General features: G+C 37.6%; 35 protein-coding genes, 4 long non-coding RNA genes and 1 other non-coding gene across 91 annotated transcripts; 21 read left to right on the top strand and 19 right to left on the bottom strand.

Annotated features, from left to right (window-relative positions):
* Window positions 1-11,537: 11,537 nt before the first annotated feature.
* Window positions 11,538-12,963, bottom strand: LOC124293681. The gene is made up of 3 exons (XR_006903560.1): window positions 12,857-12,963; window positions 12,573-12,747; window positions 11,538-12,489 (listed from the first exon to the last, which is right to left on the bottom strand). It is a non-coding gene; the product is annotated as an uncharacterized LOC124293681 (long non-coding RNA).
* Window positions 12,964-13,215: 252 nt separating this feature from the next.
* LOC107225618 lies at window positions 13,216-22,910 on the top strand. Its single transcript, XM_015666143.2, has 4 exons — window positions 13,216-13,367; window positions 15,316-15,721; window positions 18,368-18,636; window positions 21,238-22,910. Exons 2-4 carry the CDS (start codon window positions 15,639-15,641, stop codon window positions 21,837-21,839), a joined length of 954 nt encoding a protein of 317 aa, XP_015521629.1. The 5' UTR covers window positions 13,216-13,367; window positions 15,316-15,638; the 3' UTR covers window positions 21,840-22,910.
* Window positions 22,911-23,055: 145 nt separating this feature from the next.
* Window positions 23,056-59,256, top strand: LOC107225616 (COMM domain-containing protein 4). Of its 5 annotated transcripts, XM_015666142.2 has the most exons (9): window positions 23,056-25,538; window positions 50,508-50,765; window positions 51,596-51,700; window positions 52,284-52,355; window positions 52,635-52,700; window positions 55,391-55,430; window positions 56,893-57,093; window positions 57,727-57,873; window positions 58,000-59,256. In XM_015666142.2, exons 3-9 carry the CDS (start codon window positions 51,698-51,700, stop codon window positions 58,035-58,037), a joined length of 567 nt encoding a protein of 188 aa, XP_015521628.2. In that variant the 5' UTR covers window positions 23,056-25,538; window positions 50,508-50,765; window positions 51,596-51,697; the 3' UTR covers window positions 58,038-59,256. The 5 variants fall into 5 exon arrangements, with proteins under 5 accessions (XP_015521628.2, XP_046591563.1, XP_046591564.1 ...); XM_046735607.1 differs by lacking the exon at window positions 50,508-50,765; XM_046735608.1 differs by lacking the exons at window positions 50,508-50,765; window positions 52,284-52,355.
* On the bottom strand, window positions 27,199-41,912 carry LOC124293679. The gene is made up of 5 exons (XM_046735605.1): window positions 41,701-41,912; window positions 32,009-32,388; window positions 30,722-31,004; window positions 30,457-30,603; window positions 27,199-28,213 (listed from the first exon to the last, which is right to left on the bottom strand). Exons 2-5 carry the CDS (start codon window positions 32,384-32,386, stop codon window positions 27,834-27,836), a joined length of 1,188 nt encoding a protein of 395 aa, XP_046591561.1. The 5' UTR covers window positions 32,387-32,388; window positions 41,701-41,912; the 3' UTR covers window positions 27,199-27,833.
* On the bottom strand, window positions 44,845-50,646 carry LOC107225614. The gene is made up of 5 exons (XM_046735603.1): window positions 50,499-50,646; window positions 50,026-50,086; window positions 48,585-48,724; window positions 48,005-48,385; window positions 44,845-47,699 (listed from the first exon to the last, which is right to left on the bottom strand). Exons 2-5 carry the CDS (start codon window positions 50,083-50,085, stop codon window positions 46,649-46,651), a joined length of 1,632 nt encoding a protein of 543 aa, XP_046591559.1. The 5' UTR covers window position 50,086; window positions 50,499-50,646; the 3' UTR covers window positions 44,845-46,648.
* Window positions 59,257-60,392: 1,136 nt separating the features above from the next.
* On the bottom strand, window positions 60,393-189,647 carry LOC107225615 (protein tincar). Of its 3 annotated transcripts, XM_046735600.1 has the most exons (15): window positions 188,695-189,647; window positions 130,595-130,696; window positions 96,414-96,505; window positions 93,138-93,417; window positions 90,692-90,916; window positions 89,670-89,801; window positions 73,833-74,513; window positions 73,396-73,583; window positions 73,046-73,239; window positions 72,450-72,952; window positions 72,132-72,336; window positions 69,584-69,716; window positions 69,431-69,484; window positions 68,281-68,496; window positions 60,393-66,152 (listed from the first exon to the last, which is right to left on the bottom strand). In XM_046735600.1, exons 4-15 carry the CDS (start codon window positions 93,409-93,411, stop codon window positions 65,067-65,069), a joined length of 3,891 nt encoding a protein of 1,296 aa, XP_046591556.1. In that variant the 5' UTR covers window positions 93,412-93,417; window positions 96,414-96,505; window positions 130,595-130,696; window positions 188,695-189,647; the 3' UTR covers window positions 60,393-65,066. The 3 variants fall into 3 exon arrangements, with proteins under 3 accessions (XP_046591556.1, XP_046591557.1, XP_046591558.1); XM_046735601.1 differs by lacking the exon at window positions 69,431-69,484; XM_046735602.1 differs by lacking the exons at window positions 68,281-68,496; window positions 69,431-69,484.
* On the bottom strand, window positions 182,735-183,919 carry LOC124293680. Its single transcript, XM_046735606.1, has 2 exons — window positions 183,276-183,919; window positions 182,735-182,894 (listed from the first exon to the last, which is right to left on the bottom strand). The coding sequence occupies exons 1-2, from the start codon at window positions 183,863-183,865 to the stop codon at window positions 182,891-182,893; spliced, it is 594 nt and encodes a 197-aa protein (XP_046591562.1). The 5' UTR covers window positions 183,866-183,919; the 3' UTR covers window positions 182,735-182,890.
* A 21,495-nt stretch (window positions 189,648-211,142) lies between the features above and the next one.
* LOC124293534 lies at window positions 211,143-237,084 on the bottom strand. The gene is made up of 3 exons (XR_006903378.1): window positions 237,017-237,084; window positions 223,985-224,089; window positions 211,143-212,226 (listed from the first exon to the last, which is right to left on the bottom strand). It is a non-coding gene; the product is annotated as an uncharacterized LOC124293534 (long non-coding RNA).
* LOC107222874 (venom carboxylesterase-6-like) lies at window positions 233,476-236,290 on the top strand. Its single transcript, XM_015662398.2, has 8 exons — window positions 233,476-233,693; window positions 233,793-234,099; window positions 234,171-234,368; window positions 234,466-234,644; window positions 234,756-234,930; window positions 235,019-235,354; window positions 235,467-235,590; window positions 235,664-236,290. Exons 1-8 carry the CDS (start codon window positions 233,493-233,495, stop codon window positions 235,917-235,919), a joined length of 1,776 nt encoding a protein of 591 aa, XP_015517884.2. The 5' UTR covers window positions 233,476-233,492; the 3' UTR covers window positions 235,920-236,290.
* A 5,810-nt stretch (window positions 237,085-242,894) lies between the features above and the next one.
* On the top strand, window positions 242,895-251,326 carry LOC107222883 (tubulin alpha-8 chain-like). The gene is made up of 4 exons (XM_015662413.2): window positions 242,895-242,915; window positions 249,711-249,927; window positions 250,112-251,105; window positions 251,197-251,326. Exons 1-4 carry the CDS (start codon window positions 242,895-242,897, stop codon window positions 251,324-251,326), a joined length of 1,362 nt encoding a protein of 453 aa, XP_015517899.1.
* Window positions 251,327-257,433: 6,107 nt separating this feature from the next.
* On the top strand, window positions 257,434-276,163 carry LOC107222876 (modular serine protease). Of its 3 annotated transcripts, none has more exons than XM_046733842.1 (10): window positions 257,434-257,458; window positions 263,601-264,217; window positions 265,066-265,373; window positions 266,672-266,782; window positions 267,084-267,361; window positions 269,133-269,348; window positions 270,549-270,713; window positions 271,928-272,226; window positions 272,500-272,656; window positions 273,643-276,163. In XM_046733842.1, exons 1-10 carry the CDS (start codon window positions 257,449-257,451, stop codon window positions 273,831-273,833), a joined length of 2,352 nt encoding a protein of 783 aa, XP_046589798.1. In that variant the 5' UTR covers window positions 257,434-257,448; the 3' UTR covers window positions 273,834-276,163. The 3 variants fall into 3 exon arrangements, with proteins under 3 accessions (XP_046589798.1, XP_046589797.1, XP_046589799.1); XM_046733841.1 differs by having other exon boundaries at window positions 263,601-264,232; XM_046733843.1 differs by lacking the exon at window positions 257,434-257,458 and adding an exon at window positions 258,575-259,024 and having other exon boundaries at window positions 263,601-264,232.
* Window positions 274,635-285,960, bottom strand: LOC107222881 (dihydropteridine reductase). 2 transcript variants are annotated; one of them, XM_015662407.2, is made up of 5 exons: window positions 285,830-285,960; window positions 278,954-279,037; window positions 278,140-278,386; window positions 277,324-277,516; window positions 274,635-276,966 (listed from the first exon to the last, which is right to left on the bottom strand). In XM_015662407.2, exons 2-5 carry the CDS (start codon window positions 279,017-279,019, stop codon window positions 276,867-276,869), a joined length of 606 nt encoding a protein of 201 aa, XP_015517893.1. In that variant the 5' UTR covers window positions 279,020-279,037; window positions 285,830-285,960; the 3' UTR covers window positions 274,635-276,866. The 2 variants fall into 2 exon arrangements, with proteins under 2 accessions (XP_015517893.1, XP_015517890.1); XM_015662404.2 differs by lacking the exon at window positions 285,830-285,960 and adding an exon at window positions 284,257-284,457.
* LOC107222879 (E3 ubiquitin-protein ligase KCMF1) lies at window positions 284,888-302,902 on the top strand. Its single transcript, XM_015662403.2, has 8 exons — window positions 284,888-285,118; window positions 287,186-287,353; window positions 289,243-289,382; window positions 289,487-289,683; window positions 290,997-291,189; window positions 291,504-291,724; window positions 294,901-295,363; window positions 300,096-302,902. Exons 1-8 carry the CDS (start codon window positions 285,103-285,105, stop codon window positions 300,291-300,293), a joined length of 1,596 nt encoding a protein of 531 aa, XP_015517889.1. The 5' UTR covers window positions 284,888-285,102; the 3' UTR covers window positions 300,294-302,902.
* A 2,496-nt stretch (window positions 302,903-305,398) lies between these two features.
* LOC107222878 (ribose-5-phosphate isomerase) lies at window positions 305,399-309,529 on the top strand. Its single transcript, XM_015662402.2, has 6 exons — window positions 305,399-305,564; window positions 305,709-305,769; window positions 306,771-306,886; window positions 307,292-307,425; window positions 308,011-308,152; window positions 309,099-309,529. The coding sequence occupies exons 1-6, from the start codon at window positions 305,409-305,411 to the stop codon at window positions 309,291-309,293; spliced, it is 804 nt and encodes a 267-aa protein (XP_015517888.2). The 5' UTR covers window positions 305,399-305,408; the 3' UTR covers window positions 309,294-309,529.
* Window positions 309,530-310,707: 1,178 nt separating this feature from the next.
* On the top strand, window positions 310,708-316,500 carry LOC107222884 (ADP-ribosylation factor-like protein 3). The gene is made up of 4 exons (XM_015662414.2): window positions 310,708-311,227; window positions 311,858-312,044; window positions 313,402-313,583; window positions 314,728-316,500. Exons 1-4 carry the CDS (start codon window positions 311,084-311,086, stop codon window positions 314,926-314,928), a joined length of 714 nt encoding a protein of 237 aa, XP_015517900.1. The 5' UTR covers window positions 310,708-311,083; the 3' UTR covers window positions 314,929-316,500.
* LOC124293333 (nucleolar protein 16-like) lies at window positions 316,146-318,569 on the bottom strand. The gene is made up of 3 exons (XM_046733848.1): window positions 318,429-318,569; window positions 317,832-318,171; window positions 316,146-317,458 (listed from the first exon to the last, which is right to left on the bottom strand). The coding sequence occupies exons 1-3, from the start codon at window positions 318,527-318,529 to the stop codon at window positions 317,021-317,023; spliced, it is 879 nt and encodes a 292-aa protein (XP_046589804.1). The 5' UTR covers window positions 318,530-318,569; the 3' UTR covers window positions 316,146-317,020.
* Window positions 318,543-321,138, top strand: LOC107222877 (threonine--tRNA ligase 1, cytoplasmic-like). Of its 3 annotated transcripts, none has more exons than XM_046733847.1 (3): window positions 318,543-318,676; window positions 319,432-319,518; window positions 319,580-321,138. In XM_046733847.1, exons 2-3 carry the CDS (start codon window positions 319,438-319,440, stop codon window positions 320,822-320,824), a joined length of 1,326 nt encoding a protein of 441 aa, XP_046589803.1. In that variant the 5' UTR covers window positions 318,543-318,676; window positions 319,432-319,437; the 3' UTR covers window positions 320,825-321,138. The 3 variants fall into 3 exon arrangements, with proteins under 3 accessions (XP_046589803.1, XP_046589801.1, XP_046589802.1); XM_046733845.1 differs by lacking the exon at window positions 318,543-318,676 and adding an exon at window positions 319,019-319,080; XM_046733846.1 differs by lacking the exon at window positions 318,543-318,676 and adding an exon at window positions 319,183-319,312.
* LOC107222882 (nucleolar protein 16) lies at window positions 320,845-322,958 on the bottom strand. The gene is made up of 3 exons (XM_046733849.1): window positions 322,683-322,958; window positions 322,086-322,425; window positions 320,845-321,712 (listed from the first exon to the last, which is right to left on the bottom strand). The coding sequence occupies exons 1-3, from the start codon at window positions 322,781-322,783 to the stop codon at window positions 321,275-321,277; spliced, it is 879 nt and encodes a 292-aa protein (XP_046589805.1). The 5' UTR covers window positions 322,784-322,958; the 3' UTR covers window positions 320,845-321,274.
* Window positions 322,959-329,210: 6,252 nt separating this feature from the next.
* Trnar-acg lies at window positions 329,211-329,283 on the top strand. Its single transcript has one exon. It is a non-coding gene; the product is annotated as a tRNA-Arg (tRNA).
* A 401-nt stretch (window positions 329,284-329,684) lies between these two features.
* Window positions 329,685-332,765, top strand: LOC107219926 (threonine--tRNA ligase 1, cytoplasmic). 3 transcript variants are annotated; one of them, XM_015658294.2, is made up of 5 exons: window positions 329,685-329,817; window positions 330,301-330,387; window positions 330,449-332,004; window positions 332,139-332,428; window positions 332,543-332,765. In XM_015658294.2, exons 1-5 carry the CDS (start codon window positions 329,764-329,766, stop codon window positions 332,689-332,691), a joined length of 2,136 nt encoding a protein of 711 aa, XP_015513780.1. In that variant the 5' UTR covers window positions 329,685-329,763; the 3' UTR covers window positions 332,692-332,765. The 3 variants fall into 3 exon arrangements, with proteins under 3 accessions (XP_015513780.1, XP_015513779.1, XP_046589800.1); XM_015658293.2 differs by having other exon boundaries at window positions 329,813-329,949; XM_046733844.1 differs by lacking the exon at window positions 329,685-329,817 and adding an exon at window positions 329,956-330,181.
* On the bottom strand, window positions 332,076-333,998 carry LOC124293335. The gene is made up of 2 exons (XR_006903266.1): window positions 332,938-333,998; window positions 332,076-332,365 (listed from the first exon to the last, which is right to left on the bottom strand). It is a non-coding gene; the product is annotated as an uncharacterized LOC124293335 (long non-coding RNA).
* An 85-nt stretch (window positions 333,999-334,083) lies between these two features.
* LOC107219914 (bis(5'-nucleosyl)-tetraphosphatase [asymmetrical]) lies at window positions 334,084-334,944 on the top strand. The gene is made up of 2 exons (XM_015658274.2): window positions 334,084-334,503; window positions 334,593-334,944. The coding sequence occupies exons 1-2, from the start codon at window positions 334,392-334,394 to the stop codon at window positions 334,907-334,909; spliced, it is 429 nt and encodes a 142-aa protein (XP_015513760.1). The 5' UTR covers window positions 334,084-334,391; the 3' UTR covers window positions 334,910-334,944.
* A 3-nt stretch (window positions 334,945-334,947) lies between these two features.
* LOC107219928 (GTP-binding protein Rit2) lies at window positions 334,948-337,754 on the bottom strand. Its single transcript, XM_015658296.2, has 5 exons — window positions 337,185-337,754; window positions 337,060-337,116; window positions 336,925-336,998; window positions 336,645-336,836; window positions 334,948-336,536 (listed from the first exon to the last, which is right to left on the bottom strand). Exons 1-5 carry the CDS (start codon window positions 337,333-337,335, stop codon window positions 336,300-336,302), a joined length of 711 nt encoding a protein of 236 aa, XP_015513782.1. The 5' UTR covers window positions 337,336-337,754; the 3' UTR covers window positions 334,948-336,299.
* Window positions 337,755-339,137: 1,383 nt separating this feature from the next.
* On the top strand, window positions 339,138-349,210 carry LOC107219922 (spatacsin). Of its 6 annotated transcripts, XM_046733837.1 has the most exons (23): window positions 339,140-339,528; window positions 339,616-339,945; window positions 340,026-340,192; window positions 340,338-340,691; window positions 340,754-341,554; window positions 341,657-341,829; window positions 341,915-342,189; window positions 342,271-342,441; window positions 342,524-342,724; window positions 342,800-342,991; window positions 343,073-343,367; window positions 344,316-344,536; window positions 344,632-344,792; window positions 344,947-345,265; window positions 345,340-345,508; window positions 345,588-345,971; window positions 346,057-346,215; window positions 346,617-346,765; window positions 346,848-346,958; window positions 347,154-347,447; window positions 347,904-347,975; window positions 348,171-348,493; window positions 348,751-349,210. In XM_046733837.1, exons 2-23 carry the CDS (start codon window positions 339,673-339,675, stop codon window positions 348,959-348,961), a joined length of 5,475 nt encoding a protein of 1,824 aa, XP_046589793.1. In that variant the 5' UTR covers window positions 339,140-339,528; window positions 339,616-339,672; the 3' UTR covers window positions 348,962-349,210. The 6 variants fall into 6 exon arrangements, with proteins under 6 accessions (XP_015513768.2, XP_046589793.1, XP_015513767.2 ...); XM_015658282.2 differs by having other exon boundaries at window positions 339,138-339,945; window positions 348,174-348,493; XM_015658281.2 differs by having other exon boundaries at window positions 339,140-339,945.
* A 2,232-nt stretch (window positions 349,211-351,442) lies between these two features.
* LOC107219912 (aquaporin AQPAe.a-like) lies at window positions 351,443-357,090 on the top strand. 3 transcript variants are annotated; one of them, XM_046733836.1, is made up of 6 exons: window positions 351,443-351,669; window positions 355,247-355,422; window positions 356,243-356,386; window positions 356,481-356,711; window positions 356,802-356,882; window positions 356,974-357,090. In XM_046733836.1, exons 2-6 carry the CDS (start codon window positions 355,351-355,353, stop codon window positions 357,076-357,078), a joined length of 633 nt encoding a protein of 210 aa, XP_046589792.1. In that variant the 5' UTR covers window positions 351,443-351,669; window positions 355,247-355,350; the 3' UTR covers window positions 357,079-357,090. The 3 variants fall into 3 exon arrangements, with proteins under 3 accessions (XP_046589792.1, XP_046589791.1, XP_015513758.2); XM_046733835.1 differs by lacking the exon at window positions 351,443-351,669 and adding an exon at window positions 352,186-352,521; XM_015658272.2 differs by lacking the exon at window positions 351,443-351,669 and adding an exon at window positions 354,687-355,032.
* Window positions 357,091-359,251: 2,161 nt separating this feature from the next.
* LOC107219911 (odorant receptor Or2-like) lies at window positions 359,252-363,008 on the top strand. The gene is made up of 7 exons (XM_046734321.1): window positions 359,252-359,717; window positions 360,357-360,738; window positions 361,346-361,445; window positions 361,596-361,700; window positions 362,252-362,313; window positions 362,696-362,789; window positions 362,885-363,008. Exons 1-7 carry the CDS (start codon window positions 359,252-359,254, stop codon window positions 362,933-362,935), a joined length of 1,260 nt encoding a protein of 419 aa, XP_046590277.1. The 3' UTR covers window positions 362,936-363,008.
* Window positions 363,009-364,232: 1,224 nt separating this feature from the next.
* LOC107219916 (protein lethal(2)essential for life-like) lies at window positions 364,233-374,151 on the bottom strand. The gene is made up of 4 exons (XM_015658276.2): window positions 374,011-374,151; window positions 371,091-371,339; window positions 366,372-366,593; window positions 364,233-364,660 (listed from the first exon to the last, which is right to left on the bottom strand). Exons 2-4 carry the CDS (start codon window positions 371,337-371,339, stop codon window positions 364,571-364,573), a joined length of 561 nt encoding a protein of 186 aa, XP_015513762.1. The 5' UTR covers window positions 374,011-374,151; the 3' UTR covers window positions 364,233-364,570.
* Window positions 374,152-376,404: 2,253 nt separating this feature from the next.
* Window positions 376,405-397,902, bottom strand: LOC107219925 (high affinity cAMP-specific and IBMX-insensitive 3',5'-cyclic phosphodiesterase 8). 10 transcript variants are annotated; one of them, XM_046733816.1, is made up of 20 exons: window positions 397,520-397,902; window positions 395,053-395,157; window positions 388,331-388,416; window positions 382,591-382,650; window positions 382,280-382,470; window positions 382,130-382,189; window positions 381,988-382,054; window positions 381,716-381,883; window positions 381,406-381,620; window positions 381,056-381,291; window positions 380,848-380,984; window positions 380,193-380,297; window positions 379,905-380,107; window positions 379,464-379,742; window positions 379,252-379,378; window positions 378,846-378,989; window positions 378,505-378,666; window positions 377,492-377,621; window positions 376,902-376,969; window positions 376,405-376,743 (listed from the first exon to the last, which is right to left on the bottom strand). In XM_046733816.1, exons 1-20 carry the CDS (start codon window positions 397,629-397,631, stop codon window positions 376,663-376,665), a joined length of 2,736 nt encoding a protein of 911 aa, XP_046589772.1. In that variant the 5' UTR covers window positions 397,632-397,902; the 3' UTR covers window positions 376,405-376,662. The 10 variants fall into 10 exon arrangements, with proteins under 10 accessions (XP_046589772.1, XP_046589773.1, XP_046589775.1 ...); XM_046733817.1 differs by lacking the exons at window positions 395,053-395,157; window positions 397,520-397,902 and adding exons at window positions 389,806-390,217; window positions 393,984-394,217; XM_046733819.1 differs by lacking the exons at window positions 395,053-395,157; window positions 397,520-397,902 and adding exons at window positions 389,806-390,093; window positions 393,984-394,217.
* Window positions 377,505-403,608, top strand: LOC124293331 (protein Cep78 homolog). Of its 8 annotated transcripts, none has more exons than XM_046733830.1 (6): window positions 377,505-377,636; window positions 399,896-400,204; window positions 401,169-401,392; window positions 402,270-402,436; window positions 402,503-402,955; window positions 403,066-403,608. In XM_046733830.1, the coding sequence occupies exons 2-6, from the start codon at window positions 400,056-400,058 to the stop codon at window positions 403,597-403,599; spliced, it is 1,527 nt and encodes a 508-aa protein (XP_046589786.1). In that variant the 5' UTR covers window positions 377,505-377,636; window positions 399,896-400,055; the 3' UTR covers window positions 403,600-403,608. The 8 variants fall into 8 exon arrangements, with proteins under 8 accessions (XP_046589786.1, XP_046589787.1, XP_046589785.1 ...); XM_046733831.1 differs by lacking the exon at window positions 377,505-377,636 and adding an exon at window positions 398,319-399,074; XM_046733829.1 differs by lacking the exon at window positions 377,505-377,636 and adding an exon at window positions 400,840-401,066 and having other exon boundaries at window positions 400,070-400,211.
* On the bottom strand, window positions 400,237-417,187 carry LOC107219921 (nipped-B-like protein). Of its 5 annotated transcripts, none has more exons than XR_006903263.1 (4): window positions 416,439-417,187; window positions 415,916-415,973; window positions 415,497-415,792; window positions 400,237-400,314 (listed from the first exon to the last, which is right to left on the bottom strand). XR_006903263.1 is itself a non-coding variant. In XM_015658279.2 (4 exons), the coding sequence occupies exon 3, from the start codon at window positions 415,397-415,399 to the stop codon at window positions 408,755-408,757; it is 6,645 nt and encodes a 2,214-aa protein (XP_015513765.1). In that variant the 5' UTR covers window positions 415,400-415,792; window positions 415,916-415,973; window positions 416,439-417,093; the 3' UTR covers window positions 405,931-408,668; window positions 408,711-408,754. The 5 variants fall into 5 exon arrangements, 4 of the variants coding, with proteins under 4 accessions (XP_015513765.1, XP_046589770.1, XP_046589768.1 ...); XM_015658279.2 differs by lacking the exon at window positions 400,237-400,314 and adding an exon at window positions 405,931-408,668 and having other exon boundaries at window positions 408,711-415,792; window positions 416,439-417,093; XM_046733814.1 differs by lacking the exon at window positions 400,237-400,314 and adding an exon at window positions 405,931-415,159 and having other exon boundaries at window positions 416,439-417,092.
* On the top strand, window positions 403,944-407,991 carry LOC107219909 (coiled-coil domain-containing protein 112-like). 2 transcript variants are annotated; one of them, XM_046733834.1, is made up of 5 exons: window positions 403,944-404,194; window positions 404,269-404,378; window positions 404,456-405,311; window positions 405,424-405,648; window positions 405,741-407,991. In XM_046733834.1, exons 1-5 carry the CDS (start codon window positions 403,944-403,946, stop codon window positions 405,754-405,756), a joined length of 1,458 nt encoding a protein of 485 aa, XP_046589790.1. In that variant the 3' UTR covers window positions 405,757-407,991. The 2 variants fall into 2 exon arrangements, with proteins under 2 accessions (XP_046589790.1, XP_015513754.2); XM_015658268.2 differs by having other exon boundaries at window positions 405,424-407,991.
* Window positions 417,188-418,548: 1,361 nt separating the features above from the next.
* On the top strand, window positions 418,549-445,970 carry LOC107219923 (aryl hydrocarbon receptor nuclear translocator homolog). 5 transcript variants are annotated; one of them, XM_015658285.2, is made up of 12 exons: window positions 418,549-418,724; window positions 419,039-419,087; window positions 428,311-428,391; window positions 435,828-435,988; window positions 439,664-439,984; window positions 441,197-441,400; window positions 441,854-442,048; window positions 442,974-443,132; window positions 443,199-443,507; window positions 443,632-443,813; window positions 443,897-444,044; window positions 444,817-445,970. In XM_015658285.2, the coding sequence occupies exons 1-12, from the start codon at window positions 418,682-418,684 to the stop codon at window positions 445,041-445,043; spliced, it is 2,079 nt and encodes a 692-aa protein (XP_015513771.1). In that variant the 5' UTR covers window positions 418,549-418,681; the 3' UTR covers window positions 445,044-445,970. The 5 variants fall into 5 exon arrangements, with proteins under 5 accessions (XP_015513771.1, XP_015513769.1, XP_015513770.1 ...); XM_015658283.2 differs by lacking the exons at window positions 418,549-418,724; window positions 419,039-419,087 and adding an exon at window positions 421,570-422,230; XM_015658284.2 differs by lacking the exons at window positions 418,549-418,724; window positions 419,039-419,087 and adding an exon at window positions 421,571-422,230 and having other exon boundaries at window positions 441,881-442,048.
* LOC107219929 (U3 small nucleolar ribonucleoprotein protein MPP10) lies at window positions 445,486-448,782 on the bottom strand. The gene is made up of 4 exons (XM_015658297.2): window positions 448,549-448,782; window positions 446,784-448,131; window positions 446,557-446,665; window positions 445,486-446,470 (listed from the first exon to the last, which is right to left on the bottom strand). Exons 1-4 carry the CDS (start codon window positions 448,623-448,625, stop codon window positions 446,097-446,099), a joined length of 1,908 nt encoding a protein of 635 aa, XP_015513783.1. The 5' UTR covers window positions 448,626-448,782; the 3' UTR covers window positions 445,486-446,096.
* Window positions 448,783-456,571: 7,789 nt separating this feature from the next.
* Window positions 456,572-459,991, bottom strand: LOC107219920 (thioredoxin-related transmembrane protein 1). Its single transcript, XM_015658278.2, has 5 exons — window positions 459,753-459,991; window positions 459,077-459,238; window positions 458,640-458,814; window positions 458,296-458,397; window positions 456,572-458,208 (listed from the first exon to the last, which is right to left on the bottom strand). The coding sequence occupies exons 1-5, from the start codon at window positions 459,896-459,898 to the stop codon at window positions 457,945-457,947; spliced, it is 849 nt and encodes a 282-aa protein (XP_015513764.1). The 5' UTR covers window positions 459,899-459,991; the 3' UTR covers window positions 456,572-457,944.
* A 123-nt stretch (window positions 459,992-460,114) lies between these two features.
* Window positions 460,115-465,532, top strand: LOC107219919. Its single transcript, XM_015658277.2, has 4 exons — window positions 460,115-460,299; window positions 460,470-460,988; window positions 461,345-461,937; window positions 462,823-465,532. Exons 2-4 carry the CDS (start codon window positions 460,478-460,480, stop codon window positions 465,061-465,063), a joined length of 3,345 nt encoding a protein of 1,114 aa, XP_015513763.1. The 5' UTR covers window positions 460,115-460,299; window positions 460,470-460,477; the 3' UTR covers window positions 465,064-465,532.
* Window positions 465,533-465,852: 320 nt separating this feature from the next.
* Window positions 465,853-470,171, top strand: LOC107219915 (cilia- and flagella-associated protein 91). The gene is made up of 11 exons (XM_015658275.2): window positions 465,853-466,580; window positions 466,661-466,869; window positions 466,951-467,284; window positions 467,557-467,879; window positions 467,964-468,185; window positions 468,251-468,546; window positions 468,749-469,019; window positions 469,137-469,260; window positions 469,393-469,479; window positions 469,544-469,594; window positions 469,823-470,171. The coding sequence occupies exons 1-11, from the start codon at window positions 466,250-466,252 to the stop codon at window positions 469,882-469,884; spliced, it is 2,310 nt and encodes a 769-aa protein (XP_015513761.2). The 5' UTR covers window positions 465,853-466,249; the 3' UTR covers window positions 469,885-470,171.
* A 591-nt stretch (window positions 470,172-470,762) lies between these two features.
* Window positions 470,763-472,846, bottom strand: LOC107219913 (F-box only protein 28). Its single transcript, XM_015658273.2, has 3 exons — window positions 472,472-472,846; window positions 472,043-472,291; window positions 470,763-471,925 (listed from the first exon to the last, which is right to left on the bottom strand). The coding sequence occupies exons 1-3, from the start codon at window positions 472,586-472,588 to the stop codon at window positions 471,164-471,166; spliced, it is 1,128 nt and encodes a 375-aa protein (XP_015513759.1). The 5' UTR covers window positions 472,589-472,846; the 3' UTR covers window positions 470,763-471,163.
* A 1,824-nt stretch (window positions 472,847-474,670) lies between these two features.
* LOC107219924 (heterogeneous nuclear ribonucleoprotein L) lies at window positions 474,671-556,156 on the top strand. Of its 4 annotated transcripts, XR_006903160.1 has the most exons (12): window positions 474,677-474,953; window positions 489,654-489,697; window positions 489,838-489,907; window positions 512,968-513,053; window positions 513,280-513,376; window positions 524,941-525,004; window positions 544,618-544,710; window positions 545,343-545,641; window positions 545,773-545,996; window positions 546,585-546,844; window positions 547,909-549,530; window positions 555,601-556,156. XR_006903160.1 is itself a non-coding variant. In XM_015658286.2 (11 exons), exons 1-11 carry the CDS (start codon window positions 474,891-474,893, stop codon window positions 548,046-548,048), a joined length of 1,440 nt encoding a protein of 479 aa, XP_015513772.1. In that variant the 5' UTR covers window positions 474,677-474,890; the 3' UTR covers window positions 548,049-553,796. The 4 variants fall into 4 exon arrangements, 3 of the variants coding, with proteins under 3 accessions (XP_046589366.1, XP_015513772.1, XP_015513773.1); XM_015658286.2 differs by lacking the exon at window positions 555,601-556,156 and having other exon boundaries at window positions 547,909-553,796; XM_046733410.1 differs by lacking the exons at window positions 546,585-546,844; window positions 547,909-549,530; window positions 555,601-556,156 and adding an exon at window positions 546,200-546,496 and having other exon boundaries at window positions 474,671-474,953.
* LOC124293246 lies at window positions 490,110-491,362 on the bottom strand. 2 transcript variants are annotated; one of them, XR_006903161.1, is made up of 4 exons: window positions 491,210-491,362; window positions 490,951-491,123; window positions 490,569-490,803; window positions 490,110-490,459 (listed from the first exon to the last, which is right to left on the bottom strand). It is a non-coding gene; the product is annotated as an uncharacterized LOC124293246 (long non-coding RNA). The 2 variants fall into 2 exon arrangements; XR_006903162.1 differs by lacking the exon at window positions 490,951-491,123.
* Window positions 555,918-561,276, bottom strand: LOC107219927. 3 transcript variants are annotated; one of them, XM_046733407.1, is made up of 10 exons: window positions 561,052-561,270; window positions 559,486-560,919; window positions 559,042-559,403; window positions 558,609-558,779; window positions 558,269-558,530; window positions 557,623-558,041; window positions 557,278-557,526; window positions 556,510-556,985; window positions 556,305-556,413; window positions 555,918-556,157 (listed from the first exon to the last, which is right to left on the bottom strand). In XM_046733407.1, the coding sequence occupies exons 1-10, from the start codon at window positions 561,065-561,067 to the stop codon at window positions 556,002-556,004; spliced, it is 3,654 nt and encodes a 1,217-aa protein (XP_046589363.1). In that variant the 5' UTR covers window positions 561,068-561,270; the 3' UTR covers window positions 555,918-556,001. The 3 variants fall into 3 exon arrangements, with proteins under 3 accessions (XP_046589363.1, XP_015513781.2, XP_046589364.1); XM_015658295.2 differs by having other exon boundaries at window positions 558,609-558,959; window positions 561,052-561,269; XM_046733408.1 differs by lacking the exons at window positions 555,918-556,157; window positions 556,305-556,413 and having other exon boundaries at window positions 556,845-557,079; window positions 558,609-558,959; window positions 561,052-561,276.
* Between the last annotated feature and the right edge of the window lie 15,440 nt (window positions 561,277-576,716).

The following is a 576,716-nucleotide window of genomic DNA, read 5'->3' as shown; positions in this document are numbered from 1 at the left end:
TATCACTTCTCTGACCACTTACGGCGTTGACTGAAGATACATACTGAGAAAATATCTTGAAAGCTAACACTCGGTCACCGTCGACTTGGCACCACTCACGTTCTTCGTCTGTTTTTCGCAGGCTGGCCATCCCATATTTAATTTTAAACTACGAAAGGCCGAAAAATGATTGCATCGACGACGACGACGATTATGTTTTCGTTTCATGTATGGGGCATTCCCTGTCAAATCTTCCATGAATAATAACTTGAGGTTTTGATTCCATCAAAATTTTTATGGGTGATCACACCTAATGTGATGAGCTTTAAGGACTTTTTCTCGGTTTTTGGCCTTTCGCGGTTTAAAATTAAATATGGAATGGCCAGCCTGCGAAAAACAGACGAAGAACGTGAGTGCAGTGCCGGGTCGGCGGTTACCGAGTGTTAACTTTCAAGATATTCTCTCAGTATGTATATGAAGACAAGAACTGATGCTGATGTTACTCACCGCGTGTGCCCAGGTAATGTAGAGTCGAATATTATTATACCTATGGAATGACGAAAGGTTCTAAGACCTTTCGGAAGCTTCAAAAGTACATATTCTATTTCTAACAATCGATTGGTTTTTTCTGAGACAAGATTCTGATGTTAGCATATCACCAGCAATAGATTGAAAATCGTATTTTTTAATGTTTTGTTTATTTTGCCGTCCTTTGCCGTGGTTGGAGAAGAACATGGAAACCCCCAAAAAAAATCAGAGCCTTGCTCTAGAAATTACTTATTGTTAAACTAATGTGGTTTGGCATTATGAGGAACTTCGAAACTCGCTTCGAAGAACCAAGTCCTCGGAAGATTGAAAATCGAAGGGTACGAATGTTTCTTATCAGACGAAGCTGAATATAAAGAACTAGCAGCCCATCCCGGCTTCGCACGGGCATATAATAATATAATAAAAGAAAATACACAATGTTTACAGTGAGTTGTCCTGAAACATTGTAATACATCATTTTGTTCTATCATTAATAGTTTTCGCAGCGCACGCGATTGAAGGAAGTTTTTTGTTTAGTTTTTTACAACTTGTGTTAGATTATTCAAGTTTTAGTAAGCATCCCTGATTTTTTTAGAAATGAAACACAGCCTATGTCACTCGGGAATGGTGTAGCTTGCCAACGGTGAAAGAATTTTTTAAATCGGTCCAGTAGTTTCGGAGCCTATTCATTTCAAACAAACAAACAAAAAAACATGAAATCGAATCTTTCCTCTTCATAATATTAGTATAGATGAAACAAAGATGAACACTATTTAGTTCATCGGAATTAGAAAAAGTAAGGCTAACCCCTTTGCATTTTTGGCGAAAATTTTCGCGGTTTCGAAAAGTGCTGGAATGAATCCTTTTATGCACTAGTCCGACGTAATTTTGCGAAATGAATCGATTGGGCGCAGTCCCAATACGCTGCGATCGACGCATCAAAAGTTACAGCCAAAAAACGAGAACCTGAAATTTCGACATTTTTCAGTGGGTGCTTTTTTGCTCGCCGTTGCTCTCTTCTTGGTCCCACGCTCTTTTTGTTGCGTTTTCTGAGTTCCTGAGGGTTCAATCAGTCAGGTAAGGGTCATTTAAATCGAATCTGAGACCAAAAATTTCCGGCTCGAAAAATGAAGAAAAAGTAAGGCTAACCCCTTTGCATTTTTGGCGAAAACTTTTCGCGATTTTGAAAAGTGCTGGGATAAATTAATTGTGGCACTATTCCTACGTAATTTTGCGAGAAAAATCGATTGGGGGCAGTTTCCATACGCTGCGATCAACGCATCGAAAGTTACAGCCAAAAAACAAAACCTGTGATTATATGAATCCTTACGTAATGTTTTTGATGTTTTCTTATACTGAAAATATTTATTGCTGTTCCAGGTACAACCCGAGGTGGTTATCGGTGGTTGTTCGAGGTGGTTGGCGATTGTTGGAGGTGGTCGGAGGTGGACGAGGAGGAGGACGAACGGAACTGAGTCTCAAAGCCCTGTTGATATAAAAGCAGCTATTCGATAGAAATTATAGTTTATAGTTTACACAGCCCATTGCATGATATTTCATTATAAATACGTATGTTTCAATGTATTTAGGAATAATTTATCAAATATACAGAGGTCATGTGCAAATAATAAATGAATTGATTCAACCGCAGTTTGATGTCTTCATTAGAGCTTGAACAATAAATTTAAGCTTTGTTACTTCTTTTATTTTATTATGGATAATCGAAAACATTTCCGACTATTCGTGCTGTGGAAGCATGGGGATTAAACCATTGTAGCAAAAGATTAGAAACAGTGTATGTAGAGTACGGGTATTTTTCTAATAATGCAAATAGAATAGAATACCACGCCTTGCCAATTAGCTTTCCAGACAGAGATGAATGATGAATTTTAAGGACTGCATTATCGTTGTTGAATACTCTATGCCTCATGGGAAAAGAAAATCTGTAACGATAAAATTGATGCACCGGATCATCGTCGACTTTAACTTTTGAAATGTCCCACCATTTTCGAACGCCTCCTACCTCCCCCTGCCACCTCCGGCCATCAATGGCCACTTTCGACCACCCCCTATCACCTTCTGCCAGCGCCGACCACCTCCTACCATTTCCGAACACCTCCAACCATCCTATTTACCTATATTACTAGATTAGCTATGACATGAAAAGAGAAGAATTATTTATTTCGAAATGGGATTCTATTCGACGCGCGCTCGATGTATTCCATAACATTAGTATTCACAATTATTCCAACAACTTTTCATTTGCTCTCTCGATCTTGAATTTTCATAGGCATAGAATCGAAACGCTGTTTTAGCTGGTCGCAGGTGAAGCATCTGCGTTGGGTGGAGGAGCGGAATTGTTTTTCGAAAAGTATTCGGATGGAAAAAAATTCAGAGTAACTGCAATACATAACGGATGCGCTAATTCTGAACGAGATGAAATGGATGCTTCGTATATGAGACAGTATTTAACGCTGCGTAGTGATTTAAATTCCTAGAAAGGTGACAGGGAGAGAAAGAACGACGCTTCTTAACACTTCGAGCGTATTTTAACACACATTTGAAAGATACGAGCGAAATTTTTCATCATCCAACTGTCGCAGAACGGCAGCGTTATTAGCCGACCCGTTCACTGAAGAATATATCTTCAGTCAACGGCTGACCATCGAAGGGCCTGGCCGCCTGAGACTGGAATCGGCAGGAGAGATAAAGTGTGTATTTCTTGTATGAAATGTGAAAGCTAAAATCATTATACATCATATCATATCATCATACATCATACATCGTACATCATACATCGTACACCATACATCGTACATCATACATCGTACATCATACATCATCATACATAGTATCAAAGTTCGAAACCATAGTTTGGATGTCGGATGTTCAGAAAGTGACGTCACCAATTCAAAATCAGCTAGCCGAATTCCTCAGTCTGGAAACAACCGCGCAGTAGAGCGGACGGGTGAGAGTCGCGCTCCGCAAATTTCGAGTACCGGGTTCTCAACCTCCCGGATCTCGCGCTTCGGGTCCGCTACGTATTTCGAGTAACGGGTTCTCAACCTTCCGGATCCCGCGCTTCGGGTCCGCTACGCGGTGAAACTCGACTTCCAGGATAAGCGCTCCGTGGTTCCTGGTTCATGTTTACAATAAATTATTTCAATTCGTTTTTCGCGCAACCCCAAATTCGGTAGCTGTCAGTCCGCTAATAAAATTTCTCGACTTCCAGGATAAGCGCTCCGTGGCTCCTCGTTCATGTTTACAATAAATTATTTCAATTCGTTTTTCGCGCAACCCCAAATTCGGTAGCTGTCAGTCCGCTAATAAAATTTCTCGACTTCCAGGATAAGCGCTCCGTGGTTCCTGGTTCATGTTTACAATAAATTATTTCAATTCGTTTTTCGCGCAAGCCCATATTTAGTAGCTGTCAGTCCGCTAATAAAATTTCTCGACTTCCAGGATAAGCGCTCCGTGGTTCCTGGTTCATGTTTACAATAAATTATTTCAATTCGTTTTTCGCGCAAGCCCATATTTAGTAGCTGTCAGTCCGCTAATAAAATTTCTCGACTTCCAGGATAAGCGCTCCGTGGTTCCTGGTTCATGTTTACAATAAATTATTTCAATTCGTTTTTCGCGCAACCCCAAATTCGGTAGCTGTCAGTCCGCTAATAAAATTTCTCGACTTCCAGGATAAGCGCTCCGTGGCTCCTCGTTCATGTTTACAATAAATTATTTCAATTCGTTTTTCGCGCAACCCCAAATTCGGTAGCTGTCAGTCCGCTAATAAAATTTCTCGACTTCCAGGATAAGCGCTCCGTGGTTCCTGGTTCATGTTTGCAATAAATTATTTCAATTCGTTTTTCGCGCAACCCCAAATTCGGTAGCTGTCAGTCCGCTAATAAAATTTCTCGACTTCCAGGATAAGCGCTCCGTGGCTCCTCGTTCATGTTTACAATAAATTATTTCAATTCGTTTTTCGCGCAACCCCAAATTCGGTAGCTGTCAGTCCGCTAATAAAATTTCTCGACTTCCAGGATAAGCGCTCCGTGGTTCCTGGTTCATGTTTACAATAAATTATTTCAATTCGTTTTTCGCGCAAGCCCATATTTAGTAGCTGTCAGTCCGCTAATAAAATTTCTCGACTTCCAGGATAAGCGCTCCGTGGTTCCTGGTTCATGTTTGCAATAAATTATTTCAATTCGTTTTTCGCGCAAGCCCATATTTAGTAGCTGTCAGTCCGCTAATAAAATTTCTCGACTTCCAGGATAAGCGCTCCGTGGTTCCTGGTTCATGTTTACAATAAATTATTTCAATTCGTTTTTCGCGCAAGCCCATATTTAGTAGCTGTCAGTCCGCTAATAAAATTTCTCGACTTCCAGGATAAGCGCTCCGTGGCTCCTCGTTCATGTTTACAATAAATTATTTCAATTCGTTTTTCGCGCAACCCCAAATTCGGTAGCTGTCAGTCCGCTAATAAAATTTCTCGACTTCCAGGATAAGCGCTCCGTGGTTCCTGGTTCATGTTTACAATAAATTATTTCAATTCGTTTTTCGCGCAAGCCCATATTTAGTAGCTGTCAGTCCGCTAATAAAATTTCTCGACTTCCAGGATAAGCGCTCCGTGGTTCCTGGTTCATGTTTGCAATAAATTATTTCAATTCGTTTTTCGCGCAAGCCCATATTTAGTAGCTGTCAGTCCGCTAATAAAATTTCTCGACTTCCAGGATAAGCGCTCCGTGGTTCCTGGTTCATGTTTACAATAAATTATTTCAATTCGTTTTTCGCGCAAGCCCATATTTAGTAGCTGTCAGTCCGCTAATAAAATTTCTCGACTTCCAGGATAAGCGCTCCGTGGTTCCTGGTTCATGTTTACAATAAATTATTTCAATTCGTTTTTCGCGCAAGCCCATATTTAGTAGCTGTCAGTCCGCTAATAAAATTTCTCGACTTCCAGGATAAGCGCTCCGTGGTTCCTGGTTCATGTTTACAATAAATTATTTCAATTCGTTTTTCGCGCAACCCCAAATTCGGTAGCTGTCAGTCCGCTAATAAAATTTCTCAACTTCCAGGATAAGCGCTCCGTGGTTCCTGGTTCATGTTTACAATAAATTATTTCAATTCGTTTTTCGCGCAAGCCCATATTTAGTAGCTGTCAGTCCGCTAATAAAATTTCTCGACTTCCAGGATAAGCGCTCCGTGGTTCCTGGTTCATGTTTACAATAAATTATTTCAATTCGTTTTTCGCGCAACCCCAAATTCGGTAGCTGTCAGTCCGCTAATAAAATTTCTCAACTTCCAGGATAAGCGCTCCGTGGTTCCTGGTTCATGTTTACAATAAATTATTTCAATTCGTTTTTCGCGCAAGCCCAAATTCGGTAGCTGTCAGTCCGCTAATAAAATTTCTATAACCTTATAATCTTCTCATAATCCTTTTGGTAGATTATATCGATGAAAAAATTATATCAAACCTTACACATTATTTTTGATTTTTTCTCATGCTGAAAATATTTATTAGTATTCGGGGTATAACTCGAGGTGGTTGGCGGTGGTCGTTGGGGGTGGTTAAGGGTGGCTGCGGGTAATCTCGGTGATTCAGGAGGAGGGGGACGAGGATTTGTGCTCGGTGAGTAAAACACTTTTATAATATTTGATGGCAATTATAATTATATTTTATCTAAAATATTTCAAACTAGTCATGTTTACATTAAATTATTTCAATTCATTTTTCGCGCAAGTACATATTCAGAAGCTATGAATAAGTTTATACAATTTATTATATTATTAATTAATTAATGAATATTCTTATAATATTTAATGGCAATTGTAATTATGTTGTATTCAAAATTTTTCAAACTTGTCATGCTTACAATAAATTATTTCAATTCGTTTTTCGCGCAAGCACAAATTCAGTAGCTATGAATAAGCTTATACAATTTATTATATTATTGATTAATTAATTGATCAATTACTCAATTATATTAATCCTTACACAATATTTTCGATGTGTTCTTATACTGAAAATATTTATTACTATTCAAGGTATAACCTGAGGTGGTTGAAGGTGGTCGGAGGTGGACGAGGAGGAGGACGAGGAGGACGAGGATTTGTGCTGGGTGAGTAAAACACTTTTATAATATTTGATGGCAATTGTAATTATATTTCATCTGAAATATTACAAACTTGTCACGTTTACAATAAATTATTTCAATTCATTTTTCGTGCAAGCACATATTCAGTAGCTATGAATAATCTTGTACAATTGATTATATTATTAATTAATTGATTAATTACATAATTCCTTACACAATATTTTTGATGTGTTCCTATACTAAAAATATTCATTACTATTCCAGGTATTACCCGAGGTGGTCGGAGGTGGACGAGGAGGAGGACGAGCTGGACGAGGAGGAGGACCAGGTGGACGAGGAGGAGGAGGAGGCGGAGTGGGTCGTGGGAGAGGACCTCTCCTCTCCTCAGAGGAGGGGAGGGGGAGGGGCTGGGAAGGGGGTGAGGTGGGCGGGGAGTGGGAAGGGATGGGAAGGGAAGGGGAGGGGAGGGAGGCGGGGTGGAGGCGGGAGGGGGACGGGGCGGGCGGGCGGGCGGGAGGGAGGGAGGGAGGGAGGGAGGGAGGGAGGGCGGGGGGGAGGGAGGGAGGGAGGGAGGGAGGGCGGGAGGGGGGGGGGCGTACTGCTCTATTAACTCTAACGGGCTCGCATCGACATCCGTCCTCCACTCTCTCCCTCCCTCCCTCCCCCCCGCCCTCCCTCCCTCCCTCCCTCCCTCCCGCCTTCCCTCCCTCCCTCCCTCCCTCCCTCCCTCCCTCCCTCCCTCCCACCCGCCCGCCCGCCCCGTCCCGTCCCCCTCCCGCCTCCACCCCGCCTCCCTCCCCTCCCCTTCCCTTCCCTTCCCATCCCTTCCCACTCCCCACCCACCTCTCCCCCTTCCCTGCCCCTCCCCCTCCCCTCCTCTGAGGAGAGGAGTGGTCCTCTCCCACGACCCACTCCGCCTCCTCCTCCTCCTCGTCCACCTGGTCCTCCTCCTCGTCCAGCTCGTCCTCCTCCTCGTCCACCTCCGACCACCTCGGGTAATACCTGGAATAGTAATGAATATTTTTAGTATAGGAACACATCAAAAATATTGTGTAAGGAATTATGTAATTAATCAATTAATTAATAATATAATCAATTGTACAAGATTATTCATAGCTACTGAATATGTGCTTGCACGAAAAATGAATTGAAATAATTTATTGTAAACGTGACAAGTTTGTAATATTTCAGATGAAATATAATAACAATTGCCATCAAATATTATAAAAGTGTTTTACTCACCCAGCACAATCCTCGTCCTCCTCGTCCTCCTCCTCGTCCACCTCCGACCACCTTCAACCACCTCAGGTTATACCTTGAATAGTGATAAATATTTTCAGTATAAGAACACATCGAAAATATTGTGTAAGGATTAATATAATTGAGTAATTGATTGAATAATTAATTAATAATATAATAAATTGTATGAGATTATTCATAGCTACTGAATATGTGCTTGCACGAAAAAGGAATTGAAATAATTTATTGTAAACGTGACAAGTTTGTAATATTTCAGATGAAATATAATTACAATTGCCATCAAATATTATAAGAATATTAATTAATTAATTAATAATATAATAAATTGTATAAGCTTATTCATAGCTACTGAATTTGTGCTTGCGCGAAAAATGAATTGAAATAATTCAATGTAAACATGAGAAGTTTGAAATATTTCAGATAAAATATAATTACAATTGCCATGAAATATTATAAAAGTGTTTTACTCACCGAGCACAAATCCTCGTCTCCCTCCTCCTGAATCACCGAGATTACCCGCAACCACCCCTAACTACCTCCAACGAAAACCGCTAACCACCTCGAGTTATACCTCGAATACTAATAAATATTTTCAGCGTGAGAACAAATCAAAAATAATGTGTAAGGTTTGATATAATTTTTTTATCGTCATATTTTACCAAAAAGATTATGAGAAGATTATAAAGTTATAGAGATTTTATTAGCGGACTGACAGCTACTGAATGTGGGCTTGCGCGAAAAACGAATTGAAATAATTTATTGTAAACATGAACCAGGAACCACGGAGCGCTTATCCTGGAAGTCGAGAAATTTTATTAGCGGACTGACAGCTACCGAATTTGGGGTTGCGCGAAAAACGAATTGAAATAATTTATTGTAAACATGAACGAGGAGCCACGGAGCGCTTATCCTGGAAGTCGAGAAATTTTATTAGCGGACTGACAGCTACCGAATTTGGGGTTGCGCGAAAAACGAATTGAAATAATTTATTGTAAACATGAACGAGGAGCCACGGAGCGCTTATCCTGGAAGTCGAGAAATTTTATTAGCGGACTGACAGCTACTAAATATGGGCTTGCGCGAAAAACGAATTGAAATAATTTATTGTAAACATGAACCAGGAACCACGGAGCGCTTATCCTGGAAGTCGAGAAATTTTATTAGCGGACTGACAGCTACTAAATATGGGCTTGCGCGAAAAACGAATTGAAATAATTTATTGTAAACATGAACCAGGAACCACGGAGCGCTTATCCTGGAAGTCGAGAAATTTTATTAGCGGACTGACAGCTACCGAATTTGGGGTTGCGCGAAAAACGAATTGAAATAATTTATTGTAAACATGAACGAGGAGCCACGGAGCGCTTATCCTGGAAGTCGAGAAATTTTATTAGCGGACTGACAGCTACCGAATTTGGGGTTGCGCGAAAAACGAATTGAAATAATTTATTGTAAACATGAACCAGGAACCACGGAGCGCTTATCCTGGAAGTCGAGAAATTTTATTAGCGGACTGACAGCTACCGAATTTGGGGTTGCGCGAAAAACGAATTGAAATAATTTATTGTAAACATGAACGAGGAGCCACGGAGCGCTTATCCTGGAAGTCGAGAAATTTTATTAGCGGACTGACAGCTACCGAATTTGGGGTTGCGCGAAAAACGAATTGAAATAATTTATTGTAAACATGAACCAGGAACCACGGAGCGCTTATCCTGGAAGTCGAGAAATTTTATTAGCGGACTGACAGCTACCGAATTCGGGGTTGCGCGAAAAACGAATTGAAATAATTTATTGTAAACATGAACCAGGAACCACGGAGCGCTTATCCTGGAAGTCGAGAAATCTTATTACCGGACTGACAGCTACCGAATTTGGGGTTGCGCGAAAAACGAATTAAAATAATTTATTATAAACATGAACCAGGAACCACGGAGCGCTTATCCTGGAAGTCGAGAAATTTTATTAGCGGACTGACAGCTACCGAATTTGGGGTTGCGCGAAAAACGAATTGAAATAATTTATTGTAAACATAAACCAGGAACCACGGAGCGCTTATCCTGGAAGTCGAGAAATTTTATTAGCGGACTGACAGCTACCGAATTTGGGGTTGCGCGAAAAACGAATCGAAATAATTTATTGTAAACATGAACCAGGAACCACGGAGCGCTTATCCTGGAAGTCGAGTTTCACCGCGTAGCGGACCCGAAGCGCGGGGTCCGGGAGGTTGAGAACCCGGTACTCGAAATACGTAGCTGACCCGAAGCGCGGGATCCGGGAGGCTGAGAACCTGGTACTCGAAATTTGCGGAGCGCGACTCTCTTCCGTCCGCTCTACTGCGCGGTTGTTTCCAGACTGAGGAATTCGGCTAGCTGATTTTGAATTGGTGACGTCACTTTCTGAACTTCCGACATCAAAACTATGGATTCGAACTTTGATACTATGTATGATGATGTATGATGTATGATGTATGATGTATGATGTATGACTTACGATGATATATGATGTATAATGATTGCAGATCTCACATTACATACAAGAAATACGAACTTCATCTTTGCTGTCGATTCCAGACTCAAGCGGCCAGGCCCTTCGATAGTCAGATGTTGACTAAAGATATATTGTTCAGTTAACGGGTCAACTGATCAGGCTGCCGTTCTGCAACAGTTGGATGATAAGAAATTGTTCTCGTACTTCTCAAATACCTATGTGTTAAAATGTACTAGAAATTTTAAGAAGCTTCGTTCTTTCTCTCTGTATCACCTCTCCAGGTCTTCAAACCACTATGCTGTTTTCGCTGCGTCTTCTGAGTTCCTGAGGGTCCAATAAGTCAGGTACGGGTCATTTGAATCGAATCCGAAACAAAAAATGTTCTGCTGAAAAAATGAAGATAAAGTAAGGCTAACTCCTTCGCGCATTTTTGGCGAAAATTTTTGCGATTCTGAAAAGTGCTGGAATAAATTCTTCCATGCACTATTCGGACGTGATTTTGCGAGAGCAATCGATAGGGCGCAGTTCCAATACGCTCCGATCGGCGCGTCCAAAGTTACAATTTAAAAACGAAAACCTGTGTTCTCGAAATTTTTCAGCAGGTACTTTTTCGTTCGCCATTTCTCTCCTGTTGATCTCACGCTCCTTTCGCTGCGTTTTCGTAGTTCCTGAGGGTCCAATTATTCAGGTAAGGGTCATTTGAATCGAATCCGAGACCAAAAATTTTCGGCTTCAAAAATGAAGAAAAAGTAAGGCTAACCCCTTTGCATTTTTGGCGAAAATTTTTGCGATTTTGAATAGTGCCGGTATAAATAATGCTCTGCAATAAGTTTCCAACTCTGTCATTGGATCATCTCAGGGGGCGCAAGCGCAGGACGATTTTCGGTTGTCACACCAAAACCCACAAGTGCCATAGACTTATAAAGATAGACTGAGTGCTCCCAGGTAGCATTCTGTCTCAAGTTCACGTTATGGTTGTCACGAGGCGCGTGCATGGCTCTGCCGGCAGACCACTATCTGGTCTGCCGGCATTCACGAAGAGCAGAATGCACAGGTTCTCATCGGCAAAAAAAAAAACTGAAAAGAAGAAAACTAAAAAACTAAAAAAGAAGAAAACTATTTATTGCGAGATTTTCTCATTTATTTCAAATATAAAGTTCAAAATCACAGAACATGGCAGGTCATTCGTTGACTATAATCGTTATACTATATAATTATATTAATATTTATGTTTCATATTATTAATATGCGGCTATAGTAAAATATATGATATATTACACCCATATACATATATAGGTATAATATAAGTCTGCATATTTTTTACTTTTACTTAAAGATAATTAGTTATAAACGTGTTACAGTTACTCGCGAGCAAAAATGAACAAGAAAAACACTGACTCACAAATCTATGTCTACAACAAGACTAGAAGAGAGGGTCTCTTCTACTGTTGTACAGTTATTAATATAAATATGTCTTTAGTTACATTTTTATACATTGTAGCTTAAAATTATTAACTACAGTTTATAATAGTATTGATAAACTGATATCAAATGAGTAGAACAGTAGATAATAATGAAGTGTTTGAAATCAAAAAATAAAAATTAATACTTTATATAAATGTCAGAAGACTAAAATTTATACCAGATACCAAAAGCGTCTACAGTATCTAAATGTTAGCTATGTTAGTACAAACCCGCCGCATTTGTTGATATAGGTATAATGTTTCATTGGAAAACATATAGTTACATGTCACTTGTGGATATCACAGCTGCAGTACCAATTATAAATACTATGCTTGAGCATAAACATAAAAACTAACATCACAGCTATACGTACTAAAATATTTCTTAGTCAAACAAAGTACATAGGTACGTATGTTTGAATACACGTAGGATCTTTAATAGGCAAATTGTGGGTCTCTTATTCCGCAGTGTCATTGTCCTGGGTGTTCAACCTCGTAACGATGAGCCATTTCAGCCATATATTTTTGTCTGCGACCCTCCACATGGACAGAGCGAATGGAACGTCGTTTTGCATCCTGCAATCTTTTTTGTGCGCCCCGAATTGCCTCTTGCATCAGTCTCGCAAATTCTGTACGATCATGTGGCTGTGGTATTGTTCAACACTCACGTAAGGCATCTGCGTAAACAATCATCGAAACATTGCATTGAATATAGGGTAACGTATTATTAGTCAATAACGATAATCTTAGTCATACACACCAAAAAATACCTTTCCGATACAGGTATTAAATAACGGTCGGAGATTCTCTTTATCTGAAACAGACTTTCCAGTCCAAGAGAATTTTTGTGTCAGGCTATCCGTCATGGCTTCCTTCAGAAATTGGTTGAGAGCATCTCTAGCTGTGACACCACCAACGTTAATAAGATAGTGTCTCTGAAATCCATATCACTCGTTTTTAAACTTGCAATAAATATCACTGAAATTAGTTACCACCCGAGAAAAAATACACTATCGGGTGATATGATAAAACTATAATGCTTACTAGAGATCGTTGTCTTTCAGGATCTTCTTCAAACTCTTGGAATACCTCCAAGGTATCAACCCGGAGCACCAGCTATGAAGCATCTGAACTTTATTTTTACTAAATGATTCTTGAAGTGGATACCACCGCTGCATTATTCTGCCGCATGGCGCTGCCGATCAAGATCTTGCATGATCTGACGGCGCATGAAATGCTACCTCGGTGCGTGACATCACGGCTGTGCCATGTGCCAGTACTATAAGAAATTTCGGAACGCATCCTATATTTCCGTGGTAGCAGACTATTGTGGCAAACCTGGCTGACGTCCAGAGTGCGCATACGTCACGTACGATCAAGGTATACCAAGGTCGTGACCAAGGTGTAGATATACGTATACGACGTCGCTTGGTCGGCCATTGCTTGTAAGTTGCAGCTCGTCCTCTCACGAGTTGTGCTTTGAAGTATTATTATATTGTTCGCAATTATGGGTGTTCTCGTTGTTAAAAAATCGACCACATGCAGAAAAAGTAGGGTAAGTGTCACTCGTTAGACAACACCTCATAATCCTATGCGCGAATTCCTTCTGTGCAAAGATTATTTTGAAATTTGGGAAAGCTTGTACGCGTCCCCGTACGCCACATCGTCTTTTGTCTTCCCTTCTTACAATAACCATCAACTCTAAGTGGCAACTTCCAATAGGAAGATTATACAAAAACCCAAAAATATCAACCTTGATCGGAAATTGAATTCAAGTCGTAGTTGATGTAGTTTTTGTCTTCCCGTTTCGAGAACCTCTGTTTATGTAGCCACTCAATTCCAGAAACAAATTTGGCATTCGGGAAAGAAATGTTCTGCTCCATGAAACGGGCGAAATAGGCCGTGTACGATTCTAACTGGAAATTTGATAAACGGCTTTGACGTAATGTCGTTATGTTCATGATGCATATTAACTGTGAATGTATTGTGTTTTATACCTATGCATACATTGTACGCGCAAACGTGAATAGGTGATATGCAGAGAGACACAATATACGTTACGACAAACGTCATGATGTCAGACAAAATTGCTTTTCGCTGTTTGCAAAAATTATGCCCTCTCATTATCTAAATCCTACAGTTTGTTACTACGGCTATTGAAAGATTTTTAAATGCTCAAAATTTAAGTCCCAGCTGCACAAAAACAAAGGACAAATACCTTTACAAAAAAAGAAGTATTAGATCCGATTCATATCATATTGGACTATAAATGCTCTAATACAGGGTCATTAGGTAGATAATTTGAAAAGTGTTAGTTCTAAAACGAGATACCAAAATTTAACAATACATTCCTGTTTATAAAATATTTCACATTCTCTTTGTCACCTGATATAATCCAGAGTTGTAAAATTTTTTTACCTACTGGTATATAGTAATTGAATTTCATATCTAGCTTGCGTCAAACGTTATTGCATCATTAATACACATCACCTGTTCAACCTGATTTAACAGCTGAAGGTTAGCCGAGGTTATCCATGTAATAGTTTTATATGTTTACATGTTTTTCTTACTGTATCTCATACTAACAAGGGGACACCACACTATTGCCATTTTTGTAATTTTTCATACTTATCGATTTTCGAAATACTGTGAGCGACTTGAGCGTGTTATGTACATTAAACGGTTAATAACAGATTTGAAACCTGCCGTAACTTTTTTACTTTTTCTTTTATACAACTGCCCACGTAATTTACGGGTGGATTTGATCAAATTTATGTTAATCAACAAGTATTTCATGATTTTCACTGACAAACGCGGAGCTTGCTTTCGCTTACCTCTCACTTGAAAAGTCGAGCTATTGTTGAAAATACCAATTCTTAACCAATGATATTTGTGATGAATTAACTTTTCATACAAAAGCTGCCAGCCTTTGTCAAATTCTGCAGAAATCTTCTGTGCAATTACGGATGGCTTTGGGGAATAGTTATACGATTCCTCTCCTTTCAGTACAATAATTATGAATAATTGTAAAAATGTCATTGGTGTAGTGTCCCCTTGTAAATGTTATTGCTCATAATTATCAAATTTTATGTATAGTAGACAGACCTGTTAATTAATTTTGATCTCATTTCTGGTATGACGAAAAAAATGACTCGTCAAATCAAAGATCTAGTTGGACAAACAACAGGCTCAGCTGTCCTGTGTCTGATATGACTATCAGGGTTCATAAATGATAATTATGTTTTACGGAGGTTTTAAAGGATTAGTTTCAAACCTGATTATTATTCTATCACATGATTTTTCATTTTTCATTTTTAGTACATCTACTTTCACCAAGTCATATCATTTAAATTCTGGTCATTGAAATGCATCAACAGTATTTTGAGAAAATGTTAGAATACTGTTCTTTTGGAATGAAATATGCTGCATAAATTTGAAATATTCTTCATAGATTCTTCGAAATTGTACAAATCTAAACGTTTCTTCTACATTTTATGTTTCAGATCAGTAGAATGGTGGTAGGGTCGTATTCTTAGGTATAGAACACTTTTTTCTATACATTCCGGTACTGAAGCCATCAAAGGCACATTTGTACACAAATCAATTTGTACACCACCGTGTCTCGTTCACGAGAAAAGCTTTCTGAAAAAATACAATAAGAATCACTTCAGCTAGATCTCTACAGTTACAGTGACTAAGAAACAGTTCGACTAGTTTACCGTCTAAGCCACGTATTGCTTTCATAGTAATTTCTTTACATCGACTTGTTTGCTTTTCTTAAACAAAAACCAAATTCGACAAAATTTTGGGGATAATATACACCACCATGGGCTCATCAAGCCAACCAGACCGTTCTCTTGGAGGAGGGTTATCCTTGCCGCAGTGGATGAAGAACAAAATGGATGTAAGGTGTGTTATTTTAAACGAAATATTACAAAATTAACACCAGTTAAGACAAAATCATTACATTTACATTATGTTCATTACGTCCAACATTTGTCTTAATGTGTTTGTTTCGCAAAATTCCGGCATATTTCATTCGGAATGAATAGAGATGATTTTTTCACTGAATAATGGCTTTAGTATCAATGCTTTATACCTGGATGCGATTATTGGTAAAACACATTTAAAAAAAAAAAATGTACCTTTCCATACAATCATAATACTTTTGACTTGCTTGAAAATTTGGTAAGATACATTATCTAGTATATAAGCGAGGTTGAAGTTTACAACGCTAGTGCAATTAATTATTTTCCATTGAGGTTGAAGTTGGTAATATTTAATTACTGTAACGAAATATGTTTAACATCACTAATTTTGTTACTCGTATTCTTTATTAATTGGTATTTGAAGGAGTTGAGTTTGCAAGTATGCATATATTTTACTTTATTATGATTAATTGAATTTCATATAATACTAACGTTGCAACACACAGATTTTTCTTGTGAATGCCACTTAAGCTACAGTAACATAATGAACTTCGACCTTGTATTTTCTCAAAACATCGCTGTTTTGCAACTTTAAAATGATCGGAAATGCAGTAAACAATATATCACGATTTAAAGAAAATAAGATATACTCATTCTGCAACTGCAATCTCTACAATTAATTCTACAGTTGCAAAATACTGATTATTCGAGATTTTTGTTACATGAACATTACTAACTTTAATTTCTTGCATCCAATGTAGAATAAGCCAAAATATCTTTGAAAATACAATGTGATTTCATAATCTATTCAGAAAAAAATTCCAATATTTTCTCATTTTTATAACTAACGATTTCCCGAAAATTAAACAAAAATTCATCAAAGATTAAACAAGAAAATTCTATTTCACATAATCTTGTCATTGAAGTAGATAAAATCAATCTATAAATGTAAACCTCCATCACTAATATTTAATGAGGACGAAGTCAAAATAATATTGATGTAACATTGAAATGTCAGGTAAACTAATTATTTCGCAATTTTAAGTTTGTCTAAAATTTGGAAAATCGTGATTGAGTGGGACACACATACTCATGGTTTGCAAACTCAATTTTTTCAAAGTCATTACACAGCTGCAAACTACTAATTTTTTCTTCAATGCTTCATCACGTTACTGTTACTAACTTTAACCTTGTCATATCTACCCACTGTACCTTAATCAGAGCATGTGATTGTTTTCTTATTAAACGATAAGAAAAAAGAATAATTATTATGTTTAATCCATACATGGACAGTCAAATGTACATCTTATCTATCGCGTTGTTGCCGTAGTGAAATTTCTCTAGACCTTAATGAAAGGTATCGAGCAAATGTATTTTTTTTTTTTTTTCATGACAACTGATTCGGGGAAATGACAATAGTTTGCTAAGTCTTATAGTACTTGATGCCAGGGAATGAAATTAATGTTAATTCGCTATCAAGCTACTCGGGATTGATGCTAATTCATGCAGAAGTTTGTTTACACTCTGCTTGATTGTGACTAAAATTTTCCCTTCACGCACAATATGTTACGCGCACAAATAAGATATCTTGCTAACCTTGTCCATGGAAATTACCAATAAAGTAATTGGCTACACGTGATTAGGGAAACAAAGTGATGTTTGCTTTCCGTTATCAAGTATTCTATACCTAACTGTGATTCATTGTCAGCTGTTTCGAAACGTTATACACATTATGCACACAACACATAATTACGTTTTACTTCTTATTTAGTTTTGCCACTTACGATTAAACAGAATTTGCTTATCAGGTCGTGAGAGTTCATTGAAATTTGTTGTTTCAATATTGGCAAATTTTCAACCGAGCTGCGAGTGAAATAGCAGCTGGTCAAAATATTACGATTGTGTTTGTTGCGTGTAATCATGATGTTGGCAGAAATAGATGTGTGAGAATTGGCGTGCATTAGTATCACGGGACTGCCAGGGTTTATTTTTAACTAAGGTACTTTCAAACTCTGCTCACTCATTTCTCACAACAGTGACTTGTGTTGGATAATACAAAGCATTTCGAGTGTTAGGTGCAGTGTAAACTATTTGTGTTGGTCGTCATAATATACAAAAATCGTATTGTTTTTATAAAATGACAAATATGAAATGTTAAAATACCTACAGCGTGTAAAAAGAATACTCACATACAATTTGAAACGAAGCGATTATCCAACTTGATCAGATTGTAATCGATGTATTTTGGAGACTGACCATAGTAGGTATTGCTATCTACATCGATCTCTGTAGATAATCGAGCTTGTGACTTCACCTTGTTTTCAAACATTCAGTCATTTCTTATCGCAAACTGTAGAATACAATAAACTCAGCCCACTGTTTTTGTCTGTATAGTAGAGAGAAGACTTTGTCCTGATTGAACCATAGTTTTAATTTTTTAATTTTCTGATGTCAATTCGCAATTGAGAAAAACTAAAATTATTTACTTCTTACATAGTGATCCTTTGGTTTTGGCAACAATTGCCACCAATCACGTGGACAAAAGTGGGATATTGTTTGCTTAAGTTTGTGTAAAATTAGTTATGAATTCAAATTGCTTTAATAATTAGATATTTTTGTTTTTCAGATTTGACTTTGACGAATCTGCCTTCAGTCCACCTAGTTACGACGACAGCTTCTTTTACGTACGGTATCCTAAAAAGGAAGAGAAAAAGCCTGCAGAGGAGGGATTCACAGCTATTAGCCAGGTTCTTAACGAAAATAAAACCATCACGGCGGCCACACAGGTGACATCATCTCAACCTCAACCTCCTGACTTCAAGGAGGTCAAGGAAATTGATTTCAGCAAACACCCGTTGCCTTGCCAACCCTTCATACCAAATGCTGCACAGAAAGGTAAATCAAAATTTTTCATTTCCTACGACATTAAATTTAAATTTGTAACATCCGTGTATTGTTAGCTTTTCGGGAAAATTTTTATTTCACGATATTGACGTATTCTAAACGTACTCTGAAATGCAGTAAAAAGTTATAAAGCAAATGAAACGCCATTCGCGAATTCAACTGCTTCGCAGTCATTTTGAGTTTGCAAAATCGAGGATTTTTATCGTGTTTCGTTACGTTAAAGTTACCAACTTACGAGGTTGCCGTTTTAACATTACTTTACAAACACAACCCCTAGAAAGTAATTCTGAACTTGCAAAGTTTGATTAATTATTCAATTTCAATGTTTTATTACATTGATCTTAAAACCTCAACCTTGTATTGAATCGGCGTCTTTATACATTGAATTACAGTTGATTTCATATGCATGCTGATTGGCTTTACTGAACATAACCCAAGTATTTGTGAAATAAAACGAGATGGAAATTCAGAAACTTATCTTAAATTCATTTATTAGAACTACATTTTGTTATATTGAGCAACGAGTTATATACTGATGTCGAATTGATTAAAAAAATTCCACAGGTCAAGTTGCACTTTCACCCTATGATGCACATGCACATGGTACAAGATTATTGAAAATCACTGAGAACTCCATGAATTTAACAATTAGGCCGTTGCAATGACCAAATATAGTTTCTACGTGTGATCTGAACTTCGTATATGTTGTATGAGGTGTTCTCCACCAGACCTCCGAGACTTCATTCAAGCTCGGATTTACGTAATGACGACACTACGCAGCGCTAGTTGTAATTTGCTCTAAGGAGAATTAACTCAATTAAACAAATGTGTCGAATGGGACAACCCAAACAATGAACCACCGTGAGCAAAAATGTTTCTTCACGCCATTATCACATCATAACGAAATCAAAGTACGCGAGTGTCAGAGGGCTGTTTTCCAGCAACTCAGCCACTTTTTTTTTAACCTCAGATCTATTCCATAATTGGTTATAAAGCAGTACTACTTGAAGGTACTATCTGTGAATTTTTTAGATTTTTTAATATCCTTGTTTCAGAAATGTTTGGTAGAGGTGGAGAACGCCTCATATATAAGATATAGGCACAACATTTTAGGACTTTCTAAGGGGATTAAAGCTTATTAAATCCTGGCGGTCTAAAAGTTAACAGAGAAAGTAATAATATGCATGAAATAACATTTGGTCTTGTTACCAATTGATGTAGTCCAAGGTACTTTTTTCAAATTTCTTGGAACTTATCGTCATTTATGTTATCGAGTTTTAACTTTAAAATCAATTACTTCCTATCCAGAACCCTGCATTTCGATCTGCCAAAATATCAATGCCCAAGAATTCGTACACGAATTATTACCTGCCAAACAGTCATATCTCACAACAGTGTTTCCTCTTTGCAGTAATTCAAAATTACTAGGCTGAAGTTATCTACGTTTACGTAAGGAAAGATTTTGAAAAATATCGCTATTTTGCAACATTAGAATGACGTCAGAGGCTGTGACTGACTCGAGATGTTTATAGCCACTGATTGTTTCTGCAAACATTATTATAACTTGCCATCTGCTGTTAGTTCAACCACCTGCTGCTAAATCAAACATTTTAAAAATAAGTTGGTCATAACAAGTTCTGACGTGATTATGTACTGACATTTATTCAATATATTGACAAATATTCTATTCATAGTGTACAAATATCTTAAATAGTAGATAGCTTACTTACACAACTGTACTTACATGTGACTAGCAAATTTTCTGGGGCCAGTTCATAACGTGTCTACACTTCCAGCATGATACTGTATCAATAATTACTCATTATCAAACAAACCGCTTATATATAACAGAGTTGCGAGCCCTCATAAAATCAGTTTTAAACTTACTCTCGAACGAGTAGTTTGGTCTCGAAGGCCACCAACTGTCGCGCTACTATAAACGTGATGTTTTCGTAGTTTTACTTTTTTTGTCTACTTTATTTTGTAAGACTGAAATTTAACCGTGCTGTGATATTAGTTTTCTGCTTTTGTTTTTTTATTAAATGAAAGCTTCTCTAACTTGAAATAAAATGCTCTATGATATAGTCAAATCTTACAATCAAGGGCTGGAAGGTGCCCTTTATCGTATCTCAGAGGGCATTATGGTTACAATTGTTTCGACGAAACGTGGTAGGCTATTTCACGATTTATATTTTACCGATTCCTATAGCTCTATTAATACACACTTTTATGGTATCGAGTAATTGCCTTCAAGCTGAAGTATTTCATTTAGTTAAGTCAAAATCATTAACGTTAACAGAAAGAAACATTTTTCGAACATTATGATTTCACAAATTTATGACTGAAGTAGTCGAGTTAACAAAATATAAATGTGTTGTCTTGTTTTATAATTGCAGTTTACCGAATTTCAAATGCAAAATATGCTAAACAAAATATGCCTTAAAAATCATTGTTACCCTAGAAAATCAAGAAATGTTGAATACTTACTTTCTTTGTAGATACATCTACGAAGTCCAACTGTTTTCCACAAACGAAAATAAATATGCAAAATTCATCAATCCAAAATGAATTCTTTTTTCATTTTCGCCACAGAACCAAAACCACCGAAGTCAACTTATGTTGGGAAAGTGAAATCTCAGGGTATCGACGATGGTTTTCATGGTCAGTCAGCACTCTGCGGTAAATCGATTGTCCACGTAGCTAATCAAATGATGTCAGGAAAAGTGACCAAGGGTTTTTCCATCGAAACGAATCAGATTCAAGAATCTGCACAATGCTCATCGAGAAAAGAAAGCAAATCCTTGCCTGCTACTCCGCTGACGTCGCCCGCATCGACACCCGATAATTCTCCCAAGCAACGACGAAAGTTGATGCAATCAAATCGCTTTTTCACTGGAGCGTACCTGCCTGACAAGGAGAAATATCAGGGAGGCTGGATTCTGGCTAGCATCTTGGGTCAACAGCGAGAAACTGTAGTCACTAAAATCGAGGAAGAAGATGAATCAGAAGACGTCGCTTCACCAATCCTGAGAAATCTTAATCGTAAGAAGTCAATCTCGTCGCAGAACCTGACGTATATACCGAAAACTGACACTGCCGCGCCATCGAGTAACAAAAACGTTTACACAAATGTATTTCAAGCAAAACCTTCAGAGTTGAGAGAAATGAATTTTTGGTCCCCAACGTCAATGTAAATCTATTTTCTTCTCACTTATTTATCTGCACATTTCTAAATCATATCCACATTGATAGACATGTACATGTATCAAGAGCTGTTCAGTGATAATTAGTGTTCCTTGGATCAGACTTTCGTAAAGAAGTTTTTCATGTATTTTATCTCCATTTTTGTCGATTTTTCATTGCTCCCGAGTGTAACAGCTTTGCAATAAAGACAAAACTCATCACTTCTGTATTTCTGGCTGTACAGAAAAAATTATATGAACTGTTAATTTCCATAATTCATCATTGTCGCGCGTTTTTTTTTTTCTCCCGTACAGCGATCATCATGATTATTGGATTTAACGATATGATCGGAACCAAATTTTCGACATTTTCAATAAATTTGTTAGGCGCAGCACTCTCCAGTGTTTGCATTTTCCGTTCTTGTTCCATCTATTTCGTATCATTATTATTTGTAGCCTTTTTGGCTCTAATCTAATACGCTGAAATTTGGATATATTATAATAATATCTCTGAAATATTTCTGATTGTATTTTGTCACACGTTTAATGAATCTACTTATATCAGTATATAATGGTACATAAGCTTAAAATTTTTCGTCAACACTCATACGACCTCGAGGTCAAGGCCACGCTGACATTTCAGATTTTTTTTTTTATTTTCATTGAGAAAACGATTTTTGTCTAACAGTTTGACAATAATAGAAAGTATTTATTTTTTTTTTTATTCCGATAAAATTTTAGCTCCTGTTGACGGGTTTGAGCTACAATTTATTATAAATTCGTGTGCCATGTGTATAGTATAAAACTTAGATGAAGAAGCATAAGAAGAGTTAACAGTTAATTTTTAAACCACATTAAAGTACAAATTCTATATTTATTGAAATTCAAGTTTCGACCAAATTGAAAGCAGAATTGCAATCGTAGTAAAACGCATTTTTAAAGATGCACTCAGACAAAAATATTCGATAATGAAAACAAGTAAGAAAAAAAACAGAGTAAAGACAAATGAGTAATTAAAAAATTTTCTCTAAAAAAAAAAAAAAAAAACAGCGTATATTTTTTGCTCTTTATATTAAACGGCAACGTTAAAGCTGATAATTCAACGGAGCTAGACGAGATGAATTAATAATAATCCATAAAAAGAGGTTATTCATCAATTGAATTATATTTAATTATATTTTTAAGGAAAGTGTTCTGTCATTTGTTATAATGTATGGGATATGTATGTGACTGACAATGAGATGATATACAAACATGCGAAGAGTATACCTGTGTATTTTATTAACTAACTATCGGTCTGCAATTTTTTATTCCCTCATCACATATTTATTCTTTGTTGGTCTTGCAGCTGACCATTGACCATCTGTCTGTGTGAGATAGGAGATTTTTAAAAGGTCAAATAATAAAAGACTCTTGAGCAATGAGGTTACGCTTTATCGAGTGACCTCAAACGGCCTTTATATCGGCTTGCTGCGAAGATTGTGAAATATCAGTCGCGTGATGAGGAACGTGCGGATCGCCTTATTGTGAAATGCTATTACTTGAGTTTTACGGAAGCTTGTTTTTCATGTAGATACCTATAACGTAAACGATTGAAATATCAACGCAACTGATTACGTTTGGTATACAGAGATAAGAATTTAACTAACATATCAACTGCACACTTTTCGTAATATTGACGGTAAATCGCTCGTTATTTTTGGTTCTGTCACCAATGTTTACAGATTTTTTAATCGTTCACAAAATTTTGTAATGCCTGTAAAAAATCATTTACCTCTGATCGAAGTTGCTTACCAACTCGTAAATACCTTAGCCAATAAGAAAGATCCTGAACAATCTTTCATTGACTCGATTAAGGACGTATGTATTATCGTTATAGTTAATTCAAGAAAGTGTCGGGGTACAAAAATATCAGAAAAATGATCAAGGAGATTAATAATAATAACGTCATAATCATAACAACTAGGTTCCTTGTATGAGAACGAAAGAGACACGTTTCGCTCATGGTCTTATTTTCGAATATTTTTGATTAATCGCACGGTAAAAGATCGTGGACGTGGAATCGAATGATTTAATAAAAGTACAACGCATAATCTGATGTAATTTTTTTTGTACAAATCTCAAATGTTTCACTCTGGAAGGGTAATAAAATTTAATTCTTTTTTCCGGATCCTGAATATTGCTCAAACCTAAAAGGTCGTTTTATTCTTCACACACTTGGTGTGAAATTGATTTATATCAGTACTTTAATGATCAAAATGCCATAATAAATGAAACCTGTGGTGTATTTCTACCTTTGCATAAATCACAAAATATTACGAAATGTGATAGAAGCATCACAACCGTTACATCAATGTATGATCAAATGTTAAACGTTTTTCATAAAATTTATTCTCTAACGTCTTATTTGATATATTTTTATTAGGTATTGGAAACATTTCAAGTCATAAATTTTCGCCTAAAAAAAAATTTTTAATTTCAATATTTTCGAAGCGGGGTAATTAAAACGTGTCTGTAATAACAATTCTACCACGTTATATCTGTAAGGTTTCTAAAACACGATCCAAATTTTACCATTGTTTGTTATTCAAAATATTCTAATTATAACTTCTTAAATGTAATAGAAATATTCTGTGCCCGATATTTTTGAAGTATTTCAATGACCCAGAAATAGACTAACTCCAATCACATTTTCTTGGCAACTCGGAACATAAAATTATCACGCAAACGATAACCAATCAAGACAATGATGACACGTGCGCCAAACACTGACTTCTGAACTTTGTTTATGTTCTCGCGTGTCTAGACATAATTGTTGAACACATTCGGTATTTATTTTTAAACCATGACAAATTTACAGAAATTTTACTAAATCTTCATTCTTATTACGTATCACTATACAAATCATTAGCGGCTATACTTATTAGCTTCATTTTTGTTATTAGTCAACAAGCGCAATACGAAAAAGTCAATACGATTTTTCAGGGTAAAAAGCTTCGAGTACGTAAGCTGGAGTCGCGCAGTATCATAAAAATTTCGAAATCAGATTCGTCACGACGAGTTTTTTTTAAATATTCGTTGTCCTCACCCGGGAAACAGACATTTTGTAAATATAATACAAATGTTACTTTGTTGTACGAAAATTATTACGTTTTTATAATGTCACAAAAATCTGACTAAAATCGTATAAGTTGTCTGTGACTAATCGTAAAATAATAACAGAAACGTGAAATATGTCAAATGTTTTTGCAAGAGAAATACAAATGTGTTATTCTGGTACTTGCGCCCCAGTAAAATGGCACCAAATTCGAAAAAGTGTTTGCAACAAATTGATAGTTATTCAAACGAAATGGCATTTGCTATGAATTACTCCTCAATTACTCCCCATTAAATAATTATTATTATAAATTGCTTCTGCGTGGTTTGCAAATAGATCGACAAAACACGGAAAAGGAGAATTCAATTTGATATGCCTTTTTGTTGCAAAAATTTTTAAGAATTTCAAAAATCGCGGGCTAACTTCACATAAATCTTATACCTGTTTTCTTCTGATGAATCATTTCGTCACAAGAGGGCGACACCAGCGCAGCTCCTTTAGTTGTAGGGTCGGTAAAGTGAAGTTTGCGGGCAGTCTTCTAAATACATTTTTTCATGTTGTCTTTGCCAAGTGAATGCCATTAATTGTCAGCCGATTGATCACAATTGTATCGGGTAAGTTTTACATAAATATTACAGCGTTAACCGAACAGGTGAAAATACATTAACATTTTTTACAAGTTAGCGTAAATGTTAGTCGTAGAAATGCGGTGTTTGACTTGCAAAAGTGAGGTTAAGTATAATTGTTATAGAGAATATTTTGACGTGACACATTCATTATTTGATCTAATCACGGTAAATTTATACCGCGACCAAAAAAAAAATTTTCGCCTAACTTCGAGTTAACTCTCAATAATTGCTTACCACCTTACAATATTACATTAACATAAAAACTAGAGCCAATATAATGCAATAATGATTTCAATCGTAAATCATACGTCTTCAAACACTAAAAGTCACGGAAAAAATTAAGGCAACTCAAAAAATTCTTTGTTTTTGTTGAGCTGTGTAATAATAAATACACTACTCGAGGAATCGACCGTAAGGATTCTGATTCAGGCTAATCGTTTGTTTGATCTCCGGTAAAGAGGTTCTTTTTATATTTTATAACCTCGGACAATTAACAATAATGATAGCAATAATAAATAGTTGTAGCACTGTCCCGGACACTACCGGGACACGACAGGGAGGCGTGGTGACATTCACAGATATCTTGTTCAAATACTCTTTTATTCCGAAGTTCATAATTTTTTACACTCTGGCGTACGCACGTGTAACGCACAATTGTCACAATACACCACAGTGCATAGAAATTTCTTGATTCCTTATCAAGGAGTCACAAATTTGAAACGTAGCGCATGTGCATACTGTGCCCCACGTGGTCACATGGACATTTTTAAATTCACGTGTCAATCCAGCACGCACATGTATATAAGTACAGCCGCCTCAAATCAAAAACTCCTCGATATTTAGCCACGGGAGCCGTTAATGCTTCCTTTCAACGATGACGACAATACGGAACAATGGTCGTTTCGACACGCGCAATCTGCTCGTAATCAGGCGCCGGGATCCCTACGCGGTCACAGGAACAACTCGGTGTCCAAGCCGCAGAGAACGAGGCGACTCCGATACGCATCCGCTTACACTCGTGTTCGACTCGAAATCGACGGACTCCCCCCTCGTGTCGCTGTTGCTTGAAAACTGATATCTACTCAACTTTCTCGAACAGTTCCGCTCGCCGGCGTGTCAAGAACTCGACTGAAAATCTGAAAATCACCGCGCTACGCCCAAACTCGGCTCGTTTCTGCCCGATTGTAGCGCCCGACTCCGGTGGCTAATACGAGAAACTTTTCAATCACAATACAGGGTCCGTTACTCTTACGCACCTCCCACGTAATTCGAGTCAAATTTCTCTCTATGGGTATCGCAACAGAAATATTCTTATCCTCTGATTTTAACTAAACATTTCTTCCTATGTATTAACACGAACGCGAACATAAATTTTGATGTTTTTCTTTTGTTATTTTTTTTTTTTGTTTTTAAGAAGGTTGTATTTCAATTAGTTGGTGACAAGCACCATTACGGAGGAGCTATTTTTGCGTTTTTATTACCTGTATAAATTACATTGATAGTTAAGAAGGAAAACAAAGATTCTAATCTCGATAAAGATAAGTATAAAAATGTAAAGTGTGATAGTGTAAAAATATAAAGTGAAAGGTTTTGTGAGGAGCAATATAGAACTTATGTATGTATAGACGTAAAATAGTTTATTTTGGCGTAAAGGAATTCATTAGTAACTAATTATACAATTTTTCAAATATCACAATCTTGCAATTCTTCTATGATACATATTTATTTCGCATTTATCGGTTCATGTACGTACGTGTATAAGTATACAATGTTAATATACCGTAATACAATACGTCGTCAAATAATGTTCATAAATTTTGTCGCTGCAATGTATTATAAAGTCCTAAGATGGGTTTCCTATTTTCCAACTAGCTCTAGTGTCGTTACGCTGCCTAAACCCAAATTTGTTTACGTCCCCGAGTTTTCTCGTCTCAAAAAATTGAGACTAGAAATAACAAATAAGCAATGCATGTGACAACTGACCGTGTTAAAACGATTGTGAAAATTATTACAGACCTTATATAACTCGTGAAAATAACGGAAACCAATACTTTTCTCATATCACCAGCGACGACGAAAAGTAAAAACTTCTCTGCGATATAACGAGATACTGCGAAATAAAGAATTCAATTAGGAACGTTCGCGACAAAAATATTACCTATTTATTCATTGCCTAGTTTGTATTATCCGTCCAGTCCGTAGAAAATCATAGATCATGGAATACTCGATCGAACTTTTATCCCGAGGTGATAATCGAGCTCGCAATTATCCGGCCAACAGCTAGAACCGGTCCTGATGACGATGCTCCTGAAGATCGTCAGCTTCAGGGAGGATCAGGTTCGGCGGACTCGCTGCGTTTTCGCCCCTCTTCCTCCCTCCCCAAGGATTGAACGCGCTCCTCCGAATTTGAACACCTCTCCTTTCCGGTAACTCCATTATTTCACTCTCGAAAGGTGGAATCTCGTTGGCATCATCTCTCCGAAGGTAGTTACTCCCCGTTTCGATCATCTCCCGGTGAGTGGGGTGCACCCCTTCTTCGCCACTCGAGCTATCAGGTCTCTCCCTCCCTCTGTTTTCGGAGGGCGACGAACCCGGGGCGTCGTTTGAATGATCGACATCCTCATCGGCATTTAGTTCGCCCTCGACGAACCTCTTACCACCTGAGAACAAGAGGCAAAGTTAAATAAAATCAAACATCAGGTAACAGCGGCGACGGAGCGTCAGTTGAAATTTGATCTTCGTGTCTGTTATCCCATCTTGGCGGTAACAGCTTTTCCTTGTTAATCTTTTTTTTTTTTTTTGTTGTTATTCACATTCGTCTCATCCTTCCCGTCGAAGATAAGGAGGGAAAGAAGGGGGGGGGGGGGGGGCGGGGGAGATAATCGAGATAGGATGAGGCAAGCGACGCCTGTAAACACAGCAAACCCATTTCGGAAAAAATGATTATAATCCATAGCAGAATTAGGTGCTCTTCAGATAATAATTAATTGCATAATTAACAATTTTGGTGCTGCATTTTTCGATAGAGGAAAATCAGTTTTTCCATTGGGTTGTCGGTAGAATGTTACACTGGCAGAGCATATTTGAGAACTTTTACAATATCCACGTTAAGTAAAATTTTTGGAGGCAGAGATTAAATGCGTTTAGGTGCTAATTAGGCATCCTATTCAAAATATTGGTGTTCTACTTTTTGTGAGGGAAAAATTGACTTTTACTTACAAAGCCTTGCAAACTCAGCTCAGCGATGGCTGTAAGATAATTCACTTGACACTGGAATTGGGTAGATTTTACACATCTGTGAAGTTGACCAATTTCGGAAAAATTCGTTCATTCTACGAGTTCAATGCGGAAATCCTCTAGAATACCTAGTTCTAGAGTATATGATTATTTTCAGAAATAGTTCCGGCCGGCATATAAGGGTTTGAAAAATCATTTTCAAAAAATGGGGTGCTAATCTTACGGAGAAAACTGTGCGGAATTAACTGTCGTCAGAAATTCTAGGACACTCAAAAAAATATTGACTCCGATGCTCGCGTCAGCCTGTGATTGTAACTAAGATAAAAAAAAACCTGGAGATTTTTTTTATTTCAGGTCTGATCGAAAAAATTTACGTCTTCTACCGTTAGAACTTTTGTAGAAACACAAACTTTGGAAAAAAAAAATTTGCCGTGGTATTAAGTCTACCATCGTGAGTAAAAAGAGAAAAACCTCTAGGACTTGTCCTGTTTTCATGGCGTTACAGGTAGAAAGCAATTTTTTCAGTGGAGAAAATGGAGTACCAAAATTTTGGAGCGAACGTCTATTGAGCACCTAATTCCTGCGTTGATTGCTTTTCCTTGGTGTCTTTGTTGAACGAGATTTCGCACGTGCTTTTCCACGGATAAGCTATGGTGGCAGCTTTTTGGGGAAAATGAGTTTTGTCACAGAAAAAGTGGAGCAGTAAAATTTTTGGTTTCGACCTCTGATTAGTACCTAAAAAGCAATGTATCTTGATCGATCAAACTTGATCCAAAACGTAAGTTTTCACTTATTCCGAGTTCTGATAATGAAAGAACATGGATCAGAGAAACTTGTAGCCTTAATTTCGTGTTTTTCGATAGATCATAACTAAGTTTTCCCATTTACTCTTCGGAACTTCAATATTACAGTTTTCGATCAATCTTGATCGTTCGAAATTTCAGGTGCATAAAAATCACTTATTCCTTACCTCGACATTGTAAGAGTTCTCGAAATTTTTACAATTTTCTGCTCATTTGTTTCTGGATTAAATACGTTTTTTACCACACAAATTGTGGTAACATCCTGAACAAATGAACTCCTATTTCCTTTTCTATTCGCATCGCGTAGCCTCAGTTGATAAGCGAGTAAATAACGTTAAATAAACACAATAATAATTCCGAACATGACGCGACAAATACTTAATGCAACACCTTTGAAATACGAAATCAGCGTAAACTGGTAAAATGAAGTTGTAAATGGGTAAAATTTCACTATTTCATAATACTTTACCTTTTATTCTCACGAAAAATGTGATGATAAATAAATGAGTTGTGAGATGGATGTAATAAGTTCTGAATCTTGGAAAATCAATAGCCATGTTCGTTGGTAATCCCAGTAAACATCCTCACTTCCACTCGCTACTCATGCTGTAATTTCCCACAGTTAGGTACTGTAATCGGTAAACTTGGAAGAAATAACTCTGAGGCTAGCACCTTGTAACGGCCGTTTACAATACCTCATATCAAAAATCGAAAGAAAGGTTAAGAGCTGATAGATCGATATAAATTAAGTTTCCCTCTTAACGATTACGCGTAACATATATTATAGGAAGCTTTTTCTTTGCGGATAGAGTTTCCTGAAACGATTTCGCAATTTAATACGATTATCCACGAAGTTTACTCACCCCAGGCATTGAACCCTTTCTTCTTTAGGAAGAATTCTTCAGACGTTCTTTCCGATTCGCTCTCTTCGCTCCGTTTCCCACCCCAAGCGTTGAATCTCGTTCTTTTCATCTCTTCGTCGTCGCGTTCTCCGTTCTTGCTGCGTTTACCTGAATTCAGGATCAAAGCGCTGATCGTTAAGACGTGTCATCTTAATTTTTCAAACAAGCTGCGCAGGAAACCGATAGAAATAAAATAAAATAAAGAACAGCAATAATTTTTCATTACCACCCCACGCGTTGAACTTCGTTCGTTTCTCAGTGCCGATACTTTCCCATCCCCGTTTTCCACCCCAGTTTGAAAATCTCGCTCGTTTTTCCAGGCCCGCGAAACTTCGGCTCGTCGTCCCGTCGGATCGCTTGCCACCCCAACTGTTGAACGGGATTCGCATCGGTCGGCGGACTTTTGAACCCTGCCCAAAAATCGCGACCCGCTTACCACCCCATGGGCTAAACGCTCGGCTCTTCTTTATCTCGTGCCAAGGGTTCGAACGATCGCTCATCGGCACGGCCTGGAATGATCAAAGTACAGGAATTAGAGGGATCGATATTCGTGTTCAGTATGAGATACGTGGGGCTTGAATTTGACACCGTTTTGGCAGAGGTTACAAGTTATGTAGGGTAACATCGACCCTTTTGTTCTCCGCAGGTGTCAAATGTCCCCTAGTGGAACTCAACCATAATTAAATGATTAAACGAGCTCAAATCATTGATAACACAAGGTAAAACGACCGTATAAATGGGGAATTATTCTTGAAATCGGAGAAGATTTTTCAATTTTAATTTACCCACCTGAAAGGAGCATTCGTGTGACTTTTTTAAACACTTTTACTTCACCGTTAGCTCCAGTTACAAATGTTTGAAAACTGTCTTATCGAATTTTTCAAATGAACGTGACTCGAAAAGGAAATGAAACATTGAAAAAAGTCAACCAAACGTTTTTTTGGTTTGGGGCTTAACCTTATGGAAAAAATATTGAAAAGTTGTTCACATCACTGACTGATTTGAATTTTAACAAAAATGCTATTTCTGTGATTCATACTGACTGAAATTCCTGAACTACAGCTTGATCACTCCTTGGTGGTGGCTAAACCATGTAGTTTTCAATTTCAATTTAATAATAAGTAGAATACTGCAATGTAAATTGGCTCTCACTTCTCTCAGTACAGCTGAATACTTAACAAGATCATTGACGTTAAAAAAAAAAAAAAAAAAAAAAAACAATCGATAATTATAATTCTGCGCAGAAGATAAACATCAAAATTCTTCATTCTTGCCAAGTGGACCTAGATTTCAAACATTCCTTGACAAATCTTATCCTGCTTTAGGGAATCACGGACAGCATAGACCAAAATTAGAATCCGCTGTGAAATGAATGTCAAATGCCCGGTTCCTCCTTCATTCGTTTCACAATTTCCTCTCTTTCTACTCCACGGGCCAATCTAATTGGGTGATCCGGTACCGAAGTATCACGGGTCAGTTTATCTGTTAAAAAATTGCAAGAAGTCTTGCCTACCTTGTCCTCCAGTGTTACCCACGACATCCAAGAGCCGAGGGGTGCCAATTGCGAACCGCCAACATCCCGCGCCAATCTTTTGTCCTTTTTATGCTCCGTATCACTCTCAACTCGCTTCATCTTTGCCGAAGTTGCGGATATTTCTTTGATGAGGCCGAATATCGCGTTACGATAGCTGCCTATATCCGGGAGGAAATCGTTGCTCCGATCACTCTTGACCAAAGGTTTCAGTGTCGCCTGCGTCAAGTCTTCTTGTACTTCTCCGTTCTTCGAATTTCTCACGATGCGTTGCCCCCCGTTAGTCGTCATCGAGAAATCGACTTCGCTACTCACCACAAGCAACTTTGCCAGAGCGGCAATCGCGAACCAGGTCCACATCTCTGCAATAGAAGAGAAAATAAAAAACAAAATGACACAGGATTGTTGTATTTTTTTGCGAAAACTGGAAAACTGGCCAGAGTCAGGGAATTTTACTAAAAATCCAGCATTGGTAATCTATTACGTGTGTATTCATATCTTTTAACTGACAGTTTGTTACTGTTGGCTGAACGTAGAAAATTATTGTCCATAATGTATTATTTCAATCGGTTTTTTCGTTTTTGAGATTCTATCGAAAAAAGCTCATTTTTTTTGTATAGATATTGTGAAATAGTCAGAAAATTTCGAAAGGCAAAATTTTTAACACTCCTGATAAATAATAAGACAATTGATAATTAATAAATTGTCTAATCGTCATGTTCCCTGTATAATTCTATAGTTTGTTGGAGCCCTGTGTCGGCTTCTTACAATTAGTAAGTTTTCTCCTCAAATTTCGGGCCCTTCTTGACGATCAATTATTTCTATTCTAATTTCACGAGTTTAGACTCATTCTTGGCGCCGTCAGGTTTGTATGTTTTCATTTTTCGTTTTCAAATTTCTTTCAATTGTGTTTCAACGCAGTTTATTTTGACAATGGAACGAAAATGTATTTTTTTCATTTCTTTGTTTTAAATAAAAAAAGCTGCGTGCCAAAGATTTTTGCTCCTTTTATTGTTTAATTGTAAATTTTACCGTCTTGTTTTCTTGATACATGTCCCACTATATTCCTGGATATTTATAAACCGTTGTTATCTTTCAATTTTCTCGCGCCCCGAAACAAAATTACACCTTTCTCGGCCCTGGAACACTATTTCAACAGAGTTTGAGTACATATTTCCCGATAACAGAGAAGACATTTGAACCGGCCAAAGCTAAAAATGCAAATAATTAACAAGCAAATGAATTTTTGACCTTCTGGATTCTAACTTCTAACCAAAATATCACACAAATAGATCCGTTTGTCACTCACAGTCAGAGAAGTTTTTGAGCTAATCCTATATATATATATATATATATATATATATATATGTATATATAATAAACTAAGTAAGTGACTTTGAACAGCTAACCGAAACAAGTATCACGAGTTGACGGACGTTAATTTTTATTCTTATCTTGACTGATTAGTATTGATTGATCAACTTTTCAGGCACCTTGGACAATTGGATGACAATAATAAAGTTACAACGTTTCAAAATTAGACCATTCTTCGACCAAAAACGGAGAGGCGTTAATTTTTTCCACTAGCATAGATATTACAGATTTGAACAGTTTACGATTGTAAAATGAATATGCAAGCTTGATTCGTGCAAGCTGTTACAGTTTACAGTCCACTAATCTACCGACACATTTGAAGTTACGAAGTAACGTTTCGTTGAAAAATTTTAGTCACTCTGTCTATGCAGATGTTAACGAAACTCAAGTTCGTAGTATTTTCATATATATTCTTCCATTTCATACCAGAATTAGGAAATTTTTTGTGATTCCACATTACATATATACCTTCATTTTGTATTTCATAACCGCCCGGTAAAATTATCTGTTTTTCCATATCCCCTATACCTACGTTTTTATATTCATTTTCTCACCTCTGATATTTATGAAATTTTGTTCTTGTTCATCGATAAGTTTTCAGATATTTTGTGCTCACTATTACCGCCCTCTATCGATTTCCAATTTTTTACGTAGGTACATGTTATTTCAATTGTTTTACGTAAGCGTCATTTCGTGTTCGCCCTGACTAGCTTTATACATTCGAATCTTCCCAATTACTGTAAGGCGTTTTAGATTTTTTCTTCTCTTTGAGCCAAAAGATATTTCGACATAAACTTTATGCAAGGGGTGGTCACCTCGAGATTTCTTGTTATCAGTCCAGATGATTTGAATCATTGAATCAACGCGAGTAAAGCAACGTTGAATCATGTTAGTGTATATGAAAATAGAGGTTGAGGTAGGTGTGACTCGCAGTAAGAGATTTCAATAGGAGTACTAACAATGGGTATTCATAAGAAAAGCTTAGCCCCGATATTGCTGCTTTCTGTGAACACGCCACAAGCTCTACCCGCGTACAAGAGGTGCAGCATTAAATTTTACATTAGGTCTAGGTGTATGTATGCGTGGGTATAATATTTTTACTCAGGCGTGGCATATGTATTATACATGCGAGGATATGAAAAATGGCGGATTATTTCGAGTGTTTTGTGCGCTTATCTGCCCACGCACATGTCCGAATTCATATCCACGTTGTACACAGGTACGTATAACTTTCTTCGATCGAACCATCAAGAGGTTTCGACAATAGGGTCGCAAAGAGACGATCGCAACGGAAAGTTTATTTTCCGTTATCCTCTTCGTCTTTTTCCCTTTCTTTCCACCTTTTACACCACGCCCAACAAAGATGCAGGGACAAACTTTCTAAGAGTCGTTTCACGGTTCTTGAGATCTCGAATACCGTAAATAATTGACGTGTTAATTTTTTATCGGGGAACAAATCGTTGCGCGCATTGAGAAAAAAAATGGGTTTTATCTGGTAAAACTGACCTATGAAACTTTGTTCAAAACTCTGGGGCTGGAAGCAAAGAAACCAGTGACGATTATACGATCGAAGTTATTTCTTGCATATGTTTGACTTGCATTTCTTTAGCCACACATATGACACATATTTTTCATTGTATGAGATATATAAGTATATTTTTTTCGACGTTCTCGTTTCGGGGGGGGTCGTCTAGTGTGAGAACGTTTTTTTTTTTTTTTTTAAATTTTTGAGTATTTTCACGAGACAAACCATTGAACTAAAATTTCTCATAATTTTCACATTACATTTATAAACATTCAAACAAACTCGGTGCATTTTTTAAACACGTTATATCGAATACAACCGAGTGTATACTGCTCGATACGAACTTATGTAAAAAAAATTGTCCTCGAGAATAGACATGAATCAGGCTGTTTTCATCTGAAATAAAAAAAGACAAACGGCATTTTAATCTTTAAGCCTATGGATATGGTATCAACTGGAATGAAGTCAGAATTTTTGAATTCAAATTTTCTACGCGGTTTGAAAGAAAATGCAAATTTCAAATTCATTCTAGTTCATACCGTAGCCATAAGCGTAGAGATTGAAATGCCGTTCTTTTTTTTTTTTTGATTTCAGATGATTTTCATTCAGTTCGTAATGAAACGCGTAATGTGAAGAAATGTGAAAGCCTATTGTTCGTTAATAAATGCTATTCGTTGTAATATGAACTCGTGTAGGGTTTTATTTTTTCCAGACGGGCGAGTAACCTCTTGAAAGATAGCGCAATACTGAGCCACTGAGAAACCATTAAAGAATATTCCGTACCTACGTCAAATAATAACGTTGGTCGATGTATCTGACAACGTCCGTGAGATTGTGAGATTGTGAAATATTACGCATTTTTTGAAATGGGATTAACTCCATACACGTGGTTAAGTTATATTTTTTTTTAATTGTACCAACCGCATGCTTGAAAAAAGTAACTGAAATCCGAGTTTTATGGTGATAAAGGTAGATGAAATGACATAAAACTCCTCAATTTTTGCTCGAGGGTTGATTCATCCTCTGCGCGTGCGGCAGTTTCCAGAGGCTCGGAAAAAGTTGTACGAAATGAAAAATGTGCTGAAGAATAATAATGCAATGAGATATTATACGTGTCGGTACTCGTACATAAACGGCTGGCGGATCTTGCCGACGACGAGACTGCTGTAGGATTGGCAGGCAGCGGAATTGTTACAAAGTATTTGTATAAATACCTTCTTTTTGCGGATCTCAGAGGTTGAGCGGATTTAATGTAACCCAAATGCACCTGCAGAGCGAGGTGTAGTGTCATGGAGAAATGAAAGAAGAAATGAAACGCTGAGAACGCTACGGATGAGAAACACATTCGGCCCTGCAGTTTTTTTTTTTTTTTTTTTTTTATTAAAAAAAATTTTTTTTTTTTTGCGCGTCGATTGAAAAAAGAACACCTCGTCGCAAGTCGTATTAATCGCTGCAATACCACCAAGAGAAATAAAAACCATTTCAATAACTTGAGCGGCGTTCATATTCTAAAGTGGTTTTCAAAATCGGCGAGAGAAAAAGTGAGAAATTAATTTGTATACCTGCATAATCATTCAACATTTCCAGTGAGAAATAATTTAAAAACTACTGACTAGGGCTTCGCTTGTCGGATAATAACCTGAATATTGATAACAACTGATTATTCCATTTCGTAAAATTTTTAAAGCTCTCTTCCACAATGTCAATTTAAATTTTTCTTTTCCTGCATAGAATTATTCTCATTCATCTGATCTAGCAAAATTTTTATTTGTGAGCTGTGTAAAAACAGTTGAAAGAATTGTTATCTTTCTAAAATTGTTCCCGGATAAGAGAGTAATGTAATGTTAAATTTTTACCTATCGCAGGATGCAAAATTGTTCGTTGTTTGCTTTGAATCAGGATAGCAATTTTATTCACTTATTCCTACATTTTGTGAGAACAGCAAGAAGAAAGAAAACCTCGAACGAAACATTTCACAGCGAATGCCCGAGTCTTACGGGATCACGAATAAGCGAACAATTTTTCATTCCGACTCGTTAATTCCACCAGGTATAACAGCACGAAGATCATCAGGCAATAAGAATTTGATGTTCTCAAGAATTTTGAACCTTGGTTTGGTGTATCTCTTTAAAATTCATTATTAGTATAATAAAACGGTTGGCCGATCGCGATCCCCGCGGGCGTTTGGTTCTCTTCATTTCAAAGAATACTTATAATATACGGATTTTTGGGATACGTTTTATTCGCCGGAGAGATTGACTCTGATTTCCGTGTGGATATATTTTTAACATCTGCGTATCTTCGATATCTTCTTACTCCAATTTATATACATACACATTCTTCGACTAATATTTAATATCAATTTTTTTTTTCTTTTATCTTCCTTCCAAATATCGAACTCCAATTTATGTCGAAGAATGAGCGCGGCGTGCACTGGGAATCGCTTATACCGCTTGCGTTAAGTTAATCCAACGTTGATCTGGTGGAGAGATATTGAAACACGATGGGCTTTACGGCGATTGTGACACTAATAATGAACAATCAACTATTTGAACAATATGTTGTATTTCAGGATAAAACCTGAATAAAAAATCAAGGCAAAGAGAATAATCAGTTTTTCATGTGTCAGCGGTGTTATATGCACCAATAAAAGTGAAGACGAATAAAACGGCAGCTAAACTACAAGACAAAAATAATTATTTGCAGATTCGAGTAACAGGTTTTATAATCAAAATGTTCAAAATGATTAAATTTGGCGGTTTTGATTCGGTTTCAATACTTTTGGGCTCATATCACTTACCGACTAGATCCTAAAAAATCGTCAAAAGATTCAAATTGAATCAAAAACACACCAAAAAATCAATCATTTTGAACGTTCTTATATATTCTCAAATTACTGATATCCCAGCTTGTGTTCTACGAATTTGATTAAATCCATTTCTGTTATGTAGCAGAGATAAATTGTTTCAACCAACTTCATAATCATTTACGCAAATAACATTTTTCAAACGGTTGTTTCGCTTTTTCCAACTATTGATTTAGAGTTCAGAGATCGGGTGAAAGAGTTATTTTTAGTCCAACTTCACTGGGCTTCAGGATGAACTTGTAACGAAAAGCGCTTAATTCAATTCGTGTGAAATAATTTCTCCTACATTTGACTAAGTGGACTTGGGTCACAGATCGGAAACCTAAAATGGCATGATTGGTATCAAGATTCAGTAAAAATTTCACAAACTTTACCCATCGGATCACTGAGTTCGGAGCTTTCTCACAAATCGTGAAGTTGGTCAGCGTCGTTCCGCTTAACGACAAATTATCCACCAAAAATTTTTCTGGCTGATTTTTGGGACGCGAATTCAAAGGGATTCGTGAAGCTTTTTTATAATTCAGTCGTTTCTACTATCATGCAATGAATATTTGATAAAACAAAGTGAGTTAACGTAATTGGACAAGTATCGGAAGAAAAGTAATAAGAAGGAACATGACGAGTATCATATAAAAAAAAATAAATAAAAACAACAGGCGAAATCAATGTAGATAATTCAGTCTTTCCAAGACTTATCATAATATACTGATCACCATAAAAAGAAAAAAAAAACGCAGTTTCCGAATTCTCCAAAAATCACACCAACAAGATTCAACTAATCTGCATTTTCTTCCATTCGTCAAATTCAATTGAATTTCATTTCAGTTTTTCGTGGTTTTAGTTGGGGATTTTCTATGCGAAAAGCTTGGTTTTTGACGTGAGTAAAAATGGAATTTTTTCATCATTACATGTATCGTTATACTTGCGCACGGGCAATTAAACGACGTTGGTAACTCTTCGACGTGGAGACAAAAATTGTGCACACGATTGTATTTTTTCAACAGGTTTTATTATAGACCCGTATTATATACTTGCATAGATGCGTACGTGATTCGTCCGCACAAAATATCCCGTATAACATAAGGGTAAATATTGGATTCAGGCATTTATTTTTAAAACTCTACCGTACGCCGAGTATTTTCACCCAACTACCGCAAATAGTAGAATTAAAAATGAATTGTTTTGTCAATAATTAATAAACGCCTCTATTTCTCTTGACATTTTTTATCCGTACATGTGCAGCTGCCGATGCTACGTGAATATTAAATTTCTTTTTACTCTCAACCCGCAAGTACAGATTTTGAGAAATACCTATCAATAAGAATCGTGATAGAAAGAGACTCGTCACATTTTTTTCACCGCCATTTTTGCAATAACATGATATTTTTTGTTTTACAATTTTACGACACATTATTTTGAGAGAAGTGTTCAATTTTCTTAACAAAACGTATTCGCTCCGGCGCAAGGCGTTATTTATGATAAACGCATCGCTTTCCAAATTTCGTTACAGAAACACATGTACCTAGCGATAATAACGACAATAATGAATAATCGTAAAGATGATGATAAATTAAAAAAAAAAGAAAATTAAATCAGCGGCTATAAGTTATTTATACTTATTACAGCGAAGACAGTTTACAAAGTGAATCTTACCCTTGGATAATTTTGAAGTATTATACGTGCTTTTATGATCGACCCAAGTTTGAAACGCAGTCATATTTTCTTCCAGATTATCTTTCTCACCGGAATTCACCGACCAACTTTTTTTGAGCTAAAAAATTAACGCTTACTCTGTGCTTTGTTTTAATTTTTTGTAAAAAACTTAACCAATCTGTGTTAGATGGCGGTAATTTGAACCATTGCTAAAACTGTAATTCACATTCGATCTACTTTATCACACAAGACATAAAATCAATTTATTTGTATCACTTTCGAATATACTGGACTGAAAATGTCTCAAAAAACGTGTTTCCGGCACTTCGTAAGCGTCTACCTTGAAATTGAGTTTGATATTCGCAAATGTTAGACTCTTTCACGCAAAAGACACGTTGCGTGATATTTTTATTCCTACGACAGGAAGTGCTGAGAATTTAAAGATAAAGGTTCAATTCGAAAACGTGATAAAATTGGAGGATTTTAATAACATTACAATCAGTATACAGAGTAACATATCCAAATTTCAGGCAGATCGCAATGTTTACCATAAAAATTTGACTGAAAACATGTCTACCACACCGTAAATAGCGTACATTGCTCTGTACGAAATAAATGCAGTAATTATAACGCTGAATCCCGTTGGGTATGTTTCACGCTTGCTATCGCGACAGCAGCGAGTTATACGGATTCTGAATTGAAATTAAAAAAATTGATAAATAAAACCGAGTATATCGTACATGAATCGTGTTTCTCTTCTTTTTTGTCACATAAAATTTGCATAATATGTGATGAATTTTCTCTCTCCTCATACCACGTGTGACGGAAACTGTAGCGTTTTTTATTTTTGCCTAATTTGTACAGCGATTATTGGGTCATGTCGAATTATGTTCATCGCCCGAATGATGTTTGTGGGATTTACGTATAATAGTGGCTTCCATAATGTTCGGTATAGAACTTTTTCTACTCTTTTCAAAATAATTCAACATTAAAGTTTGAGTATAAAAAACGCAAAAAAATTTGCTGGAAAATTTTGTCTTCCCGAACGAAGACTATAATTTCAGAAGCCAAAAGACTCCTTATCTTTATTCACACGTTATAAGCTTGGTTTATAGTCAATAAAATCAAATTCGTTGTCACGTGGCAAATTAGGTCTCCAGTTTAATAATTATCCATGTAGCATTTTTGAGCTCTTATCTAACTTTCGGACAAGCTTTCGGATTTAAAAAAAATTTAGTCTTCAATGATCAGTTACAGAAAAATTCATTACCTTCTTTCTATTAGGTCAATTATTTTGATTCCTTTGTAGATGATCGAATTAAATCCTAGAGTGTTAAACCTTCTTTGAACCAGGTGAGCATAAATTGCACGGCAAAAAAGGTACAGATTTATCAGCACGCGTGCATTTTGCGTACAATATCTAAGCGTAAATTTGCCAACTCGAGTTTTCCCCTCGCAAAAAGTCGTACTTTAGATTTATTTCCTAAAATTTTACTTGTGTTGTATTATAGCGATGGCCACTAAGCTAAAAATAATCGATGAATCGGTAGAAATTAATCGATGAATCGATCATTTCGTATTCCTTTTTTTAAATGATGCATTTGAAACCAAAATTTCGTAAATTTCAGTATGTAGTCTCAATAGCGGACAAGTTTTTCTTTTAATGATTTGTCGGTCGATTAATCGAGTTTGAAAAATGACCGATTATACTCGATTATTCGGTAAAAAGTGATCGATTATTTTTGGTCATTCTTACTTGCGAGTAACTTTCGATCTACCTCCGAGGAAAATGCAAGTTTCTCAGTATCATGGATAAAAAAGATATCGAAAAGAAATGAATACAGAAAAGATTTATCGTTGGTAAGATTTTAGCAATATCAAAGAGAAGGAAAATAAAATATTAACGATCTTATCGAACATTGTTTCAATGGCAAAGAAAACTGTCCAGTCATTAGTTTGGGTGGGTTATTAGAAATATTGATCCTTCCAAGTTTTAACCCCCACCCATCAGTTTTTATTTAGTATTGACAAAAATCGATTATCTAATCGTCACTCAAAGCCGACCAAAAAAAAAAAAAAAAATGATAAACCAAACTCGACGTTGAACGAATTTCTTACATTTCTCTTATCCGGATGCGGGAAGAAAAAGGAAGAAAAGAAAAAAATTATGACAGCCACAGTAATTTCTAGTCCAAGTTTTAAAAGGGCCAAACATTTTCGTGTAAGTACGAAAGAAATTATTTGATTGTTAAATACCTGGTGTGTTACGAATCTTCTCGCTTTAGCTCCGTCGCTGCAGTGTTCCGGGAATTTCGATAAGATGGACCGGAGAGTTTTTATACGTTTAATAGTCGCGGCAATTATTATTAGACTTCACTTCACCTGCCGTCGATGGGTTCTTAATTTTCGGTGATTTCTGCCCGACCAGCAAGCTCCGTGTTTGTCAAGTTCGGGTTAAGTACTTGGGTGCCGGGGGTGCAATGGCCATCCAAGTTGCGCGTCCCCTACTTTATATATGGGCCACGTGCTCGCGCCGCTGATTCTGATTGGTCCAAAAATTTACCACCGCACGGATCGTCCGCACGCATGTATGTGCAACGTACACTTTGTATCCCGTAGTATGTACGATACGCGTGACGCCAAAGATCATTGCGTGATTAGTATTTACCTACAGAGCGATGACGACCCAGCAAACAGTCGCAGGGGAAGTTTTTTCCCTTCATCGTCGATTACTTGCTATCCGATTTCTCTTAACCCTTTCCGTCACATATTTCGTTACTCGGGCCGGTTCTTTGGGGTTTTACGAAGTAACAGGGACCTTCTTCGTTTGAAGTTCGGAAAGAACTGCGATAAGGCTAGGGAATGAAAATTTCTGTGGTGGAAAATGAGCATTGTCCTGTAACTGGAAGGGTCAAAGGCAGGAAAATTATCCAGTGCTTCAAGGGTTTGAATTTTTAGTCGCTTTTGAATTGAAGGAGATTCTCAGATTGTCGCCCCTACGTTTTAAGAGAAAAAAATGGAATAGGGGAAGTTTGCCGTACGATCAACTCGCGAATTATGAGTGTGAAGAGTTGACTTTTCGTTTAGAAAGATCGTGCGGCTCTTGGTTTTACACAAATCCGATCTACGAAATATAAATCCTACCTGGAATATCCCGTAAAATTTTTTCTACGGAAATTTTATTGTGTAATATTCCTTATCTACTGTAATGACTTTTTTTTTTTTTTTTACCATGGCTCACTAACTTGAAATACCGAACAAACGTGAATGGTTCGAGGAAAACGTGACAAGATGCGTAGGCTTTTAGAATAGTCAAAATAAGTGACACTTGCACACGAAAAGTAATTTATTTTCTGATTTCGACGATTTTCATGACTTCCTTAGATCTTAATAACCATAAATCATCGAATTCGAAGCATCGTTTCGGAGATGTATTAATTTTTTGTAAAAATCGTCTGGAACCTCCTTTCCGCATACGACAATTCAAAGATTCTTCTACAGCTTCGTTAACCAGTTAAAAGATTAAAAAGAAGCGACGAGTTTGCTCGAATTAAACTCGGCCGAGCGAATTCGCGTGTATCGATATGTCGTATGGCGGTATAATGTACCTGTTGCAGTGGAATAACGTGGGGCGGTGACCCGAAGTTTTGACGCGTGCAGAGCGACAGATGCGGCTTACAATAATAAGATCTACCAGAAAAGCGAAGAAGGTAACACTGAAGCGAAAAAAAAAACAAAAAATAAAAAAAATAAAAACAATACTTCAATTTAAACGTGTACCTATATTTCTTCGACGTTACTCGAGGAAAGTGAGAAATAATTTTACCAACGATGTTTTTCGAGCACGCATGCTGAATATTATAATCTCTCTAATATATTAATAATTATCGTAATTAAATTATACCCCTGTAATAAATTTGCTGTTCAAAATTTCATTAGGTACCTTGCACCAAAACGGTATAGATTAAATCTGCGGTCCGAAACTCTTAAGGGGTAATACAAAAACCTTGTTTACACGAGATCAAGGGTCATTTTCTTTAATTTGTATAAGAAACGTGAATTAATATTTTTTAGCTTTGTTTTTCGTACATGTTAATATCAGTCTTGAAGTACAAGAATTTTATTTTTCTTTTTTCATTTTCATTACTTTAACATGCAGTGGCGGTGGAGTTGCTGATGAAAGGAAACTTCTTTTTTGCCACGCGCGACAATCTGCAGTTCGCAATTTTCAATCTCGAATAAAAAATGAAAAAGATTTCAAGATAAAATGCCAAAATCTAGTGATACTATGTAGGATTCTTGAGAAATGTTGAATTTTTACAAAAATCATGTCAATCTGAAGGAAAAACTTTTTCATTAGCCACTCCGCCGCCATTTTGTATGAAAATTTTTCATTTCGGAAACCAAATTTTTTTTTTCTTGTTTCATAAAAATCGATTTGGGTATTTTTGAGACGGGTTAAAAAAATCATAGGGTAAAGACAAGTGATTAAAAAAACTTGAAAATTTTTTTGGAAGCTTATCAAGGGTCGTACTGACGTAGAAAAATCCTTGATGAAATTAAATAATGTCACGGTGAACTGTTTACTGAGTTGGCGTGGAGGAATGCCCCATAAATGTAAGTGTAATTTTTACTTTATGAACATCACGAATTAATAACTAAAAAGGTAATTTTTATTTTATTGTAATCTCAATTAAATATTATAAATGCATCTCACTAATAAAAAATTTTCCCGCCACCGCTGGTCCGAATTTCAGGAATAAAACTAGACAGGTGTAGAGTTGGGAGATGATTAAGCTTCCTACTCTTCAAGGATTTAAAACTTCACAATCGAGGATCAAGTAGCTACCAGTAGCATTCGCTAGCTCGGGGATCAATTTCCCAAGTTCTTGAGCTCGTCGACAGCAATTCGATTAAAAATTTCGAATTTGGAGCGGTGAAAATACGAAGAAGAGTTTAACAGGCTCGAATCGATGAGAACTAAATTCACTCTCGCGTGCCGCACAATTTCACGTGAAGATACGTAAAATTTTGCATTTCAAATGGAAGCGAAACGATGCTTTCAGATATTAATCTATAATAGTGCAATGAAATATCCCAGCATTTGAATGAACGAAATGATGGTGAATATTGATTATAAGTTTGGTCGGAATTGAGCATTACAAAAGTGATTTATTAGCGAGTAAAAACTTAGTCAAATCAAGTATAAATCGATACTAATCTTGCCTCTCGCGACGAATGAATGTTATTCATATCGACGTGATAAAAAGATTGTGATTCTTATTGTTCGTAGCGTATTATATGATAATTTGTTTGTTGCTAATAAGAATTAGAATTCACGCCGAATGGGCTATAAATATCCCTACCTACATACGTTGTATGGTTATGCGAGGGTGTATTTTTTGAAGCATGATTCAGGGGTGAAAATTGTTTTTCATGGGTTGAGCTGCGGTATATATTACACATATTTATAACATATACGTATGCGCATATATATAATATACATGTTTCTTTAGAAAGCTTATATAAAAAATTGCCTGGGTCTTGAGAAATTTTTTGAACCACCATTTTTCCATACCTCCTTACCGTGGAAAAGAATATATTAATTTTCATATTTTCTTCAATGTCATTGAAGGAAATTTATTTCATCTCAATCTCGCACGTAGGCGATTATGTGCTAGAAGCAAAAATGATATGAATAATCTAATATTTGTTTCGCTTTCGAACATTCATGTTCCGGCTGGTATTAATATTGTAATTGATACGTGGATTCCCAAGCGTGAATAAAATGGATTGCTGAAGCAATTCAAAGCAACGGGCAAACGATAGAATGAATCGAATCTCGCGTTTTAATCGTTGTAAGAGATAAGAAGTAATCATTCATCAATTAAGAATCCCAAAGAGGAATAAATAATAGAAATATTTGCAATTATCTATATATTGTAAATACACGTTGGTGTAGTTTAAAGAGATGTATGTTTAAAACTGTTTCATTTTGTAAAAAAATTTGTTAAAATAGCAACAAATGACAAATGGCTTATGAAATATGAATACACGTTTGTTTTCAGATATACGAGGTCTAAATGTTTCTATCCGACGCTATTGTATTATGATTTTTTGCATACAATATGTCATAAAATTTGCTCAGAGTGATGCAAAATTATGCGAACAGCTTGCGCGTTCACTTGTAAAATTTGGGCGCCGTCTGACTTCATTGCCGAAAGTACAAAAATCACCTACTTTCACCGATGAGTAGAGTGCTTTGCTCATGTTACCCGTCACGCTAGAGCGAATAAAATGGCGCGTTACTTCCGGTAAATAATTTTTCAATCTTTCCTCGCCACGCGATCACAAGCTTCCTTGTCCGCTTGCATCGGCCATAGAAAGTTGTTTGTCTCATAAAGATGTTACAATTGAATAGCGGAATTACGATTCAGGATGTCAGAGGCCTGTGTTCATTACTATTATTATTATTCAGTTCAGTTTTCCGCGTCTAATTTTTCATCCTTCGAACAATAAATTGTGAAATTCTCCAACGAAATACCTTTTGCCAAAAAGATTAAAGCAATTTTGATAATGATTATTTGGTAATAGAAAGTATGAAAGAGTGAATGGATAAAAAATTAAAATATCTTCGGAAATTACCTATCAGGTAAATCTCGTCGAAATTCGAAAGCTCTGATTTATGTATACAATATATAGTTCTTCCTTCATCATTGACTGTAAAAATGTAATGATGTTTGAAAAAAACTCGATCCCTTAAAAGGAATTATTAGCAACACATGAAACGAATGTATGAATGTACGAAAATTATTGAAGCGAAGCACTGATGCCGAATTCTACGAAATTTATTTATTTATTCATTTGCCAGCCAGGTAAATTAACGTATAATATCTTTACGTACCTATAGACATGCAGTCTAATTAAAATTTTTAATTTTACGAAGCAGAACGTGTATCGGTAATTTTATACCTGTACGCCAATAGCTACAATTTGTTTATGTACCGTTTATCAATTGTTGGAATCGAATACAGAAAAAAAGTCATCATCAATATTCTAACGGGGCAACCAACCGTGAAAAATAACCACGGTCTTTGAAGATGCGAATATGTATTTTATTTGCTAATTGTTCGCTGCTAACAATTGTTCAAATTTACTTATCAATCCATTCGTTATATGTACTCTGTTCGTATTTTATTGCCGATTAATTGCGGTCGCTGAGTGTGACGCTTGTGAAGTTTCGAAAATTGGGTCTCGTAAAATCTGACAATTTACTGAGCAGTTTCGTGCGTGTGGTTTTGGCAAAAAGTGAAAATTTTCCCGAACTTCCAGAATTCTCGCGATTATTATACGGTTCTCTGCGAATAGTTTCCAACGATTGTCTCGGCGGTGAAAAATCCGACGGCTCGAGTTTTCCGAAGAGCCGTTTGCCTCTGGTGACGTAAAAGGGATCGTCGCTCTTCAGAAGATCATCGAGCATCCCTCTCCGATTTCTCGGCGGTTTGTCCTGTTCCGATTTTTTTGTTTTCGCAGGCTCGAAGCCGCGTTCGCCAAGCATTCCGGATAGCTCGAAACCCCCACCGGTATAAAAAAGCGAGCTGGTCTTTAGACCGCGATAAATTTTCAATATGGCGTCGATCGCTGCTCGTTCCTCCTCGCTGGGCGTTGTTCTAACCGGTAACTCTTCCCCCGCGTCGTATAAATATTCATCTCCTCCGTCCTTTTTGCCCCTAGAAATGAAGAACGGCTCCTCGAGTATGCTCTGCAAATTGGAGTGCTTGTCACGAGGCCGAGAATAACGAGACTGGACGTTGTTGCGCCATTTTTCGTCATCTCCGTGGAATACCGGGGCCTCGTTAGGGTCGGAAGAACGTTTCGATCGTCGATGAATACCCTCCTGGTCGTCGAGAAGTCCACTTTGCACCGAAGAAACCGGCTCCTTCTGCTTTCCGTTCGCTCTCGACCCGGAGTTCTTCGGTGGTGATTTTCCCCCAAAATTCCCAGCCTTCTTTTCATCTTCCTGAAAGTTCCCCGGCCTCGTTCTGGCGCTCGGGCCATTTTTTGCATAGGCCCGGTTCAGTTGATAGTTGAATTTGTTCTCCCCAGTCATTTTTGAAATTGGTTTTACTCGCAGCCCCGCCTCATCTTTTTCCTCTTCAACGACTTCCCTCTTTCCCCTGGCGACGAAAAATGGCTCCTCATCGTACGAGCCAAAGACTTCCTCAAGTTGTCGTCGCCTCCTGCAGTCAGAATCCCTGAAAAAGGAAGCGCAGAAGACAATCGGTGCTGCGGTTTGATTGGTCCTTTGAAATTAGTCGATGCATGGCGGATACGCGCATATGTTCGAGTGATAAAAGTGTTCGATCGTTATCCAAAACATAGGATCGTAAGATGTGTCTGTCATGGAATCTGTGTTAGACACGCATTGTTATAATTCATGTTTACTAAACAGCGAATGTTAACAGTATCCCCGGATAAAAAAACTTGTAACACGCTGCATATTGATAACCACCTCACAAATTAAAGTAAAGTTACTGGAACATTTTCCATGGAACTCTACCTGCGATCATCGCCCTTTTTCCCCCTGGCGACGAAGAAGGGCTCCTCATTGCCGGCCGATCTCTCGAGCTCGTGATGCTTGTAGTCTATTTCGATCCATCGCGGCTCCTCCGCGTAAAGAGGCTCGTCGATTCGCGGCTGCTCGTCATTCCTTCGATCGCGGCTTCGCGATACGGAAAATCGTCCGCATCCTTCGCCGCATCCGGAAACTCCGTCGCATCCATCCGGCTGCCAATCGCGCAGCGGCACGATCAACGAGATCGACTTCTTTCTCGGGCAAAGTCCAGACCTCCAGTTGTCGGAGAAGGCCAGTTCCCCTTGGTCCAGTAGGAACGTGCCTGAACCGGGCCAGGGACGCACGGTTTTCATGGCCTTCGAGTATCTGTGGACATGTGACGAGAACCGAAGTTGTATCGGGACACAAAGAGTATTCGGCCCTCCTGATTAACGATTTTGATCAAAACTCTAGGCTTGGAATGAGTAAATTCTTGATTCGACTGCAGCCAAATGTTTGATGACGATGATTTAAATAAAATGTAGGTACATATTGGTCATGAACATGTTTCTTATGTGAACCTTACCCCAGGAAATCGACTTCTGGACGCTGTTGCGATAAACTGCTGAAATAATGTGGCACTCCGATGTTCCAGTGTGATCGCTTGCCTCGAACTGGCCAGAAATTCGGGTCAACTTCTGGAGGAATCTCTGCCCGCTTTTTGATCTGAATCAGAAATTGGTGGGCTTGCGTTGAAATTTTTTTTCGTCAGATTTGAAGGGTTCATCAATATTGGAATTTGGAATGCGTCCTGAGGTTTTAAGACACTATGAGAAAGCTTGTGACATTTTAAATTCCAAGAACTGGTTTAGAATTTTTTCAAATTTTTCCTGGTTATACAGTGATGTCATAAATTTTGCTCAAGTTTTCTCATTTATTCGCAATTCAATATCATCCAAAATATTTAGATTCTAGTTATAATTTCTGTTAAACTTTCACTGTTCAATCGTTTGATTTTATTACTCCATCCTAGTACCTGATAGGAAAAAGGTGCGGACGTATCTCTAACGGTTTTAAACAGTAAACTGAATGTGAGAGTTAGACCATCTTAAGTTTAAATAATCCGTTATTTATGATACGACTATATAACAATACATCTGAATAAATCGATACAGCGACGAAAGTGTGAAAAGGTAAAAAGAGGGTAAGGAAGTAACATGTAAAAAATAAAAAATCATCCACCCACTATAAACAACACGCGACACTTCCCGTCAGTGCCTATCTAATTTAGTACCTCAGAGATCGACTGTAGATGAACATCTAAATTGCTTAGACTTAATTTGATGCAGCGGATAAATGAATAAAAAATAATATCATCGCGATAAGCTGAGAATAGTTTGTATTACAAAAACTCCAGCGCATAGCACATACCGATGAATACAATTTATGAGCACATCTAACTTTTGTGTGAAAATATTTTTGTTCAAATTGAGTGGTTTGCGAGGCTGAAAATCACCTGTTTATATCGTCGCTCTGAATGTTATAGATCTTAAAATATCAAGCTCTTATTATTCGTTTGGCAATTTTATTACAAGATGATCGTAGGTCGAGTCTTTGTAAAAGTAGTACATTCGTAAGCTACGGTGTTTCCCCTAGGAATGAAAAAAAAAGAGATTCGCACATTACAAACAAAAGCTTCGAATCGATTTTTTCGTTTGAAAGCACTGTAAGAGTATTGAAAAAATTAGTAGACTCGTCTAATTTCCCTCCACGATGAGTTGTTTTGTTTGGAAGACTGATTCGTACAAATTTACTGATTGTGAAACAAATTTTTTTTCCTCTCGACAATGACTAAGTGAAGTTCGCACTATAGATTCGAGTTGATCATTGCCTATTTTATTCGACAATGAGTTCTCTAAAAATCGCCTATCACGGATTTTAATAATATTGTTTAAGTATTTTTTTCGGAAAACGTGAGTAAAATACGAACCGAAACATTTTTACAGAAGCAAGTATATCATACTGACCTCAAATTCTTCAGACGACACCACAAACAGGAGGGTGATCGTTACTAGTAGTTCCCTCATTCTGGAAAGAAAAAATATCGATCATTCCTTATTAAATTCATAACGACACGTTGACTTGTATCAAAATTGAAACATCTTTAATCCTTTTCATCATTTTGACATCATTTTAACAAGACCCGGTTCGGACAACTGGAATTTATGTGAGAGAGTGAGTAAAAATATTCAGGATCGAAACTTCAATTTAAAAATATGAACAATGACTACTTTCTCAAGAGTTGAAGATTCAAAAAATTGGTACTCTGTCATTGTTATAGACGTGGAAACTTACGATAACTTCTTATCGCTGTCTCTCGAAAATTATTCTTAGTTATTCAACGGTCATGAATTAGCGATGGTGAACAAAGATGTATGCAGTGATTCGAAAAAGGGTGAAAGGGAAAAGGGTGATATGGTTTCAACAGCAGCCGGCCTACCTGTTGCAGTGCGCAGTCCACCTGTTGGAAGCGATCCGTCCGTCCGCTCGTTTTCGCAAGAGTGTCTGAAGTTCCTGACTCGTCCGGGTATATAAGAGCAGGATTCGAGGTCCCTCGGGTGAAGGAGTCGCGGTTCGAGGAGCACACGGATTGCACGGGGAATACACCCTCCGAGGGCCTGGCCCACGTCAATCCGATGCCCCCGGCTGTATTATAAGCAAACATTACCAACGATGTGATTGTATACAGCCGCTGTGCGGTCCAAAGGTTATATTGCAATGCCATATACGAATACGCGAATTGTTTGCTTATCACGCTGGCGAAGAGTATTGCTTAAGAATAAACGGACTCCGACACACAGAGAGAAATTTTTAGTTTCGGTTACCGCTCGCTCCTTGACTATTTTCATTTTTTACCACAATTGAAAAATATAGTTCTAGGTAGAAAGTTACCGGAAAGTCTAGTATCCGTTACTATTCTTTCTCGTTACGATCGCTGTTACTATATTTTCTTGTAACTGTTGCGAAAATTTAACGCTTGCGCAGCAATAAATCGACGTTAATGCCTTGTTTAACTAAAAAAGTAGAATCAATTTCGGGAAAAGGGGTGTAATTAGAACCTTTAAAATGTCAAAACCTTGGTGTTTTTGATTTCATTTTGTTTTCGGCCTTTTTTCACCATAGAGATCTCCAGAGATCATCTAAAATTTTTGAATGAAAAAACCGATTTGATACGAAAATCGTTTCATCGAGCGGTTACGCGATAATAAAGCCTGCCTCGTTGCGCGTTTCGCGTTTCGCGAACTCTCGTTCATATATGTAGACAAAATTTATACCATACAGAAATAGATTATCCAACGACGATAAGCAGACGCTGGGAAAATTAAACGAGTCTCATTTAACAGCCGACGACATACTTATACCGTTGTGAAAATTACTCGTTTATACTTAATTTTCGCACGTGAAATTGCTCGAAAAGCAATTATTCCTATTACATACTTTATACTGTACGTACACGATTATAGTTCAGTCATTTTGCAAGGATATTCTCTCACAGATTTGAAATTAATATATATATGATTTCACACATTGTTCTAGAGTTATTCCGGTGAGGTTTTCAACGGTGTGTGAACAAAGAAAAAAGGAATTCCCCTCCTCCGGTGGAAAGAAACCGATTGGAGATAAAAAGACGAAGACAAAATGGTAAGATTTTTCATATATCTCTGACTGTAACGAGACTCAATTAATATTATGCTTACTTCATTTTGGTGAATAAAAAACTTCATCCGATACGATATGAGATTCAACGGCATTCTGGAGAAGAATTATTAATTTTTCAACTTCTTTGTAATTTACATGTGGAACTTAACCCTAGAACGGTAACGTTATTTTTTTTTTTTTACCTATTCCGGTAACGGGGGGTGAAAAAACGCCCCAACCTTGTAAATTCCATCTCTTGGGTACAACGTATCGTTAAGGGTCCTGTAGGATTTCATTTTCTTCGTTTTTCAATAAATAATCACGTGGGCTGAACATTTTTTAGCGTGAGCTGCAAAAAAGTGGTCAAAAATTAGTAAACGAAACACGTAAGGTTAATTATACGTATTACAGATAACACAACATTGCTTCCGAAAGAAATAAGCAGTGAATTCATGATTTCATTTTCTCACCATTGGAAGTTGAACTGCGGTAACGCACGAGATGAAATGAAGTTCAACCGAATGGCACAAAAATCTGGGGGTGACTCATTTTGAGGGATGACTAAACGTTGTTTTTTTTTCTACAGAAATTTCGCTTCCTCGGAGACGCTGATTGCCCCGATTGGCTACTAGCGGAGATAAATACGCTTTCTCGAATGGTAATTTTGGAAATCTATGTTTTTTTATTCTGTTCTAGTTACATGTGATTTTTGGTCATGATCGTAAAGATAAATTTCCCACACCTTTAGGGCGCTGTATATATATGTATCATTGACCGTGGCTTGTTATTTGTTACGTGACCAACTAATTCTTAGTCGACGTTATCTTATTAGGGATATATATGTATAACTCGCCTGACGTGACGGGAAAATTTCATTTCGTGGCTCCGCCACATTATACCATTATTATTTACTTTTATCTTGGATATTTTTTCGCAGACGTCCATCAAGATGAAAGTTCTCGGACAACTCGTAGCCAAGTCTTTGACGGAAGGAACTCTTGACGTAAGTCAATGGCAAAGTAGTTAACGCTTGATCATAGTCGTATGAAAAATGAAAGAAATGTCGATGAAAAGCATAGAAAATTGGAAAATTCAATTGCGATTAATGAATCTAATATTGATGTTTAAGTAAGTATGAACACTGCAATCGCATCACTCGCACAGACTCGCGACCGATGGAATGCAAATGCAAATCATCGCATGAAATCCTATGAAATTGTATGGAATCCCTGAAATCGTGTAAAATCCTGCAAACCTGAATAAAAGACCAAAAAATTTTATTCAGTTTTAACAAAAAGTGATGAGAACAACAATTTTAGTCACTGAGTGAAACCACATTCACTGGAACGAGCAAAAGATTTCTTTCAATATGTTTGGTAAATTCAACAAATCATTTCTCTACGTGTCTTCTAAATTAATTCCGCTTCGTGGTTATGAATTATAGTTTGTAAAGATACGCTCATATACGGATTCCCGAAACTCGAAGTTTCAAAAATTATCGTTGAATATGATTTAAAACTCTTGTAAATATCGTGACGAAACAGTGTGCTGAGTGTGTGATTGAATCGGTCATAATAAATTGTCGTACACGATATTCTGAGTACTTCAATCATAACAAGTGTTATCGAAAATTTTCACCCAGCGCAAAAGCCCTGAAAAAAATTCCATTTGAAACCGCCGTTCACCTGCGACATACTACGTTCATAATCCTTTGTTTATTTCCTGAAAATTAGCCATCACGTCGAGCCTAAGGAATTTACTTCTCTCCAAATGTAATTTAACATCATTCCGAGATAGATTTTGGTGCGGATCAGGAAAGCGAGGCTGAAATAATCTGCTATGGTCTCAACGCGAGTTTGGAAAATATCGTCAAACATTGCTTCGAAAGTTTGTTCATTATTATATTACATTTTGCGTATGACATTTCCGGTTGTTGTCAATCTGTGTTTCACCGTTTCATTTGCCAATATTGTTCTGAAAACGAGTTGGTCGATATTCAAAAAGGCTGCGTACTTAACCAAACAATCATTAATCATTTCTCTCTACTTGTTCTTGAAGGCAAGCTGCTTTCTTTACCGAGTTGGTATTTTGAGACTGACCACAATCGTTGTCGCGCTTCTTATTGGATGGCTGATACTATATATTCAGAAAACCGAACAAACATCCGCTTCCCTCTTTTTTGTCGTTTCTAAATTTCTATGCCTAATGCCACTCTATGGCTTTTCGTGACGTTCGCCAGTCATCCCAGAGTGAGTTCCGTACATGTACAAATTTTATAAGTGTGTAGAGTGATAATTACTTGTATTATATTTTCATCAGCGTGTAGGTACGTATAAGTATGATTTTGTCCAACACCTGCTTAAAAAATTCGATTCTCAGTTGAAATAGCGCGATGAAACGGCGTTTGCGCGGGCGCACAAGTGAAACTGCTCGATTTGAAACACCAGGGCTTTTTTTAGAGCATCCGTACTTTCGAGTAAATCAATTTTACGCACTGCGTCATTGAGCGTAAGTTGCCTAACCCAAATTTTGCGCGGTGTCAGTGGCAGCTTCGTTGCTTCTCGAATCAGACTTTCCTTCGCAGATGTTGGACAAAATGCGGATATCAAACGTAGGATGGGCGATATCTGACTCGTGTGATCGCAGCGCTCGCCTTGGCTCTTGCTGCAAACTTCACACTCATCCGAAATCGCCCACTTTCCGCACTTGTCACGCAACATATGCTATTACCATACGAAATTCACTCAGTATTAGTACACCTTGATACGTGCGTCGGATTGTATCCATCATGGCTTTTATCATATTTTATTGTTTTTCTCACCGTGTGGTTTGCGCTGTTATTTTTTAGGTGAACTCCCGAGATGCGAACATTATATATCATTTTTCACACCCACCGAGGTGAAATCAGTTTTGGTCAATATCACACGCGAGTCGCGAAGCAGAGAGCGCTGGCAAAGAACCAAAAGACGCAAAAGCAATCGAGTTTCCTTTCGGTCTGTTTCCCGCTAGCTGTAATGCATCCAATTCAATGTCACGACTTATTTGCTTTACTTTGGAGTTTCGACATCGCGTTATAGCCACGTGGGCAAGCAAGCAAACAAAAAAAAAAAAAAAAAAAGAATAGCAGCAACAAACAATATCTACCCGCGAAAAGCAGTCAAACGTCGAATTCGTATGTGTGAAAATACACGCAGGGAATTAGCAATTTGTTGGCTTTACCATGTATGACGAAAAAAACCGTTTTATTTTATCCAAACACGGTTATGCTATTCTGCAAAGAAGTGATCCGAACAATGATTTGGATTATTGAGTGAAATCACATTCATTTCACATCATTTCAATCAACAAAACATTTCTCGTGCCATATTTGGTGAATGTGAACATAATGTTGGTTTTTTTTTTTTGCTGTGCAGAATTTGATACTACTTTTGCGTGCAATTTATACCTTGCAAATAGTTTTTTGAATAATTCAGCTACCGCAATACATTTGCCCATTTTTTGTGCGGTGGCAATCATTGTTATAGGAAATGATTTGGACGTATTAAATCGTTTTACCGAATTTCAAGATACAAAACCAAGTTTACGAGAATTTTGTATTCAAAGTGACATTTTTCGCGATAGCACAACTAACAGGCTATTCTATTACAATTTTATTTTTTCACTTATCTCGTGTTCATTCGACTTGTGTTGCAGGAAGATAAAGTGAAGAAACTCACGCAGGACGCAAAGCTAGGTTTGTATTGACAATTCATGAAAATTTATCTTCCATAATACATGCGTTAGCTATACGAAAAAACGGCATTTAAATTCTTTCGTTACAAGTTTTGGAGCCTTTACGAAACAGATGGACGGAGAAAAAACGTCAACACGCTCGTAACTAATGCTTTTCAACCAATTTTGTAAAATTATTCTCCTGAGGAGTATCGATGATGGTCGGTCTTTCCATTTTTATAAGCCATGAAGCATTGAAATTGGTTCGATTTCAGAAATAAGTTATGGACAGATAAAAGAAAGTTTTTTGTACTTTTTTGCGTACAGTATTATATACATCAATATACGGGGCTTTCCATACTAACTCGACAAACGTCCCACACTCACCCTTTTCGCTCTCTTTGCTTATTTTTTATTTACAATTCAATTCAATTAAAATTTTGAACATTCTGCATTGTTGATAAGTTCTGTTTGAAATCTCTACTTCTTTACTTCAGCCTAATATAAACAGAAATGATTTGGGTATCCTTCTGATAAATGCTCGGGTAAATGGAATATCGATCATTTGAGAATACAGAAAAAATATAGCTATTATTGGACGTACCCTAAACTGTTCATCTTTGTGCCAAAAATGTTGAACAAACGAAAAAAAAAATTCGGACCTTTCAAACAATCGTTTCTTCGATTTTGAGGCACGATATCGCTCGCAATATCGTAATTACAAATATGCTGCATATTTTTGTTTTTCTTTTTTTATTCAAAAAGATTATTTCAATACGACCAATTTCAGTTTTTAAGTATCACGATCCGATTTAGCGTTCAAAAGTTATAGTGAATTGAAAATATTCTTTGCAGCGAAAATTGTCGAAATCCAAAACTTTATGCCTCAAACTCACACTAGATAAAGATCTGAAAAAAATACTTAGTATCTACTTTCTCCTAAGAAATGTAACAAACAATTAGCAAAGAAATCGAAAAGGGTGAAAATTGGACATTTGTCGAGTCGGTATGGACTTCCCCCATATAGGGAAGGATTTCAGCATTTGAGTCTGACACGTTATTGAAAAAAACGAATTATCTGCAGTACTTATTCAAAATTAGGTACGATATTCGTGTCTTGACTGATCATAAAAAGTTCCGTTTTTTTCGTATTCGTGTATTTTGCGTTTGACTTTTTGAGAATCCAATAGGACAATTCTCGCTTACTAGAATTTAGTTCAAGGTGAAATTACATTTCAGCATCTCTATGTGTCATTTTCTTTTCTCTCAAATATTGTTCAATATCGAACGAGTTCCGAAAGGCAAGATTGCTCTTTAATTTCCACGAATTTAGCTCGCGAAAAACATTTAAAAGAAACGGATCTGGTTAACTCTTTACAACGTGACCGCCATTTAGGAACGGCAAATACTTTACGATCCATATGTAATGAATGCTTTTCGAGTTCTTAAAATTTTTTCATCGCGCATTTTCTATGCCAATACAGAGCCTGGAGATACAAAAGCCATCGTTGCTGCTTTAAACTTAATACTTTCGTCTTCCACGAGTCATGCGGTATCGGCGACCGACCTGAGTAGCGAACTTCAACAACTGGGCCTCCCTCGGGAGCACAGCACCACCCTTGCACGTATTTACACGGAACACAGCCCCCAAATCACGGCGACGTTATCTGCGCAGTCCTTGAGACGTGAGTTTGAAATACATTCGAAAAACCGTAGCTATTGCTTAGAATTATTCCTGCATCGAAATTGAGATCCATACAAAGTTTTTAGACTTGATGTATGTGATCCACTTTTGACAATGAAAATAGAGAGAAAATCACTATTTAGATTTTGATTTGAATTCAATTAATTTTTATCGATTACTTTTATAAAACCGCGTTTAAGTTACAAATATTTGAATTTTCCCAAAGTTTTACCATCTATTAAAATATTTGGAAAAATTCTTAAAAATTGCACTTTTTGTTCCGATTATTTTATAATTACTTTCACGGTGCACATGTTTTTTCTTTCGATTTATTTCCGCGCTTTGGAGAATAAGCAACTCACAGATCAATGGATCAAGGTAATCGAATCAAAAAATGATCATTTTGAGAAACTATCGAGAATTTGAAATATGTTGGAACTGTGAGACGGTTTGAATGTTTGTAAAAGCGATTACACGCTAAAAAGAAATAGGAGTTTTGGAGATGCTGTGGCCATCTAAAAATTTAATAAAATAAAAAATTCTGACGATCAAAATTGATTAATTTAGAAGAGAATACCTCACGAATTGTTATTCGTTGTCAAATTTCGATCGATCAATGAAGAATTGTTTACAGTCAAACGTCTTTCTTTCATCGAAACATTGGAGAACGAGAAAACATCACCATTCGTAAAAATAGCATTCCAAACTAGCGACACCGCTGGAAAAGAGGAAACCAACAAAGTCACGATACCCAAAGAAAGCATTCCGGTATTGCTTGCAGGTGCGTAATGACTGTAATTAAATTTAAATACAAAGTATCTTTCGCACAAGAGAATATTAAATAATTTTTTACACTAAAAATTATCTCAAGTCCGAGGTGTCACTTAATTTACTTGACTTATTGCAGAACTGAAGAGAGCACGGTCACTGATGGAAGGACTGTAATTGAATCGTTGATATTTAATGTACGTCATACGTTCATGCATGAGATACATAAAATTATGGCGATAGGATACCTGCATTCAATGGTTTTCCATAGAAACGGGAGACCGTATATCATTGATTGATACGGTGTGAAGTAAAATGAAATCGAAGTCAACATTTATCACACAATTGTTTCCATTGATATTTTTGAAGGTTGGACAATACGAATTATCATTATACGACGTCATTTATAGCACCGTGAACATCTAAAAATATAATGAACTGTTACATTTAATGAGTTATAATTTCAATTGCTAATTAATCGTGTAATCAACTTAAATGTAAAATACTAATTTTAAATTTATTAGTTTTTACTGAACAAAATTTAATTTAATTTTATTGATACCATGCCAAAAACAATGCTCGCAGTAACTTGATCTTCTAGAACAATTCATAGAGAAAATGTAGGGGTATACGGTAGTTTTATTGTTGAAAACTGCGTGAACTTTCTCTTAATTTTTAATTTACAGATAATTCTGCAACATAGTATTTAATAGAAAACTTACCCAGTTTTCGTATTTCATTTGGCAGGTTAGCGCGATTGGTAATTACGTATAAAATCGAAATTGATTTTACACCATCTGAAAATTTAGCAATATTATTTCTTTTTGATTTCAGAGGTAGATTAAGAGATTATTGTTTGGTGACATTATTTGGCGCATGATCCTCATTTAGTGATTTGCCCCAACCTGAGTTTACATTGATTTGAAAACTATTGGATCCGCCGGGCCAATTTCCTGACTTTTGTCATATTTGATGTACACATACGTATAGAGTTAGAAATAAAATCAGATGCGATCGTTTTATGATATTTGTCCACGTTACAAATATAAACGATGGCGCGGCGAGATGTTGAATAATTTACTTTTTATTTTCTTGGTAAATGAATATACAAAGTTTACATTCAGTTTTATGGTATACGATGCTTTGATAAGTACACACATATATAAATATATATATATATATGCATGTATGTATATTGATACGTTATGGCGATAACAATATTTGTTGTACCTGTACCGCTTCAGATCTGCGCTTACAAGTAATGTTGGTTGTCCTGTGAAGAATAAAATCATCTTCGTAATCGCGGACATTGATTATATTGATTCTTGGCTATGTATAGTTTATAATAATGCAGAGTGCCTAGTCGTCTGTGTGAAATAAAACAAGTGATGTGACACCGCTTAATATCTATTAATTAAACCTGGAATCTAGCTTTAATTTAAGTATTATGTATATGTAAGGTAAAATATGACATGCACCAAGCAAGAGCAATTCATTTTAGAATGGAAATGAAATATTGTCCTCACATATAGTTATCCTTTACAGAAGATGATATATTTGTCGAATAAATACCAAGGCTATTCTAATCAGTCTTTATACAATATTCGTACACTCGTTTTTCGCTTATCATTCATATTTACAACAATATGGCATATATAATATCATGTATAGGTATTAACCGATATAACAATTTTTAGTAAGTATTATTCAGAACATCGGTCGTCAAATGGGAGAAAAAATCAAGCAACTAAATATCGATTCCGTTTAAAAATATTGTTTTCATCACGTGGCAAAATTCCAACACGCTATAATTATTTGTGTTAGTAGTAAAAAAAAATTTTCTTCTGTTTAAAGTTTGACTTCGAACTGAAACGTTATTAACTAAGCCAGTATCGGAATTTTCCTATTCGGTAAAGAACAAATATTAGAAAATAAAATGATACAAAACGCAAGAAAGTCAATAGGACTGAAAAGAAAGCTATATGATGTGATTATAGAGATCGAAAAAAGTTTCTAAAAGTATGAGTTTCAACAAATTTCGAGCGCATCTTTAAATGGCAGTAGTACAAGGTGTACAGCTTCACATAACCATTCGTTAGTTGCCGATGGTTAAGAAGAGTTGACATTGTCAACTGTAATGACGAAAGAATATAGAAAACTTTAAACCCAATTTTCGCTCTCGTATTATTTAAGATAAATACAAATTTTCATCTAACACCGTTTCTTTTGCTTCTTTCGACTATCCGTGTATTTCAAATACTTGTTGCATAAGTGTATCCAAGGGAGAAGTAACTGTTGGTGTGAAAGTCGATTAAAATATCCATTTATTTATTTTCGCATTTTGTTTTCAATGGCACGCTTTGTGTGATTCTGTCAAAAGCGATACGGAGAACAAAATTGCTTGATGATAGCTGGCCAACCCGGAATCCGTATGTTGCAATAAATAAATGAATATTTCAATGGACCTACACACCGACGAACTGCTTTTTCCTTATCCACACATCGCTGGTCAGGAAATTTTTCCTCTGCTCGAACTTTTGTAACACCTTGAATTGAGCACGTTGCAGATATGACGTCATGTTATAGATTTGATGATAATAACCGAGGGATTGATTGGTGATAACGATTTTTAATAAAGATAATTATTATCTACCACTCTTCGTACAACCTTCGATATCATATTGATCGCAATTGGCTTACCCACAAAACCGTAGACATAATTTTACACTCTTTATGACACGAATACTTGAATGTCCAATTCGCTGACGATAAGATCATATTACAAGGGGATTGTAGCATCTCTTAATTAATATTATGTATTTTATAATAATGAGTATTGGTGCGTGTCTGTTTTTCTTTTTCTCACGGTGCGTGATTAGCTAATTCCAGCAATATTCCTAAATCAACGTGATATTTGGTCGACGACAAGGACGCTAATTGTGTAGAATCGTAAGAAAATATATTTATCAGACAGCTCGCATATTTATCCGATCACTCGAAAATTATTTACGATGATGTGAATTTCGTCTACATGATATAGGTATTATAGTGTACCAATATACTTGAATGTTGGTGGTAATTATCAAATGATGCACAACTATAACTGTTTACAGATTATGTAACTTGGTTTTAGAATACCAATAAAAACGTTGCAAAAAGTGAAATTAAACTACTAGACTTATTCCCTCGTCGCTCGCTTTAATATTTAGCAATTATTTTGGCGCTCTCTGCGTTGGTCAGCCTGAATCCCAAGTCATGATTTCGCCCGACAAGGGAATTGCTACAGCACGATTCATTTTATTTTCTTTTATGGTACGGAAATGTATTATCTCATATGGTCCTCGCATTGTGTAGTACGATATGTCAGCGTAATTTTTTTACGTATCATACATTTTAGTCTAGAATTTATTTAACCCGTTGAAGTAATTAGCGTCTTATTATTTTTCGGTATACATCTCGTGTCACCAGTTCAATTAATTTTACTACATACACACATGTTTATGTGCTTCTTTTTTTATCGAATCACTATTTCGTTTACGTCAGATTTATCCCATTGTGTCTATGTTACAATATGTATGCACAATAGGGTCGCGGGTTGCAAGTTCTTATCTCCCCTGCATTTTGTAATTTTTTACTAGTACACAAAAAAACCCGCAATTATTATATACCTATCATGTTTATCAAAGTCAGTTTTCGTCAAATGGAATGCATCCGGATCTCTATCCTAAGAACTTTAGGAAAAAGTGATCACCAAAAATCACAGTTTTTTGAAGCTAAGGAAACAGGGGAACTAACTTGTTATTTTACTTTCATTTGTACCAAGTAACTGAACTTTTCCATGGAATAGAAAAAAAAGTACGAATTTCTTATGCAGTACAGTGTTATTTCGCGATTAGTGTCAATACCAAGTAGCAAAATAGAGAATTTCATTTTTTCTGGTTGCAGGACTGTAAATTTTCAAGAATTTTCGCAACCGAATACGATTCGAAGATCAAAAATGCAGGAGTGAGAAATTGTGCTACCGTTGTTTTGCTTTTAATGCTACCCTAATGTGTATGTTGCACCATTGCATACGCATACAGTTTGTGTTCAATACTTCAAATTCAGTTTAAACATAGTTGAACACAATATGAAATCATGTTTCATGGCGTAGTATTTGTTTCGATGCTTTTGATGACTAATGGTGATGTTTTTCTATTATCTTTCTTTACGAATTATTCTCTTTATCAATTTTGTATTTACTTACTTGTAAACCTATAACACCATTTCGTACGTAATTGTTACTATATTATATTACTGTAAACATTCTTCTTATTTTCATTATCATAGTTATAATAATTGTTATTAATATTCATAGTATTATTGTTAATATTATTATTTCATTATTGATAATTTTATTGTTAATATTATAGTTATTATCATCATTGTTATTAATAATATAATTCTGCCACGCATACAAGTGTACGTATGCATGCGTATAATACACCGAAAAGTGTGTATAAGCAGACAGACATTACCGGTGATTTTTATATCACTGGTTGTGAATCTGATATCGTATTATGGTTTATTGATATTATTGATTGATAAACACGATTCGACTGAAAGATTTACGAGATATTTGTGCTTCTTCTACATAATTTTAACGTAGAACTTGCAAATACAAAAACACAAAAATTAATAATCCATCATAAAATGCAGGAAATAAACATTAACAGGTCAACCTCTGATAGATGAAACTTCCGAAAATTATCATCGACTTCATGGGTCTACCTATCTGGTAGATTCTCACGCGTTATCGTACGTGACTATCAATACTAAAAAAATAAAGATCATAGGAAAAATAAAAAAGTAGAAACATTTTTATCATCAAAAGTAGAAATGTTTGTTGATGGCATAAATTGGGACAATAAAGTGCCTATTTAATACAGTGATTGGAACTCTAATTCGTTCCGCTATATATATTTTAAAAATAATGATACGTACATAATCAATTCCGATGTGAATTAGCTAGGATGATTGCTTTTGAAGCATCATGAATGCGACGAAAGAAGATATTTGTGAGTTGATCGATTGAACTAAATAAAAATGGTGATGATATAAGATAACCGCGATGGATGAATGAAGTCATTTTTCTACTATAGCAATGTACACATGTCTTTAACGAAATTTACATTTGCATATTTTAATAGAAAAAGATAATCATACGATTAATAATATAATTTTTATAAAATTCAATATTTAAAAAAACTAACGTTACTAATTTTATACAGTAAGCTTGTACAAATGTTATTATAATATAGCATTACGATTATCATTTAATTATTCATCATCACTAACGGAATATTTGTGGTTGCTTTCATCTTCTTTGTTGTTTCACCTTATTTTTTTGTTTTATATCTAAATCGCCTTTTACACAATGATGGAACTAGGACAAGGTAATCTTAATAATATTCAGTGAGTCTAGAATGCACCGCAAACTTCACATCATACGTGTATATTTATGGCGCGAGACGTGAATTTTCCGAGTAGTGAAATTGAAAGTGTCAGTGGAAAGAATTTGTTTCTGCTAAATTTGAGATATCAACGTTTCTTTGTTAAATTGATTACCCCTTCAGTTATCCCCCCAAAACTGAATTCATCTAGAAATTTATAATCTTCTGACAATTATCTTATTGTCGCAATAATTTTATCAATTAAATTTTCACGACTATGCTGGAAATTAGCGCTTCGACACATGGAATGACAAAACGTATAACCATATAAATTTTTTCAGCTACAAATTGCTGGTGAGTGGTTCTCTCCAACAGCAATAAGTACTCGTAGTATGCGAGGGGACATTTCAACAGTGATAAAGAATTCGGTAAAGCAATCAACGCCGTGTTCAATTTTTCGCGCAATTAGTAGATACCACAACTGATGTATGTATATTAATTGGATGGAGGATTGCCTAAGCTTATTGTTAGAATGGAAATCACCTGAAACAGTATCAAAGACGACCATTAAATGAGCCCAATATGCATATTTGTTTACATATAAAAGCGAAAATGTATATAATATTATATATACATGATTCGATATATATATATGTATATATATATATTAGGGTGGTCTTTATTTTGGGTAAGTCGGAATTTCAAACCTCTCACCCCTTGCATATCTCCCATTTGCCAAAAAAAATGTGTGCAAAGTTTAAGCCCAATCAGATAACGTTTACCCGTGGCCCAAGAGAGTCAAAGTTTAATATTGGAGCCAAATGGTGAAAACGAGCTTGAAGGCCTTTATTTAAGTAGACCAGCGAAAAAAATCGTAGCAGGCTATAATCCACAAGATTTCTAACTAAATTCACAACTAATTGAATGTACTGATACCGAGTTCCGCCAAAAATTTCTATGTCGAGTTGTAGATGTACGTATTTGTAGATGTACGTATGTTGTAGAATCTACGTATTTACATCTACAACTCGACATAGAAATTTTTGGCGGAACTCGGTATCAGTACATTCAATTAGTTGTGAATTTAGTTAGAAATCTTGTGGATTATAGCCTGCTACGATTTTTTTTCGCTGGTCTACTTAAATAAAGGCCTTCAAGCTCGTTTTTACCATTTGGCTCCAATATTAAACTTTGACCCTCTTGGGCCACGGGTAAACGTTGTCCGATTGGGCTTAAACTTTGCACACATTTTTTTTTTGGCAAATGGGAGATATGCAAGGGGTGAGAGGTTTGAAATTCCGACTTACCCAAAATAAGGACCACCCTAATATACATATATATATTATACATATGATTTTGGGTTTCTAGAACGGCATTTGATTTACGTTCACAACCGAGGTTTACCCTCCATTGAATTAATACATAACTAGTGGTTAATATGTGAAATCTTTGAAGCATAAACGTTTTGACAACAGATAAGTAAGAGCTGTACCTCGACACAGTTTTTACAAACGTTTATTTTCGGGACTCATGATCATCAACCGCACACCACGTATATATTGCAAACTTTCATTCAACAGTTTCGGCGACTAATTATTTTTTAACACAGGAGCAACTTTCGGAGATTAATTATTTGTTAACACAGGAGCAACGTTTCGTAAAATAATACTCTTCAGTGCAGATATGACAGAGATTATATTCTTCGTTTTTTTGATGAATCCCCGATCATTAATCATTTCAACCTAGATTTGTTTCCTCTCTCTCCACACGTGACCTAATGCGGTAGGCAAGTATCGGAGTCCCCGCTGCTGGCCATGGAGAAGTTTGCGGAATCACGATCGCTCTGTCTAATCTGTGCGGGTGCTGAAAGCTTACCGATCTGTGGCTGAGGGAAGGTGTGATGCCCTCCCGGCAGTGTCCAGGGTTGGGAGTGAACCTGTACCGGTGGAAACCTCTTGACGAAGGGGTTCGGCCCACCGTGAAAAAGCCTGACGCCGTTATGATGAGAGGGCAGGGTGGTGTGACCGGGGATGGACGAGTGAGCGGGAAGAGTCGTGTGCCGAGGAACCGAGCCGCAACTCCCGACCGATGCCATGTTGTTGTTGTTGTTGTTGTTGCTGCTGCCACTGTTGTTGTTGTTCGTACCGGCGAGATTGTGGGATGCGTGGGGCAGCGGCATCGTCGAACAGTGGGGGTAGGTCACGACGGGCTGGGTCGGGTAATGGGGGAGTGTGGCCGACGAGGCCTGCATGGAGCGGAGATCGCTGTTCTCGGTGAAGGAGGTCATCCGCATGTTCGTCGACCTGCCGAACGGCTCTTCGTTAGGGTTCAGGGGCTCGCTCAGCTTCGGCCTGGACAACTTCCGCCGTATTACCACCGTCGCCTCGTTCGGATTCTCGAGGATCACGGCCGGACATCCGGCCACCACCATCTCGCTGCCATTCATCAACGGCGTGTGGTTCACGTATTGGGGCGAAAAGGACTGGCTCGTACCAGGTCGCGAATTCGGCGGCGAAAACGCCGTCTTCGCCGTCGGTGGCTGCACACCCCGTTGCAGAGAGCAGCTGCGCCATTGAGGCTCCTCTCTTGGCTCCCCTGTCAAGTCGTCGACGCTCGTTGCGCGACGTTGCGAGCTAGATTGACTCGCGTTGCTCGCGTTACTCGCGTTACTAGCGTTGCTAGCGTTGCTAGCGTTCGAGTGAACGCCGCTCGACGTCTCGCTCTGGCTGCTCGTGTTGCTGTGTACCGTCGAACCGTCCAGCGGTGGTGAGTTTGAAAAATCCGATCTCGGGGTCAACTCCTCGTGGGGCATCCCAGAGTCTGCCCGACGCAGACATCTCGGTGTTTGTCCACCGTTCATCTACAAAAAATAACGTGGGGTAGAGTCGCATTCGACATTTGTATCGGACAGTGATGAGTCGTTAACCACTTCCAGAAATTTCGTTGCTATATATTTATATTTCAAGGATTACATTGTTTTCTATAATATTTCTTTTTTTTTAATCGGTTTAAAGAAATTGCTAATATCGCCAATTTTTTTCACCTTTTACAAACGTTTCAGGATTTTCTGGGGCAAATATCTGGGATTTTATTTTCCATGTAATTATTTAAGCTTGACGGATTTTTTAAAACTTTTACTCAGATTTCGTGAGTTTGCAATGTATAGGATTCAAAGCAGGTTTTTCTTTTATCAGAATTAGTTATGGATTTTTCAGATTCGCCTATTGAATTTTAAGTACCCAATGGATGAAATTTTTTAGTAGGCACGACAAAGGTACAACAATAACGAAGGCAGCTATTGCTTTGTAAATTTCAAGAGTGATCAACCTCAACGATATTGTCCATTTTTGACAATCAATAAACCTACACACGGATCTTAGATCTAATTGTCATGCATGGTCAGCAAAGATTTGAAAATTCTGTAGATGCAACTTTTTCGATTATATACCAACAAGGTAACTTCGTGAGTCATCTCGCTCCGTTAAACAAAACGTTGCAGGATTGTAGAATCAGTGAAAACGTTCGATATTTGATTTCGTATGTTGTGTAATCGCATTATAAGAGGGTGAAATCAACCCGTGGATTCGTTACATTTTTTTATTCTTCACCTCTCATGTGCGACTAAATACCTATCATCCAGATATATTTTAACGGGTTAGAGTCAATTGGTAAGTCAAAATAATCGTATTTTTTATAATTTTTTTTTTTTCACGGCTGGTTCATTTATTCTCATACCAGTATTTTTTTCAATAGAATAACACATGTTTGAAGAAGTTCCAATATTGATTTGCAGCCGATTTATAAGCGATCTCCGTGATGTCGAAAGAAAGCGTTTTGCCGTGTACACAGCTGCTCAAGACTGGATCATCTGTAATAAAATTTTCTTACAGGATCATTAGTTAACAGCACTAGCTTCCGGATGAACGAAGGGTTTAGACTAATTTCGATTTTTTACACAATGCTAGACGTGAAAAAAATTGTTTTTTTCGCTAAAAAGAGTCGCTTTTTTCGCTTATAAAAAATGTATTAACCGTATTAAAAAATTCTTCTTTCACCCGTGAGATTATTGTATCTTAAATAAGTAATAAAAATTTGAAAGCAACCGGATAAACGGTTCTAGAGATATCTTGAACACCGCTTCAAAAATGTTGTTTCGAGAAAAATGCGTTTAAAGTTACAAGTGGATTTTATACGCAAATAAAAAAATTTCTCTTGTACTTACGTAGTGTAATCGATTCCAGAATGTACCTACGCATGTGTATTTTAGTATTTAACAATAGATTCACCATACGTAGGCAGAAAGACCCATGTAATATTTTTCGATGCCGAGCGCGGTCTGTCGCTTTTAATACCTGCTCGTGACGGCCTCACTTGAAATCGTATATCTCCGTACACTACGGTCGGATCTTTATGAAATTTACAGAGAATACTTTCAAGCTATTGTACTTTCGAAATTTGAAATTAATAAAAAAAAAATAGATGTTATTAAATTTGCTAATTGACCCTTGGCAGTTTATGAGGTTTCTAATATCGAATCCGATTCAAAGTTGTTTTGAAGTTTTCATTTTTGATTCAGAATCAGCGTGCCCAAAACCACATGAATCACTTTGTCACATGAGAGGCGAATAACGAAAAAAATGTGATACTTTGTGATACTTTGTGAAGTTGATTTCACTCTTCCAGCATGAGATTCCGCAGCATAAAAAAATACGTTTGGTATGTTTTCACCCGCTTTACAGTCCTGCAAAGTTTTGTTAAAATCTTCAGAGGGATACATCGCGAGGTCCACTTGTATAGGTAAGTACAAAAAATGCGCTGCTTACTGATAGCGTCGTTGCCGATTGACTCGGTAAAAAAGGAAGTATTACCAAATTCCTGCAAATTCACTATTATCAGTCAGGCATCAAATCGTACAGAATTGTCAACACATACATAGTTTTCTCAACCGTAGTGATAACTGATGCGTGTTAGTAGACGTGGGTTAGTACCTGCGGGTTACTGTTCAATGGCGCAGTGACGACCTCCGTAGGAGGTGCTATGTTAGTGGTATTCGGCGACGAAGGCTGCAAGGGAATTGGAAGCGGCGGTGGGTCGGGAAGAGGCTCAGGAGTCAAGAGGGGTGATGGATCTCCTTCCGAGGGCTGCAGGTCGCGATTACCGCTCGCATAGTATGTCACATGGTCGTCGTTCACGCACTCCAGCAGCTGTTACGAAATTCATGCGGTGTTAGTGCAAATTCAACCAAGTTATTATCTTCGAGTCAGTTAGGTGCGACGAGGTCAATGGTGACTAACGCATTACTTTCAAATGAGCTCAATGAAATTAGTTGACATGTTTTTTTTTTTTTTCACCCTACAGTTGTGTAATACTTGTTCAACGGTTTCTTAGGGACATCTAATTCGATATACCCTCCGTTTGTAAGATATTGCGGGTTGAGTGGCTATTCCCTAGTTCTAACTTCCCGCTATGCGGAATCAACGATAATTCATACCCGAGTTTTTATTCTACGATGTAGTTTTATCTACGTACACACTCATGACTCACGTTTATGATAAGCCTTCTCTGTCGAAACAGTCACTTATAAATTTTACTTGCGCTTATAAATTAAATATTGCGTGAGAATGGCCACTCCCATACTGGCAGGAAAGTAAAATAAAAATCTGTTCAAGTATGCTATATCCGATTTTGATAAGACTTGCAAGAAACTTATGCAGACTTCTCAAATATTAGGTATAAAAGCGTATCAGGAATAAGAGAAATCATCACCTAGTTAGTTGTTATCCAACAGTAAACTTACTTTCTCGACAGAGAATGCTTATACCTACTGATTTCTTTGTTTCTATTTTCATTACGATTACCATTGAGAGTTATGAAAGTCTATCGCCAGACTTTCCCGTTTTGAAGACATTTTTCATGCAAAATTTCGAATAAAATACCATCACTACTCTATAGTTGCATCATCGCCTAGAACACCAATTATCCAATTATATTAAATGTAGGTATGTAATGTTAACATACATATGTGCTATGAAAATGAATTAGCGCACGCATTACTATTTCTTCCACGGTTAGATTAGCGTTAATATTTTTTCTCTAGCACACATACAGAGCGAATACGGTCTTTACATCAACTCTTACATCCACCATTCTAGGCGCATTGCTCCAGCTACGAGGTAGCAGCCATCTTCCCCACTGTTGAAGTGAACATTTCAAAAATAAAAGAATGAGAGACGATGGAGTATTATTCATCATTATTGTATACGTACAGGTGAGAAAATTAAACTTGCTCACCTTGTTCTCTTCGGAGTTGGAATCGTCCGCTGGATCGTGACCAGACATCAGTGGGAGTTCGCGTAGCGTTGCGTAGTCCCCATCATCATCCGGTCCACCGTCACCGACACCTCGTCTGGCTTTTCCCTTATTACTGAAGACGACAAAAGCATGATTAGTAGCCATCGTTGCAAGCAATTAGAAATTAGCAAAATTTAAAAAGTATGTATGTGCATTTTTTAGCAAACTCTTTCAGGAATTTTAAAATATGATCTTATTCACTCTTTGAATTCGACCTAGATTCAATTTATCTCTTTATTTTTTAAAGCGAGACAGTCGACTGTACCGATATTAACAATGTATAGAAAACAAACAATTAAAAATTGTGCAGCAAATATGAGTATATATGCAAAGTATGAGATAATTAGCTTCGATGCGCAGCGGTGTTATTCAAATGTTGCGGATTAGATTGAGAGATTATACAGCGCCGTCATGTTGGATGATTATTTAATAATATGCGGTTAGTTGTATTGGGAAGTTAGTTGAGCAAACGAGTGAGGCGATGGTGATGGGATCGAAGCTAGGGAGGTAAAACGTGTACGTGTGGCAGTTAGTAGACGTGGTTAAATGAAGTACGTTATGTATTTTTACAGACAAATGACTACAGAAATACAATACATTCTACGCGAATGGTGGTATCTATAAAATGTGCCACTCGATACGAATACAGTTCTCAATTCAATGTAACATTAATCGTCTACAGAACTTAATTTGCGACGGCCGTTCAAACTGTTTGAAAACCTTACGGTGAATAACTATATGCGCATACTCCGGTGAAAATTCGCCTTTCGCAATATTTGGAAAAGTTCACCGTGTCACTGGATTCCAAGAAACAATAGATGAAAGAATTTTGCCTGACATTTTAAGGTGTTTTTTTACCGAAATCGACTCTCGAAAAAAACCTTATCTCGGAATATGATGAAAGTTGAAGCAACCATATCCATGTGTAAAAATTTCACGGTCGGTTGTTGGACAAACGCAAAAGAAAAATAACTTGGAAAATCGAATTTTTAACATGGCCGTACGGCAAACTCATCTTTCACGCGCTTTAATTGAATAAACGTTCCGGATTCCTCCCAATAACGAGTCGAATATATTAAGACTACATGTACCTAATGATTCTGAATAATTTCTACAAGGTATAAATTTTGTTAAATTTTGAAAAAGCCTGCTAATCTGCGATGGACGAAAATAACGGAATTTCTTCAAAACGAACTGAGGAATAGTAAAGTTTTAAAAACAAAGAGAAAAACTTAGAACAAAACTTCCGTCAAATTTTTAGGATTTTTTTGAGAAGTGCACAAATTGTGGATACCGAGAAGGTGATTTGGATATTTTCACAAAAGCTTGTATATTTTTTTAGTAATTATCTAAAAAAATGTTGCCGATATTCAAGTAAAGAAATATTTTCACCAGGGTATGCTTCGCTGGGTGAATAGACTATAAACGTCTCATAAATGATCCTAAAAAATTTTTAAATAATTTAATCGGGTTCCAAATTGTTCGAATACCCTGCAGTTGATCCAAGAATCTTACTGCGGCACCTAATTATTCCGTTAATATTAAGAAATCGGTTAGTCTAGATACTCAACTTAAGCTATAACATGACGCGAACGTGAGATCGCATGTCACTAGTAGTACAGTACATCATAAGTAATATGTCTATAAAGACTAAATATAAAGTAATAATGGTATAAATAAATAAAAAAAAAAAAAATATCGTAGGTAATATGTACATAAAATAATGCCTGGGTATCAACAAATCAACCTCAATGATACCCTTTTAATTACCATAAAAGTTGACCTCCTCGCTGATGAAAATACAGCATTGTAAGAAAATCAGCTACTACTTGGCCATTCTGAACCAGTTGGGCAGAAAATTTGATCCCTAAACTATTTTTGTTATCGAAATTATATACCGATACGCATGTATCAATGCCTCAAGTACCTCACTGTTGGAAGAAACTTAAATTTTAAATTATCCACATTTCGTGATGGTTGAAATTAGTCGAAAAGCATGAGATGATGGAGTTATGCAACAGTAATTGATAAACATGGCTAGTGCCGTATTGCATAAATGACAAGCGCATGATTTTCCGGATTCGACAGCATAGCATAAATTATTTTTAAACCTTTTTAGTTGCCTTCCCGTAAACTTTACTGTGTTTAATTCTGACATACCAATGAAAACAAAGCAATAATTTTCTTTTCACTCAAATGACGAGAAGTTGAAACACAGTAAAAAGACATACCACCTTACTCTCGAGCTTCGCAATAATGTACAACGTCAAGCCAAACGATAAAACTTGCTGATCATACGTGGCGAGCAAAACGTTACAAAATAAAAATAATACGTGAATGTTTGAAGTAGTGAAAGATTACTTGAACACAACGAATTAGATGATACCAAACGATTGTTATCACACAGAATGTTAAGATCCAAGACAGACGCACAAACAGACAAGTAGACAGACACAAAGACACCAAGAGGGAGGAGGAGGGTAGTTACCGCGCGCCGGACGTACTGGGCAGGTCGTTGAAGGTGACTTTCGGCTTCAACTTTTTGTTTAGCCACCCCTTGTCCCCGATCTGAGCACCAGAGTCTGCATCGGTTGGAGTTTGGGCCGGAGATGGTCGAAGCTTTGGTCTCAACCAGTATATCTGCTCCTCACCGTCAGCGTTCGACTCGCCGTCAACGGAGTCGGAGTTACCTCCTAAATGAGAGGGGAGAATGTTATGACAAACGAGCATAAAAACGACACAGACCAATGGTTATCGATCATCTCGTTCTCCATGACAACAGAGCTCCGCTCTGTTAGCCCCTCACCTTGGGCGCGCGCCTTCCGTTCCATCGCAGCCTTCTGAATGACACTCATGATCGCCTTCTTCGGCGAAGTGTCAGCGATGGTGTAAGTTCTTCCGTTACCAACGACCAGGAGAGGTGCGTTCGTTCCCTCCTCTTCGTCCCTGGCAGAGAGGAGGTCGACGTCTGTGACAAGTTTCACAGAGCGTGCAGATCGAACCGTTGCCCTGCCAATGGTTACTCTGAGTTTGAAAACCCACTTCTGTTTTATTGTGAGAAATACCCAGAGGACCAGCCACAGAAATAGGTGGAGCACGGTCCCGGCGATGCAGGCAAGTACCGCGCCATCGAGACTTCCGCGATAGACTACTGTGTAGTCGTACAATAGGGGCGCACTGCAAATAGCTATCGCCAGGAAGACGCAGAGCGCTACGCAGTGCGTGAAATAACCCCATCCGTTACCGTTTCGACCCTCCTTCAGCAGTATTACACGGCGTTCGCGTTCCTGGTTCAAGAACGCTGTGAACCTGAGGTAAAGTAAGTCGGAATTTGAGCACAATTTTTGGAAATTAAGCGAAATTAAAAACCTTGAACAACTTTGGGGTAGGTGAATGACTGACCTGCCGTGAGCGTAGAGGTACATCACCATGCTGGAACACAATACGAGGAGGGACGAGAGCGCGAAGAGAGCCAAAGTCACGTGTGGGTTCAGCAGGAAGTAGGAATCTCCGAGAAACGTTGAAATCGTGCTCGTCGGCAAGATGGTACGATGCCGTAGCATCGGCAGCACCTTCAAAGCCCCCACGACCTGCACCTGTGAACCAGGAAAACGGCGACGCGTCTTGAATTCCTCGAAATGTTGCGTATTATTAACGTTATCCAATGATAATTGACAGTTAAAGTTAATGGTTCTCTAACAGGTTAAGCGATTTAATCTATGTAACATAAAAACCAATGGACAGTAATTTACCTTGTAAAGCACCGACATTCCCGCGTAGGCCAGCAAACTCTGTGCAGAGTTGGCGAGCAGCTGAAGGCTGAATATCATTCCAAGAGCCTTGTTGCAAGACCAAAAGACGGCGGGATATCTGACAGAATACACTGCGAGAGCCATTGCGTAGTTTAAGTACTCTAATGTGATCGGGCCGTGGGATTCATCTGAAATTTAGACAATTCATGTTTGATGGAGTAGTCTAACAATATAGTCGGAATTATATCATTACACAGCCCATTTTATTAAGTCGAAGTGTATCAGAATGACAAGTTGTAAAAACTTATGCCCATTATCTACAAAAATGCTCAAGTCAAGACCAAAGAATTTTTGCATTTTTGTTTCAACATATCGTGGATATTTTTGAAAATTTTCGATCGTGTAATTTTTTTTATAACGACTGAAGATACACTAACCAGAATCGAATTCTACATTCACGTTTTCCAGATGGTCCAGATCAGAAAGGCTGTTCATGGTCAACGTCAGACTTTCCGCAGTCATGTTACCCTTGGTTGGTTTGGTGGGTTTGGTGGGTTTGGTGGTAGCTACTTTGGCGGTGACCTTTTGCTTCGTTTTCAGTTTGACGTTGCCGATTTTCGGTGCGAGTTTGACAGTGGTTCGCTTCGGAGAAACGCTTGCTTTCGTTGTTAATTTCGTCGTGAGTGTCGGAGCCGTAGTCACTGTTGTCTGATTGGTGGTCCTTACGGTCGTTGCCCGAGTGCCGATTGTGGTTGGAGTGATCGAGCTGGTCGCGGCGATAGTCGTCGACGTTGAGTGGTTGAAGTACGATGCGGTGGTTTTATTCAATGCAAGTAAAAAGTCGTTGGGTTTAGTAAACGCGCGGCGAGCGTCGAGCATGTTTATGGTAGAGCCCTTTTCAGAATTAGTGACGCCGGCTTCCTCGGTTTTCGGTATCTCCGTTGTCGAGGCGATGATGCTCTCCCTCTCCTCGTTAAGAAACGTTGACGTCACGTACGGCTGGGGAGTTATGAAGCCCGAAAGCGTACTCAGGTTGCCAGGAGGATTCATGAAGCTCAGGACCACCAGTCGGTCTTCGTGAACCACAACCCAGTCCAGATCAGTGCGCCAAATGGCTTCTGTGAAAAGAGAAATGAGGAACGCTGGTTTAGGTACGTCGTCTATATCGACCGGGTCTGAAAGCGATGGAAAATGTACGCAACAAAAAATGAAAATAAAAACACTACGAGCCTAATGAGAACACGCGAAAACATCAAAGCTCGGCGCTCCTCCGTGCATAATGTATATTCAAATTAATTACGCCTATCGATCTCTTTGATACGGAAGTTTGAATGTGTTCAAACGTGCGATATTCCTGGCAGCAATTCGATGAAAAGTGAAAAAGTTGTTTTGGCGGTGAATTACATGAAGCATGATGGGAGGGGTGGTTGAGGGCACGAAAACGCGAGGATGTAACATGAAGTAAAAAGAAAAGACGAACAACGTGAAACAATACGTTTCAAGTCTGCTTATGCGGGTAGATAAATAAGATCTCTGTTCAACCCCTGGACAGCATCCAAAAGAACCACTTGAGAGGTTGAGAAATAATCCTTCAGAGCAGTTGTTCGTGACACTGACGTCTCTTTTACTTTCCTTCTTCCCGTCAAGGCCTTCGTACAACTGTATCAGTCGTACGCATACATAGGATACATGTTGTCACGGAAGGCGAAAATTCCCACGTTAGGTAAGAGGAAAAATATATTATGGGTGCAACGTTGAGATAACCAAATAAGATAATAGAGGAAAGGAAAATAATTACAGAGAGAAAAGGAGGGAGCACGTTCTTTTTTGGAAATGAGGGAAGTAGGACTGCTTCGATTTGAATATCGTGAGCCAGAATCTGTCTTGTTATAGTCATTCAATGCCGGACAATAATAGAGGAACAGAGTTCGAAGTTGTAATTTCCTGCGTCCATGTCATGAAATAGTGTTCCTCGTCCATTGGCCCCCGGGGGCTGCTGGGACGGAGGTTTCCTTTATATACTAGAAACTTGGTCGAGAGTTCTCTATCTCGAACAAAACGTTTGATTCTTTTCTTCCCCTCCAGTGGATATATGTGCCTATACGACTGGACGGCAGGTGTATTAGTGTGTACAGTGGACATTAGATGGAACAAAGAATGTTCTCTCGATCGTTTTGCGTCTCGGGAATATTGTCATGTGAGGTTTGCAAGCGAAAAATTGTTTGGTTATTTAATCGTTGATCCATGTGGATACAGGCATCTTAAATGTGCTCGACGCACATAATTCCGGAAAAACGACTTCGATTTCTTTAGTTTTGAACTCGCGGTTATGGCTGGTCTGGTAGAAGTTATGTCGGTAAGACTTGACCGGAAGGTTTGGCGATCGAACCAAGTGCAATAATCCTTGGCCGAACGTTGGTGTGAAACGTTTTTATACGCCGCTTGTGGTTAATTTATACGAGTTTTAATTTTTCGTGTCACGCTCGGCGCTCGTCTGTTGGAAGTTTGGTTGTCCGAACGACGGCAGAGGTACAAGGGACTCAAGGGAGTTAAAATGATTTACAAGATAGTCGTGAGGTCGTCTCTCATTATACACGCGGAGGGTGAAAAAGTTTCCGCGGCAGTGAAACGGAGAGAAAAAAAATGGGCCGGAAGGCGAGTCAGAGACACCGGTTAATTAGCCAAGCTGGCTGATGCCACGACCTGAGCAGCCTTCGGACGGGGGTCGTTTAACTCTTCCCCTTCGGCGCTTTAGCCGGCAATGGCGCAGAAAAAAGGGGATGAAAAAGGAACAATAGAAAACGCCCTGTATTACCTTGGGCAAGGATTAGCTTGGCATTGAAAGCGTTGAAACTGTCACGAAGCTCGGTGCCGTAACCGTTTTAATTTCTGCCTCGTACGGTTAACGATGCGCGATGCCGCGGTAAAAGAAGTTCGGAATCCGATCCGGATTACATATACTGCAGAAATCTTTCCCGTGCGCAGAGGCATGGAAAGAGACTGGCAACTTTCCGCTCTTCCCTGCCAAATGCATTTTCAAAAGTTTCTTAGGAGATGCGAGGAGAATACTTTAGAGATGGGGGAATAAAAAGTACACGGGAAAATGATAAAAGGAGGATATACTGCACCACGATAAACGAAGTCTGGCATTATACGAAAAATCCCAAGGTGCTCGTCGAGTCAAGTTTCAGGAAAGGAACAAATAAGTCCCACGTGAAATTATACGAAAAGCATTAGCCCCGTGATTTATATTTGTTACTTGTTTTCTTTCGATTCAAACAAGAAAGATATTCACGATTTATTCTTTAAAGTATATTAGAAGTACAAATTTTGAAGATAGAACGAATTTTCAATCAAATTAGCTGAATTTATCTTCTGCTGGCAGTAAGTCAAATGTTAGTTGTACCGTGTGTTTTTTAGCAGATGATTTGAGCCTGAGTCCGGGGTAATTGTTTATACGTAATCACAGAGTCGTTCTGATATATTGGCAAGGAACTTTTGAACTATGATAGAAAACAGTCCAACGTTTGACATTGTTACAAGATCATAAATTGTACGCATATCTTCATTTGGACTCCAAAATAATCATAGTTGTTCAAAAAGTATTTGAAATAGGAAATACACAGTGCCATTTTGCATTTCATATGCATGGTTAAAATGAATTTATCCCCAAATATTACTCAACTTTAATGCTATGTGGTGCAATAAATTAGCAACCTGCGATTACGATGCAATTATCGTGTACGAACTGTTACAATCCTTGTTTTCTACACGCAAATATATCGCATATTCGCAGAAGCAACGAGATGGGCATGAGGTGCAGGTGGAGAATATCAGTATCGTAGTATTCGCCCGCCTCTCTGTCCAACCGTCTATTTATCTAGTCTGCTCCATGCGCATATAATACCTACGCTCGGTTATGACCACAGCCGACTACATCCAGTGCTGTGCAAACGGTGCAAACGAGCGCGAAAATGTATATGAACGTGAACATAATTAAGATGGAACGCCATTTCACGTATCTCTATTCGTTCGCAGCTATTTATCAAGCCAGCATTGTTCGTAGAAAACAGGAGCAGCTTCAACCAGAAATGAGCTTCTAGGCACAGTATTTTTAACTTTTCGAAGCATTTATTCGTGTATGCAGTCCTTAAAAATGGAAAAGACCAATCGGTCTTCATTTTCTGCAGTGAAAATTTGAACTTCAGAAAGGAGAAGTCAAAACGGTGGTTGATGGAAAGAGTGGTATTGAAATTTGAATTCAACCGCGCTTACTTTTCGTGTGTTAATAAAATCATGTTTATTATATTTAAAACTTGCAATTAGTCATGTATATACTTGCCGTGTTGATACAACGAAAGGCTGAATTATAAAGGGTTAAAAAAAGGAGATAATTTGTACCTCAAATTAACGTGATACAAAATTTTTGGTATTGGAAACGAAATAATTTGTAACACATTGATTGCTCTTGTATTTCTAAATATGCGTGAAGAGTTATGATGAAATATGCATTTACGAAGTCTATAGATTGCAATTTTCTAAGGTAAGATTTAGATTGATCGTGTTGGTCAAGTACGTTATTTCTTGGCTTTATATTGATACGCGATCTTCTCTCGACTTTTTGATTTTGACTCTCACGTATGAAGAAGCGAGCTTTCCCCGTGTATGATTTATTATACTCCCTGGGCCTCGTATGGGAAATGTTCGGGTAGACGAACGGTACCCGATATTTGGCGACAGGCGGGTGAATTTTACATCTTGAACAAGGTTTCGTTCCAAGGAACAATAGTATAACCCTTGAATTTTTTTCTATAACTCCCCAACGATGACCTTTCGACTTTAAAATTATTCACGTTAAATTTTACGGCTAAAAAACAATACCGGTAACATATCTACGTAAAAATTCCTTATGCTACGTTCCAAAACACTAAATTAAATTGTAAAAAATGACGTCAGTTAATCATTCGATTCATCAATTAAATCTCTATTCAACAATCATACGCGTCGTTGTTATACGGGTACTTGATACTGTGGTCAACATCAAGTTCAATAGCAACATGTACACGATATCATGGGATCACCCTCCAGACTGAGTGCGAATGTAATATCCGTTCAAGCCGATACGATCGATGCATCCCTGAACTTGAGGAAGAGAACTGGCAGATAGAGAGAGACAGAAAGAGAGAAAGAGAGAGAGAGAGAGGGGGAGGGGGAGAGGGAGAGAGATAGAACGCTACAACTGTTGCACACCGGATGGCCGTGGCCGTTGCGTTTGGCCGAACAAATATAGCAAGTAAATCAACGGCGGCGCTTCGCTTTTCTACACGTTACGTATATCCAGGTAGATAGCTGGCGGGTAATCAACTTCGGAGAACTCACGTTCACCCGGGACCAATTATCAGCGATGCCAATGGTATGCGGCGAATGTCGATAGTCACGGTAGACTTTAGAGCGATCAATGACAAATCAGTGTATTATCGTTGACGTACCGTGAGTTTTTTTAACGGTGGAACGATCCGTCTGCCTGAGGCAGGCAACCAGAATTACGGCTCATGTTCAGGATGATCATCGTATGCCGCCACCTCGTTATCACGATGAACAAATGGATTTGATGACAGTTCTACTCTTAATTGTCTCATTATTGCCTTGGTCGATCGTCCGAATTCAACTTTTCATTATTTTACACATTTCCTGATATTGGCCGTAATATTATAATGGCCGTAGAGGAATGCGGTGCTGAATCTGGACATGAACTGTAAATCCGGTTGCCCGCCTCAGGCGTACACATCGTTCCGCTGTTAGAAAAACTCAAGGTGTATAATTTGACTAATGCAATTAGTTTCACTAATAGGAAATGAAGATTCCCTTTTCTCTCACTATTTTACTCACGCTTCTCCCTGAGGATTCATTTCTTTTTTTTTTTTTTGGCAATTGTTCCAGATTTTATCTTTGACTTTGATCTGAGTTTTGACTTCTCGAAACGATATGCCTGTTGTATTTGTCATCAGGAAAAATGTCACCTAGTTAAATAAAAAAATCTTTTCTAATTCGAAACACGTTTCATTACTCACACAACCGTCGCCCAGAATTTCCCAATATGTATGTGTGTATGCCTGGGTGCGTGTTTGTTTGTTTGTATGCTGCGTGCGGGCGCGTGCGCAGAAAATGTTGTATTCCGAATTCCGGGAAAACGGCTTCATCGATTCGAGTGAAAGTTGGGTGAAAAATCAAGTATGAGGCGAAGATGATCAATGATAGTTTCCAAGCTTCTACCGCTTCCGGTTACAAAATCGTGAATTTTTAAACATTTCAATTACTATTTCGCGTATCCTAAATTACAGAGAAATATCTTGACTGACTTGGACGAAATTTTAATGATACGCATAAAGTATTCGGTAGAGACGTGTCTCGAAAATATTAAAACTTCTACCACTTCCGGTTACGTATATTCTGAATTCGGAGGGAACGGGTGCGATTAAAATTTAGCGTAAAAAATCAACAGTTCGTTGTTTCTGAAAGAGATTTTGAACGGTTTTTTTATTATTACAGATGACACGTAAAATGACATAAAAATTCTATCTCGAAAGGCTTGTTAAAATTCATTTGCGAGCTACATAGGCTACGATTCATTCGAAACAAGTGAACTTTATGATATTGCCGATGAACTGATCACAGTCGAATTTTTTTAATCCAAAATACACGCGCTCGTATTTTCATGACTCACGGGTTAGTGATTTGTTTATGGAAAAAAAAAAAAAAAATTCATATTGAATATAATATTAAATTTCTGCCAAAATTGGCAAACTCTAAAAAAATGACACGTGCAAACACTTTTGCATTTCTATCTATCCACGCATGTTATACCTGTGGCAACGTTTCGCTTCGTGTTGTTTTTCATCGCGATCCATCGTCTCCGGCACCGCTTGGGTTCTAGATACGCTTGATTTCAATATTACGCGGTATTCCTGCAGGGTTCCTTGATCGAATAACCTGGTAATTAGTTTACATAAAATTACACGTACCGCCACTGTCAACCGAGTCGCGTGGTTACGGCAGCACCCAGAACGACACTCTGGTAATCGGGTTATCGACATTCCCGTCGCTACACTTCGTATGTCCACAAATGTATAGGTACGCAGATAAACAAATTACACCGGTATTATTTCAATGCGTCGAATGAATTCTGCATCCGGAATTCTCATTACATGCCACTGCTGACTTGTGCGAATGATTTACATTTAATTGCGCGCCCTTCGTCGAGTTCATATAGTTGACATGATTGCAGTTTAAGTAATTAGTCAGGTTTCAGTATTGTCTCCGACAAATTCAACTCAAATTCTGACTTATTGTTGATTTCAGGTTCTCAAGGAAGAAAAAAATTCAGTACTCGATAGTCGATAAATTTTTAATGTTGTATATATATAAAAAAAAAAACAACGAAATACCTGAAAATGGAACATTCTACTCAAAAATTCATAACTCGCTGAATTTTCTATATTTTGATCTGAAAATTGACTGAGTAACCATCAAGACACAGATAATTAAGAAAAAAAATATGGAGATACTGTGCGTTGAAAAAAAAAGGTACTTTTGTAGGGTCTCGTTTAAATTTCTGGGCAGGCTCAGTGTCGGACTGCTATTATTAGCTTCCGCGTTACTCGAGATCATAACTGTAACACGAGATACGTTGCACGACTTGGCCTTAAGCTGAGCGAGGCGAGATAAGGCCAGGAAATGTCGGTGACGACGTATTGATCGATCCCGTGTACAGTTTGATGCACCGGACCGCAGAATAATCTCACAATCAGTGTAAAAAATTATATTCTCTTGTTGAATTAATTCGCAACAAACATTGCGATGGATTCAATTATTCATTTTTCTAATGCTTCAAGCACTTTGATAATTTTTATTGATTAGAATCTATTTTAGTTTATACTTCTTCAAAATTTCACATAAATTCCAAAGACTTTCATCTTCTACATATAACTTTGACGTACTTTTTACAGTCTCAAAAATGTATCGCAATTTTTTTAACATCTTCAAACATTTAAATTTTGAGTTTTGTGGCTGAAAAATGTTCAAAATACCGAAAACGAGAGAATATAGGTTAAATGAATTCTATTCTCGCTGTAATAAATGAATTGGTTGCTGTTTGAACTGCGTTTTATAGGGTAATTCGTGATAATCCGTAGCACCGTTGACGATATAAATTGTTTTAAAATTTTATTAACGTGGAATTGAAAAAGGAAAAGAAAGAGAAAAATTTACAGATAATCGTTATATCATTTATGCTTTCAATCATCGAGCGATTCCTCGCAATGACCATTTCTGTAAATTTCTTAATTGTACGAGGTACGTCAGCGGTAAATCCTTCCAGTAAATAGCCTTGAATATAACTTCACTTCCTTCTTCCTTTCATCGCGTTTCCGTTTCTCTCCCCCATCTCGCTGCCTTCACGCGTGGCGCGTTGATTTTAACTGAATTTCGTACGAAACAATGCAATCAGTGGGTGCGGTGATTCACACGTTTCATTGAAAATTACAAAGGCGGATTTCCCGTACGTAGACGTGTACAGTTGCCAACGTATCCCGTCCCCGCTCGGGCGACAGATTCTCGTTTCAGTCAGATTAATCCAAATTTATTCCACGACCCTGCGTAATCAAACTCAATCACCAGCAATGCTAACGCTGTCTCGACCTACGCACACATCGTACTTCGATACTTGCCACTAAGCATCGCTGCATGTACGTTTTCTCGGCTGCGGGTCACAGATTTTAGTAAGATCTAGAGTCGAGCGAGGATGTGTCACGTCGGTTGAATGCTCGATAGTTTGTACGAACAGCAAACGTCGATAATACACTACTGAAAAAAAAATTCGCATGATTTTAAGGATTTGAAAAAATCCAAATGATTTCGTAAGATTTCACGAATCGTGTACACCAGATTTCAACTGTGGTTGACCCCTCGCATTCAATGGTCGGTTAGATTAAGGAGCTGGTAAATTAGTGCAGACCGCGAACATTAAATTAGTAATGTTGCTTTAAATTTCTATGACCATAGGTACAGGTGTAATTATTCGGAAAGTTTAGCCATAGTAGTAGTAAAAAAGGCAGTTCAGATCTGGTATCGGATTTTTGGTATCCCTAAAATTATTCTCATGTATCATTATAGTCGCCGGTCAATAAAACGCAATCAAGCAGCTAAGTACTTGCGTTCCATTTTTTCAATAAACAGGGATATTCGGTTTCGCGGTAGTGTACAAATTAACGGTGACGACATCAAAAGGGGATGCAAATAAAATTGATGTAAAAACGTTGAGCTTCTTTTTTCTTTTTTTTTTTTTTTGCGGACAGCTAGATTTTATACAGTTTAATGACGCGTGAAGTTTGCAATAATCTTTGTAGGAAATTAATCTTACTCATATAATTTCGGCCGACAAGCTTCACCCGCTTTTTTCAACGAGGATGATCGATGAAAGCTGATGCAGTGCCACCAACGGGAGCAACGAAAACTCTGGATATAATTATTATGCTGCGGGTGGTAAAATTGTACTAGCAATAAACGAATTCATCGTACGCAATATTTTATTACTTTTTAAGTAGGTTGTACGCATCGCATACGGTTATACTCGTGTTCGACTCGAAATCGACGGACTCCCCCCTCGTGTCGCTGTTGCTTGAAAACCGATATCTACTCAACTTTCTCGAGCACTTCCGCTCGCCGACGTGTCAAGAACTCGACTGAAAATCTGAAAATCACCTCGCTACCCCCAAACTCGGCTCGTTTCTGCCCGATTGTAGCGCCCGACTCCGGTTGGCTAATACGAGAAACTTTTCAATCACAATACAGGGTCCGTTACTCTTACGCACCTCCCACGTAATTCGAGTCAAATTTCTCTCTATGGGTATCGCAACAGAAATATTCTTATCCTCTGATTTTAACTAAACATTTCTTCCTATGTATTGACACGAACGTGAACATAAATTTTGATGTTTTTCTTTTATTGTTTTTTTTTTTTGTTTTTAAGAAGGTTGTATTTCAATTAGTCGGTGACAGACGAAGATTAGAAATTTTTTTTGGCACAGTGTAACAATTCGTCAACAGGCAGTGAAGGCAGTGCATCGAGTACATTCTAAATATTACGACGTAATGAAATTTACAGTTACAATTTGAAATAGAACAAGCTATCGCAATAACTACGTTTACATGCGACGCTCGGTATGTACTATAAGCGAACGTCAACGATGTATTATTGTCTGAACTGTACATAATGTGGCATCGTTAATTCATTGATGGCAGCGTGTAATTAATCACTTTGCTTCACCGTTACTGACGTGTATAACGTGCGGCAGTAAACTAAGTAAGTCGAGGCGAAACACGGGGGATGGCAAAGCACAAGCAACTTAAGCCCCTCTCTGAACTTTTGTCAGTCCCTTTCCATTGTCATTCCCGCGTATTATCATTACCAATCGTGCATTTTAACAGAAAATGCGAATTAGCTCACGTCGTACTCGGAAAACATCACTAATGACGAAAGTTCTGAAATTAAGGAAACAAACAATGCAACAATGTGAGGTTAAATTCATGTAGATTCAGCTAATGGCGGAAGATTTTAATTTCCGAAATTTTTCATAATTTCAGCGGATGCACTATACATTTGGAAAGGAGTAAGTTCGTCTGTTTCAGCGTTTTTTAATCGCTCAAATCTACCATCGGAGACAAGAATTTTCGAAATTTTCTGCATCAATATCGTAAACAAACATATTTTGCACGGTGGAAGTGATCTCCGAACAGTTGAATTTTTTTCATAACATTTTGACAGAAAAAAAAATGCTTCAGATAATTTCAAATCCTCAGAAAACTACTTTTTTAGATCCATCCGATGAGATTTACCTATTTTTTATCCTATTACCATTACTTATTTACCTGATTGAAGAAAAAAATAATTAATGAAATTTTTTTAACAAAGAAAATTCTTGTACCCTCCGCAGGTCTGGTATTTCGGTCAAAACCAGTCATCCTTGAAATATTTAGATAACAAGAAGTTGCATACCGGAAAAATAATTTTTGTCATTGTGCTTTTCGAATATGGATTTTAATTAGGGACGATCGTATTGTTAATTTTTATTCGGACACGAGTCATCTGGCTTCGTGAATTAGTATAATTGGATGGTTCTGCGGACAGACAAAATCTGTACGGGATCAAGTTATCTACATTTAGCCAAGCTGTCTGCTGATATCCGCACGAGGTCTCGTATAAATTTCGACAGATATCCTTGCACACAGGACGAATGTTTTGGCGTTTATTACTCGAGTAGGGAAACTTGACTGTGCCAGGTGGGTGCTGAATTCAACAATGTACATACACCGATGTGGCATTTTCCTTCCTAATATCCTACACAGCTGGCTTAATAAGCCTTGATAGCTCAAACTCCGGAGCGAAAACTTCCCCTCTGATTATCATCTCCTCGGCACTGGGACCGCAGAAACCGACTCGCAAAATATACAAGGTACTAAATCGCGCATCCGTACTGCCGGTTTAATGCAATTTCCGCTGAATCTGCAAATTCGCACGTCGATCCTGTTTTTAAAAGCAAATAAGAAGGACAAAATGAAGAAAACGCATTAGTCTGAATTAGAATTTGTAAGGAAAGTTGAAACGACAGTTCGAAACGTCTTCGGTAATGTTATTTGTACAAATGACAGTAAACAATAATAAAGCAACATCTCTATGTAATTAAAATGCATACGAAGAAATTCGAATAAATCAAGCTAAAGATATCAACAATTTGAGAAAAGGTGTTGGAACTGGAACGTCCAAAATTATAATACTTTGGTGTTTTTGAAACGATTCTAACGTTTTTGGGCTTATTATGTTCAATAAAAAAATCTTCCGAGATCGCTTGAAACATTTTATTGTATCCGTTACTTGATTTTTCTCAGATTCATTACTATATAGTGCACATAGTAAGCATGTTTTATTCGTTTTTACGCCCGAATAACATTGCTGGAGAATTTTCGAAGGCTTTTTCTATCCCATACTAACTTTTGATTCAGATGGATCGAGCGATTCAACCTGAAACTTAAATTTCAATCCGTATGACCCGGTGAATTTTTAAGGTCCATTATTTTTTCAACTTTTTGTGCAAGGAACGCAGATACGTAATTATTTCTTTCTTGAAAGAACATCAAATAACAACAACAACAACAACAACAACAACAATAATAATGATAACATTCAAAGATAGCACAATTGTGCGGATGAACGGAAAATTATTTGTTTCTTTCGTTTTTTGTGCGCAAAATTTTGCGGAAGGTATACGAATGGACGTCGATGAAAATTCGAGCTTCTTTTGTGATGATTTTGATATTGTTGTAAACGTCCTGGGTGAAAAAAATATCTCTCGAATAACCCAATATTGGTCGAAAATCGACTTTGCGATAAATGGCTTGCAGCCCCTAAATTCGAAAAGCCCTATGCTCGGTGAACTGTGAAATAAAACGCAGAGGAGCAACCTTGTCGGATCATCCATTGAACAACTTATCTCGGAAAACCTGAGACCGATCTCGACGAGAAAAACCGCATGACTAACTTTAAGAAAGCCTGGTGAAGTTTTAATTTCAGCTGCCGACCGAAGAAAAATTCGGACATTTATTTTCCTTTATTTCTCTCCTTTCGCACCGCAGGCGTGCTTATCTTTAATCCCAAGAAAAATACGATGCTACCAGCCGCCAGTTATTTTTTTTTTTTTTTATCGTCAAGGGATAAGTGCAAATTTTTTCAGGCTCTGCGTGAATATTTTTGGACACTAATTTTTACGATCTTAGTCCGTAAGAATACATTATTCATACTGAGTGTTTGTATAAGTTTTTATAATCACATTACAAATTAATGGCGCAGTGAAATTGCGAGGAGAAACATTATTTATAATTCGTTACTACCATTTTTTATTCCTCGTAAATTGTGTTGCAGCAATAACATCAGCAAAAATTTATTCCATGCACTTCTTCTTCCAAAAACGTGTGAAAATTTTTGGTAGAAAAAAAAAAAAAAAAATAATCAAATAAATAAATAATTGAACGATAAAAAATATTCTGAAAGAGTCAAGTTTTTCGTGTGGTTCGAATTATGCTTGGACTTGTGTAAAGCTTTAGAGGTTATAGCTATTCTTTAACAAAAATGATAAACGGATATGCAGCAGATTTTTGTATCCATTTTTTGAACTGCTTTTCTTTGTGACAAGTTCACATGTGTGAGGCACCTCCTAAGCTTGTGTAAGAAAAAATTTTCGATGTCAAAAAGTAGTAAAGTAAAAAAAAAAAAAAAAAAAAAAAAAAAAAAAAAAAAAAAAAAGAAAATAGAGGTAGAAATTTAACGTTAAAACTTGAAACAGACCAGTGCCTATCAAATAAACTCACAGATACGCAGTGTGGTTTGATTCTATCAAGTACACAGTTATTCCAACACCATTGTAAAGACAGTTCGAGCGATCCGAAAAATATGTACACAGGTTAAATCATTCCCGCAATCCCTGATGTTTTCACCCTCCCTCGCAACATCCCGCAGGCGTCGGTGGTTGAATATTTGGAGTATTTGCTTTGTGAATTCGGGTAGAAGCAGCGAGCCATCGGATACGAACGAAATGTGAGGGTTGATTCGGTTCCTATTCGGTAAACGATTTCGCGGGGATGCATGAACGCGGCTTATCGTCAGAGAGGCTCGAATTTCTTTTGTCCACGTATCGTCACGTACGAGTATCATTGCAATGATTCTACAATTTTACCGTCACTCGTCGAAGTGAATTTTTTTTCTCACCTTTCTTTTCGTAGCTTCATCCTCGAATTAGCTGCTCGAAGAAACTGAATGATTTTCCTACCGCTCTACGACGTTTACATAAATACTATGATATATTAGGGTGTTTTAGAAAAAAATCATTTCCGAATTTCCACCGTGGCGCCGTCTAAAAAGTTTGTTCAGCTTCAAAGAAAGTTTCTCTCAACAAACGAGCGTTGTAAGTTACGTCTAAGAATAAGATTTTATATTTAAAGCTGAACCCCGCATTGATATTAATGAGGATGATGAAAAGCACAAGAAAATTCGTGAGACTTCTTTTAACGTGCGGCGCTTTTCTAATAGATTTTCTTTCCAGCAAACTCAATGGCTGGTGAATATTGAATAATTGGAAGCTAAACGTTGATCCACCTCCTCTCTCTTCCTTTCGCGTACGTACAAGACCCACCGAAAAAGTCGATCAAACGAATATATAACCTCAGCCACAGGTTCTCTTCCTTTGAAGCCACCGCTCTTCTCCTCTCGAGGCTTTAATCGAAACACCGTGTTCGCGTATATATTAAGCCGATCAGAAAATTCAATATGAAAGATGAAGAGTGATTGGGAAACTTCAAGGCGAAATTTCTCGAAAAATTACCGAAATTACCAACAAAAGTTTTGATACTGATGCTTGATTTCAAATCGTTTCCGTTTCATTTCACTCTATGGTGGGTGATTTTATTCAGAAGAACTTTCTTTACAAACCCACTCCATCACTTTTTTTTTTATCATCTTGGCATCGTCTCATGTTTAATCACACCAATATTGATTATAAGGAAAACAAAGGGCTATGTTTAGTCGACTAATGAAAAATAATAAAATCTATTACAGCGATGACTTTGTAAAACATAGTCACTTGAATAAAACGAGTCTCCGCCGAGTGAAAGTCAATCGGCTTCCGAGCTTTTGTTACAATTCCAGTATTGTCAATTTTTATATTTTTACGAAGATCTCCGTAGCTTTATACGAATATTATGATAGTTTGATAAAAATACCTACTCAATATAAAACTTATCTCGTGATGAGATATCAACTTCCGTAAAAGAGGACGAACGAAACGAACCAGGAAAGACTTGAAACCGTGCAGAAGCTATCATTCCAATTTTATTTTCACGTCGTAAAGCCACGCAATTTTTTGACGTCGAAACTGCCCAATCCTTTCCTGAGACATTTGAGGAGGGTGCAATCAATTAGCGAATTGTTCCCGGAGCGGGATTCGAGAAGGTTTGGTGACCACTGAGCGCCGATTGAATTGGTCTTGCGGACAGGTTCGTGACAGCGCCGAGTTACATAAAAACTCGGCCGAGGAATCTGTAATAAAAAGCCAACCGCTTGGACGAAAGGCCCATTTCTACCGCATCCACGTACCGCCATATGGCTCTTGAAGTCTATACTTTGCGAAACACGAACCTTTTCGCAGGTCCCCAACTCTTTTCATCCACCACCTGATAAGGGGGAAAGTGATTTTTCAGAGATTTATCTCTTCGAATAATCCTCTCGCACTCCTCCGGGAATCTCAATTCTCTGACCCTCTTTCTATCTTCCAGATTCGCCATAAGCTGCAAGTATTTTACTATCCAACGACGACATGTATTTGACGCCACTGTAACCGAGTGCTCGATCAGAGAATGAAAGAAAGCTTCTATACGACGGAGGCACGATTTGATCTTAAACCGACGAGAGTGCTTCGCGATCAAATTTCGTTGACTCCAAAAGTTGAATTTACTTAAACTGTGGAACAACTCGAAAGATCATCGGCAGAAAAGTTGGTTGATTCGGAACATTCGAAGCAATGAAATTAATGATGTGCTCGGAATAAGGATTCGTGAATTCGAATCGTCTGGATTTGGATGTATAACAATATAACAGCTGCGTACCTTGCACGATTTGGAAATTGGAGAGCTTATGAAAATTTATAACGATTAAAGTTTCAGAGTTCGAAAAAATCTGCGAATCGTAGCTTTTCCAGTCTCGCAAGTTTTTATTAGATATCCAGACTCTCTAATCGTTATATAAAGTGTTTAATCAACGTTCAGAAATTCCTTCCAAATCGTAATCAAGGAACGATAATTTTTTTAAACGTGATTCAAATCAGCCGACAAAGTTTAGTCCAAACGCGCTGTTTCATATATTTCATCCAATTCCCCTGGCACGTGAGTATCCATTCGATTTCGACAACGATCAATACTCGAAACTGTATTAACCGATTTATCGCAGTGATTAATAATTATTGTACCACACAGACGAATGCAAACAGCTGGCTATAGTAATCGCATTAACTCGGTACAATTTTGATTATCAGTTCAACTGTTTACCGGAAGCGTATTTTAACACTGGACTAATTTGTATACTCAACGCCGGTGTATTATGGGAAATGGATCGTGAAATTGAGCCTGCAGGAAGCTGGAACGGAGCTTGTTTCTGTGTACCGACGGTTACCTACCTTTCGGGAGAAAGCCGGCGTGGATCAGTCTGGCTTCCATAAGGAGGGATGGAAGCAGGAAGCACATCGCTGTACAGAGGTGGATGAACGCTGCCGTCGGTCCTCCGTGTCTCCAGAGATTAGTAGCAAGACCTGGAAGCGCAGAATAACGTCTCATTGAAGATCATATTTACGTCGGTACGACGAATGAGTGACCCTGCCAAAATATCTTCCGATTCGACGATCCCCGCGTTGTCAAAATCTGAACCCCGTTTAACCTCCGATAAAAATTCTTTTAACCCCGTGACAATTGCCGAAACTCCACCGAGTTTCCATAAATATTCCCCTCCATACGGATACGTAAAATCCAATAAAGAATTTCCCCGAATCCCGTAAAGTACCCACAGGGATTCCCCATAAAAACTCTTAAAACCCCATAACGATTTCTCGAATCCCCTGAAGAATTCTTAAAACTTGATAGATTTTCCACGTAACGTCGCAAGGATATTTTCCCTTCACCTGGTTTAGTAATGATTGAAAAAATATTTTTAAAAATCCACTATCGATGTTTCTCCAAGTTCTCAAAACCTTCATTCGATTTCAACCATTTCTATACAGATTTTAGTTCAAATAATACTTTCAATAAAGTTTCGCGTGAATATTCTGCAAACTACTGTAATTTGAGATCGAAGTGTATCTCCACCCCACTAATTAGTTTAATTTATCCGGAATTTTTTATGCAAATATTTCTACTGATATTTCATACCGTGCGATTATACCTTTTTTCCCATTGTAAATCGACAGTTCAATTCTTATTCGTCTTGTCATTATTTTTATTCCGCATTTATAATGGCAATATTGTAACATGGAAATTGTTACCGGTTAAAAAATTTGTCCTTCTGTGTTTTGATTAATTACCATACGTCACATCTTAGCTATGGCAATAATAAATAAGGAAACACTTGGTTCTGCGAATGCTTCAAGACCCTGAAAAAAAATGAGAAGGTGGAACAGAAAAAATTGGATATTGACCCTGGCCTTACCATTATCCTGATTGTTATTGATCAGCGACGAGGGTGGGTCTCTGGTGCAGGCGCTTAGATGACGGCCAAGCTTTATCCCGTCGTTGGCAAGATTTCCAAGCTTGAAAAAAGCCGCGGCGAGGAGAATCGGGAGAAGCAGAACCCCGGTTCCAGCTAGGATCAGGCAAGCGTGGAGTTCCAGCTTCGGAGGAGGCGCCACCGGCGGCCACGGCAGGGAAAGGTAGGCTGTAAAGAATTTGACAAATTACAGAGACTGACGAGGCAAGCGTATACGGGAGCCCAATCAATAGCGGAAGGTGAAAGCGTTAAACTGGAAAATCGTTGGACAAGTGAGTCTTGGAATCTGAAACTGGTAAGGCAAAAAGGAAAACATCATTTTTGTAATAAAAATCATCATGTTCCGTTGGGCAATAAAAGTGAATTCGATTTATAGTGCAAGGTAAAAATATAACGATTCCAAAGAAATCCAATATTCTGCTTGCGGTCTAATCTTTAGCATTTACGTTACAGTTGGGCACAAATATTAAGAGAATCTAATTTTTCACGGAGTATCACGGTTTCCGAATCATAGAAAACTGTACTCGCTCTATGAAGTTGAATAATTCCAGCTAGGTTTCGTAGTGCAGAGCTTTGCATAAATGGTCATTTAATGACGAGTTGACCAGGTGTACTGATTTTATTGATAATTTCAGACTGCATCTACCGGTATGCATGGAAAATTCTAATGATTGAAAAGCTTGCTAAACAATTCTTGATATGTTAAACAGGGAAGTACTAGTATTCATTGCTAAGAAATTGGAGTCTAGAAGTAGGTACATAGATTCGTTCAAGCGATCTTCAATATTTAATGTCAAATATCTGTATCCATTGTTGGAATTTAGGAATACATAAAAGCTACACATCCGAACACCACTGGCATTCGATAGCAAATGGAACGTAGTTTCGTAGTTCCGTTATAGTCCAGTGGTGAAGTACTAATTTTTTTCTGTGAGATTCAGTTCTCTTCGACAGTAATCATTCGATTATACCGTCTTTTAAGAGGAAGGTGCAGTAGATTTTGACAGAAATTGAATATATCTCCGAAACGATGCTACGTAGCAGATTGTTCCTTTGGGATACGATGATTTATGAGTAACAGGATCTAACGAAGTCATGAAAATCATCTAAATCGAGAAGAAATTATCTTTCCGTGTGTCACTTATTTTGACCATTACATCGTTTCGGAGATATGTTCATTTTTTGTAAAAATCGATCGGAGCTCCTTCTCAAGTTGTAACGCAGGTGAGTGAAAACCTCACGAAACACGATTCTTGGGTAATACAATTGGTGTAGAAAGAAATGGCCCGACGATGTTATCTCTCAATCCTGGCCCTTGCTGTTTACTCTGTGTAGGATGTTTGCCTACATGGAATATGCTCTTCTTACTCTCTTGCTCTCCTTTTGCCGACGTATCTTCCAATTAGACGTCGCGGCATGTACACGCGGCAGTTACAGAACAAGCTTGTCGAGCGTATTGTGCTCGGGTGACAACTTATATTGTAAGATAGATGCAGGTTGGGGATCGGATTAGGTTTCGCAGGCGTGACAAACAGTAACCGTGATTTGTACCAGTTAAATCTTCACCGGGAGGCAAACATGTCACAGACGTTTTCAAATTCTTGCGAGAGAAATTACAGACGGTACAATTCTGATTGAGAGAAGTCCGGCGTTGAAACAAATGGCTTTCCGATTGAACAACTTTCGATTAAAGTACGAAGTTAGATGACAACGGCTGATCAGCGACTGTACTTCTTATACATTTCATGCTTCTACACTACTTGTCGGAAAAAATTGGGTGTTTCAATATTCTTTGATAAAGGGAGAGTTCGTCGAGTGGTGGTCAAAATCCACCTGGTCATCGATCCAAACTAAATCTATATTCTTTATATTATCCATGACTCACGGCTTTTCCAGTGACATTTGGATATAGAATACGACATAATATATGTGAATACATTATTAAAATCAAATTAGTTTGACCATGCGACTTGTCGGGCTTTATATCCTCGACACAATTTGCTAACGAGAACGATTTTTGCGCGCCCGCCATCTCGCGGAAGATTAAAGGATAACCTTTAATAATTCCTACCTTTTCATTTTCTGCTCCATGATGATACAACTTTAACTTATGCCTGATATGACACTTTATAGATAGTACAGATACTTCTGCCAAAATTTTATGAAAATCAGTCGACAGTTTCTGATAATAAACAAGCTAACATTGTCTGTTTACGATAGTGGTGCAAATAAAAATAATTGAAAAATTAAAATCAGGACATTCACATTACATCGTGCATTCGTCTGAATGAATCGTATGACTTGACACTTCCAACGAATGATAACTAGGTGAATAAAAATGTTAGTTATGAACAAAGATCTATAGAACCATTCGGCAGCATTCACTTACCAATAATTCTTTTCGCACATCTCGTCGCAATGTAGGCTTGAATGGCGACAGCTCCGATACCGTACCAGACGGACCAAAGGCTGTTGACGTGACCGCGAGTGCAGCATTCATTTTTCGGTGGGTTTCGATTTCTCTTAGATTTGCTCGTTGTCGTGACGCCGCTGGAATTTATGCTGGAAACCACCGGAAGTGGTTTGAGTCCTGGTTTTTTACACTTGGCTTGGTTCACTTCGTTGTTATTTTCGTAGCCCATCAGGCTGCCTGTCATCGACATTTTCTCCTGAAAGATGGCAAAACGAAAATAGCGTGAGAAGAGTATTAAAGATATTTGAATCGCACCTGCTTGAAAAGTTCGCGTTGAAATTAAAGCCTGTGTAGCGTGCGTGAAAATGCCTCGTTTCCGAGCAGCGAAGTGAAACGAAGTTAGCGCATGCGCACAACCGAAGTGCTTGATTTGACACACTAGGGCTTCCTATGGCGCATGCGCACTTTCGAACAACTCACATTTACGCACTGTGTGATTGAGCATAAGTTATTTAACTCGATATACTTTTTTTATGTGGTAAAAAAAAAATGTATCTTCGCTATTAACAGGGACATTCTGAACTGTGCTTCTAGAAAGTTATCCTTTCGCAACTGAGGCAACAATGTTTGATCAATAACTCAGCTATAATGGAAAAGATGAATAACATTCTCGAGTACTGATTATTTGGTTGCCGAAATAATTTGCCTAGATTATAATAATACACAAAATTTTGCGTCGTAAGAAGTACAAAGAAAAAGTATAACATTCTTTGTTTAAAACCGGAATGAAAAGAGAGAAAATGTTAGAAACATATCGTAAATTTTGCACAAGGTTCGGCGGTACGTCGTGGTAGAAAAAAAAAAAAAAAATGCTGGGTGAAGAAATATATTCTAGCATATCCGACGTTTCGCGAACAGAGCTGCATGCGTGTTTGTAGAGTTGTATTTACACACACACACACACACACACACACACAGTCATATATATATAGGTACGTATGAATTCATGTATACCAAGTAGTGCCGGTGGAAAATTCAAAGCTCAATGGCGTGCAAGAGATAAACTATGACTGGGCGGGAGGTTAGCGCGTACAACAAGAAAACCGGAAGTGGGTAGACGATAGCGGGGTGTAACGGTAATTATTACTCGTACAATGGACGCAGAATTCAAACAAGAATACCTGCACGTTCAAATCCATTTGGTTAATCGAGCAAGAATATAATCAGTTTCATGCATTAGTGATAAAAGTGAATTTTTTTTTTCAAATTTCAGAGAGAAAGGTTAATTTGTACAAATATAAACAGCGGAAGTACATAATTTGTTCTCTCTTTTTTACCCTCTAATAGAAACAGCAAAATCTGAAGGTGGAAAGAGAGAGAGGTGCATTTGCATGTTGATTGCTCGTCGCGTTTGCGTGATAATAAAGATTGGAATTAAACTCTATTTTTTCACCCAGCCTTACATGTTAAAACTTATCGCTGTGTAAATGCAAATAATAGCATTTCTCGTGTGGTCGTTAATTTATTATTCGTCAAAAAGTCAAGCGTGATGGCAGGTGAGATAAGGTAATGTAAGCGTTGACATTTCTTCGACGATGTTTTTCAAGATTATTAGACATGGAAAAATATGGATGCAAATATTTCCTTACGATGATAATTATACTGTTTCTTAAAATGATTGCTTTTTTTTAAGCCGGCGAACATGTGAAACACTTTGATGTTATTTGGCAAAAAATTGAAATTTTATATGAATTTTATTGAAAGATACAAAAATAAAAGGTACCCGCGTTGAAAAGATCTTTGAATTAGTTGCAAGTAAAACTACGCGGCTACCTGTAAGAAGGATGGGAGCGTAGTTAGCCAGGAGTCTAATTAATCCAGAGACTTAATTATTAGGGTACGTTATACGGCAGCCGGAACTTCTACGGGCTCAAAAGTATCCAAGCCGATGAATATTCACGTTCTGAACCCGGTGACCTCAGAGTTCTCGCGGGCGTTCAGGAGGACCCTAATTGCAAGAACACGTATATGCCCGGCGAAGGGCCGAAGTTGCAAAACTCCTTCAAGTTCTCCCGACGCTTTGTCTTCGAACTTTCAAATGTAGTCAAATGTTCGTAGGGACTTTTTTGTCACGTACGAGTTACGCAACCCGCGCAGGGGTTTCATTCGCTGCATTTATCCCGACTCGTGGATTTGAGCCATTCAATAACGATCAAATTTCTATTTGTTCTTATCGCACGTTTCTTAACTATTTTAATTTCTTTTTACCATAACCGATAAATACAGTTCTGTGTATAAAATAAAAATAAGCTTTACACTAAACTCTGGTATGGGTTACTATTGTATTTAACTATTGCGATAAGTTGATGTTCGCATAACGATAAATTTGTGTTAAGGCCTTATCGAACTGAAAAAATTTAGCAAGTAGACTAATATATTCACACTACTGAGTCGCCAAATTTTCTTGTAATTTCAGCAATATTCAAACCGTTATTATTGCAATACCTGTTTTAGTAGAATTTTGTAATAACTATAACAAATGAAATTTCTCTGGTTTCTCTAAACTGATTTTTTCAATGAATGGGTTCGATCGCCCTTCCGGCTTGATTTTCCAATTAACCTTGAATAGCTGCTACATAATTGTTACGAGAAAGCTTTCAAATATAGAGGAAAATTTTTACTTTGAAAACTTTTGTAAAGCCGTTCTAACCTTGTAATTATTTGAAACGGTTAATCTTTTTATATTCGTAGAAGTTTGGTATGTTTTTGGTCAGAAATGACACCGTACTTGCGCATGCTCCATAACTTATACTACGTATGCAAGATTAAGAAAGTGCGTTACAATTGTGTAGGAGATGAATAATGAACGGGAATCACATGCACCGTGTATTGCATAATGTAATATTTTGCAATTCAAAGTCAAGATGTGCATCAGGTTCGTGCAGGCATTTTAATAATCAATATAAATGTAAAACACGCGAATAAGTTAATGACACGTACATCGCGGTTGACCGCACCTTGTGCTTTTGCGCAACGTGAAGGTGTAACAAAAACTTGCGTCTTCTTCTTTTTCCCCTCTTTTCGCAAATAGTTTAAACAAATAAAAACATAAAACATTAATTCCAAACTGTTATACCTCAGTGTGTGCAGCGCAATTCGTTCGTTTATATACAAATTCTGGTGTTGAGAACGTAGCTTCACTGTGTTCGTGTATATTATATATATATATATATATGCCATAAATTTACTAACCCTTTCCAACGGACGTTGCGCGTCTAAAGTTTTAAGGGAGCTTCTTCCGGGTAATTAGTTTGAAGTATTAGCATCTTTGGTGACAGCAGCACCTGTAATTATAAAGAAAGAAAAAAAATAGGTTTAATACTTGGATCTTTCTGAAGAGTTTGCACTCAAAAAAATTTCATTTCTTATTACAGTTGATGGAAAATTCAACGGATATCGTTACAATGGTGATTTAAATATAGTTAATATCACAAGAAAATCTCGCACAAACATCTATTCAATGTAATTAATCAATTTATTGTTGTACTAACGCAAGATAATATCACAACGATTGCAAAAAAAACTTAGTACCAGTGACTGAAATTAAAACAGTATATTGGGATACGAGCGTGATGTCGCCAATCGGTACGTGTGACAGACGCTAGTTTTTCCACCAATTTGATTTGAGAAGCAACGAAGGTGCGACTGACCAAAAAGTATTCGCATTTCGACTATTCGTGGACTGAAGAATTCGGTACAGGTGTCATGTGTAAAATTCTAATCTACCTCGGAATCATTTAACAGTTTTGAATCGACCGATTTTTGTGACTTGTGACGCCAATTGGCAGAACTTTTCTATCAGCACATCTGACTCCTTGGACTATGGGTTGACTGTGAAAGTAGTAACGGGTCTCATGTACCAACATCGTGCTCCACGATCGAAAAAATATGATCACCGTATTTTCTTTCGAATTCAAGGTTCTCGAAATTCACGATTTTTTCGCCTCACGTACGCGTTTCGACTATAAATTCTGTGAAACTGTGGATAAAGTACAAACGGCAATTAAATCCGTGTACATATCACCGGGAGTTTATTCCCTTGGCATATTCACCCTCTCCCTCATAAAATGAAGAGCGGCTGGTAAAAAGGAGTGGCGTTGTTTCAGCAGGAGATTTCTTCATTATTCAATCGAGAATCGTACGGTACGACTTGTGAGAATAAAAAATTTATGCAAAGTCGCATAAAGTTCAGAGAGCATTTCCCGAGGATCGCAGAATTCGCGTGCCCTTTCCGCATGGGATGGTGAAAATTTAAAAGCCTCTATAGCTGCAGGAGGATCATTACCGTTTGTACGGAAAGAAAAACGAGAAAAAATAAAAAAAAAAATAAAAAAAACAATAATAAAGGAAAATGTATTACCGCTAGGTGCCAGCTAGCCCGGGGTTATTATCGTTCGATACCAGCGCAAGCTTCGCGGTGAACGAAGGATGAAAAAAAGTTGATTAATTTCAGCCGGCCACTAATGTGGCCTTTGGGCTGCCGAGTGAAAAATACGGCCGGAAAGCGGATCCGTGATCCGGGATTTCCCGTACCTTTTTTTTTTGAGAAATCAGGACGCGATACGGAAATTGAATCGGATGAAAGAAATCATTTTCACTCGTTACAGATTCCACTAGACGGGTGAAGTGTCGGAAGAAGAATAATAGGTATCTGATTCGAGACGCAAAATTTTTTATAGAGTTCATCAGTATTCGACATCACCTAATTGCAATAATTTGCAATTAATCACATTTAATCGAAGGGCGTAACGAATTAAAAATTATATTTTGTACATCGTAATTACGGCGATACGAAATAAAAATTAGATTCTCGCTTTAATTAAAAACAAATAATATGCCTAATTTCCTTTCCTAGATTTACATTTTGTAAGTAGAAAAACAAGTGAACAAAAAACCAAATTACATTTAGGCTCTGTACTCAGAGTGAAATAAGATACAAATTACATTGGTAACTAGCAATTAATTTCGGTTTTAATTATAATTTTCTCAAATGGTTGACATTTTTATTCGGATTAATTATAATTATTCTATTTCACCCCAAAATGCGGAGTAAAAATATTAACGGTATTCCACGTGGCCTTAATTACAAAACCTACACGTCATCAGTATTTTAAATTCTTTCGACTGTAAAACGCAAACGCACTTAATGTTAAATACTTTTGTTCCTTTATTTGATACTTCATGCCTTTAGATTATAATTGAAACAAAGTCGCTACAACTGCAATTAATGGTTACACAGAGATTGCGACGGTGGGAGAATCTTGAAACGTGGCATAATAGCGAGACCACGAAATTAAATGCAAATAAAATACTTGAAAATTTGAATATCGCCCAATTTGAAACCTCTTTAATCGACTTTCGGGTGGCACCTCTTCAGCAGCTATTATGTATATAGCCACATTAACGTTAAAATCCGGAATCCTCTTTGCCGGGTTCACGGTAAAACGGGTCAATCCACAAAAACTACCCCCTACAGCCGAGTGCCGTCAGCCGGTATAATTGAACAACGGTCTCAACCTCGGGTCACGCCTCGGCATTTTACTATTTATACTCGGTATGCACGCCAAGAGTTGACAAATGGCTCAATGTTTTCGGCTGTACGAATCTACGTGTGCCGATGTAAGGAATACTTCCAATTTCTCGACCGTTGGCGACTCTGATACAACACGCCACTCCATATTGCACGAAATCTGAATAGTGTTGAATTGAGCTTCGACGATTTTAACCGTAGAACGGCAACGGAGGGTGAAAAAACACCCCGCGCGAGTTGGAATTTTCCGCCGCAAGAGAACCGATCTAGTTTTCGACTCGACCTAAATTAATTTTTAATCACTTTTTTTTCGAACTTGCGCGAAAACTTTTTTTGCCCTGCGTGATTCTTTGTCGGAAAACGAAAAAAAATAAGATCCTATAGGACTCTTAACGATACGATGTACCCGAGAGGTGGAATTTATAAGATTGGGACCTTTTTTAAAGCTCCGTTCTAGGGTTAATAAGGATGAATCGATCGGACCATTGAAATCAAGAGATAGGAATGGAAAAAAGAAACGTTCAGCAATCTGCAGCAGTGTTGTTAAGGCCAATGATACTGAACTCGAACAAAAAAACATTTCCTTGGTATAATTAAAATGAATATGAGAAAATTTGAATATCACAGGCTTAGGTATCAACAATTTGAGAAAAGAGTTTATAATTAGAATGATCGAAATGATTGAACTCGGCTGTTTTCGATACGATTCTAACGTTTCTGCCTTTTTACGCCTATTTTCTTCGTCATATAGAAATTTTCACAAATCATCTGAAAATTTTAACAAATATTGATCTCCAGAGTGGATAAGTAAAAGATTTTTGTAAATACGGCGCAACGTATGTTCGTCAATAATTAATTGTTTGAATAACATTGCTGGAGATTTTTTATACAGCTTGTTCACTTTTTCACTTTTTCTAAATTCTGATTAAGACGTTGGGAGCCATTCATCTTCAAATCATCGTTACAATTCGAGATCCACTGGCATAAAACAGTCGTACTTATTTGTTTCACGCATATTGTCGAAGCTGATAATTTTTTGCCTCCAACTAACGTTTGCTGTATCGAAGGGTAACATTTCTATCAAACGCTGAAATTTCATCGTTACCAAAATTTGCCACTTGTAACATAATCTGTGAAAATTAATATGCAATTCTGTAACTTTCTTGAATCCTTTTTCAATCTCAGCGGCAAAAAGTGTTTCTGCATCATCGGGATAAAAACCAAATACTCGTGGCACGTTTCTGTTCTTCCTTTCCATGATCCCGCGTTACAGAGCCCCGGAACTCTGAGGCACTAGGCAACTCGAAACCCTTTCTCTAGTCTAGAACTCCTAATCACGCAGTGACACGAAGTAACTCGCCTCCATTACCCTAATTGAAGTTAGATTTGACGGTGAAAAGGGCAAGGATTTCTAGCACCCTCGTGGCACTTTGGCGCTCGCTACCTTTTTTTTTTTTTTTTATTTTTTTTTTCCTGCCACCCTGTTGTCACGCCCCTACATCACCCTTCAGTCTTTATTGTGAACCATTTTTTTCAACCGCAATAATTATCCCACGCCCTTGCACACACACCGTATAACATGTCTCCGTTTTACGCGCGGGCGCGTTCATTTTTCAATATCGTTTCCAAGCTTTGAGATAAACAAATGTCGAAAATATGAAGCGAGTTATTCAACGGCGTTTTTCACGCCGTCGGAAGGCAGTGAAAGTTTTTATCGCCGTATACGTGAAGCGCTAATCGCGGCGGTTTCTTGTTAACAAATTGTTCCCTGTTTTATTTTTTTATTTTTTCTTCCTTTGAATACACGCATATTTGTATATTCGGAAGATAAAGTTAATGGCTTTTAACGCAACGCTTTGCTGCTGCTACTGGCTCGCAACATTTTAACGCTTTAGTAAATTTCATCGAGCTTTGAGGTTGTTTATAAACGTGTAAAATGGAAAATATAATTCACAAAGGTTCGTGTATATTGCGTTCAGTGTCCGTGAAATTAGAGAGTCGTCAATATTTTCTTCTCATTGGATATTGTTTTCACTCTGTTTCCCTCAAATTGCCGAATTTTTTTCTCTCCCTTTTTATTGTGTTTATTAGCAGCCGTCCGCACATGTCGATTCAAGTTATTGTTATTATCATTATTATTTTTATTCTGATCGTTATACGTAAATTTGTCGGCTGAAAATCGAACTTGCTAACACTTCAAGCCTCGAACATTGTATCCCAGTTTTCGTTACCCCTGAATAAGAGAGACGTTGTTATTCAAGAGTGTCTCATTTCGGATACCGCGTGCAGGCTCTGAAAGCGATTCACCTCGGATTTTCAAGAGGCGACGAAATCTCTCGGCCTTCCTTTGACGAGCCCGAAAGTGGAATCGAGGACTACGCACGCTTTTCGCGATTTAATAACGCGTTTTGCAATCCAAATATTTTCTTTCCTGTCTCTCTGATGCGGTCATCGAGCTGGGTCGTCGGTTCCCTCTTTCGATATCGACATAAAAAAAAAAACCATGTTAAAGTCGTTTTACCGCGAGCCGAAAGGTTGTTCCTGTTGACAGTTTTTTAATTTATTTTTTTTTTCTTTCTCGAAACAATCTTCATCGTTCGTTTCAACGTTTCGCCAATTTCAAAAGACTAACGAAACGATATTCAATTCTTTTCTTCGTCCTATTGCAGACGAGCGTGTTCGATTTCTCCTGCCGGACGTTGGAGATTTTTTTCTCGGGAAATGAAACGACGTCGATCATAGTTAGGAGTTTTAAATAAATTTGTAGTTTCTTTGTACAATTTTTCACGTTATTATAATGATTTCCAATCACAATCACACACGACGAGCTTTCTTTCTACTTTAAATTCTGAGATACCGAAACGTACAAGTTTTATAGGTCCAAATATCTTTCTCACTCATAGAAATCACGTGATGCATTGGACGCTAATAAAATTTTCAGCCGTCCCGAGTTTATGACGAATTGTCAACTTGCGATAGTTAAAACGCGAGGGGACATTCACTCAACATAACCTCGAAACAAACACAGTTGGCCAATCACTCTGCGCATGCGCGTTGAAGTGTTCAGTTTCCTGAGACCGTTACAAACCATATATTTCGGTTGGGCATATTAAAAAAAAAAAAAAACAGAGGCAATAAACAATTTCTTCGAGTTATCTCGTGCCTGAATTCTCCCTGTGCTTCTACAAAAAATGGTACGATATGATGACGTTGACGTGGTAATTTTGTTGAGGGGTAAAAAGAAAAAAAAAACCGATTGGAAAAGTGCAGCGTCTGTGGATTTTACGAAGCTGTTTCTGTAAAGCGTGCATACTGCGTGGGTATATTGTTATCCACATATATCCTCTTGCGGAACTTGATGCACATTGAATTCCGGACTATAACAAGAACTGCCCGGAGGATCAGCTCGTACAGGTATCTGCAAGCTCTGCAGCCTGGCGGTATTCGATTTTCGATATCCTCTAGCTCTCTATTTCGGATCATACAACTCGTTGATCAAATTCCCGTCAAAAGCGAACTAAAAAATTCTCCACTCGGGTGAAAACTTTATTCGTAAATATCTGTGAATTAGTTCGTGTCCCTGTATTTTTGACGATCTTGATCTGTCGATTGTTGTTTCACACAAATTTCTATAACTTTCTCTGAAACTGCATTTACGTTACTTGTGTAAAAAATCGGCATGTACTCGGATTTGTCTAACAATTCGTGCCGTTCCCTGTCTAATATGTATAAATATTGGAATTAATTTTTGTCTAGAAAATTTTCATTTTTCATCCGTTTTCCGACTGACCCTGATTTTTGGAAGTCACATTAGATAGGTACGGTAAGATTTCTGTCAAGTTACACGGAAATTACTTTTACTTCAAGCGTATGACGGATGGCATATTATATAAAGGAAGAAGAGTTACTGAAATTAAGTTATCGTATTCATTCGAATCAACTACATCTCGCGTAATCCAAACAGGATTTTCTTCGATTCGGTAACGAAATAAGTTCAACAGCGTTACTTTAATATTACATTCGACTGACGTGAAAATTAAACCGTACAAGAATTTTACCTTGTAAATTGGATTGAAATTTGCAGAGTAAAATTTCATCGAGGCTGTCTCATAAAGAATTATAACTGAGAAACTGAGAAACGTTTGAATAGAGGGAAAGACGAACGCCGATAAACTGTAGTTTTATTCTCAACAGCTCAGTGGGAATTGTGAGGAGAGCAGGAACGAAGGATAAGAAATAATATTATTCTTTATCTGCAGGGGAATGGTTAGCTCGTTCTATTCGTTGAGGACTCTTGACGATCGTGACGACGTCGTAGCGGGAATAATATTGAATGAAATAACCGAGGGGTTGAAGAGAAGACGTGCAAGCTGTGCAAGCTGTACAAGACACACCGTTCAGCTCTCGGGGTAAAAAGCATGTTGAACAATTATGTGAAATTTTTGAACAGAGTCTTTGTTGCAGGATTTTTAGCACTTTCTGCCGTCGGAAGCAAATATTTTCTCTAGTATTTTTTGTGTGAAGAAATCTGGTTTCTTAGAATAGAAAATTCCAAGGATCCTCCGTAGACCCTCAGAAACTGACGCAAAAACCACGTTTCTCGACATTTTCAGTCCTGCATATTCCAAGAGCCGGAAAATATAGTGGAAGCTCAGTTATACGTTTCGCACTTGCACGTTTTTCCCATTCATACGTTGAATTTTCCTGCTCCTGGAAATTTCTGCCTTCGAATCGTGAGATATTATTTCACTTATAAGCTACTTATTCCGTCCCCTAGAGCTGTTCTTTATACAGTAAATGCAACCATAACAAGATGATACCTTAAAAACTTTTCAATTTTACCATTATGGATGTTTCAAATATTTAGGTTTTAATATTTATTTTTATTTCGCTTCAACGTTATTCTCACTTATACATCAGTATTGCAATACTCCTTGAGAAATGTATAACTGAAGTATCACTGTGATTTGTTTTTATTTTTTCTGTCAAGTCAATGAACGTTTTCGAGCATATTGCGACACTTTTAGAGTCAGGTGAAAATGAGATCATAATTGAATCGGTGTAAATATTCCATAAATTTCTTATTTTTTGGATATATTCTATATCAGTAGAATATTTGCATCGATTTAAGCACGATCGGACTTTCATCTCACCGTAAAAATTTTAGGATACGCTCCAAAATGTCTGCCTTTTCACCTAGTAAAATAAAAAAAACCTTCATTTTTGTCCCCTCCGTATACATACAATTGAAAATGTCTAAAAACGTGTTTTTTATTGGCAGTTTGTTTAAGTGTCTTAAAATTTTAAGATTATTATACCTCGGTGCGAGTTATACAATATCCAAATTTCAGTTACATTGAAATTTTGATTACAAAAACCTAGCTGGAAACTGGAGGATCGATCCGTATAATATAAAAGCGGGCGACGAATATTATGGCTCATGGAAAAGAATTGTATATGTTAATATTAAAGTGAAGCGAACAGAGCGGGAGCGATAAGAGAAGAATAGGAGAACATTACGCTCGAGTGAGGCGTAATTGCAGCTAGCGCCGAGAGATGGTAAAGTTCAAACGATCTATTACATTTCCTTGATAGCATCACCCCAACTTCACTAAGTAGTAATAGTGGCATAACCATCTGTCATAAAGTAATTGCCCATTCTACGCGTCCAACATTTTCGCCAGCAATCGGCACCAGAACTGTTGCAGTTGCGATATCACTATTCAAGTCTGTGATTTTCCCCCAGTAAAGATTATTGGCACCTAAGCATGTAATATGCGAATTGGTTTAATAGGTTGGTATTTGCTTAAAAAAGAAGAAGCCAAAATCGGGGAAGATTCGAACAAATCTTACAATCTCTGCATACCAGGCATTTTATAGCATACGTAGTTAACGGATTTCGCTATGAAGCAATCATAGACAAAAAATATTGTACTCGATCGTTAGATTTTAGAGCTGCGCGATTAACCGAATAGTAGCAGACTTCGGTCAATTGTTCTTTCAATTAATTTCACAATTTTTTTCACGTTTTCACAATTAATCAGGAATTTGAATTAATCGTTTCTCCGGTCAATCGATTCATTTGGATAAATTGATCAAGGTCGAATAATCGCACAGGTATAATTAATTTATAAATACTATCACCGATTCGTCCCGTTTAATATGTGGCGGGAAATTTTTGTTTTCGTAAATACAATAAATGAGACAAAATTTTTTTCCAGAAAGTCATTTTCAACATTTTCTTTATCCTCAAAAAAGTAATTTGAAAACTTCCGCATTCAATATTCACGAATTTTCAAGAAGTATCAAATCGGAATAAAAAAATGTGGAGATTACGAAACAAAGATCCGATCTCAGTAAAAACTTCAAAATCGGTACGTATTATTTCCAACACAGTGTGAATGAAACGATTTTTTCGCAGCTTATTATTATAGTATTAATTACGTTGTTGGCGTTGCTAGTTCCTAAATCGACCAATTAAACGATATCTCCGAATTCGATCAGTTCGGTTGGCCCCGCCAATGCTTCCAGTTCGTGTTTCTTGGGGATTGTCGAATTACATTAATAGCACAGTTGCCCATAGGTATATATGTCTAGCTTATCCAATCAAATCATCTATCCCATTTCCAATCTCGATCGAATTCCCTTCGTAATCTGAAGTTCCCCACGTCCTCTGTTCGGCGTTTATACAGACAACCATGTAATTATATAAGTATACGCTGTGAAAGGGGGAATTTACTTTACAGATAAGCGAGCAATTTCACGTCAAGTTGGATAGAATTTTTCAAGTGTCAAAAATCACGTGCATTTTCTTTCTACTTGTTACATTTTTTCAAAAAAAACAAAAAATAAATAAACTTGCGATGTAATAAAAAAAAAAACGAGTTTAATACTTGTCTAATTTAACATCGAATTGCCCATATACATCGTCACGTAAATCAGAGACACGCATACTGTTTATTCCTATAAATATTCACCAGTTGATTGTTAAAATAATATCAAAAATGTCAGAGTTCCACACTTTTTACTATCAATAAAACGATATACGTATACTGTATTGATCAAAGTGGCAAACGGGGGTTTGAAATATTGCATCGCAGGTATTAACCGGATGGAAATAAATAGCTGAATAAATTAAGTCTACAATACAATAAATATAAAGCCTCAATTGTCTTTACTCGTAAATATATCTGGCAATCGTTGCTGTAACGTAAGTTTCAGCTCTGTCCTTGAAGCAGCCCATCAGACGACGTTTTATTGTCTTGTTCAGGCATTATTTATTTATTTTTTTTTTTTCAAATTAAACGTGTATACTTTACGTACCACCAATTAAAACTCACAAATATACAAATTAGTTATTACTCACTGAACTATGACGAATTACATTTGATCGCGTAGATCAAATCATTGTTAATCGTAATTTGTAAATGGGTGATAAAAATCTTGCTCATCGCTGGTTCGGCTATAAACACGAAGAAGAACCGTCGTCGTAAGATAGTTTCCCTTCCTTTTCCCGATTCCGAATAGAACGGAAGTTGGTAAAAAATATTGACGTTAGTAGGTTCGAGCCCCCCGTCACCTCGCGTGTGGTAAAGGCCCACCCACGCCGATTCCACTAAAGTCAACGAGGATCCAGGCGTATATGTACACATATGCAGATACGTCCGACAGCCGCAGGCTGCAGCTGATTGTGGCGGGAAGTCGGCTAGCCCGACGCCTGTATAGTCAGTCCGACGAGTGATACAAGGAAGCAAGGATCCGTCGACGATAAACGGTCGTCAACCTTATCCTTCCGTTCGGAGCGATGCATACGCGTGTTGAGAGTGCGAGAACGCGTCAGACCGAAATTGAGTAGCACGCAACTGCACTTTAACCCCTTCACGGCGTTTTCCATTTCTCGCCTCGTTCTTTCTTTCTTTCGTTTCTGTTATTTTCAATTTTTCTAGCCCTTCTTTTTTCTGTCTCCGTTAAAAGTAGAGAGAAGGAAATGTGAAGGGAGAAAGAAAGAGGGGGGGTGGAAGGATGGTGCAACGCGGGGAAAACTCTTGGGTAATAAAACGCACTTGCCGCTCCTAACTTTTCCGAGTTAGTCAGTTTATGGCTATACTGATCCATTAATAATAACGTCAATAAAGGATACAGTCACGATCCCCTTTGTATTGCCTCGTAACGAGATTTTTCACCGTCGTGGTGGGATTTTTATTTGTTTATTAGATTAACGCTACAGCTGGTAATAACAGCGTTTCCTCACGCAATAAAAATTTCATCGTTGTATACGTACGAGATAAATTGTAATAAGTGTTGCTATCTTTGTTGATATCGTAGTAATTTAAACAGTTCATTTTAGAGGTAGCGTTAATTACATGAATTTCTGCCAGTGTGATCGGTATAACGCGAGTATAACGGAAAGCGTGAGATTTGATTTTACTCTTCGAATCGAATACGTTCCCACACTGATAACGCGAAGTTATAATAACCGCTGGCAAAGAGTTTTCGACTGACTTTATCATTAAAAAAGTGCAAAAACAAGTAACGGAAGAAGTAAAAACTAGACGAGTATAATGAAATTGATTTGAGCTTCGTCGCTGTTGGGATTTAAGAATAGATTACTGCAGATTGTCGATCGGTGTTTAAGTAGGATTGAGAAGAAAATGGTGAAAAAAATTTCCTCCCTATGATGGAGGGATATTCGATGGTAAAAAGTAGCTGCCGTTCAAAAAATACCCCCGATAAAAGCCTTCGCCTATAAACACGTCGGTCATTACCTTGAGTGTACTTAACTACTCCAGCCTATACAGGCTATACTCGTGCATATGGAGCATTCCACGTGCAATCGAAGTGACGAAACAACTTACCGTTTAAAAATCGGTACAAGCTTGATGAAATATTTTTGTTACTTGACAAGAGTACGTGCGATTTTGTGTAAATTTTTATTCGAAAGCGTTTGGACGTTATGACGATCGATAAAATTCGCGTGAAAATCTACAGTGTCCGAATTCGAATAAGGTTAAGCTCGAAAACTATAAATCAGGCAAAAGAAATTACATCCGTAAAAAAGTTTCAGTTTGAAGTAAATTCTGGAGTTGTAATATGAAAAAAAAATACGGTAGCACCTCCAAGTTAATGAAATGTTACAAAAATATCATATTCTCAAATCAATCGAAATCATACGTTTCGTCCATTTTGAAATTGTAGAGAATATTTCTGCGTTAGTGTGTAAATCTAATTACGGGGTCAGACTTGGTTTTTTATTCTTCAAAGAAATTCATTAGCGCCTAAGAAACTGAAGTTTATTTTGAATTTTCATCATCTTTCAGGGGAGTCCATATTTTTTTAAAACAGTAACTTTTTTAACGACTACTCTTTTTTTTTTTGATGATCTGTAATATGTCTCTTGCTAACGTTTAAGCGTCGCATCGTTGAATAAAAACTCACACAAATCAAGCGTACTCTTGTCAACTAAAGAGAAACATTTCACAAATTTTGAATCGGTTTACCGAGGGTCAGGGTCGTGATCATGTCGATTACACTTGGAATGCTCCGTACATACATAAGCGACCTCAACTTTAACTACGGTCTCGCAAACAGCCCGCTTCGGCATCAGCCCTCAACCCTGCTCACGTATCGATTGAAATTTTGTGCCCCGTTATAACCTACCGGCGAAGAAGTGCCGCGATCCTTTTAATACAGGCAGGTAATAGTCTCTTCTCTCGCCGATAATTATCTTGTGAAAAATTTATTTTTCTTTGGATTCCCTTGCCTTTTACTTGTGCAGCTATCACTCGGTTTTTAATTGATAGGAAATTAGGAATAGAAACACTATATTATTACAGAGAGAGAGAGAGAGTGTTTGTTTTTTTCTTGTCGATGATACCCCTCAAACTACTGGACAGATTTTTATTAAATTTTTACAGCATTACAGCACGCTCGATGACTGAACTTTGAAGGAACACAACGTAATAGGTGTTTAGATTCGTCCGCGGCATTCAATGATCCATCATAAATGACCTACTTTATACTGTTATCTGATAATCAATTATCCCGATAAAATCTGATTTTAAGTAATTGATCGTTCACGATTCATGTTGATCATCAATGTTGTGCCTAATTAACGATTCACATTTTTTTCCTTGGTAAGATGTCGGTATTTTAGAAATTATTATACAATTATCCTTACTAAGATCTAGATCAAAGAATCTTTACTCTGTACGAACATAGAGAACTGTAATAAAGTTTGCTAAGAAAAAAGTTCCCGGATTCTGTTCTCTCAGCGATAATATTCAAAGGACAAGTTCCCGATATTTCCCTCGAAAGATTTTACGAAAAACTAGCAATTCTCTGAATTTTATATACAATAGTACGTTGACATGATCTTCTGTCGGTACCAGGACGATATATGTATGTAGAGTAGACGCTCAATCAAAATCTTGATATTTATATAACGTTCGAATTATCACTCTGAAAACTGGTACAGTTGCAAAAAAGAAACAAAAAAAAGACCTGAGTGAGATAGGTTTCAATTCATCACGCTAATTATTAATGACATAGTAATTAGCTAAGCCAAGCTGGTTTTTCGCATTCACTCATTGTTATTATGCACGTGTCCAGCCGTCAGCATCGCGCAATCAAGTATGAATCAATAAATGCCTTATCAGTACGGTGTCGAATAGCAACGACTTCCAATCAAGATTCCTCCAAGGAAATCATAAATTTAACAGTCGGAAATCAAGTTGTAAATATCAGGAACTCGGATGACTGAAATATTCTTTGAAGTGTCGAGGATTAAAGGAAGATAGTTGAAATCAATTAAAATCATAGCGTGTCACTTGAAATCACACACCTACCTATGTTGGCTAAGTGTTGAAAATTACAGAGTCCATTCAAAGTCTTACGGACAACACCAAATGGTTCAAGTTCATGAACATCCTATTGATTTCTATCTTATCACGGGCTTCCGTTGGTTTCCAGTTCGGTAAGAATTATCCATTAATTTCCAATAATTTATCAGGGTTCTTGATAATTTCCAATCGTTACCAGAGATTCGTTGTGATTTTGTCAAAAGATTCTGTCCCATCTAGAAATGACTGAAAATCGCCTAGAATGATAAGAAATAATTGTAAAAATCAACGAAACTCTCCTAATCCGTGGACCGGGGATCGCAGAAACTCGCATAAGGTAGAAATCATTCGAAATCAACGTCAAATGATTGCATTCGTATCATTGCATTGATATCCATGTGAATGGCACCACCTCGTGTCTGACGCAACCAGAAATGGATTCGACCCAGTCGACACGACGCCCGGGATAACAATAGCTCGAGCATGCCGTTTTCAGGGTGAGAAGAGCCGACGGGGAGGGTTTGGACGGCGCAACGCCACGCAGTCTGACAGGCGTGGGCGTCGCGACGCTACGAAGCTTTCACGCCGGTCTCCCGCTATCGCCTGTCGCCTGTCGTCATCCCGCGCGAAGCTGGGCAATGTAGCCGTGTGACTGTTCCAGACTCCCTCAACAACGTCAAGAACAACGTCAACTGCAGTTGCACGGTGTGGATACGTGGCTGCGAACGCTTCCGGTTCATCAGATAGCGTGAAATCTAGTTGCTGAATTGTTGACTTCCTAGTGTTAAGGTGCCAGTCCGTCCACATGAGAGTGAATTCTGAGAGTTGCTCTCGAGAGTACTTGTTTCGTTGTTTCCACGTGAGCGTATTTTTCCAATAGTTTCACTCTCGCGAGGAGTCCAGACAGTGGCCGGAGAGTCACTGTCGCAAATTACTCTTTGGACCACGTCCACTGGAGAGCGTCCGTAGCTCGTGAACATCGCGTCATGTCGGTTATACGTAACATTTGCGTTACTTATGATCTTCTGTGTACGTGAATTAGAAACAGAGGACGCGTATGGATTTCGGATTTTCGTCCGAACGACCGCAGTTCGATCAGAAAAATTGATAGTACTATTTTCTCTGACGATTGTAAATAAAAGATAGACGCATCTTTGTTGGTCCAAGTGCGTCGCGCCATGGTCATGCTTCCGAGATTACCGTCACAATTCGAACCTTTGCGCGTTACTATCGGATAGCATGTTTGAACTTTTCTACTTGAGAGCAAACTCTCACGAGTTTCTACCATCGGTGAGTTTAACGTTACTGCGTGCAAGTTATTCTCAAGAGCGTGTCCACTGGCGAGTACTGCTCTTAAGGGCTTTTCTCGAGAGTTTTACTCTCATGTGGTCAGGCACCTTTATACGCCCGCAACGATATTCATATGTATACGGGATATTCCATAATACATTGACCAAGATCGTTCGATGATGTTTTAGGTGAGCTAAGAAAATTCGTGAATTTTACTAGTGGGAAAACAGAGTTTCAATTCTTTAAGATTTTTTCGTCTATGCGTATCTATTGGAATACACTCAAACGTGTTGTTTCAGGATTTCACCTGTATTCTGAATTTTGAAAAGATTCTCGATTCTTTGGTAACATATGTGTGACAGTATAAGACTTTGGATATTTTTTTAAAAGTAAATTTCAACGTTTCCCTCAATAGTGATTTTCGACAGTTCAGCTGTAGTCAATTACTTTTATTAACTAATTTTCGTCTTTGTTATTTCAAGACGAATCTGAATCCGGTCAACTTCTCGGAAGCAGCTTTGGAAGCTTACATGGTTCACAGTACACAATACAAGGTTATCAAAAGTCTTCTGATTTATTGTTACCTGGTACCAGTTGCTGAAGCTTGGCTTAAGGTTCTTGCCCAAGAAGTGTTGACGGTATATTGTGATACTATCGATGCACGGAATTAATTGAAGAACGAAATGTTTTGGCACATATGAATGCTTATTTTTCAATTCAGTAGTTTTGGTTAACTCTTCCCTTTCTCGATTCTTTTTTCCATAGTTATCTTTGGTAGAAACTTTCGGCAACGGTCGAAGCGGAATGGGTTATAAACCGGGTTGAAGGCTGACGTCGTCTTTTTGGAACGAATTTCGAAAGCCCCGGTTCACGGTACCAACGCTCATTAGGCACCGTTACAATTCCTGGTACTTGAACTCAGTTGCTAACGCTTGAGTTGACACCCTCGAATAAGGGATTCATGGTTTTGGTAGAAACGTAATAATTCCAAGCTACGCGGAATAACGGAATTAGGGAATTAGGAAATTTCTGACGCACAATACCCACGAGAAGCGTCTCATGAATTTCTTTCGAAGATGAACGCTGCTGCTCCCCCAGCAAATTGAATCACGTCAATCGAGAACGCATCTGGGTAAGAAATGGGATCGAGGCGTGCAGGGAAGAGAATTGAGGGGTGTTGGAATGTCACGGCTCTATTCGGATGTGGATTAAAACTTTTCATGACAGCTGGACCCTGAGTTGACCCGACTGATCCGAGATGAAAGGAGCCGCATTGAAGTTTTGAAGGTGCCAAATTTTTGACTCGGTAGCGATTTACGCGATGCGGAATATCTATAAGCATATTCGGTGTCAAATCCTGCATCCTCGATTAATGTAACTAAAGGAAGATAAAAAAAATGTGAAGTAATTCGAGGTGTACGAATACGCGTCCCCTTCACCTGAGCTCACCCCGAGAAACAATTTCCTCGAAAAGTTTGAACGTGCTTACGAAAAGTTTTCTGGAGCCATTTAATACCGCCAAGCCATATAACTTTACCCGCAACATCGAGATTGCGGGGACGGGATTATGACTGAGATACGTGGTTAATAGAATAAATGACACTCTGAAAAGTATAGCTATTGTCGTCAATTAAAAGTAAACTTCGTGTCAAAAACATAGTTTCGAAAATAGCTGCGAGACCACCTCTTTGCCACACGTTGTTGCAAACAAGATAATAATTAATTGTGTCAGGTATATCTGAAATTATTTGTTCAAATTGTAAGCCACTGATTTTGAAAAAAAAAAAAAAACAATCAGATAAATAACTTGTCTAAGAATAAATTATACGTTAAACAATCATGGGGAAAAGGGTTATACTAAAAATTCACATACCTATGGTATAGTAACAGATGGATTTTCCGTCTCGGTATGAGGATCAGTCTTATACTGTATATAGGATTGTATTATAGTACTAGCGGGAACTGACTAGAAAATCCAAACAATATTCGCACCTTAACAGTAAACCCATCTGTTACCATGTACAATTTTTAGCACACTTTTTTTATCTTCGCGCAACAGAATCCCATCTTGACCTAGTTATACTAAAAAAAGGGTAAAAGATAACCGTGATAAAACTACGTGATCAGAAAAAATTCCACGAATACAGCCACACGGAGTCCTCCAAAACATAACCCATATTCAAGTATTTAAGACTATTTTTTACAAGTTCAATGTTTTTATGTATCATTCCGTTCGAGTAACTGACCCCATCTGAATCCGGTAAAGCACCATTTACGACGCGGCAAACGTTGCCTCTATTTGTAAGGGTACGGTTTGTCTATTTGGTCTAGTTGCTAAAACGACCGATAGATCTCGGATAAATGGAGATATAGTCCAGGATGAACTGGATGAACCAGTGTCTAGTTCCAAAGTTTATACCTCGGTCGTCCAAAGATGTGGGAAGAGTCCCTTACTCTAGGCCAAACTCTCCGATGGCGTCGCGGCCCGAGCCCTTGGGCCATGGAAGACCCTCTTCCTTGCAGGGCGATGCGCGGTAACGACGCTGTAACATTTGGGATCCCTTTTACGTGGCAATAAGGTGGAAGGAGGAGAAGTGCTGCCGGTGTGGCGGCATATTGGCTGGGGCGCACGGCCTCCGCAAAGACATTGCGAGGGTCATTACTGCACGAAGGCCGGTAGTATAGTAATCAGCAGTTTTCTCCAAAACCGCACATCAGCATCAGCTTGCGGTTAGCGGATGCGTATTTATGTGAAACTGATGGTTCGGAGCCGCGCTTTACCGGATATTTCAACCATCACGTGGCACCTGTCATTTTCCTTGTGGTATTTCCGAGGGTGAAATTCGACCTCGTGATATGAAATATGCGAGAAGGGGAAGCGGCATATGACGCATTTCACGTGAGGATATGCGTTATTACGTCCGACGTGGCTAACGTACTGGGAAAATAAACACAGGAAGGGGCGAGAAAACCTTCATGCGGGGGAAAATCGATCTCCAAGAATAAGTGGCCTCGTATTTCTGCCACACTGCGGGGGAACCCGGGGCTCAAGATGCAACTGCTGCTGCAGCGACGCATTCGTTGTTTCGGGTTCTAGGATGTCTTTTCCTCCCGTTTCCATGACGACGGGCGTCCTAGGTTCCATTACTTGCACGCGGTCAGTCTTGGCCTCAAGAAATATACGGCAACTGGATTCACGGATTCTTTGCGAAACATCGAGGCTGGTCGAAATGTCGATTCGTTCTAAATGCTCGACTCTGATTTTCCCACTCGTAGTCTTGTTTCTTTCACGGCGATCGAAAGGTCAGAGTTTCGTATCTCGGAAGTCTGTCGTTTTTAACATATACCGCGTGCAGCGAAACTTTGGTCCTTCTTTCGAGGACCAATGGAGCTTCAAATTCGTTTTCGAAAAGAGTTTGAGCTCCCGAAAAACGTTCAGTTGCATGTAACGTAATAAAAACTGCGTAAAAAGTTCTTTTTTTTTTTTTTTTTTTTAAACAAGCAACTTTTTTTGCAAAAGTTCAGCAGCAAGTTCGAAACTTTTCTTGCAGATTCGGAATTCGTGAAAGACGGCTTAAAGAACAACTCTCACAATCAGTTTAAGTGTAACGTGGCTCATTATATGCTAAAAGTATTATTTTTATGCTCTCAATGTTGATGCACGATAAATCGAATGCCTCAATGGCCGTACGCCAGATCAATTTTAATCAGTCTGAATAACTGCGATGGAGGGATGGATTGTCTGACGAATGAAAATAAAAACTTTCTAATCCCCAGGGTAAGAATGGAGAAATGTTTTAAATGATGGAATTTTTGTAAACAAGACAAAAATGATTGGTCTTAAACAAATTTCCATCATCTCCGATGCCTCAAGTTCGTTAAATTTCAATAATCAGGTATGCGAGGAGGGTGAACTGTGGGATACAGGGTTAGGCTATGTCGAGGAACGGAAATACATGGCAATTGAAATCTTTTGTCTACCTAAACTTGAAATTTCATTATTCAAAAGCTACGCTCTGAAAGTGTGCAGTTAATTTCACGAATAAGAATGCTCGGTGAAACCCTTTAATAAAGGACTTTGGGCAGGTAAGATGTACGGGGTACAAGGAAAGAGCAGCTCGTTGTGCCTCTTATAGAATTTCAAATTAAATATTCTCGCAATTAATCCAGCATTTACGAGGCTCACGAGGGGCGGCACCGACGATGACGTTGACGACGACGAGGACGAGCCTTAAGAAGAGGGGAGTTTCCACTCTCCACCCGTACCCAAAAGACAATTTTCCTTCGTTGTCATGGTGACGATCTGACTCATTCGTACATAAAATACGTTGGTACTAGATCGAGTTAAAGATAAAAGGAAAGGGCGTTTGAAAGAACAAGTTACAATAGAAGCGCGTGAGAGTTCCGATAGAGAGAAAAGTGTTTTCGCTGTAACGCTCACAATTTCGGTTCCTCATTTTGGAGGACTCGTGAGTTGATAGTATATATTTATGAAAATAAGAAACAAGGTAGAACTGTTGCAGGCAAAGCCAAACGCTATTTCTTTAATCGACCCACGGTGTAAATTGAGTATTTGAATGAAATTTTTTTATTTCATATTCTTGTAGATTGGAAGAAAATATTTTGGACGTATTTTTTATTTTTTCGATTGAATCAAAATTGCCATTAATACAACAGATTGAAAACTATAACATTGTAACCTCACCCATGTTAAGATATATCTATACATATTAAAATCAGTGAAATTCAATCACCTGTAACATGAAAAATTATCATTTTTAACGAAAAAAAAAAAAATACGTCCTCATTATTTTGGCTTGCACTGCATTATGCACCCCTAAAAATGGAAAAAAAAATTATATAAGATTTTCGCAAACAATATGTTTCAAATCGATTTAAAGACATTTCGAAAAAAATGAAGTCACGCACGTATACCGGGGCAATCTTTTGAAACAGGAAAATCAGCTGCGCATGCGCCAAATAATTCAACATCATGCAAAATGAATGACTATCCCGGTATTGTAAGGAATATACGCTTTGTTGCCAGTAGCACATATCCATATAAATTGTCCTTTTCTTCTGCCTAGTATTGTTTCGGGTAATTCGTCACCGGTAACTTCTGGGGTTCGAAGATTATCTCTGACAGGCCGGGAGCTTGGTCGTTGTCTATGGGGAATATGCAAGAAATAGCTCTGCATGCGCGTCCCTATTTTTTGCTGTGAGAAAGAGGGGTTGATAACCTGGGCGAGTAAGCTGTACAGTCAGAAGTGGGAAGTGAATTTCAAGTCTCGAATTCTGAGTAACGATTCTCAAGAGGGTCGATGGCGAGGAATTATTCGCCCATAGATTCCGCAGCGCTGGTTTCCCACCCCGAATTCTATGGCGCCGAGCTATGCAACGAAATACTCGCCGGTGCAGTGAGTCATGCGAAATAAAATGCAGTACAGACCGCTTCCTTTTCGTTATTGTGTTTTCCAACCAGCATGGCGGCGCTACTCTTACAGGATCGACAAATCACTGTCGTACACTCGCCTTTCTTCTACTCCGCTGCAAAAGAAGCGAACGGTAATATCTCGCAGGGAGAGAAACAGCTACTCCAAAGGGAAGACCATATCAAAGAAAACTGTCGACAAACTTATTTCCTACCCTGCAGGCCACAATGGCAAGCGGTAATAAGCCAAGAGCCTAGATACGTGGTTGAAATGAATTGAACCAGTCGTGAAATGGACTGTGGCGCAGAGTGAGCTGAAACAGTGAAAGGCCGGGACGTAATTTAAGCTTCATCGGATTTCGTTGAAAATTGGTATTTGGGGAGTGCATCGGTAAAAAACCCGGATTTGTGTAAAATCGGATGAAATTTATTTGCAGAGAAACAGGAGTCATTTCAGGTTGTTTCATTCCATTATTTCCAACTCTCTTATAATGTCTGCCGACATCAAAGACTCAGCAGTCCATGAAATTAATGGCGATTTCGTTTGGGATACACTGATGGAATTGAGTGTGCATCTCATCTCTTTTCACCCCATTTTGGAACTCGGGGTATTAAAACCGTAATTGCTATAGCTTAAGCCAGTATGATGATCAATCGCCAACTCTAATCTGTTAATCAGAACGCTGTAATTGTCAAAAGAACGCACGACTGGGCTTCATTGAAGTTTTCTCATTTGCTCTGACACTGAAACTGTAAAAGTGAAAAAGATTACGTCAGGAGTCTAAAGTATACTCGATTTTGATAAATATGGTCCATGGCCATCCGCGATATCCGTTTCATCGTCTATGCTACATTTTATTCTAGTAATCCCAATCCCACACAAAGTTGGTTAATTCTAAAACTTGTTCAGACTCTTTCGCGAAAATCAGAAATGAATATGCTAGTACGACAAGGACGTTAAAAAGAAAGGGAACAAGTGGTACTTGAGGAACGATCTGATGCGAGTACTGAGCTTGAGAACGATCCAAGTCTGAATCAGGAATTATCTGAGTGCAGGGTAGAATATCTGACGGGTATAAGAAAGCAAAAAAAGGACAACGCGATAGCATCGAGCACCTGAGGGGAGAGCACTTGAGATTTCTCGAGACAAAACGATGTATCAAATGATAATGAACGAATGTAAAATGATAGTAACAAAGACAATGGCGATGCTGCAGAACGCTGACAAAAATTACTGATTCGAATCTCTTTTCGTCAATCACGGATATTTTGTAATTCCATCTAGTAAGTGTTGTACGTTTTCGGTTAGTGAATGAACCTGAGGAGACGATGGAGGGTAAACCACGTTAAACGGAGTACCGTGCAGAAATTTTATATAGAGGACCTTGCACTTAATCTGTGTGTTTGTCACGCATGTCACGCACTCCGAATTCTCCCTCACGCCTACGCAATTCCCCTTGAAAGTTCAAGATCCTCAAGACCACTGGCAAGTTTTCACCCCCCATAGGAGCACCCTCGCCAGCAGCTTAGGGCTTTCAAGTGATGCATGGTGATAGATTGTTCCGGAACAGTAGAATATTCAAACGTTTCAGACCGCTCCTTTTCAAACCTAACGCTAGTAATCGACAGTTTCAGAACGAAGTCAATACGAGAAAATCCCCGCATTACACGCTTAGAGAAGTATTGGAAGCATTGAAGGTATGATACCGGAAAGCCGTCTTGATCACTTCGAAGCAATTGCGAGAAAAAACCTGTACCTGTACCTAGTTATACCACGTACTGATTCATGATCTTCTTACACCAAAATTTACATGACCTTAGGTAAGGACCATACCGCTTCGCCATGAACTGAGGTCCATTTCAGCAGTTACCAAGTAAATTGATCAACGGCCTCTTGTACTTGACCCTAATGATCTCATTATTCTGGCTAGTATGACTCAGTCATAAACACCCGCTCACCCGGAAACTGTGACAGTAGGTCGAGTCACAATTTTGCAGTATCAAGTATCATATATCCCCTCGTTTCCTACCTGCCAGTGACGCTGGAAGATTCACTCTAGGGAGTCTCAACCCATGCATGTACGCCAGCCGTGCATTATTATATACGCGGGGGTTCGAGCCACTGAACCAGGAAAGGGTGAGAATGCCTGTATACAACCTTGCGCACCCTTGAGTGATCTTAAAGGCCACATGGGAGAATGGCAGAGCGTGAGGTAAGACTCGGAGGTCATTTCTTACGGATTGAAAATGTAAGTGTCGGCCGTGAAAAATGGTTTCCTGGGATTTCGTTTTCACCCAAGCCTCCGGGGGATACTTGTACCAATTTTTTTCCTCGGGTTGTGCTCCCATGAAAGCACCATTCGTTGCACGGTGTAGAATCTCTGCCGAATGGATATTAAAACTGGAGCGATTAAGCGCGGCAATTGCTACGATTAGCAGCACTCGAGTCGTCATCACGTGTCAGCCATTAGCAGACCGTAAGATTTCTTTCGTACTGCACATATCAGCTCCGTACTACACAATGCAGGATTTTTTCGTTACTTCAAAGGAATAAGTGAGATACGCTGCGGAAAAAACATATCATCAGATTAAAATATATGAATACCGTGGAGCAGTTACTCTGCCATTTTACGGACCCGATGAGTCGGCTTCGTAATTGGGTCGTAGTATAAACCCTGACTTATCGCGCTCATCCTCTTCTTAAAAGGATTCGCGAGCTGGAAAAGGGTGGCTGAAAAGACACAGGTCTCGATTTAGGGAAGGTGTTAAATTGAGGAGCGAAAGTACATTAGTACGACCAAAGGAAGCACTCGAGCCTGCTCAGCCTTCACCGAAATAAAACGAGCGTGAACGTGAACCAAGAGCAGAGTATAAGACTGTGCCAGTATAAGCCAGTGTAGGATGTTGAGCAGTAAAAATTATAACTACATCATATCGTTCTCGCGATGATCTAAAGGAATTCTACGTACGGAATACGGGATATAAGGATTATGCGCCACTATACGAATATCTGTAGCAAGCGGCGTTGAACGTAATTACGTCATGAGGGCAACGGAGAGAAAATTGCAGTTGACAAGTTTCACGGAGATGCTGCTGCAAGGAATATGAAGGACCGTGACTTCGCGATCATAGGTATATGCATCACTGTACGTAGCAACTCGGTAAATTTGCCGGTATGTTGTTGAATTATTCAATAAATTCAGTGCTCCGAAGGCATCCACCTGCTACCACCACCCTAGTTGGCTGGTTCGAACTTTGGGAAAATTCTACGCTTCGGTTATAATTTGAAAATATTTTCATCAGATTTTCCGATCCTGCTTGGTATATTCTATAAATAAATAATGAATCTAGAAGCAATCTGATACCAAGTTCTACATGACTCGTTAACGGAGAAGCCTTTGCATATAGATTTCACGAAACACAATGTATGATATACTGTGATACGACGTATTTAGGAGTAACAAGTCATCCTGTTTTTTCTCTCAAATCGTATACAGTTATTTAAAGTCACTTCTTTACCGAGTTCACACTGTAGCTACCACCGTTGAAAACATCAAACTGCAATTGGATAAAACGGTAGACATTGCAGTATTCCGTGTATCAAACATCCTCCTTTCTTTTCCGCCAAGTTCATTCGCCATCCATAGAAATCTAGGATGCACCGTCATCAGAGATTCATAATATAATTAAAATTGAGACGAAGGTCTTTGCATTGTGCGGTTGCGCGCTTCGGTGGAGAATCTCTTAGCGGGTGTGTATATTATACAACGGACATAATAAGGGTGAAGTGGCGACGACGCAAACCTGCGGTATAACCCCCAGCTGGTACCGTACTGGATCAGGATTGCCCGTTAATTAGTTTACCGACTACAGACCGCGTTCCATTCTCAAGGGAACCCTTCGCGATCTACAGTATTGTGCGGCTACCAGGAAGTATAGAGGAAACTGGTCCGACCTCCATCCTCTGCAGTCACTTTGGTCTTGTTCGCACCCACTTTTGCGTGCCATGATCTTTTCTCTGAAAGTCCGCTTTCCTTCGACCGTTCACTGACCGCACCTTGACTTCGCTAATCATAACAATCACGAGATAACATTGGTAGGTCTCGATTAGCAGGCGGGTCGACAGCGAGGAAGCCTCAGACGATGTTCAACCAACATGATTATTTTCACGACGATATCGTTGTTCTTGTCAGTTTGTTATCACAATGGCACAAAAAATGATTCACAAGGAAGTTCGAAAAAGAAAATATTCATCGTCTATCGCCATGCGAAAGGAGTTAGATAGTACTGGAATCGAATTTGTATTTAATTATTCAAATTTGGTTCGGGTGTCGGATGGTTGCAGAAATAGTGACACTCTTTTGAGCGACTGATTTAAACCTGTACAAAAATATTTCAACACGATGAAAACTGGTACGAGTACCTGTGCAATGGCTGGAAAAGGCACAATTCCGCTGACGGGCATTGAGAAAGTTGCTCTTCCAACGTAATACAATCACGAAAATGTTGCATTGCGCTAGAGCGGACTTTCCGTTAAACAGTTTGACACTGCAAGAAGCGATTGGGCATTATATCCTCCGAACAATGACTGCCAGACTCCATTGTTCTTCATCATTTAATATCGACATAATGGATCGATTGATAGAAGTAGACACACAGACCACGTTGTTCAAGCCTGAACTCTGCCATACCGTTCTAATCCTATTTACGATATCACAAAATCTCTGATCTTTATCATCACCCCATTGGATGCATTGTCCGTCGATAGCTACAACGAATTAGAAAGGATCTTGTTACAGAAACAAAATGAACAAAGGTAGCTCAGAGTCCGTCAATATCCGTTAGTCGTAGAGCATTACTTGCAGGCGCGAAAATCTGTTTTTCTTATGCAAATCATCTCTCATAAGAGCTTTCGCACCGTCTATAACATCTCATGACTGCAACGAAGAATCGATCAAACATCGGCAACTGAATCTCACACGATCTTTCTAATTTACAGAATGTGGTTGTACATCATTAATGAAAATCCAATCATGGTTGCTGATGATTTTTCAGTCTTCAGAAACGCCGGTACCGTGACGAGAGGAGCTTCGCAAAGCTTTGCACTATCGACGGTGTAATGCGGCGACTGCTTTTCGTGCACGCTGTAGACGCCTCTACCTACCACCCACGGTAGGAAAGGATTACACCGGGATGAACGTTTAATCCTTTAGGATCTGGTTGCGCGTCGGAGTTGGCCCTGCAGGCGTTTAGCGGTGGGTGGAATCGGGTATTGATTGAATGCGGAAAAAGGGCGCTACGGAGTCCAGACGGGAACGCCCGGTTAGAAATGACTGTTCCTCATTGTCATCCACAAATCGGGTGGAAAAGTCCTCGCACACCGGAAGAGATACCGGCCTAGCTGTATGTGACCTTTCGAGGTATGCAAAGATCCAACGCTTTCACCGTTTATCTTCTTCGCCAGATTTCTGCCGAAGTTTTCGCGTTGCTTTAGTTCAAATGATATTCAAAATCTTTTTGTACACCAAGCTTTGACTGAATATAACGTGGATTTGAACTTTTTTTTATGTAATGTTTGATGCAAATCGTTCATCACGAATTTTTCATTTTATAACAACAAAAACATAGCAAAACTGGAAAAATAATTTTTGATTCGAAACAAATCTTTCCAAGATTCTGAAAAATTAGTAAATTGTGTTTATAAAATATTTGAAACGCATTAACGAGATTTGTTCCGTTTTGATTAAATAAAATCAAAGATTTTTATCTTAATTAGAGTTGAGGGCTTTTAAACTGCAAAATCGATAGATTAAACCACTTTCGATCGAACATCACTTGTTCATAATTTTTTTGACATGTATTTTGCTATAATGGAATTTGAATTTGAAAGCAAGTGAAATCTTGATTTTCCGAAAAATTTGACTAATCTACTCTTGATCGACTCGTCAATTGGTATCTTGATGAAAACATTGTATTGGTATGCGTAAAAATCAGTCCAGCACATAGTCGTGCCTCGTACCAAAATATGAAAGATTGATTATCGGGTCTGTCAGATTCATCAAACTTCGGAAATACATAAGGGTCGTTTTTAACCACCGAGCCTTCCACGAATGCATTTCTAAATCCGGTGGCACGTCGCTGTATTCAAATTGGTAGTAAACGGTAGTGGCTGCTGCACAGCCTATTCGGTACGCCATTTGAGTAAATCTATACGGATGGATATAACCAACAGTGGATGGAAGTAGGTACCTACTTTTCCTAGGTCGCCTCCAGGCTTCCATTTGCAGTTCGAATGAATTTTAAGCAGTAAAACTTTTCCTGCCGCCTTGCATAATCGTTCGAGAATATTAAATGGACGTAGGCAAAAGTCACGTCATTTTCGTTATTGAAACCGAATAGAACGGCGGGTAACCAGCTAGGTAACAAAGTGAACGCGTTAGCACTTCAAGTGGGACACAAGGAACCGCAAGCTCGATCTAATCGATCGTGATAAAATATTTTTCGATCCTAACAAACGACTTCAATTCCTTTAATAGATGCACCGCCATTTTTTACTTTGTGAATTTGACCTCAGATTAAATTAGCCGTTCCGAAAACAGTTCGATCAGAGATTGATAGATTTTTGAGTGCAAAAAGTAATTTATCATCGACGTTTAATTCATAATTAATGCGGTGTGTGTCATTATTGTATAATTGGGATATGGTGGATAAGTACATGTACGCGGACAGCTGAGGTTGTAATTTAGACCTAATTACACCGGAGCAATAGGGTACGGGCTGGCCGAAGTTTCGCCACGAGTTTCTAATGGAAATAGATGCGTACAACAGAGAGCTCGTTTGCTAAGTGGCTTTCAGGTCATCCTCGTATGTTTTGGAACGGGATATTTACAGGACATTTCGAAATGGTATCCTGAAAATATTCTATACATACTATTACTTCACGAACACCTTCTCTTAACATAGAAAAAATTATTGAGTATCTGGGCAACGGATGAAAAATATTCTCGCGTTTAATTCATACATTTTCTTATACGATTAAAATGCTCCTTTGCACTTGTTCGTTGTTCGAAAGCGATCTGTGAGATTATGCCTATGGAAAATTCGAAAAATATCTGTAGAAATTCAGAATGAAATTCACCTGCAAAACATATTATATCACCTTCGACTGATTGCGAAACATATCGAACCCTACGAATCAAAGTTTTGTTAAATTATTCAACCATATCGTTTCATGAATAAATATTGGGATAACTATTGAGGAAAAAAAAATCACTTAAATTCTGAGCTTACATCCTGAACGAAATGACATTCATGAACTTAACCTACCGATGTTTGTACAGGAGTTTAAACTATTCGTGAACTGTTTAAAACTAGCTGGTGCAGAAAGAACTTGACCAACCATTAAAATTCAGGTACATCTGTGTATTTAGCGTAGCTACGTTTCTTTCGAATCGTAGCAAACATCTTCATATTCGAAAATAGCGCAGCCGTTACTTCAAGACTCGTCGTGATTAGTAGGGAGGCTTACCCCGGTTTAATTTGAAAACTATCAGACCCTCGAGCTTCTAGCTTAACGAATCCATTGCGGTTTCTTTACAGCGAAGTACAAGCGTGAGCTTATTGTGCGGCAGTGCAGCGTTTAAATTCGTATATAAAAATGAGCGATTTTACAGCACGCGCGTCGTGACTGTAAACCAAGAGTACGTCGGTGGTATAGACTCAGTCGTAAACGCACTCCGAGCTCTATTTCAGTTTCACATGACGGATTTACGAGGGTAAATGTACCCCGGGAACGGTGCCGGCGGTCGTGCAAATCGCGGTGCACAGGCTGGGGATTGGAGCGTTTTCGCGTTTTCGCGTTTTCGCGTTTTCACATATTTCGCATCCCTCGATGTGAACGCAAATTTGTGTACGTCCTCCTCGTCACGTAGCAATATGCTGTAATGGAGACGGATGGCACTCTAAATAAGCCTTCCGAAACATTTCCGAACGTGCCGAATCTGTCCAACCGATCCGGATAAAGTTGCGGTGAAAATATCGTTTCTCGCCCGGCTATAAATCACTCGACAATAAACCAATGTCGGAATCTAATTAATTGATTTTCCCTACAGGTCACGCGGTTCTTGAACAACGTTGAGAGCTCTCCATTGAAAATGGCCCCGCCGTTGTTGTGTGCGAGTACAAGTCAGCGAACACGAATTGAAGAAAAGTTCGAAAAGCACTTTCAAAGAAGTTTACCAAGAACAACGATAAAAGAAAAGAAAATTAATTTTCATTCGTCAAAGTGTTCGCTTGCTCACTTCGATTACCTGGGGGATAAACGAATTTGAGAAATGCAGAATTATCAAATATTTATAGCATCTTTCGTGCAGGTGAGAAAAACAACCCCCGAATTTTCGTTTATTCGAATAGTTTTCAATTCACAAATAAAGTGACCTACGCTCCTTGATAGCCAAAAAATAAGATCAAAAAGCAGAAAGCTTTTCAACAATTCACAAAAAAAAAAAAACAGAAACTGAACTTGTCAGGGTTTTCACTCGGAATAAAAAAAAAAAGGTGAAAACGTACCGAAATAGTGTCACTCTGTTTGAAGAGAGATGAAGGGAAAAAAAATGTTTGAGAAGTAGATGATCACAGAAGTCGGATCCTTAACAAGAAAGAAACTGTATAAAATCTGTGAAAAACAAAGAGCTGCGAGGAAAGGAATACGAGAAAGTGGAGGGTGAGTCTTGGCCTCGTGGAGAGAGGGGTGGTTCGAATTTTTGGTGACTCACCAAACCCTGGCCGAGCTCTCCCTTTTCTTCCCCAGTTTCCTTCTTGCTTCCCCTATCCCGAGGCTCCCCGAACCTATTGCGATAAGTCGTACAGGACGGCGAGTCCAGAACTCCCGAACCTAGTCGATGCACTTCTTATTCTCCATCAATAACAATTACAATCGGGAGAATTTGTACCCGCCTGGAACAATAATAGCCGAGTATATCACGTGTGGCGGGATGCTTGTATCCGATCGGAGGAAAACTTCAAAAACGGATTAAATTTCGGCTGATTCAATTCCATCCGATTTCCAATAACGTTGAAACTCTCGATAGGCGGGTAAAATACACGTTTTCATCGTTCGTTCGTCCCCCTTCATCCAAACTGCTGTACGCTATAATTAATAACTTTAAAACGACAAGGGTCACTTCGATTTAGAAAATTTCTCAGGACTTACCACTTGACTGAAATCGTACTCTTACAAGGTCAAAATTCAGCCTATAGAAGCTTTCGCTTTTAATCAATCCGATTCTGCAAAAGCATTCGAACGAATCTTGACATCCATCAGAGTATAAAATTAAACAGAATGAACTGAATTCGTTTAGTTTTCGAGGATGTAGGGGATTAACACCACAGTACAGCCAGGTTAAAAATGTGATTGATCCCGACTATTTTTTCAGATCTTTTTATTAAACTACTCAATTATTTATAAATATTTGCAGTGATTTTTAAACTGTATTTTCTATTCCAAACGTTTCAAAATCGGGCCAATAAAGGATCGACTTTTTCAATTTTTTTGGTCAACTAAAATACTGTAGGTACGAACGTTCTGAAAATTCCAAATAATTCTCAAAACTTCTATTTTACACTTGGAAAATTTCTAGACCGGTTCCCTTAATGTGGGACGATATTTTACTCTTTTTTTGGTACGTTGAACTTTTTTTTGTTATCAACTTCATAATTAAACCGATCTAGAAATGTTCTAAGTGAAAAACAGAAATTACAAGAATTTTATTAAAATTCTCAGACCGTTTAAACAACGTTTTAGTTGATCAAACCGACTAAAAGCGTTGAAAAAAAAATTGGATAAAATAAATCAGCACGTCAAGGACTCGGTCTTGAAACGTTTGCAAAAGAAGATACAGTTTCTACAAGTTTTTCAAAATTTTGAAATACATCCTTTTCAAAAACACTCGCAATATTTATAAATAATTAACCAATTGCAAAAAAAAATCTGAAAAATTTCAGCGTACTGTTTCAGAGTTAGAAAAATTGGAGAAAAAATTTTGAACAAAACGAAAAATGGCGAGGGTCGCGCGTTGGTTGGATTCGCATGGAATTCCCCATATGCACGGGGTCAAAAGAATCGGAGTGTCCGTTGTTCTTAACTATTCGTGAAATGCGCGGTGAATCCCGGTGAGAGTAACGGTTAAAGTGGGTAGAACAAATCCAGCTCGGATCTGCACGCAATTTGTCGCCGTCCATGAGCCTCTGTCGCGTTTCGTACAGTACCATCAGTCTTCGGCCCCCATCGATCATCCCCCATATCTCGCACTATCCGAATATCCATTCTATTCTGTAAGTCTTACGTATTTCCCTACTCCTGTTAGACTGGCACTTCGTTTTGTTCGCTGCATAGATCGCGTTAAGGGGTCTTTGTGTAGAATAAAAAAAAAAAAAAACGTGAAAGTACCGATATGATTTTTAAAACTTTGCGGTATTGATTACAACTAAGAAATACAAGGCTTCACGCGAAGCAACGATTTGTTTTGTTGAAAGGGAGTTTTATTCACGTCGATGTTTGCGAGAAACGAATTTATTCTGTATTCCGATATTCCGTCTTCAACGAATCTGGCTGTAAAAAGCTTTTAGCACGGTTGTAGATTTATTTTATTTTTAATCGAGTTCGAGATCACAAAAACCGCATTTCTAACCTTTAGCAAAATCTAGCTTCGTGTTTCAGTTCCATAAAAAGCGCAATGAATAGTTGAAAAAACTGAAGAACACGAAACAAATATAATAACTATGTAAGAACTGTATCGTCAGTACTCCTTTAAAGCACCTAAAAGTTACAGCGACACATCCTCTTAGCATTTTTTTAACGCTATTATCGAGATACATTTGGAGTTCGATTTGATATCTCTGGAACGTTTACGTTTCGTAAAATAATGGTGAAAATAGGTTGAAGTTGCAGCGTCAAACTTGGCCGACGATAAATGAAAATGAAATTAAAAAGTATAGGATCGCTCGAGCTTACAATTAGATCAGTTTAAGTTTCAATTTCGTGAAAATCTGAGATGATTCTTGACTCTGGTTCTGTACAGTATAACTATAATTTATTAGTCTGCGATCTAAAATGTATAATCAAAAGAAGTAAGTAGTCCTAGGTTCTGTTTACCGTTGCACGCAGTTACATGGTAAGTAGAACAGTTTAAATTTGAAATGCTTTGATTGCTCGGTTCAGCCAGATTGCTGCGGACTGACACTTCCGCCTCAACCTTTACCATAAGCAAAACTCAAATCTCGGGGTGTCGACGAAGCAGGACCACGCGCCTCGGTTTGCTAAAACACAGAATTCATTGAACCTGGGGCCTGAAATAGGCTGCAATGGTCTGCATCGTGCTTTTACATATTACACCCACGCCCCGAGGAAACCGATGGAACCTAATTAGCAAGTACACAACTTACATCGCGTATACGCGCTTTTAATTCTTTGATGAACAAATCTGTTTCCGATCATTTTTCACACTTTTGATTCAAACTACAAGAATTTGGTTTCATGTTCATTAGACTGTATAAAAAGAATCATTTAACTTTTTGTCAAAATTCAAGTCGAAAATATTGTTCGAAATGACGGACAAAAAAAAAAATATGCTGTGCAAGTTTCACCTTTTAATACTAATATTTAGAGGTGCTTCTTCGCGATTTTCTAAGGACCGCAAGGTCCTTTGTTGACCTTTGATATTAAATAACTTTTGAAAGAGGAGATTTATCATAAAATTATACAAACCATTTTTGTAGAGCCTTCAATTCCATATAAAAATACGTTTTGGTCTTAATCGGTACGCTAATGCGTTGACGAGTTATAAAATTTCAGAGTTTGAAAAACAATTGTCCCGTGTTATTTAAATGGTAAATAGAAAATCCGGATGACGCACCTCCAAGTATTAATATTAAGAGCTGAAACATGGTCAGCATTTTTTTCGTAATTTCGAACAATATTTTCGATTTGAACTGTGAAAAAACAAATCATCGATTTTTTTATACAGCCTAATGCTTATATTTTCGTAACCGAGTGTTTATTAAAGATATTATAACTCATTGTGTAAAATATTATCGTTTACGGTTATAATTGCAATGGAAATAAAAAATAACTCGATTCGAATGATTATTCCAATTGATGTGATTCGATTAATTCAAATCAGGCTTAGATAATTAAATCGATAGTGAACTCGATATGACAAAGTGACTTCAATTTCAATCAGCTGAATATTGCGTTTCATAAAAAACAGGCCACCCTTCAGATGCTGAAAAAGTTTTGGAACGTACCAAATTATTGGGTTTTAATTACGTAAAAGGCTTTGCCGATTTGCTTATCAAGGTGAGTGAGAAATTTATGCGATTAACCAAGTGTCTGAAAAAATCACTGAAAAAAAACGTGTCTCCTAGTCTATTGAAAATTAATTCTTCCAAATAAACGCAGTTATTTGAGTCGAGTAATCGTCTGCGAACTAGATTAATTACTTGTCGTAATAAATTTTTTCAACGCGATTATACAATTTCAAACCATGCAACATTGTTTCATAATTTTTTTTTCTCACGGCTTTTCGACTAAACTTTGCGTCTGATGTTTGCTGATGAAATTAGTTGGAATTCACGGTAAAATTCGCCCAGTTATTGACAGTTATAAATAGCTGTCACCAAAGGGGGAGAATTTTATCACGTGTCACGTGTTCCATGCGTGTAATTAATCCAACGTATTTGGAAGGAAAGCTTACGCCGTGTCCGTGTTATACGTGTGGCGAAAAATCAATTATATATCACAGGCGTGTGTGCATTGGAAACTTGGCAACTACTTAGGCTGTGGTTTTGCGGTGCGAAGGGCGAAGATAGTCGAGGAAAGGGTGTATTAGTGCTATTGTGCACAGATATCAAATACACTTATCTACTATACAAGCAACCAGAAATGCAATCAACTCTATTTTCCGATATGGACGCTCGATTCACGTTCTCCGCTTCTACCGAGTTGATTGAATTAGGACGGTTCGCTTTTCATCGCTATTCGTGTTACATATGTGTATAAATTCATGTGTGCAGGGTGGTTGTATAGCAAGACTTTGGAATATTGGGATTCGATAATTTTAATAGCAATGAACAAAGAGGCTGGAAGTTTGAAAAATATTTAAGTTGACCTATACACTGAGAAAAATTTCATTTGTTACAGTAACTAAAAAAGAATAGTAACGGATACCAGACTTTCCGGTAACGGCTGGAAAACTGATTTTCATTTTGTATCTAGAACTGTATTTTTCGATTGTCGTAAAAAATGAAAATAGTTAGGGACTGAGCGGTAACCGGAACTAAAAATTTCTATCAGTGTAGCGGGAGAGAATTCACACTACGCAAAACTGCAACAATCGATTTTACTTTGAATTCGTGATAGGTGATATTCTAGTGAAAAAATTGAACAAATTTCTTCCAGTTGAACGTGAAAATCTCAGCTAGGCCAAATTCATCTCCGAAGTTGAAGTGGTAAAAAATATTGGTGAGCGGTCAGTAATTACGTTACGTGAAACTTCATCGTCAACGAGATCAAGAATTCTAATCCTTCGTTGTTTCACATTTCATAGATTGGCGAAAATTTGTGAACAATTTCATAAGATTTCAAACGGCAAACACTTTCAGAAGTACAGCTGACCGAAATAAGTTCTGCGAACTTGAATTCAAGTAATTTGAGAATCGGAACGGTTAGTGTGCCTGCAATTGAAATTATTTTCAATTTGAAATGAATTTTGTGATTAAAATTATGTAACGCGGATATTCCACACTAAATTTTGGTATCCGTCAATCGAATCAAATATTCTACGTGCCAGAACGCAATTCAGCTGGGTTTCAGTTTACCCACAAATATCTATACCCGAAATAGCTGTTGATATTTATCAATTATTTGTATTTTCATCAACGCCAGGTGTTGCTGTGTGTGCGTACACGATCTGCACGTATATAGTTTACAGTGTCAGAGATCGATGCGTCCGCATAATTCTGAACCTGGACTCCAGCGAAGCTTACGATTAGATCTGCCCTCGAATAAACGTTTGTCAGTAGCTCCCCATTTTTACGTTCATACTTGTCAAAAAAATTGAACCATACCAACGGATGAGAAAGAGAAAAACAGTCCGGCTACACGGTGAACAAAGTTTTATGTTTTCGTTGATAGCAGTATTCTCTTTTTTTTTATTCACAAAAATTCAAGGCTGTAACGTGAGCACGTATATTCAAATTGATAGAAAATAATGTCGGAGTGACGAACCTTGTTTCGAAGTTTTGCGGAAACAGTCTTTCTCTGCAACGATGTGTCCTGCGGTAGCAACAATTCACCTGCAGGATATCCGTCTGACGATTTGATACCGAACTGCAACAAGACAGAAATTTGCTTGTTAATATAATTCGGAGAATTCACTAATGAGATGGGATTACATCGCTAACAGACTGGTCGACATCACGAGGTATAAAAATTGTACGAGAATAGACGATTTTCGCAATTAATTACGTTGTAATTACAAACTACGTTTACAAATTACAAATGTAAATGGTATTGGAATTTTCCAAATACTGATCAATTCTACTAAGAATTCAAATATTAATTACATTCCCGATTTTTAGTTAGGTTTGTTCTAATTACACTTGAAATTTGTGATTGTTATTGTTCTAATTACATTTTTCATATTTAATTGTAACCGTTCCGATTTCACTTGTAATTTGCGATTAAAAACGCTGTGATTATTACATTGTAACACTGACATTTGAAATACTCATTATACTTCTGATTTGTTATGTAGAAATTTCAAACACAAATTACAATTGCAATATGTTATTACAATGTTTCTAACAATGAACTGCAAGTCTAATCGGTATATCTTGTCTTTTACTTACAAATGGCGATTGTAATTAGTTACATTCTCCAATCAAACATTACAATCGTACACGGACAGACTATTGGTACCAATTTCTTTGCTCCGTTGCGTATTCATCATTACAATAAGATGTACGAATTCAGAGATAATCGAGGTACTGTAACAGTTATTGCGATAGCGTGCAACAGTCGTGAATTATGATCATCTTGGCGAAAAAAAGTTTCGAAACGGTTTTATTTACAGTTGGAAAATTAGGAGTGTAAAAAAGTGATAAGGATAAACATAAAGTTTTCCAAAAATAATTCCGAGAGTAAGTATTTTGAATAACATAAATTGTAAGAAATGTGTGAATCTTCGATACTGTCAGTAAGAATGCGTGTAGAAATGAAAGGCACTCACGCTTTCTGCAACTGGGATTGGAGAGAAATTCCGAAAAACTCTACCTCGATTATTCTTAAATTCGTATATTTTATTGTAATATATAGATAAGCAATGAAACAATCATTTGTACCAAAAGTTTTTCCTCGTAACTCGGGACTTCAACGTAATTAATTACAGAAAGTAATCAGTGGTGCTCGACACTTGTGTATAAAAACTTAAAAATACGATCGTCAACCACTTTCGCTTGCCAAGGAACGGAAGCGCGGAGATAATTTCTCCCCTGACTGTCAACTCTCTTCACCGTGCGACCTGAGAGTGATGGCTGGTAATGACAAAAATTTTTCACAGCTTCTGCAACCGGGTTTTCCAAACCGTGAAATTGAAATCCCACCAAATTACAGGAGCTGTGGGTCAACATAAGTATAGGTGGATGTACAGTATACACAAGTAAATATTACGCATAGCGGCGGCGTTTTAACCGCACTCAAAGCATCTCAAACTTTTTCTCCCTTTGATATAACTTTTACTCGAATTAACCTTCTCTCCCCTCGTTCGCACTTCAAGGGGAAAATAAAGATAATTCAAATGTGTCTAATTTTGAAAATACAGCATTTCGAAAAGAAGTTTAAATCAGTCCATGTTTCAAATACAATTACGATACAATAACTCGTTCTAAATCTACCGCGTCTAATACCGTCGAATGTATTTGTCGTTTTCTATCTTTATTTAAATTGTATTGAATTTCCTTCATCTTAAAATCGTCCATTCGGCTTTATTTCTTCAAATCTATCATCTGGAGTATGTAATAATGGCATATTTTACTGCTTCCCTCCTCGTCAACGAAATGGACTTTTTGAAATGTATAAAAACCCGTCGAATTGAGGTTGTGTTAAAATTCATAAATGTCTGTCAAATTCAACATTCGAATTTGGAAATATAAGACTTATGAAACTTGTATCCCACTAATGGAGCAAGTAGCTTCGATTACGTAACTTACGCCCAATGACACGGTGCGTAAAATTGCGTCGTCTGAAAGTGCGCATGCGCCGAAGTAAGCCCAAGTGTGTAAAATCAAGCACTCCGGTTGTGCGCATGCGCAAACGACGTTTAACCGCGTACTGATCAAAATTGAGCCACTTTACATACGTTCCACAGACTTCGAAGATCGATCTTTCTAAGCAGGCGTTGGGGGAAGAAAAGCTTCAAATGTCTTCAACCAAAAGAAGCATTTCACACGAATATCTTATTTATTCTTTGTGACCAGCTTCGCCAATATTCAGTTTGATATTCAGATGCTTGGAAGAAAAGCACTTCAGAAAGAATAAATTCTTCGGTTAAAACATCGCGTCGCAGCGACAACATCAGTCTCACATTCTGTATCAAATAGCGTATACCATCTCGAAAACAGTTACGGTTGAGTGCCTGCCAATATATGAGGGTGAAAGTTCGGTTCGGGAACATTTTCACTGATACCTATAGATGTGAACACCGTACCTATAAATGCGCGTGTTGACGAGCTTATGACTTGTTCGACGATATTGTTAACAATAAAAATAACGAGAACTGCCAATAGCTTGCGAACTAGAGGGACGAATGATAGGGGAAGTTGGAAATAGAGGTTACGGAAGAAAACTAAGGGAGACTCGGAGTCTAAATGGCTTATTAATACGTGATCTAGTCGTGGATCGTGTCATGTTGTCAAGTTTGCGACGTTCTGTTCACATTTTCCTCTCCTACATCCAGACGTGTTTGGGGTGTCGTTGAGGGGTTGGCAAAGTTCCAATGGAAGTTTCACTGAGTCACGAAAAGTACCGAGCATTCGTCCACGACTAAAAGTGTTCCTGCGTTTGCGTTATACATGTTATGTACGTATATATGCATATGCATATAGCCATAATAACAATATCCATACACGTCAAATTCACAATTTGAGGATTTCGAATGAAAACCGTAAAGTATAATATTACACAACTGTGGAATTGCTACGAGAATCTTATTTCCAGAAATTTAATCTAATTATTTCTAGAAATCCATACTCAGCGTCTTTTTGTGCGCCAAAAAATAATTCGATATGTTTGTCTGCTGTTCCTTCAAAGGTTTTGAACTTTACGATATTAAATAGATTTAATCTCGTGATTTACAGTTCTTTTTTTTTTTTTTTTACCAGCGACAAAACTGTAAATACGAAAGTTTATCATGGTACAAATATTAAGGTGAATTGCAAGAATCTTTTCCAACGGGAAACAGATATGTTGAAAAATAACTTCTCGTCTTCAATTAAAAACTTGCTATTGTGCCGATTTTTACAACCGAAAAAATTTATCGAAGGTCCAAGGTTTGCAAACTGATAGAACCGAGGAGCCGGAATCTACGTAGTGCTAAATGTAGTGAACAAAGATTGTAACGGTGGATGGAAGAAGGGAAGGATCGTCATCGGACGATCGGTTCAAATGTTGTGAGAAAATTGACAGGCGGTTTCACCGTAATATTGAAGCCGAGACCTTTTGGGGACGGCACTTATAATTACATCGGAAATCGGAAATCGGAAACCGGAGGGAAATGCGAGGGGAAAGGGCGCCGATAAGGAAAACGGAAAGAGTGGATGGAAAGGTGGAGATACGAGAGACCAATTACAGAGAGGCATCGTTAACCCGATCCTACTTGTAATAGAGTTCAAATTTCACCAGCTCAGCGCTGCGGAAACTCGGTGATATTTTAGAAAAGCGTTTTTTTGTTTATTCCAAGTTGAGCTTCGCGCCGAATAGAGCTTTAAGGATGAATTTAGGCCTCGTCATCTAATACAAAAGTTAAGAGAATGAAAGACAAAAAAAAAAAAAAAAAAACCGTTTCAATTACCAGCAATGTTATTTGCGCCAATATGATGGTGCAAGTGCACAGAACGACATACCTGGTATGTAATAAAAATTCTTTTAAGCGAATTCGAACAACGAAAACTGAGATATCAATGGTTCGATGGACGATTTTACAGTCAGAACATTCGAAATTATTAAACTCTGATATTTTTTATCCGTTTCTAATAGTTTTGAGTTTATTTTACTGCTGAGTAGTATTCGTACAAATCTATTTTATCCACTCTTGAGACAACTGAATGCCCAAATGTTTTTCAAACAATCTCTAAAGATTTATATGGTTTAAAAAAAAAAAAAAAAAATAACTCCAAAAATCTTAGAATCGGATGAAAAACACCAGAGAAATCATTTTGAACGTTCCAATGATAAAACTTTTTCGTAAATTGTTGATATCTTAGTTCGTGTTATTCCAATTAGTTCAGTTTCAATTATATCCACAGTAAGGATGTTTTTTTAATTCCTGTTCATTATCATGGGATGCAGGTAAGATTGATTAATATTTAGTAAACGATTTTTTTTTTTTTATTCTTTTAGATACCAACCGGTGTTTCAGACGGTGGAACCATTCCGCCTTAATCGCTGAGTACACATAATTTCCTTCAACCGAAAGATCCGACGCCCGCGTAAGACGCGTAAAAGCACCGGGAGCCACGCGATAATCGAAAACCAATAGTGTACGCTAGTGAGCATCAAATCACTCGGCAAATTCTATTACCGAAACTGGCGTTGATTTGACGATGCAGCCACAGGCGCTGATTCGGGCACCCGATTCGCGTAATATTCTCAAAATAACGACGTACGGGGTGTTCCGTGCCAATTAGACTGTCGTCCATAAACACTGACCATCCTGGATTTGACACTGAGCGAAATTTTTATTTCCGGTTACCGCTCAGTCCTTTGAACTATATTCATTTTTTACCACAATCGAAAAATACATTTCTGGGTAAATAATCAAAATATAGCGAAATTGTCCTGAAATTTTTATATCGAAAAAAATTCCCTGACAATTCCCCTGTTTTCCAGCCGAGTGGCGAACCTGTCCGCCATTTTGCTTAGTTCCATATCAGTTTTATATTCCGCGAAACGTGTCCACCTCTCTTTCGTAACGAGAAAATAATGACCGAGAGAATTTCCGCTACTTCGTGAGGTGGTTAATTATTTCACAAAATTAGGAAAATTCAAGACATGAGTCGGAGGATAAAGTGGATCACAGTTCGGGAGTTCGGGTCAATTCTTTGGGGCTGCTGTTCAACCTGGAATCAGCGATATTGAAAGAATGCGGTAATTGCGAAGCCTGGATTAAGGAATCGATTTCTGAAAGGCCGCTGCGAGCCGAGTAGCGTGCGACAGCGTAATTACATTTCTAAAACGGCCGGAAATATCCCCGCACGCAAAAGGATCGTTGCCTCGCACGCGTATTGGTGAATTTCACCGTTTCCCGTAGTTCCCACTCACCCAGAGAGAGTGCCTGGCTCCTTGTTCCTCCCGAAGGGCGTATATAAGCAGTTGGTTCAAGCTAGACAAAAATTCACCCTTTGCGCTCGCGTTTTTACTGTGAAAAAAAAATGAATAAATTTCTGCGACCGGATCAAAGAGCGAGTTTATCAATTACACCACCCGATTAGCGGTGGCCTTGATCAAGCCATCCAATTTACCGTAACCACCCAAAGTCCCCAGAATCAAGATGAAACAACGTTCTGAAAATTTGCAAGGAAAGTTGCTCATATAATAAGTTGTATATGCCAGTCGTCAGATTTTGTATACGCTTGCAGATTTTAAGACTGCAATATGTTAAAGACTTCATAACATTTCACAATATTTCATAAAATTTTCAATAATGTCAGGAATCACATTTGATTTCAAATTTTTCAAAGATTTCAGACGATCTACCAAATTTCACAATATTGTAAAGGGTTTGAAAATATTTCATAGGCTTTCGGGAATTTTTGTTTATTTCAAAGATTTCAGCGATTTCAGTGATCACGGATAGTTTCAAACGATTTCAAATTAATATCAGAAGTTTCACGGTGTTCAGAGATTACGGATGAGTTTACTCTAGGGGATTTCAAAAAATTATTCCAATAATTTCATAGAATTTCCGGGACTTCGCGTGATGTTATTCCAAAGATTTCAAAAACTTCGCGTGTTTTAATTGATTTCACAAAAAATTTCACGAGTGGTGTAGGTACACCAGGTTTCGAGGGTAGCCAGTTACTCGGTTTTCGAAGTATTCGCCAAGTTGTTTGATGAGGGACGGTTTGAGGGTGCCGGGAGAAAATTTCACGCGATATCGACGAGTAAATATTTCGGCTTCATTAGGTTGTCGAGCTGAGCGAACGCGGTGAAACAAAATGAAAAGGGATTTTGATTTAATCCCACCAGACACACGCATGCACGACTCGAGTATAATACTGATATGCATTGAGCGAGGGGAAAAACGTTGTCGAAAACCTTGAGAGTTTCTCCACCTCCACGTCCAGCGTCATCCTCCCCAGGTCTGCTAAATCCGGAGCGATGCGAATCCCCCATTTTGACTGTAACACCGTCAATACGTTTGGGGACGCAATTAGTTCTGCGGCTCTTCGGAGGTCTGACATTGGATTGAAAGCAAAGCCGAGTTGCGGAGGGACACGAGTTTCCTCCAGGACTGAAAATATGGATTATCGAATGACGAAAGGGGGAAGACTGGAAACCGACGCGCGGTGGATGGGATCGGAATTAAATTTTAGTATTTGCGACGAGGATGTCAACCCTCCAACCCCTTTGTACGAGAGCTCTGGATACGGAAAATTATGCCATAATGATAACCATACTCGTTATTTAACATCTGCGAATTGGCTTTCAGTATGTTTTGGGGAATGAGATCAAGTGTTTGAATTTAAAGAGCGATCGACGTTTCAGCAACCACGAATATCGGACGACACTGTCTAGCCTGAGTAAATTCATGCGACAACAAGCTCAGATTTCAATAATTTGACAAAAGGTTTCATAATTAGACCGAGCAAAGTACGTTAGTATCGGACGAAAAGCATCGGCATTTCATTATTTTAAACGTCCTAATTATGAAATTTTTTTCTTCAATTATTTGCATCTGAGCTTGTGTTATTCGATTCATATCTATTACATGTTAGGGATGTTGTTTACCTCGTGTTTACGCGTTGTTGCAGCAAATAAAATTACTCAAGGTTTTTTTACCGATATTTTTTCTGCTTTCTTCGCAACCAGCCGGTTTATCCTTAAAACCGAATCTAATTCTTGAACTCGCATCTTTTTTCATTCCTCAATTACATGAATTTTTCCGAACCTTTATTGAAAACGAAAGCTTGGATTACCAGGCAAAAATTGATACTCGAAACATTGAAACGATACAAATACGTTAACGTGAAAAAGCGCGGATAGAGTAGAAAAAACAGCCAGGAAATCTATCGCTTCGATTCATGAAGCGAAATGGTTTGGTCTAGAGTATCGAAAATAATGCCTGCGGGTGGGTTAAAAAATCAGCTGCAGAAATACCACACGGTTCGAATCTGCATCAGGGTAGGAATATAAACGCTATAGGGTAAACGGTAGCGAGCGCTGTTCCTCTCTCTGGCTTCAGCAGCCGTTCGAGAGATCGCAGACTGAAAATGAAATAATTGCACAACTGCAGTATTCCGTGTGGTCGGAAAACAAATTCAGCCGATGATAGAACTCAGCGACAGCGGCATGTTTCGCAGTGGGATGAAAAAATACAGCGGTTACAGAGTGCCCAAGGGTAAATAATATCGCACCGATATTCCCCAGATCTACGGTACTGCCATATTTCGGTCTGTCCAATGTGAGAGCAATTATTAGCCAACGTTCAGTGACCCAAGGTCTTCACTCTACCGCACTGAAATTTTCAGTTCCAGTTACCGCTCAGTCTTTAACTATTTTCATTTTTTACCACAATCTAAAAATATAGTTCAAGGTAGAAAATGAAAATTAGTTTTCTAGCCGTTACCGGAAAGTCTAGTATCAGTTACTGTTCTTTCTCATTACGATCACTGTTGCTATATTTTCTTGTAACTGTTGCGAAAATTAAATGCTTGTGCAACGATACATTGACGTTAAGCCTTGTTTAACTTAAAAAAGTAGAGTTGACCGAACAAACTGATTTTACGTTGCAATTACCAAAAAAGGATCGACTATAGCGCAAAATGGTTTAGCCTACCTCGTTTTTCGTAATTTCAACAATATTCAAACAGTTTTTTTAACGATACCTGTTTTACCGCATTTTTCTAGTTACTACGAATGTTACCAATGGAATTTTTCTCAGTGCAGGTACTTTCGAGAATTTCACACAATTCAGCGACGCAATTGACAGAAGAAACAAACGATACATTGATCGAAGACACGTAAAATTACCGTACAAAGAAAACTCGTTTCTTTTTCGATTCCACAAAAATAGTGAGCCACCGTAAATCCGTTAATGAATATTACCGTACCTATCGGACATGGAATAGTTTTTACACGTTCATCCGAAATTCTGTCTATGGACCCATCAAAGCCGGCTCGACGGTGGCCGCCAACCCTTTAGCCCCATTGATCGAACGGTACGACTTGGTAGGAGTGACACTCGAACAGGTTGATATAACGGGTTCATCGAATGGGGACGACGAGACGTGATCTGCATTCGAATGCAACGCCAGAATATCCGGATCTATGCCGTGTTCGTGTGTCCAAACACCGAGCGTAAGCTTACCGTAAGTATGTGTTTTGCATTTTATCTTGGGTATCGAATAAAGGTGGGTAAATTGTGCGGCAGGGGCGATTGACGGTAATCCGAGGTGGCGCACGACTTTAGTTCGGTATACGAGGCATCACCTTCCACTTGATACAATTACCACTGCCACTGTTATCATCGAGACCCCGACGCGACACTCTTGATATCGCGGTCTAGCTTTACAGCAATGCTCGATTCGATATCTCCGCTGGCTGCATTTCGCCAGCCAATCACCACCGGATAACGACGATATCGTTAGTCAGTAGGTATCTTCGTTGGTCGCATCGCTTGGCCTAGAATACGTTGAAGCATGCCTCGCGTGTGTGAGAATTATTGTGATTCGGCGTGAAAGTTGAAAAATCTTGAAAAAATTTCATAGAATTAGATATAGAGATGCTAGGAGGAAATATTGTGAAGTTCGTTGGCCATACTTCGATACTTTTTATTATTTTCATTCCGAGATAGTCGTACATTGACTATTCGTTGAATCGTTGTATTCCTAAGCTACGAACATCTCTTTGAAAATACAAAAATAGATAATACTGGAATTATATTAAACAAAAGCTCAGATGTCACTGATGAAATCCATTAATCTACGACAGCTTATTTTATTCAGAAGACTATTTTCCACAAATTCACTGAAACAATTGCGTTTCCATTATGTCGGCATCGTTAAATGCACATTTCTACACCGCGGCATCGATATTATTTATTAAAAAATAAAAGAAAATCTGTATCAATTAATTCGTAGGGTAAAATCGAACGAATGCACTAGATGTTTAACGATTTTTTACGTATTTTAAAATAAAGCTAAGCTTGCGTTTGTAATCCCAGTACTATTTCCATACTATTCACGATATTTTCGTGACTTGTGACTGTAATAATTTGACAAATTCGACGGTCATTGCAGAGCTACATCTGACAATAAAAGTAACGAAAAGTATTGATTTTCTTACCAACGAACCCCCTTATTGTTATTCAGACCAAAATTTCAAATAGTGTTAAAAGATTCATTGCCTCGCTTTAATGCTCAAAGTTAAGGTTCTCCTTTCAGAAGTCGTTATAAAACGTCTGTCTTCCGCCTTAAGAGCGAATGCCGGGGGGTGGATAAGGAAACGACGTATACACACCCAGGATAAAAAATGTCAGTTGCAAACGTGCTCTTTTCATTTCAGCGAGCCTCGGCCCTAATCGACTCATTTTCTTCCACCTCCCGTTATTTTCCCCTCGAAACAGCCCAACTTCAGGTGGCAGTGAAAGCTAAAGAAATGAATTCAGGTGGTTGAAAATCACAGCGTGGATTTCTGGATCACAAAGAACGGCACGTGGGAGACGCGGTACAGTAATTACAGGTGGAAGTCGCGATCTGCATAAAAATGAATACTTTGCATCCGTATTCACCGCCACCCCCGCAACGCAATTCCGGAATCTCGGATGCTGACGTTGCATGAGCGGGGATTTCGTGCGTATTTGAATATCAAGAGCAGACAAATTATCAATGGTGTATAACAGGATACGAGGCTCGACGTGGGGTCGAATTTTTCGTAAAACGTGTCGGTATTGAACCCCAACGAATCGTTGGGAACCAAGAAAAGTGAAAAATGTGTGTTTTTTCATCGCGACTGACAGGCGAAAATTCGCATTTTTCTGTTTTAGCTAGTTTTTTTCAACTAACAAGTACACCGTGTTCCTGCGATGAAAATAAAAGGTTATTTACTGAACGTCCGACAGACCATTGCAATTGCAAATAAACTGATGCCACTAGAGAAGGATCTAGATTATACTCTGGCTCAAGGCCAATTCTTCCTTGCATCGTTTCACCATTTTGTGGTTTTAACCCGGATGCCCAGTTAGCGGCGAGCCAAATTTCCAGTATTATACTTTTCGACTCTCAATTTAACCAACAATTATTGTATAAAACGTCTGCAATACAATTAAGGGACAAAGAATGACAGCTATCGAATACCTCGGAACTTGGAAAGTAACGGCGAGAGGCTAGAGTTTGAAAAATCCCGAAATCCGGCCACTGAAATTTTATAGTCGAAAAGCACTGTACAAACAGGGAGATACTTTCTTTGCGATTGGTTGCCACTGAGAAACTGGAAAAACACTTCCAATAAAACATGAATTTAATAAATGCACTGAAAGGGTCTCGAAAATCAAAAACTTTGAATCAAATGTTTCCGTCAAGAAGTGCTACTCCGGAAATAAAAAAGTCACGACTAGCTTTACACCGCGTATTAAAAGTGCTTCGTCCCTAGTTCATTAGACACTGGCTTACGACACTTGCAACAGTCAAAATTGCGGCGAATCAAGCAAAAAGACTGTTTGTGGCTACGAAAAGTACGGCTTTGAAAATCCCATTGTTCAACACTAAGGTGCCGCCTATTTTTTCCTTGATTACACAAGGAGAAAAAATCCAGAAAATCCCTTCGCAGATAATTGGTTCTCAAGTTTTCTTCAAGCAAAAACAAGCATGCGCGCTCGTTTGGCGCAACAACCAGATTTTTATCATCCAGCAAAGCTTTCTCCGGGTCGTTAAGAACGATCAGACGGAAACAAAACAAATGGAAACGAAATAATGCAGCGAGTGGTTGAAAAACGTGAGAAATTCATTTCAGACGAAAAACAAGAAAAAAAAAAAAGAGAGAGAGAGAGAAAGAGTTCCTTAATTGCGCTAGTTCAAGTACTTTTCGTTCTTGTTTGTCTAACGTACCTAGTCTTCAAATCTCATTGGATTAAAGTGACGAGCAGTCAAGCGTTATCAGACCCAGTCCAGACAGCCGCTCATCGTCGGCTACCTCTGCTCGTACTGTTTCGTGTCGTAGTCTGTTTGTTTCTCTCACGATCAGTTTCTGTAACTACCGCCTGTAGAAGCCGTCGTTTAACCTTTTCAGGGGCACATTTTACGTTTGCATAAAACACGTGATATATCGGTGAATAATAGGTTTTTGAGATCGCTGGTCACGATACCGTAGTAAGAATTGAAAAATTCAAAATGGTGGATCCGATACGACGAAGGCGGTTCTTTGTAAACCTGTATTATTAGACGTACAAGTGATTCTTTTTAAGAAAACGACACGTTTAGCATGATAAATAACAGGAATACTTTCGTCGACAAATTTCATGTACCTAGAAGTAGGTCAAAAAATTTTGATCCTGCCATCAGATCCACAGTTTTGAATTTTTTCAAAATAAATTGTTAACGAGCGACCTGAAAAACCTCAGTATGTGAAATTTGGCTTCAATCCAATGAACACTGAAAGTGACTTCAAAACCGATAAAAAAAAATAATAATAGTTTCTTGCACGTTGATTGTTTATTGAGAAATTATTGTGAAGTTCTTAGGTGAAATCACATAGTGAATTGCAAAAGTCAGGTATACAGGAGTCTGAGAAACTTAACTGGTTGCTTATTAGTGCTAAAATGTAACCGTAGTGCTAGAAAAACTGGAAATAATCCGATGTAGCAAGTGGCATATATGCAGCACCACCCCTGAAAGAGTTAATCACGCAGGTTTTAAACAGAAAACAACAGCGGAAAGACAAGCATTAAAATCCGGATCTCAATCCGAGTCGTCTCAGTCAGTACTAAACGTGATGTTGGTACATTAACTTTTTACCAGAGAGTGCATCCTGCTTGTGAACAGAGGATCTTATCAGCAAACGGAATCACGTCGTTCCGAATTGAAAAAATGGCGCGGTCATATTCACGCGAATCAGATTTAGACGCTTGATTCTATCGGATCGCGAAGTTTAACCCTGGTATTCTTCAAAGTGATCCGTGACGATCGTTCGCATCTTTTAGGCGAAAAATGATCAATCAGCTGTTTTGTCAATGAGCTGTTTAGCGAGGAAACGGGTGAAATCTAATAGGCATCTTAATCGCGCAGGTTTAGTGAAGATTAGCAATGGGATAGGGGTGAGGTGCGCCCTTTGAAATCCCTCGATTAAGGACCCATCCTGTCCGTATCTCCGTGCGTTCTAACCACTCGCACGTCCTCCATCTAGGCCGTGATACTACGTAGTGTACACTTTTATAAAGTATCATTTGAGATACAGACCAACCCTCGATTAACGTTCCCACACCATCAAGTCCAGAGGAAAGGTGAGCATGGTATTCTTCGCCTGTTCCCTTTCCGTCTTGCGGGAATTTGTTGAAACATTTTTGGCGTACGTGTTCCTTATTGGAAGCGGTATGATCGATGAAAAGACGTTCCGTGCAATAATTTTAGTGCACTTTCATGCAGCTCAACATACAGGAACCCTAATTCCGATCGATTACGTTACAGTATCAAAGCTGAAGTTGTTCTATCTATGTCCAAAGTGCACAATCCTCGTCGTAGAAACTGCATTTCAACATTATGCCGATCGAGTGAGTCGCTTTAGAAAATCAGCGAAAAGAGGGAGATGGAACGGAAAAAGACAAACCGGAAATCTCCCCTACATAGACATGAACCTGAGAAATTTACACGATTAAATGAAATTCGTATCAATAATGATTATGGGTAATTCCGAACTCTGTATTCGAATATCGGAGGCGAAGCCACGACGAAGTAAGCTAGTACAAAATTTACAGAACAAAGTTTAAAGACTCTGACTGAAGTATTATGCCAAAAGAATTTCCATCGAGTAATAGTAACGGTAATGAAAAATGCATTACAAAAAAAAAAGTGGTCATTTCGAGATTTTCGTGTCATTCAACGAACAAGTCAATAAATTGAGGTCCTGGAACCTTCTTTGATGCCTACTTTGAGCGCGGTACCCTCGGGTGATTTAAAAGTTGTGAAATCGTTACACGACCTCTGCGTAATAACGGTCGAGAGGCGTAGAAGCACACGCCGTAATGCAGGTAGGTGAATAAAGAAAGGGGGGTTTGTTCAACGGGCTTGCGTAAATTATTAAGGGGAACTCTTATCGAGGGCAAAATCTTGACGGGGACGTTACGACCTGCAGCCTGGCGGGATAACGTTCCGGTTCCTCGTTTTCGTCCTTGTCTCCACGCGAAGGAAGAGGAGAGCTTTGCGATTGCGAATTCGGGTTTGAAATTACCCGAGTCTATGTTACGCCGATGCTTAAATATTCAACGGCAACGGAGTCAACGACTTGACGTTCTCCGCTTGCATCTCATATTCTGGCCTCGCTTTTCTCATACCTCGTGTTAATTACCACCCCCACCCTCCCTCCACCCCCTTTATTGACCCGTGTTAAATGTTTTTCTTCTTTTCCTCATTCGCCGCTGTTCTAAAATAGTATTAAAAATTTTTTCAGACGCTTCTTCTTTCCACCAGTCGTTTCTTTTTCACACGCGACGTACCAAAACGCAAAACAAATGCCCCTCGGCAAGTTTTTACGAAATTATACGTACATATATGCTTCCTAGCTTAACGTTCCAATTTTCAAATGCCTGAGACACGAGCAGCTACCAATATTACCTACCTGTTTCAGGTGTGTACGCTAACTAAATAATCTGCCGGGGCAGTGAAAGTGGTTGAACTCGATTATCGGTCAATGTGCCAACCTGCCACTGCCAACGATATCAGCTCTCGCGTGACACGTGTAGTGAAATTTGTTCGATCGATCAAGGGTAATCGAAATGATTTCTAACAATAAAAAAAGCAGTAAAGGAACCGTGGCTTTTGAAAAAAAATTTGTTTCTTCGGAAAATTTGGGAATTGCCATATTTTTGATTTGGAAATTAGCCAATTTTCTCACGTGAATCTCAAGAGTAGATATATTTTTTCGTTAAATATGACAGATAAGAAATCGTTACTGTAAATAATGTACATTCCAAAGCAAAATTCTGTAAAAACAAAAAAAAAAAAAAGAATTATATCTCAATCACATGACGGCAAATTGTGTGAGAATTGTATTTACCGATACGAATAACAAAGAAAGAACACGGTAAGTAAAATTAAAATCAGACAGATGGAAAAAGGATGCAAAAAAAAAAAACAAAAACAAAAAAAGAAAAAAGACGAGTCACCATGTGTGCACGAAATTGAGATTCGCGTCGCAGTTTAAATGCAAATTTATGGAGATCAAGTGCAATTTAGTTGCGTATAAGGTTGCCGAGATCGCTGTACGGAAATTGTGCAGATATATGCGTAGATTCCAGTCGTTTTCTTAACGATCACCGATGCTCATTATTTCCGAACTTTGCACCCCACGTATACCGGCTAATTCTGCATTCAAGCTCTAATTAAAGCATATATTCCGGAACTCGTCATGGTTTTTAGTTTCCTTGCTACAGCTTAAACAATAATTGATAAAAATAAGGATTTTTTTTGAGATGATCGTCAAAGTTACATAAAATTTTAACGTGGTATTGCATCGTTTTTTTTTTTTTTTTTTTCAACGGTCACGCTTTCGTATTATTTTATATTACCACGATTACATAGATAGAACACACGTGACCAAAGATATATAATTTCTGGGGTGATGATGTAATCTTTCCTAATCAAAATATTCTGATTGTTGAATTTGACTCTTGATTGACTTCGACAAATTTTAATTTTGCCAACAATATCATGAGTTGCTTCATTAAGATCTGTAAATGAAAGTACTTCACTCCAGTTTATGTTAGTTGCTACGAATTCAAGTTTTTTTTTTATCGCTAATGCCAAAATTAGGCGCCTTTTTTACGTGCCAAGTTTAATTTCAGAATAAAATGATGATGCATATTTTCCGAGAGATTGTGAAAACGGTTTGATGAGAAAATTTAACAAATCGATATTTTGAAGCTTATATTAAAATTATGCAATCGAATTTTTCGGTAATTGCAGAGAAACATTTTCGCCACTAGATCAATGAAAAGGGTGTTGCTGTAATAATCTACGTCGCACATCTGGTGTCGACATTTTTTACACCATCGAAAATCCTCTATTCAAATACACGCATTTGCAGAACGTTTAATTTCATTCATCATCAGTGTTGCGATGTTCAGACTATCGAATAATATACACGAAACAATCTCTTCGTTTATACACGATATAAAAATTAAATAAAAGAAGATTTTACGAAATAAAAAATGAGGAATGTATTTTAATTTACGGTTTTTTGCATACGGACGAAAGATTTTTATTTATTCCGTTGTTTGAAACAAGACACTGAACCCGCTTATTCAACCGGCCCAATTTATTCGAGGCTGAGAAATGAAATCACAACTTTTCATACATTCGGGCGAAGACGTGTTTATTTTGCGATAATGTACGCCGTTTTAATGGAGGGAGGGGGGAGGAGATAACATGACTTTGAAACGCGCCCTGGGGTAAAAAGATTTATTTGCCTCGATTATACAATTCAAATCTGCATATATTTTCTCCGTGCGAAGGAAACGCCTCATGTTATGAGGTAACAGAGAAAGATATTATTGCTCAATCGTCGTGTTATACGAAATCTGGCAAACAATTCATGTCAACAAGAACCTGATATTACATGATTTTTACTAGCTAAAAATCGATTCATTAACTTTTTTAACGAAAGAGTCACGAGTGAATAGTTAAATAAGGATATTACGTTGAAAGTATATTAATTTTTATCGCACGGGTGTAACGAACGCTGGAAAATTTTTCCCGCAATGATAGATTTAGATTTAGATACAAATTTATTTCTCACATCATTCTCACTTTTTACATGTACATCGTATTTAATTTTTTTCGATTCTGTTGACAATTCTCCATGCCTGAGCATCATTTATATGCTTGTGTAAATGGAGCTGTTTTTTTGTTTCTACAAAATTTTTTTTTTTTGAAAAACGAACGAGAAAAAACAAACGGTTTAACAGATTGCTTTGACGATACCTCCGATACGCAATATTGAAACAAAAAACGCTGCGAGGCACAATTTTTTTTTAATTGCATTATTCTGATTTATAAATAAGAAGCAAAACAGTTTGCGAAACGAACAAACGAACTGGATTTCCAAACAATCGTGTCCCATGCATTGAATTGACATCAACTTTTCATTACGACGCTTATTATACGCATATTTTAAACACAATCCGATCTCGTCCGCACCCTCAAGAGATTTCCATAAATTTTTGCAGATTACGTTCGTTGATGCGAGTGATTGCTACCGTGGTATATATAGTATTCCGCTGGGCAGGTATAAGCACCAAGAATCGTCTCAATTACACGGGGCCGGTAACACCAGATCTTAATAATATAGATATTATCACGCTTCTACGCACAAACAACAGCTGCCCAGCAGCAAACTCTAATGAGGTAAGCAATTATATCTTATACTAAATGCGCAATATAAGCGCCCCAGTAATCAAGAGAGAAAGAGAGAGAGAGAGAGAGAGCGAGTGTAATCGGTATCGTATTCGATCCGCTTCGCATCGCCCTTCTCTTTTTAAAATTAACAGCTATAATAATAGAGATTGTAAATTGATAAGGAATTGGCAAATATCAAAAAAAAAAAAAATATTCACTTTTCAAATTTATTCAATTGAATTACAGATTTCGAACAATGAAGTATCGTTGAGCACGTCAATGCACGAGTTGTAATTGGAATGTAAATATCATAAAATATTAGAAATTTAATATTTCCTAGTTTTTTTTTTGCGTTTAAATAGTGGTCTGAATGTCAAAGAAATTCGATTAAAAAAAAAACGTACAATGCTTAGGTATTCCAAAATCTTGTATTTTTCAAGAACTTCTGAAGGATTTGGGATTTTAGTGAAAAACACGTAAAATGGAACGATTTGTCTTAAGACATTATCTCGGACATTACAGTTGAATTTTTTCATTGAGTTGAATGAAAAACTCTGTTAATTATGATCGTAAAATAATGTTTTATACACTTAATTTTAAAAATTCTCTCTCGGAGTTCGAAATGTTCTCATTAAAACAAAGCGCATTGGGTTAATCTTGAAAGAATTTTGTACACAAATAAATTTTCTACCAAGTTAACATTTCAATACATGTTGATGTTTAATCTATTAAAGGCGTTTAAATATGACTTGATATATATAATTGATTTTCAAGACTTGTAACTTATGAACCCTCAAATCTGTAGGTTTTTTTATATTATACATATGTTAGAAGAGAATTGAATTGCCTACGTATTTGTCATTCGAATTTCAGTCACTGATCCAAACAATCCAACCACTAAACACGTTTGAAGATGAATTTTCACACGAGATTGATTTTCGAACTCACTAGCTGCACCGTTCTTTGAATCTTATATTCTATAAATTTTCTTTAATTCGTAAGTTGCAATGAAATAACGTCGGGGAAATGAAAAATATGGAAATACGACAAGTTTTTTTGCAAATGTGTAAAAACAGACAACAAAAATTAAATAATCCTGCTTCCTGCCTAACATGCGTTTGTTTTCCATCCGCTCGTTTCTTTCCCGTTCTTGTCCTCCCTTACATCGCCCGCAACTTTGCTCCTGCCTCGAATTCTCATGCACGTAGACGAACTTGGATGGGTGAGAAGGCAAAGCAGGGAAGGAAAGGAAAGGGAAGCGTAAATTTTTGAGACACGGCTGAACCGCGGGTGTAATTTGACTAAAGGCTTTACTCGTAGCTGGTTAACGTGCGAGCGAATTTCACGGCACGGCGAGGGTCGTGTTTTCACGGATCGTGTTGCGCCTCGATTTTATGGCGTTCGTATTTCACGCGGGTTTCGCACGGGTCGAGTATATCCACCTCTAGCGATATCTGCCGTCTCTTATTTTCTTCATCAATCCGCTCAGTCGATCGCATTTTTTCTCCCCATCGTTTCATCATTCATCCCTGCAACCCTTATATGTACGCAATATTTGATGGAATAAGCTGGGATGAAAAGATGCTCGCATTAATTTTTAAATAGGAAGCCCCGATACTCCGAAAGGGAGAGAATTGCTTTCGTTTTCTGTTCTCGGTTACAGCGTTGTAAACGAATTGATTACGAGAAAATACATCCGACGTTGATAAACTTTCTCTACAGGTAAAAGTTAATGAATATTTCCATTCCTGAGTATATTATACGTATAGCAAAGATTTCGTGGAATTCATTCGCTCGAGAAGTTCAACCTTATTCGAAAATTTCACACACTGCAATCGTTTGCGCCCGGAAATTAACGAATTATCATATGATGAGTATGATTTGAGTAAATTATTCCTATGGACGAAAATTAGTTTTTTTATTTTTTTTTTGAATTTTTGTAATTCATGAATAGAATTGTACGTTTTTATTTGAACGAACAATTCAGGCTGAAATAGAATCAGAATCGAACCTTCCGAACAAATGTTGGAAAAAAGAAACTTTTGACAAAGATTCCGCATCTTGCACTTCGTGCACTTTCCCAGGGTAAGCTTACCGTAGGCAATTTGATAAAGATAAAAGTGGAAAGAGAGTTTGGAAGAGAAATCGCTTGCTCCGTCCACTCGCTGAGAATGGAGCGAAATACGATTGGAAGCTTGATAAAGCCGAGTTACAACGTGTACAGATATACGTCTTCGCAACAGCGCGTATTTACGTGGGTGGTGGTGTGTAAAGGATGTACGTACGTTTCTCCACTGAATGCAAAAAAGACGCGTAGATTTGCAGAACCGTTGATAATATCCGGTGGTTGCACGGACGTCTTGAAATTTATTTTTAATTAACTTACTTTCAGCGGTGGAAAGAAGAAAGAATAAATATTTTTAATTTTTTTTTTTTTTTTTTTGTACTCTTTCGCACAATCCAGACAAGAGTTTTTCATCATGCAGACTTGGGAATTTTGTGGAACGTAATTATTTCCATGCTTTGAAGATTCGATTCGTCTTTCTTTACAAAGCATGTGAAAAAAATCACCTTGGAAACGCGGTCGCCGCTCACGACGATAAAAATGCTTCAGAGTTATATTATATTTTCCATTGTTCGAATTAACTAAAATCAACCACGTATCGGAAATGATGCAGTTATACAGTTAATAAAATGTAGAAGTACAAATTTCAAAAGGAAGAGTTCATTCAGCGACGATCGATTTAAGAAAAATTCATCGCGATTTATCGAGAATTCAACTTTGTCAACACCAGATTAGCTTCCGATTACGGTATATTTTATTTCTCCATTGACTTTGCGCAATAAACGGGAGAAATATTTATGAAAACTGAAAACATTTTACATGTACTTTCGATTCGGGTGTGATATTTGTTCCTTAGAAAATTCACTCCGACTCGCCCTTTCTTCAGCTACAAAACTGTTGACGAAACTACGGTTATAAATTTTCTCAAGAGTTTTGCACGCGAACAAAAATTTCTACGGTGTTGTGGAACTTGATAAAAGATACGTCGAATCTTGACCATAGAAGAAGCATCGTATAACATTTTTAAACAAGAATCGCGCTCGTTCGTCTATTAGGGATGGAAATATTGGAGTTGGGATAAAAGCCTTAATAGGTCACGCGACGAGTTATCTTTATCTTGAATAACAGCTATGCCTGTATGGTTTACGACTGCGTTATAAGGGCGGCCGTGTTACGGGTGGCCAAAGCCCAAAGATAACAGTATAAGCTTGTACACACGCATAAGCGAGGCGTACGTAAACGCAATAACGTATACGACTGGTGAAGAGAGAAGGGCGAGACAGGAGCGAGTTCGTTTTTTAATCATCCCGACGCGTCGAATCTCCCTCTACTCTCTCGTTTCATCCGCATACCTTATTTTCGTTTTTGCATGCCTCGAACCTGCGTCAACACAGCGTCGGGCGCTACAGCAGGGTTGGAAATTTGAACGCCTTGATTAAATATTGACCTACGAATGTATATTTGCGTTTCGTGGCGAACGAGTTTTTTTTTTCTTTGTCCTCCTCCCTCTTTCGTCTCAAGCTTTTTTGGAAACTACGAGCCAAGAGGACGTTAAGAAAAAAAGTACGCGAAAAAAGGACGAAAAATACAAAAACAACAGATGCGTTGCGCCAAGTGCACTGAGAAAAAATTCATTTGTTACAGCGACTAGAAGAATTCGGTAAGACAGGTATCGTTGAAAAAACTGTTTGAATATCGTTGAAATTACGAAAAACGAGGAACGCCCAACCATTTTGCGCTATCGCCGATTCTTTTTTGATTATTGCAACGCAAAATTTATCGTTGCACAAGCGTTAAATTTTCGCACCAGTTTCAAGAAAATATAGCAACAGCGATGGTAATGAGAAAGAGTAGTAACGAATACCAGACTTTCCGGTAACGGCTGGAAAACTAATTTTTATTTTGTACCTAGAACTATATTTTTTGATTCTGGCAAAAAATGAAAATAGTTAAGGACTGAGCGGTAACCGGGACTAAAAATTTCTGTCGGTGTGTGCATTTATCAACGTTCAATTTTGCACGCTTCGTTGGACGGCTTTTTATACTATAGGTATACAGTGTAGAGAGGGCCAGTGCCCGTTCAAATAATCAACATCGTCCGTTAGTGGAAGCGCTGTGATTAATTGGTATTCTATCGATTTTCACTAATCACGTCCTCAAAAGCTTCGAGTGTAAAAAAAATTTCGATACGATGTGCGATCGGTTTTAAACTTGAATCCAACCCTGCGGACGTGCGATAGTATTTTTAGTCTGTTCATTTGTAAATTTTTTCGCATTTAATTGCAGCTTTACTAACATCATCCGAACGATAATACTTTTGAAAAACGTAAACTCTAGAAGACTGGTCGTTTATTTTATTAGAAAATCATTGCACATTGATCATAAATCGCATTAATACATTCACAAGCAACGAAAATCCCTCGAAGAATACTAAGTCTGGAAATACGAGAATTGTGAAGATAAACTTTAGAAATTAATGCTTCGTTTCAAGTCGTTTCACACAATAGTTAAAAATCAGTTCATAGATTTGTTCGATTTCACTCTACGACGGCTCGCGAAGACTTTTATTTTCTACAAATTCACTAAACACTTTTTTCGTCATCTCGCTATAGTTGAATATTTAATTTCTTAACATTGCATGGATATTGAGTATGACGGACAATTGGAAATATGGAATTGACTACTGATGAAGAAAGAAAATCTGTGACGGTAACTTTGTAAAAAAAAAAAAAAAATAGTCATTTGACTAAGATCGGTAATCGTCAAGTGAAACGCAACAAATCTACTAGATTTTCAACCATTTTCAAGCGATTTAAAACGAAGCAACGGTATCTATAACCCTTCCTTTATAATTCCAGTATTTTTTATTTCCGTATCTTTGAAAACATCTTCGAAGTTCGCGAATATAATAATTTAATACACACATTTAATGTGCGACTATCTCATAATAGAATTATTAAAGAACAATCGATGTTTGGCTAACAGATCTCCTCGGCTATGCGAATGCGGATATGAATTTTTTTCCGTCTGTACAACACGGCGTCACTCCGTCACTCCCGAGGGTTTCTGTAGGTACGTACCTACTAATGACCTCCGTAAGAAAGGACGTGGTTCACAGCCCTCTGCCACCCCCTCGTCGCTGACTTATCCGTAACGTGATATATTTACATGGAGATTTAATTACCGGCAACTGATACGAGCGCATAAAGGAATGACTCGTTGTTATTGTTTTTCAAAGCAATACAGTCAAAGCCGTCGCGGTTTACATCGACATTTATTATATACACCGCAGTATGCAACATTTCAATTAATATCAGGCATTTTTCGTGCATTCTCTTGTTCGGTAATTTGAAAACGATTTTAATAATTCAGCTTCGAAATCATTGCTTCGATTGAACACGCATATTCGAATCGGATGAAGCAGACAAAAGCCGGCAAGGCTTGAAACCGTTTTACTCAAGTGCATATGCAGGTTAAAAATCGTGAGACGAGAAATTACTATAAAAAAGTTGCAAAGAATTAAATCCATGATAAAAGTTTTTGCGAGAATCTGACGAATACACCACAATTTTTTCGTAACAAAAAATTAAACAGTGGTACAAGCACAATGCACATGTTGGGTTTTGTTGATAAATTGAATTTTACAAACGCTTTCTACACCGGAACGTGCAATGTCTACCTACATTTTTTAAAAACTGTCTCTCTTCATCCAGATATTTATACACTGAGAGAAATTTCTAGTTCCAGTTACCGCTCAGTCCTTAATTATTTTCATTTTTTGCCACAATCGAAAAGTATAGTTCTAGGTGTGAATGAAAATTAGTTTTACAGCCGTTACCGGAAAGTCTAGAATCCGTTACTATTCTTTCTCATTACGATCACTGTTGCTATATTTTCTTGTAACTGTTGCGAAAATTAAACGCTTGTGCAAAAATAAATTGACGTTAAAGCCTTGTTTAACTAAAAAAGTAGAGTAAACCGAACAAACTAATTTTGCGTTGCAATAACCAAAAAAGGATCGACTATAGCGCAAAATGGTTTTGCCTACCTCGTTTTTCGTAATCCCAACAATATTCAAACAGTTTTTTTAACGATACCTATTTTACCGAATTTTTCTAGTCACTATATCAAATGAAATTTTTCTCACTGTGTCTAAGATACAACTAAATCTTGCCTAGAAATGATTATCCCAATTTCTATCAGCAGAGTGAAACGAAGCACCGGGAAATCTAACACCATGAAGTATGATTTATTTAACGATCCTCAATGCTTCGTTACACGGTATTATCACGATTATGTATAGCTAAAAAATTCCGGCTAATCGTTTTTTAGCGTCCTGTAGCGCCACCCGTTCGCCGTCGATAAGTCTGGAAGCAGCTTTGCCCACCACAATTTTCCCCGACCATTGCACCGCGCAAGTTTTCTACGAATAAATTATGATCAATTTTAATTTCGTACATTTTCTTTGTTCGTTACGCCTCGTCACCGTGAATCTTCACATCTTCTCATCGAGACGATTCCTAGCGGGCACTTCAACGCTTCAGCGGAAGTACCTGCGTCCCCGTCAACTTTACTACCGTCTCCCGTTCTCGAGTTTCGTTCATAAAACATTGCCGTATATCGTCTGCTGGCCCATAGAAAAAGAAATACCTTAGACGAGATTGGGCCGTCTGACTAAAACGTCGTTATCATTGAGGCCACAAATATAAACGGAAGACCTCGAAGCTGTTCTTACGCAAACTTTTGGCGAAAGATAAATTTGTTTTTTCCCTTGATTTGTTGCGATTTCTTCGGTTTTATCACGATTTTGGATACGCGTCGCGTCGTTTGTTCGACGAAATATTTCTGCGGTCCTTCTTCCGACGCACGAGCCCTTGTTTTTTAGCCAAATAGCCATCTACGTTACCGATTCCTTGCCGACACTTTCTATCGAGCGATTTACTTTACCGAGTTTCGATCTTCGATCGATGATCTTCGTTCTTGCCTGTCCCGCGTTAATCTAGCTTATCGTATCTGTAATCCTTCTTCTCTTTGTAACCCTGAGCTCTTAATAATCGAATTATCTCATTGCTATCGTATCTAAGACTTGTAATATTTATAACTTTCGATTATTGAATCGATTGTGATACAATTTTTAATTTTTTTCATTGACGTTACATTCCAAAGACTTTGTTTTAAAAACAGTTTTGTTGAAAACTTTCTTGTCAACTAGATTTATAAGTTGGGATATTGTGTAAGGCCAAACCACTCGAGATTTGTTTCCAGTTAAATCTTCGTTTTATTTTACCAATAATTTTTGTTTGTCATTTCGGTGTCTCATTTATTTTATTTAACAAATTGGTATTCCCACTTCTCGTCCCAGTATTCCCCTCTCGAAATACTGAGAAGGCCGAACATTATTTCCGTATTTTTTATCATCAACTACAGTAGTCTTCGACCTGGCACCCAACCTCGAATTTTATTTATTTCAGTTTTTTTAAATTAAAACCATCTTTCCACGTTTCAACTTACACTTGTGGGCACAATATACAACATATATGCATAAAAATAAAGGATAATTTTTTGGTCAATGACGGGCCGATACTCACGGGACTAGTATTTGAAAAATTATGACCTTTTGTCACGTAGAATAAGCATAACCCAATTAGTATCAGAATGTTATCACGACAACAAAATGCGAAAGATTGAAAAAAGAGCGAGGGATAAAATTATTCGTGCATTAACATTATTCGCCAAAAACATCAGGCATTTAGTGGGAAACTAAGACACGAGAAAGCGGGGTAAGAATAATATTGGAAGAAAAACAGGGGAAAATCTCTTTACCCGCGAAAATGCAATACCGAAGCAATTTGTTTGTTGTCGGTTTGATCAGGCAACGTGCGAGGAAAATTCCTCGGGTTTCGTTGATATAGACCAAAACCAGCGAACAAAAAGAAGATGAAAATAATTTCCCAAGACATTGCAAAGCGCGAATCGAAACGACGAGGATCGAATCTGGCCTGTGCGTTAGTTAGTCGACTAAATTGGGTCGAAGAAAGAAGAAAGGACGAGTGGCCTTCAGCTTTGATTCCTCGGGTCTTCGAGTAATACTCGTCTTTATAGCTATGAATGAGAATCGGGAAGAGAGAAAAAGAGAGAGAGAGAGAGAAAGAAAGACGGAAAGGAATAGGGCTGGGAAATGTTCTCTACTCGTCGGTACGCTGAGAAAAATTTCATTTGTTATAGTAACTGGAAAAATTTCGTAAAAAAGATATCGGTAAAAAAAACTGTTTGAATATTGTTGTTCATTACGAAAAACGAGGTACGCCTAACCATTTTGCGCTGTCGTCGGTCCTTTTTTGGTAATTGCAACGCAAAATCAGTTTCTGAGGTTTACTCTACTTTTTTAGTTAAACAAGGCTTTAACGTCAATTTATCGTTGCACGAGCGTTAAATCTTCGCAACAGTTACATGAAAATATAGTAAGTAACGGATACTAGACTTTCCGGTAACGGCTAGAAAACTAATTTTCATTTTCTACCTAGAACTATATTTTTCGATCGTGGTAAAGAATGAAAATAATTAAGGACTGAGCGGTAACCGAAACTAGAAATTTCTCTCAGTGTAAGTTCGATCTACTTCTGAAAAGCTTCGAGTTGAATTTCGTGCGATAACTTGCCCCGAGATATTTTCTGTCCCTGTTTGTCTCGTTTAAATTACGCTGGCGCGCGAAGCTGAATATTATCTTCTAAATTGGTTAAATTTTTCGAGGCCAAAGCTCGTGCGCTTTTTACCGAAACATGGGACAAAATAGCGTCTGAGAACTCTGCATGGACCACTTATCCGAGCTTGTTAACCTTGCCAGATTCATTCTTCGTTTAGTGTTGTAAACTTCTCCTTGCTTTTGCACTCCCAAATTTGTATATTCACTCCGTGTACCCAACGCCAGGATTTTACACTCTCGGCATTTATCGATCAAAATACAAACCACTCAACCTTTCCACCCTTTACATACAATTGATGTGACTTTCTTAATTGAGTTTGTTTCTGAAATTACCAGGATAGTCTGAAAAGACCCAGACGGACAAAAATTTCACCACGCTTTCACTTGGTAACGAAAATCTCGGTTTCTTTTCTTTTCTTTCACAAGATTTCGTCACTTGGCAAAAATGTGAATCGAATAAAAATTTGAAATATCCTCAATAAAAATTCGAAAGTGTGAAGTGTGAAAGAAACGAAAGTACAAAATTAAAGTGAAACATTATTTATTTCTTGTTTTTTCACCCAGTCTCTTATTATCTGCCGTAACATGTTTAATAGTTATTGTCAAAGAATAGCAATTGTAAAAGTAAGTGTTAAAGGTTTTTCCCTATCAAACGTCCGAGGATATAATTCTTTAAAGACGAAGAGTTCCGTACGAAATGTAGCAGCTACGACATAACTGATACTTCACAATACATTGTGTTAAAAAGAAAAAAGTAATTCACTTTTTGCATGAGTAATTTCCCTTGTGAATTATGCGAGTAAAAGCAATACCCCGTAATCTGGCTACTGTGTTATAATAAAGGACTGTATTTAGTAGCACCGGGGGCGTAAATACCGAATTCATTATACTGGCTTAAAAAATATGTTGTAACCAATACCGTTCACAGCATATTTAAAACCGTCGTTTGTTATTGCACGGTGTAAAAACGAAAACGTGGAAAAAGAGAAGTGATAAGAAAAAAAAAAAAAAAAAGAAGTGGGGAGATAATGGAAGATCGGGGGGTGAGAACGAGGTCGGAGGTTGGCGTCATAAAATAAAATGAAATAAAAAATAAAAAAATTATATGGAAAGAGAAATGGAAAAGTGTCGAGGATGAGGGTAAAAAATGTTGCAAAAAACAAAAACGACGTAGCATGGTGTGAGGAGGAGAGTAGGGGGAGGGGGGCTGTCATGGAGACCAGCGAAATGTAAGGGAAAAATAACCGATAACGTACAGTGAAAGCTGGGAACGTACGTTACACTTACCCGTGTATAGGGTATTCCGTATCAACTCGGTAAACGATTGAAGGTAATATTTTTTATTCTTACCAAGGATTATCTCTGAGATAGTACAACCCCTGAAAACCCTTGAAAACTCGTTTTAGCTTATTTGAACTGCCAGTTTTTTAGTCTGTGTGAATTTTTAAAACAGTTGTATAATAAACAAGCGAATCGATTTTCGTAAAACGAAAACGAAAATATTCGGTTTTCAACTTGATAACTCTCACCCGCATTTCAGAGTGTAAAATTGGATAAAATCGAATAATAACTACAATTATATTCGCAAACGTCATAGCGATCAGATAAGAAAATAATTATTATATAGGTTTAAATATTTAGTAGCCTGTAAAAACCGGGTACCTACTTAAAAGATAATTAAAAAAAATATGTCCCAAGGGTTTTCCGGAATTATAATATCGCAGGAAGAATTCTTGGTAAAAATAGAATATCTCGTGGCGAATCGTTCACTGACAACGAGCTGAAATGTAACAGCCCATATATAATGCGTGCACATAAATGTTCGCCCACGCGACGTGTAGGAACCGAATCTAGATGACCAAGCTCGGTGAGGTCGACGTCCGCCCGCCAGCGAGGTTTGTGATTACAGGTCAAAGGTTGACGTTGGACTCACGCGGCAAGAAAAAGTGTGAAACAGTCCGAGGGAACGTGACGAACAACGTCAAAACGGAGGAAGGCAATGGTTCAAAGTCCGATGATAAAGCTCGAGGTGGAACGTTTTCAAAAGTGTTGCTTGTTGCTCGGGAACAAACATCCGAAAAATTCCTTGCCGACGTGGTTGCGGGTTCCGCGATACCGCCCTGGGGTGTCATTTCTAAAAGAAAATGAACTTTCTTGATCCTTGTTCCACGCCCCATCGTAGCTGCGCTCAGGTTATTCAGCAACATACCCTGCTCCAGGAGACGAGGAAGTGAAATGAAGAAATGAGATAACGAAGAAGAAGACCCAGAGACGGAAGGCGGAATACCGGAGCGGTCTTCGAGCCCCTCTCTGCCTGACTGCCTGCGTGTCTTTATATTTCGATTTGAATCTTGGAATGGAAGTAGAGTGAATTACTGACCGAGAAATAGGAGGGTCCTCTCCGACGTCTTGGGGCTCGTATCCATTTATAGCGGGGTGAACGATCCGTATTATGCAGCAGTGTTTTAACGGTTGGAAGAGAAGATTTTCGTCGAGAAGAAAAGTTAGGAGGTTATATTCCGGTGCGACAGGCGCGGCAGCGAAATTGAACACCAACATGGATAAATGGAAGCCGCCGTATGAATCGAAAGTTAGGCAATCGTCGAAAGATGACAATAAAACACGAATAATTTCAGAAAAGATTTGATAATTAGATCCGATTCTGATTTTTCGGACCATTTGCTTGTCGACCAGATTCACACAAATTGCCTGACAACTATCCAACAAATTTCACATTGTAGTACAGCTATAACGCGCAATTGTCATTGTTGTACCGTACTTAGAGAAAACTATTTTTGCCCACTTTGAAGATAATTGTTTGTCAAAAAATTATTCAAGCTATCTCCGCTATCGAGCAAAGTAATACACCCAAAAATTTTAGAATCGTACAAGCAATACCGATGTTTAAACATTTTGAAGGTTCCGAGTACGAAGCTTTGTTTCAAATTATTGATATCCGATCGTTGGATCGTGTTGCTTGAATTTGTAGCCGATTCATTTCCATTCCATGGCAAGGAGGATGTTTCGTTCGTGTTCGCTGTGATCGGTGCAAATAACATTGCTGGAGATTTTTTAAACACTTTTTTTCAGTTTCCCCAACTTTTCATTCCATTCACTCTTAAGATCCCTGCTTTGGAAAATATGGCTTTTCATGATTTTGGTGTATTTTGAACGTCACAGGAGAGAGCTTGAATAAAGCATGACTTTTTGCCGCTGTTGGGCTTGATCTTTCGCGAAATCGATACTTGTTCCCTGCGAGTGCTTGCTTGCTCTGCTTCTATACGAATGTGATGCCAGAGTAAACCGAGGGACCAAGATTCCCTCATGTCTTAGGGCTCATTTCGAGTCACGGGGTAAGCCATCCTCATTATCCGTCTTTGTGCTTCAGTATTCTACGTCGTCGTATAAGCGAGCAGAGGAGTGGATTTTCATCAAGCCAGGTGGATGTAACGTTTCCTCTTGGCGACAATGACTATAATACAACTGAAAATTCAGCGCAATTGAATGTCCTCGCTGCAGAATGAACTCTCAGTTTCACGGGTTCGCAACATGCTTCGTTAACTTCTTTTTTTCAATTTATTTTTTAAAGTCTTTACCGACTGAGTAAAATCTGCCACATTTCGACTATTATCCAACCCTGTGCAGCATTGATGCGAAAATGCCGGAGTTGGCGCGGATTCTACATTCAATTTCGAACAACAATATCCAAAAACATTTTGGTCTCATATGAAAATAACTCCAGAAAATGTATTCCCGAAATAAGTGATAATTCGATATTAAGGATAAATTTCTTAGCATTATTTTCACGTAAAACAAAACTTATTTCGAGTATTTCTATCGAGCATTGCACGTAGAATTGCATTGACTGTGACATTTTCACATCAGTAATTCATAGGCTTTGTTAATAATCAAAATAAGTGACCGCTTAACGCGGTCGGTAATAACTGATTTAATTCCAGGCATTGTCAGCGGCACGTGAGACGAGAAAACGCGGTAGCTGTAACAACGGACCCTTGTTACATTCGAGTGAACAACGTTGCAGCTGGAATTGACATCATTGTCAATTGTGCGTTATCGGTGACCCAATGTCCGAACTCCTGAACCGTCTTTTCGCACGTTTGCCAATTCAACTTAAGATGAGGTGAGAAAAGTTCCATTTGCGATAGTCACCGAAAAATTCTGAATCAGAATTATATTTTCCGATTCAAGTCGAAAACAAGAATAATTAAGGACTGTAGAGCGAGACGGCACAAAAGTTGAAATCGTCAAAAAGACATCTAAATGATGACTTATGCACCATTTTCTGACGCCTAAGAAATCTTCATGCCTACAAGATGTCCTTGGGGTCTAATAAACGCCAAAAACTGGCACGTAAGACATCCTTTAAACGTCTTTTTGACGACTTTAAGTTTTATGCTGTCCGGGGAGTAACCAAATTTACAGATTTCATCTGACGAAGGTACAAAATTTGACTTTCCTCAAACCTCTCGTTTCCTAGATCAAAACACGGTAGCAAAATTCACCGACCGACTGACACTGATATCGTATACCTTGAATTAATAAGACCTCTTTAATTTTCCTCACTTATGACTGTGAGAATAATCAACGGGCAGCCTGTTGAAAGTGTGTGTGTACACGTAGGTGAGGATAACGTACGGACGTGAAATGGCGCAAAGCGGCAAGCTGAGGAAAATCGATATCGATTATTGCTATAAGTAAACGCATAAACGGTCATACCTATGTATAATACCTAAGCTGTAGCGAAGAAAGGGAAACAATGCCGAACTACAAAGCTATATACATATATGTATACTGCCATTTCGTGCTTGCAGCACTATCGCGTGGAAAGCCGGCGCGTGGTCTCAATCCTTTACGAATTCAGATACATACATACTTGAATCCACGCCTCCTTTCAGTATGCGTGACTGAAATTTAGTTCAATGGAACACACAAACTCTGCTACCTATTCTTCTCTGAATTGATTTTTCAACACGACCATAAAGACACTGTCCGCAACCAAACCTGTAAGCGTAAGCGACGGTTGGCCACCATGACGGCGTGAAATCCGCCTGTCAACGACTATTTCGCAAATCTGGCGCCGTTACGAAATCATTGGAAGTAGAGAATATTAAAAATTGGATATAATAAAAATGGAGTTTGTATCTTTTCAAATGCGTGACTAGAGACCGAGCAACGCGAGGAAAACATATTGAAACTACACTGAGATCAATTTCATTTGTTATGGTAACTAGGAAAATTCAGTAAAACAGGTATCGTTAAAAAAAAAACTGTTTGAATATTGTTGAAATTACGAAAAACGCGGTACGCCTAACCATTTTGTGCTATTGTCGATCCTTTTTTGGTAATTGCAACGTAAAATCAGCTTCTGAGGTTTACTCTACTTTTTTAGTTAAACAAGGCTTTAACGTCAATTTATCGTCGCACTAGCGTTAAATTTTCGCAACAGTTAGAAGAAAATATAGCAACAGTGATCGTAATGAGAAAGAATAGTAACGGATACTAGAAAAATAATTTCCATTTTCTACCTAAAACTACATCTTTCGATTGTGACAAAAACTAAAAGTAGTTAAGAACTGAGCGGTAACCGGCAATAAAAGTTTCTCTCAGTGTATTATTTTAACGCAGGACTTACACTCGGACAAATAATTTTGGAAGTTAACAAAATTGTTCGTTGGTCGAATTCAGTAAACTTTTGCTGTCGTTTGCGAAAAACTTCATTTACCAAACATAATTCATCCATTGTTAGTTCGTTTTGGTCCGACTACAGAATAATTAGTTGAGCAATTTCAGTCGCTATAGGATAATTCTTATCACGTGTTGAAAATTTGTAAACTGATTGAATTCGATCAAAGCGCATTCGAGTCGTATCAAGATTTCTACGGCTTCAGCTAGAATTGGGATGATCTGTAAGAAATGTCTTCTCTGTATTGTTTTTGTTTCGACGGATAATAATTTCTCATATTCGTGCAAAATCGAATATATTTTTTTTTTCAACTGGCCATTTGTCCACGTGGTTTCACTTCAACGATTCTTGAGTACACGAAACTTTCATTTCAAACTTTCCGCGGCTCGAAAGTTCAGATCAACGCAAAGAATACAAACGTACCGTTGCAATTCTTCCATTTTTTGGCAAGACTTTCGTACAGTCCAAAAATGACCAAGTTCCTTTTCGTAAGAAACATATAAATAAAATTTCTTCAACATTATCAACTCGTCGACCTTTTGCAATCTATTACCCCTTTAATTCTAACGCAGTGCGTATCAAATTTTCGTATCAAATCACGCATCCCAGCCATAAAAAATTTAAATTACCATCGGCAGGTGGTGTGCGTGAAGTGTATAGAGGGAATGACGAACTTGTCTCAGATTCACCCCGTGACTTTAGCGCGTGCGGTGAAAAAGCATTTCCAAAGACAATCTTACGTGCAGAATTACCTTGCGAGGTTGCCGATCTCCCGAGTTCCCCGGAGGCGCATTTTTCCCCGACGTAGGTGTATGAAACGTACGAATACAGAGGTGAATCGATTGGGATTCGAGGCTGGCGAAAAGCCTCGTCGAGGCTAAGCCCTCGGCTCCCTGCATTTTCCTTTTATCCGTTTCCCCGACTCCTGAGAGGTTACGCGCGTTAAAATTTATTCGTACTTCTTTTTATACCCCCCGCGTTGCGTTTACGAGGCGTTTCGATTTTTAGAGGAAAAAAAAAACGAACAGCACACCTCCACTTACACCCACGCAAGGCAAAGCCGCGCCGCGACGCGTCTTGCACCGAGATCGTTGGCTGATGGGGCTGCGAGAGCTAGGAGGAAGAATAAAGGAAACTGCATGCTCAACTCGCTTTGAATAAAGGAGCGAGGCGGCTCCACAATACGTCTTCAGTTACAGCGAGAGTCCGGGAAACCGCTGGTGAAACCGTACAATAGACGAACTTCTGCGTAAGAACATGCACGGGGCCGCAAAGAAGGTTGGACTGCACCCATCTCCGGTTGCACTTCAACCAGCGAGAATTCTAGCAGACAGAGCGGGCCACGGAATTCGGATTTCAACACTTCCGGACTTATTCCCGCTTCACAACCATTTACCGAAATCGCGCTTTAACTGTAAAAATTTGCTCAAATTTTCCAAAGCTTTCCGGTTTTACAGATTTTTCCGACAAATTGATGTCCCGGCAGGCCTCGGTCAGGTTGAAACCAGGCGTGCCTTGTTTGATGCTCTGGTCAGGTTAATATCGGACATGTCTAACTGTACAGAGCATTTCTGATATGGCTCTGAACAGGCTCAGATCAGGCAAACTCTTCTACGGTGCACCTTATCTGACCCTGACTAAATCTGAGGCATTGGAAGTACCGCGAGCGGCTACCAGGCGTCGTGGAAGTCCTTGGCGGCCTCATGATACCGTTGTAAAATTAAATAATTTGTTGTGTTATTACAAAAACCCTTAAATCTGAACAATCGTTGCCCGAGTCTGATCGGGTAGTTTACCACTGCTGCTATGATAAATGCCTGATGAAGTCTTGATCCAGTTCCGATCAACGCCCGATCATGGCCTTATTTGAGCCTGATGAAAATCTCTACTTGGAATGTACGCTTGAGTTGAGAATTTTATTTTTCCATTAAAGTTCCAGAGAAGTCGCTTGTCCGCTCCGCGATGTGTATACAACGAACTGCGCAATCTGCGGTGATTGTTGAGACTAAGGATTACGAAGCTACAGCTTCAGGAACTTGAAGGGTAGTCGTGAGTACATGAACTTAATCCGCTTTCGAGAAAGCTTCGGGGAGAACGCGATATGAAAGGGGGAAAAAAGAATCTGAATTAATTTTCCAACCAAGTGGCACCAAATTAGAAAAATTTTCTGCAATTATTTTCACACACCGAGAGAAATTTTCAACTGTCGTTACTAGAAGGTCTTTAACTGTTTCTATTTATTCGCCATAACCGAGAAATATGTAGTTCTGGGTACAAAATGGAAGTAAGTTTTATATCTGTAAGAAAAAAATCTAATTTCTTGTTGCTGCGAAAAAAAGGAACGGGAAGTTATTGTAATCACGCCAAAAATGAAAAATTGAGTTTTCACCGAATCCGAACGTTTCAAAGTCTAGAGAATCACCTGGGAAGTTAAAGTGTAGCAAACCGAACACGCAGATTTAACGTTGCATCAATCAGAAAACTGATCATTGATAACTATAATCACACTGAATCGTTACTTGTGCATTTTCTTGGAATTTTAACAATATTTCAACCATCGTTGCAACAGTACCTACTCATTTTAATAGAATCGTCTAGTAGATAAAAAAACGAAACGCGTAGTGCAACAAAGGTAACGAGTGTTTAGCTTGTGGACAGCTGTGAATACGATTGTATTTCTGTGGATAAACAAATGTGAGTTCGTTCAAGTATTTTTCGAATTGTCAGAAGCTCAATCAGCATACTCGCGGTATAAAATTTCGTCTTTCAATTCGAGCCCATTCACGTTTGAAATCAATGAGACTTTTGTGTTTTCCGTAGTTAGAGAAGCATGTTTCCTTAGTTCAGGAAAGGATCAACCGGAATCGACGTAAGATTGCGCGTTACACGCCGAGTGAAAAATAAAAATAACGATAACGTTGAGAATATGGAAATACCCGAAACGGGGGACACAGAGGCTGAAGAGCGGGAGATGAAAAGGAAGAGCGGAAGTGAAAGGGCTAGATCTCGTACGTCCGTGAAGCAAAGCCCGCAATCTCTTTCGGAAAGGATGAGAGATGAAGCCGGGAAGAGAAGGGCTGAGAGCTTTGGGTGGGCGGTTCTGTGTGTGTGTGTGTGCGAGTGTGTCAGTTGCGTCTTGAAATTTCACAAACTCCGCATGTAGTCTGGAAACTGGAAAGTTGAGAGGTCGGATACGTGGATAAACCGAACCTTACTCTAACGGTAGGGTTCTAGGTACCTAAAGGAAAGTCGAAACGGCGAAGAAGGAATCGTGATCACGCTGTTGCCTCGGGTGTACAAGCGTATACTTATAACAGCGTTGTCTCCCTCATCCTTGGAGAATAATCCATGCTCCAGTCGTTTCACAATTTGCGTTACAACGTCGTCGGACGATAAAGCAAACACGAGTCTGGCATGTCAGGAGAACGAGAAAGAAGAATGAAGAATGAAGAATGAAGAAGAAACAAAAGCGGAGAAGAAGCAGGTGATACGTGTTTCCAGTTGAGGAGATCGGCGAATCAAATACCGATACTTTGGATTCATTTTAATACGGGATACTCGCACTTTTAAAAAAGAAATAACAAAATTTTGAAACAGAAACTGTCAAGGCCTTATTCCTGCCCCGATTACATGAATATGTAATTTGAAAGCAAGTCGGAACGGATGTGAAATGATTTCTAGAAACTCACGTCGAGACGTCAAATCTTTTCAGACTCGCTTTTGATTCACAGAATTGGATTGTAAGTTCTAGAGATCCTGTTGCTTCAAACGTTACTAACGACATGCGCCAAGTGACCGGTAAATCCGAGAAAAAATCGAAAACCGATCGAGAAACTATATTATAGATGCAAGCGTCTGCTTGTTTCTATAGCTTTTTCTCAAGCTTTATCTCTCGAGGTTTTACGAGGGTGCGTGCCTATTTGACCGTCCGTTGACCTGTGTGAATACGCCATGAATAAAGATTTTCTCAGATCTCGTTCTGATGTTGCTAGGTTTTACGTATAAAGCCAAGGAGCGACATCCTCATAAGAATCTTGCAAGAAAGCTCATCTCGATTTTCGTGTATTATCACGAAATAGGAAATTTGAACTGCGTTGATTTTAAACAACATCTGTAGACGAAATGATGAAAAATGTATGAAACGAGAACGATATTAATTTTCCAGTATTTTGCATGCATTAATAAGAACACAACTAAAACCTTTCAACAAAATTAGAAATAGCGAGGATCTAAGTTGTTTCATTTGGCATAGAATACCCTATATATCTGCATGGTCGAATTACCCAGTAATAGGGTAACCCCGTACATTGGGAGAGGGAGATGAAACTCGGTTCACTTGGAGCCTCGAGATTTTCCTAGATTAATTGGGTTCCTCTCGGTTTCGGCCAAACCTCACATATCGCACACCCCTGGTCGGCGGTCAAGAGAGGAAATTCCCCCTTAATCCGGATTTTAACAGGCCAGTAATTCTGGAAAGCACTTCACTACGGAGCCCGGGCAGAATTATAATAATAACAATGATTACAATGACGATGACGACGATGTCGATGATGAGAATGAAGATGGCGATGATGACGAGGAGGTCGAAAAAAAAGTTCCTGTACTCGGAATACGATTTCGGTGAAAATTTACTTATTTCGTTTGTCTCGCCTCCCTTGGACTACTTGACTTCCCATAGAGTTAGCGGTAAATGGAAAAAACTGGGTATCCGTCACGGGAAAACGTCGTAAGGATTCAAAAGTTGGCGAATTAGGAGAAGAACTCTCTGAAAAGTTCGATACTGAAAATCTCATTCCATGTGCGCACTTTTTTGGTTTACACGCTACGGAAAAGTATCAAGATTGATTTGAAAGTAGAGCTTCCACATCGGAGGCAGGCGCTTCTGTTACTTTTCACATCGCACGTTTGAATAAAAGCGATTCAAGCTTTTCAAAAATTTGTCTCATTCGTTTATAGTACAATAATTAACGTAAGACCATGCGAACTGTTGTATAGTGTGAAAATTCATTAGTCGTAAGCATCGCAAAATTGAAAACGTTACAGCGTGTTATCGTCATTAAAGTTAAGAAATTTGCGACAGAAAATCATAACAGCAATATTCCAGTACTGAATTTTATGTAATCTGGAGCATATTTATTGCTAACAATACCCTTGAATTCTTACTCACATTAATCGGGCTTCACTTGGTAATCAGGCGTAAGACGTATTGAATCTTACCTGTAACAGAAAAGCAAAAAACACCATTAATTAACTGTTTAACTACGCAACTGTATGTACGGATTATGTATTTAATGCGAGAAACGTATTAAACTGTCACTTTTTTTAAGCATTGCTTGTGTAAATCAATTTTTCATCGACTCAATCCACTTCAGGAGATTGCGGAATTGAAAATCAATACATTTTAGTTCATTTTATTACAAAATATTGAAATACTGAATATTTATTTACTAATATATATTTGGAAGCAGGAAGCTGCGATAACTTTCATGTAAATGCACCTTCTTAATAATGACTGAAATTAGACAGAAAAAGTTTAGATGTCGATGTTTCATTACAAGTCACTTCGAAATAATGGAATTCTAGATTTTGTTCACAAGAAGCTATTCTCTGCAATTCAAGTAGAACACCTTTTTTTTACACATTGGTATTCACTGAATATTGTAAATTAAATTATTCTAAAATGTACTGACGTTTATTACACTTAATAAATAGCAATATTGCAGGTTTTTTAATTTTCCAATCAGGTATTTAAAAACTTGACTTACAATCAAAAGGATTAGAAACAAGAAAATATGAACATTGAAGGGATGAATGATTAACGTAATCAATGAAATTGATTTGTTCTGGAATCGAGGAACGTGTTTCTTTGAAGTTTAAAGTATGAAAAAACCGATTTACACGTGTCGTTAATTAAGTTATTAGTTGGTTAAGCTTGGTTTGATACCAAAACGAGTTACGGTAATACGAACGGGAATATCTCTCCGCACTAGAATCTGTGGTTCACAGTCCGTGAATTCTCCCGAGGGTATTTGGATCCAAGAGTTTCGGTCGCTGGTTGAATAGTTCGGATTCAAGAGCGTGCGGCGACTTCAATCGCGTACCGTGATTTGTGGAAATCATTTGAAAACCTGATTTTACAGGTGAAGAAAAAATTCCGATTTAAGCACTTGTGTTCCTAAGAAAAATCGTTACCATTTATCGTAGTGAAACAAGTCCGTCAATCGTGAAATAAAAGCTTGCAGCTTGTTAACGGGTTCCCAGTGGCTCGCTATTTTTTTGGAATCAAAACTGAAACGAGTTTTCTATCTACACAAATTTTACGCGTCTATAATCAACGTATCGTTTGTTTCTTCTGTCAATTGCGTCACTAGGATCACTAGTCGTTGGCGAAGAAAATTTGCTTGGAAAGGAAACTCGTTCCACTTTTGATTTAAGAAAAATAGTGAGCCACTGAGAATCCATTATTGAACATTAACGTACATATTTGCTCATTTAGAGATAATTTCAGGTTTTCTACATAAAGCTTATTCTTTATCAAGATTTATTTTGGGATCACACCTATTGTTTGAAAAATTAAACTCAACCAGACGCGGTACACGTGAGAAAAAAAAAGAACAAAAAAAAAAACAACGATTTGCTTTAGAACATGGACGTGTATATTTTATCGATTATTTAGTTGCCTATAAGTCAAATCCTGGCGTAATTTGCTTTCGACAGGACTTTTCGTGTAAAAACGATGGTCTAGATATGAAGTCACGTCTCGATATCGAATCAAACTGTTCCAAACTCGCGAACCACGACAAAAAGTACGTCCTTTTTTCGATATATCAACCAATTTTCGATAACACATCGATGACTTCAGAATTGAGTTTTGAGCTGCGACTTTTGTCAGACCAAATCATCGCATATGTCAAGTTTCATTCTGGTCTTTTCGCGGACGCATATGACGAATATCCCTTATTCCTAAGCAGCGGATCGCAGCTGCAGCTTTAGAAAAATCAGCGGGAAATGTTATTTGAAAATAAAAAAATCACATGGCCCTTGAAGAGGTGAAACATCTGTCCGGTCAGAACAGGTAGCGGGTCCAAGGACAAGAGAATAACAGGTATAGGATGACGGAGGAGAAACCCAGTCTGCATTTGGGCGAGCAGGTGTCGCGCAGTGATTCTCGACTCGAAAAATCAAGACCTCGGTTGCTGCTCGTCTTGCAACTTTGTCTTCCCGACCATCTGCCGTCCCGCATCACTGATCACGTTTGAGATTACTGCAAAGTTTTAAGTCGAGCCACCTACGCCTATCCATTTTCAATTTTCATGTTCCCCTGGCGATAAACTGGATTTGTTCTAAAAAGACGCGACCTTTTTTTACAGGAAGTGAAAAAGAGAGAAAATAAAAATATATCAAATTACGTTGAAAACACGTTTGGTCGCGTATAAAATCGTTTCGGACTAAAGACAAATGTCTACGACTTTGTCGGACCTTTGTCAGATCCGGTTTGAAAATTGCCTGAGTTAAAATTTTTTTGGAAATTCGGAACCTCGCATTCTTTGAGATAGTTCAATGAACTTTGAAATATAACTTTACGACAATTTTCAATCACGTAGATCTCCGAATGAGTTTTTGGACAGACAGGATAACGAACGAATCGCTGACCGGATTTACCTGAAATTCGAACGGCGCATTGTTCTTGTTAAGACGACGTTCCGATAAGATTTTCAACACGTTCCCACTTTCGGTTTCAACATCTTAGACGCCTAACCCTGAAATTTTTCGAGAAATTCAAAGAACTTTGAAATGCAAATTTTCGCCACTGAAGTACGTTTAAAGAAATTTCCTTTTTTCATGGTCGTCCATCATATAAATCAAGATACGAGTGTTTTGTACGAGCAGAATTTCAGAACAACCTATGCTGAGAAAAATTTCATTTGTTACAGTAACTAGAAAAACGCAATAAAACAGGTATCGTTAGAAAAACTGTTCGAATATTGTTGGAATTACGAAAAACGAGGTACGCTAAACCATTTTGCGCTATCGTCGATACTTTTTCGGTAATTGCAACGCAAAATCAGCTTCCGAGGTTTACTCCACTTTTTTAGTTAAACAAGGCTTTAACGTCGATTTATCGTTGCGCAAGCATTAAATTTTCACAAAAGTTGCAAGAAAATATAGCAACAGTGATCGTAATGAGAAAGAACAGTAACGGATACTAGACTTTCCGGTAACATTTAAAAAACAAATTTTCATCTTCTACCTGGAACTATATTTTTCGATTGTGGTAAAAACTGAAAACTGTTAAAGACCGAGCGGTAACCGAAACTAAAAATTTCTCTCAGTCTACAAGTTTGCCAAAATTGGAATGAAAAGAAAAGAATACTTTAGCGCGCATGCTCGACATTAACAATCAGAAGACTGTTCGTTATTTCGGTGGATATTTATGGAGAGGGTGGGAAGGAATCAAGGAGTTGCAGCGTCGTAATTTTAAGGAGCGGTAAAAAAAGAATTCAGGGAGACGATGTGTGCGACAGAGCGTTTAATTGAGGGAGGGTGAAGAAACGCGGGTAACAAGAAGAAAACGAGGCGAATGATGAGGGTGAGGGAGGAAGTTGGTTCGAATAAAAATCGCAGTTGTTAAAAAAGTTCGATACTTTCGTCGGGTTCTCGAGTGGCCTGCAGCTGGATTACGACGATGGTGGGCAAGAGGAAGAAATGAATCGATGAATCGTCGAGATGTACAAAAAAAAAGTTCCGTAACACAAGTTACCCAAGTTCCTTTATGTGTTTTCCTTCGGTTTTGTGCCAGCCGGAGACGGATGAAAAAGGCCAAGCCAGCATTTGTCAGACTTCCACATCGTTGGTCTGCAGGAATCTCAGCGCGAAGAAGGCGAGTTATGAAAATGTCAACGATCATATCGAAGGGAGAATCCAAAAAATAAGGAATATTTCAGAAGAAGAATAAAAAATATTATTGTTATTATTATCATCTTCAAGTTACTATTATTATTAATTTGAAGATTTTCTATAATATATAAATGGGTGAAGGGAAAATGCAGTACGTTTATTAGGGTGTTGACAAATGTTTTTCAAGCATACCCCTCGAATCAGTTTCAAATGATTAAAAAACAACTGCCTAATTCGATCAGATTTTTATCTCAACTCGGATCCTAATTAATTATAATCTAATTATAACCAAATATACACTGAGAACGTGTCCGAAAACAGGTGTATTTTAAACGGTAAAATCCGCTCTGTTGTTGGCACGGATTAGAGTTGATACAAAAATTTGAAAAAATTAGGTAATTGTTTATGAATTATTTGAAATTGATTTTGGGGGTATGGTTGAAAATACTCATCGACACCCTAATGTTTGTTATAAAAAAAAATCGACCAATTTCAGTTTCAACTTCTAATCATTCTTCCTCGGCTGCCAACAATAACATACGTACGTACACGAATCTAACTCGAATACACAAATAGTGTACGCCGAATCAGATGCGATTAATTGCAGAAATCGAAGATGATAATTCATTCAAACATGTAGACGAGCGGTGCAAAGCGAAGACTTGAAATATTTCACCGCATTAACAGCGCGATGCAACTGGGTTTATAATGCAAGCCACGCGCGAAGGAGCTGGTTCGGCAAGATCTTGAACCGGTTTTTCATCTCGCAGAGGCTCGTTTGTATAGGAATCGAGTATCTCGTGCACGTACGTGACGCATTCGTGTAGAATACAGCATCGGTTATAGGTGGGTAGGTAGGTAATATTACCGATTTACCTCGATATACGTCGAAGGAACCTCCTTTATCGGTAAGTACCAAATTATGCATTTACCCAATAACCACGCACACCCAGTAATCAGAGTAAAACGTTGAAACTTACGATCCTTAACGGCGCAGACTCGACGCTTGTAAGAAGCACTCCGACTGTTGTTAGATTTGTCTACAAGTCTACCAGGAAATTGACGGTAAATCGGTTAAACTTTGAGTCAGGAAACAAATCGGAAAGAAAACGGTCGGGATAAGAATCGGAGGACAAAGCGCATTGGTTCTCAAGTTGCGTTACCAACTTCGAATATCTCTTCCAAGTTTCGAAGTAAAATGAGCGCACAGCTAACCGCAAGCCATGATTTCTTCATATTTATCAAAGATATTGAAAAATGAACGTCGACGATGGTATTAAGGAACTCGCAATATGTATACTTTGCTGTGAAACGAGTGTTTGAATTCGAAAGTATAAAATCCAAGTCCAAAATGTAATTCATTTCCGACTGACATTTCTCTCGCAATTGGCAGAATGAAAACGTCAAATATACTCGATTACGTTACAGCGTTACACATTTAACCATTCCTCTACGGTTGACTTTCTTCTTATATCGACTTCGCATAACCAGTTACGATGTTTCCGGAGTCGATTAGTGTCGCGCGCACACCGGGCTTGGAGAAATTGACAATTAAATGTACCGACATTGAACCACGTCTACGGTAAGATCTTTATCACGACCGGATGACTTCCATGGAAAAGGGTTGAACAGAGTGGAAGAGAATCGGGCGGTAGATGGGTGAAAAACAGTGTGGGAGAGACAAAAGTGGTCGAACCTGAAGGAACAGCACCTGCTTCTCAGGTATGCTATCCGTTGCCGTATCGCTTCCTTCCCCTTTGCTCCGGTACGCACGGCATGGCCAAGACGTAACTACGCGTGTAAGCATAACCGTATCTCAGCACGCTTTGCCTCGTAATTCACCTCATGAATATCGAAATTACCACCAAGGCTCTCCTCTCCGCGCTACTGCGGCCGATGGAAAATAGGAAAATAAAAAAAAATTAAAAAGAAATCGTTTCCGAGGTACAAGAGCGGCGTGACGCGAGATTTTTTATTCAAGGAAAAGTTTTCCATTTCCAATGCGTTAAGCGTTAAGTTTTTGCAACAGTTACGAGAAAATATAGTAACAGCGATCGTAATGAGAAAGAACAGTAACGGATACCAGACTTTCTGGTAACGGCTAGAAAACTAATTTTCACTTTCTACGTAGAACTATATTTTCCGATTGTGGTAAAAAAAATTAAAATAGTCAAGGACTGAGCGGTAACCGGAACTAAGAATTTTTCTCAGTGTATCGTTGCAATGGCGCTTCAAATATCGTTGAAATTACAAAAATCAAATATAGTACAATTAACTATTTATAGTGATTTTAGTCGTCAATGCTATGTTTTCCAGTTATTTTAACTTTAAGTCAAGTACATTTTCAATTCAACTATCACAAGAATATTGTCCGAACTGTGAATGGATAATCAGAAGGAATAGTTATACTATCCGTGAACTAGTTGACAATTAAATTTATCTGGATCACACCATGACTAGTGTAGTTCCGGTTAAGAATGAACTAGTTAAAAAAAAAAAAAAAACAAAGAAATCGTTTGAAACATTTTCAGCAATTTTACTTGCGGCACCGATAGTGAATACAAATGAAACAATATCGCTTCAATGCGACAGGGATTAATCCAAGCAAATTCGAGTTACACAATCCAAGCCATAAACAATTTGAGAAAATTGTCTTTATAAATGGGATGTTCTAAATTATTAAACTTTGGTGTTCCTCGTTCGATTCCGATTGTGTCGAATTCATTTTTCTCGCTAAAAAGATCACACCGTAAAAGGACTTTTGGCGTTGATTTTCAGTCTAGGCAGGTACCTAGGTGTACAAGTTTTCGTTCGTAACCACCGACGAGCAATCAATTTGTCCCGTATCAGGAAAGTATGCTCAACGTGCGCCCGTCAAGAAAAGAAATAACGCGAGTTTCATCGCGCGAGTGCTTGAATATACTCATATTTAATTCAGTGGCTGCCGGGCATCACACGAGCTGGTAATTGCATCGTTGATTACTCCTCGTTCGTTTCCCGCGTCATTTATACCTGTTGAATTTAACATCGTAATCGATCAGCTGCGGATTCCAGTAGTCGATGAAATTAAGAGGCTCACGTCTTTGTTACGATTACTGAGGTTGATCCGTAGCGTGCCAGAAACACACCCTTACAGAATGGGGCGTTTTAAGGTGATATACCTTTGCAATCACCTGATATAACAGCTCAGTTTGTACTCCGGTTATTCCGACTGTTTCTTTAAATTCGAAGAGTAGATCTGTTCGCACTTTGGTTATCCAGACTGTTTCTTCGTACCCTTTTGCAGATGGGCAGCGTTTGTAATACGATTTATTCTATAAAAGTTATTTATTTCCGAGCAGTTTAGAACGTACATAGGCCCCCCCAATATAATTATATTATCTTGTAATTTATAAGATCCCTGAATTCTACAATATTAAATACACCATAGATCTGTAATAATACCTGTGTTACTTTAACCAAATAAACAAAGATTGCACAGAAACTCCAACGGGTTCGTTACCTCTAACTCAGTTGTATCGTTGAAAGTATTTCTTGCATTCCACGTTTATGTAAAAGAATTTTTAATCAAGCTCGAGGAATTAATTCCAAACCCTCTGAGATTCTCTGCTCCCCGATTAAAATGTTTATTGCTTTTCACAATTGGCGCAATAAAAGAAAAACAGAATCTAGCCGAAGCACGTCAAATCTGAACTCGGTTAGATGCCCAATTACGCGTTCGGCTAGCCTTGATATAATATCTTGACTACCTAAAAATGCAGAAAACAACGTGATATTCCATCTATCGGATAAAGTTTTCGATCTCTAGCTGATTTTCGGAATCTTACGATCTAACCCTGACGCGACTTGCACTGCACGTGAACTCCAACTTGAAGCTACGCTGTGTTACGGATATAGAGTTGAAGGGTATAGAGCAAAACGACTAACTAGATGCGGCAAAGTATAAATTTAGAAAATGGGAGTCTCGCATGGTGTGTCGAGAAATGTGAAAATAACCCGATGGTTCTCGCCCTATGCATGCTGCACGCGGTTGCTCAATCTCAACAAATCAATGCAACGCTGTGTTCAATCCGCCTCGGATGAAAACCGGTTACCAGAGAATCTGTTTTCCTGAATGATTTTCGGAACATTAAATTTGTTGTGAGTAAAGTTACGCCTGGTAGAGTAATATTCGTTAATGCCTCAACCTTTCGGCTAACTTGTTTTCGAACAGAAGCAAAATGCAGGTTCGATTCTATACAAATTGGGCGACAACGACGATTCTATACAAATTATGAGACAATGCATCCAATTCCGTCGCGTCAGCTGAATAGCCAGTCATTGTAACATAATTCGTACGGAATCGAACCCGCATTTTGTTTCGGACCGAAAATAAGTTAGCCGAAAGGTTAAGCCATTAATGAACATTACCGTACATTATTTTTGTTCAATTCCACTTGAAACAAGACTCGAACGTTCGTACGAATTCTCAGATGCTTAAATCGAGGAATATCAACATGACAAATTTTCGAAGCACGGAAAATCATTTTTAGGTTATACACATATTGTGTTACAAGTGCGGAAACAGCCTACTTTTCGCACTCGCAACACGATTGAATATGACGTTTATACGTGATAATTGCGAGTCAATTTTTTCATGTTTTAAAAAAACGCCCCAATACTTCCCGCTTTGAAATGTGAATATGAATGTTTCCTGTAGCGTCTGCGATTGTTTTCGTTCAGGAATATTAGCCATGCGTAACCCTAATTTCTTTTCATCGATTATTGAAGTTCACGTCGCGTTTGGAAATTACGAGTACTTCGTTTTATTCTCCCAGTATATATAATCGATATTGCAGGTTTAAATCCTAACCAAATAAACCGTTTGTTTCAATCGTCAACGAATTGGATCTCCGATTTCTAAATTCCAAGTGCACACGTCATATTCGATTTCAGAAACCCGAAAACGTTGAAACGACGGATTTCGGAAGGATTAATCAAGTCGTGTGGTCTTTAATTCTGGCCCACTGTGACTACGATTAATTCTCGTTCCTTTTGTGTTATTTGCTCCGCCGAAATGCGGCCGCCCAACGTTTATTCCCCGACTACCGCAATATCAGCTCGACTGCATCATCCCGATCGAATGTTCTTTGTTTCTTTGTTCTTTACAAAGCTTTATGTCCGAAGACGAGCGCTGAGATCAGCTGCGCGAAAATGATTGAGGTACACGATCATCTCATCGTCAGCTGTTATTACTATAATTACGTGCCCAGCAACGAAATTCGATGGTAATGTCGCGGCTCTGATGCGAAAAGAATTATTCATACCTACAGCAATAATATTTGCCTCGACCGCGCGCTGATACGGAAATAGAGAACGAATTACGATCCGGTAATCATATTCAGGATTCCAGGCCACGTGTGAACTTCGTACCGTAGATTGAGAATGAATATGACACGGCGCATGTGATAAAGACTTTGCAAATCACAATAAAAATGCTTTGGAACGTTGCGACAAGTCGCGGAGGGACAAAAGGCTCTTTAGGAAACAGCTATAACGGGTTAAGACAAAAATCTAAAAAAATTTCGGATTGGTAGATTTCGTATGAAATGCCCCGTATCGTATAGAAAAAGGGAAACCGAAGAACCGAATGGACATAAGAAAACAATGCCCGGGCGAAACTGCTGCAAGGCGACATTTTTAAATAACAAATTGATTGTAGCGTGAAATTACGAAGTCGAAAAATCGGGTTTAAAAGGCTGCGTTGAACCCAGAACAAATGATTCGGATAGAATAGTACGTTTATTTCGAGATTTATTTCAATAGCTAAAAAAGGAATTCACCGAGAGATTGATCACGGAAGTTGTAATCTGATTTATGTACGTACATGCACCCCGTTGACTTGTGTAATCTTCGTTATCTCTTGCAATTCTTTGCAACGTCGCATAAAATTTTGCATTCGTAGTTTGCTCTTTGTAATTATTGTAATCCTAATAATTTCCCGTCAACTTTTGCAACCCCTTTGTATTCTTCATGATCTGTGAAATCACTTGCGAACAGCTACAATCCTTTTCAACCTGACGTCATTGATGATCATCGATAATTTGATGATCTTTGTAATCCGTTTAATGTTCACAATCACACGTAATATTAATAATCCTTTGCAATTTTTACAATCTCTCAATCATCCGCGTAAGCTCGTTGCAATGCTAGGAATCTTCTTGTAATCATTAATTGCTTTATTTGAAATCGTATTTTAAAGTTCGCAAGCTCTCTGTTATCCTTGTTATCTCGATAATCGACACTCGATATTTTTAACCGTCATCGGTGTACGCGATATCTAAATACAACCGAACTTGAAGATTGCCGAACGACAAAAAATTTAAATAAAATAGTAATATTCCTCCAAACCATTCGCCGAGGTAAATTCTGCAGGAGAATCTCTCAACGTCAACGATGCTACGTTCCGCATGCCGACTTGAGATTATCCCGTACAGTGCGAAGAGGTGTGCTGGAAGGGCATGCATGTATGTATAAATTTGCAACAGTGGCGCGGGGTGAGCAGAGAGAGGTGAAGGTGGGCGTGTTTGTGATTGGAAAGCCGATTGTATTCAGGAGGAGTCTCTGACCTTTCCTCAAACAATACGTAGCTGGTAGCCGATTATATTCCCTGGCGAAATAGCGTAAAGCGGATAAAATAAAGTGAAAGAATCGTTAACGACTCTGCCGAAGATGATAATTGAAAAACTTTCAAACCTCGGATCATTTTAAATAATTCTACGTTCAAAGTCATTATTTCGAACTGGAAGTCCGACGCATGTTTCAAGACAAGTCTAACGAATCAGTTTCAACGCTGGTCGACCATTAGGTTGTTTTTCAAAATGAAAATCAATACCAATGTATCGAAACCCTTATTTTGCCCCCTCTCTTGATTTTTGTAATGCGTTTTTCAACCCTTACTCGACACACTGGAGTGCAAACCCGTACGAGGTCCATTTAATTCTAAGGAAGTGTTTCAAGTATCGGTTAAATTTTTGCGATACCCATTCTTCTGGGTTTGAAATTCATGCAAATTGGTGTACGTTATCCACTAATACATTTTCATATCTCACGGCGGCCAAAACGTCAAAAATCTGACACTTATACATGACGGATCGTCTCCATGTATCTAACCTCAAATACTCTGACGATTCGGTTTGACTCCCAGGCTTACACCATTTATTATGCATGACTATTGGTCATTAAGAATATTCAGTAACGACGAATCATGAATAGTTGAGTCGAACCAAACTGTCGAAGTATTTGGGGTTAAATACATCGCAGCGATCTGACGTGTATAAATTCCAGATTATTGACGGTTGGCCGCCCTGAAAATTACATAGGTACCAATGAGTGACGATGCGATATAAATTTCAATGAACCTGGAAGAATTTTTGTAGCAAAGATTAAAAAAAATTGGTTTTCTTTTCAAAACATTGTCAATTGTTCGTTATAAATATCACCTCACCATTTACGCGTAACTGATGGTAAGAAAAATTATTAAAAAGTTTCACTAAGAAATCTTCCCGACAATTCTACATGGGCAACTTACACACAGTACCTTCTACAAGTCATTTTGAAGAAGATACGAGATTTATTTTCACCAACATGCATATAAATTATAGATCTTTTCAAGCGCGGCTGTACACTCGTATCTCTTTTACGTCAAACTGTTTCAAGCTTCGTTGAACAAGATACATGCTGTAATTAATCGCTCGACCAGCGATCCGCACTTGCTGCTTGTAGGTAATAATTTCTTCAGACCCTTCCTCGTCTTTTTTTAATCCGATCAATCCTAATGAGAACATAGTAACAAGAGTCGTCGGAATTGCGCAACGGGGAGAAAGATGTAAAAAAAAGGGAAAGAGAGAGAGAGAGAGAGAGAGAGTGCGAGTTCAGAGAAGCGGTTCGGTCTCGCCTCCATAAGCTCAGTTACAGAAGCATCATTATCGAGATAATTCAATACTATTGCAGCGATAGAAGTCAAGAAGTGTTGACGTCACCAGAGCTTGAATATATATATATATATCTCCGAGGCATCTCAAGTACTTTTTCCCCTATGGAATGCGGGTGAAAGATAAGGTTCAAAAAACAGTATCGTTTCTTACAACGCAACGTCTCGATTATTCGATGAAGTTTCGTCACACGATGATCATCGTCACGTGTCATTCGTTTTATACAAAGTACAAAAAATTTTTTTGTCCATTTTATTCACAAATGTACGAAAATTTTTTATGATTTTAAAATCTATTTCGCTACTAGGTACGTTGTTTGACAAATAGCAATACGAGCCAATCTTGCAATTTAGCGTGTCAGCATATTGAGATCGCAACGTTCAGGCTGCAGGTCGATAAAAAGGTAGTGGTAACAGAGAAAAAAAAAATTTCATCACGTTTAGAATGTTTCTACTGGATTACTACAATAATTGAACATTGTTTTCGTATAAATATTGCGATAATCATCGTCGAAATAGACTTGATCATACAATAAGTTTCCTAGAATGTGGCTGTAGACGATTTTCAATCCATTCTTTGCTTGTAAAAATAATAAAAAAAAAACGAATTCTAACTAAAAAAATATTGAAAAGAAAAAATGGCGTGTTTGTCAAAAGTGTCAAGTTTCGATGATTGTCAGCCATTTTCGTTGGGTCTTTTAAATTTTAATTTAAAATCCTTCTCCGTGTTCGTGTGTGTGTGTGTGTGTTACTGGTTAGTCACGCATGTGTTAATGCAGGGGTGAAGGGTGGGCGTGGGAAATGGCACAGGCAATTTATGAGCAATCGTAACGAGAGATTAAGCTGCTGTATTTACATTGGGAATGTCGTGCGGCGTTGCAAAAAAATGATTGCTGCACGATTGTTGTATTTTGCTCGTATATTTGAGGGAGAGCCTCGGGATGGGGGATATAATGTAAATTGCCATGACCTTATAACAGGGATTACACACGCTAACGTTGATTCGGAAAAACACCCCGTAGGGACTTTCTCTTTCAATTCGTTTACAAGGTGTGCATACGTGTATTGAGTGTGGTTGTGAAAAAGATTTTATCTCTTTTTATAATTGAACATAACGATCGCGAAAATTTTAACGCTATTACCCTGAACATTTTCGATTCAAATAAACTCCGGACTCCATTATTATTTCATCTTTCCGAGTTATTGTTACACGGTATTTATCGAAGTTTGAATGTTTAATCCATTTTATTTACATAAATTTTGGATGGTAAACAAACCTTCGCTTCTATACAGCCACGCGCGCATGACTCTTCCCAAAAAAATTGACGTTACATCAATTTGATAATTTTGAACTGGCGCGGTGATTTAGCATCTCAGCAAGTCGATCGAAAACATTTCGTGAAATGTTTGAAAATTATTAAACAAGCCTGAAAAGGAGGATAAGTCGTCAAAATTTTAACGTCCAATCTCCCAATTTATTCAACTTTCGCAGCTTGATCAACGTGTAGCAAGTTTTGGCTTTGAGTTACGTGAATTTGTTTAAAACTCGCACGTGCGACGTTCCGTCACAATTGTCGTACAAATATGCAGATGCACGTAAATTATTCCGAGATGAATTTACGTGAGCGGTTATCGCACCGTTTCATTCATTCGCTATACGGTGATTATTTCGGGCGTAACTAATCATTTCGAGAGTACAACAAATGCGATCCACGCATCCGACGATTGCCTCATTCCGGTAAAATTGTTCTATACTACAGGCTAGAAATTTACGCGAAAACTTTAAATACCGAATGCAGTAATCGGTTCCATAACAGGTATGTATTATTTGTTTGATATCTTTTTTGTAGTATTGAGTGTACATCAGTTTTACAATTTTGTCCACGTCACTCTTGTCGAAATTGAAGAATATAACAAATCATTTCTTCCCTGTGATTTCAATCGAACTAATCAAATTTACAATCTTTATTCTATCCGTAAAATATTTTTATACTCATAATTGTGACATATTTTTTTTCTTCTCTCAACATTTATGCGTGGAAAAAGATGTCCCGGGTAACGTTTCAACGCCTAACCCAAATCCCTGACCTTAGAAACACGAAATTTGGTAAGAAGAAATCACTAAGAAGAGATATTTCGAATTTCGACTCCTATAAAGGGGATTGAAAGTGAATGAAACGTGTTATATTTCTCGGTTTCTATGAGACGTCGTCTTAGTTTTTTCTTCTAACTTCAAATAGCTAAAAACTAATTTCTGCATTTTTCGAAATTTCACTTCCGATGTAATGAAAAAGGGTGAGACGTGCTTTTACGGATTGTTCAATACGTTTCAAGCCAGGGGCGAAGTCCCCTGGCATAGTATATAAAGGAATAACTCGTTGCAGGTTCTACTGCAAATTTACATTTTACCTTCAAGGCGTTCAATTAATTCCACCGAGGCATATTTACAACGATATTTGCATTTAGAACAGTATATTAATAACACTTACGTTAATTCTCTTGTAACCGCATATTCTACTTCAAAATAGAACGTTACACCCCCTTTCCGTACCAACAGCCATAATTGCAACGATGATATGCTTCCAACGAAAGATTCAACGGGTAACAATACACAACGAATTCATTTCCTGAAAATAAGGTAACGAAGATTTCGATGCAACGCGAACAAAAGTAAAAATAAACGCCAAAGAATATTTTCAACGAAATGACAGTGACGGACTAGCATCGGCGACGTTTAATTCAATATCAAAGCCATGCCTTCACGGATCATCCCCGTTCGTGTCTTTATCGACGCGTCCATCTCGATCAATATTGCCGGAAACGGCGACACGCCGACTTTCAAAGTGAGAAACGGGCATTTACCGTTTAGTTACATAGCCATGCAGCGTGAAAAATCCAATCTCGTACATCGTATCGAAAAGAGGGGATAAAAAAAGAAATAACCTTTATCGTACCGCAGTGTCTCAGATTCCAAGTCACGCGCCGGTTGAAATTGCTCATCGTGATATTATTCACGACCGCGTTCTAAGCATCGTCAAACAGATGTGTTCGAGAATGCTTCGACGGTTAATATTCCACCGAAAATTCAAGAGTATTCTTCATTTACGAGAAACGTTTGATTACGGAATCAGCTTCGTGTACCGTAGATATGACCGCGTAGCATGTGGAGATAACTTTTCTCGGTATCTCAACTACCGGTAAATAGAAGACTATTTGCTGTATTAGTCACGATATTGGAACCGGAGACAGTAGTTGTATTATTAGAAGCAACGAGGCGATGCGCGATGGCCGAATGTGTCATTTAATTAATGCACAAAGCGGTGCTGTTTCAACTTCTTTATTCCATTGGCTCGAGTGACCTTTGTCAGTGTGTAATTCATCGTCACGTCACCGATTTAGGTATCGTGGCGGTGTGTGATTCTTTTTGTATTACAGTATCCGGTAAGCTTCGAGGAAATCAATAAACAGCACATGTGTAGTAACGCCATACGCTTACTGCAGCGATCTTGCTTTGCTCTGTTAGAATTTTTCCACATCGGTTATGACTAAAGGTTATTATAGATTTAGTTCTCAGTTGTGCGGCGATGATCTTGTGACGACAGACTTGATTACTATTTTCTTCACAATCGTTACCGAAATGTTTTTTTTTTTTTGTTTGTTAACTGTTGCATAATAATTAATTTATACAGTTTGCAGTTACCGTGTATCTTTAAATGATATCGAACTGCATTTTAGGTGTAAGGACGATGAAAATGGTTTCAAATATCGTTGGAATAATCCTGCATAGACGATATCACGGAAAGTTTTTCGGTTTTTCGATCCGCGTCTCTCATTTTCTCACGGGCTAACGTCAATGGCGATAAATGCCATTGAAAAACTGAACAAGTGGTTAATATCGCTGAGGTTAAGGGGGGGGTAGGGTTTTGAAGGCAGAAAAAAACAGGTTTTTACAGATTTTTTTTTGGGCGTATGGTGAAAGTAAATTTATTTCTGATTATTGTACATTAAAGAGTAGTAATTGAACTATATTCTGTGAAATATTGGTTGAAAAATATTGAAAATTGACCGAATGGCAGCAATTCTTCGCAGGCGCCTCAGAAAAAATACATTTTGCGGTGCACGTCATACCTCAGCACTGGATCATCTGAAATGAAATAACCAAAGTTTTTCCTTTAATTTTTATGTCCCTCTAGGTATCTCTGTCGAGTTTTTCCATTTTTTTTTAATTTTTGAACTTTTTACAAGACTTGAAAGTGAAAATACCGATTTTTGGCCTAAATTCATGACTATTGTTGTTAATAATAAAAAAAATAAAATCAAAAACGAAAAAATCTCAACAGTGTTACCTCATAAATTATGTAAGGAAATACTGTAAAAAATTTGAGAACGATCGGTTGAATAGATTTTGAGATACAGAGGGCACCGACTCAAAAAACATCGATTTGAGAAAAACGCGTTTAAAGTTTTTCGTAGCGAAAAGACCCTGATAAAACTTAGTAAGCTATTTATTTTTTATTTTACTCACATAGAATCATCAATGCCGGGACCATAGAGTATAGAACTTTCGTCAAGAATGTCCAAAGCATCTTTTTGATCAAGTCTGCGGCGAATTCTATCATTTTTAGCGGTTTCAGCTGCTCGCTCATCTGCTCTGTTCATTCGAATATCGTCGGTTAGAAGCGCCCATCCATGACAACTTGGACCAGTACTGATTCGCATCTCTTCTAGGAAGGTTAAATAAGCTTCACAGCCTTCATTGAAAACACAAGCAGCCACTGAAGATGCAAATTCGACGATAATTGCTGAACCACTCTCAACTTTCGGCGCAATCTTCCAAATAAGCTGGTTCAAACTCTCATTATTATTCTGTGTGAATCCGCCAATACATCGCTCTAGGAGAGCATCTTTGCTTAAATCTTCATAAATTGGCTTGATTCCTTGTAAAACATCAGTTGGTAGAGCAGAATATGAGTGTTTGAAATTATTCAGCTTGTTTGAAGCTGCAGCTTTCTGCCATTCACACCATGAGCCTTCTCCGCTAGGGCAGTTTTCGTGTTGTGGTTTTGCATCGGTTGAGGCATAATGATAGTAAGTAGCCCAAATGGCTTTTTTCATTTCTTCTACATAATTAGAATTGAAACGAATTGCACGACCATAGTACTGGGTGAGCTTATCAATCATTTTTGCAGTCAGTTTCCCTTTACCTGAGAGAGTTTTTTTGTTGATTTTTTTTCCAGTTTTGGTTTCACTATCAGTCACAGTTTTTTTGACTAAATTACGCAAACGAGTTCCCATCCTTTTTTGGACGTGTCCAACACATTCTTTTTTATTGATTAGAAAATTTTCACCATAAGGTTTAGCATTGATAACACCACTATATGTTTTCGAGTCACCATCTCCAATATAGTTGCGAATCTTCACGTTATTCTCTTGCGATCTTTTGAACATTGTGACAATTGCGTCGACTTCCATGTTACCGGATGCTCCTTTGTGATTTGCAGAACATTGATCTTCATTTATATGGTTCTCTTGCCATTCTTCGAACTCTGCAGAATCAAGCTTATTCTCCCAAGTAACGCACATGTGACAGTATGAACTTTTTACGAGAACATCGACGACTTTTCCGGTGTAATATCCAATCAAGGAAGCCACGCCATACAAAGAAGAAAATCCACGCTTTTTCCAACTTCCATCGCCTGATACGGTTAATTCTGATGAAGATTCAATATTTTTTTCTCTACACATAGCTGCTTTTTCTTCCTCAATCGCAGAAACAAAAAATCTTTTTGCGGCATTCGTCACACTGGAGGACATTTTCTTCAAGTAATTGTTGTATACCGATTTTGATACGAAATTACTGGATAAATCCATCAGTCCGCAGAATTTGTCACAACCAGCTAATCCCAAGCCTAAAACTCGCATCACGAAAGCAAATCGGTAGTTCACTTCATACATATGATTATCTACTCGTTCACTGGACGGAACGTAACGAGGTTCTTTGCATTTTTCACATTTTATTTTTATCTTGAAACCAAGACCTATTTTGCCACAACACTGAAATGATACTGTACTATCACAAACTGCACACTTCACTAACGTAGAAATTGTTGAAAAAACTAACAGAAAATCAATGATTCTGAAATGCTTATTTGTATCTTCAGCAACTTTTTGGCTAAAACTTAGTCTGATTTTTTTCGTTGACGTACTCCTTGCCTCAATATCGTCATCGTTTCTTCGTTTATGCGGAGGAACTATTTTTTTAGCTTGATACAACTTTTTACCAGTCTCCTTTCTACACTCTCTGGAAACTTTTCTCGGCATTTTGCGAACAACAAAAATATCACAATGAAATAGAGTAAGAAAATACAACACGACTGTTACACTCTGCGTCTGTTTCGAAAATGAAGCAACACCAGGTACCGTTACAATGACTCTGTCTAAGACCTTTCTGTAAACTGCTTAGAGACAATAACAAAAGAGATTGAAAAACAGCGGCCCTCCCGCTGAGCGGTTACAGCTCAGGTAGTCGTTCGAGACACGCCTACTTCCAAAGCTATATCTTTGTGAGTTTTGCTCCGATTGACTTCCAATTAACAGACAACATTCTTGAGTTACTATACTTTCATAATATGCAATAAAAAAAAATCACTTTTTTTGAACCCTCAAAACCCTACCCCCCCCTTAACGAGGTCAGCCAAACGACTTTCCCCCGGGATGCGTTTCGAACCCATGAAACATGAATAAATGAAATTTTTTATTCTCCAACTTGTTAACTTCTAAAGTTGAATTTTATTTTTTAAACTTCTTGTTATAACAATCACCCTGAAAATTAAGAATTCAGTTCTCACTACAACTCGACATTTCAAAGTCTAGAGAATCATCTCCGACCATTGTGCCACGCGCTGCAAGCACACGGAGGTGATTCCAACTCGACTTTTCATTTTCAGGGTGATTATAATAACTTCATGTTTCTTTTTTGTTCCTCGAACGCTGTCCCCAAGTGTCAGGAAAAAATTGAATACGATACGAGCGGCAAAAAATTGAATTTCTTCCTCAATCTAAACGGTTAATTATTCGTTACGCAACACGAGAGCGACAGTTTTGTTAAATGTATTTCGGTTAACTTTACGAACAATTCGGTATCAAATGTTTGTAGAATAATTCAAACGGCGTAAGGCTTTTTTCCCCGGATTTGTGAATCTTTTCTTTTAAATACTGTTCACAGACGCACAAAAATGGTTCCTGACCTCAAGTTCAAAAACATGTGACGATTTCCAAATATGAAGTTTAGATTTTCATCCTCTTCTTTTCTTCACATCGTCACTTTCAGCATAATACGTAGTCTACGTTATAAACATGCGTCGTCAACTCGTTTCATCTTCGCGATTATCATTAAAGTATCTTTCAAATACCACGCATGAAAATCAAGTTTCGATTCATCAACGCCGATACGTGTTCCAGTCGCCAACGATATCGAATTGAAACAGTACGTTTATGAGGGTTGAATGAAATCCAGTTAGCCATTCGACAGCACGAAATGGTGTGATCGTAACTAATTTTTTAACAAAGCTATTCATTCCTGATCGAAAGGCTTTTCCATCAAGCTTGATCGATCCAAGCTTCGGGTAGGTATGCACATAAGATACCTGTGACACCCCCATAGCGTAATAGTAGTTCTCTATATTCAGTAATGAAAGGTTTAAAAGCTTATGATTGATTTTGTTGATAATTTACGAACTGCAGTCGAATGATAAGAACGACAAGTCGTCAAGAATGCATGTGCGACGGTTAAGGCAATCGTGTAGAACGCTTGTTTCTCGCCCTTGAAGGATTAGACCCGGGGTTTGTGAGGCGTTTAGTTTTGAACACTTGAGAATAGTGGCTCCGTGGCCCGGTAATAAAATCCAAGAATTGATTTACTTCGTTATCGTTTGTGCACGTGTGTGTGTACGTTTGGAGGCACAACCAGTCCCTGAACGTGTTTAAGTGTCTATAAAAGGTTCGTATCTCGGAAGCTTGGCTAGTCCACGGTCAGTTGGATATCCTTAAATTATATGATATAACACGTAAGCACCTTTATCCGTAATATATAAATTGTGCAGCCGCATGGTTGGGCTAACCCTTAGCGTAAAGATAAACTGTTATTTACGGGCGGATCTTATCAGTTTCAGATCGTCTAAATCCATTAGGTACGTATGCCATACGATGCATAACAACGACTATGCTATAAATCATCCATGCTCACTGTGCATTCGGAATAGTATTGTCGGTATACTAATTTATTTCGGAAGTTATGTACTTCAGAAGCTGAAGTTGTACATTAAAAAACTTTTACGAACCATCGGGTATTTCGATAAAAAAATTATGGATGTAGTAAATCCGTGAATTTTGAACACTGTGCCATATAAATATGTAATCGATAATTCATTCGTAAACCAGTGACGAATAATTAAAATTCTAAAAGGTCAAATTTATCGCGTTGTCTTCAGATTGCAAAGGTCTTTCACACCACACGTGTCTACCTTTCGACCCCAAAAACTGATGATTAGTTTTGAACGTTGGACATTGTTATTTTCAAATCTAAAATAATATTTATTGTTCAGACATTTTTTTGACAACGATGTTGTACAAGTGAAACCACTTTTGATCTCGGAGCAACTTGTGTACGAATGAGAAATGCCACAGTGTGAATCAAAAGTTACGAAAAGAGAAAAAACTGTTCAACAAATCTTTAGCAATTATGTTTGCACACGTGATGGGGAACGCGAATAAGACAGCATCTCTTCTGTGCAATGGAAATGAATAGAAAAAAATTCGAACAACACAAGTCAAGATGTCAACAACGTAAAAAGATGTTTTGTAAATAGCTCGCTTGAAATGATCGAACTCCAATGTTTCAGGCTCATTTTGTACGCCAAAGAGATCTCTAGAGGTTACATGAAATTTTCTTTCGTCAACTGTTATCTCTAGAGTGGATGAAAATAGATTTACGCAAGTATGAACAACAGATGTTCGTAAAAAATTACACTCGATGTTGTTTCATTCGATTTCACTATCATTGTCGCAAATAACATTGCTGGAAAATTATTCTAACTCTTGAATCAAAAAGGTACATGGATCCTATTCATCCTCAAGTTCGTTTTTTCACTCAGGTCTCTTTTAGGCATTTCTATAGGGGAACGTGGGGCACGACGGACCCCAAATGAATGTTGATAAAAAAAATTAATTTTTTTAAATATTGTGGTAATATTAGAGGTTTACTTAATATGATCTAATTTTTTAGCACTGAGAGAAATTTTTAGTTCCTGTTACCGCTCAGTCCTTGACTATTTTCATTTTTTACTACAATCGAAAAACATAGTTCTAGGTATAAATGCAACGATAAATTAACGTTAAAGCCTTGTTTAACTAAAAAAGTAGAGTAAATCTCAGATACTGATTTTGCGTTGCAATTACCAAAGAAAGAATCGACGATAGCGCAAAATGGTTACGCGTACCTCGTTTTTCGTAATTCCAACCATATTCAAACAGTTTTTAACACGATGCCTGTTTTACCGAATTTTTCTAACTACTGTAACAAATGAAATTTTTCTCAGTGAGGATGAGTTTTTTTTTCAATCATTTTTTATATGGGGTCCGTCGTACCCCACGTTCCCCCATATTCATAAACTTTCGATTTAATTAAAAAAAAAGTTATACATCTTACACAGTGACCTTAGACTCATATGTTTAGGAGAAGAAACCTAAAATTTTAACATTTAAAAATGACTCATTCGCAGTGCCGCAGAAACGTGAGAAAGTTATAAGAGCATACGTAGGAAATTTGAATTTCGAACGTAACCATTTTTCTTCATCGTTCGTTCCATAACTGTCTCAAAAATTGAATACGTCTGGTTTGATTTCATGGAAGATATACGTGAAGGGATTAAGTATAGAGGGCTTACCGTATATCCGTCGGTTGAAAACGTTTCCGCGATCCCTTTTCTCAGGTCGAGCAGATTGCTGACGAAAAGAAGACAGCCACCCGAACCGATCAAACAATTGACGAAGAAGTTCCACCGTACAATTGCTACGTTCACGCGGTTGAATGATACGCGTGAAGTACCTTCAGGTAAAATCGGGTCCGATTGTGACGAAGAACGTTGTTCGATACTTGAAAATCACCGCGATCACCGATTGAAACGAATATTGTTGAAACCAATGAATTTAATTACGATTGAACAGCGACTTGCACGCACACGCGAACACACCTTGCGCAGGTCCTACACACGTGTTTATTACGTACACTCGAAGAATGGTTTGCTTCGCATTATTCAAAACAGACTTTGAGAGGTCATCGATTCGCAGAATCAACACAACACAACTCAGCTAACACCGCACGAAATTATTGCGTTCCTCGCTCTTACCTCCCTCGATTTACACGAGATTATCACTGACAATCAGAGGATGAGACGACACCGCACTTGACTGAAATTTAAGTTTAATTACCCAACGCCTCGTCCACAGTCATCGCCACTTTCCGTAACAACAAAACCGACGATCACTAGTATTTATTTTCCCTACCACCATTCTCACGCACACGTTAGCAGACAAGCGTTGAATCGTAGACAAATTGCGAGTTACCCCGTGTCTTTGTACACCATCACATATAGGATAAACGCACCGTCGAACGTTTTTTCAAAAACTCACCACCGAGAAGGATTAAATTTTACAAACCGCCAACGTCTCCCCAAATCGCACCTTTACCACCGAGACAATTTCCCGATTTTTCATCGCCACCGTTGCGTTCCTTCGCCTACTCGTCCGACATAACTATGCGTTTGCTCCACCAATGCCGGATGCAGGAAGCTTTCGCGCGACAATAAGCGACACCGCGATGTTCTCCGTGCGGCGTCCACGCTCGCTCTGAACGAGGAACTGGAACGCCGGCCATCGACGCGCAGTCGCTGATGTGAACGCACATCGCGCCAAGGATCTTACCAATGCCCGCGCATTGCGCACACAGCCAACCGTCCCAGTGGTTCTCGTTCAAGGTTCGAACCACCCCCGGATATCCACCCCGCACCTTCGACCGAGCCGGTTCTCACTTCCTGGTGAGAGGAAGAACACACGCAAGGGAGGAATATGAATAAGGGAAGAAACAGGCGAGAATCGGCTGGCCGCGATGCGTTTATGGGATTTTCGTGACGACTCGATTGTCTACGGTAGTATTCGTTCGTGCCTTGACCTTTGGACAACTTGTTTTCGGTCCGAAACAAAATGCTAGTTCGATTCTACACGAATTGTGCAACAATGACCGGCGATGTGGCTAACGTGAGAAAATGGGATGCATTGTCATATAATTCGTGTAGAATCGAAATAGCATTTTGTTTCGGACCGTAAGCGAGTTAGCCGAAAGTTTATGGATATAATGAATAATAACGGACGTATAAATCGTGTAATACAAGGTTTAACTTCGTTGACAAACCTCGGCGGTTAAACGCGACCACGATTTCTTCCTTTGCCCTGTTGTTGGTTTATGAATTTTTTCGAACTCGAATATTTGCGTGATTTCATCTTTCGTTACACAAGATACATTTTCAAGAAGCAGTGTTTAAAGAAAAGGACGAAATGAATTTTGAAATTGCAACAAAATTTTTTTTCGATCAAACATATTATTTTTCACCATTTATAATTCTTATAAAAGGATCTTGCGTTCTACGGCTATTTAGACAACTTTTGAATTACAAAGTGAGAGTGAATTTGTTTACTTGCTTGGAATCTGTTTTATCTATACGCTGTAAAGGTCCCACTATGTTGCCAATGAAGCGGTCTACGTTTCGTGAATTTTAACATTCTTATTAACCACGTTTTCCTTGTGAAACTCCAAGTTCAGCTTTCACTCAAATCATAACTATAACTCTCACACTTTTCTAACAAATTCTAGTTTCCCAATTTCCATTAACCAGGTCGTTAGATAACTTGGTTAGTGCTGAATGACGAGAGCTGGTCTTGTAAACTTGCAGATGCGACATCAAGCAGTTGGTTCATCAGAAATTAGTGAAATCACGTTTGTCGGATAAATTTTGAAACAATCGCTTAAACTTATATTCATCCCCGTCACTTTCACCCGAAAAAACTTGATAGAAACGATCTTACACATTTATCGATACTGCAATGGAATATCTCATTGAACGAAAAGAATCTTACAATTATGCATGAATCGTCCTTGGTTTGTAACAGATTATACCTATAAAAATTCTACGTGCGTTCGATTTACTACACCTAATATTTTCCATTGGGTTTCTTTTCTTTTTTTGTCTTTAAACAAGTACTTTAAAATTGTTTCTGACGCTTCGGATATTGATTGTTTCAACATCTTGTTCGAGCTTACCGTTGCATACCTATCATTGAATATAATATTTTATATTCCGGCACTTGCAATTAATCTTCAAAGTCAATCTCTTCTATAGGTTCAGTAAGAAAGGGGGCGGGGGGGAAGGGGGGGGGGGGGGGGGGGCGAAAGAAGTACTTGAAAAAGAAGTAAAAGATAAGTCACCGCTTTATGATTCCTTAATAAAACGTACTTTTGCAAGAGCTTGAGATACGTTCTGAGCAATAAATGTCGGCCCCGCTCTTTGAGTTCACGGGACGACAAGAAACACAGAGAAATTAAAATTGAAAAAGGTACGCCACTGCGTCGTGAGGGTACTCGGGGATGCGCCCGGACCAAATAAACATCTGCAGCTAAGGCAACAGCAGCCAGCGGTTTAGTCTTAAGCACGGTTCGAAGGGATCTGTTGACAGATCGAAAGACCGGTTTGAGGTGGTCCAAGCTCCGAGTTATTTCACGGAAGGTTATTTATTTTCACTTTTTTTCCTCAATTTTATTTATTTCGGAGGGAGGGTCACGTGTGTAACTGTATACCTTATACTTTCATACATGGGGCATTCCACGACATCTCGATCAAGATTCCACGTCGATGTCTCATATTTGCTTTACGATTTTTTGCATCAAAGTACGTCGTGATAAACGCACCCGCAATTTTTTTCAGAAATTTTCGACCCGGCGCATCTGAACTATAAATCGAAAACTTGGAAAAAAAAAAATAAAAAAAATAAAATAAAAAAAAAAAACAACTTTCTGCTGTTTGAAAAAATTCTGAAAAACCTTATAAAATATAACAAAATTTTTTACACCTGTTATAAGATGGATATGCCCTAACTTTATAAGATAAATAAGAAAAATAAGCGACAAAAAATTATTATTATACGATTGCATTTTTGTCATAAGAATGAACATAAAAGCTGATAATAATATGGGCCAAAAAATGTCTATTTAGAGAGTTACAGGGAATCAAATATATTATGATAATATTTATGATTGTATTTTTTTCCATTTTCATTTTTCTGCATGCCTGTAAAAATACTAGTTTTTCATTAATTTTAGGCGAAGTATCATTGTGGGCTATAACTCGTTATGTATTTTTATAATTTATTTGGATCTGAATTTGGTCAAGTCTGTTTCAAAGAAAGTTCATTTCCCGACATCTGACAAATTCATTCCATGACATTTGTAGTTAACTTAACGCTGAATCTAAAAAAAAAATATACCAGATCGCAAAATCGATTTTAAAATCTTATCAGATTTAAAAAATAACGATCCTATACTCCCGAATTATACGTAAAACGTTCCCTGAGTGCAGTTTCAAAATTCCAGCTCGATAGATACTTGCAGCTACGATTGAGCCGTGTTAACCTCCTGCACAGACACACGGATACGGTGTTTTGCTTACACTTCAGATGGTTCAACTTTTTTAATCTCAGCCAGCCAATGGCCGCACCAATTTCAACACCGGGTCTCGTAGCTTCGGGCACCGAGTTTCGTAATACGCGATAGGCGTGTACATCTACCTACCCAGTGCACAAGTTGAGCCACTTGTCTTGTGGTGCGGACAGGGGAAAAGCAACTTGAGATGAATAAGGTGGAGGCATGGTGGTAGTTGGTACTTAGCGTGGCGCCAAGCTGGGAACAATTTTGACTGTTGGTGCAGGATTTTCTTTTTACGGTCTTATCGCGCCTCGGTGCTCTCGACGTGTCAGCGACTCGAAAGGGTGAGACGTGTGAATGTTTTTTTTTTTTTAGGCAAGTTTAGAAAAGCTTTGCCGATGATTCTTGTATCATTTGTTTATACATACGATACGAATTTGTTTTTATCACACGCTTGACTCAACTTCCATTTCTTGGAAGCTGCCCTCGGTACACCGATAGAAATTTTTAGTTCCGGTTGCCGCTCAGTCCTTAACTATTTTCATATTTTACCGGAATCGAAAAATACAGTTGTAGGTACAAAATGAAAATTAGTTTTCTAGCTGTTACCAGAATTAGCTACTGTTCATTATTCGCTTGCACATTCATTGCCGCGTGTTTAGATAAGAGAAAAAAATAGGTTGTAACGAAAATGGTCGAGTAACAAACTCCTGAAAGATACGGTCGTTATTCTGTGAGCTATAATTCAGCCACTGAGTTATTTCTTCTTCGATTTACTCGGTAAGCAAATACAAAACGGTTACGATACAACATCTCACAAAAGTTAAATTATGTTGTTGTTACCGTTCAAGTATTCACGTTCCATGAAGTACGTGATTTATGAATAAGGATATAAGTAATGTTTACTCGAAATTAATTTCTGAAATTTCAAATTATCAGCCAAACAATGGTGAAAGAAAAAAAATAAAGAAAACAGAGATCTACAACAAAAAAAAACTCTAGCTTAAAGGGCTGTAGAATGAATTCAATGATCGATAAAAACAATTTACTAATTAGCGGATCGATCGAGAATACTTGAAAAAGTCAATTCACAGGTCAATCAAAAAACTGATAACTCAAATAACCCAATTAATCGGGAAATGATTGATCAAAAGAATCGATTAATCGAGAAGACACGTGCATTTAAAGGAGCCGATGAAGCGATTGATCGCTACATCGAAAAACTAATTTAACGGAAGTACCAATTAATCGTTTAATCGGAAGAACACGATTATAGATAAATCGAATACTTCACCCAGAATAATAAAAACAGGCATTCGTTTAAATAATTTCTAAACAATTATTTCCATATTGTAAAACTCAGTTTCGTGAATAATTGAACATGTCGAAACCACGTACAATACTTTCCCCTTTAGCCATGTGCAATTTACGCTACCGATATTTACTTTGCAAAATAAACGCGTACACCCTGTGTGCGTTACGTGCAGACACACGGGCAGAGTAATAAACGTCAGTCCGGAGTAACGAATGCAGACTGCAAGTGGACACGGCTCATTTCACCTCGAGGTGAGTTTCCCGCCCCCTTTTTTACTCACTCGTCACAAAGTGGAGCACTTAAATACGACCGGGTCATATTGTTGGTGGAGAAAAATATTATAGGTTTGGTTGTTAAAGTTCCGCTCGTGCGTCGGTACGCGCAGAACGCTGTCGAGGCTGTTGACACAAAATAAATTAGTTCCAGGCCAAACCAACACGGCATGCTGCAGCCACGTTTCCTATGCCTGGCACTGCGGTCTTCGGTTCACCAAGAACTTTAAAAATATACCATATTTGAAACCGAAGACCCGAAGGAATAAATTAGGGCCATGCGTTGAACCCGGGTTTACGACCTTCGAAGTCGGATACCTCACGTGTTACACGCGTATGCTGTACTCGTGAATAAGTTAACGCCGTGTAATATTGTTCTTTTTCAAACCTGATCTTAATTTTTTCTTTCAAAATACGCAGTACACGGTATTTTTTCACTCGGAAACGACATCTCGTTGCCGCTTGTGCCTGAAAAAAATTCACGCCGATGGATATCTCTCGAGTAGGGATTAAAAAAATGTCTAATAACGCGAGAAACATCACAGTTCTTTCTTAATTGTTACCAATTAACCGCATTTATTCGTATTTATTTAATCCCGAAAGCATTTTCGACGACCAAAGTACGATTTAACGTCGTGGGAGCATAAAGAAAGAAACACCCTAATTATGGACTGTTATAAAAAAAACTCAAATTTAATTTACGTAATCGCACATCGTTTAGTTTGCATTTGCAAGCATCGTTCCAACCGTCCAGCTCAGAAAGTCTTTAATCGATATCTCGAGATGAGAAGCAGTGGCTGTCGACAACTCCTGTATGGACAGAGAGTTTGGACTAAAGTGTCTTGGAACACATTGCCGGGTAAACTCTGTGCCAAGTTTCACCCCCGTCCCAGCTTCGACGTCTGCGTTAGTTGCATACTGTTCCCGAACGTACCTAGTTTAGCGGTAAACCATCTGCGAGTAGCAGGTAGGTATATGAGTACCTGCTTTGGCTGCAGGATTACAGCGTGGATATGGTATATGCGTGTGGATATATATATATGTGTGTGTGTGTGTGTGTATACATATATCCTGTACGTGCGAGCCATTGCTACACTGTAACGATCTGCAGCTCGCCACAGCAGGCAACGGATTGCTGAGTAATCGACTAATGCAGATTACTATTGATAACACAGGTCAGCGAAGAAGATTGTTTTTTTTTCAGCTGCATGGGTAATTATTTGGTAAATAGCACGTTCACGAGTGTGCTGAATCCAAAAATTACTTCCATTTTCCTCCATCACGTACAGAATAATGAAAAAGAACCACCATTTTATTACAATGGAGCGAGCAATATTTTTTATATGTATAACTACAAACAAAAAATCTCTTTGTGGCATGGACTTAACATTCCGTGATCATTCTTTTCGACTGTGAAAACTTTCCTTCTTCTCTGTAACGATTACTCCTTCGAATACGCTTCCGCTTTCCATTTTCCGTTTCCCTGTTTGTGCTTATTTCTTGAGTCTCAGTCTAATACGTACTGAGTGGTGGTAAAGTTTTTGATTAACGGAAGTGGCATAAGAATCATAAAATATTATGTTTATAATAAATTGTTTATTCGGAAGGTTGACAAAAAATATGCGACATTTTGCAGAAAACTCGACAGCAAAGAATAAAATGCCAGTGCATTCTCACATTTCGAACCGTGGTTTCTGATGTTTAAACAGTGGACGTCAAGTACGAATTTCGGAAAAGTTGGAAAATTTACAGCCACCGATGAAAATTTGATCCACATCTACTGTTACCCTTTAATCTAAGACCACACCTTCGTTTCCAAACAAGAACGACGTCCGGACAATCAAAGGTTATTCTGTATAGTAAATATTTAGGAAAATTGTTGAACTCGTGACGAGTGTGAATTTAACGAATAGATTCACTTTGACAACGTTGACACGTAGCCGTCACTCACTTAGACGCGAAAACCGCAAGAAAGAAAAGTCGAAGCAATTTATACGTTCAATCTTAAGACCGCAAAATTGCATATCGTGTCGGGCTGTGAAAACATTCAATGAACTTGCCATCTACAGCCTGAATCCAACGCTGACACCCGATCAGCCATGCGGTAGTCACTTCTCTTCAATTTGCTTGCATTTATCACGATATAAAAAAGTTTCACCTCACGGAGAAACTCAACGTCACGCAACCTTCTTTAGTCAGAGATGCAGCCTCGCACACTCACCAGAAACAGAGCGTATGCAAGATATTGATGATCCGTGCGAATTCTCTTGACGTGTTAACGGTACACTAAATAAAATTGTTCCACATGGCGAAGAAGGAGAAAAATTAAATACTTGCTTACGAACGAAAGCGTTGGAAAACCGTAACCTGTTGACACAGTTGTCGATGTTAGTGACGCGTTGTGATCAACCGTCGCAAGCATTATTTTAAGTATTTATCGATAAAATCAAAGTACCTTTGAACTTTTTTATCAGTTCTATCGGTTAATGATTGAAAAGATTCAAGAGAATTGACGTAAGTGTACAATGGAATTAAGTTCTCTGATCAAAGTGTATGCGTATAACTTCCTTGTAGAAATAAAAGAAAACTTTTCACAAAAACACAGTATAAATAAATATTCTCAGCCTCACATACTACTGCCAAGTATATGTCTGTTCATTAACAACGGAAGCATGATTTAAATTCAACCTTTTTCTTCCACATCTCTCTGGAATCACACTGCTGTCCCACTGGGGTCAGACTGACCCTAAACTTTTCCAATTACAAATGATAATTAAGTATGGATAAAAAACAAAATAACTCGTGCAATAACCCCCTTTTCGAATTACAGATGAAATAGGGTGGTGCCAATTGGACCCTGATGTGAGAGTCAAGAGTTAAAGCTTTCCGACCGAGATATAATCAGATTTTTATCTCAACTCTAACCCGTGCGTATGAAGGGGTGGATTTCCCTTATTTAAAATACACACTGAGAGAAGCATTTAGTTTCGGTTATCGCTCAGTCTGTAACTATTTTCATTTTTTACCACAATCGAAAAATATAGTTCTAGGTAGAAAATGAAAATTAGTTTTCTAGCTGTTACCGGAAAGTCTAGTATCCGTTACTTTTCTTTCTCATTACGATCACTGTTGCTATATTTTCTTGTAACTGTTGCGAAAATTTAACGCTTGTGCAGCAACAAATTGACGTTGAAGTCTTATTTAACTAAAAAAGTAGAGTAACCCGAACAAAGTGATTTTGCGTTGCAATTACCAAAAAAGGACCGACGATAGCGCAAAATGGTTACGTGTACCTCGTTTTTAGTAATCCCAACAATATTTAAACAGTTTTATTTAACGATACCCGTTTTACTGAATTTTTGTAGCTACTGTAACAAATGAAATTTTTCTCAGTGCACGTGTTTCGGACACACTCTCAGAATATATTTTATTGTTGGAGTAATAATGTTAAAAAGAAATTCGTAACTGCGAGGTCTTAGCGGGCGTTAATGCTACTATCTGAGAAAAAAGCCACGTCATCGTGCCATGCAATCTCGACGAATTGCACACCCTCGAAATCTGACTTTTTTCCATTTAGAGAAAGTGCAATTCGTATATTTGCACATATATACTAGGGTGGTCCTTGAAAAGATCTTTTTTGAATTTCGACCGCCTCGCCACCCAAATTTTAAAGGATAAATAAAAAGTATACCCAGAATTCTAAGGCTATACCGATTCAGCGCACAACTAAAAACCATAAACTAGGGAAAGCGGCCTGAAAATGAGTTGAATTCTTCGAAGAGAGGCGTGGATACTGTGTTTCCATGCACTTTCGGCATGTAGGAAAAACCCAACACTTGGTGTGAAGGGTTGGTTACTCACGGTCAGTCCTCTCAGAAAAAGCTCGAAAAAGGTAGATCGAAAACAGACATTGGACAGGAATGTCGATCTTCAACGCCACTTCAACCAAATTGTTCCTTATTTTCCAAATACCGTTTGTCAGCCTTAACCAATGTTAAATCAATCACGTTTTTAATCTGTTCTCATACAATTGACATTTACTTCTGTTCATTATCAATCATATAGCTCATTATCTTGCTCCTAGTTGATTCTGAGCTTCGTATTCAAAGATCGACGTTTATTCGTTAAAGCTACTACACTCGGAAAAATTTTCCGCTTTTTTGATAATATAAATGTGTAAACGCATTTTGTAGAAAATTTTCTCATGAGAACACAATATTTCGTTGTAAACACAAGGTAAATGAAACAATTTTTTCAAAATTACAGTAAATATTTTGTGGAATAGAATATACTTGTAAATACGAAACCTCAAATGTAATTTAGTCAATTGAACTAAATCGCTTTGTACAGTTCATTAAAACTGTCAGGTGGATAAAGATTAGTCAAATTTAGAAAATCATGAGAGCCACCGATTGATTACCGCTATCAAATAATACGTTACATCGTAAATCTATAAAAAAAATTTGTTGAAGTAGCAAAATACTTTCTGAATCGCGTGAAAAATTCTCTCTCGCGAGAGATGTAAGATGAAACACGATTGAATCAGCCCGTCAATTCACAATGGCATTATTCTTAGTCATTGTTTGACGTGGCACTTAATTCATTCAGCACAAATTACAATCAAACGATATTCTTTTCAATTGCAACAATCGAACAATCATATGTCAATCTTTGCAAAATGATTTCACTGTGTGGGTCTGATTTAGCATTCGCAACAGAATCTTTGAGATTGTGCTGCCGAACCTTTTCTCAAAAATTTCTGAAACATTTTGTTTTCCGCGTAATATAAAACAAAGTAAAATTTTTGGTTGTGCGAAAATAATGTTTGCTCCGACGTGTGTTGACTCTGAAATTTTGCTGCGAGGACGAAATTGTTTTCCGAGTGTAATCTGAGCGAAAATAGGGTATCTCGGGATTCGTCTTGGGCGTGATTAGTAAAACGATTGTGGCGGGAGTGAAGACGCCCGACAGATTCTCAAATCCTGGCTTATAAAGGCTAAAAAGGAACGCGTATATCAAGGAATAGCTTAGATGGTGCGCTGAATGATGTTCGAACCGATTGGAGGATTGGAAGCTAAGAAAAGTGAGCCAAGGAGTAACCCAGAAGGATTCGTATGGCGGGAAATTGCGGAGGCTACGAGTGGAGCTCGTGGAATGAAAGAGGCACGTACAAAAGAAGCCTTAGGTGTCTGAAAATTTTGCTGCCGGTTCCGATAAGAACGAGTTATCAGATTCGGTCGCTGTACTTGAAGGCACGCTCTTGGACTGTTTTTTGTCAAACCGGAATTCCGCTGAAGACTGATACTGACAATAAGTCAATCTCCGTGGTCTCCTCGTCTTATCACGTGTGTGTTATTGGCACGTCACTCTGAAGGAATATACCGTCACCTATAGTCGCGAACAGAGTTTTCCCCGTCTTTCTGTTTTTCTTTTGACGCCTGCAGCAGTTTCGAGATACAAAAGAGAGGCATATTGTACACAGTAAACAAATAGCTGGCGGAGGTGGGTCGATCATGTTTGGTAAATAGAAAGGAGCGAGGGTGGCACGAGATTGGTTCCGTTTCTCATAAAAGCTCGCTTTTTTTCAAACTCGCGGGGAACAACTACAGTACCTACTGCTACCAAAAAACCGTGGAGAAATTGTCCTGCGATTTTCGTATGATCCGATAACGGGATCGCGACTAATTCCAATTTTACTTATTATTCTAGAAACGACGAAGTAACATAAGCATTGTTCATTTTCAGACTTAGCTAACCGAAATCATCAAGATACCAGCTCACTACGAAAGTCACAGCGAGGGGTGAACTACTCATCAGTTTATGCGTAGTTTCGCAATTTTAAAAGATTTCACGCAATTTCAGCGATCTCAGACAATCTAAATGCTTCACGAGATTTTGTAAGATTTCACAAAATTTCACAAAATTTTTAAAATTCGATTCGATTTCAGGTATCGCATGTGGTTTTGAAGATTTCAAAGATGCCAGAAAATTTCAGCGAGTGATCAATTCGAAAGATTTCGAATCATGGCGTAAGATTTCAGGATTCTTATCCGATTCAGTAATTTCACAGATTTTCACAGAGCTCGTTTCAAGTGATTTCATGAGACTGCGAGTCGTGCGAACCAGATTTCAAGAGTGGTCAACTCGTCGAGTCACAGAGGTACCTAAGTATGCCAGGTTCCGTGTAACCCGATAAGTAAATAGCAAGCACAACACAACACTCCAATCGTGAAACAAACGTATTCTGGTAATTGGACGATGCTGAGTTCACGATAATTACCGAATTGTTCTCCAAAGACACGCGGAAGGGAAAAATCGCTGTGAATTTTTGATCGTCTAGGTCAGCTTGCGGGAAGAAAGAGACGGGTGTCAGTCTTTGCCGGTCTGCGGTTGCAGCCGGCCTGCTGTTAGAAGATGCGATCGCTGGCGTCAGGACAACAGCTGCCGGATCGCATCCTTCCCCGTAATAAATGACGTGACGTAAATTGGCTAGGAGTATATCGCTAGATTATCAATCACTCCGTTCCTCTCGAATTCGAGCCGTCCCATCGACTTCGCTCGAACGAAAAGAGGAAGATAAAGAGGAAGGTTCGGGTGCGAAATCCTTTAAAAAATGGCTGTTTCGTTTCATTTAATGTTTAGAAACATATTTCGCCTCGCATCGGTATTAGTGAAGATCTTATCTAATCACGAAATGCGCAAGCATAATGACAACATTTTCTTTCACCCTACCATGCGAAAGTGATGGATGTTGATAATCATGTATCCCCTTGAACTGAGGAACGGAGAGCCGAGCAATGGGTACGATAAAAACGTAATCGGTAAGCATAATGCATTGTTGTTGCTCATTAGTTATGGCCATTAATCACAGAGCAAGTCGGAGCTCGATATTAATTTCCAATTGTTATTTTATAATCGAACGTTATGCACCGCGTGGATAACAAACCAGACTCCGCGATGTGTCATCGAACTTTTTTGAGAAATGTTGCCGAGGCTTTGCATTTGATGGCCACGACAACGAAACAATCCAAACGAGAATCACAAAATCTTTGGAAGAATCAACACAGATGTCCGGAGAATCAGAAATGTCCCAAAACTAAATCTTAACATGGATGTTAATACGGTTCGTCTACTAATAGCTCTGAACTTGGGTACGTGTGAAGTCTTGGGCAGAAGATAATCGATTCGAACGTATATGCAGGGAAAATTTAAACTATTGTTTATAAACCTGTATCAATGAAAAGCAAATGACAGGCCGCTGCTGAAATTTGATCAAGACTTTCAATGTCCGAGTAAATTCCAATCACGATTTCCCGAGAACATTCGGGTTACGGATTCTGATGAACTCCGGTAAGGGATTTCCTAATAAGAGCATCGACCTTATGATTGCTGAGTATTATCTGGCTGGAGAATTTGGGACGAATGCACAAACCTACTGAAAATTATCAGATAAACCCGCAGGAATGTCTAGAAATTAATTTCAAATTCCCTTACGATCGTGGAGGCATGGCAAGATGGAATGAGCTGCTATGAAATTTTCCATATCAATTAAATTATGGTAGTCATCTCAAATCGATACTCGAATGTCGCGTATGAATTGTCATCAGAATTATGTCGTTACGATATCCCTTCGAGTTTCTGAGAAATGATTTAATTGTAAAAAAGACATGATTTCCAACCTGTCCTGGATTAACGTCGCAATTTCTGCTCGTGGGGAGGAATCGAAAATTGGAGCCGAGTAACCATAAGCTTTCGAAACGCTTCACGGCCTTTGCTTTTTTCGATTTTTGATGAAGTTATCGAACTCTGAAGTCACACGATTAAATCTTCTGCACCGGGAATAGATTCTATTTTATCCGTATTGCTGATTCGATTCAGAGTCTATTGTTGTTTTTCATATGAATATGATCATGTTTGTGTATGGAGCATTTCACGCAAAGTCAACTAGCACCCTACACAATTTGCTATCACATCATGTATAGTGCCAAAATAAGACCACTCTGGTCAAAGGTACGAACGTTTGTTTTTTTTCAGGTTTTCAGAATAGTTTCAATTTTCAAACTTCATTATCTGATACCGCAACATTGTTTACATTATCGAATAAAAACACTTTGCGATATTTCTGCTTCCCTAAACTCGCAATATACACTGATATTATATTCCACCTTGCCACAGAAAATCACTTCAAGCCCTGCACTGTACGGGGCAGCGAGTCACTGGCGATCTCTCAAAAAAGACTGATATGAGTGCGTTTACGTGTCCACCAAGTTAGCCGGAAGGTAATAAAGCTGTCGTATTTCCGAGATAATTCTCGTTCCTTTTTCTATTTGCGATTACGTTAACTGAGGAAGAAAAAAAAATGGATGAAACAAGATAACTGCTCGAGTCCGCTATCTGATAGAGTTACTGATCTAACAGATTGTAGAGACGAGTTCTCTCGATTATTTACGTTGTCACTTTTACCCTCTTACATCTCACTCCCTTACGTTACTTATTCAAAGGAATACGAGCACTGGTCAAACTGGCAGTGATAAGACCTTACAATAGTAGCAGGTGGATGGTTTTGTCATTCGCCAAGTTTTGCTACTTCGTTGATTTCGAAAGCTTCACCAACAGTTTATCATTATTCGTTAAGTGATATTTCAAACAATTTTTCAGTGTGCCTCTGTTTTTGTGCTTCGTTCTGTACACTGGAAAATCTCAAGTAACGACTTGTTCAGAAATGACTTCAAGTGATCGTATTAAGAAATCTTTACTATATCACATTTCTAGAAGTTGAAACTAGATACTTTGCAGAATACCTACGAAGAAGGTGAATTCGATTGATCGAACAAACTTCTATTCAACCAAGTTTTTAATCAACGTACTATCAATACTCGTTTGCACCTTTTTTATAACTAGGATACGAGAATTGACAAATAGAAAAAAATTCAGTCAAAACTAACTCATTTTTCAGAAAAATGCGATCAAACTATATCGGTCGTTTATGCCTGAAATTTATTTTTATTTTCCGAGATCTATTTTATCGACTAAGGATTTTTTGCCTACAGTCTGTAAATGGTCGACAAGAAAACTCAATCATCCGGCAAACAAAACATTTATCCGAGGGATCGATTTATAAAAAACAATTATTCTTTACTATATTATAAAATTACGAGAAAATAATAAGAATAAGGAAAACTACATGCAGATAAAGAAGTGCGAATAACTGTACTCCCTTACGGCCGAACGGAGTTGAAGAATGTTTGGAAAAGTGACTTAGTGCAAAATTTATGGTATTTTCTATAATTTGTGACTCTGATGTCATTTCTGGAGAACTGAAAACTGTGCCGTTCGTGTCGTTTGTCCGCAACCGTCTTCCATAGAAAATTTAACGTACTTTTTCTCAACACCGATCGATCAGCTCCGTATCGCAAAGAATTCTGACAGCAATCTCTCCAATTTATCAAACCTTTGCCCGATCCTCTGCAAACGTTTTTTTACCACACTCTTGAGTCTCGTGACTATCTATAAAAAGGGCTATTATCGTTTTGCAATCTTTGTATAGTGAATATATACGTGTGTAACTACGATTTGGTCGTTTTCGTAAGTCAATTAGCAAATGGTACCAATCCGCATGCTGGCGCAACACGCGCGGTTCCTATTATTTATTTTTTCTCTTGCATTGACCGGTTGCCGCGAGGCCAGTTCTAGACACGCGAATGGTGGGAAGTAAAATAATTATTTCCGGTACGATAATAAGGTGTGCCCATTGCTCACTTGTACGATGTTCGAGAAACGTCTTCGGATCAGCTATCCCATGCCAACTGGACCTGTATCTAATCCTGGCCATCGTGATTACAAGTTTGTTCTTTTTCGTTCGCAAACTGTTATTCATAATTTACAATTAATGATTTCGCACAATTCGTGTACATTATAAATCATTTCAGTTGGGATTATGTGACCTAGTAATCAATAGTCACCATTACCAAAAGGTTCTATAAGTCTACCTGTAGGAGCTGTCCAGGCTTCAAATTTTCTGTGATAGTCAGAAGCTCCCGGTAGAATGTTGAATTAAAGTAAGTCAACCCAAGTTGATTAATAATGTCGTTTATTGATAACTGACAATTTTCTTCCTAAGCTTAAGATGCGGGGGTGTGGATGGGTGTGTTTGGCCATGAGTCAAAAGTCAAAAGCTGGCTATCTGACAGGTCTATGTTGTTGATCCTGGATGACGCTGGTCGTGAGACAGGGGTTAATAACAACCCTCGGAATCTGGTGTACAACAATCATAAAATCTTGGCTTATGCAACCTTTTGAAATCCTTTGAAATCTTGTAAAATCTTGTAAAATCAAATGAATTCTCTGAAATCTTTCAACTCGTGTTAAGTCTTTTGAAATTTTACAATCTCGAATGTTGGTGTAGATGTAAGCTAATAAGTGGTTAACGCCTTGCACTCGGAGCAGGTTACTCCACTCACCAAATTTTCGACCTTTGATTCACAAACATCCAAAAGCGTGGAATCTGTATACACCGGTGTGCAAACACATCCGCACGCTCGCATCTTAAGGTGGTTCTTTAGTCAATCCAAAGTTCTAAGCTGTATATGAGACTTGGAGTGATTGCTAATAGAAATTAAGTGAATCCTCTCGTTGAATATCAGACTAGATTACCGGCCAAGAACGCGAAAACGAGCTTCTTGAAAATTTGATTTTTAACATAGCGCTTATGGCCGTTTCAAGTTGTTTCAACAGAAATGCTATCACAATTATTTCATAAAATGTATGGAGCTTGACAAAAAACAAAATAACGGTTGTTGGAATAATGATCTTTCCAACGACATGTGAAAAAGGAGACGTTGCCGACCGTTTTGAAAAGATTTTTAACGATCAATATGACGACTTATAGAGTACAAATGCCGCGTCCTGGATCCGATGATAATATATGGCGTGAAATTGAAACATCGTGAATCGTATTTTCACATAACCTGGATTGATTTATTACTAATAATAACAAAACGAAGATTGAAACGTTCAGTTTTGATTTAAATAAATTTATAGTACAGTGAGATTTACGAAAATAATGAAACTATAATATACACTCGCTATTAATTGCATCCGATGACTACGGTAGTCTAATGAAACACTATGGACCGAATTTTATTAGTAAAATCATGATAAACTACCATCCAAAATGTTCTTAAAATTTATGAATTTTATTTTCTTGCATTATTCCAACAACTTTAATGTTAATTATACATTTTATCCAAAGGACGTTCTAATGACTACGGAGTCACTAAAGAACCACTCTAAGGCTACAGGACCCTCAACGGTACGAGAGGTTGTCCACTTGGTGTTTTACTATTTACTTTTCAAAATTTTACAACAATCTTCCGACCTCTCACAGCTCTTACAACCAAATCAGTACATCTAATCGACTCGTGAGATTGTAACTATACATTGATCAATATGAATTGATCTATAAAATAGTAGAGTTTTAATCAATTTGATCTAAAGCAAGTTCCCTGAAGAAGAAGAAATGTGGGATCCTGTTTGAACCATGAAAATTTCTATTTATTAGTTTGGTTCTTCCGACAATTAGAAATAAATGAAAAATGCTTCACCATGCGTTGATAGTTCTGATCAATTTTCAGAAATGCAACTGATTTTTTTTATCTAATCGACCGGTACGAGTCATCGTTTGATGGAAAGAATGCATTTTTACCCGGTACCTTTTAGCATTTATTTGAGCGCGAACAAAAGAAAATTACATCGGTTGGTCGCAGTTCAAAGTAAGGCAAACGTTACAGCGGCGGATCGATACCAGTGAAATCTGATTACGGTCAGAGTTTAACGCTCCTCCAGATTGCGGGCGGTGATACCCACTTAGGCGGAATGGGAGAAATGAATTACATCGCAATGGGGTGCCGCAAGTCATGCGTCGCGAGCCCCGAAAATATTGTACCAAATAAAGTCGGGCCAAGTCGAAATCCCGTTTGACGGTCCGTACGAAGTTGATCTCTCGGACGGAATTGACTTCTTTTGGCGTTAAGCACGCCTTCCAACATTCGACAGCATCGTCGACTTTTCCCGGTGTAAAAAGTTGCTCAATCGTTTATCTATCACGCGTTGAAAGTATGGATTATCCGGGAAACGGAGAACTAACAATAACAATAATAACGACAAACAGAAAGAGTATCTTTCTGGTAACGAGAGTAACGATGCTGCACTTTCATGGTGTTTATTTATTATTTCAAACCTTGTTCCCTATCGTCTTGCTTCCGCCTGTAAGTATCGACCCATCTACGCAATGAATATTCATCACACCAAATATGATATTCTCACAATCAGACCATTATTATTTGATTACATTCCGAGTTGGGCTTTTGTTTGAGAAAGGATAAAACGCAACTCGTGGCGCTTCTCACAACTCGGGGGTAAAGCTGGTACATAGTTTGTTTATTCCAATTAAACAAGGCGCGGGCAACAAGGAAAGGGCAGTGGCTTGCGAACAACCCTCGTGTATGCGCACGGCCCTGTCATCCTGTACGTACATACAGTATCCCATATGGTTTGGGATTTGGGGTTCGGGGGTTACGGCGATGCAACACATTTATGTGGGAATATGATAACTAGGGTTGACGCCTTGCATTCGTAGCATTAAGAAGATCATTCGGTTTATTGTGTCGCCTGATCGATCGCTGTATGCCCTGTACCGTATAAGCCAGGCCATTATTTATTTGTTTAATTAGTTATTCAGGTCAACGTTTCATGGCGCCATAAAATAGTAAGTATCACACCCTAAAAGATGGCTTCCTGATACACGCCAGCATTCGAGAGTACGTCACGTGATGGTCGAGTTTTTAATATCCGATCGTAAGCTTTCATATTACCTAAACTCTAAGCCGAGCCTTCCAGCACTTTTTTTGATAATTGATTTTGTTACACTTCCGTGCGATAATTTGTCAACTGTCCGATAGTTGGAATTAAGGGTCTGTTAGTAGTTCATAACCCATTTGAGAGTTTTTAAATCTCAATTTTCAATAACCATTTGTTTATCAGGAATTTATGTCAACTGCGCCACGTTCCGACCTCGACCCTTCCATATTTGATTTCCTTTAAAGATTTTCTCGTGATTTGTAAAGGTACCTTCCCTGACTTTTTTCGAAATTTCATCCTGACCCAGTTCCGGAGTTCTCAAGAGTAAAAATTTGGCAGATGACGAAATCCAAAAATTTTTCATCGATGTTATTTCGCCACTTGATACTCGTATCGGGAAAAACAATATAAAGCATGAATTTATATTGAACCCAACTGTTTGGGATAAAATGTTCTGGAGCTTTGTGACAACATTTCGGTTGCCAAAAGTTAATTTTAAAGCAAAAAACCTAAATGTTGTTAATTTTGTAATATTTGATTGATTCATACAAAAATTGATACCTATTTTGTATCATACTTTTACATACTTACAAAAATCGTTGCAATCCTATTAAAAATTAAATCCTATCTCCCGTTTGAGATTTTCTCTATTTTTATGCTGAAACCCACTGACGTTCATTAAGCTAATTAAAACTCGATGATAACCCGAGATTAAATAAACAGATTCTCATAACTTGGGCTCAATCGATGCAGTTGTTGTCGACTTAGGACTGATTAGGATCTGAGTAAAAATTTTCGGGCCATTTCTGAAAAATTTATAAAAATTATATTGTTTCATCCAACAATAACTTGAAAATGAATAGACCGATTCAGGTAGGATTTGGTTCTTAGGTTTGGCTTCATTTAACTTGACAAAACTGATCAGATTTTGAGTGAATACCACTGACTTATCTTTTGACAAATGTATTGAAATATTCTCAAAAAATGGGACCAGCAGAAAGTTTCAGCACTGTTCCTTTTCAAACGTGTCGAGTTTTTGCTTGTACTATTTGGTCATTGATTAATTCTTTCATTTAACCGTACGCCCGATACATCCAGGCAGTTAGACACCAAGGACGTAATAACAAAGATAACCGATGTGAATTCCAATCAGCTGCCACGTTTTCTCAGCTCTGCATCGTATTGCCTAAAAGGGGTTTCTCTAACCGGAAATCCACACAGTCAGATCCACCCTCGGCGCAACGGGATTGTAGGATTCTATTTTCATCAGGGTAAAACAAAAGCAACGCCTTTCCACACGTCCCAAAGTACCGGCTAGAGAGAGCCAATACACCGGAGTACATCCTCCTCCAACTCCAGAGGCTCAAGCTGCCTGGACGAAAGCAGTTTTCGCTTCGTCACTATTCGAAGTGTACGGGCTTTGTTTATTCCGGTCTTTCTCCATCCCCCCCCCCGCATCTAGAAGTCAAGAAGTGACCCTCATATTCAAAAGGCCAGCAAATGCCCGTAGGGCGGATGGAGGAAGGCAGCTGCCATGGGTGAGATTGCCGAAAGAGACCCGACGCGCCAGGGGAGCTCCATGCTGGCCACGTCTTGCTGGTGTCGTGCCTCTGATGGGACCCCAAGAACTGGTCGGCAGATGGCACGCGCTGGGTCCTCGCCACAAGCCGCATTCCTCGGGGGGTCCGACGCGCATTCTTCAGTAAGATCCTATCTTAACGACGCTTCCCTTATTACGGGACTATTTATCCGAGGATTTTAGTCCATCGAGACTTCCAGAGCTGCGTCATGAAATTAACCAACATTCGCTATGGAGAAAGGTATTTGGATAAATGATTCTTTTCCGATGACCTTTAATGTCTGTGACATAATTTAATATTCATTCGACATCGTTGAATTTAGGGGGTGATGAGGAATCGGCATCGTCGTTTGAATCAAAAGCTGGAAATAGATGTGAAACCATTTAAAAAACCTCCACTAATGTTACTCGAACCAAGAATAGTGAACGCGAGTGTAACAACATCCCTACTGCATAATGAAAATGAATCTGAAGAAATTTAAATAACACAAACTGAAGTATTAAACATTTGAAAAATGGTCGGTTTGTAATGAGAACTTTCAAGATGATTAATCACTAGTGTTTTTATTTTTCCAACTCTAATGTTTTTGAGTGTATTTTCTTCACCGATAGAGGTTTCTAAACATTACTCGAATCTTTTAATTTTATGAATATAGTTATTTTCGAATATCCCCTTAAATCTTTTGAAACCCTTTGAAATCGTATGAAATATCAAGATACTATTTAGGTTCTCTGAAGTATTTGAAGTAATGTAAAATGTTTTGAAATCACGAAACCTTGATTGAAATCTGGTGTACACACAAACTGACGAGTGATCTATTTCTTGCGACGTTGTTTCATCTTCTTCATTGATGTTGACCATCAATGTCTCGAATTGTAACATCGCTGTTGCAATTTCCAACTGTCTTTTCTTGATCCGAACGCCAGGGCCGATTCATCCATAACACCTAGACTGACTTGAGCATAATGATCTTATTCTCCTGCGAAAGATTTTGAACTATCAAGTAAATCCTCTACAGAAACACCCCAAACCCACCAATCACATGGGATTGACGGCATAACAATTGAGTCACAGTTTCGGAGCGTAGGTTTCCATAATCGGAGAAGACCGGAGTAATTCAATCGTGAATAAAAAATTCAAGTTCGATCAGAAACTTTCGCGGACGGTATCGTCGAACCAGGATCAGGTATCGTAAATTCGATTTCAAGTTTTGGTATCCGGGTCGTGTCAAAGGTTGAGATGTAAAAGAACCCCACGACCCGAAGATGAATCCAAAAGGCGACGCGCTTGGGGTGTGACGGTCTTGAAACGTGAGAAGACGAGTGACTGAAAAGTGAGCCTTTCTTAACACGGCTGTAAAGGGTACTCGGCAAAAATGACGTTATAAATTGATCACTCCGTTAGTCCCACTTAGTCAGCCGTAATGGAAGTGGCGAGAGAAGTTTTCCGTCCAAGTTTCAGCTCCTCAGGCCTTCTTCTTCTCCCTCCGGCACTCAAATATTCAGGAAAAGTACGCGGCGCAAGGGTTAGTTCCTCATAAATCAGAGGCTGGAGCGGGCAGTCAACTCGCGTGCGGCACGCCTCGGATTCCAGCTCCTGCGGCCAGGACGCGTCCTGCCGGACGTCGACAGCTGCGCCCGCGCACCCCGCCCTGGTTCAGGAGGGGCGAACCGCCCCAAGAAAAGACTCGTGTTCCGCTCGCTCTGGACCAATTTCCTCCGGCAATATCGATCCCCGATGCAGGACTCGGGTTCGACCAGTGCGGCACCCCTCGAACCCTGCTCATTGTTACCCCACATAATTGACCTTACTTGATAGGTGATCCTCTAAGTGCCGGGACGAGGCGAGGCGGGGCCTCGACGTGTTTTCAATTAAACACCCATTACAACGAAGAGTGCTGCAGTTATTCCTGCACCCGAGACAGAGGGGTTGGGACTTAAGGAATGGGGAGAGGGTGCGGCCGAGCCCAAGAAGATTTCCTGTACAGACACCGTGTTCCCAACAGATCAGCCGTGCTCTGCATCCAATTATTCGCACCGCTGGTCCTGAGCCGCCACTTAAGTTGTGTGCTTCGCCGAACACCGTCAAGCTCCATACTCGATTCCACCTTCTCACCCCATTCTCCACCCATTCTCGATGAGTTCTGTGTATCGGTGCATTCGGAAGACTGTTGTACCTTGGGATATTTTTCCTAGTTTCGGTTGTACGTTGGGCAAGTAACTTAAGTTACGTTACTTGCTACCAGAAAAATTTACCAACTCTTGACGGATTACGAGAGATTATTAATAATAAAAATAAAAATCCGTCCATCAAAACGACGGGTAATACAAACCACCTTTGCCACGTTGCAGGGCATTAGGTAGAAATAACATAATCGTACGATCTTTGTATTATTATATTATATTTTTCACTCGAAAAGTTGCTCCCTGTTAGATGGCGTTGGGATCACAATTTGAAAATACTTGCCCAGCGTATGAAATGAAAGTTTCTAGTTTCGTTTTAAAGAGCAGCTGTTCTAGGACAAGACTCACTAGCATTCATTCATTCAAATAACGTGAGTTCAGTTGAGAGAATTCTAAATGAAAAAAAAAATTGCACCAAGGTACAATAACCGGCAAACTCGGACACATTGAATCACTACTCGTTGAAGTACAACTCACAACAGACCACCACTTGCATATTACATTAAATATTTCATTTCAATATTTGTCGACACCTTGTTCTAAGGCGAGGTGGTGATGATATAGTATATTGTGCTACAAGTGCGAACAGTGGGTGATTGAGGTATGAGCCGCAAATTAAGCGAGGGCTGCTATCGCATGAGTATTAGTATGATCGCTAAGGACAGATGCCGAGTCCATGGCAACCAGCAGCCCTCTTCTGAAACATCACATACCACCAGATTGGCCAATTTCAAGTAGCTATAATCTAAATATATATATATGTATGTATATAAATCTATTTTTATATTGTTTTTTTCTGAATTTATTTTTCGTCCTTCTCCCGCAATCCTAGTTTCTTCTGGTGCCATCAGAGTCGCTTGGGTCATATTACGAAAATTATTTATTTATCAGTACTCGGTTCCATTTAAGACCCGATATTATGTTAACTTTTGATAAAGCAAGACCATTCGCGTTAATTTTATACATGTTATTTTTGAACAATTAGAACTGAAATTTTCCTAGACTTCTGACAACGACAGAAATTTGAAGTATCGACGTCAGTTTCGTTCGCCACTTCTAATTTTGTAGAATTATGCCAGTAGCTGCTCGTAAATTCTTACGTAAGGCCGTTAATATAAATACCGTTATCTACGATCCCTTCTGGTTTATTCTACAACCAGAAGTATCATTTCTAAACAACAAAGAACGATCCATCCTTTCCACAAATTCTCCAGCTAAAGTAAAACGATGGAAATCAGGTGCTTTTCGCCACGCATTGGTTCTGTGAAGAATCGGAATCAGGGAATAGCTGGCACGAGCAGGTGCAGCATGCCGTTCAGTCAAGGGCTTCTTGTCTTCTTGCTGGTCTCGCCTCTGCCAGTCCAGTAGACGATCAGGCATCGTGAGCCATTCCACCTGCCGATCACGTGATACTCACCTTACCTCATACTCGATTTGGTTTCCAAAGTAGGTACCAACATCGTTGAGTACAAGGTACAGGACTGCACGTTAAAAACGGGTGAGCCACATCCTCTGGATCTATAGTCACGGTTTAAAAACCGTTCAAAAAATTTCCAAGAATGTTATTTCTGCCAATTATGGTGAACCCGAGTGAAAAAAACATCCCTTCTATGTGACAGAAATGAATCCGGGAAAATCCCAATATCACAAGCGAAGATATGAATGATTGAGGAAAAAGTGTTTTTTAATTGGAAGGTTTAATATGATGTTTCAATAAAAAAAAATCTTACGCTGTAGTATAGTTATAGTATTGACAAGCATGTGTTGTACCGTAATTACACAAATATACTTTTATCCGCTCCAGACACGACTATTTGTAAACAAAAATCTGGAAATCTCGATTAGTAAAGAAGATGAGCCCAGTAACATCAAAATCAGATTAAAGACACCAGAATTCAATTTTCTTGAACGTTCGAATTCAAAACTTTTTTCAAATTCTTCTGATCTTTGTTTGGGTTATTCGCATTTCCTGGCAATCACTTCTATTAAGTAAATAGAAACGTTGTCTTATTCTTTTTTAAAAGGTCATTTTTCTTTTATCTTTTCACTCCGTCGGTGCGGCCAATTTATTCTCAATAACCTGGAACCGACTAGTATGGCCACACTTGAATTTCTGCATGCTGCTGTAACCGCAAGATTTAAAAAGGTAACATAAATGCACAGCGGCTCCGATTTCAGCAAAACCATCAGCGTGCATTCCTGCATATACTTATTTCCTTGAGTGGAAATTTCTACGTTATCTACTACTTATCTCTTACAATTAGTCACTGGCACGATTGAATACTGCAGAGTTACGATATTATTCATGTGTGCCGCATTTTTCCATCGCCCTTCGCTTGTTATGCTCACCCGGTGTTGGATCGTGGAGGTTATTTTATACAACACAAAAGACTCCTGTACCTGATATGTTCGCTTCTTCTGATCAACCCTGATAACAATTGGCTCGTAAAAGAAAGGGTGTAACTCCATGTCCCGGAATATATCGACCGTATAAGTAAAAGAATGCGTGTGTTTCGATTGCCTTAACGTGATCCTATCCGCGCCAACCTACAGATCCCATAAACCCCCTCAGAACGACGAAGACACATATTAAATTGGGCAGTAAAAACATTGTGTCCGGAAGTGAGAGAGTAATTTTATTGAAATGTAAGAAAGAAAAAATAAATGATTTAAAAGAAAGAGAATTAAATTGTATGAAAAAGGAATTGATAGTCAAGAACACGCATCTACGAAGATCAAAATTTATAAGTAGCATAGAGAGAGGATTGCAAAGGAATGAAGTATATGCCTAGGCCATATGTAAAGGTTTATACGAAAAATAATGCAAGTCCTCTAAACTCTAAGAGATTTGAGACATAATAATACAAACGTGAAAAATTAAATACGTAATCTGGATCCAAGATTTCAACTACCGATGACTAACGAGGTTATTACAGTGAGTTATCTAGTGAAACGATACACTGATGAATTAGATTTGTTAAGAATAGTTCTTTGTTATTCGTCGCTTCGTAGCACCGCTGTTTTAAAGGCTTGACTTTATCTTTGTATTCTACTTTATTCTTATCTGCACTCACGCAGCATTTGCAAACTCATCGTAAAATCAAATACTGACTGAATACCGAATCAGTGATCGACAAAATTGCAATTAGTCTTTTGAAAAATTACAAATCAGGAATATAATTTTTAATCGAGACAGCAATGAAATATAAATTATCAGGTTTAGAATTCGTAATTGAAACGAAATGCAGCATCGATTGCATTTTTATTTTATCGTTAAAATAAATGTAATATAATTTGTGAAATTTTATTTTACTCTTGTCGTTACGTAATTTGTATTTCATTGTTCTCTTATTACAAAATACAGATGTTGGACAGTTCTTATTTTAGTAACTTACTAATTATAGGATACCATTCTTTTTTATTCTTACCGACATACGTTAATTTAATGGGAAAAACTTCAACACAAAGCGGGAAGAAATTACTCGTTGAATACACAATAGTTTGTAAATATTTGGAAACGTTCATGTCAGCGACGAAACTTGTCTTGAATTTGAAAATGTTGTACATTTCCATATGGACAAAATATTCTATGACAATGCTCAGCACAAAGAACGGCAGACTTTGTTCGACGAATTTAAATAAAATTTTCATTAGGTATTCGAACCTGTCTTTGCCTCAACCCTTTATTCACCCGTCCAGTTTCCAACATTATTAGTTATTTGTCTGCTGCCTAATTGTTGGTAGTTCCTACTGATTCCGCTTACCAAGTTCAATATTTTGAATGGAAATTGCTCTTCCGCTACCGATACGAGTGAGCATCTCACACAGTTTCACTTGAATTCCCGAGATTTAATCATTCATTTACATTTTACGCACCGGAATTTCTACTCCTGATTTCACTGTACTGTGAAAATGCAATCAGCCTAGAGAAAATATATTACGAAACAAAAGCTTTTCTATCATTATATCGACTGATACTTTTTGATAATAATTTTCTGCCGACATTTTAAGACTGATTTATGAAAAATGTGCATATGTTTAAATTATACTCGAGGTATTTGAATAAAACAAACGCATACGTACGTACTACGTAAATTGACGCATATTGATTACCGCTTTAGCAAATACATTCGAAACTTTCCACGTAATAAGTTGCTATTTAATAGATGACGGTTAATGATGCTCTATTTTCAGGGGACTAAAACTGGTTTACACTTGTTGACAATAAACGTGAGACGGTTAATGTTTTGGAGAAGTCGGTTACGTTGGCAATGGAAAAACAGCCCGTTAAACGTAACATAACCCATTCGAATTTCGTATCGTTGAATCTATTCTGATTTTCCATTGCCAACGTAATCGACTTGTCCAAGGAATTAGTCGTCTCTGAATCACACACTGAGAAAATTTTCATTTGTTACAGTAACTAGAAAAATTGAGTAAAGCGGGTATCGTTAAAAAAAACCGTTGGAACATTGTTGGAATTGCGAAAAACGAGGTACGCTTAACCATTTTGCGCTATCGTCGATCCTTTTTTGGTAATTGCAACGCAAAATCAGTTTCTGAGGTTTACTCTACTTTTTTAGTCACACAAGGCTCTAACGTAAATTTATTGCAGCACAAGCGTTAAATTTTCGCAAAAGTAACAAGAAAATATAGTAAGAGTGATCGTAATGAGAAAGAAAAGTAACGGATACTAGACTTTCCGGTAACGGCTAGAAAACTAATTTTCATTTTCTACCTAGAACAATATCTTTCGATTGCGGTAAAAAATAATAATAGTCTAGGACCAACCGGTAACCGGAACTACAAATTTCTCTCACAAGTACAGTTGTCAAGTGTACCCGGAACAATGTCTCATGGCTTTAGTATTCAAATTGCAAACTCGCGAAGCTTTTTCTGACCTGAGATACATACCCACGTGTATCGCAGGCGAGAGTTTAAAGCGCGCATTAGGTTCTAGTGAATTGGAAAGCCGATGGCGACGCTTGTCCCATAGAGGTAGCTTGTATCCACTGTCGTCGAGAATGACGAGGGTCGACAGCAGGGATGGTACCGGACCTTTGACGATTTTCTCGACGGCTAGACAACAGGGGTAGGTACATCAGCGTCGAGATGGCAGGAAACAGGAGGTGTTATTAAGGAATGCCGCCTCATAAATAACTTCCGATCGTTCAAGCCACGAACATTTCATCCCGGTGCATCCGTGCTGAACGTTGAATGCTGGAAGCGGATGATTCCTTTTCCAATTACCGTTCAAGGAGGCTATCACCTTTTTACGCGCTAGTTTTTAGATCACTTGGAATAGCTGCTGTTGCTGCAGCAAGGCTCGCTGATAATCAATAAATATTTCACTGAAAGATACTAGTTTTGTTCCGTTTTTTAACGTTTTGGAATTCAAAAAATTCATACAGCACGTTACGTTGCAGCAAGTTCGCTGCAAAAAACTTTTGCAAGATTTTTAATGTTATAGTTAATCTACAGCGATGTTGTGACAACGTTGTCACGTCTTCGTCCGTGAGGAGATTCTGGCTAGATTGCTACGGGGTAATATTGCAACCATACAAATGGGTGAATAGTTTGATACTCACAATCAGTAAGAGTAACAAGATCGGACGCAATTGGGAGCGATGCAAAATGCTAATACAGCAACAACCTTCTTGTGAATCGGAATGAACAAATTTTACTCAAGCAAAATTCGCTTCGACTATAATTAAATATCCGAAATATCAAGTCTTAACACCCAATATCCTCACGATGTGATAATTGCACTATATGATTGGATTTGTCGCACGAAGCGTGATAATGAATTGATGGGCAAAATGGTACAAGAGCCTAATTTGTTCAACGATTCAACACGCGTAAAAATAAATTCAACGAAAAATTATGCTAATGGAATATCGTCTACATACCGACGTATAATGTAGAAATTGCAAAAAAAAATGTATCCTGTAAGTAACAAAAAAATGACTACCGCGACGTTGCAATTTCGCAACAATATTGTCGAATCTTATTTCGCAGTCGGAGATATCCAGAACATTCCATCAATATTGCGAGTATGATGCAAGATTGCAAGCTCCGTTCGATATTGCGGCAATATAAAATACTGTAAGGGAACAGAATACGATATCAGGAGAGCTGTGGAATTACTTTAAGAGCTGTTAAATTTTTATGAGAGAAGGTTTAGCGCAAGAAGCTTTCGAACGAACGTCAATTTTTAACGTTATTTGACACAATGCTTCGAAATTCACTAAGTACAATCGATCCAAACATGCGAGTAAAGAGTCGTTTATGAAACTTTACCGATAAGTCGTTAAAATTTCGTGTCAAAAGAAAAACTTTACTTTCTCCGACGTGTCCCTTCAGACAAGGCTGCGAGTATACCAGAAATTCGTTCAAATATCTGGCATCATTCGAATTCTGGGGCATTCAAGACGGAAAAAATATTACTATTGGCATAAATTTTCTCTATGATTAATGGCACTGTCGATCTAGTAACCCAGAGCATTTATACAGTAACTTCAACAAAAACCTGCACGCATATTTGCATACCAAACGTCGTTCAGTTTTTCAATCTCTTAATTGTCAATATTCATATACCTTTAATTTTTTTAGTTCTCAACTCTGAAATCTAGTACTTTTTTGAGTGTAATCAAAATTTCAATCCAATTTATGCTCTCCGTAATAGTACATACGGTGTTACTAAGGTTTCAAATTTTTCACATTCCAATTAACCAGCATGCGTTCTAATCCACCGCAGCAAGATTTTCTCTACTAAACTTCACCAAAGTTCACCCATCCTTGTGGGATGCAGTGGTAATTTGAAACCCACAATCGCTGAAAATAGCAAAAATTTTCTTTCCGCGAACCGAGCATTCGGAACTCTGATATCGAACATTATGCAAGTAGCGTAATAAACTACCTCCAAATATAACTTTTCAATCTTTACTCAGCACGGCAAGTCTAAAAGGATTTCGCAAAGGTACAGACGTAAAATAAACGGCGCAGGTAGCTTGCAGAGAGGTAATTGCAGCAGCGAAGAGACACGCGTAACTTTCCTTGAAGGCAAAGGAAGGCGTCGGTGTTAAGGGGAACGTGCAATGTAATAAAAATCTCGAGGTTCAAGCGCGCTGCACAAATATTTAGTTCCCAAGGCGAAATAACAAGAAGTTACATCGTCGCATCCCGGCGTCTAGGTACATGTCCGTGTTAATTGCCAACATCTGGTTTCGCCTAGAGTAGCTTGCACGTTTCGCGTATTTCATCCCCCTAACGAAGATGGAACTATCAAAAAAGGTCATCCTTGTAGTCGGCAGAGCCACTGCAGTATGTTGGCAGCCATTTTCTCGGAAACATCCAAAGGGGGAATAATACTGTTTGACTGAACCTCAACGTGTTCTGCTGTAATTGAGAAAAAAACTAGAATTTTCGATGGAATATTAGGCTTAGTGCAGATGTTATTTAAATCAATACGCATTTCAACGTCAAAGAAGCTGAATAACGATTGCTTAATTAATTACTCAGTCATGGATTCTGATACAGATAATTTTTTCCCTAGTCGATTACATTGGTAATGGAGAATTTCAGCGATCCGGTCGATCCGAAAATAGCTAATCAGCTAATTCTAACCGGCCAGACTTAAAATTGGAGAAAATTGAAAAGTAAATGAATCTTTCACCTTTTCGTTACGAACTTTTAACCAAAATACCACGTAAATAGATGTTTGCAACTTACAATCAGACCCGTTTTTGAGCGAACCTAACTTCAATATTACTGAATAACGTACTAACTACAATTGGGAAATAATACGCATTAAGTTATTCGAAAATATTCTGCGCTTGGTAAATTTCTTTGAAAAGTTAATCCAAACAAGTATCGGGATTTGACGGATGTTTATTTTTATTCTCAGTTTAGCTGATTACACTGGTCTGCAACAAAATCCTCCTTCAAAAAACTATGTCATAAATATGAAGATTTTGATGCTTCGAATCTGTTCCCGATTGCCGATTTTTTCTATCACGTCTCAATTTTTCGATATGAATTTTTTTCCGAAATATCATAAATTTAGGTTTTTGTTTCATTCGTTTTATGCGTTAACATTATAAACAACGTATATACGTACGAAACAGGTTTTAGCCAGTCGTAAGAGAAAGGAGGAAAATGGTCAGCAGCAATGCTTGCTGATTTTTGTTGGTCGATTCGCCGAGAAACTTCAATGGAAACGATGGAAAGAAAAAAAACTACAAAATAACTTGAATTATATTACCATAATAAGATGAATATACTGATATTTTTATAGCTTGTCACTGTAAAATTAGTATTTTTCGTTGTGAAACTTAGACCGTAGTCTTTTAGTCTTTTTTCACTTTTTTGTAATTGTTGTTACTTGGATCATATCGCTTTATAATCAAATGAACATTGTATTTAAAATCTATGTGCTGTATTTATTTGCATGTTAAATTCCGTGTTTAGAGCACCAAATACGATGTTAACATGCGTGAAAACAATGAGGACAAAAAAAATAAATTTTTCTTTGCAGACCAGTGTTATTATTGACTGATCAATTTTTTTAGATCACCTCTGACAACTGAATAACAATAATTTTGTAAAGTGAATGTAATGAAGTTTATTTCAGTTCCAAGTTCAAATCCAAAAGGTGAAAAATGCATTTGCTTGCCGATTTTCTAGGCTTTTAGATCCAGCCGACCAAAATTAGCTAACCATCAACTCAATCAACTACGCGAGTTAACCAGCAAACTTTTTTGACCGGCTAATCGTTTTAGCCAGCTAACTTTGAAGAAATTAGTCAGATTAACGGTCCTGGCCGGCCAAGCCGGCTAAATCTCACAGCACTATTATTTATCATCGAGATCAATCGTACAAATGCGCTTTAAGCATTGAAAGAATATAGTTCCTTCAACAGCGGAGCGAAAATGCTCGTTTTCACGAAGGGTACAGGTTAGATTATGTGATCAGCTAGCGATATTTCAAAGAAGCAATTTTCCAGGGATGTTTGCAAAGCACGCTGTGTGCACCAGGTCCTTTGAGACCCGCAACCCTGTTCCGCGAGGCATCGTGAGCTACGATTATAATCAATGCGCGAAAAGATATTCCGCTCTCGCAGAGCCGAGCTCAATTAACTTTAAACGAAGCGTGAGCAAATATAATGGCTGTAACGTTCGTACAATAGTTCCTGCAGCTTTTGAATAGTTCGAAAATCCAACGGTAGAGATTTATTGGCGAGAAAAATTAGCCCGTTACAAAGTTTCAAGTCCCGGAACGGTGCTCAATTCGCTGGTTGTGTGCCGTAATTTCATGAAATGTAACGTCCCTGAAGTGGATAAAAAACAGCTGGGTTCCCCCTGAGATATATCGGCGTCGTTATGCTCAATTATCGCAAATCATTGCCTCGGCACTATTCGGAAGTAGCTTTCCTTGGTAATATTATGCTAGAATTCAGCACGTTAACCCTCACCGAAGAAAATGCCGCGGAGCTTTCAGGGATAATAACGATTATTTGAATTTGCATACTCGTCTTGGATGATTTTTTTTTCAGGATAGAACTTTTTAATGTCCCGGTCTCACGCATTTATCTGCTAGGGCAAAATTTGTATACGAAATATTCCAACACAAACATTCACAAATTCTCTTTTCCCTTAATTGTAGATTTTGGCTTTGATCGGTTCAGTACTTTTATAATTATTTAAATACTTGACAAAATTTCAAAGAATCAAATAAAAATAAGGATATCTTGAAAATGGATGAATGGATTTGAATGAAAATTGGCTAATCACGCATCTGAGGTCAGATTTGTAAAATTTAAATTATTCAATAAGCTGAAGAGAAACTAAAAACATTTGAATTTTTATGAAAATTGGTACTCGTTGGGTGGTTGGGTGGCTGATCACGACTCTGAAGTCAAATTGCAAAATCGAAAATGACAATCCAATGTGGTGTAAAATTCCGATTCACGAAAAACATCCATCTTCGATTAATTCAACTACGATATTTAGTTGCATTGAAAATACGTTTCATCGACATAACAGGTACAGTCGGATAAGTGGCAGTTGATTTAAACAATCCTTTGCCTGAGTTATACAATTAAAAATGTTTGTATTTATTTGACTTTTTATCTCTTCGGAATTCGACGGGAAATTTTGAAAAAAAAAAAATGTTTGTAAAATTGTTAAAAATTTTTGATAAACCGCCGATCAAATACACGCCGACACTTTTCAGAGCTTCACCAACGGCCGTACGGACCACCCTTATAATATAAATATAATCAAATTTCAACGCTGGCTGATGCGATGGGGGACAACCATCCCTCCAGGAGGTCAGATCTAATTTTGGTCGACCAGAGTCAGGGCCGTTTGGGGTGCCGGGGGTGCAACGTGGCACGGCGTGTCATATCGATATTGTAAATAATTGATGAGTTGATTGCAGCCCGTCGAGCGTCGGTCACAGTTAGACCGGCAGGGCGTGAGGGGGAAGAAAAAATATTTCCCGAAGCCGAACAGGAATGTGAAATTTAGCTCACGGTGAGGGCGTAATTTCAACGTTCGCTGGCTGTATTTTTACTTCTTTTTTTTCCGCACATGGTTCTGCAATTTTAGTCTTCGATACAGAGAAGAAGGCAAAGCCTGCATCAAGACTATCAAGGATCTCGGATGGCTGCCGATGACGTTGATTAAAAAGTATCGGGAGTTGAAAATAGCCGTATTTGGTGAAAAAGAAATGGACGATGATTTTTCCATACGATTGATCGCCTTTCCGTTTCCGCGTTTCTTTTTCTTCTCCTTAGACTTTTTACCTTGTCGACAAGAAATAAAAGTCGGCCAATTACGACCGAGCAAACAAATTGGCCGAGTTCAAGCACGTGCTGTGAAATAATCCATTATTTGAAACGATTCTCGCGAGTCTCTGTGTTGCCACGACGTTATAAAGCTCAAAACGAATTCAGGGATTCTAGGGAGATGTGTACCTAAAATATTTTTTCAGAATTATAGAAAAATAATGAACAAATTATACATTCACTTTCTAATAAGGTTGAAATGAAATTCGAATTACATTTGTAATTAGTCGTTATTCTCGGTTCAATTACAACTTTTGCGAATAATTGATATTACTATTATTATTCCTGTCAATTGTAATTTTCAAATCCAATCAATATTTTTGATGCAATAAATTACTGCATTAGGTATAAAGTTTCTTACAAGTGAGTATCTACGGCAAAATGCGAATGTGTACGGAAGTAAGTATTAATTATTTACACGTATACTGACACATTTTGTGTTCCATTTTGTTTTAATTACAGAGTAAACTTTCAATTTATACTACTTTTTCATAGGCCGTGATTATGAAATGAAACGTTTAATCTTGAATATAGTGAAAGTCCTTGTTTATTCTACTTTTGTGTATTCAACCGAATACAAATTGTATATTTGTGTTTTTCAACCTCTAAAAGTTGACGCAGATGCGACCCTTTACCGATGACTCGACCGAGAAGAAGAAATTGTTTATCGATTAAAGTCTACCTTGAGTTTTTTTATTCGACATTTCATTCCTGTTGTATTCAATTCATTTCACCGTTTTGATTTGATGTCTTTCCTTCACCGTTCAACTCTTCGTAAAGAAATGAATGTTCACCATGCTTGAGTAATTTTAATTTCCTAACAGTCACAGTACGCTTGCTTCACAGTATCAGCACGGACGAATGAATAGTGCTCCATTTTCAAACGATTTGTTTGATCTTTATCACTGGCAAACGGCAACATCGTTGAATTTACGTCGCATCTGGGGAAGAAAAACCCTATTTCAGATGATGAGAGATCCGTTAACTAGTGGAAGCTGCCATTTTGTTCGTTAAAAATAAAGCCTATGATCATTGGCAACGGCACGAGAATAGAATGCTTTATTTTCGAATTGTAGCCCAATAAAACCCGTAAAGATATCCTGAACTAAAACAGATTCATTGCAGCTCAATATTCCAATTTAGATTCAAAATTAGTATATTGAAATAAGTAGTGCTACTCGTTGAAATTTGCACAGCCAAGATTAATTTTACGGGGTTCTCGTCAGAGTTTGATCGACAGCGATTGATATTTTCTTTTTCGATAGCGAAATGAATAATACACTTCGTTTCATCACCAGCATTATTTTTACAAATTTGAATGTACCTTTTAATCATATTTTGATGCTTAATCAAACTCAAGGTACATTCAAATTTGTAAAAATAATTCCGGTGATGAAACGAATTGTATTATTCATTCCGCTATCGGAAAAGAAAATATTAATCGTTGTCAATCATATTTTGATGCTTAATCAAACTCTCGCTAAACTCAAATAGAAAATTAATTCATCCGGTAGAAGAATCGAGGAGTTATTCGCTTAGCGCAAAAATTGAACGGGCTAGAAATTTGTGTAAAAAAAAATATAACGCAAGAAATTTGACGATGTCTGTTTCTGAATCAAGAATAGAGTAAGAAAGTAATTAACCATTCTATAAAGATTTTGTGCAATTTACGGTCATTTAGATGACCCAAAAATATCTAGTTCAATTTTTTTAGCAACTGAAGGACTATAATCATCTAGTGTTTTAAGAGAACGAATGAAGACGATCTTGAACGGCGTAATCGTCTTATTGATATTTTTCCCTTTTGATTTCAACGTTTTCACAATACACCTATTTTTATAAAAAATATCTATATAACAATGCCTAACGTCCCTGAATATTAGACCCATTCAGTATCATCTACGTATTTAAGGGATTGATATACTCTTTTCATAATATATTCCAATCTTCATCGTTTCATTTCAAATCAATCTTGTATTCTCCTCTGAATATCTTTTATCTTCCAACCGTTTTGGGGAACATTTATCTACGTTTACGCTAACCTTGTAGTGAAATAATATTAACGGCAGTCTAAATCCGAACAGATTTACGTGCACGTGCGTACCAGAAGGACCGTACCAGAAAACGACTGGTATCCTCTCAATATGACATGGCAATGGTCGAAGGATCTTTACAATGCCTTTTACAGTTCTATCTATTTGTTTTGTCAGAACTTAGACGAAACTGTTACGCATCGAGCAACAGTCCGTTAAGACAAACCAGATGCCCATAAATCACCTCACGATATTTTCGGACATGCAGGAACTGGCCTGCACGTGTAGTGCAATAAAACCTTTTATCCTTCGAGTGGTGGTTGTTTGGGCATCGACGACCCAAGGCTAGAATAGGGTATCTTTGTACACGTTGTGCAAGTACGGAAATTCTTACCCTCATCGGTGGGAAAGGCTGAAGTTGGCGTAACTAATCCAAGGCGAATAAGAAGGCCCAAAATATCATCTCAACGTACGTAGATCTTCCTTCTTGGTCCTCGTTCTGTTAAAAAATGGATGGAAAGAATTAGGAAACACCGTAGAAAACTACACGCTTAATAGTGAACTCTAAAAAACGTTTCCCAGTACAGTTCGTACACGTCATCTAACCAGAGCAGACCATAAGAAACCTTTCGATCAGCCCGTTCGAAACCATCGTCTGAACAGAGTAGTTCACAGAATCTCTTTGAACCGAGACAAGTTAAGTAACTCTGAAGAAATTTCGTACCTCTCTTCTTAGTGAATATTATCATTTTAATAATACTGGTGCAAGGATCTTGTTTGAAAAATAATTAAGGGCCCCCCACTTCTTTGTCGCCCTATGGCCTCTACGCCTTTAAATTCGACCCTGCAACTAACATTATCCAATAAAATATTCATTGAGACAGATCTAATTATCTAAGTAACTCAAAAACTAACAGTTCAATCGAATCCAGATGTTGATGAGTTCTTAAATTAAAAGATCAGCGTCAGTAGAGATCAAAATCGTAAGAATCCGTTCATTCGTTCTCGAGATGTATCGTTGGACAAAAAATTGATCACACACCCAGCCATCTGTCTAAAAATCGTTCAAGGTGATCTTCTAACCTTAAATCGTGAAGATCTGGTGAAAACTCAACTTTTCATTTTTGGGATGATTACAAAGGGGTTACACGGGTTTGGAAATGGAAAAAAAATCCATTTTTATTTATCTAATAGTACAATATGTCAAGAATATTATTCCAAACTTTCGAGTCAATTGGAGTAAAAGTCTAGGAGAGAGATCCTTTTGAAATTCCTCTCATTAAGCTCGACCATATCTCGTTCTTTTCTCAAAACTATATTTTCGAAATGTTATTCAAATTTTTTACACGTCTTCTAATTAGCATCGTTAATGGATATATCTGCTGCCCCGAGTCCCGCTCAGCGACTTATCGCACCGAGTGATAATTTCTGAATGATCTCTCGCGCCGAGCGCTCCGATCCTCAGCTTGATCGCTTCGATTGCCGGTGGCGCCCTCTGATCGCGATACGGATTTGTCGCGTATTTTCCACGATAAAGTCGACAACAAGTATTGATCAGTGATCGATCGAAGGATTTTCTTTTCTTCGATCGCAATTTATTTTACAAGGCAATGCAAAGCGTGGATTTCACTGAAAATCGCACTTTTCTGCATCCAACTCTGCCAAAAATTCAAATTTCAATTTTTTTAACAATCTTCAATTCAATCACGAGCTACACTTACCTACTAACAGAAAATATTTAATCTTTTGATTTCAGATGAAGCTGTCGGGAGTTATCATGGCCACCGAAAGGATACTTCTTTCCAACGCGGCTGAATTTTCGACATTTTTTGATAAAAATTTCACAAAATATTGTTCGAATGTTGTTCTTTTACATGCTTAATAGATCGAAGAAAGTAATTCTTTCATAAAGTAAAGTAACTCCTGAAGGAAGCGGAACGAAAAGTGGAAAGTTGAAAAAAATGTTGAAACGACGTGTTTGTACACTGTGTCTGAATTATCTGGAAATAGGTATTCCTCACATGCGAGCCACAAACCTCCCAGCTACTCCGGCTCAATAACGATGCACCGTTGCACACGGGATACCAGGAGAACAGCACAGCTCGGTGCATCAGAACAAGTAGCATCCCGGTGCAACGTCGTTCGCCTGCACTTCCGCCTCCACGTAATAGTTATATTCTTTTCTGCCCGCGAACTAAATTAAGTTCCGTCTGCATTTCCTTCCTCTCAGCACCCCTTCTTTCCGCTTTCTCTCTCTCTCTCTCTCTCTCTACCTCTCTAAAAGCTCTCTCTAAAAGATACCAAAATAGCAAAGAAGAAGAAGAAGAAGAAGAAGAAGAAGAAGAGAGTAGCGTAATTGATGAAAAAAAATGTAAAGAATCCTTACCTTCCTACACTGAGAGAAATTTTTACTTCCGGTTACCGCTCAGTCCTTAACTATCTTCATTTTTTAGCACAAACAAAAAATATAGTTCTCTAGGTGGAAAATGAAAATTAGTTTTCTAGCCGTTACGAGAAAGTCTAGTATCCGTTACTATTCTTTCTCATTACGATCACTGTTACTATATTTTCTTGCAACTGTTGCGAAAATTTAACGCTTGTGCAAGAATAAATTGACGTTAAAGCCTTGTTTAACTAAAAAAGTAGAGTAAACCTCGCAAACTGATTTTGCGTTGGAATTACCAATAAAGGATCAACAACAGCGCAAAATGGTTACGAGTACCTCGTTTTTCGTAATTCCAACAATGTTCAAACAGTTTTTTTAACGATACCCGTTTTATTGAATTTTTCTAGTTACTGTAACAAATGAAATTTTTATCAGTGTACAGCATGAGCTCATTAACCTTTACCAAGAACAGATTAGGATTCTTTCCCAAAATCATCGAGACAGTATAAATTCTAGCTGCAAAGTGTTAGAACTAACGAAGGCAATGGCACGACGACTGCAGCGACAACTAACTACTATAAGCACTAGAAGTACTTCTATGTTCTTTGGCAAGTGGCCATATCTCTATTCCGCAGGGCGCACATTTTCCTGATAACACGAAGAGTGCACCTCGAGATAACCTTCGACGTCTAAAGGGTGTAGTCTCACATTTCGATGCCTTCTTTTAATAAATTTTTTTTCGTAGTATAATTTATTCAACAATTTCAAAGTTTGTCCATATAACTTTCATCGATCTGAAGAAAAAAAAAAAAAAAATTATCAAAACGTACACTTGTCGCTATTTTCTGAAGCACTATGAAAATTACTTATCAATATTTAATTCATTGTTTAAACAATTCAAGTTGAAAAAAGGCAGAACATTCCAAAAGTTCGGGCCATTAAATATATGTATATATTTTTTTTTCATCGAATTTACATGATTCTCCTTCAGACGATCGTGAAAAATGTAATTTTTCATAATCTCTGTTTTTTTTTTTTTTTTCAGACGCGTGAAAGTTGAGATATCGTGCAAGCCAGATCTTAAAAAGGTAACCAGGAAGATTTACCATCAAAAAGGAACAAACAAATTTTCCGTGTTGCTTTACAACTTTCTCTTTTATGTGTAAAAAATTTTAAATTATAGCAAAAAGTCATTGAGATGTGAGACTACCTCCCTCATTAGGTTTGGAAAATATTCCGACCCGCGTGACGATGAAAGACACCGTACTGATTTACACAGGGTGTTTCCAAGTCAACATCGTAGCATGTCAATTAACTACTTGCACCGCATTCCATCAAATCGATTTCCGTAACAGTTGACTATGCAAAGTGCAAACACATTCATGTCCCGCAGCTAAGATCGTGTAGCGTACTCATTTAATCGTCAAAGTTTTGGCTGCCGCGTAGCGTCGAGTTTAGGATAATTCGATGTGATTAGTACAATAATTGCCAGCCTAACCGCCACGTCTTCATCGTGAGAGCGATCGTTTACTAGCGTAATTATTTAATCGATTTACACGTGACAACGGTCGGTGTAAAGTTTTGCGGCAGCAGCAGAGTGCCGATTACTGGCAAATTTTAAGTGAAGAGAAGAAGAAAGTGTTTTTAAAAAAAAACGGGCATGTCGATGGATTTGTGTCGACCAATGGCTTAAAGCCAAATATTTGTAAGTAAGGAGGACCGGATACCATAAAGACAAAATAGTTGGCCGATATCAATGCGTTCACTGAAGTAATCACCGGACCTCGAAATACAGCACGCGTGTGTTTTAGAAGAGAATATTTACCAGCGGATGTTGCGTCCAGGTTCTACTATATGTATATGTAGACAGTTGCAGGATAGAGTAAATAATTGGTTTCTGCTATCTGACAAGTTCAACCCCGAAGTACAAACTACGGAAACAATTTTACGGAAGTCGCGAAAAATGTCAATACGTTACAGTTTTTCAGTTATCTCCCGCACTGCTTTCAAAATTGTCCTCAATATTTTCGTCACAAATACGACAAACTGCCGTCAAAAAGCTGCATGATATTTGCAAACGAAAACTTTATCGGCGATTTCCATAGGAATTATGTAATTTTGTCCTTCGCTCTCCAGGATACGTGAGATGTTTCTTCATAGCAGTGAATTTCAAGACAAAGATCTGTGCAAAGATCACGTGAAAGGAATGCGACTTTCCATTATCACTGCACGTTTTACGTGTGACGATCAGTTCCGACACATGTAGATGATGGTTTATAAGATAGTTTATCTTTGAATTCTGCGGAATAATTTAAATTACTTATCCTGAATTAGCCAGTGAAGCGTCCAAAATTTTCAGATTATTCGAAGAGTGAACCCACTTAACGATCAGTATCACGTACAAGGCCTCGCAAGTCTTTATCGAATGTAATCCTGAATACGGAGAGTTTAATGATATAATTTACGTAAGAAATTGGTCTACACAATGCTTCGAGACCCCCGCTTGTTTCAATTGGCTGCGCAGATTGAAATCGGCAGTATATACCTGACAGTAAGCAGGAAGTATTGACGGCCTCTGAGTAATTTCCTCGTACATTTCATAGCCACTGCACAAAATGCGAAAATCAAGGGTTCGAAGAGGACAGATGGGTTCAAATCCACATCTGTACCTCGACTATGGAACCTTATCAAACCCCGATCGTGAGCAGCCCTTACCTGTCTCAATCTTGTCTTTATATTCTCCTGGACCAGTTGCTGCAGTGGGCAACATTCTTTCTATCGCAGTGTTAATCACACCATTTTCGCATTTCTCGTCATAAGTATGCGTCAGTGTAAAATGTACGTGAAGCTGTGAGTTAAGTAAGTCGATAAACCTGTAATTATGTATACGGTGTACCTCTAATCGTGGCCTCTTGGTAGAACTTTGATTGGAACTCTACGAAGTTATCACATTATAGTCTGTATTAGCAATGATCTAGATAACCAAATGTGTCTGTGTAAAGAGTGAAAAGTCTCTTTCACTTTATTAGTTCGATTCTTATTGCCCCTTCGACGAACACTTATCGAGAAGGATTCCTTTGCAACAAAGTTACTGTAATAATTGTTACGTCACTTCGTGAATACATGATGCTATCTGGCATGAGTAGAAGTGTGGCCATAGGGTAAGTTGCTGTTGTAATCTGGTGTGCATATGCCCTATAATCTCATGTGCCCTTTGTTATCTTTTGTAATCCTACATGAACCTTGTAATTTAGGTAATCCATTGCAATCCCTTGTATTCCTCAAATCATCAGTGTAATCCATGTAGACACTTGTGATCTTTTTAAGCCAATTTATGATGGAATGTTGATATTTTTGAATCTTCAAACGCAAATGAAGAAGGAGGAAAAGAGCAATGATGATTAAATTCGATATTGGATGGGCTGAAATTAATCTCTTTGATCAACAGGTATTTTCTCACCAGTCGCTATCGTTGGATTGAAATATCGATGGCTCTCCATCCATGTTGAGTTCCGACAAGCTGTTAGCTGATTCGTAAAACCCCTTGGAAAAGTGGCGAAAGCGAACGAGAACTAAAGGCGGAAAGGCGGAATTGAATTGCCATCAACTGTCTACGGCTTCGGTCTGGTCTTGAACATCGTTGCGCGGAACACAAATATCATAAAAAATGTCCTCATCGAATATTTTTTCGTCGAGAAAAGTTAACTTTTCTGCTGAACTTTGTTAACCCCGAATTAATATTAAAATTTCATCTAGACGCTGCAATATCCAAGTGATGTATTAATACATTAATCTGTGAAATTTACTATCAGTAACAATTATCGATTGTCACTGCATTTGTTTCTTACAAATTTATCAACCTTCTGCCGTTTTGCGATACTCGATAAAAATAACTTATTCATACGTATCTACAACACTGTTACGGTAAGCAGGATATTCGTGTAATAATTTGTTCATAAAAATCACATAGATTCAGTAATTAGCCTGAGATCCTATAACGGTTTGTTTCCAATACGATTCAATAATAATTAGAAATAATTTTTGCAATGTCGAAACGTTCGTCTACGACATTTGGTATTATAAAACCAGTTTTAAATCCATTTCAGGGAATGAAAAATCTCAAGTAAATGAATAACAATAATCATCAAACGGCGTGGAATTTCACGTAAATTTCGACCCATCCAAGAGTTTCAAAGAAGAATTTTTAAAAACTTCGTACATCAAATCGATGCTAATACAATATAATCGGATATTCGACTATCGTTTAGCTTACTAGTCATACGACTAGCGTATCGTAATAAGCACCGATTACCATGCACGACGAGTGTGCGGCGGAAGGAAGCGGTAGTAACGTGTTCCGGAGCCAGTCAATCGGTGCCACATGACATCCGCGCCTCTACGATGCTTGAGGAACCGCATGCGTGGCGTCCTATTATAGATCATAGAGTAAAACCCAGTTTGTTTGGGCCAGCTAGAGGCTAGACAAATTACTGATTACAATTGCAATTTGTAATGAGATAAAAAAAAAAAAATAACTAACTGTCAATTACGATTGTAATATGTAGAAAACTTTTTGACATCTAGTTACTAATCATATCTGCAATTTGTGTTAAAATTTTGTTCAATCATAAGATACAATTGTATTTAGTCTCGATTTTTTTCTAGTCACTAATTGTAATTGTTGTTCCTGTCTAACCAACCATAGTGCACATGTGTATATACACGTATGCAAGTAATACGTTTTTTTAATATGTTCTTTACCTCCGTTCTGAATATCAAGAATAATCGTATTTCGTATCAATAAAACTATTCCACATGAATCCTGTTGTAATAAAAGCATCCTGCCCGAAATCGTTTAAATAGCAATATTAATTGTGATTTTGGTCGATATCTTTCTTAGTTTTAAAATAGAATTATGACCAGCACCAAATTTTTTTACAATTTAAAATAAATAAAAAAAAAAAAAAACAAATTTCAAATGTAGATTCGAAATTACGTCTAAGAATAGTTTGCTGCGATGTCTGAATCGTTGGAATAAAGAAATAGCTTGATTTTATCAATTGAAAAACGTATCTCAGTTTTACAAATTATTGTTAAGTTGACCATAAATTGTAAAACGCAAAAATAGAAAGGTGTTATTATCTCAGCATTGATTTCGGAAAGCACTACGTAGTAGGCATACAGAGACGGATGATGTCATTCTTTCATTACATTCTTGGTTGGTTTCCCCGATAGTCGGCAAAAATTTCCCATATGCGTTATCTTCACATTGCATCACCGGATGGGATTCGTATGGACGGCAACGGAAAATTTGGAGAAGACAATTTTTGGCTCTCAATCCCTTTTCGAGAGAATATACCAAAAACCGTAAATGAAACCCGTGTGTCACTTAATTAAAAACGTGAAGTTTGTATAATGAATTACAATATAGATAAGATCATTCAACGTTCAGTTGATGGAGTCCATTTTCAACCACTAGGAAAACTTATCTTGGAATCCCGTATATCTGCCTGCGTCAGTAATCTGTGGTAAAACGTTATTAACGTCACTGTTGATTAGAGGAATAAAACCTCCGTAGGATGCGGTCTGAATTGTTAGTTATATTTATAGACTTCAATCGGAGCTGCGCCAACGTAACAGATCGTGTCGGAAAACTTGTTTCCGGAAGTATTACATCGTTCCGGTAACTCTGTTACCCTAGCACGAGCCGAGTATAAAAAAAAATACTGTAAAGATCTACTTATTGTGAACCAATAAGAGAATTTCGAATGTAAGAGGCATCACGGAAAATTTTTCTTATTACCTTCATCGGTACAAGGACTGTTCTTGTTAGCCCGTTTCGTTTTCCATTTGACGTAGATGACAATTTTGGTAAGAACATCTATGAACGCGAATTAAATAATCCAGATTGCAATATTGGCCAACTGAATTACCACGGTTCGTCGATCATAAAAGAAATTGCGTTTAAAATGAATTCTTCGAATTTTAATGTGCAGGGTGTCCCAAACGGTCCGGGACGCAACTGAATAACTTTAATATTTCGAGTCGTGACAAAACATTGGGTGCTGCGGTCTAGGATTTTTTCTTGACTATCTGGTCGAGACTTTGATTTTGATACAACTTTTGGCACTACAAATCTTGACCTCTGGAGGTAATCTCAAGGTCAAACACTCGGCTTAGAACATGGACGAATCACGATGTAGGTTCGTGTAATAAGTTTCTGAGGTCGCTAAAAGCGAATTCGATGTTGGGTTATAAAAATTAAAGATAGCAGATGCTTTCGCCGACCTCAAAAACCCATTACACGTTCCTACATCGCGGCTGGTCCTTGGTCTAAGCTAGTGCTTACAAGTGGATCCAAATTATTCGGATATCCGAATTGCTCGGACCAAGTATTTATGAAAATTCAAATACGAATCGTTCAAGTATATCCCGGTGATTCGGATACCCGGATGTAAGTAGAATCTGTATAATTGGAGTATCTATACGGATAATTAATATGTCCAGAACAATTGTTACGGGATTCGCAAGAGAATTGCGTTTACACCACAAGTTTAGGAAATTTCAAAAACAGTAGTGTATTTTTTCAACACAGTTTAGTAAAATTGTGAGTAATCCGTGAAATTCATACGGAATGTATGGGAATTCCACTTTGCTGTACGGAAATCGTACTCTCGATCCATTCGGCGTAGTAAATTTATAGTCAATTCGCATACGTTTTCATAAGTATACACATAATAGTAGTTATAACCAACACGTAGCTGTAATATTTGTAATACGTCAATCTTAACACAAACCCCGTACGGGAAACCGAACTATTCCTATTATTTGGATGTTTGAAGTATCCAAAGAAATCAACTGTTCCAACCATTCGAATAGTCCGGATAGTTCGGGTACTCGAGTCCGGATATCCGAATTTGAAGCATTGAACCCGGTAAATCCGGATCGTTCGGATAATCCGGATACCCGAAAGAGAGGCAGTTCTCGATCATACTATTTCCGAGCGAAAAGCATGAGCCCCGTTGTAAAAAGAAATCAGCTTGGCCTTAAAATGACCTTCAAGGTCATTGTCGAGGTCAAATCGAAGGTCACGACTTAAAAAATTCGTTTCAGAAAATTCTACTGCCTTAGTACCCCAAATTTTTTCTGCGACTCGAAGTATTCATGTTCTTCAGCCATGCCGGAACTCTTAGGACATCCTGTCGAACGTGATAAGTAAAGAAGCAATCCTTCTGGAAAGATTGTTAGCGGTTAGGATTAATGCAAAACGCACGTTGCCGAGACGCTTGCGTACGCGGATAAACACTGGTATGGATTTCCCGATATTTCCCCGTGATCCGTAACTTTCGTGAAAATACACTTCTAGACGGCAGAAAAACGACACTTCCGTGACGGGAATAAGATGACGCTTATCAAGCAGGACATGGAGAACCGTATATATACATATATAGAGTAGAGCATTATTGCAAAGTAGTCTATTCAGTAGTAGACGGTGCTCTGCGAAACAACGAACACGATGAAGCCGACTATTGCAACGATGATTCTGCTGGGATGTGCTCTTTGCCTCACGAGAGGACAGAGGCGTTCGGGACCGGGAGTCGTTACGCCGTTGGGACTAATCATAGGACGCTACAGTATTTCGAGTGGAAACCGTTCGTACGCAGCTTACGAAGGTGTACCTTACGCCGAGCCGCCGATGGGAGAGTTAAGGTTCAAGGTGAGTCTATTTCCGACGCCGCACTTACGGAACTGTTCCACGGTATCGGCGCACTGCGTGATACGTGATTCTATATTCCAAATTTTCACAATTACTTAGGTCGCAAGACCCGTCTCGCCGTGGCTGGACGCCTTGATCGCGAATCGAGTCAGTTCGACTTGCATGCAATACAGTCTCATGACACAACTGATGGGTCCAAGCGGAATGACCCAATCGGAGGATTGTCTGTACCTCAACATCTACACCCCGGTTATGAAATCCACGAACGCAAGCAAGCCGCTACCCGTGATATTCTTCATTCCTGGAGGCGCGTTTAGATCCGGAAGCGGCGGCATGTACGGACCCCAATACTTGCTTGACAGAGACGTCGTGCTGGTCACGATTAATTACAGACTGGGACCACTGGGTAAGTCTTGGCTCGCGTCAAGTTTCTTCGACAACGTTTGAGAAATTCTACAATTTTCAACGTACGTTCAGGATTCCTCAGTACGGAGGACGACACGGTGCCCGGGAACCTCGGACTCAAGGATCAAGTAGTCGCGCTGCGATGGGTCCAGGATTACATCGAGTACTTCGGCGGGGATCGAAAGAGCGTAACGATCATTGGGCAAAGCGCGGGAGGTGTCAGCGTCCAGTATCACTACCTGACGAACGTCACCAAAGGCTTGTTTCACAGTGCGTATAACTGATTCAACGACTTGACGGAAAAAAAATCCAATCTCTGCCGTCCTCTTTCGGATCGTTTAAAACCATATCACTTCTTCTCTCTTAGGAGGAATTTCGATAAGCGGTACTGCTTTGAACAGCTGGGGTCAGACCAAGGGGTCTCTGGAGAAGGCCAAGAAGTTAGCCACGATATTAAAATGTCCAGATAACGATGTCAAAGTCATGGTGAAATGTCTGAGAACACGAAACGCGAGCGACATCGTCAATGCAACGAGCCAATTTCAGGTAAGTGGAACACAGCGATCGGCTTGTGACCATTCGAAAAATTCTCGACGCGACTTTTCGCTACGGAATCATACTGTTAGGTCTCGTTATCATACGTCTATGTAACATTAGGGATGGTTGGACAACCCCTTCGTTCCTTTCGGTCCGGTGGTTGAAAAGGGGGTCGCGGATGACGAATTTACTTTCATCGATCGTCCGCCCATCGAATCACTCAAGTCCAAGAGAGTTCAGGATCTACCCTGGATCACGAGCGTCGTTAGCGAAGATGGCCTCTTTCCGGTAGCCCGTAAGTCACGCGTTCGTCTGATTGTAAATTATACGATGTAGCGATATGCTTTCGCCGTTGTTAACAATTCTTGATTTCATATTTTCAGTGCTTACGGCAAACAAAATGCAGCTAAAGGATCTGAATGACAAATGGGAAACGATCGCGCCTTATTTACTGGATTTCAATTACACCGTTCCAACGGCTGACCAAGCCCAGGTCTCTAAGTCGATACGGAAACATTACTTCGGAGACAAAGAGATCAGCAATTTGACATTCCGCAGGATCATAAAAATGCGCAGCGATCGTTTGTACTTCTACCACGCCGCGGAAGCTGCGGAATTACAAGCACGAGTTACAAAAAGCCCCGTCCTGTTTTACTACTTCTCGTACAGAGGAGAGCACAGCGTAACCGAAGCTCTCACCGGCAAACGAACGAACTTTGGTAAGTTTTCATCGAGCAGAATGAAGAGCATTATTATCGTTACGTAAAATCTTGAAATTCTGTCGCGAATCAAGAGCGTCGCTAACAAATTTTTCTTTCACGCGTTCCGAAGGAGTCAGCCACCTCGATGACTTGGGATACGTGCTGTACACGTTTTTCAACGCAACGACAACGCCCAATGACCGAAACATGCAAAAGAGGCTGATCGATTTGTGGATGTCGTTCGCAACTAACGGGTGAGTACGATACGCCTGACGCATTCCGCCGGTTATCGAAACGGCATTGACAGTGTGTTACATTATTCTTCAGCACGCCCAAGGTAGGACAGAATTGGGATAGAGTGGAAAGCGACGCGGAGGCGCTACGTTACCTTCACATCGCAAAGCACGACGATCTTTACATGGCCGGAAACGCAAACTTTGGTGAGAGGAAATTTTGGCACTCTCTCGGGTTTCAGGAGAATCACGATTCGAAGCTATGGATTCCTCAGAACGAGTATTACAATTATCTTCTCAACGGCCAATCGCGAAAGGATGTGATCGATATCGTGTTCAACGACGTATAAGGGTTTACGTTTAGCCAAAAATTTTTAATGACGATTAAATATACCTGCTGTTTTCGTCGCGTCGTTTGTGAGAATTTGAAAATAATATTTAAACGAGTATTTATACAGGTATACGTAACGTAGCTAAATTATTTCATGTTTATTGGTGTTTCAAGAAACTTAACGATACAAATGTCTAAATATGGAAAGCAGGGAAGTTTCCTGTGTACTTCAACTGATTAGTACATGAGAAAACGGCTTATAGAACAATAAGTTTTCGTTGCATGAGTAACGTTGCAACAGCAACCTTAACTTTAATTATTTATGTACTGTGGAGTGCAATTTCAAATATCCAAGAAGTTCGCTCGTATGTATTGTATTTATATATTTATCCTATTTATTGACTAAATAATAAACTTTTTTGTCCGAACGGTATCAAATGTTTGATTTCAACCCTCAAACGCGCGTACGAATTCAGAATCCGATTAATATCGCTCGAAGGCTGTTCATCGACCTTACGGTTCTTGCGAACCTATCGATCAAAATAAATAATTGTAAGCAAGTTCGGCCACCAGGTTTATAGAAATTCACAAGAATATATGCGAATCAACATGCTTTATAGAATGATGCCGTGAACATACGTGGTACCATTCTTCCAATTGTAATATTTTCTACAGAGAGAATCGTCAACACGGTCGTACCACAGGGAGCAGTAACCTTCCCGAGTTACGACGAGTGAACAACCTTTTTTCCATAGGTTCTTTGATAGCGGAAGCCATCGCGAGTGAAAGGGTATGAAAGTACGAACCTCCGTGTTTTATATCGGTACAATTGCTTCTTCACCTAGCGTATCTTTTGTTAAAGTCTTAACGAACCTCCTCATTTCGCAGTGTACGTATCAATAAATTTGACCGATCCCTTCCAGCCTCTGGGAATACCCTGATGTTTCATTTTCGTAATGGATACATCGTGGAATATTGTCAGTAGTTGTTATTGATTAATGCCGATGTAATAAGGATCATCACCAACGAAATATCATTCGATTGATTCGTTATCTACGTCTGTCTACTCCAGAAATTATTACTGTTGATAAATTTCTCTCATAGTCACTTACTTACTCAGAGTCTGCGTGCGTGATTCAAGGAGATTGAGGACATCCCTGGTCATCTTCATCATTCCACCGAACCTGTAACTGAAAATGTGCATATCAGTATTATTTGTAACGCGAGAAGTTGCTCAAGCTATTAATTATTACAATTATAACACATGTTATGTAACCTCACTGTACAATAAACATTTCATTATCATTCATGTTTTTGCTTTAACGAGAATCAAGTTAGCCTCCTCGGACACCCATTCGGTACCACACGATTGTGTTTTCGTTTCCTGGCCGAATGCAGAATAGGATTTACTCCAGAATCAACAAAGTTTGAAATTTCGATGGCACGACGCCATGGATCAAATTTAAAACCGACCCGTTCAATCGTTCAGTAAATATCGAGAGCACTGGCGGCTGTCTGGTAAAAACGGTCCAGGGAAGAAGAGAAAGTTGTGTTACTCCGACAAATTTGACAATTAATATCTCCGGAATAACTCGGCGCATTGTAATCAGATTTATTAACCGAGACAATGTGAGTCGGATCTCCTGATCCTGTGAGTTTGATCGGAAAATATTCACGGCTTTCGAATGTAGTTACATAGGGGCACCCAAATGATGAGGACGAAGACAAGAGCGGGGACTGATGGCAGCTTGGCAACATCAACAGCGTTCCATGTGTTCCCATAAGTTATCGCTTGCGTGGCACAATGCTTATGGCTCTTATCCTGAGGGAAATAACCCTGGAGCGCGTTTCGCGGAGGGTTTTTGATTCTTTGGAGCCGCTGCATTCGTGCGTTGCAAATATGCAACTATCGCCGCGCCCAGGGACCGAGATTGGTGGCCCACATTTTCAGACTAACAAAGAACACATCTTCCTCGTTTCCATTTCACAGTTTCTACTGAACTAGGACTCCGGGCAAACAACCTGTCTAAAACAATGGCGCTGTACTCGGCTTTGTTTCTCTGGACTACTGGTGGAAACTATCATGGAATTCCGGCAGTGCTCAATTGCCGGATAAAAATAAACTGAAGGGAGAAACGACTTTTTTTGAATCCGAATATCTCAGCCGATCAATGTTCATTGTTTGCTTTTTATCTCGGACAATTATACATTCAACCACATTTTTGCCGAACTGTCAAATCTATTCGATAGCTTTTCTTCAACATTGTAGTTTGGTAAAATTCTCACTCGCTCTTAGGATACAATTCTACTACAATTCTGTTAAAAATCCAATTGTGATTAAGTGAATTGAGAGATTGAGGAAAACCTAATGGTTTTTGGGCATAGAATATGAATGTGGCCGTGAAAGTTTCCTACTCGATTAGTAATTTACTGATTAATTTAGTTTGAACTAAAAAAAAAAAAAATACTGCATTTCATACGTTTTTGAGAAGGTTCAAGATACATTTAAATTTCCGTCGCTTATCCTGAAAAATAATGTCTTTGACTGACTTCTCGCGTGAATTCTGGCGTAGAATTAGGGTAAGCTGTCTTACACTCAATGACACGTTGCGTAAAATTGAGTTATTCAAAAGTGTGCAGCCGCCAAAGAAAGTCCTAGAGTGTAAAATATAGCATTTCAATTGTGCGTTTGTGCGAACGTCGATTTGTCAAAAGTTTGGATATGGCGCACTCTACGAATGCTCTACAAGCTTCGAAAATCGAACTTTCCAATGAGGTGTTGAAAGTCTAACTTTTCGTACCATTCGGTGTTTTGCCGTTGTCCTATGAAATTCAGAACCCTTATATAAAATATAAAAATACGATGTCAGGATTATTTTTTTGATACGATCTACAATTCGAAATTATAATTCTACCAAGAGCAGCTCTCCCGGTCCTTCTGATAATCTATTAAAGTCAGAATTTCAATATTCATTACGTGTATAAGCTGGCCGGTGACTTGGCTTAGAGTTTTGCACATGGAAAGATACAATCGTCAGCCTTAATATCGCGTGTCTTATGGCATGAGGTCGAACCATTTCTTTTTCTCGTATTTATGCTGAGCGTATAAAAATTCGTTTAGAAACGTAAAAATTTAATTCTAGGTCAATAAAAGTAGCAGGTTTTACGTATCAGTGGTTGTCGCCTTTCAACCCTGCTTTAAAAAATAATTGCTTTTACTAATATCATAATGTCACAACCGCCAAAAAAGAAATTGATCCTTTTTTTAACTCGAGTATAAATTTATCAAATAATGCCAAAAGGACTTATATACTTATGTCAGATATGATTTTTTAGTACAAAATGAAATTAGCGCTTACAACCTTCTGCTCCTATATACTTATAATATATTCTCTCAAGTTCTTTGAAACATAGTTTTTTTCAATTCATCTTCACATTTCATGGATTTACATGGCTATTGCGCGAAGATAGTGAAAAAGGCGCTTACGACTGGTTTTAACCTACGGATACTTTTTCGGAACTCTTGAAACTCCGATCACTTCGATTTTTCCATGCGTACGAGTAGTTTGTATCGCAATTGTACAAAAAAATAAAAATACGTCCTTATGCCTCTCTTTTTTTACGTATAAATAAATTCGGTGAATTTTTATTAATTCACTAAGTTCTCATTAATTCAGTTATTGTGCACAAATTTCGATGATTCTCATTGATTCAGGTAAATTATAGTTAATTCACAAACATATTGACACGTCAATTAAACGACTTATTTCCCCCTCGGGCGTAATCTCAATATTGCGTTTCGACGAATTAGGGCGTTTAACATTCCTAAACACACGAAAGCACGATGTACTCGAAAATCTTGTCATTCGGCAATCGATTCGTTAGTTATCGCACTTAACACCGCGCTTGGTATGCCTGCAAATATAAATGACAAATACCGCGCAGGCAAGTATTTGAAAAAAAATTTGGAGTTCATATGACTGTCAGAAAATTCACGGTGTTAATAAAAAGTCCACACCGATTGGTGTAAAATTAAACATGATCGGTGTAAGTCGTTCGATTATTGACACCAAGTGGTTTCAAAGTCAATACCAAAACGTTGTGGACTCTAGAATATTTTCGGTGTTACATATAACACCACATTTCCAACATCATATACGTACGTTAATATCTATCACATCTCGTGTGAATTACCGATTGTGAGAAAGAAAGAGAGCTGCGGCGAGAAAGGAGAGGGTGACGGGAAGGCAAAGAGGGTTCGGAGGTCACGGTAGCAGGGCCACGGTCGGGGCCATATTGATCCCCCGGAGATATCCTCTTTACACTAACTCCCTCGCTCCTGGCGGCTTCAAGGCTTCCTGCTTTGTTCAACCGACCAAGTATCTGGTTTTCATCTGTGAGTGATTCTTTCACTAATATGCCAAAGGGGAAATACGCCAAGACTTCCGACTGCCCAGCAAAGCTGTGGTAGCCTTGCATTCGGTTTCCTGTAACAATGACGTCACGTCAAGCCCGAGCTGGTTTACACAGTCGATAAATAAGACATCGTTGTTTAGTGCCAATGGCGCGTAAGAAGCCTGACCTAAAAAATAAATAAAAAGAACTGGGCGCACCGAGTTAGTTTTTCCGATAGAGCGTGCTGTGTCTGCAGGCAAAATCGTATCAAAAGTGCTGACAATGTCAAATAATTTATGCGGTTCTAAATAATGTTCACTCGTCCAATTTACCGAAACAACAAAACCGAAGCAAAACATAACAATTCACGATGAATGTGATGAAATTTCAATCAAAAATTATATAGAAAAACAAATCACACTAATTGATTGTTTTCCGACTGATGCACGTGATTACCAAGCCACCCAATATCTGGACGCACGCGGTCATCAAGTCGTCAAGTACAATTTAATGTGATTGGTTGAAATGAGTTCAATAAATCCATCACAAATAAAATTGCTTCACGTTCATTTACGGTTTCATTAACCATTAAGAATACAAAAACATCGTAGATCCCTGACTATAGAAGCAGAAGTACGTGATATTTTTATTAATAATAAAAATAATAATAATAATAATAATAATAATAAATTTACAAAAATAAATAAGTAAAAATGGCTACGTACAACGACAGTTACATTTGTACAGATGTTGATGAAATTTTGTTTTCTATTTTCAGATAACCTTTTACCGGGATATCATTGCCACGATGGAGGGGAAATTTTTTTACTAGTCGTCAAGTCAAGGCCCATATTTTGGTTAATTTTGAATTTTTTTTAACAAAAATTTTTATAAAACAAGTTAAATATACTAAAATATATATAAAACGTCGTCGGTTGAAAATTAACACGGCACCGTCGGTTCATCACTTCGGAAATTCCTCGTTTCAGGTTTTTTTATATTTTGTTCTAGGCTGGATTTAACAAATCCAACCATCTCAATTTTATAGCGTTGAAGCTCCACTGTATCTCATATTCAGCGGGGCGTTAAAGAGTATTCACGAAAAATGCGACACATTTTTTCGCATAAAAAAATAACAACATCCAATTCGAATTTTTAAGTATAAATTCGGATTTGTGATTAACGATTCAAATTCCCTCAGTCACCATATTACATGTGAATATGATATTTTTTTTATTTTCAACCACTATAATGGATCCACCGTTACAAATTTTGGAAGTCTGATCTTGGATACGTTATCGGTGACTAAAAAAATCTTCGTCTACTAATTTCTACCAATATCCGAATATTTTCAGGTTTTTTTTTCACAATCTAGGATTCTCCATTTTGTATTTCGCAAGTCTGACCTCAGATTTATGATCAGCCTCCCAATAAACCTTCGAGTACCAATATTCATAAAAATCAATGACCGGATTCCCCAAAATCGCAATAGTAAAATCGTAAAATTCGTGCGATTTCTTTATATTTGCATCAAATAAAAATAAACTGGAATATTTTCGTTCGGTATTGCGTACAGAATGGATCTGTTAAGCCCTTTTTTGTGTTCGAGATACGTGGACTTCGATATTTGGAGATGCATACCTTCGGGTCGGATCACCTACAGGCCATAACGTGCACTCGCACGAGGATCCGACCAATCACGTGTGCGAATGAACGAGCAATCCGTAGGTGATCCGGCAACCGGCGCAAGTCGTTTCTTGTGCTCCAGGCATTACTAGGGTCAAGGATCGAAGCCTTGGAGCCGGTTCGCAAGCCTTAGCTCTGTTACACGTACAGCACACAGGCATGAACCGCGTCACATTTGCGATCCGCTGAGCAGGATCAACGTGTGCGATGTATACCTGGTCTATGCCTGACCTGTTCGTAGTCCGATGCACAGGTAAACCACTTACGTATGTACCTCGTTAGGCACAGTCATAAATCTAAAGGAGCGTGGCGAGAATTCGAACTGCGAGCGTGCAACCGTCTCGGCACGGACTCACATTGGTGCCGGAAGACTCGCCGAGGCAATAAGTCCGACCGGACACCTTCGCTGCCTCACCGCTACCTTTTAAATAATTATTATTGCAGTTGTTGTCGCTTTTTAGTCGTTTGCGTTAAGGGCGGACTTCTCATTGGCAGGAGTGCGATTGTAGATGAATGAATTATATTCTCATTGAAAAGAGATGCTTATGTTTAATTGCAAGTCATGTTACGTTTCGTAGTTTCGTAGCAAGTGTGACCGAACCCTGCCACCATAATCGGAAGTTAGGACAAGCAAAACAAAAAAGTCTGGGAATCTCCAGTGGTGTAATTTACCCCGATGATGGTGAGCGCGAATGAAACAACATCCGTACTATGTGATAAAAAAGAATCCGAGCGAATTTGAACAGCACACACTAATTGGATATCATCAATTTCGGAAAAAGCTTCATGGTTCGACATTCTGAATGACAGAACTCTGGGTTTTCAACCTAGCCAAATATTTTTGGAGTCATTTTGCTCCCTGACCAGATTCCCACAAATTGTTACGCTAAAATTATTATATCAGATCTCTATGATGAAGAAAATAATCCCACAAGTATTACAGCTATAGTTTGTAGACAGCAGAAAAATTCAAATAGTAGCACGTCAAATAATGTATTGGCTGGGTGTGTATGGAAATATCGAGTTGATAACACAGATATGTAAAACATGCGTGATATTCATTATTAACCTTTTTGATGCCATCAAAAATATAACAGATATTGCATTAAATAGTTCACGAAAAAACATTACTCTTTTATGCCAAAATATTTTTTGTCCGACTTCAACCATCCATTATATACGGGTTTTAAAAAAAAATCATTTCCGAAACGAGTAAATTGAAATATCTCAAAAAATTCACAGAGAGTCCCTTAAAGTAGTACTACTATATGTATAGCCAATTATGGCACAGGTCCGAGAGGATGAAAAAAAAGTGGCTGAGTTGGTTGAGAACGCCTCGTATATGGAAATAATAAATCGATCCTGAAACTCATTACCGTCACAAGGATCTCATGCCAGTGTAATTTTTGAAGGAAATTTTTATTCAAGCCCATTATATCCTAAGCATTAAAATATTTTTTTTAGATTTTGTATAGCAACAGCTTTGACTGAAGTAAAATCGATATGACGTGCGCATGACCAGCTAAGTTTTTCAAATATAAATGGCCAGTCGTAGGATTGAAAACCATAATCGAGAGGCCATTCACTTGAGAGATTAGTTGAAAATCAATAAGACGACGAAGAATTTTGAACGTTTAGTAATCACTCAGAGATCAGTCGAATTCTAGCTTTTTTTTAATATTGGGAATCACTAGGAAATCACTTGTAAATTGTTGGTGATTTTCAAGCGACGGACCCTTTCGGCCATCATCGTAGAATCTGGCCAAGTAATTTTATAATATTGCTTTAGTAAGTTTGTAAATTTATAAATTTTCAGAATCTAAAGTCGAGTCTTTCTGAAAGATTATAGTAACACCAATTCAACAGCAAATTTTCACTTTTGTCCACTTCTATTTCATTGAATATTTAATTATCAATGGCCTCAAAAACTTGCGAACTCCATAAGGAACATCTCAGGTAAAAAGATCTTTTCCCAAGTATATTAAAGTGAAAACTACTAATAAAAATTTACTCTGCCACCAAAGTGACAATGTACGTTGAAATAAGTACCGACAACGATACCTTCACCTACAAATAATATTTAAAACAAAATCCTAACTGCCAATTAACTTTCTTGCAAAAATAAGTAACGAACGCGAACAATAAAGAATGGGAGACGATATGAAAAATTCGAAGTTAGTTGTACTTGGTGGGCTTTTTAGAAAATGAAGAACGAAATACGGTGCACGTCGATAATATTTTTTCTGGTACTTATTTGAATGTTCATTGTCATTTTGTTCGTTTATAAATCACAACGTAAATTTTTTATGGTAGTTTCCACTTTAATATGTACTTGACACAAGAATTTCGCACCTTTAATAAACTTCTGTACAGCAGGCCAGAGGAATGATTTCCAAAAGTCAATCCAAATAAATCAATCCTCTACGATAATTTAACAGTATTCTTAGCGGATATGTTACGATAAAAAATTGCGTAAACTCATAGCAATTATAAGAGAAAAACTTTATTACAGGCAAAACATCGGATCATTTCGAAAGAATCACTTATGCAATAAACATCATTAAATTGGGATTATACGGAATCGATCTGCCGTAAACATATGAACGCGTAGCCTGCTCAAATCCACCTTATTTCAGCCAAATCTGTTGAAAATGAAAAAAAAATCTCCCTAGTTCGCGTGCCTGCATGTAATATTAAGTTTCATAGAGGGAAATCGTGTCTATCAACGCAAGCGAAAAAGTGTCCGACTGTTCGCGGATAATCTTCGTCCTAGACGCCTGCAGACTTTGCAATATGGAAGTTTGAGGAGAAGATTTACCACCCACCAAAGAATCGGAGCTTTTCAAGATGACGTGGATATACGTATGCGTAAGTGTATATCCGCATATACTATACAGTGCAAACTCCTGCCTGACTTATGTAAGCCCCCCCCACCAACTCCCAAGTTCAAGTACATATAAAGTATAAAACACGGAATCTTCTAACGCAGGTGTGACAGTTTCACAAGTTAAAAAATTCTACCATAGACGGAGCAATTTATTCGGAAGAATCTTCACGGTTTATACTATTACGGACGTAAGTGAAAGTTGAAAATAATTTCATATAACGCGAGCATGCTTTACACGGTTTTTCACATGTGTTTTCCGCGTACAAATTACGACGTACAATTTACGACGATAGAACGAGTCTGCGAATACGCGTGTGGGGAGTACAGAAAAGACCACTTTTAACTTCAGTGATTTTTTCTGTACTGCGCGAATGCGTTGTCGCAAAGAAATCTAACGTTACGCGACCTTAAACTCAATTTCGTGCTTCGTGAAAAACCGCGTAACATACTCTTGTTATGTAAAGAATCGTATGCAACAAAAAAAGAAAAAAAAAAACCGTTCGGCCCGAAAAGACCGAGTTGGCCTCCTTGTTACAAAATATAATATTCTCGTCCTGTCCAGTGCGAGAAAATGTGCTCACCGAAAGGTAAAAAACCATTCGACGTAGGCCGACAAAAGTGAATATAAGTAAATCTCTGCTGAGCCGAAAAGGTGGCAGGGTGGAGGAGGAAGTATTAAAAACTTTTTATCACGTTAAAGAAAGCACGCCTCCAACGAATTGGGGCTCGACTCTGCACGATGTGTAAGGGGGCATCAGCCTCGAGATAAGAATGTGCTGCGTCGCTTCCATCAGCGCGAAACACCTTAAAAATTTTTGGTTTTTTTTCCGCCGAAAATTTCATGCTGAATTTTAAATCCCCGAGTGGCTATATAATACGTATACGTTCAATGTGCATCTTTATGACACGCCATCAATTTAACGATACTTAGGTTATAATTGATGATAATTATACCTTGGTAAAATCACAAAATGGGTCTGTTTCATTTTACTTGTTTCACGTATTAAAAAATGTCTACTTACTGCAATTTTTATTTAAGGATATATTAGGCTGTTTAATATTGGAACAATTTTATTTTTGCTAGATCAAGGTCTGAATATTAATTGCCGCCTGCAAAATGAAAAATCCAAGAAGTCATAGCGCTACATCAAAAATTTAACGAATTATAAGGCTAAAAGATGCCTTACAGTTTGTCACATTTTCCCCTTTAAAAATAATGGTCTTACATGAATATAACCGTGTAAATAATTAAACTATCTTCAAAAATGATTCGAACAGCTTCTTGCACGTTCCAGTAACCGGAAATTTCATATCAGCACGATCAGGACTTTTTCCATTTATTTTACAAAGTGGATGAATAAAGTCGACCTTCCAGCCGACCATTTTCGTGCGATCACACTTTTCCACTTGTCAGAAATTTCCTACCTTCGGCACTTTTAACACAATGTACTATTTTCATCCCTCTTTTTAAATTTTGTTGGGATGTTTACGCATTTTCATATTTAATAATGAAAAAGCGTAGATTCTGCTAATATCCCGGAATGTGATATCAAGAGCATGCTCAGAAGAAACGAGCGATACCGTAATCAGGGCGGATCTCAACTTTAACACGGAAGTTCCTTGAGCGAAAATTAAGCAGCCTTCAGCCAGAAGCGCGTAGGCCGTTCCCCTTCTCGCCGCAATACTGCCAGAGAGGCGGAATACGTAAAAATGGAAAATGAGGGTTACGCTTTTTTGGCGGATATCCGGTCAAAATTTTGAGGATTTCGAGCGCTTTTTACGTGCATTACAGCGTAGATGTTTTAGTTCGATTACAAAGGATTATTTGAGCGATTTGTTGTTGGTATTAATCAAGTATTTTTACTTGTAACCATTCTTTTAACCCTTTCATGCTTAGTGGTAAGTATACCTAGCACCTCTTTATCCTCACAATTTCTTCTTTTCTACGTATACGATTACTATAAAAATGGGTATGCAGGGGTTTTCGAGGTCGCTGATCACATATTCACGATCAAATTGTCGATATTGAACATGGCGGTTCCAATATGGCAGACAAAAATTCTAAAAAGCCATCAGAATTCAAAAAAAAAAAAAAAAAACAGTAAAGAAATCTTACGATTCTCGAGCCACTGAACGTAGCCAACATAAGTCTGTGAATCGGCCACACTTTTGAATGTTTTACTGCCTCTTTCAAAGCATGATCCATACATGAAACGGCAATGATAGAATTCGATTTATTCCTCAAACTATTTTTCTAAAACGCCCCATCAATTACCACTTCTTAGTTAAACCTCTTTTTATTTCTGGATTCTCGACTTCCTTCGCTTCCAACAAATCAAACGCTGTCTAATCACTATTTGTACGAACCAAAACGATTCCCTGCGCAAACAGATGTATTACAAAAAACCTGCCCGTAATCCAGTAAAAAGGAAATCAGAGAACCTTCAACTTCATATTCACTCTTGTATCAAACAGATGGTAGTCAGATTATTTAACGTCAATACGTAGCCAAATGATGCCACAATATCTCGGACTATTGTTGATACTATGGGACACATAAATTTCAATTGCTTGAAAAAAAAGACTGTTGCAATCGATATGAGAGTCGAATTTCAACTAAATCCTATCGCGCTGATCAAAAAATTTGTCTGCCGTGCGCCTTATTATACGCATCTAGATAAACTGTCGCGTAGTTGCAGTTCTTGCTGATGATACTCAGGCGGAGTTAGAGTCCGACTCAATGGAGGCAACCAAAGTATCTATTGCGATTGCTTTTTCCGACAACGGTGCAATATAGAGCTACAAATTATTATTAAAACATTTTGGAGCGGAAATTTTATGATACCGTTTAGGTGCAGGTGGCATGGTGATTGCCTACCTCCGGGAGTGAAGAGGAAACCTGCTGTTTATATTGTTGCATCGATTGTCAATAACAAATTGCTTTTACAAACGACGAGATTATAAAATTTGAAAAACGTGAATAAATGGTCCAATTGTTGCGTTAATAAGATTCCAATTTTCGACAGTATTCTATGACGGTGAGGTAATGATTTTACATTGCCAGACATATATTTAAAATTGATTATCCGTTTTGTGTATTTTTCGTAGTGCAATAAAAACTTCGACATACAATTAACACTCATTTTCGGATATTTTACCAACATTCAATCAATAAGAAAATTGCATTTGAGATGAACAGCTTTTTTATTATTCGTCTCGGACTAAGGAACAAGGTGAGGGAATGACTTTTAGCGAAGTAAATTGACCGAATTATTTTTCCTCCAACGATATCTCGGCAGACTCGTCAAGGGCGTATCCAACAAGAATTAATAATTAACGGTCACGCTTTAATTTTGTGGGTTACGCCCTTTCGGCAGCAAAAAGGCGTATAATGCACGAAAATTGAAGAAAGATGTTTCCTCCCTTAGGCCTTTTTGATTCTCATATCTCGATATTAAAGTCATGGCAGGGTCGCCGTAAAATATGGTTTCCCATGTCTCCGAATATTTCGCCAGACCGACCAAGAAGGCAGCGCTGTGTAAACAGAGAAGGTATTCGCGTTTCGCAGGAACGAGGGTCGGTTTGATGTATAACGTCATTTCCGTACGAACTCGAACACCGTGAGCGGAAGAACGCGTTTATCCGTTACGATAAACTACACTGGAAGAAGTCGCAAAAAGAACCGAGGCACATCGGCGGAGATATAATTTCCCACCGCTGTAATGCCCCGGGAAATTATTCTAATGCAGAGACTTTTTGTGCAGTAATAGTAGAAAAAATTCAAATTGATAAATGGTGATAAATTTGTTAAACCGTAAAAGGAGGTCGAGAAATATAAGAATACAGGAGGGATATTGTTTTTTCAATTCGGATGAAATTTGCATGGAATATTTTCGATTTCTTCCGTTTGTTTTCGAAAGCAGCATTAACGATTTTTTTCAAATCTTATTCTTAGCTTGTTCTCAAGCTATGATTTTTCAAAAAATTTCTTCTTCAACGTCTTCAAATAAACATTACTCAATAACGAAACAAGACGTCAAAAAAGGCGAAATATATTTACGAAATTTTGCAGTCGATTGAGCGATACTTTGCGAGAAAAATTTATTTTATTTATCATAAAAAAAAATGTTTTTATTATAGGTAAAAAATTAATTTTACAATAAAAAAACACTGTCTTGTACTATTGCCCATTGGACTGCTTTGAATAAATAATTTTCTCACTTGGTGAGAAAAAAACATCAATGATCCTTTGGATAGATTGAATGGAATAAGTAAAAGTGAAATTCGACCTTAAAATTTCATAGATTTCAAAAATAAGGCCTCAGATATGTGTTTTACGAATATCAGAACGTCGTTTCACATATTAAGTAAATCGTCGCCAACGCAAAATGGTAGAAACAGGAAAATCGCTTGGAAAGGATCACTGTGCCAGAAGAGAATCTCCCAATTATTGTAATCTCCAAGACAACCGAGAAACAAATCAAAGACTTCTCATGTTTCCTCCAGTTTCGTCTCACCCGTGTTCGTGTCAAGATCGTTCGTTCATCCCACCCCCATTTTTTCGACATTCTTCTTCACTACCAATCCTTGCAAGATGGTAATGTACCACTGTTCAACCATCTCAGCGGGTCTGATACTGCCTCGCACCTCGCGGACAATGTGCTACACAAGTGATTATACGTGAATATAAGAGAATGTTGTAATATCATCACGTAGTAAAAAGCCAATGCCTGCGGGGCGAGAGACAATATCATGCCAGCCATTGCGGCTGCATAACTGTGTTTCGGAAACTGATCACATACCTGACCCGAATTAACCTGATAACCGTCGTCATTCGCGTAGCGTGAGGTGCTTTCAATCCACATTGGCCAAGGGGGCGTCCAAATGGGAAATGCATGCTGGGAGCTCTATTGTCTGGAGCACGGAATTCAGCCCGACGGTATGCTGCCCCCTCAAACATGCACCAACGATGAGGGATTCCAGACCTTCTTCAGCGAGACCGGAGGCGGAAAATACGTGCCACGAGCAGTCTTCCTCGACTTGGAGCCCACTGTCATTGGTACGAACCTTCGTACGCCCGCCGTTTTACATTGCTTTGGCATCGATTTCGCCGTACAACCGGTTACACACATAGGATTGGAATAAGAGATTTAGTGATAATCACACTCATCCATGCGCGACAACCCTTTTCACTCTTTGTTCTTCCTGCCACGCCCTGATTCTGATTCTCGCAATCCATACAGACGAAGTCCGTACCGGGACCTACCACCAGCTCTTCCATCCGGAGCAATTGATCTCGGGGAAGGAAGACGCCGCGAATAATTACGCCCGAGGGCACTACACCCTTGGTAAGGAAATAATCGAGCTGGTGCTGGACAGGATCCGCAAGACTGCTGACATGTGCGCCGGTCTTCAGGGCTTTCTGATATTCCACGCCTTCGGCGGAGGAACCGGGTCCGGGTTCACATCCCTACTGATGGAGCGACTCTCCGTCGATTATGGGAAGAAGGCAAAGTTGGAATTCGCTATCTACCCGTCGCCCCAAATCTCGACCGCCGTCGTCGAACCCTACAACGCGATCCTGACGACACACACGACCCTGGAACACTCTGACTGTGCGTTTCTGGTCGACAACGAAGCCATATACGACATTTGTCGCCGGAACCTCGACATCGAGAGACCGACCTACACGAACTTGAACAGACTGATAGGTCAGATAGTGTCGTCGATCACGGCGTCGCTCCGGTTTGACGGGGCTCTGAACGTCGACCTGACGGAGTTCCAGACGAATCTGGTGCCGTACCCTCGCATCCACTTCCCCCTGGCGACGTACGCGCCTATCGTGTCAGTGGAGAAGGCCTACCACGAGCAACTCACCGTCATGGAGCTAACCTCGTCCTGTTTCGAGCCCGCCAATCAGATGGTGAAGTGCGACCCGAGAAAGGGGAAGTACATGGCCTGCTGCATGCTCTACAGAGGTGACGTCGTGCCCAAGGACGTGAACGCATCCATCGCGGCGATCAAGACCAAGCGGACCATCCAGTTCGTTGATTGGTGTCCGACTGGGTTCAAGGTCGGAATCAATTACCAGCCGCCAACTGTCGTACCGGGCGGTGATCTGGCCAAGGTACAGAGAGCCATGGCTATGCTGGCTAACACAACAGCCATCGCGGAAGCCTGGACCAGGTTGAACAGGAAGTTCGACCTAATGTTCAGCAAGCGAGCTTTCGTGCACTGGTGAGCTGCAGGCTATGTTGTTTCCATTCATCTTTTTTTCTTTCAGTAAAACTAAGTGATTTGAATTCGGTGATGGGCGATTTGTTCGCAGGTACGTCGCGGAAAGCATGGACGAGAGCGAGTTTAACGAAGCTCGCGAGGATCTCGCGGCTCTTGAGAAGGATTACGAAGAGGTGGGCATGGACTCTGCGGAGGGTGGTGAAGGCGGGGACGAGAACTGACGAGTTAGAAGAAATGTTGTGGCGTGGCTCGGACGGCGGATGATCGGAGAACGTCTTTCTTCGGAGGGAATAACCAACGATCGCCGACATCCGGAGTGCCACAGCTTTAGGTGGGATGAACGAACACACTCGTCGCTGACGAAGCGACAATGTCCTTGTCATTTATATTTTGATACAAAGTATTGTACAGTTTTTTGTAATCGTGGGTGTTTTGTGTAGTATTTTTATTCAAGCCTATTTTTTTATATTGTCTTTTTGTCGTATTTATCGTCCTAGAAAATACACATCTATAAAAACGTTGATGTAACTTTCACAATTAGCATGATTTTTTTAATGATCATTCCGAAAGTCATCGCTTGAATCTTAGTCTTTTAGAATGAGTCCTTCATGGCATTCACTATGTTCAGTTACGAGTGCATTTGAAGCTGTTCAGCATTTGGCGGCAAATACAACGCTGTTTTATACTGATTGTGATCCCTAACTGGGGAAATTTCATCTGGCACTAATTCGGAATGCATTTCAAATTTTAAATCCTTATCAGGAACAATCTCTCATCATGGCACTTCCACTTTTTTTCAATCGCAAATAAGGTTACAAATACGGAAACGACTGCCTAGATGATTTACTGAAGATTACTCAGGGAATGATTGCATACAATAAGTGAGAGTTAAACTGCACAAAACGAAATCGGATACGTAACTTTTTATTGATATTGATGCCAATTCCAAGTAAATCGATCTCCTCGGTTTCGAGATTTTAGATTATTTCGCGAAAATGCAGCATGTTACTTTTTGCGATCGATATTATTTTGTTCCTAATACATGCAAATTTACCCTGTGTTAAGTTATCCACGCGACACTTCAAGGTTGGCAGTAGCCTACAAGCAATGCCACGATTCGTTTTCATCAGTAAGGATTGAAAAAGTAATGGTACGTAATAGTGGTAATTGCGGGTACTCGAACTCGGGTCATTATTTCACGATGATGCGCTAACGAAGCAGATACGAAAGAATTCGAGATTATATTTTTCGGTGAGTCTAGTCTGATCTTTTGAGAATAGAACCTCCGGAACTCATAATTCCAGGCAGCTGCGAAATTATCCTTAAGATTGTCCGGGATTTCGGAAATGGCTCTAATCCGAAATTTGCGAAAGTCGGATTTCATTTTTGAAGAAACGAAAACAGCCGTGACGAAAATTTTCATAAACTTCGCAATTTTCATCAAACCCGATATTTCCGGGTACCCGAAATTTTTGGGTAATCCATTTTACCCGACCCGACCCGACCCGGAGAATTTCAGTACCCTAGTGGTAATTAACATTACTCTAGCTATATTATGAGCAGAGCAATCCGAAATCAACATTTATGCAAGGATGAATATTTTTTTCTCTAATTTCTGGTAAACTCTGTGAAATATCTCACCAGAAGTTTGCGAATTGAGACTGTGTAAAACATAAGAGAAAAGATAATCAGAGATGTTTCCTGTAAATTTTTTACTTTTTTTAACAAGCTCTCCATTCTTCACACAATTTCATTCTAATATTTCTGAAAAATGAAACAATTCTCTGCATTTTGACATACAGTTTCTTTACATCCCTATGAAGCTGTGATTTATTTTACTACACTAGTCTGAAGAATTCAACACTACGAAAAAAAGTTTCATTAATCGTACCCAATCATTAACATTCAACGAGTTATATTCTGAATATTTATTTAGCATACATCAATATCAACTGATATCAGCGGAATCTTATTAAAATATTGACCACATCAGTATCAGACATACGATAATAATTTTTTTCATCCTCCCAGCGACTTTTCCAAAACCCGTTTTTCAAGAGCGCGTAACTCAGCAAGGAATTAGGATTCTCCATATTTTCTAAGGCAAAACAAAAGATTCATTCTTTTAATTTTGAGCAGAAAAAAGTTCTTGAAAATCGGCCAACGTGTTCGAATTTTATTCTCGTTTTAAATTTGTCGTTGTTTCTTTTTATTTTTTTTTTTTTGTCCACCGTATACGTAACAGCAGCCCGCCGTGGCTCTGGTCATAAATATTTTCGTTTGCTTCTTGTGGCAAAACTATTAGACATAGCTATATGCTCGCGTAGACTTTTTGCAGATCTCACTAAGACCGTGAAAACTCTTGAACGTAACTTTCCACTATCTGCAAGAGCTTAATTGGCGTTCGCATAAGTGTGAGATCCCGTTCTGTTTCGACTTACAAATATCGTTTTATTTGATTTGAGTTGATTTGAAAAATTGCACGATTTACATTTTAGGGAAAACGAAGCCAACGGTAGCTACCGCGGAATGATATTGTCGAACGAAATGAATGTTCCATGTAGCTGCGCTCCGTAACGTCGACCAACTAAGTGACCGAATGAACGAGCGATTGAGGATTCTGAACGATGTATGTGTGGTACAGGTATATCCGATGCAGAGGATGAAAATCGAGCAATATATATACTCGGATTCACGTTCTTACGTACCACTTCGCGGTGATACGGGATGGAGAAATAAAAGATTACCCAGTCGTCACATGATTATTCCATGAGGATAGCGACCTTTTTATACCATGAATCGTGAAAAGCTTTTAAGACATACCACTCCGGCTCCCTAGGCGTGAAAAAAGCCCCGAATTAATCTGCTAAGCTTTCATGGAGTTATCGGATGGGCAACTTGACTCTGCGTGTAGATGCATGCACATGGGTATGAGGAATTAATTGATTATCGAGTCTAAGGTTCTTAGATTGAACATTACCTAATTGTGGGAAATTCAGGTGGATAATTATGTCTGTACATTGATCAGAACTTCATTTTAGTCAGCTTAGAATGAGTATCATTTTGTACCATTTAAACTCTGGTTGGTTGACTTTATGCATTGAAGTGGATGTCAGATTGATTAGCGATGAGAGATAATATTGATGAGGCGGTTATCGTTGCAGTGAGGATAAAGAAATATCACGGCCGAGATGATCATCGATTACTTTCGAGCAAACGCGTTTTTTAGTACGTTCCAACCCACCACAGTTTACCCTTCCAAACTGATTAGAGTTCAAGTCCTCTTCTGGCACCAGAATGGAGCAGCCAATTAACTGTACTCTAATAACTCCAATAGTCCAATCGTACTCTCTTCGCTCTATTCATCCCTGTGTTTGTTTATTCGATGACTCACCTCTTTTTCACCACGCAGAAATATTATATGAATTTAATAAAAATTTCGTATCCAGAATCAACATGTGCCTGACATTGAATATCTTGTTACGAGTTCGCAGATTGGACATTATCATATGACTACACGCGTTCTAACGTAATTGATGTAATTAATGGTTGAATATTTTGCACCGATTTAAGTGAAGTGGTGCCTAATTCCGTTTCATGGATTAGTATAGTCGAGGAGCTCGTTAATTAGTTTGCCCTGTACATAGACCAGTACCTTCTCCCCTGTACTTCCCCGTTTCCCAGGCGAGGCGTAGCAAGATCAATGGCCAACCACGATGCGGTCAGCTCTGATCCGGTCTGGCAATCTACTGTACAAACTCTCGAACAATCAAATTCAATGCAACTTGATTTGGAATACACTTGTGTTTGCGTCTACGTTTGTTCGGGAGCCTATAAGCTCTTTCTAATTATCGAGGTTCTCTGTATCTTGCGGTCTCCGAGAACGCTGAATCCGAATCTGAAATCAGATTTCCAAAATTCTAAATAGTAACTTCGTATCATCGAACGTCGGACTTGCCATTTTGACTTTTTTCAGCACCAGATATCAATTTTAACTGATTGTGAAATCTAGATATTTTTTCAAAATTCGAATCTACCATAATGGATCAGCGATGTCGAATTCGGAAGTTCTGTCTTGAGATTCAGATCCAGCGGCCTGATTAAAAAACTTCAGATATCGAAGTATACTTGAATTGTAATATTGTCAACAGGTTTTTTCCTTTTAAGACGCGCATGTGTTTCGTCCTGCAAAAATGGCACAACATTTTCCTTGCCCCTACATACGTGTAAAAAATATTACATATGTAAAGAATATCCGATTTTTCAGTCTATTTTTTGCCAACAATGGCTAGCGATTTTTTTATTTGGAAAAAACGTTGACCATTTGTGATCAAATGATAGTCGATCTCTGGATAAGGGTGCTACCCGGAGCACACGACTTAGCGAGAATAACAAACAAGTATCAGAATTTTATTGCAATAACTAAACTCCATGAGAGGGTATGTAGGTCTCACTAGCGCTGTCATAAGTCCGTTATAGTCGGGGCATCTACTTTACCAACAGTTATCCCAAACGTTTTTTACTGACAATGAGTCTGAATTCCGTTACGGGTGTCCATTCACCTAGATGTTTAAAGCTCCGATCGTAATTTAAGTATTTTATTTGCAGGCTAACGTTGAAGATGTAACGGTTAGATGTGAAATTTATATATACGTTAACTACCCTTGTCTAGATATGATGTATAAAAATTAACGATATGGATCTAGGATCTACGGTATGAGCGCATGAAACTCTCTTATGGTAAGTGCGTATATCGATATGAATCTAAGAACTGTGGTAAGAGCATATAAGACACTCTGATGATAAAAGCTGCGCGGCGATAATTCATGGCACAGAGAGCGCTAAACGGTGAATTTATCACTTATCGTTACGTTGTAATATAGTTTTTCTATAAGCTGCGAGGGAATAAGAATAATTTCAAAGCGATTTGCAAGGTTTTATCGCGTCTACATTCACAAAAATATAACTTCACGGCGATTTTACCATGAGTTTATAATTCGCACTCTTGGCATTGCATCATTTTTTTTCGCAAATTCAATTGATTACTTGATTTTGTAAAAAATCCAAAAATTATTGTAATCGTGAGAAAAGAAACATTTTTTTGTAAATTTTACTCATTTGCGCGGAAGCTAATTGACTCATACTAAGTTTTTCCAATTTCTAATTATTAATTATTAGATATTCTCATATTCTTCATTTTTTCGTGCTACCTTAAATCTGGCATTTTTTTATCCCTTGATGACATTGCAGGCGAATATTATAGTATTACCAGTGCATCTTCCTCTGTGTCTTGGCAAAACTCGCACCACAGTATTCACTGTCGACTATTGGATATTATACTCTGTTAATGCGATACAAATAATATCGACCGATAGAGTCGGTGAGCATGGAAAACCTGACTTTACTTCGGCACCAGTAATTGTCAATACGACTTTGGAAATAACCCGCAAAGACTGATACTACACATAACCCACATCCTCACATGACGATTTAAGGGGGTGCCTGGTCGATTTCGACGTTCACCTATATATCCTCAAATATCGAAGTCTACGTATCTCAATCGCGAAAAAAGACTCAACAGCCCCATTTCAAACACAATTCTCAACAAAAACACTCTAAAGCATTTTCATTTGACTCTTTGACGCATAAATAAAAAGGTGGCACGGATTCTACAAAATCGCAATACTAAATTCCTAGAATCCATGCCATTTCTTCGTCGATGAGAATTAAAATCATGTTCCGATGGTGAATTCAACAAATCATCACGGTAATAGGTCAAAGTGACCGATGAGAGTAATACTTTATACTAAAATGGGTACTTAATTTCACTACTTTTCATGAAACGTATCGTTAGTTTGAACTTGGCTGTCACCAGTTGCCAGTGCTCTATACCGATAAAAGAACTCATCGTCATTCCAGCACCAAGTCATGTCTAACAGCAGTTCCCAGTCATGTGTCAAGGTGGGATCTTACGGTTGTACCACAACCGGTACAATGCCTCGCTAATGGTCAGCTGAGATATTGGGCCAATGATCCGCCGACAATGAGACTTTGCAATAGTCCATGTCTGGCACAACGTCCTGTCAAAGTGGGACCAGTGACGAAAGTCATCGATGTACCGATGGAAAACCCCAGCCCAACGGTGGCCCAGTATTGGTACTACCTTCTGCCGAAGGTTAGCAAGTCATTGGCTGGAATTTTGTTACCTGCAGTGTTGGGATTGAGTGCCGGTAATGCCCTGGGCCATGTGATAAATACGGTAATGTCATATTCCATTCACCATTGGTCCCGTGTTGGGCAATGGTCTGCTGAGCTTTGGCTTGATGTTTGGCAAACGTTCACGATGTCATTTGGTGAGTAGTGTTGTGCCGGTATATTTGGTAATTCGTAAGGATAGGTTGGACACCAAAATTTCTACACGGCCGTGATGCGAATTTTTTGTAACTACGCAGGTCACAACTAATCGTGATATAAGTGATTCGTGAAGGGCTGGCAAACATTTAATATTAACTGGTTGATGACTGCTGCGAGTCGTCAAGACATCGTAATTACATTCGCTACTTGACGCGAACAATTGCCATTCGTTACTATTGATCGACCCAAGAATATCTGCATATCTGATTTTGAAAATTCTTAAGTTATTACAAGTATCAAATTACACAAATAAATATTTGAGCTGATTTGTGGATGCAATTAAAAAAGATATTTTGTGTCACATCATGGCTAGACGTAATCATCGTGAAATTCGATAAAACTAAGAGGAAATTTTTGAAGTGGCTTATCAAACAAATCATTTAATATTATCAAAAATTAACGGAAATTATTATCAGCGGAATGTTTTCCGGTCATTTTCTATTATGTCAGGTTTCATCACTTACAATTGAGGCGTGAAATATGGAAAGAATGTTTTATGTATTTATTTATCTGTTTATTAATTTCACAACTCTCATGGTGTTTATCTAATGGCTTGTATGTTACATTTATTCCTTATTTCGTGTTTTCCATTACCTTGTCCGACTACAATTGCAAGTTAATCTTGTTCCGATGACTATTTTCGACCATTTCTACTAATTTCTAATAAAACTGAAGTATGCTCCATTGTGCGTGAATAAATTTTCGTTTTGTCTCCCTTCAGAACATGTACCGATTAAAACTTGCCCAGTAACAACGTGATCGTACTTGAAAAACCTGCTGCATTCCTCAAAGAAGTAAGTAAGTAGAATGGAGTTTTATAATCACCGTCGATGCAACCATACGGCGCATAAGACATTAAACCGAGAATAATAGCGCGCTTGGGAAAATATGCAAGTAGCGTATCGTAATTTCCATTCAAACGCGGATATATCCAAGTATCGTATACTTATCGGCGTTAATATCCCGTCTCTCGTATATATATATATTTTGGACAGACATTCGTATAATGACGTAAGCGATACGGCCCGGGGCAAACCGGGCATCGGGACATCCCGGATAAACCGACAGCTATAGTCCGAGTACCAACTGACCGCGAGAGTGACCAACGACGGAAGAAGAGACGGGGACGTGCAACTTCGGTCAGACGAGAATGGGACAGGCAGATAGAGAGTAGGAATAGTTTAGTAGATTAGTACGGACGCGTTGGTTATCTTGTTTCTTCGGTCGATGTGGAATCTTCACTCCGATACCTCCTCACGTCGCGCAACGTGAACTTCCGAGCTTTGCAACGTATTCACCTGGCGTTGGTTAAAGTCCTCTTATCGTACTTACTGGCAGGAATACGATTCAAGTTCCCACTACCCCGGAGAGTGAGGTCTTTCGAACAGTTTCATCAAGTACCGTAGTATCGAAGTGTAGGTAGCTGCACTTGGCTTTCCACATGCGGTGGGGTACTTGCATCTCTGTTATACTGGTCGCAGCAGCCATCGCCGAGACATTGTGCAGTGAGTACCACCTGTCATTCATAGACTTTAAGGTCATCGAAGTGACGATCGTCTGGCGTAACGAATACCTCATACGCGGACAATGATTCGTTGTCTTAATGTCACGACGTACATTGCGCAATACCAAAGTAAAAATACTCCATGGAGTTTCCTTGTTACATCGAAATCTTTCGTTCTTTTTTCCTGACGTGCCTATGCTCGCCTATGATTTGTCAGATGTTCGGTACCATGACGCTCGGCGTTTCTACACGTACCCTATTTTACAGTGTGCCCGTTTAATCACTCCAAAAATTTGTCCCAAAACCAAGGTAATACGTACGATTACACTGTGTGTATGCTGACAGTGAAGTCAACTCTTCATGTACATCGAAGTGAAAGTGCAAATCGATCGAATCATATGTGTTGGTTCAATATCGTGCCTCGGTGTAACAGAGATTTTTACGCACAGGCTGCACGCCTTGACAGTGTTCATTAATTGCATTCTTCAATCGTTAGAGCGATGTTGCTCACATATATGCATAAAAGTTTCTAGTGAATCTTACAATACAATCGCTTGGTAATACAATATGTCGTTTACCACACATTTCATAACAGTACCGCGAATTATCAACGCACACTATTTTCATTATTCGGTATAACTTGCCCCTTTGCTCGCGTGTTTCATGAAATCCGTAATTTTTTTTCCTGCTTGACCGTAACAGGAATGTATTGGACGGATATTGTATACCTACACCATCCCAAATGTTTAATGAGCTGCGACTGTTTCCATCTTCAGACTGATTCGTTACCACGAAATGAAAACCTTTGTGTCGCATGATTATTTCGAAGGAAAATTTATTCGTACTTCTTTGTCGCCTTTTTTCTCTGCTGCAAAGCAGCAAATTCATTTGCAAGACATATACAAATGCATTTCTCTTATCTGAAGCTCGTTACCGATATAATGAGTAAAAGCTGAGTATTGCACCATTCTATGCAAGAACTTCTTCCCGTTTAATTTCAATTATCATCTCTACCACAACGCACGTTGTATTTTCAATTAAATTCCGTCACTGTTTTTGAATTGACCAATACCGTGATACGTCTCAATTAACGAATAATTACTGGCAGTAAAAGGAATGAAATTAATTATAACGATGAAAGTTGAAGGCAAAAGAGTATTTAAAAAACTTGTCTGAAATTAAATTCTTTGCAAACAGTCCTTGTCGCATTTACAGTGCGGCACACTTTTTTTTTTTTTTGCTCATGTTTTGTCATTATGTAATTTTTCTTTTCTTCTTCTATGTTTTTCGCCCATTAGGATCTGAGTTTTTTCCAGCTTAGCCGTCGATGATAAACAACGAGCTCTTTTGTAGAAAACGATCGATAAGTTTCAGTGCCGGCATTTGAGTATCAAATCTTCAACCTCAGCGCAATATTATATTAATATAAAATCATATTATTCAGTAATTAGTGAAAGCTAGTGAGGCACAGTAAATCCAGAAAATTACCAATCTAGTAACAAAGCTCGTACTCTGTAAAACTTCAATAGTTGCAGTAGCTAAATTTGTTTCCCGCACGTTTGTCATAATAATATGAGTGCCAACTTTAATCTAATATCAGCGGCATGTATATATACATTATATTATTTACGTAACGGAGTCGAATGTGTGATGTTAAAACTAGACGTGAAGTTTAGCATACTGTAGCATGCTGTATCTCTCGAAAACAGTTTCCAGTGACCCTGAAACGGTCGGGTCACGGAAACGCATACTTATATTCGATTCGTCAATATTTCGGAAGATTACATTACCCCGAAGTGTGACGAGGTTTGATAAGTCGATCCACTTCCATACCAACATTCATTAATTTATTCACACGTCTTTCTCGCATACGTTTCTTGTTATGTTCACCCGAAAACTTTTCATATCTCCAAAGGTTAATATTATAAGTAAAAATTGATAGCAATACGCAGAACAATAATATATATAATTTACAGATATGTTTCGAATATTTCTGCGAAGTAGATATATTATTATTCAGTCAAAATCGGGTCAGAGATGTTAGTAATGAAATCTGTTACCGTTTTCCGAACTAACTGAAAATATTTATTTCCGCCCTTGCATTGAGTTATTTATTAGACCCTGTCATTTCCAGCGTATTTATACAATTTAGAGTACATATTACCGATCAAAATTTCTTTCACGATTCACGATTAGAGTCGGTCAATCTTAAACAAGGAGACAAATGACGGTCGATGAAATGTATTTTGAATTGCCAAAAACAGCTGTATGATAATGTAACTTAAATTGCATAAATGCAGTCGAATTTACCCTGTGTTAAATTACCCCTGTAACATTTCCACGAAATACTGCCCTGTTGTGAAATATAAGACGAGTCAAGTGTTTCGGTATCGGAATTGAAGTTGAAATCTTTACGCGTCCAAAAGCCAAAAGCGGCAAATGGCAAAAAATATCAACTCAGCCCTCCTTCAACCCACATGATTAGCTAATCGCTTATGGGAAGATACCCGAAAAAATATGGCAAGCTTGATTTAATTATTATTAATTATTGTTATTAAACAACCGCTAAGCAATAATTCCACTTTTTTTTTCAGACTAACAGGCTTGACTTTTTTGACCAACCAAACTTAAGCATAACATATTTTTATACGGTTTGGAACGTACAAAAAGACGTATAACTCGAAATTTCTAAAAACTTGTCCGCGATAGCAGAAACCATCATGATTTTGATACCTCAAGTGCTCAAATGAGACAATTTCAGCTAGGCGAAAAATATAAGAACAGTTGAGATTTCCAATACGCAAATTTTTTGCTTTAGAAACAGTTGTGAAAAAATGTTGAAAGCAACGTGTAAAGCATTGGCAAAAATGTGTAATTCATCGTAGTTATATTGGTAAGTAACAATTACTAACGTCGACAGCCTTCGGCCAGACATGCTCAACATACCTATAATATGCGAAACTAAAAAAAAAACAACCGTTTCCACTTTTTGTGTTCCTAACTGTGAAATACGAAATTTCTAGAATCTCGAAACGATGCTGATTTATTTTTTTTAAATATTAATAACCCACTGTAATGACATTAAGTTAATAAAATATTCCACTAGGATGTTCATCAGTCGTTGAACGAACTTCTTCTGCGTTGAAGAGTATTTATCCTCTAGCTATAAAATTATTTACGTAATTCAAAAATAATCGAAGAAAATGACGGGCTTTTTATTGCACAATAAATAAAACTTCGCATCTGTATAATTTCGCGTGTTTCAATACAATAAATTTGACCGTCTGCAGTCGGTAAGATATAACTGCGATTTTTAAACAATTATTTGGTTAAGAAGCAACGAAGGTTGAAATACCTCTAAGACCGTGTAAGCACAATCATGTTTTTAAATAAATATGAAAGCCTAGGGACAAAAAATAAATAAATTATACAACAGGTGTGTTTTAACATTCCAAAAAATCAGCTGTCACCATTTATTCATCCACCATTCATTATTCCTAATTGTTTTTCCGGTAGCGAGTTCCTGGTATTTATCGAAAAAAAACTGTACAGAGAGGTCAACAGAAAAAAAAACATGTAGTAAATAATTGCGAAGTAAATCTGGTCTTGAGTATGTTGTACGTTCAAATTTACGTATTATGTTTTGTATCAAAACGTACGAAAATCGTGAATAAATATCCTCAAATTTTCATAGAATTTTCAGTTAATAGATGTATTTTATGTAACACTAGTATGATTTACGCATCATTGTTACCTGCGTTCCGTACGTAAAGTAATCATTTTAGAAACAGTACAAGAAGGAGAAACGGAGTACGTAAATGTACACTTTTACGTCCTAGTACTTAAAAGTGTTCTTTTGTATACTCCGCCATAAAGAAAGAACTTGTAAACCCCACTTTTGCTACATAAAGTATTGTGTGCACCATGGAGACAGTCTTTTTCGCCTCGCATATTTGCGATATTCGTCTTCGACTTCCGCGAGCACTGGCTACTTTTGCATGGGTAATTCCAGAATGATTTCGCGGAAAACGACCCTGGGTTGAATTCATTTTTGGCTTATAGTTTCCTTTTAAGATCAAGGCGGCCAGTTGTCGCTTCAAGAATCTTCTTGCTTAAGCATGTGCAATAATAAAAGATAAAAATAAAAATTTAAAAGCAGTTTCAAGTTAATTCTGACCTCGGATTTCCATACACTTTACTAAATTCTCTCCAAACTGTTTAATTCCAAAAGTATAAAGGTTACTGCTAACAACCCTACATCTATACATGCACGTATATTGTAGTGAATAAAAGTACTCTATCGAAGTGAATAAAAAGTTCATTAATGTACATAAATATATGTACATTCATAAGCTGTCTATCATCACACGCGTGTGAGTCGACACAGAAGCCGGAACCTTGAATATGTAAGAATCGGCGCCTCAAGATCATAACAACCTGTACCGGTTTTACCTATAAAATTCCCAAGTGTTTTTTTTTTTTCCACTCGGGCCCGAAGCAGCCTCTGAAGTACAGTTTTTATCGGTAAACGTTTCAGAGATACAAGTTCCTAGAATTTTTCTGTTCTCTTCTCACAGATGACGTGGTGTCAGATCTACCCACCGAAACACGCAAGAAAAGACAGTTTTCTCTAGGATCTCTGACGCAAACGCTGGGAAGACCGAATCGCCTTAGCAGCAACAGCGACAGGGAATACAGCAGGACCACAGATCGCTACACGGAGGATCAGCCTTCAGGGCGGCAGATACTCGGCTTTCAAGCCCAACCGGTGATGAACGGCCTTGGTGGAGTCTCTGGTATAGCGTTGGATGTCCAGGCGGGCGGATTTGGAGTTTCAACCGCCCTAGGTCTGGGCGTTCAGGGACCTCAGAGATCAGAACCCAACGGGCCTCAATCCGGCGAGGAAAGGCCGCCAAGTTTCCAAGGACGGCCAGGCAACAATCCCCCAGGTCTCCAAGGACGGCCAGGCAACAATCCCCCAGGTCTCCAAGGGCGGCCAGGCAATAATCCCCCAGGTAACCAAGGTGGGAGGCCGCCGGGAAGGCCCGATGATCGACCGGGAAGACCCGATGACAGACCGGGAAGACCCGACCAAGGATTTGGACCACAAGAAGGAGGACCTGGAGAACGACCCGAACCGTATAATGAGAGACCGGAGGAACCGAATGGCTTTCAAAATGGAAGACCTGACCAGGTTGAAAAACTATCCGTGATTACTCTCGATTATAATATTCTTAAATTGAAGCTAAGAGATTGTCCAGATATGCTTTTCATGCTAACTTTTTAATTTTTGATCGTGTCTTTCAAAATTTTTAGAATTCACGATCTATTTCTCACATAAATGGTTTCAAGTAAAACAACAAAACACACATGTCTCTTAGATCAGTCATCCAATACTTTGGCTTGACCAAATCGAGGGACATGGCTGTTTTGTTTTGAAATCTCTTCTACAAGCTGGAACCACAGTCAATAAATAAAAAAATACAAATAGTGGAAGAAGACGGTTTTCTTTTCGTTTCTATTGAAACAACTCCGAAACGAAAGCTTTGAGCATAAAGATGTATCGGTTATTTTTTGTTCGTCGTGAAATTTTCTAAATGATGAAGTTTTTTCCAAATTTGCAATTGTAAAGTTCAAGTTACAAAATGCAACAAAACAGCCCAAGAAAGAGTCTTTTTCAATGGCTGTAAAACAATATTAAAATTCAATATATGGTTACGAAAATCGAGGATTGAGTGGTTCGTTCTATCCTGAACTTATACCCAACGCGCCGTTCTTTTTTTATGTTGTTTTTATTTATTGATTGAACGACGGCTTCAGTTTCTAGCAAGTCGCAGATTTCAAAGTATACATTGTTTCGAAGAAATTTCAGAAAAAAAGCAGCCGTGTTTACCAATTTGGTCACATCACTGTAAAGTCGACCTCAGTTTTGTCAAAAAAAATTTGGATTGAAATACAGAAATTTACAATTTATTGTTCGGAGACAAGATTTAGTAGAAATAAAAGATTTCAAAATTTTCAAATGAACCTTTTTTCAACCAGGGTGGAGTTGATTCACGAGGACAAGGTGGGCAACGTCCAGGGCAGCAGAATGAGAGACCTCAAAGCACGCAGTATGATTTTGAAAATAATAGACCGATAACTGCGAATAATGGTAACCAAAACTCAAGGCCGACACAAAACAACGCAGGGAGACCTGCAGGGAGTGCAAATGACTACCAAAGCAGTGGAAATAACGTTCAACCGTCAAATAACCAAAACCGTGACGAAGATGAAATCAACAGTTACAATGGCGTATCCACCGCATCTCAACCGCTATCAAACCGAGGACAAGGGAATAAAAAATGTCGGCAAGTAGGAGGATCTGATAATCAAATGAAATCTGACAATGAATTTAAGGGGAAGGGCCCAATTCGCCTTATTTCGATTCGCCTCAGTTAGCCGATCTTGCGTAACAATACATTACGCACTATCTTATTACATAGAGTATTATTCGACTCAGGGATTATTCGAAATGGCTTTTCTCATACGCGATTACTCTACTGGCAGTTGGTTGCATGTATGTTATTAACGTTATTTGACAGTATCTGTGCGATGGTAAAGGTGTTGAAAAAAGGGTAATTTTCATTGTTGTGCCACATAATTACAGTATTAGAGTGACCCGAGCAATGTCTTCCAGTAAGAAAGGAATCGGGTTAAACTCACCTTCTAGAACATTGGAAATTACATTTCGCGCCACGTTCTTGGATAATAAGGTAGTAGCGCTACTTTCCGTTAGCTATCAACTTTGAGTGTACGATGCGTTGTCGAGTTTAGCTTCAGAACATTTTTTGTCCACTGCGGCATAGCAAGTTTAGTGTATTTGCAGTGGTCGTTTTTGAGCTTTTTAGAAGTCTCTTTTGAGAATCTCAAGATGGGCCACTCACGCAAGAGAGAGCTGAAGTTGCGCGAGGAAGGAAGTTCAGAACCTTTGGTCTGCGAAGTAAAAAAAAACTACGAAAGAAGCTGAATCGCCAGAGGATGCGCAATAGTCGTGATAGTAGCAACAAAACCTCGAGTCAAACGGGTAATGCTTTTTTCGACACCTGTACCCTTGCACAGATACCGGTAAATAACTTTCTACTTTTGACAAATCGAAGTAAAATACACATCCCACAGGACATAGGAAATGAAACCTACATGCAATCACGTCCCGGTAGAATAACGCCGTAACAAATATCACACGTGTAGATTAATGTTCTGTGGAATCAGATCGTGAACAATGTGTAGTGTACAAAATATCCATCAACCGTACCAACGATATTCATGTGGTGACGCATTAAATGTTTTGAAAGAATTCAGCATGTAATTTATTACAAATCACATAGGAAATTACAAGAGCAAAAATCATCAAATATACTAGATCAAAAAGTACAGTAACAAATCGTATATTCAACTACACAGGATGAAGTAGAAATAAAAAAATAGGTATCCCCTTATTCTCCGCGAGGAATAACCCGTAAAGTAGGTGAAGGAAATAAAAATGGCGAGAGTATGAATATGCAAGTTTCACGTAGAATGCCTAATGAGAACTGCAGCAAAATTTTTTAAAGAATTCTTATGAAAATTATAAATAATGATTGCATAATCTGACGGTTATTGCTTACAGTGGAAACCAGTACACGTGTCAGAACCGAGAGTGCGTCCCGAGGAACGCCCGATGCAATGGTATCAACGAGTGCCAAGATGGATCCGATGAAAATAACTGCCAAACAGGACAGTAAGTTTCTGAATTCTGAGCCACTTTCAATTTTAACAATATAATGAGGTAGCAAAGATCAAACAAATTCCCCATCAAACGGTAAACGAACATAACAAAACTGGCATAAAACGTTCATCAGCTTCATAGATGAGTCGCCTTCGAGTCTCGCAACGACGAATCGCCGCAAAGTATCCTTAGACCAGTAAACGCTGATCAAAAATCATTTTTGAGTTGCTATCAAGGTTGCTATCAGGCATGAAATTTTCTGCGGTGTAGCTTCCTGACAATGAGTTTTGACTACCCATTTTTGGATTTATAGGAGTCGTCCAAGCCAGGATTCGTCTAGCGATTACACCACAGCGGCACCAATCACTCCGACATCCGGTAGTACCACGGGTGGGTGTATTCTGCCGGAACAACCGACGGGAGGACGCTATGAGCTCGACTCATGCAAGAGACCATGTGTGCCAAGCACAGGATCCAGAGTCCCCCTCAGCAGCTTCCTAACCTACATGTGTAACGAGGGCTACACTCTGAAGGGAAACAACGTTTCTTTTTGTCATAACAACGAGTGGTACCTGCCCCCAACTTGCGTCAGTGAGTTTACACGATCGCATATACGATATTGTGCAAACGTGATCGGAGACTTTATCAAGGGAATGCTATAGTTAATCATTACCGACTGAGAATTACCTGAAAAATGATGAATCGCGATCACGGTTTCGCATTTTTCGCGTTGTATCTTCATTTTTTTATAAAATCATATAATGTATTGGTTTGATTTTGTTCAGAATTATGCCTATAGTCTGGCTGATATTCCTTTTTGACATGCGTGATCCGTGGACTTGGATGTTGAGAGATATCTAATTGTAAGTCCACGTTGAAATCGAGTATAGCATCCCCTTAAGGAGCTTGATCGGACAACAATCTATCCTTTTTATTCACTTTATTCCGAGATACTCGTTCGTTCAGTGCTTATCAAATTATTATAATACGTTAGCTACAAGAGTGTCTGAAAATACAAAAGTAGAAAACACTGGAATCATGAAAAAAGACTTAGATATCGATCCCTCGTTATAAATGGCTTCGAAAATCATAGAAATATAATAGAATCGTCCTTATGTTGTTCAGGCGACTATTTTTCACGAATTAACCAATAGACTTTTTTTAACATGTTGGATTTCATATTAACATTGCGCCGATATTAATTGTGAACAACAAATGGCATTATTAAATTGAATACGGGAAAAATCTGTTTCGGTGATTTTGTAGAAAATAGCCCGAGTAAAATAAACCACCGTCAAGTCAGATCTAACGAATCTACTAGCTTTCTAACAATTTTGAAAGCTCTTGTTTGAAATTTTAGTATTTTTTATTTTTGCATTTTTGAAGAGAATCTTCGTAGTTTACGGATATAATAACTTCCTAAGTACTGTAAAATAAAACGATATCAAGCTTTGGCCAATCAACCTCCTCAACGGTCGATTAATTTCTCATAATCTAATACTAATTACATGAATCCTTATCTTTGTTTTTGAGCCTTAGCTCTACCTACAAGCAGTTATATTCTTACATGAATTCTTCAGGACTTGACATCTCCTGATTTATATGCAACAATACTGAGATACCTAAATACTCCCACTTTTCTTCATCTGTTTGCATTGAGAGAAATGAAATTTCGAAGTGGATTGAATGAATTTTTGTCGTTCCATAGGGCAGTATTTGCTATTCATTGTCAGATAAATCCTCAATTGCTATATACGTATTAATTTGGCTGTACTATTATATTAATCAATTGATTTTCAACTCACTAAACTCTTTGAGGAACTGTTTTTTTGCCGCTCATTGTCGTGCAAACTGCGTCATTTAGTAAACGCTTATTGAAGATAAATAAGTCATACGCGGCTAGGGTTAGATGCCGGAATAAATCAAGAACAAAGTTTGTCGCTACCCTTTCAGCAATTTTCTAGCGTATATCAACACGGTGATATATGTCCGCATTTAATCTTGTGTTTAACGAATTTGAGATAAGTTATTACATTGTATCGATCTGTGTCAGAAAATCACTGCTAATGAAACTATAGCCTTTCAAACATGAAACCAAAGATATCTCATAGACTTCTTTAATCCATGCAGTAATGAATAACATTTAAACCATACCAGAAAATGTTAGATTTACCGTATTTTAAGCCTCTTTCAATTAAAACTGACAGACGTACCTTCGGAATTTGACAAGTCTATTCAACTTTACGTACGTACGTACGACGTTGTCTGGTTAAATATTCACATTTCTTTTCGATGAAAGCATTACATCGCCATAAATAGAGAATCAAAAAATACAGATGTGCGTATATTCAAAATGCTTCAGAAACTTGCTCACCGCTGAAATCGAACAGCGTCGACATTATCTGCAAGCTTAACGGTGCGATCGTTTCCTGCGAATCCAACATCTCGCCGGGGACCAAGGCCACATTAAACTGCAAGCATTCCTACAAACTTCCACTTGCTGATGATCCTGTGTACAGGGATCTAACATGCCTTGAAGAAGGAATCTGGGACCGTACCCTGTTTCGCTGTCTTCCTGGTAAAATAGCAGTTTTCTGGATCTTGATATGCTCCTGGAATAAATTAAGTTAAATCAGAATGGGCCGAAAACATTTTTCGATAACAAAACGACGTTTTTTTGACTAACAAAACATTATCTGTCTACTCTTTTGACGTATATTTTGCGTAAAAAAGTTGCTGTAGATTCAAAAATTATAGAGTCAAAAAACTAACAGACGTTGACAGTGTCATATCATATGAAAAAAAAAATCACTTCTAGTAAAATAATATACATCGAAACGAACCGGTACATTTTAGAATTTTTTTTTTCTTACATTTTATCCATTTCAAACTGATATTATCATTACACCTGATAATTGGATTTTGTTATCATTCTTACTAGTCAAATAAAAAAGTCATGCAAGTATTGTTGACCGTTGGATTGTATATTCTGGGATATATGAGTTCTCAGTTAAGCAGTTAAAATTTTTTTTTGTTCTTTGAATTCTTTCTTATTACGACGTCTCATTGCCAGTCTAACACAGTTAGCCATTCGTCATTATCAAGTCTGTAATTTTTTTTAAAATCACTGACATTAAACTTATTCAAGATTTAATACCAATGTGTATTTACATGATAACGGGAGGAAAATTACCATTGCTGACAAGAGTCAGTCACTTCTCGCATCAAAGGTGTTTTTCGGTGAACACATCGTAAAGAAGTGACAGGTATGAAATGGAATTTAGAGACTAACGACCAATGTCAGAGAATGATTTGAAACTGGCGATTACACAATAGTCTCAAAACTTGATGGTTTCCATCCTTACTCGAAAAGCCTTTTTGGTTGTAAAAAAAACCGCTCCGAGTCGGAATTGATTACTAAGTAATAAGTTTTATGTGATGATTAAGGTTTTAAGAAAAATTATAGATAAGATGATGGTTAGCCGTGCCTAGCCGAAACATCATTATACCGAAGGAAATTTTTGAAAAACACGATTGACCACGCATCTCTAAACTCACACATCTCACAATCAGCATACAACATATTTTCAAATTAATGATATACGTATATTTTCACAGACTTGTACCAAATTTATCAACCTTTCAAAATCATATTCAACAGAAGAACTGTAAAATAAGATCCCGTTAAGATGTGTTAAAATGTGTATTTCGTTGGGATTTGAGAAATTACATTGCAAGTGAAAGTTTCGCAACACAGGCTAATATTTGTGTATTTTAGAATGCGGAACAGCGGTGGCACACGGAAATACTCTGATTGTCAACGGTTTTAAGGCGAAACGTGGCGTTTTTCCTTGGCACGTTGCCATTTATCAGAGAAATTCGCCTGGCTCTTTCATGCAAATATGCGCCGGAACCTTGATCAGCCCTGCCCTCGTCGTATCCGGTACGTAACCAATTTCTTCGCCGATTTACCAATTTATATGTAAAATTTTCAGACTTTAATTAATAATATTTCAACACGCTGGAACAATCTATCGCGGGAATTAGTATAAGAATAAATAGCAGAATTACAGTCGGATAAAAATAATTTACGTGACATTCTATGAAAATACGGAAAAATCTTTATTCGTTTAATTTTTTTTTTTTTTTTTTTTTTTGCGAATATTTCACAGAAAACGATGAAATTATCTATAACAAAAAAAATCAACTACCAAAAAAAATTAAAATATAAGTCCGTGAATCTTCGTAATCGAACCTGAACTTCTACAGAAGTTATGATTGCCGACAGTTCTCTGCGTCAAAAATAAAATAAAAACTTAATCTGCCACAGGAATCAAAATAAAATTCCGCGAACTCGTTTAAAATTGTACTAATTTATACGACGATATTTACAGTTAAATAGAAACGGTTATAGATTCGTGTAGATAACTGCGGAAAATTGTGAGTTCTAACAATAATTGAGGAACTCTACAACTCGGAAACGAACCAATTTTTTTACCAGATTTCACGGAAAAATATTAATTCCTAAAAGTGATATGACTCTATTGGATTACTAATACGTACGATAAAGTGCGAAATACTATTCTTGACCCACCGCTAGATTTCGCATCTCTTTCACAACTAAAGCTTACTGACGAGTCGTTAAGTATGTAGCCGATGATGATTTCAAGACTCATTTTACCTTCTAATCATGATCGCAGTAGATTTATATTATTTTTTGGTGTATTTTCGAACTCACCTTATCTCGATAAGTGAGTTTAATGCAAAAAAAAACAAAAAAAAAACAAAAAAAAGAAAACATTAGTCATTTCTGCATACCAGGAATTCCAAGATACTGTAAATGTTGAGTGCATTGTAACAATTAATGTACGTAGAATGATCGCTAAAAAGCAAGCCATTCTACAATTATTTATAAAAAACCGTTCGATCAAAGAAAAATCTTTTTAAAAAACTATTACAGTATTCCAAATGCTGTAAAGAAATACGGTAAAATAATATAAATAAATTTTTGTAGAAAATCATATAAATTTTTTCGACGACAACTCAACTTACAATATCATTCCTAGTCACACGATAAGCGATAGTTTCAGTTGAACTACATGCTTTGTACTGATAAAATTTTTTCTTCATAATTCTCTACTCGTTGCCCGTTCACAGCTGCGCATTGTTTTTACGAAGATTCTATCAACGAAGTGCAAGATGCGAGCAATTACGCGGTGGCTGCGGGTAAATATTACCGATCTTATAACGCGCCAGAAACGTACGTCCAGAAGTCTATGGTCAAGAAGATTGACGTTGCTACGAGGTATTACGGAGCCAGCGGGAATTATGCTGAAGACATTGCTTTGGTGCATCTGGAGACCACGTTCAATTTGTCGACATTGGTCCGTCCGATTTGCATGGATTGGGACAACAGATACGAGAGAGAACAGCTCCAGAATGGGAAAACTGGAAAGGTATGCGAACTCTAACGATTCGACCCCATCAGCTGAATCAAAAGTTAGAAAAAGAGAGCAACGGTTTAAAAATTTTCCAGTCAATTTGTTTGCGCCAACAATAGTAAACGCGAATAAAATAAGATCCCGAATATGAAGCAGAAACGATCCTAAGCAAACTCAAATAACGCAGGCAAAAAGTCAACAATTTGAGACAAGTTTTTACAATGCTGTTTCTCATGTGTTAAATTGTCGATGAACTTTATTAAACTATGAGTTTTCTCTTCTAAACAGGCTGTGGGCTGGGGCAAAACCGAGGCAGGGGTTCCTAGCGAAGAGCTTAAGGAGATAAACTTGCCCTTCATCCCGTACCAGGAATGTGTGTCCGCAGTTCCAGAAGAATTCAAGGGTTATGTCACAGCCGATAAATTTTGTGCTGGTTACTTGAACGGTACGTATGTGCACAATATATTGTGTACACGCATGCAAATTTCCTGTGAACTTGTCGGATTGTTCGTAATATCTGGAAATCAATCGTAATCCATTCTGATAGATTCCAAATTGAGCCAATTTTGATTGTCTTAGTCGTCAGACGATAAGAAAAATGTATTTTCCACGAGAAATCGATAGGATGTTGACTATTGGGCCGGTAACTCAGGCAGAGTTACAGTTGTTCTAATTTCTGATCATGTACTAATTCCATTACGATAAATTGTATTATTCAAGATGGGATGTCCATTGACAAAAAGGAAGAAATCGGGAATTTTTTTCCCCCTATTGTTAATCAGTTTTCTTGTTCAGTTCATATTCAGAGAAATAAATTTCGAGGAAAAGATGGTCTGTCATGTTTTCTTACTGTTTCTACAGAAATTCTACTAAAAAACTTTTATAGCCTGCCAACGTTTTTTCCAAAATCCAAAATTTGCCAAAAATTCACGGAGGCTCTTGATAATGCATTAAAAAATTCGGTTACCTTAACCTCACCACCTTTATCCAAAATAACTTGAGCAACATCGTGGAATGCATTTTTTAAGCCCTATAACGGTGCAAATACTGTCGTTGAATTTTTATCAAACTTCTTACACACTTATGTACATTTTGTTTGATCCTAACTACAAAATAAAAACTACTTTATTCCATTAAATATCATTTCAATTTCGAAATACGAATGTAATTTGCATTCCGTTGCGTTTCAATTACAAAATTACAGAAATGCAATTCGGTTTCTATTTTATCATATCAACATAGAAAATACAAATTTCATTTGTATTTCACGCATCTCCAATTACGAATTACAAATGATGAACTTAATATGTATTTCATTGCCGTTTCAATTACAAAATGTATATATTATTTAGAATTCCAAATTGACTAATTACAATTTCACCCGTTACCGCTACTTCTTTTCATAAATGGTATTTTTTTTTTTTTTTTCAGGATCGAGTCTTTGCGAGGGCGACAGTGGCGGTGGATTATGTTTCCAACTTGATGGTCTCTGGTACCTTCGTGGTATCGTTAGCGTCAGTCCCGTGTCCCAAAACACGTGTGACAACCATTATTACACAGCGTTTACGAATGTCGGACGTTTCCGGGAATGGATACGTGCTGCCTATATTGGTGTAGCATGAATGTAACCATACAATTATGTAGCATGATTTCGCACGATCTATTAGTCTTTTATCCATCCACGGTATATTCAACCCAGGATTACACGTCACTGCAGGAATCGATTGATTAGAAACAATTACTCAATGTTTACTATACAACCACGGAGTAAAGGGTCGTTCAATTATCTCTACGTAACTGCAACGACTTTCTAAACCAGTTTAACCACCTCCTGGATGTTGCAAAAATCACTTTTCAACAATTGAATCTTACCCCAATTATACGATATTTTGGCAATAATGTTTTGCTATTGTATAGCCTGAATTATTTTACACTCTGACGCATATATATCCAGCTATGTTTCATTTCAAATAAATTTACCGTTTAATTGTAACATCACTCGACCACGGATTGGAGACGCTCTATACATGCACGTGTATGTATATGGGAGAGTTCACGTCAAATCGAACGAAAAAACGAGATTTTTTCTCTAACCACTTTTGATGTTTTCGCCATTTTACTCACTTGAAGTTTGCAGATTTTCCTGATCAAACATTTTCTTACCACAGCTAGTCGAAAAATTGGCATTCGACGATTTCTTATTTTTTCAAGTTAACATAGCTTAAAATTCAGATAACATATGAAAAAAATTCCTACACAAAAGTTTCGGATCTTCGTATGAAATTTAAAAAAAAAATTTTGCGCGATTTTTCGTGCCTCGTTAAAGTATAGTTTTAATGAAAAATCCACGAAAATCGTAACAAAATAGTGCCCGACTCAAGTTGGCTGAAATTTTTACACAGCATGTCTTTTTCAATACCAGAGATTGTCTGTAAGTTTCGTACTGGGCGGAAAAGTAGTTCAAAAGTTACTTACAAGTAACAGTTTACATGGAACTGTGAAATTTGTCATTCATACGTACTGTAATGTAGCGGTATGAACGGTAAAAGTTATACAGTCGGTATTACGATACGCAACACATCGTTGAATTTTTACCTTCGATGAATACTCTTCAAAAATATTCTCCGGCCTCACGTATCGTGTCAGGAATCGTAATAAATGACGGACTGAAGTATGCTCCACAAGAAAAAATCGTCAACTGTTATAAACAACACGCGTAACAATTGAAGATCACGCTCGAGTGCGCAGCAGCGCCACGCGGAGGGTAAGCAAATAACTTGCCGCGCCGCGAAGTTTGAACCGAATTCTCGCCACTTGGTGAATATTCGTTGATATATCTTCTGAACCACTGAACCGCCCACTGTGAAATTTTCAGACAACCTTTCGCATCGAAGAAGGCATGTTGTGTATAAATTGTGGCCCATTCGATGACGGCACTTTTCACTTACGAATTATTTGCACGCATTTTGTAACAAAACTACACGGAAACGGGGTATGAAAAATCCGAAAAAAATACTCTCGAGAAGTTCACAAGAGAACCTGAAATTTTTCTCAAGGAACTTTTTTCATATGTTATCCAGGAAAAATCAAAACATTGTTGAAAACAATTTATTGGATGAGTTGTGAATAAATCATGTGTCGAAAAAATTTGAAAAAATTCAAAGTTCATCCTTTCAATATGTACTTTGACTGTGTGAATGGGCAATCAGATTAAAATGGGTCAGAGAAACCGAACGTTCGGTTTGACACGGAATACGCCATATATATGTGTAACAGAGTGCACCAAAAGTACTAGAACTCCTGACTAATTTTTGAAAAGGTGTAGATATCGAAATGAAATTGAGATAAAACGTATCGGACCCAAAAATGAACATTTTAGAAGGGTGTGCAATTCCTCCACACACTTAGGGGGATGGATGAGTGGAACAGAGTGAAAATTTTCAGTAGGGGATTGAATGCATCAATCAGGCTGAAATTTGGTGAAGACACGCTGTTCGAAAAGATCTTGTAAACTAATCATCAGTTGTCCCTGAGTAGTTCAAGATTTTCATCTCACCTTCCACATCCATCCCCCCTGGATGTGGAGCGAATTACCGATCCTTCTAAATCGTACCTATTTAGTCCCATACATTAGATCCTCCACATATTATTTCGATAAATGCATCCGTTTGAACGATAGTCAGGGATCCCAGTACTTTGGCCTGTACATGTTATTTACCAAATACATTGCAAATGACCATAATTGTAGTTACACGTTCATTCCTATTCAAGTGCGTATACTCTACTTTAAAATGCGATTCCTGCTGAATCGAATATAGGTATAAAACACGAGCAAATATCAACGAACCGTGTATATAACTTATAATGTTTTCAATCACATGTATTTGTAAATGAATAATAATGTATGCATATTTTAAGAGCTTGAATATATAAAAAATTTTGCTCAAAAGTACATACTTTAAGTTATCGCAGTGTTTTCTGACATTCCACTCAATCGATTTCCCTAGAATTTTGAAGTATCCCCATTTGTTAACAAGCGGACTTGGGCTGACCATGAGGCAGCTTTTGAACTTCTTGTTCTCAAATTCGTTTCAAGCTGAAATAATAACGATGATGATGATGATGATGATGATGATGATGACGATGACGATGATAATGCTTACTGTCATCTTTGCTGCTGCGATAACTGCGACCAAGGTGAGCGGGTTCAAGCTCAAGAACAGAAGAGAAGCAACTCACCGCCGAACGGACTCAAAGTCCGGATTTACCATCAGATTACCAAAGAAGGATTTACCATCAAATCGGGCGCAAATTATAAAGTCATGTAAATTCAACGCAAGGTACGGACGAAAAACGGTTAAGAAATAAATCGAATCGATCAATTTATTTGCTTTACATATATCTGTATCAATTATTAGAAGCACCGTTTGGAACGAGCAAAAGTATATTACCTTTCAAGACGCAAAATATGCAGCAAATTTAAAAAAAAATGCTTAAAGCTGTACAATTTCTACATCGGATTCATGTTGAGGGCCGACTAAAAATAAAATTGGTCCACATTCAAAATCGACTTATGCCTACAAATATGTTCACAGAATTGCAGTATTGTCATGGTAGTTCGTATTTCATCTTCGACAGCTTGGTTGTTTCCAATCTTAGACAGTTATTAATTCCGTCTGATTATTCTTAGTGATCAGCTGCAAAAGGCTTCCATTTGACGGTCTGTCCTGATTTTGACCCCATTTGAAAAATAGCCTGTAATGGAAATAACCAGTTCGTAGAGATGAACAGAGAGGTATCGTGCTGAAATTATTTACAAGGCACAGGTATGAACAAAACTGCTACATATTGTCCAATTGTCTTAAACATGCAATTACCAGGTGAATTATGAAACATTGGATAATGAACACAATATATTATTATTGGGTAGTGCAGCGTAAATTTAGCAGAAAAACATCTATGATAATTTCTCAAGTTTACGATACATAAGAAAGATTGTTGGATTTCAGGTAGCAAAAATTATACTGCTTCATCCGGGAACAACAAACTCCATCACTAGAATTTCGAATTCGAAAGATATCATTTTTCCGAAAATTTGGCTTTAATTCTCACCCTGCTACAAATTCCAATGGCGTCCACGTTGACGTATCAGCATCTGGCATCCACTTCCTGTTCATAGGAGTATCTAGTGTGACGGGTAAAATTGTGGCAACAAGAGAATCCTTAGGAAGACCGCTTCCTTCATTAGCCAATGACTTTGTCAATTGGTGAACAGCCGCCTTGGCCATTCCATATCCAATCATACCTGAAAAGAGCAGCAATAAAAAAATATTCTTGTCACAAAAGCGTGGAATCTATTAATTTATACAATAAAAGTTTTCAAAATTCATTTGAGGTTGATGAAGGTGATTTTATTTGGAACAACTCTACAGCACGACAAAAAACACAAGCCAAAAAAACAATTTCTGTCGTGATACTTTTCGTCAAATAGGAAAAATTATTGGTTGGCCGGTATAGTGACAAAAACGAAAAGTATAAAAAAGTGTGAAAAAAAATGGAATAAACTTTTATAAGCTTCAGAGATCATTGCGGAAGTTTGTCCATCTGAGGATTCATCTGAGTATATTTGCCACTAATTGTACATTTTCAATTAAAATGATGGCCTAGTTTTTCTCATGATGAAAGCATATTTTATCAATAAAAATGAAAAGTATTAATTTAAAATCTTTCTTCTGATAGGCTTCTGCGACACTCCAGGAGTATGTTTCATCCGTGCATGAATATTTCTTTGTACATTAAAAAATGAAAGAATATGAACTTAATAGCTTAAGGTATCGTATCGATGTATAAAAGTAGGTGTAGTATCGGAAAAAAATCTATCGTTATCGGCTGTAAAGTTTTTAGAAAGGATTTCTGGAAATCACAAACCAGGTGTTCCCTCAATTGCAGGCTTGGCACCAGTCAGCGTTAGGAAACCTCCCTGTTTCAAATGGTGGGCAGCAATACTAGAGGCAATTACTGAACTCCAGACGCTTTGCTTCCACATCAGATCACTATTTTTGACATAATCTTTGCTTGCTGCATTACCACCGGCCCAGCCACCTGCCACGCAAATAACACCGTCCAGCTTCTCCCCTTTCAGAACTTCTTTAATTTGCGACAAGATCTGGTTTTCCTGAAAATAAATGTTCAAAGATGAATAGGCTGTTCTGCCTGAATAAAAAGTTAAGAATAGAGAAAAACTCGTTCAAGGAATTTCCATTGGTGTTATATTTGCCAATTAATGAACACACGTGAAAAAACATCCTTACTGTAATAGAGTGGTTATAAGCAAATTCGAATGATACAAGCTAACGATAAGATATCAACGATTTGAGACGAGGTTTTATAATTAGAACGTTCAAAATTCTCAAACTCTGTTATTTTTTCACCTGAATTCAATATTTTTTGGCTTATTCTATGCAACATTACGATTTCCAGGGACCATTTAAAAAGATATTTACAAATTATTATCCCAAAAGTGGGTAAAAATAGATTTGTGTAAATACGATACAATACATGTTTGTAATCTAAGATTTCTTGGACGTTTTTAGACAATATGTGAGGGTCTGATCAGAAAAGAAAATGTACCCAAAACATTAGAATTGGATCTAAAGTATCAGAATCTAATCATTTGTCCTATTCATTAAATCTAATTCCAAATAGTGGTGAACAAGAATTAGGTGATTATCTGTTTGAGTACCTGTTCTTCCCATGTTGCATTGGATGGGACGATAACGTTGACGTCTGCGAGGTCATTCTCTCTCATGTCGATGGACCCAACCCACTAAAACAACAATTCGAAATTGATACGAAAAGTATATGTTGGTTATAAAATGATAAACAAACAATCGTAGAACTATTGAGATGTCACAATTTCAACATATTTTGTTTTAGTTGCATAATTAATTAATTAACTTTATTGACTATCAAGTTTTTTCTTCCGAAAATGGCATCAAATCGGATAACCTTTGGCTCTGCTTTTATCACAGTATGTCAACATTTCTAACGTACTCGTATGGCCTGTTTGCTGTTGGATTGCTGATGAAACAGTAGCAAAATATCAATTCCACCGTTTTAAAACATTAGTTTTCAATGTTGGATGACGACGACTTACCAAGTATTTAAGAGAATTACATTTTTGTACCTGATTAGCACCTACAGTATTTTCTTAATTTTTCACTATTCTGTGTTTAGAAAATTTGGGCAGTTACTACAATATGTAAGTTCAAAGATGGTTGAAATAAGTTTTCAACAGGCGCAGTGAAACCAATTTTTGTCCTGCGATCTCTCAGGAACCAGAGAGGATAGGACGAATGAACAGATTTTATGATTTTCGTCTTAATCGATGCGGTTCTCCGTAACCAACTAGACGTTGTTAGATTTCAATCGAAATCTGTACTGTTTGTCGATAATTTCGAGCAAACTACTGAAAAGATATCGTAATCCGAGCTTGACTGAAAAAATGTATCAGCGGACGTTTGTAGATTTTTTTAACCGCATTCTAGAAAAAACAATTTCTATTGTTTCCTAAAAATTTCCAATTCCTCGCAGAAATCCATACCAGTTTACCATAGTACGAAACAGTGCAGAAACACGTGCAGAATTCTGATTTTTCCGGTTCACAATGCAAACTGAAGTTGTGAAAGATATTCTTACAATTAGTAACAATCTGAGTGAAAACTGGACAGATAACTTGATCAGATTCTACGGGTTATCCGGCATATCGCTAATCGTCTACGTGCTTATTTAATTGCGACTCTAAATATGCTTGTTAGATCCGTTTGCTCATATGGTTTTTGGCCTCTGGAGGTGGTTTCTTTTTCCAAGAGAATTGTTTTCTTTCGTGCCGCTTTGTGGTATAAGCTTAGTATAAATAAGCACAATCAAGTTGTTTTCTCAAAAACGAGATGGCCACGCTAAGTGTTGGAAAATACGAAATGTTTCGATCTTCGGTTACTGCTTTGTACTCGGTATTCCAATTTTGGATCTCACCGCGGCCGACGCATCCACCTACGCCGGTCGTATTGATAACCGATTGATTGGCCTTTGGGCCGGCTAAAGTCTTTGACGTCTTTCCCATCCCAATGAAACATGATACAATACACCAGTTACCTGACCACTTGTGCTATTTATGCAACTTTCCATAATAATAACACTTGCTTAGTCGACAAAACACAATTTTACGCACTGTGTCAATGAGTGTAAGTTACCTAATCCAAATTTTACGCGCTGTCTGTGGCACCGTAACTGAAAAATTGGTGAAAGAATTTTTTTTTTATATGACTTCTAGTAAGGATTTTCAAAATTTCACCGAAGTCGCCCCTTATTCACATTTTCCTTCATAGGAGTTGGAAAAAATAACGTATGTCACACGTGCAGATGGTCGATATCTGACTCGTGTGAACAGTGTTCGCCTTGGCTCATCTTGCAGTACTCGTATTCGTGTGATTACGCTGCAACTTCACACTAATCGGAAATCACTCACCTTCCGCACTTGTAACACAATATACTATTTCTTATTGTTTGAATATATACGCCTGATATGTTTAAGGTTACTTAAGCCAAAACTCGATACTTTTTATCAATTTTATTCCGAAATAATTGTGCATTGAGTATTTATCAAATTACTATACACTACCGCACGTCAACTTAAAACACACTGCCAGAATCAGAGAGTTTGTGAAAGGTAGTGTATACAGAAGAATCTACTTTGATGAATTTAGAATTATTTGAGCAAATACAAATTAAGATGTCTGCGAATGCTGAAAATGTTTTTAACGACAGAAGGACTTATTTTCATGCAGAACACACGTATTAAGTTCATTCTTTATAGGGAATCTACAAATCTGAGGGTGCATTGGAATTAATGATCGGCAGTGTATTCGTAAGGTCTCTCTAACCATTCACAATATTAGAATTATAAGCAAATGCGTGTCGTTAGATATCCATGCTGCGTTTCAAACTACTTCGAAAAGGTTCAAAATCTAGTAGATTAGACCGATCTTACTCCAGGGTAATTCATTTTAATCAGAAAGACTTTTCTTTCAACATGTTGGCATCAATATCTTATTTCAATACGTCGCACCGATATTGATTATGATAAAAAAATGTCGGTTTGAATTTGGCTACCGACAAAAATCAACGTTGCGATCTTCAGTATCATAAGCTTTCCGTATAATCTAGAACTTTCTGACCACAAGCTAGATTCCATGACTTTCTCCGACTTTCACTTTAACTAGCAAAATTATCCAATATTTTCAAATCTCACCACTTTTCGATTTATTGCTTGCGTTAACGTTTCTCCACACAATTTCGGACGTTGCAAATATATCAGAACTTCATGTCATACCGAATATTTTCATACTTTGCCGAATGTGCAATGGAAAAGTACTCCTGTTCAACTCAAGTTATTTCTTTACGTAATAAATTTTTGCCGAGCCCTTTACCCATGTAGAGAAGTGCATGAAACATCATATTCAAGAAGTATTTTTCAGCATTAATCGATAAAATAGACAGTCTGAACTCTTTCATTGCTTTCTACTGTCATAATATATTGAAATCTAGTAAAAAAAAGTTGATAGAAGCAGTAGTTCAAATAGAGAGTCTAGTATAAGTTGAATTATTGAAATACTATCATTTTTACGGCTTATTCCTTACTGCATACCCAACAAGTACACCGAGGTAGGTGAATTTCATAGTAATGCAGGAGATTGTAGCAACCCAAGATTAAATGGTATCTTTCGCGTGAAAGGCTCCAGTGGTTTCTAGCCTTGGCCTTGATACAGTTTCCCTCTCACTTATGCAACATTGATCAGTATAAATCTAACGATTGAAAGTGGAAGGAATCGCACATAGAAATAAAAAATAATATGATGGTGTACATGTGCTTATGTTAATAATAGTCAAATTGGAGGGCATTTTTCTTTCGCAATATATAATACGTATAACATATGTACATATGCAGACAATCGGTCCAAGCATAAAACGTTTTGACGCAGATCATACGCCGAACAGTTATTTCAGTAAATGAATACGGGTTTGTTTTTTTTTTTTTACCTTCCCGTTCTTTTTTTTTCGAAAAAAGGAATAAAATAAAAAGAATAAGCATAGTTATTATAATCACTCCGAAAACTAAAAGTTCAGTTTTTACTGTCGACGTTTGAAGATTTAGAAAATCATTCCGATCATATTCGGATGGGCATCTGGGTTTTTGTGTGGGTCAATTTTTTGTCCTACGATATCTGGAGAACGAGTGAATAGATGCTGATGATTTTGATTTCAATTGTCAGGGCTTTTCTTAACTTGAAATTATTTAGATTACCATGCAATTTTTGAATTTGCACTTCTTTCATTCTGTAAGGGTTTCGAATTTAAAGTATTAATTCATTCATGAAAACGAAAAATTATTAGGTTTAACTAATACAATTTTTATGAATACTTAATTTTTGTATTTAACTTTATTACATAACAGGTGTTCGAGAAATTTAAAATGTGCTTCAAGTTACTAACGTCGATGTTATGATGCATTTAGTTTAAAAATCGTTACTTCGCAGCATTAATATTATCTGAAAGTTCATTATAGTAATTGTAATCTCAATTCTTTCACAGTAATTCTAAAGTTTCAAAATAGCGGGTATTTGAAAAATGTTTCGTTGTGTCAAAGTTACTAACTGCAAGCTCGTAATTTCAATGAGTTCAATGAGAGAATTATCTGAGAAATGAACATGGGATGCCATACAAATTTGAGGTCCATTTGGAATCTAATTTATTTTCCATACAAGATTCATATTCATGACACGGGCATTAATTATAATATCGGTCTGTGTAGTATGTAGTAATTGTGTGTCTCCCGTGTGTATTTTTTCAAACTCACAAATTGTTATGTTACGAATTGAAAAATTTTATCATTAGTAGATTTCCATATAATCACATCGTGACGTAATATTTAACTCCGGTAACTTTTAAATTGCTACATCCCTATTAATTTTCGTAAAATTCCAAATAAAGAAACGAGTTTAATACTGTGTAATTTATGATAATCTATCAAAGAACGTCGGTATGAAAGATCGATTAATTGAAATGTTCTAATTGAAGAGATTTCATTCCGCGTCAATAAATAGGAAGTCCAACAATAAGTATTTAATATTGATATAATTTTCATTTGGGATTTAAACGCGGAGAGTTTCACCTGCTGATAGCTAAATGGTGCAATCTGGAAAAACCCAACAGATTTTGAAATATGACTGTTACTATTCGTCAATGTATGTGTATGTATGTGATGCGATTTAATTATCGAGGTGAAACTAAAAAGAGGATAAAATTGAATGGAACTTGTTGCTCATATACACAGACGCATTTACGCAACGCGACCTCGATTAGTAAAATACGGAGAAAATGAACTTGCGGTTTAAAAAAAAGTGACTGTAATATCGTCAACGTCTGTATCATTATAAAATTTCGCAATCCGGGTACGGCAAAATAAAATTGCGCCAGGCGGCACTAACAATAACTTGTAGTCACGGCCTTATTTTATTTTATTATTACCTATACGATTATGAGCAAGTTATTTTTCCAGATAACCGGGTATCCGATCGATTGCAGGAACCGAGAGCAAGTCCTGAGAATGACGAAATACTTTTTTTCCCCTTTTTCTGACAGTGCCGGTTGCCGCCCATAAAAAAGTTCTTGAATTATCTTCAAAATTTCGACCACGAGCCACGTCGAATAAAAAAGGGCACACAACTAGACTAAATTAAAACAACGTAAGAAAGATTCTATCAACTGTCAATAAAACATTTTCCGAATCAACAATTCGACACGTGTAAAGCGTCAATGAAACGACAGCTGTCATAATTTCCTTTACTATAATGCAAGCAGCCAAGATTTATCCGGATAAAAATGTACGAATTACAGACCGCGCGACATACACATCCTCTCGAGGGAAAATAAGTATACTGTTGAACCGTATGAACGTCGACATATCAAATAAAACGTTCAACTCACCCAGTTTTTCGATTTGAATTGAGTGACGCAAGTAGAGCCGAGGGCTCCTTTGCCCCCGTACACGAGCACGCGACCGAGAACGGCGGCTGCCATTGTTCAATAAACATCAATAAGTGAATATAACGATGAAAATCCAGGGTAATATAGGTACGAATGCGTGGAGAGAAACGCGCGGAGTTCAGCGCATAGAGGTATAAGGATATAGTGTAGGAAGGGTATAAGCTCTCGTAACAAGTGGGAGTGTCTTGCTAGTGGAGAGAGACGGAGAATGTAAAACCATGGTAAAACCACTACTCTTCTCACTCTAATGACGCATGCGCAGTGCTATAACCGTCGCAGCCGTCGTAGCTGACTACCAGACTCGATGACATACGTTGGGTTACTTAGTAGTCTGCGCATGCGCTAGTAGAGAGAGAACGGTAGTGGTCTTACGTTGTCTTTGTCTTTCTACAGGTCGGACACGTTCAGAGCCGCCTTTCCTACTCTATCCTTATACTTCTATGGTTGAGCGAGCGGCGGCGAAGACGGCCGAGCGTGTTTCGTGAGCTTCCGCCGGCGATCGGAGGACCTCGCGTGGCTTCGGCACAACTCGGCACTTCCCAGCCCGCAACGCACTCTGGGAGTGTAAATCTAGTGTGACGTCACAGTAGCCTAGTTGGGTTAGGTTTTACGCTGGAATTTGTAACGAAAAATTTTTTGTTTAAACGATTATTGTTTTTTACGCTGCACCTGTCGACCTGATCGCCGTGCAGACTGGTTCAGCGTCGGTCAAGTATTCGTCGTCTGGTATAAAGTGCTCGCGCGCGGCTCGTGCTACGCGGCGTATATGAAATTATTAAATAGAAAATGAGTCGACATGAAGGTACGTGTATTTCAACTTCTTTCGTGGGCTGATCGCGGGCTGGCTGACTGCGAAACGTCGAGCCAACAAATTTCCAAAATCCTAACACTGGGCATCGGATTATCCCCCTAAAAAAGCCAACTCATTCCACAAATACGTCCAGGTGCTTCTCCCAGGCCTGCCGTTCCCGATTAATCATGATAAAACATATTTCGTATGGCCAGGGCATCGGGATATCCCCGAGGAGCGATATAATGTCACCATACAGATGGCACCACCTCATCAGAATCTATTAGAATTTTTGTAAATTACCTTTTGAATTCGATTTTATTTCAATTCCAGATTAAGTGACGATTGCGTAACCTAAGATGACAGGAATTCCGATTTTTCAACCGAACCTCGTCCCCGATTTTCAGACCTTTAAATCCCCGTCTTTGGTGACGGCCGAAAATTTTACTAAGCAACTGTCATTTGGAAAAGCTTACTCTTACACCTTCCTTGAAGTCATTATATCCTTCCGTTTTCTCATGCAGCCTTCCTTTCCCTTTTATTCATGATTCAACACATGTCATATAATGTACCCTTAACTTGCCATATTTGTCATTTTTTGTTTCACAAAAAACACTCTACCAGATTCTTATTCGCCTGGACTTGCAATATCATGCACGACTCTTCGTCGGAGAAGCAACAATAGTTGTAGTTTCTCTTCATTTTCTTAAACTATTTACACACCTTCCACAATTACTTTGCTGAATAATAATTTCATCGGATATATTCCCTTTCAAATAATAAAATATACAGTAGATTCATACAGTCGATTTACTTTCTCTTTTCTCTCACACTTTTTCTCTTTGCCATTGTTTCGAAGTAGCTATTTTACAAAAATAAACATAACTGGGGATATACTTTTGGCTCAAATCCAGCTTACAAGTTGCGTCTTAGTTCACTGTATAGAACTACATATACTAAACTGTTTGTCAACAAGTTGATGAGAGATGAAAGACTTCCCATTTAGCAGACTCCTAGAACACTGTTAATTTTCTGCCAGTGATAAGAGCAATTCTGTTATTACCCTGTTATGTTGACCACTCTTGTTTCTTTTTCCTTAAAAAATATCACTAAAGTTGTAAGGGGATGATTTGTTTCTTTGTTCAGTTGATAAAACTATGAACTATAATTAGATCATTTACCAAGAATTGCGTGTTTTGCATTCTTTATTTGAGTAAACATTTCACCTCTTGGTTTTATACTACGTGCAAACACATCGAGCATAGTTGCCACATGCATTCCTAATTTCTACGATAAAATAAGACAGCAGATAAAATATCCATTACCCTCTGTGCTCCAATTTATTACTGGTTGTAAAATTTTTCATTGGATTGTCGGTTTCGAATGTAAGAATAATTCACTTTTGTCTTATGCCACTATTGTATCACAAGTGTTATGTGTGATTAGTTAATTACTTTTTTATTTTAAATTGTAAGTTAATTTGTGTACACATATTTTTGTAGTGTATCATATAAATAGACAAGTTGACACAGTAATCTCGACCCAGAAACTAAACGTACAGGTTGCTGTCTATTTAAAGCCCCCCAGTAACCTGGATAACTTGACAATTTTGCATATTTATTGAGTATTATAGAAACACACCCTGAGATTTTGATCGATCAAAGTATTTAGCCATAATCACACCATTTCGCACTCTGAAATGACCACCCAGATTTTATTTACTCATCAGAAATTTACCATCAAATCTCAGTATTAGGAGCAAATGAAGTATTCGGTAAAACCTGACGGTTCGAAACTTAAGATCCATTCAAACAACATGCGAATATCTTTAGGCTTGTAAATTTAAGACACAAAAGTAAGCATTTGCGATTCAATGCTGAAAAATGAATTTACTTGTATAAAAAATAATCATTTATCTATATAATCTTCTCTTATTTCTATACGATGTGCATAGCATACACGTATACTCAATGTGTTGATCAATGTTTGAAAAATGCTATGAGATATTGATTAATTAATTCTTTTAAATGATATGCATTTTGTGTTAATCTCTGTTCTTGCTTTTCTTTGTGTCTTCAGGGGTAAGTTGCGATTCCTGCCTCAAGGGAAATTTCCGTGGACGCAGGTATAAGTGCCTGGTGTGCTACGACTATGATCTGTGCGCAAACTGCTATGAGGCAGGTGCTAATACAACACGGCATCTCGTCGATCATCCTATGCAGTGTATCCTGACAAGATCCGACTTTGGTAAAGCTCAATATCTTTCATGTAGCATTAAGGTAGTCGAAAAGTTACAAGAATTCCGCAAATGAATACTTTTCAAAATTTTATATCTCCCTGAAGAATTTTTTTTCTATTTTGTACTGCAGTTTAGTCACAGCAGGTCGGCGTGACTTCTTTATTAGCATAATTAAAGCAACTATCGTGTATTCAGTTTACCTTTTTGTTAGGTAGGAATAGTTTACTATAATGGAATTATTTCCAGGTAGACTAAGAATATATTGAAAGCTATGCATACAAGAAATAAGGACACAAAATAGTTTTTCGAGTTCACGCAAGGCGACGCTAAGTGGCTGATTGTAACACTAATGCACATGTATTGTTCTTCTGACTAGCATACACCGACCTATGCTTAGTGTTCAGAAGCTAGTAGCATATTTCTTCCGATTTTTCGGTTTTTTTTAACTCTAAACGAAAAAGATGTACCTCAAATTTTGATTCACTAAATTTAATCGCAAACTTTATCTACAACTAATACTGGCTTACGAATGTAGATCAGTGCAATATTAAACCTCTAGTTAACTTACTAAGATGTTTTTATTTCTTGAGATCTTGTTATCAGAATTCAATGTTGGAATTCTAAATCCAGCTCACATAGTTTAAGAAAATAATCGAACAATTGAAGAAAATGTATATGAAATTGTATTCGTTCCACAGATTTGTGAATAATTTGGATCTTGATTGTGTTTGCTGATCAACTTACACAAATGTAATTTATAATTAAATTATTCAGCACAGGTTATAGTAGATAAAAATATTTTTCTTAATCCTTGGTCAAAGTCGACTTACAGCCGGAGCTTTTAACAAACTTTTTTTCTTATCCTTATATTCACACTTGTTATAATAATTTGGTGTAATAATTAATATTGTAGTAATTGAAATAATTCTGTTATCACAACTGTGAAGTTTCATAATTGAAGTGTGAAACGTAGGTCTAGAAGAGGTTTCACTTTAATTATGCAATATGCATCATGTACAGTAGATTTGTAATACTAGAATAATCCAAAGACAAGATGGTTGCTATGAGTAACCTACAGAAGTGAGGAATTTTCTTCAAAAACGAAGTATTCTTGAATAAATAATATATTTGTATCATATTTTGCAACCTTCATAAGAAGTACACCATTCACAGTTTTGCTCTGTTGTGTGCAATCTGGATAAAACAAGTAAAAATAAAAAAAATCAAAGCTTTTCATGTTTTTCTTCGTTCACTTGGTCTTTATTATTGCTGTATTTTGTTTTTCAAAACGTGAAGAAAAATTTGTTTATACCTTCACTTGTGCTTAATCCAAATTTTAAAAAATTAAAATTTTTGAAATTTCCATCGATGAAGCTTAATTCAAAATATTTGCAATACTGGACTAATAAGTCAGTGCCATGTTTAGTGTTGGCCATAATTTCACCTTTTCGTTTTAATCCCAAATAGCTAACATACTTTTGCTCAAATTGTGTAGTCTTCTTCCAAATTTTATTTTCAGTTCCAAACTAATTGTACTAATGAAATTGAGAATCTATTGTAACAAATTTTGTTATTAAGGAATTTACTTGAAACTTTCCAATCTAATAATAACCAGGTTGAAGTTAGTAACGTTAACGTAACAAATTATTTTTAAAAACATTACTATTATGTAACTTTAGAACTACTTTGAAAGACTTGAATTCACAAAATATGATTATGTTTTGTTGTATTAGATTTTACCAAATTTCAAACAATGCTGAGGATGCACAATAACGATTTTCTTGACAGATGCATCGTTACCATAATGTTACGAATTTCAACCTTGTTAAAAATAGCGTTATCTCCTTCGGTGGAGAACTGGATTAATTAAGGTAACAATATCTAATTTCAAATATAGAACTCTATTACGGCGGAGAAGGAGTGAGCATTGAGCAGCCGCAATCTCTGACGTGTCCCTACTGTACTAGGATGGGATTTACAGAAGCTACGCTGCAAGAACATGTTGCAGCAGATCATCCAGATACGTCGTTTGAAGTGGTGAGTACATCAATGTATTCCATGCAGTAGCCTCTTCATTTGACACACATCAACTTACTCGTTTTCTTTTTCTTCACTTCTCCTTATTTAAAAATTTTCAACAGGTATGTCCAGTATGCGCATCTTTGCCTGGGGGGGACCCCAATCATGTGACTGATGATTTTGCTGGACATTTGACCCTTGAACATCGAAGCGGTCCAAGAGATTTAATATCCTTCCTTGATGAACCAGCTTCTAGTCGCCACAACGTTCGACGAATGCCACACCCGTCTCGAGGTGTCGGTGCTCCGCGAGCCCGGAGGTATGAGAAACCAGTAAAATGATCACGCCAACAGTGGGTGATGGATTAACCATCAGGTCTTTGTTCTCGTACATTTATTCCTAGCTAAAAAAAAGTTCTCTACATTGTATCTGTGAATGCCTGCGAAAATGTATGTTAACCTTTAGACGGCCAGCCTGGCTCCTGTTAGAGCCAGCAGGTAACTTGGAAACTCGACTGGACGTACTAACTATTTATATACGCTATACGATATAAATCATACCTCTAAAAAATATGGAATTTTAAGGGAAAAATGTCAGCCCTCTAAAGGTTAAAACTTTCCTATAACAATGCGAAATTCTTTGATTAGTTGTGCAAAAACAGTAGATACTCAATGTATTACAAAAACCTCTCCGCTACCTCATTACACAGAATTTTGTGGTTCTTCCATCGGTACAAGTGAAGTTTATTTTACAGAGGAATATTATACTTGAATCAAGGAGTTCTTTGATTACAGAGCATTTTCTGTAGAGGAAAAAATTACCCTGTCATGTTATTGGAGAAAAAAATAATGGTATACTGAAATTGTCTGTAGAACGATTTAACGAAAACGTCAATTTTTCATAAATGCAGTAAAATACATCTAGTCTATAATTTATCTTGTTATTTTCTGTGTTTTTGTTATTTGCTCCAAACGTAAAGTAGATTCTGTCATTTATTATCAATGTACAAGATTGTATATTGATAAAAGTAATTTGAGCACATCTATTTTAAAGCAATATTGATGCCAAAGAGAAGCTATGAATTTGACAATATTTTTTTGTTGAATTTAAAAAGCTGTATGAGAGAAAATTTTAAATATAACAACGTAAGTTGGAGGAATAAATAGTGATTGATTGTCACATATAAATTTGGTTGTAGAGACAAATCTAATCAGAAATTCTTTCTATCACATTATATAGCAAGCGAATTACTATAGTCACTGTATTTCAATAGTTTCTGTGTAAGCGATGGACCTAGAACTTGAGAGGCGGAGAATTCTCAGAATTCGTTTTATGAGCCAAGAAAGTCGCTAGAATCACAAACTATTTGTTTTTTCATATACCATTCTCTGTGCACAATATCTACCATAGCCACATTTAGTAGATCGCATCAGTACCTGCCACCTTTCACACATCTCATCAATGTTTCATGAATAAAGACTTGTAGACTTTTACTTCATTTTATGTTTATTGATATGAAACTGGTCCATTTTGTCATGTATAATCTGATGATCATTTCATATAATTCATTGGAAAGTCAAGCCCGTCATCTCATCTTAGATATTGTTCATTGGAATGACATTGGACCTGCAGGTCCAACATGCATTTTAGTTCATCAGGAGCGCTGAGTCCCAGCAGTCGAGAAGGTATCGATCCAATCACAGAACTCCTGTCTCAACTGTCAGGGGTACGACGAACTGGAGCTGGCACAGGTCAAGGATCCTCTGCACCTTCGCAACTACAACAGTTGCAAATGCAGTTGCAGCTTGAACGTCAGCAAGTCAGGGTACGTTGTAAAGACTTGCCTAGTACACAATGATTTTATTTTTTACAATAGTTTTCTTTTGTTCGTCTTTTGTTTTTTGCTCTTTGCTCTTTTTCGTTGTTATCATGCGGCAAATCGATTAATGTCGAAGTAGCATGTCAATTGTGAAAGATTGTCATGAATATGTATTTCTTTGGTATGACTCCAAGTCTGTCTTAATTTATATCGTACTTGAGACGAATGAACAAGATCGTGCACAGTGTGCATTTTCATATGTTTAGATTTATATATACATGTATGTATGTGTCTGTATTGTGTGTGCTTATGCGAATCAGGCTGCACGGCAACAACTAGAGAGACTGCCAAGGAGACAGCCGCAAGTTATTGGCACAGTTAGCGGGGGTGTGGCCAGCAGTGGACACTCAGCCACAATGGCCAGCGTGGTTACCAACAGCTCGGCCAGCAACAACAACGCTGCTGTCAATGCTAACAACGCTGCTAATCCATCCAACCCATCGTCACTGAACTCTCAGAACTCCATGTTTCTGTTACCCAGGTAAGTTTTGTCTGAAATGCGTCACACTGTAAACTCAATTTCAATAAACTTGCCTAATAAACTGAAGACGGAAGATTATTTGACCATCAAGATGAAGAAAGGGTTCTTACGAGGCATGCACTGTGGCACCAATTGCCATTGCCGATTCTATATTGTGCCTTTAATATTTTATTTGCATTCTTATCTAGGTCAAACCAGTATATTTTTATCAAATCGCAAAGGTGGTTATTATTAACCCTGGTACTGCAAAACTGAAAATCCATGATGTGACTTGGTTTAATTTCATTTAATTACGGAAGGTCATTATTCCCTATCTTTTTCATAAATTTTTCCCTAAAGTTCCATTCACCGAATGGTAATAGAAGCTGAGACTTTGAAAAACCTAAAAATATTACAATAGTTTCCATAGTCTAAAAAAATAAGGGAAATATCGTGGAAATATTTCAAACTGATTCATATCAACAATGGTAATAGCACAATCAAGTGTAATTTAGTGTTTTAGTAAAATCAAATTTTTAAATCAGGTAAAAGATGAAAACAAATCAATGGTAATAGTTAAATCATTGAAATTGTGAAACACTGAAATTCTTCAATAAATTTCACGACCCACTTAGAACTGAGAAACATAATGCATTAACAATTACTTTTATTTTACTTTTAAAGAAAAAAAATAATAATCAAGTTCGGTGAAGATAACTTTTCACTATTGAATGAAACAATATGAGACCCCAAGACCGTATGAACGGTCAATGTAAAGTTCCACAACCACGGAATTACAAAGAACCTGAAAACAGCCCGCTGAATATTAGAATGTTGTATCACATATTTGAAATGAGTCCAGAACGAGTCTCAATTCATACTGAGAATTGTCTTTTCGCTTACAGCATTTGGGAATATTGTCGCGGATAAAATCTCTGGTCATTAGTAATCATGATGTAAACCTACTGCTTATCACAAATGCATAGTTATAAAAACTGTGATCTCATGTTAGAAAGTATAATGCCGATACTTATACATCTTGATTAACTTGGATATTCGTTGCATATGAAAAATGTTTAATAAATGCTGTAAGGTTAAACTCAGATCAACAAATATTATAATTTCTTACATGTGTGCATCACACGTGTGTTACTAATGATCACGGAATACTCATGAAAGTTATCAAAGAAATGGAAACCTGAATTTTTTTTAATAACCCAGTTCATTACTCTTCGTTAAATTCTGAACAAGTATAAATTTAATGAATAATTGAATAGGTAATCAAATGGTAAATCTTACTGATAATTCACAGTGATAATAAATTTGTATATTTCAACGAAATGACTTGCGTCGACATGGAAAAAGTTTTGTTAGCAAGTTTACAGTTTTTTTAAATTACGACAGAGCTAGAGACATCTTAAAATTCTTAAATTTCATATATTATTGCATGAGACTCTGCTACCAAAGTCCTATCAGTTTATAAAATTAATTACAAGCAGTGAAATCAGGTTGAAGTATCAAGTGAAATAAAAAGTTGTTGGCAGATTTATATGTGAAACACCTGCGCTGTTAAACTATCTTTAAAAATGAATGTTAGTGTATGTTTGAAAAATTTTACAGCACATATCTTGTATGTGCATAATTTCCTGACATGATTGTACTTGAATTCGCGATTTTGCTGTTTTCAGTTTTCGTAAATTATCGAAATCTTTGAAAAGCTGTAAATTAGTAACGTAAAGTGCTGTAACAGATCGCACACTTAATTTCGTAAAAAGTCTACAAAAATTCCAGAGCTGATTTTCTGATCACATGTGATAATTAAGTTTGGAGACTCTTATTACCAGCTTTTCCCAAGTAAAATATTGTAAGAATGACTTTTTCAAATAGATCATGAACCTATTTTTTAATACCGAGTATTACAGGACTTTATTTATTAAATGTCTGAATTGGCATTATTAATTCGAATTTCAGGAGGGAAAAATTATAATTTGGTCAGAGAAACGACAGGGAATTCATTCGACTATATTTAGTGACCATTATGTTTCGAAGCAAGCCAAGTAATTTTGTTGCATTCCGTCTTGAGGGAAATGATTATTATTATCTTAAATCAATTTAGCAACTTCAAAAATTTGTTGTCTCTGCTCTTCATAATCATTATTAATGCATTCTAAAGTACGGAAATGAATGCATAATTGGCCTTAAAATGATTGAAATTTTTTTTCATGTATCCTATAATCCAAATAAATAGTTAACAGCTGCTCCAGTGTGTTCAGGATGTTGACGAGCATTGGCATGATTTTCATCAGCTTTATTCCTTTACTATATCACTTGTCTTAAAAACAACAGAAAAAAATGATGAGATATCTTTGATGGGAACAATAGCAATGGCTCAATTACAAATTGAAAAATACAAATATAATTTGTAATTAAAATAAAATCATGTACAAATTGCTATTAATATTATATAAGCGAGATACAATTGTTTCTAGTGTCTTTGGGCGGATATAAAAACTAGTGCGACCATTGACAAAGTCTACTAAAAACTCGATTACATTTTTTGAAAAACAGTGATAATGGGTTATTTGTCTAATTTGTAAACCTTGAAACCCGAAAAATTTTTTTTTATTCACTCACATTTGCTCGTTTTGCATATCTCTATTCCATTTTTTATTGGTGTGTCCAGAAAAAAATCATAATGAGATTCTTACTGTGATATTTTAAAATCACCGAAACTTTTTATAGGATTTAATCACACTTTTCCAGCTCTGAATATAGAATTTGAAAGTATAGACATTTGTTGGATTTGTACACAAAAAAGTGCTATAAATAGGAAAGGGAAAAAAACAGTAAATAAAAATATTCTGTATTGAAACTGAACAAAGATCCTCTAGACAGGCTATGTATACATGTAAACCAAAAACTGCATGTCATCTGTATGCTGGTCATTGCCAAACTAATTTGCGAACACTATATTTTGCCAAAAAGTGTGCAAAAAACAAATCAACCTCAATGATCACATCACATTAGATTTTGTAAACTTCAACCACTGCTGAAAAATCTGTTATCCATAAAATAACTGAATAATTTGAAAACCGCACTTTTCAAGTGATTTTTGCGTTTACAATGGCATCAAATTTGACAACAGATCTTGAAGGTTATACAAAAGTATTAATATATCCTCCTCCTCGGTTGCGCAGGTGCATGACGAATACGCTGTCCGACTCCCAGCTGCAGATTATTGAACGAGAGAGTGCAAACAGGAGTTTGTTCACGCGGGAGATTGTCGTAAGCACATTGTCTCAGGCTCTGCCTGAGCTGATTCAACAATCGGCTGTCCAGACTCCTGGATCGACAGCAACGACAACACCAGAAACTCCAAGCGGTGTAGTGGCACTGGTTCCGGCGAAGAAGAGTAACTCGAACCAAGAAGTGAAAAGGGATCAAACAACCACGAACAAATATGTTGTCCAACAAAATCCACAGCAGCAACAATCGCATCAAACTCTACAGACAGGAGCGGCTGCCACAGGAAGTCAGTCCCAAGCCGCAACTATGGTCGGCCCTACAAACCAAGGACTTCCTCCTAATCCCAATGCGGTCTCTGCTCAGAATACACCCATAGTCCAGACTTTAATGCACAGCGTATTGCCGCAGCCATTGGTGAGCTTTGTTACTTTGTATGTTGATGGAAGAACGTAGAGATAATTGGCCTTACGGGACTTACTGTGTTTCACTAAGGAGTTCAAAGCTTTGGGCGGAATTTTAGTTTGGAGTAGTTGAGGACTTGTTCACATTTGAATGGAATAAGGTTCGGTAAATTTAGGAAAATGAAACTATTCCCTGGTAGACCCAAAGCCACAAACATTTACCCGGGAGTAACTGTGTTTGCTTATCTTTAGTCAATCCATTCTTTGACAAAAGTTTTTCATTGACTTTATTTGAACAGAGTGTCAAACGTGAGGTCTCATAGTTTCGAATCAGTTCCTTCTACTTTTCTTCCAAGACATCGAAACCAATTTGAAACTGTCTGCAAAGATGAGAAATAAAGTAAAACTACTAAAATTTCACATATTTTTGAACACTTGCTCTACTGTTACAAAAACCGTTATTCTAATTAGTGATTGGCACAAAATTGTTGTCTTGGATTCAACCACCGGTTATTATGCCTCTTCGATCAATTTAGTTATAGTGATATGTGTAAAAACTCTTCCAAATTTGAATTCCGCCAAAAAATATGTTTAAGCATAAAGTTGGATTATGCATCCTCGCTTCTACTTGAAAAAGTCCTAACTGTGCATACCATTATAGAGATTTGCGAGATAAGGCACTTTTGTTATTAATTATAAAAAATTGATCTCATTTCCACTCTTGCTGTAACAAAGATAATTAACAGTCTTCTGAATTAAAACTTTGGAATTACATTCTTGAACGTGTTACCTTTGCAGTTTTTTTTTTTTTTAATGTTGGTTTAATTGGAATAACATTTGAAGAAAAAAAAAAAACTTCTTTGACGTCTTCTGAACATTTCGGCCACTGAAAATTTAAACCTACTTGAACATCTCTTGAATGCCAAAACGTTAAACGCATTGATGTGTTATTTGGATAACGATTTGCAAATAATATAAGAACTATATTCAGTAAAACATTCCATAAATTTATAGCACACTATTTATTGCAGAACACGTTCAAGAATATGCATAGCAACATTCAAAGTCAAAAAACCACTGATTGTAGAGATATAACGAGTTGAAGTTATAACAATAAAAACTTTCTACATATATTTCATATATTTTGTAACCTTTTTTTTTTATAATAATTACAACGATACGCCATTTTATTTTATACTTGAATATTTTTGTGGAAATAAGAAAAGAATTATAAGACCACACCGCATACGTATGACCTTATTTAAATTATCAAAATATTGCTACCCTTTATCCGAGGATGATTGAACAAAGACATAATGTTTCAGCACAAAAAATAAACAACACAGAAGTGAAACAAAAAGTATACAAGAGACTGCATCCTATTGATGCTAATACGTTATATGCCATGATTCATATTATTTTACATAATGACTCTTTAAACTATGGAAAATTATCATTTGTGCTGACACAGATTTTGAGGAATATTTTTTCAAAATTTACAGAATAGGCGGGTTACTTTACTTAGAAACTTAAAACTGAATAACGGCTTTAGAAACAAATATTTGAACAATAAGAACCGATCGTTTTATCTTTAGAGTCAAGGTAATGATGGGTATGAAAGAATATGGATTAGATTCGAAATTGTGAGGGTCAGATGTTCATGAGTTGGTATTGAATACTCCGTACAGATATGCATCCACACTGAACTGAACCACCAAGTGATTGCACATTTTGCAAAATAGTTTATATCTGTTATTGCTTATTAAAGAATAGCCCATCGACACATATTTCAGTGGAATACAGGTAATATGACTCAAAAAATTCAAGGACACTGTATAATGGTAAACCTGGCAGTGGCACGCAGGAATTTAATCTATGGGAAATATGATACAATAAGTTTTTGTCAATGCACATGAAGCTTATTACAACGATATTTTCTTTTTTCACACTGTGTGCGATAATTTTTATGAGCAGACAAACATTATATCATACTTTCCAAGTATTACCTGCGTGTCAAATAAATCACTTTATATCAAATATTACGTACCATAATTCCTGTCGACATACCACACAGTTGTATCTTAAATTTTCTGTTTTATAGGCAGCAGTGTATCGAAAGAATTTAGATCTACTAAAAATTTTGTGTGCAATATTTCTTGTGCGCTGAAATTACGAGTGGTAGTGCTCAATGAGCCATTGTGCTATATAACAAAACATTATGCCAGTGTACCAATGACAAGGATCTTTCTATTTCGTACTTTCGTTTGACAGAGCAGATTTGTAGCATTAAATAGGGATGTGTAGAGATGCATAAGTGGTTTTTAGAACTTCATTATACCAAATAAAAACAAATGTAACAACATCATTCAATTTACGCGTGCTTATTTTAATTCAATTTAATTATCATTTAATTCCATTGTTATTCTGTGTGGGATACAAGAAGATAGGACGGTCTGATAATCACTCGCTGTACTTCATACGTACAACAAAAATGACACTGCGTTTGATGGACAACAGTGTTCGGTAAAATTGTAATTTGTAATTGACACAAAGTCTATGACAAAATACAATCGGGTCGTTCCACGTGAATACGAAAAAAATAGTAAAACAGATTCTCACAAACATGTTAGGATATTTGTTACCGTGTAGCACAGAATAGTTTGTTTTTTCATAAATTTTCATAAAACAACAATTTCATAAATGAGCCATTGATTTCGAAATTATGAAACGTTCTTAAAATCACACATTTTTTAAAATGATATATCTAGACTAAATCGAGCTACAGAGTTTGTCATTTCAAAACTAATAATCCAGACTATCACGAGATAGACAGAGAAAAATTTGTCAAACAATTTTTTCATATTTTGTTTATATCACGACATCTTTTCAATGCCGCTACCACGTCGTTTTTCTCATTATTTTACATTAACCTAGAGTAATATTTTTGTAGAAATATGAAAAAAAGATTTAAAAGTGAATTTTCTTGCTTGAGATGAAAAATAGAAAATGGTTTGAACATGAGAGTACAGTTTCTTTTTCAAGTAAACAGATTTGTTTTGAGTTTATACCATGTAGGAAATAATTATAAAGGTATTTGGTTGAAAATAAGTATCTACATCCGGTGTTACTATATGAAAATGACTAGTTGAAATACCCTGTAGCTCAATGCGATCTCCAGATATTATTAAAAAGCTGTGTTTTGCAAAGTATGTTATGCATCCGAAATAAATGACTTTTTCGACGTTTTTTACTCGTGCTCGTTTGTTGGCCATTATGACATCCCAATATTTATGACGACATCGAAAGAGGTGAGGTTTAGTTCGTGATAGGATTGGCATACACTGATTCAACTATATCTTATTTTAGATACCAAATCCACACATAATACATTTGTAATATGCAATTCAGACCCAACCAAATACTTACGTTGTGAAATATCTTTCCAATTCTTAATTGCTACGAAGTCAACTACAAAATATATTGAAATTTCGCATTGGCATGAGATGAATAACAAAATGCATTTATGATGCAGAATTAAGATGAGACCAAATGCAAAGTACCACTGTAAATTATAATTGAGCGGAGCTCAATTACTTGAATATTGATATTTTATCGAATAAAAATATCCAATTACACTTGAAATCTATAATCAAAGCATATACAGATATGAACCACTTTCAAAAATTGTAATTGAATTTATGTAAACAAAAATTATAAATGTAACCAACATAATTTTTGCTTTTAGTTTTTTTTTTTCATGAAAATTCACTAGATTGAACTGTTAGCTTAGATTTTCAAGTATTACAAAGAGAATCATTAAAACGTCCAATCTAATGCATTAATTCATTCCCTAAAGTTTCTCATACACTAAAGCCACATACTCGTTTGAAAGTTTAATCTTCTGTTTTCGTTAATCAGCCATTGAAGAAAAAAAATTTTGTCTAGATTAAATTTTTAACATTAAGTAAAATCCTCCCATCAATTATCATAATTAATTGTGAGCATATCAAAAGAAAATCATTTTCACAATTGCTAACAGTTGCACAGTTTTCTAAAAAAATCCACGAAAAATCCTAATAATTTCTAGGAATTTTTTAGGAATATCTTAATTTCTGTGCAGCAAATTGAATTTGTCAAATTTATGGAAAACATTGGGCATTTTTTTGAGATACTCAATAGAAAAACAAGTTCAAAAAGCATCTCGAGCTGTTCCTAAAAATTTATTTGATGTTTACATGGAATTCGTCTTAGTCAGGGATAGTGATAAGAGCTTTCCAGGTTTTCAATATAGGAAATGAAGTTCACAAAGAACATAAGTCCTCTCCAGGAATCCAGACTTATTAGAATAGTTCAAACTTTTTCAGAACTAATTCAGAATTTTCTCTCAGGACTGTCCAAAAATATGGAATAATTTCTAAGAAACGTTTACAAAAAAATTATGAGAAACTTCTAAGAACTTTTTTTCATCAGAGTGATAAATCATAATTTTTCGCTTCACCAGACATTCTTTGTAAAGTAATATGTTTCTGTATTTTACATTTATATTTAAAACTACACAAAAAGTGGTAAAATTTAATGGTATTTAAGAAATTCTTAGCTGTAACTCGTATGTATATTGTCCAGCCCTGCGCGCAGCTAATAATGTTACCTCTGTAGAACTGCTATATGTACTGGATTTAAGTATATTGTATTTATAAATTTTTCTGGTTTCAATAAATAATAATAATATTTGTTTCACACTTTAGGTACTGCAACAGCCTCTGTCCCCAGCGCCAGTAAGGAACACTGGAACTGGTACGATTAGGGAGCCAGTTGCTGCTCCAGCGCCAGCTTACATGCGGGGTGGCGTAGGTCCTGTAAGTGTGACAGGACCGTCACGCAGAAAACCTGTAAGAGCTGTCGATGGGAGGAACCAATCCACTGAGCCGCCGCCACCACACTAACCCCACCCTTTTGCCGGAAAAAATTACCCCTATAGGCCCTCTAGCACTAGTCCTAGCACTGTTTAGAACACCTCATCATTATTGTTATTATTATTATAATATTATATATTGATAATTATTTGAAATACCCCCGACCCCCCACTTTATCTTCTTCTGTACCTCAGCGTAATTTCTTTTGCTGTAGTACTTTTTCTGCCTCATTTATTCCACATGACAACTTAAACCACCTTGGTGAAAGGTAGTCTGCCGATAGATGGCGAGAGTTGAAAATTTACTACTGCTGCTACTACTACTACTACTGCTACTGCTACTGCTACTGCTACTACTACTACTACTACTACTACTATTACTATTATTATTATTAATTATTATTAATTATTATTATTGTGTTTGAATATCGTGATATTTGAAACAGTATGCATATTTTGATTGAAGAATATTTAATAAATATACATATACTCTTGTGCTTTTCCGCTGATTGAAGGACTGCTAATTCGGTAACATATACACACACGAACTTGCTACATGTAGACTGTGATATGGTGAAATTTCATTTCGCAAAAAGACTCGAGACATACGTATATTTCTGGGAATGGTGAAATAATAGTAAATGTAAAATAAAAAGAATAAACTGTTACACGTCGGGTGGAATAATATTTTTTGCTGTGTCCATAATTAACGCGGCTGACTACCTCTTGCAATTCGAAAGGCTTTAACAAGGAAAATGAATCAAATGAAATAATAATTGATAATAATTAGGTTATATAATTTGAAAGAATCGTATCGGGGTCATTTTTGATTATGATACACTACTGCTATTAGTATTACGACTACTACTACTATGACTACTGAGTAAAGTACTGCTTTTGAAACTCGCTGCTGGTGCCGCTTCTGTGGATTTAGACTACATACTGTAAAAAAATATTATTCTGTTTGTTAACTGTTGTCATTTGCCAAATCCTTATTGTTCAATTGAGTTTGATTCTTTATCTGTCACATGACTAATTTATCTTATTTTTTGGGGGGTAGTTGAACATTTTTGAAAATTAAACTACAAATCTGTGAATTGAATGTAAAAAAAGAAACGTTACAACCAAAAATGTTTTAATATGCGTGAATGAGAAAATATTTTATCAAACGAGAGGTGAAGAAATAAATTCGGAAAAATGAAACGAAAAATGCAAAATTGCAAAATATATTACCTGGCATGTGATTCTTGTTTGATAAGGACGGCAAAAAAAAAAAAAAGGAAAAAATACTACTCGTTTGCAGTAATTATTACTATACTAATTATTATTAATATTATTATTATTCGTTGAGTACGTTTTATACCCATGTGCTAACTCCTGGACATGCTGAAGTTTCCTGGTAAATGCATATTGAATTATACCATACGCTGTAGTTTAACATATAAAATATAACGTGAGATACGTTTGTAAAATCAATTGGTGTCTCATCAATTAATTAATTAACAATATAAAGAACACTTGAGTAATTAACGTGGTGAGTAAGTATTATCATTGGGTTAATTGGATTCTAGAAGAAAAAAAATTCTTGATGCTGTTGATATGTACAAAACGAGAGAAAATGCATTGAACAAAATCAATATATGAAAATCAGAAAAAACAAAATGTAGGTACATGAATACTAATTTCAATCTAACTATATCTATAGTCAAGAGCATTATGATATTCTTTGTTCTATCAGTGTGCATAGTGTACAATAGTACTCGCTCCGATGTGATTCTGATTTATCAAAAACAAAAAAACGAAATTTGTAAAATAACTTAAGTTATAAATAATAAATGATAAATATAAAGTTTTAAAAATACCTAGAATTTAGAACATGGTGTCAAACTTACTCAATTTCAAATATCCCTAATTATTCCTAGAGATTATTACAGTAGGCATCAATTGAAGATAAATCATTGGTGGATAAATCAATCTTAATTTATTATTACTTGGCAATCAAAGAAATAACTATTTTGAACAGAATTATTACTTTACTAATGATCATTTTGCATCTTTACATCATATTACCATCAATATTTCCTTCTTACATTGGCGCCAACTGACTAACATTTCAAGCGACATGAAGGATGATAAACGTTTTCTGATGATGGTCGGCCGGGACCGGGGCCAAAACGTCAAATAAAATTATGTGACTGTTTTATACCCAAGAACTCCATTCACTCATTACCTAATTACGGCAATGAAGTCTGTCAATGTTAGATCAATATTTAGTTATGCGATCCACTCTTTTCTATTTTCGACCTCATTATCGCATTATTTTTCCTCCTCACGTTTCAAATCAATTATTGTACAGTACAACCTAATTTTTATCTAAAACTTGTTGCTCGATTCTTTGGATTTACGATTGTAATTTGAGAAACTCTACAAGTAACACGCACTATTAAAAAATAGAATGAACGAAAGATGATAACTTGCTAAATTTTTCACATCACCTATTGTAAAAATGAACGGAGCCCAACTGGACACGTATTCGATAACATCCACTACATTATAGTACATTTTTACAAAATTGAATTCTCTGTAATGCACGTTCATCATGTGTATTGTAAACGAATAAAGCTGATCGGTATAACTGAATTCTATGGTCTGTCTTAAGAAATTAATTAATTATCCATGAATTCGCTTGTTATATTTCTTACCTGCATAGAAAAGACCAAAAATTTTCGGTAGTACAATAATCTACCATATTATATTGTGTTACAAATGTGGAAAGTGGGCGGTTTCCGATTAACGTAAAGTTCGCAGCGTGAGCCGCAAAACTGCCCATCTGCACGTATGACACCCGCTATTCTATTTAACACCTGTGAAGGTTTGATTTGAGAAGCAACGAACGTGTCATTGGCAGTACGTAAAATTGGGGTTAAAGAACTTACGCTCACTAACACAGGGCGTAAAATTAAATTTTTTATAATTACCTATGTGCCAAAGAAACCCCGTGTGTAAAATCGAGCACTTTAATTATGCGCATGCGCTTGCGTCGCTTTACCGCACTGTTCGGAAATGAGGCGCTTCCCGCACATTCCACAGGCTTCGAAACTTAAACTTTTCAAGCAGGCGTTGAAAAACATATTTTTGTTACCTTGATGAACAAAATAAAGAGAAAATCGTGATAGATAGAATTTCGAATTTTTCAACATCAAGACCCCAAACAAATATATTTATGCGATTTTCTTCGTACACTATAATTCACACGCCGTATGTACGCGCCCTTAAATACATACCTATGCAAAATAGTATCATCAATAGCTGTTTTTTAAGAGTTATCTTCTCTGCAAATGGCCCCCTTCTTTGTTATAAATAGCTTAATTGTTAGCGAAACTATGAGTGTTATCGAAAAAGTTTCAAACTAACAATTTTTATTTTTGGCCTTTTGATAACAATTGTCGCATACACTTGTCTTGTCTTTAATCACCAATATATAACTGACATTTATTTATATTTACATGAAATAAAAATACATTGGAGTGTTTTTGTTGAGAATCGTGTATAGAATGGGGCTGTTAAACCCTTTTACGCGTTTGAGATACGTGGATCTCGATCACCAGGGATATAAACGTCAACGTCGAAACCACCAACGCACCCCCTTAAATTGTGAGGTATTAGACACGCGTATTACGTACTTATATATGTCAATGTCGTCAGCATATATATTTATCTTTATTACATAGCAGGATATATAATATATATTTAGTACGATGTAGTATATTTTATTCGAATGCGTTTATATAATAATTACAGACGAGGATATTTCTTATCTCATTATAAAAACTGTCTTATCTAAATGTAAAATGCTTTACTTTTTCATACTTAATGATTACCTAAAGCTTTTATACTTTCGAAGATATAAAATATGCATTACTTTTTAATAATCTGTAAACTATAGCAATGCACATAACACTTACTATTATATGAACACATTTCCCTACTGAAAATGACCATTTCTTAAATCGTATAATGTTATGACCGAAATCAACGTATAATTTATTGCATGATTTATCTTGTAAATTCGAGTAAAATATGTTAAAAATCACGTAATGAATCACACGCGTATCATATCACATATACTAGATAAAACATGTCATATCGTCAACTGTATAATGACTTTTGATATAGTATATTTGATGATTTGTGCTTTTGTAATTTATTATACATTTACTATACCTGAATTTTTTACACATTTTTCTGGAATTTACAATCTGAACATAAGTTTCAGTTTTTGCGTTCACAGACTCACGTTATGTATTTCTTACCCTAGTTCTGAAAATGGATTTATTTTAAACCCGTATATCATGGAAGATTGCAGTCGGGCAAAAAAAATTTAATATAAAAACGTTTTGTCTGATTTAAATCATTTGTTACTATAATCTTTGTAGTTAAATGGAGTCGTCAGAATGCCCTAAGTAAGAATATGCAAACACAAATGCGATATCTACATTTAGTAAATATCGATTTAATAAAGAAGACAGAAAGGCGCGAAAGATTACCTTTGGAGGAACGTAACTTTTAAGGTGCCGCCGGATCATTAGTGACCCAGGTGTAGACCAAAGAGTTAATCGTATCCGTAAGTTATCTGAAAACAGATATCTCAAAGGCAACTTTCAGAACACTGGGAGCATTCTAGGTAGAGTACGCTTACACAGCGGCTGATCTTTCGGTTTTACTATGGCTGACATAGTAATACCGGATTTACAAATGCGTGCAAAATTAAATCGGATATAACTGTTTTATGTGAAGAAATAACCGACTTGCATTAAATTTATTTACGAATTACATAAATATTCCTATTCGATGCCGCACAGACTTCAACTGTGCTTCTGGTATCTATTGGTATAAAAATATCTTACTTTTTCCAAACGAGTCAAGAAAATAATAAATAAAAATTAGTCCAAGGTAATCGCAATACTGCGCCATTCACTTAATTTCTAAATGGTTTGTATGTGGCGCGCAAACACTTCCTACCAAGATGGCCGACATGGCTGATCCCCCTTCCGTCTGTGCCGCACACGCCGCAGGCGGGGAAGGCGGGGAATGCTCCGCCGTTCCGTCCCCTCCGTCCATAATATAAGTCCGGGATGTTTCAAATATGATATTCAAATCTGCTGTAACACGCGTGGCGATCTCAAAGTCCGTTCCAAGCAGAATCGGACGTTACGGATACGAACAGTTTTCCAAAGTCATGGGTCCTCTCGAAAGTGCTAAAAAAGCTGCCGCCTATAAAGCGGTTGACGAATACGTGAAGGTAATGTTATATGAAATACAATTTCATCGTACTTTCATAGTCCTCTCGAGGAAAGTGAGCTGCGTTAGGTTAGGTCAGGCTAGAATTATTATCAACCCGGTACAAGCTATTTTCCTTTTTCATTGATTAGTCAATTTTACACAGGATAACAGCATTATCGGCATTGGCAGTGGATCTACAGTTATCTACGCTGTTCACAGATTGGGTATGAATTCACATAATAGTGTTTTTTTTAATTGACTGGTTTATTTTTATCTTGATTTATGTAAAAGTATCCATAATAATAATTTAGCATTATTATCTGTAACTTCAATCAGTGAAATTATTATATAGATATACGTCAAGTGTTCTGGCACAATTCAGCAAAATTGTTACTGTTGTTCCTATGTTATTACAGGTCTTTATGCGAAGTCATAATCATAGTAGGCTACCATCGTTTCTTCGCATATATCAATTACAGAAAGTTACGAAGTTGAATTTGCTTAAAAAAAAACCACATCTGTAAGATATGTTAATTTATGCTTTTATGACAACGTATGAATTTTATTTCATGTTCTCATGCATTATATATACTTGTGATTTGAAGTTCTTCAAACATTTATTTGTTAACATAATCTTTATTAATCTGATTTCAATCAATTTCTATAAGTCTTGTTTTTCTTTTCCTCTGCCTCTTCATGTAATAGTCATGTAATTGTTGAGCTACCTAATGTCAATATGGCAAATGTATAAATGAAAAATGTAGGTACTGCAATCACCAAAGTTAGTTTAATCACAGTATGTCAGGCTAGGAAAAATTAAAAATAATTACCAGTTGTGAAATGAATAACAAATCTTATGCCTAGTTTTTTGAGGCACTTGCTGCAATAATGTTAAAAACTTTAATCACCTGCTATTGAAAAATCTTTATCCCATGCATTTCCTTTACTTTCATTAATACTCTATCAAATCATTAGTCGTGTATAAAATTTGCTTCATTCCTTTTCTATGTACTGCTGCTAGTACCAGTTAATTTAAAATGTATATTGATTCTAAGAGTTTTAAAGATTAAAAATTATTCATACCTGGTGAATTACTCACATTTTTTGGTGGAAAAAAAGGAGGTCAGGTAATATAATAATATGGTCAGGTATATATAATAAATCTACTCAGGCTTGCGATCTCAGAGATTTTTGCAACAAATTCAGTCTCATAAATTATTTACAGCCGAGCGTGTGAGAGAAGAAAATTTAAGGGTAATATGCATTCCAACTTCGTTCCAGGCCCGTCAGCTCATAATAAATCATCATCTGGCATTGAGCGATCTTGAAATTCACCCAAAAGTAAGATTTCATATTTTTCTTGTTAGATGTAAGTTGATTACGTCTATTGAAATGGCGATCACAGGTCAAAGGAGTCTTGAACGTCAGGTATTGTGAGGAAATATATAATTAGTCTGAGTAATAAATAATAACACAGAATATTTTGTTATTATGGAAACGTTTCAGTTACAGGATAGAAGATGTAGATTCATGTCCAACAAAAATTTATTCACATCTTATATATTCATCCTCTTTGGGGTCATATATTCTGTGTGTGAACATTGTTGATAGTGTGATTTTGGTCAGAAATCTTTTGTCGTGGCCATTATGATTGACAGTCATTTTGTTATATTGAACTTCTTTTGTACTGCAACTAGGTTTTCGTATTCTACTCACTATTATAGTTGCAAACTTTTCTCTACTTAGCTCAGCTGCACCATTGATGGAGCTGATGAAGTGGATGCTGAAATGAATCTTCTAAAAGGTGGAGGTGGATGCTTGTTACAGGAGAAAATTGTTGCATCTTGTTCAGATGAGCTCATCATTGTTGCTGACTATACGTATGTTTGAATACATTTTTTTTCACTCTTATAATAAATTATTTAGAACTTTGCGTATTCTGAGTAAAGTAAAAAAATTATTCATTGGTTTATTAATATCGATAACTATAGCAGTGTAATTAGAAAGTCGAGAATTTTTCGTCAGATTGCTTATTTTGTGAACTTCAAACATTTAAGGTTGAGATTACATGGTGATGATGTAATTAACTATATTATTAAATCAGCCTTCTTTCGTTGAAAATGAGCCTATAATGGAGCATTTAGAGTTAAGAGTGGGTTTCTTTTATACGCATAGGAGGGTCGATCTACCTAGGGTTCCTTGTTAGTTTAAACTTCAAATATTTAAAATTCGCGAAATAGGCGAACAGTACCCTGAATATTTTGTAATAGCAAGGTCGAAGATCATTGTGTAAGTTCAACACGACCTTTGTATTTCACCTCGTTACTTACTGAACAATCCTAATAGGTGTAGAAAACAAGTATGTCAAATAAGTAGTTCATTTAATTGGCAAGTTTACGAGACACCGTTCAAATTGTCACATTCTGAATTAAATTTTATTTTTCCCAATCTTGTTAAAATTTAAGCAAAAACTCACAGAGGCTTGGTGAACAATTCAAAAAGGGAGTATCGATTGAAGTAATTCCACTCGCCTATGTACCGATAAAACAAAGAATACTGGAAAATCTTGGAGGTAGTATCGATCTCAGAATGGCAAAGGCAAAACTTGTAAGTATTATTTTAATTATTCCGATAAATTTAACCAACATTATTACATACCTAAGTAGCCTAAGCCAATATAGAAAGGAGTTTTACAATTGCATATTGACAAAACCCTACTACCAAATATACAAGATTTTTTTCAACAGTGGTTCAATTTTCGAATATTGCGTTGTAACTTGGGAACTATAGTGTTTGAAGTAAAATGTCAAGTAAAAATAGCTGATTTGTTTTTTTTATTTTGATCATGTTATAATTTTTCTTCTAAATCTTTTCACCACCATTTGTAGTCGAAAATCTGACTGCTATCTTATCAATTTTATGGCTTAACTACCCACCAGAAATTGAATTTAAAGTTCACAAGTGTCGAACATAAAATTTTATTGCATCGTTAAGCAGTTAAATTGATAAAACAAGGGTAATGGTGAAGCTGTAGGAATATGAGCGAATAGATGGGTCACAATAACAACGCACTCACATTTTCCACATTCAATCATTCGTGTGTGAACCTCATAATAAGAATGCCCAGCTTACAAGAAAAGAAAAAGAGATACAGAGAGAGTCAGTGAGCGAGGAATGTGGGCATGATGGGGGTACTTGAATTTGTGGAAAAACTCTTCCCCTTGAGGGCTTTAGCATTCTTATTGAGAGGTCAGACTAAATCTAAAAAAAAGAAACTTGAAAATCTATTTCATATTATTTGTGAAATGTAGAATGTCAAAATATGAAAGAATGAAAATAGTGGCAAGAGAAAAACCATACCATCCAGTGAGTGCGAAGAAACTTGTAGAAAATTATTAAAAAGTGCGTAATGAAACTGGTTCTTTCTCATTTCATTTCCCAATTGGATGATTCGTTTTCACCTTTTTACAAAATCTGTTTACCAGCGCTACCATATTGTATATTCTAAATGATGTATTTTCTACCTTTTTTTTTTTTTTCTTCACTTTTGCAGGGCCCAGTTTTAACTGATAATGGGAATTTTATTCTCGATTGGCACTTTCCAAACAACATTACTGATTGGAATAAAATAAATACAGAAATATTACTGCTACCTGGTGTGGTGGAAACTGGCATCTTTATTAATATGGCTAAAAAAGCATATTTCGGAATGGCGGATGGCAGCGTTAAAGAACAGTCTCAAGTTTGATTTCCCATAATATCTGTGAAATGAATCTTAAGTCGTATGATTGCGTCAAAGATGAATTTCCATTATCTCTGTAATTATTACGAAACATTTATAACTATAAAAGTAAATGCAGCAATGATTTTAACTCATTCTTCCAGCATTTACTGACTTGCCATTAGCATATGTAACTAATAAAAATCTTGATGTGTATGAAAATTTTTTATATTTATAAAGAATTATTTTGCACAAGAATTAAACATCAGTTTGATTGAATTTTTTTACTTGTAAGGGAACACGTACTCAAGTGTTGACTTGAAAATTCTGCATTGTATAAATAACGTTTAACGGATGTAATATATAATGGGCTGTTATAATCTTCTGTTTTTATTATTGTTATTCTTATGAAACGTATAACCAGTGTAAATTTGACAGTTGAAAACAATAAAAAATCAAGATTATAACGGGTCGTTATTTATTACGCTCGCTAAACGTTCAACGGACGTTCGTAAATTCAGGGGTTAGAAGGGGATTGTGATTACCACGTGATAGAATTAAGAAGGGAATGCCGTGATCACGTGATGTAAACAATAACAAACGGACGCCATGGATCTGACATCTTAACACCATGCTCGAAACGGACTCTGAAATCCACTAGATTTCATCTACATTCTGATCAGTCATTCAAGATTCCGGCGATTCGGCCCTACATGGGACGGCACCATAATTGGTGACCCAAACTACTGATCATGAATCTAACTGTGCTTGCGCGATCGATACTAGTGCTAACTTCTGGAAATCGTCGTGAAGTGCTGTTCGACATCACACAAGATTCAATCTGATTGGCGCTTTCTGGAACTTTTCCTGCATCAACGCCATCTTAATTTTCCTCTACCTTACGGATACTTTAGTCCTTAAGCAAAAACTATGGCGCATGCACTGTTACAAAAGTCCAGTGAACAGTGCGCATGCGCCATGTCTGCATTTTGCTTTATAGCATCTGAATTTTCCTTGAAATTTCGACCCACACAAAAATCTACAAGCATATTGCACGGCATAACGTCAAACCAACGCTGAACCGGTAGAAATTAAACAACATAATACATAATAGTAATTTTGCCAAGAACGGATTAATATCAACACAAAAGTACTTTTGCATCGTGTGAATAAATGTATTTTAGATAAATACTATTTGCTAATATGCGAATCGATTCAAACATAAGCATGTATTTGATTATTTCACTTTTGTAAGAATACAGTACTTTGAGGTTAAGCTGATTTTGTGTAAAAGTGAAATAATCAAATAACTGCTTATAATATCGAATCGTACGTACATAGCGAATAGCTTTTATCCACATACATTTATTCAAACGTAGCAAAAGTACTTGCTTTTGTAGCAGCGCATGCGCTATGGCTTCTGCGTTGTGCCGAATGTTTCTGGAGTTTGATGTGCTTCAGCTTTTACCTCTGCGCTCCATACATACTCCGGCCAAACGCGATACAGCGGGTGACATTTTGTGACGCTGTCACGTTGAGCAGACAAATATATGTATATATACGTATGCAGGACATGCATATTCGGATTGCCATTAAACGTTCACCGAAGTCCAACTAAATTGCAATATTGCATACTTGCAGCGACCGCAGCGACTGCGATTACCCGTACGTGCGGGGTGTAGTTATTCCATTAGTGTAGTATAATGCGATAAGTAATTAGCTGTACCACCCGAATAAATAAAATAGAAGGCCGCGTTTTCTATCAGGCGGTTCATAAAGAGATTAAACGGCGCGGCAGGTAGTTTAAAAATTCTGATATGGTTGGGAACGTGACACGGTGCGGTGGTAGGAAAACCGTTTTTCTTGTCGGCTGTGCCTGCGTCGGGGCTTACGTCGCCTACAGATACTGGAGGAAAAGAGAATTGAAATCGATAGACGAAGGTTTCGAGGAGGTCTCGAAGGTTAGGGAGACTCATTCATATACAGCTCCATATTATCGCTTATACATGTATTAAGTCCAACAGTACTTTCACTTGTTCCTTTTATTTAAAACTTCACTCTTATATCTGATTCGTCATCACTCACCGATGGAACAATGAAATTTCAAGTTTTTGTTAACGGCTCATTTCCATTGCTGTATCGAAAGTTGATCTTTTGAACTGCTTAAGTAGCTTACATTAAACTTGATGAAGTCACAACATTATTTATACATTCCATTTTCCATGTAGTAATCATACGTTCTTTATTGTTACGTAATAGATGAAAATTTTTCAATTGCTACTGTCATGAAGACAGTATTATAAAGAACTGCATCGTCACCGTTGACCAATGTACATGAAGTGTTGAATGATCAAGTTTGAACATCATATGTACAAGTTATCACTGATGTAATTTCTGCTGATAAACAAGCAGTTTATTTTGATTTTGAGCCATGATTTCACTGCTTGTTGCTCTTGGACTCAAATTATTTTTAGATTTTTGGAACTTAGTATCAGCTCAAACTTGACTTTGCATTTGAGCTTGATCAATCAAAACTTCATATACATGTTGATTATTATATCCTTAATACAACTAAATTATTCTGTTTACAGATCGATGATAGCAATGAGAGGAGAGTGCTTCTCCTAGGCTTGGATGGAGCTGGGAAAACTTCAGTTATGAACCAAGTTATAGCAGCTACTGTCACTGGAACCTCTTACTCGGTTCCTCCACCATCAACAAACGGCTTTGCTGTCTTCAAATTCCAAACTGGATCTTATACACTCAACATTTGGGAAAGTGTGTAGATTGTTCAATATATCATTGTCCGTTTGCCCCACTTAGATTCCATTAAATTTCTCTAAAATTTGTCAGAATAACATAGCAAGTTTGAGATTTGATTACTGTTTTATCCAATTTTTTAACAGTCCGTTAGACTGGTATCAGATGATTGTAGTATATTATTTTCAATATACATGTATCAAGATTTTTGATGCTGCATGTGTTTGAAAAAAACATCCATATTTAGAATGTATTAAAAAAATAGTACTGAAACAAAGTCTTATTAGAATCAGAAGTAGGCTTATATTCAGGATCAACTATACTTGGTACAATATACTAATATCAGTGAGGAGATATACCGGGACAATCTCTTGAAACTATACATATAATGCGCATGCGCGAGTTTTATCGGCTGCACGGGCAGGCTGGCCACTCCGAGTTTCAGCTGTCAAACCCTGTTTCTGGCGTCGATGTAGTTCATACGAATTTTTAAGGTTAGAATCTCAAACAGTCGAGATAGTGACTCGGAAAGTTGATGCTAATGCTCTTTGAAAATTGGCTTTATTCGAAAACATCACCGCGGGGCGATTTCACCGACCAATGAGATTGAATTATTTGGCGCATGCGCATTGTATGTATAGTTTCAAGAGATTGTCCCGGTATATGAGTAGACGGCTGAAAAATTTGGTAAATTTTAGGAACCTATATCCTGACAACTAATTGTTCAATTTAATTGCAACTTTTTTTTATTCAAAAGTAGATATGTCGAGCTTCATTTAAATTGTTTATTATTAGAATCAATTATTAGGAAGCATTTTTACTGGCAATAACGTCAACCATTTTGCTTGACATGTTTTGCAGTGCCTGTAATACCTAAAAAACAGCTCCACGAATTTATTTTTAATTTGGAGACAGTATTCTTGGATAGTTCACCCTTTTTGCCATGATGAAAAACTTTTTTCTTAATGAAACTGTGACCGTTCAAAGTTGAAATTCGATTTATCGCCCAAACTTTACATGTTTTTTTATTCGATTTTTGTTAAAGTACGGTAGTTGAAAAAATGCGTGATCGCACCAAAAAAAAAAAAATATCCAATAATAAATCGATTTGTTTCTAAATTTGAAGTTGGGTTAACTTTATTGGTAATAACAATGCTTCCTATCGATTGATTCTAATAAGCAAATATGTAAATGAAGCTCAATCTACACATTTTTGAATAAATAAAATCCTCATCGCATTGAATAATTTTTTATCGAAATATGAATTCCTAAGTCACCCATTTTTGTAGCTATCTATTCATATACACCCTCATCAAGCTCTTCATTATCACACATAATTTCGTTCACACATGACTTATGAAATTTCAACTCATAGTTGGCGGAGCTGATGGAACAAGAAACTATTGGAGCAACTTTCTTCAGGATACAGATCTGCTAGTGTTTATGGTAGATGCTGCGGACACGAATAAATTATCACTAGCAGTTTCAGAGCTGAAGCAATTATTGGGTGATCCAAGGATGGATACAGTGCCGATCTTAGTTATTGCAAACAAACAGGTAAATCCTTGAATTTTTGTTTTTTTCATGTTTTCATCGATTCTGTTCCTCTCATCCCCTTTTAGTAATTAAACAAATTCAATCAATACGTATAAAGAAGCATTTCATGTCAAATCAGATGGAAAAGCTTGATTCTTCCTCTAAGGCCATTACATCACTTACACGTAAATCTCGTAAGTTTCGAATAGTATTGCACCATATTTTTTTAAATTCGTAATGGTTTGCTGTTATTTTGTAAATGAATGTTTCTCTTCGTTTAAATGTAGTTTTTACATGAAATCTGGATAAATCATGTGACGCAAAATGCCAATCAAATGTCAGATTTTTTTCACAGCATGCATTATCGTTTGTCAATGTTACTCAATATGGGAATAAAATTATTTTTCCACCACGACCTGGTTTTCAAAAAGTGATCATGAGAATTCTTTTATGACATTATTTATAGTAACATTCTAAAATTTGTAGCAGTAATAAGAATAATGAAGAGTTAACAAGTCAGAAGTAACATAATTATTTTCTTTCTGGTGTTAGTGGTACCTTAACCAGGAAAGTATACAGTCATTTATGCATTAATGAGTATTAGCAATATGCCAATGTAGTCATATAAAAATGTATAAACGAATTTCGATTAAATTTTAGCAAATTTTTAATTTTATAAAGCCTTTGAAAGCTATGCAAATACAATCCCACTCCTGGATGTCAATAATTATCAAAATCGATGCAACGAAAAAATCATTCGTCTTCCAACATCAATATTTCGAACAATAAAATTTAAAACCCCCCCCCCTATGTCACATTGATTATCCCGTTTTATTGATGGATAAGATTTATGAAAACATTACGTGAGAACCATATTTCTAATGGTTTGGAAAAAACTTCTATAAATAAGTAGTTTTAGAAAATATTCATACCAAACTGTAAAGTTATATATAAATTATAATCTATTTAAAAAAAGCTTTTCCCCTGGATGAAATTCATTTCAAGATGTGTCAATGTAACGAAACCATAAATTATTATAATTGCTTTTTGTGAATGGTAACACAAAAACATGGTTGAGTAAAATATTCTTGAAATTTGAGATGAAATATGCCATATAAATGGGATGCATATTATATTGTGCAAAATTTTTGAAAATCATTTTCAGGACTCACCTAACGCTTTGAGGCCAGATCAAGTTAAGGAGGCTTTAGACTTACACAGCATCCCACCTAATAAACACAAAGTTGTAGTTATCGGCTGCCAAACTCGACCACTACCAGACCTTCCTCCTGGACTCACAACTTACACCTGGCATCATCCGTCTATCGAAGCAGTTCGAAAAAAGCTATTCACTATGGCCGCATGAACTTCATTAACTTAATTTCAACATATGCTTAATCTAAGAAATCAATTTATTATAATAAAAAAACCAAGAAAACAAAACGGCAACAAAAAACAACTACAAAAAAGCTCTAGCCGCAAAAAGACATGAACAAAGTATATCAATAGATGGTAAATAAACAGCGCACTAATACTTTTTATGCATTTGATGCATCGGTTGAGCTAGAAATCTTGAAAATATCTTCAGGATACCTCATTTTGTTAATAAACTCTACTAATTGCAGTAATCTTACAATAATAGTTTGGTTAGTTCGCTACTGCAGTTATGTATATTTTTTTTTTTTCGTTCTTGTAATGCAATTTCACAAGCTCATCTGCAGCCAATGCTTTTCTGTCAAATTTGTAAATCTTACGTCTACGGGTGGTGGTCTTCGAAGATTTGCAATCAGGGAGGGTGTCATGGATGGATCAAGAGAGAATTTACATGTTTCTATACTATTGTTTCTGAAATGAATTATGTTCCGTCTATTACAAATTTATTGCCGTGATTTACAACGAGCTTTCCTTAGTTTTTTTTTTCTATTTATTATGTACGCAACTCAACGATGAATTCTGCGAAATCTAAACTATTATAGTCGAATACAGTCATACTTAAACCAGATATTCGTACGGAGCATATTACCAACTGAGAACCTTGGAAAAGGTAGTTGAAGTTTTTTACAATTACGGTATTTTATGTTGATTCGAATTTACTTTCGACCTGATAATATTTTGATACGTTTTCAGCTACTAAAATGTTAAAATTTGTCTGATCTTTCAAATTTATGAGAACCGAAGCTGACAACTTGAACATTTTATGTAGTATCCAGGACTGTATCAGTTTGTATGAAAGAAACATTTGTAGAAACGGAAACCACAATTCTGATACGAATCAAATTATCTCTGATTTCTTTTGACAACCGAATGATCTTACATTCTATTGTATACCAAGTATTAAAACGAATAAGATATAATAAGGTAGAACCAAAATCAAATTTAGACAAATTTGTTTCAATTATTCGTAATTATGAATGATGGTGGAATGAGATTTATTTAATGAGAATTGCAGCTGAAGTATAAATAACTTCTGAATTATTGTTAATGTATTCACGTAGACTGTATAAAAGGATGCATGAGTCGCATTACAAAATAAGACATTTGGTTCATATCAATATTGAGGTGAGATGTATTTTTTTAAAGTTATATATTTTTGAAGTGTGAATAGCGCTCATGTTTTGGCGGTTTTGTATTTGCATTCACTGTTACAAATCTGTAAACCTATGATTAATTATTATTACACCCCGTGAGGTACTGCCTGTATTGATTTTCGCTGATAGAAAAAATCCTCATGAATTCACAGGGTCAATAGTGAACGTGTATCGTGTTAAAATCTAGTTCTCTTTCAGGCTTCGGCATGTGCATGTCAAAAATGGTAATAATTTCTATTGATAAAAATCTGAGGAGAATAAAAACAACATTTAACCGTCAGGGTAGTGCCATATGAGAAATCGATGTACTGTTACTTGTCATTAATATAATAAAAATTCATTCAATAATATCACAGAGTTTTCATTCCGCTAAAAATGCTGTACCACCAAATAAAATGGAAATAGAAACGAAAAATCTAGATGCTGCATTTACCAAAGAATTTTAGATTTTTATAACAGAATTTTTATTATTATATTTACAGCAATACTTGGTCAGAAAAGATATGAATTTTGAACAATACAAAAAGAGGGTACTATTTTAATCACTCTCATCATTGCTGTCTGTTAGGAATTCACCATCATCTAATATATCATCTTCCGAAAGTTCTTCCTCGCCCATATCGCTCAGATTAACAAATCCATCAGCTGGGTTATCTCCATCTAGTGATGCTTCTTCATCATCATTGTCGCTGTCACTAGAGTCGCATTTTTGTAGCACCAAGTTACTCTTTCGACGCTTATTAGCCGAATCTTCAGTTTGATTTTCTTCAACTAAGTTACAGTAATTCCGCGAATTAGAATTAAGCTTATGGTCTGTCGGTATATTTTTTTCATTCAAATCCAGTTGTTTTCTATTTCGATTTGCATTCTTCAGCTTAGCAGATGTTTTTTTTTATTTGTTTCAACGGGTGCATGTTCAGCATCACTCTCATCGTCAGAGAATAGTTTCAATTTTTTCAATCCATTCTTGCTGTGAATACTATTGGCATTGTTTGTATCATCACTCAAATTTTTATTGCCAGTATGGAATTCATCAGTCTCATCGTCATCTCCAATGGACTCAACTTCCCACAGTGATTTTCTTTTTTTTGCAACTTTTTGTTTTGTCGGAACAGAATATTTCATTGCATTCTCTTCACCGATCCTTTTCTTGGTTTCTTCGAGCGGCGTTGGATCATCGAGTACAATTTCACCAGTCTTCAAAAGGTATTCTGCATACTGCTCTGGTATACTTTTGAATTTGTCTATTTTACCTCGGATTTGGCACCAAGTCAATTGGTAATAATTCTTTTTATCCCTAGCCATAGCCTGGAATAGAAAAAAGGGTAAATTCAGAAGAGTAGTTTAAGAGATCCAACTGCTATTACAATTATTTCTTGCAAATTTTCGTAGCGTCAATATTCTGCAGCATTACATATCAGTACCGTTAAATAACCTCAGGAATAATTAGATGCATGAAGTGGTTTTCATTTTACATTTTGCAAACTGAGGTTTCTGGAAAATTTCTCGATTGTGCGACAAAATGTTAATATTACATATACATTTTGAATGTAAAAAGAATCCCGGCAACTTTTTTTGATGAGATCGGAGTTCAAAACAAATAAGTAAGATATGGATTTAAAAAAAAAACCTCGTCAGTCTTATATTTTTGTTTTCTCCTTATGGTTTGATTGGTCCTTACCTTATAATCATCTCCATACTTTTCCATCATATAAGTGATAAATTGAACCTGATTCTTGGGCAGACGGAATAAGCGTTCCCTTGGTGCCTTGGCTTCATTTTCGAGATCGTTGGCAACATGGATCTTTCGTTTGAAAAGATTTATTTGATTCGTAGAATCTTCTTCATCTACTTCCTGAACATTATTCTCGGTGATAATTTTATCCCGCTTAATAACTCCAATCAAATCTTGCTTTATTGAACGAATTTGCAAAACCTCGTTAGGATCGTATGTTAGGCCCATTTCATTTAAATTTGAGCGTATCGATTTCTTGCGCTCCCACTCATTCTCAATTTCTTTGCTAGAAAAAAATGATTGATTATCGACAAATGCATCAAAGAATTGTATCTGAGAATGTGTTTATGTCTCTTGTCATACGTTTTTCCTTTTTATTTTGTTTTAATATAAGAAAAAAATGAGAATAAAGACGAATTGCGAAATGAAAAAGATTTATAAGGATAATGGTATCTTGTGCAAAAAACTTATAATTTCAGTCAACTTGCGATATCAAATAATTCCAATTTATAGGATAAGTCAGATTAGGTTAGGATTGCTTACCAATCGATTTTCGGTAGTTTTTGAAGTTTGTTTCGCAAACGTTTGCGATTCACGTTCGCTCTGAACCTCTTCTTGCGCTTTTGTTTGCGTACTTTTGTCATATTGCGTTTGGTTTTTCACTTTTTCAAATGTTGAATTTCATCCCGAAAACATGTGCCAAGTGTATTATAGCCACATTATAGCGTCATCGACAATGAGGACCTCAACTATCAAGTGTAGAGTTTTGGAGTTCCGTTCCTTCCACACAGGTAAGTTTCAAACTGACTGAAGGAACAGATTGAATGCGAATTTGCATTATTTCTAAATATTAAATATTTTTACTATTTCATCATAATTTCGTACGTAAGGGTCATAAAAAAGGAAGCATTTCTATATGAAAATACGTAAATTGTTTGACGAATAAAGCGAAAAGGGCAAATTTGCTTTCATTCTATTCCGTCATTCCGTTCGAAATTAAAGAAGTAAAAGCGTTGAATTATAAAATTCGAAAGTTTTACTCGCTACTCATTGAACAACTCAATTTTTCGGAGATAATAGTTCAATTTCAATTGCCTATACATACTTATACATTAATTCCTATTGTTAATGCTGGTTTCTTATGTTTTACATTTTACTTGCATTATACCACGGCACGGTGCGGACATATGCTTCGGTTGGTTATGACATATTCGTTCTTACACTTCTGTGAATGTAGTTTTTCTATTTGATCTTTTTTTAATCTCTCGAGTTCGTTTAACATAAACCGAAAAGCAGCCCTTACTCCATATTGAGAATACTAAACATTAGAATTCAGACGTTGAAACACTGATTTTTCCGTTTCTGACGCAACATCAATTACTTGTACCACCGAAGAAGATCGATAGGCTAACGTAACCTTAAATTCCGTACGCACATGTGTCTCTGATCTCGTCAATGTATATCAATCAGTCATTATACTTGATGGCTCTGCCAGTATAAACAATAAAACAAAATTAGATTGTAATACGCATTGTTGTTCATTCAGCCAAAAATGAAACCACCGAAAAACAAAAAGCCTCCGCAGGAACAGCAAGGCATTTCTGAAAAGAGACCATGGCCATCTTACATTCAGGTAATACTTCTGTCGTTCACTGAACTTGCTGCAAAATTGACGCAATTTTTCTCCCACCCAAGAGCGGCAAGTATTATTTGACAAGCTAAAAGCTGAATACGACGCTGAATTAGCTGCAAAATCGACCTTTGATATTAAGGTGACATTACCTGATGGAAAGCAGATTGATGCTCAGGCTTGGCGAAGCAGTCCTTATGACATTGCCAAGGGAATAAGCCCCGGATTGGCTGATAACACTGTAATAGCAAAGGTGAATGGGGAACTGTGGGATCTGGATCGCCCTTTGGAAGCAGACTGCAAGCTGCAGCTAATCAAATTCGATGATCCTGAGGGTCAGGCGGTCTTTTGGCATTCCTCCGCACACGTCTTGGGCGAAGCCATGGAGCGGGCGTACGCAGGTTGCCTATGTTACGGACCGCCCATTGAGAATGGATTTTACTATGACATGTATCTAGGTGATAAAGGAATATCAAATCAGGATTTTCCCCAGCTTGAAAGCCTAATAAAGGGTATAGTCAAGGAAAAACAGACCTTTGAGAGACTCGAGATGAAGAAGGAGGACCTGCTGGAAATGTTTAAATACAATGAGTTCAAGGTTCGCATTCTTAATGAAAAAGTGAACACTCCAACAACAACTGTGTACCGTTGCGGTTCCCTGATTGATCTCTGCAGAGGGCCTCACGTACGGCATACTGGTAAAGTTAAGGCAATCAAGGTGACCAAGAACTCTTCTACCTACTGGGAGGGCAATGCCGAAGCAGAGACGCTGCAGAGGGTCTACGGCATCAGTTTTCCTGATACAAAACAGCTCAAGGAGTGGGAAAAGTTTCAGGAGGAAGCAGCCAAGCGGGATCATAGAAAGCTCGGTAGAGAACAGGAGCTATTTTTCTTCCACGAGCTTTCTCCTGGATCATGCTTTTTCCAGCCTAGAGGTGCCCATCTGTATAACACTCTGATAGATTTCATCCGCACAGAGTACAGAAAGCGTGGTTTCCAGGAAGTCGTTACCCCAAACATATACAACAGTAAATTATGGCAAACTTCGGGTCACTGGGCCCACTATGCGGAAAACATGTTTTCTTTTGAAGTTGAAAAAGAGGTATATGCTCTGAAACCAATGAACTGCCCTGGGCACTGTCTAATGTTCGACCAGCGCACAAGATCCTGGAGAGAGCTACCCCTCAGGATGGCAGACTTTGGAGTCCTGCACAGAAATGAATTGTCAGGGGCGCTTACTGGCCTGATTAGAGTTCGAAGATTCCAACAGGATGATGCCCATATATTTTGCACAATAGATCAAATCTAGATGCTGCATTTACCAAAGAATTTTAGATTTTTGTAACAGAATTTTTATTATTATATTTACAGCAATACTTGGTCAGAAAAGATATGAATTTTGTACAATACAAAAAGAGGGTACTATTTTAATCACTCTCATCATTGCTGTCTGTTAGGAATTCACCATCATCTAATATATCATCTTCCGAAAGTTCTTCCTCGCCCATATCGCTCAGATTAACAAATCCATCAGCTGGGTTATCTCCATCTAGTGATGCTTCTTCATCATCATTGTCGCTGTCACTAGAGTCGCATTTTTGTAGCACCAAGTTACTCTTTCGACGCTTATTAGCCGAATCTTCAGTTTGATTTTCTTCAACTAAGTTACAGTAATTCCGCGAATTAGAATTAAGCTTATGGTCTGTCGGTATATTTTTTTCATTCAAATCCAGTTGTTTTCTATTTCGATTTGCATTCTTCAGCTTAGCAGATGTTTTTTTTTATTTGTTTCAACGGGTGCATGTTCAGCATCACTCTCATCGTCAGAGAATAGTTTCAATTTTTTCAATCCATTCTTGCTGTGAATACTATTGGCATTGTTTGTATCATCACTCAAATTTTTATTGCCAGTATGGAATTCATCAGTCTCATCGTCATCTCCAATGGACTCAACTTCCCACAGTGATTTTCTTTTTTTTGCAACTTTTTGTTTTGTCGGAACAGAATATTTCATTGCATTCTCTTCACCGATCCTTTTCTTGGTTTCTTCGAGCGGCGTTGGATCATCGAGTACAATTTCACCAGTCTTCAAAAGGTATTCTGCATACTGCTCTGGTATACTTTTGAATTTGTCTATTTTACCTCGGATTTGGCACCAAGTCAATTGGTAATAATTCTTTTTATCCCTAGCCATAGCCTGGAATAGAAAAAAGGGTAAATTCAGAAGAGTAGTTTAAGAGATCCAACTGCTATTACAATTATTTCTTGCAAATTTTCGTAGCGTCAATATTCTGCAGCATTACATATCAGTACCGTTAAATAACCTCAGGAATAATTAGATGCATGAAGTGGTTTTCATTTTACATTTTGCAAACTGAGGTTTCTGGAAAATTTCTCGATTGTGCGACAAAATGTTAATATTACATATACATTTTGAATGTAAAAAGAATCCCGGCAACTTTTTTTGATGAGATCGGAGTTCAAAACAAATAAGTAAGATATGGATTTAAAAAAAAAACCTCGTCAGTCTTATATTTTTGTTTTCTCCTTATGGTTTGATTGGTCCTTACCTTATAATCATCTCCATACTTTTCCATCATATAAGTGATAAATTGAACCTGATTCTTGGGCAGACGGAATAAGCGTTCCCTTGGTGCCTTGGCTTCATTTTCGAGATCGTTGGCAACATGGATCTTTCGTTTGAAAAGATTTATTTGATTCGTAGAATCTTCTTCATCTACTTCCTGAACATTATTCTCGGTGATAATTTTATCCCGCTTAATAACTCCAATCAAATCTTGCTTTATTGAACGAATTTGCAAAACCTCGTTAGGATCGTATGTTAGGCCCATTTCATTTAAATTTGAGCGTATCGATTTCTTGCGCTCCCACTCATTCTCAATTTCTTTGCTAGAAAAAAATGATTGATTATCGACAAATGCATCAAAGAATTGTATCTGAGAATGTGTTTATGTCTCTTGTCATACGTTTTTCCTTTTTATTTTGTTTTAATATAAGAAAAAAATGAGAATAAAGACGAATTGCGAAATGAAAAAGATTTATAAGGATAATGGTATCTTGTGCAAAAAACTTATAATTTCAGTCAACTTGCGATATCAAATAATTCCAATTTATAGGATAAGTCAGATTAGGTTAGGATTGCTTACCAATCGATTTTCGGTAGTTTTTGAAGTTTGTTTCGCAAACGTTTGCGATTCACGTTCGCTCTGAACCTCTTCTTGCGCTTTTGTTTGCGTACTTTTGTCATATTGCGTTTGGTTTTTCACTTTTTCAAATGTTGAATTTCATCCCGAAAACATGTGCCAAGTGTATTATAGCCACATTATAGCGTCATCGACAATGAGGACCTCAACTATCAAGTGTAGAGTTTTGGAGTTCCGTTCCTTCCACACAGGTAAGTTTCAAACTGACTGAAGGAACAGAATGAATGCGAATTTGCATTATTTCTAAATATTAAATATTTTTACTATTTCATCATAATTTCGTACGTAAGGGTCATAAAAAAGGAAGCATTTCTATATGAAAATACGTAAATTGTTTGACGAATAAAGCGAAAAGGGCAAATTTGCTTTCATTCTATTCCGTCATTCCGTTCCAAATTTACAACGTGGGATATAAGATTAGATTTTCATGGGCAGCAAAATTACGCGGCAGCAAGCAGTGCGAGGCTGCGACAGCGAATATTTGCCCGTGAAAATGTGTCGGCAGCGGAAGCAAAATGCTGCCAACAGACATGGGCATACGAAATACCGAGAGAGAGTAATATGATTGGAACATCCGACCGACCCACTACAATTTTTTCCCTTCTATTTCATAACCCCGTCTACCATGGACGTATAAGAATAGTCAACCCCGTGAGTGTAGTAGAATTGAAACTTCGCCTGATGTCGCATATTATGGCAATACTTTTTAAGTTCGTTCGCGTTGCGCATAGCTTGCGTGGTGTTTTTCTTACCCGGCTGTTGACACCATAGAGATATATAAAATAGAGCGTAAACAACGGCGTAGCGTCCCGTCAACGGATTTGAATCGGTCCTCTAAAGGACAGAAGATAATAATTCTCCCGCCCTCTCTGTTGCTGTACCAACGCTGCGTAACGGGGCAGTCACGAGGGGGGCAGAACAGCTAGACAGGCGTGTGCAGATCACCTACCCCCACTCCGCGGGAAGACGGCCAGTTACGCGGAGGGGGGGATGATTATCTTCCGTGCTTCAGAGAACGCAGAGAACTGATTTTATTCGCTTCTGAGCGCCGGGCGGCATTAGTCGGTTCCGAACAATCGGGCCGAAATTACGTGCTATCGGTATGAGTTAAACATTCAGACTGCGTTCTTCGGGTTGTGTTACGTTGTTCGATCAGCGCATTTCCACCATACTCATCTGTGAATAATACACGACGAGCCGCGTGTAGCCTGAAGAAAAACCGAGTTACTGAAATAAAAACATCCTGCGAACGTTGAAGGTGAATTTCGTGTCCCGAGTTTTCATTGTTTTGTGTAACGTCGGACTTCAGTGATGTGTATTTTTGTTTTTGTGCGTCGAGTGTCAATTTTATTATTTTTTTGCCTGATTTTCGGCGAATGCGCAGTTGCACTGTTAGCAAATTTATTCAGTCGGTTCAAACAGACAGCTACAGCACAAAAAGTGAGTGTAGGATCAAGTGTTATTGCGGTGTGGATTTGTGCATAAGAGATTAGTGATCTGAATTATGTGAAAAGTGTGTCGCTTCATCGATAAACCTGAGATGCTACAACTACTACATGTGAAAGTGTGGAACAGCCCAGAGTCGAGGTAACAATACTTATTTTAATTATTGATTGATAGTTCACGGTGGTCATTTAAAGCCGAACGAATTCGTAAATATGAAACAAGACATCAGTAATAATTAATTTGAAAACTGAAAAGCCAATTTCCTAAATTAATTCAAGTGTCGTGTTTTGTTTTTCACAGATTTAAGCAGAGACTTCCGAGTAACTTTTCCATTTCTCGGCAACGTTGGTGAGTTTGCATGTGTTAGGTTACGGGTATTTCCCTGGGATTCCTTTGTCACGTGGCGTGGCGGTAACAATTGTCACACAAATCTTCGATTTCTTAGCTACATGGATAGGCTCATTCACGATCGCAACGTGCTTGACTTTCAGTGGAATCATCATTTCTCGCAATGCAATTTAGCGTAGCTTACTTCAAATTAGAAATTTTACACGTTGCTAAAAGTGGAATGAGCATCGCGACAGGCAACCATCGCTTACTCGGCACTCGCGAGATCGAATTGTGTTTCGTAACTGATGTAATAATCTACGTTTGAATTTACCGATGATGCCGTTTAAGTGATGGGTTCACCTGAGGTTTCAAAAGTATTCAATTATCCACATTATTGTTAAATTGATAAAATACCAAAGTCTGGCATAACGTAACGTAATCAATTTGCATCTTATATATCATTTTCAATCTTTTAACAGCCAACAAGTATTGATCAACTGCAGGCTTAGCTCGCTTAGAAAAATGCTAATTAGCATTCAGGATGTTTTAATCAATTTTACCAAAGGTTAATGTACCGATAGTCTGCCAACATTTACTAAAATAACAAATGCAATATTAGAGTTGGCGGGATACAACCGCGATACTGTATTCTGAGAAGGCAGACTACGATACAAAAACATTTTGCTCCCAACAGGTAACCAACGAAAATGTAAGTCAGTGACCACGGCGCAAATGATGAAGAATGATGTGTGTTGGAAAGAATGGAGAATCGTTTAGGTCGAATATAGGTAACCGGGTAGGTAGGTGGACGTTTTGGGATCCGTCGCGGGATTTATGCATGAGTGTGTGAATCTCTCTTTTCCGTTGGGTGGCTTCGTTGGGAAACTGGAGAGGGTAGGAAGGTCGCGATGTACCGTGATGTTACTAACTTTTGTAATCCACAGCGTCAAACGATCACAGACATTTTTTACCCAAAAGACTCCACGTTCGAGTCTCTCGACCATTTGTAAACATTTGAGTATTAACGAGATTAAATTTCTCATTTCTTGTCACTTTGCAACGATTTTTCAATCGTTATGCAATTCGATTATTTAGTCATCACCGATCGTTATTCCATTCGATTAATCTCTGTGATCGTCTGAATGGGCAAAACGTATCTCTGGACCATCTATCGCGTTCCGTGGTACGCTAGATGGGGAGAGATGCTGAGCTCGAAGACTTCGCGTCGAAGAGGACCGCCGACTGTCACGCCACACAATAATGCATGCCCTCCAACCTCCCTCCCAGTTTCAATTTGATTTGTAATCTGAGAACAACAATCCGCATAGCAATGTATCTGATATCTAAAAGATGCAGATGCGGATTGGGTTTCTACAGAATTTTTGGGACAAGTCCCAGAAAATACAAATTTTTTGACAGTTTAATCTGTCGCGGCTTATTGCGCGTAGATTAATCACGAGAATTGAACGCAGCATCATGCGCGTAAATTAGTAACGAGAATTGGACGCAGCTTCATGCGCGTAAATTAATAACGAGAATTGCACGCAGCTTCATGCGCGTAAATTAATAACGAGAATTGCACGCAGCTTCATGCGCGTAAATTAATAACTGAAGTTGGACACGTTTGTTGCACGTCGATTTTGAAAACAGTATATAAAAAAGTTACGCACTCTCGATGTGCTGATTTTTCAGTTCTTCAGCAACTTTCTAACCGATAAGAAAATTTTCAAGTTCCACGACGCCTTTTGCGCGTGGACTTGATACCTTTCAGTTACGATAGAAAGCGCGACATTTGAAAACCAGCGATCAACGCGCAGGAACAAAAATCTCGGTAGTGTATACTGATAGTAAGAAATCTTGGTGTAATTATTTATGAAATATATCCGAAATGTACAGAAGTACTCGTTTAACTGATCACATTATTTTCTATTTCAGAGTAACAAAACCAATTTTGTAACAAATGCAGTGAGAACTATAGGATGTTCGGTCGAAAAAAATATTCACTTTAATAACTCAAAACAGAAAGAGATGTGGAATCAAAAAATTTAGAATGCTTGTTGCTCAGCAATGCAATTAATAATCGAAGCAGCTAATATTAAAGTGAATATCATGTTGGACTCGACCGATTTTTTGTCAGTGTATGACTTGTGATTGTGCTAACCATACCTCTGTCTGTTTCAGCTAATTAAACCTTTTGTCTGTTTCAGCCATTCAAACTTTTTGTTTGCTTCAGCTAATCAAACCTTTCGTCTGTTTCAGCTAATCAAACCTTTTGTCTATTTCAGCGAATCAAACCTTTTGTCTATTTCAGTCAAACAAACCTTTTCTCTGTTTCAGTTAATCAAACTTTCTGTCTGTTTCAGCTGATCAAACCTTTTCTCTGTTTCAGCCAATCAAACTTTTTGTCTGTTTCAGCCAATCAAACCTTTTATCTATTTCAGTCAAACAAACCTTTTCTCTGTTTCAGTTAATCAAACTTTTTGTTTGCTTCAGCTAATCAAACCTTTCATCTGTTTCAGCTTATCAAACCATTGTCTGTTTCGGCTAGTCAAACCTTTTGTCTGTTTCAGTCAAACAAACCTTTTCTCTGTTTCAGTTAATCAAACTTTCTGTCTCTTTCAACTAATCAAACCACTTGTCTGTTTCAGCTAATCAAACTTTTTTTCTGTTTCAGCTAATCAAAGCTTTTGTCTGTTTCAGCCAATTGAACCCCCTGTATGTTTCAGTTAATCACACTTTTTGTACATTTCACCCAATTGAACCTTCTATCTGTTTCAGCTAATCAAACCTTTTGTCTTTTTCAGCTAATCAAACTTTCAGTCTATTTCAGTTAATTAAACCTTTTGTCTATTTCAGCTAATCAAACATCTTACCTGTTTTGTCTAATCAAATTGTCTGTCTGTTTCAAAAAATTAATTTGTCTCATTTTTCGTTAATTGTATGGTTCACTTATCTAAGCTAATTCTTAGTATATTTTTGTCTATCAATATATGTCACTAATGGCATTATCATCTGTTCCAGGTAACTGAGGTCTACTGATATACTGAAAAATTAACGTCTCATTTTTTAGGCATAGGTCTGATTTAGGTCTGGTTCAGGGTCAGTCATTGTGATTTCACCGATACATAGATTTAGCGATATAGTTCAGAATCATCATGATCACAAAGTGTGGTAAAATTTATTCAGCTATAGTTTTAAAAAAAATGGTTTTACAATCTTTTATTGCGATCGTTTTAGTGTCAGAGTTATTTTCTCGAGTCGCTCATAGATCATATTTGATTTGTATTTCACTGTAGAATTATACAGCTCTGTCGTATCTTGGTGTTTGTGCTTATTCTACTTCGATTTGTTTCCATTTCTTCAGAGATTTCTGCATCGTCTTCTGATAGATAAATGCCAAAGTCTTACAGGGATCCGTGTTTTCTATCTTGGTCCAGTTTTTGATTGATTTGCGTATTCACCAGGTTCTCTGTTTCAGTGGTTATCTCATATCTCATAAGAAAAAAATCCATTTGCGAACATCCAAAGTCAATCGCCGTTCGGATATAAGATAACAATCACCCTTCATCCATAATTAAGACAGTCATCTTTCATGGATACTATTCAATGCTACTATTCTCCGTGGAGTAGGCCTACTGGGGATACCACGTAAAAAAAAACGCTCCGGGTGCTCTACCGCTCGCGGTGGTGTGGAAACGAGCATAAGTGAACTTATTTTCACTGATCAAATACTAACGTATTGTAATTCTTCAAATGATACTTTTATTTACGCGTAAATTTAACTCATTCGATTATGCGTAACGCATGTCGAATGTCGCATATGTAATACCTCCGGATTTCTCTAGTTTAATCAGAGTAAATTCCATGTAAATATATTTTTCTTTTTGATAATTTTCGTTTCTTAATTAAAGTCGAGAAGGTGCACATATCTTTGGCAATTCCAACATCTCTCCCTCGCTTGACCTTTCGCAATCGACACAGTAAAAGCGTTGAATTATAAAATTCGAAAGTTTTACTCGCTACTCATTGAACAACTCAATTTTTCGGAGATAATAGTTCAATTTCAATTGCCTATACATACTTATACATTAATTCCTATTGTTAATGCTGGTTTCTTGTGTTTTACATTTTATTACAGTATATGATAATACAGTATGTACGTGTGTGTATTATTCATGTTTCCATAAAATTGTAATAAAAATGAATAACAGCATTTTACGATTTGATATTCTTTTCTTAGCTTATAAAACGCTGAGCGTGGATGCGCGTTTAGACAGAGATATAGGGGGATCCATATGCGGTTTTTTCCTTCTGCTGCGCTTCCGCATTCACCATTGGGCCACCTCCGTACTTCCAAGGTCTATTCTTATATGTCCATGATCTTCAAAAACCCTGCCATCCCATGTACCAAAATCACACGGAACTACGGAACAGAGCAGATTCATAGCTGTGCTATTCGGCTTCATTTGTCCATTTATAACATTGATTTCTCAGTAACTAGATTTAGTTCAAACACGGATAATTAGTGACATAATTTATATATTTTTATCTAGACTTAATCTATTTTGTATTATTTTGCATCATATAAAAAAAAATTGTAGACGCAAGTAGAGTTTGCAATCCTGAACATCAAGTTGACACTTGTTAGAAGCATTGGTTAGAAGTAAATTGTAATTCCACATCTCAGCACAGCATGGTCCTGTGGCGCAACGGATAACGCGTCTGACTACGGATCAGAAGATTCCAGGTTCGAATCCTGGCAGGATCGCTTGTAAAGTATTTTTTTTCCAAAAGTTGCGTACTTTTTTGGACGAGCATGATCAGATGGAACAGCAATTTGCAATATAATTAAACGATCTTGCTAATCAACGATTTTTTGGTGTAGAAATCCTCAATGTGGATGTAGACATTACACTTGTTGCATGTGATATGGCTGCAGCTCATACACTTGATATATCGAACATGATATTTTTTTTAACAACTTTGTAGTCCGCGACACGTCGTCAGTTCCAAAGTGTATTCGTTCTTCGGTTCTATGCGCATAATCAATGTCAGATTATATATTGTATGAGTGCGTTTTGCTGCATTTGAAGAGTAAGCACCTGACATGCACGTATATGTATAATGCATCAGCGGTTTCGGGCCGCAGATGTCGCTGGCTTAAGCTAACCTAACCTGACCTAACCTTAAGCTATATATCCACGAAGCAGGTGGAGTAGTTGGTCGGCGAGTTCGTGCGGCAGCCAAGATGAGCGACAGCGTAGCCTCGGAGTTACAAAACGTGAATTTGAGTGATAAAAAGGCATGAGCACGCAAGTTTCACTATTATAATCAACTTATTCCATTATTCTGTAACGTAAATATGCTGAAAAACCTCGCTTTTCGTAGTCCAAAACTTGCATTATACCACGGCACGGTGCGGACATATGCTTCGGTTGGTTATGACATATTCGTTCTTACACTTCTGTGAATGTAGTTTTTCTATTTGATCTTTTTTTAATCTCTCGAGTTCGTTTAACATAAACCGAAAAGCAGCCCTGACTCCATATTGAGAATACTAAACATTAGAATTCAGGCGTTGAAACACTGATTTTTCCGTTTCTGACGCAACATCAATTACTTGTACCACCGAAGAAGATCGATAGGCTAACGTAACCTTAAATTCCGTACGCACATGTGTCTCTGATCTCGTCAATGTATATCAATCAGTCATTATACTTGATGGCTCTGCCAGTATAAACAATAAAACAAAATTAGATTGTAATACGCATTGTTGTTCATTCAGCCAAAAATGAAACCACCGAAAAACAAAAAGCCTCCGCAGGAACAGCAAGGCATTTCTGAAAAGAGACCATGGCCATCTTACATTCAGGTAATACTTCTGTCGTTCACTGAACTTGCTCCAAAATTGACACAATTTTTCTCCCACCCAGGAGCGGCAAGTATTATTTGACAAGCTAAAAGCTGAATACGACGCTGAATTAGCTGCAAAATCGACCTTTGATATTAAGGTGACATTACCTGATGGAAAGCAGATTGATGCTCAGGCTTGGCGAAGCAGTCCTTATGACATTGCCAAGGGAATAAGCCCCGGATTGGCTGATAACACTGTAATAGCAAAGGTGAATGGGGAACTGTGGGATCTGGATCGCCCTTTGGAAGCAGACTGCAAGCTGCAGCTAATCAAATTCGATGATCCTGAGGGTCAGGCGGTCTTTTGGCATTCCTCCGCACACGTCTTGGGCGAAGCCATGGAGCGGGCGTACGCAGGTTGCCTATGTTACGGACCGCCCATTGAGAATGGATTTTACTATGACATGTATCTAGGTGATAAAGGAATATCAAATCAGGATTTTCCCCAGCTTGAAAGCCTAATAAAGGGTATAGTCAAGGAAAAACAGACCTTTGAGAGACTCGAGATGAAGAAGGAGGACCTGCTGGAAATGTTTAAATACAATGAGTTCAAGGTTCGCATTCTTAATGAAAAAGTGAACACTCCAACAACAACTGTGTACCGTTGCGGTTCCCTGATTGATCTCTGCAGAGGGCCTCACGTACGGCATACTGGTAAAGTTAAGGCAATCAAGGTGACCAAGAACTCTTCTACCTACTGGGAGGGCAATGCCGAAGCAGAGACGCTGCAGAGGGTCTACGGCATCAGTTTTCCTGATACAAAACAGCTCAAGGAGTGGGAAAAGTTTCAGGAGGAAGCAGCCAAGCGGGATCATAGAAAGCTCGGTAGAGAACAGGAGCTATTTTTCTTCCACGAGCTTTCTCCTGGATCATGCTTTTTCCAGCCTAGAGGTGCCCATCTGTATAACACTCTGATAGATTTCATCCGCACAGAGTACAGAAAGCGTGGTTTCCAGGAAGTCGTTACCCCAAACATATACAACAGTAAATTATGGCAAACTTCGGGTCACTGGGCCCACTATGCGGAAAACATGTTTTCTTTTGAAGTTGAAAAAGAGGTATATGCTCTGAAACCAATGAACTGCCCTGGGCACTGTCTAATGTTCGACCAGCGCACAAGATCCTGGAGAGAGCTACCCCTCAGGATGGCAGACTTTGGAGTCCTGCACAGAAATGAATTGTCAGGGGCGCTTACTGGCCTGATTAGAGTTCGAAGATTCCAACAGGATGATGCCCATATATTTTGCACAATAGATCAAATCAAGCAGGAGGTATCAGGGGCTCTAGATTTCCTCAAACACGTTTACTCTGTATTTGGATTCACATTCAATCTATGCCTCTCCACAAGGCCTGATAAGTACATGGGAGAGTTAGCTGACTGGGATCAGGCTGAAAAAGCCCTCGCAGAGAGTCTGGACGCCTTCAAAGAACCATGGAGAATTAATCCAGGGGATGGAGCCTTCTATGGGCCAAAAATTGACATTACCATTATGGACGCGCTCAAACGCTCTCATCAATGCGCTACCATTCAGCTAGATTTTCAGCTACCTATCCGCTTCAATCTGTCATATATCAAGTGAGTTGACGCAGATCGATCTTAGTTGATATTTGTTTCCTCCTTGACGAAGCAACTTGGAAACTAACCAGTTTTGGTTCTTTCAGTCTTTAGCTATTGCTATTTAATTACTACACAATCTTTTTACATTACAGCGAAACAGGGGAAAAAACCAGGCCAGTTATTATCCACAGAGCAATATTAGGCTCTGTTGAACGGATGATAGCCATCCTGACTGAATCCTACGCTGGTAAATGGCCGTTTTGGCTCTCACCTCGTCAGGTAATGGTGATTTCGGTCAGTAGTCAATTTGATGATTATGCTTTCAAAGTAAAGCAGCAACTATGGGATGCTGGTTTCATGGCAGAGGCTGATGTTGACCCTGGCGACACATTGAATAAGAAAATTCGAAATGCTCAATTGGCTCAGTTTAATTTCATTATTGGTGAGTAGTATCTCCTTATTTCATCAAGAATCGTAGAAAAAAAAAGTGCTTTAATTCTGAAGAGATCGTTTTGCAAAAATTCAAGTTTGACTTTACACATGTACTTCTTTACAGTTGTTGGAGAAAAAGAGCGCAGTGCTGGTACAGCAAATGTGAGAACCAGGGACAATGTGGTACATGGAGAAATATCAGTGGAAGAACTGATTAAAAAATTCAACACATTCAAAGAAACGAAAGATAGAAACTGCGAGGAAAATTTTTAATGCAAACTTGAGATATATTTCAATACGTGCGTCCGCCGTAAGAAAAAAAAATAAAGTAAACAGATAATGATTGATTTTTATATTTTCAATATCGTATGTTATCCACTGCTTATACTTGCACTATAGTTTCTAATAGATTAATATAACAACTTTAGGTCTCTGGATAGCTAGTATCGAGCAATGTTTCACAGCATTTATGAGTTTTATAGATGATGATTTGTATAGGGTCATCTATTGAATACTGACCATCTGTGACCCTTGATCGAGACAACCGCTTATGTGGGCTTCAAGTAAGATCGGTTGCGTCAGTTGTTTGTTGTCAGTTGTAGTGATGGCCAGTATTTAAGAATACTTCATTAGCTCCGACGCTGCGGGAAACAGGCGACCGGTCCCAGGAGCAGTCGGCCTTCTCCACCAGCCACACTTCGCCCTGCGAAACCAGCACACTTGCGCATTTGCTTGTGTTTGTGTTAATTAATCATAAACGATGCTGACGAAGAGATTCAAATTTCTTATGCAAATTCCTACATATATTCTCAGTAGTTTCAACAGCTCTTTGTTTAAGTTTCTTATTTTTAACTAATTATTCTCAATTCAGAACGCAATATTCGTTGCGTCTTTTATAAGAGTCCATGCCTGAAAATTCAACTGTCTCATTTTAATATTCGTGCACAGTGTGGACAGAACTTCTTAAATAATTCAGGTATACCTCTACAATAGTGCGGAGAATATTAATACAAGGTTTAGAATTTTTTTGCACTTTTATTACACTAGTGAAACTGTGATAAATGACCCTGTAGAACAAAACATCTGAAAACTATTCTTCACATACTTGTTTACACTGTATGCACACGAAGATGTATTAGGTATTTATATTTATTGAATAGTGCAAAATAAATTTCCTGCTTACGTTAACATAAGATGCATGTAACGTATTGTTCTATTCAAATTGATTGAATAAATTATTGGTATTCCTCATTCGTTGAATAATGTTTGTACAATCATTTAGCTGCGATGATTGTGATTTCTTACATCAACAGATTTAAGTACCGTGAGGAATCACTCAGAAGTTTTTTTTTTTTTTATTAAATTCAATTCTCTACTCCAATCCCCAGAATTATCCTGGATCGTGTAATAACAATAATAGTAATTACAATCAAACCCGTTATAACCTATATGGAAGATGTTCGATATGCAAAACTGCAGAAAATATTGCTCGGGTGTCTCCGGATCGAGTTCAAACCTCAGCTTGACGATCCGCCTGACAACCGATAATCAATTTTCTACGTCTCATTAACGCGCTGATGATTTAGATTTAAGTCCTACCAATAATCTCTGTAGTATCCTCCCGTTCCGTAGTCTCGCATGATTCGCACGCTGTACGCACATTGATCCCTATTGTATAATAGAGATCAGTGTAGTCGTGACGCTGCTGCAGTCGGTCATAACCATAATCAATGTAACTTGAACTTTATTTTAATGAGCGCCGTGGCGTGATTCTCATTCTCTTTTCACCAGTGAAAACTGACAAACGCGATATAGACCAGCAGGAAGCAGCTTTAAACCTGGTCTGAACGGAAAATCCTCTTTTAGTCGGTGAAGCTTGCATGCATACGTGCATGTATAAGCAATCTAATTTTCAGAAACAGTGGAACCACTGATATATAGTGTAGTTATATATCAGTGAGTGAAACACGGGGATGGCGCCGCCACGAGCCTGCGGTTTCGTGATATTTCGTAGGTTTTTCGGACAAGTTGAGTATTTATTGATGCAGACATCGTACGGAATTCATCACTGGACTCCCCCGAAAGGTTGTTTGATATTATATTCATGAAAAGATTTGGAATAAGCGTTTGTTCCTAATCTGTTAATTTTTATTCATGACAATTGACAATCGCAGGTCACGTGGATCCTGGTGAAACAGATTTACAAACCGCCTTGCGTGAGACCGAAGAAGAGGCTGGTTTGTCGCGCGAGGATTTGAAAATATTTGACAACGCTAGACAAGAGCTTGTTTACAACGTTAATGATAAACCAAAAACAGTTATTTATTGGCTTGCCGAGCTGATAAACAGAAATAAGGACGCCAGACTATCGTCCGAGCATCAGGAATTCCGATGGCTTTGTCTCCAAGATGCGTGTCGATTGGCGGGATACGAAGAAATGCAAAACACCCTGAAATACTTTGACAGATATATCGTAGAGAATGAACTGTAATAATTAACATATAAAAATAAATAATTTTTTCCGCATTATTTTGCTTTCGATATTCATACATACTGTAGTTAACATTTCGACGGACAGAATGGTCAGCTTTAAATCTTTATACACATTTTATTTTTCTTTCCTCAAAAACCACGAGTTATATTACAAGTTGTAATCGTGGAAAATTTGGTTATTTAAATACTTCATTTTTCTTCTGCTCAATTTTTATATCGTACATCATTGTTGGTACATACAGTATTCAAATAGGGTATACTTATAAATTGCATGAGGTACACTATATTGAGAATGATTCTTTTATTGACAAATAATATTCTGCTAGTGAAGCTAGAGGTGCATGTTTTCCTTTCTTTTATTACTTAATTAAGCGATACAGTAAACAAATATGGTAAACATATTCTTATCTAATTTACGTGTTTACATACATTTTATGTACGCGATAATAATTATATATCATTTGTTTGTATAAATATAAATCACATCTTCAGTGTTTTTATAATAAATAATAATAACAGTAAGAAAAATAATATTTAAACCGTAGCTGCATATCAACATTATTTAATGTTTTTAACTTGAACTTTATTTTGTGGCTCCTCTTTATAAGTCAAGCACTCAATAACAGCATATCTATTACTATTTTTTATACGAAAACTATAAGAGACTCATCTCTACCGTAATGCTTAATTTATTCAATTTGATTATTGTCAGGCGACGATTCAAGGGTCTGATTGCTTCTTCATATTGATAGGTAAATTAAGCTTTTAATTATTTATCTTTCGTGTCTCCTACGAGTAATAAACTGTGCAGATTAAACATATACCCACTAAGCATGCTCTTCTGTGTTAGAGAAATTAAAATTACGATAATCATGCACAGGTATTCAATACGAGTTATACTCCAATTCAATGATTAATAATATTTACTCTGCTGTTATTTGTACATACATACACCTATAACAATAAACTGTGAATTTAACGTAATTAAACATGTGTGTAAACGAAGTTAATAAATATATGTATGCATACAAGTATACTGTATGTGTATTGTATTTGTTTCTGTATCTAAAAAACAATAATTAGAAAAAAATTTAAAAAAACTTAAATCTTCAACCCAATGACTAGTGAATAGTAATATTCTGTAAATGACTAGAGTTGAAAACTACTTTTACACATGAATATGTCTCTCTGCTCAAAGAGAAAAAACACATTAATTATGTCTTGTATATTGACATTGCCTATTGAAAAATACTTCACGAAAGACCTGAATATGGTCATCAAACAACTTCGGAAGAGTCGTTTATAGTCAATTCTCAAATAATTATTGTTCCCCTTATCATCATCTCAGAGAAGAAAGTGCCACGAATTTCGACTGAGAGATGCTATTACTAGGGTGAATAGTGATCAGCGTGCCGATGTCTTCTGCGGAATACAAAAGCAAATATAGACCTGAGACGCCACCAGCGACTGTGCTTTCGACTCGCTCCTTGCGGCCTTTCTTTAGCACGAATTTGTCTAACTAGCGAGTGAAAAGCATCATCCACAAAGTGCCTAAGAGCTGCAGATGTCTCATAGAAAGGACATCCCAACTGCCTAGCAAGTGCTTTACCCTCCTCAGTAGTCACCTAAAAAGTAGAGCAAGAATCTGTCTCAACAATTCACTTTCTGATTTAAATAACGTTATTTCAGTATCACCGAAGAAAGTTGTTGACTGAAAAGCGAACAAATCTCACTTTGCGCTGGTGCTGCAAGTCAAATTTATTGCCCACTAGTACCAGAGGAATGTCTTCCTGGGCTCTAACACGGGAGATTAGTTTACGATACTCGATCGCCTCCTGGAAGCTGTGTCGGTCTGTAACTGAGTAGCAGATCATAAAACCTTCGCCGCACCTCATATACTGATCTCTCATAGCGGTGAATTCAACCTAAGAGGAGAGAAGGTGGTGCAATGAGTAATGGACATTTGTCATTAGATGAAAATCTACTTCGTAGCAAAGTAGGTGGAGGACTCACCTGCCCAGCTGTGTCCAGGATATCCAGTAAAGCGGCTTCTCCGTCAATGACTGCTTGCTGCTGGTACGAATCCTCTGAAAACATTAACATGAAACGATCCTTGCTACGCCAACGACTTGGGTACTTATAGCTCACCTATAGTGGGATCGTGATAGTCGAGGAAACTGTGGCTAACAAACTGCAGAGTAACAGCTGAAACGAAAAACCAGTAGTATTAATGGTCACGCAAGTTTAGCCTCTCGTCTCGATCGACGTCTTACCTGATTTCCCAACGCCGCCATCTCCCAGTACAACAATTTTATAAACCCTGAGACCACCTCTGGTGGTCGGTTGAGTGGGTATGGGAATGCTGTTGATTAGAGGGGCGACGACGAAGTTGTCATCGGCCGAGGGTGGCTCATTGACAGACATAGCGATGGGGTCGTTAGGTCGGCTCAGAATGAGTCTGAGCCCGCGTTATTCTGTTATCATAACCCGGTTCTCGGCTCAGAGACCCGGTGTTCACATACTAGAATGGTATTAACTGGACGAAAAGCAGGTGGATGATCGGGGATAGCTGGTGACGTTTCGCGGATTACGCAGCTGTGATCGATTTCCAATCGCCTCTCGTGCATATTTGGTTACGAGGGTAATCATTCGGCCACCGTGGGCCGACCGCTATAACGTTCGATTGATATTTAACATCGATTAAACCTTCACCGAACACACTCGACCGCGTTTAATACGGATGTACTAAAAATCATACTCCGACAGCCGCTCTCGACGACCCTGAAATCATTACGCACGCGTAGCGTCGACCCGAAAACCGCCATCTTGTACACAAATGTCACTTTTACGATCGCGTGTATACATTTCACATTTCACGAATGCGTGATTGCATACATACATACATAGGTATGTATGTCTTTAAATCACGACAGATGTGCGTGCTGGCTGTTTGATCGCCTGGGCTAAGATAAATTCGACTGATGAGCGTCGTTTCAACGTAAACGGAAATATTTACCTCAGGAATGTGGATTATATGGTGTAGATTTCAAGCATATCTCACGCAAACGAAAAAAAGAGACAGATTTTTTGGATAGCCACTAATCCGAATTTTACAAGAAAACTGATTGCATAATAAGAATATTAATATGAATTAATCTTTGTATTGTTGTGATTAATTGCATTTAACAATTGAATCGTAATAGTATAAAACAGGGTATATTCAAGTGAAGAACCAAGAATTAGGAAGAGTGAAATGTAATGTTGAACACTTAAAAACATAATATAATAACATGTAACAACATGTAATAACAAGAATGAAATACTAATACTATTATTATACATACCTACGTATTTAGTCGCTTTCTAGTTTTTTTCTGTTTGAATTGTAATGCAATTTCAATTCGATCCAATTGTACTCCGGTAGACATAATTTCTACTTTTATCTATGAATCCGATTTTACGATTAATCAGAGAAATTCGGACACCTGCGTAGTTTGAGCTTAGAATTTTTTGTAGATTATCGTATTCGTTAGTGAAATATTATACTTTTTCGTATATTATAGCTGTTTATTATAAATGATTATAGAACGGTTCGCATTTACACGATCGTTTTTCTTATATGAAAGCTTGAAATAGATATATAATGTGTTGTAGAATATCGTAGAATTCTTGCTATAGAGAAATAAATTTTAGTTATTTCGTGAAATCCACCTGTCAGTTCAACAAATGAATGAATAATGAAAAGATTAACATTTGTTATTTCTCTATATCAGAATTTTCACAATATATATTTTACATTATATCCATTTGAACTATACGAATAACGATCACGTAAATGCGAGCCATACCATAATTTTCTATAATACGAAAAATTACGATTAACTACGAATATCAAGTGCTAAAACTAAAAGAAAATTGTACCATTTTACGATAATCTGCGAAAGATTACAATATTTTATAAAAAAGTACAATAATCTACGGAATACTGTGATTTTCTACGAATATCAAGACCAAAAAGTTTAGAAAATTAACGAAAATTACGAAAAATAAACGACAACGATTTAGAGCAGATTAAAAAAATCTACGAAAATCTATGAAAAAGTACATACAATGATCTACAAAAGAATTCTACGCCAAAACTACGCACGCGTTCGAATTTCTGTACTAAATCGTAAAAATTTTCGTCAACATCGTAAAATGAAATTCGTAGTTTAGCGTGGAAATTATTTTCATCCCTATTCGATCCTAATTTATAAATTTAAATTCACATGGGAGGAAACTTTGAAAATTAAAAAAATGACATCAACAAAACTAATTAATCTGAAACTTTCCGTGTGTATCATACTACTTTGCAAAGCTTAGTCAACAAATCAGAATTCTTCGATGGTGGGAAATGTGAAAAGTGAAAAAATGTAATACGCTCCTAGGTCTTCAGGCTTCTCGCTGTTTCCAGTGTAAAATGAAAAATGTTACCAGGCTTGGATTTGTATCAAGATGGCTGCCACCAGTTGTCAATTGTCGATCGGTCAACGAGTAGAATAACTGTCAGTAAATCTGAAAAACTTTTAATCCTGATCTATAATACGTTATCGATTACCCAGAACGAAAGATAAATATGCAAGTATTTTTTCATGTAAAGGAAAGGAGGAAAGGTTAGGTTAGATTGTACTATTGTCACGTGCAGTACTTTGCCCCGTTTGACAGCTCATCCTGTTATCTCACGATCCCTGTGATTGTCGTTAATCAAATGGTGTTTGAACAATGGATACTGTGGGCGGTATTCCGGTCGAGTGTCTAACGGGTGAATTGGCAGGTGTTTGGTCAGGTTGGCGTATACTGGGGGACCGTGAGATAGTCAGAGAAGCATCGGCAAAAGGGACGCACATTAATTTGGCCATAAAATGTCTTGCGACAAGGAGAAACTGCCCACTTACAGAGGCAGAAGCTTATTTTTATCGCGAGGTCGACGTTTGGGTAAAGGAGCTGCTTGACAAACAGCAAGTCTTCAGAGCCACCCACATACTAAAAAATGCGGTGAGCTTTAGTTCTCTCTCATCTATCTTTGATCAAGCTGATCATTTTCTCACTATCATTCTTATTCTTTAATACTACAGGGAAAAAATCCCAAGGAATATATCAACGTCATTTGCATCAATAGCAGAGATCAGAAACTGCGCGATTACTTGGTACAACATTTGAGGAAAATAGACGGGCTCCAGGCATCAGAATTAAAAGCGTGGCAGCTTTTTAACATCATGAATGACTATAAGGCCAAATATTTGTACGTGTGATTTAAAAGAAAATTGGCTCAAAAATTCTCCTTTTACTAACTCTACTTGTTGCATAAATGCAAAAGCTTTGAGTTAACTTATTTTATCAAATATACCATGATTTACATTAGGAAAGTTAGTTTTTTCTAATTCTAGCGTGGAAGATGATCCTATAACCAATAAGTCAATTGAAGAGATTATCCAGATGCCAGAAGATTTGAAGATAATCATATGTACGGATTTATACTTTCATACATTCCAAGGAGAATTGGTAGAGTATTTGTCGAGCCAAATTGTTTGGGATTATCTATTAATGAGGAATAAAGTTGACCTGATTTTATTTTGGATTGACATCAACTATGGAGTCCATCAATTGAATCCTTCATCTAAAGACAAAGAGCTGTATGAAGCACTGAAGCATTTGAAAATTACTGACAACGTGATAGACTCCACTCAGCAGTCAAGCGCTGCCAGTATCACCAAAGAAGTAGTCCTAGATTACTTGGGCAGGTATATGTAAAACGTGTCTGCAGACTTTGTTGTCTGTCTAACATGCAATTTCCAAATTTCAGGTATGGAGTTTTCACATCCAATGAAGCTGTAAGTGTTAAACACGTGCTGACTAGATTATTAAACAATAAAATAGTTCCAGCAAAATTCGAGAAGATACTCAGTCAGCCTAGCTGTAATATACAAAACAGGAATCTGCTGTCCAAGTTGAATATTGAACTCTATTCAAAATCTTATTTGGAGGAGGACCATATGCTTGATGTTGACAAAAAAATACAGAGGTTTACCATTGCCCTGGAACGTGTTGCATCTAGCTCTGCGAGTATTGAAGAGTTTGAGGGATGCATTTTGGCGACGATTGATTACATTTCTGACGACGCAGTTAACTATCTTGAGACAAATCCTTTGGTTTTTTTGAGTCTGATATTTTTACTGTATCGAAAGAAAACTGCACAGTTTGTTGAGAGTGACAGAGCTCCCCATCGAATTCTGGGTGATACTGTTATGAATAACGAAGGTGTTCAGTTCGGTAGTACTCTCATGGTTCCTAGAGACGTTGTGAACAGCATTTTGCACCGCTTTCCACACTTTGAAAGAGCCATTCTGGGGAAAACTGTTGCACGAGATTCAAACATGTACCAGCTTTTGAACGGTTTCAAGAACTTTAATGCCTCGCGAAGCTTTCTGTGGCGCCAAAGAACTAACCAAATGCCCACGTTTTATAATGAGTACCTGGTCAAAAGATACGGACATAAAGAGAAGCTGACTTATATTAATTATCTGAAACAAGGAAGACCGAACATGGCTGTGCGACTTTTTGTCTATGACCAAAAGAAATTTCACCATGACATATCTTCAAAAATGTGAGATTACCCTTATTCTATAGTATTTCAATATTTATTTTTCTTATTTCAAACCAATATTCCTACGAATGATTTTGAATGTCGATGAATTAACTCCTTTAGGAAATGTCAGGCATCAACCGAAGCTCACATTCTTGCTCTGCGGAATATTACCTTACCAGAAATTACCTCAGCTTGCGTTTCATTCATTGAAGCAATCGGCGTCGATTCGGAGACTCTACGGTTGCATCTCACTGTTGCTAAACGCATTCAGGATCAACTGGAAATTTCTGCTGGTAAATTCTAACAAGTCTTATTACTGGTGTGATTTCAGCAATTACTCTACTTTCTGAATATCTTGACTTATTTATGAACCACTAGGTGAACTATTAGAGTCAGTTGTCTACAAGAATGCATCAGACTTGAAAACTTTATCATCACATCTGGAACATTGCTTCAAGCAGCATCTAAAAGAAACTATTGAAGAAAATCCGTGTGAACTGATTACTGCCATCAAGGATTGGGACTTAAACATTAAGTTTGCTCAAACTCATAAGACTTTGCTGCCAGAATCATTTCTTGAATATTTAGTCCAGCGAGAGTTATGCTTCGAATTTCTTCTTGTTGGACAGATATTTGATTACCCCATAGATCAGGTATTCATGTTCCATTTGTTACTATACCCTACCATAAAATGCTATCAAAAATATCTGTGTCTTTTCGAAACTGTCTTTCAGATGTTAAGACTCGTCAAAAAGTTAGCAAACCCTAGCATCAAGGGTCACCTGCTGGCATGTCTCGATAACCCAAATCTGTGCAGTGGAGACTCAATCAATTTTGCGGATCGTCAGTTGAAAAGTCGTGATTCAAGGCAATTCTTGTACTCAAAAATTGGTCTGAGAAATTGCGTGAGTATATTTTCGATTTTCTTCCAAAGTGCCATACATTTTAAATTCACAGTATTTTTTCCATTCAATTAATTTATCGCAGAGTTCTGGCAGCGAAAGTCCAACAGAGTCTGGATCTCATGCTCCTGGGAATTCGATGGAAAGCTTCATGTGCTTGTCCCACGATGATCTGTGGATGGCAATTCTCAAGTGTCACTATAGTCAAGATCCACCTGGATCATTGGTGCAGACAGCACACTGCCACGGAGCACCATTTTTGGTTGTTCTGGCAACTTGTTACGAGGTGATAATCTTGCAGATTGTATTCGAAGTGATCTTTAAATAGTCATACAAAGAATTTACAACTTTCCATTCCCAGCCATCAGCGATTCCAGCATACTGGTGTTCCTGGCTTGTAATATCAACTAACGACCGCTCAATCATTACCGATTACAAAGATTGCCTGGATCGCCAAATTTGGCCTGCCGATAGGGTGCTGAAGTTGTTGACACGGCTAGTTGCTTCTGGTTACACCAAAACTATCACCAAAAGCTTACAAATATTCATGCCGGTGAGCTAAAGTGCCTATTCGATTTCTTTTGTCTTGAAATTGATTGCTCACTACAGGAAATTTTGTATTTATTCTGAAAAGGAAAATCCACTGCGCCTCTTCGCTGAGTTTTTGACGCAATGCGTTAATCTAGGGGACTTTGAGTCTGGTCAGGAAAAGCTGCATACGTTCAAAACTGCTTGCTCTGGTCTTGTGAGCAACATGAACATCAGTTGGATGGACTCAGATCCATCCTACTTGAAGAATTCATACTGGATAATTCTTGCTAGTATTAAATGTGCAACGATCGCTCTGGGTTACAGTTTTTCCAGCACTGTTTCGCAGATGGAGTTTATCAAGGTGCTGTGCTCGTCTAACTTCAGTGCTGACCTGCCAGGTGAGAAGCAACTCATTGAATTCGTGTGTTAGAAAAAGAAATAAAGCTCGTATTGCAACTCGATTTGATTAATCGAAGAGGTATATACGAGTAGACTGCTGACAAAATGGATAAAGTTTGGTAATGTATAGCGACAAGAAATTATTCAATTGGATTAAGGTTTGTTTTATTCATAAGTATGTACATTGACTTTCATTCACGTATTTTTTTTTTTGATTAGACTGAACTAAGAGAAAGCAAGATTAATTATTTGAGAGAATATATACCTGTGCAACGAATTATTTAATTCGATTCAGGTTTGTTTTATCCAAGTATGTGTAGATCGAGCTTTATTCACATCTTTTCTTTATTGAAATCATTTAATAAGAATCATTTTCATTTACAACAACGTTCCATTTTAGTCGGTGACATGTTTTTGCAGTGCCCACAATAGCTCGAAAACGGCTCGACTGATTCACTTCAAATTTAAAAATAGAATTCTGAGACAGTTTATCATTTTTGTCATGATCCAATTTTTTGTTTTAACATAATGGAGACCGTTTGAAGTTTAAATTTGAATCTCATTCAAAATTTATAACTCTTATACTTGATTGAAATAAAACATATGACGATTATACAAAAAGTGGTATCGTAGCAAAGATGATAATCTATCCAAGAATACTGGTTCCAAATTTGGAGTAAATCAGCTGAGTCGTTTTTGAGCTGACGTGGGCAACGCAAAATATGTCAGTGAGTAAAATGGTTGACTTTGTCAATAACAAAGCATCCTACATACTCATTCTAATAGATAATATATGCAAATAAGGTTCAAGCTATGTACTTTTTGATGAAACAAACTTCTATCGAATTGAATAATTCAATGCAGAAATATATATTTCCCAAATTCACTGACTTTTTCAGCCATCTACTCAGATATGTCCCTTAATAAGTTAATTAATTTTATCCCAGATGCTCCAGACTTTGGACAGCTGTTCACGATCATGGAGATTCTTAAGGATACTGAAGTTAGCTTGAACTTTACATACCTATCTTCTTTCGACGATCCGAACTTGCTTGAAAAGGAGATACAAAGGTGCTTAGCTCAGTTAGCACAGAGTGACAATTACAAAGTTGCTCTGCGACTTTGCAATGCATTGAATATTAATTGTTCGGACGTAATAATAGCCGAAGTAAGGATAAGTTACTCATTTATAAGTTTACCTACATTTTTTGCTCTGTTTATTCTCATCCACAACTACTTTTGCACATGTATGTTATTTTTCAGTGGCGAAAAGAATTTGAAAAGACTCTCGTCGAGGATGGACAGTTGGTAACAAAGTGCTGGATCAATTGTTCCAAGGACTTTGAAAAGTACCATGTCAGTTATGAAACAGCTGCTCAATTTTATGTCGAATTTGCCGAGAAAGTTGTTTCGCACAAAGAACGGTAAGTGTTAACAAAATTTGAAGAGTTGCAATTTTCTTTGTCATATTAAGTGTGTTTGATAAAAGAATTATGCTACTGACAATCAGTACAAAAATCTTGTGACTTCTGTCAATATAAATAAAATTTATCGAATTAAAATTTATATTTTGTACAGATTTGAGATACTAAAGCTGGCACATGAAATTCTGCAAGGAACTTCAGTAAATCCGAATATCAAACATGGCGTAGAAATGGCGATGTGGAAGTCCTGCATTCTGGCTGATCCTGACACCATCGATTTCAACAACGCGCCAATTTCACTGAATAAGTTGAAAACTGAACTCATGTCTGGCCTGTCGGAACTTCAAGTCTGTTGTGAACTGACAGAGCCTGGTGAAAAGCTAGCTGCGGAAAAATTGCTCGAGCGATTTCTTGATACTGGACATTTGGGTACAGCCCTAAGAATAGCGAAGATTTTTAACTATAAACATAGGGTACGTTAACTTATAAGAGTTTAGTTAAGAGTTTGCTACAGCACAACTAATAAAGAGAAGGTTTTATCGTGTAGGATTTACAAATTTTGATGCTGTGTCTCAGCTTAGCCGAAGGAGAGGTCAGTCCCTATGAGTTAACAGCACAGCAACGATTGTTGCTATCGACAAAACCGAAACTCAAGAACCAGTGGCAAGTTGCGTACAGCGGCAAAGGATTTCCCAAAGTTTCATCAATGAGTTCACGTAATTGGATCTTTCTGCAAAAACTCTGTTTTTCACTTTTATATTTTCAATTCCTCTAATGTCCATTCCTGATTTACAGAGAGCCAAAAGCTTTCGGAAGACGAGACTGGCGATATATCGATGGAGGTTGCATTAGAGGCGGCGAAGTCTACCCCAGAAAAGCTGGTCAAGATAGACTGCATATTTCAGCTTGAAAGATTCACTGAAATTCTCTCCCATGGTATTGCTGCTGGAAGAAAAGTTCTGTTATGCTACAGACTGGCGACTCATCTGGGAAAAAGTTATCAGAATCTTTTAACTTTGACTGACCCAATTGCATTTCTTGAGGAAATAGTCGCTGGTGAATGTGATTACAAGCTCGAAGTGATTAAGGATGTTGTGGCTGCTTATAACATCAACAATCATCAGTTAGCCGAGTTTTTATCTGAAAAAATTGAGAGCTCGATTGTCAGACACATTGAAGGTGTTTATTTCTGTTTTTCTCGAAAGTACTGTGCTTGATTCGAAAACTTCCTACTCACTCAATCAGTAATAAATTAATTTTGCAGGAGGCCACATCGACCAGCCGATGACCATGTGGGGATATACTTTGGATGGGAATTTCCACATAATCACAGAATTATGCAGTGAGCCTTCCTTGCTCGGTTCAAAGCTGCTTCACACTACTACGAGGCTGCTGGGACGTTTTCATGGAGAGAATCGTGATGGTAAATTCGTGTATCCCTCATTAGGCAGATATGTACCAGCACACGGATAAGAAAGTCGGTAAATTTTGGGAATTTATGTTTCAACAACGAATTGTTCAATTCAATTGATGTTTAGTTTATAAAAAAGTATGTAGACGAAGCTTCATTGGCATTTTTTTTTTCAATTAAAATAAACTAATAGGTGGCATTTTTATTGAGCATAACGTCAACCGTTTTGCTCAATGACATGTTTTACAGTGTACACGATATCTCAAAAACCACTCAACTGATGTACTTGAAATCCGAAGACAGTATTCCTTCATAGTTAGTTCACCCTGATTAGCACGATCCTACGTTTTTTAATTTGTCGTATTTTATTGTTAATGAATCCTCAGTAATATCTTGATGATTTATTTGTATAGCCAGTACCCTCAGAGTGATCGTTGAGCTTCTCATAAAGTCTCATGACTGTTTTACTGCGGCCTGCAACATGGAGGGAATAGCATCGATCCTGAGGAAATCTCAGCAGTTAGCTAACTCCCTTCAAAATCTTAAGCAATGGGGATTGTTGGTAAATTATGATAAGAAATTTGATCAACAAATATAAGAATATCTATAACGGAAAATTGTTTTATGCACCTGTTCCTTTGCAGGTACGGCTATTGACAGGTGTTGGTCGCTTTACTGAGATGAACTACATCCTGCAGATAATAAAAGAAAATGAGCAGTTTGAGTTCTTGTTGACTGGAAGAGGTCTTGAGAAAGTATGAATATCTTTTGTTTTCAAATGTGAATTAGTAGTGAACAGGTTTACTGTGATGAATGACCCCACGTCTTAAGATTGGCGCAAATGACCGCAATTCTTTGGTCAAGTTTGCGAGTTCAGTCTAGGCAACAAAAACGAACTATGCATATCCAAGCAGAGTGTATTTAAAAATATTTTAATTATTATTTCGTAGATTCCGGGACTAAAAACGGCTCTTTTAGATTTCTTGAAGCGAAATTGCCCGGATAACGAGGATCTGTTTAAACTTGTTGCGCACCACTTTTGTCTCTACTCCGAAATTGCCTCAATATGGGAGCAAGAAGCAAAGGAAGCGATTAAGAAGGTCCTGATAAATGCAAGGATCGAATGTAGTAATGAGGGAAATCTCAACCCCGGAGATATTAGACTAAGAAAAAACGACATAACGGAGAAACAGCTGCATCTTGCAATGATCAATTACACCCATGCGACAGAATACTATTTGCAGGTAATGTGTAATATATTTCGTATTCAAATACAGTTGAATAAGGGACAAGAAATTGGACGGTGTAATTCGAATAAATTTACCGCACATTTAAAACGTGATGAATTTAATTAATAGATTTATAATATTTTCCCTCAAAATATATTACTCACCCATGTGGATAAGTTTATATACGATCGTTTGCAAACGTAACAACATGCAAATTTAAACATAAAGTAAAAAGACAAGAGCTCCAAATTATTTTATGCCTGAAGATTACCCATTTATAAGGATTTTTTGATATTGTACATACATGGAAATGGAACAAATTGTTGAATAGCCAATTGAAAAAAATGAAACGAAATAGTAAATGTTGGCAGATGTTATGATTTCGGTGATAGTATATTCCAACTTCTTTCTCTTTTATATTGATGGATTCTGGCAAAACTTGTTTTAGTTTAGCAGATTTATTGTTCTCAGGATCAGCGTAAGTATGAGAGCCCGCTATTCGACATCAAACGGCGATTATATTCAGGGTTTCAAACCCATCAAGTAAGTATGCCGGTTTTTTAAACTACTCAGATTTCACAAATTAGCCAGTGCTATTAATATGTTATATAACGAAGTGAGCTAAGTTCCTGTAATCCTTTGGCGTTTTCCGATTACTGTAATCGGTGCACGCCGAGTGCAGTGAGTAAGAAAACGCGTTCTCTCTCCTGGAATCTACATCAGTTCCTCTTTATTTAGCAGGACAGTAAGCTTTCGCTTGCGTACCAGTGTTGTCATCTTGCTGAGTTGGTGGCACTCCAAATATCCTTTCTTAACTCTGTGCATCAGAATCAGCAAGTTCTTTGTGTCCTGAATTTGGGGAGCGCTGACATTGACAGGATGATCTGTAACGATTTAAATTTTTCACAAGCTAACATTCTTATTCGCGCCTATAATCATCCAGTCGACTGGGGAAGCGTACTGTATGCTCAGTGCATCACACGAACCAACGCAAAGTATCTAAAAGACTTTATGACAATCAACGAGCTCACCACCGCCATTGTCAAAGATTCTGTTAAAAGGTGAACACGGTTTATATCATTGTACAAGACACGGTATAAGTCAAAACTTCAGTGCAAATTATTGTTTCATATTGATTTATTGAACAATTGACATATTAATGGGGTTGTATATTATATTAACAATTTGCATTCTGTGAAATGTCGTTAATTTTGAACATTTGATATAACTTTTTCTTTTTGTGTATCTTAAAATTTTTTGATTTTCGCTTTAGATAAGTACTGTCCAATTACATGCACATTACTTGTCTTCCCAATAGGTATCAGTTGGAGAAACATATAACCAAGGAAACGGTAGAGAACATGCAACAGCTGATATCAAGGTTGAAAGACGTGAAGTGCAAATATACTCTGGCTAGTCAGCTGGGATTTAAAAATGTGATAGAAACTATACTGGGAGATGCCGCGGTCAGTGCTTATCTGAAAGATACAGTATGGAGGAAGGGATATACGAGCACAGCCTTTGAGTAGAATCGCTTTTCTTCCAGGCTAATCCTAGAATTTTAAACTTTGACTGAGTATAATCATTTTATAACATAACAGACAATATTTATCATTTTGTTTTTACCAGTATCTGATCAGTTAGGCCACTTACCATCAAATAATGTCATAAGAAAAATAAAAAGTTACTTGTTTCTCTAGCATTTTAGTCGATGACGAAGTATATATGAACGATAGTTAAGTGTAAGATAAAGTTGAATAAAGCAAGTTTTATTACAATTTCCAACATTTATGATTTCATAAATACGGGTGGTTTCCGTTGTTGGCTTGGATGCCAAGATAAGCCATGGATAGAAGACGGATAGGCGGTGAAGAGAATTAAATGAAATTTTATGACTTAATGCGCTGATGGCTTCAACTGCATATAAGTAATTGGATTAAGTCATAAACTATTTACGGAACTGAATAGCTCCTAGCATTTTCTTCAACTCTCCACCAAACGTTTATCATACGATACAAACACAGTTATCGGTTATTTTCTACACGTAGATAGGTACAGTTGATGAAAACAACGACTGTGCAGAACAACAACACGACTTAGAATTAATTTCAAGCACAGCAAACTTGTTCAAGAATTTAGTAACACAAACTTTGATTCGAGAACATTGTATAATATCTCCGTGCCATTTTTTAATTTCTGCGTCAAATGAGAATGTATTGAGTTATTTTTATTCCGAATCGTGTATATAATGGGGTTGTTAAACCCGTTTTCGCATTTGAGATACGTGGACTTCGATATTTGGATATATATGCGCCACGTTGAAATCGACTATTAAAATTTAGTTAACAACATTTCTCAAGGTTACGCCACTGCTGACCACGTTTGATTTTTGTACCAAGCGAGTTTCAGCTAACGATAAGCCAGCCTTTGAATTTCCTGTTTTTAAACTCATTCCGTTTTCAAATAAAAAATAAAAAAAAATGAAAAATAACTACAATAACAACAATGTCATTCTTTTTCGAACTTTGGAAGCGCTATGTCAACTTCGTGATTAACGAGTAAAAGCGCCCCAGGTACCATAGTAAACGATAAGTAGACAAGTGCCGGGCTTTGGACTACCATATTTGACCTGCAGCTATAAATTACAGTTCTTTCCAATTCACGTTGGATTCATGACCAGCGATCGTAAAAACCTTATAATACTAAATTTAAATATTGCAAATCTGACTTTATATTCGTAATCCGCGACCCAAAAAACCTTCTGCTACGAATTTTCATTTGAATTCGTTGATCCATTCTCAAGACATCATCATTTTTATCTTATGTTTTAAAATTGCATTTAAATTATTCGAAAAACACTTGAATGATCAAAGCCAAAATCTAATCAATTTTAAGTTTAAAAAAGCGTGAGTTTAAACCAAAATCATTAAAATCCGCTAACTCGTTTTCGACGTATCATCGGACAAAAAATTGATCACAAAAATTGACCTATACACGATGGCGGTAATTCTGAGACTTCTAATTTTTGGGACATGTTGGTTTCAACAAATGAACGGGACGTCAAAAAATCGATTTATCTGAAATTTGTTCTTCTTGTGGTACGTAATAAGATGGAAAAGTTCACCAGGTTTGAACATTCTAGGACGTTCGCGAGAAATGCCAAATCCAAGTTTATTATTTCGATCTGATTCAGGTTTAAACGCGAATTGTTTTCGTATCGTTATCGGCATGAAAAAATTGTGAACATATAGGTATATTATATGGAAAATTCTCACTTTTTCGAAGATGTCATTAATTTTTGGAAAACTTTTCGAAATCAACCACAAAAATACGTTTTTCGGTAAAAACAGCTTTTTTCATAGCTCATAAAAATTTATCTTACGTTTGAGTTTTTCATGTGAAAGCTGAGATTTAGGGGAAAACTCAACTACTCATTTTCGGGGTGGTTACGATAACCTTCTTTTTTCTCTGAAAAGAGAGAAATATGGAGTTAAAAATATTGGTGCCGCTTAACTTACAAAATGAGATTTAATATTCGATCATATGCCGAAAAATATTATGTCAATATTATTTATCTCAATCTCAATTTATATAAATCTCAATCACATTTTACGTGTCAACCTGCAGTACCAACGTCTTTTCAACAGTCGTGTAGCCTCAAAGATGTAAACGAAATCTTGACTTGGCATACCAAGTTATTAAACCAGATTCTGAAGCACGATGTTTGCAATTAAATTCTAAGATATGACATTATTCTAACAAATTCTTAAATACGATGTTATTCTCCTCAATCGTCCAAAAGACGGAAATCAAGCAATACTGTCCTCAAAATAATATCCGGTTTCCAATATCAGAATTCTCTCATTCAACGTAGCCTTAAAGTTTGAATGCAGGTTTATTGACAGTGTAATTAATCGTTCGATCGATTAAGATTAAGATTCCCTCAAATCCTGTGTAAGCCATAGGGACGATAAGAAAATTCTTTAAACGTTTTCGTTTCAACAAATTTACTGAATTGCAGCGATTGAATCGATGCGGGATATATTCTAAATTCGCGTAGCACGAAACTTGCGATTCCTTCGACGCCTGTTCGGTAAATAATGAGTAATTTGTGACTCGTGTTTGTGTACAGGATATACATTGTATGACCTCGTTCACAGTGAAATTCAGCAGTTAGAACTTGGTAAACATTGATTCAGACAAAATTTGCGCATTCTGACGCACACCTCATTTACAGGTTCGAATTTTTTTACATATTTAATAACTCGAGAACGTAAATACATAGTCCAACAAAAATCCATAATCAATAGATAGTAAAAACTTATAATCGGTGTTTTACGATTATAAGGAAAGTTTAAATAATATTGATAGTTCGATCGAGTACTTCTGGTTCAATAAGTTTATAATTCGATGAAATCTGTTGTCAAGTATATTTGGACAGTTTGTCTTGGCCATCAAGATAGTCATGATATAATGATTAGATATTTGATTTAACTTATCCGCGTTGATCTTTCGTTTATACCACAAATTTATTTCGTTCGTTCCCTTCGGTCCAGTAAAATGAGTACCGGCAACTCAACGATGTATGTATCATCACATTAAAGCATTCGTTACTTGTATTCAGGCAAAGCACTATAGTGAATGTCAAGAAAAAACGCGTGAAAAGGAAGAAAGAAATGAAAGAATGGAAAAAATCAACAAAAAATCTAAAGTCCCAATGCAACGTCACCTTATATTAAATCTTAGACAAGTATCTACACCTAGTTGAACGAGTGCCACCAACTCGAGTGCTTCGTTGACGATTGAGGCAGAAGCTCCCGGCGTGTAACGAATATTATATCTCGATTCAGAAATAAAATTTTATCGCCGCATTTCGATTCTTTGAATAAGATTTTTCTGAAGATTTAAACTAAGAAGAGCTGTAATTTATGATCGAAAATCTATCTTCGAATAAATTTGCCGTTGCAATTAATACTTACATATAATATAAAATACCGATACTCCACTTTACGACCGAGACAATCAGTGGAGATGCTTCGTAACAGCAGAGAAATTTCGGAGGTGAAATACAACAGTGCGCACGCAAAAGGTGTTTAAAAATTTTGTTGTATAAATATTTATCGATCGTATACACGAAAAGAGTAATAATCAAATATTCATAACTCACCATACACACGAGTATTCGATGATTCAAAAATATATTTTGTATCCAATTAAAATTAATTTGTATTGTAAGTTTCGAATTTGTCGTTGACACACAGCAGCAAGGATCCCAAACATGAGATTTTCTTTTCTTTTTTGTTAGCTGCTCAAGAGTTTCTGTAATTTTGATTTCTCGAAATGCTAACATTTTTTCATCCGGTAATATCGTATTCCTATCCGCATCCGTTGTTGATTAAATATCTTTCTCTTTCAAATTTCTGGACTATTGTGATGTCTAGTTCTGTGTGGTAGACAAAATTTTTTTTCCAATACGCCTCACTTTAACTCATTTCTGTACTGTTCAAATTTGAAATTAATCAAGTAGTTGCAACAGTCGAAATTTTTGTTTCTCCAAGTAACAGCTGTCTCGATTATAATTTAGATCTGCGTTAAAATAGATAAGAAAATTATAAAATATATAATTCCCGGATTAAAAAACGGTGGAAGTTTAAATCGTGATTGAAATAACGTCGCTCGACCGCCTATATTTTTTGGCAAAAGTCAAAATTGTTATCACGTTTCCTCAGCGATTTATTTTTCTCAAGCCTACACATCTCGATGGGTACACAGATAAATTTCCTTATGATTGAAATCATTGCATTCTATGCTGTATGCCGGCCTGCATGTGCTTTATAATTTTTTTTGATTTCAAAGTATCTGTCATTTTTAATTATTTAAGTTTCTATCTGTTATACCATCGGGCAGCCAAACTTCGATATCAGCAACGGCAGGTAGGTATAAGTATTGACTTGGTTTAACACCAATGAAATCTGAAATTCGACTCGCCTTTGAGTATTTCAAGTCGAACTTTTTCCCTCAATCGGTTTCCCACGGAAGTGTCCCGTAAAGAATTATAATAACGATCGATCGGTACCCGCGAAAATGATGAAACTTTCGATTATCTCTGGATGCCACAGTCCACAACGGATTAAGGGGGGAGCCTGCTTTAGAGGCTTCAAAAAATCTATTTTTTTTTTTTTTTGCATAAATGTCTTCCCAAACTATCCAAGAATGTGTCCCTAAAATTTCAGACGCAATTTCGAAATATTTTCGGAGTTACAGAAGAAATAGTGAGCAAGCGTCGAGCAGGTATACGAGCGGTTTTTTGAAGTTTTTTGAAGTTTTGAACCAGTTTTTTGAAGAGTCTGAAGGGCAACTCTATGGACCAGGAATCGCTGATTAGCATATTAATTCGGTAAGTTCAAGAAAATTACGATTTTTTATGTACGAAAACTTTGACGCACGATTTCTCCGTTTTTCATTTTTACGCTTTTTCCTAATTGGCGGAAAAGATAGGGAAAAAACTAAACGTCCTATCGAAACGAGACAAATTGCATTGTACTCGGGATGAAATTCTCTTCTAGTTGAACCTAAAAAACCTTAAGAAAGTTAAGATTAACCCACTTTTTAAACAATCTAAAGTGAATTCTTTTCCCAAGAAAAATGAATTTTTTTTTTTAATTTGCGAAAAATTGTTGAATTTTTCATTTTTTGTGGAATTTTCTTGGTTTAACTAGAAGCTATACTATTGAGAAGTAAAAATTTTTTTGATTTCTTTGTTTCAGATGGAAATTGCGACCTGCACCTTTCCCGCCGCACGACAAATGCATACTCGAGACGCCTCGGTGAAATGCTTGTACCAGGCATAATATGACATGTATCCTAATGAAAAAATTCGAGAAGACTGTTGAAATACGTAACAATAAACCCTGAAAGTTTCGTTTTAATCGGATATTTCTTTCCTTCTCAAAAAAATCCTCGAAAAAACCGATTTTTTGGAGCCTCTAAAGCAGGCTCCCCCCTTAAAAGATAACGGGTACCAGAATTAATATAACGTAACGATCCATTTGATCGTACTATCGCAACTAATTTATGTGTACAAATAATTCGAGCTGTGCGATCACAATTCACGGTTGCTCAACACGAACATAATTTGTATTGTCACCAAGAGGAATAGAACAGTAGTCGTTACTTTTTTTTATCTAATCTGTGATAAACTTATCACTCGTTACCCGACAACGGGACAATTTATACCGTCACAAATTGGAATGGAACAACAGTGATTTCTGCTTTACTCAATTTGTAATAAATTTGTCACTCGTTTACCCGCGAACGGGACAGTTATAGCGTATAAATCTTCACCGTAATCTCTGCATCGCAACATCTCTTATCGCAAATGTCGCACAAATTCAAGGGTTTACTGTACGGATGTATACATAAAGATGAAAAGGGACCAATTTGCTTCGTCTCTGAGAAAAATATAAAGTTAAATCTAATATTCACAGTAGCGATTCAACGAATCAGAAATATTTTCAAATTTTAACAACTAATTTACAACGAATAGACTAAATTATAAAGGGAAAAATAAAAATTTCAGTTCGGTTTGTAATAAACATGGGTACGTGGTAACTACCAACTTTTGTGGATTCAGCAAATGTCTCCCCGATAGATTGCTTGATCCTTTACCTTCTCGAGGCTTTGTCATGCCTGCATACTAATGATTATATTTTTGAGGTGAATTTTTGATTCATATTTTATCAGGTTACGAATTTTTTTTACATGTATTTTTAGGCACTTGAAGTTAAATATACTTTACATTACCTTCCCCACAGCTACAAAATGGAAACTGGAACAAGGAACATGCGTCAAAGCGTTTGGCGAGCTACTCGGAACGGCTTTTCTGCTCTTCATCGGATGCCTGACGGATGTCGGCAGCATGACCGTAAATCCTCGACCGGAGCATCTCACTGCGTTCAATATGGGACTTGTAGTGAACAGTATCATCATGGTTAGTGAATAATTGACTAATCGAAAAGCTATGTGTAACATACAGTACACTGGAATATACGTAAGGGGCATGAAACCTCTACTGTATAATCTTCCGCGAGAACCAATTTTAGACTGTCGTGCATATTTTTCTGTTTTTTCTTCCTATCTCGTTTCTACGAACGTATACATACAATTACACATTCTTTATTAACAGGCGTAAACTGTATGCACATCCGTTTGATAATAGATACACTTTGCAGAGAGAGAGAGAAAAAGCAATTATTCTCAATTTCTTACAGGGAAATGTTTAAACTACATCACGTCCTAATATTTCACGCGAATCCGTGTACAGTGTTTTCTGTACTTATCTATCGAAATTTGATCACTTTTTCTCAAATTTCCTTACTCGTCTGAAATTGTTTTTCTGTACTGCTGTGCAAGAAAAAAAACTTGGAACGCTAAATCACTTCTACCGAACATCTTTGAGTTTTCCTTGAACCTTTCTCTCATTTTTTCTCATCTTTTATCTTTTCACGTATACATTAGAGTCAGAAAGTTTTAATGAAATTGAAATATTACTAATTAAGAGAAATAGATTTTAGACAACAACAAATAACGATAAGGCTCAATACTCAAAAGCGTGTAGATATATAGATATCTAAAAACTGATCATCTTGAAACAATCCAAGACTCAACGGTGTACCGAAAAAAATCAGCAATTCGCAAACTTCCGCGCATATATTTCGTGGAGGATACAACCACGAAGAGAAACTTCGAGAGAAAAAATTCAATCGATGCTCACACTTAACATTGAAATATATCTTCTTCGTATGTATCAGATGCTGGGTCACATAAGTGGCGCATACATAAACCCCGCGATGACAATCGGCGCCGTGATATGCGGTTACAGAAGCGTACCGACCGGCATAATCCTCATTATCGGCGAGATAGTCGGCGCTGTATTGGGATATGGACTCCTACTGGTAATTCCTTGGCTCGGAAGTTGAATCGAATCCATTAGGCTATTTTGAAATGTATCACGCAAGGGAAAGCCAAGAAAAAATTCCTTTCCTTCAGGCAGTGACACCCCTGACCCTGAGGAACACGGGGTATTCGGAGTCCGGCGGAGTGTGTCTCACCTTGGTTTACCCGGAGCTTTCGTCCCTTCAGGGGTTGATAGTGGAGATTGTCTCGACTATCGCATTAATGATGGTAAACTGCGCGGCTTGGGACTCGAGGAATACTCATAATTCAGACTCGACTTCGCTAAGGATCGGGTTCGCAGTGACAGCCCTCTCGGTTGCCGGCGTGAGTTTCGCGCTTTGAACCCTCTGCCTCAGTTACACTTGTTGTTGTTCGAAGTTCCATGCATTTATACCCGTTGTCAATTTTCCTCAGGTTCCGTACACGGGTTGCAGCATGAACCCAGCGAGGAGTTTCGCCCCCGCTCTTTGGAACAACAACTGGACCAGTCACTGGGTGAGTCGATCGAGTCGGTTAATTTGTCGTCTAACCCCTGCAAGTGCATTTTAGAATTGTGAAAATGAAACAATTTTCACATACACTGCAGGTGTACTGGGTAGGCCCCGTGATCGGTGCCGTCATCGGCAGCCTGACCTACACCATCATTTTCAAAGACAGACCGTTAAAGTCTGACGAAGACACGAGGGACTGAGGCTCTTCAGGGTTTACCGTAAGGTATACCTATTGTCTTTATACTTTATTTGTAAAAATTGTTATAATAAATATTCAAGAAAAAAACCTTATAGCTACTATGCGATCCCTGCACTGCAACGTGTAAGGAAATGAGATGATCGATTCAATGCGATTATTCTGATCTTGTGAAAATCCGAGGAATCGTGGAGTAAGGTAAAGCGAATCTTGAAACATTCCTTCAAATCATTCGAAGAACGTTTAAAGATCTTTTTCTTTAAAAACAGATTGACGGCCATACAACGTTTATTTCGTCCTCCATTTTTAGCATTTCATTGCCTTTTCCATTATTTCTTGTAAAATAGTGACGATATTAAGTCGCGGGACTGTATCGAATAGGGCGTATACAATTTAAACAGAAAGCAATAGATCGTACGTAGGCAGCTGGATTGTTTCCACGGAAATAACGACAGCCGTGTATTAGAATATGAGCACGTAATATGCGAGCAACCCGTCATTAGGTACCCTTTACGAAAAATTGCTACTGGTCTCTCGTATAATAGTACTGGTCCCCTGCAATAGTGTCAAACATCGGAGTGCAGCACCACGTGAGTGAGAAGTATAAGTACTACCGAGTAGTCAGCAATACTTACATCGTGGTATTAAGGATTAAGGAAGAATCGGAACGTGTGGATCAAAAGTTGGGGGAAAAGTAAAAGAAAAAAGGTTAAAAATAAAAGAAAAAAGGTTAAAAAGAATCTCCAGAAATGTTGTCTGCGCTAATGATAGTGAACACGAATGAAACAACATTCTCGCTAGGTGTGTGATGTGAATGAATGTGATTGTGAGCGAATTCGATTGCCACAAGTTAAGATATCATTGATTTGAGACAAGGTTTTATAATCACATCGTTAGAAATTATTGAATTCTCGTGTTTTTGGGCTTATGTGTTGTTCGCCATATTTATCTTCAAAGATCACGTGAAAAGACATTCAATCATATTTATGTCCAGAGGGAATTAAAATAGATTTGTGTAAGTATGTTGCAACGGAATCAGTCGTTACATTGAGTGTTACAACTTTGATATAATGTGAGATTTTTTTAATGCTTTTCAGACAATTTGTGGGAATATGGTCAGAGAACAAAATGAATAACACTTGAGTTCAAACATTTCAAACATTCTAATTATCCAGAACGTTTTCTTAAATTGTTGCGATATGTATTTGTGTGAGGATGCTAAATAGGGGACAATTTACGTGACAAAGGGTCGTATAAGGGTTCTAAAATTTCTGCAGTTCTAAAAAAAAGAAAATAAATTTAAGGTACGAGCACCTTTTTTAAAGGTAAAAATTTCTGTAACTCGACTCAATTTAAGTTTTCTTCAGTAAGCCGACCGCTTCATAATTGTCATTGCAACGAATCAACTAATTTGATCATGATACAATCTTTGTAATTCTAACACGGCAATAAATCTTTTTTTTCAATTTTCCGTGTTTTCACTAAACGTGTGATATTGCTTACGAGTGCAAAATGAGGTAATAACGATATATTATATTAGAATTAGAAAAAATACAATAATAGTGTGACACTGAAAAAAGAGAAGCCCTGCGCGTGACTCATTGAGACTTATTGTTAGAAGTATTGAGATCAAAACGCGGTTTGTCAGCCACGTGCGTAAATTTTGTAAAGCCTTGCGTAAGTGAAAACTGCGCCTAATCAATCCCGCAAAATTGAAAGAAATAAATGAAAAAACTTGGCAAATAGCTAAAAACAACGTCGGGTTCTTGATAAAATTGTACGTTTCAGATTACGTTTGACAGAAGCGTTTAGCTTTATAGAGTGATTTTAAGAAATAGCAAAACATAGGCTACTTTCAGAGTAATAGCGGATCCACTGTGAAGCCTTGTAAAAATGATGTTTGATTTGTATTCATTATCATTAGCGCAAACAACATAGCTCGAAATTTTTCCATCTTTTTTCCACTTTTCCTGACTTTTCGTGCAGGCGGTCCAGCAGATTTATCCTTAAACTACAGTAGTAATGAATTGTGTATCCGTTTTTGATCTGGTATGAAATGTGTTTTCATTGCTCTTTAGAACCCAACCCATCTCAGCCAACTGCGTGTATCAATTGCTGCAAGCAATTGAACGAAACCTTGTTCCCACGTTAACGAAATAGAATACAAGCATCAAACGATGGACCAGAGAAGGTTCCTCTGGTGGCACGAGGCTGCTTTGTCAGTCCTGGGGCTCTGGCCTCCGCAAGGCATATCCGGGGTTTCTTTCGGCGTTTACTGGGTCTACAGAATCCTGTTCCTCTTCGTCTTCTGCTTCGCATTCAACGCGTTCGAGATTGCTGGTTTCTTCGACATCTACAACGACCTGCAGGCCGTGGCGTCAAACCTCTGCTGGTCCCTGATGCACTTTACGGTGTGCCTGAAAATCGGTCTATTCTTTGCGAAGATAACAGAGTTGAAGAGAATATGTGCCCGCCTTCGGACCTCCGTTTTCCTTCCAAACCAGGAACGAAGCCCCGGGGAACCGGAAGTGGTCGCCATCGCGGTCAAGATGAGCGTCGGCTACCTCCTCGTCTACTATTCGATGACTGTGGTCATTCTTGCGAACTGCTTCATCGCTCCGCTCTATCGCGAAAAGCCCCTTGGTGAAAATAATTACTACAATATTCCACGAAAGTATGGAAGAATAGAAAAACAGAGAAAATTGTTGTTCTCTGTAGAGCTTTCGTAGAAAAAACGTTGAAATATTACGAAAAAATATTCCAATCATCTACAATTATTATCCATACCAAAATGAAATATCAGCAACCCCAAAAAATTGAAATACGTGTTTAGCGAATTTTCGCTAAAAGTTTTTTTCAACGTTTGATGTACGCAAAACGATATCAAAAAAAAAAAAAAAGAAAAAAAATCGGAGGCTTTCGGCGGAGATGCTCCCTAAGTGGAAAATGTTTCGAAAAATCGTTCATTTTTAAAATCAAAATTTTGATCACGCGGACTTCTCACAGTAACTATTGGATACTAAACAGTGCGCGATAGCTTTAATTTCAAACCTTTTCAACTGTACGCAGTAACAAAAATACGAATATGTTTTAAGAACATCTGAGAATTTTAGTAGCAACATTTCATATGCATTCTAGAGAATATCGGTAGTTGGCCATCTTTTCCAGCGGGGTATTCCTCCCGGACTTGTCGAATTAAAAAACTACGATCGTGTTGTAAATTTTCTAAAAAAACTCGTAGACATTTGACAGAAGGGAATCATAGGGACTCTTTTCCTCCAGAGACCCTGGACGCCAATCCAGCCGATTCGAAGCCGGAGCCTCCGCAGAATCCGCTGCCCTATTACACCTACGTTTTTTGCAACGCCTTGAAGTCTCCATGCTACGAAATCGCCTACATCTACCAGACCCTCTCTACCCTCGTTTGCAGCCTCGTTCTTATCCATTGCGATAACCTCTACCTCTTCATCGTCATGGTCTGTACCTCGCAGCTGCGAATTCTCAACGCCTCCCTCGAGACCGTCATCCGTAGGGCCACCAGGAACTGTCCGAAACAACGGTGGAAGGATTACGCTGGACTGGGAACCAAGCGGAACGACGTCGTCGATAGGGAGTCCTTCAGACTTGGGGCCAACTGCGTAAAACATCATCATGCTATTCTGGAGTAAGGGAGATATAATGCGCGCATCTTTTTTATTCGTTGCATACTCCTGTGTCTGTTTATTTTTAATTTTCACGTCTATTTTAGTCCGTTTTACACGTAAATGACTCGTCTGTGATGCTGGTTGAGTCAGCTGGTAACTCCGTCAGATAATACGGTGTATGTGCACTAAAAATTTGAAAGTTTAATCAGAGCTCGAATATGGATTTCCTTTCATTATACTATACGTAGTAGTATTAATCGGATGTTTTATAAGCATTTTTAAAATTGTATTTTCTACGGTGTAATTCTCTTCAATTTCTACAAGCGTTTTCGAATTGTCGTTTCTACAGTTTAGATACTTTTAAAGTAGCTTAAACGTATTTTGAAGCTTCTCTCATTGAAAAGTCAACCGTACGTTTTTGGTACAATTTGACACGACATTTTTTTTGTTAGTAATTAGAAAACTTGAACATTTTGTTCAGTCTATTGATTGAAATCCGTGTGATTTTGTCTCCTGACAGTATTAAATCACTGGAGAAACGTAATTGAATCGCGAAGATATTATACAGATAAGGAAAAACTGAACTATTTCTGAAAATCACCTAACGACTTCCCTGTTGTGTCACAGAGTCCTGGATGAGCTGGAGGGAATATACAATTTGGTTATACTCATACAATTTCTCTCACATCTGGTACAGTTGTGTTTCCAAATGTTCATCGTTTCCGAGGCGAGTACATAATTGAAGTTCCAAAGTAGAGAAACCATTGCGAATAAAAATTTATCGATCCTAGTCATTCATTGAAAATATATTATTCACTATTTAATTTGTAACCGTTTTTAATCTTGAATAGTGTATTTTCATACCCTGATTACACAGATTTCTCTGCTGAGCTTCGACGGTCTTAGCATGCTTGCTTTCGTCGTTGCGATGGTGATCGAAGTCTACGTTTATTGCCAGTGCGGAAATGAGATCGAAATAGAGGTAAGCAAAAGAATCAAGTAACGTAACAGCTGTCGCACCTGTTCCAAAGTCTGTGCTGAACATACAATGCATGAGAATCAACTTATCTTCGCGGCCAAAAACATCTTGCACATACTGTGGAAAAGGGAAAACAGTAGAATTGATTTACCACTGGATGAATCAATATTTTAATTGTTGATCATTTTTTACTTTTCATGTATCAAATTTATTTCAATGTAATCACTATTTTTTCGGACACGATTCGTATAGATCAGTGCGCGCATTGCAAGTTTACGTTTGGATTTTTGTATTTGAAAAAAATATGTTTCTAACTCAAAGAAACACAAGATAATTTGGTCAATTTTTTTCTTTTTCTTTGAAAAATTTAATTGTAGGTTTTCGGGCTTGCAGAAGCAATTGAATTTCACTGATTTGAAAAAACAAAAAATATGACCCAATTATGTTTTGTTTTTATGCTTAATACGTATATGAAATTTTTGCTTGCACAGACTTAATTAAGGTAATGGTGGTAATATGAATTAAATCACCTCACTTCAATTTTCTGTTTACAGAGTTCCAAGATTTCCCAGTCAGCCTACAACGCCCAGTGGACCTCGAGCTCGGAACCCGTAAAGTTAATAACAAATTTTCTCTCTATTTGCCTCTGTAAAAGGGAGCAACATGTTCCAAGTAACAACAAACAATACTTAAACAAATAATTTTCTTTCCATTCAACACTATAATTCAGCAATTTTGGTCTAATTTTCAAGTGACCATGAATATCCATGACCTTCGTAAAAAATTCACCTCATACTACAGTTTCAAATAGAGAAAAATTATTTAACGCAGTAAAATGTCCGATATATGTAACACGTAGAAGGAGATAGCGTTGCAGCTTACGACGCAGTTTGAAATTTGCACGGCTCTCCTTGATCTGCCTCTGAGGGCGCAGGGCTCGTAGTATTGATCAAGTGCCGAACCGACTCGCACACATACATATATTTAAACGTTTGCAGGAGAATGCTGCTGATCATCATGCTGCGCGCTCAGCGGCCCGTTGAATTCACAGTCGGAAAGTTCGTGAAGCTTTCACTTAGGACCTTGGTATCGGTGAGCCCTTAAACTCGTGTGACACAAACCTGCAGCGATTCTCCGCAGCGGTCTAAATACTACGCAGTAACGACCCCTCGTTCGTTGATTTACAGGTTGTCCAAGGCTCGTTCTCATACTTCATGGTACTACGAAAAATGCAGTAATAGCCATTCGCCAACGCAGCTATTATGCCTGATGTACAATTGTACGGCTTAATTAAACGCTTCGTATAATTGATCTTTCGTAATTTTGACACACCGGTTGTTTGTTTTCATTCAAAACGAACCTTCGCAACTTAATGAATAGCAATTTAACTTATAGAGTAAGCTGATATTACTGATCGTCGCTAGCGAATCCTAATACAACGTGATTGCGACCGAATTATTAGATCGAGGAATCACAGCAGGCGACTAATAGATCCTTGGGTCTACAGTCGAAATGGGAAAAAGACACCGTGATTGAATAATGCAGGGTTCTTAACCCTGAGCCAGAGCGGAGTTAAGTCAGTTGCGCAATACCGCGACATTTTTTTCTTATTGTTCGTATCGTATTTACGCTCGTTATTACGTTCTCCTTCGGTAAGTTCCAGCATCATGTGATACCCAAACCATTGGAAGGTTCTCGAGTCGGTGCGAGCTGCGCACAACCGACAACACTGTGTCGGCATGGATACACAGACACAAGAACAGCCGGCCGGTTTTGCTGCCGCCGAGTCTCGAACGATCCGTGAGCCTCTGGACGACGTGCTCAAAATCTCTTACATCCCCACCCATGCCCGTCAGCCCGGACGATCAATACTTTCGTTCGCAATCCGAGATCGCCGCCACGCCTAACATATCGCAGTATATGCTGCGTAATTTTATTCGTATGCGCTCTTATTACCCGATACGAAGCGAGTAAGCCAGTCAGAAGTCACGCGTTACCATTAATACGGGATTTTTATCCTCACTTTCAGGATTTTAAATCGACTCGTTCGAATGCATGACGGTGCTCGACGATTATAGTAACAACATTTAGCTCACGACAATACAAGATATTCTGTTTATAAGTTATCACGTTTTACGGAGTAAATAGCGGAGATGGAAGTTGTTCCAGATCCACGTAATAACAAGTATAATAACGTTACACACGCGGACGTGGATGTCCGTTTGCATGTGTTCAATGATTGTGAGAATGGGTTTTGCTTGTAGGACAGGATCCTGTGGTGTGAGGTATGGAAGTCTTAACTGCGCATTTGCGCGGCGGAAACCACCGGCAGGCACAGCGACGCGCATTTGTTTTGACTGGCTGCTCGAATGTTCGAGATACGAAACTGCGTCGCAACAGCCGAGTAGGGTATAAATTCACGGCGTTGCGACGCCGGCCGGCATTCCCTAACAGATTTCGAAGGTGCGCGCATCCCTCGGTGGACTGGCTCGTTCTTAGTTTACGAAAATCATCATTTTTCTTTTTTTTTAAAAATTCATTTTATTACACCTGACAGTGGGCGATAATATCATCGACGGTACGATGTGAAAAGACGACAGCGCGGGCACAGCGGCGGTCCGTCGAGCCTCAGGTTAATATGATTATTAGTACGATATACTTAAGATTATCTTTGTTCTTACTCAATCAAGAATTACGTTTTTAATTACATAAATCGGGTATACGAACGTTGGTTGAATCGTGCCTGTACCGGAGCGTCAAATCCAGAAAAGAAAATTTCCAAATTTTGAATTTTGGTATACAATTGTATATATAGGTACAATAACTTATGCGACGTATTTGCTTATCCATAATTAATTCAATCCGTTGCGTGGTTAGCTGCTCTTCTGTTCCTCGGGCTTTGCGGCAGGTACACCAGTTTTTACGATGTTCACTACTCTCTCCGTCCCGGGTGCGGTCACGGACTGCAATAATTATGTGAAATATAATATTGAAAGACTGAGAAAATATGATCAGATAATTCAATTACATGTCTACAGGGTATCGAAAATCAAGAATTTCATTTCGGTTGGGAGAGGGGCAACGATATATTCTGATATAGTAAAATATTTGTGCAGTCGAAATTCAACTTCTATTTCAATTAGTTTCCACGAATTTAAACATTTTTAACATTGATTTTTTTCAAATTTACAGCGCATCAGGAATGTGAGTGCTTGAATATTCGAAACCCGCAAGCTGGAGCGAGGAACGGAGGTATAAAGAAGAAACACTGCAGGAATCGTCAGGAATTTCGCATAGCGAGATCATTAGGTGAGACATAACCTTGATATTAGAATAGAACCTCGAAATGTTTGCAATCTTGCAAGACTCTACGTCCTCGTATCTTGAACAGAAATTTTTGTTCAAATTTATGTCCAATCGCAATTTTCAACGTTTGTGATCAACTCTTTCAGTCGCAAAAGCCGCTCCAGTGTGGCACCCCATTTTCTTTTTTTTTCTCATTGTTTTTATACAGTGTGCAAAATTCTCAATTTTTATGCATTTTCAGGTAAGATTATACTTAAACTTACGAATGATCAGTATTTATTGTGAATCCATGATTGTCTCTAATTGTTATAAACATGTGCAAAAAAGACGTATTTTTGTGAATATAATTAGCTAGCGGAGAAATTTGATAATATACTAAAAACGCTTGGGATTCATCGATTGACAGAGATCTCAGAATAGCCATTACGTACACAAAATTCAATGCACAGGGATAGTTTTCACCCTCCTTGGGGTGCATATAGATAGTATTGGAGGTTACACCTATTCTCGGCCAAAAATCTTGTTGTCTCAAAATGAATATTGACATAAATATCATTCAAAAACACTGTCTAAAACAGTGTCGACGTTTCACCCCGCTTGTTTTTATATCTATTAAATTTGTGACACTAGATTCGCATTCAGCGTCGAAAAATACATAAGAAACGAATAATTGCACTTCCGTGCCAAGAAAAATTGAATTGGGTGACTGAAAAGGTTAGAAATAATTCATTTTTAAGGCAAATTTAATTTTTTGTCCAAAATGATTCAATTTGTACCCCTTGAAACGGGAACTCCCTATAGGAGGCATTACCGGTTGACGGTACAAAGGCGCTTTGCCCCCCCCCCACTTATTCCCGCCGCACCCGTTTTGTGATCGATAAAGCGGGAAAACTTGCTTACTCACAAACTGTTTCACTGACTTAGTAGTATCAATCAGATTGTGTAAATTCTTGTCCTTATTTAACGGATACATCAACTTGGTCGTATGTCACGTATGTCATCATTCATTTTGCAGAACAATCTACGCGATGCTGTTGTAGTTTTGAATCCTTGCGTCGAGGTCGGCGTGCGGTGAAACGCAATTTCATGGATTGACTGTAAATCCAGGACCTACGGGAGATGATGGTATAGAGGAAAGGAGGAGAGTAGAAGCAAAAACAGAGAGACTGAAAGGGAGCAAAAGGAGTAAGTAAAAAAGATTCGACGCGCTCTGTAGCGCTTTCGGGCGCGTGATTAGAAAGAGGAGGAGAATAGCACCAAGGAAAAGGGGAGAAAGGAGCAAGCTTCGTGGATGTATGAGGTCTAGGCGATCTCCGGAAGGCGATCTGCGTTATCCCGTCACCTGATCGCTATTGCAGTATAACTTACCTTCTTTGGAGCAGTAATAGTGAGAACACCATCCGAAGATAAGCTCGAGGTAACGTCCGATACTTCGTGGGTCGGGGGGAGGAGATAACGCCTAACGAAGTGCCGGCTGATGTAGCCGTGCTCATCCTGCTTCTCCTCGTGTTTCGCCTCGACGACAACGTTATTGTCGACGGTTTTGACCGTTATTTCATCCGGCGAGAATTGTTGCACGTCAAGTATCACCTGGAAAGAAAAGAAGAGAGGATTTGAAGGAGGTAAAACAACAGCATAAAATCAAAAATAAACATTATACCAGTGCCAGCAGCGCGTGATTGATCGTCGCGGTATACTGAGAGGTACTTATTGCTAGGCCTACGCTTCGTACGATAAAATCATTTCGGCTGCATCGCGTTGACGATCAAGCCTTGAATAACATCGACGAGCCCAGCAACAGTCACTGTGTCTGGAACACTGATGAATCTGGCAATTACATTCTATCCACCTGCAGCCGTCATCGCAGCCTTCCCACGTGAGATATACAATATCACTACATCTTAATTATTAACTGGTACACAAACAATTTCTGGTATCACACATGCGTATATTCCCGTAAGGCAGGAAAGAAGTTGCGTTTGGTGGTTTTTTTTTTCTTTTTTACTTTTTCTTTCCTTGTTCAAAGATAATTGATACTGTTTCAAAAAGGGAAAGTTAGGCGAAACTATGAGTAAATAAGAGTTAAAAAAAAAAAAAAATCTGATTGGATTGTGTCCGCGATAAATTATTTAGAGACGAACGAAGAAAGAGGCGAGGTGATATTATCGGAGGACAGAAAAAAAGAAAAAGGAAAGAATTTCTTCTCGTTATTACGCTATCGAGATTCGACCAAATATTAATGAATTGCTGAATTCCTTCATTAAAGACTGATATAATTTTATTTGACTGTATTGAAATCGCAACCGTAAAGATGTAGCTACACGGATCGCCTGCTTGTGCTTATTTCACCAGTATATACAAGTAAGGCGTGTTAACACTATCGGTATTGTCAAATTTTACGGATTCGCAGCGGTTGCTGCTCGTGTTGCTGCTGTCTTTAGAACTTTATATATGTGATCGTTGACTCGTCTCTCTCATCTTTCTCATCTTGTTGCAAAAGCAGTAATTATTATATATATAAAAAATAAAAAAAATAAAAAAACCAGCAAGTACAAGCAAATGTAGAGACCGAACCGAGGAACAAAAACCGTAAATCTGATTCAAACACCACCGAAACAATAGTCAGGGGATAAAAGGCAAAAAAAAAGTTGACTATACGCAACAACGAATGTCGAATCAATAATTTGTACATATACATGCGGTACTTTGTGCATGTGTGATTAAAGAATAACAAAAAAAAAAAACATCCAACAGCAACCAGAAAGAAAGAAAAAGAGAGAAAAGCATTGATTTCTTTCAAACATGTTACAGATTTATTACCATGATTATTATATCGTATAAAATTTTCCTATATTTTTTTATATAAAGAAAAAAGCAAAAAAGTGAAGAGAGCGTAATATATACTTACGGCAAAAATATTTATATATTATATATCAAAATAATAAAAAAAAAAAAATAAACAAATATAAAAACATAAATTTAAACACGGTAATAAAGAAGCGGAATATTCAATTATATATCATACGTTGATCTGATCGACCGTCGATCTTCCGGGGAGCCCAGCTCACTGGGGGGTGCAGGCACCCGCCCCCCGAGCCCATTTTCGTACAGAAAAATACAAATTCATTACTTCAATCTGCTACTCGTTACAAGACCCATCGGTAAGAAAAACATCCTAGCGTGAGTTCTGCAGAATTTATATAGATATCTGTGAAAAGTCGTAACTTGTTTTCCTTTAAATCACTTTTTCACATAGGCTGACATATTTACGAACGAATTGATTTTTATTTTTAATTTTTCTTTTCGTATCCTTTTAACAAAAAAAAAAAAAAAACTATACGATTGACCGACGACCAATAAGATTTTGGAAAATCTTCCGCGGCGTGGGATTTTAAATACCACCAACCCACGCCGCGCGGTGGAAGGGACGATATACAAAAATATATACTCTACATTCGCCTCTCTTAATATAGAAACGTGACTGAGTCAAGAACTGAGCATTTTGAGGACGTTTTGTGTGTTATAACGCGAGACGAAAATAGATTTAGTTTATTATGATTCCATCGCGAGAATAGTTACGAAGTCTCAGGTGTGGGGGAATAATACAAAAAACAGTCGAAAAACCGTCTAAATAGTAGATTTGTGATATTTCTTTACTGTATTTTACTTGAAAAAAAAAAAAAAAAATTCCCAGCGTATGATTTTACCGCACGGTTGCAATCGTGTCTACTTGAACTGCAGCGTAACGCTGTCGGAATATATTTGAGGTGTGTAGAGATAATACCGTACGCAATTATTCTTTATTTCAAGTTGAAATTAACCAGACGATTATTGTATTCCACGGATATAAAATTACATTAAATCACTGCAGGACTTGCGTAGGACGTTTTTACCCGCGATATTTGAACTTGCAGAGCTACAAACACACCACGCAAATACAGACACAGATGCGCAGATTTACTTATCGTATAACATGTGAAATACTTGGTCATTTGTCCCATGAAAATTGACACTAACGTTATAGATACAAGCCAATATAGTTGAGATTGATGAGATATTGAATCTGTGGAGTTTATAAAGAACAAGAAACACATTATACGATCGTGTGTAGCTTCCGCATTCTATTTCTTAGAATATGTTCTTGAAAGACGAGTAAAACAATATCGTATAACACTGTAAACCGAGAAATAGCTGCATCAATTTAAAAGAACAAAAAAAAAAAAAGCAGGAACAACACCGATGCGATGTATAGATTATGAGTACATTTTAGCCAGTAGTACGTATAATAAGTTATGTTTACCTAACATCCAAAATGAAATAAGAATGATTACGAAAGAGAAAGAAAGGGTTTTTTTTTATTGAGAAAAGAATAGAGTGAACTAGAAGATAGCAACGCAAAGTTGATTTAAAAAGATAAGATCGTTGATAATTATTAAAATATAGTAATAAAACGCACAAGAGCAACGAGGAGGAGGAGAGAGCCTCGTTGTCTCGATTAATATGCTTGACTAACCATGCTGCATTTGTATAATAAGAGATTGGTAAAAAAAAAAAAAAAATAACAAAAGTACATTCTGAAATGCCACTTATATTAACGATTCTGTATCGACGTCTTACCGATTTGACTGGCGTAATTCACACGCGTTGACGCGATAATTTCCGCAATTCGAACAACTAAGTAGAAGATTATCGGAATAAAGATCATTAAGAAACGTTGAATCAATCTACGTCATTATCGCGGAGTATTGAACGCCTTGTTAGAAAGTATAAAACACCCACAATACACGTTAAATCGTAACTAGGTGTATCGTAACATCGTGAACTCGGTATTAAAATTAAGATCTATCAGAAAACTGTGTGTGTGTGTATATGTTAAGCGTATAAATTCGGTAGTTTAGTTGGGAAAAAAACAAAAAAAAAAACAAAAAACCTCAAAAACAACTACTTAAAAAATAAATAATAACCGAACACAACGACTCAGGTAGAACCTATTATTATTAATATTCTATCTTTATATAGTATTATACATATATCGATTGATATGTGTATTTTATGATAAGTTGAACATACTCTTGTGCACAATAAGACGCGGTTGGATACGAGCGTTTCATTTTCCACTTTCAGTTTTCTTCTTTGAGTTTTTTTTTTGATCGTTTTTTAATCTGTCAAATATCTATAACGAATTGCGTGATCTCAAATCGCCAAACTAAAATCCTTCGCGTTGACGGATGAATTTGTAGATTGTTATTCCGGGGAAAATTTTCGTGACTAGTATCGACGGGAGCATTTAACACGCAATAAGGGTAACTGTCTTTCTAATAGTGTCAGTGAACCCACCGTGCAAGAGCTTGTTATTACATAAATACGTACCTAATTTATGTATGTATAATACAAATAATTCGCAAGTAAGTCAGATCGACTAGGGTTACAAATAGACGAGTGGTGAAGAGGAAGAAAGAGAAAAGGGATAACTAGTAATTTATATTGGGTCATTAATCAGCCGAGAGGAATTTAGGAACCGTATTTTATCGAGAGATCTTTGTCTAACTAATTGTACAGAAACTAGAACAGAGTCAGAAACCCACGACCGGATACTGATGCAGTTTCCGGCCGTGGGTTTCTGGCAGATGACATACTTTCTGAAACAATAATTGATGAGTACAAAACCAAAAAGAAAGTCAGCATTGATTTTTCAACATTTGACGGTCTTCTCTTAAACCGATTTTGACAGCGGAACAATACATAAACTTTGTTCCTGAGTGCTTATTCTATTTTCAGATCTCGTCAGAGCGCTAAATTGTAAATTTTTATCGGTATTCCAAGCTTCGGAGATGAATATCTGCAGATACAATTTTCATCTGTGCGAAATTTGGAATACCGATTCAAATTTACAATGAATTTAATACGTCGGAAAATTTTACTGTTTATTTCTCTGTCTTCTTTCCGAATCGATTTCATTAGTTTCTTCAGTTCATTATAAGTGTACTTAAGAACTTGTACAGGTATAAGCCGTCCGTTGTTACCGACGTCGTTATTCCCTTCGTGCGAGAAAAAAAAAAATTAAAACTAAGGATCTAACAAACTTGCCTGAAACTTTTCCTTGTCGGCTTGGACGGTGCTTGCACCACCCGAATTTTGCCTTACGATGTTGCGCCAAGGCCTGTAGTATCCCGGGCTGCCGAACACCGGCCTTTGCCTAGCTAGACTCAGACTCGAAAGTCCTGAAAGCAGGTCTTCCCGGTCCAGTCCGCTTCCAAAATGTTGGTCTATCAGGCGCGACGTGGGGCGGTCAAGATCGTCCCACCAATCTCTGAACATCAGAGGAACGACCGACATCTGAAACCGAATTTGTACATTACGGTCTCATTTTAAAAAGATATTCCCTGGAAGTATTCAGGTAGTGCGAATTTCGTAATGAAAAATCGAATTATCACCAATTGTGATATTTTACTGTCACAACAACAGAGGCAATTAATGGCGAACGATTAGTCTCGAGAAGACGGAGAGGCAGCTTAGATCTTCGTTCGAATTCAATTTGTCACGTTATAGCGTTAGATTCGTCGCGTTGCGCGTGTTGACCCGATCGCTCTGTGATTTTTCGTTAACTCCGGACAAATCGCGGTATAAAAAAACTGGAAATTAGCCAGCGATACGAAGGTGAGAAGATATGGTATACAGTCGAGTGATATGTGCCTTTGATTTGAAACTGCAAATGACTTCTCTTACGAACAGTCGAGTATTTCGCGTCCCCCCCACCTCCCGCACGAAGCAATCAAAATATCAGGACCAATTTAAAAAACGCAAGGTTTAAAAAAAACAAGCAAGAAAAAAATGAATCAAAATAAGAACTTACTAAGCGAAGGATAGAAATTCTGTGTGTAGGGAATCTCCGTTGTCATGCCACGTTTTCGTCATTTCGTCATTTTGTCGTTGCATAGTTTTAGAATTGAGTAATAATTATAATAATAATAATAATAATAATAATAACGAAATCACGAAATTAAATGATAATGATAACAACAACAATGATAGCAGTATGTAATAATAATTTACCCGCGCGAGGTCGACTAATCATTTTATTAACGTTACATAGCGGTGTGCTGATTAATTGTAAAGATTATGCGATTAGTAAGAGTTAGTAGTAATCTAAACTTGGTACGTTAACAATTCGTTACTAATGCCAGTTCACTCGTACTATGCCTACGTCTTGTTAGCATTCCTAGTTGATTATATTACATACGTATGAGTAATAATAACGTTGATGATAAAATTGAACAAACTCATTCTCGGGTATACGTGAAGTAATGTATGTAGTAGAGTTTGTATAACAACAACAACAACAACAACAACAATAACAATAATAATAATAATAATAACGATGATGGTAATGATAATAAAATAGTGTTAATCACATGATTGCGAATAGAAAATCCAAATCTATTATAATATATGTCTTAAATAAGTTACAAATCAGCCATATCGTCCATATTTTGGGTACTCGTATAATTTATGCAGAATCGACTAATTACTTTATCGGATTCAATCTGATTGAAATGACGGTGTATGAAGAAAGTGTTTTTTAATTTTCAATTTTCCGGGAAAATAATCACTAAATTTTGTTTACTGTATAATCGGGATTCAAGACAGTGCCGTACACATGATACGGATAGGGTGTATACAAACAGTATGTGTATTTTCTTCGTAAATTTATATATGCTCGGAAGTAGAGATGCCACAACTACGTTCGCCCATAAATATCATTTACGCGTAATGAGTAAATAAATTAAAAAAAATAAACATAGGGAGGAAAAATTTGTCACTGCAAGTGAGTGGCGTCAGGTTTTCTTTTTTTTTTTTTTTTTTTCTTATTTTCTTTGGTAAATCCTTTTCTTGAAAATATTTAGAATATCCAGAGAGGTTGCATGTTGTAAAAGAAAATTGTAAAAAAAAAACAAAAAAAAATTTTAAAAAAAAGACCATTCGATGAGTTCCGCAGCTTGAGACGATTTATCGCAAGTTACATACCGATTTCATTACATGATTAGTTTTTAATTCACATTACAGGCATGTATGTGAGGATATGCTTTTCTGTCATCTCATATTTAATCCACGTTAAATTTGGTGCATTTTCTGATATTCTTGTACCATAGCAATTGCCTAGATATACTTGTACCATGTTATTATCAGCTATACGCGCTCTATACGTCAGAGTGCATTTACTGCAGCAATTCGCCGACTTTAAGTAGAATGCAATTATGAAGAACGCGAGTTTTTGGAAAAAATACGTAAAGCTGTAGAATTTTGTGCTGTTACAATATCTCGAATTTCAACGTAAGATGCATGTGGGTAGAAAATAACTGAAAAACCCCGGATGGTTTTACGTAACCAAGCGCAGGAGGAACAGAATTTAAAAACAACGTGATCGGGCTCTACGTTAAATTGCATTTGACTGCAATAATATTGATGAAAAAAAAAAGCGGATATTCAAAGACAACAAAATGAGATATGAAAAAATAATCTGTGCAGTATACGGTTATTTTCAAGAACAAGCTTTTCATTGGAAAGAAAAAAAAAAAAACCGAATCGAACAACGAGCGTTACTGCAGTGCAGCATATGCGTATATTTCAAGAAGTAAAAATAAATTAAAAAAAAAAAAAATACCACAAGTGTACAAAGATTCTTGTGTACGATACGCATCTTTACAGGTATATTATATGTTATAGATTATATTGCAAGCACTAGATTGTAGGAGCTTAAGGCTAGAAGAAAATAAAAAGAAAAAAAAAATTGAGATATAACAAAAAATTGTTGAAAAAAAAAACTTAGCGATAGACTAATCATTATATAAATACTATTAGTATATGAATTACTCTACTAGCTAAGCGATCGATTATAAGCACGCAATACGTCTTTAGTGATATAGAAAAAGTGGCCGAGAAAATCATACGGTATAATAATCGTAATAATGATAAAGAATTTGAAGAGAGAAATAAAACTATTAATTACCGTGCAGAGGGGAGGTAGCGGGTGGTTGACGATTAAGAATCCCGTGCGAAATATCCGCGCAACACTTGAAACGCGATTTGGTTAGATTATGTGATTAGAAAAGGTAAAAATACCGGTTTCGATGGAACTTGGAGAGCGAAGAGAAAGAAAATGAGCGAATATCTGACTGTAATACAAGCCAGGCTTCGGCCGGAGTTTAAATAGACGACGATATCCGGCGCCGCGACGCCCGCACGATAGATGTAGGAGGGGATTTTCGGTGATGCAAAACGCGTCTGTTCAACGCATATGAACATTTTGCTTTTAATAGTACACTCGGCTAAAAATATCCAGGCGTTCTCATACCGATAAAATTCACTCCCCGCTCTCTACGGAAAACGCGCAAAATTTCAGCAATGACTAAAAAATAATTCGCAAAAATAGCCCAACAGAAGCGAAAGATCCGGTTGAGAAGTCAGCTGAGAAGTTTATCTCGAAAGAGACACAATTACTAATAACGAACGTGTCGGTTAATACCGTGACTGTACAGGTAACGGCAACATCAAAATAATAACAACTAATCACACATATATGTATATTCCTACGATTGTAAAGTACGCGTTTAAGATTTTGACTGGTTACTGGTATTCTTGAGTTTAAAGGTTTATTTTGTGACTGACTGCTGTGTTATTAATTAGCATTGTAAGCATATCTTCTCCACTTACACAACTCTTTTTTTCTCTTTCGTCTGTTTTGTTTTTACAATATTTTTTCCACGCGTTAGTATTTCTTTTCCACTACTCCGTAATGGATAGAGATACCCAAGATTTATTTTTTATTAATCTATGTAGCCGCATCGTTACACATCGTCGTAAGAGAGGAGATTTAATTTACAATTAGGTATATATCTAATGTGTTTAGGGGTCCTTATGAATGTATTCTGACAATTAAGGATTACAGAGTTGTTTGAGGTATTCGATCGGTAGTATAACATTAATATATGTATACATATATACGTGGAATATGATAAGTGGCATTATAGAAATACATTGTACTTATAATGTAACGTGTAAACCGTGTATAACTATTCGTAGGTGGTAACCGTATTACGGTAGGTTGAGTCACCGATGATTATAACTGTTCGATGTATTAATCGTGATGCCTCTGCATACTTCTGTCTAATAACATCTAATCGTAACCTAATCGATAATATTTCATTAATCGGTAAGACATTTGATTTGATTGAAAGAAATCTTCGTTGAATTTGGTGCAGAGTGACGGTTGCCCTGTTAAAACAACGACTGCTTGTAAGAAAAACAACTAAGAAAGCTATGACATGTGTTTGAAAGAAAAACAAAACCAAGAAAAACGACAACAATATACAACACCGTTAAAATATAATTACTCTACGTTTTACTATTAAGTGCGGATTATTTCTATTTCATGTAGTCGAGGATAAAGTTGTGTGTACCTAATTAGCATAATAATTTTCATCAATCCGTAAATAATATTATAATTTTTTTTTTCCCATTTCGTAAACTATTATAATTCAAACATTCGTCCTAATAATGTTAGATATGTCTCTGTATTATCGTCCAGTATACGGAATAGAGCATTGAGTGATTGATTGGCAAACGTTCAGAGATCTATAAATGGCTTAAGAATTATATCAACTGTATCGATTCACCACGCGTCGAGAATTAACTATTGAAATTCGTTAGATGAGTATCATTCTGCTGAGATACTTGTATCGGTCAATATACAATTGATACATATACCTATACGTACTACATATGTAAAACTTGTGTCATCTGCTATACATATATAAACATATTTTGAATATTCCGCATGAAACTAATCGCAGTTTATAAAATTACTTAATAGAATAATCCATCAGTTTCATCTGTTTTGGCTGGTATGGTAATAAAGTTGATAAACCTATATCTCATCACGGTGCGGTGTGTTCCGTGTCTTTATTTCAATACAATATCCATTCCTCGTTGTTCGTCAATTTACTCACTTTTTTTCATATCGGTCATCTTGTTTACGGGTCGACGTACAGCGGCTGACGATTTATACAAGGTATTGTGAATCAAATCTCGATATCTCAAAAACTGATATACCGATGATGGCACATGGTTTTCAAAAAAATTGCAATGGCTTGTACTAGCTTTTCACTGAACGGTATGTACGGAATATTACGCATTTCTATAGTGTATCTTGACAGTATAAAGGAGTAGAAGAAAGTTCAACTGTTTCATTTATCGCTCGGCCATTTCAGTGTATAATTTTAATAGTTTTATATTTTACCAAGTCCAGTTGCACCTAGTACTTGAAATAAAAACGCCGGTTCTTTGTTTATGAAAAGTATAACATGGACGAATAAGGGAAATTTTTAAATGAATAATCAACATATAGTATATATATTTTACATATATATATACATATATATATATGTGTGTGTATATATTATTTATAGAGTACGTATGACAATACGAAAATAATTTACAAACGTATATTTATTTCATTTTATATTCGTGTCTGATAGCGGTATGCTACGTGCCGTGTACCAGTTGTCGGGGAGCAAGCGGTATTCAGAGTATTAATCGATGTCCCGCATTTCATAAGTTACGCCACTCGTCAGATTTCTCAATTCATTATCCAAATATAGTATTACGTAGTTCGTCGCGGTATTTGCAGTTCTGGCGATGTCTGCAGTTTTTCAATATCTTGGAGCGTCGATATTCCTTGTTCCTGCGAATTAGAATTCAGAAAAAAGTATCACGTTTTAAATAATTCAAATTAAACGTGGTGTTGTTTTACACTCGATTATTAAAATTGATCATACTGCTAACCGCTGTGTAATTCACATGAATAATTCATGTGTACATTTCAAATATAACATTGCGTACCTGATATTCCTTCCACTTATCGTAGTTCAGTCTCATGTGACTAATTAATTCGGGCATGTCAACGAATGCTGAAACGTGAATAAACGATGTGAAATATCGAATCAATAAATACCTTCGACAATTATATATTTTATAAAATATTCAAATTTGCATATGTAGCACGTCGATGCGGTTTATCTCTGACAGAAGAAGTCATATAGAAAGAAATACGTGCCGTGTCCTTTCGTGGATGCGCAACACAAGGACCCCAAATTGTTATACGCAATTCAGGGTACACTCTGAGCACTACCGAGTTTCGCCAGAGCGACATCAGCTGTACGATACATATTAAGCTGCTCAGAATGGACTTATATTCCGAATTGCCTATAATCCGGGGTCCTAGTGATGCGCCTCCAGGAAGGACCCGTTATACATAATAGCCCGATGCCCCTTGTTGCAGGCAACCCGCATAGCACAGTGCTCGGTTAATCATCCGCAGCGAGAATGAATAAGCTAGTGGCGCTACCCTGCGCGGCGTTCATTCTGTGAATTGTAAGCGCAGTTCTGTTGTATTCACGAATTTGTTGCTGTTAAGTAAATTCTCTACTCACTGTCCCAAGCCTCGACCATGTCATTGATTATAAAGTCGACGAATCCAATTTGCGACTTGGGTATGGAACACGTCAGTCTGTCAAACATCGGCATCACGACCGGCATCCCGTTTTGCTTCTCTTCGTCCGTCTGAAAATATTACAGGTACGTGTACGTGTGACTATTTGGAAATTTAGCAGGTGTATTTGGGGCAATCCCGTGTAATTGACCTGAACAATAATCTTATCCTTAGCTTTGAGATTTTTCGAACATCATACTTTCTTCACTGAAAATTTTGGAGGATACTCCTTTGCTAGTGTAGAAAAACGTGAGAACGTTTCATTGCGGGCCGGAGTTTAGTACTTGAAAAGTATGAATGATTTGCTGAATTGATTTCTCAGGAAAAAAAAGAATAAGTTTTCAACGCATAACGAGCAGTCGGCGAAATCAAAGGAAACAAGGAACACAATCAAAAGTTCTCTTTATTTCATGGTTTCTGAAGATTTTATGAATCGATACAGAGTCTGAATGCAAAATGGTGTCATTTATTCAGAACTGTATTCTTCTAATACAGTCTTTTTATACACCGATAGAACCTTCGAAAAGAACTTTTGATTGCGTACGTGTTTTGTATTGTGTCTCTGTCCTTAGAATTCGCAAGGTGATTTTTATGTGCCAACAAAATGGAATTATTTTTCTTTCAGAAATTATTTTAGTAAAAAGTTCGTCGCTTATCATCTAAACTCGGCATCGCGATATAATTTTCACACGTTTTTCTACACTAACAGATGAGTATTCGGTATAAGACTCTCAGCAACATGTAAACATCACCGAATAAAATTCTATAAAGAATCACACAACTAACGAAAATATTTCATAAAGTTTGACCGGTTCTAAGAGAGTGAGGGTTTTAACCAGATCGATTAGACGTGGAATGCCCAATTTTCAGTTCAAAATTAGAATCAGGGGGGACGATTTAGTTGAGAGTAAACAAAATTGGAAAGAAAACTTGTTTGGCAGTGTATTTTCATACCTGCCGAAAATATTCCTCAGCGATTCGCCTCGCCCACTCAATGCAAGCCTTCAACGGTCTAGTCGGGTTGGATACATCCGCGCATTTTATCATCATTCTTTTAACCAGGGTAATGTTCTCTGGTTGAAGGAGTACGGTCATGTCAATAACCTCGGAAACAGGCTGAAAGAAAGTCAATAATACGGTACATTTCGAACTGCATTTATGATGATATGGCAACTCGTTGAAATCACTTCACCGTATTTTTCTCGCTTATATCAAAACTGACTTCATCGATTTGTTTCTTCAAGTAAGAAGTATAATACAGCAAGTACAGTGTAGAACGAAGGTATAAGAGATACCTCGGACTGTGAGTCACCTGCCATTCGATTGCTGCAGACGTTGACGAATTTCGCGAGGTGTTCGAAGTGCCTTGTCATCTCGGTAGCGAGAATCATATCAATAACGTTCTGCCTTGCCACTTTGTACGACTCTCTGTCCAAACCCTGAAGAACAATAGTTTAAATAACAATCCTGGTAAAAATAGGTTTCACGATTATTCATAAATTTCTTATGGCGCAAATGATCACGAGTTTTTACACACAATTTCTTACAATTTTTGGAATGAATGAATTCGATTCACAAGCAGTTCCTCGAGTGCAAAATATTTTTTGATTCATTTCGTGATTTTCCATTTCGGCGAAGTTAGGAACGTGGGAGAAATTTCTGAACAGTTACTAGAATTGAACGCAAAAACGCGATAATTACCTTAAAAATATTCGCCCTGTCGTCGGCCAACGTAAGCTTGAAAGTAAGGGCAGCGTGGTGCGACTCAAGAACCGCCAAGTCGTTGTACAAAATTGCAAGTTTGTTGTTAGCGTTGCAGAGAAATTGGCTGAAATGGTAAAAATATTGTAATCTTTACACACTTCCTCAATCAAAAGTATCGTTGGATGTCAGAAGCCTCGTCTCCAGCTTACCTCGATCTTCCCGGATGATCTATGTCGTGAGCCGCGGCGGCTATCAGAGCCGTGACTTCGTCGAGCGGGTCGAATATCATCTTGAGTCTCTCGGATCGCATGAACTTGGCGGTTGCCTGAAGGACGTCAGCAGCGTGCGACGAATTGTGGTAACTGTTGTCTGCGTGGTAATGCATCTCGACGAGGGTGAGCCAGTTGAAAAACGTTTTTTCGTCGCAGCCCAGTGTCGCAGGGCCTTCGTAGAGCCCGATAAGATTCATCCCCAAGTAAACGAGCGGTCTGAGAGTCCGAAAAAATTAAGCGTATGTAGCAAGATTCAGGAATCAAAAAATTGCCCCAAAGAACTGCCAGGTGCTAATTACATTATCAGAGTGAATTACAATGATACAAGAAAAGTTTCGCTGCCAGATCAGCGTGCATGCCTGGCCACCTCTACTCTACCTTCCGCAGGAAAGAACCTCTAGTTTGAATATGTCGAAGTCCCAGTCGAGACTCTTCTCCATCATGTCGTGAATTTCTTGGGGTGGCCTGTAACCCTTGAGAGACATGCGATGAGCAGAGGCATTGGTCAGTGTCTTGCTCGTTGGTATCCGACTCACGGAGTCGTTTGACGACCTTCTCGAGTCCCTCGCGTAGACCGGAGACTGCACATGGATAAATCAAGCACAATTACTCTCACCCATCGATGCACGTCAAGAGTTTATTTTCGCCGATTCGATTTTCACTCACCGCTAAAAGAGCGCCGACGAGGTCTTCGGTGACCGGATCGTATCCTCTGGTATCCTCCCTTAGCTGTGGCGTGTACAATTCCGTGCCCTTAAGCAGCTCGATCGCCTACGAAAAGAACAGAAGTGAATTTAACCGGATCACTTCAAAAGTTAACATTTTTCGCAATAGGCATGGCGACATGAACGCATTAGTAGTTCTCAATAGCTTAGTTTGATTCGGTCGAACCATTCCTCTGGTAACTTAGGATATATTGAAATAATTATTGAAAAGTTCGAGAAACGTGGCTATTCGGTAACCGGAAATGGTAAAATCCTGGAAAGTTTCACGAATCATCTCCACCCAATACTTGATTTTCCGTCCTACTTTCATCCAAACTGATGAAACCGATTTCCTGGGATTCGGGATACAATATTTTCTGCGTACACACACATGAGTCGTGATTGACGAAACTTGTTTCGAATTTGAAGAGAATTTTTTTACTTCGAATCGTCGTTTTTTGTAACAACACATTGTAACAATATTCGTTCCGCTTGACGATCATACCTAGAAACTACTTTGGTTGAATATTATTCACCCTTGTTATCACAAAAATTTCGCTATCAGACATAATATTCTCTCTTTTATAACGTCGTCACCTAGCTGCTGTATAACGCACCTTGTACATCTGCAGCGCGAGTTCCGGACTCGTCGTCGACATGTCGTTTAGTGCGGTTGAGAGTATACCGATGACACGAGTGATCGGTGCTTCCAGTGGTAAATTGTGAATTTTCGTAAAACTGGATCGCCTGTGGGCTGAAATAAACCGATGCTCATTATTCGGTTACGGGCATTCTTAACCAGCTGAATGGGTGATTAATATTCACTGCGTGCATTTTCGCATTGGCACTGATTTTCGATCGGGACATGCTGGTAACTGAATCGGGTTTGGAGATCGGGCGCCTTACTCTCACTCCCCGTCGACTTGACGTCGAACGATCCTCTTCTTAGCGAGTGAACGCTTCCTCTGGGCATTTGCTGCGTCCCAGTGTTGCCCGGACCAATTGCCATGTTTTCGAGGAGGTAGGTAGTGTCGTGGACGTAAATGTAGTGGGTCGGTGTCCTGGTTAAACAGATTGGACGATCGTGAAGCAGGACGGAAGAACGATCTTCTTGCAACTGATTATGCTAACACGACAGATGTTCAGCCTATGTTCATATTATACGTACTACGCACCTGCCCGAGGCGGAAAAAGGGACTATCCGGCAGTTGACGGTGATCGTCTTCGACGATTTTCTCTTGCAGTTCATGTTACCCTCCCATTCTCTGCCTCGCCGAAGGTGCTGATCCATTAAGACAAAGTTGTCGGAGGACACGATGTCCATTATTTTGTTACCCAGAAGCTCTTCCGGTTTGTAACCGAGAAAACGTTCGCTGGCCTTGTTTGCAAACTGTGAAAAAAGAAGACGAAAAACATGAGTACCGGACTATTGACTCCTGCTTGTGGTCGCAAGACTATCGATCGGATGAGGTCTTGAGATTTCACCTGGACAACGTGGCGGTCGTTGGTTACGTGGACCATGTCTCTGCACCTGTCGACGGCTACGTAAAGCGCATGAAAAGCGGCGAGGTGCAACCTGGGCTGGAGTTCGCTTGCGTGGATATTGACGAGTTCGTTGGCCAGAAGATTTTCCTGGGAGCACTCGAGGAGCGTCTGTCGAGAAAGCATCCGATGTGCGCTAGTTAATTGCAATGCAGCGATCATCAATTTACTACGATCAGAGATTTAGAAAAAACCGGCTAGCTCGCACTACTCACTCTGTTGAAGCCGATACCCATCAGTCCGATCGTCATGATCTGGTCCTGATCCGCGTTGATGAGGAACCTGGAAACGACATCGCGAAATCGCGTTTAGTAAACGAGGAGAAGAATGAGACGAGCAAAGAAGTATTTTACTTACGACTTTCGAACGAGAGCGACGATCACTGTGTTTGGATTGACGCCCGAAGCCCTGATCAATCTATCGGTAAGAAAAAATCAAGCTTGTACTACAGTAAATCATTTTGCTAGTGACGGACACGATTGAGGTGGTACCTGCACGTCAACAGACCTGCAGAGAGAATCGGAATCTATTCCTCGAGATCCCCGGTGATCTATCACGACAATGTCATGCCCGCGGCTGTGGAAGGTCTCGAGGGCCGTGTCTGTGCTCCTTGAGTAAGTCACCGACCACCCTAATTTCTTCGCTGCCGATCCCAATACTTCTGATTGGTGATCGTCCCGCCCGAAGACCAACATTATCTTCGTCGTGTGAATGGGAATTTTAATTTCATGAAAATTACCAGACACCCTTTAAGCATCGGGTTACCGTGAAATTCGATACGTTTGTTTTTGTTTTTTTTTTTTGTTTTTTTTTTTTACCTTGGTCGAGCTGGGGCTCCATGATGTCAGTAGATTCGACTTCAAATCTTGAGGTCCCTTCTGAAATGGGAATTAATAAGTTCGTTTCGTACGTGTAATTTTTCATGTTTATTAAAGTCGATGTGCAGGCAAAGACCGTAGGGGGGATAAGCACGGCAAAAATACCTTTTCCGAATATCATAATGACATTTTGTGGATAAGTAGGTACTGTTAAAATATTAATATCCCGAAAGTATCAGACCACAATCTCAATTGATTTTCGAGCAAAATAAAGAAAACTGAAATATGTAAAATGATTTTTTCCCTAGAATTGATTTGACCGATTTGTTTAAAAATTTAATGTGTTATTGAGGGAGTCAAGAACTTTCACGAACATAATGGATAGATTTTTAGCTCTATAAATTCATGATTGAAAAATTTATTGCATTCTAAACTTTTCTTTTCAACTTGTTTTTTTCCCTAACGGTACACCGTAGTAAAATAAAAATTAGCAACAATTTTTTCAAGAAAAATTGACTTATCAAGGGTTACCCTGTCGTGACGAACATCGAAAAGGGTTAATCTTCAGGAGTTAATTTTGGAAAAACTACCGATGCAATATGAAAGTCTTTTTAATATTCAACTCGTGTACACGTTGAGGAGTGTGTCCAGCAATTTTTATTGTCAATAGAATGCAATTCGATAAAGTACGTCTCTTCGCGACTCTCGATATTTTTCGTGCGCGGCGAATCGGTTTACATTATGTCGCGCGTATCGGTGATTTGACAATAAGAAAAAAAAAATAAAAATATGCACATTAAGTACATTGTATCAGTTTTTGGCTTACGAAGGTTTTCTCTTCCTTGGTGCCGAAAGGATATTCCTGACATTTTTTCGACGTTTTCGGCTCAAGAATACTTTGCATTATTATTAACAACTGTTTGATAAAAAATGAAAAGAAAAAAATGGTTCTTCAGCTGAAAAGTAATATTGCTTTGAATATGGTGTACCTATTTCGGCAAAGTATAAGCGAACTCGTGACAATTTAATTTGAAGTGTTGTCTCGTACTCGTTACATTCATATTTCATTCGCGTATCACACTTCAAAGAACTCAATTGCACATTTCATGTACATCGTCGACTGTCGTAAAATCATATTTATGTATCACCTATGTATTCTCTCGATTTCGTAAAGCCTTAGTTGTCGTTCTGATCTCTCGCGATACAGTTCGTATCGCTATCTCCAATAAAGTATATCGTTTAATTGTTATTAATCGTGAGAAATCTTTAATTAACAACCCACTTTACCCACTTTTCTCCTTTATCGCTGATTTCGTGGATTCTTCGTCGATGATCCACCATCTACATCTATCTCTCTGAACAGTACTAAATTTCGAGTCGATTCATCGATTACAGCTCGAGATAGCGTGCGCGCAGTTTTATAAAACATAGTTTCTCGAAAAACACGTTACAAGTTTGAACGCCAATTTTTTTGAGAGCAGAAATTGAATTTACATTCACCATTAATCCTTGTAATGCATATTAATTTTAATCGTTCAAACGATCTTTTAAGGGGGGAGGGGGGGGGGGGGGACCAAACAATTTCTGACAATTTCACATTATAGGGTAACCCGTTAAACAAGTTTCAGCCGTATTAATGCAAATTCTACTCTTGTTTCTTTATAAATAATATACTGAAATAATTTGACGAAAAACAAATGTCACAACTTCTAACGTAACTGAATCATTTCATGACATCAATTATAAAGTAATAATACGACTGAAACCCATTAAATAATTCAATTTTCTGACAAGAAAAAGGGTGTTTCATTTTTTCTAACTACAGCGTGCCGTTACGAAAATTTATAAAAAAAATTCTAGTTATTGACCAATCTATAAGGAATGTAAAAATAATAGTTTCATAATTTTTCTCGAAAAGTAACGCGGTAGAAAACAAAAATTTGAAAGAGGATAATTATTTCTATCATGAACGTATTGAGCTAAAAATTTATCCATTGTGTCTATGAACGGTCTTCACTCCCTTAATAACATTTAAAATTTTTACATTCTATAGTTTCTTTATTCTTATCGAAAACCAATTGAGATTGAGGCCTGCTACTCAGAGGATCTTAGTATTTTGATGGTACTTACTTCTCCATAAAATGTCATTACGATATTTGCAAGAGGCATTTTCACCCTACTTATCCCCCTGTGGCCTTTTACTGTCTTCTTTTTCGTCGCTCATTCGGCACACAGTTTTTAATACGTGCACTAGTTGATAACCATGAATGGCCTAATCCTTGGGATTACGATCCACTCGATCTACAATTACTTTTAAATACATTAAAATAAGACGGCAGCACTGATAAGCACTATCCGAAAAAAGGTACTAGAACCAATAGTAAGGTACAAGCTTGTGCAATGCGTAATTTTTACAATAGATTCTTGATTTCATGTATCTTACTTCGATAAGCTTGCCCTGATTCATTGTTCATAAATACTTCAGAGACAGCTAAACTTTTCTTTACTGAGGCAGGTGCTGATCATGGATGATACGAAACTGCATCGAAAAGTCCATGAGATAAGATGACAGAAAAATAATCAGAAGCGCATTTTTGGCAAAGCAAAGGGGTGAACTCGAATCAATTGCTCTAGGAAACCACAAGAAATTTCAGAAGTGAGAAAAGGGGAAAAATTAATATACATAACGTAGAAAATGAGTTGCTGAGGTAAATCAAGAACAGAAACTGAACAGGGTACTTCCACTTGATAAAAAAAAAAAAAAAGCACACTAGTATTAAAGTGGAAAAAAGAGAGGGAAAACGGTGGAAGGATGTATGGCCAAGATAAAAGAGCGTAAACGAAGACTGTTTCGTTGGCGTGAACCTTAAGTAAACATTATCACTGGTAATACTCCTACTACTACTACTACTACTATTACTACTACTACTACTGCTACTACTTCTACTACTATTACTACTATTACAGATCCACGTGCAGCCTTTGGTCTTATATAACCGTGAAAAATTTTTCCAAATTTACTCTCTCAGACGAATACCATACTGTCTCTTTTTTCCTCGGCCTGCAGCGTCATACCGACAGTTAAGCGTCTCACTGAATCTAGACACAAGTGCCTGAGGTTTCTCTACGTTTTATCTCGTGTAAGAGGCCAGGAGGAAGAGCGGATAGTTCAACGCGTCTGGGCAAATTTAACTCTGTCGCAACATCTTGTCACTTGAGAATGCGGACCCCAAATCGAATAGTCGAGGACAGAGCGCTGCTGGCTTGATCAAAGAAAAGAAGAAAAACGACGGAGGGGTGAGAAAAGGCGCTCGTTTTTTTCCCAGCTCCGTTTTTTTTTTTTTTTTGTTTTTTTTTTTGTTTTTTTTTCTCCCAAACGGGAAAAGTGTGCAACCGGAAGCAGGCTCCTTACGTATGTTACGGGTATGACGATGGGGATCGCGGGCTCCTTGACCTCCATGACGTATCTGCTCTGACAGCAGGTGGCGGCTAGTCGAGTGCAGATACCAGGTATCAGTCTGGTGAACCACGTATCACTGTCCTCGATACTAGTGTTCGGATTTTCACTTTCCGTAGGACCGTATACGTAAAGTATCGGCTTCGTCTGACGCCGCGTGTCCGGCATGCCGGCGTTACCGTCCAATTCTTCGCGGTCGACATCCGCGAATGACTGAAAACTTTGGACGCTCCTGGTCGACGACCGAGGAGCGCGGTTCATTGCCAAAGTATTGGCGTTCTTCATCTACGCTCCATAAAACCCAACGATCACACTAGCTCTCGACACTCCTGGATATCGATCAGTCAGGGTTGCTACTCGATCGCCGATTTTCCACCTCAACTCATTGCACCTGATCCGTAAACGCACCGATTTGCGCGGAATCTAGCGTTAATACTGTTTCGTCAGGACTCTGGCGTTTCACGCACTCGCCGATGGCTGTTTACTCCTTAAACTGGCTCTAAATTGACCCTTTCCAACTCCCGCTTATCAACCATCGTGCTGATTATCTTTATCACTGATATGTTCGACGTACGTTCTTTATGTCTCTAATCTACAAGTTGATACCTATATACCTGCCACTGATTAAACCTCCGAGTATAATACAGTATCGGAGATACGTCATGCGATTGTGTTTCAAAATCTTCGCTAATTGATCGTTAGACAGTTTTTGTTTTCACTTGTTCTCGTTTATTCTTTCCGGATCCAATCTTCCCCGAATGCCGTAACGTATATCTATAAGCCTTGTCACGCGGACAGGATCAGCGATCATCTGTGCCCATAGATACAAGGTACCTTGGATCGGTACATCGGTTTTCTAGTCGTTTTGTACCTGCTTTTAAATCAGCAACAACAAACAACCAAGCGCTCCAAGTTATTGAAGATTAAAATGATAGATATCTATTTGAACCGCTGATACGAAGCTCGTGGTTCGTTATCATTGTCTATAATAAAAATGTGCGGTTATCGATGATAGTTTCTTGCTATGAATAACAATCCTTCGATTACACTTTTCGTAATCGTCGCGATTATACCCTGTTTCACACTTTCCCAGATGCATTACTCGCGGATCAGTAATCGATCCCAGATTTTCACGGATTAAAATTTCGTTCCTAGATTGTTATGGAAATTTCTATTACGCGATTTTCGTTACACGGTTGCATCTGGGAATTTTCACCAACCGCGCATCCGACTTTTAACTCTCCTATAGAGAAAATATTTACACTCCGTCGAAGTCCTGCAGATAAAAGATTTAACGACGATAATTTTTCTAGTTCGTAAAACACGAGGCTTCGCTTTGATTAAACAGAATACCAATGCGTATACAACGTGGACGTGGCTGATGAGGAAAGAGGAAAACGTACACTCCTGTTGCTTACGGTGGGCAACGAAGTGCCCAGAAAACGCCGCAGCATCACCCAGTATACAAAACTGTGTACATTCGCGAACTAACTATAAAATCGCTATGAACCAGGTCTCGAGTCGCTTTCCGTCGTGTTTACGCATCTCAAGTTGAGCTTCTTCTTTATAGCTATTTTCACGATCCACGCTGATACCTGTATGGCCTATTAGTTTTATCTTAGCCTAGATTGATGGGGGACTTGAGGATTGAAAAGAACCGACGTACTTCTTGTTCTCAAAATGTGTTTTGAATCGAAAGAGGATAGAAATCTATAGAACGTTAAAGAATGAAAACTATTCGGTCTGTACCGCATGACGAGGGGGTATTCACTAATAGATCGGGTGACAGGCGATTACAATGATTTCAAGGAATTTCATACGATTTCATGCGATTTCAAGTAAATTCAACTGATTCACTTAAAGTTATTTCAAGCGATTTTCAAGTGACTGCTTTCCAAAGTGGTTGGTGATTTCAACAAGTGAATACACTCGCGATTTCATGCAATTTCACACGATTACACGTGATTTCAAGCGATTTCAACTAACTTCCAGCAATTTCAAAGTGAATACCCCCTCGCTGCAAGACTTACAACGGTTTCTATGATTTTCAACGCCTGTCACGCTATCTCTTCAGCGCCATCGTGGGGTTTCAAGTGATTCGCAGTGATTTCAAATGAGCTCAGTTATCTTTCGATCGATTCCTCGTAATAACAAAGAATATTTCAGTCATTGACGATAAGTTCCATTGATTTACTGTTACTAAATTGATTTCCAACTGTCAAATTTATGACTTCCTTTAAATTAATGGCCCCTCGACTAAAGCGACAAGAATATGTTACTCACAATAACGCAGACCTCCCCATCTTCTTCGGGAAGGGTACGAATCCGGGACTCCAGACCCTCCGCGATTGATTCCTCTTCTTCAGATCCTGATAAACAGAAGTTGCAGGTTTTTACAGAATGAGTCGCGTTGCAAAGATATGAGTGTAGATTATACTCTCAATTCCGAACGGACAATTATTTATATTCTTCGCGCGTTAAACAGTGGATCAAAGTGGAGCTTTCAAGAGTAATCCCTTGATTATCGATCCGATTGCTTTCTTTTTTCGATTTTTCGCTTTTTTTCTTTCAACGGGATTTCTAGCCAACCCGAGCGCGATAGCTCACGGCAACGTTATCGGGAATTGTACTCCATCTAATGCGTAGTGGAGAAGAATTGACGTCACGATTCTTATCAGCGGGAGGAGATGTACATGGGAGAGAGTGGGTGGTTAGAAGGGATATATCCAGGTTCATCCTAAAATGTATGTGCCATAAATATTTTATACAGGGTGACGTTTCTCGATGTATGATCGCGTCGCTTCTGTGGCCCAGTAATTTATTGCTCCGTTGTATACGCTTATAACCACATGTACAACATATAAACTAACGCGTATAATAGCGTGTCGAAATTTCGAATTTCCAGAAAAAAGAAGACGAGGAAAGAATTGGGTCAGACCTTGAAAAAGGTAAATAAATTATCGTAGCGTTTTTATTCTGTAATGTTGTACCAGAAAATTGTTCAAATTATCGTGTTACCGATACATTATGCATGTTCGTTTGGATGATGCGATCGAATTATGGGTATATCGGAATTGATGTGAAATTTATCAAGTACATGTTCGTACACTTGCAATCTTGAAAACTTGAAAACAAAAGTAAGGGGGAGAAAAACAAAAGTCTGCCCAGGAAGAGATGATTTCGTATTTCGCCCGATTCCTGAAGGGTGACATGGCAAAATGGTGCAAGTACCATCATTATGATTTTTCAAGAGAGCAAAAAAACTTTCCGAAAATTTGAGTAATTGATTCTTCTTTTTAATCGAAATGGAATTTTCCGAGTTTTTCAAGCTTTTTCAAATGTTAACTTTTTTTTTAACTTTGAATGCTGATCAAAAACACAATTACGATATTAAAAGTACAAAACAGATATGAATCGAAAGCTTGAACATTACCGAATAAGATTTGGTTGTAAATTCTAAAATTTGAAGACACTTTCAAATATTACGGATTAAAATGGCGGGCTAGGAAGGGGTCGAAAATGGCGTAAGTGCGAAATGAATATAATTTGCGAACAAAATTGTGACATTTTAATGAAAAAAACAGTAAAACAGTAAAGCAAATTAATTTTATTTAAATAAATCATGAAGCGAAGCATATTGGTGTGATCCTTCTTTTTCTCATTCGAGACGTTAAGCGATTTTGCGAACTTTCATTCTTATTTTTATTTTGTTACGTTTGTGTTTCCCCCACCGCGCGTATTCGGCTCCGATCACCTACCGTTATAGTTGAAAAGCAGCTGGCTGATACCCAGCACGTCGTCCACGTCGTCGTTTGGTATGTAAAACTTGCTCCCAGACGATGTCATGGAGCCGCGACGCGAAGGCACGACCATCTAGGCTTGTAATTACAATTAACCCGCGAGGTTTCCTCATCCGCGATTTCTGTCGATAGTCCTTTATTGGGTCCTCATGCAATGTGTAACATATTTACTTGTAACCTCCGTACAATAACTGTCTCTTTTGCTTTATTTTTGTGTTTTCTTTTTTGTTTATCACTCCCTCCTCGCTTGAAAATTTATGTTTTTTTTCACACGCGAAAACACGCGTGCAAGTTACGTGCCCGCTGCATTCGGATCCGAATCGCGATTTTTCTTCCCTTCATTCGGTATTCGTTACATGCTCGTGTGAACCTATTTACCCAATAATATATTTATGCGTTCGAAAGTCGTATCGTTCGAAAACGTGCGTTGCATGTGGCGGGCGATTAATTTAAACCCGGAGTTTATTACACCGCATTGTATACATTTTCGTTACTGTAGGAAACGGTGTCGTAAAATTCTGATAATAATTACCACAGGAATAGGAGTAACCCTAAGGCAATAGATTATGTAAATGTCGGTGGTACTTTTTGTTTCGAAGAGGATATGTAACGTGTGATTATTGGATCAAATTTTATGTAGGAAAATGTTAGCAAATCTACAGTAAAAATTCAATGTTTCGTAATAGTTCACGCCGCATCTTGTTAGGGGCAGGGTTGAAGTTCCGAAAGCGCATAATTCAGAATTATTTGGTGGGGAAACTTGAAAATGATCGGAAATCCGACGTCTCAAAGTTCCGAAATGCGAGATTCCAAAAATTCAAGTTACGATAGAGCGAAGTTCCAAAAAATAAAGTTTCGCGAGTGTAAGATTCTAAAAATTATAATATACTCGCACAGTGTAGTTTACTCAACGAGTGGTTATGAAAAAATCAGAAAAACCGAAAATCAGAATGACCAGGATTCCGAAAGTAAAAATAAAATTTTAAAATTTTCTCATTTTCGCACTTTCGGTACTTTGACTTGTCGGAGTTACGTCCTTTCGGCATTTTGTCCTTCCAGAACTTTGAAACTTTGATGTTTCCTCAAAGTTCGATTTCTTTACTTCAAGTTTCACCGCCAAAAATTTCGGAACTTTTCAAATTCGGAATTTCAACCCCGCCCCTCCTGTTATTCATGTCTGTTCGGATCACCGTGCGAAAAGCGACTGGTTTTAAAACTCAGCGTCTGGTTAAACTTTCCGGCCGAAGAGTCGATACCGGCGATAAGCTCGGGTACATAATAAACGATAGATACAGGTACAGCTTTACTGATCGGTGATGAGCACCTATCGCTCTCTGACCATAAAACCTTCATCACTTTTACGAATTCCTATCTTGTCATTTCGGCAAATAATTCGAGCCGCAAAAACGGGCCTGTCGGATTCAAGAAGAGAGTGAAAAAATAGAACCCGTGAAAATTCGCATTAATTTAAGCATTCATACCCGTTTATAAATATTTTGCACTGCACTGCAACCGAAGTCTGCATGTCGATGCGGCTATACGCGGATAAATTTAGCTGTTTGCAATTTATTGTTAGAGGATGTATGGAGAAAAAATTTTAAAAACGCGCAGGTCGAGTATTTGTTGTGATTTTCGGAAGTTGCGAGTTTATTGCATTAGTTTTTCATATTTGAGGTATAATGCTTATTATTATCTCAATGACTTTTTGGGTAAAAAAAAACGGACGCTTTGAAGTTGAAATGTTGAATCGCAGTAGTTTTCTGAATACTTACAATCCGAACTTGAAAAAATACCATAGAATTACATCGTTTGAATAAGAATAATAATAACGAAGGTGATCATCGAAATTAGGAGAATAGACAGAGAGAGAGAGAGAGAGGAAGAGGGAGCTGCCGACTCTTCGGATGACGTATAAAGTAAACAAAAACGTGCACAGCTTGGATCCAAAGCAGATATCAACGTCAACGTGGCGTTAATTTATCGACCTAAAAAATAAAGTTCTCCTCCGTTCGTGTTTTTTTTTTCTCCTTTTTTTCTTTTTTACTTCTTTCATCGACACACGCAAGGTCTTCGATCCTCGCGTCGTTCGCTATAATCACGTGCCTATAATACAGTGTTTAGACGATTTTATTCCAGAATTTATAATAGAGGATATGTTTGCACGCATGGGCCTTGAGGAAGCAACTTTTTTTTTACGTTTTCGAGTTTCTTTCAGTTGTAGAGATCACAGAAACGCACGTTTTGACAGCTAGAATGACAAGAAGAGAATTTCTTATTTGTTTATCGATTATATTCAGTGGATTTTCTTCTTTCGCTTCGTCCTGCTAAATATTTTCCTTCAAGCCTTCCAGCTCATTTTCACCGAGAACATAATATATTGTTCCTATGTGTTGGATGGGACGCACGACAAAGATGCTTCAGCCCTACTTTTGTCGAAAATCTTCTTTTCTCCATTCGTTCAAATGCTTTGAAATTCCCCTGCACGTGATTCGAAGTAATTTAGAAGTCAATAATCCTGAAGGTTTGTACGACATAATCGCCTGTCACGGGTTATAATCGGTTGAACATAATTCTGAAACGGTTACAGAGAGCTTTTTAAACACTGAAATAATTTATATAACATTTATGTATATAAAATAAATTTCAACGAATGAATGCGTGTTGTGACCTGTATTGATTAAAAATCACCCGTGTTTCAACTAACAGTTAACTCACCGTTATTTATTTTTCTCATTAATCTTATCGTTTTTCCACACTTTTATACCCCAAGCAGATACTGCCATACTGCAACTTTATTCCGATCCCAGAGATAATTTTACAAAGCGGCTGGAACTTCACGATTTTTTCTCTAGATTGCGTCAACTTTTACAATTTTTCATTCCGCGCTTCAATTCGAGTCATCGAATAACGTAAACTCTGTGCTTATCAAAGAATTCGGTGTACATTTGCGAATATCTCTTCGCTCTTCTGAAACATTTAGTTTACTCGAATTCAGCGCTTCTGTCGTGCGACCTTTCAATTATACACAGGAAGAAAAGAAAACTGCATCGATGATGAATCGATATGTATCACTTTCTTTTTCTCTTCCTACGTTTGAAACATATTTTCGCTTGAACTCTTCAAGTAGCCAAATGCCAAAAAAAACTCTGCCTACGGATTTAGTAAACAATATTAAATCTACCGGTAAACGTGAATTCGTTCTAACCTAAAGATTAAAATATTTTTTATAATTCGAAAGCTTACAAGTTTCGGTATGTATACGCGAGTAAATTTTTGTAACACATGCGCTTTGGTTTCTCTAATTAATCAATAAATTAATTGATTAACTTCAATGGGAGATCAGATCAAGCAACGCGATTATCGTCATGCATGTTCACATATGTATATTATCTTCGCGCTAATCTTGATGCGGTATAACAAAATGAGAATAATCTTTGAATAGAAATCATCTGCCCACTGCCATTGCACGGGGCCGACGTCCCTCGCTTCTGATCTAAGATGCGTATTACGAAACTTACGTCTTATATATATATATATATATATATATATATATATATATAATATATATATATATAACGCACGTATATATATATACATATACATGCATACGTGCGTATGCACGCACACATACGTAAGTCACACGTGAATACACGGGTACGTTTCTACCAGTACCGAATTGGGTTACAGCCGCAGCCGCAGACAAGACCAGTTCCGAATCACTCTCTTTAAGCCCGCAGGCGCGTAGTGGAAAATACTACGGCCTCTATTCTACCCTGCAGTGCAGCACCCGAAATCACCTTCCGCGCCCTTAATTCTCAGCAAAGAAATAAAAATAAACCTAAAAATAAAAAAAATAAATAAAAAATGCGACGGTTAGAATGATCCAATTCGCGTATAACTGATATTTGGGAACTCTGTAACGGCCCATTTTACGGATCACAGTTTTTATTTATCCGCGATTCACAAGAACCGCATTCATTCGTTCATTCATTCATTCGTACAGATGCACTGTTGGTCACTGCGATTCTGTACAATATCATGCAACACGATCGCGAAATTGATGTATTAGAATATCAAATAGCACGTGGTTCTGTGTTATATCGTTGAATGATCGTTACTATTGCTAGTGTGTATACCGTTATTAAAAATGTGTCGTTACGATTATTAATATTTAAATTTTCACTGTAAATTTTATCGTAATTCTTACACGAGTGATTTGAATTTTGAAATTATTTATGTAACAAACACGCGGGCAGCGAATGCGTTGGTTGGACTTGATCTTGTTTCTCTACTTCTCAAGCGTGTAAAAATGCGTGGGTCGAACTTTTCGAATCCGCGGCTCGCGACGCGAACTTTTCATGGGCTACGACCGGCACTGACTGACTTGAGTCGCGGATTGACGGAGAATACTTTCCGACCAGCTGCCTAGCTTATACTCTCGATCAACGACTAACTAACACCGATCGTTGCCTCTGGTCGTTTGCTGTCAAGAAGAATCGGAAAACGGTTGCCGCCGACGACGATAAAAAAATCCTTTAATCCCCGGCAAGATTGACGATCGAAGAATTCCCGATAATGTGCATAACGCGCGAGATGATCCCTGTTTCTTCATTGACAATTGTACATCTAATGCCCTCTGACCACGTGGTGCTTGTATGACCACGATGTATTCGAACATTGTATAATATGTACAATTATGTTCATTCAATTACATTACACTGATTCGCGAGGTAGTGTTGCAGTTACATTGATAGCAATGATAGTGACGAAAATAAAAACAACAAAGTATGGCAAATCGGAAAGCCCTGGATTTATTGATTATTTTATACCGACTACACCCTTTACGCTGCAGGCGTTAACGGGCGTCAATCAATCAAATGATAATACAAAAACACATATAGGTGTGTAATTTCTAGATCCCGCTTTCGAATTTTAATTTATTTGATCGATTACAACACGTGTTTAACTCTAGGATACACATTGGCGATTGTGCGGTTGTCTTAGCTCTTGAGAAGGGGATGATATTGCCGCGTCTGTGTATTTTCAAAAGTGCCGATACGTCGAATTTCAAACAGTATTCGCGCAGCATTGACGAGCGCGAGTTGAACGGTAAAACGGAGAGAAAATGTGCCTTCTCTCGTTTCGTTTTTACAGATGACAAAATTATGAATCTAGGCTCTGCGTTGTTAAAAAAAGTCAACTTACCGACGCTGCGAAGTGTCTGTCTCGACGGATCGCTTGACTTTTCAGAGATCTGTAACGAGAGCCTCGGGCAGTAGTCGTCGGTGTTTTTGAACCTTTCCGAGAGATCTGTAAGAACGGTATTATACGAGGCTGAAGTCATTAACGTTAATGTAACGAACCGTTGTGGCGAAAAATTGCTATTTTTCAAGTTTACGGTGACTTTGAAATAGACAAGTATTCAAAATATGTGTAAGATATGATAATCGAATACATTTTGCCTTATTACGATTAACTGAATTTCAAAAAATTCCTGCAAAACTATGAAATAACGATTTTCCGGAACTTTAATCGTTACAATAACGTTACTCACTTCAGCCTAATCATTTTATAGCCTATGTACAATGTTAAGTCGCGTTACAACGCTTAAACTGGTGGATTCAACGAAAAACCTTGCCAAAAAACGACGAGGATAAAAATTGAAAAAGCAAATAAGTTTAAAAAAAAAAAGAAAGAAAAAAGTTAAAAGAAAAAACACCACATCGTGTGTATGCGTTCAATACAAGTTTTGCGTGGGAATTAGTTACGTAACTTATGCGTCTACGTATGCAATACACACACGCATGTATTTATACCCGTGTGTATGTACACACACAACGCACAAATATTTATATGTGTATGTAAGTTACCCGCGGAGTGGAGCAGATCGTTGAATGAGTTTCACGGGGTAAAGCTCGCGATAAACCAGAGCAAACTCTGCAGATAAATGGCGCATGATGTACGAACATGTTATTATATCTACCACAAATTTACCAAATCCAAGACAGATTGTGTCTGCGTTTGTGTATGTTTGTGTGTATTCTGGGAATTTATTTACCGTAAAAAAAAAAAAAAAAATAAAAAAAAACGTCGACACCAATTTTCTTTTCTCTTTTTCTTCCCGATTTTTTCGGCCCACATTCGTCATAATTATATAATACAAATATGAAATATTGATGTCGCAACGCTGCCGTTTATTATCGTTGATTCATTTTCTAAATCTGTGCCGATGATCAAATCCGAACGAAACGAAGGGTTAAATATGAAATAAAATTGAATCGTTGCACATCCGGTCATTATACACGATAGGAAAGAAAAATAAGGAATGGGAAGGTAATTTATTTTGCAAACGCATCGTGCAATGATTTGGATCGGGTGTCCTAAGTTTGTATATTTTTATAGGCTCGGAGCCTAATTATCACTTCTGAATTCCTTCGGTGAGTTTTAAACGCAAGTCGCGGCCCGGCATACATCCTACGTATGATCTTATAGAACGGCACCGAGGGGACTGGGTCAAGGGGAATCAGACTCACCTATCACGGTCCCCTTTCTATATAAGATGTGAATAACGAGTAAAACGTGCGGGTGAGAAAAAAAATCCCACGACTTGCCGACATGTCTTTTCCCTTCTCGTTATGCATTATTATACCTTGTATATACGCACGTAGACTAACGATGTTATATCGAATATGTGTATGTATGATGTACGGAGTGATTACCTACTGAACGTCGACCGACCTTCCCATCCTCGACACTGTACAGATCGTTATCTAAAATTTTACGCAATTTAGTCGTCGGTACGTCATTATAGGTACGATACTTTTTAAAACAATCCAGTCTTTCATTGGACGTTTTATGATCATGCTGTCTCAACTCACAGTATCGGAACTAACGATCAATCGAAATTCTATAACAACTGTGATAATTTTATTTTCAATGTATATGGAATACAAACTGATTTATATTGGAACGAAGAAGTTAAAACCGAAACTAGTGAAAGCCTCTCGTTCATTAATCATACGTATAATAAGCCTCCCGTGCAACGTTTAGAAATTTTTACGAGGTTGAACAACGAAATATTGGGTAAAATTGCTATTTTCTTATTTTTAAAACGATTTTGAGGAAACCACAGATTGGAAAAATTTGAGTACGTTTAAGTTTTGTTTCGTTACGGTTCACTGAATTTCAAACAGTTCCAAGATCGCAAAATAACGATTTTCTTCTCATCATGAATCGTTACGATAACGTAACCAGCTACAACGTGACAAGTCTTACAACGTCACAAAGTCGAAACATATTATTCAGACGACGATTTAGAAACTTGGTCAAAAGATGCGATATTCCTTTCCGCACGTTCTACGTTATAAAACCGTTTTGAAATTGAAGCTTTCCAATCGCCGGCCAATCAACGATCACCTTCGACAAAGAGTGGGAGAATTTTGAACGTCACCCGATCGGCAGGCTTTCGGGAACGTTACAAAAAAAAATAAACAGCGATTGGCGGAACTCGACGATGACTTCATATCGAAACCTCCAAGACCCGTGAATTTAGTTTTCTCTCGATCGTTTGCATCACGACCAAAGCACATCTATAACCCAAAATTGAGACGATTTTCCCGGTCATCGAATCGCGATCCGCACAGTAATTCACACCGTAATTTGAGCGGCTCACCTGTTTTTACGAGACTCTTCCTTTGCTCCAGTTTTTCACTGGGAACGGGGATCCCATCCAGCTTCTCTCTAGCCTGCATACAACGGAGAATCGAGCTCGGCGAACATCCCATCGCCCTCGCAACTTCCCTGATCACCTGTCTCCACAAATATCGTACATACGTTTCATCCGGAGTTCACGATGGGTTTGCGCAGAATTGCAGATTTGTTTTTTTGTTTCTCTCCCTGATCTTATCTTCGTCCGTTTCCACTTCGTCTTTGTCTTCTCTTCTTTTTCCTTTTATTTTTCTTCCTCTTCTTGGTTGGAAAAACTCGAGTCAACGGTCACATTTTAATTGCAATACCATACCAACGTGGAGAACTGATCATCCGCAACGTCGAGCTGCGACCGCGACCACTAACTACTACGCACCTGTACTTCCGGCATGCGGGATGTGCGAGGAAAAGAGCGGCCAGATCACAGTGCGATATTTGATCTCGCAGATGTGATAATTGGATCGGCATACCGTGGCGCAAACCTCAGAGGTGAGGAGTTTACGGGTAGATGTGTAGGAATTAACCATATTACGATTGCAGGGAAGAGGAGCCGAAATCTCAGCTAACGAGCGAGTAACAAGTCGAACAAACTCGGCGGCGTTAATCGTTACATATCGCTCTCATATCGCGTCTCAATCGGTTCCGAGATCGACGGTAGATGCGTTGCGATAAGGATCGGTGAAATTTTTAATTACGACCGAGCGACCGCGGTGAAGAGAATAAAAATATAAACCCGTTAAAATTTACCGATATAATGTACTTGTACACCAGATGGATAAAACAATTTACTATATACCGGTCCAGAAATTAACCCGCTAAAATATGTGTGTATTGTCAGACAAATAAAATGGCATATTATAACCGGAGAAGCTACTATTTGACCAGAGATGTTCCTGGCAACGTTCTCGCGTGACGTAACTTATCTTTGCTCAAGACCTTATCAGATGTTTGTTCCCGCTCACATATTATTATACCTACGTATATCGGTATGCTTATACATGGGTGTATGTATAACCGACGCAGCGACTTATCTCCACCGCATCTTTCGTCAGGCTAAAATCTTCGTCATGTGTATCTGTCGACGTCTACGCGATGTACACCGACAAGCTATATTATCTCGCACCTACCCTACGATTCGTACACGAAGGATACCGCAATCAGAATAGACTCGACGACTCGACTGACCCATCGGAATTCCATCATCAACATGTATTATACATTTTCACAGTACAACGCTGCAGGATTTAATCCGACAAACGTAGGATCGTACAGTAATATTCGCAGTTCAGGAACTTTCCTTCTTCGTGGTAATGGCAAGGTAGCAGAACGAACCCTGATGCGGTACCGGCTGAGCTGCCAAAAACGCGCCGCCATCCGGCGACATTTTCATAACCATGGGACCGTCGCCTGAGTTTTCCTCGAGGGAGGCAATTATCTCATCAGCATTCTCCGTGTTGTCGATTCTGCCAGGCTAACCGGGATTCGTTATGATTGGGGAAACCGGCATGAGCAAACTTTGGGTGATAGGTTTTCGTAAAAAATAACATCACCGAAATAAGTTTCGATATGACTCAACTTTTGTGTCATTTCACGTATAACAATATATAGGGTGATCTTTTTTAATTCCCTCGGGCGAATATCTCAGAAACCAGACGAGATACGAGAATAAGTTTGATACAAAATTTGAAGGGTTTCTTCGAGGGGGACAGTTAACACCGATATGCGTTTCGAAATTTCGAAAACTGTGACTTTAGACAAGGAACACATATTTTGACTGCAACCGGCTGATAGTTGGTTGGAAGAGCAATTCAAAAACGTAAAACAATATATTTAATCGTACAAAATTGTCAAAAAAAATTTCCAATTTTCGGTAAGTAAAGTATTCAACCACTTTCCTACGAAATGAAGCAAAAACGTGTTTTCGAGGTGATCCACGCATCTTTCATAGTCCCTTAAATGCAAAAAAGTGATGAATTTTTCGGGATTAATGCCTTGCCTCAGCTAAATATGGCCGAATATATCACTCACGGAAAATTTTTAAAAATGTGGCCATATTTAGAACATTTTTTGAAAATGTTGATAAATTTAGTATTCTTTTACCTCTGTGAATTTGTCCTCCAAACCGCTATTAGCCGGTCTTAGTCATAATACGCATTGTCTGACTAAAAAATCTCAAAAGTCGCGCAATTTACAAATCAACCCATATCATTATTACCTTCCTAGTTCAAAACCCTTCAGGTTTTGTACAAAACTTATTTTCGTATCTCTTCCACTTTTCGAGATATTCGCCTGAGGCGATTAAAAAAGACCACACTTTATACCGATTTTTTGTTCTTTGCAGGTTCAGCGAGATTCGGTGTTCATTGATTCGTAACTATGCAACACGAATGAACGATCAATTGTGTAACATTACTACTGACAATCAGACCAGCGATGTCAACGATGCTACTTGAGGCTGGCGGTTCCTCGTCGAAGGGGGGCCTGAGGACGCCTTCTTGAAGATGGAGAACCAGATAATACATGAAGTCATTCCTCAGCTGCATTTCTTGGATCGATTTATTCGCAGACATAAGATAACGGAGCCACTTCATAACGCGGCGACGATCTTGGATATTAAAACGGTCAAGAAAAAGATTTTAACGAAGTCTCTGTGAGAAGTTAGCCTTTCTTACCTTGCATATGCCTCATGTCAGCTATTAGTCTTTTAGCTAGGAACAGGTTATAGTTGCAGTCGTAATTCAAGCTGGCCTTTTCCTCTTCCTGCTCCATTATGCATGAAAAATATATAACGACTATCACTCGGGATTGGACAGAAAAACGGTAACAATGTTAAAGATAAAATGAATAAAAAATATGTGTAAGTACATTTAAAGAAAGACGAGAAAGACCATAAAATGAAACAAATTGGGACGGGAAACAGTCATCTGCAATTGACGTGTGAAACGATGCGCTGTGTTCAAGCTGTAGATGAGATTATCAACATTTTCAGCTATTTCTCGGTACTCTCAGATTATCATTTTCTACTCAAGGAAACGTGTGATTTATACAGGATTTTTTTTTTTTGCTTTTCATTCTCAAATTAGTTCTATTTATTTTTTAATAAATCAAGAATCATCAAATGAGCAAGTCAATTTCCTACCCGTCTTTCAACCGAACGTACGAAGTAAGCCGTTTGATGTCTTAATCATCTTTATTCAAAATTACTGCCGTTCCCTTCATCGTGGGGGTTAACCTAACCCAAACAATTTGTCCGCGTTTCATACGATTGATATTTTTCACGTTCAGCTGATGTGCAAAGAGGATCACGTTCAGCCGCTACCAGCGATAAAATCGCACCTCCGCAAAGGCCGACTGCGTTTATGTGCAGACCGGATAAATTTCGAAGACTGGTCACCGGTGTTACGTACCATCGCGAATGATCAAAGCCTGTTCGAAATAATCGTTTACAGTCGTCACAGGCGTAAAAAAATTAGAGAACAAGTAAACACCGCGGAAAGGATCGAAAAATTCCGGTAATCAAGGACTCGTCATTAATTACAGAACCACACAGTCGCAAAATGTTGATCATTTCTTTCCACACCACTGCTAATTCATCCCTTAAACAATTTGTACAGACGACGGCTTCGCAGCAGAGAACCGATGCTCTACACAAATTTCATCCTCCGTTGTTTTGTCGATGCAATTTCATCCTGCATTGGGAAATCGCCGGTGATTACCTCGCTGACACTGGACGGAATCCCTTTGCCCATCAAATATTTGGACCCTCTCTGCGAAGGCTTGAAATGCGCAAAGAATCTTACAGCCCTTCGACTACCCCGATGCCGCATCGGAGATACTGGTAATAAAACCCTGTGATGATATACATTTGCTTTGACTGGATAGTGGAAATAAATTTGTTGAGGATGAATGGGCGGAACCATTTGATTAAAAATTTAGGAATGTAGGAGAATTATTTCAAAAATCTCTAAAAGTGTTAATGGTGCCAATTATGGTGGTTAATTATAACACAAATGAAACAACATTCCGAATACGTAATAGAAATTAATACTAGTCAGTATGAATAACATAAGCTATGATTTTAATAATTCGAGAACACGTTCTGCACAATTAGAATGCGTAGAATGATCAAGCTGTGGTGTTTTTGATCCGATCTACATCTTATTTTAGTTTCTCGGGCATTTTTTGTTCGTTATCGAGATCTCTAGCAATCATTTGAAAGCAATGTTGATAAAAGCTATCTCCAGAATGGATAAAAATAGAGTATTTTATGAGTACTATACTACAGCTAATCATCAACAATTACAATTGCGAATTATATATAATAACTATACTATTAAGAAAGATTTCATTAGCGTTTTCGGATATTTTATGTGGATCTATTCAGCTAGCAAACGGAGAGCAAAAACGTTGGAAACTGACCGAAAATACTAAAATTTATTGATCTTAAAAGTTCTAATTATAAAACCTTTTCTCAAATTGTTGATACCTCTGCTCATATTATTCGAATTTCGCTCTAACTCATTATCTATCACATAATAGGGATGTTGTTTTATTCGTGTTTATCATCATTGGCACAAATAACACTGCTGGACATTTTTTTAACGATGCTTTCTTTCTTCCTAATTTTTCATTCGGACGGCGGGGTCCAGTAACCTCCAAGCATGTGAACAATCTCGTCAGTAATTATCTTGTCATTTTGTTACTCTAACGAAAAGGGTGCGACTTGGTACTGAACGTGTTGGTGGACTGCGTTAGTCTTTGCATCCTAGACCTGTCGTCTTGCCGCTTGACCATCCGTAGCTCGATGTCGCTGTCGACTTTTTTGAAGAAGAGGAGAACAAACCTGCTTCACAGCGCGTGGAGTGACGCGCAAGCTGTGCAGGTATAACAAAAAATCTAATTCCGAATATTGCCCTGTGTTCATTAGATCTGTTAAATGATTGGAAAGGGTCTTCACACCCTGGTGCTGAACCACAACCGTAAACTGGGCGACTGTGGCGTTCGACTGCTAGTCGACGAACTAAAGGAAGATTTTTGGATGAAGACTTTCAACATCCGACATTGCGGACTGACTTCGAGAGGAGGTGAAACTGTCGTTAGACTCCTAGAGACGAACAGCGTGGTAACATCTATCGATCTCAAGGAAAACGATATCCCGGAGACGATTATCCACAATGTGTCAAAGATTTTGCGCAGGAGAAAGGAGAACGGTGAGCGGGCATCGATGAGAAAGAGGCTGATCACTGCAAAAGAGATGAATTTTCAGGGGAATAAAGACGATCGAAAGAAACCAACGACAAGGATGACGGATCTTCTTCTGAAGAAGAAATCTCACTTCGTCAGTACCCTGAACAAAAATTTGACGAAGAACCAGCGGTCCTGGACCCGATTATTCATCAAGGTTATTGCTCTCATTGTATAATAACATTTAACACGAAACAACTCAACCTACGTGCTTAATCATACCAACCGAAATATAATCAATTTGCACTCTCATTTACATATTGAAAGAGCTCGACGAGGCGTATTCCTGGATGGAAGGTCACGCATCCGAGGTTCCGTAGACCGAAGAACACAGAACGCGAGAATTTGAATTTGAAGAAAGTTTCGGCGCGACTGTCTAGAACGATTGGCAGTAACGCGGTCCTTCTTCGAGAGCTGATAAACGACCGAGAACTTTTAGGCGAGGTGAAAACACGCAGACTCCAAGCGGAGAAAAAGTTTTCCGAGCTTGAACCGCAGCTTGAAAAGCTACGGAAGAGCATCTGCGAGCAGGATAAGCTTCGTTATCGAATTTCGCAAGAACGAAAGCTCTTCGACTATCTGAAGAGGCTCTTCGCGCGGTTAGAGGAATTTCCTGAATCAGTAGCTGTTGTTTCTAATCCGGAAAATGAATCGACGGTTGCCGAAGAGATAATCGGCGGCAATCCTGCCTGGAAAATCGTTTCCGAAGTCGACCTCTCACCCGAAGGAAGAAATCTCCGAGCAAACTATGCCTCGCAACGTGGCCGACCCCATTGTCCAAGAAAATTGCGAGGGCAATGAGAATTTAAAAGCGTGTAACTTGTCCTCAGAGCATATCCATGTCTCGGTACAATCCTCCGATGATGCCGATAATGAATTGAAAAAGAAAAATAAAGAAGTTGCCCCGATTACTCTACACTTTTTTCGTTTTGTTAAAGTCGAGCGCACATTACGCGCGCAGATATCGATCGAAGGTTCCATCGAACGATGATTGGCCCTTGCAATGAATTTTTCCACCTGTTGCCACTTGTTGTCATAGAGATACGTTTGTTTTCATTTGCGTTGCCGGCTTGGCAGAAGCTCGGCAATAGAAGAATATGACCGTTGTGTTCCGCGACTGTTTCTGAACTCTGAACACTGCAAGTATGGATAAGAACTGCACCCTGAGTCCAGAAAGGCGTGACAAGAACCCGACGCAAGTCAGGGGTGACTCGAATATTGGAAAGAGAGTTCCTGTTTTGACCAAAAAAATTGAATCCTCGAGGGAATATAGAAGGTTGAAACTACAAGAGGATTTTTTGGAAAAGGATCTTGCGTCAACGATAAAGCGTATGAAAATTGACACCGATATGATTCATGAAATAACCGAGTACCGGATAAAAACGCTCGATGAAAGGTAAGAGTGCGCATATCAAATATTTACCTTCTCCAATTTGCTCGTCAAACATTCGTTTTCGCACGTTGTTCCAGGCAGCCAAGCTTGCAGAAATTGGAGTGGACGACCCTCGGTATTCTGAATGAGTTAAAATCGGTGAAATTGATGCTTCAGCAAACTGATCCTTCGGCGATTCGAAATCTAGGCGAGTGTTTGAAGTACAATTGCTCTACCCAAAACGAACCCAGACTATTAAATATACCGTTTCACCTGTAATTTTAGATATAAGCGACTTTCGTTTGCGGCTAATGAGACTGTCAAACCAGATCGAGGTCTTGAAGGATGTGGAAAAAAGTCTCGCCAAACTCGGCGAAGAAGAATCGGCGCTAGATTCCGATCAACGAGCATTCGACAGAATACTTTCCACCGGAAACACAAACAGAGCTCCGAAACGAACCGGAGAACGGAAGTGCCCGACTCGTACCGGGGTAAACGATAAGTTCATTGAGCTCGTTGCTCGCACCGGTCACACGCAAGGATGGTCCGAAGATGATCATTCCGAGTTTCTCAAGGTAAGGAGGAAGTGCGATTCGGTTCCGAACCTCGTGACCGAAATGCGCGCGCGACGAGTTCATCTCACAAACGAGCAAGTGATAAACCACGAAGCGTGGTACAAGCTGTATACGGAATTGCGACTGAAACGGAAGAAGGACATCGCCGAGTGGCGGTCAAGGCGACAGGACCTCAAACCGAAAGCCAACGGGGAAACGGAAGGGAACGAATCTTCCTCTTTTTCTCATGGTTGTGCCCCTGCGGGTGGAAAAGAATCTATTCCTCGATGCAGGAGCGCTGACACAAAAGCGAGTGTTGCAGAAAAGAAGCAGAAAATCGAGGCATGGAGGGCAGAAAGAGCGAGGAAGGCTGCGGTGAACGATGAGCAGAAGAAACGTCTAGAGATTGAAAAGGCTGATAAGGAGAGAAGGCGACGGCAGGCGCTGCGAAACGAAGCTAAGACTAAACTTAAAGAGTTCGATGACCGGGAGACAGCGAGAAAATCGAGGTCAGATCCGAACTTACAGAGAAAGGAGATTCGTACGCACGTGAGGTCGGAATCACTGAAATTGTTGAAGTCCTTCAGGTATATATTTTTGCCACTTCTTCATTTCACTTTAGTGGGAAACAGTCGATACTACGGTTACCTATAATAGATTCGCCTACCCGCTTATAATTCGCGCAATTTCGTAATTCAGAGAACAGGATGAAAAATTCATTCGAAAAAGGCTTAGCTCTCTGAAGACTTGGCGACAAAGTTCCGCTAACTCTGTAGCTCCTGATTCAAGGCCCCTAAAGTCGAACGTCTCCTCGGTCACGACCTTATTTTTACCAACGAAAGCCTGGGAGCAGAGATGCAAATTGGAACAGAAGGCGGACGAATCCTTTGGCAAAGTCAATTACATCAAAGATATCCAAAAATTGTCAGTAGGAACGAATGACTAGTGAATTTTGTTTATTATTTATTTATTTATTTTTTTTCCCGTTCTGACTTCAATTTTATCCTTCTTTTCAGAGCTCCTCCGCGATGAAAATGGTACCGAAGACTTATAGTAAATGTGATACGATCTGAGATAACGTATATGTATATTGCAATAACCACATATGAAAATTTCATGTCTTCAGTATAAAAATTCTCGTATTTGTATAATATGTTCACATATGTGTTTATTTTCTCTCATACGAACGGAACCTTTTTTTCTTTCATACGATTTACATAATAAGTTATGAGTAAGTGCGCGTCGATTCTTATCCAAAACAGTTTTAGGGTTATACTGGGTTCCATAAGATTTAATAACTATGTACCTATATCGTGTGGATATAACGTATACAACAATAATAATAATAATAATAATAATAATGATAATGATGATGATGATGACGATGAAGATGATAATAACAACAACAACAACAACAATAACAATAATAACAACAGTAAAGTATGCGATAAAAGGAAAGAAACGCTAATGAAAATCACGTAGCAGGTGAATTGTTGCGGGTAACATATTAACGCCGTTTCGACTTTACTCAAATATATAACATACTTTCTATTTACCTTTTGTTTATTTTATTCATATTTTTTCTTTTTAATTATGATTACCAAATACAAAAACATAGGTGCTATGTGATAATGTTATAATACAAGAGTGTCGTCATAATGTTATATTGGACACAATCGCTCTAGTCTGGGCAGCAACATTCTGTACAACGTAATGCGAAAACAGCTCATTCAAATACTTACGAGTTAGATTCTTATCGGTAGAACTATGTATATACAAGTATGCATTTTAGCATATACGTGTATATAATAGATTTTTTTAGAAGTACCTTTTAGATAACCTTATTAAAACAAATTGTATATATATATATGTATATATATATAATATGTATAAAACGAAGCGAACCGTTCTTCCTCAAGTCTTTTTTTCTGCGCAACTTTTCTCGAGCCAATTTTTTTTTTTTTTTTATCTTTTTCTATCGTGTTTTTTCCTCTTTCGTTTCTTTTCTTTTTCTCTAGTGCGCAAGTCGTTTTATCTATGTACACGCTCTGAAAATGTTTGCAGAATGGTAGCAGATTGTTTGCGATTTTAAAAAAATATAAATATATGTAATATAAATCAAGTGAATAAAAAATAAAAGTTCTGACTTCTGCGCTTTCTCTTGCATTTCAATGGTAATAAGTCCCTTATTTTCGTGTAAAAAAAAATGTTTGTCGAAGTCGAAAGAAAAATATTTGGGATTCCTCCCCCTTCCCGAGTTTTATATACGTATGAAATTACTGGTAAACAGTTTGGCGTTCAAAAGGAAAAAAAAATAAAGAGACAGAAGAATAAATTTGACAAAATAATTGGCTTTTGAAGATCTTTTACTGATTATAAAAATCGACTTGATTTAATTTCTCGTTTAATTATTAATTCATGGTTTTCATTTTCGGAGAATCGCAAATCTATCGCATATAATATATTTAACGTTAATCTACACACGTACAAAACTTATTATACTGAGAAAACATTGAAACGAATCAAATAGCATTCGTTTGACAAACTGTGCTGCGGTGATTTTAATAATTATTACGACTGTTAGAGGTCGTCAAATATTTGACACCGGAATGGATTGTTTAAATCCATCAAGATTTCAAATACTTTTCGCAAAGCTGCTACCACCGCCGCATAATTTGGCACGAAAATCAAATAAAATAACCCTATATACGCGAAGTTTTATGTACACATATTACAAATAACTCTTTATTTGTTGTATTATATGTATAGATAATGCATTTACTACATACACTCTTTCTTTAAGAAATGAGATTTGCCTATTATACACGAGAATAGTTTTACCCCATAGTCTCTCATCGCACAGTTCAGTTCGCAATTACGATTTTTAAATCAGAAAGAGACAGAGACAGCATGGATTATGTGGTGGGCATGTTTCTTTTTTCGATTCATGAAACAAGCTTTCAGTTCAATATTTATATCCCCACATTCAGGTTAGTTCTTTCAAAGAAAACCAATAAGAATATTACAATGTCCCTTTTTTTCGTTTTCATCATTTTATTCGGTAATTTTCATATTTATTACTATTATTATTGTTGTTATTATTACTATTATTATTACTGTTATTGTTATTATTATTATTATTTACATAAAAATCTTATCGAAATGAATCTAGTAACGAGACTATTGTACTTTGGATCTCGGAGAAAAACTTGGCTCGGAATATTCCGTCGAGATGGTTTTGACGAGGAAAGAAAAAAAATCTCAATGCATCGGATAAAAAATATTTCTCCTACCAAAGCCAATCAGCGGATGAGATCGAGATAATAAATAGCAATGTTGTATATCTAAGGAAAAAAAAATATAAAAAGAAAAGAGCTTATTAAGAATGATTGCGTGAAAAAGGTTTCGAAAAAGAAAAGTGTACTAAAATAAAATAGCATCCGAGCAAAGCTATTCCCCCTGAAATTTGTGTGGAATTTTTGTTTCTTCCTTTCTCACATTACACAGTGTAGGTACAAACGATTCATTAGTACGATAAATCCTTTGCGTCTGTAACTTGACCATTAGAAAGAATAGATGATTACGTTATCATTTTTTAATTATTTTTTTTTTTTTTTCGAAAATAGTCTCATTGTATTATGATAATTTTTTATTTCTTTCTTTTTATCCGCATCCATTTTTCACTGGGTCAAACTTTTTCCGTGTCACATATTTAGCACGTCGCCGCACTCTTGTGTCCTATTGCACACTAAATACGAAAAAAGCAAGATTAAAAAATAAAATTGAGAAAAAAAACATCTGGCATGAAAAACGCCTTCGAAAATGAGCGTCGGGGATAATAATAGTAATAATAAAAAATAAGACAAAGAAAAGAAAAAAATCCCACAAAACACGCATCTGGCATGTCAACGTTTTTCATTAAATGAGAAGAATGATTGTTTAGTGTGTGTATATATATATATAATTTATATATATAATTTATATATATATATATATATATATAGATAATTTAGTTATTTACACTCGTTTTTCACACTAGAAAATCAGGGTCACTATAGTCCTCAGCACTTTCGCTACTGTCTGAAATTCTTCTCCTTTTTTTCTTCTTGTGCTTTTTAACCTTTTCCGTTTTATGGGTACGATGCTGTTTTCTGTGGTCCTTGTTTTCGCTGTGGGGGTGTATGGTTAGTTTAGGTACACGTGGGGTGGTTGCCGCAGCCTGTGGAGCTGCGGGGATTGAATTAACAGAGTTAACTTGAACCGCAGGGTTACTCATGTTAATCTGATTCTCATTTAGCTGTCTGTTCATAGAGTGAGTGGGTGTGGCGTGAATATCTGCAACAGTTGGTAATCTACCGCTAGCAGCAGTTGGATCAATTTGATTGGCTTTTTGTAAAGCTTCAGGGTTTCCCCCCTCCTCATCGGGTTCCTCAGGATCAAATTTGAGCATCAATTGCTTGAAGTCGAGGTATTCTTTTATCAACTTCTTTTTACCAGTTTCGTCCAGCTCATCATTATTTGTACCATCTTTCAGTTTCTGTAGCGTTGCTTTAGGCCGGAAGTGGAGATTATTTTTTCTACTAACAGCCTTCTCGTAGACCTTCGCAGATTCTGAAGGTGAATACTGTCCAATTTTAGCATCCGTGAATCCGTAAAGATCTTTGAGATGCTGTCTCAGAGTAAGCAGCAATAAAAAACCTTGACTAGCCGTTATATACTCCCTGAGTAATGTCGTGTCTTCCGGTAACCTTGCCATTATCGTTTCCTCGTCTTCTTCGTCATCCTCTTCATCCTCAATATTCGGTAAAACTGGAATTGCCAGTGGTTCTCCATCAGGCCCAAATTTCATAAGCGAGGGATGCTCCTGCTGTTGCTGCTGTTGTTGCACCTGCGATTGCTGGGGATGAATCTCCTTAGGCAACAGGGCCTCCTTGAAAGACTGTAAGAGATTTGTGCCAGACATTGAAATGATGATGTCGATATTATGGATGATAAACAATGGCTCATCCTGAACCTGGTAAGTGAAGTAAGACAAATTGTCTGCCAGATAAAGCATTTGTGACAAACTTGTCTTAGCACTTTCGTCAAACTGTTTAAGGAAAGAGAGAACAATCGCCCTCCGTTGCTGCTTGGTATTCCTAAGTATGGTGTACAGAAAACCGTTGAGAGCAGATGGAAATTCCCCCTCCTTTATTCTCATCCCTCTAACGGTATCGTCGTTTTGCAGTATCTTCTGAAGCCGGTAGCTCAGCCTGATTCCAAACTGTGACTTCATGTGTATGAAGCCTGGATATTTCTTCTCGATGTCTTGCAGTTGTTTGTCGGCACTATGACTCACCATCTTTTCACAATCTGTACTCATGCAAATCAGGTACGGAACTATTTGCACAGGATGTACGAGACCCTGAGCCAATATCAGCTGGATTACCTTGAGAGCAGCGTGCCTCACAGATACATTTATATGAAGGAACGACTCCAGTATCTCTTTTAGGTACAACTGGATTACCGTACTAGCCATACCCGATGAAACGTCGCCCATTTCCTTGAGGTTCTCTTGCTTGGACAGCTTAGCCCATTCCTGATCCTGTTTTATCATTCGCTTTTCTTCCTCTTGCAGATATACTTCAATGTTGTTGAGGACCTGTGACCGCATGTTGATGGGCGCATTTTCGGAAGTGAGTAAATGGTGATAAAGTTCTTTGAGCTCGGGTGTCATCATGAATTCGTAGTGCCTGATGCACAATGAGCCAATAGCCGAAAGTGTGAAAAATCGTATGTCGTCGTTATCCTGATGCACAAAGTAGCTCAGCGTCTCAAAAACTTGGTCCTTTATATTCTCTGGTAGGCCCTCGGTTACTTCCTTATCAGTGAAGTTGAAATGCCTGAGCAAAAGTCCGACAGTGAACAAAGCGCGTCTGAAAAACGGTCTATTCTTCTGCAGAATCGGATTGGTACGATTTTTCTCATACAACGACTTGTAGTCGGTCAAATGTCCATAATATTTCTTAAAGCAATCGCGTATCAGCTTGAAATTCCTTGTTACATTGTTTACTATAGATCCCAGACAGGAAAGGCAACTTGCAACGACAGACTTATCATGGAGTAGAATCAGTTTGACAGAATCCTCTTCGAGCTGAGCCAGAAAGGTTTCGCTGGGGTGTTCCATCAGCGGAACGACAAGCTCTAACGTGTGAGCGACACTGCTTATTATCTGATAGTCACCCTGGGTCTGGCATTTTAGACTGAGATAGGGCTGTAACGTTATCGCATGGTTGACGAGGAGCTGCGGTCTTATTTTTGCAAACAAATATAGCGTAGTTAAACAGGCTACTAGCCTTTGCGATGAGCCCTTCTTCTCAACTTTCTCAGCATCGTCAAGGCCCGTTTCTTCAAGTCTTAATACATTCTCGATAAGACAATCAACGATCTGCTTGCAGGCTGTGAGCAACGCCTTAGGCGGCTCAGTCATTGTCTTTGTGCTGTCCTCTTTGTCCTCTTTAGGCTTGAACAAGCTCACCAGGAGCTGCTCGAACCACTCAAGTCCCATGTCCTTGCTAGCAGTAACGACATCTGTGATGTTCATCACCTTTCTAAGCAGTGCCTCGGAATCTACAACAGGTCGTTCCTTGACAGGAGTGAACCACATGTTCTGAAACACTTCCATGACCAGTTTTCTTATTCCCTCTTCGTCGTTAACCCTTCTTATCATCTTGACGCATATTTCCGGTATTTTGGGGAAATTTGGGCACTCCATACATATATCCTTGAGTATCTTGATGACACGCTTTCGCACGCTGACCCCAGTGTCAAGAATTCGCGTGGAGAGCATATCGTAGTATTTGTCAATCAGCTCTGGCCTACTTAGGACAAATTTACCAACGAGATCGACAGCTGCTTCGCGAACAGACGTGGACAGGTCGAAAAACGAGTGTTTTACACCAAGCTGCATGTCAACTCTGGCCAATACACTCGAATCAGCCTCGACAATCATTGTAAGGCATTTCATTGCCTTGGTGCGAATAGCGATTGAAGATTCAGTCAGAACGTGAAGTATCTGCTTGAGATAGCGATCGAAGCTTTGTGAGAAGGGCCGCTTCGATGCAAGGTACTGTGATATCAATTCCGCAGACTTATAGTCGATGTAAGTTTGTAGTATATCACTTTTAGCGGTGGAATGACTGTAAGGTCTTATCTTATTTATAATTAATTTCTTTTTTAGTTCAATGAGCCGATATGACTCTGAGTTTTTCTGTTCATTGTTGTCATTCTCATCTGCGTCACACTCATTCTCATCTGATTCACTTTCCTCATCGCTGCTGAGATGTCTATTTTTCTTTATTGACTTTTTCTTCTGCATCTTTTTTGTTGGCGTATTTTTTGTCTGGCCAACGCGAGATTTTTCAACTACGGTATCTCTGTACCATTGTGCTAGGTAAAAGTGCCTCGCATATCCCAGAGCAGCGTCGTTCGTTCCATTTACTGCGAGATAATCGATTAGCACTCTCTGCAGAAATATCGTTCTTTCTTCATCCTCACTGATCCCAACAATGTCCTTATCTTTTGTCACCTCATAGTCAGTGTCTTTCTGCTGTTCAGTCTTTATGTCTTTTACTATCTGATCGATCGTCGACAGTTTACAGTGCGAGTTTACTGCATCCCTGCGCAGTCTGGCAGCCACAACACCAAGATATTCAATGGACGCTATCCTGAGCGACATGTCAGATCCTTTGTTGGAAAAATGGCTGACAAGCAAATTCCCCAGAAGACTGAGGAGCAGTTCAGCGGCAGGCCATTCAGGTTTGTTAACAGTCGCCAACAGATCCTGTACAAAGTTTTCAAACAACGGTCTGTAGTCGATTTCCTCGCCTTTGCTTCCACATTTGTTTAGGAAAACATTCAAAAAATTTCCAGCTGTTCTTGTCGCAGTTTCGTACTTGTTGAGTATAAGAACGTCGATGTCAACCTGGTGGGATTTCTTCTCTTTTTCTTCACTCTTCTCATCGTCATCCCTCGCCTGTTTATCACGTGGCATTAAGCTCTCCGGTAGAACTACGACACATTGAATTAGCTGAAGAACCAAAGCAGTAAGCATTTGTATATAATCTTCAGAGTTCAGTCGGTAAGTCCTAAGACTCCTTTTACTGCTTGGCAGCCGTGCTATTGAGGCCAAAATATCGTCGAGTAGCAATCGCCTGTGTTTCTCATACTTTGTAAAAATAACTGTTACAAGTTTCAGCGCACTCAGCTGCAGCTCACTCACAGATTCGACAAAGAAAGGAGCAACACCCAGGGTAGAGGCATGTAGCACACTTGTGTCGGTCAAGACCTGGATACTGAGGAGTTCGGCGAGCAGACCAACAAGCACGTGCATTTTATTATAAACTCCAAGGATACTTTTCTCCCTTACTTCTTTAGTATGGGCTCGTTTTTTTCTACCACTGGCATTAAAATTTTCTGTCTTGTTTTTAGAGTCTATTCTGTAAACAGGGTCAAACGAAGGGTAAATCGTGTTCTGTAGCTGAAATTTCATAAACAGCACAATTCTGTCTATAACGTCCTCAAGGTAAACATGCTTAGACATATTTTGTGACGTCATGATGTAGAGAGCGGTAAGTGATGCATCAACTGCACGCTGCACCCTCTCCATGGCGAGTTCCATCCAGAGGCGGCTTTCATCTATGTCATCATCTGGATCAGCAAGTGGCGAGACTCTAGCGCCGTCACGTATGTTCTTCTCCAATATGTTGAGAAGTCTGACCAAGCGGTCAGGTGGGATAGATTCCATAGCCCCAAGACCTTTGAGCTTGGCAGCTTCGCTGCATAAGTCGTGAAGCTGATATTTAGATATGAGCATTTCAGGAGCTACGTCACCGTCATCGTCAAGATCAGCTGTTGCTGCAGCGTCTTCAGTGTTTTCAAATATCGCGTCTATAGTTCTGTTGAATCTCTGATACGTGTTAGTGTCCATAAGCTCCTCAACGCTGAGTTTATGCAGTACTGGAACTAGTTTTCTTTCTACTTTCCTGATCTTAGGTTTCGTCGGCGAATTTGGTTCTTCGTCCTCTCTATAATCGTCATCATCATCTACTATCCTCCTGCGTCTTCTTTGGGTCTTGTCCTCTCCTTTCTTTCGCTCTGCTCTTTCTTTTTCTTTCTGGACCTGTCTCTCCCTGGCTCGTGCCTTGAAGTGCTTGTTATTCCTGCCTATTTCCTCTTCGCTCTCCGAATCACTCTTCACCTCATTGTTGCCTCCCATAATGCCCATTTTTGCTGCAAGGTTCGGAGATTTCTCTGCAAAAGCGCTGAGGCTCTTTTGCATCAGAGCTTGATCGGCCAGTGACAATCTTTTCAACATAACAATAGGCTCTTTCATTTTTTCCACTGGCGTAACTGCCAGTGGCAGCGTTGCTTGGCTCACTTCGCTCTTGGCGAGATTATTATTTTGAATGCTCGAAGGATTCGTCATTCTATGTGGTGAGCCGTAAGTTTCGTTTGCTTCGTTTACTAACAGGTTAGGATTAGGGTGAACCGGAATTTGCTGCAAATTATGAATGACATCCCGGATCGGCATTTGTGCAGGATTCCGCCTCTCGTCCAAATCATGCGATATAGGTAGTTGAACGTCTGGAAAGCCAGTGACCGGATCCAGAATAAACTGTTGATTATCCTGAACGCTGTTATTGACATTATCAAGTTGGTGGGATTCTAAGGGGTGAGGTAGCTGCTGATTCAGTACAGGATCGTAAATACTTTGTTGTACGTTCATACTATGATGATGTGTAGGAATTCCAGCGTGCATTGGTGAAGTATGGTGTATATTGTGCTGAGGCGTGAGACCGCCGACGTGATGCTGAGGTGTGATGTTGCCCAGAGACGTAATTGCGCTATTAGGTGAGCTGAGATGAGCCGGGGAGTAAATATTTTGTTGCGGGTTCATCTGGGAAATTGGATTCACACAGTTCACATCTTCCTGCATATGTTGCGGCGTCGTCGATGCTCTGGTTTGTTCTGTGATGACTGTGGCTCTTGGAGAAGGCGAAGGAACAGCAAATGGTGACATTTGCGAAAGTTCGGCGTGGTTCTGAGGCGCGATACTCATCCGAGGATGCTGTGGCTGGGCCACCGCTCCTGGTGGTGGTAAAACGATGCGCGCAGCAGCCGGATGAGCAGGACTGCCCTGAGGAGTGTGGCGTGATCCTGACGGGCTCGAATAAGATGGTGAAAACTGTCCGTAACTGGCTGGTGACTGATTGGGGTGCATCAGCGAAGTATTTTGGGTTGTCCAGTTCCGCGGAGAGTTGTACTGTGGCCCTTTAAACACGTGGGGATTTATCTGAAGTATCGCTTTCAGCAATTCCGGTGTATTTTGCTGGGGATCTACGAGCTGCTCGGTGTTGGCGTAGTGGTCCTTGAGCTCAATGTGGTCTGAGGATGTCTGCGAGAGAGAGAGAATTAACTGAGGCACTAAGTTCTCATCCCTTGCACTAAGAAGTATCTGCGCCTCCTGCGCCACACGTGGATGAAACAAAAGCGATTTATTTGTCAGAGTCTGCGGAAGCGGCGTTGGCAAAGGCATCTCTGGTAACAAGTCAGTCAGACTTGCTATGCCCGCAAGGGTAGTTATCGGTACGCTCGGTATAACCCCATTCATTTTGGCTAGGATTTGTTCTGGCATTACAGCCCTAACGATAAATTTATTTTTCTCTGGTATTTTTTGTTCGTTTTTGCTTCCACCCCAATATCAATTATTCCAAATTCTCTGAATAGCTCACCTCAGAGATGGATTGCGTTAAAACTAAACGATTCTCAGCTCTGCTATATCCGCGTCTCTGACGTTTCGATATTGTAGATGCAGCAGCGGAATACCAACTTTCGACGGAGCACTACATACAAGCGCACTATCAATCAATAATATCTTCGAGTCTTCAAACTTTCTACCAAGCTTGGGAACCCAACAAAGTCTCTCTAAGTTCCCATTGTTGCTGTCACTAAGAAGTCAGCCAAATTTAGATGACGCTCTAGGGTCCTGCAACAGTCGATTCATGTTTGAAGTACGGCCCGTTACTACCTGCAACAATTGAATGTAAATTAAATTTACATTTTTTACTGAACAACATGGATAATTATTAACTAACGTACAAGTTGATGTTCATTGTCAAGTAATAGATAAATCATTAATGTATCATTTTACCGTTGTCGCAAATTTTCAGGGAGGCTCCGAGGTTGTGATCTTGAAATAATGTAAAAATCTGAAATGTGCAAAAAAAAGGGCTACATAATTGAAAAAAGAAGCATGCAAAATAAATAAAACTAAGAACTAATTTCGGTAAGCTAAATGAGTGAACTGTGAAATAAATAAACAATAACTGTAGACGATGGTATCATCGCATGCAAATATGAGCATTAAATCAAGAAAAGTCATCAACTTATCGTGGTAACGAGTTCGGAGCAATAGATGATAACATTGCATAACAAACGTGGTTAAAAATGATTAAAGGTGCTATGGTATTCGCATCAATTTGTGCTATTTGTAATATTGTTTAAAAATTAACGAAATATAATCGCGCCAAAGTTAGCCTGACATATTGAGGGGGGTGAGGTAAGGGTGTTATTCGATTCTTGAATGAAAACAATACTAGTTTTGAAAGTTATGAAAAGTCAAGTTCGGTATGCGTAGCTAGGTTTGATTATCAAATGCATGATATTTCTCTTACCAAGCAATACCGCTGATTATTTATACGCTGGAATGCGCGGTGGCCAATACTGTTTTGGCGGGATGCTGGTGTATTTTCTTTAGTCGAAAATAATACGGCGTGATGATATTACAGGTTGCCGATCTTTCACGTCCATCGGTGTCTCGGTTAGTTGAACGAAAAGACTTTTTCTCGTAGCGAAATATCCACTCAATTGTCATCCGCGGCTGTGGCCTACATGATTCTCTTAGGCCTCAAGTCATATCGTAACAAAACAGACGGCAATCAACACCATGCACTTGTCACTCTCATTTCACGAGACACCTTGTACTTATTTAGAATGCGGGGGTAATTAGTTCTAAGGATTATTTTATTTACGGGGTATGAATACCAAGAAAATAGACACAAAGGCGTCCATTTTGATCACCAGCGAGTTGGCGGAAGTGGCGTAGTAGGTATAAGGCATCAATGTATAATGGCAGAACTCCCAGGTTACGTTTTACCGGCTGGCGTATGTCAGTACACAACGTTGCATTCCTTAGCATTATTCCATCCTATGAAATTAATTACACATCTAATATTTATACGACATATGCTAAGTGAACTCTGGTCAAACGATTTTCTCTTTTCTGGATAATAATAAACTCTACCTCACGTACTCAATGGTTGTATATAGTTTCATTTCACCACTCGCAGCTATCTACAAGCTGCATAGTCTTTGCTCGTGTAACGCGTACGGCTGGCGCGCTGGCATAACGTCATATATACGACACGTAACTAACGTATTATTAAATCCAAATTGTTTCATCGCAATTTCTGATCACAATAGAACCTACCTAGCTGTCTGTAAATCAAGCTCCACGAATCGTAATATCACTAAATCTCAATCTCTAATTAAAAATCCACTTACTTTATTACTCTGCCTTTTTACGTGAATTGTATGTATTGAAATGTTTGCTTTTCATTTATATCCATGGATGCATATGGAAACGCTACATATGTAATAGCAAAAATATGTTATACATGCATAAATTTTTGTAAAGTATGCATATTGCACTTGCTTGTCAATACCAGCAAAATGTCGCGCTGCGACGACATCGTCGTGCAACAGCTGAAAAATGAAGCCAAAAAATGGCATTGTCGATATCGGTAACGGCTAACTAAATTACTTAGTCAGATCAAGTCAGATATCTCCGACATGTCGAAGATGGCACATTCCTGAAAAGGAGATAGCCGTAGGGAAGAATAAGAAGACATAGAACGTAGTGCATACTCCTTACACTAATGTTGTAGAGCTTGTCAATTCAGTTCAGTAGGTTCAGTGGACTCTTGACTAGTCGGATTAGTATACTCACACCACGGTCTCTACTGACCACGTTAAATATCATTCATTCTAACTATTATTATCCAAGCCTACGCATCACTGATGTGATAATACCGCAGTTAGCGCAATTCGACATATTTCGATGCCAAATACAAATACCCGAAAAAAGGTTGGTTTTTCGCAACAATAACGATAAAAAATGTATTCCTGCTGTCGAATTACTTTTTGTTGCAAAAATACATTCCCTAGTGTCACTCTCGCATAAGACAAAAGCGTATTTGGACATTTTTTTGATATTGCCCGTAAAATTGTGCTGGAAGATCATTCCAAAGTTTGCAAATTAATCAGAATGCTTGGATGGTGGGAAATGTGAAAAATGAAATTATAACATAATTTCGACCATGACAGCGGCGTTTCCACATCAGTGCCGCATAGATTTCGATATTAGTCAACATAAGTACCTTTCAAGGCCGAAGTACATAGAATTCCATAAGCCATAATCAGGTTGCAAAAGCCATAACAAGATGTTGCTACAGCTTCTGCAATCTGCTTACGGCTTCTGGAAAAGGATCCATAGGTATGGGTATGATCCACAACGGAAAGGCAAGAAAAAGTGAGCATGGAGATACTAATCGTGATATTTTCAGGCATTTCAATCGGTTCTGGTCCTCCATTTTGAAATCTCGAAACGCCATCTATAGGCAAGAACATGTATCATCAGTCTTAGGGCCGTATTTCGACACGTCTACGACTATCTTCTTGCTTAATTTCGTGAGTCTAGTCTATGCCGTGTCCGCCAGGAAAAAAGAAAATTACAAAATGGCGTAACCCCTCGTTGTAAACACCCAGTTTTGACGACGTACGAGAATAAGCGTCACCGTATTATAACGCACAGTCTGTTATTGTGTCAAAATGGTGTAAAACAAATAATACAACCTGAATGTTTACTATTCAGATGTCTGCTATCACCCATTCTATGCCAGGTAACGATAAACAGTTAATAATATTAACGCAACGTTAGTATACTGTACATACTACATACCTGCATACACGCCAGATCCAAAGTCAGTTTGTTGTTCATTCTCGATAAAACTCAATCGTTATTTTCCTCGTTGTTCCGTGAAGTGTTTTAACCAATAATCAGCCTCTCGCACCAGAGCGAATCTCCATTACAGTGATGAATAATTCCAAAATTTTTGTGCGGGTTAAACGTCATCCGTAGCTTTGAAAATTCTCTCTAATAATAACAACCATTCATCTTTAATCGGTTCATCTCTAACCTCATCACATTTTTCAGGGACTGACCCAAGCAAGATAATAGAAAAACGCAGAGCTGGCAGTATAGGGTGAGTACTAATAACAATCTTAAAAATCTATCTCGCATTAATCCTGCCCCCGTGTACAAGACATCGGTAGACTCGCGTGCGATCTGCGGTCCAACAATCTTGAAAAGTTCCGATATCAGCTGCGTTGATTAATTTCTTGGAAAAGTCAATGGCAATTGGTAAACCAATTATACTTTTGTCAGATTCAATCAACTCAAACGAGGAATTGTTAACAACATATCGCGTCCGATTTATCTGGTCTACTCGGATTCTAATAGACCGCAGTTTCTCGTATCTCGTTACCGACCGAGCGAATAGCACAGAAACCTCTGTTACCTTTTTATGCGATCTAATTCGCACAGCGTACCAAGAGATGAAGAAAAAAATTTTTGTGCACAAAAAATAAATTCATCAAACGTCGAATCGAGATCGGAAGCGGGGCCGCATATTCTCCGATATTGTTGTAATGATGTATAGTCCCGAGGTGTGAACCAGGCGGTAAAAAAACGAGGCAACGTCTTGCCGAGGCATTATTCACGGTACGTTGTTTTTTCTAAATCCCTATCCTTTTCGCTCCTCTGGACCAAACTGTCGTTCCAAGAAGAAGAAAAGGAAGAAAGATCGGCAGAAGTACTGGAGGAGGAAAGTAAGGAGACCCCGTTAACCGTGGTACATGTACAGCATGCAGGCAAGTGAGGAACGTAGAGAAGATCAGTTACGGTTAGACCGCACGTTGCCCTCCCCCCTTATTGTCCCCGGCGAGTTAACGTTTTCGGGAAAGCAGCTCGGACAAAAGGAGTTCGAGTCGTTTTATGACTCGCCGACAGGCTAGGTAGGCTTCTTAATTCTCAAACGGTACACGGAACTTGAGTTGTCCGCGAGAGGCGGGAGTCAAAATATGGCCGGTAACTCCCTCCTCTTCACTTACTCCCGACGTGCTTCATACTTGAGCGTTGAAGAATTTTTCCTAATCGTCAGGAAGATTTGCTTCTTCTGGGTAACGCGGCATAATCTCCCATTTTTTACGGTTATTTCGAAACCTCGGAATCCGTAAAGGCATTTTTTCCCTAATCTGCACATATGTGCTTGCTAGAAGACGTGTTTGGATTCCAAGTTGTAGGTGGATATATGTGAATAATGTTTATCGTCATTTTTATTACATTATATCGTCATATGTCGGCGACTCATCAGAGAAAACCGAGAACTGGGAATTTGAAAAATGGTCGGGCAAGTCAGAGAAAAGATGGGGAATTGTTGGGTTGGGTAGAAAATTTTGTGGCAGGTACGGAAGAAGAAAGAATAAACTTTCCAATTTTTTTTTAGTTAGAATCTAGTTTAGGTAGATGGTTACGAAGTTAAAAATTTTAGACAGGGACAAATCATAACTTCATCGAGGAAAGTTAGGAAAAGTCGTGACATTGGTGACTTATGAATTGATTATCACAGGTATTGGTTTTTTGAACACAAGTTTAATATTGCAACGGAAAATTATTGACAGTTATTCGCAACTAAAAATCTTAAAAATCTTTGAACTTGAGTCTTACGTTTTAATCTCGAAAGACAAAACTTAAAAAATTGGGTGAAATCGAAGAGCCAGCGTAACCCACGAACCAGCCAACGCAGTTCTTACGATGTTTTTCAATTCATTGCAAGTCGTCCAGGCGAGCGAGTATGATTTAATTCTCAAAATTCTGATCAATCAAGCTTGATGAAAACGTCAATTCATTGCTACTGCAGAGGTTTGATAATATTATACGTGGCTGAAGTCAGTAACGTTAACGTAACGAAACGTATAAGAAAAAAATCATTATCGTGCAATTTCCTAATGACTTTCAAGAGATGACTTTTCGAAATACATGACTACGTTTTATTTATCCTGGATCGATGAAATGTCAGACAATCATAAAGGTGCGAAGTAACGATTTTCCCTAAACATTCATCCTTACACCGCAACGTTACCGAATTCATCCTCGTCTTCTTATTTCTTAAGGGGTGAATGACTACCGAGTCATTTGTAAGTTGACTTAATGCTGAATATCGAATCAAGCTACTACAGTCGTTTTTTGATCGTAATATCAGTTGTAGCGACAATTTGTACCATCGATCAAGCTCATTGGAAATTTCAATAACATCGAGTATGCTCAACGGCAACGCCTCGTTGTCCGTGAGGTGTCTCTTTACATTGACACGATCACGCTCGCCTTATCGCGTCGGTCAAGTGAGTCCAAGAAATCGAATAAAAGCTTCGTTTTTCGCTTACACATAAGCATTATAAGATCCGAAGATGGACTCGTCGAAGGAACGGGGAACAGCCGAGGTCCTCCTCTCCTTAGACTCGGAGGAGGCAGTCAGTACAGGACGACACCCGCACACGGGATATAGACTGAGTAGTAACTGCACGCGGCGGTTTAATGGTGGGAGAAGTGATAGTCTTTACCGGAGCACCACCAGCGCACATAATGCTCCCGGTATGGTGGAAGAATCAGCACCAGTCAGTTGGATCGAGTTGTGGGTGGTGTGCAGTGCGGGTTACCACAACTTCTCCCGGTTAACCGTCGTTGGAACCGATATTCGAATCGCGGATCGGCACTGTCATTATCAGCGCGAACCCCGCGGATGCGGTGTGCAAGGTGCTGTTGTGTTTTGTGTGCTGTGTTACTCGTTCATCAATGAAGCTTGTGCCGCCCGGACCATCGTCGGATGATAATAATGTGATAACAGTCCTCGGGTTCAAGGCCAAAAAGCGAATCAGATCTACAGGAGGTGCGAGATAAGAATCGAGGGGAGAAAACAGCCGCTCCTGAAGACTTTGTCCGATATCCATCCATCCATTCTTACCCCCCACCACCAATAAAGATAGATTACCCTGGCATCGACGGAATGTACGGAGGCAGTGGATCCGCCGGGGGTGGCGCGGGCTATGCCGTCGGACTTCATCAGGGTTCTGGAAACGCTCCGGTTTCCGGTTCCTACGCCGGGGTTTCGGCCCCGATCGGCTACCAGCTGGGCCCCAATTCTGGAGCTCCAGTATCCGGTGGACACTCCGGGTCTACCCCCGGTTCTCAGCTGCTTTCGTACCCTCAGGGTAACGCCGCCTTGTCGCCGCACCATATACACCAGATGCAAGGTACACCGTCCGATGCCTCGCAGACTAAGAGGAGAAGGTAAACTTCACCGAAACATGTCCAATGAACGCTTATCATTCAGGGTGCCACGGATCGAAGTGGCGCCGGTAATTGCGAATATCATGATTTAATCGGTTTATGGAATGGCATGTGGAAAGTATAGGAAAAGCTGTTTAAAGAAGAACCTCGTGAAAGAGAAACATATCGTACTATAGAAAACACTCGTGTTAAAATTTATGAAAATTGCCAGCTGTGGACTACTATAAATATATATATATATTTTTTTTTTTTTTGTGAATTTGGAAATTCAATACCAGATAGTATTGGATTGACACCCAACTATATACTTTGAAAAAGTCCACTCTGCGTTTTTCTTACAGAACGCAAGATTGCCAATCTACTTGAAAATCTGGAATGGTGAAAAATTTTCGTTTTACCTGGAAATGTTGACATTTGAAACTTAAATTTTCATATCGTTTCATATATTACGGTTTTAGCGAATATTTTTATATATCCGTGATTTAGTTCCGAATTAAAATCTTGGGTATACGAGTGCAGTACAAAGACTTTGAATGAAATGTAATTTGTAGCGATAGATTACATTTTTTGTTCGGTACTTTAAATCTCATCGTGTCGAAGAATGTCTGATTTAAACGTAGGTGAACAGAGTTGCCTCCTCATTCTGCCCTATTTCCTTCTTCTTTACATGGTAAAAGGTATTAATTTTGACCACGGATATTTATTGTTTACACTCTTACCGTTAAAAAAGTCAAAATTTTCGCCGCCAAATCACTCATTTAACGATATAAGGCGGCATCGTCAAGAAGACGCGAATTCTATGGGCGCCACAGCAGAGAGGAATATTATTGAAATGAATACATTTGCAAACATCAAAAACAGCTGAACGACGCTTGTCAATTTAGTTGCTCATCCTAAAAATGTCATTAACTATTTCAATTTTCATGATGATTGTGCACAAATCACAATAAAGCCTCACTTTTTAGCTTCAAAATGAAATGTCTGCTTTGTTGTTCCGGTTTGATAATGTTTGTCAATAAAATTCAAAACCTTCATAAAACACACGATGTGTGATCTGTTTCTTTTCTTTTTTTTTTTAGCGAGATCTACTTTTCAGAATTATGTTCATTATGTTCAACATATATCTACCGAGATTAGTTCTCACATCAGATCCTGTGTTGAAATAATCAGAATTTCCATATTTTTTCTTCCCATTATTTCGTCGGTGACTTGACTTTTATACTTGAAGATATGTAATCGTCAGTTTTAAAATACTTGAACCACCACCCGAAGTGCAGATGCAGCTGCTCTTTTTCTCATTTTTCTAGGGAATTGAAACTGGGTATTCGGGGTATTAGACAAAAATCAGAGAAAATAAAAACTATAAGATTGTTAAAAACTTCGACAAATCATTCGGGGCATTCGATCATATACTGAAAGGAAAATTTGTACAGACAATTCTAAGACAGCATATAACATATCCCGTGGCTACTTTAAAACTCGCAATAAATGCATTTAATCGTAAAATATCGCGAAATTCAATGTATGCACCTATGTATTTCCGCATGGTAAAAATCGCGGTAAAACAAGCGCTTTTATATCTTACTTTTAAGGATCAAGCACTACTGTCCGAAAATTCAGTATCAAATTATCAGAAAAGATGTTATTAAAACTGAATTTCACAAAGCGATATGTGTTTTCTCTTCAACTCGTTACAGATTTCTATTAGAGGAGCACGTCTTATTGTAGCATATCGATCAATTGCAATTCGTTAATCTCTTCGAAATGAAAAAAATCTATTAACAATTGCGTCACCAGACCATTTTTATTCTGTGATTCGCTCTACTGAAATAGCCAAGCATAGGTTTACTGTTAATAGATTATATTTCTTCCCTTTCCGTTCTTAAGTTATTTTTTTTTTTTTTTAATTTCCTGCAGTTTAATTCACATCATTCTTCATCAAATATTCGCTGAAACGTTTTCTGGAAAACCAGGGAAAACGAAGAATTTTTTAATGGAAAAAAAATTCGAAATCCCTAATCAAAACAAGAAAAACTGGAAAAACACGTTCTCTTCATTCTGTAAAAATCACGCGCATAAAAAAGAAAAGAAAAGCATAAAAATACGGGCAGTGTTGGTACACACAAGGTTTACAGGATTGTGCAATGCAACTTCCTCGCGGTATAATATCACATTTAAACATCGTAATCTTTCACTTTTCTATATCACGCCGATTATATACGTATAGTAATTATTTTTCTTCTTCTGTTTTTTGTTTTAAATCAATTTCTACTTATTATTATTTACTTTATTATTCTCGTTCTTTTTTCCATTCCATAATTCTTCTTTTTCTCCTCGTGTCGGTTTCGAGACGGTGAAATCGCTTCGTGCATTATTATACAATGTGTATACACAGGCATTTGTATGCGTATATCTAATCGGTATTTAGGCTATTATACCCGCAGTTGCACATGCATACCGTAACGCCTGTTTTACACTAGTATTACACGTATGGCCGGTTGCTCCGTCGCGATGAACAACGCTCGTAACATTAGAAACTGGCATTTTTATGGTCTCAGCGGATATAGTAAAAGTACCGCCGCATCTTCACCTATCAAAGGAAACGATCTCGTATCATTTTTTTGAGTGCACTAATTCTACGATTATTATTTTCATATATATGTATATATATATATATATATATATATATATATATATATATATATATGATTTCTAGGTAGTTGCAGTCGGGCAAGTTCATTCATAATACGTAACGATTTTACATTTAAATGAAAGCCTGAATTTTCCTGAAAATGTTATAAAAAATATCGAAACGTATAATGAGAATACAAAGAGAAATGTTCGGTTATAAATCGCGATCTTGTGTTACGTCGCGTATCAGGTAGTCGGTTCCAGTATATATAACAACTCGCGACTCGTGTTTAATATACCAAATATACGTATAATTGTTGCTGCACGATCAGCTGAAATTTTGAGTAACAACGAGTGTAAACACACTGCCATATACGACCTCTTGCAGTTACACCTTGACCATTTCAGTCAAAATGACGACTTACAGCTCTGATGAAATTAACTCTTCATTCGTTTTGTGTTAATTTTTAACAATATTTTTTTTTCACTCAAATTAAGGAGATGTTTGAAATACCGCGGACAATTATTGCTGTACAAAAAAAAAAAAAAAAGATTTTATAATTCAATTTGATAACTTTGATGAAAAAAAATTATTTTTTATTACGAAAGGATCATGAAAAAATCAATGGCGAGCGGTAAAATTATAGCGCGGTAATTTGAAATATAATTCCTGTACCTAAATGTTAACATATAGTTGTTATTGCACGGTACATATGTTACAAACCGATCCGATGTACACGCAAACTTGGTTGATCACGTCACGTAATAGAGATTTGTGGTCATTGGCTGGTTAATTCCCACGGTGTACATACATTATACTCATATATGCATTCGTATTTACGGATATAATAGAAACATGAAACATATATGTATAATATTTGTAGCACACATTGTACCAGCTTATATCTTTCTATATTTTCTAACAAAATATGAGAGACTTACCGTGGCTTCAAACTACTGAAATAAGTTTTTGTGTTCGGGTATAAATGAGTGGAAGCACGATGTTCCGCGTAAAAGAAAGACCGGTGGTAGGACTCGTTTGGGGGTTTCATAACATTGCGTTGTTAACAGAGCGTTTCAAAACATTGCGTTTCACAAGATTCTGCAGTTACACCCGCTCAAGAAGTTTCACCTCAACATCCAGCCATAATTGTCCCGATAATTGATCTAAAATATGTACACGCGAAAAATTCAGTTGCTAAATTTCTGTATACTGTATAGTATTGTTAAAAACTGAATAATAATACGAAAGAACGTGGGTGGCAGTAGTGGTTGAAAAACAAAGAAATAAGAAATCGTTACAGTCGCATATGCACGGATATTAAACTTCCCCAGTATTAATACGTATATACATATTTTATATACGGGTTGTACCGACGCGTTAAATATAATATCCGCGACTATAAAGATACCTGCACTGACGTATTTAGATGTACTATATATACACACGCGTGCAAATAATTTATACATATATACATGTCGCGTACACGATCGGAGGCAATCGAGTACCGATAACGGTATTTTTGTATCGTAAAACAGATGAGAAAGAGAAAGAAAGAAAAAAACGGAACGAATAGCCACAGTCTGCCGCATGTATAATTATACTTACAGTGTGAATTGCTAACGACAGAATCGCCCGTCGTCTGTTATAATTTAATACGTATGCGCTACAATCCGACAGAAGTCGTTTGCTGATTTTGCGGGTAGAGGTAAGGAGAAGTATCTAATATGGGTGTTTAACTGAAAAAGCTTCCACCAAAAAGCAGCAAGTAGTAGTTGAACGAGTCACCGGAATGGCGCTCATAAGCAATAAGGGTCACAATCTGATTCGCGCTTTGTAAAGCTTTGCTGCAGCAACGCCATCTTAATTTGCTTCTACTTTACGGAGACTTTTTATACACGGAGATAGTCCTCCTTACCTCTACCCTTCATATTTGCCAGGGCAACCAACCGACATGAACGTAACCTCAAAAAGTTTAACGTTTATTCCTGGCAGTTGTTTTCAACACCGATTTTTGAGGTTACATACACCGCGGCGATCTGTGGTTTAAATTTTGACGGTTGGTCGCCCTGGCAAACAATTCATTCCTCTCGAATGTTAACGCATGTGCCTTACATTTTAGCAATGACGGACCATTCGGTCGTGTGATCATCACTCTACATATCATATTGCAATAGCTTCTATATTTAACGTGAAAATAAGAATATACCGAGAGTTCTTCTCGAAAAGACCAGCTCGTATCACCCGCGATTCAACTTACTTAATTTTGAATGGCTGACTTCCGAGCTTGCAGCCTGAAGCAAACCTTCGCTGACCAGAACAAATTCCCTAGAATCGACGATCATTCTAGCCACCATGCTGGTAACATTTTTACGAAGCTGGCTACGCTTACGAACTAGACGAGTCGCAATTGTCAAGCATGTCCTTTCAAGAAGAACTCTCGGTACATTGATTTTTTATGCTAGAAAAAATAAAAACCCTAATTTAATTTTCTCAACTCGTTAAATCAATCCATTTTTTTTCTGCAGTTTGTACGGGCGAACAACGTCTTATAATATACTTGGGACAGTACAGCTGACATGGGTTCACATAGGATGCTCGAGGCGCATCATTGCCCGTCGTACTCCATAAATTGCCATTCGCCTCTTCTCATATTTCTCTCACAGTGGCTTCGGTGCCGGCATTACATATACATCCAACCAGTGCACTAAATATATTTATATATATATATATATATATATAATATATATGTAACGCCATACCGCACCGCACGGCGTTAAGCTGCATTTTGTTGTTGATGGTTAGAATCGAGGATGATCCTGTATACACACCTGTGTAGAAGTGCAGGGTGTGCGCGTGTATGTATCTACTTATACCTAGGGGGGCCCAAGAGGTTCAATCCGCGTGGTACCCGGATGCGCTGATCTCGATCCTCCTCCTCGTCTCTCCCCGTTTTCTGCCCCTGCCAACCCGCGATTCTTCTTCCCTTACCTCCCCGCCGCATTAAGGTGATATACTCGGTCCTCTTATAACGCGGCAATGCCGCGATCATGCATCGGTTGCATGTGCATCAAGAATTATAGGGTTATGCGTATTTCGAAGTATGTGTTACAGCCTTCGCGGGTTTAGTCCCTGCGCACTCATCAGGTTGAAGTTTTTGCTGTTTTGAAGAAGCATTTTATGTACGGATTTTTGTATGCACAAAAAATAATTAGCGGTAGGGGATCCTTCGCGCCCCACGTTTCACGTTTCCCTAGTTACCTGTCACAACTGTATTACATAGCTATTGAATTTAAAAAGAAACTATTACGAAATCAAATTGAATAGCTAGTGTTCGACGATTGAAATCGTTGTGGTGATGTATTTTTTATTTATTTATTTTTCATCTTCTGAATCAAGCGAGTGACTATTTATTTCTACTAAATTTATTGTTGTATTCTTATTTCAGATCCGATGAGGACGACCCGAGCGGGGGAAAATACGGCAGAATGGAGGACGACAGTATGCAAGACAAGGAAAGGTTCGCCAGGTAATAAGGATTTTCACTTAAAAATACGATTATGTATCAGAAATTAAAAGAAAAAAACAATGTAAATCATCCGAATTTTCACGTCTCTTGCGAATGTATTTAAAAAATTATTTATTAGAATACGAATCGTTTCTAGGATGAAAGTAACGAATAAATTGTAAACGCATACTTGCAAACCAAAAGGAAGTCAAGGTTTAATCGGAAATCTGTCTGCAAGAATTATTCCGTATTTGCGGATAAAGTCAAGAGCCCCAATTCATAATAATTACAGGGGTATCGGGACTCTAAATATCAAAAGACGCAGAACAAGTACTGCAGCGTGGATCGAGTCGTTTTCAACTATAAAATTTATTTCTCATCGTTCATTTTACGCCTCATTAATTCAATGTAACTAACAAAACACGAGTTGTTAGTACTGAGAGGAAATACCCAAACTTGAAACCAATTGCGCCTGCGAAAAATAATTGAATCCTATTCGTCGGTCAAATCGTATATCGCGGTAATATTTTCGTCCGCAAGGCAGGGCAGCCAAATTACTAGAAACGGAGGCATGAGATGACAAATTTTCCCGCGTCAAGGGGTGAATTGACATTATATTGTTAAGGTGATTCTTAGCAGTCATCGGTCGCATCAGTCAGTTAACAATAAAAATTCCATACATTCCCGAATCACTATATCAACTATTTGAATTCTTCTTAAGCTAAAAAAATTCGCATCACCAAGCTACTACATAACCTCTATAAGCCAAGTTTGTCCAAAGCTTGAGGTGGCCAGCCTGCATGAAAATACGACGAACCTCGCGCATGCGCAGTCGGACACTGAATCTGCTAAGCTTCACAATTTCTTCCGAGTGTAATAACAGCCTGCACAAAGTTAACCGTGCGTTTAAATTTGTATTATAATATACCTGAAATGATCTGTACATCTTCGAGTATGCCACCATTTTATCCTTAAAGCCATGCCTGTGATATAAGAGAAAGAAAGAAAAGCAAAGAACAATGAGAGAAAGAAGAGAAAAAATGTGAATAAAGCAAAACCGCCGCCGTGTCCTCAGCAGACGGAATCGTTGCTTTAGCGACGACGCGACGCTGTAAAGCGGACCATTGCATTATACTTTTCAGTTATAATAATGCAATTATCCTCGCCGCAAATCTGTGCCCTCCGTGATAGCGAACTGCTGCAGGTGGGGATCAAACCTCAGACATGAACCTGCTGCTTACCTGGCAGTCGCACTGTTCTTATCGTGTTTTCACGGTGATATTTCTCGATTCCACCGTAAACCGAGAAGTCCCGTTTTTTTACTCCACTATTATACGCCTATACGTTTATGATTGCACATATATATCGGTGCGTAAAATTATCATAATACGCAATTTTTTACTGAAAATGGACTGAAAGTGGACTGAAAATATAAAAATTGATGCTATTTGGTCATATTAGATCCGCCATTTTTAGTTTTGAAAATATCTCGGATCTGATCGTATTTTTGAAACCAGTTACTTCGGAAACCCTTATATACCCATTTTAAAGGAAATTTACTGCAAGGAAAAATGTATACCAATCAAAATACGTTCATATTTTAGAAACTCAACTTCTTCAAAGTTATTCTAAAAATGGAAAACAATAGCTTTATACGCTTTAGTTATAAAACCTTTTCTCAAATCGTTGACATCGAATTAGCTTGTATTATTCGCGATAATCCAGACTCATTCCTAATTCTACGTTGTAATTACAAGTGATGTTGGTTGATTTGAAGGGTCGCGTCGAGAGGAAGAACCTCTCTAGTCCATTTTTCACTGAAAACGAATCGGCGATAGCATTATTGTGGCATTGGAGAGTACTTTTCGAAAGTACATCTTTTATACTCGTTAAACCTTCCAGAAAAATTGCTTTCGAATGTGATAACAGCGAATTATATTTCTCTTGAAATCAGCCCGAGTGGCCTAAAGTGTTTTTTCCCCAGGACTCTTCACTTGTTTCCGCCGTAATATATCGGCGCAAATAACACATCCGGATGTTTTGTAGACGGAATACGAGGAGAGGAAATTGTCGGCAAAAACTAAATCCTTCCGCATCCCGTTCGTGGTGGGATTTGCGCGCATCTCGGGGACTCCGCGTGGGAAGCGCGGAGACGTCCGAACCCGACGCTCGTTGATCCCCGCGGTATCAGTACGATCGAACGGTCAGCGTCGAGACGACGTCGCCGTCGGCGTCGAGAGTTTATACGTACAAACCGCGGCCATCTTATTTATTTAACCGCGACACGGGTTCCGGTATACCGACCTTCGTGCCACCCCCTCTTATCGTATAACCCTGCAGCGAGACACTGCACGTGCCCTCGTTGGAATCGAGGTAAAATTATACGACGAAAATAAAGCCAAACTCAAATATTTGAGAGGAGAGAGTGTGTGTGTGTGTCTAAGAGAGAAAGAGAGGAAATTCGAAGATGTTGCAGACAAATGGATATTCGTCGTTATTACGAAAATGAAAATAAAAATGCAACATTGATTTTGCTTGGCACGTTGAATTTGGAGGGAATTTTACTCGTATTTATAGTCTCATCGTTTTTATTCGTTATCAAATTCACTTGATTTTAATTCTTATCCAGGTGATACTTATGCCAAATTTTTCTCCACCGAACGCCTTACTCTGTTATGTTATCTACGTGTCGGTTCGAATGACGTCGATCGGTTAATTTGAAACTTGTGAGAGTTGCGTAATTTAATTACAGGTACACTGTAACGACGTCAACGTCCATGCAGTGATGAGATAATTTATACCCAAGTTATATTACTCCCGTGACATTGGTGACTGCAAAATGTGGAATGCGGGTTAATTTCACTCACGGAAAACTGCACGTATGACGTGTCAGGTACTAAACACAACAAGACCCAACGCGGCGCTGTAACAACGACGATGGTGAAAACTTCAGGTTAGAATTACGCGTGTTGACAAATAGGGAAACATGAACAGAATAGATGATGATCACGGAGAAACCGAAAATCGAATTCAATTGCTTGATTGCAGATGTTTAAAAAGTAAAATCTGGTTACCGTGTCGATGTATAATGTAATCGTGAGACCGAAAATTACTGCGGGTATAAATTCAGAATGACGGGACGTAAAATAAGCGTCAAACATGCAGGTGTTTGGACAACTTGCCTTACAAATGGATAAAGAAGTTTAGTTTCTGGAGATTTTTTGACTACGCGGGTTACTAAAATTGCGTGAGATAAGCCGATGCACGTTAATTAACAATTACATATCGCGTACCTGTATATCAGCAATCAGCATTAACGATGCCACCGAAGCGAATACACTTAAATACCTGTTTTATCGAAATGGGGACAAGAAAAGAAACTGCGTTAATTATAAATTCTACATATGATGTCGGATATGCATCGTTGTTTGCCAGTCATCATTTTCAGACCTAAAAGTAAGGCTTCGTTTCATGACTATCATTCTCTTCGTTCCTTTTTACTTTATTGCTTTGAAATCTGTGTATATATATATATATATATATATATATATATACATGTATACAAGAGAATGAAAGAAAAAAATGTACTGCCACATGGAAAACACATAATTCTATTATACATTATTATACATTAATTTTTTACAACAATGAATACCGTTAAAAATAATAATGGAAACGTAGGCGATTATTGAGGAAGTGGGTGGAAGAAGATTCGCAGCTCAGCAAATAGCAGGCTAAACAGTGGGTCCCCTATTTCTCTGAAAGTATCCTATATTTTTTTTTTTTTCTTCCCCTACGAGCACTCCGAAACATCAATTTCCACCTAAAACCCCCGTATTTGTGCCAGACAGTTGCATTTTTGCATAAGCTAAACTGGGATGGAAAAGTCAATCGATGCGTGAAAACAATGTTTACACTTTCAACTTAATATAGGAACAAATAAATATACACCGAATCTCAAAACTTTCTTACATTTCACAAAACCATCATTTTTACAGCTTAATTTGAGTGTTATTATCTACGGGTGACGTGTGCTCACCCTAAATTATTTTATTGCTACATCTAAATGGAATTATAAACATTGTTCTTAACCATCCGTTCCCACTGTTACTTTTTAATACGCGGTTCCCACTGTGGACACTGTAGTGCTCGGATGTTATTTCGCAGAGAATTCTCCGTCAAAGAATTTAAAAAAAAAAACAACTCGTATACAGACGTATACGTATACGTATTTTGTACTCCAATAGGTTTTGGATCCAAATCTTTTGCTAATTCTTTCAAAAAACAATTCTTAAACTTAACTACAATGAGAGCTTTGCTATATCCGCTTAGCACTAAATTAAGCATGAAATTGAGTTGTTTCATCAATTTTAGTTTATGAAAAAAAAAAAAAATAATAATTACGAAACATCGAAAATTTCAATGCATCTTATATTCAAAATTTTAATGCCCCTGCGGCACGCGTTAATATTATCCGAAAATTTTTATAGTCACAGGTGATTTTTTTTCTTCTATATTACGAACATATTTTTGTCATGCAATCGAAGCAAATCCAAGATAACTGACACCCTAGTGTGTACCTAATTTTGCTCTATTTGCTCAGTAATGTGAAAAAATATTGGAACCCTAATTTCCCCCCTATTTCTCCTAAAATTACCTGGCTTTAGGACTTCGAAGCCTGAAGTGACTATGTGAGGATCGCGCGAAGAAGCAGATAAATACTTCGGCATACAATGCTTGTTCTATTCTTCTCTTCTCGGGACCGAGAAGATGCTCGTCTCGGTGGAAGCACAGGCTGCTGGAGAGGCTGCATGCAGACGCTAGTATGCGTGACCTCTGACCCATGCAGCCCGATCCTCCCGGGCTCGCTTCATCCTTGCTGATTTTGCTTCGACCGAAGAAGGATAAACCCTACCGCAAAAGACCTGCAGTACCCTCTTCGTATACACGTTTTAAACTTACCCACAGACGTTCTTCTTCTTGTCTATTAGTGTAGTTCAGCACATACTTATGCACATACACACATGTATCTATATCGCCTGTTAACGTACGGGGCATTCCGTGCCAATTGAATTTTAGCGACCCATTGAAGAGATTGGTTGACAAAAAAATGGATGCTTTTTAATAATTTTACTACGTGATGGTTATAGGTTGAGCACGTTTATCAAATTATTAGATTCGTGAATGCGAAGATCTATTTGAACATGAAAAATACCGGGATTATAAACAAAAGCTTGGTATCGATACTTTACTTCAAATTGCTTGTAATTTTAAACATCTATAGTAGTAAGATTTATTCGATTTCACTCTACGGTATGTCAATTTTATTTTACACAACATTTTCTACTGAGTCACTGAAACGGATTTTCTTTTTACTCGGTAGTCAGGTAATACATAGGTATGGCCATTCCTTACGATTAGTTGATCATAACCAATATCCGTGCAATTTTCTAATATCAAATAGTTAATAATACCAACTGAAATACAAAAAATAAACGAACAAAAGGAAACATTGTAGAGTGGAATGGAACAAATATAATGAATTTTCAACAATTTTGAAACGATTCAAAACGAAGCATCGACATCTACGCTTTTACTTTATAATTGCCTTGTTTTCTATTTCTTTATTTGTAAGAAGATCTTCGTAGCTTATTAATATAATAATTTTATAAATACTCAATGTACCACTTTATGGTAATGAAATTAATTAATAAAAACTTTATTTTTATGTTTGTCATCAATTGCTGATTAACCGTACGGATTTGTGTAAAACAATTTATGTAAATTACTCTGCGGGTGTAATTTCGTTGTCACTCGTGCAAGTATTTTTTCTCCCTACTATGCTGACAATGAGTCAAATTTACAGGAATTTGTATAACGACATTAGTCACGCTTGATACTCTGATGTGTAAAAGTAAATGAAGCAACACAACTTCGTTTTCCCAGCCCATAAATCGATGGTTCAAAATAAGCACCGTCAAAAGAGGGAAAGAAATACTGTAAAATCTGTACCGTATAACTAAGAAAAATTTGACTTCAGTTTTCAGTTATGGGACGCAAACGTGTTGTCGATTCGGTGTGGAATGTACCGTATAAGTATATCCCATCGAACACCTAATGTACCTGCAACGTGGCTTCTTCCTCTTTTTCTGCTTCTTCTTCTTCTTCAAGGCTCGCGAGAGCTGCTGCTGCTGCTTCTCTCTCTCTGCCTCTTTAAATTGCAAAGATAGCCGGGCATTACGCAAATCAGATGCGCTTCGGAGGTACACACATGCACTGACTCTTTACGTACGTGCGTCATACGTGTGCAACCACACAAACACACGTATGCCGAGGTACACTCTTCGCCCTGCGTCGAAACAGAGGATCGGGTCAAAGGGCGGGCAGACTCTGCGCGGGGAACGCGATCACTACGGTTTCTTTCTTTTTTTAGTAATTTTTTTTTTTTAGTATTCGACGAGATACTTCAAAGCTTTATCACTGCAGATATTTACCTATCCTACCTTTGTATTCAGTTACAGTACGCAGTATGCCTAATAATATGCAATATGGCATGGCGGTGATCGACAGTTGAAAATGAACCTTCATCGTCGTCTTGTTTCCGAGCTATAATGAGAAAACCCTCATGCAACTGATGAAATTTTTCATCGAACACCCGAATCAATCATTGGTCCGACTTTTTCAGGCTTTATAGGTTTAGTTGTCTTCGGGATCTGATGAGGGAGGATCTCCAACCAGCTGAGGCACCGCCTCCTTTAATTCATACTCGTTCCCGTCACAGTAATAGTGTGTGGTTATCGGCTGGGTTTTACCTAATTCCCAAATCTGTTTACGTCTACACGTGTAGCACATATACGAAATTCGGTTAATAATCATACATTGCTATTTTGTCGCGAACGAGTATGAATAAAACGGAGAGGAAAATTCACCCTGTATATTACATCAACGTAATTCGGTCAACCAGTAACGAACAAAGAAATTCACGTACCACAGTTACATAGCGACGGTTTCTTGAAAAAAATGTATGCTTAAAAGTTACAGCTTGAAAGCAAAATCGAAAGTAATTCCATTGAAATGATTCACTTTTTGCACCGACGAAAAAGTGTTCTTTTACTTTTTAGTACCAATATTGTGTGTATAAGATTTTTTCAGGTTGAAAATTAATTGATCCGATTACAATGAACTTTTAGAGAAATAGAAAAACAAATCGGTGAACAACAGATTAAAAAACTATATGATGAGAAAACTTCAGATGGCTAAAAATTGAACAAATAAGTGATCAAGCTGGATCGAAAGAATCTTGCAGAAATCTTTAAATTAGACAAATTGTTCCTTGATTATTGATTCTATTCGTTACTCGGGCGAGAAAAATGTTTCTTAGGTGTGGAAAAAAAAATGCCGATAAAATTGACTTGATAAAGTGGTGTATAATTGAGCTTTATTTCGTGTTCTTTCAGCCGGGAAAATCATTGTGAGATTGAACGTCGTAGGAGAAACAAGATGACCGCGTACATCACCGAGCTTTCGGACATGGTGCCAACGTGTTCGGCTCTTGCTCGTAAACCGGACAAGCTAACGATCCTTAGGATGGCCGTTGCCCACATGAAGGCGTTAAGGGGTGAGTTTTAATCGAGGGTAATAAATAACTATCATATCATATACCATTATAAGTGGGTGAAATTGAAAGAAAGGTTGAAAAAGCATAATATAAGAAGTTTGTACACATGAAAGAATTGGCTATCACTTTGCTTTGAGGAAATATAAAAATGTATCCTAATACGATACTGTAGTCAGTCTTTACCGACCGAGTAAAATACCAATTTTTTTTTATTATTGCCAAATCTACGCAGCACCGAAGTAAAAATGCTGAAGTCAGCGCGATTCTACATGCAATGCTGAACAAGAAATATTCAAAAAGTATTTTGTTTCACGTAGGAAGCTAGACCAAATATATTCCTACACTCAATGGTAATTTAATTGAAGGAATACGTTTCTCAGCATCATTCTTGTGTGAAACAAAACTGTTTTTTTGGCATTCGTATTCGGCATTGTATGTACTGCGCTGCTGCGGATTTTTCACATCAGTGATACGTACACTTTGACAATAGTAAATATGTATAAGTGACATTTATCGCCGTCGGCAAAGACTGACTATAGCATGCTCTTAATATGCTTAGTAGACTCATTGTTTCATCCGATATTGATATTTTAGCTTTTCTTTACGTTACTTCTGAGGTAACAACACTGCATCGACTCGCAGTCAGTCGAACGATGCAACGTATGTAGTCGCTGGTAAGTTATCGCATCGGCCTTGAAAAAAAAAAAAACGGAGACCTAATTATACATATGTATACAATATTGTATGTGTAAATATATCTGAGAGATAAGAAAATCAGCGATACGTCACGTCATTCCCGCGAAATATGACAACTTTTATCATGTTTCTTATTTTAACATTTTTTTCCGACCACCTTTATGTTTTGGTTTCTTTTTTTCTCCTTTCAATAATCTAGTGACGATCGTATTTGCGCATTTTTACGAGCCCCGTGAGCTTCAGATCGTCATAAATATGCGTATAAAAAAATTTCTTCAAACTTTATATTCAAACTGTATATCGAATTGTTTCTTCCGTTCAACCATTCTTTTATACGGATAGAACACTTGCAAAGCTAAAAATTTCAGTGCCTAAGCAAAGAGGAAAGAAAATTAATAAATAATCTTCAGTTATATAATTTATAATAACACTTGATCAAAAAATAAAGGATTTACATCCGAGGCGAAACTCTCTGGCAATCGAAAAATCTCTATTCGTCGGCTCGCAATGTGGTGATGTGCAGCGGATTAGCTCGAAGCACTTCGTATGTCCTGCCTCTTACTTTTCATCCTTCTCTTCGACGTCGTCGTCGTTTCCGTACCCATAATACAGTCGTTCGTCAGGGCATTCGTATGCCAACAACGAATTCCTCCAGGATCGCCGTTCCGTCTCTTGACTCAGTCACTCGTTATTTCTCGCTGACTACCTATTTACGTTACATTCACTGACATGTACATACGTGTAAGTTTGCCGGAGGAATTTATAAAAATCTTACCTGAAAGAAAGAAAAAAAGAAAAATGGAGTGGAAAAATGTTTTACGCTGCAAAAGCAGAGTGTAGAACAAAAAATACCAAACATTACCTTACTTGTTTTTTTCGAACCACTTTCTCTCTGTTATAGTTCGTTTCTTCGGTTCTTCTTCAACTTTGAAAGAGAGTGATTCACTAATTTTTTCTACAACGAGTAAGAAAAAACTCATGTTTTGAATACAAAAGTAACAGAGATGGCAAACTGCAACGTTGAGTGAAATCTTTTGTAATCGTGTCAAATATTTCAATATACACGATGTTTAAATTGTGGAAATATAGCTAAATATTTGAGAATCCCGTGAATTGACGTCAAGAAGCCGTCAGATAGCGCAATTCTTATAGTTGCAGTATCGAGAAACCTTTTCGTTTCATGCCGAGAATAGCACCAGAAAATTTATTCCTGAAATTAATTGTAGTTCTTCAATTACGGGACAACATTTTCTCGTGTTATTGTTCGGAGAAACGAACATTTTCTTTTTTCATTTATACCTGTGTTTGGCTATCGATAGAATATTGCGATGGGTGTAACTTTTTCGCTTCAACAATTCGCATTGTCTTTAACAATGGTAAAAATAAGGGACGCTTTACTCGGTCGGTAAAGACTGTCTTATAGTACCATCTCAATGAAGTAGAAGACTCTATACGCATAACGAGAAAACATTCGTTATTCTTTGCAGTTTCTTACGTCGTCCGGCATATCGTATTCTTCTCCATCTCCACGTCCTCCTTCGCTTGTTCATAGCCTGCACGTCATATAATCTCAGCAGGGAAGAACGCGTGTCTACGCACACATCGACGCGTAACGTTCGTTCGTATTTACTTGGAGAAATTTGTATTCAACCGCCGATGTTAACTCGTTGGTATTATAAGAGAAAGAGCTCTGGCTATAAACAATACGACACTTCCACCACCACCGACGCGATGACGCCGAAGAGGACGACGGCGGTATGTCCATCTCCCCCGTCTCCTCCTCCTCGAACCGCTGCCGAGGCACCGGAAGCGTGTATCGTGCTTTCTGCATTCGATATGATCATGCTAGGGAGAGGAGAGAAGAAAATTTTCCTTTCGTACGCCATTTATTTCCTTATTTTCGGCTTTTTTCATTCCTCCTTGTTTCGAAGAGCTTGAATCTTTGTTCAAACGTATCCACACTGGGAGTTTTTCGTGAAACGAAACACCCAACGCCGGCGGATAGGCAACCGAAGCTACAATTTGCGCTTCTACATATTCAAAACGTAGGTTTGGTTGCCTATCTACCGGCGGTAAGACAGTCAGGTTCACGGAATTCTCCCGGTATGTATAATATCGTTAGGGACGCTGACTCTTATTCCCGGTATCCTTCTACGATGTTCCATCGGCATACACACCGCATAAGATCAGATCTCGTGACCGCAACAACGGCAGCCTGCACAGATATTCCCCTCAACTCGAACGAGATCTTCCTCTTGATAGGGGGCGAAAGTCGCGACAGTCTACGCGCCGTATTTTCTACCGTCGAATACTAATTATTCGACCTTTTTTTCTATGAAGCATCCACGTGTCGTGCACGCGTAGAGATTCACATCTGAACCGAAAATCTTTTCTTCGCAGAGGGGGAAAAAAAAAACGGATCATAAAATTCAAAGCGCGTAGAGGCCAAATTGGTTTATTCATCCATTTGAGGGGGAAAAAACGTATCATTTTTTTACGACAATGTAGAGCATGAACATTTGTAAAATTGAATTGAAAAAATTTCATCCACTTGTTTATTTGGAAAATCTACAACATTCCCCCAAGCTGTCAATTAAGTATGTCAAAATGATGTACACTGATGACGATTAAAAAGATTACAAAGATTACACAAAGATTGTAAATAGTATAACGAATTATTTGGGATAACAAAGATTGCAAGTGGTTGCAAATGTTACCAGGATTTCGAGGATTATGAAGTAACACAGAATACAAATGATTACAAAACAATTACAAAGATTGCGTGAGGAATGCAGAGGGATTAAAAGTCATGAAGAATACAAAATTGTTACAAAAGATTACAAAGAATTGTAGCGATTACAGCAGATATGTACACCATATTCCAACAATAATTTAAACCCTCCCACCCACCATCCGCCCGTCCCGTCGAGAAAAAAAGAAACCTAACTGAACTCTTCCCTAACTTTTTTCTTTTTTCAGGGACCGGTAACACCAGCACCGACGGTACTTACAAGCCGTCCTTCCTAACGGATCAGGAACTAAAACACCTGATCCTTGAGGCAGCGGACGGTTTCCTCTTTGTCGTGAGCTGTGAAACGGGACGGATAATATACGTGTCCGATTCAGTTGCGCCTGTACTGAATTACTCTCAGAGCGAATGGTATGGTACGAGCTTTTACAGCCAAGTACACCCCGACGATGCTGAGAAAGTACGGGAGCAGCTGAGCGCTGCGGAACCGCAGCACGCCGGTAGGGTCCTCGACCTCAAGACCGGGACCGTCAAGAAGGAGGGACACCAATGTGAGTTTCATTTTTGATCAGTGGCGCGTTTTCCGTGTTTGGATGTGTTGAATTCTAAGAAGAATGAGAAAACATTTTTCATATTCTGATTTCTCTGCTTTTCAGAGAAAAAATGGAACAAGAAAAGTTACTCGAGTTTTCATTGAATTCATCCACATTTTGGGATCTAAAAAATCTCCGACCTTTTTCATGTGTGTTATCAATTTTTTGTTCAACCACGTCTCGAGAATGATTGAACGGATTTTTATGGTTTTGGTCCTAATCGGCCGAGACTCTTTTTAAATCGAAGTCGATTAGGTTTTGAATTTTTTCGGTTCAGTAGTTTTGAGTTATTCAAATATATGATGAGAAAAATAATCAATTGATATCTCAAGAACGGACTTACGGATATTGATGATTTTTGTTTCAACCTATGCGGTTCATTTGAACTTAGAATTGATTAGATTTTAGAAATGGTTGATTCGGTAATCTTCGGTTTGTTTGAATACAATTTTTTTTTTTTTAATCCGTATGACATCTCGAAAAGGGATCGAGAATTTTGAATTCGATTGATCCCTAGATTCCAAGTTATTTAAATATCAAAATTTAAAAGAAAACATTATATTCAGTTATGTTTTTTGAGCTCCAAATGCATCCGAACCGCAAGTTCATTTAGGGCTCAGACTATTTGCACACTTCAATTTTTAAACAGCTGACTTTTATTTTTCTTGGCAGTACTGGTAAATTTTTTTTTGAGCAAACATGGTGTTTTTTACTCTTAAGTATAGAACCCAGATCACACAAGTGCTTCTACATATTATTAGTTTTCGCCGAAATCACATGATGTAGAATGCTCATCCTTTATTTCTATAATCCAAATAACTCTACGGGCCCCAATGATAGAACAGTTAACTCATGTGTATATGAATAGAAGACAATTGCTTTATTATCGGGGTCGGCAGAGTTACATGGATTATAATCGTCACGCCAAAGTTAGGTCTTTAATAATCAACCTCTCTAAAGTTGAGTGAATTTTATTAGAGACCATCGACATAAATGTTACTTCAACGGATTTGTTTGTAAAATACTAGTAATCTGCGGTAAAAAGACTTAGTTGATCAAATATTCGATTGCAACACAATAGTCTTCTGAGTACTATTTTTTACAACGTTCGTACATAATCTCGGCAAAAATTCAACCGTTTTATCATTTCAACTCTTACTTGAATTTCAGCATCCATGAGACTTTGCATGGGCTCTAGGAGGGGCTTCATTTGTCGTATGAAAGTTGGAAGCCTTCAGACAAGCGGTGACATGGCCGCGGCACATGGTTTGCACCGTCTTAAGCAGAGAAACTCTTTGGGACCACCCGCAAGAGACGGTCAAAGTTATGCAGTAGTACACTGCACTGGTTACATTAAAAACTGGCCCCCAACCGGTGAGTATGATGGGCAGTGGAAAGTGAAGTTGGCCCATTTATCTGAACCTACGTTTCTTAATTATGTCTGCAGGGTGGTCACAGCAAGGCAATTCAGTTTCTCGATTTTCGGTTTTCACAAAGAGAAACAATAAAGAAAAAAATTAGTCAATGTGTTGTTTTCTTCGGGCAATGAATATTTGGTAGAAAATCATATCTTAGGATGTCGAACTTTTTGATACTTGCTTTCATTGTCAATAATTACGCTTAATCGAAACATGTTTCTTTCAATACCTAATAATCACTGGTTTATTTTTATTCACGAAAATACTGCATTTACATCTGAATGAAAGGACAGTTATTTTTTTTTTTTTTCACTTATATCTGTGACCACTCTCTACATGTACATATAATTAAGTTTGTTAAGTTTTCGATGGTGGACCTGGGTACCTAACAGGCTCTTTTAAATCGTAGGTGATTTTGTTTCCCCGTGTGTACCAGGTGTGGGTATAGGTGACAGGGGTCAGGGTGGGGGAGTTCCAGGGGCACCTGATGGAGTCGTTGGTGACGACAGCGGCTCGTCACACTGCTGCTTAGTAGCCATCGGACGTCTTCAGGTCACAAGCACACCAAATACCAGTGATTTAACTGGTTCAAACAGTAACAATGGTGAGATGCTACTTTATCTTGTTTAAATAACATTAACACACTGAAGGAATGCTTATCTGTTTCTTTAAAATCACAGAAGTAGAAAAAATCTATTTAAGATATTAATCCCCATCATATAGACTATAAAAAAGTCTCAATCAGTACGGACTGGGTGAGGAATACTCGGTAAAACTTCAGTCATTTAGATCGTTTGGCTTGAATTGGTCAGTTGAAACTGTTCTCTTTTTTTTCTCACAACATATCTTTTCAAAGTGCTCTTTCCACACAGGCTTATCGTATTGTAAGCATTTATAACGCGTTTTATGGTCGGGAGAAGAAGGGCACAAGTTGCATCATTTGGTTTTCGCTATCTTATTATCGGCCAATTCATGCTGGATATCCTATTCCTCTGGCATATCACTAGGCTTTAAAACATCCTCAATTGAATTTCGCAATTTGAGATGTCGAGTGGGTATAACCAGTCTCCTAACTAAGGTTTTACAAGTTTTAATGATAGTTCTTTGATAAATTTGTTTCTTTGTATGGCTGTTTTTTTCATTCAAATTACATGAAATGAAACTATTTACACTAGCTTGATCCAGCATACCATACAACATTCTTACAGGCCATCTAAACGATTTCTTAGCCGTTTTATACTGATGGCATTTCTGGTCAAAACTATCAATGCATTTCGAAATGACGATGCATTTTTAGAAAAAATCGTTATCTCCCAACTTTAGTATAGTTAGATATGCAGTAAGCCATAATAATGCCAGATATCTTCATGCTTTGCAAACTAAACTGCTTTAAAGTCATTCTGGAGTTGCGAAATAGAGATTTGTTTTTTCAATATTTCATTGTGTCAACATTAATACCTTCGATATCGTTGGAAACTTCAATCGCTAAAACTGACTGTCATCCAATGGTGAATTTCTCTGTACTACAGAATTCATCTCCCGTCATTCAGCTGAAGGAAAATTCACTTTTGTCGATCAGAGGGTCGGTGGAATCCTGGGATACACGCCATCTGAGCTCCTCGGACATCCCTGCTACGATTTTTTTCACCCTGAAGACCTGACGCACATGAGGGAAAGCTTTGAGCAAGGTAAATAAAACTTAGGAAAAAAATGGTCGAAACTTTTTGTTGACCGTGTTTTTTCTTATATCACAGTACTGAAACTAAAGGGCCAAGTTATGTCGGTGATGTATCGATTTCGGGCGAAAAATCGGGACTGGGTTTGGCTCAGAACGTCCGCCTTTGCGTTTCTCAACCCTTACACGGATGAAGTCGAGTACATAGTCTGCACGAACACAACGGCCAAATCCTTGCACCCTGGTGGTGAGGGACAAACCGAAGGAGAGAATGTCTCTGGTTATGGACAACCTAGTCTTGACTACAGCGTCCACAGACATCCTGCCAGAGAGGCTATTTACCCAGCCCATCAAATGATGCAGCATCCTGCGACAGTTGCTACTGCAGGTATGGTATCTTATAACTTGATTTTCCACCTGTCATGAAATTCTTTGTCAAGTGCCGCAAAACCTGAATGTCGCCAAACGAATTTTGACCAAGTTATCACTTCATCTCGGTCACCTACTTACAGGACCCCAACAAGCAAGACCATCCAGTGCTCAAAACGTTTACCAGGGATATGAAACGACCCAGTCACCAATAGCCTATGGATCCCCCGGTCAGCAGAGCACCTCCTCCTCGGTTCTAAATCGTATACCAAAACCGGCAAACACATCGCCGACTCCCGTTCAGCAAGCCTGGACACTCAGACAGGTAAATATCAACGGTGCAATTATTGTTCCGCATCAGGTCCTGTCAGGAATTGTCTCATTCAATGCCACCCTATTCTTTTATAGCAACAACCTGTCACCGAAGGCTACCAGTATAACCACCAGTTAAGTCCGTCGAGATCTCCAAGTGGTCCAACTTATACTCAGCTTAGTAGTGGAGCTCGAACACCTGCGGCGTCTTACCACGCGGTTACAACAGTTCCGAACAATCCGGGTAAGTCAACGTGTGGTAGGGTTAATGATTAAATTTATTCGATTAACAGGGCTTATACCAGTAGGTGCCTAAAAAAGTGAGTGAATTCTAAGAATTTATATCTTGACAATCAATCATTCAATTCGATTGGGGATCGTTTTATTCAAGAGTATGCAGGTTGAGCTTCATTTAAATACAATTTTTATTAGAATCAATTATTAGGAACTATTGTTATTGACAATAACGTCAACTCTTTCGCTCATTGACACCTTTTGTGGTCCTCACGATAGCTCAAAAATGGCTCAACCAATTTACTTCAACTTGGAGCTGACATTCTTGGACAGTTTATTCTTTTCGCCACAATCCTATTTCTTTCTATCATCATATTATTATGTTAACTAAACTTAAAAAGAGTGGTAAATTTTTTTTTGTGAAAAATTATATTCCAACTTTAAACGTTTCTTGTTCCGTTGAGAACAAAAAATTTTGGATTCCGGAAGAGAAGATAAACTCGCCGCGAAAACTCTCCAAATTTGAGGTACCAAAACTACCACTGAGCGAAATGTTTGAATTTAGTATCAATAACAATGCTTTCTGTTAATAGATCATAATTAAAAAAAAGACCTCAATGAATCTCGATCTACATACTTTTAAATTACATAAACCATGATCAAATTGAAAATCGATAGCAGAAATTTGAATTCTCGAAATTCCCCCGCTTTTTGAGCCGTTTACTCGTATACGTAGGTATACCCCCCCAGCAATTGATTTTTTTATTTGATCATCATTTTAGGCATGTGGGGCTGGCAAGGCCAGCAGCATCAAGGGCCGCATCAAGCACAGCAGGACGGTGGACAGGCGGGTGCACCGGTCGCTAATCAAGGCCAGGGTCCTCACCCCTCGCAAGGAGGTCCAGGAGCGCAGCCTCAGGAGTTATCGGACATGTTACAGATGTTACAGGACCAAGGCGGAGCCCCTGGTTTTGAGGAGCTCAATATGTTCAATACTAATTTCGAGTAGGAAGGGGGGCAGGGGAAATCTTGGTGGTAGAAAAATAACTAATTAATATAACTATTATTGATATTGTATTTTTCCACCTTCGATATTAATCCCTTTTATTGATATTTTTACTCAGCCCTTACCATCCTTCCTGATCTTAATACTTTCAATTTAGAAAAGAAACAAAGTAAATAAAATTTAACAAAATTAAGCGAAGTCAAATAAGGATAGTTAATACGCAGAATTTCCAATTTCTACTTGGAATGGTATTTTAAATATATTTAATTATGTACATTTTATGATCAACTTTGAATCATTGATCGATCCATGTTCCATATACTTATTTGCCAGTGTTCTGGAGAAATTCATTGCAAAAGTGGAAAACTATTTAAAATGAAGAGGAAAAAAATGAAAACTACAAGGAGTTGACAAAAAAAATATTGAAATATTTTTCAAACTTTTCAGAATAGTTACGAATAAGAAATTAAAACTTTTCGACTGCAAGCTTTCATCGTAGATATATATGATAAGGAGTAGCTTAATGAAATTGTTTTTTCATATATTTGTAAACCGTGCAATTACTATAATGTTTTTGATGACAGATATTAGACAAAGACACGACCGTGACAATGTACAAAATTATATAACTCACTCGAAGCTGCTTGTTATTTACAAAATGATGTCATTAATGGATATCAATTTTCTAAGTAATATTTTTTCTTAGATATTAGTAATAACATAGCACATAATTAAATAATTGTAATTATAATAAGACTATCACTTGTGAATTGTTGCATTTGTATATGTTTAGCAATATTTTAGATTGAAAGCAAGAGAGAGATTGAGAAATAACAAAAAAAAGTTTTAAAAAACAAAAAAAAAACCATAGCATATCATAATCGTGAGAAAACGGAAACACTTTTTCACTAATATATGGGGAATACTATACGGAGAAAACTCGTGTTTTAAATTTCATTTATTAATAATAATAATGATGAATACCTCTAATTGTAACTAACGTACTTTAAAAAAATAGTAGAAGAGGAAATTGTTTTAATTATCGACTATACAAGTTCAGAGTTTTAATTTCACCGCGGATAATGCCTTCTTGTCTTTCTTCTTCCGCACATTGCCGTCTTTCGATTTTATATGAAAATTGACTTGATCCTGAAGCTGATCAAAGAATGCTGTGGAAGACTTTGCCGTCTTTCCACTCGTTTCATCTATCTTTGAAATATTACGCTCCTTACTCAAACTGTCAATCATCTTTGCTGCTTTTTCCTTACTGTACTTATTTCCAAGACCAGGTTTCAATTTCCCAACAATCTTTTCCCGCTTTTCTTTAGCTTTCTCTCTGTCTCGTTGATTCAACTTCTTTTGACGCCTTTCACGTTTCATGTCCGTCTCAGTTCTCTCGGCTCTGCCGATCAGGTCGCCACGCGATTTTGCTGTAATGAAACGGAATTGAATAATTTGTAATAGCGAACTTTTTCTGTATTCAGATAGATACTGATTGCTGTATTATATGGTTTACCTTTTATTTCTTCTGGTGCCAATAAAGTTGCATCACTTGTGGCTATCGGAGCTACTTCCTCCATCGTTACAGCAGGAAGGTTGCTAACGATTTTGACGTCAGGCCTGGCCTAAAATAAAATGCGAAAACCATTATCGATACATTATGAATTTGTGAATTCTAATCTGTCTCATTTCGGATCTAACTAGAATTAACAGATGCTGCATCAAGAGAAACTGATGGCTTACCAATTTTGGAGTGTAATGAAAATTGGAAAGAGCGTCAAGTTTGCTGAACAAAGAATGCATCATATTACGAATTTCAATGTGTTCTTTAGGTTCCTCAGTTTCTCGTTCCTCGTTGTCAGGGTTCAACGCTTCCTTTTGTTTCAAGTATTCATTTTCATAAATCTGTGCCAGACTAAGTTTGCTCTTCTCCTGGTCTAACACCAGCTTTTTTTTATATTCCATTGGGGTTTCAACAGGTTTAAATTTCTTCTCAACATCGTCCCAAGCTTTGTCTTTTATTCTCTGCTTTATTATATCCTCTAACTTCAATGTTGTTTCTTCAGTGATCACAGGAGCTGGTCTGGAAGTTATGTCAAACTCAACGTGCTCCTGCAGCAGTGAATCCTGTGGCCTAGATGCAGCATCAACTTCACCCTTTAATTGCCAAGGTTTTTCTGAAATTGCTGCTTCTTCCAATTCCTCTATTTTTCTTCGCAGTCTTTCTTGACGTGTTTCTAGGCTGGATTTTATCTCTGTAGTTCCTTCCTTTTTAGATTCATCTTCCTCTGAACTACTTGAAGCCGATTGATCATTGACACTGAATTTAACGCGTTTCTTATGAGGTTCTGTTGTTTCTTCTTCATCTACAGATAGGTTGGTATCGTTCTCAGATTCTTCATTAAAATGATTGCTCTCAGTCTCAGAGTTTGATTCATCGTTGCTCTGTGGTTGATCAAAGAAATCTTTAAACTTTACTAGTCTTGGGTCAGTTTCGTTGTCTTCGCTTCCATTATCAGAAACATATTCAAATAAGTCGACAGACTCCTCATCGGCATCATCACTGTCTTCTTCATTCGACTTCCCTTTTTGCATTTCTCTTTTATCTTCTTTCGTGAGGTACTCATCCAATTCTTGGAGTTTGAAGAATTTATCATCTACTATCGAGGGCGGTGTTTTTCTTTTGGCCACTCTTTTCGATTTCTTCTTCCTCATCTGCTTCCCCAGTCCTTCTATGTCTAAATTACTTAAGTCGCCGTCACTTAGGTCTGAATCGTAGGAAGATACCTGTTCGCCATCCAAAGATTGATCGAGGCCTGATTTATCATTGCTTTGTTGTTCATCACTCCTCGTTAGCTTGACAGGTAGTTTCAGTCTCTTACCCGCAATCAACGATCTAGAGACTCCTGTCAGAATATGAGGCAATTCTCCTTCATTCTGGAGTTCTAGCTGTTGCCATATTTGCTCAGTATCAAAACCCTCTGTGATTAGCTCTGGCAACGCCTCCGTCATGCGACCAGATTCTTCCTTAGTAAAATCATAAAGGGATTTTATCGTGTGACGGAATTCCAACGATGCACCTGCCTGTATGCTACAAAGATGAAAATTATCGGTGTTAATTGAGCCGAACAATGAAAGGTAATCACTGGCTGCATAAATTATTTGATAAAAATCGTAAGATGAAGATTTTCTTTCTAAATGAATATATTTTACATCTACTTCAATTTCATGGGACTGAAGTTAGTAATGGATAAGTAACGCAACGTTAAAAGAAAAATCGTTTTACAACTTTAAAATGAGTTTGAAAAGTTTCAGATTATAAAATCTGAGTATGCCGACGGTGTTTCAGTGTTCACTGAATTTCAAACAAACCGGGTTTTGCTAGAAGTAGAAGTACAACTTGAAAATAACGTTGAGAACTGCAGCCTCATTCAATTTTAACGTACTCCAGTCGAAATAATTATTGGACCTGTAAAACTACGGTTGTTGGAAATGAATTAGAATTAACCTCAAATAATTTTCAGTTTTCTTGGTGTTTGCTTCTACGACGTTGATGATGTCGTGGAAAACCCTCGAGCTCTTCATGATCGGTGAATAATTCTATACAATAGATAACTTAAACTGCAATAGTTTTTGAATTAAAAGACATTGTCACAACCATGTGGCATTCGAACTACGATTCGAACCTTTAAGAATGCTAGCCACATGCATTCACACTATGCATACTATGGGCATTGGTCAGGACAGGGGACGAATCACAGACTTTATACGTTGACTGAAGATATACAAAGACTGATAACCCTGGGTTATTTTTCGTAACAGTTTGTCGGGTCTGGCCGGTTTGGAGGTATTAGCAGATTCCCGTATTATCAACCAAGCAACTGAACACGCCCATAAACGAAGTTCATAACCAACAACAATCGTGTGCAAAACATTGATAACATACCGTTGACATGGTGAAATTGCAAAGTTGAGAAAATCCCGTTCAAGACATATGTGTGCCGAAATTATACAACGGAAAAATAAATGTCAATCAAGGACATGAACGTGTATCATTTATATTTACATGAATACATCAAATCTTTTGCGGGCGACAGTATCATCTCTAAGACGCTCAATTCATTTTTTCAAAGTTTTTTACGTAGTATTTTGGAAGAATATTGAAATGCTCTATTTTTAGTTCCAACCATTTGAAGAATGTTTCTATAAAGAATTTTTGTTTGCTTTGATGAGCACTTTTAAGATTACGATTTGAAGAAATTCGATATCTCAAGTTTTGAAAATATCCGAAAAATTCTGAAACACTTTTTTCTTTGCTAGAAGCACGTTGAAGATATGTAGAAGAATGAGCCTATTTTATGAGTTTTTCCCAAAATTTGTAAACGATAATTGGGTTTTAATTAAGAAAAATTCCGCAAGTTCTTGAATAAATATAAAAATTAATAATGGAAATGAATCTATCATGAGATTCATTGCAAATTAAGTGGAATGAAGAATAAAATATTTGCGGATTTATTTTAAATTCTGATGAGGTTTTAAAATTGTCTTTCAGTCATACACCTTTTTAGAAATGTGACGAAACAAAAAATTTATTTTATCTTCTGTATAATATTGACTTATCAAACCATATTTTTTTTCTCAATTGTTGAAATGCTAAATATTGATTATTGTCAATTCGTAGTTCTTTGAAGCGCTAAAAAAATTGGGAATATCTCTTTCTTTCAGAGCAAATTTTGAAATGTTCTGAATGCCATAAATAACATTATTGAAATATCAACGGTTGTTTTTCAATAAGTGGTTTTCAAGGGTAATGATCCGATGACTTTCAAATCATTAAATCCTGTTACCAACGCAACATTATTCGTAAAGTCAATTTTTATCCTGTCGGCTATACGTACTGCCGTTATCAAAAGATACTCATACTTATAATCTACTGCTATTCCGCATCAAAGGAAGTTGAAGCACGTATAGTTAAACCTTGCACCACTGCACATTTATTTCATTTTAAGAAGTGAGAATTGACTATATAATTGTTACGTTTCCAAAAGGTGGAGTTAAAAATGTTGAAAAGGTTGATCAAAGAGATACTTGATTTGTAGCCACCTACAATGAAGAGAGTACCGAAACCGGTAATCGATGGTAGTATAGCTAGAAGATAACTCGAAAATTTCCTTGCGCGTATTTATAATTGAACATGCAGATAACTTTGTCCCAAACCATAATCATCCTTGTCAATGGAAAATATTTTTTTGGAATATTTAGAGTTAGAAAGTGCGCGACGTGGATTTTTATTATTATATGTATAGGGGTATCAGCCTAAAACTCGAATTGAATTATGAATTCATTTGTTTATTTATTTATTGATAAATTTATATCTTTTACGGGATAAAATTCATTTTTACATAGAAAATACAGATTAGCGTTGATAGGCAAGCCAGTATCTACTTGTATGAAGAAGTAAAGTATCAATTCTGAATTGTTTTTTATTTCTTGATTCATAAAATTAGATTTGTGATTATTTTTTTGTACTCCAAGAAATTGAAGTGGGAATTATTTTTTATTTCTTAATTCGAAAAATTATACTGGGAATTTGTTTTCACTCTCGTGATTCGAAACGATGAATAAAGAATCAGTTCTTTATTTCGATAATTGGAATAATTTAATTGAGAATTAATTCATCTTCTTCAATGAGCAAATTCGTATTATTGCAATTACTTTCAATTTCTCAATTCAAAAACTCGAATTGAGAATTTTTGTGAAAAATTTAATTTTAGTAGCGTAATTAAAAATGAGTGCTGTCAATTGTGATTTTTAGTTTGAAACTAAAATATGTCCGACACTGCTACATTGTATTACATAATTGTGTGGAAAAATGTGCATGCGGCGGGTTGCAAGCCGGTGTGTTTACCGGTCCAAGGATAGTGAGTGGGGTGAGATTGCGATCGAGCGTCTGTGCTGCTGGGCGTCCTAAGAAAAGGAGACTCGCGTAAATACTACGCAAAGGACGCCGCTTCACGATGTGTTTATCTCGTTCATTTTTGATTACGAAAAGTCCCATAAGACTATCAGTCTTTACATATCTTCAGTCAACGCCGTAAGTGGTCGGAGAAGTGATACTTCGCCTGACGGCGCACGTTACGGCAGTCTTGTAAACATTAGATCGCGTTGCGCGTAGCTTGCGTGGTGTTTACACCCGGCCGTGAGACTATGGATATATAAAATAGAGCGTAAGCAACGGCGTGAGCGTCCCGTGAACAGATTTGAATCGATTCTCTAAAGGATAGAAGATAATAATTCTCCCCCCCTCTCTGTCGCTCTTCCGTGATCGTCGTGCGCGGGTTGGGGAACGGGAGAGGAAAAACAGCTAGGTGGCGGGTGCAACTACCCCCACTCCACGGGAAGATCAGGAGAGAGGGCGGGAGCGCCGAGCAGAATCAGTCGTCTCCGAGCAATCGAACTGAGATCATCCGTCCTCGGCATCAGTTCAACATTCCGACCGGTGGTTCAAGTGCATTTCCAACATACTTGTCTGTGAACAATACACGAGGAGCCGTGTATAACCTAACAAAAAACCGAGTTACTAAAGTAAAAACATCCTGCGAACATTGAAGGTGAATTTTGTGTCCCGAGTTTTCATTGTTTGTTGTGTAACTTCAGATTTTAGTGATGTGTGTTTTGTCTCTGTGCGTCGTGTGTCAATTTTAATATTTTTATGGCTTATTTTCGGCAAATGCGCTATTGCATTGTTAGCAAGATTATTCACTCGGTTCAAACAGACAGCTGTAGCACAAAAACTGAGTGTAGAATCCGAGTGTTATTGCGGTGCGGACTTTTGAACTATAAGAGACTAGTGAAGATGTGAATGATGTGAAAAGTGCGTCGCTTCACCGATAAACCTGAGATGCTGCAACTACTGCATGTGAAAGTGTGGAACAGCCCACAGTCGAGGTAACAATACTTATTTTAATTATTGATTGATAGTTCACGGTGGTCATTTAAAGCCGAACGAATTCGTAAATATGAAACAAGACATCAGTAATAATTAATTTGAAAACTGAAAAGCCAATTTCCTAAATTAATTCAAGTGTCGTGTTTTGTTTTTCACAGATTTAAGCAGAGACTTCCGAGTAACTTTTCCATTTCTCGGCAACGTTGGTGAGTTTGCATGTGTTAGGTTACGGGTATTTCCCTGGGATTCCTTTGTCACGTGGCGTGGCGGTAACAATTGTCACACAAATCTTCGATTTCTTAGCTACATGGATAGGCTCATTCACAATCGCAACGTGCTTGACTTTCAGTGGAATCATCATTTCTCGCAATGCAATTTAGCGTAGCTTACTTCAAATTAGAAATTTTACACGTTGCTAAAAGTGGAATGAGCATCGCGACAGGCAACCATCGCTTACTCGGCACTCGCGAGATCGAATTGTGTTTCGTAACTGATGTAATAATCTACGTTTGAATTTACCGATGATGCCGTTTAAGTGGTGGGTTCACCTGAGGTTTCAAAAGTATTCAATTATCCACATTATTGTTAAATTTCAAAATCAATTTGCATCTTATATATCATTTTCAATCTTTTAACAGCCAACAAGTATTGATCAACTGCAGGCTTAGCTCGCTTAGAAAAATGCTAATTAGAATTCAGGATGTTTTAATCAATTTTACCAAAGGTTAATGTACCGATAGTCTGCCAACATTTACTAAAATAACAAATGCAATATTAGAGTTGGCGGGATACAACCGCGATACTGTATTCTGAGTAGGCAGACTACGATACAAAAACATTTTGCTCCCAACAGGTAACCAATGAAAATGTAAGTCAGTGACCACGGCGCAAATGATGAAGAATGATGTGTGTTGGAAAAAATGGAGAATCGTTTAGGTCGAATATAGGTAACCGGGTAGGTAGGTGGACGTTTTGGGATCCGTCGCGGGGTTTATGCATGAGTGTGTGAATCTCTCTTTTCCGTTGGGTGGGTTCGTTGGGAAACAGGCGAGGTTAGGAAGGTCGCGATGTACCGTGATGCTACTAACTTTTGTAATCCACAGCGTCAAACGATCACAGACATTTTCCCAAAAGACTCCACATTCGAGTCTGTCGACCATTTGTAAACATTTGAGTATTAACGAGATTAAATTTCCCACTTCTTGTCACTTTGCAACGATTTTTCAATCGTTATCCAATTCGATTATTTAGTCATCACCGATCGTTATTCCATTCGATTAATCTCTGTGATCGTCTGAATGGGCAAAACGCATCTCTGGACCATTTATCGCGTTCCGTGGTACGCTAGATGGGGAGAGATGCTGAGCTCGAAGACTTCGCGTCGAAGAGGACCGCCGACCGTCACGCCACACAATAATGCATGCCCTCCAACCTCCCTCCCAATTTCAATTTGATTTGTAATCTGAGAACAACAATCCGCATAGCAATGTATCTGGTATCTAAAAGATGCAGATGCGGATTGGGTTTCTACAGAATTTTTGGGACAAGTCCCAGAAAATACAAATTTTTTTACAGTTTAATCTGTCGCGCCTTATTGCGTGTAGATTAATCACGAGAATTGAACGCAGCTTCATGCGCGTAAATTAAGAACGAGAATTCGACGCAGCTTCATGCGCTTAAATTGATAACAAGAATTTGACGCAGCTTCATGCGCGTAAATTAATAATTGAAATTGGGCACGTTTTTTTGCACGTCGATTTTGCAAACAGTATATAAAAAGTTGCGCACTCTCGACGTGCTGATGTTTCAGTTCTTCAGGCAACTTTTTAACGAATAATAAGATTTTCAAGTTCAACGACGCCTTTTGCGCGTGGACTTGATACCTTTCAGTTATGAGAGAAACCGCGGCATTTGAAATCCGGCGCTCAACGCGTAGGAACAAAAATCTCGGTAGTGTATACTGATAGTGAAAAATCGTAGCGTAAATATTTATGAAATATATCTGAAACGTACAGAAATACTCGTTTAACTGATCGTATTATTTTCTGTTTCAGGGCAACAAAACCGATTTCTTAACAAATGCACTGAGACCCATAAAATGTTTCCAAAAAGATATTCACTTTAATAACTCAAAGCAGAAAAGGATGTTGATTCAAAAAATTTAGAATGTTTTGTATTCGTCGATACAATTGATAAACGACGCAATGAATGTTAAAGCGAATATCATGTTGGTTCTTACCCATTTTTTGTCAGTGTATGAACTTATGTGACGGTGCTAACCATACCTTCGTCTGTTTCAGCTAATAAAACCTTTGTCCCTTTCAGCTAATCAAACCTCTTGCCTGTTTCAGCTAAACAAATTATATGTTTGTTTCAACCAATTATTTTGCCTCGTTTTTCGTTAATTATATTTTTCACTTACCTCAGCTCAGTATATTTTTGTCTGTATCGACATATGTCACTAATTGTATTTTTATCTTTTCCAGGTAACTGAGTTCTGTTGACTGTATTGAAAAATTAACGTTTCATTCTTGAGGCTTAGGTCTGGTTTAGGTCTGGTTCAGGGTCAATCATCTGTTTTCATCGATACACAGATTTAGCAATGTGGTTCAGAATCATCATGATCACAAAATGTAGTAAAATTTATTCAGCTGTATTTTTTTTATATTGGTTTAACGGTCTTTTATTGCGATCGTTGTAGTGTAAGAGTTTTTTTTATCGAATCGCTCATAGGTCATGTTTGGCTTGTATTCCACTGTAGAATTATACAGCTCTGTCGTATTTTGGTCGTTGTGCTTATTTTACTTCGATTTGTTTCCATTTCTTCAAAGATTCCTACATCGTCTTCCGGTAGGTAAATGCCAACGTCTTACAGCGATTCGTATTTTCGATATTGGTCTAGTTGTGGATTGTTTTGCGTATTTACCAGGTTCTCCATTCTAGTGATTATCTGATACCTCATACGGAAAAAACCCTTGCGCTAACATTCAAAGTCAATTGGCGTTCGCATATAAGATCAAAACAATCACCCTTCATCCATAATCAAAATAATCATCTTTCATCCATAATTAAAACAGTCATCTTTCATCGATAATAAATAGTCAGCGGGTTATATGAACTGAAAAATTTCGTACAAACTGCGAATTTCCGCGAGTACAAATTGATTGGGAAACAATTTAGCATAATTAAGATGTGAAAAAAATTCATTTGCAATGTTTCGAAGAACGTAACATCGATCTTGCAAGTATTCTTCGTGGAGTAGGCCTACTGGGGATACCACGTAATAAAAAAAAACGCGCCGGGTGCTCTACCGCCTGCGGTGGTGTGGAAACGAGTGAATTTATTTTCACTGGTCAAATAATAACATATTGCAGTTTTTCCAATGACAATTTTATCCGTTGCTCATTGTCAATAAAACTCATGCTGTGATAATGTGTAACGCATGTGGATTCATAATAGTTTCGGTTTTCTCTAGTTTAGTCAGTGAATTCCACGTAAATACATTTTTCTTTTAGATGAATTTCGTTACTTAATTAAAGTCAACAAAGTGCACATACCTTTGGCAATTTAGAGTGGCAATGCCAACATCTTTTTCCCCCGTTTGACCTTTCGCAATCGACACAGTAAAATCGTCGAATTGTAAAATTCCAAAGTTTCACTCGCTACTCATTGAAGAACTCGATTTTTCGGAGATATTAGTTGAATTTCAATTGCTTATTCGGCACAAAATTCCCAGTATTTTTTTCTTGAACTGTTTTTATTATAAGAATTTGTAAGAAACCACGGAAATCTAACGTCAGTCAAGAAATTATTTTTATGTGTCAGCTGCATCTTCTTTCGGAATGATGATATGAGCGTTGACTGAAGATACATATTATCATCTTCAGTTAAAGGTGCGAGTTCAATATTAAACATAATATATGGACAGAAATTATCTCAAGTACTTATAGGAACTATTATATATCTTCATTAATTATTTTTATTAAATCAGATAACATTATTATTGTCCAATCGATGGAGATAGATTCACTTTGCTGAATTTGGCTCAAATAAATTTTCGTAGTTGAAAAATACATGGCATCCATACGGGGTTATTTGAAAATTTCAGTCTGTTCCCATTCGTTATTCCATAGGCATGATAATATTCGATTCTGCATTATCTGGGCAAAGGCGGTGAGCTAGGGTAGCATCAGTTCTGTCGACTTTACGTACCTACCGCTTGCCGGATTAAGTTGCGCGTGCAAGGTAGGACGCAGAGGGTGCCGCTTAACGATAAAATTATCTCGTCCATATTCGATTGCGAAAGGTGCCATAATTCAGTGAACGCCTTATATAAAGCATGCATGAAAACTGATACTTCCGAAAAACAGCCATTGAAATATGTGTTATTAGTTAGTGTTGAATGGTGTCGAGTAGTTTGCATACAATAAGGCATATTGTAGTGTTATTCGTATTGCATACAGTCAGGCGAACTTATTTTGATCGATTCTTTGATCAGTGACGATTTCATGAATTTTCAATTTTTTTCATCAACCAAAAATGCGTAGTATTCACTGAGAATTAATGTATTCGATAAAAAATGTAAATTGGGATACACCCTTGTATATCTATATATTTATTTAGGCAGTTAGTATTACAGAGCTTTTGGCTACCCTGCACATTACACATTTCTCAATAATTCAACTCATCAATATCACTCGTTTTTCATTCAACCATACGTCATATTTTTATATGGATAATTTCATTCAGTAGGAATGTAATCGAAGTAGTAGGATATTTATAATATCAATATCATCGTATATCAAGAAATGTGAAAATAATACGGCAGTATAAAACATCCTACCTAATTGAAAATCGTCGTAAACTGTGCGAAATTAGAAATTAAATTAAAGGAAGAAAACTTACATTAGTTTGTGTATTAAATATTAACGCTCGTCTCTTACTACTATGCATATTTGACACAATCAATGTAACTACTCATACCAACACTGCGCGTGATAATATACGGAAGACTAATATCAATATATGTATGTTGTTTCTTGCGATCAAAACTCCACGCGAAATTATAACTTTCCTTCTAAACATAAAAGGAATAATTAATTGCACGATTGGAATCTAAAAGAAATTCTATCCATTTCTATCTAACCGACACAGGCAAATTTGGCCAGAATAAGTAGAACAGGCAAGAATAAACAACGTATATCGGATCCTCCCGACATTCATGTATGTACAATTTTTCACCTTGGTATACAGTGTAAATGTTCCGTATTATGTAATACGGAGTATGCAGAGAGCACAAAACCATAATTAATGTTAATCTGAATTTTATCACCCTCACTGTAATTACAGAAAAATTATAATTATAATATATTAATTTTTGGATCCCTTTCACAGTATGGTTAACCAGTTTATAATAGCATTATAATCACGGGCGCATACATTGGTAGATTTTGTTGACCGAGAAAATTTGCTGTATGAATTTCGAGATGAATGCAATCGGTAATTTACAACATTGTATTTAATTGCAAATTATAAAAATAATTTTCGTTATATTTAAAAAATATTCCCGAGAAAAGTCGTTATTAATAAAGAATGACCAAATGTCTAACGTACACATTTTTCATTTTACCTATAAAGTAGTGGAACAACACAAGAAAAGACTGTCAATGATAATGCCAACAATCAACTAAGAACAGATGACAAGATACGTGCATTAAAACCTCTAAATAAGATTATTTTCAATACCCTGACAAAAAACCTTCGCACTCCATTGCCGAAATACTCTAGCAACACTAGATTCATCGGTCATACATGCAAAATGGGTTATCGAGTTACGTTACGATTTATGAAAAAAGATTCGCAAAAAACTTCTGCATTATTAGTCAATAGTATTGCGGTTCCTAGCCGTCCTTTAAAGATGGTAATACTTCTTTTCTGAAATGCTATGAGATATAATTAGTCAGCCTTGCGTGGCTTTCGTTTGCGTACGTTCGGGCTGCTGGGTACGCTTTTTGTTTCGTCTTCCTCCTTATCTTCTTCCTGAGCATCAGATCCACTTGCATCTTCATCGACCAAATCATCCTTAACGTTTTCGACCAATTCTTCGTCACCTTCGTTCTTTTCCTGCATAAAACCGCCAGACCCATCCTTTTCTTTTTTCTTACTAGGATATGAGACTGGTTTTGGCGGATATATAAAATCGATCAGGCAAACGATGAACTGGAATATACAATGATTTACTCAATACAGTTTAGCTATCAGCCTCAAAGTTATCAATGTGATGAACAACATCCGATGTATACTTACAAGTCCTAGAATGGCGCCAAGGATTATTGTAGCAATTGAAAAGATCAAATAGCTACCCCAAGTAGGCAGGCCATAGTCTTCCATCAGTTTGTTATGCATTCCCTATAAACGACAGATTCAAACGATTGCAGATAATTCAGTCTGTTGGCCAAAGTGGTAAAAAAATTCGTAAACTTCAAATTTGTTGCACTCCTGAAGGCCTTTTTTTTAGAATCAGAAAATTTCTCATAGTGCAGATGTTGCAAATATTTTCAATATTGATAGGACTCAAACCAGGGCTTCAGTGAATTATCAATACGCAGTACAAAAATAGCCAAACTGAATCATGCAAATAAATTACTCACCCTCAATATTTGTGATAGTTTGAAAAAGTAGCTGATTACAGACATTTGGATAGAGTTTGGGCTTTTCCAACTGGAAATAGGCTCAAGTTGTAACCACTTTTTGTCCTTGACAAACGATATGAGGGATTCCTTGTCTCGTGGACTTTTGTACTGCCTAAATATACCATCTTTTGCGCTAAAAATTGAAAATGAATTCGAAGTATAGATGACCAGATTTATGATCAATAATCATATATAAAATACACATATTCAGTAATAGAGTCGGATCAAATAATGTTTTGATTTCTTCACAAATTCCTTCCAACATTTTACCTAACAAATACATTCATTTTCGGTAGCCTGTATCATGTTAGTATACATTTTTCTATGAAGCAACATATAGTTAATATGTGCCTATAAAATACAAATTCTCGTTTTTTATGGCGTGAACAACCTACTGGAATATTGTCGGTAGGGCAGTAACCATAAATCGTCCACTAAGTCCAGGTGAATCTGTGACGTCTACTTTGCCAACCCGAATGCCGAGATCATTTTTCCAGGAGGCAAAACTCTCCCAAACTGGCTCCAGTGCTTTACATGCCGGACACCAAGGTGCGTAACTGAAATTAGGAGGAAACTATTCGAGAAACGTATTTGCATTGAATAGATAATTAACCTACCATAGATGCGCATAACACCGAATTCAATTTTTGGCAACTTAACCTAACCTCTAAAACAAAACAAGTTCCTACATATTAAAAACCGCTGTTAACTTGAAAATTATTAAATTCATTTGTAGGGTAAGAAAGAATTGTTCGGACGGATTTTACATGACTCATAGAACGTGGTAACTGACAGGGCATGGCGCCGAGATAGCGGTAAAAGCGATATACGAGGAGGTTGAAAAACCGGGCGTTGGTAGTCATGCGGTCACCGCAAATTTTCAACAATTCAGTTTCAGAGCCTCGACGTGGGCGAAAAAAAATCAAAAAATAAGTACACGTCGTAGTAAATATAAGCGAAAACCGGGGGCCGGGTGATTTTTTACACGCAATAAGATATATCGATGATATGCATGTGTGTTACACTAGTAACGTGTCCTGTCTAGCGGATGAATGTTTGTTCGACACTCACAATTCCACCATCCATTCTCCGACCAATATTTTATTCCAGTTGTCTTCGGTTAGCTGTAGCGAGCCTCCATCACCACCGAGAACGCCGTGGATTGACGATAACACGAAAAATATAGAAAAACAGGCAAAATATCGTACAACAATCATTTTTTTCGACTGCAACACTTTATCAGTTCAATGCATGCCCGCCGACGGTTAACAAAGTTGAAAGTATTCAGTATTCACTCGATTATCCGCGGGTTGGGTGTGTTCCGAAATCTATTTTAAGTTTTCACGACCAGCAGATACATACATTTGGTTGATGTTACGAATGTTTGGAACACATTTATGGTTTCCTTCCAGTGACGTTGCGCCCTCCAGGGCCGTGTCACAAGCCTAATTTGAGGTGACAACAAACTAAATAGTGCGTAAAAATACAAAACCCGACACCTGTCATTCCTGATACATCGTCACTCAGCCGTCCTAACGTCGTCTGTACATATGCGGTGGAAGCTTTTTTCGGCCTGATAGAGTAGATTGACTTCTCAGAAGTGGTTCAATTAGATTCGGTAAGAAAAATTATGAAAGATATTTTACGCATGTACGTACATACAAGGGTTATATTAATCTTTATGAAATCAGCTGCCAATTCCAACAAAATAGGGTATATTCTGCATATATTACATGCAATACATAGTCACATTGTACATAACAACACACAAAATTATTTTCACTCTAGGGCCAATCATGTCGCCTGTGTACCCAACATTGCCCAGGTTGGCTGTACGCGACAGTTTGGACGATGAGGATCTAAGTGACGTTGATGACGAGGTGTTCATAAGAGATGGAAGAAACGGAGGTCTGAAGATAGATGACGAAGGAGGAGTCAAAAGGCCGTTAATGGCACCCCGTAGAAAATGCAAAATAAGTAGACAAACAGATAGGAGAAGACCAAATTGTAAAGCACTGTTGGTTCCCTGCTGCTATGGAAGTATAGCGCTGCTCGTTCTCTTAGGACTAATCACCCTGGTCATATTTGCCGTCAGTGTATTTCCTGTCCCGTTAACATTTCTACAGAACTGGCTTGCACGAGGCATTAAACCCAAGGTTCCTAAACTTGATATCGCCGCTTGTACATCACTTTCTGCAAGCACTGTCTGGACCAGGTCTTTACCCAAATTGACATCAGAAGCTCCTCTGCGAAGCCTAGATGCTAATGGCGACAATATCGACGACGTCATTGTCGCCTTCAGTACAGGTTTAAAACTGACACTGATAATCATATTTCACTGTGTAAAGACATATTTTAATTTTGTTATGTTTATTTTACAGATTGCATTATTTCAGTTCCGTTGTCTGTATCTTTAGTTCGTTTGCTTGTAAGTAAAACCATGCTTAAAAGAGCACAGGATTAATCGATATATTCAAAGATCCTACATACTATCAATTTATTGAAGTGCAATAATCTTAAGTCAACTGTTACTTATTTTTTTCACCCTTTATTTCATATTTGTATTACACTTCATGATCTGACATAAAATGTGTTTAAAATAACCATCCATATAATCCTCTGTACCCGCCTTCACGATACCAACATTCACGAATCACTTCTAGGACTAAGTGACATTGAAGCTCCTCAGTACGTGTGCAACGTATACTTTGGAGGTCAGACTGAATGCTTGGGTGGAGTCCTTGCTCTGGATGGAACGACCGGGGAGACAATATGGACGCACTGGTCTTGGCATGTAATATTTTCCCTGGATTGTTCTATGGACGTCAATGGTGACGAGATTAAAGACTGCATCGCAGCTGGCCGAGGTGGGACAATGCGCGCTATAAGCGGGCGAGACGGTTCTATGATATGGGCATTGCCGCTTCAAGATTTCGATAAATCCGACCATCACAGAATCCTAGATGTTTATGATGCTAATTACATGGCTGATATAGACGGTGATGAGGTCGGAGATATTATTGCTGCTCATACGATGCAAATAGGTACCAAGAGATCCAGTAATGTTGTTGTCGTGTCTGGGAAAACTGGGGACATTCTTCACAAAATTGCTATAAACAACAAGGAACAGTTGTTCCTTGCCCCACAGACTCTGGTCCACCCAGACGGGGAAAGAATACTCGTCATAGTTACAGGAAGCCACGAACAGCTAGGAGGACTATACGTCGCTTCATTTTCAGACCTTTACGCAGAATTTGTAAGTAAAAATGTTGTGGAAATTAAACACTTGTACGCATTGGTAGGTGTTCACCTTTGCATACTTGATTTTTCAAATTAACTTTGAATAGTTATTATCGATACAAGAAGATTCGCTCAAAAATAAATAAATAACCAGATATAGATAGAAAATACTATTTATATCTTCGTTGAAAGTTTTGAACCTGAAAAATTGTCTCTAATTGTTTAAAATTGTGACACATCCATTAGGTATCAGAGTTCTCGAGGAGCCTGCATTTTTTATATCATGGTGTTGTGAATTATGTGAAACAAAAAGAACTGATGGTTTCAGATTCAACACACATGTACTTTTTGTCGAAACTAGAAACTCATGCCATCACTGCAAGTTCTTTTCTCGGTACAATTTTTGTAATTTTATCAAATTTCAATACATCATTAATTTATAACTTACAGAGTCTAAGTCGGACATGAATCGTTCCAGTTCCTGCGAAAACTTATTAAATTTCATAAAAATTCTACGAATGGTTTCAAAATTATTGTTTGAAAACGTGTTAAGCTGAACATTTACAGATTATTTTTCAATTTCCAAAACTTCACGTCAAGATAAAATTAGTAACTTGTGGCCACTTAATCAATGGTTATTTATAAATATTTTTGTATCAATAGTAGCTGTTCATAGTTGACTCAAAAATAAAGTGCGAAAGAGTGACAACTTCTCTTAATCAGACTGGTTAGCAATCATGTTTCCCACTTGTTGATGTGACACTATTGGTATCGAATTAAGAAAGAAATAAAAACTGGCTTTGTTACAGTCAGTATGCCAAGCAATATGAACAATATAAATAAATTATCATTCACACTTTCCATATTTGATTTAATATGACCTCTATGACATTTTTTACAGAAGCTGAAAGAACTATATCATGACTCGAAAAAAGGTATCTTGACACAGCCTGTCCTTGCAGATATAACAGGAGATGGTACAGAAGATATCATAGTAGCCAAGTTCAATTCCACGATTACCGCTTATGATGGGCGATCATTTGAGCAGATATGGAACTACACAGTTCCAAATTCAGAAGTAATTAGTAGTCCGATTCCCGGTTATTACAATGACGATGAAATTCCAGATTTTATGGTGAAGCACCAACTTGGGCCAGGATTTCCAGTGTATTATTATGCAGTGGCCACAATTTTGGATGGAAAAAGCGGTAAACCATTGTTAGAAAACGAACTGCAAGACAGTATGAGTGGTCAAATTTCAGGATTGTCTGTTACCGTTGATGGGTATGGCAATGACTGGTTCTTACACTGGTCAGCCGACTGTTTGAACCATGAAGGAGACAGAAGCGTGTTCGAGTTTCTCAAAACTACGTCATTCTCTTCTCGAATGGGAGCAGATCTCTGCAAGTTACGATTCAATTCCACACTGTCTACTAAATTGTTGGCATTAAGTCAGCACACTGCACCTCCTGGGCTGCCAATATATATTTCTGATGAATGGAAAAAGTTGGAGTACAATAATTCCATTGATCCCCGAAAGGAGGCTGAGAAATATTCAGAAATGCACCCAGATTATGACGGACCTAATCCAGAAATTGGCGTTTCATCCATCACTGAAAGATCGCTGAGAACTCACCCAAGCCGTCGCGTCGGGTCGAGCAACTCCCAGAATGCCGAGAATGATATTTTTGCAGATCAATTCAATTATTATCCGAATTCGAAACTTGGTAATGATTTCCAAGATCTCAAAGCAGGCATTGCCAATGTTGGTAACAACCCTGAAACCAACGTGTCTGGAGATTTTGATTCTGATGAGGATTGGAAAGACACCAACAAATGGTATGATGAAAATAAAGATTACGATCTTTACGATGAAGAATCAAACCATGACATTGATGTAGAAAAAGGTAACGGAATCCGCGAACAGCGCAGCGATTTTATTGATACTACAAAAATCGGTAACTATACGGACAATGTGAAAAATGAATTAGACCCGAATATGGATTATACAAATGGACAAACCGAGAACAACAAGTACAATCGGACAACAAACGTTGAGGAAAGCCTGAGCTATCCGGAATTTGATGTAAACTTGGACAGTTCTGCTGACACTCAACAGAAGCGGAGTATCAATGGTAATAGAAATAAGTCTGAGGGAATTCAAGGTCAAGAAGAAATAGCTGTCGGAAATTTACAAAATAGCCGGAAGTATGAAAGATTTTTCAAAATAAACAAGCGGCCAAATCATGAACTACTGCCCAAAAAAAACGAGCATCAATCTTCAAGTGACAAAAATGCTGGCAAAGTTGTGGAAGCACGCCTACTCCATAAAGGATCTGTTCTGAATGTATCAATTCTCGATGTAACCGAAATAAGAAATTCTAGCGATCAACCAGGCTGGATAGCAAAAATCATTGAGAGACCAAAAGAGCCAAACGGTATGGAAAAAGTAGAAGTAGTCGTGAATGAGGTGAGAGCGAAGGATTCTTGGGTGACGAGGGACATATTTTCCAAGGTAACAAAAAATAATGAAGAAGATGCGAACATTGAGAAGATATTTAAACGGGAATCAATGAAGAACCGACAAATTTTTCTGAATAATAATAACAACAACAAAATCAAATCAAAGAGAGAAGCAAAACTTGTTGATTCTCAGAACGAATATGTGGATGGTGTACAAAGACAACCGCCTACTGGCATATTGTTGCCTTCTTTGGAGAGAATTGGAAAGCCTTCAAATTCAGTTGATTTAGTGTTTTTAACGTCATGGCTGCCGCCTTCTGATGCCTCTGTTATCCTGCTTCAACAGGACCTGGACTGTATTCATAGAAAAAGAAAAGAATCTACATCGCCTGGTTCTCGTGGGAAGAATACTAAAAAAGAACGAACACAGACGATACTTGAGTGCCTGGCAGAACGTGGCATTGATTACAAGATACTTCAAGAAGGCACTGATAGAGAGAACGTGAAAATACCCCTAGGTCAAATGACAATTTACAGAATGAAATTAGAATGCGTTTGTCCTGAAGATATGCTGGCAGGACAGACTTGCAGAAGTATATCGTCGCAGCAAAGCTGGCCTCAGCATTTGGGGCCTTCGACAAACGGGTATTTCAAACCCCTGAGAAAACCAGCTTCTTGAAATCTGATACTATGCATAATTGTATGTATACATTAAAAGAAAGAAAAAAAAAGTTCTACGAAATTATATGAAATAATTCTTTCAATGTATATCGCATAATCAAAAATTGTTAGCATTGAAAATATTTTCTTCTTATTTAACTCTACATATAATACATCGGTGAATGCTAGTCCTGCGTCAATGGTTATAATCATTATCTTTAGTCCGTGTGATAAGGAATACAAGCTGTGCCGTTATAGAATTTTTTGACGACATAAAAAAAAAATTAAACCGATAATCGCATGTAGACACCTATCTTTCTCTTTAATTACGACACATGATAAACCCATTTTAAAGTAATGCAACATAATGCCTATACTTCAAGATTCAATTGTTGATAGTATATTCGAAAACTAAAAGTTTGAATATGAATAAACTGATGTATACATTATTTTTAAGCAAATAAAGAATTATCATCCGATGCAACATAGCAGTTTCTTTGTATTTCTCTACAAAAATTTGGAATCTGAAGGGAATATGGAGACTGGCGATGAGTAGAAATCAATTCTGTTGCCATGGTTCTGTTTTATACAAAGTGACAAGTACAACTATTCAGAACATTATCATGTGACCATCTGTCTACTACTGTCTGTCACACTTGCGATACGTTCTTTAAAAGTTCAGGAGAGAATTTAAATTTAAAAAAAAATCTCACAATGTCTACGCGGACAAATCGACAGCCCTTAACGCGGACTTATGACTATTTGTACGGTAAGTAAATACATGATGAAAATGTCTTTAAGCACTTACTAATGTCTGTCATGTGGAATACTTTAGATCCAGTATATACTGTATGTAGTGCTAAAGACCACTTCAAGGCAGCTGTCATAGCTGCGAAACGTACCTGTTTGTATGTGAGTTGTATGTGCGTCATAGATTTACCCAAATCAAGATGCTCACTGTACATAATCGTTTAATTTTATGTCATCTGCATAGAGAACTTGTGAAAATTTTCCACCTGTATCTTATGATCAACTAAAGTATCCCGACCATCTGCTAAAAATCCGATCTGAACCATTCTGCGCATTGGGACAGATGAATTACGAAGCTCGTATTCGGCAAGTTTATATGAAAGTTAGTAGCTTGCAGTTGAAGTAGGAATCATTTACAGTATGTTGATGGCTAAGCAACACATTGGCTGCAGAGTATGCTATTTTTCATTATTTGCAGTGACTCGCCGATGATTAAAATTATTATTTACAGGGCAAATTTAGACCCACCAAAGCGTATTGATATCAATGGACAACACAGACACTTGTTTTACCGAAGACCAGTTATGCCGTTTTTAAAGCCAGCTGTTCCTACAATGCGATTTCACATGAATCTTGAATATGACAATATGGAAAAAGCTATGAAAGATGCGGCGGTACGCTGTTGCCATTTGCCAGATAGGACACAGACTAAGCAAACACAAACAGACTACAGAGAAAGCGAGGCACAAACGTCTCCGTGGACACCTCCTTACAAAGTGCGACCAGGTATGTTGGCTCTTACGAAAATGATCATTGAATTGTTGGCGTACGGATTGGAGCTGATTGTTTGTCCTTATGTCTCATAGACGAGAACCCTGAAGTTCTGACCATTGCCCATTTGAGTTGGGGTCATGGATTGCCAGCAGGAATGCACGAGGTGGAGATCATAAACAGAATGAGAATGAAAAGAGCTTGGGAGGCGATACTCCCTCCAATGGATAACGCGACTAACATCAAAACACGAACGACTATAATTGAAGCAATGGAAATTGATGACTGGGCGTTTCGCGAAGCCGTAAGCATTTCAAATTCAAACCTCACGAATCTCGTGACACTTGCGGCCCTTGGATTCTTAGTGGACATTTGGGTTTTTAAGGAGATTCAATTTATGATGGACACACGAATGGAATTGATGGAAAAATATGCAAAGCTGAAGGATGCGGCGAGGGAGAAAAGCATAGGGGATCGGTACCAGAGAGTTGAAGATTTGATAGACAAAAGGCGAGATATGGAGATAAGAAATATCAGGCAAAAACTTGGACGAGAACTAAGAAAATTGACGGTAAAATATCACGGTGGTCAAAATAAATGGGCAAAAAAGTGCAGCGCAGCGAGAGGTCTTGGTGACTCGATTTTCAAGTTGAAAAAAAGTGCCAAGAACTATCACGAGATCATTAACAGAAGGATACTAGATGATAAGAATGTTCCCGGTTTGTAACTCAACAAATTACAAGTACTGTAGAAGGGATTCAACAAGGTGGATCAGGGACAATTGAAAATTAGTTTAGCACCTTGTGCAGGTCATATGTTCACGAAAAAGAAGGCGAACGTATTACATTTATTCTAAATTGTGCAATCAAAGATAAAAATTTAGCAATAATTCATTAAGCAAAAAAAATAAATAAATAAACTGTCCCCAATTCACCCCATTTTCCAATATCCACAAGACTAAAAGTGATATTTCTGTATTTTCTTGTAACAGATGCAGATGAAAATGATAAGTACGTACTGCTGCCTACATATTCTGAGTTGAAGGCAGTTAAACCGAAGCAAAAGGCACATGAACTCTGTGTGCGAGAGACTAGATGGAACGAAGAAAAATTGAGAAAGCTTCATGCTGAATTAAAATCGATTAGAATGGACATCAAGCCGGATAAAAATACCAGCTTCATGAAACGTAGATACAAACTTCCACCTATGCCCATCACCCCAAAACTGTCAAACGAGCGTAACGTGAATGAAAGTCAGGAACGGGCAGCTGTATTGATTCAAACGTTAGTTACTGGAAGAGCGATTCAATGCGTTGTGAGTTTTGTAACTATTGTGAGAAATCCAATACCATCAAACTCGATTGACTTGGCATAATTATGTATCACTCCGTGACACTAGATGTTCGAGGGACGAGATAGGTGTAGAGAACTGATTGAGGAACTTCAGTCAACGCATTGGCTTCAATCAGACACCAAGAAACTACGACAAATGGAAAAACGGCACGTTATAGAGCTTCAGCAAAGCGAAAATCACAGAACGCTGCAGGAAGATCGGTTGAACGAAATATTAAACATGCTGGAAGGCATGACGTTGTCCGGAATGTTGGACTACCTGAGCAAAGTATGAAGTTTGAAAGTGAACTTTAGTTTGTTTGCATTTGTCGAATATTAATAAAATTTTCAAAGGAGTTGGTGCGACTGAAAGATGAGCGTAAAGCGCACGCTTTCGCTCTGCTTGCCGAACGTGAAAGAACGAAGAGGGAGGCGGAAGAGGCTGGAAGGAGGCATCTGGAAGAACAACGTCGCAGAGAATGCGATGAAATGTTCAGGCAAATGGTGAAGGTAAATCAAGACACAGTCGAACTTTACTTGGAAGACATAATAAAGGAAGGCATCGAGTGGGTCTCAGACGCTGAAGCAAAGCAGTATATCCTAGAGACGGCTGATAAAGTGGATAAGACACTGCAATATGCAAATGAACAGTACGTGCAGGCAAATACGAAGTAATAAATTCAAATTTTTAATATGTGTATGCACATATATGTATACAGGTTTTTATTTGTATTACATAACTAGTAATTAAACAACTCATATTAACAATGAATCCGTAAGTATCAATGGATCAAGTTACAATATATATTTAATAATATCCGTACAGCTGAAGTATTCTTTCTTCACATACAGTGCTCAAGGTTTGGCTGAACAAGAAATGGTTTCTGATATGATTTACAACTTTGTACTCCCTGACGTCGACAAACAAATAGTGAGAAAGAGAATGCTTGAGCGGCAGGCTAGCTACCTAAAAAATGCACACGCTGCTATTTACAACAAGATATTGGAGCTACCACCCATCGAACGAAAAACACCCTCGACAGAGCCAACAGCTGCAGGTGAAAGTGACAAAACAGCGGAAGTGGAGGAGGAACGGTTAACAGAACCTGACCAGCTGGTCGAAGTAAATTACTACTTTTTGAATCGAGTACTTGAACAGCTTGATAGACTTTGTCCACGTTGTGCCCGGAGCCATGAAATAATATTCTAATATGATAGAAAAAAATCTTTATTTACACAGGAACTAACGGAGGAAACAAGTGCAGATTGGATAAAACGTCGAATAATCGGGGAAATAATTAGTCCAGAAGAGACGTTGACTGGCAGCATATTAAAGCACCTTATCTCTCGCTCTGTGCTCTCTGGTTAGTTAGCAATTTATGAAAAAACAAAAAGAACCTCAAAAGATACTATTTAGAAGTGTTTTCAGTTAGTACAATTTCCAATTGTAAATACTTCCTTTCGAAGGATCAAACTTTTTACTCGATATTTTATAGATGGCAAAAAAATCGCGCGTTACATACTTGAAAATGTTATCAAAGATGTGGAAGCCCTAGTTGGTAATTCTCAGATGTCAATATTAAGTAAGTTGTATAAAGAAAATTTACATCTGTTTTATGCTATTGTTTTAAACCCATCAATTTTTAGTTTCAGCAAAATCCTCAGCCTCAGGATCATCTGGGTCCTCCTATTCTAGCGGTGAGTGATTTTCTTTAAACTTTTCTTTAAATTATGATAATTGTAACAAATCCTGACCAATTTCTTCAAGACTATTAATTTAACATTTCACTACTTTTTTCAAAGATTCTCCTTTGATCAATACTGGTTATCGAATTTATTCGTTAATTTTTTTGTAAATTCGGAATAATTTCTTTGGCTTTCCATGCTGGTTAAACTTGGCTTTAAATGATGAAAAACACATTTTAGTTTCCAGTGCTAAGTCTAATGCTCCTCCAAGTCACGTCAAGGACACAGAGACTTTGGATTAGAATCAATTTCTCATTTTGAAAGTCGCTTCTTAAATTATATTTATTATGTTATATACAAATATTTAACGTGGTTGAAGTTAGTAACATTATTATAACGAACCATTGGGAAAAAATTTACTATTTTCCAATTTCAGAATGATTTCAAAGGAGTTAAATTTTCAAACAAGTTTTTTTTTGCTTTAATACGGTTTACTAAATGTCAGACAGTTCGAAGGTGCGAAATAACAGTTTTCCTCAAGATGCATTGTTATAATGATGTTACTAACTTTAACATGATTATATTTAAACCAATGAAAAGCAAAATACAATGCGGGCAGACAGTCGAAAGAAACCGTGTGTAGAATTGGACGTGTGTAACAAATGTTATCTTTGCAATGTTCATAACGAAAACTAAAATCAGCCATTTGCAGAGTAGTCCATACTCAGTGTTTTTATATGTGCTAGTTATCATCATATTAACTCAATAGCAGACGCTGATATAGAGGATTTTCTGTAAACGTTATTATCTGTTCTTGAAAATAATAACGCTCCATGTTTAAAAATGTATTAAGGTCCTTACGAAAATACATTATTTTTTACCCAGCATATACCTATATAAGATAAATTAAATTTCATTAGCACAGCTTCATTTCATGCAAGTCACTTTTGCTACAAATATTTCACAATCTGTTTCTCAATTGCTGCTGTACAATAATAATATATTTCGAGTGTAAAGTACCACACGAGTCAAGGAGTCCCTATATGCTCATATGTCATAAATCCTACTTTCTGTGCTACCTGTTGTCAAAAACGAGAATGTTGTATAATTTTTTAGCTCATAAAAACTACAAAGTAACTAGAGTTGTTGACAGGTAGTGCAGAAGAATTTTTACACGGCATCTTTCAAATAGGTTTACTGTACTGAAAAATTTCAAAGTGACTTCTATGACAGAACCCCATTGCTCATATTCTTCGATACAGGCTCTATTTTTTACTGATATAAAATAAACTAAATTAACCCTATGAGTAATGAAAGTGAGAAAAAATTTGTGAGAAAATTAAGAGATAATTAGTTAAACAATGCATTTTTACAGCAATAATGTATTTATATTATTTAACAAATCAAGAGAATTAAAGAAATAACAAAGAAGAAAACAATATCTAAAAAATACCATTTACACAACAGCACAAAGAATAATCAGTCTTGTTCACGTTTCATAAATATTGATTAAATACAAATTGTTGAATTTTTAAAGAAAGCTTCTTATTACATAAGTGAACACAGTTAACCATGGATTAGTTAGTTGGACGTAGATGGAATCTCATCCTCCATATGTTCCGTATCCAACAGGTCTGATAAAAACTTTTTAAACTGAACATCTTTTGGGCTAGTCGATGATTTACGTTCGACAATCAATTTCCTCTTCTTAGCTTGAAGATTTTTACTTTGTACTCGGACCGACTCTCGAGACTTGAGTCTATCGATATGCTTTCTTTTGCAGGTTTCTATGGTGTCAGGCTTTTGCGTTTCTTCCCTGGACCTACTCAGTTCAGCTTTTAAGTCACCTATCTTTTGTTCCCACTCTTCAAGGTGCTTCTTCATCTCCGCTATCAGAGTGTCTTGTTCACGAAGCTTTTTTCCTTGTTCCTGTATCTTGATATTCTGTCTCCGCATCTGAAAACCCTGCCTCTTCAACCTCAATTTAAGTTTGTTTATCTTACTTCTCACTGACATAACAGAAATGTAATTTCTTTTCGCCCGATTTTGTATCTTGCGAAATGTTTGGTTCAATTTCTCAGGACTCAAACCATGTGCCAGTGTAATATTCCCACTATTGGTATGATGTGATATCATCAGGCTTGCGTTTGGCAGGTCATAAGTACCTACGTGACTCACAACAGATGTGCAAATGCTGTGCTTCAATTTTGGCAATATTTTTTCATCAAAATGTTCCATTGCCATGCTGCTGATATCTCGCAACTCTTGCAGAATCTCATGAGCTCTCGGTGGGGTTTTTGCGTCACGTATTAACCGGAGGACGCGGAATATCTCATCGATAACCTTTCATTTTGGTAGTACCGAGAAAATCATAAATACAGTTAGAGGGTTTTTGCTCAATTTATATTTCCGTTGAGCATCTTTTTGTTTGTTTCTTTTCACCGAGCTAACAATACTCACTTTTCCAGGAATAAAACAGCACAGGTTCAAGTCGACATATTTGATGAAAGTCATTGATAGCATAGAAATCCTAGTTTCTATAGCTGTTAGTATATCACAGTGACGGGCCAAAGGGTGACTTCGTCTCTCTGATTCCCTTCTGGGCAGTTGACATTTTACTGCTCTTAGGCATTGAGCATGGTACTTTTCCATCAGGTTGAAGCCTCGATTCAGAAGCTTTTTACAAGTTCGATCAAACTGCTTGCAAACCTAGAGATGATAAAAAATTCAATAATCAATCACGTATTGCACAGAGGTCGAGGGTCATTTACGACGGGATCATTTGAAAAGCGCAGAACGTTAATGGCGAGAAGGTGGGCGATGATAATTGATGGATATCAAGGACACCGCGAAATAGTAGAGTACAAGTATGTAAAAACCGCTGCTTACCGTTCTGTTTCTAGCGATTTCATCGTATGTTAGGTTAGACAAAATTGTTTCTAGAACAACGTCGGGGAGGTTTATCAACTGTAACATGTCGTTGGAAGAATTTCCGACACACGGCATTCACGAGCTAACTTTTTAAATTAGGGAATTCAGCACCGTCAAAACAGATATTTGTATATATTTAATAACCACTGAGAGGTTTGTGACAGTTACAACAGTTTGTCAATGGTTTGCTAGCTGCCGCCATGTTACAGAAGCCACGAGAACCTTGCTCACAAGATATAATCGCCCCGAATTAATACAATAATACCGTCAAGAACGGAAGGCCAACTGACTGTTCCACGGACTTGTGCGGACAGAATGGCGTGGTGTGGCGGATAGACGCTTTACAATTAGATGGACGCGTGATGTTCCGTTAGCACTTGTCAGCTAGGGGGCCGAACGGTGTGGGAAGATGCGTCTGCAGCGCCACCCTGCGTTGCTTCAATGCACTGAATAAGGAATCGATGGTCCTGTGCGAATCGCTAAACAGCGCGCTAGACGCGGGTGAGGATTTTTGCCACCATTTGTAAAGATACATTATTCAAATATTCGCACGTGATGCACGTATGTAATGAGAAGTTTTTATCCATATTGCTGTTTATTTCGTCATATAGGTTTGTGTGGTATTATATTATTATCCTTCATAACAAAACTCATTGTTATATTTGCACATGTTTGAATACCGGGCAATGTCGCGAAAGTGCTGAGAACATCAATAGGTAAATAAATCAGCCACAGATCCCCAAAAATAGATTGGAAATTTTTCCGTGGAGTTTTATTTAGAAGAATTCGATATCACTATAATAGCAATGTAATTGACTGAGGATATATAAAATATCTCACCTTGTGGATTTGGCTCCACATTATTCTGGTATGCCGACTCGATTTTACATTAGCATCCAATAAGGAGAGTCGGTAATTGAGAGCAGTAGAATCACCCCTACACTCACTAGGACCCACCCAGGCGGATCAGTTCAGGGCTGAACGACTTTATTTACTTTCAGTTAACGGAACCGTGTGTCGTGACAGCATAAGAAAATCGCGCCTACGAATTGGCAAGTGTGCTACACCAACGTGGCTATGGTTGTTTATGGGCAGGCGCGTTTGTCAATACAGTCTTCAGTCAACGCCGGGCGGGTCAAGATCCACACGGGCCATGCCATACCGATTGTACATCGAAATGCCTGTATTGTTATTTTTCAGTTCATCTCAAATGTAGGGTGCCTAGACTACGACGTTATGTCCTTTTTCTACGTTTCTCTCATGCCCTTTCATTCTGCATTCGAACGATTTCTTAGTCGCGCTAGAGAGACGGATTTATTGACATTCTTTATTATTATTAGAGAGAGGAAGAAAGCAAGAAAAAAGGCACGCGATATGAAGGAAGTACAAACGGTGCGGTATAACGTCAAGAAGTGACGTCATCCTTACCATCTTTCAGAGTGGCCCAGAGGTGCTGCTCGGTGGCGAAATCTGAAACTACGCGAAGCGACGCCTTGTCGAGCTCGGTTTGCGTAGGAAGTTCGACCTCCTCTCCTACCAATCTCTGGTTTCGTTCCTAGCTGCATCACCATCCAGTGTTGCCAATCCAATGAATATACATTCGGGCATGTGCGCTTTTCGGATTTGAATAATCAATCTTGAAAATACTCAATAAGTTTTTCTCTTCGTTCACGGTCACCCCATCTTTAATATTGCGTAAAGTACTATGCACGAAAAGTAACACCGAGTACTGATTGACGCGTAAAAATATGCGTTCAGCGTACATACATGTATGTATGTATGTCGTACCTACACCAAATGCCACGGGTATACACAGACATATTTTTGCATTGTAGGCTAAAATTTTTATCCTTTGGAATAATCCTAATATTACAGTATCGCGTATGATTGCGTGCATTATACATTTTGGTATCCACGATTAATCGAAAAAAAGCGATTCTTTGTCAAGTACGGTTGGTCGAGTGACGGGAACAGAGAATACAGCAAAACGAAACGTTGAACGCATCATCGCGTACAAAGAAGGACGGAGCGTGCGAGTGTTAATTGTGTGTGCGCGCGCGCTTACACCAGCAGCGATAGGGCGGCCGGGGGGGGGGGGGGGGGAATAGTTGAACAGAGCGGGAAGTTGGCAGCACTGTCGGCGACCGTATCTCCGGTCTCCTCTTGGATCCGCAGTTTCGGAGTGGCGAGCTCGCGTTCGTCAGTGATTCGCAAACCGTTGGTGAACGCGTTCAACCCGTCCCGTCGCGCGTCGCGTATAGATTATACATATTCGCGTCGAAGCTGTCCCAAAGTCCGCGTCCTGAGTTCCGAACAATCCGTCGAGAAGTAGAGAAGCTCAGACTCGGCTTAAGGGCAGCTAGTAAACGATCTGGGAATGGCTTTCAACGGCGATGGACCGCACTCGAAGAGGCAACGTCTCGAGGAGTCGGGGCACAGGGTAAGCGATGCCGAGATGCACATTTTTCACTGTAATGCGTGTCGTTTCCATTGTTAGAAGTGCAGCGGTATCATTGCACCCATGTTTCCTTATTCCCGCGGGCCCCGTTCGCCTATCGAGAATGAGTCCGGGACTCCTGATCGCCGCCGGTTTCTTAACAATCTTCAAACAACCCCACCACCACCGACTGGTTATTACTCACGGTGCATCGATTATCCGCACGCGGTCGGGCTGCTGCGTACCTTGGAGATTGCACGCTTTCTGGTCGCCATTTATTGTCACGATCACGATCATCTCCATTGTTCGTTCCCCGGCGTTTGAAAATTGTCTCGGTAAAATCTCCTCCCTCGCGGGAAACACGGACACGTCACCAACGGCAACCGCGTAAACTCCGTTCGACGAGTTTCTGCCATTCGCGTTGTATATACTTCGTCACGGTAGCCGGAGCCCTCCGACAACAATTCGCTAATCGATCGATCGCCCGCCGACATACTTCGTCGCTTCTTTCTATCTGTCCGTTAACCTTAGGAGCTCCGTCAAAGGAGTAAGACTCAGTCAGTCGTTTACCGGTCTCCTCCTCCTCCTCCTCTCCGTCGTCGACAACCTGTTATCGTTTCTCCCGGCGGCACTCGGCGGAGTCCGTCGGTCGCAGACCGGTGGCCACAGGTTCCGTTGCCAGAAATATTGATTATTTCTTGAAGCTTCTCCCTCCCCCCTCCCCCCTCTTTGTCTCACGCTTTGCCGCTGCTGCTCGATTCTTGTTTCCTTCTCGTTTGCGCAGATCTGCCGATCGTCGCTCCTTCCACTGTCATTGCTTTTTCTTTTGCTCTTCGCCCCCTTTTATCGAACGAGATCAGCGCTCCTCGAGAGGCTGCAATCTCGGATCCCGCTCATCGTCGGCTGGCTAGCTATAGTAGCAATTATTGACAAGACGGTGGCAGCCGAGTCGCTGTCGTTTCTACGTAGCCTTCGTCGCCGCCGCTTGCGCCCAGGTTACTTACACACCCCGTTTCTTGTGTCAGACACCTTATCTCTCACGCTGTCGCTGCGAGCGAGTTCGCCACGATTAGACAACACAATAAATTCTCTCATCTTTCATCGCGAGCCCGCCGCCACTGCATCGTCCTCCATTGTACGTTTATTAGTTTTTGCTTTTTGTTCACGATGCAGCGATAAATCGTGATTGCTCCTCGGACAATGAATGCCTAATCCATACAGCAGAACCTTTAGTCTTTACGAGATCGAAGTTAGTAGCGTTAACGTAACGAAACATCATGGAAAATATCGTTGATGTGAAATTTTACAATAACTTTCAAGGTTTCGGTTTTTTTCAAAATAAGGGTAGGTATGTTTTGTTTATCATGGTTTACTAACAATAAGTAGCAGAAATATCTCAAGGTGCGAAGTAACGATTTTTCCTAAATATGCATCGTTACCGTAACGTTACTAATTTCATACTCATTCTTCTTTCCGGTTTACGCACTTGTCTATTCGGCGGAAATGGGTCATCGAGAAGAATGAGGGAAAATAAACTTACCAGGGAAGAAAAAAGTAAGATGAAAGCAGAGAATATGATTTTGTCTCTGCAACCGGTGATACAGAGATACAGGGAGAGGGAGCTTAAAACCTTATAATCGCAAGAACCATTTTTCTCCGTCTCGAGTAATCTATACATTATAAGAGTATATATTATATACTCTTTGCAAGTATAATTACTTTTCTTCAGCCAACCGGCGTGGCATTCCATATTCGTTACACAAAGAATAATACGTACACACACACTTTAAATGTATACACACACATACATCAGTTGGGTAGATGGGTAGATATTCTATAAGCCGGGCTACTTTGCTCCTTCTGCAGCACTTCCCTCGGCAGCTAATATATGTATATGTATATATATATATATATATACATATAGAGAGCTTTAGTTCAGGCCTCGGGGAAAATATTCCTCAAAGCTAACAACGAGATGGGGGTTATTTTATACCCATAGAAGAGCAGAGGAGACTGGATAGAAGATCAGAGATTCTCTTCTCGCGTAATGCCCGGTGCCACCACGCTGCATACGATTTTGTAACTGTACGTGAACAGACATTCCCTTGAGAAATTCAAATACTCTTGCAAATACATATGTGATAGACTAGAATGTCTAATTTTCGATGATCGAGAACCTCCACTGACAAAAACGGATGGATAACCATCCCTGCGCGTTACGTCACCGTGCAAAATATGGCCCGTGCATCATTCCTTTGCTCATTTGTACGACGAATAACGCGCGCCTCTGTCATTAATCCCACATTGAATTATTTAATGGTTTTGTTTCATATTACATACGCATATTTATATGTTTGTATACTTATGCGTTATCTTTTAAATGACGATTTGCACGATGAATGGGCTGTGGTGCGTTTGCTCGACGGAAAAACACGATCGTGCAAAAAACGAATAAAACAAAGAAAAAACATTGGGAGGAAACCGAACGAAGAAGAAAACAATATTCAAACATGGCTGACAATGAGCGAGATTGAGGGATTGCGAATAAATGATGGTACAGCCCCAGGAGAATCAAATATGTGTCGAGCATGTATATTCATGTGTTATTTTAATATTCTCTCACTCTTTCTCCTCTCCTCGTCTTATCTCCCTCTCTATCTCTTCCTTGCCAAGATTGAAATGCCTTTGTGAAGTCCGAATTATCTTTTTCTGTTCGTCTTCCCGTCGGCTTCTATACTGCAGAGACAAACAGCTGTCGCAAGTTTTTCTGCAGTATGCATTAGCATTGGTGTAGGGTATAGGGTATAACAAAGTCCTCTGTACAAAATGACGAAGGAAGAGAAGTGAGTCGAAAATAAAACGACAATAAAAATATATTGAAGGAGGAAAAAAGGATGAAAAATCTGGGATAAAAATTCTTTATTAAATTTTGCTCAACAAATGGTACTTTCTCTCAGTACGGATGAAAAAAAAAAAATGATTCAAATTTCACGTAGCCATGTATGTAAATTCTTGAAAAGTATGCGTTTTTTTGATACTTATAAAATCTTATTGGAAATAGTCAGCGCGCACGTAAGCCGTTGTTTATGCTTAATTTTACAAAGCACGTAGCGCGATGTCGTTATTGTTATTATCGGCACATCGTGTTACAGACTTATTTACGGTTATTCGATCAATTCTGCCAACGTACAACGCGACCATCACCTGCTGCAGCGCGTTTTACAAAAAAAAAAAAAAACACTCTTACACATACATTAGAATCTGTCCGCAGAAGATCGTCGAGAAGCACTTTGGTCACTTTCACGCTGCTCTGTCCGCACGACGTTGCTTTGCAATTATATTTGCAGTACTTAGTTACGTTGTTGCATGCATACCGTGGCGGAACAATACGGCTATAATTCGCGTATCATGGCAATTCGCCGGTGGTTGTAAAATGGTGTGGTGGTGGTGGTGGTTGTACGCTTCACCGCATGCACCCATCCACCGGTGATTTACTCATTTATTTACTTCTTACTCACATTGTACTCTTTCGTTCCTGTAGTATTACGCAGTATTAAAGTTGTTCATCTGAAGTGTGTGTAAATTTTACTGACGAAGAGTGGAGTGGGTGTATAATCAGTGACGATGCACGTAATACACGTATTACTTGGTTACATATCGAGTTTATTGTTGGTTACTTGATTATTTTGCCGATTGGTTGATCGGTCGGTTGGTTTATCAGTTGAGAACGACATGATGGATTTTCCGTTCTCTCCATGACCATCTAAGGAGGGAGCGAGTTGCCAACTTGCTTTCTTACTTCAATGAGTTTCGCAAAGTCGACAGATTTTTTTGCTCTGTCTACATGAGAGCTTCGGTTCCTCTTTTCACCATGCAATTGTAAATTGTAATCTTTTCAATCGCAATCATGAACGGTACTGTGACGATTCATGTTGAGGAACCCTGTTTCGCGTCTTCGGAATTGTTTGAAATTCAGCAAATCGTAATAAAACAAGACACACTCATATTTTGAAATCTAAGTTTCTGCAGAGAGATTAAAAATTGGAAATAAGTGAATTTCTTACTTACTCGTAGATTTCTAGCCGTGGTTTACATATACGGTTCGTGACGACTATTTTAATTTTTCTTTTACCAAAGCCAAACAGCATACGGCTTTGGGTACAAAACAAATATGAGATTTGTGTAGCTGCAATTATGAAATCTAATGTGTTTTGTCCGTAAATACGGTTCTTTTGATTGTTGTCACTGGTATTATATTTCTTCGTAACTGTTGCGATAATTTGATGCTGGTGTAACAATAAATTAATGTTGCGGTCTAACTTAATTAAAAAAACATTTAGTATACTATACAAACTTATTTAACCGCGGATTCAACGCCATAAGAATCATGAAATTTAACGTTAACAATTATAATCACACTTAATAATTGTTTTACTATATATTCCTGTAATACCAACATTATTAATGTCCATTTTTTTCTTAACATGTGAGAAATGCATACTTAAAAACTTTAAAATTTTTTTTAACTTTTCCTGCCGGAGAACAAAAATTAACTGAAATACCAAAGAATTTCCTGAAAATTCTTGTAAATACCTCCTTAACAGGCCTGGGAGGTTTCCTAACAGAGGAAAAGGACGTTGATTTTTCCCATTTCTTTTTATCTGTGCCTCGGTGAGTGACCGTCATGTTTGATATAACGGTGCAGTTCTATTTTATATCAAAGTCGTGATTGAAGTTCTCTCTGTCTCTGTGTGCATATCTACATATTTATATACATTATATATATTGAATTCATACATTGATACTGGGAGTTTATATATATATACACACACACATATGTACACACGCATAGGTATAAGTAAGGTTGCGTTTTTATGATTTCTTTTTTAATATCGATTTTTTTATTCCCTTACGATCATGGCTCCAGGCTCCTGCAGACATTACTATTATGGGCGATACGAGGGAAGCAAGCATTAAAACTTCTACACGATATTTCTGGATGAAATAACTTTTACACTCACACATACGTGATATGTATATTTTCAATGATTATACGCATCGGAGTTGTAACGACACGTTTTTTATAAGCTAGATTAAAAGAGAGAGGGAGAGAAATTGGCTGTCCTGAGGGAAAAAATATCACAGTAGCAGTATGACGACGGTTATTTTTCCCATCAAGTATATTCAGTACGGTTTTTTTATTTTTTTATTTTCTTTGTCAACTTCACGTAGTTATTATTGACATTTTGTTTAGGATCAGATTAATATTATTACATACCGAGGACTGATAAAAATTTGCAAAAAAATTGCCGGTCGACAAATAAATTCAATAATACTCTGCTTTGATATTCTCAATTCTGGTTGTAATTGTACGAAAATATGTACACATTGTGCAGATTTGAAGAAAGAGGGTTTAATCAAGACGTGAAACTATTTCCGAGGTTTGCTTCGGTCGGATGGCTGCTCGAAGATATAACATATTTTATTCCATTAGGCTTTGTGGGCGGCGGCGAGAGGAAAAGGAGGAAGCCTACCTTAAATTATGTACAACGCCAGCGTTTACCCCTACAATCCAATGTCTATTCTCGATGTTTCAAAGTATTAACGCCTCCGCGCCTCCGTTGCTGCTCTTAATCGCGCAGTGGTGAAACTAAAATCGTTCCCTCGATAATGTTAGTGTTATACACGTGCTATACATACCTGGATCGTGTTATAGTAGCACTTTATTTTATTTGTTTCAATTGTTTGCAACATACCGAACGTACCTGCTTAATTTTAATATAATATAATAGGAAGAGAAAATTAATAATACAGGTAAAAATAACGAAGTGGAGAAAAAGAAATACTAGAGAATAGGTAAAAATTAAAGAACCGGAAGCTGGGGCGACGTAATGTCGGGATGAGGTAAACCGCGGGATTTTTTTTGCGACGCCTCGCTTATTATAATGCGCCGCAGTCCGTGCGGTATAGTAATTTAAATAATTTTAATAACTGCGGTGGCAGGCGACGGGGTGTTGTATAAGAATCGTATCGCCGGTGTTGCACGGACCGGAAATCGTATTAACCAAACCTTAGAGTCGTCGGTTCTGCTGTTGCTGCTGCTTGCCGTGACCGTGCCATGCGTTATTTGTCAAGCGTTTAAGCATCCGCGAACACGAAGCGCGTCCGGCTTATAATACATACTTATAGTAGATACGTAGGTATAATTCTCACACACGGTCAACTAATCCGTCTGCCTTCCTCCTCCTCGTCATCGTCGTATGCCAAAATGACTCTCTTATAAGTTTCTCGTCTGTAGTTTCTTAAACCGCTGCCCTGATCCCATGTAGTAGGATCTACGATATCAATCAAAGAAAAATTGTGCAGTGACAATCGATATATTATTTCACAATCCCTTCGTTCAAGCTGAAGCAGAAATGTGCTTTTCAAAGTGATTATATTAGTTTCGTCCGATTTCACAGAATATAATATAAAAAATTGCGTCTTTCGTTGAAAAGAAAAATGACGGTTAAAAAAGTCGTTTTTTTTCAGAGAATTTATCTGATTTAAGAAAAACGTTTCTTTAGGTTTAACCTATAATTAGATTTGTGCTCCTTAACAATGAATATTCTTTTCAAAATATGCTTGGATAGTTAAATTTTTTGAACCTGTATCGGTACAGTGCGCTAAAACCAGGCTGGCGCATGCGCTTGGATGGAATTCTCAATTTCACACACTCGGGGTTTCTTGGCGCATGCGCACTTTGCGATAGTTTAATTTTACGCACGGAACTTACTCGCTACGAGTGACGTCATTTGGGCTGAACGTGAGTTCAACGTGAGGTTTGCGCGTTTAGGTTAGGTTTTAAATTGTTTAAGAAAACTGAAACAAAAGAGGAAAAATCTTGTCGTCTTGTTTTTACTAGGTTTTCACGATCGAAAAATACAAAATTGTTGTTCTTGTTGTAGCTGCGAGAGATAGAGAGAGATTATTGTTATTCGATGTATTCATCTCACCGCGTTAGAAAATGTGAAATACACAATAGAAGAGGGAAGATAATAATGCACAAAAGTATGTGTGAGAAAAAAAAAATATCCTTCATTATTCAACAGTTGCAGAGACGGGATTGTATAAAAATGCATACATGTTCGATGGTGTAGTTACGTTACTGTTGAACAACTGCTCGTATTGATAATAAATGTATTATATCTTATGGGTACTATACATTGTGCACACATGTTTATTCATTCGTTTAAAAATATATCATTTACTCGATTAGCTGCAGTCTGTATATATGTATATATATCTTGTTATTTCTGATACAATTGAGGTGATTTTGAGGTTGTTGTTGGCTTTATTTTATTATTTTATTTTTTATAAATTTTATATTCAGTCAATTTGAATCTTTTCTCTATCTTGTCTTCAATTTTCTGTTATTCAAACGAAACACCGTCGAGGTGTGCCATGTAATTAATAAATAATAGCTATTTTTACACCAATGTGTAACAGGTCTCGAAACATTTGTCGGATCTTTATCTCCGACGCGATGATAAGAATCGTCAAACATCTTCAAGCAGCGGTGTTCTTCATTCTTATTATTGTTATTGTGGTTATTATTATCACTATTCTTTACATGCGAAACACTCGAGATAACGAGTAACAATAAAATACGCCCTTACTTGCGTGGTATCTTGATACATGCGTATAATAATAATAATAATAATAACAACAACAACAACAACAACAACAACAACAACAACAACAACAACAACAACAATAATAATAATAATAATAATAATAATAATAATAATAATAATAATAATAAAGAAACTCGTAATAAATGCAGAGCGTTGTTTGTTGTACGCGGTGAGGAACACAAATGTGGAATTTCCTGAAAATGAAAGAGCGGTGACAAACAAAAAAATAAAAATAAAAGAGGTGAAATATATGCAGCTTATATTTTGACAACGTTGGATAAAAAAAAAAAGAACATGAATATGAAGAAGAAGAATTGAGGAGATTATGTAAGGACAGATGGGTTAAAACACTCTCTTTTTTTTTTATTTTATCTAGACGCTGGGTGATTTATTCTCACAATAAGTTCACAGGCCTTCTTCTTTCGTTTTTTTTTCCTTGCCGGTTATCTTTCGATGCTATATACGTTCTGCCTTAACCTCACTTAACATAACATAACACAACACAACATAACACAACCTGACCTGACCTAACATACCCTTTGTGGTATTCTTCAGATAAGAAAAAACACGCGCCCGTTTTCCATTGTCGTTTTTTTTTTTATAGGGTATTGGTTTTTTTTTTTTTTTTTTTTTTTTTTTTAGCTAGGTTAGAGTTGCAGTAAAAATTTTCTTCTACAATTTTGTAATCCCGTGATTTGCAAATTTTTATAATTATTATACTTATATTATGAAGGAAGCTGTAATATTATATATCGATGAACAAAATTTTTGGCAACAGTCTTATATCGGTTTTTTTATACGTGCCAAAGCTGTAAGACTTTGCGTCGATTCGCGTATCAATCCCGGAAACAAATCAGTACATTTCTCAGCTGCGTGTTGCATATATTTATATGTCATGTGGCAATTTATCTGCAAATTTGATTTATTCAATTGTCTGATGGTGACCTCCGATGGGTGTCAGCTGATATCTCCGTATTCTCCGACCAAATACTTAATGAAAATGACGATATTTACTTGAATATACGACGTATAACATATTCTCAAGGTTTCAATAAATGATACACAATCCTTTTTCGCCAATACAATTCGCGAAAATCATTGAAAAAAAGAAAAGAAAACGTAGTCCTAAACCTGTGTCCTCTCTTAACGATAGATAGCTGTGTACGGTTTAGTGCTGGATGATATTTGATCGCGAGTGACTGTAAATTCAGTGAAACTCGTGAGATAGCCTGGATAAACCTGTACTTCCTATAAATGTTTTGTACATACGCTGAGATTTCACATGTACCAGATTTCATTTCACGTTTCACTGACGTCGCTGCCACGACGGTGGTTGCAGCAGCTGCCAACTGACTGCAGCTCGGGGATTTCGTTCGAATCGAATCACAATACGACTCGAATCTTGTGTGTGTGTGTGTGTGTCCATACATACATATATATATATATATATACACATATGTACACACACCTATAACCAGGTACATATAAAATCATATATAGAGCATTTCCAGATATCGAACACGGAAACGGTTTTCAGAGTATCGAGGTAAAATGTTGAATTCAGTTGTCGGAGGAAGAGAAGTAGGAGGTTTGGTACATTGGCGAATTTCAACCTCCCGACGGCTCTTTACGGTTTTTAACGTCGCCCGCGGGTAATATAAACTCGCCTGTCTCTCTTCAGCGGTGTTATATGAGAGCAACGGAACGCGTATTACGTTCTTATATCTATGGGACAGTCCGTGTCAAATCTTACCGGTTTTGATTCTCATCGTTTTTGATTTTGTTAGAACTTTCTTCGTATCATTTATAAGGCGTCCAATTTAGTTTTTTTTTGAATGTTCTTTGTGGAATCAATTCCGAAATGAAGACATACAAATCCTTTCAAAGTTCCATATTTTATTTTTATTTTACTTATTTATTTATTTATTTTTTTTTTTTTTCGAAAAATATTCATGTTATTTCACTCTTTGCTCCGATCGTTTTAAGATTCGTGCCATAATGGTATGAATTTTTTTTTACTATTTTTATTTTGTTGAGTATCTCGACAATTTTATATCGTAATCTGAGCAGAAAATTATCCAAGTGTTTAAAAGAATAGAAAAATAAGTAATTAAGTCTATTACAAGGTTCGTTGCGAGTAATTTAAATAAAGAATGTAATTTTTGTGAATTCATCTTGAACGTTGATGAATTGTTATGATTGCTTTTAAATCAGTTTCTCGAAACTGTGATGATAAATAGTTGGCAAGAAAATTAATTTCAATTCATTTTCTACGTAATTTTGACAGCGCACTTTCCATGTACAGTGAAGACAAATTGTGGAGAAATTTTTTTTTTCGATTTGTTTAAATAAATAAAAGATAAAGTCGTCGTGGAATCAATTTCAAAATGATCGGAGCAAAAACTTGTATGTTTTGAGAATTGTCAGAAAAAGTGGCAACTTAAAAAGGATCGATATTTAAAATCATCCAAGTGATGCGATGGGTAAAAATTCCTCAAAGTTAATCGATGGTCTTAAAGACTTCACTAACGCCTAAAAAAGATTCAACGAACCTGAAAATAGCGATGGTTACAAAAATTGGTAGATTTGACATGGAATTCCCCCTACGTATATTGACTCTTACAAAATACATTTTCCGTCTCATCTTTTTTCCTTCCTTTCTTTTCATCTCAATTCTCCCCTCATAATTGTTTATTGTTTTGTTTTCTCTGCAAAACTCCGTGAAATCGTCAAAGCGAAAGGAGCCAAGGACATTTGAAGACAGATGGTAAATTCAAGGAGTTGAAAAATTGTACGCTCCAATCTACGCTGCCGATGTAACATTTGGGGGGGGGGGGGGGGGGGGGGCAGGCACACATGAGTTTGACAAACCAAGGAAGAGAGCGAGTGAGAAGGAACGGAAAGCAAAATAAAGGACGACGATAGTGACGGTGGAAAAAAATAAATTATCGCGGTTGCGTCTTTTCCTCGTGCTATACGATCTACGGTATAATCTGGGCTCGTTGCCAGTATATATGTACAGTTGGTGAACTTATTCATAACGGAATTTCAAATTACCGATTTACACTTGCTGCTACTGCTGCTGCTGTACCCCGTGTTTCACTTCTTCATGCAAATTACGTCTACGGATTTATTAGACTTGCGTATTATGGTAGAACGTACGCGTGTATCGTACGGTATATTTATCTATACGGTACCTGCGTATAAGGTATATATCTTGAATCTATGTGTATCGGACTGCCTAAAAAAAAGAACTAGTGATTTTTTATTTCGATCGCCCACTTCGTGAAATCATAGTATTTAGAGTAATATTGAATCTCGTGAAATGAAATCGCTGCGCGATTTTTTTGAGCGGTGCCGCATCGACATTTTTTGTTCGCCGTTTAATTAACGTGTAAGAAATTCAATTCTGACGGTCGGAGGGAGATGATAATTTTTTTATGCAATGAACGGATTGACCTCTGTGCGGTAACGTTTGACTACTTTTATGTTTCCTTCAAATCGGCGCGTTGTAAAAGCTTTTCCTTTTCGAAAAATGATAAAAATGATGAAAATGATAAACGCCCAGTTTATTCGACTGGGCCACAGTAAAATGTTGAATAATATCTGTGAAATACAGTAAATTTATTCAATTTAATCGAACTTGATGTGCCTGTCTATCGGAAATATAAAATTATCAAAAATTTTAATAAAAACTTTATCGTTTTTCGTGTAGAAGAAAATATTATACTTTGATAAATACTATTTTTACATGGAAGATTTCCATGTGCCACGTTTTGATCCTTTAAAAATCTCCGATATTGATGAAAGATCCCTGACCATGGGTATATACGAACATTTTTGAAAGGAACAGAAAAAAGTGAGGTAACGGTAAATATCAATAGCTTTGCAAAAAAATATTCATGCATAACTCCTCGGATATGCGGATAAATTTATATATCCGTTGACAGATTTATTATTACGTACGTATTTATATGTATTATACGAGTACATATACGTGTGTAATTTAGAACCGTTCCGGCAATTTTCGCTATTAATCGTAGTATTTTTCAAATAACTATATTCGTAAGCATTTTAATAAAAGCATTTAAAAAAAGCATTTAAAATAAAATGAAAAAACAGAAAACAATGAAATTATAAACGAATGCTTAATCGATGTTTCATTTCGAATCGCATCAAAAAAACGATTGAGAGTCTAGTAGAATCGTTTAATTTTACACGGTTGTCAGGTTACCATAACCACTTACAAATATCGAAATAAAACCGATTGGATAATTAATCGTTAATTGACCCCAAATCAACCGTAGAATAACATAGTTGATTGTTCGAAAAATTTTTGAAAAAATCGATGGTCCGGCAATCATCACGATAAGATAGCACAACCAGAGGGGTTATTCACTTGTCGAATTCGTTGACCAATTTGGAAAGCAGACACTTCAATCTTTCTGTGTGCACCCAGCTTTTACCACATTAATGCGCACTCAGGTTACCCGAGTATCCACCTCTCGTTTTTATAATGTTTTTTTTTCCTTAAGTTCGGATGTAAACGGAACCATCCAAAATCGATTTACAAAGTCACGTGAAATCACATGGAATCACTTGAAATCGCACGTGTATTCACTTGTTGAACCAGCAAATCACTTGGGAAAGTAGCTACTTTGAAATTCCTTGAAATTAGTTGGAATCGCATGAAACGCTTTGAAATTCCTTGAAATCATCGCAATCGCTTGTTACCCGAACCATGATTGAATATACATCCTCGGCACAAGCACTAGCGAGATAATTACGAGGGATTGACGGTTGAAAATCTCGAATGAGACTATAACTTACCGCTAATGATCAGTTGTAATTTTAATTCAGTTGGAACCCAACTTTTCGAAAAATACTTTAGGCTTATTTTATGCCCACTTCACATTAAGATGGCACGCCACTGCTGACTCATGGAATTTATGAAATGCCATAATAATAATAATAATAATACCTATCCCATAACACGTTCTGTGCGTGCATTACACGTCCTCACATGCAACGGTGACCCGAATGGATGCGCGTCGATTGATCGGTTACACGAGGAAGGATTCAGTGTGGGTTTTGAAGAAATAGAAGGGATGATTATATTTATCGCACACGCTAGAGCGATAAGAACTGGCTATTAATTTTTCACCGGTAGCTAGAAAACTGGAATACGGGAGCAGCATCGACGGCTACAGAATGTGGATGTGGATGGAAGGAAGGAAGGAAGGAAGGAAGGAAGGGGGAATGAAGAGAGGCACGCTTTGGAGGTTCCATTGAAGTGTCTTCTCAGTTTCTCTCGTGGTTAGCCACGTGGTTGGCTCACCGCCAATTTCCTCCTCGATCCGTCTCTCTTTCTTTCTATCTTTCCATCTTTCTACCCTTTTCTTTTTCTATATTTCTCTATTTCCGTCTCTATGCATGCGTGTATCTACTCGCCAGGTTGCGATATTATTATATACCTACATTCGCACACGCGTAATAAATCATCAACACGCTTCTTCCATATCACGTGCGTATCACAGCCTGATATTGTTTCATACGCTGAATCAATTTCTTTGAATCGACGACGTTTCATTGATATTCGCGACGTAAAACTGTGGCGATACGCGATCAAGGGGTATGGAGAAAGATGGAATGCAGAAAAGAGAACGATAACCTTTTGGTACGCTGTGAAGAATTGGAAATTTATTATTCAGAGTTGCAGGTGTTAATTACGTGACCCGAAGCAGACATTTGCTGGATCATTGTACCGCTAGACAACTGTATACTTGGTACATGCACTCGACTATTTCTTTTATTATACGTGCAAACTCGTGCAACAACGACATTTGGATTATCGTGGTTGTCCGCCGTTCATTGTTTCTGCATTTTAGAGAACGCAAGAAGAAACTTAAATGCAGAATAATGTGGGAAAAACAGCTGTTGGCGATAACACACGGAGAGATTTTATTTTTTTAAATAATGTTCAAACATTCTTGCAATAATATAGAGGAAAATTTGATACCAGCAACTCTATTTTTGTCTAATTATAGTTGTCAATACTACATTCTATGGTAATTGCAACATTGACTTGTTGTGGAGGCTCTTGAAATCAGTTGTCTGTTTTACCAGCATCAAATATACAGCTACAAAACAACTTTTATTATCACTTTGTACCCGGAATTGTATATTTTTAGTTAATGCTGAATAATGAATAAAGTTGTCGACTGGATGGGGTAACCTTAACTAAATATTTCATAAGTAGAGTGCATCTAACGTATTCTTTACATCCGTTAATACGGTACACAGCTATGCATATTATAATAAAAAAAGGAAAATAACGTGTCCTTTCATCTTCTGCTTTCGCAACGTTAATATTAAACGCATAATTTGGAACTATCTTACCGGTGCAGGAATTCTCTCGTCTTGTTAAGCCAGCCGTCGCAAAAGTTTGTTCTACGTACCTATCCTCTATATCTTCTTCTCGGCAAAATGCCGCCGCCCTACACTTTGCCATTCTTCTTTTTCACGGTTGTACATTATACGAAAAGTTTTACACCATATTGTGAAAAAGTTTAGCACCGTGTGTATGCATAGGGTGAACAATTACACGAGGAGTAAAAATATTTGACAAGTACTCACGTTACACGGTGTATTGTTACGCATATATTTCAAGTATTCCTTTTTTGGCGGTCCACTTTTTCAATTCAAAGTCACGGACTTTGACGCTCATATAGCATTCGGGTCTCAGTCTTCGTCGAAAAACTAAACCGAAAACTTGTGGTTCTTAATATCGAGTAGTTCGAAAGATACGCAAATTTGAAATTTTGCAAAAATGTAGGGTTCTAATCGTTGGAAAACAAAAGACAAGCGGTGCGTTTTTTAAATGCATACGGATTTTCTTTATACAGGAAGAAATCCCTTCGGTTCAAACCCATCTTTCGTTTGTAATTCTAACGTATATTTAACATCGACTCGTTGTGTTTCGTCATGCTTACACATTCTCATGGTTGTTTTTCTTTTCGCATTTCAGAATCACGAGTACGGAGGTTACGGAGATGAGCCACGAAGAAAGAGGTACTATCCGATTTTACATTATCCACGAAGCTCATACTGTTACATTGTTACATCAATTTCGAATGTATTTGAAAATTGACGCAGCTGGAGCGTGATAGCGAATGATTTCTAATGATCTTCATTTCATTTTGGTTCTACAGGGAGGACAATAACAAGCCCAACCACGTCCTGCTGTTCACAGTAATCAACCCCGTCTATCCAATTACGGTGGTAAGTCAAAATTTATACCCATTTTTCCCGTATTTCGTAGATCTAAGACAATTGTATGAAGAACTGCGAATGCGCCAATTTTTGAGTCTACGAAAATAGGAGGATCGAATCCCTCATAGTCGATCAATAACGAGTTCCTTAAACTTGTGATCAATTTCACAAGAAAATTTTCTGTATCGGATGATCAAAAACGAAATGAAAACAATGTTATTACCGATTATCGAATGCTGATCGTAATTGATGAATTGATTTTCTCTCGGTGAACCTTTGTGGGGAAAAAAACAAGATAGATGAAACAATGAAGAGTTTTTATACATAGTTTAAACTGGTACGACAAGCCTGATAAGATGCAACAATAACGAACAAAGAATATGTCGATTACGATAACCATCGACCCGAGTAATTCTCGACTAACAAAAAGGGGGGATGTGATCTACCACATTTAGGAGCCAGCAGCAGTGATGTCGAGTGACTTGCAGTCTTCGTCTCGTTTCGATGTCTATCTTTGCTTCTTCGGTGTAAATGGGAACGGTAGAATTCTTAGACCCAGTACTATTGGGAACAAGACAGTAAAGTCCGTCAACCAAGGTACGCAATTCATCATCAACTCCTCAACAAAAAGAGAGATTGAAAAAAAATGGAGAGCTGTATTTATTTTTACCTTCTGTAACAATGTAGCACGCTCGTCGATATTCATCATTGATGGTGTCTCTTGTTTGGCTTTTCATGTACACGTAACAATAGACTCGTTTTATGCATCGCCATTACCCTGTTATTTCTACGAATTCACGTTCAACAAAGCATCGGCGAAACACATCCATATTCCATTCTTGTAAACGGGTCACGATTTTCATCATCAATTCGTCGTTTGATGTATGTAGTTGATTGGGTGTGACCTGAAATCAAAATTTTCTCTCCTTTTGTAAATACTTATTCCATTTTCAACCTGACGAATTCCGATATCGAATTTTCTTTCATTATCATCAAGAACTCGTCGTTGATTAAACTTGTCGATTTAACCATTCAGTTACACCTGGTCCTACCAACTATTCACCCATCCGCAATTGGGGTCTTAGCATGCGTCTTATTGCCTCTAAGAAACTGTCCGGAAATATTTTATTGAGGTTGTTAATTTGCTTCAAGTTCATTTTTTATTTTACCACGTTCATTCACCGTTTCCTTTGAAAGTGGTAAAGGTATTGCAAACTAGGTGCAGCTGCAGGATAATATAAATTTAACCACGAGATATATCGGCTGCTGTATAGGATTACGTTCGCACCATTTTCAGATAGCTACGCTTACTTGTTTTTGTTGTTGTGTAGAGAGAGCTGCAGGTTCGCCGAAGTAGTAAATAAAACGACGTCGTATACAGTTTCCGCCGTCCGAGAAAGCAGCCTTTCCTACTTGGTACAACCGATTCTCACCACGTAGCTGAAGTTCGCTTTTCTACCTTTATCCACTACCGCGTTACGACTGGTACACCTAGTGAACATATATATACCTTCTCTGCGCACAACCGGAAACAACTTTTTAATTGAATAACTTATCGTCGAGGCTGATTGGAACAGCAATTATGAGCACAATAGTAGTTCGTTTCGCTAAACTTTGACCGTTAAGAGCTTTTAATGAAGATCGATAATCAAGCATTTGTTCGTATGAAATGTTTTATAATGTATAGGGTTGGGTAGAAACAAACGAATATTCCAAAATAAAATAATTCTTCTACAATCCGCGAGACTAATACTTGTGATTCAGTAGGTAATATAAATAACGACATGACAGTTTAACCCTTTGAGTCACACATTATTGCGCCGAGTCAACTTTTATAACGCGATAGTATTCGGTCGCTTTTTGGGGACGCTGATTGCGAATCCGAAGTCAGATTTCGAAAGTTGAAAATGTCGGATCCAATATGGCGGTCAAAAATTTCAAACGTGATTGAATACGGTCAAAAAATTCTATGCAGGGGTTTTCTGGGTAGCTGATCGGATTTCCCACATTGAATTTTCGTAATCTGATTTCAGATTCGTATAAAAAAAATCGTAAAGAAACATATCGAAAAATTCTCTTAATGTACAAAAAATGCTTGCCACTATGACTGAAAGGGTTAAAAAACGGTACTCAAGTTTCTGTCGGAATGTCGTGAAAATCGGTACAACAGTTTTTGAGATCATCGATAATGAACAAGCTACTGCAGTGTAGAAAGCTCTGCAGTTTGAACGCGGTAGTGTAGAACGTACTACTACGTACCAAAGAACATACCGTTCACCGTAAAACGGATCATTGACAAAGCTAGAAGTTTTCCGCTGTGGTGAATTTGAATTTTTTTTTTTTTTTTTTTTTTTACGTCACCTTTTTGGGCGGCCAATAATAGCCCTGCTGAGCTGCCGCCGGCGCTCTGTTGGTACTAAAATTTATTTAGCGATCGAGAGATACATACGCATGTATTTTCCTCACTCCGCATTGCTCCGCGGTCAACAGACGGGTTACAATGGCTCTTCTGGGTCTCTCGCGTGTTCCATCCTATTCTTCCTTCTATTCTTCTTCTTTTTTAACTCTGTTTTTTTTTATTTTTCATTTTTTTTTTTATTTCAACACCCCGGGTTATACTCATCGCCTACCGTACCGCTCAACACGCCATTTCATTTCATTCGTGCGGCAAGAGACGAGCGGTTCGATGGTTGGTCGGATGCTTTACCGAGTGCTGCACTAATTAAGAGATTCTTGTTAAGGAGAAGGAGGAGACGACGAGGCGAAACATTCTCTTTCTATATTTATACATTTACATCCATGTACACGCGTGTAACGTCGTCGACTCATTACAAAATGACCAATTATCTATTTTCTTTGAATTTAGCTCCCCTCGCGACGTGTGTGAATAACGAGCCGCCGCAGCTTCCGTATATCATGTAACAAATGCGTTATATTGTTTGTAATTATCTTGACGAGTTTTAATATTATCGTACTCGTATATACTTGAGTCGTTTTATACGGATGTGTGAATTAATTCTTGATTGGTTAGTTTCGAATTCATAATCTTATTTATTTCTTCTTTCTTTTCTTTTTGTCCCCTTATACCTTGTAATCTTTTCCTTGTCTTCTTTTCAATCGGCGTAAAACGTGATTAATATTATAAATGAGGAGGTTCGATTGCTATCGAATCTCAGGCGTCTATTGTAACTTGAATTTTGTTTTTTCTCACAGCGTGTATTCAGTAACGTGTTGCAGAATTTTTCTTTCAATTATCCTGATTTCAACGTATTATTTATTCGAGGAACTGTATTTTCACGATTTGTATTGTATAATTGTTTCAACACGGTGATGGACGACGTGTAATTTTTACAAGTTACTGTATATAAGTTTCGTTTTATTGGTTCTGGCGAGAATTCTCGAGGTTTTCAACCGATGCGCGAGCAATTCTTATTCTGTGAGTCATTTTACTAATTTTATATATATATATGTATTTAAATATAAATTACACATACATACTTATACGTATATGGATGTATGTGTGGGGACAGATGTAAGTATGTAAAAAGATATTTGGCAACTCACCTCGAGTTGCACTGATTCATGCGTCAGGAAAAATATGTTCCAAGTGATTGAGTCATATAACCGCGTGCCAAACTTACATGGCAGTGTACTTTTGAAAAAATCTCTGAGTAAAAAAATCTCACGATAAAAATGATAGTTTACTAACGACGAGATTCTTCGATCAATACGATATGACTTTGCATTGAGATGGAAAATTGTTTTCAATTTTCACTCCGATCATGCTGACAATGAGAGAGAAAAAGTTTGGAATGCGATGACGTTACCAATTCCATTAATCAGTAGCGGGGTTTCCAAATTCCAGAAGGGAAAAGTTCCGATAGCGCTCAATTCAGAATTTTTTGGTAGCGAAACTTAAAGTAAAGATATGGAACTTTGACGAAACTTCATGGTTTCAATTGGTCCGAAACCAGACGCTCAAAATGAGAAAGTTTAAAAATCTGAAACATCGAATTTCCAAATGATCGATGTTTTCACTTCTATGAATTTCTGGCTTGGAGAAATTTAAGCACTTTGATCTTTAATCGTTTTAGATTTTTTTATATTTTTACGTTCGAAATCTTGGTCATTCTGATTTTCGATTTTTCTTTAACCCACTCGTTGAATAAACTACGCTGTGCGAGTATATTTTAATTTTCGGAATTTCACTCTATCGAAACTTTATTTTTCGGAACTTTGCCCTATCGGAACTTTACTTCTAGGAACTTTGCTCTATCGTAACTTTGAGCCGGCGGGTTCCCGACCATTCGAAACAACTTTGTTACCCAATAAATAATTCGGAGTTGGGCGCATTCCGAACTTCAACCTCCCCCATAAAGAAATACGAACACCTTATCACACTGTATCGCCATTGTTGATTTAAGTCACGACGGGCATCTTTTTTTTACTTTCTTATAACAATTATCCAGCAGAGAAAGTGTAAGTAGCGATACCTTGTAGAGATCGCACATAAATTCTATCTCATTGGCTATTGTATTGTCGTGTTCTTAAAATCTAGATAAAGTGTATAGTTGTACTTTCTAATCGTGAAAACGTGTGTGTACGTGAACTTCGTTTCGCTCTCACCCTTTCTCCAGCATCTTTGTGTTTCTATTATACAAGCATTCATGCCGTCCGCATGAACAGCGCAACAAAACTTTGGTGATAGTATAATTCGGATGGTTTTATCTGAAACAGTAGCGTTGCAATGTAGTATGTATCAATTATTATGAACCCTGAAACATTAATCATACCTACAATTCTTGCCGTCTTGCACACTGCAGCAAGAATAGCGGATACTAGACTTTCCGGTAACGGCTAAAAAACTAATTTTCATTTTCTACCCAGAACTATATTTTGTCGATTGTGGTAAAAATTGAAAATAGTTAAGGATTGAGCGGTAACCGGAACTAAAAATTTCTTCAAGTCTATCCGCAAGAATCTGCAATAAGTATTTGCACGTTTAGTCATAAACTATTTGGTAATACGGCAGCATGGCAAAGCAGAAGCCGAAGAAGAAGAGCCGCTGCAAGTCGCGCAAGACGTCAAGCATCTGTCGCTTGCACGTTAATTTCGTTGGTACGGTACATAGTTTATATATATATATATGTATGTATGTATGTATGTATGCGTGTATGCATACGTATGCACACACTATCATCCCTCGTCTCTGCAGCCATACACGCTTATTTATATTCGTCCGTGTACGTACGTACGTAGGCATGTGTGTACCTACGCACTTGAAGAAGAGGATGCCTCGCAAGTTATTAGTATACGCGAACGGGGCATCATTACGTAACCATATGAGTAGAATTCGAGACAGAGAACAGTTGGTCCGTGTCGCACTCTCCTGCTTCTCGTATCTAACAACGGCTTAGCGCAAATTCATCTATCGGCTGTGATTTCGTTCTCCGTGATGATATGAGACGTGGTTAAAATGTCACGAGACACAAGTGTATTGTGATGTACGTTATACTTGTGGAAAACGTACGACGGCCTGATTAACTTGAATAAATAAACGACCGTTTATTGGGATGTAAAGTCAATGGTTTCAATTCATTGATATTGATTTTTACTAATTTTCAATCGCTCTTCTTTTACCGTAGTTATACTTTCTCCGGTAAAAAGTGTTGAGGAATTATTTTATTTGACGTTAGTCGAGTTTGCCGAAGACTCGCAACAATACAGCCTACTCGAGGAATTGTGGGTAAAAATTTGGTTAAATTGGGTATAAGGTTAATAAAATTTTTGCAATAACGAATCGTCCAACAGTTGAACTGTTCTTTTCCAATTAGTTTGAAGATCTGGAATTCCCAATTAACGATGCAAAAATATTTTCTATCAATTTTATTATAGATAATAGTTTTCCAGCGTTTTCTTTTTTTCTTACCCAATACTGATCGCCCTACACATTTTATCACTGTGACTAATTTCTGAAAACCTTCTCACATGCGAATTCGGCAAAATTCCCATTCAGACAAAAAAAAAATAAGTATTACTAAAAATATAATAGGTCGAAGAAAGAAGAATCGCACTTTGAAAATGATTTAGAATTGAAACGAGAAACGGTAAATTTTACGATAATAATAACAATAATGATCTGAAAAAAATTCCAGACTAGGTGGCCCATTTTATGGCAAACTATACGTTTTATTCAACAAATTGGAAAAATATATATCCCATGACGGTCGATGTGAAAGCTAAGCCAGCAGCTGACACAGAAAACTCGGAATCCACGCATATTTATACAGGTGTTTTGTTTGTAGGTTATATAAGGTAGAATACCATGTCAATGAGTGACGAAGTATTAATCTTTATCTAACTGACGAACAGACGTGTTTTAAATCGGGTCGTTTACTTAGACAGCCTGAATATAAACATACGTAATTTATGTCGAAGGAAGAGATTTTATTTTTTGTATTTCTCACGTTCATGTTTTGTCCCATTCTTTTTCCGTTTCTTTTAACATTTTTTCGTCTCTCAAATGTGACGTCCAGCTGCGATGGTGCATCCTTTGCCGCTGCACAAGACCGGAGGAAATTACATAGCTATAGGTATACAAGAGTACATATAGTCGCACCGGTTTAATAGGTCCACTTTTCATCCGGCGCTTTGTTATATTTATATCTTTAACTAGAAGAGCCCAAGCTAGTACCATATATTAAAAATACACCAGCCAGTACGTGAAACGTACGTTCAACCCTCTCCTCTCTTCACACCCCCCTTTCACGCACTAGTTGCTGTCGCTCTCTCTCTCTCTCTTTATTCTCCTTCTTTCCCTTTCGCTCGTTAGACGCAAGCATCTAAGTGTTACAACGTCGTAGTCGTACGATTGTTGCATGGTTGTGTATTTGTGCGTTTTTTTTTTTTTTAACAACAAATTAAAATTTGCCGCATACATTTTGATGCATCCATTTAAGCACATCTGTGGAAATTATTTTGATTTTATACGTAGAGCTGTCGCCAACAAGTTCCGGTAGCTTTTTATGGCGAAAGTTTCGATCTGGCTGGAATTTGGACAGGTCATAATGTTGGTACAGCAATATTCATTGATGTCTCAATCTTACGGCCAACTTGTCCACGGTCCGAAATAAAATCCGAGTTAGATTCTGTACGAATTATGTGATAAGGACTGGCGATACAGCCGGTGTGAGAGGATGGGAGTCATTGTCACATTATTCCGTTTAAACTGAATGAAGAAGAAAAAGTAGAATTTAATAACCATTAGAATCAATGAAAACAAACCGAATAAAAAATTAAATAGGACAAATTGTTTATAACGAAGCCTGAAAGTCTTTTATCCCCTCATTTTTAATTTTTATTATTTTATTTTTTTTTTTTTTGCTCGTAACTTTTTTCTCAATAATATTAGCGGAAAAAGTTGCGAATAAAAGTTACGGATAATTGTGTCAGGTAAAAAAAGCTCTGTAAAATTTTTGTATCGGCCTCACGGTTACAGAGATGAATTTAAAGAAAACTAATTACGCCCTTAATTTTAAGATGGCGGTGGTTTCAAGCCCCTTACAGTCCCAGAAACTGAGTCTTACACTCATGGCCAGACCCCGTACGAAATGGAAAGAAAACGCATTCTACCCAAAACGCGCCGTTATTCACTATTCTACCGTACTAGTACTTTATAATGTATTTCACGTACTGAAAGATCTAAACTTTTTACGTAAATAACGCCTGAGGTTATATTTATTTGACCATAGGAAGTGCTAGAGATTCGAAGACAGGTCCAATTCAAAAATGCGATAAAATTGATCAAAGTGTCTAGTAATCGGTAAAACTTAATCAACTCAGTATTGGAGGCCTTTCATGCTCGGCGCACACTACGACATATGTAAACTATAGGATGATATAAACGTTAACCATAATAGATTACGTCGAGGAATGTAAAACGTCTTTTTTTCTCACCGAAAACTGTAAATCATCTATTTTATCTTGATTTGATCATCGCGACTGATCGTGAATATAAAAATTATCAATTTTGTTTTATCAAATCATGTGCAATGTTCGACTGTAACTAAACTTGGCAATTTATACCTGATGTATAAAGGCACTTTTTGAAATACAGTCTTAGGTTATTTGGACTTCACTCTGTAATGTGATTGCTTATAACTTACAGTCAATGAATATTAGTAAATTTCACATTGATTGTGCGATGAATAAATTTTATAATTATTTGAAGAGAATTACATTTCTTAAATACGGTATTGAATAACGTAATTAACGATAGAAATATTTAATTGAATCAATAAAAATCGCAATACCGTTGATTAATATAAATTTATATTATACCCTTGATTCAATTCAGTTTAAAAGTAATTTGAACCAAAGCAACATTTATATTTCTGGCTATTGCTAGCGTGCATGAGGTCAGTCTTACAATTAGCTGCAATATATATACGAACCAAGCAAATGAAATTACTTGTTCTTACGCGTTGTGGTATTTTTTTAATTTCGTGTCGGTGTAACTTATTCTTATGTAATATATATTAAAGATCACAAATCTCAATGTTACTCTACCAACCGTGAGCACTACGTAGATATGTATAGTTACGTACGTGATTAAAAAAAAAAAAGACTTCATATCACGCACCCTCAGCGTCGAAAGTTTGATCGTAAAAAAGAGTCTTCAGCTCACGTCAGTAACGATTATGAGAAGCTGTTGGTGTAAGAACCGGTTACACGTATAGTTAGTTACCAACCTATACCACAGGAAATTTGAGGAAGAAATAATAATAAAAAAAAACAAGACATTGGCCTTGGCCTTGCTGCGAAAAAGTTACGTACGAATATACCGATCACGAGGATTAATATATGTATACCCATGTAGGCTGAAGAGTTTCTCGCAAATTATCATGTAACTGCTCGTACGATTCACTCGCCATTTCGGCTTTTCAATATTCACGTTAATACGACGAAATTATAATAGAGGTTGGTGCGAAAAGTTTTGTTATTATTTCTGCTTTATTTCGTTTTTTTTTTCCGCAAAGACCTGCAAAAATAATTCGGTATATTCCGTAAAGTATTTATACGTATATAGGCACTTTGAACGATTACTTTCCTTTTTTTCCCATTTCTTTTTTACCGTTTGGTAGTGACAGTTGAGAGAACGATTTATTTATATATATGTGTAAATGTAAAGCAGAATCGGCGGGAATGAGAAAGGTGCAGAAAATCGTAACAAATTCTATTCCGTGATCAAGTTTTTTTTTTTTCTTTCTTATCCATAACGTATACGCCTGCATGATACATGCGCGAATATAACTGTACCCAATGCGGTAATTCAGTGCGGTGAATGGATGGTATAACCAACTAGCCGCAGTCCCGATGCATATCGAATTGCTTGTGGGCGATACATCGCGTGTTGTAAAGATAATCGAAAGTGGAAGCTGATCATTAAATATAGTTAATTTATTTCTCAACGTAACGCGCGTCTTATATAAACATATTTGTAACCTGGGCTACATAACGATGTCGCGTGCGTACAGGTATAAATATCTATAATCTATATAGGTATATATTTATTAGGGTGTCCCTTATTTAGGGTATCAATGAATTTTTTCGACCCCCCGCCCCCAAATCAATTTCAAATGTTTCAAAAATAATTGCCTCGTTTTTTCAGATTTTTACCTCGTCTCGGAACACGTGTTTCGGACACATTCTCTGTATATGTATATTATTATTGTAAGAATAATAATGTTCATAGTGGGCATTAGTGCTACTGTTTGAGAAAAAATTCACATTATCGTACCAGGCAATCTACACGGATTGCACACTACGGAAATCTTTTTTTTTTCTTCTTTTTCTTTTTTAAAGGTAGTGCAATTTGTTTAGATTTTCTGGTACAATCATGTGAATTTTTTCTCAGATAGTAGCACTAATTCCCACTAAAACCATGCAGTTACGGATTTTGTTTTGTTGTTTGTTGGTGGCACGTGTTCGAGATGAAGTAAAAATTTGAAAAAATGAGGCAAGTGTTTTTTTTAAGTATTTGAAGTTGGGGGGCCTCAGCACCCTAAATAAGGGACACCTCAATATACACACATATATCTTTCATTTGCGTGTATTACGTATAAATAAACAACTTAAGGCAAAGAAGTTGAGGATGAATGAGCCGCACCCACTCTAGCAAGAGTTAGGAATATGGGAAACACCATTTGAAAAATTGTCAGTAGTGTTATTTGTGTCTACGATGGTAAACACCAATACTATGTATAATAGAAATGAATCTGAGGAAATTTGAATAGAACAAGCTAAGAAATATGTGAATAATTTGAGACAAGGTTTTATAGTCAGAAAGGTCATAATGATTCAACTCTGGTATTTTCGATCCCATTCCAATGTTTTTTGATTCATTTTGCTCGCTGGCGAGATATCCATAAAGAATGCGTGAAAAACCTTCAAGAAAAATCCTATTACTATGGCATATTCACAACACGGAAATGGAATTTTTGACGAACACTTGTTGCATATCGTATAAAAATGTATTTTTAAACCACTTTGGAGATAATTGTTTATCAAAAATCATCACGTACCTAAATTATGGTGATTTCTGTTTGGTGAACACAATGAGGCGAAATATACTGGAATCTGATCGACTTCGTAAAAGTTGAATTATAAAACCTTTTATCGAATTCTTGACGGGTGTCTCATTAACAATGTTTTCCGAATTTCCTCACATTCAATTTTATTACATAGTACAGGTGTGCTGTTTCATGCGAGTTCGTCATCAGTGGCGCTGATAACACGTAACACTGCTGGAGATTTTTTAAACGTTCAGAGTCTAACTTATGATTGAGACGGTGCGTCTGTTGTTCATCCTTAAAATATACACGATTCTTGGCTACATGTTCCCGACCTGGGACAATCTGAACCGCCGGTTACATGATATAAATATAGAAAATCGTTTATGGGCATTTGAATAACGTATGTAACAAATATATGCACACACATATGCTTGTTTCCAATCACGCTGGCGGTTTTAAGTGCTATTTTATGCTTAATCCAGTGGCATGCGAGCCGATCGTCGAGTCCGTTTGAGTCTAGTTCGCTCGAGGAGAGTGGAGACTAAGCTACCGTTCTGTCATCCGCATTCCTGCTCTGTGTATGCATACCGTATGTATAGAATGTACACTTGGCCGCAGTGATTCTGAGAGGGATAATTTTTTCAAAGATTTGGTTACGTTGGCAATGCAGAATCAACCCGTAGCGCCACCGCCGGCTGGCCGCGAAACAGGTTAAATCTTTCTCAACGTACATAACCTGTTACCGTCGAATCTTATCAAGAAATACAAAATTCCAGGCTCAATCTTTGTAAACGTAACATAATCCACGACCGTCGAATCTAACCTAAAAATGCGAAATTCAACGTTCACGAATTTATGTTATGTTTACAAAGTTTGAGTATGTTTCACGGCAGGCCGGCTGTGGCGCTCCGGTCTGATTCTGCATTGCCAACGTAACCAATTATTCAAAAAACTTAACCATCTCAGAATTGTTGCAAAGATGATTGTGGAACAGGATTTCTTTCGGGACACAGTCTAACGTTTATAATGTATTTGTTAGTATATAACAAGAAACGGAACTTCGTACAATTAACATAGCGTCTATTTAGCTTCACCGATGCCGTCTGTTACAGCAAGATTGCGTTGAATATAAGAAATGAAGAAGACCATGGAATAACAAATGTCTAGAGGATCAACGCAGTCTACATCCTAAGTCTATCTTTTTAGTTAGCCTCTCTCCGATTGGCTTATTATATTTCGATCAGGAATCACTGTGGCGAAGTGTATAACGTACATTGGCCTGTTTATGTACGCCGTGTTAGTATATACTTATACAGATAAATGTACTCGTACTTCTGTGTGTGACTTGCGAAAAGAAAAATAGGCACGCCACTACCGCCGTGGTTGCGGTAAATAAATTAATGTATTCCTTGGCCGAGCCTCTCGTATATATATATATATATATATATATGTATACATATATAATAAGAGAGAAGCAACTACTAGCGCAGAACTCCAGATGCGTCGACCGGTACGAGGATGCTGCTTGCCGTGCAGATAAATCACAAACACGTCGAGAAAGATAGATGGATAGATGCTGTGCAAGGGTAGAGTGTCTTGAAAAATAGAGAAAGAGTGTGTGTGTGGGTGGTTTTTTATATGGGAGATTCGCGGCGACTGTTCGTTCTAGTTTATTACTCATTTTTTGATTCTTGTACTCTTATTTTTTTTTCTCTTTCTTTTAGCTTTAGCTTTTCTTCTTCTTTTGCTTCGACAAAACCGCAAACTACATATCAATGGTCTATGTATTTTAACCCCAGGAAAACTCAAGACCCTTGAACAGCTCTAGTGTTGATGGATTTTTAGTAGGAAAGGATTTTCTTTTCACCTTTTTTCACGATTTCTTATCACAAAATCGCAAATGATTACAGTACGGAACTGACTTTATTTACGTTCGGATTCAACTCTGCGGAATATACTTTGTTCCTGGTTTTATTTGAATGATTTTAGTTCTTTCCGTGTTTAACTTTTCGCGAAAATTAAAAGTTGTCATCATAATTCGCGTCGGGATCTTTTACAATAAGAATTGACTATTCGGTCGATTTATTGCATCTTTCTTTGAGGTATTATTTGATAATTAATCGAATTTATCATCATCTTTTTGTAGGTATATTATACCATTATCCTTAGGTACTTGCGAATTTAGGTGTGTGTGTACGTGTGTGTGCGTACTTAAATTCGCAAGAGTATACATATGTATTACAGAATACGTATACGTATTATATAGAATTATATATCGTGTTAATTAAAACAGTATATATGCGAGCCGGGGATTCCCGTTTCATCAGTTCACACCGATCACCTTCACTTCTCATTTCTATCGCGTAAGATCTTTGAAATTGAACGAATCTTGAGATTAATTACAAGTTAGTTGAAGTCTCGGTCGTAATCATTACTTGTGATTACTTTCTATCAAGAAATAATAGAATCATGTAATTTTGGTCAATGAATCTTCTATTATGAAATCCGTAGTACCAATGTATAATATATCGTATTCTCTATCAATACGATCGCGATTTCTTCCGAAATATCATTTAAATGGGAAAACGTTATATCGTAGTTGTCGGGCAACTCTTGGGCTTAAGCTTAATTTCAGCAATACTTTTTGAGGATGTTTTTTAGGGTAAAAACTATTTTTCAGACCTTGTTCTAGAAATGAAAGAAATATGTCTAATGTGTATAATTATACGTGTCCTAAGTGGAATTATATATATATATATATATAAATAATGTAACGAGGAGCTGAGCAAGGGACAAAATTTCTGTAGCGAGTGATAAACGGCTACCAATTCGGTTGTCACAACATCTACGACGCTGCAATGCCGTTGCTGCACCGCTGCATCTTCTCGTATCCGTGCACGGAAATAATCCCGTTTCTCACCGTCAATGTCTGGCGGATTTGCGTACCTAAATTACCCAGTTGATACCGGCATACGCATTCGTTATAACATGTATCTTCCATCTCCGAAGTGTTAATCAATACATTTCTCGTTTTCGCAAAAGTTCTTATATTATTTTCCTTCTTCTTCTCCCTCTGTTATCCTGTTCACAGTGCGTGTGCAATACGCGTCTGTAGATTTTCAGGAAATGAAAAACAGGAGTACGTGTAAAGAAGTAGAAAGAATTTAAGCAACGGAGAATACGGGGGTTCGGAGAAAATTTGACAACTCTAAACTTGGATATTATTTTACTTGGAATAATTTTGAATGTAATTGAAGATATTCGCAAATTTGATTAAAACTTTATTCTCCCTTTATCCCATTTCTTTTTTTTTTTTTCTTGTGATGTAAATGAATTCTTTGTTTCTTCATTGCTTCACCTTTTTTTCGTCACAATCACCACGTTGGGTTTTACCAGCTTCGACGGCGTTGTGATATCTTCGGTTTTACATAACGCTCGGGGAACATGATTCCTGTAATTATCTTTCAAGGGCCGCCTTCAACGAATATGACGGTTTACATTGCGTATGTATTATTGTAGGCTGGTAGGTAAGCTGTATAGGTTTGATATCGCCTCGCTTCCGACCCAACCACGAGTTTTTTTTATCATTTTGCACGCGGCATTTTTCTCCTTTGCCGTATACACGAAAAGAAGAGGAAAAAAAAAGATTTACACATTGCAAACGTATTATCAGGCAAAATAAACTCGCGATACTGAAACCGCCGGAACGCGGCGACCGGATATACCAAATATACATTTATTATACTAAACTTGTGTTGTTGAAGTTTTGTGCACGGGTTTTTTCTTATACAAAGTAAGAATCAACGTTGGCTAATTTCACTTATAATTCTTGCATATAATTTGAATAAGCGAATTTAGAAATACTCTCATCGCAAACATTTATAATTTTCTTTCGAATGTTTAACATATTTACATACATATAATACAGGTTTTTACATTTATTTCTTACTTATTGAAGAAAAAATAAACAACAACAAAATTATGTACACACAGGGTAAAGATTCTTTGAGTTTATCAAACATAGCGAAAGAAATGTTTTTTTTTTTTTTTTCCTTTGCGATTAAAAAAATTATCTTCACTAACATCAGCAAGAAAGTGATCTTGACAATAATTTGGGTTATTGAGTTGAATTACATTTATCTAAATCGACGAAATATTCCTTTGTCATTTGGTAAATAAAAATTTTTTTTTCGTCTTTTTTTTTTCACACCGCGTAGGCTTGGAAATTATTTTTATCAATTGGTACAATTAGGTGTTAATATTTTGAATATTGACGCTTGATTCACACGTTCCCCGGATCGTGCTTCAGATATTATAACAAGGGCTTGTAAAATTGCAGCTTATATACACGTGTCACATACACACGTATACCACACACCTATATAAAACGCGTTGTCAATTTATCGCGAGGCTCTCGTGAGCCCGCAAAGCTTAAAGCCCCGCGCGTTGTTTGCCTATTAATAGGCTCCCCCTGGTCTTTACGGCTTGCGTTCGTAGCATACTTTTAACCGTGAGGAGAAGAGAGAAGAGAAAAGAGAGAAGAGAAGAGAAGAGATAGATGAGAAAAATAGAGAGAGAGAGAGAATACGTCCGCGTCATTTTCTCTCTTGTTGAATCGCTCTAGATCGTGACCAAGAATAACCTTACAAGTTGCACCGATATATGCGGTTGATGGTGTTGTATGTATACGTGTTATATTCGTCACACTAACTCGTCGACGTTACATGCAAAAGAGAAATGGGAGGGGGAATAAGAAGAAAAAGATGAAAAAGAAATAAGAAAAGGGAACCGGAAGTTACGTGATGAAATATACGATATTATACAGCTTGTAATATTGTAAAACTAACGCGTGTAATTTAAGTATCAGACTGTTTCAAATTAGGATGGTATAATTTTTTTTTTTTTTTTTTATCTCTTGGAACAAGCTCTAAACACAAGTTTCGGCTGTAAAGAAAAATCCCTCACTCACGAAGTTATAGGATTTTTAGCCGAAGTCTGAGACATGACTCACATGCGTATGTGAATTTTATTCCAGTTTCTTAGCAGAATTTTACAAAATTATCGTGTGTACAACGGTTTAATGTGGACATAATCGTGTAGACAAAGTTTAATTATCTTTGATTAATAATCTCTTTTTTACGTTGGAGCGACTACACTGAGAGAAATTTTTAGTTCCGGTTACCGCTCAGTCCTTAACTATTTTCATTTTTTACTACAATCGAAAAATATAGTTCTAGGTACGAAATGAAAATTAGTTTTATAACTGTTACCGGACAGTCTAGTATCCGTTACTATTTTTTCTCATTATCGTCACTGTTGCTATATTTTCTTGTAACTGTTGCGAAAATTTAACGCTTGTGCAACAATAAATCGATGTTAAAGCCTTATTTAAGTAAAAAAAAGTAGAGTAAGCCGAAGAAACTGATTTTGCGTTGCAATTACCAAAAAAGGATCGACGATAGCGCAAAACTGTTACGCGTGCTTTGGGTAATTTCAACAATATTCGAACAGTTTTTTTTTTCTTTTTTTTTCTCATCGATACCTGTTTACTGAATTTTACTAGTTATTATAACAAATAAAATTTTTCTCAGTCTGGAAACCGTCGATGTTATAAAAATGAGAACTTTTTTTTAACCGAATTTCCGAAGGTTGCAATGACCAATTTATTGTTATTGGTATTAAAACAAAGCCAGTAGAACTGTTCAATTTTAATTTGAAAAATGCTGCGAAGAAAGTATATCGTGCAAGGTGTCTGCAAACCAATTCCTTCAAATGGTCGATTACATGTAATGTTCACATGACGCGGAGAGTAATGAGATGAATGCGAACAATAAGGAGAAGGAGAAAAAGAAAACCGGCCGTAAAACGACGTACACACCGAGCCGATCTGATTACATCGGTACATTTGCATGTTTGCATGGGTCTTTTAGTACGTTTCATCCCTCAACCCTTACCACCTATTTTGTAGCCATTTTTTTTTGGGACATTTAGAAAACTTTTCAGCATGTTTCTTTGCGGTTTTTTTGCTATTTCTGATAGTACATGTAACAGGTTTTCAATACTCGAAATTAATTATTGCGATATAATGTAATTAATTATTATCGTTGGAAACAAAGGGGTTGAAAAAAAATCGTGGAAATTGAAGGAATAATCCATTTCCGAGAAAGTTTTTCGAGTAGGTGATTACGAATCTGAAATCGGATTTTTCAAATTCAAGATGATGGATGAAAATTTCGGATTTTATCGAATCCGGAGAAAAAGCTCTGCCGAGAGGTTTTCGGGCCCGCAAATGGTTTCGGATGTACTTCAGAGCGATCCTCAAATTCCCGGAGGGAATTATCTTTTCGAAGCTTTTTTATTATACTATGGAATTTTATCATCAGCGGTAAACGAAAACCAATCGGACATCGAATAACGGGAGTTGAAAATAATTGATCTTGTCATTTAAAGTCAGTAAAAATGCAGTCTAAACGTATAAGTAGGATCAATAACTGAGAGAAAATGCAACGTGATTGATCTTCGTTTCTTATTGTCAGTCGTAATTTTTGAACCATAGATTGCCGGTAACTTGGAATCGCAAAATTACGTTTGTATTGTGTACGTTTGATTATAGCGTTGTTTTAAAATTGCTCATAATCGTTGCAAAAATTTAAAAGACCGAGTCGAAAGAGCCATACTGCATAAAGTTATTCGTACCCGAAAAACATGGAGTTAAATAATTTTTCAATATGGTTGATTAGCACCCAAAGAACGTAATCAATTTTCATCCTCATTGATTTCTGAAATACTTGCCGCTTCGGTACTTTTTGCCAGTGTTCTGTTACCGTGACATCAGCGGTGTATCTATTTTCTTTCTTTGGCATTTCCATTAATCAGGCCATGAAAATTAGAAAATCATTTGAGTAACATTTACTGGAAAATTTAACGTCTAGTACAGAGTACTGAATAAAATATATGTGTGTCAATTTTTCAGAACACTCGTTTTCCAGTTTTTCAACACCGACATCAATTTTTATGAAACATTGTTATTCTATTTATTGCAAAAAAATAATGTACCGAAATACAAGCTACGATGACCCGAAGGTCGTTTATTCCCGAGCGGTAAGGAATAGATAGAGATATCAGGAATAGATAGAAAAGGTTTCGCCTTTACGTTCTAGGAAATCCGTAGGTTAGGATGAGGCTTGAATAACTTGAGGTATGTTTGGAATATCAATTACATGCTTATTCTGAGGAAGTTGATGGAACTACAGTAGAAACGAAATGTGCAGTTTAGATGGTAGGTGAAAAGTGTATTGGGACGAGTGGATTGAAGCGTTGGCGAGTGCAGAATCAGGGTTCTGGGAATGGAAGGTGATAGTCAGGTGAAATGGAGAGTATATTAGATAGGAGAGAGCAAGAATGAGTCGTGAGTGCGTGATAAAACCATTACCGAAAAGCTTCGTTTTTCCTGTACGAAGTTTCGTTTTATCGAGAATGGATTTGAAAACTTGTAAGAAAAAGGAAAGTGAAACTCTAGGAAAAATAATGCGAAACAAGTGGTCACTGATCGATGGTCATTTTCCTCAATTTGTCACCGTTAAATGACACCGGGCTTCCCCTTGATGCGCAATACGCGAATCGCCTCGGCGTATAACGTGAGATCGATCAGTGGAATCGAGATTGACGAGTTCGGGTCCCCTCTCACGGCTCTTGGGGGTCCCGCACTCAAACGACAGGGAGCATTAAGATGTACCAGATACTCGACAACGAGCGACAATGCACCACACACCCACCGATATACTTGGACCACTTCGGAAAGCCCCTCTCGAAACGCTTAGAGGTCGGTATCGATTTGCATTAGCGATACCAACCTGCCACCCTCCCGCTGTTTGATGTCCGTGAGCGGTGCGCGCGCCTAGCATTTGCGCCGGTGTGTATTTTTGGGTGTCCAACGATTTACAGATTAGCGGAGAGACACACCCCCGGGTCCCGCTGTTGGGAATGCCTTTAAATCCCAGATTTACCTCCGGATTCGATTTGTTCTCACCCCCTCGTATACTTTGTTGTGTACCGAGCAGTACATGTTCGAATGGCTTTGGCTGAAACTGCTTTACTCTCCGTGAACAAGCGCCGCCACTTATCCAGATTCCGTGTCCTGGGGTTCCAGAGTGGCTAGCTCCATGATCCAATTCCAAATGCAAGTCCTCAACTTTGTATATCTCGATCTAACGTTGTTTTCAATGATTTTATACTTAGGGTGTCCACCTTTCGGTAACTTGTAAAACCCGGGAAATCTTGGGGAGTTTTTAGAATCGAATTGAGTGACTAGATGAAAGCTTTGAACTTGTACATTTTTTGGTTGAAAAAAATTTCATCAAAGCACCGTGTTGATATACGGTCTTTCCTTTTTTTTAGCAGAGCAGCTGCTGAGTCTCGTCTTTGTTCGTGACAAATTCAATAGAATACATGAGAATTGACTGTAATCGGGTTCGACTGGAACAGACGAGAATGAATTAAGGGTCCCAATTTCCCTTTGAGGATTCTTTCACAAGCGAGTTTTTAACCTGTACCATGAACTTTTGATGAGTATTAGTAACAATTCTATTAAGATTGCCTTTTTGTCCGATAATCAATATCGTGTTCAAATTCAGATTACAAGATGTTGAACCGTCACCTCTGATAATAACTGCGAATACCGGAAGTGAGTTACGATAGGATTACGATTACGATAATGTCAGATTCATCTTTGAGCTACCGTGTTCTATAAACTTTTTCGGCAGCATGGTTCTAAAGCCCCTATTATCCCATTTCTCGGATACCACGTCGGCCGCTTCGAACTGAATATAGAGCTTCGAAAGTCAATTTACTTTCTCAAGTTTCAACTCTTGGCGTGGTTCAGAGATTTTTCTCAACGATTGTTATACCGATAAGACGAACTTCTGTAGTATACAATTGTATAATATAACCGATGCAAACGTCGCATGCCATATACTCGTATGTATATATATATTTATACTGCTTTTTGAAAGTTTTTAAAGGATGTGTCGCGACCAGATTTACACTTGATCGAACTTACTTCAAGATTATTGCAAGCTGCGATTCGTTACTAATTCAATATATAACGTTGGTTGGGTGCAATTGTGAGGTTACAAAAAGTCTTACTCAAGCTGTTGTACGCAGCTGATATGATTTTCACCCCTCTTCTCGTTATCTCCGTCTCTTTACTTCGCTGAGATTCTTCTTCTTATCCAAGTAGTGAAATTTACGCGCACGACGGAAGCTCCTTCCCTTATCGACTGCCGCCTGTCAGCTACCTTCATTATATATAAGAGGTAGAGAATATTCACAAGGCACGTGGATAGTCGATCGAGTTTGGTAGTTTGTTGGGTACGAGGTGATATTCCGGAAGATCTATAAGGGTCGAGGGTTGATCGCTGAGCACGTATCCCTAATGACAACAGGGTATAGTCGTTGAGAGAGAGATAGCTCCCATGGATCGGATTAACTCTTCTAACATACCTACATGTTCGTACACTTGTAGATGTGTTCCACACATGGATTTTATACGCAGTTTCCCGATCCGACAGCTTATCTTGCACGAAAGGCATTCACCATTACCAGCCACGTACTGCTGTACAAACGCCAAATTTTGTCAACGACCCAACTCGACGTGAACACGCATGTTAAATACTCGATTGTCTCATCACCTTCCGCAGTCACGTCTCTATCTTCTGTACACCATTGTCTTGAAAATCTTTTTGTCAACTTCCCTCAGTTCAGTGTTGAATTACTTCCAAGTAATAGAAGTTTGTGTTTGTTCAAGGATAAATCGGTCAGATTGTCTGGATCAAATGTTAGGAAAGAAAAGAAAAGCCGTTTAAAAAATCTCCAGCCTTTGTTATCTGTGTCAATTATGGTGAACGCGAACGAAACAGCGAATGAAACAGCACCATTACTATGCGATGGAAATAATTCCGAGCAAATAACAACGATTGTCGGCGTGATGATACGCTAAATTTTCTTTCCTTCCATGCGGGAAATGTAATATATAATATACGTAAACCGATAACTCGAGACCTGTTTATACAATATACACACATATTAAACACCATCAGCGCGGTATGTGAAGAAAAAATAATCAACTCGAAATATTGTCAGGTCAGGTTAGGTTAGGTCAGGTCAAGTCAAGTCAAGTGAGGTCAGATTAGATGCCGCAAATTGCACCGGGATTATGGCGGGTGTTCGTTATTATACATACAACTCACACACAGGGAAATTGGACGTATCGTTGGGTGTGAATTTTCGTCCAATCTTCTCGCCCTCTTCATCCTCCTTTCCCCGCCTCTCATCCTTAATCCAAACGTATATAAAGGATGTTCGTATTTCCTACGTTTTCAAGCTTGGCTGGCTGCTGTTTCAATTTCGGCAAGTCCTGTAGCTGGCATAAAACAGTGGGACCAAAACGAGGACTGCACGCGCGAGGGTGAATTTTTTAAATGACTGTGTATGTATCGTAGATACGTTTCATGTATATGGCAATACAGCGCTGCATCGTGGCAGCTGTAGCAATGAATACCTAAAGATTTTTTACCCTTCGGGAAATCGACGAGATCAATCTGTTATGTACATACTATCGCGGTGGTTCAATTTCGTTGTCTTTCTTCTCTCATTACTACGCTTTATTATCTGTTATGCCTTCATCTTCTTATATGTACTGGTACCTATTTTGTACTCATTCATTTTTCATCATCGCGTATCGCGCCGAGATTTTTGAAAGAATGGAACAAGAAACATCTCGACGTTGAATTGGACCCGAGGTTTTTAGGTCAGGTTACATCGTTTCATCACCGTGGCGAAACAACTATACCGCGCGTTTGAATGTCTGTATACACTACGCGGATTATACTGCTCTCTAAATCTAACACAGCCTCCTACTACTTTACCCCATTCAATCTTCTCTGTACAGCCCTGTGTAGACGATCAAAAAATAAACGTTGGGTACCAATCTCGCTTGTTGAAATCAAGTATTTAACCAATTTGTCGGAAGACTTGAGACTCTGGTCAAAACTTATTCAACAGTGTACGAATGGTCGTAACAAATTTGCATAGCGTTTGGAAAACCTTAGATCTTGGTTTTTTTTTTTTCATCTTACAAGGTAAAAATTTTGAATAGAATCTAAACAAAGGAATGTTACCGAATTAAATCAAACAGATATAAAACGTGCTAGTCAGAAAAGATTGGAGATTTTTTTATGCATGGCGAAAAAAATGTTCTTTTCTCTTGGATATAACTATTCGTGGATGGGCACTTAGAAATATTGAGTGCAGACTGTTTATGGTGTTCTCTGATTGTCGGTTGCATTCGTATATGGAATCAATCGCGAAGTGAGGTGAAGCAGCTATTCCAAGTAATTTCCTGTCTATTTCACCCTCGCATCCGTACAATCAAACAAACTTCCATTCGGTTCACTTCCGGTCTTGTAGTTGACCAAGACGTTATCCGATTTGTCAGGTAATCTATACCTCCGCAGTCGTAAAACCAGACTCGACTTGTCAAAATGGAATGAAGATGAAGAAAACGAAAGGGAGAAGAATCTCTGGGAATTATCCTCCGCCTGCCGTATGTGCAAATGTTGTTTCTCGAGATTTTGCTTCTCAATTCGGAGGCCGAGTTTTTTCCACTCTCCTACATCCAGCAGAAACCACGCAGGGATGCTGGACACGGTTTCATCGCCGCGCTTTGGATGGGTGTTTGCTTGGGACGTAAGTCACACATTTTTGTGCGTGTCTCTACGTGCGTGTAAGCAAAGGTCGGGCAATCAGCGGGAAAGTATGTTGCTGTTGCTGCCGTTGCTACCGATCATCCTTCTGTTTGTCATCTGGATAGCAAACCGGAGGGTCATCGCGTGTTACGGTTGGGGTCTTCGAGAAATCCATCCGCCAACCTGCGGCACTCTTACTCTTCCTCCTTTGGTAAATCGATACACAAAACAAACTTCATAAAACCCGGAGACCTGTAAAAACTCTTTGGCAAAGAGCCATCCGTCCCACCGATGGCTTCTCTTCTCGTTCTTTACCGTCCATCGCGATCCGTCGATCTCGACCTCTTCCTTGTGTGTGCCATTCACCATTTACTACCCAACCCTCGTACTGTGTACGATGTAAACATACCTCGTATTCAGGGTGTTTCGTAACTTGCGGAAAATAAGCATACGCATAACAGTGTAAATAAGATTTATTTATTTCATTTAATTAGGTTATGACGCGATGAAGCCAGTTAATTGATTTATTCGAAATTTAAAAAATCTGTCGCTTTTGAAGTCGCTCGTTATTGAATTTCAATCCGAAATTGAAATTTGTCAACTGCGGTAACTTTATAAATCACCGTGTGCCAAGTTTCAACTAAATCTAGTAACTTGTTGCACTTACGTCCTTTGTACTGAATTCTTAATTTGGATTTTATTTGTTGTGTAAATATAATATTATTAACGTGGTTTTAATCTTTTGTTACAGGAAGTTCTTCACACAATAAGCGTACCGAGCGGTCAAGTACAGAGAATCGTTATATTCAAGAAAAATGGCGTACAAGCGATGGTGGAATATCCTTTTCATATATGAACCGTCGTCGAAAGTATAAGACGGCTACATTAGTTTGAAGGATAGAAGAAAAAAAACATTCCAAAACTTGTCTCCTTCGTTTTCATAATATCGTCTTATGGTAACTTGCATGGAAAATATTCAAGATGTTATATCTAGGTATATGTATAAAAGTTGTACGATTTAATGGTGAAAATTCTTAACTGTAAAATGATATCTCGGAATCACGTTTGATTCTGTCGAGTCAGCAACACGAGCGAAGGACACCCTCCATGGCGCCGACATCTACTCAGGTTGCTGCACCCTGAAGATCGATTACGCCAAGGTGAGTTCGGTTCATTTCGCTATTACTATTGTGGCTGTTTTTTTTTTTTTTCCCTTTCCCTTTTTTTACTTTCGGCCCATTAATCAGAACGCAGGTCAGCGTGAAGTAAAGCAATCTGAAAATTCTGAAAACGTCGGAGAGCTTGGTTTATTGCTTATCGTACGGAACATTGACGAATGTGTAAATGTATATTAAAATCGGAAAATATGGTCTCGTACTGCGTCATAGAAATGGATTTTAAATATTTTTGATTTATTGATAAATTTTCTAGAAAAGATTTAGAAATTTATAGGTCAACTTTTTTATTTTTATTTTATTTTTTTACATACTTTGCATACTTTGGAAGAAGAAAATGATGCTCTCAACCTAGTTGCAGATGGCGAGCCACTGATTCACAAAAACTTCTCACACGCAGTGATTTCCATGAAAAAAACAAATTGGATAAACGGCTTTAAAACATTTCTAATGCTTAAATGTGTATACGAACTCTCTGCGAATCGGCGGATAGTTTCAGGTTCATAAAAAGAAGAATGTTGCCCTTGTAAAACGTGTTGATTGAGTTTTTTACGATTCGATAAAGATATAGGGGCAACCATATTCAATTTTTATCGACCTATTTCAGAGAGATTAAAAATTTCGAGAATTTAAACAGCGGCTAAAATAAAACGACTATTATGTTTAGAAGAATGTAACATAGAAGTTGAAATATTATAACGTCAGTTTCGGCGACCGCGTTATTGTTCTCTTCGTTAAACGTTTCTATAATTGTCACGTTATAATTACCACCAGATGTCTTTCACCACGATCTATTGCTTGCCGCATGCACGCAGACAACAACGAAACATATTATACTCAAATGTTGCGTTAACTTTGCGTGGCCGTTGTTCTATAATTATTTATCGTTATTCCACAAGGACGCAGCTTTTTTTTAATTAACGTATACGAATGAAAAAAGTACGGCAATTATTATTGAACGTTCTTGCAGTAAGTCATTATACCTTGGATTTACGTGTTTGACATATGTAACGAATTGCTATTTATTTTTCTGAATAATTCCGACGGTGAAAATTAATCACGAGTCGACGTTTTTCCGCACGTTATACCGAAAGCGCACTTTCGTTCTCTCTTTGCCCAGCCGATGCAATCACGCCTTGGATTGATTTATCTATCCCTTGTGAGTTTATTTCGATCCTACACAGTGAGAAAACGATTCTTTTATACAGTTTTCCTGAGACAGCTCTGTTATGAAAGTCGGAAATATAAGTTATTTCATCGAGTAATTGCAACGCCTGGCTACTGAGGGTTGGTTGAAACGAGTTCCGAATTCAATATCAAAAGCCAATCGATGAAACAAATTATACCCGACGTCGTTTCAAATTTTCTCTTTTTTTTTCTCTTTCCTAAATTATTATCCGATCCCGCCGTCTCCCGTTCTTCTAATTATAAATCAATTTATAGGGATTAAATTTTTCTTCCTTTATATATATATATATATATATATAGTCAGTTTTGTAGCATTTATAAATTAATAACATCATTATTTCAAACGGTTCGATGTTTGAGGCCTGATAACTCCGAATCGACTTACCTTACGCAAATCTTTATTCAGATCTTTTTTATAGAGCGTACAATTTCCTACAAGAATATGTTTTTTTTATATCTTCACACTGATTCGTTTTCGAGCAATAAAATTCTAAATTAAAAAAAAAAATTTTCCCATGCTATTTAAATGGGAAATAGAAAATTGAGAATCGCCACCTCTAAATATCAATATTAAGAGCTCATATTTTACCGAGGTCATTTTTGAGGGACACTTGGAACATTTTTCAATGTTCTTCATATATATATGTTGATACGTACTTCTTGCATAAATTACAAACTACGAAATGGCATTAAAAACGCGTTAACGGAATTCAGGTCGAGCGATAAAATCGATTAATTTTCAACAAGAGACTTGAACACGTATTTAGATCCGTTGGAGAATTTCGCAAGGTAAAAAGAGGTACCAAGATTGCATTATATTCTACGGATACTGCGTTGGAATTCGCCAACCGTGCAGCTACGTCGTAGTTTTCGTAATACCTGCACGGTTACATTCAACGATTATAACGCTATGCAACTCGAACTTCGTACGTAGTTAGGTGTAATAAATCGTTGCGTTTTTGCAGCGTCCGTTGTCACTACGATAAGAAAATAACAAGACACGATGAACTTCAAGTGTCGTTGTATTTAGTACCTACTTCGTTACGCATATAGCGTAATATATTTATTCCGCATGTACAACTATAACGGTAAAAATCGTTGCTGCAAATTTTATTCAGCTTATAAGCCATGTATAATGAGTTGGGAAAAAATTGAACGTATCTCAGATATGCGAAGCGGAAAGAACCAAGTGGAACTCGTAACGTGAAGAATTATTCAATTTGCTCTGGTCGAGATAATGAAGTTATTAACGTCCTGACGCTGTCCGTACGGTAATGGCGTCAATAAACTGAATACTTTTCAACATTATATATATTCGAGCGCGTGCCTGCTCAATCTCTAATTCCATACCAGCGATGCTGCACACTTGTGTGTTCTGAAATAGCGATATATCGCCTCGGAACACTTGACTATAACCGAGATTAACAGCATAACAGCATTTTATTCTCGAGAATTCAGACGGACTCGGGGGGGGGGGGGGGGTTTCTCAAAAAATTGCTAACGAATCGTCAGACTCCGTTTTACGGAATCCGCAGCATTTGATCAGGAAGGACGCGGCAGGTAGTGAGAACGTGATTTATCATCCACGGTCAGTCGGAGTTGTTTATTTTCTTTACCATACGAGTAATTATTTGATCTGTCTCCGGATATAAATTTGACGATCTTTGCACCACCCACGTGCTCCGCTACAACTATCTATACTTGTTAAGCCGCAGCTAGATCACCATTTGATATAACCGTGGCGTAACGCAACGCGTAAAGCACTAGCAACAGCGGTAGCCTGGGCATCGTTACGACTGTACGTTAGAAATTTGTGTGTTTATATCAGACAGAAAGACAGACGGTCTTCTCTCTTAATCTAGGAAAGCAACACGTGCTTTTGACACTTTGACGTCACTAACCCATTCGTGGTATTTCACACTCGGTTGGTTTATTTGTAAAAAAAAATAATTTGCACCATTCGCGTTGTGCAACCTTTAGTCCTTTCTTCTATACAAGGTGCCTCTAATGTTGAAACGCTTTGGCGTCGTGCTCGTGTTGCGTACGTTACTCATATTATTGTAGACACGCGTAGTTCCTGTTTTCGCATCTCGCGTCCGATCTATTCCGCAGCCGCACTGACCGCCATAGCGTAACGGAGAAATCAAGATGGAAATTTATCCACCGTCTGTGATCGTAGAGATCTGACTTTTATACCGTAGATATACGGTATGCACAAATAGGGGTTATTCACTCTTCGCCGGTCAATGGTACATATTCTTTTTATTCTTTCACTTCTGATCCAAATATCACAGTCACCTTTGATGTTCTCCAGCGGATATCAACAATCCGACGAAGCGTTCGATTTGAATCTACTATATATCGTGTTTGTGTATGCGGAAATAGTTCGTGATCTTTTGAAATCGCATACAATTTGTCATGTCATAAGGAGCCGGGCAGGAAAGCGAAGATATTCGAGTCGAAACAGATCACGGGTCAAAGATGATTGATTTAGAGCAGGCGCGATTAATTAATTCGTCTGATCTGTCAATCGACGATGCACCGTCTAAATCACTGTTCACAACATCGATACAGGTAGGATATAATTACACTAATTGTAGGTAGCGAGGCTCGCTCGTAACACCGTCCTAAACTATGATGTCCCCTAGATGATTAACCCCGAAATGTCGAGAGATCGTTGAACCTGTTTCAAAATTTTCTGATGAATATTATTTCTCGTTAACTTCTAAAATATATTTCGTACGCTCTACTGACCATGAAATCTCCATATATCCAGTACACGAATCTTCCAGAACATTTCGAAACCATGTTGAACCGTCTGAAATCCTGCGAAATCTGATGCAACGGAAAATTGATAAATGAATTATTAACCCGAGTACGTAACTCGCCGAATTTCAATATTCATAATCAAGATATCAGCGCGAGAGTACAATGAGGGAAGAGGAGGAATGGAACGCTGACTTGAACGAAGGAGGTTCAAACCGAGGAGATGGATTTGATATTTATAGGTTGGGAGTAGTGCGGGTCTCTTTAAGCCTACCTTCACCTAGGAATCGAGTTCCGACGTGTCCGTACATCGCACGTGCGTATGCCCACCACCGCCTATAGATACGGTTACGAGGTGAAATTGGTACATCTACATACCTGTGCTTTCGGAGACGTGCACGTGGGTTTCCACGGCTTCGATGTATTGGTACACCGAGTGACGGATTTAACCGGAGTATTTCAGTGACGTGACGCTAACAGACGAGGTAACTGACGGGTGGATGGACGGACAGACGGACAGCCTCTTCTTCCTACTACTCCTGCTCTTTTTCTTTTTCCTCTTCGATCTTCCCTCTTTATCCCGTGCACCGAGTATCGCGAAGTCCGCTGTTCTTCTCGTGTCGTTCGATATAACCCAACAATGTTTCACGATTTTTTCCTTTCATTTCCTTTCGTTTCATTTTCTCGTTGTCTAAACTCGCTTTACAACTTTTTTTTTTTTTGAGTATATCCCCTTTCGTGTTTCCGTTATCGAGAGAATGATTGCGCGTCCCTTGTATACATGTATGTTTTTTTTTTTTTTTTTTTTACTTACGCAATGAAAAGACTTTCGTTCTACACGGTTTTTCGTATTCTGTTACAACTTTGCAGCGTATAACGCGCAGGAGAAAAAGAACGAGATCTGTGCGAAACGATTTTGTAATCATATTGTAGGTACCATCCCTGAAACTTTACCTGACATTTTAACGTTTTCTTATTTCGTTTATCTTTCCTCTTCTTCATCTATCGTATTCTCTGCCTCTCGTCCGGTATTTTCTGAAGACTAAAAACTCGCTTGGTTTCTGGTATAAGAAGCTCTCGTTTCAGTCGCGAATAATGCTGCCTCTTCGTCGGGACAGTAATAAAGACAACGATTTCTTGCATGTCCTCGTTCTCTCCTAACCACATGGGTTTCTCGTTAGAAAATAAAACAAATTTCACGTCTATCCGGACCCTCTGGTGACCTAAATACATCGGGATTTGAAACTCTGTGTCCTCCTTTCGGACGAGGATTATAGCGTTGAAATTTTTCATACATGCCTGCCTGATCGTGGATTTGTCAAATTCAAGAATCCCTCTCAAGTCGATTAAACAGCTTTGATATTGAGAGAGTAATTATATTTCAGGTTACGAATATGAAGTGAAAACCCAGCGCCTGGTGCCTGCGACCATCGGAAGGTACGGCATTTTCCAAATTCAACGTTGCGTTACACTGTCATTGACGGTGTAGCTGGTTTCAAGACGAATCTAACCAGTCCTGTCTCGTTGAATTTGGATGAACTAATCCCGAGATATCGCACTTTGAAGTGGCAAGAGTTATTCGTGGCTCGCGTGCCGGACGCGCAGCTATGCTAGTCGCTGTTCGCGCGCTACTCGCGCGCTATTCGCGAGCTTCAAAGTCCGATATCTCCCGTTCTGTTCGTCCAAAATTGACGAACTGGGACTCGTTGGATTCGTTTTGGCGCAAGCTAGAACGACGACGATAGCAGTAACCGCAACGGCGTTGCTTTCGAGAAGTAAATTTTACCTCCGGTATTTCCTTCGGTACACGAATTATCAATTCTCATTTAGCATTTATCTTCAATCATAAAAAAAGCGACCTCGAGTTTTAATTTTGATGCATTAACAAATATTATTTAAATAATCAAGCTTAGATTTATGCAGACCGAACCCTCCGTTTACCTCGTTTCAAATTATACACTTTCATCAATAATTCATCCTCCGCGTGCGTCGTTATATACGTATATATATGCACGTTATACGTTCAGGGATACACAGGCATATTTTTCGTTCCATCATTCTTCCTACGTCAAGCAGCAATTTTGGGTTTAACGAGGGCTGCTGGGAACTGAACTCTGATCAATCTTCATATTATTTTCACGTCGTATATTCATCGGTTAGTCAATAATAATTGTCGTAATGTCTGAAACTGCTTCACCATGTTTCTTTCTTCAACAAATGTTGGCAATTTTTCTCCAATTATACGCATGATAGGAATCCGCACACTTGACATAAAAGATAATCGTTAGAAATATCGCGTTAAAAAAAAAAAAAAAAACTAATCAGATACGTCTGTAATAAATTATTTGAACCGTTGGGGTGAAAAATGACTGAAGAAATTATGTTCACGGTATATGGTAGGAAAAACTTGCAACGGTGCACGTGTGTCGGGATGCGATGAAATGTGACGAAAATAAGATGAAGGGGGTTTGTTGCGTGTACGACGACGAAGATGACGATGGACATGGTATAAAGAGAGATGACGCTGAGTAGACAGCTTGGTACGTACATGCGGATATAGTAATAAAAGGTAGGTCATGGATCGTTAGCAGCGTTTATTGCGTCGTAAATATATCACTCTCAACACTTAGACTCGACCACGACGATGGTTTACCGTATTATACTCATCTACTGTACTTATTATACACGTCGTGTGTTTGCCGGGTATAAGCGGCGACAGTGGCAATCCTTCCAAACTACGAAATAACCGAGATATCTCTCACACCTTGTATCAATCTTAAGTTCCATGGACTTTCAACAATTATAGTCACAAGAATAATATCGTTGGCCAGACCTGCCGCTCGATGCTATCAAGACGCATGCCAGGAACAAAGTTACACCGCGTGTTGTCAGATTCTTGTGTTCTTAGTTTCAAAGTGTCGATTACCGAAGGATCCGAACGTCTCCTGATGGAAAAGTTGAGAGGAGAGAAAATAACTTCAACAATGTTATTTACACCAATTACGTATAGTGAACAAGAATGTAGTTATATTCATGCTGTGTAGTAGAAATGATTTTCACCGAATTCTAATAACACAAGCTGAGGTATCGACAATTTTAGAAAAGATTCTATAATTATAATAAGGACCTTTAAGATAGTTGAGCAACTTGAAAAATGTTCACAATATTAGTTATTTTCAGAGAGGATGAAAATAGATTTGTGCAAGTACGGTACGACAGATGTTCGATAGTAATTACAATTGCGCTTTATGACTATTGTATGATTTTGTAAGATTTGTCGAGTGGTTTTCAGACCATTTGCTGGGGTCTAGACAGCGAACAAAATAACCCGAAAAACTTTAGAATCGAGTTTGAAAACCCCAGAGTTTGAGCTTTATGAAGGTTCCAATTATGAAACCTTTTTTCAAGCTCCTCACATCTAAGCTTGTGTTGTACGAATCTGATCAAATTCACTTATTGCACATTAGGGATGCTCCTTCTTCCGCGATCACCGTCATTGTTGGAGATTTTTGACGTTGTTTTACGTGGTTTTACGTGTTTTCCAAACTTTGGATTCAGGCGATGGTGCTCGTTTGTCCTTAATTCGTAAACATATTTGGTTAGCTCGGATGTCAGGATTAAATCCGATTCCCACTTGTTTTAAATTAGGAAAACCTATAATTTACATTATAGAGGAATTTTATATTTTTATAATAAAGTGTTGAAAGTTTAACGATGATCTTTATTGCGAAACACGCTTACATACGAGCGTTAAATATAATGGCGGCGCCGAATTGTTTTCTCAGAAAGTTGTTCAATCTCGAGACAGGAATCAATTTATAAAACAAACAGTATACGGTTGGTCATAGTAGAAAATTATAATTATAGACACGAGCGTAAGTTGTATACCGGTCGCAGTGCTTTTTTCAGGCTTGTCAACGCGGAAGGCATCGCTTCAAAGAAAAATTTGTCTCATGCATCTTTAAACTTGGAAGCGTACTATTCGTCGCTCATTTCACGTCAAGCCGATCATTAAATTATATTCAATGATTCCGATTTTTTTTTTTTTTCAATTTTGCAGACGCATTCTACATATGAAATAATGAAACACATGTTTGGCGAAAAAAAATTGCGTTTTTTTTTTGAACGGTTGAAAGTTGCGAGAAATCACAAAAAACGTCGCGCGTATGAATATTCGAACTAATGTATCGTCGAATCCGTTTGTCATACAAAAAAATGCCAGAGGTCGATTTTAAAGATCTTGAGTCATTTTACGTAGTAGTAGATTTCAAATTTTCATTTGTTATTAATTTGTTTATAAATTTTATTAACATATTTCATCATCAACTCATCGACTTCAAATTTTGGAAAAAATATTACCCACTTCAATTCTAAATAAAGCAGTGACAATTTGAAAATGGATCTCAAACGGGCTCTGTATTCGAAAAAATTTTTTGAAACGTCTCGTCGGCAATACTGAATATTTTATGATAAGATAAAGATCGGAAAAAATTAACCAAAATAAAGGCGATAAGAAAATTAAATTTGAATAACAATAATACCCAAAATTTGTTGATAAATTATTTAAACAAAACATTGTTTAACATTTAACGCAGGCTTCTGTTATCGACGTTAATTTTGTTGAAGTCAAGTGCAAGAAATTGTCTAAGTTTTTCTATTCTTCGTATACCTGCGTTTTTTTTTTTTTTTTTTCATTCGTAGATTTCGTCTATTTTTACGTAGTTGTACAGGTTGTCATTTGAGACGGGTTACGGATCAATCGATCTATTTTCGCTAGGACCATGCATGCGCACACATATATTATCTATGAATATCTAACCGACGGAAGAATATAACATGCAGGGCCAGAGCTTCTAACCTCTGCAATCCCCTCCAGCTCCACCTCCTCCCCCAGAATGAAAAAGGTTAGAGGAACGCTGAGTTATTATTTTGACAGCCGTCACTCTGAATCTGTCTTGCATCTATTATCTCCCGCAGAGTTTCTCCCTTTCCGCCTCCCTCTCGTTGGCCGAAATTCCTGTGAACGTGGAAATATTTTTTTACACACTTACTCGGACGGAGGCAGTGAGGAAAATAAAATGTAGAGTAACTTAATTTTCTTACATCTTCAGCTGAGAAAAGAAAAAATATACATTTAATGGCTGAGTAAAAGTATTTAAAAGTGTGAAAATAAAAATCCCAACTATATAATGGGTGAAAATTTTCTGAGATGTTCATAATGCATATTACAAGTATAAAAAACAAAAAAATCTGCTTGTTCCGGAAGTGATTTTCGATAATTCCGTCATTTTAATTTTTGTGATTATCATTAACAATTTTTTTTTTACTTTATTACCGACCTTTATACCCAAGGAAAAATATTTATTTCGTTTTGATTTTCGTAGTGAAGAACAATTGTTATACAAAAAACTACGATTATTCGAGATATTGAGCGTGCCGACATTTCGAAAAGCGAATTATTGCTTACTCATTTACATATTTTTAGAAATTTACTTGTGACAAAATATTATGAAAATTTTTCACACTTCGTTATTCAAGGCAAAATATTATTTTACCGTTCAATTATTAGGTATGAAATGTAATAACTTTCTTTGGTAACTAAGTTCCTTTAAACTTAATTTTTTCCTTTATTTTTCCGTATTATATATATATATATATACATATACATCATGTATGCAATAATTTTTTTTTGTTTTTTCCTACATATTTTATACTTCGGCGAACGACGGCCGGTTGCGAAGAAGATTAACCGTAGTACGTATAAAGTTTGAGGGTCTTCCCTGCAACGGCAGCAACTACCAGGATTGCTTGCCACGCAGTGTTCCCAATCTATAGATATGTAATGCACTTACCATACCTCTATGTGTATACATATACGTAGTAGCGAAAGAGAGTTGAGAAACTCTCCTTTCCGTATTCTCTTCTTCTACTGGAATATTGCATGTATACGTACACGTATAACGTACACCTTGAATATCTCTCACACACACACACACACACACACACAACGTATTTATTGGTTGCGGGTATACGGGCATGTGTACCGCTCACATACCCTACATATCTATATTGGGGGCAGTAGAAAAATATTAATGCCATCCTCGAGGCTCTAGACACCTTCTCAACAATTTATAACTGTACCTATCTTCGGCGTCTACATACTCATTTTATACACACACCCGAGCAGCAGCAGAAATTGCGAGTATGGGCTAGAAAACTTGGTTCGAATATAAATAAGAAAAGACAATGAGTATATCGAGGGAAAAATGTTACTTCCGTCAAATGCGTAGATATAAATCGGAGACGTGTCTTAAATTTCATATACTTGGCGCTTGATTTACGTATTACTTGTTTCTTAATCGCATATTGTCTTTTAATACGATATTGTTGTTAAATATCGTATGTTTATGTTTATTTGTTGCAAGAAATTGCCAGTCTAATTGCGAAATGATTCCACGGGTAAAATTATCGTTGTTGGAATATTTTCAGAGTATTATAAAATGGGATGATGAAAATGGAACTAAAGCTATTCTAAAATGATTGACAATAAGACACATTTGTTCTCTTTTGGTTCCGACGTAGATATATTATAACGTGACGAGATTATCATGCATATGTAACGATAAAGTTTCAAATTAGATACTGTCTGAAATGACGTCAGAACTATATATACGAGGTAACTCACTCGCCGTACGTATCTACAACCCGTTCTTCATATATACATATACGTGTACGTATAATACGGATATAGCACGGGGTAAATCGATTATCAATAATTAACGACTAATTTCCAATGAATTTTAATGAGTATTTATTCGTTGCCCGAATATAATAGGTTATATATAAGAATGATCGTCGTATAAGCTTGGCGCGATGTATGGACAATTACACATATATTTCACCGCAAATAATCATGGATACGCCTAACCCAGGATACATAATATACGTGTGATGTGTATTCACCGGTAACCGGGTGATGTGTTATACGTAGTGAATTCGTATCACGTGTACAGGGTGTCCCATTTTAATTGAAACACCGAAATCACTCGGAGAAATGAGGTACCTACTGGAAAAAAAAAAATGTTTCTCGCGACAGTTTTGGACAGTTTGGAGGGGGAGACTTGACGCTAATACATATACTGTGAAATTATCGTTTCAACGCCATGATTTTTGGAAGAATCCGACTCCGCTCTGAAGTTTCAAAGATGGCGAAATTACACGATCGCCTTCTTTGACGGTGAGGGATGGCGGTGCTTAAATCTGTACGTACACTCAAAATCTGTCGCTTGCAAAATGACGCATAGACAGCAATGGCGAAGTGCTGAATATCGGAAGAAGCTACGTGCATTAGATGGTATAAAAACAAGGTGCGGCTAACGATTCCCCGAGTCGTCGAACAGTTCGGACTGATCCGTTACATCGAATGATCCAAATTCCGAATGTTCAAAACTTTTATACTGTACATATTTTCGCTGACTCGTTAATATCGCCCGTGTCAATGACCGCGAGTGGATTAATGCTCCAGGTGATGATGATGATGATGATTTCTGTATTATTTATTTTCGTCTAACAGTATTTCGTTTCTCTTGTTACAGCCTACCAAACTGAACGTGTACAAGAACGACGCCGAGAGCTGGGACTACACAACACCGACGTTAGGTGAGCACTTACATATACATGTACATGTATACACACACGGTACATTTCCTTTTCCTTTTTCATTTTTTTTTTTTTTTTTCCCACTTCCTTTCACAACACTACTTCTTTTTCGATTATAGGTATACATTATATGTGTTGCTGTTTATATATATACATCCATCCGATACCTTTCACCGCATACACATACCGAGAGAAAACGGTGTAATTTAGCAATCTGAGTAACCGACTGCGCATGCGTAAAATAATTGAACTCTTATTCTTCTTTTTCTTCTTCTTCTTCTTCTTCTTCTTCCCCTTAAATGGATAACGAATTCCATTATTGAAGCCTATTGGTCGACGAAATCGTACCGCGGCAATATTTTCGTCTGCAAGGCAGGGGAGCCAACTTATTCGAAACCGACCGTGAGATGTAAAAATTTCCCGTGTCAAGGGGAGTATTGAAATCATATAGTTATGACGACTCTTAGAAGTCATCGGTCATCAGTCAGTTTACAATAAAAGTTTGCCAAGGAGACGGAAAAAAAAATTCGCGTCATCTGCGTAACCTTCGTAAGCCGCGTTTGACAGTTGAAGCTTGGTGAGGTGGCCAGCCTGTGTGAAAATCCGAGGAAGCTCGCGCATGCGCAGTCGGACGTTCAATCTGCTAACATTAAGCTTCACCGGTTTCTATCGGTATATAAGTACAATGTTACTTACATCGTGTCTTATCCATATACTCACCAGCCTATATAATGTTATACCCATCGTCCGCAGTCTATATCCGCACAGCCTTTTCTTATCTTTTAGTTTATTATATACTACATGTATGTATACTGTATGTATCTATCTGTATAACGTGTGCAGCTTTTGATGTCTATATGTCTTATAATAATACCTCGTTGTGTACCTAACACTGTATATAGGTATACAATGTGCCGACTCGAATGTCGCCGCTAAACTAATCTTATAGATCATACACAATGTCCCATATACTACACGCAATTCGTATAATTGTAAGAAGGAATTACAGGTATTCGAGTACAATTTTTCCACATATAATTGGGCTAGCTATATCGACTTTCCTTCTTTCTTCTCGCCCTTTTACGGTTTTTAATTAAAGGCCAATTAATTGATCTATTTTCAAATTGAATTATTATTATTATCATTTTTAAACCTGTGGCGGTGTCACCTCAAGATAAACACCTGTGTGAACGTGGCAACCGACTTTGGAAAAAAAAAAAAATCATAAACGGATATCGATTTTACTTTGTTTGTATTCGTTTTTACCACTTTTTTGTTCGTTTGTACTTCGAACAGAAAAAGGATGTGACGTTTTCAAAAAATGACCTGCATCCTACTTGTGAAAATTTGGTTTCTTTCCAACAGGAGTCGCTTCAGAATCATTTGTACAGTCATTATTTTCATCTGTAACCTCAACGCAAAAAATATAAAGTCGTTTCTTGATTTTTAGAAAACCTAACATTTAAAATACTTTTACTCGTTCCAAAACCTACATTGTTCTAACAAGGTTAGATCGCAATCTACCTCCTTCTTTTATTATTCTGAACAGCTTTAGCAATAAAATAATCTGAGTATGGTTATTTCAAAGTACGATTGTTACATTTATAGCTAATAATTATAAAACCGCATAATTGTTTTTGGGTGAAGGTACAAACGAAAAGAAAGGTAATACAAACGGGTACAATCGATCGTGAAGCGATCTCCGTCGGCGGAATTCGATTATCTTTGAAAACAGATAAGTTGGCTTTTTTAAAAATCAAAAAACGCCTCTGATCTTTTTTTGAGTCGAGGTACAAATGAAAGAAACGGCGGTACAAACGGGAAAACAACAGGATCGAAAAGGAATTTCCAAACACTCTTCTCGCCAGAATTAAAGGGTCATTAAAGGTTACAGGAATCTGTAATAATATATTTTTTAAAAGCCAATCCCAGGCCGGAATATCCATCGAACTCGAAAAATCTATGCAGTCTTTGACGGAACAAGTTACAGGGTTCCTAGAGACGTAAAAATTAATCTGGAATTAAAGGATTCTGTTACTTGTTCCGTCAGAGTTACACCGATTTTTCGAGTTCGGGGGGTGTTCTCACCAAGGGGTGGCTTTCAAAAAATGTTCTGCATACGGATTTTCCGATCGCCTTATTTTGACACGGTGGTTCCAGGTTTATTGCGAGGTGGCACCGCCACAGGTTTAAAAAAAAAACGCAGAGCATTTAATTTAAAATTAGAGCCTTTAATTATTCCATAGGAGAATTATCGATTTTCGAATGTGGCGGTTCCAGTTTGACGTATATTTGTCTTTGATGCGTGCGAAACACCAGGGCCGTCTTATTTCAGACAGCTATTTGTTTAAATGGTGTTCGGGTCCCCTCGTGTACTCTCCATGGTCCATTACACCTATGTTTCCATGGACCTACCTATAAAGTGAAGTCGTCTCGAAACCCGAAGAACAGCTATGTACTGGGTATATATAACAACAGATATCGATTCGGCATGCAGGAGATTGAGAAGAAAGGAGTATAATTATGGGATAAAAGACTTGAAAAAAAACGGAAGAGGGGCAGGAGGAAGAGGTATCCGTAATAATGGCGTCATCTAACAGCCGGTAGAGATATGCGTTCCAATTACAGCCAGCTTGACGTCTTGTCACTCAAAAACTCGCGTTGATATATCTTACGGTTTCGGCTAATTGGTCTTGGCTACGCCCACAAGAATTACATTGGGCGTCTTCCAATTTTGCAGCATGTAATACGTGTTTGCGTGTATCATGTGCATCGTACATATGTGTGTATATACGTATAACATATTCTTACGCGTTGCAGTTTATTGTGTGTTATTTTTTTTTTATTAAATTATTTCTACGGATATTTGTCCGCTAATTTGTTTTTAATCGAAGAATGTATCTCAATTCACAGCAGTGAGATATCGGAACGGTTATTTGTGTACACCGATTTGATATCAATTTTATCCTTCTCATCATTTACTGCACAAATCGCACGAAATTCGTACAAACCTGTATATATTGCTCATACTTTTATTTAAGTATACAGGTATCTTCAAATGTTGGAATTAAATTTGTTCGCACAGATTTTTACTTGAAGTATACATATATGTACGAACTTTGCACGTATTTCAGATAGAGAAAAATTTAAACATGCAGGTTCTGAATCTTTGCAAGAAAGTTACGGTCGACTTTCGTGTCGTGCGAAGTTTGACAAAAAATTTTTGACAGTGTTTAATGGTCCAAATTCGTTGCAAAAAAAAAAAAAAAAAAAATGATGACGGATGTCTCTCCTACCCTCATTGTGTCACAAGATACTTATTATACGTCGTTTCACCTGCTCATCGAACGACCGAACTAACTTATTGTTTCGAGGACACGTTTTTATTCTCTACCCAGGTATGCAAGCCAGCAATTTAGTTCTGGCAAAACTACCGCGTGGTTCAGAGAAACGGGATCGCTAGACCGTAAAGAGCGCTCGACAGACGCGCTACGGTCAAAATCCGACGAGGGACTTGCTCTCGTGATTCACATTGCATAACGAACTCGATCGGTCTTGTTCTGTCTCGTCTTTTTTCGTCTTGTCTCGCTATGTTGGTTAGGAACCGCGTATAGATCAAGGAGGCTAGTCGGCCAAAAATCGGCGCTGTTCGTTCAGCGTTATTACGCGATGATCGCACCTTGAGAATTTAATCGAATCGTTATTATTCGTAAGTTGAGAAGATGTAGTTAAATACCGTTTACAGCACGGATAATATGCCTTTCGATTTTTACTCCATACGTACGTATAGCCAGCAAAATTCCGGTTTGCAATCAAACCGAAAAGATGAGCGGTAATGACGCCGTATCCGTCCATCCGTAAATTGGTAAATACGTGTATAATGTATATGTATACGAATTCGTATGCGTACATACAACGTATTTACCTGTGTATTATTCGAATGTAGTACCCGGGTACATTATACCGATTTGTCTATATATCTCTGGCTTCGAATGGATAGGTATAAATAATAGTTGAAGTAACTCACCGTCGGTCTGTACGTATTTGTATCATAAATACATACTGATTTGAACTCGTCTACATAGGTATCAGGGTGTATGGTAAAACCAATTTTTTCGAATTTCGACACGGACTAGTGTGGAAAATTTCGCTCTTGACAAAAAAAAAAAATAAAGTGATTTCAAGGAGAACGTTTTTAGTTTATATTTTCAACTTGAGCAAACGGTTTAGTACAGCCAAATGTTCCTGAATATACTTAGGAAAATGGGAAAAGTCAATACTGGGATATTTTTTTTTTAGCCCCCAAGTGGTCAAATGTTGCAGGCAACGTTGAGATTTTTGGATTTTTTCCTAAATGTGTGAGGAAGGATTTTAATATGAGAATAAGGACATGACCTCAAAATCCTTTCTTTTTTTTTAATGCATTTATTTATGTAAACGACATCAGTGCAGGTTTTAATGACGAATGTGTCAATTTTATCTTCATTTACTCCTATTCGAATCCTGATCCTGGCATTTACCGCAAGAGCGGGGGGGGGGGGGGGGGGGGGGGGTAAGCCAGTCAAATTCCAATTTCACTCCTCTACGGATATCTATTGGAAAAAAAACATACCAGTATTGACTTTTCTTGTTTTCCTTACTATATTCAGGAACGTTTGGCTGTATTAGAGAAATTTTGAAATTTAAAACCGTTTGCTCGAGTAGAAACTATTAACCAAAAATGTTCTCCTTGAAACCACTTTTTTTTTTTTTCAAGACTGAACTTTTTCATACTAGTCCGTGTCGAAATTAGCAAAACGTAGTTTTTCGATACACCCTAATAGGTATCGATATAAGTATCGTATATCGCTAACTCTGGATTAGAATAATAAAATGAGAAAAGAACTAAAGAGGCGGAGGGAAAGGATTTTTTTCTATCCCCATCTCCGTCGTGATTTACTTGTTTTTTTTTACGTAATTATGTATTAGAGAATTTTGATTAGAAGCAAACATTTTTTGCGCTCGCACGTAAAGAACTTGTACGATACGAAAACAAAAAAAAAAAAAAAACAAAAATCCGCACCGGAGATTAGATCATAAATATAATTTTGAAAGGTCGATCTCGGAATTATAATTTATCCCAATTAAACAACATCGAGAAAATATGATTTTTTATTTTCAATCATTACCACTCAGCTGTATTTCATGATACCGACTTGATTCTGAAAGGATTTTGTAAAAACTTGAGTTCGATACAAAATGATTCATTCGGCGAAACACGTAGCTTACGTGGTTGAAAATTTATATAAACTTTGACCTCGAAAGTTGGTTTGATGTAAAAATTCATTTTTGAACGTCTTCAAGTGGTTCAACTATTGACCTTGCAACAAAAACTTAAATGACACGCTTTTGTAGGACATTCAATGAATACCCTAAAAAATGCTTCCAATATGAAGGCCCCATCATGAAATTTGGCTGATGCAAGTGGTAAAAATTGGAGAAAAAACCCAGCTTCTTCCCCGTCGTCATTTAAATGGTAAAACTTGGAATTTCGTGAGTGACCTTTAAAAATTGAACTTCAAAATATAGCCTGCGGCCAGTTTTCCCGGTGGGGTAAAAAAGAGGTTTCTTTCTAGCGAAACACCCTGATATACATATAATATGCATAAAATCATCTATAAAATCAAATCATCATATTATATATATATATATATATATAATACACCTGTGTAACCCACCCAGTTTCACCTAGATATAAATATTATATACATAGTCTGATACCATATGACGGCATGGCGGGAGGAGGGATGCAGGGGATGGGTATAACGGGATATATAACGTATACATATACGAGCTATGCGGAAATTGAGTGGAAAATCGAACTCCGGAATTTATCGTTCATGTGCATGGACTGTACCTACCCACCTACCTATGTTTGTTATATATGGGCGGTCCAAGTATATACATGTATACGTGCACACCTACGTAAATGAAATCGCTCTCCTCCTCTTCCTCATCCTCATCCTCATCCTCCTCATCCTCCGCCATGGACAGGTCGCGGTTTAATTACATAGAATTATTACTGGTTACCTCTACGAGTTATACGTATATAGTATATATATACATATGGGGCATTCCGGCAGACTGTCGAACGTGTAGCTGGAGACCCTTTATATGCATCCTCTCCGATTACGAGCTTGAAGGTCGCAAGGTTGATGTAACGATATTTTTTTGGAAAAAATCGTTATTACGTAACTTGAGAATTGTTTTGAAATTAATCGTAAGTAAAATATATCTTGCAGAAAAATATAATTGTATTTTTTTTTAAATTTTTTCTTGAAAGCTCAACTCGTTCATCTTGCACGTCTTTCGTCACGTTGATCTTGCCAACTTAAATTTTGTCTCTGATCTTAGCATTGATTTAACAAAACAACACGTAAATACTGGTAGAGTTGTTGTTTTTTTTTTCGTGACATTCGATTTCACACTGCTGTTATCAAAATTGTTGATAAATCGTGAATATGAAATTTTTACTCGACATTCTTGCCGCGGCATATTCTTCTTTGGTCTGTGTAAATAGAAAATATTTTCATCGTACGAAATTTGCTTTCCGGATGTTTCATCTCCACGATATATTACGATCTTGCATACGCGATTTACTTTCATCTCGTTGAAGATTGATCTATAATCTTCGTATATTACAGCAAAAATCAATTTCCCTTATCGTTTCAATAGCGAATTTTTTTCACTTTTACAATTGAAATAATCCTCACAGTCATTAATGAGAAATATCTGTGTTGTTACAGCGGAAGTTATTAATTTTACTCAATTTTTCCAGCAAATTTGTAAACGATTAATAACGATTCGATAACTGCACTTTGGAGTTGATAAGGAGATTTGGCACGGAATGCACCATATCTTTACATACGTCTGTACGTAACTACCTACAGTTCACTCGAATGCATTGATCGTGAAAGGGTTGCCTCTACGCTAACTCTCCATTACACGGACGGACGGTTTGAAAACTACCCAATGAAAACTTTTTTCGATATACGTTAGATGTATTCATACATGAAAGAGCGTATGGTGAAAAAAATATAACTAGATTCGTCTTTCGATTCATTGTTTTTCTTTATTCTATAAAACATTAAGGGGGTGCCTGGTCGATTTCGATGTTGACGCACGTATCTCCAAATATCGAAGTGCACTTATCTCATACGCGAAAATTGGCTCAACAGCCAGATTCCATATGCAATCCTGAACAAAAACACTCCGATACATTTTCATTTCACGCAGAAATAAAAATTTATCGGGGTGTTTTCGTTTGAGATACATGGATTTCGATGTTTGGAGATATATACGACAACGTTGAAATCGACTGGGGCACCCTCTTAACGAACGGTATTGGCTTTCGTAAAATCTTCACGACGTTGGAGTTTGGGCAGTGAGCAAATTTTATTCAAACGGTAACTAAAATTATAGCTACGGTAACCAAAGAAACATAGCAAAATGAGTGACAGATTTTGCCATTTTGGTGCTCTAAACTATGTAAACCAAGTAACGGTTACTACGTAATATGCTTATTGTTAGTAACTTTTACCATGGTCACATGGTAGTTGATACCATATTCACGTAGTAGCGGTTAGACTATCGACATAATTCTCGAAACTTTGCACATAGTCTTGAAAACTATAATACCGTATACCATGCTGTGAATAAATAATCTGCCGAGATTCCCTATCACGATGGCGACCAGAGAATTAGAGAAAAATGCAGCTTGTCGATGACATGGAACTTTCCTGGCTCACAAAGACCAATGAGCGCGATCGCCTTTACAAATCTTCAGTCAAAGATTCAGAGATTACATACCTAAAACAAAAAGACCGTCGACTTTTATTCCAAATTTTTCATTAAAAAAGGATTAATCGAATTCCAAAGTTGGATTTTTAAATAAAAATGGTGCACTGAGAAAAATTTTATTTGTTACAGTAACTAGAAAAATTCAGTAAAACATGCATCGTTAAAAAATTGTTTGAATATAGTTGGAATTACGAAAAACGAGGTACGCGTAACCCTTTTGCGTTATTGTCTGTCCTTTTTTGGCCATTGCAACGCAGAATCAGTTCGTTCGGTTTACTCTACTTTTTTGGTTAAATAATAGGCTTTAACATCAATTTATTGTTGCACACGCATTAAATTTTCGCAACAGTTACAAGAAAATATAGCAACAGTGATCGTAATGAGAAAGAATAGCAACGGATACTAGACTTTCCGATAACAGCTAGAAAACTAATTTTCATTTTTTACGTAGAACTATATTTTTCGATTGTGGTAAAAAATGAAAATAGTTAAGGACCGAGCGGTAACCGGAACTACAAATTTCTATCAGTGTGGTCTGTTCTATGGTGAATAGTAAACCCAATCAGGTATTCAATAGTGACGAACACAATGTACTATAGTACCAGTTACGTAACTTCGCATAGTATCTGTTATTAAGCGCCCATAGTAATGGTTACTATATTGTACAGTAACGGTAATTATGTGGCTGCATAGTACCCGCTACTACATAAATGGTATCGGTTCCTACATTTACAAGTATTTGTCAATATAATTCATAATCATTACAGCTACTATAGTTGCGCATAGCATCGATTAGCTGTTTAAATAGCAAGCGTTACCACAGCATTTTCTCACAATCAGAGTACTTATGAGCATCATCGGCTGATCGATCAACTTTCGGCCAGCTTTTCAGCGTTTAAGATTCGATTTGACTACAATTTGCATATGTTACAGGGTATATTTAAATATGAAAATGATTCTATTATTCGGCTTCCAAACCTCACCATTTGCGAGAAGTATGCTGATGAATTTTATCACGTTTTCGAATCTTCATCACTTTCTGTCGTCGAAACGTACGAGCTGATGTATTTTTTAGGTAAAAAAGCATGATCTTTCCGAATGTGAAATTCATTCTAAGGTAAATAATGTTTTAAGTCAAGTTGGTAGATTGGCTGATAAACGTTAACGCGTAGAAAAAAAATGTACTTAAAATTCACTTACTTCAATTCACGAAATAGAAAACTTGGGGAATGGTGTACAAAAAGTAAAAATCCAAAATTAATTCCAACCCAACAAATTTCGCGGTAGCAGCGGCTGCATTTGATTTTTTTATACTTTTATCATTGCGTCAACCTCGCAAACTGCAACATCTGCAGAGATTTCTTACACCGCTTATAATCTTCGCATCGTAGATCTTGGGATTCTCCTCACTCTACAAAATCCATGCAGTCTGTGAATTGCTTCATTCTAGTTTTTATAACTATGAAATTAGTAACGTTAGGGTAATAATGCATGTTTAGGAAAAATCGTTACTTCGCATCTTTACGAATATCTGAAATTTAGTAAACCATCGTAAACAAAACATACTCTTATTTTCATAAACAGACACCTTGAAAGTTATTCTAAAATTGCGCAATAACGATTTTTCCCTTGATTTTTCGTTGCTTTAACGTTACTAAATTCAGCCTCATTAGTTTTTGACTTAATATTATATCATCGTTTTCCCACCTTCAAAATTCGCCTAAGAATTTTTCGCATACCAAATGAAAATGGAGGAATTCTTTTGCAACGTGTGGTCGTCCAACAGTTGCAAATTCCAATTTTGTCGCGGTACTGCGGAGGGAGAAGGGAGGGGCAATAATTTTCTATTATTCTCTCCTGTTCACGATTGCACACTTCGTTAATATAATTGTCGTTCAACATGTTTGTGAATATCCATCTGGCTCAATATTTACGTGTATTTGCTTATGATCGATCGAATGTGTTTAGCTTTTTTGAAACGTGTACGCTCACCTTTCCCGCCCTTCTGTCGTATAATGATATATGTATTTGTTCGTTTTTTTGTTGTTGTTTTTTTTTTTTTATTTTGTTGCATTCAGTATACAATTACTATCTATTATCACTTAAGTGTGACACAAGTACACGTTCGGAAATTGCACGAATGATTATTGTGTAATTATTTTCATGACAGTGACCATGATAATTATTTATGAATTTTCTATTACGATAATACGCGTTCATAACCTACGTTTAAACACAGTTTGAAACGTTCCAAGTATCTTCAACGTGTTTAGTTTCGAGTACATACAGCAATAATATATCATATGTACAGCAATTCGTGCGAAGATAATGTGACTCGAATCAAAAGGATATTTACACGAAAGTACGTACAAATTTTACACGTATATGCCAGTGTATATACATTCTATTTTACACGACAATTTTTAGCAGTTTGTTTATCAATGAAAAAACAAAACAGGCAAACAAACAAAAATCAAATTCACCATTTTTTCGCTGATTCGTGTTTTATTTATGTGTCGTGTGTGTGACATAAAACCATCCTATACATACACGTGTATCGTGATGATTGTTTGAAGAACATTGACTATCCGTCACCCCAACTTTGTCTTGGAAATCACATGAGAAAAACAACAACAACAACAACAACAACAACAACAACAACAACATTAACCAAATGAAAAAAAAAAAACGTTATCCGTTTATAAAATAAACTGTCCGCACAGCTCCCAAAGCACCGCCAAAAAATGAATCGATAAAAATAAGAATACAAGATACGACACAGTTACTACTGCATATGACAAAACATAAAAATAAAAAAATACAATAATGACAAGAAAATAAAACACAACAACAAATGGAACAAATTCTGAACAGTACGACATTACTGATTGTGAGGAAGATTTCGGCCCTGAATCGCATGTGTGCACAATATATAGTATATAATAGGTACTGTGCGAGTCAATGGAATCAAAGAACAACCGTATCTGCCACAACAACATCGACAACAACAGTAACAACAACAACAACAACAACAACAACAACAAAAACAACGACCATGTATATATATATATACTATATATATAAAAATATACAACATATGCATACAGAAAGAAAAATATAGAAAAATAAAACAGCACACTGCATCCCCCGCCTTTGTGACTATGAAAACCTAACTTGATAATATATTTTAATATGAACATTGAACATAAAAATGCAGCAAAGATCGTGAAATATAATGTTGTACAACAAACATATTGTTATATCAACAGCAAAACTAACTCATCATTCCTGGAGATAACGCATATAATATCATACATCGTAAACTAATGACAAGAACGAGAACTGACTTTTAACAAACAATATTTTCGTCACTTGTTACTATATATATATATATATCTAAAGTACGTGAACAGTATGCGTTGTTTTATCCCAATAACTGTAACAACCGGATATGTCATATAGCTTTATACCCGCTTCGTCGCCTCTTATATTACAGCTGGCTCTCGGCTCTCTGTGTCATCATTGTCGAATGAATAGATCAATTATTGCAGTAGTACGCTGAATTATTATGCCTACAGTATGCATACATAGGTAATAGGTATATATACAATAGGTACGTAAACGTAGGTTAGCCTGTGGCATGATTCATTTTTAAAAAATTTTTTTTCCTTAACATACAACGTATTTAATTGTCTCGAAAAAAAATCTGCTTTTTGCTACACGTCGACGTAGATTCTTTGTTCCTTTTTTTTCTGCGTATGCAAGAGTAAAGTATGAGAAAAAATTTTCACGTGATACAGATATGATGGCGTAGACGTTTATTAACCACAGTATTACAGCAGTTTCAAACGCGTTAGTAGGGGATGAAAAAAAAAAAAAAAAAAAAAAAAAAACATGCGAGAGCAAGAGAAACGGCGAGAGAAATAAGAGGCCGATGTATAGTAGTAACATTTTGAAGATAACGACAACTGTAAACGACGTAGACGACTTGGATGATTAGTATTGTGTGAAAACGTACCTGAATTTAATACCATTGAGTTGTTGAGAAATTATTGAATATTATACAGTAGTAATCGTTTGTACGAAAATAACGTTACTATAACGACATTATATTAGATATGTATATTTAAATTTTGTGATTGGAACAGATATATTCACATGTTAATATTATAGCCACAAAAAAGATAGATTGATAGGTAGATAGATATATGTATCACATACCTCTTAACTACCTACGTCACAACGTCAGTCACACATACGCCGTAGATCTGCCGGACCCTCCATGCACCTGCAACCATCGACCACGATCAAAGGTTAACAAACAAAAAAAAAAAATCTTCAATAGTAGAAAAAAAAATAAATAAAAAAAACAAAACCATGTGTTTTTCACATGAAAAAACAACAAGTCTAAATACGTATTGATAGAAAGAAAATGATAATAATATGTATAAATACGTAACGATCACTGCCTTATACCGTTGCAAGGGCTACCAGAGCACTCACAGACAAACATTCAGTCAACCACTTCTACCGTATATATATATATATATATCGTATATAAATATCGATTTCGAAATCCGAGGGCGAAAAAAAAAAACAAAAACAATTCTCAACGTATTCATACGTACATACATACATATCTACGTTAATTATATATCACCATTTATCCACTGTATGTATGTATGTATGTTTATGCGTACATATGTATGTGCACGTCGCAAAAGTCGAATACAGCAGCAAAAGATAGAAAAGAAAAAAATAAAAAATTTATTACGATCAGAAAAACCGGAATACATACACGACGTGTAAAATCTATGTATGTACATTTGTTTTCCACCCTTAAAAAATGAAGAAAAAAAGAGATTCGCAAAAAAAAAAAAAAAAAATACATATAGAATAAATATAAAAATTAGAAAAGAGAAAAAAAAAAATACGCACACAGCTAGTCGATATAACCTTTTTGCTTACCACACAACAAATTGCGGCCTGACTAACTCCAAGTTGATGAAAGAAACGAGAAGTTAAAAAAATATATATATATAATATATATATACATACTACTACAATTGAATAATATCGATATATGCACCGGAGAGGTGAAAATTGATTAGGAAGAAAAAGATGATGTCATGTTGGAATGTTTGTCTGTGTGCAGATGCAGCTTTACTCCGTGTTGTTGAGACGGAATCGGAAGTCGACAAGTTCAGGGATGGTGAGTGAGAGGAGGCTTAGGCAGATCTACGGCTCTGGGATTAATCTGATTCGGAGGCGGTGGCGGAAGCGAAGGCGAAGGTGGAGTGGCCGAGTCCAACGCGGACGCGAGACTTACTTGTTATTCAAAATATACCCCCGCAACGAAATGGTAAGTTTTGTTATACAAATAATATACCTGACGACCCAATCATTAGTGCTGTTTCCTTCCTTTCCTTCCTTTCAATTTCGAGGGGCCGTTCATTTGTAAATCAAACGCAATGATTCCAATTCATTAGCATTGATTTCGATCGATTGATATTGATTTATATTATATCGTGGGATTTTCATTGGACGCTGGTAATGCAGAATCTGCATTACCGACGTAACAGACTTGGCCAAAAAATTGGTCGACGCAGAATTCGTGACGATACGTGTACCGAATGATTTCCAATGTTACCCTTGTTATCCAATGATTTCCGAGCCTTCTAGGCGGTTTTCAGTGATTTCTAGGTCGGACTGAATCACGAAATAACGCGACGAATCATTGGAAATCAACGAAAGTACGCGATGAGGTAAAAATCAATAAAATGTTAGTGAGTTGAAATCATTTGGCGATCCCTCCATGACCTTGAACTTTTCATGATCTCCAACGTTTGACACGCCATTTCTTCAACAATAGCATACGATTTTAAGTGGTTTGCAATGTTATTTCGATCATCTTGACTGATTCCTCGTTATTTTAAAGAATATTTCAGTCGCTTACGGCAAGTGCCTTTTATTGATAATTTGATTTCCAACCCTTAAATCTAGTAACTTCCAGCTTGATTGAATAGCCCGTCCTTCGATTCCCTCTTTTTTTTGCGTGGAAATATCATCTTGGAACACTCGTTTTCGAATATAACCTATTCGGGGCATCATATTTTCCACATCACTCTGTAACCCCATCCTTGATGTAATTCGAATTTCAACCGAATCACCGTACAATTATCATTACCGGCTATGTATACTTGAGTTCAAGCATGATATTTAACGTCTTCCCGAACTCGGAGGTAGAAAGCCCAACCCAAATACGGTCGTCTCGCGTTATGAGGGCTCTTGTCGTTTAAGCAGGCAGGCAGCTTATGCAGTCAAGAGCAGTGTGACGATTTCGACGACGATGTGCCGTTTTTTAGAGAATCCAATTCTGCCTACAGCCCTGCAACGACTGGCCTCACAACTCGAGGCGACGACGGTTAAAACGATGCCAGCTATAGACACGTATATCCTACGTATGTATGTATGTATCTATAAACACCTGTGTGTATGCGTACGTTTTCGGTCTCTCAACATCCGCGTCTTTCCGCTTCATATATAAATTACTTCATGCCTACACCCTCTACAGAGACGGTGACCCGGTTCTGAAGGAAAACGCAATTAATCGCTCGAGGTACACATCGCAAAATGAAAACCTGGAATTTTTACTCTTTCGGCTGAAGCGGTAGATAGATTGTCAGGTGTGTAATGGTCATGGCAGTCGGTGTCCTAAGCTCTCGTTTTCGGCACATTATATATACATCCATCCATTTACACGTATGTCTCTTCCTTTAGCCGCACGACCAAAAAACGCGAGAGCCTACGATACAAGCAATTCGATTTAACGTGTCAGCAGATTCAACCAGTTATATATTGGTGACACTTTTGGGTTTTGCGGAAATAAAAAATTGGATCGTTGTGCGATAAAGAAGTGACCAAGACTGGCAAAATTAAAATATGGGAAAATAGGTTTAATTGCGGTACGTATTTTCAGTTTAAAGTTTGAAAGAGGACTGTTTGTACAATAATGTTGATTGACGCAGCAACCTTATTAATTTTATAACAGATGAGACCTCTTGTATGTCTTTTATCTATAATGATTAGAAAGAGGGGAAATCGGGTGATTTCACCCTTTGTAACAATACATTGTCATATACCTAATTACGTATCCAGGGTGGCCACTGGTCACGAAATTCTGGAATAGTCAAGGAAATGTCAGGAGTTTTTGCGGAAAGTCTGGAAATCGTTTGCTATTTTTTTTTTCCACACATAACGTTCCACAACTTTTTTGAGTTTTAGATAAATGATAATAACTGTGATAATACTAATAAGTATAAAATATTTGACACATGATAAAAATAGAAGCGTTTCCAATGTGTATGCTATTTTATTTCGCATTTTTTTATTTCATCTGAGTTTGTACAGTTGTTGTATCAAATTAACCATCAAAATCTTTATGCACGTGTATATTTTTTTTTATTTATAGAGAGTTATAATATGAAGAGGATTAACGTAACGAAAATTTCTCATCGTAATAATTCTATTTTTCCTGCTTGATATAAACGTAACGATAAACGAATATCAAGATTAGTTTTGAATATTCCAAATCAGTATTAACGTCACGATAATTATTAGCTTATATGAGCGTATGGAAACAACAAAAAAACGGAAGGAATTCAAGAACGATATGAAAACACAATATTCAGTATCACGTAGGATAGGTTACAATTATATTATTATTTACATGAACGTTGTAAGGATACACTATTGGGGCGATTCCACAGCTTACTTTAGTGTCAAATTAGCTAAAATTGATTTTTGGATTTTACGGACACTGTATCGAAAATTGTCGTTTTACGCATTACTAACGGTGCGTAAAATCGAATTTTACGTACAGTGTTGCATAAAAAATGAATATTTGTTCATATGGAAAATACGCATATTTTTCTCAATTTGCTTGAACCAATTTACCCGTCTGTAGTTGGGCAATTACGGTTGTCAATTGGAAACAGTAACGTCGGTTGTTTATGCGCAGTCGATTTAACACTCACTAAGAGCTTTGTATATGCACGCGCGTGTATGCATTAAAAAATGGAACGCAAATATTAGATAATTTTCATTAGTTTTATTGCGGGCTCTGCAGCTCGCTGCCTTGACACGATAAGAAGAAAATCTCGTAATCTTCTTACCTTTCTCTTAGACTGTATAGATTTAGGGATGAATGGATCCCGACATCTAAACCTAAAGTTAGGCAAAAAGAAAAAACCGCTTACACATTTTTCAGTAGTGTAACTTGTGCTAATAATAGTGAACACAAATAAAACAACATCCCTACTGAATAATCGAAATTAATCTTTCAATCAGCATATGCGGATAGGGCACGCTAAGATATCAACAATATGTGGAAACGTTTTATAATTAGAACGTTCAAAATAAATAAACTCTAGTTTCCTATTGATCCGTTTCTAATGTTTTAGGTTTATTTTGTTTGCCATAGCGATCTCCGGAGATACTATTATTTTTTTTTTATCTACCACATAATAGAGCTGTTGTTTCATCCGGGTTTACTACACAGGTGACGGAACTAACATTGCTCGAAACTTCTGTAACATTTTTATTCTCCGTTTTCCTATCTTTGATTTAGACGGTGAGGCCCATTCATATTTCACCTAACCCTTTCCAATAGACCTACATAATACAGTATCACACCTGATGAATAAATAATCAACCTGCGGTGACAAAAATATAGTTTCGGATATTCTCGGTAGAACAGATCTCGACTTATGTACCTCGAACTGCAACCACATTTTCTCTTCTCTTCATGTACGAAACTCAAATTTTCTGTGTCTGTCTGTCCGCATTCTCGCTCATAACACCCGAAAACTACTGAACCGAACTTGATTCTTTTTTTTTCCGTGTATAGCTACAAAATCTGACTGCGTTTCAGTCTATGTATAGTTGCAATCAGATCGGTAGTTTTGTAGGTATATAAGGATATTTGTAAGCAAAATCGGAAGGGGATTACACACTTACGCAAACACTGACTAAACTCATACGTCTAGTGAAAAGTTATAATCAACAGTTTTATAAGTACTCGACGAGTTCTACGTACAAAAAAAGTCTCCGAATGCATATATCTTTGCCCAATAGTTTTGCCACAATAAGCATTTGAAAATATTAGCGGACGAAGCCGCAACGACTTGCTAGTCATCGATATTACAATAGGCACAGATTTGTGTTGGGTTGGGTAGACAGGTGCATCGACGTAGATGAGCGCCGGGAAGGTTCAAAGAGCGGCAAACGGCTAGGTGAACCGGCAAGGGATGGCGAGGGAGCGTGAGGAGGGAGGGGGGTGTGCGCGGAAGCAGTCTGCGTGGCGGCGTCGAGGGTCGATACAGCGGGGTGCTCGTCTCGTCTACGCCGTCAGGCATGCCACCCTTCGCCCTCCCCCCCTACCCTCCATCTCTTATATACCAAATTACCAGCTCACGTTTGGCCGAGGCTACCTTTAGCCGCCTATCACGTGTGTACTTTGCACCCAATGTTTTTATACCTTACTTCCTGGATAGGCGGATGGTGTATAGTTTGTATGCATCGTGGAATGAAAATGCCGTGAGAAATGAAACGCCCCACTTTTGTGGTATACCTATGTATTTGATATGTGATAGGTATGAACCGTTTGGTACGTTGGACGTACAATGTATGATAGTTGGTTAGCAAATGCTAGGGTTTTTTTTTCTTACATTCTTCTTAAGGGGGGAGCCCTGGTCGATTTTGACGTCGATGTGTATATGTTTATGTAAATATCGAAGTACACTTATCTCCATTATAGACGTGATTCTAGACAAAAACGTTTAAGACACATTTTCATTTGACGCAGTAATAAAGAAATGACACCGATTCTATGAAAACGCAATAGTAAATTCGTAGAGTTTATGCTAGTTCGTTATTTCTCTGACGAATGAAAATATGTGAAGTGTTTTTGTTCAGAATTGTGTATAGAATGGGGATGTTAAGCCATTTTTCACGTTTGAGATACTTGGGCTTCGATATTTGAAGATATACACGACAATGTCGAAATCGCTTTAATATGTGTATTAACATTTTTTCCATTACATCACTTATACACCTGTACTTGCACAAAGCGTAACAAAACATTTTATCGACTCGATCATTTGGTTTTTTTGTTTGGTTTGATTCATCTACTACCAAATAAATGTTTCATTACTTTGTACGAAACTAATGGTTGTTGGTACTTTGTCAAATGAATCAACAGGTCTGATACTCGAGAGGAACTGATTTTCAGTTGTAACGACTAATTCTTTCTAAAATCATTCATTGTGAACAAAGAGCAAATATTTAATAGCGTTATTTACCCTTAATTGTACTATATTATTTTTACGGAGTTGACGGCATTCAAATTAAACGCATGGTTAGATGATTTTTTTTTTTTTTTTTTGAGCGTTGTGAATGGTTTTTTAATTTTTCGTATGTACGATATCAAGAATGTCATTTTGTACTAATTGAAAATCTCGTTTATCCTATCTGAAAAGTAATTATGTGATATTGCTTACTCTACATTCTCCTCCGCTTCACCTTAATCTAGTCATATTGCGTTCATTACGAGGCACATATTTGTTCATTGTGTAAACTAACACAGAGAAGCCTCATTCATCCCTATATGTTTTCTACATGTATGTACCCCTAATTGCAATACCTTGTATAATAATTCCCATTGTATGTGTGTATGTCATGTATTAAAAAAAACGGCCATTGCGGCGAGGATATGTTTCGCGAAGAAAGAAAAAATTGTCGAGACTCAGTATCCTATCTTCTCGTTTTTTCTTTTCTTCTTTCCGCACACATAATATGTATATCTACAAACTTACGTATAGACGTTTTATACGTATTATATAATTCCACACCTATATCGTCTGTTAACAGATTGTAATATTCACATTTCATTTCATTTTTCAACGATGAAAAATGATAATTTCCTGAAAATATTCACCGTATACTTAATAATTTGATTATACACTTGATTCAATGAATATATACACGCAAAATTGAAGAAAGAAACAGACGAACTCACCCACTCCACCCTAGTGCATGTATCCACTATTTATAAAAATTGACGTGTATTGCACCTTATTTGAATTTGCACCTCATGTACAATGGACCAAAAATATACACGATCACAGCAGACTAACCGTCAAGTGAGGCATTGAACGAATAAAAAAATTGATGTAAGAAAGAAATTTCATATCATAACTGTTTATGAATAAAAACTAAAGTATAAGCAGAATGTCGAGTAAATCCGCACAGAATGTGACGTATTAGCACGATCTTTACTCAACTTCTCATTTTATTAAGTATTCCTATAGTATCCGCCTAGTAAGAATAAGAAAATGAGTTATAAATATTACATTTGAACTTGTTCACACAGAGTTTAAGTTCTTTGTGAATGCTTTCAACCATCCCTTACATTTAATTATTTGATCTAATTTATTTGCAAGAGAATAATTTAGAGATCATTCCTTTGCGTGTAAACGCATTAGACAGAAAGCAGAAAGACTAATCAACGAAATTCTTTTGAAACAAGTCGAAACACATTTATTTATACTGATATATATGATATTAGAGTATGATTTTGAGTGAAAAGTGGAATAAAGATCTTGCGACGGTTGTAAAGAAAAGTACTTTACTTATTGCGCATCGAGCGTTGCCTTAAACAAGCATTATTTATGCAGAAAATGAAAAATTGATTGCATAAATTTTGTCTGTTGCAGGCACCAGCGCCCACAAAAACGACACGGCGGGCAATGGAAGGCCTGCGCCTCTACTGGCAGAGCCTAGATATGGTGCAGCACCGCAGCCATATGGTGAGTTGTCGATATTTTTCCAAAATTTTATCTATGCTGTACCCTCCTCCCCGTATTACAAACTCATGCTGCCCCAAAGCCAACCTTCACACAATTTACGCTGCGACGTACATCAGTATAAACATATCCTCGCTAGGTTTCGTTTTATTTTTCTATTTTAATTAACACATACTATATTGATTAATTTATGTTTAACAATAAGCTGAAAATAAAAACAACAATACTTTCTGACATATCGAAACGCCTGGCGCTTCCTTTCACATATACCATCGCATGAATATTTATCTTCCAGTTACTGGTAGTGGGTTTTGTTAATTTTTCTACATCACTCCTCTTGCCCCCTTGTCTCTTATTGTTGTTGATATCTTTTTATGTTTTGGGAACTTCAGTAAAACGTATAGGTATGTACATACGAATTGAGTGAATGAATTTCTCTTTATGGTATTTTACTTTTCGTTTTTACAGCAATATATTATACTATGTAACGTAAATTACAGACTTTCATCGATTCGGGTACACTGAGCTCATCACCGAAAATTATATGTCTATACCATGACACGCTTGCACAAATAGAATTTCAGCAATTACCAGAAATATATTATTGGCTACTATCAAAGATTATTTTGTTCTAGGTTCCACGCCGCAAGTCGCATTCCCACCTGGGGCCACCCATGATCGTTATGAAGAGGGTTTCAATGGCCCTGCAACGTATCCTGAACCATACGTAGAACGATATGGGCTTAAGAATGATTTTGGTGGTCGAGAACCACTTCACCCGACTCCACCTCGTCCAGGATACGTACCAACACTTGGACAGACGCCGCCATCCACCACACAAGGCTCCGTCATGATGGTTTACGGACTTCAACCTGATAAAGTGAATACAGACAAGCTATTCAACTTGTTCTGTCTTTACGGGAACGTTACAAAGGTAAATTTTTGTGGCTTTTTTTTTCTGATCTAATAATGAGAAAAGGCATTGTTGAACTCGTCGTCGATATAGATGTGTAATATTGTGAATCATATAATCCAGTCAAGTTTTTCATCACGCAAATATTTCAGGTGAAATTTCTAAAAACTAAAGAAGGCTGTGCGATGATTCAAATGGGCGATAGTATAGGTGTTGAAAGGTGTCTACAGAATTTAAACAATGTTACAATCGGTGCTGAGGGCAAACTGCAGCTTGGTTTTTCAAAACAGGCATTTCTCTCCGATGTCACAAATCCTTACAGCCTGCCTGACAAAACGGCCAGCTTCAAAGATTTTACAGGGAGCAAGAATAACAGGTACTATGTCTTTCCACAGTCTCAGATGTAGATGATGTTCTTTCGACATTGAACATTTATCGATTTAAGGGGTAACACCACTCTAGAATTTTGGAAAATCGATTTTTTCATTTTTTTTTTTTTTTTTCTTGGATTATACAATGTCTTAGAATCATAAAAACAATATACAGTTGGTCCTATAGTGAAAAAATATTTTTTTAAAGGTTCAATTATCGATTTTGCCACTGCAAAAAATGGTTTGCTTTTTCGTGCCGGATCTTATACTTTACGAAAAATTCGTCCTCTCGTGAAGGAGTTTTAACAAAAGGCGATTTCAAAGATTGGCCCTATCGCAGTCATTTTGCATCAAAATGGTAATAAAAATTCTTTTTTCATACTTCAATATGTGTTAAATAAACTTTCTGAAAATAAATACTGTTCCTTCGTTCCATACTCCCAAAATAAATCGTCAAAGTTAGGCCTCTTTTCGGTCGTTAGAATGGTGTTACCCCGTAATGAATCCCAAAGGTTTTTTGGAGTACTGGTTCAACATCCACAACAGATGTATGACTGCTGAAACATGTTGAATCTTTGGTATTCAATCTCCAGATTCTTAAACCCGGCAATGGCAAATAAAAATAGGATACAGCCACCATCGAAAATAGTTCATTTCTTCAATACACCTCCGGATCTCACTGAGGAGACGGTAAATCGCGTATTTATGGAACGTGGCATAGAAACGCCAACTACAGTTAAACTGTTCCCACTAAAGTCCGAACGTTCTTCATCCGGACTTATCGAATTCAGCAGTGTTGGAGTAGCGGTAGCAGCAATCATGGAGTGCAACCATACAGCACTTGAAAACAGCAGTAAGTAACAGTCACTGCATGAAAACTGAAATAGGAATTGATCATGTTGATTAAACTTACTCTTAAACTCCAACAGAGATTATACCAAGTCATTTCGTGCAAAGTGCAATGCTACAATTATACCAATTAAGGAATTTGAGCCTAGGCAATCAAGGAACCAAGTGTTGTGGCTGTTCGCAGTACTAGTTGTGCGGTAAATTCATGGTAGCTGCTATGTTCAGTTTGGCTGTTGATTGTGATAAACGACAATAGAGGTCTGTAAAGAACCTTTGTACCCAATGATCTGGTATATACAAGATTATCCGACCGTAGGAAAAAAATATTTTTCAATGTTCTAGTTTGAAACTGCAGTTCGTGTTTATCTACAAATTTTCTGTATTTTACGAACGGAATTTAACAAGGTGACTTGTTTGCAATACCTGAAAAACCGAAAATATCAAAGAATTTTAATAAAGACTTGCAGCTGTTCCTGGGAATCCTACTAAATATAGTGTTTAATACTAAGCTCTAAATTTTTCAACTATTACTTATAATTTGAACTCAAAATTCAACAATGAAGCTATTTAATAGAAATATTTGATTATTATATTGTAACGTGGCAACGTTGCATTGCAGTTAACATGGGGGCACAGTGCTCGCCGGCTGATGAAATACATCGAGCAAACAAACGCGAGTAACGAAAGTTTAAATTCTTATTTCACCTGCTGCCTTTGCTCGATCAAGAATATTTATTTATATGGATGATATTGCTTATATTAATCATACTGCGAACGTGAATGCCAAAGGTTAAACTTCATTTTCACTAGTGCTTATGACCTTCTGCTTTCTGTTAGTGAAGTATTCCATTACAATGTTTTCAACAATACAAAAAAAGTTTTGCAAAATGCGATATCTCAAAGCAAGAGGTCAAGGAAAAATCGTAATTACAGACAAGGAAACTGCTAATATGCAGGCAATTTTCAAAACCAAATTAAGTGGATACCCTGAATTATCCGTGTTAAGTTTTGCCTGATGGCTAGCCTGTATGAGAGTAACGAGGGTTTATTTCACTTATTCTGTCATAGATGGAAAGTTTCCTTACATCATGAAGCTCTGCTTCTCATCATCGCGCACCATACCGACCAACTTTCCACCAAGCAGTAGCGGAGTAGCGAGTAATTCATCTGGGAATGGGCACATCAAAATGCAGCAGGATTCCGAATAGAACGGAGAAACCCAGGGCCAGCGTCAGCGCCAGCGCCAGCGCCCCTCTATTGCCCTGCATCCTATATGCGCCGCTCCCATGCCGGCTCTGCATCCCGCAACGATTGCTCTTTCTCCGGTTCCTACCCCTCTGCCACCCGCATGCCTTCTTATCGCTGCGCCTGCCCTGTACCCTGCTGTCCCTCCACCTCCTCCTCCCCCGCTTCCGGCATTTTGGCCATACTGAAACCAGGTTCATTAGTTGGTTAACGGGTGGAAAGAAAGTTGGCGGTAGATTGGGGACGTGATGATCTGCGATGACAAGACTTTTGGGCGTGTGGAAGAATTTGATATTTAGTCGATGTTTAAACAATTGACTTTTGGCATAACTGTTGTGTGTAACAGTGCATTGAGATAAGCATTATACCTAGATGCTTTAGAATTTATTCCAAAGGATTACATATCTTATATTTAGGACTATCGGCGGAACCCTTGCTTGTAATTCGCTGCATGATCCAGGGAAGGTGTAGAAAATTAGAATAATATTAATTTAGCCACATATCAAACGGGGACGTAACGACGGGAAATATTTATTGAAATTCATCTGTCGCAGATCAAACGAGAGACACGACACTTCCTTCTTTCCGTTCACCTGTAATGAAAATTTGGTGAATAACGTCTTATACATGGCAGTGATGTTGAAAGGAATTGATTCTTTGCGCTGGTTTAACCTTATGTAAGATAAAACTAATCTGCTCTTATGTTACATATTGATAATCTTCCCATCATTTATGAAGCAATTTTTCACATCTCTAAATGAGATAACTTCGTAAATGTGAAATCACGGTAATTGTCGACTAACGGTTATCAACAACTTAGGGACCTTTTTTTTTTTTGGGGGGTTTTTCAATTAATTTTTGTAAATTTTGGAACAAATGGGTGTGGATTTTCCTAAAGCAACTGTTGCATGAAAATACAATAAACTTTTTCAATAAAGAAAAATGTGTTATTGCATGGAATATCGACATTTTTCAACTATATCTCCAAATATTGGAGAAACCTCACCAAGCTTCAAACAAATCTCAAGTGTCGAGATGTGAAAGTTTGTCAATGCCAGTGGAAGAATTCGTTTGGAAATAAAAATCTTTTGCATGGATTTTATATCATGGGACCTGATAAATAATAAAAACAAAAGTATATATATCCGTCTATGAAGGAGATTAATCGGGTTTGTCCGTTATTATTAGATTCCTTTGATATAGCTTGGAACCGTTGTATCAGTGCTCTCTATGATGCAAAAAGATTGGGGATTAGACGCGTTAGTAATGAAAACGAAAGTTTTTTTTTTTAAATTAAACATTAAACAAGACTGCTGTTTATAAGAATGTCAAGTTGACCAGAATCTCGCCACGACATTGTTCCTAAGAAACGAAAACAATCCCTCAGCTGTAGTGTTCAAGTTGCGAGGACTAGACTTGTTGCCGAAAACCTTGATGAAAAAAAAGTGAGTAACCTGAATCCCCTCTCAATCGCACGATCGGATTGAAGAGTGTGAATTGAAATTCCATATATATATCTATATCTATATATACTTGTATATAATAGATTGGCATACATAAATACATAGGGTGCAACTATACATACTATGTGTAGATGTGTGCCTTCCGGGAGAAAAATCAAGGGGACAAAAAATAATAAGACAAATACTGATGTGGAAAACACAATGCTGTAGTGTCTCCCAGTAATATTTTGACAGACTGTGGGACGTTTTTATAAAAAAAAAAAAAGAAATACACACACACAAACACATAAAATAATAATAATAATTTAAAAACACAAAAAAAAGAAATTTTTTTAGAAAAGGTGTTTCTAAAACTTCGAAGCGAACCAAATGACTATACTGATATAAATATACAATCTTGACTCGGCCATACGTATCGTAAGGAAAAGGGATAATTATTATTATAACCCTTTTAACGCGTGAAGAATATCCGCAATTTTGTCCATTGATCGTGAGTGAACTAACAAATGAAGTATAATTTAATTAAGTAAAAAAAAGAGAAAGGAAATAACAGAAGTTTATATTCGAGGCAATATTTGTTACAATACAACTAGAGAGTAAGTTGTACATCGTTTAGGATCCAACCCAATGAAGCTTAAAAGGATCCCATAATGATTGCTGAAAGCAACATACTATATGACACATGTGTAAATTACACATTCGTATGTATACACTATATATACAATACACTACGTATTGTATATAAAGGACTATGAATTCAATAAGGACACTTCTTTTCTTTTCATCACACGACGATGTATATTGATGCGAAATATGTGAAATTAGGTGGATGTGAGATTTGTGCGAAATAGTAGCCTAATAACGATTAATGGTCATCTATCGGTGCATGATATTTAAGAATTGTTTGAAAATTGTTTCAATTCCTGTTTACGAAATATTATATGATGCATAAATGTATTTTGCTGGTTCACCCCTCCCTTCTTCCCGGTTTAAACTTAAAAAATATATTTTAATCTTCTCCGGAAGTAACTTTACCCTATAGTTATTTGTTTTTTCTGTTTTAAATTATCAATATTATTAATAATATTGACCATTTCACGTCACATTCTCACGTTATTATCGCATAAGTAGGTTTCCTTTATTTTATTGCCTAATTCGAAGTTTAAGTTTCTATGAGAAGACTAACATATGTCATTTATTGTCGTTGAATAGTCGTATGTTTTTTTTTTTTTTCATATAGTGATCACGTTTTTAAGACATATAAGGGTAGTCTATAAGCGATTAGAAAGCGTAAGCATATCATAAAAAAATTTTGTAGATATATATATGTATGTGATGCGAAAATAAAAAATGAAAACTAGGCTTCAATTCAGGGATGTGATAACGGGCGATTTCACTTGATGCTTTTTTGTTGGTCCTCCGCTAAATGAAATAAATTTTAATGAATTAGGAAAACAGAAAATGCAATACCCCACGTTTTCATCCTACATTTCTCTGTATACCGACGTTATCACTTTCCTAGAGGATATCATGAATTTCCTAATTGGAAGCCTAATTTAATGTGATGTACATTAGGCATTCGGTTATAACGAGATGCTTATACTAGAAAAAAAATTTAATAAAAAAACAAACTAAAACTACACATAGAACACACACTTTGCATGCAAGACTGTTGCTTATTTTCTGATACTTTACCTGCAAACTTATAGCTGGGGTAAAGTGAATTTGTATTACACGTTACAACGAACACACGACACGCTCCTGAGCAGTACTTCTAACTGGAAATGCAATGAAGTTGTAATAAATTACTGCAAGCGTTTTTGAGTATAAGAATGTAATGTACATACATGTAATTGGTGTTGATGAATTTCAATAACTTTCTTTAAAGACCCCTAAAATTTTTCAATAATAATTTTTATGCCAAACTATTCAATTAATTTTGGTAAATCGTAGATTTCTACGATAACAATCTTTTAATGATAATTTTACTTTGTTACTGAAACGAAGCATCTATTATTTCGTGTATTCATCTACTTCTTAAAATCGCTCAGTAGTTAAATGTTCCAGGTAGAATATAACTCGAGGTTCCGAACATAACACAAAAGTTACGCATGTACATCAATAACAACAAACTCGAGGTTGTAAGATAAAAACCTAATCTGTGTCGATAAGTAATTATAAAAACAATTTGTTTAACTCTATTACCAATACATATCCCATCTATATGTATATATTTGCGAACGCATGAAAATACAATTTATTGATTATTATTATTATTATTATCATTGCGATTATTATTATTGTTTATAGTTCCAATTTTCAAAAAATTGGAATATATATATATAGACATATTGAATGGATATTGCGTTTAAGGCATTAAGTTAATCTTTGTAGTTAGTTAGATAGATCGTAGGTACATATCGTTAACATTATTATTATTACTATTAATATTATTATTAAATATTAATTATTAATAGTAAGTATTGTATAGAAATGTTACGGCAGATGCGTTTTGGTTCGTTTTTTTTCTCAATTCTCATACTGCTTCTCTCTTTTTTTCAAAATTTTAATGTAATAATGGATTACTCAGACGATTATAACTTATGTTACTATTGTTATTGTTGTTGACAGAGTGAGAAAATTTAAAGGATAACAACAGTAATGTCTCAAACTTAGCTATGCAGACTAATTCAGCGTCTTGATTCGTGTCTTTTTGTTACTTGATTATTGCTGTTGAAGTACAATATTTGACATTGAAATATCTTAGGAAAATTAATGTAGGGTACATATTTACAACAATATTTTGAAAAATTCTGAACTCGACGATTTTATTATTGTCAGTGATGAACATATTCGTACGAATGGTGGCGGCGGCGTGGACGGCAATATTATATGTATGCGTGGGACAAATAGATACATAAAATGTGTACATCAAAGAAAACAAGCCAAGACGCAGCAGCCTTTAGCAATCCCAAGTATTACCGGTGACATACCCGTCTGCTCCACATATCAGGTCGTAGGTATTCTATGCACCATGACGTGTCATATCAATATTTATATTCCGCTCCCTCTCCTTTCCCTATAAAAACATTCGACTTTTATTTCGCGAATAACAAGATGAAAAATTCTTATTTAGAAACGACGTACACTGCGAAGTACTAATCACTCCATGCCCCATCCTTTCTCCTCTTATTCCTCCTCTCTTTATGGCTCTGGTTTTCACCTGCTCCATTAATCAGTTTCTAAAATCTGGTCCAAAAAAAAAAATAGGAAACTGTCTACTCTATGCGCCGTCTTCCCATTGCTGCATCAAAAGACAATTTTAGATTATAAAGAAAAAAAATGAAAAAAAAAATCATAAGGTTTGTTGACTATACTGCATATATACATATATATGTAATACTACATAGGAACGTGCAAAATTTGTTAAAAAACAAAAAAGAAAAAAGAAAGAAATAAAAAATAATCTTAGTGCTGTGTATTTGGAGAATAACACGGAGTAGCAATGCTGACCAGTGTCGCGAAAACTACCCTTTCGCCCAGACTGAACTGTCAAATATTATTAAATCGACAGTGTATAGGCGTAGAATTAATCAGCTCGGGGCTCAAAATAGAAATACTATAATTGAAAAAAAAAATTGTCGGTTAAAGCAAAGAAAAGCATAGTTGCAAAAGTCCTGTAATATATCCAAATAAAGTTAGCTTGTCGCTAGTTTTGAATCTAGTATCTGCCAACTTCTTTGTGTACTCTTAATGCTGCTCGGTTATTGACTGACGGTCGCAGGCTCTCTATTTCTTGTACGACAATACGCTAATAATATTGATATTAATGAAGAACGATTTATTTATTTAAATCACAATCTGTGAGACGTAGTAGGTATATATATATGTATGTATAAATAATTGAAACTAGAAACGAAAAGTTGTGTAATCGAACTCATTCCTAGTATTAGCCATCTGTATTAAACTGCGAGATCACAGCGGATAAGAAAGTAAGAAAACGAAAAAAAAAAACAAAACAAGAAAATGAAAAAGAAACAACAAACAAAAATAATTGTATTGAAATAATATACCTATCTACATAACCAATTATCGCACCGACACAACACCAACACAACTTACATGAGATATGCTAATAATAGTAATATCTTTATTACGAAGCAAAATGATGAAACAAAAACACAAACAAGCAAAAAAAAACAATTATGTATATTATACTAATATGTGTCGTATGCTCTAATGTTGTTTGAAGAGTTATTTGCGAGTCAATTATCTGTGCCTAGCAACCCTGCGCACCCAACTACCAAAATGTACCACCATTCACATAAAGAATAATAATAATAATAAAAAGAAAGAAAAACGAAATCAATAAAGAAAGAAGTAAAAAAAATTCAACGAATAGTCAAATAAACACTCTAGTGTGTTGCGCAAATAAATTGCACCCCTGTACTTGTATCTGATATATAATCTGCAAAGCCAATATTATCCAGATATTTGTATCATCTCTTCTCTGAAATTTAAATATTCCGCTTTAGTTGTTCACTAAATTTTCATTTTTCTATTTCGTAATTTTCTTAAATAGATTACGTAATATATTACAACTACACGCCGCTTACTCCATGTTACAACTGACCACCACACACTAAACACAATATTACAACTTAGAGTTCCACACTTGTACACTTACGTTATCCCTCATTCTATTATATACTATCCAACATAGATACAGAGAAAGAGAGAGAAAAAGAGAAAGCAAGAGAAAATCGAATATAGTGTACCTAAGAATCAATCTGCTTGTCTTTCTTGTTGCCTGCTTTATATTCTCGTTTGCTATTAGTAGTTATAGCTTGAATATTTCGCTTCTTTTCTGGTGATATTGCTTCCTTGGCTCGCATTAACAAATCCTCCCGTCATAATATCAAGACAACTGAAAATATAACAAAAGAAAAATACAACAAAGTTACATACCGGTGGCTAGTGAATTTTACGCGTTGAGAAACAATCGGAAAATGGATGAAAGCTAAGGAGCATACAAAAATTTGAGAAAAAAGTATTGAAATTAAATCATTCTTCGCTCCAGTGCGCGCCAATATAGTAAAAAGACATGCTAGGCTACTGCAATAGGCGCTAGCGTTTAGTAATTTAGCTTATTCTTTAGATTTATTTTTAAGTTTAGTAATTATAACGAGATTACTATAAAAAATTTATTATCGTATCACACAACACTGTAACACTTTTATTATATAATAACAATATACTATACTTGTGCATATTTACATATTATGGAAGATCACATCATTAAAAACATACTATACTCAATATATTAAACGTCAGACTCGATTCATTAAACACCTACATGAATCATGCATACTCTCAAATATCTTCATGGAACCACGGTACAGAAAAAATATCATACTTTAATACAAATTCAATCTATTAATTCATCAGAATAGTAAAAAAAAATCGAAACAATTATTCACACACCGTTTACAATTTATTCTTGTATTTTATTTTTCTTATTCTAGGAACCACGGTTGTTACATGACCTGAAAATCCTGGAAACCTGGAATTCTCAGGGAATTACGCAGATGTGCTGGAAATTTTTATTTTTCAATAAAAGTTTACTGATTTTTCTTTTTTTTTTTTTATATACAGAATGACTTCTTGTGTCGTTATTTAAAAGGTAGTTTTCTCAAGATGTTCAATAAGACCACTGCATTCGTACAAGTTGATCGTGAATTCAAGTTCCGCATACTGGATATTTGTAATATGATTATTGATGGCATAAAGTACGATTTAATAAAAATTTTAAACAATGCAATTTTGATAACAGGTTGAAACAAACAGTAGTTTTTCTCTTATAAAATTCGGCTTTATTGACTAGAGCTCTATGTAGCGCCGTAGATGTTTAAGTGTTACAAGCATGTGGTATAAATCTCAAACCAAGTGAAATAACCATGATTGAGTTGTGATTTCCATAGATTGAGTATTTATATGAGTTGAATAAATTAAGTCACTTGAATTAATGTTTGATCTCTATTACTGTGTTTAGGTAGATGAACTAATAATTTTATTACGGCAACTCGGACTGGAAACCAAATAGGTTTCATGCCTGAAAAACCCGGAAGTCAGGGAATTCTGTGATCAAACAAACGTAACAACTCTGCCTGCAACAAGTGTTAGTGAAAGGACAAAAAAGTACAAACATTTCCATTTGATCCTGCTGTCTACTCTTTTATCGAATTGAAGAACAGCCAATCAATCATATCAAAGAGCAACGCATTTGAGTTGGATGGTATAGATATAGGATTAAATCTAGTGGCAAAAAACTTGAAGTATATGAGGATAAGATAGAAGATGGCCAGAAAATAAAATTTATCATCATTTTATTCAATACAGTAAAACTTAAGACTACAAGTATTCAACAGGAAGTAATGGTTTGTATTTGACAGATCAAATTTTTCCAGTAAATCTATGGAACTTGTTGTATGTATCGCTCATGTTTTTGAATATTTCACGCTTTGCTGCTGGTAAGGCTCTATAGTTTAAGGCCACTCCGTGAGGATCGCAAATGCTCAGTAGTTTGTTGATACAATTTTGGAATGGCTCCTGTTGAAAAATAATTTTTTTTTAGAAAATAATAAGCTAAACTAAAATGTGAATCAGCCTAGTATCTCAGAAACTTCCTAGGTAATAATAATAATATATTTATATTACACAGTCAAAACTGCCATAGAAAATGATCTGGTGACTCACTTTGATGGGCTCTAAATCTCCTTTTGCAAAAACATCTACCATATCAGAAATTAAGTAAGGGCTGAGCCTTTCCATATGCCTTTTCAATTTGCATAAGGCACTGGTAACTCTGAAAACAGGTCGTCCGTATTAATCGAAAAACAAAGGAACTGTGATTATTAATGTTATTCATAGATAAATATATATTTTGTACATATTCGCTTACTTTTCAACGTTAAGAGCGCATAGTCCCAATAAATGACTATTTGCTGTACTTTCTTTTTTAGCTTGGGAGGATACAAAGGTAACAGCTTGTCTGAAAAGCTGCAATAGTAGCGGGAGTCTGTCAGTCATCATTTCAACTCTGGATCTTAATAAGCTCAGGCAAAGTATTAATACATTGTCGCATTCAAGCAAGCTATTTCCTTCTCTTATTGACCTGGTAGCTATCGATATTATCATGTCGATAAATTCACCAAATAGCTGCATATGCTTTGAGTTAACGATCACTTGTAGCAATTTTAACACATCGGGCCAGTGCTCAGTTCTTATCTCAAGTATCAGCAGCATCCGCATCAGCTTTCGCGTAGCGTGCTGTCGAGATTTATTTCGACTTGTTCCCATGTCTGACATCTCAATGCAATTCCAAATAACAAGTGTATTGTTCAATTTTATCGCATCAGGCTCATACAATTCCATTTCCTGCGAAAATAAGGTAGAATGTATCCACACTCGTGGCATTAGCTTGGAAATGGAACTATTTTTCATGTTCCTTCCTAGCAGAATCCATTCTAGACTGAAAAAGAATGTTTGCCTTTTATCCCAATTTTTTAGACGTAAAAAAAAAAAAACAGTCGCGAACATGAAAACGATGGGAATAAGCCTTTACAATTTACAAATTTATAAGGAGCCTGTTTGAAAAATATCTTAACATAAACTATGAATGACGTAACATTCTTTTATTGGCAAGATTGCGAATAAAATTGAAACTTACAGTCTGCCTGTGGAGGGACATCAAAACTTCGTTGAATACTTTCGGAGTTGTAGCCTCCAGCAAGATGGTTAGTAGTTTTGTTTGTGGATATTTTAAAACAGTACTCCAAATGCCTGCAACAATTTCGTCTGGTAACTCTAAATATGACCTATGTTGCAAGGCGATAATTGCCAATTCTAAAGCTTTTTTAATGAAGTCCTCTCTATCGTTGTTGTGATTTTCTTCTTTTGAACTTACATCCACACCATTCTGGAAATTTCATATAGCAATGATTAGTAAAAACAATGAATGTTTTGCATTAACAGAGAAGATCGTTTGGATTCAATTAAATAATAAACTGCATACCATAAAGGCGGATCGGAGCATTGAGCTAACCGATTTTTTAAGATTTTCTTTGACACTGTTTTTTCCAAGGGAAATTTTTAATGCCATGGTAATTTTCTTGACTTCTTCAGCAGATTCTATATTTTCGTTACATGTTTTCAAAGCTCGCTTGCCCAGTTTCTTTTCAACTTTATCCAGAGTAAGTTTTACTGTCTTATTTGTTTTTTGTTTGACATTTTCGATACATGATAAAACTGTTGAAATTGATTCGTCTGGACAGCTACTAAGTGTAAGTAAAGTCGGAGATCCTGATAACGTCTTTACATTGCGCAATGATAATTCGAACGCTTTTTGTAAAACTTTGTTTCTGGGAAGATTAGGTACCAATGAGTCCAAATCAATGTACTCCAAAACATTCAGCCCACCTTCTTCTAGACTTTCTGTAAATGATGAAAAATATATTACATAATTATACACCCAATACACGTATTTTTAATACCATGTTACGAAAAAACAAATTGTACATTATTGTGTATTACTAGCCCTGTGAATTACAATTTCAACATGAAAACGTGCAACTTTTTATTTTAAAAAAGAGATAGACGTTAATATGGTAGTATTATATTTCGTGAGTTCTGAATAAATTTACAGCAATTATCTAACTTACCAAATAATATGTTGTTGCATAAGGTTTTAATTCTTTCATGATGTTGACATGATCTTTCAATAACGTAAGTAATTACAAATGTCATTGTCCTTAGTGAAATACCAAGATGCCTGATAGGTAGACACAGTAAGGCATGTAAATATTTCTCTATCCTGTACATCTCATCGTTATGCAGAGTTGATAATACTGGAATATCCTTAATCAGTTTATTGGAATCCAATGCTGGAATAGCATCATCACTCTCAGCTTCCAATATGTTTACCTAGAATGATGAAAGTTTAAGTTAGATGTAGATGCAGAAAGTACAGAATACAGAATGTGTTCGCTTGATTACACTCACAATATTAATTCGTGCGACTATATCCGTAGTCATGTTTTGTTTAGCTAATGATCCAATTTCAATAAAAATTTGGCAGAGTATCACAATAACGAATCTTTTATTTTCTTCTAGAGTTTCTTGCCTCAATAAATCTTGTAACTTTTGGAAGCTGCTTTCACTGTGTATGATCATCTGTGCCAAAAAGAACGAGGTCAGCTGCATTAGCTGATCAAGGGTTAATAATGAAACAAGCTCGGGATAATCCTGAAGAATAAGTAACCAAAAATTTTGCATCTCGCCGACAAGACCAGTCAACCTTGCCTGGGGTTCACGAATCAGATTTATTTTTGTTCGGTGCAGTGAAAATTTGTTCTGTAAGCACATAGTTCTAAAATGAAAAAACATGAAATATAAAACTTTGGACAATAATCGGTAATTTTTTACATGTCATTACCAGGGCTTCTTTGCAGCCCGTATCTCCAAAGTTCTCGACCCTTTGGATCAGATGCTGCAAGTCATCCTCTGAAATTGGGAAAGGCATATTTTCCGCGCCCGATTTTGGGGCGTAGAAAGCCAGTAGACTCCATACTCTGCTCCATGACAGAGCAGCTTCCAACAAGATAATCGTCATCCTACCATTATATGTGGTATTCGAAATCTTTTTGCTTAGAGTAGAAAGTATGTCACCCAGTTCACTTAATGCACTGGTAAATTTTTTTTGCATGGGAAGAGGTATGTTGTGTTCAAATATCCGAATACCATTAAAAAATGAAACCATTAATAGGACTGTACATTCTGTCATCAGGGTAACCTGACCTGAAACAAAATGGAATGCATATAGTTGAATGCAGGTGAATAAGAAACTGAAAACAATGTGTGATCATGTTCATGTTATTACCTGCAGAGCTGATATTAAATTCATCGACACAGTTTGATTTTAAGTGGTAACTCAGCGACTTGAGCATAGCTGTAACTTGCGGGCTATGCAAACCGCTAGCAAGACTTGTGAATTTGGAAGTGAAGTGGGTAGGGAAAACTTCTGCTGGTAATAGACAGCACTTTTTATTTTCCTGGAGAGCTGTGTTAAGAGCCAGCAGAAGCCATGGAATCAATTTTTGTTCACGCCTCAGACGCGAGCTTGCATCCACAGCGCTAATCAGGAACATAACGTAGGACTGCTCTTCAGACCTTGATGATCTAGCTTCGAGGAGTATTCTCCGGAAGATGGCTGGTAATTTACTTTCTACAACCAGCGGATTCAAGTTGGTAACATTGCGCAACAGATCATAATCCTTACGACTCAACCTTTCTTCTTTTGAAAGAATCTCGTCAATTAAGCTGGTAAGAAATTCCATCAGAGTTAGATTGTCAATCTTGTTACCAAACTCCAGATGAATGTCAGTCAGATAATTAATCAGGTAATTTGATACTACAGTTTTTAGATTACCCGCAGAATTTACAAAGCTTCTGAAGAAGCTGTCTATCAGTTCACCGTCTGTTTTATAGGAGCCAACTGCAGCACGGAAGACGTAACTCAACATAACCGAAACATCATCAGAACCCATTTTAGCAAGGAGTTGGGTAAGTGTGGTGAATAATTTTACAGGTAAACATCCATTTCCTATTCCGGAACTATATTCTTTGTACTCGTTGTACCTTGCTTTGCCAAACAATATTTGTTGTATACATTTATGCGTTTCTGCTCCAATCCTATTAGAGTTGTCTGTCCAAGTAGGATCTATTAGGGCGCAGAGTGGACTCAAAACATAGTCCAAAAAAGTTTCAGCCACCTGATTTTTATCGGAATGGTGTTTATGCACCTGAATTAAACTATCAATGGAATTCAAGACACAAGCTTGTCTAACTTCTGACAAGACAAGGCTGCTTCGGTCAGGCACATCATCATTAGTAGCTGCCTGTTTAAAGTTATCTAGCCTAATTCTGATGAGTAGACATTGCAAAAAACGTCCGAATTTGCTCAGTACGTTCTGGAAGTAATGCTGCATTTTAGGGTTTGTCAAAATCCAAATGCAGCAATCGAGCATCTCATCAGGAATATTTTCCTCCCTGAAGTTCAGTTGGTTTGTTAGAGTTTCAACCAGTTTCGTTTTCGTTTCGAGATTTAGAGTGGTTCTGTTGTCAGTTTGACAGTAAACACAAAGTCTCAAACTCTTCCAAACTATCAATTCTGTGGGTGCTACTTTGCACAGCCATTTGACTATCAAATCTTCTTTATGAGTTATCGGCAGATCAGTGCTGCAAAATGCGTTCTCAGCCAGTTTCAGCCGTTTTGGCAGCGGTTCCGCATCCGCGTCCAAACGCAACAAAAGCTCTGTAAATAGGATCATATTTTATTCTAAATCATGTGTAGAATCCGGTCAAATCATATTAGGTTATGTTTACTAAACACGTGCCACTCATGGACCAAGAATTAAACTTTTCATTGATCCTACTATACGCTTACCGCTTGACAAGGCCATTTCTATGTCGCTGCTTCGTTAAAATACAAGTTTTACCAGCATCCCGTAGTAAATGTACTTCAATCTCCAAATCATATTTTAACTGATTTTGAGTATTTTTCTAAGCACTCTTGGTACAAACGTGGTAAAAACCATAGGTCGCTGACCGAAGATTGGCTAAAGTCTAGATGTTCACGGGTGTCAAATTGACGCAACGGCAACTTGACACGGCAGCGCCACGCCGTCGGCGGGAAAAGCCACTCATGGAAATGGGTGCCGATGCAACGGCTAAATGGCGCACGTAGTTATTGTTCGCACCATGGGCGTAATGCTTTACACCCTCGTGCGACGGATTGCACTAGGATAAAAAAACTTCACGCCTTAAATACGAAAATAGCTATTAGTCGAAGAATCGAAAAATCTGGAATTATTATTTTTTTTTTGTTCATTATTCAAAGGCTTCAGTATACGTGTCATACAACAAGTAGTACTTACTTAAACGCATATTCACTGCTTAGCATGTATAAACTAAATTGATTTGGTTAATTAATTATGTAAAATTTTCTGCTTGGTAAAAATGACGGTGTTCGGTGTCATTCGATTACAAGTTATATACAATTCATTCAATAACTTCAGAAAAACAATTAGAGACCCTGTAAATGTTTAGCAGCAGCTGAAGTTTTCTGTTATATTTAAATTTAGATTTATTTAGAACATTATTCTTTGATTTTATATGTACATTGTATTCCATTACTTTGATGTTATTGACAGTTCTCCATACCTAAGCATCTATATGCTTGTGTAAATGGAGTTGTTATTTTTATCTTCTTTAAAAATTTCATTCCAAATGGCAATTAATTCTGTTGTTTCAAAGTTTTGACAAGTTTTTCTAGGTTTCCTATTTTCTTATCTTTTCTTAGAATTTTTTTACGATAAGCGTCTACTTGATGATTCCTTGTGACTGCGTATTTTAAAAACTTGCTCCATGCCTCGTCAGAAACAAAGTCTATCCGTGTGATACATCGCATTTGACTTCCATCTTTAAAGCTGAACTTTTTGAACGCTTCCTGAAAATGATGAACGAAATTTATAAAAGTTGGAAAGTACAGTCTTGGATGAAAACTATTTTTCAGTTATTGTCGTGCGACGATTATCTATTTCAATTTTAGGCAGCAATTTTCTCTGCTGTGCCAGAATTCTCATGCATACTTTCATGTTCATTATGAGCTTGCTGAACTTCTGTTTTATAGTGCATTTCCACTGAATGAGATTTTTCAGTCTTAATAGTGCATTCCTTGCTCAAAGCAGGAAACAATGGGAAAATAGAAATTTTCACATTATTATGTCAGAGTAATTTGTGCATGGTAACTATTTCCATACCGTCTCAAATACTTATATACCTGTTACCATTCCAAGTAACCAGAACAGTCTCCAGGTCCAACTTTTTAAGAGGAGAATAAGATCCTGAAGAACTCTGGTTATTTAGATCAGTCGATATCAAAACACTAGTTTTACTTTGTGAACCAGTAATTGCGTAAACATTTTTTTTGTCTAATGTACTGTTACAATTATCCATATCACATTTCCTACAAATAATGAACCATGCAAACAGGTTACTCATAATCATACGCAAGATTTTCATAAAATCTACATTATTGAAAAAAATATACACCTCTTAATACTATTGACTCCATTTGAACAAGTATCAGTTGTTTCAGTAGACTTAACACATTGATGAAAATCATTAAAAGTTGTCTTCAAATTAGCATCGTTCTTATTTTTGTTCACATGTGGCTCAGTAAATACTGTTAGTTGTCTTTCATCTTCAAAATTGACGTTCTTATTCGTACCATTCGATAATACTGTGGTACATGGCTTTTTCGGCACTGCGTTTGGTAAAAGTCTTCTCCTACTATTATTATAGCCATTCTGGTCATGAAATGATGTAGGTGAAAAATGATCACTGCATATTCTCCAACAATTCTTTAGACATGTTACTTCAATAGCCTCCATCCATTTTTTTTTCAGCTTATTTTCATGAGGAAACCTGGATAATCAGTAAGACGTGAACGAAGTTAGCTGGTGAGATGATGAAGTAAATGAATCGCAAAGAAAAGTAATAAATAATGATAAAGGTTATATTAGTTGCATGAAAAGGAATGGTACAAAATAAAGCTAGCTGTGAAGAGAGCTTTTTGAAATGAAGTGAATGATAAAGTAGGATGAGAATAGAACTGAAGTAGGTTAAAAAGAATAGAAATGTAAGAAAATGTAACGCTGGATGGCAATCATTTGAGAATATCATTATATAATGACGAAAAACAAAAATGAATAAAATTGTATTTTCTTTCATTCTCGTATGAATATATTTCGATAAAATCTTAAAAATTAACAAATATTCTCAATTATTTTTTGTTATTTGAAAGAACTAAAGGGACAATGTCTATGTAATAAAAAATTTACTGAACTGTTCAGCATAACGTTAGAAGTACTACACGTTAGAATTCCCTTAAAAAATTGCTTTCATTGATGATGAGTACTTACTGGTGGAAACTGCGGGTTTTGTCAAATGGGATGGGCTGCTTTTTGCAGACAGCACAAGTTATCGTCATCGTACTTTTTCAGTAACAAGAACTCAATAAATAAGCTGATAATTTTTGTATCACATAATCTTTGAAAGTATAAATCGCGATTTTCTATACATTACTTTGAATAATGTTAATGTTAGTTAATGTTGATGTGTTTTTATTTTAAAATAAGTAGCAAGTTATGTAATTATTATCATTTATGTGCACTCTCATGGTGTGTAACCGTTATTTTGAATCTCTGTAATAAAAAAACGGTGAAAAACACATTCCTGAAACTTCACTTATCGCTTTGAGCAGGCCTTGTGAAGGTACAGTATTTTTTTCAGATTCTTCAATCATGTCCTACATCGTGAAAATGACTCTAAAATAACGCTGCGACGCCACCGCGGGGTAGCGGTGGACGGCAACCGGCCGCCCGCCATTACGTAGAGACTCGGCGCGCCGCAATTTCATGCGCATCGACACCTTTAATGATTTTTAACTCGAAAACGAAGAAAAACACCCCTCTGGAATTAATTCACAGGTTGTAGTACAGTTCAAGCAACATGCCAGAATTCAAAAAAAATTTTTTGATCGTGTCAGTCACTGTTTTAAAAATCATTGAAAAATTAATTGTTAAATAAGCAATTGATAACAACTTTTTTTTAACATTTCGTATTTTTTTTTAAACTCTATGGAGCTTTCCGCGTAATTTAAAAAAAAAAAATATATTGTATTTAATTTTCTGCCAAAGTTATGAATTTTTGAAAAAAATGGGAGTCTAATTTGTTATTGTTAATAAAAAATCGAATTTTGCATTATGAGATTCGCGCTTTGGCACAAAAATCTAACTCCTCCCACACAATCCACATGCCAAATTAAAAAAATATCTGAGAGATGACTGATCCGGTTGACGCGGAATAGCCCGTAAGCATAGAATCGAAACGCTGTCTTAGCTAGACGCAAGTAAAGTTTCTACGTTGGGTAGAGGAGCAGAAGTGTTTTCGAAAAGTGTTCGTATGGAAAAAAATTCAGAGTACCTCTAATACATCACGGATGTGCTAAATTTGATCGAGATGAAATGGATGCTCCGTATATGAGACAGTATTTAACGCAGTGTTCTGATTAAAAGACCCAAAAAGGTGATTGTCGGTCATTTTTTTTTTTTGATAGGGAGAGAAAGAACAAAGCTTCTTAAAACTTCGAGTGTATTTTAACACACATTTGTAAGGTACCAGCAAAAATTTGTATCATCCAACCGTCGCAGAACGGCAGCGTTATTAGCTGACCTGTTAACTCAAGAATATATCTTCAGTCCACGGCTGACCATCGAAGGGCCTATATGGTCGCTTGAGTTTGGAATCGGCAAGAAAGATGAAGTGTGTATTTCTTGTCTGAAATGTGAAAAATAAATTCATTATACATCATATCATATCATCATACATCATACATCATACATCATCATACATCATACATAGTATTAAAGTTCGAAACCTTCGAAACCAAAGTTTAGATGCTCGGATGTTCAGAAAGTGACGTCATCCAAAATTTTTTTCTCCGACGTCATCGATCTATAGTAATCAGCTAGCCGAATTTCTCAGTCTGGAAACAACCGCGCAGTAGAGCGGACGGATGAGAATCGCGCTCCGCAAATTTCGAGTACCGGGTTCTCAACCTCCTGGATCCTGCGCTCCGGGCTCGCTTCCTGGTGCAACTCGAGTTCCAGGACAAGCGCTCCGTAGTTCCTGCGCTCAAGGTTCGCTACCTGGTGAAACTCGACTTCAGGGACAAGAGGAGGACGAGGTGGAGAAGGAGGAGGAGGGAAGAGGAAGACGAGGATTTCTGCACAGTGAGTACAACATTTTTATAAATTTTAATAGCAATTGTGATTATATTTTATCTAATATTTTTTAAACTTGTGTTTACAATAAATTACTTGAATTCGTTTTTCGCGCAAGCCCAACTTCAGTAGCTATTCAATGCACTAATAAAATTTCTATAATTTTTTATAATTTTCTCATAATCTTCTTGGTAAAATGTGTCAATAAAAAGAATAATATTAATCCTTACACAATATTTTTGATGTGTTCTAATGCTGAAAATATTTATTAGTTACCACCAGGCGTTGGAAGTGGTCGGAGGTGGACGAGGAGGAAGACGAGGAAAACAAAGTGGACGAGGAGGACAAGGATTTGTGCTCGGTGAGTTTGATATTTTGATTATATTTAATGGCAATTGTAATTATATTGGATCTGCAATTTTTCGAACTTGTCATGTTTACAATAAATTATTTCAATTAATTTTTCATGCAAGCACAAATTCAATAGCTATAAATACGCTAATAAAATTTATTATATAATTGATTAATTAATTAATTATTATAATCGTTACACAATATTTTTGATGTGTTCTTATACTGAAAATATTTATTACTATTCAAGGTATAACCCGAGATGGTTATCCGTGGTTATTGTAGGTGGTCGGAGGTGGACGAGGAGGAGAACGAGCAAGACGAGGAGAATGTTACGCCCCGACGTAACGCCTTGGCGTACCTTTTTCAAAATTCCATTTTATTTCATTTCTTTAATTTCTTCAATGCACAGATATTATTTCATCAAAATCTCATACTCTAATAACGGAGAGTTTCACCCCTCCTGGCAAAAGTCACGTAAAGACCAACAATGATCGCTAGTATAAGATTCGACTTTCTTCTATTTAACTGGTACCAAGAATGGAGATAAGGGACTGTTGAATTAGCATCAGTAGCGCGCAGCCTGGAAATATCCCTCTTTTTAAGTTAAAACTGTAACCAATAACTAGGATAAACCACTACCTTTGTAACCACCAAATTAAAATAGATTACTTATTAGAATGTATGAATGAATGTGTGAACATTGTATGTAAATATCTCTTGTTCATATTTCTAATATGTCACCGACAAGATTGATAATCGTCGGAACACCATCGAAGAGCGTGAAGTAACGCTGAACATGTGGATTCGGGCTCCGGGAGGTCGCCCTCGCACCTCATTGGCTAATTACCGTTGTAACTTATTAAAACTGCAGCTCCTTGTACCCTCAGGCCCAAGAAGCCGCGTCTTTCGTCTGTTAAGTCGCGAGGTGTGTGGACGTCAACCCATATTAGCCCTTTTTGAGCAATAGTAGCGTTCGGAAAATCTTAGTTGCGACCGGCCTAAAGTCGCTGGCTAATCCGTCAAATTCGAGCATTCATATTATCCTGTGATTTGAAAAGACTCGCTATCTTCTACGTTCCATCTCTTCTGTACTTTACTAAATCTCATCATTTCGAGAACAGACATTTTTATGCCATTCCATTTTCCGTAATTAAATAGAGTTCGGCCCTGATTCAACCGAATCAGGTAATTTTAAGTGCTTATAATAATAACTGCATTATCATTTTTAATAAATAATCTTTGGAATCATTTTTAACATATATCCAAATCAACAAATCGATACTTTCAACCATAGCTTTCGATAGTAAAGTATCATTCTAAATCCACAAAGACTAAGTGCCCGACGTTCAACATCGTTCGATTCGTCAACTCTCCCGAACTTGAGGTGAGGCCCTGGTACAGAATTCTACTGACGCCGACCGATACGATCCGACGGTTCTCAATCTCGTCGACTGATTCACCTAATGATAAGTCAATCCGAGTGCTAATCTTCCACATTGAGAGCTAGTTATAACCATCGTTCAGGATAGATGTTCTTGGTATCAAACAATAATATCATTTAGAATAAAATAACACACGATTTGCTCAAACACGCAAACGGTCAAATTTAGTGATTCTGCGGCTTCTCTGCATTCGGATATAAATTCGTCCGTTGGCGTGGATTGTTATATAAACTCAAACACTTTATAAATTGTTACTTTCGGCTTTTATGTCATTATCACCATTCGTTGTTATCAGACATTTCAATCACCAAATCGTACAGAATATACTTTATCTTTTACCAGTTGAAACATATTGAACCATTTATTTTGAACGACCTTTTTCCCATTTTCATTATTATAAAATTGCCTAAACAATTTGAACAAACCTCACAGACCCATAAAGGACTACAGCAACACGATCCTACAAATTACAAGCTTATCAAAAGGTAGGTCTTTCTTAGTTTTAATTTTTATTCCATGTTGTTACGTGAGAACTTGATTACTGAATTAATCATTAACTACCACCGCTCAGTACACTCTCACCCCCACGTGACACTGCGTTTTCGACATTTTTCAGCAGCGTTTTCTGAGTTCCTGAGGGTCCAATTAGTCAGGTAAGGGTCATTTAAATCGAATCTGAGACCAAAAAGTTTCGCCTCAAGAAATGAAGAAAAAGTAAGGCTAACCCCTTTGCATTTTTGGCAAAAATTTTCGCGATTTTGAAAAGCGCTGGGATAAATTAATTGTAGCACTATTCCGACGTAATTTTGCGAGAGAAATCGATTGGGCACAGTTCCAATACGCTGCGATCAACGCATCGAAAGTTACAGCCAAAAAACAAAACCTGTGATTATATGAATCCTTACGTAATGTTTTTGACGTGTTCTTATACTGAAAATATTTATTGCTGTTCCAGGTACAACCCGAGGTGGTTATCGGTGGTTGTTCGAGGTGGTTGGCGATTGTTGGAGGTGGTCGGAGGTGGACGAGGAGGAGGACGAACGGAACTGAGTCTCAAAGCCCTGTTGACATGAAAGCAGCTATTCGATAGAAATTATATTTTATAGTTTACACAGCCCATTGCATGATATTTCATTATAAAAATGTATGTTTCAATGTATTTAGGAATAATTTATCAAATATACAGAGGTCATGTGCAAATAATAAATGAATTGATTCGACCGCAGTTTGATGTATTCATTAGAGCTTTAACAATAAATTTAAGCTTTGTTACTTCTTTTATTTTATTATGGATAATCAAAAACATTTCCGACTATTCGTGCTGTGGAAGCATGGGGATTACGCCAAATGTAGCAAAAGATTAGAAACAGTGTATGTAGAGTACGGGTATTTTTCTAATAATGCAAATGGAATAGAATACCACGCCTTGCGAATTAGCTTTCCAGACAGAGATGAATGATGAATTTTAAGGACTGCATTATCGTTGTTGAATACTCTATGCCTCATGGGAAAAGAAAATCTGTAACGATAAAATTGATGCACCGGATCATCGTCGACTTTAACTTTTGAAATGTCCTACCATTTTCGAACACCTCCTACCTCCCCCTGCCACCTCCGACCATCAATGGCCACTTTCGATCACCCCCTATCACCTTCTGCCAGCGCCGACCACCTCCTACCATTTCCGAACACCTCCAACCATCCTATTTAGCTATATTACTAGATTAGCTATGATATGAAAAGAGCAGAATTATTCATTTCGAAATGGGATTCTATTCGACGCGCGCTCGATGTATTCCATAACATTAGTATTCATAATTATTCCAACAACTTTTCATTTGCTCTCTCGATCTTAAATTTTCATAGGCATAGAATAGAAACGTTGTTTTAGCTGGTCGTAAGTGAAGTATCTGCGTTGGGTAGAGGAGGAGAATTGTTTTTCGAAAAGTATTCGGATGGAAAAAAATTCAGAGTAACTGCAATACATAACGGATGCGCTAATTCTGAACGAGATGAAATGGATGCTTCGTATATGAGACGGTATTTAACGCTGCGTAGTGGTTTAAAGACCTAGAAAGGTGATAGGGAGAGAAAGAACGACGCTTCTTAACACTTCGAGTGTATTTTAACACACATTTGAAAGATACGAGCGTAATTTTTCATCATCCAACTGTCGCAGAACGGCAGCGTTATTAGCCGACCCGTTCACTGAAGAATATATCTTCAGTCAACGGCTGACCATCGAAGGGCCTGGCCGCTTGAGTCTGGAATCGGCAGGAGAGATAAAGTATGTATTTCTTGAATGAAATGTGAAACCTAAAATCATTATACATCATATCATATCATCATACACCATACATCATACATCATACATCATACATCGTACATCATAGATCATACATCATACATCATACATCGTACCTCATACATCATCATACATAGTATTAAAGGTCGAAACCAAAGTTTGGATGTCGGATGTTCAGAAAGTGACGTCACCAATTCCAAATCAGCTAGCCGAATTCCTCAGTCTGGAAACAACCGCGCAGTAGAGCGGACGGATGAGAGTCGCGCTCCGCAAATTTCGAGTACCGGGTTCTCAACCTCCCGGATCTCGCGCTTCGGGTCCGCTACGCATTTCGAGTAACGGGTTCTCAACCTCCCGGATCCCGCGCTTCGGGTCCGCTACGCGGTGAAACTCGACTTCCAGGATAAGCGCTCCGTGGTTCCTGGTTCATGTTTACAATAAATTATTTCAATTCGTTTTTCGCGCAACCCCAAATTCGGTAGCTGTCAGTCCGCTAATAAAATTTCTCGACTTCCAGGATAAGCGCTCCGTGGTTCCTGGTTCATGTTTACAATAAATTATTTCAATTCGTTTTTCGCGCAACCCCAAATTCGGTAGCTGTCAGTCCGCTAATAAAATTTCTCGACTTCCAGGATAAGCGCTCCGTGGTTCCTGGTTCACGTTTACAATAAATTATTTCAATTCGTTTTTCGCGCAACCCCAAATTCGGTAGCTGTCAGTCCGCTAATAAAATTTCTCGACTTCCAGAATAAGCGCTCCGTGGTTCCTGGTTCACGTTTACAATAAATTATTTCAATTCGTTTTTCGCGCAACCCCAAATTCGGTAGCTGTCAGTCCGCTAATAAAATTTCTCGACTTCCAGGATAAGCGCACCGTGGTTCCTGGTTCATGTTTACAATAAATTATTTCAATTCGTTTTTCGCGCAACCCCAAATTCGGTAGCTGTCAGTCCGCTAATAAAATTTCTCGACTTCCAGGATAAGCGCTCCGTGGTTCCTGGTTCACGTTTACAATAAATTATTTCAATTCGTTTTTCGCGCAACCCCAAATTCGGTAGCTGTCAGTCCGCTAATAAAATTTCTCGACTTCCAGGATAAGCGCTCCGTGGTTCCTGGTTCACGTTTACAATAAATTATTTCAATTCGTTTTTCGCGCAACCCCAAATTCGGTAGCTGTCAGTCCGCTAATAAAATTTCTATAACTTTATAATCTTCTCATAATCTTTTTGGTAAAATATGTCGATAAAAAAATTATATTAAACCTTACACATTATTTTTTATTTGTTCTCATGCTGAAAATATTTATTAGTTTTCGAGGTATAACTCGTGGTGGTTGGCGGTGGTCGTTGGGGGTGGTTAGGGGTGGTTGCGGGTAATCGAGGTGATTCAGGAAGGGGGACGAGGATTTGTGCTCGGTGAGTTTAACGTTTTTATAATATTCGATGGCAATTGTAATTATGTTTCATCTAATCTTTTTCAAACTTGTCATCTTTACAATAAATTATTTCAATTCATTTTTCGCGCAAGCACATATTCAGTAGCTATGAATAAGCTTATACAATTTATTATAGTATTGATTAATTAATTGATCAATTACTCAATTATATTAATCCTTACACAATATTTTCGATGTGTTCTTATACTGGAAATATTTATTACTATTCAAGGTATAACCTGAGGTGGTTGAAGGTGGTCGGAGGTGGACGAAGAGGAGGACGAGGAGGACGAGGATTTGTGCTGGGTGAGAAAAACACTTTTATAATATGTGATGGCAATTGTAATTATATTTCATCTGAAATATTACAAACTTGTCACGTTTACAATAAATTATTTCAATTCATTTTTCGTGCAAGCACATATTCAGTAGCTATGAATAATCTTATACAATTTATTATATTATCAATAAATTAATTAATATTCTTATAATATTTGATGGCAATTGTAATTATATTTCATCTGAAATATTACAAACTTGTCACGTTTACAATAAATTATTTCAATTCATTTTTCGTGCAAGCACATATTCAGTAGCTATGAATAATCTTATACAATTTATTATATTATTAATTAATTAATTAATGTTCTTATAATATTTGATGGCAATTGTAATTATATTTCATCTGAAATATTACAAAGTTGTCACGTTTACAATAAATTATTTCAATTCATTTTTCGTTCAAGCACATATTCAGTAGCTACGAATAATCTTGTACAATTCATTATATTATTAATTAATTGATTAATTACATTAATCCTTACACAATATTTTTGATGTGTTCCTATACTAAAAATATTCATTACTATTCCAGGTATTACCCGAGGTGGTCGGAGGTGGACGAGGAGGAGGACGAGCTGGACGAGGAGGAGGACCAGGTGGACGAGGAGGAGGCGGGGTGGGTCGTGGGAGAGGACCTCTCCTCTCCTCAGAGGAGGGGAGGGGGAGGGGCAGGGAAGGGGGAGTGGCGGGCGGGGAGGGGGAAGGGAAGGGAAGGGGCAGGGAAGGGAAGGGAAGGGAAGGGATGGGAAGGGAAGGGAAGGGGACGGGAGGGAAGGGAAGGGAAGGGGAGGGGAGGGCGGGAGGGCGGGAGGGAGGGAGGGAGGGCGGGAGGGCGGGCGGGGGGGGGGGGGAGGGAGGGAGGGAGGGAGGGTGTTCTGCTCTATTAACTCAAATGGGCTCGCATCGACATCCGTCCTCCCCTCCCCCCCGCCCGCCCTCCCCCCGCCCGCCCTCCCCCCCGCCCTCCCTCCCTCCCTCCCTCCCTCCCTCCCTCCCGCCCTCCCGCCCTCCCCTCCCCTCCCCGCCCCTTCCCTTCCCTTCCCTTCCCTCCCGTCCCCTTCCCTTCCCTTCCCTTCCCTTCCCTTCCCTTCCCTTCCCTTCCCTGCCCCTTCCCTTCCCTTCCCCCTCCCCGCCCGCCACTCCCCCTTCCCTGCCCCTCCCCCTCCCCTCCTCTGAGGAGAGGAGAGGTCCTCTCCCACGACCCACCCCGCCTCCTCCTCGTCCACCTGGTCCTCCTCCTCGTCCAGCTCGTCCTCCTCCTCGTCCACCTCCGACCACCTCGGGTAATACCTGGAATAGTAATGAATATTTTTAGTATAGGAACACATCAAAAATATTGTGTAAGGATTAATGTAATTAATCAATTAATTAATAATATAATGAATTGTACAAGATTATTCGTAGCTACTGAATATGTGCTTGAACGAAAAATGAATTGAAATAATTTATTGTAAACGTGACAACTTTGTAATATTTCAGATGAAATATAATTACAATTGCCATCAAATATTATAAGAACATTAATTAATTAATTAATAATATAATAAATTGTATAAGATTATTCATAGCTACTGAATATGTGCTTGCACGAAAAATGAATTGAAATAATTTATCGTAAACGTGACAAGTTTGTAATATTTCAGATGAAATATAATTACAATTGCCATTAAATATTATAAGAATATTAATTAATTGATTAATAATATAATACATTGTATAAGATTATTCATAGCTACTGAATATGTGCTTGCACGAAAAATGAATTGAAATAATTTATTGTAAACGTGACAAGTTTGTAATATTTCAGATGAAATATAATTACAATTGCCATTAAATATTATAAGAATATTAATTAATTGATTAATAATATAATACATTGTATAAGATTATTCATAGCTACTGAATATGTGCTTGCACGAAAAATGAATTGAAATAATTTATTGTAAACGTGACAAGTTTGTAATATTTCAGATGAAATATAATTACAATTGCCATTAAATATTATAAGAATATTAATTAATTGATTAATAATATAATACATTGTATAAGATTATTCATAGCTACTGAATATGTGCTTGCACGAAAAATGAATTGAAATAATTTATTGTAAACGTGACAAGTTTGTAATATTTCAGATGAAATATAATTACAATTGCCATCAAATATTATAAAAGTGTTTTACTCACCCAGCACAAATCCTCGTCCTCCTCGTCCTCCTCCTCGTCCACCTCCGACCACCTTCAACCACCTCAGGTTATACCTTGAATAGTAATAAATATTTTCAGTATAAGAACACATCGAAAATATTGTGTAAGGATTAATATAATTGAGTAATTGATCAATTAATTAATCTATACTATAATAAATTGTATAAGCTTATTCATAGCTACTGAATTTGTGCTTGCGCGAAAAACGAATTGAAATAATTTATTGTAAGCATGACAAGTTTGAAAAATTTTGAATACAACATAATTACAATTGCCATTAAATATTATAAGAATATTCATTAATCAATCAATAATATAATAAATTGTATAAGCTTATTCATAGCTTCTGAATATGTACTTGCGCGAAAAATGAATTGAAATAATTTAATGTAAACATGACTAGTTTGAAATATTTTAGATAAAATATAATTATAATTGCCATCAAATATTATAAAAGTGTTTTACTCACCGAGCACAAATCCTCGTCCCCCTCCTCCTGAATCACCGAGATTACCCGCAACCACCCTTAACCACCCCCAACGACCACCGCCAACCACCTCGAGTTATACCCCGAATACTAATAAATATTTTCAGCATGAGAACAAATCAAAAATAATGCGTAAGGTTTGATATAATTTTTTCATCGATATAATCTACCAAAAAGATTATGAGAAGATTATAAGGTTATAGAAATTTCATTAGCGGACTGACAGCTACCGAATTTGGGGTTGCGCGAAAAACGAATTGAAATAATTTATTGTAAACATGAACCAGGAACCACGGAGCGCTTATCCTGGAAGTCGAGAAATTTTATTAGCGGACTGACAGCTACAGAATTTGGGGTTGCGCGAAAAACGAATTGAAATAATTTATTGTAAAGGTGAACCAGGAACCACGGAGCGCTTATCCTGGAAGTCGAGAAATTTTATTAGCGGACTGACAGCTACCGAATTTGGGGTTGCGCGAAAAACGAATTGAAATAATTTATTGTAAACATGAACCAGGAACCACGGAGCGCTTATCCTGGAAGTCGAGAAATTTTATTAGCGGACTGACAGCTACCGAATTTGGGGTTGCGCGAAAAACGAATTGAAATAATTTATTGTAAACATGAACCAGGAACCACGGAGCGCTTATCCTGGAAGTCGAGTTTCACCGCGTAGCGGACCCGAAGCGCGGGATCCGGGAGGTTGAGAACCCGTTACTCGAAATGCGTAGCGGACCCGAAGCGCGAGATCCGGGAGGTTGAGAACCCGGTACTCGAAATTTGCGGAGCGCGACTCTCATCCGTCCGCTCTACTGCGCGGTTGTTTCCAGACTGAGGAATTCGGCTAGCTGATTTGGAATTGGTGACGTCACTTTCTGAACATCCGACATCCAAACTTTGGTTTCGACCTTTAATACTATGTATGATGATGTATGAGGTACGATGTATGATGTAGGATGTATGATGTATGATCTATGATGTACGATGTATGATGTATGATGATACGATATGATGTATAATGATTTTAGGTTTCACATTTCATACAAGAAATACACACTTTATCTCTCCTGCCGATTCCAGAATCAAGCGGCCAGGCCCTTCGATGGTCAGCCGTTGATTAAAGATATATTCTTCAGTTAACGGGTCAGCTAATGATGCTGCCATTTTGCGACAGTTGAATGATAATAATTTTTGCTCATACCTTTCAAAGGTGTGTTAAAATACACTCGAAGTTTTAAGAACCATTGTTCTTTCTTTCCCTATCAAAAAAAAAATCGCCGACAATCACCTTTCTAGGCCTCTAAATCAGGACACTGCGTTAAATACTGTCTCATATACGAAACATCCCATTACATCTTCATCAAAATTAGAGCAACCGTGTTGTGTTACAGTTAATCTGAATTTTTTTCCATACGAACACTTTTCGAAAAACAATTCTGCTTCTCTACCCAACGTAGATACTTCACTTGCGACTAGCTCAAACAGCGTTCCGATTCTATGCCTACGAAAATTCAAGATCGAGAGAGCAAATGAACAGTTGTTGAAATAATTATGAATATTAATTTGATGGAATACATCGAGCGCGTATCGAATAGAATCCCATTTCGAAATGAATAATTGTTCTATTTTCATATTATAGCCGTATCATTGTAGATAATCTAGTTTGTCACCTGGAAAATTATAAAATTTTTATTATGCATCACGTATTAATCGTAAATCGATCATATGTATTAATATCGTACATGGATCGCATATCCATGTATACTTTTTGGTCTCTGTATCAACATCACTTGCACGTTTTTAGTGCTTTTGCATAAATTTTTTGACAGACTGCAAATCAAGTGATACAGACAGCACGTTACACTAACCCGTTTTCAGGCTATCTCTCCGCGCAATCCCTATCATAGCCGTATGGCTTCCAGTATCTACACTCATATTTTAATGGTATAGAAGTGTGTGGGGCGAATTGAGATCACAAGAGACTCGCTAAAATTCTCAAACTCCAAAAGTGATTACAGTGAGTTGAGCAATGCGATGGACTTGCTATCAACTGAATTAAATAGTTTCAATTTTTCTCTAAATTTTCGGCTATAGCTTTTTTTATAGCCAAGTCTCTTCAAAATTTTCAATTGCATTATTTTGTGTCGAGGTGTGAGTAATATTTAGAATGCAGGTTTCTGACGTTTTTCAGATTTTCCGCATAGTTCTGCAAACAAAAATATGTTTCCGATATATCGGTTGTAATAGCTAGCATTGATAATTTTTCTCATAAATGACCAATGGATTATTGAACACAGAAGACTCCAAGCTTTCGAAAAATTTTGCAATCAATCATCTATTTTCTTTGACACGTATATTACATTCCAAAGCCACGTGTCTGTACTTTTTGGACTGACACACTTTTCAATCAACAATGACAACAATCTATCACGCGCACTTGTAACACTCAATTTTCAAAGAAAAAAAAATACAGTTTCACATGATAAGGCGGAACATGGCTTGTGACGAAGTGATTTGTATGTTTAATTATAAATACGTGCACAGAAATTCTCGGGTTGTCTTCTTACTATGGTATTTTGGATTACCGTTTTCGGTACTCTTTTTATTGTCGGTGGCTACAAACCACATATCTCTTTTAGAACAGCGTCTTCAACTTTTTCAACTCCACCTTTTCTCACCTTTTGAAGTTAAA

Source organism: Neodiprion lecontei, chromosome 3 (genome assembly GCF_021901455.1).
Source record: "Neodiprion lecontei isolate iyNeoLeco1 chromosome 3, iyNeoLeco1.1, whole genome shotgun sequence".
Classification (NCBI taxonomy): Eukaryota; Metazoa; Arthropoda; class Insecta; order Hymenoptera; family Diprionidae; genus Neodiprion; species Neodiprion lecontei.
This window is presented reverse-complemented; position numbering and strand designations above follow the sequence as displayed.

Excerpts from the sequence above, each read along its gene's own strand:
- LOC107225618 (XM_015666143.2), top strand. The coding sequence starts at position 15,639 with ATGGGCTCATCAAGCCAACCAGACCGTTCTCTTGGAGGAGGGTTATCC. Across the intron at positions 15,722-18,367 it reads AAGAACAAAATGGATGTAAG|ATTTGACTTTGACGAATCTG; the intron begins GTGTGTTATTTT and ends TTTGTTTTTCAG. Across the intron at positions 18,637-21,237 it reads ACCAAATGCTGCACAGAAAG|AACCAAAACCACCGAAGTCA; the intron begins GTAAATCAAAAT and ends TTTTCGCCACAG.
- LOC124293679 (XM_046735605.1), bottom strand. The coding sequence starts at position 32,386 with ATGTGGACCTGGTTCGCGATTGCCGCTCTGGCAAAGTTGCTTGTGGTG. Across the intron at positions 31,005-32,008 it reads GGGTAACACTGGAGGACAAG|GCCGTGCCGATGAGCGATCG; the intron begins GTAGGCAAGACT and ends TGATCATTCCAG. Across the intron at positions 30,604-30,721 it reads GAAGTTCAACGCGTGGGGTG|GTAAACGCAGCAAGAACGGA; the intron begins GTAATGAAAAAT and ends TCCTGAATTCAG.
- LOC107225614 (XM_046735603.1), bottom strand. The coding sequence starts at position 50,085 with ATGAGGGAACTACTAGTAACGATCACCCTCCTGTTTGTGGTGTCGTCT. Across the intron at positions 48,725-50,025 it reads TGTCGTCTGAAGAATTTGAG|ATCAAAAAGCGGGCAGAGAT; the intron begins GTCAGTATGATA and ends TTTCTGATTCAG. Across the intron at positions 48,386-48,584 it reads CCAGAAGTCGATTTCCTGGG|ATACTCGAAGGCCATGAAAA; the intron begins GTAAGGTTCACA and ends ACATGTCCACAG.
- LOC107225616 (XM_046735607.1), top strand. Across the intron at positions 57,094-57,726 it reads ATCTGCGCAGTCCTTGAGAC|TCAAACGTCTTTCTTTCATC; the intron begins GTGAGTTTGAAA and ends AATTGTTTACAG. Across the intron at positions 57,874-57,999 it reads CATTCCGGTATTGCTTGCAG|AACTGAAGAGAGCACGGTCA; the intron begins GTGCGTAATGAC and ends GACTTATTGCAG.
- LOC107225615 (XM_046735600.1), bottom strand. The coding sequence starts at position 93,411 with ATGTCGATGACAGGCAGCCTGATGGGCTACGAAAATAACAACGAAGTG. Across the intron at positions 73,584-73,832 it reads GAATGTAGAATTCGATTCTG|ATGAATCCCACGGCCCGATC; the intron begins GTTAGTGTATCT and ends TCTAAATTTCAG. Across the intron at positions 72,953-73,045 it reads TACCTCTACGCTCACGGCAG|GTTCACAGCGTTCTTGAACC; the intron begins GTCAGTCATTCA and ends ACTTTACCTCAG.
- LOC124293680 (XM_046735606.1), bottom strand. The coding sequence starts at position 183,865 with ATGAAAAAAGCCATTTGGGCTACTTACTATCATTATGCCTCAACCGAT.
- LOC107222874 (XM_015662398.2), top strand. The coding sequence starts at position 233,493 with ATGAAGCCGACTATTGCAACGATGATTCTGCTGGGATGTGCTCTTTGC. Across the intron at positions 234,369-234,465 it reads CACCAAAGGCTTGTTTCACA|GAGGAATTTCGATAAGCGGT; the intron begins GTGCGTATAACT and ends CTTCTCTCTTAG. Across the intron at positions 235,355-235,466 it reads CGGCAAACGAACGAACTTTG|GAGTCAGCCACCTCGATGAC; the intron begins GTAAGTTTTCAT and ends CGCGTTCCGAAG.
- LOC107222883 (XM_015662413.2), top strand. The coding sequence starts at position 242,895 with ATGAAGAAAATAATCCCACAA. Across the intron at positions 242,916-249,710 it reads TGAAGAAAATAATCCCACAA|CGTGAGGTGCTTTCAATCCA; the intron begins GTATTACAGCTA and ends TCATTCGCGTAG. Across the intron at positions 251,106-251,196 it reads AAGCGAGCTTTCGTGCACTG|GTACGTCGCGGAAAGCATGG; the intron begins GTGAGCTGCAGG and ends ATTTGTTCGCAG.
- LOC107222876 (XM_046733843.1), top strand. The coding sequence starts at position 258,961 with ATGCGGTGGGGTACTTGCATCTCTGTTATACTGGTCGCAGCAGCCATC. Across the intron at positions 266,783-267,083 it reads AATAACTGCCAAACAGGACA|GAGTCGTCCAAGCCAGGATT; the intron begins GTAAGTTTCTGA and ends TTGGATTTATAG. Across the intron at positions 270,714-271,927 it reads CCCTGCCCTCGTCGTATCCG|CTGCGCATTGTTTTTACGAA; the intron begins GTACGTAACCAA and ends GCCCGTTCACAG.
- LOC107222881 (XM_015662404.2), bottom strand. The coding sequence starts at position 284,349 with ATGGCAGCCGCCGTTCTCGGTCGCGTGCTCGTGTACGGGGGCAAAGGA. Across the intron at positions 279,038-284,256 it reads AATTCAAATCGAAAAACTGG|TGGGTTGGGTCCATCGACAT; the intron begins GTGAGTTGAACG and ends TTGTTGTTTTAG. Across the intron at positions 277,517-278,139 it reads TGCAATTGAGGGAACACCTG|GTATGATTGGATATGGAATG; the intron begins GTTTGTGATTTC and ends TGCTCTTTTCAG.
- LOC107222879 (XM_015662403.2), top strand. Across the intron at positions 289,383-289,486 it reads CAGATACGTCGTTTGAAGTG|GTATGTCCAGTATGCGCATC; the intron begins GTGAGTACATCA and ends AATTTTCAACAG. Across the intron at positions 289,684-290,996 it reads GGTGCTCCGCGAGCCCGGAG|GTCCAACATGCATTTTAGTT; the intron begins GTATGAGAAACC and ends TTGGACCTGCAG.
- LOC107222878 (XM_015662402.2), top strand. The coding sequence starts at position 305,409 with ATGATATTCAAATCTGCTGTAACACGCGTGGCGATCTCAAAGTCCGTT. Across the intron at positions 305,565-305,708 it reads CGGTTGACGAATACGTGAAG|GATAACAGCATTATCGGCAT; the intron begins GTAATGTTATAT and ends AATTTTACACAG. Across the intron at positions 306,887-307,291 it reads ATCTTGAAATTCACCCAAAA|CTCAGCTGCACCATTGATGG; the intron begins GTAAGATTTCAT and ends TTCTCTACTTAG.
- LOC107222884 (XM_015662414.2), top strand. The coding sequence starts at position 311,084 with ATGGTTGGGAACGTGACACGGTGCGGTGGTAGGAAAACCGTTTTTCTT. Across the intron at positions 312,045-313,401 it reads TACACTCAACATTTGGGAAA|TTGGCGGAGCTGATGGAACA; the intron begins GTGTGTAGATTG and ends TTCAACTCATAG. Across the intron at positions 313,584-314,727 it reads TAGTTATTGCAAACAAACAG|GACTCACCTAACGCTTTGAG; the intron begins GTAAATCCTTGA and ends AATCATTTTCAG.
- LOC124293333 (XM_046733848.1), bottom strand. The coding sequence starts at position 318,529 with ATGACAAAAGTACGCAAACAAAAGCGCAAGAAGAGGTTCAGAGCGAAC. Across the intron at positions 318,172-318,428 it reads AAACTACCGAAAATCGATTG|CAAAGAAATTGAGAATGAGT; the intron begins GTAAGCAATCCT and ends ATTTTTTTCTAG. Across the intron at positions 317,459-317,831 it reads AGTATGGAGATGATTATAAG|GCTATGGCTAGGGATAAAAA; the intron begins GTAAGGACCAAT and ends TTTCTATTCCAG.
- LOC107222877 (XM_046733845.1), top strand. The coding sequence starts at position 319,027 with ATGTTTTACATTTTACTTGCATTATACCACGGCACGGTGCGGACATAT. Across the intron at positions 319,081-319,431 it reads CGGTGCGGACATATGCTTCG|CCAAAAATGAAACCACCGAA; the intron begins GTTGGTTATGAC and ends TTGTTCATTCAG. Across the intron at positions 319,519-319,579 it reads CATGGCCATCTTACATTCAG|GAGCGGCAAGTATTATTTGA; the intron begins GTAATACTTCTG and ends TCTCCCACCCAA.
- LOC107222882 (XM_046733849.1), bottom strand. The coding sequence starts at position 322,783 with ATGACAAAAGTACGCAAACAAAAGCGCAAGAAGAGGTTCAGAGCGAAC. Across the intron at positions 322,426-322,682 it reads AAACTACCGAAAATCGATTG|CAAAGAAATTGAGAATGAGT; the intron begins GTAAGCAATCCT and ends ATTTTTTTCTAG. Across the intron at positions 321,713-322,085 it reads AGTATGGAGATGATTATAAG|GCTATGGCTAGGGATAAAAA; the intron begins GTAAGGACCAAT and ends TTTCTATTCCAG.
- LOC107219926 (XM_015658293.2), top strand. The coding sequence starts at position 329,878 with ATGCTGAAAAACCTCGCTTTTCGTAGTCCAAAACTTGCATTATACCAC. Across the intron at positions 332,005-332,138 it reads TTCAATCTGTCATATATCAA|CGAAACAGGGGAAAAAACCA; the intron begins GTGAGTTGACGC and ends TTTACATTACAG. Across the intron at positions 332,429-332,542 it reads TCAGTTTAATTTCATTATTG|TTGTTGGAGAAAAAGAGCGC; the intron begins GTGAGTAGTATC and ends ACTTCTTTACAG.
- LOC107219914 (XM_015658274.2), top strand. The coding sequence starts at position 334,392 with ATGGCGCCGCCACGAGCCTGCGGTTTCGTGATATTTCGTAGGTTTTTC. Across the intron at positions 334,504-334,592 it reads TCACTGGACTCCCCCGAAAG|GTCACGTGGATCCTGGTGAA; the intron begins GTTGTTTGATAT and ends TGACAATCGCAG.
- LOC107219928 (XM_015658296.2), bottom strand. The coding sequence starts at position 337,335 with ATGTCTGTCAATGAGCCACCCTCGGCCGATGACAACTTCGTCGTCGCC. Across the intron at positions 337,117-337,184 it reads TGGCGGCGTTGGGAAATCAG|CTGTTACTCTGCAGTTTGTT; the intron begins GTAAGACGTCGA and ends TTTTCGTTTCAG. Across the intron at positions 336,999-337,059 it reads CTATCACGATCCCACTATAG|AGGATTCGTACCAGCAGCAA; the intron begins GTGAGCTATAAG and ends TAATGTTTTCAG.
- LOC107219922 (XM_046733837.1), top strand. The coding sequence starts at position 339,673 with ATGGATACTGTGGGCGGTATTCCGGTCGAGTGTCTAACGGGTGAATTG. Across the intron at positions 346,959-347,153 it reads CTGGAAGAGGTCTTGAGAAA|ATTCCGGGACTAAAAACGGC; the intron begins GTATGAATATCT and ends ATTATTTCGTAG. Across the intron at positions 347,448-347,903 it reads CGACAGAATACTATTTGCAG|GATCAGCGTAAGTATGAGAG; the intron begins GTAATGTGTAAT and ends TATTGTTCTCAG.
- LOC107219912 (XM_046733835.1), top strand. The coding sequence starts at position 352,464 with ATGCTTCGTAACAGCAGAGAAATTTCGGAGGTGAAATACAACAGTGCG. Across the intron at positions 355,423-356,242 it reads TAGTGAACAGTATCATCATG|ATGCTGGGTCACATAAGTGG; the intron begins GTTAGTGAATAA and ends CGTATGTATCAG. Across the intron at positions 356,387-356,480 it reads TGGGATATGGACTCCTACTG|GCAGTGACACCCCTGACCCT; the intron begins GTAATTCCTTGG and ends CCTTTCCTTCAG.
- LOC107219911 (XM_046734321.1), top strand. The coding sequence starts at position 359,252 with ATGGACCAGAGAAGGTTCCTCTGGTGGCACGAGGCTGCTTTGTCAGTC. Across the intron at positions 361,701-362,251 it reads GAAATGAGATCGAAATAGAG|AGTTCCAAGATTTCCCAGTC; the intron begins GTAAGCAAAAGA and ends TTCTGTTTACAG. Across the intron at positions 362,314-362,695 it reads TCGAGCTCGGAACCCGTAAA|GAGAATGCTGCTGATCATCA; the intron begins GTTAATAACAAA and ends AAACGTTTGCAG.
- LOC107219916 (XM_015658276.2), bottom strand. The coding sequence starts at position 371,339 with ATGTCGGTCGTTCCTCTGATGTTCAGAGATTGGTGGGACGATCTTGAC. Across the intron at positions 366,594-371,090 it reads CCGACAAGGAAAAGTTTCAG|GTGATACTTGACGTGCAACA; the intron begins GCAAGTTTGTTA and ends TTTTCTTTCCAG. Across the intron at positions 364,661-366,371 it reads CTATTACTGCTCCAAAGAAG|TCCGTGACCGCACCCGGGAC; the intron begins GTAAGTTATACT and ends TAATTATTGCAG.
- LOC107219925 (XM_046733815.1), bottom strand. The coding sequence starts at position 386,332 with ATGAAGAACGCCAATACTTTGGCAATGAACCGCGCTCCTCGGTCGTCG. Across the intron at positions 382,651-386,002 it reads TCGTCATACCCGTAACATAC|AAGGGACCTCAAGATTTGAA; the intron begins GTAAGGAGCCTG and ends TTCCCATTTCAG. Across the intron at positions 381,621-381,715 it reads ACGACCGCCACGTTGTCCAG|TTTGCAAACAAGGCCAGCGA; the intron begins GTGAAATCTCAA and ends CTTTTTTCACAG.
- LOC124293331 (XM_046733825.1), top strand. The coding sequence starts at position 400,449 with ATGAAACAAATTGGGACGGGAAACAGTCATCTGCAATTGACGTGTGAA. Across the intron at positions 401,393-402,269 it reads ATGCCGCATCGGAGATACTG|GGTGCGACTTGGTACTGAAC; the intron begins GTAATAAAACCC and ends TCTAACGAAAAG. Across the intron at positions 402,437-402,502 it reads GTGACGCGCAAGCTGTGCAG|GGTCTTCACACCCTGGTGCT; the intron begins GTATAACAAAAA and ends ATGATTGGAAAG.
- LOC107219909 (XM_015658268.2), top strand. The coding sequence starts at position 403,944 with ATGGATAAGAACTGCACCCTGAGTCCAGAAAGGCGTGACAAGAACCCG. Across the intron at positions 404,379-404,455 it reads TTCGGCGATTCGAAATCTAG|ATATAAGCGACTTTCGTTTG; the intron begins GCGAGTGTTTGA and ends CTGTAATTTTAG. Across the intron at positions 405,312-405,423 it reads AAATTGTTGAAGTCCTTCAG|AGAACAGGATGAAAAATTCA; the intron begins GTATATATTTTT and ends TTCGTAATTCAG.
- LOC107219921 (XM_046733812.1), bottom strand. The coding sequence starts at position 415,399 with ATGCCAGAACAAATCCTAGCCAAAATGAATGGGGTTATACCGAGCGTA.
- LOC107219923 (XM_015658283.2), top strand. The coding sequence starts at position 421,947 with ATGTACGGAGGCAGTGGATCCGCCGGGGGTGGCGCGGGCTATGCCGTC. Across the intron at positions 439,985-441,196 it reads CAAGAAGGAGGGACACCAAT|CATCCATGAGACTTTGCATG; the intron begins GTGAGTTTCATT and ends CTTGAATTTCAG. Across the intron at positions 444,045-444,816 it reads AACAGTTCCGAACAATCCGG|GCATGTGGGGCTGGCAAGGC; the intron begins GTAAGTCAACGT and ends TCATCATTTTAG.
- LOC107219929 (XM_015658297.2), bottom strand. The coding sequence starts at position 448,625 with ATGAAGAGCTCGAGGGTTTTCCACGACATCATCAACGTCGTAGAAGCA. Across the intron at positions 448,132-448,548 it reads AAAACTGAAAATTATTTGAG|CATACAGGCAGGTGCATCGT; the intron begins GTTAATTCTAAT and ends TCATCTTTGTAG. Across the intron at positions 446,471-446,556 it reads GGCACCAGAAGAAATAAAAG|CAAAATCGCGTGGCGACCTG; the intron begins GTAAACCATATA and ends GTTTCATTACAG.
- LOC107219920 (XM_015658278.2), bottom strand. The coding sequence starts at position 459,898 with ATGATTGTTGTACGATATTTTGCCTGTTTTTCTATATTTTTCGTGTTA. Across the intron at positions 458,398-458,639 it reads AACTATCACAAATATTGAGG|GGAATGCATAACAAACTGAT; the intron begins GTGAGTAATTTA and ends TGTCGTTTATAG. Across the intron at positions 458,209-458,295 it reads TTGGCGCCATTCTAGGACTT|TTCATCGTTTGCCTGATCGA; the intron begins GTAAGTATACAT and ends TGTATATTCCAG.
- LOC107219919 (XM_015658277.2), top strand. The coding sequence starts at position 460,478 with ATGTCGCCTGTGTACCCAACATTGCCCAGGTTGGCTGTACGCGACAGT. Across the intron at positions 460,989-461,344 it reads CATTGTCGCCTTCAGTACAG|GACTAAGTGACATTGAAGCT; the intron begins GTTTAAAACTGA and ends AATCACTTCTAG. Across the intron at positions 461,938-462,822 it reads CAGACCTTTACGCAGAATTT|AAGCTGAAAGAACTATATCA; the intron begins GTAAGTAAAAAT and ends CATTTTTTACAG.
- LOC107219915 (XM_015658275.2), top strand. The coding sequence starts at position 466,250 with ATGCTATTTTTCATTATTTGCAGTGACTCGCCGATGATTAAAATTATT. Across the intron at positions 467,285-467,556 it reads AGATGATAAGAATGTTCCCG|ATGCAGATGAAAATGATAAG; the intron begins GTTTGTAACTCA and ends TTCTTGTAACAG. Across the intron at positions 467,880-467,963 it reads GAAGAGCGATTCAATGCGTT|ATGTTCGAGGGACGAGATAG; the intron begins GTGAGTTTTGTA and ends CCGTGACACTAG.
- LOC107219913 (XM_015658273.2), bottom strand. The coding sequence starts at position 472,588 with ATGCCGTGTGTCGGAAATTCTTCCAACGACATGTTACAGTTGATAAAC. Across the intron at positions 472,292-472,471 it reads AAATCGCTAGAAACAGAACG|GTTTGCAAGCAGTTTGATCG; the intron begins GTAAGCAGCGGT and ends TATCATCTCTAG. Across the intron at positions 471,926-472,042 it reads GCTGTTTTATTCCTGGAAAA|GTTATCGATGAGATATTCCG; the intron begins GTGAGTATTGTT and ends CCAAAATGAAAG.
- LOC107219924 (XM_015658286.2), top strand. The coding sequence starts at position 474,891 with ATGGCTTTCAACGGCGATGGACCGCACTCGAAGAGGCAACGTCTCGAG. Across the intron at positions 474,954-489,653 it reads TCGAGGAGTCGGGGCACAGG|AATCACGAGTACGGAGGTTA; the intron begins GTAAGCGATGCC and ends TTCGCATTTCAG. Across the intron at positions 545,997-546,584 it reads ACAGGGAGCAAGAATAACAG|ATTCTTAAACCCGGCAATGG; the intron begins GTACTATGTCTT and ends TTCAATCTCCAG.
- LOC107219927 (XM_015658295.2), bottom strand. Across the intron at positions 558,960-559,041 it reads CGGGCTGCAAAGAAGCCCTG|AACAAATTTTCACTGCACCG; the intron begins GTAATGACATGT and ends ATGTGCTTACAG. Across the intron at positions 556,414-556,509 it reads TGCGCTCTTAACGTTGAAAA|AGTTACCAGTGCCTTATGCA; the intron begins GTAAGCGAATAT and ends ACCTGTTTTCAG.